We start from the raw sequence: 576716 nt of genomic DNA, 5'->3' as shown, positions 1-576716 counted from the left end.
CTGGCTACGTCGATGGTGCCGTCAGCAACGGTTTGGATTTATGGATCATGGAGTGAATTACCTCTACGATGGACTACTTGCTAGAGATGGGGTGCACCTTACGAAGACTGGAAAACATGTATTTGGAAGTCGCCTTGCTACACTTGTAAGGAGAGCTTTAAACTAGAACAACATGGGAAGGGAAGCAAAAGACCAGAAAAAGCCATAAACCTGACAAATGCTATTGAGAATTCTGCTATTAGAAGTGGAAAGGAAGAACAAAGACAAAAGAATCTAATTACTAAAAATATTGGAGAAAGAGAAACCAATCACAAACTAAAATGTTTCTATACTAATGCACAAAGCATGGGCAACAAACAAGGAGAATTGAAACTACTAACACAGGAAAAGAAATATGATGTCCTTGGAATCACTGAAACTTGGTGGGACGATACACATGATTGGAATACAAGGCTAGAAGGATACAACTTATTTGCAAGAAACAGACTTGATAAACGAGGAGGAGGTGTCGCATTGTATGTTAGAAACGCGTATATCTGCACAGAGATTGAAGCTTCAGAGACTGGGAGTTCTGTGGAAACTGTTTAGGTAAGGCTACTTTCACACATCAGGTTTTCGGCGTCAGGCGCGATCCGGCGTCGTGCCGGAATGCCGGATCCGGCAAATGTTTTGTAAAACCTGAAGTGCCGGATCCGGTTTTCTGCCGGATCCGTCTTGTTCTTGACAGACAAAACCGGATCCGTCTCATCCGGTTCATCCGTTTTTCTATCCGTTTTTCGACGGATTACGCCGGATCCGGTTTTTAAAATTTACCCTTGTGGCCTTCCGAACGGGATTGGCTACTGGAAAACTAGATATAGCATGTTCCTACAGCCCTTCTTTGACAGGTTGTAGAGAAGAAAGTGCAGGTTGGAGAGAAGAGCAAGTTACTGGCGAAGATGGATGTTGTCATTGGAAATATTACCACTAGAAGTTCTGTTACGGTTTCAGTAATGAGGGACAATTTTGCACTATACTTTATGTCACCTCAAGGCAGAGTACACTGGCAGGATGACAGAGTGTGAAAGATTTGTGCCCTAACCAATCTTGTGTACCTTCTGGACCAACAGTATATACCTTTGCCAACCAAAGTTGGCTATCTTGTCATGGTCTTACTATTTTTACCTTTAGGCCACAGGTGTGTACCTGGTTGTGATTTATGCAAAGTATTTCACCTTTTAACAAAAGTTGTGTACATTGGTAGGAAATCACCAACAATAAACACAACTTTTTAGGTGAAATACTTTGCTTCAAACACAACCAGGAACACAACTGTGGCAAAAAGCTAAAATTTACCCACAGTTATATACCTGGTTTTGAATACCTTTTTACCTTTGAAATACCCTGTATTTAACCTTTTTTTTAAACATAGTTCGCCGCAGAAAGAAATGACAGACAACCATTGTGAAACGATAATTTAACTTTTATTTAAAATTTTTTTTTTTTTTGTAAAATGTTTTTAAAGTGCAAAAAACTTTTTTAATAAAGGTTTTAAACCCAATGGGCATTTTTATTACAAAAAACACACATTGCAAATCTGTGTACTGTGGGGTGGAAATACTGCTGGAGGGGCTGCGGGACACTTCGACACTGGGTGTGTGGAGAGAGGACTGGGATCGTGGTGGGGAAGGAACAGTTAGAGGTGAAGGTGTGGAAAAAGCTACAGAATGGGTGGACATGTGGGAGGCAGAAGAGGTGGTGGGCGGTGGAGTGGAGGGTTGGGCAGGGACTGTAGGAGCAGATGATGTTGATGGAAAGTTGTATGGGGAAGGAGTTTGGAACGGGGAAGGAGTTTGGTACGGGGAAGGAGTTTGGTACGGGGCAGGTTGCTGGAAGTGGGGAGATGTCTGGTACTGGGGAGGTTGCTGGTATGTAATAGGAGGGGGAGGATGGAAAGTGGCTGGAGGGGGTGCAGATGTAATAGGAGGGGGAGGATGGAAAGTGGCTGGAGGGGGTGCAGATGTAATAGGAGGGGGAGGATGGAAAGTGGCTGGAGGGGGTGCAGGTGGAGGAACTACAGTGGTGGGAGGTGGAGGTTGGGAGGTAACCTGCTGTAGAGCACCGTGGCACGAATGCATTACATGCATCTGCTGGGTAGGAGATAGCGTTTCCATGCGCTCCACAACAGACCTGAAAAAGGTGTGGTTTGGCGAAGATCTTGCTTCTGAATGCATGGTTTGCAGAAGTGTCTTCACCTCCAGAATGCTGGAGTTGATCTGCTGAAAGCCTGCGGAGATTTGCTCTGACAAGACTTTGAGACAGTTCTGGAAAGATGCATTCAGATGCAAGAACTCTTGCGCATAACTCTTTTCCTGACCCCTCTGCCGCTGCCGCCCAGTACCCGCAGGTGTACTAGAGGTGGCAGGGGCAGAAGGGTGGGGTAAAGGGAAAGCGATCTCCTCACCAGCAGCTTCATGTAATGTAGGCGGCCACGATGCTCCTGTGCTGGTGGATGGGACAGATGGGTCAAATGTGTGGGAAGGCTGGGAAGGTGCAGATGTACCGGGGCGGTCGAAGTGTCCCTTGGTGCCGGTCTCCTCAGGGATCGCCTCAGAAGGGTCCAATCGTGCAGGCTCCCGAGTGCTGCTCACCGTGCTGTGTAATAAAGAGAAAAAAAAACAATTAAAATACTGACATGGTATGGCCCTGGCTGAAAAAAAAAAGTTACATCTAACATTCTTTTCACATGTGGTGTGTAATATTTACCTTCTGGTGAGCATTGTTTCCCGGAGGAACGACAGGGCTTGTGCGTACTTGTACTTGCTCCTGCGTCCTCCAGATCCACTCGGGGCCCGCATCTCTTTATTGAACTCCTTCTTGAAACGATCCCTCACAGACCGCCACCGATTGACAATTCTGTTCCCTGAAACGAGAAAGGAGTGGTTAGTATACAACATCAGTGTTTCACAAACTCCAGTCCTCATGGTCCCCAGGGGTCATGTTTTCAGGATTTCCATAGTAAATAGAAATCCTGAACACATGATCCGTGGGGACCACGAGGACTGGAGTTCGGGAAACACTGGTTTACATCAAGCAACCGGTACTGTATATACTTACGCTCTTTAATCTGGGCCCGAGCTTCAAGGTCCTCCCAGCGGCCCACAAGGAGAGAACAGATTTCCTCCCAGAGTCGTCGGGTAACTATCAGGTCAGCGTGGCGGCGGTCAGCCATATTCCAGAGCGGCTCCCTTTCTCTGACGAGATCGATGAGGCGGTCCACATCAATCCCTCCATCCTCACCGTCAGAGTCGGGAGCACGCTGTGAAGGCTGTTAAAGAAAAAGACAAAAATAACATAATTAGCCTCCACAAAAGAAATGAAATAAAAAGTGCAAAAAAACAAAGCAAAAATATTTATACTTACACGCTGGTGACCGCCGCGTTGCTGTCGCCGACGACCCTGGGAGGCACTGCGAGGACCTCTTGGCCGAGCACCAGATTGGGAATACTAGAGAAGAAAACAAAAAATGTTATGTCTTTGGATGTAGGCATTTGTTTGCTGTGTGTGGTCTGCAGAACATTGTTTTCTATGTGTTGTGTGTAGTGTGATGTTGTGTTTCTGCGTTTGATGCCAAAAACTTACCAATTGTGAGCCCACTCCAGGTGTCTGTCCACCCCTTCCTTCTTCTTCTGGGAGCTCCTCTTCATCTTGTGATTCCTGTTTTGATATAAAAGTCAATGAATAGACATATATTACAGAGATGATGGATTTTGGAAATAAAAACTTACCGTCAAACGCTGACGATGCGAGGGAGGGCTCCCAGAAGAAGATGTGCTGTCCTGTTGATGGCCAGACTCCATGGCTGTGGGTATTGCTGCTGCTGTTGCTGCTGCCAGTGATGCCATTTCTGCTGCTGCTGCTGCATCTCTTTGGCGGCTGTTGAATAAAGAGAAACAAAGGGCCAATGAATATCTTGATATTCCATGGCCCTAGTTTGGAGGAATGGGGGATTTGATAATTACCGTCTCTCATCTGCTTCTGGACTCCCCTCCTCAGCATGTTCCATTTGCTGCTCCATTTGGGGTGGTGGTGGTGCTGATGGTGCTGCAGATGTCTGCTGCCTTCTCCTGGTTCTTGGCTTGGGTGGCATGTTGGGTGTGGCTGTGGGTCCCACTGTCTTGCTTTTATATATGTCTTGTGGGCAGAGCTACTGAGCATGCTCAGACCAAAAAAACCAGATCCGGCGCATTGCGGCGCTCATAGGCTTTCATTGTGTGAAAAAGCCGGACGCGCCGGATCCGGCGTGTCTGGCTTTTTCGCCGGAGACAAAAAACGTTACAGTAGACGTTTTTTCCAGACGCCGGATCGCGACACATTGCCGGATCCGGCGAAAACCGGATGAAACGCATGGCCATCCGGCGCGATCCGGCGCAAATGCAAGTCAATGGGGGGGAAACCGGATCCGGCATTGCATTTCGCCGGATCCGGTTTCTGTCAAAAGCGCCGGATCGCGCCTGACGGCGAAAACCTGATGTGTGAAAGAGGCCTTAGAATACAAGGACAGAACAATGGAAAGGACACCATTGTAGGCATTTACTACAGGCCGCCTGTGCAAGCTGAAGATATGGATGAACTCTTTATGCATCAAATGGCCAACTTCTCCAAAAAATATGACATAGTTGTCATGGGAGATTTCAACTATCCAGACATTTGTTGGGAATCTCTCTCAGGCAAAACTAACAGGTCAAGGAAATTCTTATCCTCTCTTGCTGACAACTTTATCTCCCAAAAGGTAGGGGAGAAAACAAGGGGAACTGCTACCTTGGATCTAATCCTTATAAACAGGGAGGAAATGGTTGAGGAGGTAAAAGTGGCTGGGACCCTAGGAGGTAGCGACCATGCTATTTTAGAATTTTGGATAACTAGAGGAGGAAGACCTGTGAAGACTCAGACGTCAAGGTGAGATTTCAGAAAGGCAGATTTTAAGGGATTCAGAAAGAGAATTGGAGGGATCCAATGGCTGGATATCCTTAAAGACAAAAATGTCCAGGAAGGATGGGAAATCTTGAAAAATGAAATTCTCAAAGCACAATTGTTAACAATTCCGAAAAGAGGGAAGAATAGGAACCATTTAAGGAAGCCAGGATGGATGAACACAGAACTTAAGCACATGCTAAAAAGGAAGAAAAAAATGTTTATAAAATGGAAAGAGGGAGGCATATCTAAAGAAGAATATAATGCTGTCTGCAGAACCTGCAGGGCACAAATCAGATTAGCTAAAGCTGACAATGAATTGAGGCTTGCAAGAGATGTCAAAAGCAATAATAAAGGATTTTGGGGATATGTCAAAAGTAAAAGAAAAGTCAAAGATGCTATAGGATTTTTACAGGATGAAAATGATGAAATGGTAAGACAGGATGTTGAGAAGGCCGAACTTTTAAATTCCTATTTTGCATCTGTTTTCTCTCAGAAAGGAAATGTAACATCAACTGTTCTTCACTGTCCTATTAAGGAAATAGAAGAATCCAGGATATCTATAAACAGAAAGATAGTAAGGAAACACTTAGCTAACCTAAATGAATTCAAGTCTCCAGGTCCAGATGAATTACACCCCAGAGTACTGAAGGAGATAGCAGAAGAAATTTTTGAACCCCCTCCATAATCTTTGAAAATTCTTGGAGAACAGAAGTCCCAGAAGACTGGAGAAGAGCAAATGTTGTTCCTATCTTCAAAAAGGGGAAGGTGGACCTAGGCAACTATAAGCCGGTGAGTCTGACTTCTATACCAGGAAAGATCTTTGAACAAATTATTAAACAACATGTATGTATTACGGAGTGTGTTTCGTATGGCAAAAAACAAGGAGAGCAACACGGAGTGGACCCTCTGGGTCACGGCCCCAGAGCCCCTGCGGACGAGCTGGACCAGGTGGAGCCACCCCCTATACAGGGAGTGTTAGGGGCAGGCCCACAAGGGATGGAACCGTGACAGCCGGAGGCAAAGGGACGACTGGGTGAGCACCAGAGGAACTTAGGGTGGAGAGTCAGCGGAGCAGCGGCACGGGAGGTCAGTGGTAGGAGACAGAAGGACGCAGACACTTGGAGGGTTCGAAGCAGGTAGTGGCTGGAGGCTGCAAGAGAGAGAGCGGGTAAGAGAGGGCACGGACAAGGAGTTCACAGGGGTGCAAGCACACCGGGAAGGAGGCAGGGAAACGGAACAGCCAGAGGAGCAAACCCAGAGAGAACAGCAAAAGAAACCTAACTGAGCGGGGCTAGGAGGTGAAGCGTAGCAGGGCCTGAGAGCGTACAAGGCGCTGGCCAAAAGGACAGCAGCCCGGAACAATACACAGGCATCTTACCTGGGGAGACGCCTGCCAGAAATAGGCGATGGGTGCCGCCATGTTGGGGGCGGAGCCACCGTGTCACATGACGCCGTCAGAGCTCCGGCCAGAGGAGCGTGGGAGCGACGTCGGGGAGGCCGGAGGTCAGCAGCGGGGACGCGCCGGGGAGCGGGTGCGCGCCGGGAGGTGCGCACAGGACACGGCAGGTGAGTATCAGCGGCGGCCGTGACAGTACCCCTCCCTCTACTCCCTCCTCTCCTAAGGTTGTCGAGAAATCGTTTCATGATCCGAGGAGCATTAATGTTTTCTCGAGGTTCCCAGGACCTCTCCTCAGGGCCGAAACCCTTCCAATCGACCAAAAACAACGTTCGACCTCTAACAGTCTTAGTGGCGAGTATATCTTTAACCTCAAAGGTATTATCAGAAGTGCTGGGTTGGAAATTTTGCGAAGCGGTTGAGTGGTAGTGATTAAATACTGCAGGCTTGAGGAGGGATACATGAAAAACATTGGGAATTCTTAGCGAGGCAGGCAATTTTAATTTGTAGGCCACGTCATTAACGCGCCTTAGAATCTCAAAAGGACCGATGAAACGTGGACCCAACTTATAGGACGGAACCTTTAGTCTGATATGCTGTGAGGAAAGCCAGACCTTCTCCCCAGGGGAGTACGGAGGAGCATCTAAACGTCTCTTATCGGCGTAATTCTTCATTTTGCGACTGGCTCTCTCAAGGGCCTCCCTGGTGTCCCTCCAAATCTGGGAGAAATCTATCGACACAGCATCCGCCGCCGGTACACCCGAGGTGGGGGAAACGGGAAGGGGAATGCCGTGATGTAGACCAAAAACCACAAAAAAGGGGGACTTGGTAGAGGCTTCACTGGGGTGATTATTGTACGCGAATTCAGCCCATGGAAGAAGAGAAACCCAGTCATCCTGGTGCGCGTTAGAAAAATGCCGAAGGTACGAAGTCAGGACTTGATTGACCCGTTCCACTTGTCCGTTAGGCTAGTTTCACACTTGCTTTTTTTTGCAGCGCGTTTTTCCCGCAAAAAAACGCATTGAAAAAACGCATACAAAAGCATACAACTGCTGCGTTTTTTTCAAGCATTTTTATGAGCATGCATGAAAAAAACGCAGCGTTTTTATGCGTTTGTATGCGTTTTTAGTGCGTTTTTACCGCGTTTGCGTTTTTTTCCAACATTTTTAGGTGGCCCCTCACACTACCCAAACCATGACTTTACTAACCCTAACCCTGACCCTAACCCTAACCCTAACCCTGACCCTAACCCTAACCCTAACCCTTAACCAAATCATACTTAACCCTAACCCAAACCCTAAACCCTAACTAACCCTAACCCTAACCCTAACCCTGACCCTAACCCTAACCCTAACCCTAACCCTGACCCTAACCCTAACCCTAACCCTGACCCTAACCCTTAACAAAACCATACTTAACCCTAACCCTGACCCTAACCCTAACCCTAACCCTGACCCTAACCCTTAACCAAACCATACTTAACCCTAATCCTGACCCTAACCCTGACCCTAACCCTAACCCTAACCCTGACCCTAACCCTTAACAAAACCATACTTAACCCTAATCCTGACCCTAACCCTGACCCTAACCCTTAACAAAACCATACTTAACCCTAACCCTGACCCTAACCCTAACCCTAACCCTAACCCTGACCCTAACCCTTAACCAAACCATACTTAACCCTAATCCTGACCCTAACCCTGACCCTAATCCTTAACAAAACCATACTTAACCCTAACCCTGACCCTAACCCTAACCCTAACCCTAACCCTAACCCTAACCCTAACCCTGACCCTAACCCTTAACAAAACCATACTTAACCCTAATCCTGACCCTAACCCTGACCCTAACCCTTAACCAAACCATACTTAACCCTAACCCTGACCCAAACCCCAACCCTAACCCTGACCCTGACCCTAACCCTAACCCTAAACCCCCTTAACTAACCCTAACTCTAACCCAAACCCCTAAATTCCATGGTTAAAAAAAAAAACGCATATGCAAAAAAACGCATACATGAGCATGCCAGTGCGCACATATGCGCATCCATAGGCTATAATGGCCATTTTTAGCGCAAAACGTGCGCATATGTGCGCATGCGCTTTTTTGCAGGGCCAAAAAATGCAACATGCTGCGTCTGGAAAATACAAACGCACACCCCAAAAAAACGCAGCGCATGAAAATCGCATACATGCGCTTACAAGCGCGCAGGTATGCGCACCCATGTTAAATATAGGGGAAAAAACGCATGCGCACATATGCGTTTTTTTCCAGCGCTAAAAAACGCAAATGTGAAACCAGCCTTAGACTGGGGATGATAGGCCGATGAAAAATCCAGAGTTATCTTCATCAACCCGCAGAGAGCTCGCCAGAATCGAGAGGTGAATTGGACTCCTCTGTCCGAGACAATGTGCTGGGGAAAGCCATGGAGACGGAAGACGTGGAGCAAGAAAATCTTCGCCAACTCGGGGGCAGAAGGCAGACCAGACAAGGGAACAAAGTGAGCCATTTTTGAAAACCGATCCACGACCACTAAGATAACCGAACACCTCGAGGACTCTGGCAGATCAGTGATGAAGTCCATAGCTATGTGGGTCCAAGGAGTCGTGGGTATGGGTAATGGGTGTAGGAGCCCATAAGGTCGGGATCGAGGAACCTTGTTCCTGGCACACGAAGGACAGGAAGCGATGAAGTCCAGGACGTCTTGGCGAAGCGATGGCCACCAATAATGTCGAGAGACGAGATAGAGAGTCTCCCTTATTCCAGCGTGTCCAGAAAATTTAGATGAGTGCCCCCAGTGTAAGACCCTAGCCTTGTCCCTGCTCGGAACGAAGGTCTTACCGGGTGGTGGAGAAAGTACGTTTAGGGGAGCCACAGTGATAATCTTAGCTGGATTGATGATGTGTGCTGGGTCATCTTCACTGCCCACAGGCGAAAAGGACCGAGACAGGGCGTCAGCCTTGACGTTCTTATTCCCTGGCCGGAAATGGAGCTGGAAATCAAAGCACCCGAAGAACAAGGACCATCTAGCTTGACGCGGGTTGAGCCTTTGGGCAGTCTGAACATAAGCCAAATTCTTATGATCCGTGAATATGGTAAACGGATGGACAGCTCCTTCAAGAAGATGGCGCCACTCTTCAAGGGCAAGTTTAATGGCCAGTAGTTCTCTGTCTCCGATAGCGTAATTACGTTCTGGGGCGGAGAAAACCTTGGAGAAGAACCCACATGTGACCACGCGTCCAGAGGAGGTTTTTTGTAGAAGAACCGCTCCTGCACCCACAGACGAGGCATCAACCTCCAGAAAAAGTGGCCTACTGGCATCTGGATGGTGGAGTACTGGGGCTTTAGCGAATTCCTGCTTTAAATCTTTAAAAGCGGCTTCAGCCTCCCGCGGCCAGGAGTGGGGATTAAACCCTTTGCGAGTGAGAGCAGACATAGGCTTGACTAGGGAGGAAAAATGCGGAATGAATTGCCTGTAAAAATTGGCGAAGCCAAAAAAACGCTGGATTGCCTTCACTCCTTGGGGACGTGGCCACTTGAGAACGGCAGAGACCTTTTCAGGATCCATCTCCAAGCAAGTGCTCGAAACGATGTAGCCAAGGAACGGTAGAGAGGACTGCTCAAAGAGGCACTTCTCCAACTTAGCGAACAGGTAATTCTCCCTGAGATGATGTAGAACCTGACGGACATCTCGGCGGTGGGTAGACAAGTCGGGAGAGAAAATCAAGATGTCGTCCAGATAGACGAGCTGGACCAGGTGGAGCCACCCCCTATACAGGGAGTGTTAGGGGCAGGCCCACAAGGGATGGAACCGTGACAGCCGGAGCCAAAGGGACGACTGGGTGAGCACCAGAGGAACTTAGGGTGAAGAGTCAGCGGAGCAGCGGCACAGGAGGTCAGTGGTAGGAGACGGAAGGACGCAGACACTTGGAGGGTTCGAAGCAGGTAGTGGCTGGAGGCTGCAAGAGAGAGAGCGGGTAAGAGAGGGCACGGACAAGGAGTTCACAGGGGTGCAAGCACACCAGGAAGGAGGCAGGGAAACGGAACAGCCAGAGGAGCAAACCCAGAGAGAACAGCAAAAGAAACCTAACTGAGCGGGGCTAGGAGGTGAAGCGTAGCAGGGCCTAAGAGCGTACAAGGCGCTGGCCAAAAGGACAGCAGCCCGGAATGATACACAGGCGTCTTACCTGGGGAGACGCCTGCCAGAAATAGGCGATGGGCGCCGCCATGTTGGGGACGGAGCCACCACGTCACATGACGCCGTCAGAGCTCCGGCCAGAGGAGCGTGGGAGCGACGTCGGGGAGGCCGGAGGTCAGCAGCGGGGACGCGCCGGGGAGCGGGTGCGCGCCGGGAGGTGCGCACAGGACACGGCAGGTGAGTATCAGCGGCGGCCGTGACAGTATGTCAGTACCTGGATAAGAATGAAGTGATTAAACAGAGTCAGCATGGGTTTGTAACTAATAAGTCATGTCAGACTAACTTAATTTCCTTCTATGACGGAATCACTGATTGGGTGGATCAAGGAAATGCTGTAGATATAGTATATCTTGACTTCAGCAAAGCATTTGACAAAGTATCTCATACAATCCTTATTGAAAAAATGACTAAGTATGGAATGGACAAGGCAACTGTTAGGTGGATTCATAGCTGGCTTAGTGATCGGACCCAAAGAGTGGTCGTAAATGGCTGCACATCCAGTTGGAAGAATGTCTCAAGTGGGGTACCACAGGGCTCTGTCCTGGGCCCTGTATTGTTCAACATCTTTATCAACGATTTAGATGAAGGAATTGAGGGTAAACTGATTAAATTTGCTTATGACACAAAGCTAGGAGGGATAGCTAATACTAGAGAAGAGAGAGGATTCAAAAAGATTTAAATAAACTGGAGAAGTGGGCAGCAACTAATAGAATGGTTTTTAACAGGGAAAAATGCAAAGTACTACATCTGGGCAATAAAAATGAAAAAAGCATATACAGAATGGGAGGAATAGGCCTAAGCAACAGCACATGTGAAAAAGACTTGGGTATACTAATAGATCACAGACTGAATATGAGTCAACAGTGTGATGCAGCAGCAAAAAAGGCAAATGCAATTCTAGGATGTATTAACAGAAGCATACAGTCTAGATCACGTGAAGTCATTATTTCCCTCTACTCCTCTTTGGTCAGACCTCATCTGGAATATTGTGTCCAGTTTTGGGCACCATATTTTAAAAAAGACATCAACAAACTGGAGCAAGTTCAGAAAAGAGCAACCAGAATGGTGACCGGACTGCAAACCCTGTCTTATGAGGAAAGGTTGCAGGATTTGGGAATGTTTAGTTTGCAAAAGAGAAGACTGAGAGGAGACTTAATAGCTGTCTACAATTATCTAAAGGGCTGTCACATTGTAGAAGGATCAACTTTATTCTCATTTGCACAAGGAAAGACTAGAAGCAATGGGATGAAACTGAATGGGAGGAGACACAGATTAGATATTAGAAAAAACTTTTTGACAGTTAGAGTGATCAATGAGTGGAACATGCTGCCACGAGAAGTGGTGAGTTCTCCTTCAATGGAAGTCTTCAAACAGAGGCTGGACAGACATCTGACTGGGATGATTTAGCGAATCCTGCTTTGAGCAGGGGGTTGGACCAGATGGCCCAGGAGGTCCCTTCCAACTCTACGATTCTATGATTCTATGATTCTATGATGGTGATATGGGACAGTATGAAAAATAGTCTATCCGGTGATACGAGTCATGGAGGAGAAAAAAGGGTGTAATCCTTGTCAATAGGGGATAAGGTCTGCCAGGGATCTACTAAATGCAAGGAGTTTAATTTGTTCAAAAGTCTTTGTCTTATTTTCCATGAAATGGGAGAAGAGCCGCTAGAAGCATCTAGATTGGGTTGAATTGATGTCACCCCCCACAATCAGCAAACCCTCATGGAAAAGTTGAAGTGTATACATTGTTTTGATGAGCCATTGAACCTGTTTAGTATTGGGGCATATAAATTGGCGAACATCACCTTCGTGTTATCTAAAGATCCCTTAACAAAAATATATCTGCCTTCCAGGTTGCTTAGACTGTCTGTGTGTAAAAGGGAGGCCCTTTCTGAACGCTATACTAACCCCTTTGGACACTGAAGAGGAGCAGCTGCTATACCAGATGGGGAAGGGGGAAAAAGACATGTTGGGGACCCTGCCATGTTTAAAATGGGCTTCTTGAATGAAAGCTACTTGTGTTTTTTGCTTTTTTAAGAGTGTAATTATTTGACTGCGTTTGGCAGGGGAATTGATGCCCGTGACATTGAAGGTTGCCACAGTGATCGAGCCCGTACTCACCCAACTAGCAATTCCCAGTACCTCCAACAGAGTCCCTTGTCACATTAGAATGCCTGAAAGAACAACAAAAACAAGAGAGAATGTTAAGTAACCAACTTTTACATTAACAAGCTCGCCTATTGTTGGAGGGGGTTTAAAGTACTCAATCATGAGCGAGAGAGTCCAAGTGATGATCTTAGATTGAAGATAAAGTAAGAAGAAAAACACAGTAAAAGAAACTGTCAAAAAACTACTAATGAACAGTAGCCAATTTAAAACTGGTGTTATGGAAAAAAGGTCTAGGAGGTCTAAACATACATGACCCCACAACAGCAGGGACCCCCACACCCCAAAAGTCGTTCTCCGTTTGCATTCTTCCACAGTCTGCCCGGGCCAGTACCAACTCGCCCATATTTTATCCTGAGAAACACAAAAAAAAGGAGAAAGACCTATAATAATGTCAAAGCCTCAGGAATGGGGATTGTCTAATAACTCAGAATTCCAGACTTCTAGCGAGTTCCTTCCGCCTCACGGTCATCTGAGCTAACCCATATTCAAGCTGGGGGCTTCCTAGGATCCGACTTTTTAGGTTTAAGACACGTTTGTATTTTCTTGAGCGACCACTCCTGTGGTCTTGTCAATTGGGGGAGGTTCCATCCAGTGTCGACCCGCATCCAGGAGGGGATGTCACTTGGCTCAATGCCGAATGCTTCCCAGGCAGCCTCCAGATCCGTTGGGGAGCGAATTGTGATCTAGCGATTGTCAATGGCGACTGCGAGGCCAAAAGGGTACAGCCATCTCTAAATCAGGCCTTTAGCTCTGAGTTCTGTTTGTAAAGGTTTGAGGATACATCTTTTAGCAAGTGTTGAAGGGGCAATATCTTGAAAAAGTTGGAGTTGGGAATTTTCATAAAGAATCTTATCTTGCCCTTTGGCACTTGCAAGGATGTGCTGTGTCGACGAAGCTGAGGAGACTACAGATTACGTCTCTAGGGGGGTCGTTTGGTTTTGGCTTTGATTTAAGTGCACGATTCACCTGCTCGATGATTATAGATTCATCTCTCTCTTGGCCAAAAAGGTTAGCGAAAATGTATTTAGAAATTTTTACAAAGGTTTCACGTGTGAAAGATTCAGGTATGCCTCTCAATCGGATGTTTTTCCTCCGGCTTCGGTTTTCTTGGTGTTGCGCTGCCAAGAGAGCCATATTTAGTTGTTGCTGCTGGAGGTCTTGATCTCGAAGGTATGTTATCACATCGACTGTTTCCATGTTGGTGGATCCCAAAACTTCTACTCCCTGACCCAATTGTTGTAAATCCATTCGAAGGCCGATCAATTCTTCCAAGAGGGGTTTCATATTCTGGGCCATTAGTTCTTTCATAAATGCTCTGGAAATTGGCTCATAGTCTCCCAAATCAGATTCACAATCCGAGACGTCTCCACTAGAGTCTGACCCCTCCATATTATCTGGGGCGGCAGGTCTCTTAGAAGACTTTTTAAGAGGGGTTTGTGTGGCATCAGATGTGTTTTTTAGGTATTTGTCTAGATCTCCATGAGCTTTATGCATTCGTTCCTCAGCTGTGGTCTTAGTTGTTTGTTTCCCACACTCTAGTTCTTTTAACCATAATGGAGCTTCTGATAGCGTGAAGTGCAGAGATCACCACTTGAACATAATAGAATACGATTAATTGTCCATTAATTTTAGGTATGCAACTCTTTTATAGAATGACCAGTAGGTGTCGCTCTTCTACTGGTCTGAGGGTTCAAACATAGACTTTAAAATCAAGAGATAAGATTTATGTAGAGTGAAAAAAATCAGTAAAGTGCAGTTCAGTTTATGATTACGGATATTATCCTTTATAAGAGCTGGTCTGCGTGATCTCCGCTGTCACTATGGGGCCAGATGAGAAGAATTCTCACAGTTCTTATGTTTTGGCCCACCTTAATTTATGAGGCGCAGGGAGGTTGCAAGATGGCGCTGGCCACATGGAGATGATGGGGGAAGGGCTGCATGTTACTACTCTCCACTCATTTACTACCTCAGGAGGTCCCCGGATGCTTTACCGACAGACCCCAGTCTCACCTCCAGTACCCAGGGGGTCACTGTGGTGCTCACTTAACATGGCCGGCAGCCGTGGCCTGAAGTGGCGCAGCCGCAGAGCTACAGGCCTCCTCCCGAGTGCCCGCTCCTTCAAGCCTCGACTAGGTCCGCCGCTTCGGTCACAGAAACAGGGCCAGGTCCCCAGCAGAATCCAGCGGGGGCCGAGTCTGAACGCCATAAAAGAGAAGTTGAGTCTCTGTTATTGCAGGGCCTGGGAGGGATCCGGCACCCCCCAGGCCTCCGTCGTGGCAAATTTTAGCCCACGTCCCCGACCACACCCATTTCACAACTAGTCACACCCATGTCCAGAGGTGTATCTAGGCTTTCTGGCACCCGGGGCAAGAATTTGGTTCGGCGCCCCCCCCAAGTACATATGTGACTTGCACACTTAGCCATGTACCCACGAGCTGCTCCTCCTAATGCTCTCAATGTTCAGTAAAAAACTGAGAGAAGCAGGAAGAGAAGCTCGTTGTCACAGGACCATACCTATGAAAATCGCATATGAGTGAAGTGTCCGTGTGATGACTACTGGAACCTGCAGAGCTGAATCCTGACATTGCAGCTTCTGAATTCTCACAATGAATGCACTGCACACTTTTAGGATTCTCCCTTGCCGATGTACAGTCATGTCAGCACAAGCATGTGATTTATATACTTCTGGCCACATTCCAACTAGTCGTGCCCGGCCTCGCTCCGTTCATTTTCATTGAGTGAGGCCACACATGTCTAGTCAGCATGTGACCGCATGTATGTAAATTACCGGCACGAGAGAATCCTGACAGCGTTCAGTGAGCACTGTGAGAATTCAGACGTCTGCAGTCACATAGAATGTCTGCAGACTCAGCACAGACCTGGACAACCCCTTTAATGCTCCTAACAAATAAAAACATGAGAATTAGTCAGTGTCACAAATAACATTTACATCCAGGTACCTTATAGATGACGTCATCTCTGCAGTCAGTCACCTTTTCTTCTAGACCCCATGATGAGTTTTCTCATCCACATCTCGTCTCTGTAGACTTCCATCTTCTCCGGTCTTCTGCAGCAAATCTCCACACGATGCCCTTAAAGATAGAAGTGTCATTATAATGCTCCTAAATAAAAATATCTGCAATATACTGTCACCTCACACTATTCCCCTCTAGCATCCCACCTGTTCACTATACTGTCTCCTCATATATTTACCCCCTCACTCTCTATACTGTCTGCTCACACATATCCCCGACTCCCCATACTGTGTCCATCCACATACATTAACCCATTCGCTCCCCATACTGTCTGCACCAATCCCCCATACTGTTTCCTCATACATACTCTTTATTTTGTGTCCTCAAATCTCCCCACACATTAAATCCCCCCATCCCCCACATACATTAAGTACCCCCATCCCCATTCCAAATCCCCCCCACACATTAAATAACCCCCCATCCCCACTCCAAATCCCCCCACACATTAACCCAATCCCCACTCATTAACGCCCCCATACATTAACCCCATCCCCATTCATTAACCCCCGCACACATTAACCCAATCCCCACTCATTAACCCCATCACCACTCCAAATCCCCCCACACATTAAATAACCATCTGCACTCCAAATACCCCCACACATTAACCCCCATCCCCATTCATTAACCCCCATCCCCACTCATTAACGCCCCCACACATTAATCCCCATCCCCATTCATTAACCCCCGCACACATTAACCCAATCCCCACTCATTAACCCCATCACCACTCCAAATCCCCCCACACATTAAATAACCATCTGCACTCCAAATACCCCCACACATTAACCCCCATCCCCATTCATTAACCCACACACACATTAACCCCCATCCCCACTCATTAACGCCCCCACACATTAATCCCCATCCCCATTCATTAACCCCCGCACACATTAACCCAATCCCCACTCATTAACCCCATCACATTAAATAACCCCCATCTCCTCTCCAAATCCCCCCACACATTAACCCCATGGCATCCCCACTCATTAACCCCCATCCCCACTCATTAACCCCCATCCCCACTCTAAATACCCCCACACATTAACCGCCATCCCCTCTACAAAGCCCCCCCATCTCCACTCATTAACTCCCCCTCATCTCCCATCTTCGGTGGTTCTTCAGCTCCACACAGTGGAGCACACTTACCACCAGCATTTGCTTTGGGCGCCGGGGAGTGACGTCAGCAGCGTGATCACATGACCTGATCACGATGCTGACGTCGCTCTGGCCCGGCGGTCAGAGCTTCAATTGTACAGGCGTCTGTATAGACGCCAGTACAATTGCTCCCTGGGAGCCGGCACGGCCTCTTTCTCTGCGCCGGCTGTCAGCTTGACAGCTGACACAGAGAACCGCCGACTCTCAGGCGGGGGGCGGCAGAACGCAGCCGCCAGGGAGGACACTGCGGACCGCTGCATTAGGCGGCCCGACTGCGCCCCCCTGCTGGCTGCGCCCGGGGCAACTGCCCCGGCTGCCCCCCCCTAGATACGCCACTGCCCATGTCCATGCCCCAACCACACCCAATTAGCACTGCTGATCACACTGACTGGTACTTAGGGCACAGTGGCTGGCAATGTGGGCACAGTGTCTGGTACTGAGGAAAAGAAAGAAAGGGACAGAAAGAACAGAGAGAGAGAGAGAAAAATTCTGTGAAGATACTATAGCAGGACTGCTCCCATTGTAGTTCCCACATGAGCCTCCCGGTGCAGTATATATCATGATCCGCTCACATGGCCGGCATCTCCGATTCCAAAGCGATCCCACTGTCCGTGCTGTCGGAGTACACTGAGATGGATCTGAAAAAAAAAAGAGAGAAGAGCCAGCACTGCCAGTGGTCAGAACGCATAACATGAGGTGCATATGCACATATCTTACTGCATTCAAAATGAGACATTTAGCAAAATATTGATCAATATATTGAGCCACCCCGCCACGCCAAGGCAATCTCATATGGGGGGTCCTACTCTACATTTTTATTATTCGCTGTGCCATTGCGGCCTCCTAAATGTTTTAAAAGCAAGACCATATCAAATGCAATCCATACCTGAAGCATATCTGCATCACTCCCGTGCAGCCAGATGGAGCAGGTGCACATGAAGGCCAACCAGGTCTGAACACAGACATCTCAGGTTTGGATTGCATTTGATATGGTCTTGCTTTTAAAACATTTAGGAGGCCGCAATGGCACAGTGAATAAATAAAAATGTAGAGTAGGACTGCCCCATATGAGATTGCCTTGGCGTGGCGGGGTGGCTCAATATATTGATCAATATTTTGCTAAATGTCTCATTTTGAATGCAGTAAGATATGTGCATATGCACCTCATGTTATGCGTTCTGACCACTGGCAGTGCTGGCTCTTCTCTTTTTATTGCAAATTGGTTTTGTGGCTGACCACCACTGTTGCCGTGCACGCTGGGTCATGTTCGCCATCTTTTCTGTGTTTATTGTGATTGATCTAGGCTGCTGTGCACACTCACGGCAGCCCCGCCCTGCCCCAGGCTTTATTTATTTTTGCATCCATGTCTGAGCCTGCATTGCCCTTCATCTGTGTTTGCTGGTCAGGCAGTGTGTGGAGGTCAAACCTGAGATGTCTGTGTTCAGACCTGGTTGGCCTTTATCTGCACCTGCTCCACCTGGCTGCACGGGAGTGATGCAGATATGCTTCAGGTATGGATTGCATTTGATATGGTCTTGCTTTTAAAACATTTAGGAGGCCGCAATGGCACAGTGAATAAATAAAAATGTAGAGTACGACCCCCCCATATGAGATTGCCTTGGCATGGCGGGGTGGCTCAATATATTGATCAATATTTTGCTAAATGTCTCATTTTGAATGCAGTAAGATATGTGCATATGCACCTCATGTTATGCATTCTGACCACTGGCAGTGCTGGCTCTTCTCTCTTTTTATTGTGATGGATCTGAAGTATTCCCTGAAGAGCCTCCATGGTTCCATCACAATCTCCCGAAATTACCTAATTTCCGGTCAGCTTCCAGCACATCACTTCCGGTGGAATGTCACGTGCGAGTTTAAAGTGCTCCTCGGGGCTCCGCCATGTACTCCTGTGTCCGCGGGAAAAGTATGCTCCCGGCTGGGGCAGACTCTCAAAATCGGGACTGTCCCACTGGATCTAGGATGGTTGGGAGATAGGAATTCTCCCCACCATACACCTTGTACACGCACTGCTCCGCACACCTCATACACACACGGTTCCACTTTGTATGCCTCGTACACACTCGGCTCTGCATTGTACACCTCACACACACGCGCCTCCACTCAGTACTCACATGGCTCCACTCTGTAAACCTCGTACACACAAGGCTCTGCTCGGCTACCTACACACACGGGCACCTTGCAAACCACTCCTGACCCCACATATAAACTTCCCCTCATCCAGCACCATGACAATCAGCACAGCAGCGTCCTGCATACACTGAGGCCGCTGATCATGTGACCCTGACTCCTCCCCTCCTGTGACCTCATCACAGGTCCTGTGCGCTCAGAGCAGCCCAGCGACATCATTGCTGTGATTTATCAGTGAGGGGCTGCGGTGGGTCTCTCTGGGAGGGCAAGGAATGGATGGGGTCGGTGCATGGGGGCGTGGCGACTCAGTGCAGTGAGGGAAAGTAAAATCCCAGTTGGGACAGCAGCGCAGGCTGTGAAAATTGGGACTGTCCCGCTGGCTCTGGGACGGTTGGGAGGCATGCCCTTAGGGCTCCATGGGTACGTTGTTTCAGGGGGGTTAGGTTCAAGAACCCCTGTTTTAAGAGTTTTTATGGCCGTTGGGAGGGAGTTCAAACGACTCACGTCTGTACCTGCAGCTGCCCAGGCCATGCTCCCAGACCCTCATTTCTTTAAAGGGAAGGTGTCATCAAAAAATGTTTTTTTCCAGTAATTGAAAAAATGTAAATAATTAATGTTTAAATTTTCTTTAAAAATATCATTTGTTTATAATTTAGTAAAATATGAAATATAATTTTAAAAGGTTTGGTATTTCCACTTTTAAACACCAGGTGGAGCAGCTACTGAAATTTGACAAAAACCTAGTATACAACTAGCTCACATTACTGCCCCCTGCAGTAAATATGAGCTGAGTCTGCAGACATGGGTGTGATGTCACTCCTCTCCTCCCCTTCTGGGTGTTTGCTAAGGGATAAGAGAGGATGACATTTAGGAACAGGGTGAGCAGCCATTTTGTTGGTGACTGCAAAGTTATACTTACAAGTAGACAGTCACCAAGGATGGCAGGCAGCAAGGATTCTGGGAGATATATGGTGGAGGGAGCAGGGTGACAGCAGCACAGAGTATTTCAGGAGAGCAGTGTGCTGGTCTATGGAGGGGTCACAGAAGGAGATATATGGTGGAAGGAATAGGGTGACAGCAGCACAGAGTATTTCAGGAGAGCAGTGTGCTGGTCTATGGAGGGGTCACAGAAGGAGATATATGGTGGAAGGAGCAGGGTGACAGCAACACAGAGTATTTCAGGAGAGCAGTGTGCTGGTCTATGGGGGGTCACAGATGGAGATATATGGTGGAGCGAGCAGGGTGACAGCAGCACAGAGTATTTCAGGAGAGCAGTGTGCTGATCTATGTGTCAAGTATAGCGTGGCACTACCACAAGGTGCACAAGTAGGTTACCCAGACCGAAGTGAATGATAAAGTAACTTGGGACTCAACTGAATGATCCTTTATAAATAAAGTTTTATTTTTTATGCAGTCCTAGAAGGGATTGTACATAGAGCACTGTGTTTTATACACATGAATGGACCGTCTGCTCCACAGAAATCCAGGAAACATTTCTGCTGATTGATGGCCTGTTCTGATCCAGACTTTGCATGCAAAGACCCCATTCCCCTCCTCAGATCCTGTCCTGGTGCTGTGTGAAAGCGAGGTGACAGGCGCAGGCTGAAGGGATGTATAGCCATATAATAACAGTCAAAATGAGACCCTTCTCTTCAGCTGCCTCACCAGCCCTCCCCTGACTGCACCTAACTGGAGATCATGCTGCCCCCTCTATTACCCCAGACCCGTGTGCAGGTGCTCAGCCAGAACCACCCTAGAATGGGTCCCCTTTCTGCAGATAATACTGCCATAGTGTTCTCACATAATATTACCATATAGACCACACATAATACCGCCATATAGATCACACATAATACCGTCATATAGAACACACATAATACTGCCATATAGATCACACATAATACCGCCATATAGAACACACATAATACCGCCATATAGTTTGCACATAATACAGTCAGTATCACACATGGGAGCATTAGATACACGGCTCAGCACAGTATCACATAGGAGCGGATTAGATACAGGCTCAGCAGTCAGTATCACTCGGGAGAGGATTAGATACACGGCTCAGCAGTCAGTATCACACAGGAGAGGATTAGATACACGGCTCAGCACACAGTATCACACAGGATAGGATTAGATACACAGCTCAGCACACAGTATCTCACAGGGTAGTGTGACGCCCGGGAGATCATGGAATACCCAGCACCGGATCGGTGGTGTCCTTGCTTCACCTCTGGGGAATGTCACGGGTGGCTTGACCCGGTGCTGTGGCCTCAGCCGATGCACAGTGCAAAAGGGGGTATTATGAGGGGACTTGAAGAGCACGGGCACTTACTTGTTCAGCAGCGGATTCTCTCAGCGGTAATGCTCCCGATCTTGGGTAGATGGCTACTGTCCAAATGAAAGTCTGAGACACTGGAAACAGTTAACCAGTTTACTTCAACAAATAGGGGGTTACAATAAGTCCCGTCACCGGAGTCTGTATGGGAACTTTTGGGTTACTCTGGCCCTGCCGGGGCTTTTACCTCCTATTTTGCGCTGTTTCTGTGTGGCCCTGCTGCTGTGTGTAAACTGGCTGCCGGCCAAATCTGTCCTCTCCGGGTCTTGATTCAACGGGCAACTCGAGTCCTTTCCTTTTCTTACCCCCTCCGGGAGTACCGCTGAACTCTACACCTGTTGCTGCGTCTGACCCTAGTGAGGCTGGTATCACCTCACATTTTCCGGTTGCTGTATTATATATAATGAATGCAGCCACGGATCCTGTATTCGTCTCTGCGCCTGTTCTGGGTAGTAATTAGTGCTACCCGGTTCTTAAAATGTCCTCTTTCTCTGTCCCTTTTTCCTCAGACCGGTGTTCTCTTGGCCCTGAAATTGTCAGTCAGTCCTTCAGGAGCCTGATACTGCTCCTCACACTCTGACCCTCCAGATCTCAACTCCTGGGAATAACTGACTCCTTTTCCTCAGGTCAGAATTGATATAGGGGAGTCTCTGGAGCTCCCCCTTCTGGCCGGAGGTGGTAATGCAGTGTTCCTATTCTTGTTTGTGTCTTGTGTCAGTAACTCTGTGGTGATCCCACTTTTGTGGCAAATAGCCCTAGGGGTGCCACATTCCCCCTTAGTTAAGAACAGTACTCCGGGACTGTGGGACAATAAACATTTGAAATAACAACTAATATATACAGAGTCTTAAAATGAAAAGTTACAAAAACCATTCAAAGATCAAAAATAGAGTTCTGTAAAAAGTCACTTCAAATAGCGTCCATTAATACAGTTCTATCCTTGAGGGTTATTTATTTGTTAGGAAAGGCACTGTGTCCAGGAATTTAGTTCCATCTTTCCAACAGAGTCTAAAGATAAAGTTCAAAAAGAAAGTTCAAGAATATGCAAGAAGTTCATACAGAAGAGTCTCCGTAGATACTGGGCTTAAACGTTGCAAACTGATAACAAATGGCTAAGCTAGATTTTCTGTTCAACTATAAATGGCATAACATATATTCAATTCTCATAAATGGTATTCACATTTGGTAATCCGTATACCTTTCCGGTAATTGACCCTGAGTTCTACGTTGTGATCTACGTAATAACGGTGTCTCTTCAGGTGGCGTACTACGGTCTACTGCTAATATGGTGTCTGCCCGTTCTGCTAAAGATAATTCCACAATTATGGGGTTGGCAAGTCCACCGTGAAAGGGATCACCATGACCAGGAATCTGTTCTTCCTGTCTTGGGACTTCTTGTGGTACGGGGTCAACTTCTTGTCTTGGGGCTTCTGGTAATACGGGTTCTGGTGTTGGGTAAAAGGCCATCACTGGAACAATTACTGAGCCATAGTAGGTTGGCCATGTCTTAGGAAAGTCTCCTAATGCGGTATGATACACTTCTTCCTCTTCCTTAGCAGGTTGAACCTGTATGGGTTGAATGACTTCTGGTTCCGGTTGGATAATTTCTGGCTCTTTCAATGTTTCCGGACATAGTTTCAGATTGTCTCTAGATACTAGTACTGATGTTAGTCCTCTGTTTTTGCTGATAAGGCACATTTTTGGGTTGTTCACTCTTGTTGGTAAAACTGAATAGGGAACGGTTTCCCACTGATTGTCCAATTTATTGGTACGACGATTTCTCTTGAGCACTTGGTCACCCGGTTTAAATGGGTTTGCTGAAGGCTTCTTTCCACACTTTCTTGTACTTGGCGATACTGCTATTGCCGTATGGTATCCCAATTTGAGTCTTGAACGTCTACGTCTGGTTTCAGAATTCCCATTTCTAGATCGATTGGTAGTTGGCCGGGTCTTGCACGCATAAGGTAAGCTGGGGTACAGTTGGTGGAGCTTACCGGGACATGGTTATATAGATCTACCAAGTCAGGCAATTTCTCCGGCCACTGATTTCTTTCCGATTCTGGTAGGGTTTTCAGTAGATCTATTACAATATGGTTCATCTTTTCGCATAAGCCGTTTGTTTGTGGATGGTAGGCCGTCGTCCGGATCTTTTTGCAACCATACATATTACAAAATTCTCTGAAGATCTCTGATTCAAAGGCTGTACCTTGGTCTGTGAGTACCTGTTCTGGGTATCCATGGGGTCTACAAAAGTACGTTTGGAACGCCTTGGCTGCTGTTTTTGCTGTCAGATCTTTTACGGGTACTACTACCAAGAAGCGTGAATAATGGTCCACAATGGTCAAGGCATAAACATAGCCGGACCGGCTTGGTGTCAACTTCACGTGGTCTATGGCAACAAGTTCAAGTGGCTGCTTGGTGATTATGGGCTGCAGTGGTGCTCTTTGGTTCCTTTGATCTTTTCTTCTAAGGTTACAAGGGCCACAGTTTCTGCACCATTGTTCAATTGATTTTCTCATTCCGACCCAATAAAATCTTTCTCTTAGGAGTACTTCGAGCTTTTTCCATCCGAAGTGACCGGCACCATTGTGGTAAGCCTCTAGGACCATTTTCAAATCTTGTTTAGGCACGATGATCTGCCAGACCAATTCATGCGTTTTAGTGTACCTTCTGCAGAGCTTCCCTTGGTACAAAAACATTTTGCCTCTCTCCTTCCGGAGTTGATGCGTCTCTTCTGGAGCATTCTCATTGGGGTATACACTTTGCTCAGTCAACAGTTCTTTCACCAACTTCACAGCCGGATTGCTATCTTGTGTGTCAGCCCATCTATGGTGTGCCAACGTGTTAAAATTCACCTCTTGTTGTTTCTGGTAGGTACTTGACTGATGCTGTTTTGCCTTGGGATGATGGAAGGCTGGTAGCTCAATCTCTTCCAGCTCTTCCGGTTCTTCTTCCACGTCCCTCAAGTGTGGCATCTGGGATAGGGCATCGGCATTTCCATTCTTGCGGCCTGCTCTATACTTGATAGCGAAGTTGTAATTGGACAACAAGGCTATCCATCGCTGTTCTAGCGCACCTAATTTAGCCATATCCAGGTGGGTCAACGGGTTGTTGTCAGTATAGACGGTAAATTCTGCAGCGGCCAAATAGTGTTTGAAACGCTCAGTCACAGCCCAGACTACTGCCAGTAGTTCCAACTTGTAGGAGCTGTAATTTTCCGGATTTCTTTCAGTAGGCCGGAGCTTCCTACTTGCAAAGGCGATGACTTTCTCCTTGCCTCCCTTCTTCTGAGACAGTACGGCTCCTAGTCCCACATTACTGGCATCTGTGTAGAGGATGAAGGGTTGATGGTAATCTGGGTATGCTAGAACCTCTTCTCCTATTAATGCCTTCTTTAGCTTCTCAAAGGAGTCTTCCCTCTCATTACTCCACTGGAAAGGAGGATTTCGGTTTGAAGGCTTCTTCGTCTGCCCTACCAGGACGTCTTGTAGGGGTGCTGCTAACTTCGTGAACCCTCTTATGAATCTGCGATAGTAGCCCACCAGTCCCAGGAATTGTCTCACCTCTTTCACACTGGTGGGCCTTGGCCTATCCCTTATTGCGGTTACTTTCTCAGGATCCGGTGCTACTCCCTCTGAACTCACAACATATCCCAGGTACTGTACCTTTGGCTTGAGAAGGTGACATTTGGATGGCTTGATCTTCATGCCATATCTGGATAAGGCTTCGAACACTTCTGCCAGGTCTTGTAAGTGTTGTTCGTAAGTTTTTGAGTAGACGATCACATCGTCCAGGTACAGGAGGACGGTCTCGAAGTTCTTGTGTCCGAGGCAGCATTCCATCAGCCGCTGGAAGGTACCGGGTGCGTTGTAGAGTCCAAACGGCATACAATTGAATTCACAGAGACCCATTGGTGTGGTGAATGCTGTCTTTTCTTTATCTCTCTCAGCCACAGGGACTTGCCAATACCCACTTGTTAAGTCTAGGGTGGAAAAATAATTAGCAGATCTTAAAGCAGATAAGGACTCTTCTATCCTAGGCAAGGGGTAGGCGTCTTTATGGGTAATGTTATTAATCTGCCGGTAGTCTACGCACATTCTCATGGTTCCGTCTTTCTTTTTAACAATCACTAGAGGGGCCGCCCAGGGGCTACAGCTGTCTCTTATTATTACCCCGGCCTGTTTCATCTCCCTGAGCATATCGTTTGCGCATTGGTAGTGAACGGGCAGTATGGGCCTATATCTTTCTTTTATTGGTGGGTGGTCATCAGTGGGGATTGTGTGTTCTACCCCTTCTATCCGTCCGAAGTCCAATGGGTGTTTACTGAAGACTTGTTCATATTCCGTCACTAGCCTATACACCCCTTGTTTTTGATGGGTAGGGGTTGAATTTGTGCCCACGTGCAGCTGTTGGCACCAATCCTCCAATTCTCTATCTGAGCCGTTGTCTTCCACCTGACAGGTTGGTTCTAAGGGCCCAATGGTCGTGATGGCATTGTTGTCAACAGTATATAGCTTTGCCACTGTAGCATACCTTGGCAAGGTGACCTCTTCCTCTCCACAGTTCAAGAGCCGTACCGGCACTCGTCCCCGGTGTACCTCGGCTACCCCCCTTGCCGTGAGTATAGTGGGCCTACTGTCAGTGTACACTGGTTCTACCAAGGCTTGATAATTTCGTCCCTTTGTACCAATGGCTGCTCTACACCATACCAGCATTTCTGTTTTTGGTGGGATTACAATGGACGTTGGATCACTAACCCTCACACTGCCGATTTCTCCACCTGCAATCTCTACCTGTTGCTTTAGCATCAATACTTTTATTTCCCTCCGGAGAACTCTCTGCTGGCAGGATTGGGCAGTTTCAACAATTTGCTGTAAGACAGAAATAACTTCGGAAAAGCAGTTTTCTAACACATTCATTCCCATCAGTATAGTTGGTTCACAGTTCCGCCGGTCAACATCAACAACAATTATACCCTGTTTCTTCAATTCTACTTTACCAATCATTACAGTCATCTCTCGGAATCCTAGTTGCGGTACCAACTTACCATTACTGGCCCATATATCTAGCCCAACATCAGAGGGTCCTTTATCAATATCTGCATCAGCCCAGTACCTCTTATAAAGGATATATGGTATAGATGAAATCTGGGAACCGGTGTCCAGCAAAGCGTTGAGGGGGATTCCGTCCAGCACAATAGGGATAACGGGACGTCCTCCGATGTACTTGTCGTGCCAAGGTGTTGGGCCTTGAAAGTTCATTCCTGTGAAGCGGCCCGCATTTCCAGGGGATCCTTGTTTAAATCACAATCTCATGCAAAGTGGCCTGGCTGCTGGCAACGGCGGCAGATGGGCTGTCCATCCGGTTGGTAGCGGTCGCTGGGTCGTCCTCTCCACGTTGGGTATCTCCGGGGTCTCATCCATGGAACATCCTCTCTACGGTTCGCCAACTCCATGGTTTTAGCCATTGAAGCAACAACATCAGTTAAAGAGTCAAGCTTTTGTTGAAGAGCCTCATTGGTGCTGGGCTCCAGGGACTTAGCACTGGCCCCAGACATAGCTGATGTCACTGGTACACCCGGTTGCTGAGATGCTTCTGCCATGGGGTGCGCAGGATCCTGATCCCAAGGTGCCTCTGCCAGCTGGAGACGTATAGCACGCTCTTTTAACTGGGCAAATGTCAATTCAGGGTCCTTAAAAGCCAGCATGCTCACATGACCCCTGTGAGAAGGGGCGTAGAGTCCTTCAATGATCTTTTAGCAGCTTATCCGCTCCGGTGTTAAAAATGGGTTCAGCCAGTGTAAGTGCTTTAAGGGCTTCCTGCAGGTTTAAGGCAAAGTCTCTCACTCCCTCATTGGCTTTCTGTTTGCAATTAAAGAATTGTGCTTTAGCTTTACCACCAGCTGTGGGTTCAAATGCTGCTTTTAATCCAACAAATATACGTTCAACAGTGTCTCAGAGGTCAGCTGCCCATGCTGTGACTTCCCGCTTGGCATTGCCTCCTAACTGTGCTATCAGATACCCAACACGCTGCTGTTCTGGCATGGGGAATATGTTGAAATGGGCCAGCATCTGTTCCTTAAAATCATCGAGAGTATTTGGCTTACCTTCATACCTTCATACCTCGGATACCATGGGGCGCCCGGGGTATATGGCATCAGCAGCGGCATAATGAGCGCTGCTCCTTGCGCCGCTGTACCATCGGGCGCTTTGTTTACATTCTTCCCTTCAGCTGCAGTTGCGTCGCCGGGTGCTTCATTCTGTGCCCCCTTAGTTAATCTGGACCCTTTCGGTCCTCTGCTTCCGTCGGGATGGTGTAGAATCGTTCCGCTGTGCAGCCGGATTCGTTTTCCCCTTCCTCTGGCATCAGAGTACTCAGCTGAGTGCCGCCCACAATGACACTCCCCTTTTTGCTCCCGCTCGCCACTCGCTCTGTAATGGCGGATTCTGAAATTTTTCTGTCAGATCAGGGTTCAGGCTGTGGCGCAGTTCAAACAGCAGTCTCGCGCCCTGGCAGTTATGAGGTATTTACCTCACAGGCTGGCGGCCATTTTAACTCCATGTTAGTCAATGGGAAAAAGTCAGATTCAATGATTCTCAATGGGGACAGCAATTTTTCTCTAATAAAGTCAATTTTAGGTCTTTTTCTTCTGAATTTTCACAATTTTGGGCTCAAATCACGGCACACAATACCTGGTTAGCGGGCACGGTGAATCCTGTTCGTGACGCCAATTTGTGACGCCGAGGAGACCATGGAATATCCAGCACCGGATCGGTGGTGTCCTTGCTTCACCTCTGGGGAATGTCACGGGTGGCTTGACCCGGTGCTGTGGCCTCAGGCGATGCACAGTGCAAAAGGGGGTATTATGAGGGGACTTGAAGAGCACGGGCACTTACTTGTTCAGCAGCGGACTCTCTCAGCGGTAATGCTCCCGATCTTGGGTAGATGGCTACTGTCCAAATGAAAGTCTGAGACACTGGAAACAGTTAACCAGTTTACTTCAACAAATAGGGGGTTACAATAAGTCCTGTCACCGGAGTCTGTATGGGAACTTTTGGGTTACTCTGGCCCTGCCGGGGCTTTTACCTCCTATTTTGCGCTGTTTCTGTGTGGCCCTGCTGCTGTGTGTGAACTGGCTGCCGGCCCAATCTGTCCTCTCCGGGTCTTGATTCAACGGGCAACTCGAGTCCTTTCCTTTTCTTACCCCCCTCCGGGAGTACCGCTGAACTCTACACCTGTTGCTGCGTCTGACCCTAGTGAGGCTGGTATCACCTCACGTTTTCCGGTTGCTGTATTATATATAATGAATGCAGCCACGGATCCGGTATCCGTCTCTGCGCCTGTTCTGGGTAGTAATTAGTGCTACCCGGTTCTTAAAATGTCCTCTTTCTCTGTCCCTTTTTCCTCAGACCGGTGTTCTGTTGGCCCTGAAATTGTCAGTCAGTCCTTCAAGAGCCTGATACTGCTCCTCACACTCTGACCCTCCAGATCTCAACTCCTGGGAATAACTGACTCCTTTTCCTCAGGTCAGAATTGATATAGGGGAGTCTCTGGAGCTCCCCCTTCTGGCCGGAGGTGGTAATGCAGTGTTCCTATTCTTGTTTGTGTCTTGTGTCAGTAACTCTGTGGTGATCCCACTTTTGTGGCAAATACCCCTAGGGGTGCCACAGTAGGATTAGATACATGGCTCAGCACAGTATCACACAGGATGGTATTAGATACATGGCTCTGCATACAGTATCACACAAGAGAGGATTAGATACACGGCTCAGCAGACAGTATCACACAAGAGAGGATTAGATACACAGCTCAGCAGTCAGTATCACACAGGATAGGATTAGATAGACAGCTCAGCAGTCAGTATCACACAGGATAGGATTAGATACACTGCTCAGCAGTCAGTATCACACAGGATAGGATTAGATACACAGCTCAGCAGTCAGTATCACACAGGATAGGATTAGATACACGGCTCAGCATACAGTATCACAGAGGATAGGATTAGATACACAGCTCAGCAGACAATATCACACAGTAGAGGATTAAATACACAGCTCAGCAGTCAGTATCACACAGGATAGGATTAGATACACGGCTCAGCATACAGTATCACACAGGATAGGATTAGATATGCGGCTCAGCAGACAATATCACACAGGAGAGGATTAGATACACGGCTCAGCACTCAGTATCACAGAGGGTAGGATTAGATGCACGGCTCAGCACACAGTATCACACAGGAGAAGATTAGATACACAGCTCAGCAGACAGTATCACACAGGATAGGATTAGATACATGGCGCAGCAGTCAGTATCACACATGGGAGGATTAGATGCACAGCTCAGCAGACTGTATCACACATGGGAGGATTAGATACACGGCTCAGCATACAGTATCACAGGATAGGACAAATACACAGCTCAGCACAGTATCATACAGGATGGGATTAGATACACGGCTCATCAGACTGTATCACAGAGGAAAGGATTAGATACACAGACAATACCAGTCAATAGGACTGATCTGTGCAGACTCCTCACCCCTCACAGCTGCAGGAGCTGAGACAACTCACTGCTGTATGTGTGTGAGTAAGGCTAAGTGCACACGTACCTGAACTCTCGCGGAAATTACCGTGAGAATTCCGGGATTCCAGTCCGCGGGAAAATCGCATTTTAAATTCCCGCGATTTTCCCGCGGAAAAACTAGCATTTTGCAAGCGTATTTAGCTTGCAAAATGCTAGCGTTCTCCAAGCGATCTGTAGCATCGCTTGGAGAACTGATTGACAGGTTGGTCACACTCGTCAAACATAGTGTTTGACGAGTGTGACCAACTTTTTACTACTGAGGCCGCCTATGCAGCATCAGTAGTAAAAGATAAAATGTAAAAAAAAATAAAAAATAGTGTTATTCTTACCCTCCGACGTCCCGCGCATCCGTTCCCAGTAATCCTTTGCGAAAATGCCCGCGATGACGTCAGTTCTCGCGGGATCGCGACGTCTCGCGGTAATTCGCGATGACGTCGCGTGAATGACCGTGAGACTTCGCGATCCCGGACGCAATCGCGAGCATTTTCGCAAAGGACTACTGGGAACGGGAGCGTGAAGAGAAGCGGGAAGACTGCGCGGGATGCCGGAGGGTGAGAATAACAATATTTTTTATTTTTAAATTTTTTTTTTACAGGGATATGGTACCCAAAGCCCGGAGGACAGTCTCCTCTCCTCCGGACCATGGGTACCATCCGCAAATGTTCTGCTTACTTTCCGCATGTTGTGCACAGCCACATGCGGGAAATAAGCGGAACAATGCATTCCTATGGGTGCGGGATCGCCGCGATTCCGCAAATTAATGAGCATGCTGCGGTTTTTACCGCGAAGCGATTCCGCCGCGGTAAAAACCGCAGCATTAGTACAGCATTGCGGAATCCCATAGGAATGCATGGGATGCTTATTTTTCGCGTTTTCGCAGCAAAATCGCGCGGTTAAAACCGCCGCGGAAACGCGAAAAAAACGCCACGTGTGAACTCAGCCTAAGAGGAGTGTTCACGGGTCAGCTGCTGCTGGCTCTTCACTCCTGGTTGGGCCTCCTTCATGCGTGTTGCCTGTAGCAGTAGGCCTCCGAGAATGTCAGGCCTCCGTTTCCTTGCACTCAACTACCCGTGTTACTATCCTTAAATTTTTCTGACAATGGTAGTCTAGAAAACTGATATTTGTGCCAAGTAGGAAAGGAAGGAGGGATGTATTCGGCACATCAGCCAGTAGCTTAAAATCCAAAAAAATTTAGCCATATATTTTTATTGAATTTAAATAAAGTCATATTTAACAACCATTTAGCCTCAATCATTGAACATTGTTGCAAAAATTACCTCAATCAATTTTCGGCCAAATATAATAGTATTTTAACATAACTAAACATTATGGGAAACAAAAGGGAAGAGGGTGATGACAACAGATTACTGTACCCATAATATACCATTAATAGCTCTATTACTTCTCTATAACCACAGTATTAAGTCTGAATGATAGCCAGCTGTCCCATCTCCTGAGATATGCTGTTGTATTATTGGTGGATTAAAGTGTCAAACCACATTAAAAATTGTAAAAAAAAACACCTGACGCGTTTCAGGTGTGATAGTAGCACCCTTAAAGGATGGAATCTCCAGCGCTGGACTTCAGTTAAAAATACATCATTTATTGTAAATTCTTAAAATAGAACAGAAAAAAGTATGGATAAGGACATACAGGCAGATGGGGTCTCTGGTGGTCTCCAACCAACGCGTTTCGACCTAGAGGGTCTTACTCATGGTTCACACTAGACCAATACTGACGACTACAAATAGTACAAAAACTAGTAAAGCACAGGTGTTGGACAAAAGAATTAATGAAAATAGGGAGTATCCCTACCAGTTAACTCTTGCAAACACTCAGCCTAATGTGGAGCTGAAACAAAAACTTGTCAGAAAAACAGGAAAAAAAGGAAAAAAAAAAAAAAAAATCTAATAAAAAGATATCATAAGAATATAATAACAATCACAAAAAATATCAGAATAACCAGAATTGAATAGGACTAAGTAGAATGTAAATATACAGAAGAAAATATCAATCTAATTGCAATATTAAATCAAGTCGTTTGTTCAGACCTAATGGTACTCTTGTATTTAATTTAAAAATCCAAAAGGATTCACGATTTAATAATTTTCTCCTGAAATCACCTCCCCTAGTAGATCTATAGACTTTCTCTATTGCTATAATTTTGAGACTATCAGATTTACCTCCATGAACAGTTTTACAATGATAAGAAACTGCTGAAATATTATAATTACTACTAGTAGCTTCTGACAAGTGTTTCCTAATTCTCTTTTTAAGAGGTCCTATTGTGCAGCCTACATATTGTAGGTTACAAAAAACGCATTCAATAACATATATTACTCCTTCTGAATTACAATTTATGTGAGACTGAATAGGGTATGATATGCCAGTAACACTAGAAGTGAATCTGCTGGTTTTAACCACATAGTTGTAGACTTTACAGGGATGATGTCCACATTTGGAAAAGCCTTTATATGACAACCAAGTATTATTTTTAGTTCTCCTATTGCTGATAAAAAGACTGGGGGATAAGATATCGCTCAAAGCAGGAGCTTTCCTGGCTATGTATCGTATCTGGGTATTGTCCAGAATTTGACCAAGTTTATTATCATTGTGTAAAATAGGTAAATATTTTTTGACAATGTCCTTTATCTTATTGAATTGTGGACTGTACATGGTAGAAAAACTAACTATAGGACGGTCATGATTATTGCAGGAGGCCCGTGTGCGATTCTTTTTCTTGTTAGCAGTAACTCCAGTGTGTACAAGGCTCAAAGGAGATTCATTCAGCAGGGTGTGTCTATCGATCCTGCTGACAATATTATCAGCTTTCCTTAGCATCCAATTAGCATATCCTCTATCCTTAAGTAGCACCCTTAGTCACCCTTAGTCAAGACGGAAACCAATAGCAAACCAGCCAGGTGATTACAAGCATGTACAACAGGCGTGTGCCGCAATGATCTGGTTGACTGCAAGAGAACAAGTAATGACCACAGAAAAAACACATGGTGAAGAGAAAATACGATCAATAGATATAGAATAAATCATTTTTGAAATTCATCCCATTGGGATATTTGGTGTTTAACTTTAGAATCCAAAACGCTTCCCTCATAGTGAGATTCCTCCGTCTATCACCACCCCAAATGGCATTATCAACTGTTTCACTGCCATAGAATTTGAAATCTGAAACATCACCTTTATGCATGTTAACAAAATGTTTGGAGGCATGAAGTGTGAGTGTGAAGCATTCTTAGTAGAGATATTGGAGAGGTGCTCCGCAATTCTTTTTTTAGTTTGCTTATGGTATAGCCAATATATTTTAATTGGCATTTCTGGCAGCAGATGCAATAAACCACAGATTGTGTGGCACAGTTGATAAAGGACTTGATTTGCTGAGGTTTACCAGAAACCAAAGGGAAGGATTTCGTTCTGTCTAAGGCTAGGTTCACATTTGCGGATGGTCGGGCTGCGGACTTCCTCCGTGAAGCTACGTCCACTGCCGCGCTTCCTCCGGTCAGCTCCACCTACGTCTGCATGCGCCTGCATACCTATCTTTAGCATTGGGTACACAGGTCGTGCGGATATATGCGAATGCCTCCGCATGCATCTTTTTGACGATGTGGCGACCCGCGTTGAAATGCAAAATGTTGGAATTTGATGCGGTCGCCGCATCGTCAAAATGACGCACATTGCCTCTGCTGCCAGAACATTTGTGAAACCCTGTAATAGTAAACCATGTGTTAGTAGGATGCGGTTGAGTAGTTATACTGGGAGATAAGGAATCACCCAGAGTGAAGCCTTGGTGAGCCACAAATCTGCAGCCCTGATTGATGATACAACATAGAGTATTGTCCTGATATGTGACCGGTAAATATTTTTTTATTATGGATTTCATTTCATTGAATTGAGGACTATAGCGTGGGGAAAAAGTCAGGCAAGGGTTAGTGTTGTGAATGGGAGAAAAGCTGAGGGCATTGAAAGAGGTTAAAGATCTTTGTCTATTTGACACTTTGTTGAACGCATGTTTAATGTCATGTTCACAATAACCCCTTTCAGCAGGGTTGGACTGGCCCACCAGAGAATCGGAGAATCCTCCGATGGGCCCTGGCTTCTCCTTTAGAAGAGTTCATAGTGCAAACCTTGCAGTTGCTATGGGGGAGAAAGGTGGGCCCTCAGAATCTAATTCTGTGGTGGGCCCAATGTTCTTCAGTCTGACACTGCCTTTCAGCTAAACGTTTCCTTATAATTTTGCTTTTCTAGAAGAAAGGATTCATGTTCAGAACAATTTTGTTTTGCACAGTTAAATTCACCATAAGGTATGGCTTTTATAGTATGACGTGGATGTGAAGAAGAGGATAATAATGTAGTGTTACCAGACCTATTTTTCCTATACAGGGAAGAATTTACCCGGTGTGTGACAGTGTTGCCTGATAAATAGATGTCCTGAAACTGAACTTGGGTGTCGGAGGCACTAAGGGTGAACTTCAGATTTAAACCATTGGAATTGAGATAAACCAAGAAAACCTCCACATGTGAAGTGTCATACAAGCAATAAATCGTCCACATATCTACCAAACCAAAAAATAGAATCAAAGAAAGGATTACAGTCGGTAAAAATAAATAATTCTTCCCACCACGCCATGTAAAGAATTGCAATGGATGGGGAGAATCTTGAACTAGGGATGAATGAGCATATTCGTGGATATTCGGTACTCGGCGAGTAAAGCGGTACTCGCGGTACTTGGAAAATTGCGAGTATTTCACTACTCGCCTCGCACTATTCGGTTCTCCTGCCCAGCAGTTGCCAATCACAGTAATGCCACACCCTTCTTGGCACCAAGTAGCTGTAAAAAAATTATAGAATCAAATATGAAAAAATTATGAGTCAAAAGATAAAAATGAATTTTAGGACAAATTTAATTAAATTAGATGAATAATTACTGTATTTGTTTAAGTGATACCAAATAGCTTGAATGGTTAAATCATGGGGCATGGTGAAATACAAATTAATGACATTACAGGTGATAAATCTGAAACGCTCTTCCCAATAAAAAATTGTCAAATATCTGCAAAACCGAAGAAGTATCTTTAAGGTAACCTGGGATTCTGGTAACAAGAGGATGGAGATGTTCATTGACTCAAAAACTCAAATTTTCATTTTAGGATCCATTACTCAAAATTATGGGACAAAGAGGGGGGATGCATTTGTGTATTTTCGGGAGACCGTGAAGAATGGAGGTAATCGGATGATCAGGGAGAAGTCATGTACGAATTTTATTACTCAATAAATCTTAATTGACGCCTTTGTCAAGGATATTGAACAAAATGAGCTTGTATGGCAGGGTGGGATCAGCAGACAGAGGTCTGTATGTGAATAAATCATTTAGAATAGTATGTACAGACGTGATATATAAGGCAGTGTCAAGTACCACAGTGTAGTCTCCTTTGTCTGACTGCCTTACGATCAAGTTAGAATGACTTTTTATTTCATTTACAGCTTGATATTCCAACGTGTTTACATTTTTATTATATACAGAATTGTCAGTACTCTCGTGAAGTAACATTACGTCTCTTTCCACTAGAGATTGGAATACAGTAAATCCAGAGATGGAACTCTGAATTGTAAAGGCCCCTTTACATTTAGCGATGCACCAGCGATCCTGACCACGAATACGACCCGGTCAGGATCGCTGGTGCATCGCTAAATGATCGCTAGTGAGCTGCCAAACAGGCAGATCTCACAGCGATACAGCGGTCGTTACTTGCCTTTCAGACGCAGCGATCCTGACGTCCTCCCATCCACGTCCACACGTCGCTCGTCGGCGCCACACGAAGCCCAGCAGGAAGCGCCCGACAAGAAATGGATCCGGCCGATCTCGCGCGATCATCGACAGACAGCGGGGGAGCCGGTCGGAGGTAAGTATCACACATAGCGATATCGCTAGCAATATCGCTATAACGTCACAAAATCGGTGATGCTTTAGCGTTATTGCTAGCAATATCGCTATGTGTAAAACCCCCTTTAGGGATAATATGAGGAATTTAGCGGTACAATTTTGGTATCACTGTCCTGTATTGAATTCATGTTATACATGAGGTCTTGCAAAGATGATAGGCATTTTGTTCCTGAAACGAAAAAGCTGCAGTATCCATAGAAGAAACAGTCTGTATAGATCAGTGGCCCCCAACCTTTCTGACCTAGAGAGCCTCATTCTGCTCTGTGAGAGTGTCGAGAGCCACATTCGTCTCTGAGAGGGCATCACGAGCCACATCTAGTTCCCTCTCCTCACAGTAGTGTCAAACAGAGCCCCCATTACGGGTATAATGATAACCAAAGCTTTTCCACAGAAATCCCCCAGAAGCCATATAACAAGATCCAGCAGTCCCCACAATACTCCTATTCAGTATTCTCCCATCCAGCACTCCCAACACATTGTCACATCCAGCTTCAGGCACCTCCTCCAACAGGTAGTATCATCCTGTCTCCAGCATATCATACTTAAATTATCTCTGAACCCCTAAGACCAGTATATGTGCATCCATATCTGCTCTTCTGTGCAGGGCTACACACAAAATTCACCATTTTAATATTTTCTCCTCATATCTGCTTGCTAGACCTGCAGCTAATGCATTAAGCTGGCAGACAGTCGCGAGCCACAATTAATGGAACCGCAAGCCACATATGACTCCCAAGCTACAGGTTGGGGACCCCTGTTGTAGATGAAGAAGATGCTGTTTCCAGCTTGTCTGACTCAGTGAAGAAATGTTTCTTGACAGTGAGAAGTCTTGTGAATTTGTTAACATCTTTAATAGTCTGAAAAAGATCAAATTTCTTGCTTGGAACAAAATTGAGACCCTTGTTTAAGATATTAATCTGTGCTTGGGACAAAATAGTAGGAATAAGGATCACCACATTGGATGGTCATGAGGAATCATTTAGAATTGTTTCCTTTTGTTTCTCGTTGGATATGGTCTCCATGCTGCGTTTCCTGCTCCTTCTGCCCCCTCTCCTGCATTTTTTCACGTTGACATAGATGGATGGCGTCTGTTGTTTGGAAAGGGCTGGATTGCGAGTTGTCAGTGTCACAGTCGGTGCTGTTATAGTCCGAGGAGGAAAAATAAACAGACTATGCTTGCGATCCGAATGGGATATTGAAGGATTTTTCGAGATGGATTTAGTATGCTGAGCATGTGCTGGGGTTTTGTTCCATGTGTATACTTCATCATTTTTGTAGTCCATGGTGTCCCTGGATAATTAGGATTTTTTTTATTTTCCCAATGTTGTCTTCAAGGACTTTACTATTGTCCATGATTTTTTTTGGACAAATTGTTAAATTCTGGAGTATTGTTATATTTAGCAAGATCAATGTTAACTTTATCGATTTTCGATGTTAGATCCGCAAAGTGAGTTTCCTCATGTGAAATGATAAGTTCCATCAGTTTGAAAGAGCATTGGGAAAGAACCTGGTTCCATTTCACTAGAAATTCATCAGAAAAAAACGTAGGTCGGCATTATTTTAATACGCAACCACATGGGATCATCTCTTTGAGATCTTTTCTGAGAGTGTAGTGGTCCACCATGTTCTTTGCTCTTGACTTGAAAGTTTTTCAAGATTTTTGAATAGGTTTTTCATATCTAATGACTCATCATTCTTAGATACAGATTCATCAAACCCTTGAGCCAATTTGGCCATGCGAGGGTCTGATGGATTGACCATGTTGTACACAACAGTCTGTATGAGAAATGAAAAATTTGCAGTGTGAACAAGGCAGCACGGCATAAATAGTAAAACCCAGAGAGTGTATCTTAATTGCACTCAAAACAATATATAGTCAATGAACATTGAATGCAAAATATGCATGTGGAGCTCTCTGTTTCAAACGGCAAGGAAGCGAGAGGAGAGTCAGGGAGCTGCATGATGTAGCAATCCAATCTGAAGAAGCCTGGGTCCAATGTGTAACAGACAAGTGCCGCTCCCGCTGAGAAGCACAGCCAAGTAGGAACGGAAGGAGGGATGTATTCGGCATATCAGCAAGTAGCTTAAAATCCCAAAAATTTTATTAAAGTGTCAAGCCATAGTAATTCTGGCTAACATGGTAACCCAATATTATTTTGTATTGTACATCATAAGATATAGTAAAAAAAAAACATCGGACTCGTTTCAGGAGCGATAGTAGCGCCCTTAGACGGACGAATGAGAGGCGTTAAAAGCACGCATTACACACAGACCAATGATTCTCTATGGGTTTGCTCCAAACAGCCGTATATTTCTCGTCCGTATCCTATGGTCTGTGCCAATCGCAGCATGCTGCGATTGTCAGCGTACTACGCCCGTAGTACGCCAATGCAAGTCTATGGGTGTGCAAAAAATACGGATTACACACGGACCACACGTGTGACTTGCGAGAAATACGCTGGTCTTTTGGCTGGTGACAGGAAATGTGCCAATCCATCATCAGGAAGCCTAGACATGCAAATGAGCTCAAAAAGCGCTCCAGACATCCATTAAGTACGCCTCCACGGAGTACAGCAGCGTCATGGCGCCATATTAACTCAATGTGGAGATGCTCATTGTACTGGTGCAGGAGCGGCCAGAACTCTGGGACCAACATGATGCCCATTATGCGAACCGGGCAAGAAAGGAGGCGTCATGGAGGCGCATATGTCTTCAGATGTTCCATGATTTTGGTGATCGGCCACGTGAGGAGCAGCAGAAACTGAGTAAGTACAAGCCAAAAAATGATTAAAATTACCTCACATCAAAAAATGCATATAGAATCAGCCCCCCCCTTCCTGTGCTTGTACTTTTTTCCTCATGAGGCGGGTAGATTTTGATGTGACACATGGTTTGACACTGCCATAATTTGGCTCAGGCCACAAGCTCCTCATCCTCTTAGCCAATCAAGTTATTACGTGTAGTTACTTGATACATGAACTATTGTGACCCTGTGTATCTGGCCTGGATGCCCCAATTAGATATGCCACCCTAGGTAGAAAGCACACCCCAGAAGGCCACATGCCTAGACTACTGGTAGCAAATTTGACCGATCAAATATGTTAAATTGAGAATATTTCCTGTCACATTGCAGTGGAAGATGTGATGAGACGCTGGCGCAGCATCCGCGATCAGTACAGGCGGAAACGTCAGCAGCAGTCCAGGAGTGGTGATGTGGGCCACGTAAAGCGAAAAAACATCTATTATGACCGCCTCTCCTTCCTCACCCCTATTCTGGATCTGAGACCGTAAGTAGATACCTCACACCACATTACACCGATACTTTACAGGGCCAAAAATATTGATGTATTTTTGGCTCTGTTCTATTTCATAACAGAACTCAGTCCAACCTTATGGATAGAGGAACGGGCTCAGATACAGAGCCCATCATTGATCCTGTAGGGGATGAGGTGGCTGACCTATCTTCTCCCCCTACAAGAAGCATGGGTGAAGAATCCTCTCAGGAGAACCCATTGCCTGCGCCACAAACCCCACCACCAGGACCGTCTGCTGCTGCACCATCAGCCATACTGGAGAAGCAGGGCAACATGAGAAGCAGCCCAACTGCCCAGATCCGGGGCTCCCCACAGCCTGCTGTAACATCCCGGCGAGGACGAAGAAGGCGCTAGATCCCTGCCCAAGATACCCGGACCAATGTGGACACAGGGGTCCTCAACTATCTGGCTAGAGTGAACACAGATGATGGGGAGGAGGCATACTCACGTAGCCTGGCCCTTTATCTACGTGCCCTTTCCCGTGAGGTGAGGCTCTGTATTAGAGGATGTTTTCAGATCCCGCTTGATGCAAGCACACACCCCCAGTACCCCATATGAGCTGTTTGAATATCTGGAGAGGTGGCAGCTTTCCCCCAGAAATCTAATGCGCATGAGACCACCCACACAGATGCTTGCTCAAGCAGGCTCTGAGGATCCTCAAATACGTGGGCCTACACCTCACCCCCTTCCTCCCCCTACCCAATCTTTACAACACCAGCAACATATGTCTACCTCTAGCCAACCCCACCAATATGGCCTCTTTTTTCCACCCAGTGTTGGAGGCTGGTCCCAACCTGGTTGGGGACGACATGGCTATGTTGGTGGGTATGAGACACGGGCCTATCCGAGCCAACAAGATGCCCCTCTTCATTATTACTCTGGCCAGTACCCCCAACAATCCCAGGATGAAGGACACTACCCACATCATGGGCAACAGTATGCCCCCACACAGGGCGATGTTGGGCAAAGTAGCCAGCAGCAACCACAGGCTGCTCTTCCGCCTTCTCCTTCCCCAACTTACCACAATTCATAAGAGCATAAAAACATGCAAATTCTTTACGCATACCGTACATCAGTGTCCATAAGCGGTCTGATGCCAGATGTCCAGTGTGGTTCAACTGGTGCTCTAAATCCCAATCCAAAGGAAAAAAGAGGTGGTCTCCATCAGCAAAATTATATAAAAAAGATAAAACTCACATTTATTAGGAAGGTTTTCAAATCATATTAATAAGCCACCATGACAGGCAAGGCTACCTTACGCGTTTCTGACACATATTACATGTCTGTAAAAAAAGACAATATTTAACTGCGCTATACTGGGAAAGTCAAAGGATCAACATAGACTACTCACTTGATAATACATAGAGAGAGCGTGATGTTCTTGAGGCTGTTCGCCTTGATGTGGGAATATAGTTAGCTGCCAAAAAAGTGACTAATTGAATAAGGACAGCACGCCTTTTCTATGCATTATCAAGTGAGTAGTCTATTTTGATCCCTTGACTTTCCCAGTATAGTGCGGTTAAATATTGTCTTTTTTTACAGACATGTGTCAGAAACGCGTAAGGTAGCCTTGCCTGTCATGGTGGCTTATTAATATGATTTGAAAACCTTCCTAATAAATGTGAGTTTTATCTTTTTTATATAATTTTGCTGATGGAGACCACCTCTTTTTTCCTTTGGATTCAAAATATCTAATGTAGCAATTTTGTTATTGCATTCTGTTTTTTTTTGGATATGTGTGAAAATTGTATTTTACTAAAATGTTCACATCTGCAAAAAGGCCAATTTGGCCCATTGCCCCAGTTATCATATGGCAATAATATGTTTGTCTTTAAAAAAACAAAACAAGATAAAAATAAGGCAAAATTAAAAATTTGTCTACTCCAGTTTACGTCTCTGTCTCAATTCTCAAAAACCGTGTCAGCATACTAACATACGCTTACCAATGCAATTAAACAGTCATAGAATCAGAAGGGGTAGAAATATATATATTTAGACACACATAAAACCAAAAATTATAACATAGATACAGCATGCTCTTGCCAAGAAGTTACCCCCCAGGTGCCAGAAAGTAATTAGTGAAAATATCACGCACTTTGAGGCCAGAGAGCGGTCTACGTTGAGGGTTGATAGGTGGTCTCACCCTACGCACATTGTCCGGCCTACGCACAACACCAGCAGAGGAGGAGCAATCATGTATCCTGGTGAAGTTATGAAGAACCACACAGGCTTTAACTACTTCATTAACATTTTGTTCACTCAGCTGAATTGCAGACTGAAGTACCCGCCATTTGGCACAAAGAATGCCAATGGAACACTCCACCAATCGCCGAGCACGTGATAGGCGCAAGTTAAAAATTCTGCGCCTGTGGTCAAGGTTGCGCCGGGGATATGGCCTCATGACATTGCGCGATAACTGAAACGCCTCATCTGCCACAAGGACATAAGGGACTGATTCTTGAGTGGAGCCTGGTAGCTGGCGTGGTGGTGGTAGATCCAACTGGTTGGTGCGTAGCCGCCGAGCCATAATGGAAGTATTGAAGACTCGAGAGTCTCCCGTCCTTCCATAGGCCCCAATGTCAACAATTATAAACTTGTTTTGAGGGTCGGCCAGAGCCAACAATACAACAGAAAAGTATTGTTTATAATTGAAGAATTGGGAGCCAGAGTTCGGCGGCTTAGGCCTGTTTCACACATCCGTTTTTTGTGTCCGCCAAACGGATCCGTTTCCGTTTTTTGACGGAAACGGATGCAGACGGATCCGTTTTTTAAAAAAAACGGATCATTTTTTTGATGGATCCACGGTAACCGCTAATGAAAGTCTATGGGACACAAAAAACGGATCCTGCAAAAAAATGGCGGATCCGTTTTTTAACGGAAACCAACGGATTTAGACAGATTTGAAAAAACGGAAGTGTGATCCAGGCGTTACGCACCCGGATATGTTTGCCATCAAGGGCCCCAATACAATTAGGAAACTGGCATTCCTCCTCAAAGTCCCTTGATATCCTCAACCAGTCTTCCATCCTGGGCTCGGGCATGACGACTTGATGTAGTCTTGTCCAGAGTTCAATACATGTTGACCTGACTATGCCAGAAATGGTAGATCTTCCAATGAGAAACTCATGGTGGAGGGTGGCATAAGACCGGCCAGTGGACAGGAAGCTGAAGAACAACAGAAAAGGAAGATTTTAGAATGCACATATTACAAAAAAACCAGGTACATACATACCAAATTTGTTAGGAATTCAGAGTGACTAACACACACATATTTAGTTGCACAATTACTAAGTGATATTCAGTACATATTACACATAACATTCTGGTCTGTAAGTTGAAACATATGTGGACTAAGATGAGGGCATTAAACTTAGTCCAATAAGCCAAAAATACATACTTTGGCCAACACATTATGAACTTAGAGAATGTGGTTGTGTAGTACATACCGTATTGTGAGTAGAAGTCGCTCCTCTGCAGATATAGCTTTGCACATCCTTGTGTCCTGAAAGGTTATCCCAGGGCGCACTGTCTCCAAGAGTCGATCAAATGTTGCAAGGCTCATGTGACAGTATTGGTAGAATTTTACAGGATGCTCCCGCATAGAATAGAGGCGGTGAAAATGACCTCTTGTGAGTCGTTGCCTCAAAAGTGGATGGACCCACATGCGTCTCCTCCATGGATCCACTATCACTGGGTATGGTTGACCAAAGCGGCGAGACAAAAGCCAGTTGAAGAGAACCTGCTCAGTTGTGTTGAAACTCAGACTGTTTGCCATGTTGCACAAAGAACACCAACACACCTAGTGAAGGTAAGGTGACAAATGGACTGAATGGAGGCAGCCACCTGTTCCTGAGGCAATAAATAGGGTGCAGGCTAATGATTTAATTAGTTAGCAGGCCTCAAAACCGTTAAATGTCCATTTTGCAAGGCGGCGAGAAAACTTCGCCATACGGATTGCATACGGATGCTGACATGCGCAAAATACGCGACCACACCTTGCTAAGGCTAGTTTCACACTTGCTTTTTTTTGCAGCGCGTTTTTCCCGCAAAAAAACGCATTGAAAAAACGCATACATAAGCATACAACTGCTGCGTTTTTTTCAAGCATTTTTATGAGCATGCATGAAAAAAACGCAGCGTTTTTATGCGTTTGTATGCGTTTTTAGTGCGTTTTTACCGCGTTTGCGTTTTTTCCAACATTTTTAGGTGGCCCCTCACACTACTCAAACCATGACTTTACTAACCCTAACCCTGACCCTAACCCTAACCCTAACCCTGACCCTAACCCTGACCCTAACCCTTAACCAAATCATACTTAACCCTAACCCAAACCCTAAACCCTAACTAACCCTAACCCTAACCCTGACCCTAACCCTAACCCTAACCCTGACCCTAACCCTAACCCTAACCCTGACCCTAACCCTAACCCTTAACAAAACCATACTTAACCCTAACCCTGACCCTAACCCTAACCCTTAACAAAACCATACTTAACCCTAATCCTGACCGTAACCCTGACCCTAATCCTTAACAAAACCATACTTAACCCTAACCCTGACCCTAACCCTGACCCTAACCCTAACCCTGACCCTAACCCTAACCCTGACCCTAACCCTTAACAAAACCATACTTAACCCTAATCCTGACCCTAACCCTGACCCTAATCCTTAACAAAACCATACTTAACCCTAATCCTGACCCTAACCCTGACCCTAACCCTAACCCTGACCCTAACCCTAACCCTAACCCTGACCCTAACCCTTAACAAAACCATACTTAACCCTAATCCTGACCCTAACCCTGACCCTAACCCTTAACCAAACCATACTTAACCCTAACCCTGACCCAAACCCCAACCCTAACCCTGACCCTGACCCTAACCCTAACCCTAAACCCCCTTAACTAACCCTAACTCTAACCCAAACCCCTAAATTCCATGGTTAACAAAAAAAAACGCATATGCAAAAAAACGCATACATGAGCATGCCAGTGCGCACATATGCGCATCCATAGGCTATAATGGCCATTTTTAGCGCAAAACGTGCGCATATGTGCGCATGCGCTTTTTTGCAGGGCCAAAAAATGCAACATGCTGCGTCTGGAAAATACCAACGCACACCCCAAAAAAACGCAGCGCATGAAAATCGCATACATGCGCTTACCAGCGCGCAGGTATGCGCACCCATGTTAAATATAGGGGAAAAAACGCATGCGCAGGTATGCGTTTTTTTCCAGCGCTAAAAAACGCAAATGTGAAACCAGCCTTACGGATGACATACGGAGCACTATTTAGGGGTCATTCATCCGTATTACGCATGTAAACTACGGACCGTATTTTGCGTCGGTTAGTGTGACCCCGGCCTTAGATGGGCACTCACCTGTTACACATTGGACCCAGCCTTTTTCGGATTGGTTTGCTATGGTGTGCAGCTCCCTGACTCGCCTCTCGCCTCCTTTATAAAAGTATTTGTGGCACCTGAGTGTGGCTCTGCATGAAAGCAGGTAGAGGTGTTGCATGTGGTATCAGGGCTCCCAGCAAAGGGGCCCTACACTTATCCCTCACCCACCTTGGCTTACTGTGACGCTCATTGGGAAACTTTAAATGCTGTCCCAGACCCCGGTACCTCAAGCCTGGCTGATTGCTGCAGCTCCATGCTGCAATTTATACTGTGGGAGAATTGAGACCACTTTCCTGATGTCTGTGTCTCATTTGATGTGTTTTGGCAGCATTAGGGGCCTTTCTAAGGTGTTGTGTTTGTTTTGGCCTCTCATTGACTAAAATGGCGTTCGGGTACATTTGGCAAATATACGCCAAATTAATCGGTGAATATTTGCAAATTCGGTGAACGTGACCCGAACCAAATATTGAAATATTCGCTCATCTCTAGTCAGGAGTAGAAATGAGTGAATTTGTTAGGATTTTGGCCCCGAATCTAATTTTGACATATTTGGGCCATATTCGAACACTATTCGGGCTGAATGTATGTCTTATGGACGGTTTCGAACATATTCGGTAATTTCTCGTCACATTGACTCTAATGACGTTCGGCTGTGTTCGACGAATATTGAAAAAACAATATTCGAATACTATCATATTCAAAACCAAATTCGCTCATCTCTAGTCATGAGTGCCTGTGACCAAAGCTGGGGGTATACGGATGTATACAGTGTACACAAAGGGGTCTAAGACCAAAGTGGGGAGTGTAGGGGTGTACACAGCATACACAGGTGCATCTGTGACTGAAGCTTGGGGTATATGGGTGTACACTGCGTACACAGGTGCATCTGTGACTGAAGCTTGGGGTATATGGGTGTACACTGCGTACACAGGTGCATCTGTGACTGAAGCTTGGGGTATATGGGTGTACACTGCGTACACAAGTGCATCTGTGACTGAAGCTTGGGGTATATGGGTGCACACAGCGTACACAGGTGCATCTGTGACTGAAGCTTGGGGTATATGGGTGTACACAGCGTACACAGGTGCATCTGTGACTGAAGCTTGGGGTATATGGGTGTACACAGCGTACACAGGTGCCTCTGTGACTGAAGCTTGGGGTATATGGGTGTACACTGCGTACACAAGTGCATCTGTGACTGAAGCTTGGGGTATATGGGTGCACACAGCGTACACAGGTGCATCTGTGACTGAAGCTTGGGGTATATGGGTGTACACTGCGTACACAGGTGCATCTGTGACTGAAGCTTGGGGTATATGGGTGTACACTGCGTACACAGGTGCATCTGTGACTGAAGCTTGGGGTATATGGGTGTACACAGCGTACACAGGTGCATCTGTGACTGAAGCTTGGGGTATATGGGTGCACACAGCGTACACAGGTGCATCTGTGACTGAAGCTTGGGGTATATGGGTGTACACAGCGTACACAGGTGCATCTGTGACTGAAGCTTGGGGTATATGGGTGTACACAGCGTACACAGGTGCCTCTGTGACTGAAGCTTGGGGTATATGGGTGTACACTGCGTACACAAGTGCATCTGTGACTGAAGCTTGGGGTATATGGGTGCACACAGCGTACACAGGTGCATCTGTGACTGAAGCTTGGGGTATATGGGTGTACACTGCGTACACAGGTGCATCTGTGACTGAAGCTTGGGGTATATGGGTGTACACTGCGTACACAGGTGCATCTGTGACTGAAGCTTGGGGTATATGGGTGTACACAGCGTACACAGGTGCATCTGTGACTGAAGCTTGGGGTATATGGGTGTACACAGCGTACACAGGTGCATCTGTGACTGAAGCTTAGGGTATATGGGTGTACACAGCGTACACAGGTGCATCTGTGACTGAAGCATGGGGTATATGGGTGTACACAGCGTACACAGGTGCATCTGTGACTGAAGCTTGGGGTATATGGGTGTACACAGCGTACACAGGTGCATCTGTGACTGAAGCTTAGGGTATATGGGTGTACACAGCGTACACAGGTGCATCTTAGACTGAAGCTTGGGGTATATGGGTGTACACAGCATACACAGGTGCATCTGTGACTGAAGCTTGGGGTATATGGGTGTACACAGCGTACACAGGTGCATCTGTGACTGAAGCTTGGGGTATATGGGGGTACACAGGTGCATCTGCGACTGAAGCTTGGAGTATATGGGGGTACACAGGTGCATCTGCGAGTGAAGCTTGGGGTATATGGGTGTACACAGCGTACACAGTTGCATCTGTGACTGAAGCTTGGGGTATATGGGTGTACACAGCGTACACAGGTGCATCTGTGACTGAAGCATGGGGTATATGGGTGTACACAGCGTACACAGGTGCATCTGTGACTGAAGCTTGGGGTATATGGGTGTACACAGCGTACACAGGTGCATCTGTGACTGAAGCTTAGGGTATATGGGTGTACACAGCGTACACAGGTGCATCTTAGACTGAAGCTTGGGGTATATGGGTGTACACAGCATACACAGGTGCATCTGTGACTGAAGCTTGGGGTATATGGGTGTACACAGCGTACACAGGTGCATCTGTGACTGAAGCTTGGGGTATATGGGTGTACACAGGTGCATCTGCGACTGAAGCTTGGAGTATATGGGGGTACACAGGTGCATCTGCGAGTGAAGCTTGGGGTATATGGGTGTACACAGCGTACACAGTTGCATCTGTGACTGAAGCTTGGGGTATATGGGTGTACACAGCGTACACAGGTGCATCTGTGACTGAAGCTTGGGGTATATGGGTGTACACAGGTGCATCTGCGACTGAAGCTTGGAGTATATGGGGGTACACAGGTGCATCTGCGAGTGAAGCTTGGGGTATATGGGTGTACACAGCGTACACAGTTGCATCTGTGACTGAAGCTTGGGGTATATGGGTGTACACAGGTGCATCTGTGACTGAAGCTTGGGGTATATGGGTGTACACAGCGTACACAGTTGCATCTGTGACTGAAGCTTGGGGTATATGGGTGTACACAGCGTACACAGTTGCATCTGTGACTGAAGCTTGGGGTATATGGGTGTACACAGCGTACACAGTTGCATCTGCGAGTGAAGCTTGGGGTATATGGGTGTACACAGCGTACACAGTTGCATCTGTGACTGAAGCTTGGGGTATATGGGTGTACACAGCGTACACAGGTGCATCTGTGACTGAAGCTTGGGGTATATGGGTGTACACAGCGTACACAGTTGCATCTGCGAGTGAAGCTTGGGGTATATGGGTGTACACAGCGTACACAGTTGCATCTGTGACTGAAGCTTGGGGTATATGGGTGTACACAGGTGCATCTGTGACTGAAGCTTGGGGTATATGGGTGTACACAGCGTACACAGTTGCATCTGTGACTGAAGCTTGGGGTATATGGGTGTACACAGCATACACAGGTGCATCTGTGACTGAAGCTTGGGGTATATGGGTGTACACAGCGTACACAGGTGCATCTGTGACTGAAGCTTGGGGTATATGGGTGTACACAGGTGCATCTGCGACTGAAGCTTGGAGTATATGGGGGTACACAGGTGCATCTGCGAGTGAAGCTTGGGGTATATGGGTGTACACAGCGTACACAGTTGCATCTGTGACTGAAGCTTGGGGTATATGGGTGTACACAGGTGCATCTGTGACTGAAGCTTGGGGTATATGGGTGTACACAGCGTACACAGTTGCATCTGTGACTGAAGCTTGGGGTATATGGGTGTACACAGCGTACACAGTTGCATCTGTGACTGAAGCTTGGGGTATATGGGTGTACACAGCGTACACAGTTGCATCTGTGACTGAAGCTTGGGGTATATGGGTGTACACAGGTGCATCTGTGACTGAAGCTTGGGGTATATGGGTGTACACAGCGTACACAGGTGCATCTGTGACTGAAGCTTGGGGTTTTTTGGGTGTATAATATATAAACACATGGCTCCGCTCACCTTGTACACACACACAGTTCCGCTCTGCACACGTTGTGCACAAACATCTCAGCTCTGTCCACCTCGTACACACACGGCTCTGCTCCTTACACCTCGTACACACACGGCTCTGCTCCTTACACCTCGTACACACACGGCTCTGCTCCTTACACCTCGTACACACACGGCTCTGCTCCTTACACCTCGTACACACACGGCTCAGCTCCGTACACCTCCTAAACCTGTCCCCACACATAAACTTCCCCTCATCCAGCACCATGACAACCAGCACAGCACAGTCCTGCATCCCTGAGGCCCCTGATCATGTGACCCCTGACTCCTCCCATCCTGTGACCTCATCACAGGTCCTGTGCGCACAGAGTTGCTCCCTGCTGCTTCTTTCTGTCAGAAGTGAACACACCGCCTCCCGGTATCACACGCCCCCGGAAATTACGTCACACTGGAAGGAGCCCATACAGTGTAGCTTTTACCAAAGCCGGCATTGTGCTGAAACTGCAGAGACAACACACTGAGGTATTTTAGGGGCAGAGATAAGTGGCTGTAACTGCAAGGAGGGGGGGCTGCATGTTGCAGGGTCACACAGGGAACAGGGGGACTTAATATTTGTAGGGTTGGGGTCTCTGTGAGGAAAGAGCGGGCTCTGCTATATGTATGGGGCTGGAGTCTGTGTGAGGAAGGAGAGGGCTCTGTTATATGTATGGGGCTGGAGTCTGTGTGAGGAAGGAGAGGGCTCTGTTATATGTATGGGGCTGGGGTCTGTGTGAGGAAGGAGAGGGCTCTGTTATATGTATGGGGCTGGAGTCTGTGTGAGGAAGGAGAGGGCTCTGTTATATGTATGGGGCTGGGGTCTGTGTGAGGAAGGAGAGGACTCTGTTATATGTATGGGCCTGGAGTCTGTGTGAGGGAGGAGAGGGCTCTGTTATATATGTATGGGGCTGGGGTCTGTGTGAGGAAGGAGAGGGCTCTGTTATATGTATGGGCCTGGAGTCTGTGTGAGGGAGGAGAGGGCTCTGTTATATGTATGTGGCTGGAGTCTGTGTGAGGAAGGAGAGGGCTCTGTTATATGTATGGGCCTGGAGTCTGTGTGAGGGAGGAGCGGGCTCTGTTATATGTATGGGCCTGGAGTCTGTGTGAGGAAGGAGAGGGCTCTGTTATATGTATGGGCCTGGAGTCTGTGTGAGGGAGGAGAGGGCTCTGTTATATGTATGTGGCTGGAGTCTGTGTGAGGAAGGAGAGGGCTCTGTTATATGTATGGGCCTGGAGTCTGTGTGAGGGAGGAGAGGGCTCTGTTATATGTATGTGGCTGGAGTCTGTGTGAGGAAGGAGAGGGCTCTGTTATATGTATGGGCCTGGAGTCTGTGTGAGGGAGGAGAGGGCTCTGTTATATGTATGTGGCTGGAGTCTGTGTGAGGAAGGAGAGGGCTCTGTTATATGTATGGGCCTGGAGTCTGTGTGAGGGAGGAGCGGGCTCTGTTATATATGTATGGGGCTGGAGTCTGTGTGAGGAAGGAGAGGGCTCTGTTATATGTATGGGCCTGGAGTCTGTGTGAGGGAGGAGAGGGCTCTGTTATATGTATGTGGCTGGAGTCTGTGTGAGGAAGGAGAGGGCTCTGTTATATGTATGGGCCTGGAGTCTGTGTGAGGGAGGAGCGGGCTCTGTTATATGTATGGGCCTGGAGTCTGTGTGAGGGAGGAGAGGGCTCTGTTATATGTATGTGGCTGGAGTCTGTGTGAGGAAGGAGAGGGCTCTGTTATATGTATGGGCCTGGAGTCTGTGTGAGGAAGGAGCGGGCTCTGTTATATGTATGGGCCTGGAGTCTGTGTGAGGGAGGAGAGGGCTCTGTTATATGTATGTGGCTGGAGTCTGTGTGAGGAAGGAGAGGGCTCTGTTATATGTATGGGCCTGGAGTCTGTGTGAGGAAGGAGAGGGCTCTGTTATATGTATGGGCCTGGAGTCTGTGTGAGGGAGGAGCGGGCTCTGTTATATGTATGGGCCTGGAGTCTGTGTGAGGAAGGAGAGGGCTCTGTTATATGTATGGGCCTGGAGTCTGTGTGAGGGAGGAGAGGGCTCTGTTATATGTATGTGGCTGGAGTCTGTGTGAGGAAGGAGAGGGCTCTGTTATATGTATGGGGCTGGAGTCTGTGTGAGGAAGGAGAGGGCTCTGTTATATGTATGGGCCTGGAGTCTGTGTGAGGGAGGAGAGGGCTCTGTTATATGTATGGGCCTGGAGTCTGTGTGAGGAAGGAGAGGGCTCTGTTATATGTATGGGCCTGGAGTCTGTGTGAGGAAGGAGAGGGCTCTGTTATATGTATGGGCCTGGAGTCTGTGTGAGGGAGGAGAGGGCTCTGTTATATGTATGGGGCTGGGGTCTGTGTGAGGAAGGAGAGGGCTCTGTTATATGTATGGGGCTGGGGTCTGTGTGAGGAGGGAGAGGGCTCTGTTATATGTATGGGGCTGGAGTCTGTGTGAGGAAGGAGAGGGCTCTGTTATATGTATGGGCCTGGAGTCTGTATGAGGAAGGAGAGGGCTCTGTTATATGTATGGGGCTGGGGTCTGTGTGAGGAGGGAGAGGGCTCTGTTATATGTATGGGGCTGGAGTCTGTGTGAGGAAGGAGAGGGCTCTGTTATATGTATGGGGCTGGGGTCTGTGTGAGGAAGGAGAGGGCTCTGTTATATGTATGGGGCTGGAGTCTGTGTGAGGAAGGAGAGGGCTCTGTTATATGTATGGGCCTGGAGTCTGTGTGAGGAAGGAGAGGGCTCTGTTATATGTATGGGGCTGGGGTCTGTGTGAGGAGGGAGAGGGCTCTGTTATATGTATGGGGCTGGAGTCTGTGTGAGGAAGGAGAGGGCTCTGTTATATGTATGGGGCTGGAGTCTGTGTGAGGAAGGAGAGGGCTCTGTTATATGTATGGGGCTGGGGTCTGTGTGAGGAGGGAGAGGGCTCTGTTATATGTATGGGGCTGGAGTCTGTGTGAGGAGGGAGAGGGCTCTGTTATATGTATGGGGCTGGAGTCTGTGTGAGGAAGGAGAGGGCTCTGTTATATGTATGGGGCTGGAGTCTGTGTGAGGAAGGAGAGGGCTCTGTTATATGTATGGGCCTGGAGTCTGTGTGAGGAAGGAGAGGGCTCTGTTATATGTATGGGCCTGGAGTCTGTGTGAGGAAGGAGAGGGCTCTGTTATATGTATGGGCCTGGAGTCTGTGTGAGGAAGGAGAGGGCTCTGTTATATTTATGGGCCTGGAGTCTGTGTGAGGGAGGAGAGGACTCTGTTATATGTATGGGGCTGGAGTCTGTGTGAGGGAGTTGAGGACTCTGTTATATGTATGGGGCTGGAGTCTGTGTGAGGAAGGAGAGGGCTCTGTTATATGTATGGGCCTGGAGTCTGTGTGAGGGAGGAGAGGGCTCTGTTATATGTATGGGCCTGGAGTCTGTGTGAGGGAGGAGAGGACTCTGTTATATGTATGGGGCTGGAGTCTGTGTGAGGGAGGAGAGGACTCTGTTATATGTATGGGGCTGGAGTCTGTGTGAGGGAGGAGAGGGCTCTGTTATATGTATGCGCCTGGAGTCTGTGTGAGGGAGGAGAGGACTCTGTTATATGTATGGGGCTGGAGTCTGTGTGAGGGAGGAGAGGACTCTGTTATATGTATGGGGCTGGAGTCTGTGTGAGGGAGGAGAGGGCTCTGTTATATGTATGGGGCTGGAGTCTGTGTGAGGATGGAGAGGGCTCTGTTATATGTATGGGCCTGGAGTCTGTGTGAGGATGGAGAGGGCTCTGTTATATGTATTGGCCTGGAGTCTGTGTGAGGAAGGAGAGGGCTCTGTTATATGTATGGGCCTGGAGTCTGTGTGAGGATGGAGAGGGCTCTGTTATATGTATTGGCCTGGAGTCTGTGTGAGGGAGGAGAGGGCTCTGTTATATGTATGGGGCTGGGGTCTGTGTGAGGAAGGAGAGGGCTCTGTTATATGTATGGGGCTGGAGTCTGTGTGAGGGAGGAGAGGGCTCTGTTATATGTATGGGGCTGGGGTCTGTGTGAGGAAGGAGAGGGCTCTGTTATATGTATGGGGCTGGGGTCTGTGTGAGGAAGGAGAGGGCTCTGTTATATGTATGGGCCTGGAGTCTGTGTGAGGAAGGAGAGGGCTCTGTTATATGTATGGGGCTGGAGTCTGTGTGAGGAAGGAGAGGGCTCTGTTATATGTATGGGCCTGGAGTCTGTGTGAGGAGGGAGAGGGCTCTGTTATATGTATGGGGCTGGGGTCTGTGTGAGGGAGGAGAGGGCTCTGTTATATGTATGGGCCTGGAGTCTGTGTGAGGAGGGAGAGGGCTCTGTTATATGTATGGGGCTGGAGTCTGTGTGAGGAAGGAGAGGGCTCTGTTATATGTATGGGCCTGGAGTCTGTGTGAGGAAGGAGAGGGCTCTGTTATATGTATGGGCCTGGAGTCTGTGTGAGGAGGGAGAGGGCTCTGTTATATGTATGGGGCTGGGGTCTGTGTGAGGAAGGAGAGGGCTCTGTTATATGTATGGGGCTGGAGTCTGTGTGAGGGAGGAGAGGGCTCTGTTATATGTATGGGGCTGGAGTCTGTGAGGAGGGAGAGGGCTATGTTATATGTATGGGGCTGGGGTCTGTGTGAGGAGGGAGAGGGCTCTGTTATATGTATGGGGCTGGAGTCTGTGTGAGGGAGGAGAGGGCTCTGTTATATGTATGGGGCTGGGGTCTGTGTGAGGAAGGAGAGGGCTATGTTATATGTATGGGGCTGGGGTCTGTGTGAGGAGGGAGAGGGCTCTGTTATATGTATGGGGCTGGAGTCTGTGTGAGGGAGGAGAGGGCTCTGTTATATGTATGGGGCTGGGGTCTGTGTGAGGAAGGAGAGGGCTCTGTTATATGTATGGGGCTGGAGTCTGTGTGAGGGAGGAGAGGGCTCTGTTATATGTATGGGGCTGGGGTCTGTGTGAGGAGGGAGAGGGCTCTGTTATATGTATGGGGCTGGAGTCTGTGTGAGGGAGGAGAGGGCTCTGTTATATGTATGGGGCTGGAGTCTGTGAGGAAGGAGAGGGCTCTGTTATATGTATGGGCCTGGAGTCTGTGTGAGGAGGGAGAGGGCTCTGTTATATGTATGGGGCTGGAGTCTGTGAGGAGGGAGAGGGCTATGTTATATGTATGGGTCTGGAGTCTGTGTGAGGAAGGAGAGGGCTCTGTTATATGTATGGGCCTGGAGTCTGTGTGAGGTAGGAGAGGGCTCTGTTATATGTATGGGCCTGGAGTCTGTGTGAGGAGGGAGAGGGCTCTGTTATATGTATGGGCCTGGAGTCTGTGTGAGGAGGGAGAGGGCTCTGTTATATGTATGGGGCTGGAGTCTGTGTGAGGAAGGAGAGGGCTCTGTTATATGTATGGGGCTGGGGTCTGTGTGAGGAAGGAGAGGGCTCTGTTATATTTATGGGGCTGGAGTCTGTGTGAGGGAGGAGAGGGCTCTGTTATATGTATGGGGCTGGAGTCTGTGAGGAGGGAGAGGGCTATGTTATATGTATGGGGCTGGGGTCTGTGTGAGGAGGGAGAGGGCTCTGTTATATGTATGGGGCTGGAGTCTGTGTGAGGGAGGAGAGGGCTCTGTTATATGTATGGGCCTGGAGTCTGTGTGAGGAGGGAGAGGGCTCTGTTATATGTATGGGGCTGGCGTCTGTGTGAGGAGGGAGAGGGCTCTGTTATATGTATGGGGCTGGAGTCTGTGTGAGGGAGGAGAGGGCTCTGTTATATGTATGGGGCTGGGGTCTGTGTGAGGAGGGAGAGGGCTCTGTTATATGTATGGGGCTGGAGTCTGTGTGAGGGAGGAGAGGGCTCTGTTATATGTATGGGGCTGGAGTCTGTGAGGGAGGAGAGGGCTCTGTTATATGTATGGGGCTGGAGTCTGTGAGGAAGGAGAGGGCTCTGTTATATGTATGGGCCTGGAGTCTGTGTGAGGGAGGAGAGGGCTCTGTTATATGTATGGGGCTGGGGTCTGTGTGAGGAGGGAGAGGGCTCTGTTATATGTATGGGGCTGGGGTCTGTGTGAGGGAGGAGAGGGCTCTGTTATATGTATGGGGCTGGAGTCTCTGTGAGGAAGGAGAGGGCTCTGTTATATGTATGGGGCTGGAGTCTGTGTGAGGAAGGAGAGGGCTCTGTTATATGTATGGGGCTGGGGTCTGTGTGAGGGAGGAGAGGGCTCTGTTATATGTATGGGGCTGGGGTCTGTGTGAGGGAGGAGAGGGCTCTGTTATATGTATGGGGCTGGGGTCTGTGTGAGGGAGGAGAGGGCTCTGTTGTATGTATGGGCCTGGAGTCTGTGTGAGGGAGGAGAGGGCTCTGTTATATGTATGGGGCTGGAGTCTCTGTGAGGAAGGAGAGGGCTCTGTTATATGTATGGGGCTGGAGTCTGTGTGAGGAAGGAGAGGGCTCTGTTATATGTATGGGGCTGGGGTCTGTGTGAGGGAGGAGAGGGCTCTGTTATATGTATGGGGCTGGGGTCTGTGTGAGGGAGGAGAGGGCTCTGTTATATGTATGGGGCTGGGGTCTGTGAGGGAGGAGAGGGCTCTGTTATATGTATGGGGCTGGGGTCTGTGTGAGGAAGGAGAGGGCTCAGTTATATGTATGGGGCTGGGGTCTGTGTGAGGGAGGAGAGGGCTCTGTTATATGTATTGGGCTGGGGTCTGTGTGAGGGAGGAGAGGGCTCTGTTATATGTATGGGGCTGGGGTCTGTGAGGGAGGAGAGGGCTCTGTTATATGTATGGGGCTGGGGTCTGTGAGGGAGGAGAGGGCTCTGTTATATGTATGGGGCTGGGGTCTGTGTGAGGGAGGAGAGGGCTCTGTTATATGTATGGGCCTGGAGTCTGTGTGAGGGAGGAGAGGGCTCTGTTATATGTATGGGCCTGGAGTCTGTGTGAGGAAGGAGAGGGCTCTGTTATATGTATGGGCCTGGAGTCAGTGTGAGGGAGGAGAGGGCTCTGTTATATGTATGGGGCTGGGGTCTGTGTGAGGGAGGAGAGGGCTCTGTTATATGTATGGGCCTGGAGTCTGTGTGAGGAAGGAGAGGGCTCTGTTATATGTATGGGCCTGGAGTCTGTGTGAGGGAGGAGAGGGCTCTGTTATATGTATGGGCCTGGAGTCTGTGTGAGGGAGGAGAGGGCTCTGTTATATGTATGGGCCTGGAGTCTGTGTGAGGGAGGAGAGGGCTCTGTTATATGTATGGGCCTGGAGTCTGTGTGAGGAAGGAGAGGGCTCTGTTATATGTATGGGGCTGGGGTCTGTGTGAGGAAGGAGAGGGCTCTGTTATATGTATGGGCCTGGAGTCTGTGTGAGGAAGGAGAGGGCTCTGTTATATGTATGGGGCTGGGGTCTGTGTGAGGAGGGAGAGGGCTCTGTTATATGTATGGGGCTGGAGTCTGTGTGAGGAAGGAGAGGGCTCTGTTATATGTATGGGGCTGGAGTCTGTGTGAGGAAGGAGAGGGCTCTGTTATATGTATGGGGCTGGGGTCTGTGTGAGGAGGGAGAGGGCTCTGTTATATGTATGGGGCTGGAGTCTGTGTGAGGAGGGAGAGGGCTCTGTTATATGTATGGGGCTGGAGTCTGTGTGAGGAAGGAGAGGGCTCTGTTATATGTATGGGGCTGGAGTCTGTGTGAGGAAGGAGAGGGCTCTGTTATATGTATGGGCCTGGAGTCTGTGTGAGGAAGGAGAGGGCTCTGTTATATGTATGGGCCTGGAGTCTGTGTGAGGAAGGAGAGGGCTCTGTTATATGTATGGGCCTGGAGTCTGTGTGAGGAAGGAGAGGGCTCTGTTATATTTATGGGCCTGGAGTCTGTGTGAGGGAGGAGAGGACTCTGTTATATGTATGGGGCTGGAGTCTGTGTGAGGGAGGAGAGGACTCTGTTATATGTATGGGGCTGGAGTCTGTGTGAGGAAGGAGAGGGCTCTGTTATATGTATGGGCCTGGAGTCTGTGTGAGGGAGGAGAGGGCTCTGTTATATGTATGGGCCTGGAGTCTGTGTGAGGGAGGAGAGGACTCTGTTATATGTATGGGGCTGGAGTCTGTGTGAGGGAGGAGAGGACTCTGTTATATGTATGGGGCTGGAGTCTGTGTGAGGGAGGAGAGGGCTCTGTTATATGTATGCGCCTGGAGTCTGTGTGAGGGAGGAGAGGACTCTGTTATATGTATGGGGCTGGAGTCTGTGTGAGGGAGGAGAGGACTCTGTTATATGTATGGGGCTGGAGTCTGTGTGAGGGAGGAGAGGGCTCTGTTATATGTATGGGGCTGGAGTCTGTGTGAGGATGGAGAGGGCTCTGTTATATGTATGGGCCTGGAGTCTGTGTGAGGATGGAGAGGGCTCTGTTATATGTATTGGCCTGGAGTCTGTGTGAGGAAGGAGAGGGCTCTGTTATATGTATGGGCCTGGAGTCTGTGTGAGGATGGAGAGGGCTCTGTTATATGTATTGGCCTGGAGTCTGTGTGAGGGAGGAGAGGGCTCTGTTATATGTATGGGGCTGGGGTCTGTGTGAGGAAGGAGAGGGCTCTGTTATATGTATGGGGCTGGAGTCTGTGTGAGGGAGGAGAGGGCTCTGTTATATGTATGGGGCTGGGGTCTGTGTGAGGAAGGAGAGGGCTCTGTTATATGTATGGGGCTGGGGTCTGTGTGAGGAAGGAGAGGGCTCTGTTATATGTATGGGCCTGGAGTCTGTGTGAGGAAGGAGAGGGCTCTGTTATATGTATGGGGCTGGAGTCTGTGTGAGGAAGGAGAGGGCTCTGTTATATGTATGGGCCTGGAGTCTGTGTGAGGAGGGAGAGGGCTCTGTTATATGTATGGGGCTGGGGTCTGTGTGAGGGAGGAGAGGGCTCTGTTATATGTATGGGCCTGGAGTCTGTGTGAGGAGGGAGAGGGCTCTGTTATATGTATGGGGCTGGAGTCTGTGTGAGGAAGGAGAGGGCTCTGTTATATGTATGGGCCTGGAGTCTGTGTGAGGAAGGAGAGGGCTCTGTTATATGTATGGGCCTGGAGTCTGTGTGAGGAGGGAGAGGGCTCTGTTATATGTATGGGGCTGGGGTCTGTGTGAGGAAGGAGAGGGCTCTGTTATATGTATGGGGCTGGAGTCTGTGTGAGGGAGGAGAGGGCTCTGTTATATGTATGGGGCTGGAGTCTGTGAGGAGGGAGAGGGCTATGTTATATGTATGGGGCTGGGGTCTGTGTGAGGAGGGAGAGGGCTCTGTTATATGTATGGGGCTGGAGTCTGTGTGAGGGAGGAGAGGGCTCTGTTATATGTATGGGGCTGGGGTCTGTGTGAGGAAGGAGAGGGCTCTGTTATATGTATGGGGCTGGGGTCTGTGTGAGGAGGGAGAGGGCTCTGTTATATGTATGGGGCTGGAGTCTGTGTGAGGGAGGAGAGGGCTCTGTTATATGTATGGGGCTGGGGTCTGTGTGAGGAAGGAGAGGGCTCTGTTATATGTATGGGGCTGGAGTCTGTGTGAGGGAGGAGAGGGCTCTGTTATATGTATGGGGCTGGGGTCTGTGTGAGGAGGGAGAGGGCTCTGTTATATGTATGGGGCTGGAGTCTGTGTGAGGGAGGAGAGGGCTCTGTTATATGTATGGGGCTGGAGTCTGTGAGGAAGGAGAGGGCTCTGTTATATGTATGGGCCTGGAGTCTGTGTGAGGAGGGAGAGGGCTCTGTTATATGTATGGGGCTGGAGTCTGTGAGGAGGGAGAGGGCTATGTTATATGTATGGGTCTGGAGTCTGTGTGAGGAAGGAGAGGGCTCTGTTATATGTATGGGCCTGGAGTCTGTGTGAGGTAGGAGAGGGCTCTGTTATATGTATGGGCCTGGAGTCTGTGTGAGGAGGGAGAGGGCTCTGTTATATGTATGGGCCTGGAGTCTGTGTGAGGAGGGAGAGGGCTCTGTTATATGTATGGGGCTGGAGTCTGTGTGAGGAAGGAGAGGGCTCTGTTATATGTATGGGGCTGGGGTCTGTGTGAGGAAGGAGAGGGCTCTGTTATATTTATGGGGCTGGAGTCTGTGTGAGGGAGGAGAGGGCTCTGTTATATGTATGGGGCTGGAGTCTGTGAGGAGGGAGAGGGCTATGTTATATGTATGGGGCTGGGGTCTGTGTGAGGAGGGAGAGGGCTCTGTTATATGTATGGGGCTGGAGTCTGTGTGAGGGAGGAGAGGGCTCTGTTATATGTATGGGCCTGGAGTCTGTGTGAGGAGGGAGAGGGCTCTGTTATATGTATGGGGCTGGCGTCTGTGTGAGGAGGGAGAGGGCTCTGTTATATGTATGGGGCTGGAGTCTGTGTGAGGGAGGAGAGGGCTCTGTTATATGTATGGGGCTGGGGTCTGTGTGAGGAGGGAGAGGGCTCTGTTATATGTATGGGGCTGGAGTCTGTGTGAGGGAGGAGAGGGCTCTGTTATATGTATGGGGCTGGAGTCTGTGAGGGAGGAGAGGGCTCTGTTATATGTATGGGGCTGGAGTCTGTGAGGAAGGAGAGGGCTCTGTTATATGTATGGGCCTGGAGTCTGTGTGAGGGAGGAGAGGGCTCTGTTATATGTATGGGGCTGGGGTCTGTGTGAGGAGGGAGAGGGCTCTGTTATATGTATGGGGCTGGGGTCTGTGTGAGGGAGGAGAGGGCTCTGTTATATGTATGGGGCTGGAGTCTCTGTGAGGAAGGAGAGGGCTCTGTTATATGTATGGGGCTGGAGTCTGTGTGAGGAAGGAGAGGGCTCTGTTATATGTATGGGGCTGGGGTCTGTGTGAGGGAGGAGAGGGCTCTGTTATATGTATGGGGCTGGGGTCTGTGTGAGGGAGGAGAGGGCTCTGTTATATGTATGGGGCTGGGGTCTGTGTGAGGGAGGAGAGGGCTCTGTTGTATGTATGGGCCTGGAGTCTGTGTGAGGGAGGAGAGGGCTCTGTTATATGTATGGGGCTGGAGTCTCTGTGAGGAAGGAGAGGGCTCTGTTATATGTATGGGGCTGGAGTCTGTGTGAGGAAGGAGAGGGCTCTGTTATATGTATGGGGCTGGGGTCTGTGTGAGGGAGGAGAGGGCTCTGTTATATGTATGGGGCTGGGGTCTGTGTGAGGGAGGAGAGGGCTCTGTTATATGTATGGGGCTGGGGTCTGTGAGGGAGGAGAGGGCTCTGTTATATGTATGGGGCTGGGGTCTGTGTGAGGAAGGAGAGGGCTCAGTTATATGTATGGGGCTGGGGTCTGTGTGAGGGAGGAGAGGGCTCTGTTATATGTATTGGGCTGGGGTCTGTGTGAGGGAGGAGAGGGCTCTGTTATATGTATGGGGCTGGGGTCTGTGAGGGAGGAGAGGGCTCTGTTATATGTATGGGGCTGGGGTCTGTGAGGGAGGAGAGGGCTCTGTTATATGTATGGGGCTGGGGTCTGTGTGAGGGAGGAGAGGGCTCTGTTATATGTATGGGCCTGGAGTCTGTGTGAGGGAGGAGAGGGCTCTGTTATATGTATGGGCCTGGAGTCTGTGTGAGGAAGGAGAGGGCTCTGTTATATGTATGGGCCTGGAGTCAGTGTGAGGGAGGAGAGGGCTCTGTTATATGTATGGGGCTGGGGTCTGTGTGAGGGAGGAGAGGGCTCTGTTATATGTATGGGCCTGGAGTCTGTGTGAGGAAGGAGAGGGCTCTGTTATATGTATGGGCCTGGAGTCTGTGTGAGGGAGGAGAGGGCTCTGTTATATGTATGGGCCTGGAGTCTGTGTGAGGGAGGAGAGGGCTCTGTTATATGTATGGGCCTGGAGTCTGTGTGAGGGAGGAGAGGGCTCTGTTATATGTATGGGCCTGGAGTCTGTGTGAGGAAGGAGAGGGCTCTGTTATATGTATGGGGCTGGGGTCTGTGTGAGGAAGGAGAGGGCTCTGTTATATGTATGGGCCTTGAGTCTTTGTGAGGAGGGAGAGGGCTCTGTTATATGTATGGGGCTGGGGTCTGTGTGAGGAAGGAGAGGGCTCTGTTATATGTATGGGGCTGGAGTCTGTGTGAGGAGGGAGAGGGCTCTGTTATATGTATGTGCCTGGAGTCTTTGTGAGGAGGGAGAGGGCTCTGTTATATGTATGGGGCTGGGGTCTGTGTGAGGAAGGAGAGGGCTCTGTTATATGTATGGGGCTGGAGTCTGTGTGAGGAGGGAGAGGGCTCTGTTATATGTATGGGCCTGGAGTCTGTGTGAGGGAGGAGAGGGCTCTGTTATATGTATGGGGCTGGGGTCTGTGTGAGGGAGGAGAGGGCTCTGTTATATGTATGGGGCTGGAGTCTGTGTGAGGTGGGAGAGGGCTCTGTTATATGTATGGGGCTGGAGTCTGTGTGAGGAAGGAGAGGGCTCTGTTATATGTATGGGCCTGGAGTCTGTGTGAGGAAGGAGAGGGCTCTATTATATGTATGGGCCTGGAGTCTGTGTGAGGGAGGAGAGGGCTCTGTTATATGTATGGGCCTGGAGTCTGTGTGAGGAAGGAGAGGGCTCTGTTATATGTATGGGGCTGGGGTCTGTGTGAGGAGGGAGAGGGCTCTGTTATATGTATGGGGCTGGAGTCTGTGTGAGGAAGGAGAGGGCTCTGTTATATGTATGGGGCTGGAGTCTGTGTGAGGAAGGAGAGGGCTCTGTTATATGTATGGGCCTGGAGTCTGTGTGAGGAAGGAGAGGGCTCTATTATATGTATGGGGCTGGGGTCTGTGTGAGGAAGGAGAGGGCTCTGTTATATGTATGGGCCTGGAGTCTGTGTGAGGAAGGAGAGGGCTCTGTTATATGTATGGGGCTGGGGTCTGTGTGAGGAGGGAGAGGGCTCTGTTATATGTATGGGGCTGGAGTCTGTGTGAGGGAGGAGAGGGCTCTGTTATATGTATGGGCCTGGAGTCTGTGTGAGGAAGGAGAGGGCTCTATTATATGTATGGGGCTGGGGTCTGTGTGAGGAAGGAGAGGGCTCTGTTATATGTATGGGCCTGGAGTCTGTGTGAGGAAGGAGAGGGCTCTGTTATATGTATGGGGCTGGGGTCTGTGTGAGGAGGGAGAGGGCTCTGTTATATGTATGGGGCTGGAGTCTGTGTGAGGGAGGAGAGGGCTCTGTTATATGTATGGGGCTGGAGTCTGTGTGAGGGAGGAGAGGGCTCTGTTATATGTATGGGCCTGGAGTCTGTGTGAGGAAGGAGAGGGCTCTGTTATATGTATGGGCCTGGAGTCTGTGTGAGGAAGGAGAGGGCTCTGTTATATGTATGGGGCTGGAGCTTTTTGTTAATAATGTCTACATTATATGCCTTTTCCAACATTTTGACCAATTTGGCCTGAAAGGATTGTAGGTTAATTTTTTTATAACACTTTCTTCATTGAGCAGTTTGTAAGCTTGATTTTCGTTCATTCCTGATGGCCAAATCACAAGGTTTCCACCTTTGTCCACTGCTTTGAATAGGACATCATCCCAAGTCTTCATTTCAAGTAAAGTCATATACTCCTGTTTGTTAAGATTTGAAAAATAATTACGTTTTTTTATCCATTGATTCCATATCAGTGGAGACAAGTCTAGTAAAAATTTCAACTACTGGACATATGCTTAAAGCTGGAAAAGGTGGTATTTTGTCAATGAACGATTGGGAATGTTACTGACCTCCTCTGTTTAAATTTCATCTTCTGGAGATTACAAAATCTTGACTGCCTCCTTCTCTTCCAATGATGGAAACATAACTGATGCCTCAGGGCTAAATTGAAATTTTTTAACCCCTTACTGACCGCTGACGGTATAGTACATCAGCGTTCTGTGTTCCCTGCTTTGAGGTGGGCTCCTGTGGTGAGCCCACCTCAAAGCCGCAACATGTCAGCTGTTGTAAACAGCTGACATGTGTCCACAATAGGCACAGGTGGAATAGCGATCTGCCCGCGCCTATTAACTAGTTAAATCCCAATGTCAATCGCTGACGGGGCATTTAACTAGCACTTTGTGCTTTCGGCATCGCCGACGTGATCGGGTGTCAGCGACGCGTTGCCATGACAACCAGAGGTGTCATAGAGACCTACCTCTATGGTTGTTGCCGGCAGATTGCTATGAGCGCCACCCTGTGGTCGTCGCTCATAGCAATGTTGTCATTCTGCTACGTAGAGGTGATCTGTGCATCGCCTCTATGTAGCAAAGGTGATCCAGTTGTGGCTGCTTCTAGCCTCCTATGGAGGCTATTGAAGCTTTCCAAAAAAAAAAAAAAGGGTTTAAAAATTCATAAAAAAACAAAAACATAAGTCTAAATCACCCCCTTTCGCCCCAATCAAAATAAAACATTAAAAAAATCAAACCTACACATATTTGGTATCGCCGCGTTTTATTTTTTTATCAATAAAAAAAAGGATTAACCTGATCGCTAAACGGCGTACCGAGAAAAAATTCTAACGCCAAAATTAAGTTTTTTGGTCGCCGCGACATTGCATTAAAATGCAATAACGGGCGATAAAAAGAATGTATCGGCACAAAAGTGGGATCATTAAAAACCTCAGCCTGGCACGCAAAAATAAGCCCTCAATCGACCTGATATCACGAAAAATGGAGATGCTACGGGTCTCAGAAAATTGCGCATTTTTTTTGTTTTTTACAAACTTTGGATTTTTTTTACCACTTAGGTAAAAGAGATCCTAGACATGTTTGGAGTCTATGAACTCGTAATAACCTGGAGAATCATAATGGCAGGTCAGTTTTATCATTTAGTGAACCTAGCAAAAAAGCAAAACAAAAAAAATAGTGGGCTTGCACTTTTTTTGCAAATTCACTGCACTTTGGAATTTTTATCCCCAGTACACGACATGGTAAAACCAATGGTGTCGTTCAAAAGTACAACTCGTCCCGCAAAAAATAAGCCCTCACATGGCCATATTGACAGGAAAATAAAAAGTTATGGCTCTGGAAAGAAGGGGAGTGAAAACGAAAAAATCGAAAAAAGCTCTGGTCATTAAGGGGTTAAGATCAATTTTCTAGCAAAAAGGTGAGTATCCTTCACTCACTGACATAAATGCACCTAAGTGGGAAGAGGATAGAAAAGGTCAGGCCTTGTTCCAATACATCCAGCTGTGTTTATGTAAGTATACAGGTAGATAAATTAACCACCTTAAATCTGTCATTATTCCTCTTATCCCTAGGGTTTCTATTGCCTGTCTCAGGGAATCTTCTTTTACCTCCACTTCTGAGGTGGAAGTCCCTTGTATGTTCCTGATCACTGGTAGATGTAGCACTTTCAGATTCCGATACATGAGAAGTCTCAGATGGTTGTCTCGACCTAAGTCGATGGCTAAGAGCAATTTTTTTGCCATTTGAAGGTATTATTTTCATAGTCATGGACATCCCCCTGATACTACTTTTACTATCACAAGTGTCAGCTTCCCATGTATCCATGTCCTTATCCACTTCTTAAGGCAATTTTCCAAATCATCCATAGGTATATCCTTAGACAAAGTTTTAAGAAGAGATTCGAGTTCATTGTCAATCTCAGTGAAAGACAAAGTATTTTTTTCAATCAAAATAGATATAAATTCCAATGAACAAGTGGATGCAGCCGACTTCCATTTCCTCAAAAGTTCCTCATTATCTAAGTTGAGGGTACAGTTGCACTCTTAAACCTCTGGACACAATTTTCTTATCAAGGTAATAACAGTGCCTTGCAAAAGTACTCGGCCCCCTGGAACTTTTCAACCTTTTCCCACATATCATGCTTCAAACATAAAGATACAAAATGTAAATTTTTGGTGGAGAATCAACAACAAGTGGGACACACTTGTGAAGTTGAATGATACATTTTTGTGGAAATTCCAAAACTGAAAAGTGGGGCGTGCAATTTTATTCGGCACCTTTACTTTCAGTGCAGCAAACTCACTCCAGAAGTTCCTTGTGGATCTCTGAATGATCCAATGTTGTCCTAAATGACTAATGATGATAAATATAATCCACCTGTGTGTAATCAAGTCTCCATATAAATGCACCTGCTCTGTGATAGTCTCGGTTCTGTTTGAAGCACAGAGAGCATCATGGAGACCAAGGAACACAACAGGCAGGTCCGTGATACTGTTGTGGAGAAGTTTAAAGCCGGATTTAGATACAAAATGATTTCCAGAACTTTAAACATCCCAAGGAGCACTGTGCAAACGATCGTATTGAAATGGAAGGAGTATCATACCACTGCAAATCTACCAAGACCTGGCAGTCCCTCTAAACTTTCTTCTCAAACAAGGAGAAGACTGATCAGAGATGCAGCCAAGAGGCCCATGATCACTCTGGATGAAATGCAGAGATCTACAGCTGAGGTGGGACAGTCTGTCCATAGGACAACAATCGGTCGTACACTGCACAAATCTGGCCTTTATGGAAGAGTGGCAAGAAGAAGCCATTTCTCAAAGATATCCATAAAAATGTGTCGTTTAAAGTTTGCAAGAAGCCACCTGGGAGACACACCAAACATGTGGAAGAAGGTGCTCTGGTCAGATGAAACCAAAATCAAACTTTTTGGCAACAATGCCAAACGATATGTTTGGCGGTTTTGGCCTGCTTTTTTTCAGCAGGGACAGTGAAGATGGTTAAAATTGTTGGGAAGATGGATGGGGCCAAATACAGGACCATTCTTGAAGAAAACATGTTGGAGTCTGCAAAAGACCTGAGAGTGGGATGGAGATTTGTCTTCCAACAAGATAATGATCCCAAACATATAGCAAAATCTACAATGGAATGGTTCACAAATAAACGTTTCCTGGTGTTAGAATGGCCAAGTCAAAGTCCAGACCTGAATCCAATCGAGAATCTGTGGAAAGAGATGAAAACTGCTGTTCACAAACGGTCTCCATCAAACCTCACCGAGCTCGAGCTGTTTGCCAAGGAAGAATGGACAAGAATTTCAGTCTCTAGATGTACAAAACTGATACATACCCCCAAGCGACTGCAGCTGTAATCATAGAATCGTAGAGTTGGAAGGGACCTCCTGGGCCATCTGGTCCAACCCCTGCTCAAAGCAGGATTCGCTAAATCATCCCAGTCAGATGTCTGTCCAGCCTCTGTTTGAAGACTTCCATTGAAGGAGAACTCACCACTTCTCGTGGCAGCCTGTTCCACTCATTGATCACTCTAACTGTCAAAAAGTTTTTTCTAATATCTAATCTGTGTCTCCTCCCATTCAGTTTCATCCCATTGCTTCTAGTCTTTCCTTGTGCAAATGAGAATAAAGTTGATCCTTCTACAATGTGACAGCCCTTTAGATATTTGTAGACAGCAATTAAGTCTCCTCTCAGTCTTCTCTTTTGCAAACTAAACATTCCCAAATCCTGCAACCTTTCCTCATAAGACAGGGTTTGCAGACCGGTCACCATTCTGGTCGCTCTTTTCTGAACTTGCTCCAGTTTGTTGATGTCTTTTTTAAAATGTGGTGCCCAAAACTGGACACAATATTCCAGATGAGGTCTGACCAAAGAGGAGTAGAGGGAAATAATGACTTCACGTGATCTAGACTGTATGCTTCTGTTAATACATCCTAGAACTGCATTTGCCTTTTTTGCTGCTGCATCACACTGTTGACTCATATTCAGTCTGTGATCTATTAGTATACCCAAGTCTTTTTCACATGTGCTGTCACTTAGCCCTATTCCTCCCATTCTATATATGCTTTTTTCATTTTTATTGCCCAGATGTAGTACTTTGCATTTCTCCCTGTTAAAAACCATTCTGTTAGTTACTGCCCACTTCTCCAGTTTATTTAAATCTTTTTGAATCCTCTCTCTCTCTTCTCTAGTATTAGCTATCCCTCCTAGCTTTGTGTCATCAGCAAATTTAATCAGTTTACCCTCAATTCCTTCATCTAAATCGTTGATAAAGATGTTGAACAATACAGGGCCCAGGACAGAGCCCTGTGGTACCCCACTTGAGACATTCTTCCAACTGGATGTGCAGCCATTTACGACCACTCTTTGGGTCCGATCACTAAGCCAGCTATGAATCCACCTAACAGTTGCCTTGTCCATTCCATACTTAGTCATTTTTTCAATAAGGATTGTATGAGAGACTTTGTCAAATGCTTTGCTGAAGTCAAGATATACTATATCTACAGCATTTCCTTGATCCACCCAATCAGTGATACCATCATAGAAGGAAATTAAGTTAGTCTGACATGACTTATTAGTTACAAACCCATGCTGACTCTGTTTGATCACTTCATTCTTATCCAGGTATTGACTTACATGTTGTTTAATAATTTGTTCAAAGATCTTTCCTGGTATAGAAGTCAGACTCACCGGCCTATAGTTGCCTGGGTCCACCTTCTTCCCTTTTTTGAAGATAGGAACAACATTTGCTCTTCTCCAGTCTTCTGGCACTTCTCCTGTTCTCCAAGAATTTTCAAAGATTATGGAGAGTGGTTCAGAAATTTCTTCTGCTATCTCCTTCAGTACTCTGGGGTGTAATTCATCTGGACCTGGAGACTTGAATTCATTTAGGTTAGCTAAGTGTTTCCTCACTATCTTTCTGTTTATAGATATCCTGGATTCTTCTATTCCCTTAATAGGACAGTGAATAACAGTTGGTGTTACATTTCCTTTCTGAGAGAAAACAGATGCAAAATAGGAATTTAAAAGTTCAGCCTTCTCAACATCCTGTCTTACCATTTCATCATTTTCATCCTGTAAAAATCCTATAGCATCTTTGACTTTTCTTTTACTTTTGACATATCCCCAAAATCCTTTATTATTGCTTTTGACATCTCTTGCAAGCCTCAATTCATTTTCAGCTTTAGCTAATCTGATTTGTGCCCTGCAGATTCTGCAGACAGCATTATATTCTTCTTTAGATATGCCTCCCTCTTTCCATTTTCTAAACATTTTTTTCTTCCTTTTTAGCATGTGCTTAAGTTCTGTGTTCACCCATCCTGGTTTCCTTAAATGCTTCCTATTCTTCCCTCTTTTCGGAATTGTTAACAACTGTGCTTCGAGAATTTCATTTTTCAAGATTTCCCATCCTTCCTGGACATTTTTGTCTTTAAGGATATCCAGCCATTGGATCCCTCCAATTATCTTTCTGAATCCCTTAAAATCTGCCTTTCTGAAATCTAACCTTGACGTCTGAGTCTTCACAGGTCTTCCGCCTCTAGTTATCCAAAATTCTAAAATAGCATGGTCGCTACCTCCTAGGGTTCCAGCCACTTTTACCTCCTCAACCATTTCCTCCCTGTTTATAAGGATTAGATCCAAGGTAGCAGTTCCCCTTGTTTTCTCCCCTACCTTTTGGAAGATAAAGTTGTCAGCAAGAGAGGATAAGAATTTCCTTGACCTGTTAGTTTTGCCTGAGAGAGATTCCCAACAAATGTCTGGATAGTTGAAATCTCCCATGACAACTATGTCATATTTTTTGGAGAACTTGGCCATTTGATGCATAAAGAGTTCATCCATATCTTCAGCTTGCACAGGCGGCCTGTAGTAAATGCCTACAATGGTGGCCTTTCCATTGTTCTGTCCTTGTATTCTTACCCAAACAGTTTCCTTCAAAACTCCCAGTCTCTGAAGCTTCAATCTCTGTGCAGAAATACGCGTTTCTAACATACAATGCAACACCCCCTCCTCGTTTATCAAGTCTGTTTCTTGCAGATAAGTTGTATCCTTCTAGTCTTGTATTCCAATCATGTGTATCGTCCCACCAAGTTTCAGTGATTCCAATGACATCATATTTCTTTTCCTGTGTTAGTAGTTCCAATTCTCCTTGTTTGTTGCCCATGCTTTGTGCATTAGTATAGAAACATTTTAGTTTGTGATTGGTTTCTCTTTCTCCAATATTTTTATTAATTGGATTCTTTCGTCTTTGTTCTTCCTTTCCACTTCTATTAGCAGAGTTCTCAATAGCATTTGTCAGGTGTATGGCTTTTTCTGGTCTTTTGCTTCCCTTCCCATGTTGTTCTAGTTTAAAGCTCTCCTTACAAGTGTAGCAAGGCGATCGCAGCAAATCGCAGCAAAAGGTGTCGCAACAAAGTATTAAGTTAAAGGGGCTGAATAATATTGCACGCCCCACTTTTCAGTTTTTGAACTTCCACAAAAATTTAAAATAACCAATAAATTTTGTTCAACTTCACAATTGTGTCCGACTTGTTGTTAATTCTTCATCAAAAATTTACATTTGGTATCTTTCTGTTTGAAGCATGATATGTGAGAAAAGGTTGAAAAGTTCCAGGGGGCTGAATACTTTCGCAAAGGCACTGTATATGATCCTTGTATCTGTAGTGTATGTTGTATGTAATGTATAGTGCGCAGTATATGTATTTTCCTGTTGATAAATCAGAGTTAGCCTATACTGCCTGTGGTTCTAGCGTATGTGTGATCATGCCTGAAGTCCTAATTAACCCTTACTGGCAGATTCCCATTGGACCCATGGTGTAATAGACCCCCCTTGATAAATGATCCCCTGCAGGGTGCTGGTATATGTGGTGCTATTGGTATACAGTGACCATAGAACGGCCTTGTCTGCAGATGGGCGCTGCGCTCTGTGCCCTAATGCCAGCACACAGTGTGTGTATGTCCATGAATAATGACCCCCTCAATGAGTCTTATTTTTAATAACATACCTGATCTACAATGCGTGAGCAGACGACATATACCTGTACACTGTATGTATATGTGACCATTTTCCAGTAGCCGCAAAAAATTTTTTTCTTGCGTTTGAGCCGTTGTGCGTTCTTTTAAAAAATGGCAGCGTGTCAATTCTTCCAGTGTTTTTGCTGTACTTTTTCTTTTTCCTTTTTAAATAAACGCATGTGCAGCATTTTTCCTGCCAACACTCTGCATTTTTTTTTTTTTTTTTTTTTTTTTTAGCAGAAAACTGGCATCCAAAAAAGCAGTGTGTGAACAACTTCAGAGCACAGGCGGGATCCAGTATTTCTGCATTCTCATATTTATCATTAGGGTCTTTATATTAATGATGGAATAGTCCATGCAGCTAGACAGCGGTTATTTCACTATCTGTAGGTTTAGAGAGGAGTGCGGTCAGGGTCCGCGCTGATTATCATGTCTGTTTTATGTGGTCGCTGAGGTCTCTTTGTATTTTCACAAACTAATACATGTGGGACCCAACACCGCATGAGAGCCCCACGGAGAGCAACTGCCGACGCCGCTGGAATGACGCCGGCACGAGAGGTGAGTACAGGCTTTATTTTATCAGGGCCAACATTTTGACCAAGAAAGGGCTGTCCTAGTAGTGGACAACCACTTTAATATATAATGCCTGTGGACCCCTTGTTGTGCAGTTCCTCTGTTGTTACTCCTAGAAATGTGCGCATATCACCTGGCCTAAGCAGACACAACTACCTGATCTTACCTAAAATGCTACAGCTGCTGAACAAAGTAATATACTGCGTGCCATGCAATTCTCATTCAATGGTTACAGTCAGTCGCATTGCAAAATCTGGATCCCAGGCCTAATTGACAACTAGGGATTACCATTCGCCTCCTAAATAAGATGCGTCCATACAGTCTGATACTGTCGACAGTGATCAACCAAGGTTAGACTGGATAGGGAAACGCAGATGAATAGTATCTGTCTGTTTATTCATATATATTCAGGAGGAATAACAGAGGAACCACACAAGGCAAAAAAAAAGCTTCATAATTGTTTCCAAGTATCCACTAAAACAAGTAAAGACAGCAGAAAGGTCCTTCTAACATCTCCCAATAATGGTCTGATCAGTGCTATAGACTCCTGTAAAGTCCGGAATGTAATAATCCTCTGCTGACTACTGTAAGGTAGCGCTTATTATTAGTGTTGGGGGACACTCACTTGGCAGCAGATTAATAGGTTCAGGCACATGTTTTTCCACATAAACAGTCCATTTTGGTTTATTCAAACATCATAAACCGCTGTAGGCCATGTTAGACTTCACAGGCTTAACACATAGTCCAGAACATTTACAGGTTATGGCTTTTCCTTGCAGTCCCTAAACACGCTGGACCTCTGTCCAGTGACCGTGGGCGACCGCACGCCAAACAGTTCATTAACGTTCACAGAACCTCACAAGCACCAACAGTTATATCCCTATGTCGGAGGTTACCTCGCAGGAGCTCCTGCTCCAGATGCCAACTCTTTGGTAGCCCTCTCTCTCTCTCAGGGAAGCTGCCGAACTGGGATCACCATCCCGGACAATGCCTTGCTCACCAGGCCACTTGACACTCCAGATCCACAGACTGACAGTAGCTCCTCCAATGCAGTGCCGTGACTGACTCTGCAAACACACCGTCTGTTCTATTCACTGTCTGTGTGCTATTCAGGACGTCCGTCCCCACTTTGGAACCGTCCAACACACAGGCCTCATCGGGTGCTATTCAGGGATCCAACCATTCTCCCAGGGTCTCCCAACACACCGGCCACCAGGTCCAGGGCCTCGGCGGGTGCTATTCAGGACGTCCGTCCCCTCCTGACCCCGTCCAACACTCGCACCTCACCAGGTCCAAGGTCGCAGCACGTGCTCCAGGGATCCGATTCTTCTCCCAGAATCTCCCAATACTGACCCTCCAGGTCCTTGCACCCTGAACCATTCAGGTATACACTAGCCCCACCCCCATATGACCAGACCTCAGGTACATTATATGGTACATAACCACACCCACAGGTGAGGTATGGATCACATGGTCATGACCTCACTACAGGTCCTATTCCACACACACAGCCACACATACAGGCTTTACATTGGGCGTTCAGACACATGCCCCCGGGTGGGTTTGTAGGAGACTGGTCCCACCCATTTCACCAAGTCACCTGGAAGCTGCCCATTGTACACAGTAACAAACCCTCAGCAGGACCTCTGCTGATCAATACACATTCCAGTTTCCAGCACAAGGCAACCACCCTTGTGATGCATATCGGCCATTTGCAATTCTGCCACTCACCATTTCCCAATCACAATAAAGGAAACGCCTGCATGCATGTCCTGGGAAGCCCATACAGCGCCCCCTAGCTGTCACAGGGGTCACTGCATCACAGTACCTGCACAGACCTGTTACCAGAGCACAATATGGCCACTTTATGGGGGTAGAATCTTTTATATTAGTGTATACTTAACTCTGACTAAATTACAAGTTTATCTGTACATCTTCATGTAATTAGAAAGTTTGTCCCATCAGGGATATTTATGACATACTGATGGGCTATATCATCTATGTTACATGTACATAAAGGTCCAACCATGGTCCTTCAGAAATGTTTGGAGTTCCTATAGAAATGAATGGAGAGAGCCACACATGCGCTGTTACCGTTCCTTTTCTTGAAGCCACCACTGGGTCTCAATTTTTTCCATTCAACAGTGTAACATTAATCGGACATACACTATATAGCAGATACTTTCAGTTTATCATTATTATCCTTTCACTATATGGTGGTAATATTTTGTCTGGTCTTTGTGTGGCGGTATTCCTTGTATGTGGTGTTGTACGGTCACTATGTGGTGGTAATGTCGTCCGGCTGTGGTGGTATTTGTCCCTTGTATGTGGTATTATAGGTCACTATGTGGTGGTAATATGTGGTCTGACCATGGCATGATGGTATTTTTCCCTTGTATGTGGTATTATTGGTCATTTAAAAAAATGTACGTGACACGTCCCTTGAAGAAAACTAAATAAAAATATACCTAAAAAGGTTATTGGATATTTAAAGAAATTTTGAATAGGTTAGAACAGAGTATTACTGTCCCAAAAGAGTCTACCTTGTGTTGGTGGCTGAAAAAAATCTTTTGGCCAAAACAAAAGCTGCTGGCTATGTATGTGATATGGTGTTCGATGGGAACTGATAATGTGTGATTGGTGAGGACATGGTGCAGAAGTGGAGTTTTTCCAAGAGTTGATAGTGGGGACTGTGTAAGCTTCAAGGGGTGGAGGCAGAGATGGGGTGGAGCCTGGGAGGAGTCTCAAGGGGGCCCTGAACATTTTGCCAGTATGGGGCCCTAAAATTCCTGGTGGCAGCCCTGTATTCACTATACATACTCTTTTATACAATCAACCTCAACTCATACCTCTGTCTTAGCCACATCGGTCACTCACTGTATCTGTGCATTACAGATACAATTTACCATAGGAAATACGGCAGGTACCCCACTGCATACAGTGCCTCTCTGACTTAAAGGTATGGTCATATTCCTTACCTAACATATGAGATCATATCATTAATTCTCTCTATTATATTGTAGCCCACATCCTTTTTACAAAAAACCCAACCGTTACCTAATTCTGTGAAGCCAGTAATAACCTCATAGGTGGGTGTCTCGGAATAATCACTCCTAATAAAACCAGTCTGCCACTTACACCACCTTACTTGTTTAACAGGATACAAAGAGACACGGTGTCTCATTCCCCTTAATTAGTACACCGCACCAAACAGCAGTCGGGTAGGTTCTTTACTATACTGCTTCCTCTTCAGAATGTGTTCTCCAGATATAAATATGGAGTATTATTCTATGTTCATCACTCTATTATTGAGAGGTTTTGAGGGATTACCTCTTTCCGTGCGACATATAAGATCACACATTTTTCTTATGCTGTATATTGTTTTATTTTATTATGTTTGATTTCATTACTTATTTCATTTGCATTCTTTCTTTCCATTGTTGGTACACTGATGAAGGTCCCTGACCGAAACGTCTGGATACTGAACTACAGTTTTCACTGCATTAAAATTACCTCATATCTTCAAAAGTTGAGCGCCAAGTTGCTTTATCACAGACTCCATTATTAGGCATGTAAGTATCGCAGTAACTAGGCCGCCCAATACTATCGAGTACTTGGAGGCGGAGGATATTCAGCCAAACTGTCTCACCTTCTTAAGGCCCTTTCTCACATAGCGAGATCGCTCAAGCGTCACCGATTTTGTGACGCAACAGCGATCTCACTACATGTGACACGCAGCGGTGACCGGGCCCCCGCTGCGATCTCGCTGATCGTGCTCGAATGGCCTGGGCCATTTTTTCATCGGTGGTGTCCCGCTGGCCAGCGCGTATCGCTGTGTTTGACACCAATGAGCGACCTCGTTGGCGACACAGAAAACATGGCCGCAGGCGGGAGTCGTCTGAATAGCTGCTGTGTGACAAGATACTAATGACCGCCGAGGTCGTTGTATGGATCGCTGCTGCGTTGGTGAGTATATCTGTCTGTTTGGCAGCTCGCTAGTGACCATTTAGTGATGCACCAGCGATCCTTACCAGGTCGTGTCATTGTCGGGATCGCTGGTGCGTCGCTAAGTGTAACGGTACCCTTAGATGCCATGTTTGCTTTTCACAGCAGCAAGTGGTTAAACTGCCAGGGTTTTGTTGCAGCCGCCCCTGTGCCGTCCCTGCAGTGTATATCTATATTCTGGGGCCCAAAAGAGTTTAAAAAAAAATTAACAATTGTTTATTGTGTGAAAAATTAAAAAATTTATACACGCATACCTAACAGACGACGGCGCAGGTCCCCTTATCATGAATCCATGGCACAGAATTGAGACCTCAATATAAGCGCACACAGATAATACCCTTGATAAAGGCCGGTTTGGCCGAAACGTTGGTTTCTGTGTGACTGACATTCAACTATTGTAATAAAACAGCATTATCTGAAAAATTTATTTTTGCCTCAGGTTTACTGTAGTAAAAATTAAAATGTGTTTTCTGCTTTTTCCATGATTTTTTTCTTTTTACAAGAATTGTTGGAGCCAATTTTCTTTAGAAACATTTTAGTATATCTGTTTTTTTTCTGGTGTTTTTCTTGTAATATAGGAAATCCTAAGGCCAGAAAATAAACCCCATAAAACACTGTAGACTTTGGGATCAGATAATTTCTGTCCATGGTTTTTGTGGAAACAAAGTCTTTTATTAAAGCCTCAAACTTCTGTGTGTGAATCAGACCTGAGATCTAACGTGGTAGCAGATTCCAGTGCGGGGAAGACGGGAAACCTTCATATAGACGGCCGGTGGGGATGGAGTCAGTGACGGACTCTGGACAAATATGTTTCTAGAGCCGTAGTAGAAGATGAAGATGTCGTCCTCATCATGAAGTAGTTATTTCTCCTGTTCCGTGTAATGAATATCTCCTGCAGTATTACTAATGCCGATTCCAGTGTCGGGAAATGAGACGAGAATTAGCGTTATGGAAGATGAGACTATGAGAAACGTATTCAGCTGCCGACTCCGAGGAAGAAACTGCTTGTTGTCTGTGGCCTAAATATATAGGTTTTGTTAGTAGATGTAAAGAAGAAAACTAAATACTGTAAAATAATAATTCTCATATGTTTCCTTATAATCTCCAGTAATTGTATTATTACACAGGATTTTTATGATGTTACATCGGCTCATCTTCTCATTCAGGTCTCTACAATTTCGGATCCTCTCAGTGAAGATCTTCTATATAAGAGAATTTTCCTGATTTACCCATCAAAGATGGATATGGACAGAGACAAGATGGCGGAGAGGATATTACACCTCACCCTAGAGATCCTCTTCCGGCTTACTGGAGAGGTGAGAGATCCTGATGGCGTCACATTACATCATTCTTATCTATGGGAATAACAGATGGACAGAACTGGAAAGGTGAGGACTCTGGAAATGTCTGTAGTGAGATTTATTTGTGTCTCTCCATAACCAGGATTACACGGTAGTGAAGAAGACCTCTAGTGAACGCTGTCAGGACTCTGTGTCTGAGGGATGCGGAAGACCCCTGAGTCCAATCACGGGGCCTCCACCTCACCCCATGATACACAAGGACATCAGGGAACAGAAGATCCTAGAACTTACCTACAAGATGATTGAGCTGCTGACTGGAGAGGTGACACTGCTGGGAATGCTGGGACATTATACAGTAACGCTATGAAGGGATCGGGGGATGACGGTATCATTGTATGTGTCAGGTTCCTATAAGGTGTCAGGATGTTGCTGTCTATTTATCCATGGAGGAGTGGGAGTATTTAGAAGGACACAAACAACTATACAAGAACGTCATGATGGAGGTTCCCCAGCCCCTCACATCACCAGGTAATAGACAGGACTAAATAAACAAGGCCTATAATTATCTGTATGTAAAGAATGAATTCAGTCCCTGTATGTGTTTCCCCCAGTTCTATCCAGTAAGAGGGCAACACCAGAGAGATGTCCCCGTACTGTTCTTCCACAGGACTGTAAACAGGAAGATCCCAATGTTCCTCAGGATCATCAGGTAGATGGAGAGAAGGTGTCATGAGATCTCCCCTATGATGTGTAGACGGCTGTGAAGGTCTTGTGCTCAGTCTTGTATTATCCACTAGTATTATATGTTTTATACTTGTGTAATGAGAACGGTGGAGATGGCAAGATTAGAGCTGATCATAGATGTGACTTCTCCATCTGTCTGTGACTTTTACAATATTTGTTTCAGGATGAAGATCTGACCCATATTAATACTACAGAGACATATGTGAGGGGTGATGAGCGGTGTAAAGAGGAGATTCCTACATATGACTACCCAGGTGAGTAGTAACCACTAAGCACAGAGAAGTCACCGGCTGTGGCTTCTTTATCGGTGGTGTAGTCCGGCCGTATTACCATGATCACCATTTTACCGTTAGACCACAACATTCTCCTCCACCCAAACTGTTCAAATGACTTTGGACATTGAAATCCCTTTTATATAGAACTTACCACCTGGAGGATCCACCTACCCCCTGTGGTTAGGAGATGCTGACCGTTACCTGCCCAGATCTGTAAACTACAAAGCCAAATGACCGTGTTTGTAATGTGCTTATAAGTTAGCAAATCACTTGAAGAAAAGTATTATGATGGGCCTGTAAGAGAAAGCAGAGGGTAATGATGCTGTTGGCTTCCTAGAACCCTGATATCTTATTGGATGAATCTACCTTCTCTCCCTTCTGTGCTGCTGAATGTCTCATAGGGTCCCTACAAGACCAGGTCCAGTCTTTCTGGCCAAACTTTGCTTTTATGATCAACAACAATAAATGTGCAGTGAGGCCAAGTGTGAATTTCTGTACAATCACAACAGAGTCTCCCTTTATCCTGACTTTTCAATTTCTTTTGAGACCAACTAACTTCAAACAGGATTGTGATAAACTGCATAAAAACATTACACCTGTGCCATGATATATCTCTAAGCTGTGCGTGGCTGACTGCTGTAATATACATTTATTCACCCCTGCAGGAGATGTGTTGGTATGGCTCGAGCCCTGGTTACATGGATTCACTCCACGTCATAAATTACATTATGTTTTGAATACTAAGGAATTCAGATTACTGCACAATCTCTCCTGATATGGGGAGCAATATTATTTTCTCCAATCTTCTGGTCAGGACTCATAGTAGCTCCAATGGTCCATCATAAATGAGTGCAACTCCGGTTTAGTGTTGGAGTTCTCCCCTCATACATACGTTGTTGTTGTTGGGGATGTAACATATTTTTTTTTTTTTATTCTGTCTTTTTTTCTTTTTACCTGTTCATTCTGTATGATAGTTTGATTGTGGTGGGATCGGCCTCACTTATGTGAGTCTGTAACTCCCTGATAGTTTAAAAAAAAAAAAAAAAAACGCTCTCCATCGCCTCTTCCAAATGCCTAAGATCTAAATTTAAAGTGAACCTGTCAGCAGGATTGTGCACAGTAACCTACAGACACTGTCAGGTCGGCGCCGTTATACTGATCACAATGATACCTGGTGATGAAATCTGTCTTGTGGTTGTTGTTTAATCTGTATTTGTAGTTTTCATTTAATGAGATCCTCGTGCTCCAGGACGGGGCTGTGGGCGGGGCTTTATGTGGTGCTCTGATTACATATTCATCTGTATTGGCTTATGGCAGGTCACTGATCCCTCAGTGACCTGCCCCATATTTTACGTAATGCATATAATAGCATTGATATTATTGTTGATAATGCCTTGAATATTGTGGCTATTGTGAGGCTTAGAAAAAAAATTACATTCAGCAAAATGACACCGGCGGCGCCTGTCCAGTAACATCTATCTCTTACTTATAGATGCTTCTGCGCAGGCGCTGCCATAGCCAGTGACATTTTGTTGGCTGTAAATTTTTACTAAGCCTCACAATAGCCATAATATTATAGGCATTATCAACAATAATATCAACGCTATTATATGAATTATGTAAAAATGGGGGGCAGGTCACTGAGGGATCAGTGACCTGTCATAAGCCAATACAGATGCATATGTAATCAGAGCACCACATAAAGTCCCGCCCACAGCCCCACCCCAGAGCACGAGAATCTCATTAACTGAAAACTACAAAGACAGATTAAACAACAACCACAAGACTGATTTCATCTACCAAGGTATCATTGTGATCAGTATAACTGCGCCAACCTGACAGTGTCTGTAGGTTACTGTGCACAATCCTGCTGACAGGTTCCATTTGAGACATCTCACCTCTGCACTATTATACAGAGTTCCCTTTAAATGTGTAATATTTTTTCTTGAAACTCATCTGACAGAAAATATTGGACCTTACGATAGTTTAGATTGTGTAGTCATCGAGGTCCATACGCTATTTACCCCAGAGAGGTTTCACCACTGGTTACTCATTTATTACTGGTGAAGACTTTTGAGTTTGATCATTTCAGTAGATGTGTTATTGTCTATAGTCACAGTTTTTGACTACGGTGTTGGCCAAAAGTATTGACACCCCTGCAATTCTGTCAGATAATACTCAGTTTCTTCCTGAAAATGATTGCAAACACAAATTCTTTGGTATTATTATCTTCATTTAATTTGTCTTAAATGAAAAAGCAGAAAAGAGAATGAAGCAAAAAGCAAAACATTGATCATTTCACCCAAAAATGGGCCAGACAAAAGTATTGGCACCCTCAGCCTAATACTTGGTTGCACAACCTTTAGCCAAAATAACTGCGACCAACCGCTTCCGGTAACCATCAATGAGTTTCTTACAATGCTCTGCTGGAATTTTAGACCATTCTTCTTTGGCAAACTGCTCCAGGTCCCTGATATTTGAAGGTTGCCTTCTCCAAACTGCCATTTTTAGATCTCTCCACAGGTGTTCTATGGGATTCAGGTCTGGACTCATTGCTGGCCACCTTTGAAGTCTCCAGTGCTTTCTCTCAAACCATTTTCTAGTGCTTTTTGAAGTGTGTTTTGGGTCATTGTCCTGCTGGGAGACCCATGACCTCTGAGGGAGACCCAGCTTTCTCACACTGGACCCTACATTATGCTGCAAAATTTGTTGGTAGTCTTCAGACTTCATAATGCCATGCACACGGTCAAGCAGTCCAGTGCCAGAGGCAGCAAATCAACCCCAAAACATCAGGGAACCTCCACCATGTTTGACTGTAGGGACCGTGTTCTTTTCTTTGAATGCATCTTTTTTTCTCCTGTAAACTCTATGTTGATGCCTTTGCCCAAAAAGCTCTACTTTTGTCTTATCTGACCAGAGAACATTCTTCCAAAATGTTTTAGGCTTTTTCAGGTAAGTTTTGGCAAATTCCAGCCTGGCTTTTTTATGTCTTGGGGTAAGAAATGGGGTCTTCCTGGGTCTCCTACCATACAGTCCCTTTTCATTCAGACGCCGACGGAAAGTACAGGTTGACACTGTTGTACCCTCGGACTGCAGGGCAGCTTGAACTTGTTTGAATGTTAGTTGAGGTTCTTTATTCAAAATCCGCACAATCTTGCGGTGAAATCTCTTGTCAATTTTTCTTTTACATCCACATCTAGGGAGGTTAGCCACAGTGCCATGGGCTTTAAACTTCTTGATGACACTGCGCACGGTAGACACACAGGAACATTCTGGTCTTTGGAGATGGACTTGTAGCCTTGAGATTGCTCATGCTTCCTCACAATTTGGTTTCTCAAGTCCTCAGACAGTTCTTTGGTCTTCTTTCTTTTCTCCATGCTCAATGTGGTACACACAAGGACACAGGACAGAGGTTGAGTCAACTTTAATCCATGTCTCAACTGGCTGCAAGGGTGATTTAGTTATTGTGAACACCTGTTAGGTGCCACAGGTAAGTTACAGGTGCTGTTAATTACACAAATTAGAGAAGCATCACATGATTTTTCGAACAGTGCCAATACTTTTGTCCACCCTCTTTTTTATGTTTGGTGTGGAATTATATCCAATTTGGCTTTAGGACAATTCTTTTTGTGTTTTTTCATTTAAGACAAATGAAATGAAGAGAGTACCAAAGAATTTGTGTTTGCAATCATTTTCAGGAAGAAACTAAGTATTATCTGACAGAATTGCAGGGGTGTCAATACTTTTGGCCAACACTGTACAGTAGTTAGTGTCCAAAATACTCTGATTTAACCTCTTCCTGCAGCCAGTTTTGTGTTCCTAATCAGGCCCCATTTTTTAAATCTGACGTGTGTCACTTTATGTAGTGATAACTTTGGAATTATTCACAAAGGATAATAGAAAACAAATGGATCTTTTACAAGTTATTTTCCAACTTTGCACAATACCCTAAATACGATTGTACACTACTCTCTGGGCACATGTCAGTGTTCAGAAGGGAAGGAGCGCCATTTAGCGACTTGGATGCAGATCTAGCTGGAATAGTTTGTAGACACAATGTATTGGAAGCACTGTTCGTGGTCACCTGGCAGCTCAAAAGATGTCCACCATGAACATGCTTGGCACTATCTTCTCTGCTTTCCATATCCCAAGGATTGTCTTCCTCATCACCCTTTTAACACCATTACATGGATCTGGACTTGCGCTGGGGCCCCTAGGCTTGGACCATGATGTTACCTGCTAGTCTTTGGTATTAGATGGCAAGAAGAATAGTCAGGTAGCTGGGTCAGAACCAGAAGGACAGAATACAGAATCAGAAGACAAAAGAGTAGTCAATAAATGGGCCACGGTCACAACAGGAAACAAATATGCAAGCTGAGCACAGAGGATTGAACCAGAGAGCAGCGCTGTATCTGGCAGATTCCGGTCATATACTTTGAGCTTTAGTAGGGTGTGGTACTTTCCAATTTGATGAAGTAGGGAGCAGATTACTACAGCTGGACATCAGGAGCAGATCCCAGCTGAGATTGGACACACCATATGCAGAAGCCCTAATATAACTAAATGACAGAGAAAACCAGAACAGTCAAAATCCATTTTATAAATTAATTCGGTGAGGATTATAATCTATAGGAGGAGTGAATATTTTGACTCCACAGTCACTTTCCGGAAATTAATACGCAGTGGATGTTGGTGAGTGAAGATTACACATTTGCCATTTTATTACCCAACACATAGTGCCCAGATTGTGCTCCAGGAGACACACACCATAAATTAAGTGGATTCTTCTCACTATAATATTAGTAAATATAGGGATCCTAAATGATGTTTGAGCACACCGCAAGACTCTGAAGTGAGAGTGGATTTTGCTGGATTGGTTTATAGAAACCTTGTTGCTTTTCAACAGTCTTTGAGCCACTAATAGTGTGGGAACCTCTGGTTTTCCCTTGACAGATGGTGGACCTGAGTGATGACTTGTTTTTCGTGAGATGAGAATTGGTATTTTTTGCCTACATAACATTGATTGCATTTTATTCAATATCTGGGAGGCAGAATGAACAAACAGTTGAGCACCATGCACTACTTCTTCATCCTATAAGGTTTTTTATTAGACTCTGAACTGTCATTGTCTTGGTAATTAAACAATGTTTTTTACATAGCTTGCCATTTTTCTGGACAGTAAGTAGAAATGTTCAAAAATATAAAACTCTAGGATATTTTTTAAAAAAAATTATTTTATCTTAGCAGATGACAGTACCAGGAGATCACAGGGACAACTGACGTCTTCAATTTTTAAATCAGATGATCTTGAGATCCCACAGGATAGAGTTGAAGTGAATGCTGTTACTCCAGATATACCATCATCCCTTCACAGCAAAGAGCCACCATCTGAGCCTTTGAAACGGGTCCTGTCTTTTGATTCATTAGCAACCACTAAAGAAAATCAAAGTCACAAAAGAGGCCTTAAAAAACAAACTGCTCCTAAAGCAAAGAAGTCATTTTCATGTTCAGAATGTGGGAAATATTTTACACGGAAAGCACACTTTGTTAACCACCAGAGAACCCACACAGGGGAGAAACCTTTTTCCTGTTCAGAATGTGAAAAATGTTTTAAGCAGAAATCAGCTTTGGTTAGTCACCAGAGAATCCACTCAGGGGAGAAGCCTTTTTCCTGTTCAGAATGTGAGAAATGTTTTAATCAGAAATCAGCTTTGGATAGTCACCAGAGAACCCACACAGGGGAGAAGCCTTTTTCCTGTTCAGAATGTGAGAAATGTTTTAACCGGAAATGGCATCTTGTTGTACACCAAAGAACCCACACAGGGGAGAAGCCTTTTTCATGTTCAGAATGTGGGAAATGTTTTGCACATAAATCAGATTTGGTTCACCACCAGAGAACTCACACAGGGGAGAAGCCTTTTTCATGTTCAGAATGTAGGAAATGTTTTACCAATAAATCAGATTTTGATAAGCACCAGAGAATCCACAAAGGAGAGAAGCCTTTTTCCTGTTCAGAATGTGGGAAATGTTTTAACCAGAAAATAAATCTTGTTACCCACCAAAGAACTCACACAGGGGAGAAGCCTTTTTCATGTTCAGAATGTTGGAAATGTTTTAACCAGAAATCAGATTTAGCTAAGCACCTGAGATCCCACACAGGGGAGAAACCTTTTTCCTGTTCAGAATGTGGGAAATGTTTTAACCGGAAATCGATTCTTGATTACCACCAGAGAACCCACACGGGGGAGAAACCTTTTTCCTGTTCAGAATGTGGGAAATGTTTTAACCGGAAATCGATTCTTGATTACCACCAGAGAACCCACACGGGGGAGAAGCCTTTTTCCTGTTCAGAATGTGGGAAATGTTTTATCCAGAAATTCGCTATGGTTAATCACCAGAGAACCCACACATGGGATAATACAGTATAATGATTGTTTTTTCTCCTATAGGGACTGCTATAGTTTGGTATTGTAACAGCTGTCAATTAGTGCAGACAAATTGTCCTAGACTAAACTCAGTTTTCAGACGGCCCAATATATACCTCTCAGGGAAAGCTTACCTGCTCCAAAGATCATTAGCATCTTTTAACTAATGGTCATGCTGCGGTCTGTCAGGGAATGAGGGCAATATCAGTATAAAGACTAGGGATATGTGCAACCATAATGTCTGGGAGATCTATGCATTTATTTAGTATGAATATGGAAATTATCTCTGGAAGTTAAGTGTTCCCTGAGCGGTATATACTGTTTTTTCTATTCCTGACACTGGAGTGGCTTATAAACTTACGAAGTATATAGTTTGAAGTCTGGGATCTGCCAATATGTAGGTAGTTTTCTGACTGTTTCGGATAACCTGATCGTCTATTCTCTCTTGAATATACCGTATTTTTTGGACTATAAGACGCACCGGACCATAAGACGCACCCCAAATTTTCAGAAGGAAAATGGGGAAAAAAGTTAATGTGTCAAATAGGGATCTGTCTTACAGTTCAAATTCAGCTTACCGAGGGGATTGGCAGCGCTGGTGGAGCGGGGTCATAGGGGGTGTTCGGTGATCTGACGATATGACACCCATCCCAGGCAGGTGGGGTGGCCTCCGGGATATCCCATCCCAAGCTGATGTGGCAGGTTCCGTGGTTGTGCTCTGTGGTGCGAGGGGCTCCGCCGGCATTTTGTGAAAGCCTGGAAGCCCTCGCTCAGCCATTGCTGTGATGCGGTGGCCGCCGGGAAAATGGCCGCTGTGGGCAGCGCATGCTCAGATTAAGATCTCGGCAACGAGATTTCATCCAGAGACCTCGGGCAATGAGATCTCAATCTGAGCATGCGCTGCCCCCAGCGGCCATTTTCCTGGAGGCCACAGCATCACAGCAAAGGATGTACGGGGTCTCCGGGCTTTCACAAAATGCCGGCGGAACCCCCGGCACCACAGAGCACCACTACCAAACCAGCTGCACCATGCTGGGAAGGGAGTGTGAGCATCGCCCCAATAATTTTGGGGGAAAAAAGTTTGTCTTATAGTCCAAAAAATACGGTAGGTCAATATTAATTAGTCTCTTGATGAGTAGTCTTTGGTGAGGACGATGAAACCCGTAGAAATGAGTCTTGAAGAGTGAGTGTGTATACGTCACCTCACCCTATATACTGAGACGTGGGGTATGTGGTTTTTTTTTTCTATTAGTCACCTTCTAACTAACCTTCAGGGGGTGAATTATGGGTATAGTTTTACATTTGGAATGAATAAGTTTAGAAGTTTAGTTTTATCCTTTTGTCAGTGAATCTTCTAATCAAGGGAAATCACTGTCCCGAGGCTTATGTGAGTTTGGGCGCATGGCTCGTGTGATATAATAATCAGCGGAAGCCGCTTCACTGTTCCTGCCTTCAGATGTATTGTACATCAACAGGAAGCCAGGACCGTGGCTGCTCTGACTTCCTCATGATGCGTGATTTGTCCGAAGGTGGGAACAGTGACACCAGCGCTGATTGGGTACGGGGCTCCCATAACGTAAAAACCTCGAGAGACCCAAGAAGTCACCGCTGAAATGGTGCCTGAATGGGAGGTTTGTATAATTGTTTTTAAACAGGACCAAACATGAGGAATAAGAAGGGCTTGTCTAACTAATGGACAACTTTTTTTTTTTTTTTTTTTAAAGGGAATCTGTCACCCCATTTTTGGACTGTCAGCTGCCGGCACCGCCATCAGGGGCTTATCTACAGCATTCTGTAATGTAGATAAGCCCCCAATGTAACCTGAAAGATAAGAAAACAAGTTATATTATACTCGCCGGGGGCCGGTCCGGTCTTAGTCCGATGGGTGTCACGGTCTGGCGCCTCCCATCTTCTAGCAATGACGTCCTCTTCTTTGCTTCCCGTCGCGGCTCCAACGCAGGCGTACTTTACCTGCCCTGTTGAGGGCAGAGTAAAGTACTGCAGTGCGCAGGTGCCGGACCTCTCTGACCTGGTGCCTGCTCACTGCAGTACTCTGCTCTGCCCTCAACAGATTTTTCGTGATCTTGGGTTGTGTGAGGGCTTACTTTTTGCGTGCCAAGCTGACGTTTTTAATTATACCATTTTGGTGCAGATACGATCTTTTGATTTCCCGTTATTGCATATTAATGCAAAGTTGCGGCAGGCAATAAAAGGGATTCTGGCATTTTGACTTTTTTCTCGTTACGCCGTTTAGCGATCGGGTTAATTATTTTTTTTATATTGATAAATCGGGCAATTCTGAACGCGGCGATACCAAATGTGTATGTTTGAGTATTCTTTGTTTTATTTTGAACGGGGCAAAAGGAGGGTAATTTGAACTTTTATATTTTTTTTATATTTACCTTTTATGGACTCAATGGACTGCCATCTTCCTACACTTGTTACCTCCCCTCTGTGTGCGTGCCACAGGTGGAGTAACCGACCCTGGAAGATGAAGCCAGGTTGTGATCCTCGGATCAATTGGCCTTGTATGGATTGCCATCTTCCTACGCTTGTTATCTACCTGTTTTGTGGTTCAATAAAGATTGCCACAGTTTTACCCTCCCCCTGTGTTGTCTGAGTAGTGTTTTGCCCATGTTAATAGGAGTGCGGAAGTTCGGCGGGATGATCCCTGGTCCATGTGTTTTCGGCTAGCTGGCGGCACGCATAAGAATCCAGCAGTGACAGCCATAGTGGTCTGCTGAAGACTTCTGGTTGTCATGCCAACCCATCGATGACCCGCGATCATGTGACAGGGTCACCGTTGGGAAATATTTCAGGCACACTTGCCGAAAGTGCGCGTTAAATGCCGCTGTCGGAGGCTTTTAGGGGCACATGTCAGCTGTTCAAAACAGCTAAGATGTGGGCTCATCGCCGGAGCCCACATCAAAGGGAGGGAGTCCGACATTGCCGTACATTTACACCCAATGTCTGAAAGAGGTTAAAGGGGATTGTTTTTAGAGACCAAAGTGGTAATCAATCATGCATACATATGAATAATTACAAAAATACACAGCTTATAATGTGAAATAGTATATAGTTAAGACAAGAAAATATAATTTGTGTAGATATAAAAATTCAGGCAAATTTCATGTTATAGCTCCATCTAATGGCTATGTGCAAAAGTGCCATCATCGAGTAAAATGTGTCCTATGAGTGTCACTATCAAGGTTGAAATGAGATTAACTGCACCATATTTATTGAGTATAAGAAAAATACATAGATATATAAATTAATTGTAGATATATCACTTGATATCAGTGTATAAGGTCAATAGATACTGTGCACTTATGAATGAATAGCTTATATAATGAGAGGACACAGAGCAGAGGGTATAAATAGTAAGAAAATAAAGAGCTAACAGCGCATTACATTCCTGGAATAAAAACAGGAGATATAAAGTGCAGCAAGTGCTATATGGAATATTCCAGGAATATATTACAGCCCATATAAAGGAGGAAACATCCTAACAAGAGATGGAGATTACAAATCCTATAGACGACATGCCAGTAGTATACAGATAAAGATGAAATATTTACCACTATTCCTCATCCACGTGTTTTGCCACGTCAGCTTCCTCAGAGAGGGTATGGATTAGTGTTTCCAAAGGGGTATTTATATGGGTTTCCAACAAACCAAGGTCCTGCACTAATCCAGGCAAGGTGAGTAACTCTGGGATAGAGTGGGAGTGTTTCTAAAGGAACTGGGACTGTTCCCTGGTCATATCTATGGAACACATGACTGAGTCTGCTAATGTAAACCAATCACATTGGTGGTTATTGTTTATACCACCTCTTTCCTATCCAGGTTGATGTTATTGGTGTGACACCTAATGTGGAACCACTGTGCAATAGCCCGCAGAGAGCCTGGAGGGGCGTGACTAAGTGAGCATCGGACTGTTCACTAGAGCCTCTGATGGTGAGGTTAGGCTTGGCTCCCGATGCACGCTAGGTGCCACTCCAGGACAGACCAACGAACAAGCAGCAGCTGGACCCAGTAGGACAGACTGGATGATACAGCAGGCAGAGTTCGTAGCAGAGTGACAGGATCTGCGCAAGAGTGCAGCAGGGACTGGTAACGCAACTTAGAATGCAGAACAGGAAGGTTGCTCAGGCAACTCCCCAGTTGGGAGGAAACAATATACAGTATACATAATGCCTCTCAGTCATTAGCTGGGGAGGAAATAGCAAGTGGTCGCGCTGGTCCTTTAAGAGGGTGGGAGCGCATGTGTTCACTAAGGATATGGCTGGAGGCCCGACTGCAAGCAGAACATGAGGAAGGGGGGAACCGACTGCAGTCCGGGTGAGTGAAGTGACACACCAGAGATCCTGCCTGTGAGAGCAAGGATCCAGCGTCGTGCTAACAGTACCCACCCGTGGAGAAATGCAGTCAGTGGATGCTCTCGTCCGCTGCCCCAGCTGTCTTTAGCAAGACTGCATGGACCAAGGCTCATACCACTGAACGCCCGCTCTATCTCACCATAGGCAATACACTACACAGACAACACAGGGTTAGGGTAAAACAGTGTGGCAATACTTTATGGAACCACAACTCCCAATAGCAAAGAAAACAATCCCAGCAATTACCCCCAAGATAGTGCATATTACAAGTTCTCACCCTTCTGCTGACTCACCAGGTTAATGGTAGATGTTACGTCAGAGCTCCAAGGGTCGCTATTCTACCTGTGATGCGCACACAGAGAAGAGGTAACGACAAGCATAGAGAGATAACAGAGAGCAGTTCTGTGTTCTTTCAGCCGGGTCTGATGTACCCTTAGCTGGGATCCTGAAGAGTGACATGAACCAGAAGAAAAGAAGTCTTTTATACCCGAGGCTTGTGATCTATTTTTGAATTTACCAAGATTCCTTCAGTCCATCCTCGCAGCCTTTCTACTTTCAAAGTCCACAAACTTTATTTGGAATACAATACACAATTAGCATATTAGCACACAATAATAAATACACACTATGTACAAATCACTATTACAGACGTACACAGTATCAGTTTGCAAATCTGTCTTCTTGACCCACCAGAAATAAACACTTGTGGAAAGCCAATATACAGATAAAAACAATCACTTCTTGGTTTGCAAAAACATAATTGTCTGGGAAATTAAGATACAATCTGGTTTCTTCCCACCCCTTTACGCCACCTCCTCTTGAGGGCATCAAAGAAGTTCTGGAGAATCTGAGCTTGAATGTTTTCCTTCTGTTCCCAGGATATCTCTTCGGTACCAAATCCCTTCCAGTCAACCAGGAGAAGGTTTTGCCTCTTACTTCCTTCATGGCCAAGATGTTCACTTCAAAACCATCCGATGCAGTTGGCATGGGCTTGGCACTGGGATCCTTTAAGAAGGGACTCAGGGTGAATGGCTTCAGCAGAGATATATGGAAGGAATTCGGAATGCGAAATGGCAGCTTCATTTTACAGGAAACCTCGTTGATCCACTTCAACACTTCGAAAGGCACAATAAAATGAGGACCCAACTTGTAAGGGTGAACCTTCAGCCGGACGTACCTGGACGAGAGCCATACTTTGTCGTTGGGCGTAAGCATGGAGGATCCAAGCGCCTCTTGTCTGCATGTTTCTTCATATAGGCGGAGGATGCTTCTAAAATGGCTTTGGTGTCCGCCTACACATTTACAAAATCCTTGGAGAGGATATCTTCCGCAGGGACATCAGAAGGAACAGTCACTGAGAGGGGAACCTTCAGTTGCCGACCGAACACAGTGTAGAAAGAAGACTTTCCCAAGGCTCCACCAACGTGATTGTTGTCTGAGAACTAAGTAATTTCACCTAATTATTGTGGTGGGTATTGACGAAGTGTCGCAGATAGTTGCCCAGGACCTGGTTGACATGCTCCACTTGCCCATTGGACTGAGAATGATAGGCCGAGGAGAAATCCAAGACGATGTCCACATGTTTACAGAGAGTTCACCAGAATGTGAAAGTGAACTACGAACCTTGATTGGACACAGTGTGATGAGGAAATCTGTGCAGGTGGAAAATATGTTTGATGAAGCTGTCAGCCAGTTCAGGAGCGGACAGAAGAGCAGACAACAGGGAAAAATGCACCATTTTGGAGAAGCAATCCAAGACTACCCAGATTATGGTGCAACCCTTGGATACTGGCAATTCTGTAATGAAGTCCATTGCTATGTGCTGCCATGGACCAGATGACACGGGAAATGGCAGGAGCGAACCAATTGGAAGTCATCTGGGGACTTTATTGCAGGCACAAATCGAGCAGGCAGCCACATAAGCATAGCTATCCCTCATGGATGGCCATCAGTAGTGGCAAGAGAGAAATTGTAGTGTCTCCCTTTGTCCCGCATGACCAACCACCTTGGATGAGTAACCCCATGACAAAACACGCTCCTCGGATTCAGCCACAAGGGTCTTTCCTGGGTGAATTTGCGACAGGCTGACTGGAGTGGCAGTAACCATCTTGGATGATGATAGTAAATTGAGGATCCTCCTCTTGATCCCCAGACTGAGTGAGAGAGGGCATCAACTCTGACATTCTTGTCATCGGACCTGAAATGCAATAAAAAGTTAAAGGCCAAAAACAGACCACCTGGCTTGGCATGGATTAAGTCTGTGGGAGGGACTGGAGGTACGCCAGGTTTCTATGGTACGTGTAGATGACCACTGGATAGACTGCGCCCTCCAGCAGGTATCGCCACTCCTCCAAAGCCATCTTAATGGCGAGTAACTCCCGGGCACCAATGGAGTAGTTCTGCTCTGGAGCGGAGAAGGCCTTGGAGAAGAAACCTCAAGACACTGATCGACCCGCAGAAGATTTCTGAGTGCGCACACCTCCAGCCCCTAACAAGGATGCGTCCACCTCTAGGAAGAACTGCTTGTTAAAATCCAGATGATGCAGAATGGGAGCAGTGGAGAAGGACCAGTTAAGAGAACAGAGAGCCTCCTCAGTCTTGGAGGACTAGTTCTTGGATCGGCTCCTTTTCAGGTCATAGCAGAGATGGGAGCGGTCAGAGTGAAATTAGGAATGAATTGTCGATAATAGCAAAGCCAAGGAATCTCTGTATTGCTTTGACTCCAACGGGCAGCGGTCATTTAAGGATGGAAGAGACTCAGGATCCATCCTGAGTCCAGTATTTGAGATAATGTAACCAAAGAACGCAAGGGAAAGGAGGACTGTTCAAAAAGCATTTCTTATACTTGTTGTAGATTTGATTCTCCATAAGGTGCTTAAGAACTTGCCAAACTGGGGAAAATATCAAAATATTGTCCAGATACACAACAACGCTGGAATAAAGCAGGTCCCAGAAGATATCATTGACGAACTATGGAAAAACTGCCGATGCATTACTGAGACCAAAGGGCATCACTCTGCATTCATAATGTCTGTCCCTGGTGTTGAAAGCCGTCTTCCATATGTCTCCCTGGTGGGTGCGGATTGGATTGTAGGCACCTCTTAAATCTAATTTGGTGAAGATCCTGGCACCTCTTAATCGGTAAAACAACTCAGGGATCATTGGGATAGGGTATTTACTTTTCACTGTGATCTGGTTGCGACCCCGATAATCTATACAGGGTCGGAGTGATCCATCTTTCTTTTTAACTGAGAAAACCCCGGCCCCAGCAGGGGAAGAGGACTTCTGAATGAACCCCCTGGCCAACTTCTCCTTAATGTAGTCCGACATGGCTTGAGTGTCAGCTGGGGACAGAAGGTAAATTCAGCCTCTAGGTGGTGTAGATCCTGGAATCAAGTCGATAGGGCAGTCACACGGCCTGTGGGGCGGCAAAGTCTCTGCTTCCTTTTTGTCAAATACATTGGCAAAGGACCAATTGGCAGATGGCAAACCGGGCAGTGATACTGGAGAAGATGGGGCCTTAGCCAGATGTACTGGAGCCAGACACTTACCATGAAAGGAATGTCCCAACCTCTTCAGTTCTCCAGTTCAACACAGGTTTGTGCTGTCGTAGCCATGGTAGGCCTAAGAGAAAGACGTGGGAAAGAACATAGAAGACTATCCCAATTCAGACCTCAAGCGGCTTTGTAGCCAGATGAACCATCTCCCAAAGAGTTCTCCCATCGACAGATGTTATTGCCAGAAAGTTTTGAAGCGGATGAACTGGGATTTGGAACCGACCAACAACAGCAGTGTTCCCCAACTCTGGTCCTCACGAGCCACCAACAGGTCATGTATTCAGGATTTCCTCAGTATTACACAGGTGTTTGAATTCCTGTCCAGGTGATGCAATTATCACCTGTGCAATACTAAGGCACTCCTGAAAACATGACCTGTTGGTGGCTCCTGAGGACCGGAGTTGGGGAACACTGCACTACAGCCTGGAGGATAAAATTTCCTGCTGCCCCGGAATCCAAATACGTTGATTCAAACTGGGATTCACTGGTTGTCACGGCCACAGTAAGGGTCAGGGGTAGAGAGATGTATTTTCCATCTAGAGAAGCCTCTCCTACCGGCCCTAGATGCTGGAGTTTGTCCAGCTTCAAGGGACAGGCTCAAATGGAGTGACCCATGTCCCCACAATACAGGCACTAGCCTTTAGCGTGGCGATCCCTCTGTCGCTGACTGGCAAAGGCAAAGCAGTCAACCTATATGTGTTCAGGGGAGACTTCCACAGGAGAGGGAGAAGGAGCGAGTGGTGTTTGAAAAGATGGAGCAAGGCGCTGCAGTCCTTTCACATGGCACCTCACAGGCACGCTCTTGGAAGTGAAGGACTATACGGATAACAAGGGAGATAAGGTCGTTGAAGGTAGTTGAAAAAACAAAAAAACTGAACTGGAGTAGAATTGAATGACATGCATGATGTAAAAGCATGTTCACACTGGCCATAAAAGCAAGCAAAACCAAAGGAAAAAGCAATGTGTGTATATACCCTAATGAAAATAAATATAAGTAAAAAAGCAAGTGCATTAAATAACATAGGGTACTTGGTAAACACTATTTTGATCAAAAACGTATAAAGCTGTCCCACCACGGCAAGGTGTACCCATTTGAGACAGTAACTACACTAACTGTTAAAACCTACCTAGTGTGAATAGTGGCAGAGTCTCTGGGTCCCAAACGGACACCCAGCTTCAGAGGGACTGTAAGTGAACTACACAGCTCAGTAAAGTAGAAAGGAGGCCACACCCTATTTGTACTGGATACAAAAATGCTGAAGAAAAAACAAAAAAAACTGAACTGGAATAGAAGGTCTATACGGATAACAAGGGAGATAAGGTCGTTGAAGGTAGTTGGTAGGGCTTTACAGTCTAACTCATTAACTTCTCCAGAAAGCCCCTCCCAGAATGTCACCACCAAAGCTTAGCTATTCCATCCGAGTTCGGACACCAGAGTGCGGAAGCGTACCACATATTGTCCCATAGATGAATTGGACTGACGTAAATGGAGAAGAGTAGAAGCTGAAGGGGTGGTTCGCCCAGGTTCACCAAATAATTTGCGAAAAGCTTCCAAGAATGCAGGCAAATTGTAGATGATCAGGCCCTCTCTCCCATAATGGGTTCAATCACGCCAGGGCTTCGCATCCAATGTGCAACATAAGGAATGCCACCTTTGCTCAGTCCAATGGGAAGTGGTGAGGAATAACTTCAAAATATAGCCGGCACTAATTGATGCTTCGGATTACCGTCAAAGCGTGGTGGAGCTGTGGGTTGGGGCCCTGGATCTTGAACTAAGCAGGCAGTCTGCGAAGTCTCCGGAGAAGACACGGTTGCTTCAACATGTGGAAACTCTGGAGAGATGTTTAAGGCCTCCAACTTGGTGGTCAGGGACTGCAAGTGCATGGACAGCTCCTTCTGCGCGTCTTTGTCAGCAGAGCTCTACATACATAGTCTGTACAGGGCCTGCGGAGAGACTGGAGGGGCGTGACTAAGCAAGCACTGGACTGTTCACTAGAGCCTCTGATGGTGAGGATAGGATTGGCTCCCGATGTACACCAGGTGCCACTCCAGGACAGACCAATGGACGAGTAGCAGCTGGACCCAGTAGGACAGACTGGATGGTACAGCAGGCAAAGTTTGTATCAGAGAGAAGCAGGCACAGTTCGTAGCAGAGTGCAGCAGGCAGGATCTGCACCAGAGTGCAGCAGGGACTGGTACGTAACCTTACGCAACTTAGACTGCAGAACAGGAAGGTTGCTCAGGCACCTCCTCAGTGGGGAAGAAGCCATATATACATAATGCCTCTCAGCCATTGGCTGGGGAGGAAATAGCAAGTGCATGCACTGGCCCTTTAAGAGGCCGGAAGCGGGTGAGTGTGCCCTAAGGACATGGCTGGAAGCCCGTCTGGGAGCATGCAGAGCATAAGGTAGGGGAAACCGACCGCAGCGCGGGTGAGTGAAGTGACACGACGGAGACCCTGACTGTCAAAGCAGGATCCAGCGTGGTGCTAACTGTATTAGGATGTGTAAAAAAGAAAAGAGAAATGTGTTAACTTATTGTTCATTACATTTTCTTAATAAAATAAGTGAATTATCGTGAATGAAATTATTAAAAAAGTAAGTAAATCACAGAACCTGATACACTTACCGGTATATATGGGCTTATATTGGAACCCCTTATAACCAACTGGAAATATTAAAAACAAAGGAAAAAGGGCAAAATGAAAAAACAAGCAGCACCAAACAACTAATATCCCACAATTTAAAGTCAGAAAAAATATGGAAAAAATATGAGCTTATATTCAAACTGCAATATTAGTCACATTTGATCTTTGTCTCTCCCAGAAAAAAAGTCATCATAGTGTCATTCCCTGTAGTAAACGTAGAGGAGTAAATGATTACGGAGAGACTTTCCATTGTTAGAATAGTGGGTAGACAAAGATGGTATCCAATGTTCCTGACTATCCAGATGTCTAGAGGATCATTACCATAGGAGATTAAAGTGAAGATAGGCTATCTTATGACCATTGTATTATGAGGAATTTTTTTTTTTTTTTTTTAAAGGTAAATAAACAAATAAGACAAATTTAAAATCAGATAAAATTGTTTTATTTAAAAAAAAAAAAAAGTGTAGAGAACGAATTCTACCAAACACCTTATAGTAAAGGGGAGAATCTGAAAACTTCATTTAGACTATTTGGATGTAATCTATTTAGTTTCTGATTGTGACCAGATCTTTTTGCAGTCGCACCCCTATTGGTAATCGGGACCCTATCGATGTCAGAGACACGTAGTAAGCTGGAATCTGTTATGTTTTGTCTTGAAATGTCTTGGCAGGGGTTTTGAGTCAGATCTTCAATCTTTTTGGAATTGTTGATGTCCAAGACATGTTCACTTACTCTGACTCTCTAACTTTCCTTGACGTGAGTCCTATATGTATTAGCTTTCAAGGACAAGTAGCAAAGTAAATGACAAGCTCTGTCTCACATTATGTGATGGATAATGTTGTAATTGACACTTCCATCACTCGAGCTGAATGTCAATCTCCTCTCCATATTTGGGCAAGCTATACATTTACGACAAGGAAAAAATCCCCACTTAGGGCCCTTCATGCCAAAGTAATTACACACGTGGTCAAAATTGTTGGAACCCCTTGTTTAATGAAAGAACAATCCACAATGGTCAAAGGAATAACTTGAATCTGACAAAAGTAATAAATAAATAATCTATGAAAATGGGCAAATGAAAGTCAGTCATTGCTCTTCAACCATACTTCCACTGAACTTTTTTAAAAAAACTCATGAAATAGGCTTGGACAGAAATAATAGTACCCTTAACTTAATATTTTGTTGAACAACCTTTTGAGGCAATCACTGCAATCAAACGATTCCTGTAAATGTCAATGAGACTTCTGTGCCTCTCGACAGGTATTTTGGCCCACTCCTCAAGATCAAACTGCTCCAGTTGTCTCATGTTTGAAGGTTGCCTTTTCCAGACGGCATGTTTTAGCTCTTTCCAAAGATGCTCAGTAGGATTTAGGTCAGGGCTCATAGAAGGCCACTTCAGAATAGTCCAATGTTTTCCTCTTAGCTATTCTTGGGTGTTTTTATCTGTGTGTTTTGGGTCATTATTCTGTTGCAAGACCCATGACCTGCGACTGAGACCAAGCTTTCTGACACTGGGCAGCACATTTCTCCAGAATCTCTTGACAGTCTTGAGATTTCATTGTACCCTGCCCAGATTCAAGACACCCTGTGCAGATGCAGCAAAGCAGCCCCAGAACATAACAGAGCCTCCTCCATGTTTCACAGTAGGGACAGTGTTCTTTTCTTGATATGCTTCATTTTTCCGTCTGTGAACATAGAGCTGATGTAGTCTTATTAGCTAACTAGTAAGTAAGGGAAAGTTAAAGCCTAATTAACTCTAAAGGACGGTGTGAGAATACTTTGTCCAGGGAAGCCATGAGTTATCAAATTTCTCATGTGCGGATTTCCCAACTAGATAATTTTGAGTCGATATATGTCCTGAACCTTGGTGATCCACTCTCCTAACGTTGGAGGGGTTGGAGACTTCCAATGTGAAGATATCAAATGTTTTGTGGAAGCCAGTAATAGAGGGGTTAAGTCATGCTTCTTTGGTTTAAAGGTGTTCGAGGTGAGTAACAGTAAGACCTCTTGGGGAGTGAGGTCTCGTATCATTAGACCCAAGCGACGCAAAGAGGCATTGAAACCATTCCAGAAAAGTATGTTGGGGAACCTATTGCCTTGGAGCATCTCCAGCACTGTGGTGAGTCATTCAGGCCCAAATAGAATACATTTTCCGGGGTTCTGTACCACCCAGAGAGAATTTTAAATGCATTTTCTTGTAGCAGAATGCACCTGGAAAACCCATGGAAGTTAGCGAGCACCTGGCATACCTCCTGAGGGGACAGAGATATCTTCAACTCAGATTACCAGGAAAGTAAAAAGTAAATAAAGAGGTTTAAAACGCTCTGATGTTTGACAAGATTAGCATATAATTTAGACACTAAGGGTACCATTACACTTAGCGATGCACCAGCGATCCCGACAACGATATGAATCGCTGGTGCATCGCTAAGTGGTCGCTAGTGAGCTGCCACACAGGCAGATCTCACCAGCGACATAGCAGGGGTCGGGGGACGTTACTTAACTGTCAGACACGGCGATCCTGACGTCCTCCCTCCCGCGTCCGCTCGTCGGCGCCACAGGAAGCGCCCGACGAGAAATGATCCAGGACGTTCTCGCGCGACCAGCGATGAGCAGCGGGGGAGCCAGTCGGAGGTAAGTATCACACATAGCGATATCACTAGCAATATCGCTGCTACGTCACAAAATCGGTGACGTTGCAGCGATATTGCTAGCAATATCGCTATGTGTAACGGGGGCTTAAATTGGGGAATGGCGAATGTAGCTTAGCTACAAACTCAAGCCAAAGCCAATTCGGAGATTATTTTAACTCAGACTTAAATTTCGATAAAATGTAGTGCATCTTACTTCCTGGTGCCGCTGGAGTGGCAGCCTGTTACAGTAGTTCCTTCTTTGCTCTCCTTTTTTCTCTATTTTTTCTATTTTTCCTTTCTCTTTTTTATTGTTACTCCAAACGACATTGCACTATGGAAAACCATAAGAGGACCTGGACCTTCGATGGACTTTTTACCTTGTTTTTACTTGGATCTATTGTGTTGGGAAATCCAGGAACTGAAAAAGACCCTATTGTCTACTCCAGAGAAGCTATACTGCTGCTTAGGGACACAGCAAGGCAGCATGCTGCTAATAGACCAGAGGACATTCTACCAGAAATAAGGAGGACTAAGTGAAGAGGTTGCAGAGCTGGAGCCCTCAGGAAAGCTAGAAGAAGGCGCTATAGACCTGCTCTTCCCGCCGTCATTATGGGCAATGTGAGGTCACTCGGGAATAAGATGGACGAACTGTCGGCGATGACCAGACATCATTGGGAATTAAGGGAGTGCAGTATGTTGCTGTTTACAGAGACCTGGCTCACCGAAGGTACTCCGGACACTGTTGTCTCATTGGATGGCTTTAAACTCATTCGCGCGGACAGGACAAGGGAGAGCGGTAAGAGGAAAGGCGGAGGGCTGGCGATATTTGTGAATGATAGATGGTGTGACTCTAAGCATATCGTGGTCAAAGAGCAAACATGCTGTAAGGACATTGAGCTATTAGCTGTGGGCATGAGACCTTTTTATTTACCGAGGGAACTATCGCATGTAATCATGATAGCTGCATATGTCCCCCCTTCTGCGAAAGTTGATGCCGCCACTGAGGTCCTACAATCCACAGTGAGCATGATGCAGTCCCTTCACCCCCTAAGCACTCCTGGTTTCGGGAGACTTCAATCATGTGTCTCCAGCATCCATACTACCCGGTTGCACACAGTATGTTACCTGCCTCACAAGAGACAACAAAATATTGGACTTGTTCTTTGTCAATGTGAGAGGGGCATATGCCTCGTCAGCCCTACCGCCCCTTGGAAGATCGGATCACAACCTAGTGCAACTTCAACCTGTGTACAAGCCACTTGTACAGAGAGAACCTGCTGTCACTCGCACAGTGAGGATATGGACTGAGGAGAGTGATGATGCTCTGAGAGACTGCTTTGAAACAACCACTTGGGATGTGCTGCAAGATTCCTATGGTGATTACATGGATGGTCTCACACACTGTATAACGGACTACATTAATTTCTGTGTAGACAACACTGTACCCACAAAAGTAGTGAGGTGTTTCTCTAACAATAAACCATGGTTCAGCCCCGGAATAAAGGCTCTTCTCAAAGAGAAGAAGTTGGCCTTCAGATCAGGTGACAAGGGCAGGCTGAGAGAGGTGCAGAAAGATCTGAAGAATCTGAAGGAGACACAGATTAGATATTAGAAAAAACTTTTTGACAGTTAGAGTGATCAATGAGTGGAACAAGCTGCCACGAGAAGTGGTGAGTTCTCCTTCAATGGAAGTCTTCAAACAGAGGCTGGACAGACATCTGACTGGGATGATTTAGCGAATCCTGCTTTGAGCAGGGGGTTGGACCAGATGGCCCAGGAGGTCCCTTCCCTGGTTGTAGATAAAGAGGGGCTTAATGAACTTAATCTATTTGTTTAACAGATTTAATCACACACTGGCTGCTCCTGCCCCTGCATACCATTCTGCTACAATAACCTCACCCCCTGCTGCAATTTGCCAACTGAGCCAGGGTCTGTTCTTCACAAGTTCCCAGGTTGCAAAAGAAGTGGATAAGATCAAAGTTTTGAAGGCTGCAGGTCCTGACGGCATCAGTGCAAGGCTAATCAGAACCTGCGGGCACCAGCTGAGTGAGATCATTACATATCTGTTCAATATGAGCCTGAGAATAGGTATAGTACCACAACTGTGGAAATTATCGTGTGTGGTACCAGTTCCGAAGAAACCTTATCCGAAAGACCTTAATGACTATAGACCTGTAGCATTGACATCACACCTGATGAAGGTACTAGAGAGATTGTCTCTCACACGTCTCCGTCCTCTAGTGAGCTCGGATATGGACCCTCTCCAGTTTGCCTACTGGCCGGGCATTGGTGTGGATGATGCCATTATCCACCTTCTAGATAGGACTCTCTCACCTGGAGAAACCTGGGAACACTGTGAGAATAATGTTCTTCGATTTCTGTAGTGCTTTTAATACCATACAGCCAGGTCTACTGAGAGACAAGCTGGGCCTTGCTGGCGTGGACCTCCAACTCTCCACCTGGATCCTTAACTACCTCACGAACCGACCTCAGTTTGTAAAGGTTCGGGACAGTGTGTCAGACACGGTGATCTGCAATACAGGGGCACCTCAAGGTACAGTTCTTGCCCCTTTTATCTTCACACTGTACACTGCGGATTTTAAGTGCAACTCATCTAGCTGCTACTTGCAGAAGTATTCTGATGACTCTGCAATAGTAGGCCTCATCACAGGAGGAGATGAAAGAGAGTACAGAGATACTAACCAAGCTTTTGTGGAGTGGTGTCAGAGGAACCACCTTAGGATTAATTCCGGGAAGACCAAGGAATTGGTGGTGGACTTTCGCAAGGGAAAAAATCCACCAGTAGTGGTGAACATTCAGGGAAATGACATTGAGATAGTCGACACCTATAAGTACCTTGGTGTGATCCTCAATAATAAGCTTGACTTGGCCCATCACTTGGATGCAGTGTACAAGAAGGGCCACAGTAGGCTTTATCTGCTCAGAAGGCTGAGAGCCTTCGGAGTTAGGGGGGCACTCCTTGCATCCTTCTTCAACTCTGTTGTGGCATCAGTCATCTTCTTTGGTGTGGTGTGCTGGGGTAGTGGCATATCAACCAGGGACAGGAATAGGATGGACAAACTGATTAGAAGGGCCAGTTCTGTCCTGGGAAGCCCCTTTTATCCAGTTCAGAAAGTAGGCGACTGGAGGATACTGGCCAAGGTGAGCTACATGGTGCAGAATGATTCCATCCCATTCATGAGACCGTAACAAAGATGTGCAGTACTGTCAGTGACCGACTACTTCATCCAGTTAGGCTGTATAACCAGCACTGTCCAAAACGGAGAACGACCCAAACAGTGAACTGATGTAACCGGACTGTCACAACTTTGGATCTATTTTTTTTTTTTTTTCCCCATATATGTACCTACCTACTGTCAATGTAATGCCTTTATGCATCTGTATCTGTACTTGTTCCTGCCTTGCTGCTGTAATGCTCTGAATTTCCCCATGGTGGGACGATTAAAGGATTATCTTATGTGTTGTTTTTGTAAAAAGTCAGAGGGGCGTTTCCCGGCAGCAGTCGGACAGCACTCCACACGTTATCCGGTTAGAGAGGAGATGGGAGATCAGGATGTTTGGAAGGGCATCCCAGAGACCATAAGTGTCCACGTAGTTAGGGTCTATCAGCCATGGGATGTTAAATGGGATATTATCTAGAAAAAAAACAATGGGGTAGGAGGTTTGGGATAAGTGCCTGATCGAGAGTGTTTAGTTATTTCATCACACTTTTGAGAAAGGGGAGTAATAGACGACCAAAGATATAAGTTGGAATCTTTCCCCATCAGGGTAAGTTCTATGTTCGTGCTGATAGCTCAGATTCTATGTTTGATCAGGTTAGTCCAGCGAGCTAGGTGTAAAATCCGGGAGGCCGAGGACACCAGTTCCTTTAGGGAGAAAAAGGATTTTTAGAGGGAGCCGGGCCCTTTTATTTTTCAAAACAAAGTTAGAGATCAGTTTGTTAAGAGAGAGGAAAAAAGAATTAGAGGTTTAAGAACCATTTGCATGGTGTAGAAGATTTTTGGGAGGAAATAAGACTTTATAATATTGACTCCTACCCAGGATAAGTATGGGAGGTTGCAATTTTTAAGTAAGCCCTGTAGCTTGTTTAAAATGGGCATGAAATTTTTTTATATAGGGAGGAAGGGTCTGCTGTCAAGAAAATCCCAAGATATCTTAATTTCTCTAAAGGCCAGTGGAAAGGGGTCTTTTTTTTTTTTTTTTTTTTTTTTTTTTTTGTGCCGAGACATTAAGGGCTTCTGATTAACTCAGATTAATTTTGAAGTTAGAGACTAAAGGTACTGTCACACTTAGCGATGTACCAGCGATCCCGACCAGCGATATGACGCGGTCAGGATTGCTGGTACATCGCTAAGTGGTCGCTAGTGAGCTGCCACAAAGGCAGATCTCACCAGCGACATCGCTGGGGACGGGGGTCGCTACTTTCCTGTCACACCAGGCGATCCTGCGTCCTCCCGCCCGGCTCCACGCGTCGCTCGTCGTCACCGCAGGAAGCTGACGACGAGAAGCGGTCCAGGACGTTCTCGCGTGATCAGCGATAACCAGCGGGGGAGCGAGTTGTAGGTAAGTATCACACACAGCGATATCGCTAGCAATATTGCTATAACGTTACAAGTTATAGCGATATTGCTAGCGATATCGCTTAGTCTGACAGTACCTTTACCCAAACTCATTGAATATGTTCATGAGTCTGGGAAATGCCATGTTAGGATTTGAGGTCAGAAGAAGATGATCATCAGCAAATGCTACTGCTTGGATTTCTAGACAGCCTACCGAAAGGCCCTTGATGACTACATCTTGTCTGATTTTCTGTATTAGGCTATGTGCACACGTTGCAGCTTTAGATGTGGATCCGCAGTGTTTTTGGCCTCACTGATTCGCATCAAATTCGCAGTGTAGTGCACCTCCAATGTTGGTGAATGAGAAATTTGGGTTTGTTGTGCACTTGCGCCAGAAAAATCCACGCAGATTTGCAGCATTTTATTTTCTGCAGCATGACAATTCTTTTTGCGGATCTGCAGCGTTTCTGCAGCCATTGACTTCCATTGAGTCAGGCACATCTGCAGCAAAAACGCAGATGTAAAAAATATCTGAGGATTTGCTGCAGATGTGGGTGCTAGAAACACTGCAGATCAGGAGAAGTGAAGTGTGTGGGCAGAAACTATGCGTATCCATGTGTGGGGGTCTGCGTGTATCTGTGTGTGCGGGTCTGTGGGTATCCCTGTGTGTGTGCAGCCATTGTTTGATAGGACTACTGCTCCCATCCGGCTATGAATGCTCACCGTGATAGCATTGCCGATGATGGGAAATTAGTCCCATCAGACAATGAATGTGTCCAGTAGTAGAAAAAAAAATACAGAACATACAGTGCATACTGTGAGGCAGTGACCCCTGTTACAGCTGGGGGGCGCTGTGCGTTCTCCCCAGGATACGCACGGAGGCATATTGAGGCTATGAGGATGCATTGCGGTCACAGGCGTAGCTGGGATTGCAATGGGAAAGTAGTGACCGATGTCACTGTAGTCCCCCCAGGATATGCACAGAGGTGTATGAAGGCCAAGTGTGCATGGCAGTTATGGGTGTAGCTGTGACTGCAATGCAGACTGATAATAAAAGTAAGTGTTAGTCTTGGACATGTTAGTGTCCAAGATGTAGAGAAAACCTGCACTGGATGTGTGTATGAAACAGATTGCAGTATGATAGTGTTGCAGTCTGTTTCATTCCGGATCCAGATTTTCCATGTGGCTGAAAGCCACAGGTTTCTGTGATAAAAGCCCTGCAGGAAAGGGTTAGTGAAGACTTAGTGAGTGCTTAGTGAGTCTCAGGTGTGTCAGGGCCAGAGAGAGGCGTGGCAACTCACGGTGTACACAGAGATGCTAGTAGTCCATGGTGACTGGTCTCGAATGTGGACAGTCCTGTCCTGCGCAGGCGCCAGACCTCTCCCAACGCCTGCGCACTGCAGGACTCTGCTCTGCCCTCAACAGGGCAGAGCAATGCGCCAGAGCCATTACAGTACGGGAGAAGAGGACGTCATCGCATGAAGAAGGCAGGCACCGGACGGGACGGCGACACCCATCGGACCGGACCGCCCACCTCGGTGAGTATAATATAACGTGTTTTTATTCTCTTTCAGGTTACATCGGGGGCTTATCTACAGCATTACAGAATGCTGTAGATAAGCCCCAGATGTCTATGCCGGCAACTGCAAGGCCAAAAAAAAGGGTGACAGATTCCCTTTAATGCTGTGAAGAAACAAATTAAAGGTATGTGCACACAGTGCGTATTCTGCTTTGGAATTTTCTGCGCAGATTTCACTAAATCTGCAGGTAAAATGACCTGCATTTTTCCTGCGCATTTAGTGCTTTTTTGTGCGGTTTCACTGCATGTTTTGTGCTGTTTTCCACCTGTGGATTTCTGGAATGGAGCAGGTGGAAAACTGCACCAAAAGCGCACAAAAGTGACATGCTGCTTTTTTCATTCTGCACAGAAAAAAAGCAGCATGTGCACAGCGGATTTTGTTTCACATGCTGTAGTCTACAATGGTGCTGTACATCACATGCAGTTCTGCTGCATATACGCTGGGCTAAATCTGCTGCGTATGTGCAGCAGAAATGCACAGTGTGCACATAGCCTAAAGAGACTTTTGTGTTTGAATTTTGTGGGTCACCGCCTCTTCACTGCGTACTGTGCTACTGCTGCCTTACAATACATATACACATACATTACAGACAGTACATACAACAATCACCTAGTCCCCAAAGCCTTCTATCTCCTGTAACAAAAAATGAAAAAATAAACCAACCTATACATACCTTTCCGCTGTAGTCCAGTTAATAACGATTGTCCCACGACGATCTCCCGTGTAGAACAGTGACATCGGGTGATGTCAGTGCTCTACAGGGGCTACCGCGATGAACTGACAGGCGGAGGTAATCCTCCGCAGCAGCGCTGGGAGAGAGGTACCCTAACCCTAAGTTCATTCTCTCACCTGCAATTCTGCGTGAGAAAATTCTCATGCAGCATTGCCGTAAAGTGAGAGGATGAACTCAGGTCAAACCTCTTCAGTGATGCACTGCAGGAGCCATTGTCTCCTGTCAGTGCATCGTGGGAGGCCCTATAGAGCAATGACATGACCCGATGTCACTGTTCTATAGGGAAGATCGTCGTGGGACGTGTTATTAAATGGACTACGTCGGAACAGGGAGTATTTTTTTTGGTTTTTATTTTGCAGGAGATCGAGGGTGTCGCATGGATTAGGCATTGAATAAATATGGAAAAACTGCAGTGTTTTATTAAAATACTTTTTTCTGGCTGTCTTTTTTAACTCTTAATAACTATAGGATTAGTAATGGATAGGTGTCTTATTGATGCCTCTCCATTACTAGCGGGGTATGATGTCACCTTACAACACAAAGGTGACATCAACCCCACAAATATTACCCCATATGCCACCGCTATACGGCAGTGGGATGAGAGAGGCTAAGTACCAGAATTGGCACATCTTAGAGATGCGCCATTTCCAGGGCAGCTGGGTGCAGATGTTTGTAGCGGGGGCAATAACAATGGTCCCTTCCTAGGCTATGAATATCTGCCCCCAGTCGTCCGCTTTCCCTCTCTGGTGCGGAAAATTGTGCAGGAACCCACGCCATTTTTTCCCTTTTTTTCAAAATTAAACAATAAACATCGGCCTTGGTATTATATATCTATATATCTACTGTATATATCTATCTGTGTGTAAACATTATTCAATGGAGTATGCAAAATAAGTGATTGGACAAAGAAATGGCATCACATAATTTTTTTTGTTAAATAATAGATCTTTATTTAGCTTACAAAAACACATACAAATCCGCATGAAAAAATCGCATCAAATCCGTGCATATTTTTACCTGCGTTTTCTGCCAAGAGGTGCAGATTTTGTGCAGAAAGTTCTGCAGGCAAATCTGCAACGTGTGCACATACCCTTACCTTATCAAGATAAGGCAGGGGAAAGAGGACAGCCCTGCCTGGTTCCATTTCTTATTTCAAAAGAGACTGAAAAAATACCATTCACCCCCACCCTGGCAGTGGGATCTGTGTAAAGGGTCATAATAGCATCTATGAAAGGAGACGGGAAAGCAAATTTTTGAAGCGTACATATATAATTCTAGCTAATTCTATCAAACGCCTTCTCGGCGTCGGTTGATAGGATTGTAAGGACCTTCTTAGACCTCCTTGCGTAGGTGATAGCATGAAGGATCCTGGTAGAGTTATCCTTGCCCTCCCTCTCCTTAACAAATCCCACTTGATCAGGGTGGACCAACTTTTCTAGGACACCATTGATTCTTGAAGCTAATATTTTTGCCCACAATTTTACATCAATATTCAGAAGTGAGATGGGCCGATGATTGCTACAAAGGCTGTCATCTTTCCCCTCCTTCGGAATAATGGCAATGTAAGCTTCTAGAGCCTGACGAGGTGAGGGTACTCCCTTGAGGAAAGAATTAAAAAGTAACCAAGTGTGGAAGGAGGATTTCAGAGAATTTTTTATAGTATCCGGCTGAGAAACCATCAGGACCATTTGCCTTCCCGCTAGGTATCCTCCCCTTTTTTGAAGTCCACTCTGTCCACATCTACTCTCCCTCCAACCTCCAAGTGGCCGCCATATACCGACTTCCGAGCCCGGCCACTGCCTTTATTGACATTCTCTACCTGGCTTCTTCACGTTCTTTCCACTGACATCCCCACTATCATCATGGGTTACTTCAACATCCCCACTGATAACCTTCAGTCAACAGCCTCCAAACTCCTGTCCCTTACTTCATCCTTTGGACTTGTTCAGTGATCCTCATCCACCCACACAGACGGACATACGTAGTGTATGTCCGTACCACCTGTTCTTCACCCGCCTCTGCTATCTATCTAACTTCACCACCTCCCCTCTCCCTCTATCCGATCTCCATCTACTCACTTTCTCATCCCTGTCCTCCTCACCTGTCATCCATGTCCAGGAACATGCGCACCCCCACAGAAACCTCGCACACCTAGACACCCATACGCTCTGACTATTCTACCACTGGCATCCATATCCTCACTCCATGACAAAGACAGTGCCACTGCTTTCTACAATGAGACTCTCATATCAGCTATTGACGTGGTCACTCCTCTTGTTCATGGCAGAGTGTGACGTATCAACAGACAACCCTGGTACAATAACACTAAAAAGCTCCGGCAAGTGTCCGGGGTTGCAGAACAGCGTTGGAAGAAAACAAATTCGCAAGACGACTTCGCTGCATTCAAACAGGCAACAATTGCTTTCAAATCTGCCCTCACCTCTGCTAAACAGGCATACTTCACAACCCTTGTATCTTCCCTATCCTACAACCCCAAACAGTTATTCAAAACTTCCGACTGCCACTCCCCCTTCCAACCTCTCTCATATCTGCTGAGGACTTTGCCACTCACTTCAAAAATAATATCAACCAAACAAGGCAAGTCTTCATTGTTCAACCATCACAACACCTTTTGTATACCAGATCAATGCCCCAAACCCATAACCTCCCTATTTAACATCACTGAAGGGGAGCTTAATTGTTAACTCTCCAAATCTCACCTTACCACCTGTGTACTCGACCCCATCCCACCTCCTCCCCAACCTCACCACCACTCTTATCCCATCCCTAACTCACCTCTTCAACCTATCGCTAACTTTTGGTACATTCCCTTCTGTTTTCAAACATGCCACAATCGCACCTATCCTTAAAAAGCCAACCCCCGACCCAGCCGCTATGTCCAGCTATCGCCCACTATCGCTGCTCCCATTCGCTTCCAAACTCTGGAGCATCACATCCATGCTGAACTTCTCATCTAACTTGCTCTTTGACAATCTACAATCTGGTTTTTGCCACCATCACTCCACTGAAACGGCCCTGTCCAAAATTATTACAGACCTACTTACAGCTTGTGTATGCCCTCATCATCTCCCGCCTCAACTGTTATGATTAAGTCACCGAGGAGGAAAGCAAGACCAAGCTAAGCCACAGAAAACCAGAGATGCCTTGACACAGCCGAAGAACTAAATAAGCCTAAAGCAAGAAAGGGGAAATCTAAACTGCCCCAGAGCAGACCCCAAAGGAATAGATAGCCCCCAAACATATATTGTCAGTGAGACAAGATGAAAACATAAAGGAAGATAGGAAAATAGACTGAGCAAACGATGGGGCCCACACTAACTAGACAGGACAGGAAAGGAAAGACTCTGTCTGCAATCATGCAAAAAATGCCTAACATGTCTGATAGAAAAATATTGAAGTCACTAGACTTCGCCCACTTTATCAGCACCATGGTATATTCTGAAAGCAGCGCAAAAAGAGGCCAATCTAATAAGGGACAAAAACAAACTGGCACAAGCAGTAACATAAGGATGGAAATTCAGCACAGCCCCAGCCGGAGCTGGCTGACCACACAAAAACTGAAATAGACAAAGCCAGATCAAATGTGAACAATAGCAAAAGAACACTTAGCTGAGCATGCAGGGACTGAGCTGGAAACTAAGACCTCAGGAGGCAGGAAAAATCACCAGCAGGGAATAGAGGGAGTCGGTTGTCTTAAATCCAGTCAAACTCCAGATCTCCAGTCATCCTCCTCATTATCAGGTGGCAGGTCTCTGTTAATTAGATCAGCTCCATTACCTCCAGTAACCACCAGAGGAAGCCCGGAAAGAAAACTCGCAACCCCTCTGTCAATATAACCAGCTCCACTACCTTCACTAGTAACCAGAGGTAGGCCAGAAAGCAAATTCACAACAGTACCCCCCCTTGAGGAGGGGTCACCGAACTCTCATCCACGCCACCAGGCCGATCAGGATGGGTTCGTTGAAAAGCACGAACCAATCTATCGGCATGAATGTCAGAGCAGAGACCCAAGAATTATCCTCCTGGCCATAACCCTTCCATTTGACCAAGTACTGGAGTCTCCGTCTAGCCAAACGAGAACCCAATATTTTCTCTACCTCATATTCCACATTGCCTTTAACCAATACAGGGTCAGGAGGAGCCGCCATAGGAACTACTGGCTCCATAAACCTCTTCAACAGAGATTTTTGAAACGTTATAGATCTTAAACGTAACTGGAAGAGCCAATCGAAAAGAAACAGGATTAAGAATCTCCAAAATCTAATAAGGTCCAATGAATCTTGGCTTGAACTTTGGAGACGCAACCTTCATAGGAATATTCTTTGACGACAACCAAACCATATCACCCACTTTAAACCGGGGACCAATGGTCCTATGCCAGTTGGAAAACCGTTAGGTTTTTTCCTGAGAGAGGGACAACTTATCCACCACTTAGTCCCAAATCTGCTGAATTCGCTCTACCACAGTGTCCACACTTGGGCAGGTCAAAGATTCCACTTGCCCTGAAGAAAATCGAGGATGAAACCCAAAGTTACAGAAAAAGGGCGACATCAAAGTGGCAGAACTAGCTCTATTGTTTAGCGTGAATTCCGCCAAGGGCAAAAATGAAACCCAGTCATCCTGATCAGCAGATATAAAACATCTCAAATAGGACTCCAAAGTCTGGTTTGTTCTCTCAGTCTGCCCATTAGTCTGAGGATGAAATGCAGAGGAGAAAGTAATTGAATTCCCAGTTTGGAACAAAAAGCTCTCCAAAATCTGGAAACAAACTGGACTCCTTTGTCCGACACAATGTTCTCAGGAATCCCATGCAGCCGAACCACCTGTTGTAAAAACAAGGGCACCAACTCTGAAGAAGATGGCAACTTTGGGAGTGGTTCAAGATGGATCATCTTAGAATATCTATCACAAATCACCCAGATAAGTCATTCTCAGAGACAGGAAGATCAGAAATAAAATCCATTGAGATATGGGTCCATGGCCTCTTGGGCACCGGCAGGAGCATCAACAACCCACTAGAACAAGAACAGGGTTTAGACCGAGAACAAGTCCCACAGGACTGCTCAAAATTCCTGACATCACGAGATAAGGCAGGCCACCAAAAAGACCGACTCACCAAATCTCTGGTACCACAAATACCTGGATGACCAGCCAACGCGGAGCAATGAATTTCAGACATTACTCTCTTCCTCCACTGGTCAGGAACATACAATTTTCCCATAGGGCAATGCTCAGGTTTGTCCTCCTGAAATTCCTCCAGGGCACGTCTCAAATCGGGTGAGATGGCGGAAAGAACTACCCCCTCACCTAGAATGGCAGTAGGCTCAGTCACAATAAGAGAATCCGCAAAGAAACTCCTAGAAAGGGCGTCCGCCTTAACGTTCTTAGTGCCCGGAAGAAAAGAGACCACAAAATTAAAACGCGTGAAAAACAAGGCCCACCTAGCCTGTCTAGGATTCAAGCGTTTGGCTGATTCAAGATAAATCAAATTCTTGTGGTCGGTGAGGACCACAACTTGATGTCTAGCTCCCTCCAACCAATGTCTCCACTCTTCAAATGCCCATTTCATGTCCAACAATTCCCGATTCCCCACGTCATAGTTACGTTCAGATGGGGAGAATTTTCGAGAAAAGAAGGCACAGGGATTCATTTTAGAAGTCACCGGATCTTTTTGGGACAAAACAGCTCCTGCACCAATCTCAGAAGCATCTACCTCCACCTGAAATGGAAGTAAGACATCAGGTTGCCGTAGAACCGGAGCAGAAGTGAATCTCCGCTTAAGCTCCTGAAATGTCGAGACTGCCTCTGGAGACCAGTTCACCACATCAGCGCCCTTTTTGGTCAGATCAGTCAGTGGTTTGACAATACCAGAAAAATTACCTATAAATTTACGATAGAAATTAGCAAAACCCAAAAACTTCTGGAGAGCCTTCAAAGAAGTGGGCTGAACCCACTCATAAATGGCCTGTACCTTGGCCGGGTCCATTTCAATAGCCGTCGGAGACAAAATATATCCCAAAAATGAAATCCTCTGTACACCAAAGAGGCATTTCGAGCCCTTAACATACAGGGAATTTTCCCTCAAAATCCGGAACACAGTCCGGACATGTTCCACATGAGAATCCCAATCACTGGAAAAGATCAAGAAATCATCCAGATAAATGATCAAAAACCTATCCACAAAGTCCCGGAAAATATCGTTCATAAAGGATTGGAAGACAGAAGGGGCATTAATGAGCCCAAAAGGCATCACCAGGTACTCAAAATGTCCCTCCGTAGTATTAAACGCTGTCTTCCATTCATCCCCGTGCTTGATGCGAATAAGATTATACGCCCCCCTGAGTTCAAGCTTGGTAAACCAGCAGGCACTTTTAATTCTGGAAAATAAATCAGAAATCAGGAGTAATGGGTACTGATATTTAACCGTGATTTTGTTAAGGGAGCAATAGTCAATACAAGCCCTTAATGAACCATCTTTATTGGTCACAAAAAAACCCCAGCACCTAGGGTTGAAGAGGATGGTCTAATATGACCCTTCTCCAATGACTCCTTGATATAAGATCGCATAGCATCATGTTCGGGTACCGATAAGTTGAAAAGCCGACCCTTGGGAAATTTACACCTGGGCATTAACTCAATTGCACAGTCATAACTCCTATGAGGAGGCAAAGACGCAGACTTACTCTCACTAAATACATCAGAAAAATCAGTGAAATAATCAGGAATATCATGAGACTGGGGAGAGGTTGAGAAAACAGGAATTTCAATAAGAACACACTGACAACCCCAACTCACCACAGACACAGATTTCCAATCCATAACAGGGTTATGAGTTTGCAACCAGGGAAAACCCAGAGCAATAGTATCATGCAAATTGTGCAGCACCAAAAATTTACAATTTTCTTGGTGGTCCGGGGCGACCCGCATTATCACCTGGGTCCAAAACTGGGGTTTATTCTCCGCCAAAGGAGTAGCATCAATACCCCTCAAAGGGAAAGGAGTCCGCAGGGGTATCATGGGAAAACCACATCGTTTAGCAAAGTCCAAATCCATCAGATTCAAAGCTGCTCCTGAATCCACAAAAGCCTTAGCGAAAAATGTAGATAAGGAGCAGATCAGAGTAATTGCCAGAAGGAACTTAGGTTGTACACTGCCCACAGCAAATGTGTGCGCAAAACGTTTCTCTCGTTTAGGGCAGACAGAAATAGAATGCGAGGCGTCTCCACAGAAAAAACACAGCTTATTACGCCTTCTAAACTCCTGACGTTGCGCCCTAGACAAACCCTATCACATTGCATGGGTTCATACGTTCGTTCAAAAGGCGGCAAAGCCTCTCGTGTAGTTTTACGTTCACGTGAAAGCCAATCAACTTGAATGGCTAATGACATAGAATCATCAAGACCAGAGGGAACAGGAAATCCCACCATAACATCTTTTACAGTTTCTGATAAACCCTTCCGAAAGAGAGCTGCTAAGGCACCGTCATTCCATGTAGTAAGGACCGCCCACTTTCGGAATTTTTGACAGTATAACTGCAGAATCCTGTCTCTGGTTCAATGCCAATAGGGTTTTCTCAGCTTGATCGATAGCATTGGGTTCATCATACAACAACCCCAAGGCTTGAAAAAATGCATCCACATTAGTCAGAATAGGATTTCCAGGTGTCAGAGAAAAAGCCCAATCCTGAGGATCGCCGCGCAGCAAGGAGATGACAATTTTAACCTGCTGCACAGAGCTCCCCGATGAGTTAGGCTTCAAGGCAAGAAATAGTTTACAATTATTCTTAAAATTTAAAAATTTAGACCGATCCCCAGAAAACACATCAGGAGTAGGGATTTTTGGTTCAGCAGCAGGTGATTGAGCGAGATAGGCGGAAATTCCCCGCACTTCAGCAGCGAGCTGCTCAACACGATCACACAATTGCTTAATCTCCATTATAGAAAAAAAAAATCCTCCTACAGCCCCAGAGAAAAAGAGGAAAATATATATGTGTGTGTGTGTGTGTGTGTGTGTGTATATATATATATATATATATATATATATATATATATATATATATATATATATATAAATTCTGACACTTTTTGTTTCTTCCTCTTTTTTTTTTTTTTACAATTCTCTCCTGCTTTTGAGTACCTTAGAATCTGCGGTTTAGGCTGGTGATTCTGTTATGATTGGGTCACCGAGGAGGAAAGCAAGACCAAGCTAAGCCACAGAAAACCAGAGAGGTTGGTAACTAAGCGGATTGCAGACCCCTGATCCTATCCACACAACTAGCAGTAGCCATGGAGAGTACCTACGATGATTCTAGATGCCTCGACACAGCCAGAGAGCTAAATAAGCCTAAGGCAAGAAAGGGGAAATCTAAACTGCCCCAGAGTAGACCCCAAAGGAATAGATAGCCCCCAAGCATATATTGTCAGTGAGACAAGATGAAAACACAAACGCAGGTAGGAAAATAGGCTGAGCAAATGATGTGGCCCAAACTAACTAGACAGGACAGGAAAGGAAAGACACTGTCTGCAATCACGCAAAAAACCCTGCCAAAAATGCCCAACACGTATGATAGAAAAAATACTGAAGTCACTAGACTTCGCCCACTATATCAGCACTCTGGTACATTCTGAAAACAGAGCAAAGAGAGGCCAATCTAATAAGGGACAAAAACAAACTGGCACAAACTAACATAAAAATGGAAATTCAGCACAGCCCCAGCCAGGGCTGGCTGACCACACAAAACTGAAATAGACAAAACAAAATAAAATGTGACCAATAGCAAAAGAACACTTAGCTTGAGCATGCAGGGACTGAGCTGGAAACTAAGACCTCAGGAGGCAGGAAAAAATCACCAGCAGGGATAGAGGGAGTCAGCTGTCTTAAATCCAGTCAGAAACTCCCAATGTCCAATCGTCCTCATTATCAGGTGGCAGGCCTCTGTTAAATAGATCAGCTCCACTACCTCCTGCAACCACCAGAGGGAGCCCGGAAAGAGAACTCGCAACCCCTCTGTCAATATAACCATCTCCACTAACTTCACCAGCAACCAGAGGTAGGCCAGAAAGTGAATTCACAGCACGACTACTGCAACATCTTTTTCTGTGGCCTCCCTGCTAACACCCTCACACCTCTCCAGTCCATCCTTAATTCTGCTGCCCGACTAATTAATCTCTCTCCTTGCTACTCCCCGGCTTCTCCCCTCTGCAAATCTCTTCACTGGCTCCCATTCCGTCAGCGTATCCAGTTCAAATTACTAATACTGACCTACAAGGCCATCTATAACCTGTCTCTTCTATATGTCTCTGAACTAATGTTCCGAGACCTTCCCTCACGTAATCTCCGGTTCTTTCAAGACCTCCTTATCTCCTCCACAATTGTTCGCTCCTCAACCAACCGCCTCCAAGACTTCTCCCGAATATCCCCCATCCTCTGGAATTCTTTGCACCAACATGTCTGATTATCAACCACATTCGGATCCTTCAGACGGAACCTGAAAACCCACGTCTTCAAGAAAGCCTACAGCCTGCAATGACCCCACTGCCTCCTCACCACTACCAGAGCAACCACCTTAACCTATGTCGGAGCTGCTGCAACCCCCCCGACCTACTGTCTCCTTTCCCACCATCCTGTAGAATGTAAACCTGCAAGGGCAGGGTCCTCTCCCCTCTGTATCAGTTTGTGATTGTTAGTTGGTTTACTGTAAGTGATATCTGTAATTTGTATGCAACCCCTTCTCATGTACAGCACCATGAAATCAATTGGTGCTATATAAATAAATAAATAATAGGTACAGCTTGCAAACCATCCTCAATCTCTCTAGGTGTAATTTGAGAGGTTAGGGCTTCGTAGTCGTTAGGAGGTATTGTTGGGAGGGAAAGGGGAGCTAGAAAGTCTTGTATACTATCTGCGGCCGCCACACATTCTCTTAGGTTCCAGGGGGTCTAGATTGTATAACGCTCTATAATATTGCCTAATGGCTTCGGCGATCGCACTGGATTCAACCACCCTCTTGTTTGCTTCAGTTTGAATATTTTTATATGTTTTTTCTTTATTTTTTTCAACATTTGAGAGATGAGCTTACCACTCTTGTTCCCATGCATGTAGAATCGATTTCTACAATACATAAACATCTTGGCCAACCTCATATTTAGCAAGTCTTTTAGTTTGTTTCGGAGGGTGGTGAGGCCCTTGTAAGATTCGTCTGACCTATTGGTTTTGTGGATATGTTCTCAGCTTTTTGGTGTAGTAGCCCAAAGAGACAAGTTCCCCCCCTAGTTACTGCCTTATGTGCCTCCCAAATATTGGGTGTGAGTAGGCCATCAGTGATATTTTCATCAAGATAATGTGCGATGCTGACTTATAAAATTTCTACATTTTTTGGATTGTCTAGTAACGATTCATTTAACCTCCAGGTCTTGACCACGAGAGGCATTGTGGTGATGGTGATATTTATAAATACAGGGGTATGGTCCAATATTGTGATCTCTCCTATATGGGAGGGTCCAATTAAATGAAAGGCCCGTGACTGTATGAAAAATAGTCTATCCGGTGATACGAGCCATGGGGGAGAAAAAAGGGTGTAATCCTTGTTAATAGGGGATAAGGTCTGCCAGGGATCTACTAAATGCAAGGAGTTTAATTTGTTCAAAAGTCTGTCTTATTTTCCATGAAATGGGAGAAGAGCCACTAGAAGCATCTAGGTTGGGTTGAATTGATGTCACCCCCCACAATCAGCAAACCCTCTTGGAAAAGTTGAAGTGTATAGAGTGTTTTGATGAGCCATTGAACCTGTTTAGTATTGGGGCATATAAATTGGCGAACATCACCTTCGTGTTAGCTAAAGATCTCTTAACAAAAATTTATCTACCTTCCAGGTTGCTTAGACTGTCTGTGTGTAAAAGGGAGGCCCTTTTTGAATGCTATACTAACCCCTTTGGTCGCTGAAGAGTAGCAGCTGCTATACCAGATGTGGAAGGGGGAAAAAGACATGTTGGGGACCCTGCCATGTATAAAATTGGCTTCTTGAATGAAAGCTACTTGTGTTTTTTGCTTTTTTAAGAGTGTACTTATTTGACTGCGTTTGGCAGGGGAATTGATGCCCGTGACATTGAAGGTTGCCACAGTGATCGAGCCCGTACTCACCTAACTAGCAATTCCCAGTACCTCCAACAGAGTCCCTTGTCACATTAGAATGCCTGAAAGAACAACAAAAACAAGAGAGAATGTTAAGTAACCAACTTTTACGTTAGCAAGCTCGCCTATTGCAGGAGGGGGTTTAAAGTACTCAATCATGAGCGAGAGAGTCCAAGTGATGATCTTAGATCGAAGATAAAGTAAGAAGAAAAACACAGTAAAAGAAACTGTCAAAAAACTACTAATGAACAGTAGCCAATTTAAAACTGGTGTTATGGAAAAAAGGTCTAGGAGGTCTAAACATACATGACCCCACAACAGCAGGGACCCCCTCACCCCAAAAGTCGTTCTCCGTTTGCATTCTTCCACAGTCTGCCCGGGCCAGTACCAACTCGCCCATATTTTAACCTGAGAAACACAAAAAAAAGGAGAAAGACCTATAATAACGTCAAAGCCTCAGGAATGGGGATTGTCTAATAACTCAGAATTCCAGACTTCTAGCGAGTTCCTTCCACCTCACGGTCATCTGAGCTAACCCATATTCAAACTGGCCGCTTCCTAGGATCCGACTTTTTAGGTTTAAGAGACGTTTGTATTTTCTTGAGCGACCACTCCTGTGGTCTTGTCAATTGGGGGAGGTTCCATCCAGTGTCGACCCGCATCCAGGAGGGGATGTCACTTGGCTCAATGCCGAGTGCTTCCCAGGCAGCCTCCAGATCCGTTGAGGAGCGAATTGTGATCTAGCGATTGTCAATGGCGACTGCGAGGCCAAAAGGGTACAGCCATCTCTAAATCAGGCATTTAGCTCTGAGTTCTGTTTGTAAAGGTTTGAGGATACATCTTTTAGCAAGTGTTGAAGGGGCAATATCTTGAAAAAGTTGGAGTTGGGAATTTTCATAAAGAATCTTATCTTGCCCTTTGGCACTTGCAAGGATGTGCTGTGTCGTCGAAGCTGAGGAGACTACAGATTACGTCTCTAGGGGGGTCGTTTGGTTTTGGCTTTGGTTTAAGTGCACGATTCACCTGCTCGATGATTATAGATTCATCTCTCTCTTGGCCAAAAAGGTTAGCGAAAATGTATTTAGAAATTTTTACAAAGGTTTCACGTGTGAAAGATTCAGGTATGCCTCTCAATCGGATGTTTTTCCTCCGGCTTCGGTTTTCTTGGTGTTGCGCTTCCAAGAGAGCCATATTTAGTTGTTGCTGCTGGAGGTCTTGATCTCGAAGGTATGTTATCACATCGACTGTTTCCATGTTGGTGGATCCCAAAACTTCTACTCCCTGACCCAATTGTTGTAAATCCATTCGAAGGCCGATCAATTCTTCCAAGAGGGGTTTCATATTCTGGGCCATTAGTTTTTTCATAAATGCTCTGGAAATTGGCACATAGTCTCCCAGATCAGATTCACAATCCGAGACGTCTCCACTAGAGTCTGACCCCTCCATATTATCTGGGGCGGCAGGTCTCTTAGAAGACTTTTTAAGAGGGGTTTGTGTGGCATCAGATGTGTTTTTTAGGTATTTGTCTAGATCTCCATGAGCTTTATGCATTCGTTCCTCAGCTGTGGTCTTAGTTGTTTGTTTCCCACACTCTTTAGTTCTTTTAACCATAATGGAGCTTCTGATAGCGTGAAGTGCAGAGATCACCACTTGAACATAATAGAATACGATTAATTGTCCATTAATTTTAGGTATGCAACTCTTTTATAGAATGACCAGTAGGTGTCACTCTTGTACTGGTCTGAGGGTTCAAACATAGACTTTAAAATAAAGAGATAAGATTTATGTAGAGTGAAAAAAATCAGTAAAGGGCAGTTCAGTTTATGATTACGGATATTATCCTTTATAAGAGCTGGTCTGCGTGATCTCCGCTGTCACTATGGGGCCAGATGAGAAGAATTCTCACAGTTCTTATGTTTTGGCCCACCTTAATTTATGAGGCGCAGGGAGGTTGCAAGATGGCGCTGGCCACATGGAGATGATGGGGGAAGGGCTGCATGTTACTACTCTCCACTCATTTACTACCTCAGGAGGTCCCCGGATGCTTTACCGACAGACCCCAGTCTCACCTCCAGTCTTCAGGGGGTCACTGTGGTGCTCACTTAACATGGCCGGCAGCCTGGCCTGAAGTGGCGCAGCTGCAGAGCTACAGGCCTCCTCCCGAGTGCCCGCTCCTTCAAGCCTCGACTAGGTCCGCCGCTTCGGTCACAGAAACAGGGCCAGGTCCCCAGCAGAATCCGGTGGGGGCCGAGTCTGAACGCCATAAAAGAGAAGTTGAGTCTCTGTTATTGCAGGGCCTGGGAGGGATCCGGCACCCCCCAGGCCTCCGTCGTGGCAAATTTTAGCCCACGTCCCCGACCACACCCATTTCACAACTAGTCACACCCATGTCCATGCCCCAACCGCACCCAATTAGCACTGCTGATCACACTGATTGGTACTTAGGACACAGTGGCTGGCATTGTGGGCACAGTGTCTGGTACTGAGGAAAAGAAAGAAAGGGACAGAAAGAAAAGAGAGAGAAAAATTCTGTGAAGATACTATAGCAGGACTGCTCCCATTGTAGTTCCCACATGAGCCTCCCGCTGCAGGACATATCATGATCTTCTCACATGGCCGGCATCTCCGATTCCAAAGCGATCCCACTGTCCGTGCTGTCGGAGTACACTGTGATGGATCTGAAGTATTCCCTGAAGAGCATCCATGGTTCCATCACAATCTCCTGAAATTACCTAATTTCCGGTCAGCTTCCAGCACATCACTTCCGGTGGAATGTCAAGTGTGAGTTTAAAGTGCTCCTCGGGGCTCCGCCGTGTACTCCTGTGTCCGTGGGAAAAGTATGCTCCCGGCTGGGGCAGACTCTCAAAATCGGTACTGTCCCACTGGATCTAGGACGGTTGGGAGATAGGAATGCTCCCCACCATACACCTTGTACACGCACTCCTCCACACACCTCATACACACACGGTTCCACTTTGTATGCCTCGTACACACACGGCTCTGCATTGTACACCTCACACACACGCGCCTCCACTCAGTACTCACATGGCTCCACTCTGTAAACCTCGTACACACAAGACTCTGCTCTGCTACCTACACACACGGGCACCTTTGAAACCACTCCTGACCCCACATATAAACTTCCCCTCATCCAGCACCATGACAGTCAGCACAGCAGAGTTCTGCATACACTGAGGCCGCTGATCATGTGACCCTGACTACTCCCCTCCTGTGACCTCATCACAGGTCCTGTGCGCACAGAGCAGCCCAGCTACGTCATTGCTGGGATTTATCAGTGAGGGGCTGCGGTGGGTCTCTGGGAGGGCAAGGAATGGATGGGGTCGGTGCATGGGGGCGTGGCGACTCAGTGCAGTGAGGGAAAGTAAAATCCCAGTTGGGACAGCGGCGCAGGCTGTGAAAATTGGGACTGTCCCGCTGGCTCTGGGACGGTTGGGAGGCATGCCCTTAGGGCTCCATGGGTACGTTGTTTCAGGGGGGTTTAGGTTCAAGAACCCCTGTTTTAAGAGTTTTTATGGCCTTGGGGAGGGACTTCAAACAACTCACGTCTGTACCTGCAGCGGCCCAGGCCATGCCCCCAGACCCTCATTTCTTTAAAGGGAATGTGTCATCAAAAAATTTTTTTTTTCCAGTAATTGAAAAAATGTAAATAATTAATGTTTAAATTTTCTTTAAAAATATCATTTGTTTATAATTTAGTAAAATATGAAAAATAATTTTAAAAGGTTTGGTATTTCCACTTTTAAACACCAGGTGGAGCAGCTACTGAAATTTGACAAAAACCTAGTGTACAACTAGCTCACATTACTGCCCTGCAGTAAATATGAGCTGAGTCTGCAAGACATGGGTGTGATGTCACTCCTCTCCTCCCCTTCTGGGTGTTTGCTAAGGGATAAGAGAGGATGACATTTAGGAACACGGTGAGCAGCCATTTTGTTGGTGACTGCAAAGTTATACTTACAAGTAGACAGTCACCAAGGATGGCAGGCAGCAAGGATTCTGGGAGATATATGGTGGAGGGAGCAGGGTGACAGCAGCACAGAGTATTTCAGGAGATCAGTGTGCTGGTCTATGGAGGGGTCACAGAAGGAGATATATGGTGGAAGGAGCAGGGTGCAGCAGCACAGAGTATTTCAGGAGAGCAGTGTGCTGGTCTATGGAGGGGTCACAGAAGGAGATATATGGTGGAAGGAACAGGGTGACAGCAGCACAGAGTATTTCAGGAGAGCAGTGTGCTGGTCTATGGGGGGGTCACAGATGGAGATATATGGTGGAGGGAGCAGGGTGACAGCAGCACCGAGTATTTCAGGAGAGAAGTGTGCTGATCTATGGGGGGCGCCCTGTTCCCTGCCAGGGATTGTACATAGTATCAAGTATAGCATGGCACTACCACAAGGTGCACACGTAGGTTACCCAGACCGAAGTGAATGATAAAGTAACTTGGCACTCAACTGAATGATCCTTTATAAATGAAGTTTTAGTTTTTATGCAGTCCTAGAAGGGATTGTACATAGAGCACTGTTGTGAGTTCATTTTTCCCTTCACCATTGAGGTCTGAGGAACTCCCTCCTCTGGTGAAGGAAGGTAGTGAGGCTGATTACCAAACACCTGGGTGGCTGGAATTGAGGACTGGATATAAGGCTGCCGACTCCCTTCTTCCTGGCTGGTGATTTTCCTGCTGGATTCTTGGAGACCAGTCTGATTCCTGCATCTCAAAGCTAAGTTTTTCTGCTCTGCTTTGTACTCTTCAGTTTTGTTTTTGTTTTGCCTTGTTTTTTGGGAGTTCTGCCATCCCCGGCCGGGGGGTGAGCTGAATTCCATTTTTGTCTCTGATCTGTTGATCTTTTGCTCTGTCTTCAGAATATACCTGAGTGCTGATATAGTCTTTTGAAGCCAAGCGACTTCAGGGCCTGTTTTTCCTATCAGTCGGTTGGCTCATTTTGATAGGGTTTTTGCGGATGGCAGACAGCAGCTTTCCTATCCTGTCCTATGTAGTTAGCTTGGGCCCCATCATTTGCTCAACCTATCTTTCTATCTGTGTTAGTGTTTTCATCTTGCTTCACCGTCATTATATGTTGGGGGCTGCCTATTGCTTTGGGGTCTGCTCTGGGGCAGTTTAGTTTTTCCCATTTCTGTCTTTAGGCTATGTAGTTCTCCAGCTGTGATCGAGGGGTCTAGGGCACCGTAGGAACCCCCCAAGGCTACTGCTAGTTGTTGATAGGTTCAGGGGTCTGTAATCCGATAGCTGCCAACTTCTCTGGTTTTCTGGACTTAGCTAGTATTTCTGTTTTTGCCTCCTACGGTGACTCATTCATAACAGTGTACCCATTTGGGACAGTAACTACACTAACGGTTAAAACCTACCCGGGGAAATACCTGGCTGGTCATTTCTTGCGTTGAGAAACATGTGATGGTGTCTCCGCGGCTTCTGTTTTGCATGTTTTGCATATTTCCCATAAGGGATGGGGGCAGTGCTCTAGAATCACTGCGTTGAGAAACACGTGATGGTGTCTCCGCAGTGTTGGATGTTGATCTCCATGAGTTCATTCATCCTCATTTTTCACAGTCTTTTACTAGGCATTGCTCCTACCAGCCAGTTTCCTACTCCACACTGATGAGGGGCAATACCCCGAAACAGCTGTCTGTGGATGGATACCATGTTTTGGCATAGGTAGTTTCCTTCATTGGAGACTGCCCTTCCCGTGGTTGTTCCTTCCCGGGAAAGACCTGGCTGGTCATTGCTTGCGTTGAGAAACATGTGATGGTGTCTCCGCGGCTTCTGTTTTGCATATTTCCCATAAGGGATGGGGGGCAGTGCTCTAGAATCACTGCGTTGAGAAACACGTGATGGTGTCTCCGCAGTGTTGGATGTTGATCTCCATGAGTTCATTCATCCTCATTTTTCACAGTCTTTTACTAGGCATTGCTCCTACCAGCCAGTTTCCTACTCCACACTGATGAGGGGCAATACCCCGAAACAGCTGTCTGTGGATGGATACCATGTTTTGGCATAGGTAGTTTCCTTCATTGGAGACTGCCCTTCCCGTGGTTGTTCCTTCCCGGGGAAAGACCTGGCTGGTCATTGCTTGCGTTGAGAAACATGTGATGGTGTCTCCGCGGCTTCTGTTTTGCATGTTTTGCATATTTCCCATAAGGGATGGGGGCAGTGCTCTAGAATCACTGCGTTGAGAAACACGTGATGGTGTCTCCGCAGTGTTGGATGTTGATCTCCATGAGTTCATTCATCCTCATTTTTCATAGGGCACCGTAGGAACCCCCCACGGCTACTGCTAGTTGTTGTGGATAGGTCCAGGGGTCTGCAATCCGATAGCTGCCAACCTCTCTGGTTTTTCTGGACTTAGCTGGTATTTTGTTTTTTCCTCCTTTGGTGACTCATCATAACAGAGCACTGTGGAGCGTGGACCGTCTGCTCAACAGAAATCCAGGAAACATTTCTGCTGATTGATGGCCTGTTCTGATCCAGACTTTGCATGCAAAGACCCCATTCCCCTCCTCAGATCCTGTCCTGGTGCTGTGTGAAAGCGAGGCGACAGGCGCAGTCCGGGGTGACACTGGGAAGCAAGCTGAAGGATAGTATAGCCATATAATAACAGTAAAAATGAGACCCTTCTCTTCAGCTGCCTCACCAGCCCTCCCCTGACTGCACCTAACTGGAGGTCATGCTGCCCCCTCTATTACCCCAGACCCATGTGGAGGTTGCTCAGCCAGAACCATCCTAGAATGGGTCCCCTTTCTGCAGATAATACTGCCATAGTGTTCTCACATAATACCACCATATAGACCACACATAATACCGCCATATAGATCACACATAATACCGCCATATAGAACACACATAATACTGCCATATAGATCACACATAATACCGCCATATAGAACACACATAATACCGCCATACAGTTTGCACATAATACAATCAGTATCACACATGGGAGGATTGGATACGCGGCTCAGCACAGTATCACACAGGATGGGATTAGAGACACGGCTCAGCACAGTATCATATAGGAGCGGATTAGATACAGGCTCAGCAGTCAGTATCACTCGGGAGAGGATTAGATGCAAGGCTCAGCAGTCAGTATCACACAGGAGAGGATTAGATACACGGCTCAACACACAGTATCACACAGGATAGGATTAGATACATGGCTCAGCACACAGTATCACACAGGATAGGATTAGATACACAGCTCAGCACACAGTATCACACAGGGTAGGATTAGATACATGGCTCAGCACAGTATCACACAGGATGGTATTAGATACATGGCTCTGCATACAGTATCACACAAGAGAGGATTAGATACACAGCTCAGCAGACAGTATCACACAGAATAGGATTAGATACACAGCTCAGCAGTCAGTATCACACAGGATAGGATTAGACACATGGCTCAGCAGTCAGTATCACACAGAATTAGATACACTGCTCAGCAGTCATTATCACAGGATAGGATTAGATGCAAAGCTCAGCAGTCAGTATCACACAGGATAGGATTAGATGTACGGCTCAACAGACAATATCACACAGGGTAGGATTAGATACATGGCTCAGCACACAGTATCACACAGGAGAGGATTAGATACACAGCTCAGCACATTACCACACAAGATGGGATTAGATACATGGCGCAGCAGTCAGTATCACACATGGGAGGATTAGATGCACAGCTCAGCAGACTGTATCACACATGGGAGGATTAGATACACGGCTCAGCATACAGTATCACAGGATAGGACAAATACACAGCTCAGCACAGTATCATACAGGATGGGATTAGATACACGGCTCATCAGACTGTATCACAGAGGAAAGGATTAGATACACAGACAATACCAGTCAATAGGACTGATCTGTGCAGACTCCTCACCCCTCACAGCTGCAGCAGCTGAGACAACTCACTGCTGTATGTGTGTGAGTCAGAGGAGCGTTCACGGGTCAGCTGCTGCTGGCTCTTCACTCCTGGTTGGGTCTCCTTCATGTGTGTTACCTGTAGCAGTAGGCCTCCGAGAATGTCAGGCCTCCGTTTCCTTGCACTCAACTACCCGTGTTACTATCCTTAAATTTTTCTGACAATGGTAGTCTAGAAAACTGATATTTGTGCCAAGTAGGAAAGGAAGGAGGGATGTATTCGGCACATCAGCCAGTAGCTTAAAATCCAAAAAAATTTAGCCATATATTTTTATTGAATTTAAATAAAGTCATATTTAACAACCATTTAGCCTCAATCATTGAACATTGTTGCAAAAATTACCTCAATCATTTTTCGGCCAAATATAATAGTATTTTAACATAACTAAACATTATGGGAAGCAAAAGGGAAGAGGGTGATGACAACAGATTACTGTACCCATAATGTACCATTAATAGCTCTATTACCTCTCTATAACCACAGTATTAAGTCTGAATGATAGCCAGCTGTCCCATCTCCTGAGATATGCTGTTGTATTATTGGTGGATTACAGTGTCAAACCATATTAAAAATTGCAAAAAAAAAATACCTGACGCGTTTCAGGTGTGATAGTAGCACCCTTAGTCATAGGTTGTAAGGAAAAGGCAAGATATACACTTATATACAAGATGAAAACCAATAGCAAACCAGCCAGGTGATTACAAGCATGTACAACAGGCGTGTGCCGCAATGATCTGGTTGACTGCAAGAGAACAAGTAATGACCACAGAAAAAACACATGGTGAAGAGAAAATACGATCAATAGATATAGAATAAATCATTTTTGAAATTCATCCCATTGGGATATTTGGTGTTTAACTTTAGAATCCAAAACGCTTCCCTCATAGTGAGATTCCTCCGTCTATCACCACCCCAAATGGCATTATCAACTGTTTCACTGCCATAGAATTTGAAATCTGAAACATCACCTTTATGTATGTTAACAAAATGTTTGGAGGCTCCGGAGTGTGAAGCATTCTTAGTAGAGATATTGGAGAGGTGCTCTGCGATTCTTTATTCAGTTTGCTTATGGTATAGCCAATATATTTTAATTGGCATTTCTGGCAGCAGATGCAATAAACCACAGATTGTGTGGCACAGTTGATAAAGGACTTGATTTGCTGAGGTTTACCAGAAACCAAAGGGAAGGATTTCGTTCTGTCTAAGGCTAGGTTCACATTTGCGGATGGTCGGGCTGCGGACTTCCTCGGTGAAGCTACGTCCACTGCCGCGCTTCCTCCGGTCAGCTCCACCTACATCTGCATGCGGCCTGCATACCTATCTTTAGCATTGGGTACACAGGTCGTGCGGATATATGCGAATGCCTCCGCATGCATCTTTTTGACGATGTGGAGACCCGCGTTGAAATGCAAAATGTTGGAATTTGATGCGGTCGCCGCATCGTCAAAATGACGCACCTTGCCTCTGCTGCCAGAACATTTGTGAAACCCTGTAATAGTAAACCATGTGTTAGTAGGATGCGGTTGAGTAGTTATACTGGGAGATAAGGAATCACCCAGTGTAGCCTTGGTGAGCCACATATCTGCAGCCCTGATTGATGATACAACATAGATTATTGTCCTGATATGTGACCGGTAAATATTTTTTTATTATGGATTTCATTTCATTGAATTGAGGACTATAGCGTGGGGAAAAAGTCAGGCAAGGGTTAGTGTTGTGAATTGGGAGAAAAGCTGAGGGCATTGAAAGAGGTTAAAGATCTTTGTCTATTTGACCCTTTGTTGAACGCATGTTTAATGTCATGTTCACAATAACCCCTTTCAGCAGGGTTGGACTGGCCCACCAGAGAATTGGAGAATCCTCCGATGGGCCCTGGCTTTCTCCTTTAGAAGAGTTCATAGTGCAAACCTTGCAGTTGCTATGGGGGAGAAAGGTGGGCCCTCAGAATCTAATTCTGTGGTGGGCCCAATGTTCTTCAGTCTGACACTGCCTTTCAGCTAAACGTTTCTTTATAATTTTGCTTTTCTAGAAGAAAGGATTCATGTTCAGAACAATTTTGTTTTGCACGGTTAAATTCCCATAAGGTATGGCTTTTATAGTATGACATGGATGTGAAAAAGAGGATAATAATGTAGTGTTACCAGACATATTTTTCCTATACAGGGAAGAATTTACCCGGTGTGTGACAGTATTGCCTGATAAATAGATGTCCTGAAACTGGAGGCACTAAGTGTGAACTTCAGATTTAAATCATTGGAATTGAGATAAACCAAGAAAACCTCCACATGTAAAGTGTCATACAAGCAATAAATCGTCCACATATCTACCAAACCAAAAAATGGAATCAAAGAAAGGATTACAGTCGGTAAAAATAAATAATTATTCCCACCATGCCATGTAAAGAATTGCAATGTATGGGGAGAATCTTGAACCCATCGGGGCACCGAGTAGCTGTAAAAAATTTTAGAATCAAATATGAAAAAATTATGAGTCAAAAGATGAGAGGAATTTTAGGATAAACTTAATTACATTAGATGAATAATTACTGTATTTGTTTATATGATACCAAATAGCTTGAATGGCTAAATCATGGGGCATGGTGGAATACATATTAATGACATCACAGGTGATAAATCTGAAATGCTCTTACCAATAAAAATTTTCAAAAATCTGCAAAACCGAAGAAGTATCTTTAAGGTAACCTGGGATTCTGGTAACAAGGGGATGGAGATGTTCATTGACCCAAAAACTCAAATTTTCATTTTAGGATCTATTACTCGAAATTATGGGACGAAGGGGGGGATGCATTTGTGTATTTTCAGGAGACCGTGAAAAATGGAGGTAATCGGATGATCAGGGAGAAGTCATGTACGAATTTTATTACTCAATAAACCTTAACTGACGCCTTCGTCAAGGATATTGAACAAAATGAGCTTGTATGGCAGGGTGGGATCAGCAGACAGAGGTCTGTATGTGAATAAATCATTTAGAATAGTATGTACAGATGTGATAAATAAGGCAGTCTCAAGTACCACGGTGTAGTCTCCTTTGTCTGACTGCCTTGCGATCAAGCTAGAATGACTGTTTATTTCATTTACAGCTTGATATTCCAACGTGTTTACATTTTTGAAGCTGATAAGGAAAGAAATACACTGCGCTATGCTGGGAAATAAAAAATATATATAACTGGGTACTCACTTGCTGGTGTATGAAAAAACAACGTAATGGTGGATGTATAGCAGTATCCTGAGATTGTTCACCTTGTCATAGGCGTATATTGTCTCACGTTTAGATGCCAAAACTGCTAAATAAATATTATAGGGTTAAATAGGAGTGAGCCTGTTGTTGTATTACAAAAACAAATTGAACCAGGCTTAATTTACTCACTTGAATATGTCAGCAACATAAATATGTGCTGTAAATGTAGCCATTGCTAGGCAGTAAGATTGGAATGTTTTGCAGCCTGTTTCTGATGTAGAACAATATAATAGTCGAAATGCCAAAAAGGAGGGGGATAAAATATGTTAGGGATGACCACAAAATGCTGACTTTACGGCATGTCAATTTCAACAGGCAAGGTCGGAAGGATTTATCCTGTGCAGAACAAATAATGGTACAGGTCCTGCAGAGTGAATGAGCATTAGTGACAGCTTGTGCCCGCTAGTGGAACGAGGTGCTTGATTCTGGTGCACTTACTTGCAGGGTCAGTGCACAGTGAGGCAACCTTTCTGACCTAGAGAGCCTCATTCTGCTCTGTGAGAGTGTTGTGAGCCACATTTGTCTCTGAGAGAGGGTCGCGAGCCACATCTAGCTCCCTCCCCTTCACAGTAGGGGCAACCAGAGCCCCCATTACGGGTATAATTATAACCAAAGCTTTTCCACAGAAATCACCCAGAAGCCATATAACAAGATCCAGCGGTCCCCACAATACTCCTATTCAGTATTCTCCCATCCAGCACTCCCAGCACACTGTCACATCCAGCTTCAGGCACCTCCTCCAACAGGTAGTATCATCCTGTCTCCAGCATATCATACTTAAATTATCTCTGAACCCCTAAGACCAGTATATGTGCATCCATATCTGCTCTTCTGTGCAGGGCTACACACAAAATTCACCATTTTAATATTTTCTCCTCATATCTGCTTGCTAGACCTGCAGCTAATGCATTAAGCTGGCAGACAGCCGCGAGCCACAATTAATGGAACCGCAAGCCACATATGACTCCCAAGCTACAGGTTGGGGACCCCTGGTGTAGATGAAGAAGATGCTGTTTCCAGCTTGTCTGACTCAGTGAAGAAATGTTTCTTGACAGTGAGAAGTCTTGTGAATTTGTTAACGTCTTTAATAGTCTGAAACAGATCAAATTTCTTGCTTGGAACAAAATTGAGACCCTTGTTTAAGATATTAATCTGCTTGGGACAAAATAGTAGGAATAAGGATCACCACATTGGATGGTCATGAGGAATCATTTAGAATTGTTTCCTTTTGTTTCTCGTTGGATATGTTCTCCATGCTGCGTTTCCTGCTCCTTCTGCCCCCTCTCCTGCATTTTTTCACGTTGACATAGATGGATGGCGTCTGTTGTTTGGAAAGGGCTGGATTGCGAGTTGTCAGTGTCACAGTCGGTGCTGTTATAGTCCGAGGAGGAAAAATAAACAGACTATGCTTGCGATCCGAATGGGATATAGAAGGATTTTTCGAGATGGATTTAGTATGCTGAGCATGTGCTGGGGTTTTGTTCCATGTGTATACTTCATCATTTTTGTAGTCCATGATGTCCCTGGATAATTAGGATTTTTTTTATTTTCCCAATGTTGTCTTCAAGGACTTTACTATTGTCCATGATTTTTTTTGGACAAATTGTTAAATTCTGGAGTATTGTTATATTTAGCAAGATCCATGTTAACTTTATCGATTTTCGATGTTAGATCCGCAAGGTGAGTTTCCTCATGTGAAATGATAAGTTCCATCAGTTTGAAAGAGCATTGGGAAAGAACCTGGTTCCATTTCACTAGAAATTCATCAGAAAAAAACGTAGGTCGGCATTATTTTAATACGCAACCACGTTGGATCATCTCTTTGAGATCTTTTCTGAGAGTGTAGTGGTCCCACCATGTTCTTTGCTCTTGACTGGAATGTTTCTCAAGATTTTTGAATAGGTTTTTCATATCTAATGACTCATCATTCTTAGATACAAATTCATCAAACCCTTGAGCCAATTTGGGCATGTGAGGGTTTGATGGATTGACCATGTTGTACACAACAGTCTGTATGAGAAATTAAAAATTTGCAGTGTGAACAAGGTAGCACGGCATAAATAGTAAAACCCAGAGAGTGTATCTGTAAAATAATGCGTATTCTTATAAAATACTCAGGACTAGTTACCAGATGCGATATGACAATGCAAATGTTCTTATGAAAATATTGTAGTGGTTTATTTGGATTCTTCCATCAAAGAAAAGATTATTACAGAAAAACAAAAATAGGAGAAAGAGAGATTGTCCATTAGTTCATAGCTAAGCTTGTAACCTTCTTTCCTGGAACTCTGAAAAGACGTGTCCTGTAGTGCGTAGCTTCTCTGGAGGTGAGTTGGATTAACATACCAGCTGTTCAGTTATGTCCGTGCAGAGATGACATCTTGCGTCTGAGTCTCATGATGGTGAAGGAACGAGCGACCTCTAGAGTTAGCCATGAATTATATATGTCTCTTGAAGCACGTGATCTCTGTATATATGGAGTTTGACATTTACCTCAAGCTAAACTTAAATATGTAGTGGAGCTGACATTTACCACTTGCTAAAATAGCACATGCAGTGTCAATGGAAGGCAATGTCTAGTACAGAACTGAGTGTGATAAGAATACAACTCCATAACTAATATAAAAATCCATAACTAATATAAATCCATAACTAATAATATTTAACAATTCCCCCTTTTGAGGGAGACAGACATTAATTGGAACCCTCAAAATATAACAAGATCTTTTTTTGTTCTTTTCTTCTTCTTTGACAAAATAATTTAATATCAATAACATCAGATTACCGTTATAAGTACTCAATGACATAATTGATGTGAATTCATGTTATAGTAAGCCGTGAACAATATTCATATAAAATATGTATAATTATACTTCCCTAAGTCTAAATTGAAGCATCTCAGGTCCAGTCATCATCATCTGATGTCATCTGGTCTTCATTTTGATGTCTTCTGTCTTCTTCTTGGTTCTTTTAAAACCACAGTTTTTCTATAGCATAAAGATGTTGTAGAAATCGTGTTGTGTATAAAATCAAAGTCCATAAATTTAAATGTTGATACGAAAACAAAGTCTATCGATGAAATGCAGCTTTAATATCTGTGCAGTGTCACCTTTAAAAACCCGGGCTTACGTTGGCTCGCCTTGGATATTCTGGAGTCCTCCATCGGCACTGGTCTTTGAACAGGTGTGACGTCTTTTGGTCAGCAAAGCAAGGGTTAAAATGACTCTTCCTTGCTAAACATAGCACCATAACCAGTCCTTGTCCTAACGCACAGGACACATGTCAGGGTTGTAGCTTCCTGACAATTACCTTATTGTTCACCAGCCTTCATTGAAGCTTTACAGGTGATTGGAAACCTCTGGAACTTGATAAGAACGTGATAACACAGTTCATCTCAGCATCATAGGATCATCGTCCTCTTGTTGTCAGGTTAGACACTTTAATTGTGGCTGTCAGTGGTGGATACTGCACTTGTAATTAACACAGTATATTACTCTGTAATCATAGCTTTGTTACCTTCTGGGACTTCTGGATAGCAGCATTCTTCTTCTTGAAACTGATAAGAATCAATAAAGTTTAGAAATATGAAAAGTCTTTATTAACATGATTTCAGTATCTTGCTTGAAGTCTTCATTCCCTATTCTATACCAAATCTGGTAATTTTCCTAACCTATATCACAGCGTACCATAGCAATCAGTAATATCCATATAATTATTATCAGAATTTGTACCGTATATGGATTTCAATGTTTGAAATAATAAACCAATAATAAGTGATAATACATTATTAACCATATTCTTCATGTGATAGAACATTTTTTATGTCATAGGTGTAATTACCTTTTTCAACCCATAGGTGTCTCTGTGTTTTATGTAACCAGTGTTTTCATCTTTATTAATAAGGAATATATTTATTATACTAATAATATGTAGGAATGTATAGCCATGAACCAAAATAAGAATATATGAGTGAGTGAATGAATAAAATAATTGTTGCATATAACTCAGAAGTGAAACATTTTCCTTTGTAATAGAACCATATCACTATTATATTTAATGAAGCAATATTCTATAGTAGATTTTACTTTACTAAATATTGATGAAAGAAAAAATAAAAATTTAAGAATAAAAATAAAAATAGAATAAAAAATTGAAAATTAAAAATAAGAATAAAAATAAGGCCTTTATGTTGATGCAGAGTAGTTATGTCTTCAGTAACATATACCCTTAATATTTCCATGATCTGGATTATTTCATAATTGTCAAACTTGTGTTATCAAAATATTCAAATTATGCAACTTTGCATGTAATACTCCTCTTAGTGAAAAGAAATGACTCTTTATAATACTCAATGTTATTATACCCAATACTTATACCATTGTACCTTATTAATATTTCTTTTGTATTAAAATGTGTGAAGAAGAGGTATTAATCAAATGTGATGATGTAGTCAGGATCAAAAACACTTTTTCCCCCTTAATACCAAAAAAATATTGTTTTATGAAATAATTAATTTATCAAAACCAAAATTAAAAATAATTTATAAATTGTGTAAATATTATACTTGCTTATACCGTTATTTGTCTGAAGATGTGTAACCATTAAAATTAATTTGAATATCATAAAATTACCCTTTGGAAAAATTAATTTAAATGTAGATTTTCTTCATAAACCATTTTGATGTGCGATTGCACTTATCCACAATTAACTAAATCAAGAAATAATAATTACTATAGAAATATAGAAATATATGTTGTGTAGATAATATTTAATTATATATCCTAATATTCTAATAATTTAACTGATCTGCATATTTCTCCTAAAAATAAAAGCTTTTGGGGTTTTTTTTTTCTTTCTCTCTTGCATTCAGATTCCTGAGGCCTCATACATCAAACGTATCACATTACTCGCTCAGCAGCTGCTCATACACTCAGTCACTGTCACTCAGACTGTGTCACATATTATCCCACATACGAAGGTGTGATGAATACACGTATTTTAACCCTAATTATCAATGCATTGTAAACTATTTAAATTTAGTCTTAATATTTCTTTGAATATTCCCCAAATACACATGACCTAAATATATGCTGTATGTATAGCTATACTTGACATTTAGGCCTGGAAAAAAAATTCCATTGGTTTGCAAAAGTTAAGACCCCTTGAAAATTCTTTTCCTAAAGAACAGGGACATAGTATACTGGTATACTTATTATTAGAACAAAGTTCAAATTTCACATACTGTGGTTGTCATTCATGCCATGCAGTAAAGGCACACACAGAACACATTTTAAATTGTTAGCTATATGCATATTATTTAAGAGTTAAATATATAAAATCATGCAATTGTTGCAACTTCCTGTGTAAATAAAGGCATAAATCCTTGTAAGAGAATTTTTCCCGATTAAGTCCTGCTTTGAAATGAAAATTCTAAGGAAAAATAAAAGATAAGGTTAATATATTCATAATTCTAAATATTATTACTGAAGTAGATCACTTCTACAAACACTATATACTGTATGAATATGTATCTATCCACAAACCATAGAACTACAGAATTATACTCTATAAAATAATTACATATAACTGACTAATTGTATAATTCTTTTACACAATATATATAATTACTTTTTCTAGCCAATTCCTACACCCATACTTATTTCTCTGCAAAAAATATCCTGAAAAGTTCTTGCCATTTTGAAGCTGATAGATTCTTGGAGCAGAGTATTCAGTTTACAGGCCATGATGTCACTCACCACCTGCTTCTGTCAAATTTGGCCATCTTTGTTACAGAAAGAAAATCAGAACTTGGAATTTTATAGGGCTTAAACTGTGAAGTTTTTTCAGTGGTCCTTTGCATCATTCCATAAGGCTTAAAACAAACATGGGATTTTCTTCGTTCTTCATAGATTTGATTTTGGGGAAAACTCATTTTAGAAGGCTTTGCTAATGCCGGCTTCTGATAAGATTTTACTCTGCCTGTCTTCACAAAATTAGCACAATTTACTTTCCTTTCACGATTCTCGTGTTTTCTGGCAAAATCAAGGGACTGCGCACATTCAAATAAAGAATCTTTTTGTGACGCAATAACACGAGAATCAGGATTTAAAAACCAAAATTTGCTTACAAAACTCCTTATGAGGGACGGTGTTTTGACATTCTCACTCAGCATTTTGTACAGACGTTCATATATGGACATAAACGTAAAAATACATTCCTTCCGACCAATTCTTAATTTTTGAAGAATATCAATATCTGGATGATTTTCATTTGATGAACAAAAAAGAATTTGTAATCTGTCTTTATCGTTAAAGTTCTCATGTGTTTCACCAGATAACTTTAAAGTCAATCTCCTAGCAAAGTTTACAGGGATCCACATTTTGAACAACTGATTTTTCTCCTCGTTAGATAAATCAAATTTGTCAACACAGCTTTCAAAAACCTCAGAGTTTCTACAAACATGGATTTTGTTATCATATGCAGTAATGATTTTGCATATTTTTAGCAAACTCTTCCTTACTTTACTTCGGATTTGGGCCTGTGAGTCATCTATTTTTAGTGGTACGTCTTTCCCTTGTACGTCATCTACGTCAGTTTTGAAGTCTCCTCCTACTTCTCCATCTTGTTCCACGTCTGCAAGGTCACCTTGAATGGCTGCTGCTACTATTTGCCTTTCATCTTGTAACTGCTTTTCTACATTACAATGTATCTCGGGAACATCACTATTTTCCTTCACACAATCATTTTTGGATTTCTCTGACACAGATCTATGATATATATCTACCATCTGTAGAATATTTTTTAATTTCTCTCTTTCTCTGTTGAAAAACTTAGAATCTACCTTCTGATTCTCCAGTTCACACTCTGCATATAAGCTAAGCCATAATACTTCTGGATTAGACTTGTCTACAGACTTAAATTTCAATTTACTTTGCTTAGCAAGAGAATTAATGACATCAATTTTATTTCTCTTACCTTGAAATGTCTCAGCTTGTTCCTTTGATGGACAACGCTGGGCACTTGTCTTCACACGTCTGGCTTCAGCACGTCTGGCACTTGTAGTACTTCTCAATCCATCTGGCACTTCTTAGTCCTCGCTTCTAGGTTCTGTCTGATTCTTGTGAGTAATGGAGTTCCTGATAACTTGCACATATGACTGACGTTAGCAAAGTTCAATCCCCCTTTTGGGCAAGTTGAGGGAAATCCTCAAAAAAACAAAAATTCAGATCTGGCTGGCTCTCCAATGTAAAATAATGCGTATTCTTATAAAATACTCAGGACTAGTTACCAGATGCGATATGACAATGCAAATGTTCTTATAAAAATATTGTAGTGGTTTATTCGGATTCTTCCATCAAAGAAAAGTTTATTTCAGAAAAACAAAAATAGGAGAAAGAGAGATTGTCCATTAGTTCATAGCTAAGCTTGTAACCTTCTTTCCTGGAACTCTGAAAAGACATGTGTCCTGTAGTGCGTAGCTTCTCTGGAGGTGAGTTGGATTAACATACCAGCTGTTCAGTTATGTCCGTGCAGAGATGACATCTTGCGTCTGTGCCTCATGATGGTGAAGGAAGGAACGAGCGACCTCTAGAGTTAGCCATGAATTATATATGTCTCTTGAAGCACGTGATCCAGGTATATATAGAGTTTGACATTTACCTCAAGCTAAACTTAAATATGTAGTGGAGCGGACATTTACCACTTGCTAAAATAGCACATGCAGTGTCAATGGAAGGCAATGTCTAGTACAGAACTGAGTGTGATAAGAAAACAACTCCATAACTAATATACAAATCCATAACTAATATAAATCCTTAACTAATAATATTTAACAGTATCTTAATTGCACTCAAAACAATATATAGTCAATGAACATTGAATGCAAAATATGCATGTGGAGCTCTCTGTTTCAAACGGCAAGGAAGTGAGAGGAGAGTCAGGGAGCTGCATGATGTAGCAATCCAATCTGAAGAAGCCTGGGTCCAATGTGTAACAGACAAGTGCCGCTCCCGCTGAGAAGCACAGCCAAGTAGGAACGGAAGGAGGGATGTATTCGGCATATCAGCAAGTAGCTTAAAATCCCAAAAATTTTATTACAGTGTCAAGCCATAGTAATTCTGGTTAACATGGTAACAATATTATTTTGTATTGTACATCGTAAGCCATAGTAAAAAAAAAAACAGCGATAGTAGGGCCCTTAGACGGACGAGTGAGAGGCGTTAAAAGCACACATTACACACGGACCAATGATTCTCTATGGGTTTGCTCCCAACAGCCGTATATTTCTCGTCCGTATTCTACGGTCCATGCCAATCGCAGCAAGCTGCGATTGTCAGCGTACTACACCCGTAGTACGCCAATGCAAGTCTATGGGTGTGCAAAAAATACGGATTACACACGGACCACACGTGTGACTTGCAAGAAATACGCAGGTCTTTTGGCTCGTGACAGGAAATGGGCCAATCCATCATCAGGAAGCCTAGACATGCAAATGAGCTCAAAAAGCGCTCCAGACATCCAGGAAGTACGCCTCCACGGAGTACAGCAGTGTCATGGCGCCATATTTCCTCAATGTGGAGATGCTCATTGTACTGGTGCAGGAGCGGCCAGAACTCTGGGACCAACGTGATGCCCATTATGCGAACCGGGCAAGAAAGGAGGCGTCATGGAGGCGCATATGTCGCCAGATGTTCCATGATTTTGGTGAATGGCCACATGAGGAGCAGCAGAAACTGAGTAAGTACAAGCCAAAAAATGATTAAAATTACCTCACATCAAAAAATGCATATAGAATCAGCCCCCCCCTTCCTGTGCTTGTACTTTTTTTTGGTTATGATTAAGGGCGTCTAGCCAGAAACGCGTAAACAACGTTCTGTTGTTTGAACAGCATTCAATAAATCACCAGAGCACTCAGTTGGATCGCTTCTTCTTTCATTATATAGAATCAGCCCCCCCCTTCCTGTGCTTGTACTTTTTTCCTCATGAGGCGGATAGATTTTGATGTGACACATGGTTTGACACTGCCATAGTTTGGCCCAGGCCACAAGCTCCTCATCCTCTTAGCCAACCAAGTTATTAAGTGTAGTTACTTGATACATGAACTATTCTGACCCTGTGAATCTGGCCTGGATGCCCCAATTAGATATGCCACCCTAGGTAGAAAGCACACCCCAGAAGGCCACATGCCTAGACTACTGGTAGCAAATTTGACCGATCAAATATGTTAAATTGAGAATATTTCCTGTCACATTGCAGTGGAAGATGTGATGAGACGCTGGCGCAGCATCCGCGATCAGTACAGGCGGGAACGTCAGCAGCGGTTCAGGAGTGGAGATGCGGGCCACGTAAAGCGAAAATACATCTATTATGACCGCCTCTCCTTCCTCGCCCCTATTCTGGATCTGAGACTGTAAGTAGATACCTCACACCACATTACACCGATACTTTACAGGGCCAAAAATATTGATGTATTTTTGGCTCTGTTCTATTTCATAACAGAACTTAGTCCAACCTTACGGATAGAGGAATGGGCTCAGATACAGAGCCCATCATTGATCCTGTAGTGGATGAGGTGGCTGGCCTATCTTCTCCCCCTACAAGAAGCATGGGTGAAGAATCCTCTCAGGAGAACCCATTGCCTGCGCCACAAACCCCACCACCAGGACCGTCTGCTGCTGCACCATCAGCCATACTGGAGGAGCAGGGCAACATGAGCAGCAGCCCAACTGCCCAGATCCGGGGCTCCCCACAGCCTGCTGGAACATCCCGGCGAGGACGAAGAAGGCGCCAGATCCCTGCCCAAGATACCTGGACCAATGTGGACACAGGGGTCCTCAACTATCTGGCTAGAGTGAATACAGATGATGGGGGGGAGGCATACTCACGTAGCCTGGCCCTTTATCTACGTGCCCTTTCCCGTGAGGTGAGGCTCCGTATTCGAGGATGTTTTCAGATCCTGCTTGATGCAAGCACACCCCCCAATACCCCATATGAGCTGTTTGAATTTCTGGAGAGGTGGCAGCTTTCCCCCAGAAATCTAATGCACATGAGACCACCCACACAGATGCTTGCTCAAGCAGGCTCTGAGGATCCTCAAATACGTGGGCCTACACCTCACCCCCTTCCTCCCCCTACCCAGCCTTTACAACACCAGCAACATATGTCTGCCTCTAGCCAACCCCACCAATATGGCCACTTATTCCCACCCAGTGTTGGAGGCTGTTCCCAACCTGGTTGGGGACGACATGGCTATATTGGTGGGTATGAGACACGGGCCTACCCGAGCCAACAAGATGCCCCTCTTCATTTTTACTCTGGCCAGTACCCCCAATAATCCCAGGATGAAGGACACTACCCACATCATGGGCAACAGTATGCCCCCACACAGGGCGATGTTGGGCAAAGTAGCCAGCAGCAACCACAGGCTGCTCTTCCGCCTTCTCCTTCCCCAACTTACCACAATTTATAAGACCATAAGAACATGCAAATTCTTTACGCATACCGTACATCAGTGTCCATAAGCGGTCTGATGCCAGATGTCCAGTGTGGTTCAACTGGTGCTCTAAATCCCAATCCAAAGGAAAAAAGATGATATTTCACCGCGCTATACTGGGAAAGTCAAAGGATCAAAATAGACTACTCACTTGATAATGCATAGAAAAGGCGTGCTGTCCTTATTCAATTAGTCACTTTTTTGGCAGCTAACTATATTCCCACATCAAGGCGAACAGCCTCAAGAACATCACGCTCTCTCTATGTATTATCAAGTGAGTAGTCTATTTTGATCCTTTGACTTTCCCAGTATAGCGCGGTGAAATATCGTCTTTTTTACAGACATGTAATATGTGTCAGAAACGCGTAAGGTAGCCTTGCCTGTCATGGTGGTTTATTAATATGATTTGAAAACCTTCCTAATAAATGTGAGTTTTATCTTTTTTATATAATTTTGCTGATGGAGACCACCTCTTTTTTCCTTTGGATTGTTAGAGCACCACTTGTAGCAATTTTGTTATTGCATTCTGTTTTTTTTTTGGATATGTGTGAAAATTGTATTTTTCTAAAATGTTCACATCTGCAAAAAGGCCAATTTGGCCCATTGCCCCAGTTATCATATGGCAATAATATGTTTGCCTTAAAAAAAACAAAAAAAAAAACAAACAATAAAAAGGCAAAAGTAAAAATTTGTCTACTACAGTTTACGTCTCTGTCTCAATTCTCAAAAACCGTGTCAGCATACTAACATACGCTTACCAATGCAATTAAACAGTCCTAGAATCAGAAGGGGTAAAAATATATATATTTAGACACACATAAAACCAAAAATTATAACATAGATACAGCATGCTCTTGCCAAGACGTTTCCCCCTCAGGTGACATAAAGTAATTAGTGAAAATATCACGCACTTTGAGCCTAGAGAGCGGTCTACGTTGAGGGATGATAGGTGGTCTCACCCTACGCACATTGTCCGGCCTACGCACAACACCAGCAGAGGAGGAACAATCATGAATCCTGGTGAAGTTGTGAAGAACCACACAGGCTTTAACTACTTCATTAACATTTTGTTCACTCAGCTGAATGGCAGACTGGAGTACCCGCCATTTGGCACAAAGAATCCCAAAGGAACACTTCACCAGTTGCCGAGCACGTGATAGGCTCAAGTTAAAAATTCTGCGCCTGTGGTCAAGGTTGCGCCGGGGATATGGTCTCATGACATTGCGTGTTAACTGAAACGCCTCATCTGCCACAAGGACATAAGGGACTGATTCTTGAGTGGAGCCTGGTAGCTGGCGTGGTGGTGGTAAATCCAACTGGTTGGTGCGTAGCCGCCGAGCCATAATGGAACTATTGAAGGCTCGAGAGTCTCCCGTCCTTCCATAGGCCCCAATGTCAACAATTATAAACTTGTATTGAGAGCCAACAATACAACAGAAAAGTATTGTTTATAATTGAAGAATTGGGAGCCAGAGTTTGGCGGCTTACGCACCCGGATATGTTTGCCATCATGGGCCCCAATACAATTAGGAAACTGGCATTCCTCCTCAAAGTCCCTTGATATCTTCAACCAGTCTTCCATCCTGGGCTCGGGCATGACGACTTGATGTAGTCTTGTCCAGATTTCAATACATGTTGACCTGACTATGCCAGAAATGGTGGATCTTCCAATGAGAAACTCATAGTGGAGGGCGGCATAAAACAGGCCAGTGGACAGGAAGCTGAAGAACAACAGAAAAGGAAGATTTTAGAATGCACATATTACAAAAAAAACAGGTACATACATACCAAATTTGTTAGGAATTCAGAGTGACTAACACACACATATTTGGTTGCACAATTACTAAGTGATATTCAGTACATATTACACATAACATTCTGGTCTGTAAGTTGAAACATATGTGGACTAAGATGAGGGCATTAAACTTAGTCCAATAAGCCAAAAATACATACTTTGGCCAACACATTATGAACTTAGAGAATGTGGTTGTGTAGTACATACCGTATTGTGAGTAGAAGTCGCTCCTCTGCAGATATCGCTTTGCGCATCCTTGTGTCCTGAAAGGTTATCCCAGGGCGCACTGTCTCCAAGAGTCGATCAAATGTTGCAAGGCTCATGCGACAGTATTGGTAGAATTTTACAGGATGCTCCCGCATAGAATAGAGGCGGTGAAAATGACCTCTTGTGAGTCGTTGCCTCAAAAGTGGATGTACCCACATGCGTCTCCTCCTCCGCGGATCCACTATCACTGGGTATGGTTGGCCAAAGCGGTGTGACAAAAGCCAGTTGAAGAGAACCTGCTCAGTTGTGTTGAAACTCAGACTGTCTGCCATGTTGCACAAAGAACACCAACACACCTAGTGAAGGTAAGGTCATAAATGGACAGAATGGAGGCAGCCACCTGTTCCTGAGGCAATAAATAGGGTGCAGGCTAATGATTTAAATAGTTAGCAGGCCTCAAAACCGTTAAATGTCCATTTTGCAAGGCGGCGAGAAAACTTCGCTATACGGATTACATACGGATGCTGACATGCGCAAAATACGCGACCACACCTTGCTTACGGATGACATACGGAGCACTATTTAGGGGTCATTCATCCGTATTACGCATGTAAACTACGGACCGTATTTTGCGTCGGTTAGTGTGACCCCAGCCTTAGATGGGCACTCACCTGTTACACATTGGACCCAGCCTTATTCGGATTGGTTTGCTATGGTGTGCAGCTCCCTAACTCGCCTCTCGCCTCCTTTATAAAAGTATTTGTGGCACCTGAGTGTGGCTCTGCATGAAAGCAGGTAGAGGTGTTGCATGTGGTATCAGGGCTCCCAGCAAAGGGCCCTACACTTATCCCTCACCCACCTTGGCTTACTGTGACGCTCAGTGGGAAACTTTAAATGCTGTCCCAGACCCCTGTACCTCATGCCTGGCTGATTGCTGCAGTTCCATGCTGCAATTTATACTGTGGGAGAATTGAGGCCACTTTCCTGATGTCTGTGTCTCATTTGATTTGTTTTGGCAGCATTAGGGGCCTTTCTAAGGTGTTGTGTTTGTTTTGGCCTCTCATTGACTAAAATGGCGTTCTGGTACATTTGGCAAATATACGCCAAATTAATCGGTGAATATTTGCAAATTCGGTGAACGTGACCCGAACCAAATATTGAAATATTCGCTCATCTCTAGTCAGGAGTAGAAATGAGTGAATTTGTTAGGATTTTGGCCCCAAATCTAATTTTGACATATTTGGGCCATATTCGAACACTATTCGGGCTGAATGTATGTCTTATGGACGGTTTCGAACATATTCTGTAATTTCTCGTCCCATTGACTCTAATGACGTTCGGCTGTGTTCGACGAATATTGAAAAAACAATATTCGAATACTATCATATTCAAAACCAAGTTCGCTCATCTCTAGTCATGAGTGCCTGTGACCAAAGCTGGGGGTATACGGATGTATACAGTGTACACAAAGGGGTCTAAGACCAAAGTGGGGAGTGTAGGGGTGTACACAGCATACACAGGTGCATCTGCGACTGAAGCTTGGGGTATATGGGTGTACACAGCGTACACAGTTGCATCTGTGACTGAAGCTTGGGGTATATGGGTGTACACAGCATACACAGGTGCATCTGTGACTGAAGCTTGGGGTATATGGGTGTACACTGCGTCCACAGGTGCATCTGTGACTGAAGCTTGGGGTATATGGGTGTACACAGCATACACAGGTGCCTCTGTGACTGAAGCTTGGGGTATATGGGTGTACACAGCGTACACAGGTGCATCTGTGACTGAAGCTTGGGGTATATGGGTGCACACAGCGTACACAGGTGCATCTGTGACTGAAGCTTGGGGTATATGGGTGTACACAGCGTACACAGGTGCATCTGTGACTGAAGCTTGGGGTATATGGGTGTACACTGCGTACACAGGTGCATCTGTGACTGAAGCTTGGGGTATATGGGTGTACACAGCATACACAGGTGCATCTGTGACTGAAGCTTGGGGTATATGGGTGCACACAGCGTACACAGGTGCATCTGTGACTGAAGCTTGGGGTATATGGGTGCACACAGCGTACACAGGTGCATCTGTGACTGAAGCTTGGGGTATATGGGTGTACACTGCGTACACAGGTGCATCTGTGACTGAAGCTTGGGGTATATGGGTGTACACAGCATACACAGGTGCATCTGTGACTGAAGCTTGGGGTATATGGGTGTACACAGCGTACACAGGTGCATCTGTGACTGAAGCTTGGGGTATATGGGTGTACACAGGTGCATCTGTGACTGAAGCTTGGGGTATATGGGTGTACACTGCGTACACAGGTGCATCTGTGACTGAAGCTTGGGGTATATGGGTGTACACAGCGTACACAGGTGCATCTGTGACTGAAGCTTGGGGTATATGGGTGTACACAGCGTACACAGGTGCATCTGTGACTGAAGCTTGGGGTATATGGGTGCACACAGCGTACACAGGTGCATCTGTGACTGAAGCTTGGGGTATATGGGTGCACACAGCGTACACAGGTGCATCTGTGACTGAAGCTTGGGGTATATGGGTGTACACAGCGTACACAGGTGCATCTGTGACTGAAGCTTGGGGTATATGGGTGTACACAGCGTACACAGGTGCATCTGTGACTGAAGCTTGGGGTATATGGGTGTACACTGCGTACACAGGTGCATCTGTGACTGAAGCTTGGGGTATATGGGTGTACACAGCATACACAGGTGCATCTGTGACTGAAGCTTGGGGTATATGGGTGTACACAGCGTACACAGGTGCATCTGTGACTGAAGCTTGGGGTATATGGGTGTACACAGGTGCATCTGTGACTGAAGCTTGGGGTATATGGGTGTACACTGCGTACACAGGTGCATCTGCGACTGAAGCTTGGGGTATATGGATGTATAATATATAGTGTAAACACATGGCTCCGCTCACCTTGTACACACACGGTTCCGCTCTGCACACGTTGTGCACAAACATCTCAGCTCCATACACCTCGTACACACGCGGTTCTGCTCCGTACACGCGCGGCTCTGCTCCGTACACCTCGCACACGCGCGGCTCCGCACACCCTGTATACACACGGCTTTGCTCCGTACACCTCGCACACGCGCGGCTCCGCTCCGTACACCTCGTACACGCGCGGCTCCGCTCCGTACACCTCGTACACGCGCGGCTCCGCTCCGTACACCTCGTACACGCGCGGCTCCGCTCCGTACACCTCGCACACGCGCGGCTCCTCTCCGTACACCTCGTACACACACGGCTCCGCTCCGTACACCTCGCACACGCGCGGCTCCTCTCCGTACACCCCGTACACACACAGCTCCGCTCCGTACACCTCGCACACACGCGCGGCTCCGCTCCATCCACCTCGCACACACGCGCGGCTCCGCTCCGTACACCTCGTACACACACGGCTCTGCTACATCCACACTGTAAACCTCTCCTGTCCCCACACAGAAACTTCCCCTCATCCAGCACCATGACAACCAGCACAGCAGAGTTCTGCATACACTGAGGCCCCTGATCATGTGACCCCTGACTCCTCCCCTCTTGTGACCTCATCACAGGTCCTGTGCGCAAAGAGTTGCTCCCTGCTGCTGCTTTCTGTCAGAAGTGAACATACCGCCTCCCGGTATCACACGCCCCCGGAAATGACGTCACATACAGTGTAGCTTTTACCAAAGCCGGCATTGTGCTGAAACTGCAGAGACAACACACTGAGGTATTTTGCGGGCACAGATAAGTGGCTGTTCCTGCAAGGAGGGGGGGCTGCATGTTACAGGGTCACACAGGGAACAGGGGGACTTAGTAGTTGTAGGGTTGGGGTCTCTATGAGGAGGGAGAGGGCTCTGTTATATGTATGGGGCTGGGGTCTCTATGAGGAGGGAGAGGGCTCTGTTATATGTATGGGGCTGGAGTCTGTGTGAGGGAGGAGAGGGCTCTGTTATATGTATGGGGCTGGAGTCTGTGTGAGGAAGGAGAGGGCTCTGTTATATGTATGGGGCTGGAGTCTGTGTGAGGAAGGAGAGGGCTCTGTTATATGTATGGGCCTGGAGTCTGTGTGAGGGAGGAGAGGGCTCTGTTATATGTATGGGGCTGGGGTCTGTGTGAGGGAGGAGAGAGCTCTGTTATATGTATGTGGCTGGAGTCTGTGTGAGGAAGGAGAGGGCTCTGTTATATGTATGGGCCTGGGGTCTGTGTGAGGAAGGAGAGGGCTCTGTTATATGTATGGGGCTGGAGTCTGTGTGAGGAAGGAGAGGGCTCTGTTATATGTATGGGCCTGGGGTCTGTGTGAGGAGGGAGAGGGCTCTGTTATATGTATGGGGCTGGAGTCTGTGTGAGGGAGGAGAGGGCTCTGTTATATGTATGGGCCTGGAGTCTGTGTGAGGGAGGAGAGGGCTCTGTTATATGTATGTGGCTGGAGTCTGTGTGAGGAGGGAGAGGGCTCTGTTATATGTATGGGCCTGGAGTCTGTGTGAGGAAGGAGAGGGCTCTGTTATATGTATGGGCCTGGAGTCTGTGTGAGGGAGGAGAGGGCTCTGTTATATGTATGGGCCTGGAGTCTGTGTGAGGGAGGAGAGGGCTCTGTTATATGTATGGGCCTGGAGTCTGTGTGTGAGGAGGGAGAGGGCTCTGTTATATGTATGGGGCTGGGGTCTGTGTGAGGGAGGAGAGGGCTCTGTTATACGTATGGGCCTGGAGTCTGTGTGAGGAAGGAGAGGGCTCTGTTATATGTATGGGCCTGGAGTCTGTGTGAGGGAGGAGAGGGCTCTGTTATATGTATGGGCCTGGAGTCTGTGTGTGAGGAGGGAGAGGGCTCTGTTATATGTATGGGGCTGGGGTCTGTGTGAGGAAGGAGAGGGCTCTGTTATATGTATGGGCCTGGAGTCTGTGTGAGGAAGGAGAGGGCTCTGTTATATGTATGGGCCTGGAGTCTGTGTGAGGGAGGAGAGGGCTCTGTTATATGTATGGGCCTGGAGTCTGTGTGTGAGGAGGGAGAGGGCTCTGTTATATGTATGGGGCTGGGGTCTGTGTGAGGGAGGAGAGGGCTCTGTTATACGTATGGGCCTGGAGTCTGTGTGAGGAAGGAGAGGGCTCTGTTATATGTATGGGGCTGGGGGCTGTGTGAGGAAGGAGAGGGCTCTGTTATATGTATGGGCCTGGAGTCTGTGTGAGGAAGGAGAGGGCTCTGTTATATGTATGGGCCTGGAGTCTGTGTGAGGGAGGAGAGGGCTCTGTTATATGTATGGGCCTGGAGTCTGTGTGAGGAAGGAGAGGGCTCTGTTATATGTATGGGCCTGGAGTCTGTGTGAGGAAGGAGAGGGCTCTGTTATATGTATGGGCCTGGGGTCTGTGTGAGGGAGGAGAGGGCTCTGTTATATGTATAGGCCTGGAGTCTGTGTGAGGAAGGAGAGGGCTCTGTTATATGTATGGGGCTGGAGTCTGTGTGAGGAGGGAGAGGGCTCTGTTATATGTATGGGACTGGAGTCTGTGTGAGGAAGGAGAGGGCTCTGTTATATGCATGGGCCTGGAGTCTGTGTGAGGAAGGAGAGGGCTCTGTTATATGCATGGGCCTGGAGCCTGTGTGAGGAGGGAGAGGGCTCTGTTATATGTATGGGTCTGGAGTCTGTGTGAGGAAGGAGAGGGCTCTGTTATATGTATGGGCCTGGAGTCTGTGTGAGGGAGGAGAGGGCTCTGTTATATGTATGGGCCTGGAGTCTGTGTGAGGGAGGAGAGGGCTCTGTTATATGTATGGGGCTGGAGTCTGTGTGAGGAAGGAGAGGGCTCTGTTATATGTATGGGGCTGGAGTCTGTGTGACTGTGATGGCAGGAGACTATGTAATAAATGCGTCTTTGGATGCGGACAATTGCCCGGCACTTGCCGCCGCTAATGCAATTTCTATCAGGAGCGCCCTATGGTTAAAGACATGGTGAGCCGATTCTACTTCTAAGAAGTCCTTGACTTCACTGCTTTATCAGTGCGGCCACCTATTTTGGGAGAAGTTGGATCAACTTATCTCCGACTCCACAGGACGAAAGAGCGGGTTTCTCCCTCGCTTTTTCGTTACCCATTTTGAGGCACGTTTTTCGGGCCTTTTCGCCACCCCGGGTGGACTACAGCGCCCAATTCCGCCGCCTCAGGCTGCCCCCAATCAGGATAGGGAGCGGCAGGTCCCATATAGAGCCAACCCATTGGGGAGAATGCATACTCAGCAGCCCAGATCGAGGGGATCCAGATCCCAAAGATCGTCGGCCAAATGACTCGAGGCCTTTACCAGACGACACCGGCAAAGTGGGCATCCGCCTACTCTGGTTTCACCACTTCTGGGTCAGTGTCGCTCACGGCGCATGGGGAAAGGAATTGGTGGCCTCAGGTTACAAATAGAATTTGTGAGATATCCTCCAAGATGGTTTTTTCTTTCCCGGCTTCCCAGGGTGGATACCCAGGCACGGGCTCTATTGGGAGCCATCAAATCGCTCCAGCACAACGGAGTCATTGTTCCAGTGCCGGAACACGAAAGAGCTCAGGGGTTCTATTCCAACCTTTTTGCGGTTCCCAAAAAGGACGAGTCTGTCAGGCCTGTTTTGGACCGGAAGCTTCTGAACAAATTCATCAGGATCAGACATTTCCGGATGGAGTCTCTCCGTTCAGTCATATCGGCCATGGAGCAGTGAGAATACTTGGCCTCAATAGACATCCAGGACGCATATCTGCATATTTCCATTTTTTCCTCCTCATCAGAGGTTTCTACGCTTCACCATCGGCGATCAACATTTTCAGTTCGTAGCGCTACCCTTCGGGCTAGCCACGGCTCCCAGAGTGTTCACAAAGGTTATGGCAGTTGTCATGGTCACACTACATTCTCGAGGCATAGTCGTCTTGCCTTATCTGGATGACCTCTTGGTCAAGGGCCCGTCAAAACGGGCATGCAAGGAAAGGGTCAACATCACGCTAGATACTCTTGCCCGCTTAGGCTGGTTGGCAATGCAAAGAAATCATCCCTTGTGCCAGCTCAGAGGATCTCCTTCCTAGGAATGATCTTCGACACTTGCCGAGGGTTGGTAATTCTCCCTCAGGAAAAGGCGCTAACTCTCCGGCAGGGAGTCCGGACACTTCGCCAGCCAGTCCCTCATACCATCCGATCCAGCATCAGGATTCTAGGGAAAATGGTGGCAGCAATGGAAGCGATACCTGTCGCCCAGTTCCACCTTCGCCCCCTGCAGCACGCCCTCTTGTCAGCCTGGGACAAGAATCCTTTCACGCTCGATCGGCGGTGCCGACTGTTCTCTCAAGTCAGGCAGTCGCTCGGATGGTGGATAATCAGTTCCTCTCTGGCCCAGGGGAAACCTTTCCCCCAGATCATTGGCTGGTAATGACAACCGATGCCACTCTCCTCGGTGGGGGAGCGGTGTTTCGCCACCACACAACCCAGGAACGGTGGTCGCCACAGGAGGCATGCCTCCCGATCACCTTATTTGGAGATATGAGCTATTCGGCTGGCTCTGCAGAAGTTTTATCACTTTCTAGCAGGCCGCCCCATCCGGATTCAATCGGACAACGGCCACGGCGGTGGCTTACATAAATCATCAAGGGGGCACCCACAGCAGAGCAACCATGAGCAAGGTGGGGCTCGTTCTTCAGTGGGCCGAAGCAAACCACTTTATTTCAGCTGTCCACATTCCGGGACGTGGAAAACTGGGCGGCAGACTTTCTCAGCCGGCAGGGTCTTGCATCCGGAGAGTGGTCTCTACATCCCGAAGTTTTTCAGCAGATTTGTCAACTGTGGGGAGCTCCGGATGTGGACCTGATGGCTTCCAGAGTGAATGCCAAGGTGCCCACATATGTCGCTCAGGCCAGGAACACTCAGGCATTCGTGGTGGACGCGTTGGTTCTGCCATGGAACCAGTTTCGCCTCCCATATCTATTTCCTCCACTGCCACTACTTCCGAGAGTCATCAAAAGGATCAAGATGAAAGGGGTGCCGGCGAATCTGCTGGCCCCAGACTGGCCCCGTCGAGCATGGGGCGCAGATCTAATGCAGCTGCTCGCCGACGTTCTTTGGCGCCTGCCAGAGCGCCCAGATCTGCTGTCTCAAGGGCCGATTTGCCACCCGAACTCAGGAACCCTGTGTTTGACTGCATGGCTGTTGAATCTTGGATTCTAACCCAGGCAGTGTTCAGGAGCGAGGTGGTCGCTACAATGTTTAGCGCCCGGAAGCCTGCTTCAGCACGAGTTCACCACCACACCTGGAAGGTGTTCTTTGCATGGTGTTGAGGCCGCGGTGTTTCTCCGCTGAGATTCTCGATCCCCAACAACTTGCCTTTTCTCCAGTCGGGCTTAGAGAGCCCGGATAGCTCAATCGGTAGAGCATTAAACTCTGGCTTTGCCCCAGGTTCCCTCAGGAGACAAATATCGGCCTTACCCGTCCTGTTCCAGCGCAGAATTGCTACCAATTTGCAGGTGAGGACTTTTCATTCAGGGAGTCTCCCACTTGGTACCTTCCTATAAGGCACCTATGGACGCCTGGGACTTTAACATGGTCCTAAGTGTTCTGCAGGAAGCTCCATTTGAACCGCTTCAGGATATCTTTGAGGTACCTTTCCTGGAAAGTGGTGTTCCTAGTGGCCATCACTTCCATCAGGTGGGCTTCAGAGTTGGCGGCCCTATCCTGCTGCGCTCCGTTCCTCACTTTCCATAAGGATAAGGTGGTCCTTAGACCTGCCCCTCCTTTTCTGCCGAAAGTCGTATCCTCTTTTCACATTAATGAAGATGTTGTTTTTCCTTCATTTTGTCCAGCACCGGTGCACCGTGTGGAAAAGGCTCTTCACACATTAGACCTGGTAAGAGCCTCCGGAGGTACGTGTCGCGGATGGCACCCTTTCGTCAGACGGACACGCTGTTTTTGCTCCCCGAAGGGCGCAGGAAGAGACTCGCTGCCTCAAAATCGACCATAGCCAGATGGATTCGTTTGACTATTCAGGAGTCCTACCGCATTAGAGGCACGCCGATTCCAGCAGGGAGCAGAGCGCACTCTACTCGGGCAGTGGGTGCCTTTTGGGCGCTTCGGCACCAGGCTTCAACGGAACAGGTTTGCAAGGCAGCAACCTGGTCCAGCCTGCACATATTTGTCAAACATTATATTATCCATGCTCAGGCCTCGGCGGATGCGAGCCTGGGTAGAAGGATTCTCCAAGCAGCGGTGGCGCACCCTTTAAACAAGAGGTGCATGTAGCTTGGATCGGTGAGTCAATCTCCCACCCAGGGACTGCTTTAGGATGTCCCACAGTATCTGTGTCCCCCAATGAGGCGAAGGAGAAACATGGATTTTTGTGATAACTCACCGTAAAATCCTTTTCTCCGAGAGCTAATTGGGGGACACAGCACCCACCCTATTAGCCAGTTGGCTCTGTTTTTGTTTAGTTAATACGCATTTATTTATGTGATGTAAGGGTGGTCCTTTTCTGGACATGTTGTTCCTGTATTAAGGCTGATTTTGTTGTCCTCCTACTGCTTTGGCACCAAACTGAGTTCCGCCCGCAATTGGGGCGAGGGTGTATATGACGGAGGAGGAGCTAACCTCTTTTATTTCACTTAGTGTCAGCCTCCTAGCGGCAGAAGCATACACCCACAGTATTTGTGTCCCCCAATGAGCGTCTCGGAGAAAAGGATTTTACGGTGATTTATCACAAAAATCGATGTTTCAATTTCTTTTGAGACCAACTAACTTCAAACAGGATTGTGATAAACTACATAAAAACATTACACCTGTGCCATGATATATCTCTAAGCTGTGCGTGGCTGATGGCTGTAATATACATTTATTCACACCTGCAGGAGATGTGTTGGCATGGCTCGAGCCCTGGTTTCATGGATTCACTCCACGTCATGAATTACATTGTTTTCAATCCTAAGAAATTTAGATTACTGCACAATCTCTCCTGATATGGGGAGCAATATTATTTTCTCCAATCTTCTGGTCAGGACTCATAGTAGCTCCAATGGTCCACCATAAATGAATGCAACTCTGGTTTAGTGTTGGTGTTCTCCTCTCATACATACGTTGTTGTTGGGGATGTAACATTTTTTTTTATTCCACATATATTTTTTTTTTTTTTTTTTTTTTACCTGTTCATTCTGTATGACAGTTTGATTGTGGAGGGATCGGCCTGCCTCACTTATGTGAGTCTTTAACTCTCTGATAGTTTTAAAAGAAAAAGCTCTCCATCACCTCTTCCAAATGCCTAAGATCTCAATTTAAAGTGAACCTGTCAGCAGGATTGTGCACAGTAACCTACAGACACTGTCAGGTCAGCACCGTTATGCTGATTACAATGATACCTGGTGATGAAATCTGTCTTGTGGTTGTTTAATCTGTATTTGTAGTTTTCAGTTAATGAGATCCTCGTGCTCCTGTGCGAGGCTATGGGCGGGGCTTTATGTGGTGCTCTGATTTCATATTCATCTGTATTGGCTTATGGCAGGTCACTGATCCCTCAGTGACCTGCCCCATATTTTACGTAATGCATATAATAGCATTGATATTATTGTTGATAATGCCTATAATATTGTGGCTATTGTGAGGCTTAGAAAAAAATTTACATCCAGCAAAATGACACCGGCGGCGCGTGTCCAGTATCATCTATCTCTTATAGATGGTACGGCGCAGGTGCCGCCATCGCCGGTGACATTTTGCTGGATGTAATTTTTTTTCTAAGCCTCACAATAGCCATAATATTATAGGCATTATCAACAATAATGTCAACACTATTATATGAATTATGTAAAAATGGGGGACAGGTCACTGAGGGATCAGTGACCTGTCATAAGCCAATACAGATGCATATGTAATCAGAGAACCACATAAAGCCCCACCCACAGCCCCGCCCAGAGCACGAGAATCTCATGAACTCAAAACTACAAATACAGATAAAACAACAACCACAAGACGGATTTCATCTTCCAAGGTATCATTGTAATCAGTATAACGGCGCCGACCTGACAGTGTCTGTAGGTTACTGTGCACAATCCTGCTGACAGGTTCCCTTTAAGGCTGGTTTCACATTTGCGTTAAAACAACGCTGCGCCCTGCGTCGTTAAGCCCCGCCCCGAGCCGGCTCCCTGCCCGCCCCATCCGGGATCACCGCCTACTTTCGCATTTGCACGCATGCGATCGGCGCACCCTATCTTTAGCAAAAGTCAAAAGTGCGCAGCACGCTACTTTCACACTGGCAGCGCATGATCTGCGCACCCTATGCTAAAGATAGGGTGCGCCGATCGCATGCGTGCAAATGCTAAAGTAGGCGGTGATCCCGGATGGGGCGGGCAGGGAGCCGGCTCGGGGCGGGGCTTAACGACGCAGGGCGCAGCGTTGTTTTAACGCAAATGTGAAACCAGCCTTAGACATCTCAGCTCTGCATTATTATACACAGTTCTCTTTAAATGCCTAATATTTCTTCTTGAAACTCATCGGACAGAAAATATTGGACCTTAAGATAGTTTAGATTGTGAAGTCACTGAGCCCCATACGCTATTTACCCCAGAGAGGTTTCACCACTAGTTACTCATTTATTACTGATGAAGACTGTTGAATTTGATCATTTCAGTAGATGTGTTATTGTCTATAGTCACAGTTTCTGACTACAGTAGTTGGGTGTCCAAAATATTCTGATTTAACCTCTTCCCGCAGCCAGTTTTGTATTCCTAATCAGCCCCAATTTTAAAATCTGTCATGTGTCACTTTATGTGGTGATAACTTTGGAATTATTCAAAAAGGATAATAGAAAACAAATTGATCTTACGAATTGGTATAAAATTAACACACTGGCGCAAATCCACTTGGACAGAGGAGGAAGGTCCACTAATCCCAGATGCAGCTGGTGGATAACAGGCTCTGTGCTGGTGCCTGTTTAAAAAAGCTGAAGCTAATAAGAAAAGAGATACACCGCGCTATACTGGGAAATAAAGAATATAAAACTGGGTACTCACTTGTTGGTATATGAAAAAAACATGTGATGATGGATGTATAGCAGTATCCTGAGATTATTCACCTTGTTATAGACGTATATTGCCTCTCATTTGGATGCCAAAACTGCTAAATAATGTAGGGTTAAAATAAAAGTGAACCTGTTGTTATATTTCTAAAACAAAAATAAAACCAGGCTTAATTCACTCACTTGGATATGTCAGCAACATAAAATATGTGCTATAAATGTAGCCGTTTGCTAGGCATTAGGATTGGAATGTTGCAAACTATTTCTGATGTAGAACAATATAATAGTTGTAGATTAAAACCACCAAAAAGAGGGGGATAAAATATATGTTAGGGATGACCACTAAATGCTGACCTTACAGCGTGCCAATATCAACAGGCAAGGTCAGAAGGATTTATCCTGTGCAGAACAAATAGTGGTGCAGGTCCTGCAACGTGAATGAGCATTAGTGACAGCTTGTGCCCGCTAGTGGGATGGGGTGCTAAGGTCTGGTGCACTTGCAGGGCCAGTGCTCGGTGAGACAGGCTTGGGTGCTCAGCGTGGGGGCTGCTGCTACTCCGTAGAGAAATGGAAACCGCCGCTGCCTCGCGTGCTCCGGCCGAGAGCAACGCTGAGGGAGTCGGCGTGTGGTGGGGGCGGGGCTAGCGTGACGTCACACTGGGGATGAGACGGTGGCTCAAAGGCGGCAAAAAACCAACGCTTCATCAGGGTTATGCCTCCTAGCGTGCAGACCGTGAATTTATAGCAGACTGAGCTTGATTAAAGTGACCACCTGACCCAAATGCCTGATTGAGCAACTTAATAGGTGTAGCACAAGGTACTGGTGTACCTACATATAGCTAAATGATTACGGGACCCTATCATTACTACAGGAATGGGTTAAAATTTAACCCTATTAAATCCAAAAATTTCTTGTAAGAATCAAAAGGTGAAAAGAGGAAAATAAAAATGGAAAATGAAAATAAGTTTGAAACATAGCCTTTATTTGCCTAAATATGTAAAAAAGTGTTGTTAAAAAATGTTATTAAAAACGTATTTAAAAAATGACAATAAAAATGTGTCAAAGCCCCATATCTGACAATCAGATGCCCCTTTGTTTATTTCATTATACTCGAAGGGTTTATAGGCTTACATAGCAGCCAAATAAATACATGATGCTGGCGTTTTATTCAGCGCAGTGATATAATTGCGATTAGTTCCCCATCCTCCTACCAAATTGGTTCCAATCAATGAGATATACTCGGGTGTTATTAGAAGAAATTGTTTTAGTTTTTGTTTTTATTATTATGTCAAGAAATTTTTTATACAGTACAGACCAAAAGTTTGGACACACCTTCTCATTCAAAGAGTTTTCTTTATTTTCATGACTATGAAAATTGTAGATTCACTCTGAAGGCAACAAAACTATGAATTAACACATGTGGAATTATATAATTAACAAAAAAGTGTGAAACAACTGAAAATATGTCTTATATTCTAGGTTCTTCAAAGTAGCCACCTTTTGCTTTGATTACTGCTTTGCACCCTCTTTGCATTCTCTTGATGAGCTTCAAGAGGTAGCCACCGGAAATGCTTTTCACTTCACAGGTGTGCCCTGTCAGGTTTAATAAGTGGGATTTCTTGCCTTATAAATGGGGTTGGGACCATCAGTTGTTTTGTGCAGTAGTCTGGTGGATACACAGCTGCTAGTCCTACTGAATAGACTGTTAGAATTTTGTATTATGGCAAGAAAAAAGCAGCTAAGTAAAGAAAAACGAGTGGCCATCATTACTTTAAGAAATGAAGGTCAGTCAGTCCGAAAAATTGGGAAAACTTTGAAAGTGTCCCCAAGTGCAGTGGCAAAAACCATCAAGCGCTACAAAGAAACTGGCTCACATGAGGACCACACCAAGAAAGGAAGACCAAGAGTCACCTCTGCTGCGGAGGATAAGTTCATCCAAGTCACCAGCCTCAGAAATCGCAGGTTAACAGCGGCTCAGATTAGAAACCAGGTCAATGCCACACAGAGTTCTAGCAGCAGACACATCTCTACAACAACTGTAAAGAGGAGACTTTGTGCAGAAGGCCTTCATGGTAAAATAGCTCCTAGGAAACCACTGCTAAGGACAGGCAACAATCAGAAGATACTTGTTTGGGCTAAAGAACACAAGGAATGGACATTAGACCAGTGGAAATCTGTGCTTTGGTCTGATGAGTCCAAATTTGAGATCTTTTGGTTCCAACCACTGTGTCATTGTTCGACGCAGAAAAGGTGAACGGATGGACTCTACATGCCTGGTTCCCACCGTGAAGCATAGAGGAGGAGGTGTGATGGTGTGGGCAGGGCTGTGGAGTCGGAGACGTGGAGTCGGAGTTAGTTTTGGTCGGAGTCGGTAGAAATGTACCGACTCCGACTCCAGCTTTAAAAAAAAATGTATTAATATTTCATAATTGAACTTTCATATGAATTTTATAAATGTTACTCAAATATATATGTTCTATCAAACTATGAACAACAGTGATAAGCAGTTCTGCTGGAGATGGAGACATTTCTTACTTCTTGTGTGTCACTGTTCTCCACTGCCCTTATCTAATCTTATACTTGGTTAACCTCATGCTGCCCCAACCCCCCTACTTACAATGTATGAAACTGAAAGTGAAAATGTGTTGCAAATTCTTAGTAGTAAAGCTCCTCCTCTAGACTAGATCATACTAGGTGTGCGTCTTCCAAGCATCTCACAGCTGCCTGCTACTCAGAAGAGGAAGACTGTAAGAAGTATTATCCTTTCAACAAACTTTGCATCAGTTAACTGTGAGTACATGAGGAATAATAACAGTATTACTGACCACTATATCAGTTGTACGACCTGGCAATAATTTTGTACAATTGTTTTTAGGAAAAACAATTGTCATTTGGATTGTGAATGCAGAATTAAAAACCTGAGAATGTCAAAGAAGCATCACATTAAATCAGCTGTATTTGAACATTTCACCATCACTCAAGATAGAAAACATTATGTCTGTCAGTGTATGACAAATGATCCAGACGAAAACAAATGCTGTGAAGCCAAGATGAGTGCATATTCAGGCAAAGATAAAAATGCTCCTACCAGAGCTTCTAATCTAAAGAGACATTTACAGCGCTTTCATCCAGAAGTACTGAAAGCAGTGGATGAGAAAGACTGCATCCAAACCAATGAACCAGTGCCCAGCTCTTCCAGCCAAACAAAGGAGCAGAGAACTTTGCAGCCATCAGTTGCAAGATATTTTGTCAGTGACAAAGTTACTGTGACAATGACAGTAGATACATTTAAAAACAGATCATAGAGCTTGTTGTAAAGGATAGTGTGCCTATTTCATTATTTTCACGACCAGCTTTTATGTGTCTGAATGGGGAAATGGCCCGCAAGCTTGGTGTTTCTCTGGAGAGAGAGAGTATTAGAAAATTAGTAATCTAAGAAGCTTTTAACCCTTTCGCGCCTGAGCCTGTTTTTGCCTTCGTGACCAGGCCAATTTTTTCAATTCTGACCAGTGTCACTTTATGAGGCCATAACTCTAGAACGCTTCAACGGATCCTGCTGATTCTGACATTGTTTTCTCATGACATATTGTACTTCAGGATAGTGGTAAAATTTCTTAGATATGAACTGCGCTTATATGTTAAAAAAATCGAAATTTGGAAAAAATGTTGAAAATTTTGCAATTTTCAAACTTTTAATTTTTATGCCCTTAGGCTACTTTCACACATCAGGTTTTCGGCGTCAGGCGCGATCCGGCGTCGTGCCGGAATGCCGGATCCGGCAAATGTTTTGTAAAACCTGAAGTGCCGGATCCGGTTTTCTGCCAGATCCGTCTTGTTCTTGACAGACAAAACCGTATCCGTCTCATCCGGTTCATCCGTTTTTCTATCCGTTTTTCGACGGATTACGCCGGATCCGGTTTTTAAAATTGACCCTTGTGGCCTTCCGAACGGGATTGGCTACTGGAAAACTAGATATAGCATGTTCCTACAGCCCTTCTTTGACAGGTTGTAGAGAAGAAAGTGCAGGTTGGAGAGAAGAGCAAGTTACTGGCGAAGATGGATGTTGTCATTGGAAATATTACCACTAGAAGTTCTGTGACGGTTTCAGGGACAATTTTCCACTATACTTTATGTCACCTCAAGGCAGAGTACACTGGGATGACAGAGTGTGAGAGATTTTTGCCCTAAACTTGTGTACCTTCTGGACCAACAGTATATACCTTTGCCAACCAAAGTTGGCTATCTTGTCATGGTCTTACTATTTTTACCTTTAGGCCACAGGTGTGTACCTGGTTGTGTTTTATGCAAAGTATTTCACCTTTTAACAAAAGTTGTGTACATTGGTAGGAAATCACCAACAATAAACACAACTTTTTCGGTGAAATACTTTGCTTCAAACACAACCAGGAACACAACTGTGGCAAAAAGCTAAAATTTACCCACAGTTATACCTGGTTTTGAATACCTTTTTACCTTTGAAATACCCTGTATTTAACCTTTTTTTAAAACATAGTTCGCCGCAGAAAGAAATGACAGACAACCATTGTGAAACGATAATTTAACTTTTATTTAAATTTTTTTTTTTTTTTTTTGTAAAATGTTTTTAAAGTGCAAAAAACTTTTTTAATAAAGGTTTTAAACCCAATGGGCATTTTTATTACAAAAAACACACATTACAATTCTGTGTACTGTGGGGTGGAAATACTGCTGGAGGGGCTGCGGGACACTTCGACACTGGGTGTGTGGAGAGAGGACTGGGATCGTGGTGGGGAAGGAACAGTTAGAGGTGAAGGTGTGGAAAAAACTACAGAATGGGTGGACACGTGGGAAGCAGAAGAGGTGGTGGGTGGTGGAGTGGAGGGTTGGGCAGGGACTGTAGGAGCAGATGATGTTGATGGAAAGTTGTATGGGGAAGGAGTTTGGTACGGGGAAGGAGTTTGGTACGGGGCAGGTTGATGGAAGTGGGGAGATGACTGGTACTGGGCAGGTTGCTGGTACTGGGCAGGTTGCTGGTATGTAGTAGGAGGGGGAGGATGGAAAGTGGCTGGAGGGGGTGCAGATGTAATAGGAGGGGGAGGATGGAAAGTGGCTGGAGGGGGTGCAGGTGGAGGAACTACAGTGGTGGGAGGTGGAGGTTGGGAGGTAACCTGCTGTAGAGCACCGTGGCACGAATGCATTACATGCATCTGCTGGGTAGGAGATAGTGTTGCCATGCGCTCCACAACAGACCTGAAAAAGGTGTGGTTTGGCGAAGATCTTGCTTCTGAATGCATGGTTTGCAGAAGTGTCTTCACCTCCAGAATGCTGGAGTTGATCTGCTGAAAGCCTGCGGAGATTTGCTCTGACAAGACTTTGAGACAGTTCTGGAAAGATGCATTCAGATGCAATAACTCTTGCGCATAACTCTTTTCCTGACCCCTCTGCCGCTGCCGCCCAGTACCCGCAGGTGTACTAGAGGTGGCAGTGGCAGAAGGGTGGGGTAAAGGGAAAGCGATCTCCTCACCAGCAGCTTCATGTAATGTAGGCGGCCACGATGCTCCTGTGCTGGTGGATGGGACAGATGGGTCGAATGTGTGGGAAGGCTGGGAAAGTGCAGATGTACCGGGGCGGTCGAAGTGTCCCTCGGTGCCGGTCTCCTCAGGGATCGCCTCAGAAGGGTCCAATCGTGCAGGCTCCCGAGTGCTGCTCACTGTGCTGTGGAATAAAGAGAAAAAAAAACAATTAAAATACTGACATGGTATGGCCCTGGCTGAAAAAAAAAAGTTACATCTAACATTTTTTTTCACATGTGGTGTGTAATATTTACCTTCTGGTGAGCATTGTTTCCCGGAGGAACGACAGGGCTTGTGCGTACTTGTACTTGCTCCTGCGTCCTCCAGATCCACTCGGGGCCCGCATCTCTTTATTGAACTCCTTCTTGAAACGATCCCTCACAGACCGCCACCGATTCACAATTCTGTTCCCTGAAACAAGAAAGGAGTGGTTAGTATACAACATCAGTGTTTCACAAACTCCAGTCCTCATGGTCCCCAGGGGTCATGTTTTCAGGATTTCCATAGTAAATAGAAATCCTGAACACATGATCCGTGGGGACCACGAGGACTGGAGTTCGGGAAACACTGGTTTACATCAAGCAACCGTTACTGTATATACTTACGCTCTTTAATCTGGGCCCGAGCTTCGAGGTCCTCCCAGCGGCCCACAAGGAGAGAACAGATTTCCTCCCAGAGTCGTCGGGTAATGATCAGGTCAGCGTGGCGGCGGTCAGCCATATTCCAGAGCGGCTCCCTTTCTCTGACGAGATCGATGAGGCGGTCCACATCAATCCCTCCATCCTCACCGTCAGAGTCGGGAGCACGCTGTGAAGGCTGTTAAAGAAAAAGACAAAAATAACATAATTAGCCTCCACAAAAGAAATGAAATAAAAAGTGCAAAAAAACAAAGCAAAAATATTTATACTTACACGCTGGTGACCGCCGCGTTGCTGTCGCCGACGACCCTGGGAGGCACTGCGAGGACCTCTTGGCCGAGCACCAGATTGGGAAGACTAGAGAAGAAAACAAAAAATGTTATGTCTTTGGATGTAGGCATTTGTTTGCTGTGTGTGGTCTGCAGAACATTGTTTTCTATGTGTTGTGTGTAGTGTGATGTTGTGTTTCTGCGTTTGATGCAAAAAACTTACGAATTGTGAGCCCACTCCAGGTGTCTGTCCACCCCTTCCTTCTTCTTCTGGGAGCTCCTCTTCATCTTGTGATTCCTGTTTTGAAATAAAAGGCAATGAATAGACATATATTACAGAGATGATGGATTTTGGAAATAAAAACTTACCGTCAAACGCTGACAATGCGAGGGAGGGCTCCCAGAAGATGTGCTGTCCTGTTGATGGCCAGACTCCATGGCTGTGGGTATTGCTGCTGCCAGTGATGCCATTTCTGCTGCTGCTGCATCTCTTTGGCGGCTGTTGAATAAAGAGAAACAAAGGGCCAATGAATATCTTGATATTCCATGGCCCTAGTTTGGAGGAATGGGGGATTTGATAATTACCGTCTCTCATCTGCTTCTGGACTCCCCTCCCGTTCAGCATGCTGCTCCATTTGGGGTGGTGCTGATGGTGCTGCTGCTGCAGATGTCTGCTGCCTTCTCCTGCTCCTGGTTCTTGGCTTGGGTGGCATGTTGGGTGTGGCTGAGGGTCCCATTGTCTTGCTTTTATATATCTCCTGTGGGCAGAGCTACTGAGCATGCTCAGACCAAAAAAACCGGATCCGGCGCATTGCGGCGCTCATAGGCTTTCATTGTGTGAAAAAGCAGGACGTGCTGGATCCGGCGGGTACGGCTTTTTCGCCGGAGACAAAAAACGTTACAGTAGACGTTTTTTCCAGACGCCGGATCGCGACACATTGCGACACATTGCCGGATCCGGCGAAAACTGGATGAAACGCATGGCCATCCGGCGCGATCCGGCGCAAATGCAAGTCAATGGGGGGGAAACCGGATCCGGCATTGCATTTCGCCGGATCCGGTTTCTGTCAAAAGCGCCGGATCGCGCCTGACGACGAAAACCTGATGTGTGAAAGAGGCCTTAGAGAGTGATATCGCACAAAATAGTTAATAAATAACATTTCCCACATGTCTACTTTACATCTGCACAATTTTGGAAACATAATTTTTTTTTTTTTAGGAAGTTATAAGGGTTAAAAGTTGACCAGCGATTTCTCATTTTTGCAACAAAATTTACAACACCATTTTTTTTAGGGACCACCTCACATTTGAAGTGAGTTTGGGGGGTCAATATGACAGAAAATACCCAAAAGTGACACCATTCTAAAAACTGCACCTCTCAATGTACTCAAAACCACATTCAAGAAGTTTATTAACCCTTCAGGTGCTTCACATGAATGAATGGAATGTGGAAGGAAAAAATAAACATTTAACTTTTTTTCACAAACATTTTACTTCAGAACCATTTTTTTTATTTTCACAAGTGTAAAAACAGAAAATGAACCACAAAATTTTTTGTGCAATTTCTCCCAAATACGCCGATACCCCGTATGTGGGGCTAAACTACTGTTTGAGCACACGGCAGAGCTCAGAAAGGAAGGAGTGCCGTTTGACTTTTTCAATGCAGAATTGGCTGGAATTGAGATAGGACGCCATGTCGCATTTGGAGAGCCCCTAATGTGCCTAAACAGTGGAAACCCCCACAAGTGACCCCATTTTGGAAACTAGACCCCTTAAAGAACTTATCTAGATGTGTCGTGAGCACTTTGAACCCCCAAGTGCTTCACAGAAGTTTATAACGTAGAGCCATGAAAATAAAAAATCATTTTTGTTCCACAAACATGATCTTTTAGCCCCCAATTTTTTATTTTCCCAAGGGTAACAGGAGAAATTGGACCCCAAAAGTTGTTGTCCAATTTGTCCTGAGTACACTGGTACCCCATATGTGGAAGAAAACTACTGTTTGGGCACACGGGGGGGGGCTCGGAAGGGAAGTAGTGACGTTTTGGAATGCAGACTTTGATGGAATGGTCTGCGGGTGTCATGTCGCGTTTGCAGAGCCCCTGATGTGCCTAAACAGTGGAAATCCTCCACAAGTGACCCCTTTTTGGAAACTAGACCCCCCCAAGGAACTTATCTAGATGTGTGGTGAGCACTTTGAACCCCCAAGTGTTTCACTAAAGTTTATAATGTAGAGCCGTGAAAATAAAAAAATCATTTTTTTTCCACAAAAATTATCTTTTAGCTCCCAATTTTTATTTTCACAAGGGTAACAGGAGAAATTGGACCCTAAGAGTTGTTGTCCAATTTGTCCTGAGTACGCTGGTACCCCACATGTGGGGGGGGACCACTGTTTGGGCACACGGTGGGGCTCGGAAGGGAAGTAGTGACGTTCTGGAATGCAGACTTTGATGGAATGGTCTGCGGGCGTCATATTGCATTTACAGAGCCCCTGATGTACCTAAACAGTGGAAACCCCCAATTCGAATTCCAACCCTAACCCCAACACACCCCTAACCCTAGCCCTAACCCTAGACCTAGCCCTAGCCTGCCTACCTGCTTTTTTTTTCTTTACTTTTTTTTGTGTTTTTTATTTTTTGTATTTTTGACTCATAGTAACGCCACTTCTCCTCTGATCTCACACTGGCAGATGATCAGAGGAGAAGCAGCGTTACTATGTGACAAGATCGTTGCCCGGCACATAGTAACGCCACTTCTCCTCTGATCTCACACTGACAGATGAGCAGAGGTGAAGCAGCGTTACTGTGTGACAAGATCGCTGCCTGACACAGCTGTGCCAGGCAGCGATCAGCTGTGCCAGGCAGCGATCTAGTCACACTGTAACGCTGCTTCACCTCTGCTCATCTGTCAGCATGAGCTCAGAGGAGAAGTCGCGTTATAATGAGGGAGATCGCCGGGAAACAAGCAGCTTTCCCAGCGAGCTCTCTCATTGGCTGCTGTGACGCGACGTCATCAGGACCTGAACCAATCAGGTCTCGATGACGTCGGGGGTCCCAGCATGCATTGTGCACCGGGATCCCCGCGTTATAAGGTATGAGGGGGTCCCGGGGGGCACAAAACCGCCGACAGTAGATAAACGTCGGCGCTGCACAAAGCCCAGCAAGCGCCAACGTTTATCTACTGTGGGCGGTCGCGAAAAGGTTAAACAAAAGGAAGAACTTAAAAAAATCTCTCAAGGGACGCTTTCTGTTTCTTAAAATGGATGCCTGCACACGTCACAGAGTGAACTATTTTGCCATCAATGTCCGATTTGTTTGTTACAAAAATGAAATAGTTACCAAGACATTGGCAGTAAAAGACACCAAAGCTCATCACACCAGTGAGTTTCTCCAGGTCTTGGTGGAAAAGGTTCTGCAAGACTATGAACTTAAAAAAGAGCAAGTTCTTTCTGTCGTAACTGACAATGCTTCAAATATGATAAGTACTATTAAGCTAATGAATGAGAGTAATGATGCTGACCAGCAGCTAGAAGAACATTCTGGGTCCACAGACACAGAAATGTTTGAAATAGAGGAACACAGTATTGTAACTGAGGAGCAAACTGAAGTTGCTTCAGATGAACAGCAACATGATAGTTTAGATGATCTTGTTGAAACTGTGTCAATATGTTCTTTCATTCATCACATGCGCTGTGTTGTGCATACGCTACAGCTGGCTATAAGAGACAATCTGCAAGAAGGACATGCTGCTGCACTGATTGGCAAGGTGAGAAAATTGGCTACTGTTGCCAGAACCCCTAAAGTTGACTCAATTTTGAAGAGACGTGCTGGAAAAGGGGCAATTATTGATCAAGCCACACGATGGGGCAGTACTTACTTAATGATTCAGCGCTTGGTTGAACTGAAAACCTTTCTTGTAGACATGGCTAACCCTCAACTGACGCTAAATGAAAGTCAGTGGAATCAGGTGACTGAGCTGGAAAAATTGCTAGAGCACCCATTTTCAGTGACTAAAAAATTACAAGCAGAGGACTTAACTCCAGGTATTTTCTTAAAGGAGTGGAAGAACCTGATGTTTCACCTGTCCCAAAGAGGAGGGTTAATTGCAAGTGGCATTGCTACATCAATGAAACGGAGAGAGGAGCTACTATTACAAAATAACATTCTTTTGGCAGCTGTTTATGTAGACCCAATGCATCGGATTCTTCTAGATGATCAACAGCTAAGTAAAGGAAAAGAAGCTCTGTTTGAAATAGCAGTAAGGATGAAAGGGTTGCAGAACAGTCAGGAGGAATAAGAAGAATTTGGTCGTCCTGCCACATCTTCACCCTCATCATCAACTGATGAAGAATTTAATTTCGAAAAATATTTGGATCACAAGGACCGTGCAAAGCGTTCCCGCATAGAAGAAGAGTCATCCCCATCAAGGAACACAGCCAGTACATTTCAGCAGAATTTTTCATGTGCACTAAAAGAAATTGAGAAATTTGACCGTTCATCAAAAATAACAGTGCAACAAGCGATTCCTCTGTATCCTGACATTGTCAGAGATGTTGCCCGATTGGTTACTGCTTTGCCACCAACACAAGTTGGTGTAGAGAGGTTGTTCTCTGCTCTCAAAATAATTAGATCAGATTTGAGGGCATCCATGAAGGAGGATCTGACAGAGGCAATACTTTTTCTGAGGACAAATTTCTAGATTTCTTCTTATTAACTGCATAAAAGTGTTTATTGCATATTTACTTACAGTTTAGAAAAGTTTATAAAAGTTATTTGCTATATTCTAATTGTATTCTAATAAATGTAGTTTTTGCTCTAAGTGGTCTGATTACTTATATGATGGTGAGAAACTGAATAAGCACGATGTTTAATATTTTACAACAGTAAATTTGTTGTTATGAATTGGCCATTTATGAAGGAGTCGGAGCCGGAGTCGGAGCCTGATAAAATCCAGGAGTCGGAGTCGCAACTGTGGCTTACCGACTCCACAGCCCTGGGTGTGGGGGTGCTTTGCTGGTGACACTGTTGGGGATTTATTCAAAATTGAAGGCATACTGAACCAGCATGGCTACCACAGCATCTTGCAGCGGCATGCTATTCCATCCGGTTTGCGTTTAGTTGGACCATCATTTTATTTTTCAACAGGACAATGACCCCAAACACACCTCCAGGCTGTGTAAGGGCTATTTGACCAAGAAGGAGATTGATGGGGTGCTACGCCAGATGACCTGGCCTCCACAGTCACCAGACCTGAACCCAATCGAGATGGTTTGGGGTGAGCTGGACTGCAAAGTGAAGGCAAAAGGGCCAACAAGTGCTAAGCATCTCTGGGAACTCCTTCAAGACTGTTGGAAGACCATTTCCGGTGACTACCTCTTGAAGCTCATAAAGAGAATGCCAAGAGTGTGCAAAGCAAAAGGTGGCTACTTTGAAGAACCTAGAATATAGGACATATTTTCAGTTGTTTCACACTTTTTTGTAAATTATATAATTCCACATGTGTTAATTCATAGTTTTGATGCCTTCAGAGTGAATCTACAATTTTCATAGTCATGGGAAAAAAAAAACTCTTTGAATAAGAAGGTGTGTCCAAACTTTTGGTCTGTACTGTGTATCTATGTTAGAAAATATGTATACCGTATATACTCGAATATAAGTCGAGATTTTCAGCCCAAAAAAGTGGGCTGAAAGTCCCCCTCTCGTCTTATATTCGAGTCATATACAAAGGGGGTCTGAGGGGGGGCGGGGGTGTCAGGTCATACTTACCCGTCCTGACGCTGTGTCTTGAGCCCCCAGCTTCTCCCCGTGCTCTCTCTTCCTGCCTTCAGCGGTCACGTGGTGCCGCTCATTAAAACTCATGAATATGCGCATATACGGAGAAGCAGGGGGCTCAAGACACCCGTCCTGACGCTGTAAGTATAGCGATACTCACCTGTCCTGCGTCCATGGCTGCTTGCTGCTGTCTGTCATCTGTCAGTGACTTCAGACAGCAGAGGGCGCGGTGACGTGGTTAGTGCGCGCTGCGCCCCCTGCAGTCTGAACGTCACTGACTGATGACGTGGCAGATAGCGGTGAGCAGCCATGGACGCAGGACAGGTGAGTATCTGACACCCAGCGACGGAGAGGTGAGTATGTCATTTTTTTATTTTTACATGCTGCAGCAGCGGCAGCACATGGGGGAATAATCTTAAGGAGCTTCTAATGGGGGCAGTATATGGGGGAATAATCTATGGAGCTTCTAATGGGGGAACAATATGGAGCTGCTTATGGGGGCAGTATATGGGGGAACAATATGGAGCTTCTAATGGGGGCAGCATATGGGGGAAAAATCTATGGAGCTTCTTCTGGGGACACCATATGGGGGAATAATCTATGGAGCATTTCCCACCCTAGACTTATACTCGAGTCAATAAGTTCTCCCAGTTTTTTGTGGCAAAATTAGGGGGGTCGACTTATACTCGGATCGACTTATACTCGAGTATATACGGTAATTAAAATTGACAAAGAGTTCTACATGAATAAATCTCCAGTCAAGTATACAAAAAAAGGAAAAAATCCTGGGTCATCTTGGGGAATTGTATAAAAACGTGTCTAAGATTGTAAAAAATGATAAATTGTATGGGGGGAAGGGGGGAAAAAGAGAAAAGGAGAGGACTAGAATGCATACAACTAAATTTCATGATTCAGGCCCATTGGGGCCAGACTGTCTAGGGTATTGATCCACCTGGATTCTACCCGGGATATTGCTTTAACCCCTTACCTACAAAGGACGTAATATTCCGTCCATGTGACCCTGGACCTAACTACCATGGATGGAATATTACGTCCCAGCGATCAGCGGCGCCCACGTGCTGAGCGCCGCAGATCGCGGCCGGGTGTCCGCTAATTATCATAGCTGACACCCGACACAATGTGTCAGGGGCGGTCACGGACCGCCCCCGACACGTTAACCCCTTGCACACCGCGATCAAACGCGATCGCGGTGTACCGGGGGTTAAAGGGAAGCATCGGCAGGGAGGGGGCTCCCTCCGTGCTTCCCTGAGCCCCCCACGGCAGCGCAATGTGCAGCGCTGCTGCGGGGGGGGGGGCTCTTTCCCTACAGGCCCCTGGATCCAAGATGGCGACGGGGGCCTGCAGGGAGCTGACTTCCTCACTGCCTGCAAAGCGCAGGCATGAGGAAGTCTGCAGCAGTGCCTGTGACAGATTGCTGATCTGTCACAGTGATCTGTGATGTGACAGATCAGCGATCTGTCACAGGACAGTGATGTCCCACCTGGGACAAGGTAATAAAGTAAAAAAAAAAAAAAAAAAAAAGTGTTAAAAATAATTAAAAAAAAAATCGCTAAATAAATTAGTAAAAAAAAAAAAATATTCCCCAATAAATCCATTTTTTCAAAATAAAAAAAAACAAAAACAATAAAAGTACACATTTGGTATCGCCGCGTCCGTAATGACCTGCCCTATAAAACTGTCCCATTAGTTAACCCCTTTAGCGAACCCCTTAAAAAATAAAAATAAAAAACGAAGCAAAAAATAATGATTTATTATCATACCACCGAACAAAAAGTGCAATAACGCGCGATCAAAAAGACGCATATAAATATCCATGGTACCGCTGAAAACGTCATCTTGTCCCGCAAAAAACGAGCCGCCATACAGCATCATCCGCAAAAAAATAAAGTTATAGCTCGCAGAATAAAGCGATACAAAAATAATTATTTTTTTATATAAAATTGTTTTCATTGCAAAAAACCGACAAAACATAAAAAAACGACCTAAATGAGGTTTCGCTGTAACCGTACTGACCCGAAGAATAAAAACGCTTTATCAATTTTATCGCACGTGGAACGGTGTAAATGCACCCCCCAAAAGAAATTCATGAAACGCTGGTTTTTGCTCATTCTGCGTCCCAAAAATCGGAATAAAAAGCGATCAAAAAATGTCACGTGCCCGAAAATGGTACCAATAAAAACGTCAACTCGTCCCGCAAAAAATAAGACCTCACATGACTCGGTGGGTCAAAATACGGAAAAATTATAGCTCACAATATGTGGTGATGCAAAAACTATTTTTACAATAAAAAGCGTCTTTTAGCGTGCGACAGCTGCCAAACATAAAAACCGCCATAAATAGTAAATCAAACCCCCCGTTATCACCCCCTTAGTTAGGGAAAAATAATAAAACTAAAAGAAAATGTATTTATTTCCATTTTCCCGCTAGGGTTAGGGTAGGGTTAGGGCTAGGGTTAGGGCTAGGGCTCAGATTAGGGTTAGGGGTGTGTTGAGGTTAGGGTTGGAGTTATAATTGGGGGGTTTTGATGGGTTTGTGATTTGATGTTTATCTCTCAATGGGAGATCGATATGCTGGAAGGTTGCCAGATTTTGGTCTGAGGCCTACTCGAGTAGCGGAGAACAAACACACACAGAGACAGGGTATGTATCTGCAGGATGTTCCCAATTTCCTGATTTAATTAGGTAGCTTATATGCTCACTTGAGTAGGCGGTAACATTACATCATCACATTTCATTGGACAATTGATCATTCAACAGTAAGCATAAATGGTTTCAACCAATCATATTCATATTCGTTAACCAATCAGATTGTACTCGGCTGTTAATTATTAGTATTTGTGTAGACGTGCTGAAAGCTTTAATAGGTCTTGGGTAAATTACACAAGACCCCAATATTATTCTCATTAATCTATCCTCATGACAGTTATAGCGCCATTAGCCTCATTAACCTGCCTTACTAAGTATTCATGGCCCCAGTATCTACCTAACATGGGGACGTGTAGTTTCGATGTCCAACTGGGTGCAGTAAGCAGTTTATCCATCATGTACAATTTCTTATGAAGAATAAGGTTATAGGTGATCATCGTGAAACAGCATTTTCATATACAGAGTATGCATGTAAGACCCCAGAAATACATTGATATTAAAAGGACATATAGAATTCCCTGTCAGTCCCCCCTTTTGAGAACAGATATGACTCTACCATTCACATATAGGTACATTCAAAGGCCTAATGCCAGTGTCGGACTTCCTAACCCTTCTTCTGCTGAATTCCCCATAGGGAAAGGGAGATCATATCTAATTCTCAACCTCAAACCATTTGCTCATAATCATCATTATAAGGTTTCAATGTAATGTACATAGTTTTAGTAATAGACGCATCAATCAATCTTTGAAGTAGTCCTCTGATACATGGTATGCAGCAGCATCCACAGGTCACAAGTACTGCTGCTACTACTGCCAGAGAGATGAGGAGGCTGGACACAAGATGACTCCATCTACCGAACCAGGATTCCAACCAGTCCATGAAGGGATTGTTGATACCCGAATTTTCTGCCAATTCTTCGGACAGGGATGTAAGACCCTCCAACGCCTTGGTGATACTCCCATCTGGACTTGTATTATTGGGGATGAAGGTGCATCAAAACGTTCCAAACATCTTGCACATGTCCCCTTTTTCCGCTAGCAACATATCCAAAGCCATCCTATTCTGATGTGTCATTAAAGAAGTTGGGCCTAATTGTTCAGCTATCCCTTTTACTGCATCCCTTGTGTAATTTATAAACCTTTGCTGATTATAATAAATATAATTTATCCAATCCACATTTTTATTAATTGTCACCCACCAAAAGAAAATTGATTCAAAACCTGCTGCTATCTGGTTCCTGGCCTTGTACTCATCCGGTACTCCTCTGGGTACCCCTATATTGTCTATATAAACTCTAGGATCAAAGGACCCAGCAGGTACTGATCTTCTATTTCTGTGTAGGGTTTCAACATTCATTCCACCTCCTTTAATCTCTTCTGATGAAATTATTTTAAATGGCATGAGCACTTGAACTAGAGCACAGCTGCCAACCCAACCTGGTGGCAACCTAGGCCTTAATTTCATATCTCCACATAACCACCATATGTCACTCCTTGCTATAGTTTGGTTTTGAAACCAACTGGCTTTAAAGCCTCCTGTATCTATATTTATTGGGATGGTGTTGTGAAAAAACTCTGAAGTTAGATTTCCTACCCATCTTCCTGGTCCTGTTCTCAGGAAGCAAGTGTAGTCACCTGGATATGCAAAAACTCTAGGTGGTACCTGATCAATTTTTGCTATTGGATACCGGACTGATAGAGATTGACACAGAACATTATCACTAGGGTCATATGTGGCATTATACAAAGCTAGAATACACTGTAAGTCTACTTGATCCTGTTCTGAATATCTGAGGGGAATAGTCCCTAAATGGGGCCTAGCGGTTGCACATGCAATACAATCAGTTTTGTTATTTTGCTCTGTAGTATACTTCATCCATAGCAACCATTCATTCCTCTCTGTGTAGCCTGTTTCTACGGCTAACTTCTCCTCATAGCCTAATTCCCCAATTCCATCAACATCCAACATTTCTCCTGACCTTTGGGGTTTGTCCTCCTCTTGTTCCTTGTCCTGTGCAGGAACAGCTTTTAACCAAAATGTTCCCTGCTGAACCTGTCTGCCTGGGGTATACAGTCCCAATACATAGAGACCTTCATCTCCAAGAGAGGGTTCATCCAGTGTTATAAGGAGAGGATTGCAAGAGAATCTCCAGTCCAAAACCTCTGGATCACAACCCCATTTTGGAATGGGTACAGCAATATTCATCCTCTTGAGGAGAGGCTTTCCTGATGAACTAACACGAGTCATGGCTTCCTCTGGCTTATACCCCCATGAAGTTCCCGTGTTCCAAGCTGAATTACAGTTCTCATTTCCAGGTCTAGTTACACAGATATATACCACCGCCCCTTCAACTCCTGTTAGATATTTATAATTGGGGTTGCTGCTCTTCTTCCCAAATTTAAGATTCCATTGACACTTCACTATCTGACACAAGTCCACCCTAAATGTAGCTGTTGCTGCCTTGGTGTCAAACCACAAGGTTACTGATGTGCTATTCTGAAGTGTCTCGTCCATTTGTCCTTCTTGCAGTAAAGCTGCCAACATCATCAGGGACAGGACCCATATTCTTCCACTCCAGGACCTCATAGTAGCTTGTGTAGACCGGTCTTCCGTTTAACTCTACGGATGTGGCTTAGCGGGGACCATCAACCAGTGGCTCCAGTGGTCTTCGTGTCTTTTGGTCAGCAACCAATGTCTGGATTAACTAAAATAGAATCAAAAACTTATTTGTACACAAATGGGAGTCCCTTTTGGACTCCGGACCTGCTGCAGGGGTTGTCAAATAGTCACAACATCTATGTGGACAAAAGAGTACCTCAGTTGTGGTAGCTTCTGACATCAGGAAGGCTTCCAGTCCCCTGAAAAGAGATCAACACACACGAGCACATGCTTCATACATCTTACCTTGGGCAGCCTGTATGAAGTCAATCTGCAGTCATTGAAACGGATAGGAGGGCCCAGGCGCACGTGTATGTCTATGGCATCTTTCTAGTCTATCTGTGTTGTGCGCATCTAATCTATGTTAATGTAAAGCTAAACAGGTGGACCCAGCATCTTTCTTCAGAGCACATAGTTTTTGTCTTCACTCACGTGCGTTGAGTCATGAGCCATCACATGGTGCAAGGATTTTGGCAAACATACCCACTGTCCCACCATCCACGGTTCTGAGCTCCAGCTTCCGACCAGACTTCAGTCTCTTCCCCGGTTGGTGACCGAGTCAGAGCCTGTAAGATACTTAAGTCTAACTGGTTATCTTTAATGCTCACCATGACCAGTGGAGGCGCCTCAGGGGTCTCCCAGTACCTTGGTCTTCTGACTGATTCCCAGCCACTTTGTTTGCTTCGTGCTCCACGGGTTCCTTCTCATATGTACCCTCACTTCCACTATGGCAACCTCTTCCAGGACCTGTTGGTGTAAGAAAAGACCTTTCCTCCCCATATGGGGCTGCAGTTGTGGGTTCACCTGAAAACAATGACTTGTATATGTGGTGTCTTGCTTACCTTAAAGCCCCCTAAACGCCTCAATGAGTGCCGTCAACTCCACCTCCCCTGTAGAGTTATGAGGGAGGAGTGGTTCTGCTTTCTACTATCGCATGCTGTGTGATCGCCATACAACCAGGTTCTTGGACCTTCCGGAAAGAAAAACTCAAAATCCAGATTAATGAGAGATACCTTTATGGATTAAAAATATTTAAAAATAGCTGACTCTCCTCTCTTCTCCCCCCCTTTGGAAATCACCATATTAATACCGAATAGGGGGCAGAGTGGTGGATTTCCATTACACATATAACGGGAGTTCCTCTTTTTTTTTTTCTTTCTTTCTAACACATACTAAAAGCATTCCTTATCTTTACTTCCTGACAATTGCCTTCCATGGATATCTAACACTGCTTCAAGTCAAAGGCAACGTTGTACCTTGAACCATCTGCCTCTCCTTTTTCTTATCAACATGCATTCTAAAAAAAACTTGACATTAAGAAAAAACTAGCTGTACACCTTCTACAAATACGTATTATGCTATAATGTGAATCCAGTGAGCAAAGCTGCAAGCTGCGCTTCGACCAGGTACGTCTCTGGCTGCCCATTATTTAATGGACATCTGACAAGATTGTAATTTTCTATGTCACTTAATGAAATTCCGTCGACCCAGGGAGTTGCAGGAATACCATGCACATTGAGCCTAAACACTTTATACTCTGGAAATCTGTCTGACAGAAATCCAAAACCAGTGAGCTGTTGGATATACCCTCCTGGTATAATTTTGACAATTCTCCAACCTTCAGGAGATATAATCAACATTAATCCAAATGTGCAATTAGGGCACGACATTTTCTCATGGAATATCTGGCACACACACACAAGGCAAGCAATACAACCCACAGTATAAACCACTCAACAGGTGCCTCCTCGATTCCTGACACGGAACCGTCTATTGTGGAAAACTTGTCCGTCTGGGCTTTGCAATATAAACTGTTCACCAAGCCTTAGGTCTCGTAACGTGTGACCTTTCAACGCATTACTTAAAGGGATATGCGTGTTTAATGCTAACAGCACCCACTAATCATCTCCTCGCTGTACGTAATGGAATTTCTTCACATTCGTACCTGGGACTGTCCCAGCAAATATCCATCTGCCATACCAGACATGATTTGCATCAGATTTTCTTTTGAAAATCGCAGTCTGCAGACAGAACCTACAGTGAGCTCTCATTCAAACAGAATTTCACACATGAGATCATGCGCTTCCACTTATCAGCAGAGAGTCTCAAAGGTCATTCACATTCCTTCACACAGATTCAGTAAGCTGTTAACTCCTTAAGCTTATTACCTCCTGGTGCTCCTGCTAAAAATCCTACCTATGTTTTCTGGTTGATACTTGACTGTATTGGGGGCTAAAAATTCTCCTGGCTTGTCCTGAAATGTAAAATGCCTATGGCTTGCGGACCCGTACTGACTGCACTTCGCTAACTCAATGTACAGGCCGCACCTAGACCATATCTCTCTATCTGCCTCTTTCTCTGGTTGCTATTCACTTATTCTCTTAATATACGCTGTTACTGTGTGCCCACATCTCAACAAGTCTACTTCATTATCACTCCCGCTAGCAATATCTATGCCGACTGCACTGCGCTAATTCCATACATAGACTGCGTGCCGTTGTTATAAGAGGTCCCCGCTCACTGTTTGAACTTGCGTGTCCTAAACTGAAACTGATCAGTTGATAGGCATCAAACCCATGGGAACCTTGATAAGAAGGTTAACTATTTAGTGGTCTGGCCAGACCTCATGACCCACCTGGTCACCTAACACTAAATCTCTACGTACTCAGTATGAGATGGCACTTCTCTACAGTTATAATAAACCTATATATATATATATACCAGAGAGCAAATCCAATCGACTATGGGCAGACTAATATGACCCAAATTTTCTTATTAGCCCAGTAAAAATCTTTTCCCTCAACTAAACCTGCTGAGCCTTGTATACTCAGAGATCTTATTTATCAACCAGAAGACTAAAGCTATCATTAGTATGCAGGCTAATGTAATCCCTACTACCTCAAAGTTCTTTAGCACCATTAGAGGGCAGTTTGTGCGTATCAGACAGAATAGAAGGTGGATAGACCTATCCTGTCTGTAACCGGCATTTTAACACCGTAATAGTACCTCTAGCACTCTCCAAGAGGACGTACATCCTTCTTTATGCGTATGCCGCCAGAGACGTGTCCTCACATGAATCCTGGCAAGCCAGTTACCATGGAGAGATGCTCCCAAGGGGCAAAAACACAGTAAAGAATTCCTAGTACCCTCAAGGTTGGTTCAATCATTCATGCGCAATCATACGTAGCAGCTTTTAGGTTTCTCCCTCCAGCATACGTATTATGTATCACAAGGATATTCTACGGTTCTTAGCGCTGGTATTTAAGAAGACAGACTATACTGTACCCCAAGAGCCGGTTCAGAACATGTAGCAGAGGGGAGACACAGAATTTGTAAGAATCAATGGCTCTTACCTTCACCGGTGATTTTGATCTGTGTGTCCTCTAGGCCTTCAGTCTGCGGGTGCCGGATTTCAGGATACTGGGGTCTTCTGTTGTAACCAGCCCACCCAGGGACGCCACTGATGGGTTTGTGATTTGATGTTTATCTCTCAATGGGAGATCGATATGCTGGAAGGTTGCCAGATTTTGGTCTGAGGCCTACTCGAGTAGCGGAGAACAAACACACACAGAGACAGGGTATGTATCTGCAGGATGTTCCCAATTTCCTGATTTAATTAGGTAGCTTATATGCTCATTTGAGTAGGCGGTAACATTACATCATCACATTTCATTGGACAATTGATCATTCAACAGTAAGCATAAATGGTTTCAACCAATCATATTCATATTCGTTAACCAATCAGATTGTACTCGGCTGTTAATTATTAGTATTTGTGTAGACGTGCTGAAAGCTTTAATAGGTCTTGGGTAAATTACACAAGACCCCAATATTATTCTCATTAATCTATCCTCATGACAGTTATAGCTCCATTAGCCTCATTAACCTGCCTTACTAAGTATTCATGGCCCCAGTATCTACCTAACATGTGGACGTGTAGTTTCAATGTCCAACTGGGTGCAGTAAGCAGTTTATCCATCATGTACAATTTCTTATGAAGAATAAGGTTATAGGTGATCATCATCGTGAAACAGCATTTTCATATACAGAGTATGCATGTAAGACCCCAGAAATACATTGATATTAAAAGGACATATAGAATTCCCTGTCAGTTTCCACTGTTTGGGCACATCAGGTGCTCTCCAAAGGCAACATGGCGTCTGATCTCAATTCCAGCCAATTCTGTGTTGAAAAAGTCAAATGGTGCTCCTTCCCTTCCAAGCTCTGCCATGCGCCCAAACAGTGTTTTACCCCACATGTAGGGTATCAGCCTACTCAGGACAAATTACAAAACAACTTTTGGGGTCCAATTTCTCCTGTTACCCTTAGGAAAATAAAAAATTGGGGGCAAAAATATAATTTTGCGGAAAAAAATGTTTTTTTTATTTTCATGCCCAGGCGTTATAAACTTCTGTGAAGCACTTGGGGGTTCAAAGTGCTCTCCACACATCTAGATAAGCTCCGTGGGGGGTCTAGTTTCCAAAATGGGATCATTTGTGGGGGGTTTCCTCTGTTTAGGTACATTAGGGGCTCTCCAAAGGCAACATGACACCCACAGACCATTCCATCAAAGTCTGCATTCCAAAACGTCACTACTTCCCTTCCGAGCCCCGACGTGTGCCCATACAGTAGTTTTCTCCCACATATGAGGTATCAGCGTACTCGGGACAAATTGGACAACAACTTTTGGGGTCCAATTTCTCCTGTTACCCTTGGGAAAATAAAAAAATGGGGACTAAAAGATGATGTTTGTGGAAAAAATACGATTTTTTTATTTTCACGCCTGGACGTTATAAACTTCAGTGAAGCACTGGGGGGTTCAAAGTGCTCACCTCACATCTAGATAAGTTCCTTGGGGGGTCTAGTTTCCAAAATGGTGTCATTTGTGGGGGGTTTCTACTGTTTTGATACATCAGGGGCTTTCCTAACGCGACATGGTGTCCGATCTCAATTCCAGCCAAAAACGTCAAATGGCACTGCTTCCCTTCCAAGCTCTGCCATGCGCCCAAATAGTCATTTACACCCACATATGGGGTATCAGCGTACTCAGGACAAATTGCACAATAACTTTTAAGGTCCTGTTACCCTTGGAAAAATAAAAATTGGGGGTGAAAAGATCATTTTTGTGGAAAAAATATGATTTTTTAATTGTACCGCTGTACGTTATAAACTTCTGTGAAGCCCTTGTGGGTTCAAAGTTCTCACCACATATCTAGATAAGTTCCTTGGGGGGTCTAGTTTCCAAAATGGGGTCACTTGGGGGGTTTCCACTGTTTAGGTACATCAGGGGCTCTCCAAACGCGACATGGCGTCCGATCTGAATTCCAGCCAATTTTGCATTGAAAAAGTCAAACGGTGCTCCTTCCCTACTGAGGTCTGCCATGCGCTGAAACAGTGGTTCCCCCCTACATATCAGGTATCAGCGTACTCAGGACAAATTGCACAATAACTTTTGCAGTCCAATTTCTCCTGTTACCCTTGGTAAAATAAAGAAAATTGAACCTGAAGTATTTTTTTTGTGAAAAAAGTTAAATGTTCATTTTTTTTTAATATTCAAAAAATTCCTGTGACGCACCTAAAGGGTTAATAAACTTCTTGAATGTGGTTTTAAGCACCTTAAGGGGTGCAGTTTTTAGAATGGTGTCACTTTTGGGTATTTTCTATCATATAGACCCCTCAAAGTGGCTTCAAATGTGAAGTGGTCCCTAAAAATAAAATGGTGTTGCAAAAATGAGAAATCGCTGGTCAATTTTTAACCCTTATAACTTCCTAACAAAAAAAAATTTTGGTTCCAAAATTGTGCTCATGTAAAGTAAACATGTGGGAAATCTTATGTATTAAGTTTTTTGTGTGCCGTATCGCTGTGATTTAAGGGCATAAAAATTCAAAGTTGGAAAATTGCGAAATTTTCAAAATTTTCGCCAAATTTCCGTTTTTTTCACAAACGCAAGCTATTTGAATGAAATTTTACCACTAACATGAAGTAGAATATGTCACGAGAAAACAATGTCAGAATCACCGGGATCCATGGAAGCGTTCCAGAGTTATGACCTCATAAAGGTACAGTGGTCAGAATTGTAAAAATTGGCCCGGGAGTTAACATGCAAACCACCCTTGGTAGTGAAGGGGTTAAGATAGTCACCCCTTCTTGGATTTGGCCAAACTATTTGAATGCCAAAAAAGGAAACTCCTTTGCACGATCGATTATAAGTATCTAAAAAGTGACGGGACAATGGATGTCCCTTAAAACCTTTTCTGATATTATCTAAATGCTCCTTAATCCTAACCTGAAGGGGTCTCTTAGTCCTCCCTACATAAATTCTTCCACAGGGACATTTTAAAATGTAAATAACACCTGATGTTTGACACAAAATGCTCTCTTTGATATAATAAGTATTATTATTGGATGAATCCATGAAGTGATTATGTATTTGTGTAGACGTTGCTGTTCTAATACAACAAACACACTTCCCACATGATTGAAAACCTGGTAGGTTTGAACTTGACCGGGCTAGTTTGTGAACATAATTAGTAGAACTGCGCATTTTAGTCGTGGGCGCCAATAATAGGCCTAAATTTTGCGCTTTAGTGTACACGAACCGAGGTCTTTTGGGAAGCAAGTCACCTACATACTTCTGTCCCTGTAAATGTGACCAATGTTTGCATATGATTTTGTTAAATGCCTTATAACCTGCATGAAACTGGGTAATAATAGGTAAATTTTGAATTTGTTCTTGGATAGTGGGAAGGTTATTAACCATCAGGGCTGTGGAGTCGGAGTCGTGGAGTCGGAGTCGGTGCTCATTTTGGTGGAGTCGGAGTTGGAGTCGGTATAAAATGGACCGACTCCGACTCCTAAAATATATAATAAATTGGGTACAGTAATTCAATGCAGGATGTGCTGAATATTTTTTCATAGGAGTTTGGGAAAGTTATGAAATGTCCTATAAATGGCTGTTATATTCCTGATCTAAGGCTACATTCACACACAGCGTTTTTCCTGTGTTTTTTGAGGATACGTTTTTCAGCTGCAAAAGTTGATCATCTTTTTAAAAAACTGCATCACCTGAAAGGTTTTTGAGCTCATAGATAATGTTCTCAATAGCAAAAGCAGATTAGAAATCTGCTCTATCTATCCATTTATCCATATCTGTCTATCCATATCGTATCTGTACCAAAAAGAATGAAAACCGGGTAGTACACCAATATATATTCTGTTCTATCTAAATATCTTGATTATTGGATCATAAAAATGATTAAATGTCTGAGGTTCACATTGTACTACAATAAATTTTTCACTTAAATATAAGCAATATGTGAGGGAGTCGGAGTCGTGGAGTCGGAGTTGGAGTCGGAGTCGGTGTAAGGGAAATTGAGGAGTCGGAGTCGCAGGTTTGGCTTACCGACTCCACAGCCCTGTTAACCATGGGAGGTTTGTGGATCAGAGATGATCTTGGCATAGATTGTACCTCCTGCCTGGTCCTATTGAGAAGCTCAGTATCATACCCTTTGGCTACAAATTGATTGATTAAATATTGTGTTTCCTTTTGATAGTCAATGGTATTTGTACAGTTGCGTCTGATTCGCATATACTGGATTTTTGGAATATTAATTAGCCATGTGGGTAGATGGCAATCAATAGTATGAATATAGCTATTGGAGTCCACTTCTTTGTGGTAGCTTTTTGTAATTAATTTGCCTTGTTCAATACAAATGCTTAAGTCCAGAAAATTTATGCTGGATCTACTAACTGTGGGTGTAAATTCCAGTCCAAAATCATTGGTGTTTAATCTAGAAATAAATGAATTAAGGTCAGATAAAGGGCCATCCCAGATGAACAAAATATCATCAATGAAACGGCGCCATAATTTGATGTTATTATGTAAGGCGCCGTTATTGTAGAGGTGTTCATGTTCCCACATGTCCACATAGATGTTTGCGAAACTAGGCGCGAATCTCGTGCCCATTGCGGTGCCGTGGGTCTGAATATAAAATTGATTTACGTGAAATAGTTATGTTTCATAATGAAGCCAATACTATCAAGAATAAATTGCATCTGTGGAAGTTTGTAAATTTTCAAAGCGTCAAGAAAAAATTAAGCTGCTGCCTGACCTTTAGATGGATCAATAACCGTATATAATGATTTGATGTCTAGAGTTGGTAAAATAAAATTGTCATTCAACTCCAATGGTTCCAGAACATGCAAAGTATGAGTGGTGTCTTTTAGATAGGCTGGCAACAAGGACATACATTTTTGTAGATGGCTATCCACATATTTAGATAGGTTAGCTGTAAGGCAGTTTATGCCCGATATGATAGGTCTGCCTGGTGGATTTACTGCATTTTTGTGAACTTTGGGAATGTAATAAAACACTGCTATTGATGGCGTTTTGTTATTGATAAACTGATACTTTTTTTTTGTCAAAATGCCTAAAGATTTACCTTTAAGGACTAGAGAATTGAGTTTATTAAGAAATAATTCTGTTGGATCTGCGGGAATTTGTTTATAAGTAACAGGATCACCTAGTAACCTCATGGATTCATTGTGATACATACTGTGATTCATAATTACGATTCCCCCGCCTTCGTCTGCAGGACGAATGATCAAGTTTTTGTTTGATCATTATTCATGTATAACTCTTTGTAAATTTTAATTATACATATTCTCTAATATTTATATATATATATATATATATATATATATATATATATATATATATATATATACAGTGCCTACAAGTAGTATTCAACCCCCTGCAGATTTAGCAGGTTTACACATTCGGAATTAACTTGGCATTGTGACATTTGGACTGTAGATCAGCCTGGAAGTGTGAAATGCACTGCAGCAAAAAAGAATGTTATTTCTTTGTTTAATTTTTTTTAAATTGTGAAAAGTTTATTCAGAGGGTCATTTATTATTCAACCCCTCAAACCACCAGAATTCTGTTTGGTTCCCCTAAAGTATTAAGAAGTATTTCAGGCACAAAGAACAATGAGCTTCACATTTTTGGATTAATTATCTCTTTTTCCAGCCTTTTCTGACTATTTAAGACCCTCCCCAAACTTGTGAACAGCACTCATACATGGTCAACATGGGAAAGACAAAGGAGCATTCCAAGGCCATCAGAGACAAGATCGTGGAGGGTCACAAGGCTGGCAAGGGGTACAAAACCCTTTCCAAGGAGTTGGGCCTACCTGTCTCCACTGTTGGGAGCATCATCCGGAAGTGGATGGCTTATGGAACTACTGTTAGCCTTCCACGGCCTGGACAGCCTTTGAAAGTCTCCTCCCGTGCCGAGGCCAGGCTTGTCCGAAGAGTCAAGGCTAACCCAAGGACAACAAGGAAGGAGCTCCGGGAAGATCTCATGGCAGTGGGGACATTGGTTTCAGTCAATACCATAAGTAACGTACTCCACCGCAATGGTCTCCGTTCCAGACGAGCCCGTAAGGTACCTTTACTTTCAAAGCGTCATGTCAAGGCTCGTCTACAGTTTGCTCATGATCACTTGGAGGACTCTGAGACAGGCTGGTTCAAGGTTCTCTGGTCTGATGAGACCAAGATCAAGATCTTTTGTGCCAACCACACACGTGACGTTTGGAGACTGGATGGCACTGCATACGACCCCAAGAATACCATCCCTGCAGTCAAGCATGGTGGTGGCAGCATCATGCTGTGGGACTGTTTCTCAGCCAAGGGGCCTGGCCATCTGGTCCGCATCCATGGGAAGATGGATAGCACGGCCTACCTGGAGATTTTGGCCAAGAACCTCCGCTCCTCCATCAAGGATCTTAAGATGGGTTGTCATTTCATCTTCCAACAAGACAACGACCCAAAGCACACAGCCAAGAAAACCAAGGCCTGGTTCTAGAGGCAAAAAATCAAGGTGTTGGAGTGGCCTAGTCAGTCTCCTGACCTTAACCCAATTGTAAACTTGTGGAAGGAGCTCAAGATTAAAGTCCACATGAGACACCCAAAGAACCTAGATAACTTGGAGAAGATCTGCATGGAGGAGTGGGCCAAGATAACTCCAGAGACCTGTGCCGGCCTGATCAGGTCTTATAAAAGACGATTATTAGCTGTTATAGCAAACAAGGGTTATTCCACAAAATATTAAACCTAGGGGTTGAATAATAATTGACCCACACTTGTATGTTTAAAATTTATTAAAATTTAACTGAGCAACATAACTTTTTGGTTTGTAAGATTTATGCATCTGTTAATAAATCCTGCTCTTGTGTGAAGTTTGAAGGCTCTAACTAATTTGCATCTTATCAAACCTGCTAAATCTGCAGGGGGTTGAATACTACTTGTAGGCACTGTATGTATGTGTATGTATGTGTGTATATATATATATATATATATATATATATATATATATATATACACTCACTGGCCACTTTATTAGGTACACCATGCTAGTAAGGGGTTGGACCCCCTTTTGCCTTCAGAACTGCCTCAATTCTTCGTGGCAGAGATTCAACAAGGTGCTGGAAGCATTCCTCAGAGATTTTGGACCATATTGACATGATGGCATCACACAGTTGGCGCAGATTTGTCGGCTGCACATCCCTGATGCGAATCTCCCGTTCCACCACATCCCAAAGATGCTCTATTGGATTGAGATCTGGTGACTGAGGAGGCCATTTGAGTACAGTAAACTCATTGTCATGTTCAAGAAACCAATCTGAGATGATTCGAGCTTTATGACATGGCGCATTATCCTGCTGAAAGTAGCCATCAGATGTTGGGTACATTGTGGTCATAAAGGGATGGACATGGTCAGCAACAATACTCAGGTAGGCTGTGGCGTTGCAACGATGCTCAATTGGTACCAAGGGGCCCAAAGAGTGCCCAGAAAAAATTCCCCACACCATGACACCACCACCACCAGCCTGAACCGTTGATACAAGGCAGGATGGATCCATGCTTTCATGTTGTTTACGCCAAATTCTGACCCTACCATCCGAATGTCGCAGCAGAAATCGAGACTCATCAGACCAGGCAACGTTTTTCCAATCTTCTACTGTCCAATTTCGATGAGCTTGTGCAAATTGTAGCCTCAGTTTCCTGTTCTTAGCTGAGAGGAGTGGTACCCAGTGTGGTTTTCTGCTGCTGTAGCCCATCTGCCTCAAAGTTCGACGCACTGTGCGTTCAGAGATGCTCTTCTGCCTACCTTGGTTGTAACGGGTGGCAATTTGAGTCACTGTTGCCTTTCTATCAGCTCGAACCAGTCTGCCTATTCTCCTCTGACCTCTGGCATCAACATGGCATTTCCGGCCACAGAACTGCCGCTCACTGGATTTTTTTTCTTTTTCGGACCATTCTCTGTAAACCCTAGAGATGGTTGTGCGTGAAAATCCCAGTAGATCAGCAGTTTCTGAAATTCTCAGACCAGCCCTTCTGGCACCAACAATCATGCCACGTTCAAAGGCACTCAAATCACCTTTCTTCCCCATACTGATGCTCGGTTTGAACTGCAGGAGATTGTCTTGACCATGTCTACATGCCTAAATGCACTGAGTTGCCGCCATGTGATTGGCTGATTAGAAATTAAGTCTTAACACACAGTTGGACAGGTGTACCTAATAAAGTGGCCAGTGAGTGTATATATATATATATATATATATATATATAAAAATTCTTGACATAATAAAAAAAAAAACTAAAACAATTTCTTCTAATAACACCCGAGTATATCTCATTGATTGGAACCAATTTGGTAGGAGGATGGGGAACTAATCGCAATTATATCACTGCGCTGAATAAAACGCCAGCATAATGTATTTATTTGGCTGCTATGTAAGCCTATGAACCCTTCGAGTATAATGAAACAAACAAAGGGGCATCTGATTGTCAGATATGGGGCTTTGACACATTTTTAGTCATTTTTTAAATACGTTTTTAATAACATTTTTTAACAACGCTTTTTTACATATTTAGGTAAATAAAGGTTATGTTTCTTTTCCAACAGTTTATTGGGTTTTTAAATTTAAAGTGTAGGGAGGGACGGAGAAGGAAGGGCAGGGAGGGGGGGAAGGAACGAGGGAAAGGGAAGGAAAGGGGAAGGAGAACTCAAAACAGAGCATACATAACAAAACATATAGTTAAAGGCTAGCAACATTTTAGCCTGAAAAACAAGGGAATCATCCCTTGACAAATAGCAGTATCATAAAGTCATAGAGATACACGGATTAGAAGAGACAGTGCAACGACATAACATATCATAGGCCTAAAATCAGGTTATTAGATCTATTTAGACTAGTGAGGGTGGAAAGGCCTGGTCCCACCTAGACCATTTCTGGTAAAACTTACCGAAACTATTATTAGATAAAGCAAATTTAAGTTCCAGTGCTCTGTGTTGAGAGAGTAATTTGATTATGAAACTAGAATTGGGTAAGGTGGGGCTTTTCCAATGAAAGGCAATACAGTTCTTAGCCACCATACAAATGTGTAGGACAATAGATTGCAGAGTTCTATCTAAGCATTTGGTATCCAGAGAAAGTAAGGCCAATTGAGGTGATAGAGTAAATGTAAAACCTGTGAGTTTAGAAATAATGGTAGAGGAAATCTCAGACCAGAAAGCCATCACTGTAGGACAGCTCCAGAAAACATGTAACAGGTCCCCCCTGAAACCGCATGTTCTCCAGCAAAGTGGAGAATTTGAAGAGTTCATATGGGCCAATCTAGATGGTGTGTAGTACCATCTGGAGCACACTTTGAAGTGCGACTCCAGAAGGGGCATAGAAATTGTGGCATTGTTGGAAAACGTAAAAGCATCTTCCCACTCCTCTGAGGAGACAGGCTGAGGGATTTCTCCCAAGCGTTCATATAAGAACTCTTAGTTACAGATGAATCTTTATTAAAGCAATTATAAATAAACTTATGTCCCCAAAAGATCCGGTGCATTGGGTTGGTCATAATCTTTAAGGACGCCTCTGAAAATATCGGTTTCTTGTTAAGAAACGTCTTTGCGTATTCTTTTAATAACATGTATTCGTGGAAGGCGGAGGATGGTACTTTGAATACAGTTTTAATAGAGCTGAAACTTAAAAGGTTAGAACCCTCCGAGATATCTCCCAATGTTCGGATGTTAAAATCGACCCATTGATAGCGTGCGGTAAGACCCAGGAAAGAGTAAATAAAGGCTATAGGTACTTTATGTAACGTAGACCGTTTCTGGCTACAACTGTCAATTCTAGCTATTTTGTACCAAGCCGAAGTAATTGCTTGGAATAACGGATGTGACTGTTCGCAGGTCGGGAGATTGGAAATGGCTTTATTGATCAGGAGTTTAGGGTGTTAACCTTTATTGATTTCAATTTCAAGATCTAGCCATGCGGGAGCAGGAAGATCTGAAAGCCACGGAGCACTTTGCTTTAATAAAAGTGTATGGTACTGGGCAATGATGTTAGGAAGGCTTAGACCACCATGTGGTTTACTCTTAAACAGAGTTCTAGTGTCGGTTTGGGATTTCTTATTGTTCCAAACTATATTATTCACCTGGGACTGAATATTTGTCAAGCATGGCGTAGAGATAGGTAGTGGAATACATCTCAAAATGTATAAAATTTTTGGCAGGGTAAACAGTTTGACTGCCAAAGTTCTTCCCCACCAAGTCAAGCCTCTGTCTTTGAAGACGGCACTATCCCTAATGATTGAATCAGTTATAGTCTTCATGTTAGATTTAACTGTCTTAGCCAAATTTTTATTGATAATGACTCCGAGGTAAAGAAACTCGTCATAACACCAGTTAAGTGATGTTGTTGCTTTTAACAGGTTAGTATCTTCAGAGTTGACGTGGATAGGTAGGATATTGGATTTGGGGCCATTTATTTTGAAATTTGAAAGGGAAGAAAATATTTCCAATTCCTTTAGGGTTTCTGTAGTGGATGTAACGGGGTTAGTAAGAGTCAGGATAATATCATCCGCGAAGAGGCTAATCTTGTGTTGGCGGTTAATCGTACTAAGACCGGTAATTTTGGGATTTGTTCTAATGTATTCTACTAGGGGTTCTAATGCAAGATTAAATAGCAGTGGTGAAAGGGGACAGCCCTGTCTCGTGCCATTGTTTATAGCAAAAATGTCTGAGACATGGTTATTGCTAACAATTTTTGCCGTTGGACCTTTGTAAAGTGACATGAAGGTGGTGATTAAGTGTTTGTCAAATCCAAATTTAATTAGGGCCTGCCTGAGAAAGTACCAATCGATACGATCGAATGCCTTCTCGGCGTCGAGCGAAATGAGAACGGTTGGGGTCTTAGTAGAATTAATAAGTTTAATGGAATCCAATGCCCTCCTCGTGGCGTCCGCCGGTTGTCTACCTTTAATGAATCCCATCTGATCATTTGCTACTAGTTTAGGTAAAATGAGGCTCAGTCTATTTGCTAGTACTTTAGAGAAGATTTTTATATCGGTGTTTATGAGGGAAATCGGCCTATAGCTGCCAACCAATTTTGGATCACCTGATTGTTTAGGAATTAATGTTATTGAAGCTTCTAGCATCTCTGGGGGGAAGGAGCCTATTACTTAAGCGTAATTGAACATTTTCACCAGATGTGGAGACAAACTGGTGCAGAAGGCCTTATAGTAAGCATTATTATAGCCGTCTGGCCCTGGAGATTTATGGAGATCGAGCTGATTAATAACACCTTCTACTTCCATGGTATTGAACGGTGCAGATAAGGAGTTCAAGTCATCAACTGACAAAGATGGCAGATCAATATTAGCAAGGTATGATTTAATGTCGGCTTCATTTGGAGGGAGAGATGAGGTGTCCGAGTTTAGATTGTAAAGTTTAGTGTAATATTTAGAAAATTCATTCACAATGTCTTGGGGATGAGATAGGACATTGTTACCTGTGATGGAGGAAATTCTGTTAATGGTATTTTGGGTTCTTAGTCTTTTGATTCTATTGGCCATGTATCTTGTGGGTTTATTTATGGAGGAGTAAAATTTAAATTTGGAGGAGTTAAGTGCCGCTTCATAGGGTGCATAGAGCAGGTTCCTCAACTCCTGTCTTAGTTTGGCTAATTTATTTTGGTTCTCGGTAGATGGACTGGGACAGACTAGAAGGGATTGTTCCAGATTACGAATCGATTTCTGTAATTTATTAATTTTATCCCTGTTCTCTTTCTTGATTCTAGAGGAAATACTTATTAAGATACCCCTGATGACTGCCTTATGGGCACACCAGTTAGGCTGTGTGCACACGCTGCGGAAAAGGTGCGGATTCATCCGCGCGGATTTTGTACAATCCGCAGGTGAAACCGCAGGTCAAACGACCTGCGGTTTTACCTGCGGATTGCTCTGCGGTTTTGCCATGCGGTTTTTCATCTCCTGAATGGAGGAGATGGCAAACCGCAGGAGAATCGGCAGAAAGAATTGACATGTCAATTCTTTCTGCGGATTGAAAACCGCAGATAATCCGCGCGGAAAAATCCGCACCGTCTGCACTGCGGTTTTTGATTCCCATAGGGAATCATGGTACTGTACACCGCAGTAGAAACTGCTGCGGGTCCGCAGCGGCCAAAACCGCTGCGGAACCGCAGCAAAATCCGCAGCGTGTGCACACAGCCTTAGTAGATGGGTTGGTGAAGTCTGGTGTATTCTCTGTGAAGTAATCATCTATTGCTTTTTGAATTGTGGCCTTGTGTAAGGGATCGTGCGTGATGGTGGAGTTACATTTCCACATTTTTACATTTTTAAGTGCAGGCCCAATGAAGATCTCACCATACACTGGTGAGTGATCCGATATCGTTCTGTCTCCTATGTATACTTTTTTGAATTTCTCAATAGAGAAAATATCTGCCACAATCAGGTCTATCCTCGATGCTGATTGGTGAACTGCAGAGAAGTGAGTGAATTCCCTTGAACTAGAATTCAGGCATCTGAAAGTATTGTACAGTTCACTTCTATCCAGCCACCAATTTAGGTTGTCCGAGGACGGTCTGGAGACAGAGGAAGAGTCCAACACATTATTCGGAGTGACATTAAAGTCACCCAGCAGTATAAGAGTCCCTCTCTGCACCTCGGTGACCTTTTTCATCAACTTAGTTAAGAATCTAGTTTGACTCTTATTTGGTGCGTACAGGTTCACTAGGGTACATGTTTGACCATTGATTGTGCAGATTAAGATGTGAAACCTTCCCTTGTCATCACCATATTCCTCAATAGCCTCAAAGGGTATACTCTTTTTGATCAAGGTAACCACCCCCGCTCTCTTACTAGAATTGCAGGCCTCAAAAATATGAGGAAAGCTATGGTGTTTGACGTAGGGGTGGTTGCCTGTCAAAAATTTAGTTTCTTGGATGCAAGCAATGTCTACCTTTGATTTTAATAACTCTCTCCATAGAGTGTGTCTCTTTTGAGGGCTATTAAGCCCTCTGATATTATAGGAGCAAATTTTAAGACTCATATTAATCGCTCTGACAAAGCAGAAACAGGCAAATAGGCCTCAGATGAGACAAACCTGAAAAGGAAATTGCACTGAAACCAACCTTCTTGAGATCCGCGTCTTCAGCAGTAAACTAAACTAGGAAACACAGATATGATACTGAAAAGAAACTTAATGAAATGTTAAACAATTGCAAACAAGTCCAACGCAGGCAGGTCTTAAAGAACTACCTGAAAGACAAAGGAGGTTAATAAAAGTGGACGGGAAAAAAGGATAGGACCTCCTGAAACGGTTAAAGCAGAGGCTGCCGTATATCCAGGGGAACAATATGAGATAAGTTCCTTTCAGCCACATTCCAACTAGTTGCAGTCCAATGACCTGATGAAGCTCATCCCTTCTTCAACCGATAAGACTGGAAAAGTCTTCCCTCGATGAGTGATCAGTAACTTTAGTGGGAAGCCCCATTTGTAGGCTATCCCTTTGTCCCGGAGAACGTTCGTGACAGTTCTAAATTCTCTTCGGCCGTCTAAGGTTGCTTTCGAGAAATCAGGGAAGGCCTTTACTTCTTCATTTGGTGTGGGGAAAGATTTTTGGTTCTTTAGGTAGTTGAGGATCATTTCTTTTGTCCTAAAGAAATGTACTTTTATGATGGTATCTCTTGGCAAGTCCGGGGAGATCCTTGGAGGTCTGGGCAGTCGATGTGCTCTATCAATAGTTAGGTCCAAATCCGACAGATCAGGCAGAGCTTGCTTAAAAATGGCTTTGATGTGACTTGACAATTTCTCTTGAGTTACCGTTTCCGGAATGCCCCTCAACTTTATATTATTCCGGCGACTCCGGTCCTCGAGATCCGCCAATTTAAAACGGAGATCCTTCATTTCCAAGGTGAGGCGGTCGAGCTCGCTGAAACTGATGTTAGATCTGTTTTCCAGTTTACTCAATCTGTCCTCATGCTTTGAAAGTTGTTTTTCAATTTTGTCCACATTCTCACAATATTTTTGAAAGTTCGCGTCTAAGTCAGCTGTAAACTTTCTGGACATGGCTTCGAATTTTTGGTCCATTACCCGTATAATCCTTTCAGCTATGGAGTCGTCGTCAGACAGGTCTGCAGTAGCTGAGTGGGGGGGAGTATGAGATTTAGTAGTGCCCGCACCCTTTTGGGTCTCTGGATAATCATATTTTATCTTGCTCTTTAGTGGTGAACTGTTAGGAGATGTGTCCGTAGATTTACTGTCCTCATCGTCATCAGATTTTCTCTCAGAAGGAATATCTCTCACTTAGGCTACCAGGAGCCAGCCTTTTCATACTGGCCGAAGAATCCATTTTAACGGGAGAGGCTTCGGTACCTGTAGATTTAACCTTGGGTTTATATCCTGATGGGCCAAGCGCGTCCCTCTGGGGGGATCTTGATCTGCGTCTGGGAGGAGTGATGAAGTTGGCCCTGTCTCTCCCTTGGCTCCTGAAGCTTTGAGAACCACCATGTTTTGGGCCAGTTTGGGTTCTCAGTGGTGAATTAGAGTTGGTCTTTCCCACAGTTTTAGAGTTACTCATGGCTGCGGTGGAGTAGATGCTGCGGATGTAATGCCGCCAAGCCCGCTGAGTGACGTTGCAATCACTGTCAAAGTGGTCGGGAAGATGATAGGCAAATGAATAATTAAGATCGTCTTTTACCAAAATGAAATAGCTGTGAAGATGAAAACTTGTCAAGTAGAGAAGGTATTTATTATGTTGGCAAAATTGGGTGAAAAAGAAGAGCAGTTCTGTGAAAGAAAACTATTTTGCTATATTGCTCGGTGTTGTCAGCCACTTAGGAGCATTAGAAAGATCAGCCGGATCTACTTCCCATAGCCTTGTATTGGGCTCATCAAAAGATGATAAAAGTCTGTTTTTATTAAAGTTCTGGCACTCTTGCTGCTATGGGGGATGAGGGAAGGACTCCAGGGAAATTATAGGCTGGTTACCGCTGCTCTGGGGGCGTATATAGTAATAATAGCCGGGACTATTTTTTAAGGCCTCCAGGGAGTGCTGGCTTAAAGCCGGGACCTCAATTTTAGTGGCGGAGGGATATCGCAGCAAAAAGTGCCGATTTTAGCACTATTTAAAGCCTGAAGAGGCTAACTAACCTGGCGGTTTGCTGTGTAATGGCCCCAGCAGTGTGTGCAGACTTGGTCCAGGGTGTTTGTAGGACTTTATTTCTGGTTTCCAGCGGCGCTGCAGCAGCGCTGGTAGCTGGGGGTCCCTGAAGCTGGGGTCACAAAGCAGGGCCACCAATGTCTCCGATTGCTCCTGGGTCCTTGGGGGGACCTTGGTATATGACAAAAGGCACCCTTTGATTGTCAGATGGGGTGCAGCAGCGCTATTGCCACCGCTCGTTGTTATCAGCCCAAATGTCAGTCAAACAGTCTTGGGGCTCCGAAAAGGGTAGATTATACTACTGTAGAGCAATTGGTGGTCTCAAAGGGGATTTTTTTTTTTTTTTTTTATTAAGGTCCCTGTACATAAAGGGATCTGTGTGGGCACAGCTTAGGCCCCTATGCAGGGGACGCAGGCTTCACCGACCTGAGGCTTCACAGGCCCAGATGGATCCCCGGCCTAGGAGAAGCTTTTGAGCAGAATTTTCAGTCCAAAAGGTCTTTGGGGCGAGGAGAGTAGGTACGTAGCCCCTTTGAGGCAGGATATCCTCATAATGTTGCGTTATTAGCCGCGTTGAGAGGTCTTTTCCAGGAGCTCCCTCTTACAGTGTCCTACTCCATAGACACCGAAGCCACGCCCAATAAAGGTTATGTTTCAAACTTATTTTCATTTTCCATTTTTATTTTTATTTTCCTCTTTTCACCTTTTGATTCTTACAAGAAATTTTTGGATCTAATAGGGTTAAATTTTAACCCATTCCTGTAGTACATTGGTAATGATAGGGTCCTGTAATCATTTAGCTATATGTAGGTACACCAGTACCTTGTCCTACACCTATTAAGTTGCTCAATCAGGCATTTGGGTCAGGTGGTCACTTTAATCACGCTCAGTCTGCTATAAATTCACGGTCTGCACGCTAGGAGGCATAATCCTGATGAAGAGAGTAGCTATCTCTCGAAACGCGTTGGGTTTTTTTGCCACCTTTGAGCCACCATCTCATCCCCAGTGTGACGTCACGCTAGCCCCGCCCCCACCACACGCCGACTCCCTCAGCGTTGCTCTCGGCCGGAGCGCGCGAGGCAGCGGCGGTTTCCATTTCTCTACGGAGTAGCAGCAGCAGCTGCCCCCACGCTGAGCACCCAAGCCTGTCTCACCGAGCACTGGCCCTGCAAGTAAGTGCACCAGACCTAAGCACCCCGTCCCACTAGCGGGCACAAGCTGTCACTAATGCTCATTCACGTTGCAGGACCTGCACCACTATTTGTTCTGCACAGGATAAATCATTCTGACCTTGCCTGTTGATATTGGCACGCTGTAAGGTCAGCATTTAGTGGTCATCCCTAACATATATTTTATCCCTCTCTTTTTGGTGGTTTTAATCTACAACTATTATATTGTTCTACATCAGAAACAGGTTGCAACATTCCAATCCTAATGCCTAGCAAACGGCTACATTTATAGCACATATTTTATGTTGCTGACATATCCAAGTGAGTGAATTAAGCCTGGTTTTATTTTTGTTTTAGAAATACAACAACAGGTTCACTTTTATTTTAACCCTACATTATTTATTTAGCAGTTTTGGCATCCAAATGAGAGGCAATATACGTCTATAACAAGGTGAATAATCTCAGGATACTGCTATACATCCATCATCATGTGTTTTTTCATATACCAACAAGTGAGTACCCAGTTTTATATTCTTTATTTCCCAGTATAGCATGGTGTATCTCTTTTCTTATGATCTTACGAATTATTTTCCAACTTTGCACAATACCCTATATACGGTTGTACACTACTGTCTGGGTACATGGCAGGGTTCAGAAGGGAAGGAACGCCATATAGCTATTTGAATGCAGATCTTGCTGGAATAGTTTGTAGACACAATGTATTGGATCACCTGGCAGCTCAAAAGATGTCCACCATGAACATGCTTGGCACTATCTTCTATGCTTTCCATATGCCAAGGATCTTCTATGCTTTCCATATGCCAAGGATTGCCTTACTCATCGCCTTATAACACCCGTACATGGATCTGAACTTACACTGGGACCCCATGGTGTTACCTGCTATTCTGTGGTGTTAGATGGCAAGAAGAATAGTCAGGTAGCTGGGTCAGAACCAGAAGGACAGAATACAGAATCAGAAGACACAAGAGTAGTCAGTAAACGGGCTATGGCCACAGCAGAAAACAAATACACAAGCAGCAAGCTGAGCATAGAAGACTGAACCAGAGGAGAGCAACACTGTTTCTGACAGTTTCCGACCATATGCTTTGAGCTTTAGTAGGGTGTGGTGCTTTGCAATTGGCTGAAGTAGGGAGCAGATTACTCTAGCTGGACAGCAGGAACAGATCCCAGATGAGATTGGACACACCATATGTAGAAGCCCTAATGTAACTAAATGACAGAAAACCAGAATAGTTGAAATCCCCATAAAGTGATTCTATATTATAAATTAATTCACGGAGGGTTATAATCTATAGGAGGAGTGAATATTTGACTCCACAGACACTTTCCGGAAATTAACACGCAGTGGATGTTGGAGAGTGAAGATTACACATTTGCCATTTTATTACCCAACACATAGTGCCCAGATTGTGCTGCAGGAGACACACACCGCAAATTAAGTGGAATCTTCTCACTATAATATTATTAAATACAGGATTCCTAAATGTTGTTTGAGCACACCGCAAGGCTCTGAAGTGAGCGGATTTTGCTGGATTGATTTGTAGAAACCTTGTTGCTTTTCAACAGCCTTTGAGCCACTAATAGTGTGGGAACATCTGTTTTTCCATCGACAGATGATGGAACTGAGTGGGGACTTGTTTTTTGTGAGGTGAGAATTTGTATTATTTTCACCTACATCACATTGATTGCTTGCATTTTATTCAATATTTGTGAGGCAGAATGAACAAATAGTTGAACACCTCGCACTACTTCTTCATTCCATAAGGTTTTCTATTAGACTCTGTACCGTCATTGTCTTTGTAAATAATTAACGTTTTAAGTTGCCATTTTTCTGGACAGTTGAAGTAGAAATGTTCAAAAATATAAAACTCAAAGGATATTTTTAAAATAATTAATAATTGTTTTTTATCTTAGCAGATGGCAGTACTAGGAGATCAGAGGAACAACTGACGTCTTCAATTTTTAAACCAGATGATCTTGAGATCCCACAGGATAGAATTGAAGTGACTGCCATTACTCCAGATATACCATCATCCCTTCAAAGCAAAGAGCCACCATCTGAGCCTTTGCAACAGGTCCTGTCTTTCGATTCATTAGCAACTACTAAAGAAAATCAAAGTCATAAAAGAGGCATTAAAAAACAAACTTCTCCTAAAGCAAAGAAGTCATTTTCATGTTCAGAATGTGGGAATTATTTTAAAATGAAAGGACACTTTGTTACCCCCCAGAGAACTCATACAGGGGAGAAGCCATTTTCATGTTCAGAATGTGGGAAATGTTTTAACCAGAAATCAGACTTGGTTAAGCACCAGAGAACTCACACAGGGGAGAAGCCTTTTTTCTGTTCAGAATGTGGGAAATCTTTTAACCAGAAAGTGCATCTTGTTACCCACCAAAGAAATCACACAGGGGAGAAACCTTTTTCCTGTTCAGAATGTTGGAAATGTTTTAAACAGAAATCAGATCTTGTAAAGCACCTGAGAACCCACACAGGGGAGAAGCCTTTTTTCTGTTCAGAATGTGGGAAATGTTTTAACCGGAAATCAGTTCGTGATAGCCACCAGAGAACCCACACGGGGGAGAAGCCTTTTTCCTGTTCAGAATGTGGGAAATGTTTTACCCGTAAATTGACTCTTGTTAGACATCAGTGCCGTCCCACAGAGGAGAAGCCTTTTTCCTGTTCAGAATGTGGGAAATGTTTCAACCGGAAATCAGTTTGTGATAACCACCAGAGAACCCACACGGGGGAGAAACCTCTTTCCTGTTCAGAATGTGGGAAATGTTTTAACCAGAAAGAGCTTCTTGTTAGACAGCAGAGCAGTCACACAGGGGAGAAGTCTTTTTCATTTTCTTAGTGTGGGAAATATTTTACTTGGAAAGCAACTGTTAATAAACATCAGAGACGTTACATAGGGGAGAAGCCTTTTTTATGTTCATAATGTTGGAATCGTTTTAACAAATATTGGATCTTTTTAAAGGGGGTTGTGTCTTGTCATTCCTCATGTTTGCTGACAAAAGGATAAAACTAAGCTTTATTAATTCCAAATGTAAAACTTGACCCATAATTCACCCTCTGAAGGTTAGTCAGAAGGTGACTAATAGAAAAAACATATACCCCACGTCTGAGTTTATAGGGTGAGGTGATGCATACACACACTCACTCTCCAATCCTCTAATTTCTGCGGGTTTTGTCGTCACTCATCAGGAGACTATTTAATATTGACCTATATTCAAGGGAGACTAGACACAAAAAAAACTAAAATCATGTATCATGTTATCTGAAACAGTCAGAAAACTAGCCATGTATAGGGAGACCCCAGACCTCAAACTTTATAATTCGTAAGTTTATAAGCCACTCCAGTGGCGGTAAGTCAGGAATAGGAAGTATATGAAAGTACAGTATAATTATTGGGTTTTTTTTCTCCTATAGGGACTGCCCTAGTTTGGTATTGTAACAGCTGTTAGTAGTGCAGACAAATTGTCCTAGACTAAACTCAGTTTTCAGACGGCCCAATATCTACCACTCAGGGAAACCTTCCCTGCTCCAAAGATCATTAGCAGCTTCTAACTAATGGCCATGCTGCGGTCTGTCATGGAATGAGTACAATATCATTATAAAGACTAGGTATATGTGCAACCATAATGTCTGGGAGATCTGTGCAATTATTTAGTATGAATATGGAAATTAACTCTGGAAGTTGTGTTCCCTGAATGGTATATACTGTATTTTCACATACTATCTATTCCTCACACTGGAGTGGCTTATAAACTTACGAAGTATATAATTTGATGTCTGAGATCTGCCAATATGTGGCTCACGCTATATACTGATATGTGGGGTATATGTTTTTTCTTTTAGTCACCTTCTGACAAACCTTCAGGGGGTGAATTATGGGTATAGTTTTACATTTAGTTTTATCCTTTTGTCAGTGAATCTTCTAATCAAGGAAAAATATATTTAGATATTTTTTTTTTTTTTTTGCTCAGTGTACTCATTCCTCATGTTTGGCCTCATTAAAATAACACTCAATACTCAGCTGGCTTGCCGGCTCCACTTCAGCGGTGTCGAGACTCACTGTCCTGGGGCTTATGTGAGTTTGTTACATCACACGAGTCCTGCGCCCTATCAGTGGCAGCTTCACTGTTCCCGCCTTCGGACGTATTGAACATCAACAGGAATCCAGGGCTGCAGCTGCTGTGTGACTTCCTCATGATGTTTGATTTATCCGAAGGTGGGGACAGTGACATCAGCACTGTTTGGGCACAGGGTTCACATGATGTTAAAACCTCAAAAGAGCCCCAAGAAGTCACCGCTGAAACGGTGCCAGAATGGGAGGTTTGTATAATGGTTTATAAACAGGACCAAACATGAGGAGAGGTTGTCCAACTAGTGGACAACCTTTTTAAACATGAAAAATCCCACACAGAGAAAAGTCATTATCATAGCTAGAGTGTGAGAAATTAATTACAGGAAAATCGTATTTTGTTGACCATCAAAAATAACTCAGACGGGGAGAACCTATATTTATTATTCAAAAAAGGAAAAAAAATGGCACTAAGGAACAGTCAACTTACTGGTGGACTGGTGGACTGAGTCGGCGACACTTTGTAGGGTGAAAGCACGGTAGTGAAGGTGCTTGCTTGAAGAAGAACATATAAGGCAATCCAAAAAATAAGGAAAAAAGCAGCACACACCGTTTACCGTATCATAAAAAATCTAAGTCCTTTATTTTAAAAAAAAAAGTATACATGGACAAGGTTTGTGAGGGCAGGATAAGTGCAGGCATGCAGACAAGAAACAGGACCTACGGCCGTTTCGTATTTATCACGCTTCCACGGGTCCAGATGTAACAATTACTATGTAATTTCCTTTTATGCACCTCACTGAAAAAATTTGCATATAATCAATATACAAATAAAATTAAAAAATTTTAACAAAAAAACCTGTGCAATTAAAAAAATGAGAAACATTCTTACATGTAACAAAATCCGTTGATTGCAATTCAGATAGAAATGATAATAAAGCACATTATTACAAGAAGCGGGAGTAATCTAATCTTTCATTACGCATTTGCTTCGATGATCTATTTTGCCTCCCGTCTCAGCAGGATTTTTTTATGATCACCTCCGCATGGTGGAAATGTAACTACTTCCAATCCTGTAAAACGCAGGCATTGAGGATTAGACCCGTGTTTCTCTTGGATGTGCTTAATAAATCTTAGTGATCCCTTTCCTGTAGAAATAGAATGAAAAGGTTCACGAAATCTTACAAACATTGATCTTATCGTTTTTCCTATATAATAAAAAGAACATGGACAGAAAATGATATAAACCACATATTTGGTTTTGCAAGTGATTAGATCATTAACCCTATGCTGGATAAGGCCAATGTGCAGCAAGTTCCCCGTTAAACTGACAAAAATTGCAATCCCCACGTTTAAAACTCCCTTTTGGGGTATTGCTAGTTAACCAATTGTCATGTGGCTGTGAAACACGGTTATTCACCAATAACGTTATTAGTTCTTTTATAAGCAAACCGAGGTTTGATTTTACCACATTTATTCAGATCATTGTCAGACTCCAAAATGTGCCGATTCTTACGAACTGACGCATGACTGGTTTTATCAAGTGAGGTGTGTTTGAAACAAAAATTAAAAAAACTTCTCCTGTGCTGACAAAGGAAAATTTTTTTAAAACGGTTTGGATTTTCTCTCAAAAGATCGAACTGTGTTTTATTTATAACTCGCATTTCAGCTTCATTTAATAGATCAGATGGATCCAATCCAAAAATCGCTCCTTTAATTCCTCCATTTGCTGTTTAAAGCAAGCATCATCGTTAATTTTTCTTAACCGCAACATTTGGCTACCGTATATGGTAAGCTTCTTTTGGTGTAAAAGAGGTGAGCTGAATCAAAACACAGCATAGAATTAGTGGCTGTTAATTTCCTATGAACTTTTGCAAGCACAGCACCTTCTCTGATGCTAATTTCTGTGTCCAAAAAAATTTATTTTTCATGACCAAAACAAGAGGTAAATCTCATGTTCTCATCATTTGTACCATTTAAAAATTCAACAAAGTTTTATTTGAATTTTCGAGAATGTTCTTAACTGCATCAATTCCTTGTTTGTGCGGTATTCTAGTGTATACATTTTCCACATCTATGGAAGTTAAAGCAAAATTTGGTTGCCATTCAATTGATTACAATGCTACTAGAAAGTCATCAGTCTTTCACAGATGAAGAAAATGGTAAATTTATACACTAGAATACCGCACAAACAAGGCATTGATGCAGTTAAAAAAAAATTCTCAAATTCAAATAAAACTTCAGGTTTTATTTCCTTTATAACTGAAAGCATTATGTGTCAATACAAAGTCTAGACCTTCAAATTCCTTAATCAATGGTATTTGCAATTAGTCGGTACAGCTATGGGTACGCCCGTAGCGCGTGTTTTTGCCAATTTATTTTTAGCGGTTTTTGAGGAGAAATGCATCACCAGCGTAAAAAAAATCCCTTTTTGAAACACATAAAATGCTATTTGAGATTTGTGGACGATGTCTTCATCATTTGGGACGGTGGACAGTTGGAATTTGACAATTGATGAATATTTAAATTACACAAAAGATGAGAACATGCATTTTACCTACTGTTTTGGTCATGAAAAATTGATTTTTTTTGGACACAGAAATTAGCATCAGAGAAGGTGCTGTGCTTAAAAAGTTCATAGGAAAATAACAGCCACAAATTCTATGCTGCATTTTGATTCAGCTCATCTCTTTTATACCAAAAAAAAGCTTACCATATAGCCAAATGTTGAGGTTAAGAAAAATTAACGATGATGCTTGTTTTAAATAGCAAATGGAGGAATTAAAGGAGCGTTTTTTGGATAGGGGCTATGTGCAAACGTTGCGGATTGTAAGCATTTTTGCTATGTATTTTGCTGCGAAAACGCATACACAACGCAACCCATTGAATTCAATGGCATTCCGCAATGCTGTGCTAATGCTGCGTATTTTTCCGCGGTGGAATCGCATTGCGGAAAAATACACATCATGCTCATTCTTTCTGCGGAATCGTGGCGATTCCGCACACAAAGGAATGCATTGATCCGCTTACTTTCTGCATGTGGCTATGCCCACCATCGGGAAGGCTGCGGGGGCCGACGGAAGGTGAGAATACCACGATTTTTTATTATTTTTAACATATCTTTTTACTTTTGATGCTGCATAGGCAGCATCAATAGTAAAAAGTTGGTCACACTTGTCAAATACTATGTATGACAAGTGTGAGAAATCTTGAAACATGTAGATACAGCCGACAGCACACAGATTGCTCAATAGGATGCACGCTCCAAAAGTCCCAGGACCCAGTAGGACCAGAAGTTCAAACAAACACAAAGGAGGAACAGCATCCAATCTGGGTGAAAAAAAAACTCCAAAGAGGCGTTACCTGAAAGGTGATTGGTTTGTCCACACTACATAAGGTCGCTCCATATTCTATTTGGTGTACTTGAAAAAGACCATGTTATGGTTGAAACATTGTACTGATGGCAGAATAAAGAATCTTTGGAGTTTTTTCACCCGGATTGGATGCTGTTCCTCCGTTGTGTTTGTTTTAAGTGTGAGCAACTGTCAATCAGTTTTCCAAGCGATGCTACAGATCGCTTGGAAAACGCTAGCATTCCACAAGCTAATTACGCTTGCAAAACCACGGCTGTGGAGTCGGAGTTAGTTTTGGTTGGAGTCGGAGTCGGTAGAAATGTACCGACTCCGACTCCAGCTTTAAAAAAAATGTATTAATATTTCATAATTGAACTTTCATATGAATTTTATAAATGTTACTCAAATATATATGTTCTATCAAACTATGAACAACAGTGATAAGCAGTTCTTCTGGAGATAGAGACATTTCTTACTTCTTGTGTCACTGTTCTCCACTGCCCTTATCTAATCTTATACTTGGTTAACCTCATGCTGCCCCAACCCCCCTACTTACAATGTATGAAACAAAGTGAAAATGTGTTGCAAATTCTTAGTCGTAAAACTCCTCCTCTAGACTAGATCATACTAGGTGTGCGTCTTCCAAGCATCTCACAGCTGCCTGCTACTCAGAAGAGTAAGACTGTAAGAAGTATTATCCTTTCAACAAACTTTGCATCAGTTAACTGTGAGTACATGAGGAATAATAACAGTATTACTGACCACTATATCAGTTGTACGACCTGGCAATAATTTTGTACAATTGTTTTTAGGAAAAACAATTGTCATTTGGATTGTGAATGCAGAATTAAAAACCTGAGAATGTCAAAGAAGCATCACATTAAATCAGCTGTATTTGAACATTTCACCATCACTCAAGATAGAAAACATTATGTCTGTCAGTGTATGACAAATGATCCAGACGAAAACAAATGCTGTGAAGCCAAGATGAGTGCATATTCAGGCAAAAATAAAAATGCTCCTACCAGAGCTTCTAATCTAAAGAGACATTTACAGCGCTTTCATCCAGAAGTACTGAAAGCAGTGGATGAGAAAGACTGCATCCAAACCAATGAACCAGTGCCCAGCTCTTCCAGCCAAACAAAGGAGCAGAGAACTTTGCAGCCATCAGTTGCAAGATATTTTGTCAGTGACAAAGTTACTGTGACAATGACAGTAGATACATTTAAAAAACAGATCATAGAGCTTGTTGTAAAGGATAGTGTGCCTATTTCATTATTTTCACGACCAGCTTTTATGTGTCTGAATGGGGAAATGGCCCGCAAGCTTGGTGTTTCTCTGGAGAGAGAGAGTATTAGAAAATTAGTAATCGAAGAAGCTTTTAAACAAAAGGAAGAACTTAAAAAATCTCTCAAGGGACGCTTTCTGTTTCTTAAAATGGATGCCTGCACACGTCACAGAGTGAACTATTTTGCCATCAATGTCCGATTTGTTTGTGACAAAAATGAAATAGTTACCAAGACATTGGCAGTAAAAGACACCAAAGCTCATCACACAAGTGAGTTTCTCCAGGTCTTGGTGGAAAAGGTTCTGCAAGACTATGAACTTAAAAAAGAGCAAGTTCTTTCTGTCGTAACTGACAATGCTTCAAATATGATAAGTACTATTAAGCTAATGAATGAGAGTAATGATGGTGACCAGCAGCTAGAAGAAGATTCTGGGTCCACAGACACAGAAATGTTTGAAATAGAGGAACACAGTATTGTAACTGAGGAGCAAACTGAAGTTGCTTCAGATGAACAGCAACATGATAGTTTAGATGATCTTGTTGAAACTGTGTCAATATGTTCTTTCATTCATCACATGCGCTGTGTTGTGCATACGCTACAGCTGGCTATAAGAGACAGTCTGCAAGAAGGACATGCTGCTGCACTGATTGGCAAGGTGAGAAAATTGGCTACTGTTGCCAGAACCCCTAAAGTTGACTCAATTTTGAAGAGACGTGCTGGAAAAGGGGCAATTATTGATCAAGCCACACGATGGGGCAGTACTTAATGATTCAGCGCTTGGTTGAACTGAAAACCTTTCTTGTAGACATGGCTAACCATCAACTGATGCTAAATGAAAGTCAGTGCAATCAGGTGACTGAGCTGGAAAAATTGCTAGAGCACCCATTTACAGTGACTGAAAAATTACAAGCAGAGGACTTAACTCCAGGTATTTTCTTAAAGGAGTGGAAGAACCTGATGTTTCGCCTGTCCCAAAGAGGAGGGTTAATTGCAAGTGGCATTGCTACATCAATGAAACGGAGAGAGGAGCTACTATTACAAAATAACATTCTTTTGGCATTTTTTGGCAGACCCAATGCATCGGATTCTTCTAGATGATCAACAGCTAAGTAAAGGAAAAGAAGCGCTGTTTGAAATAGCAGTAAGGATGAAAGGGTTGCAGAACAGTCAGGAGGAACAAGAAGAATTTGGTCGTCCTGCCACATCTTCACCCTCATCATCAACTGATGAAGAATTTAATTTCGAAAAATATTTGGATCACAAGGACCGTGCAAAGCGTTCCCGCATAGAAGAAGAGTCATCCCCATCAAGGAACACAGCCAGTACATTTCAGCAGAATTTTTCATGTGCACTAAAAGAAATTGAGAAATGTGACCGTTCATCAAAAATAACAGTGCAACAAGCGATTCCTCTGTATCCTGACATTGTCAGAGATGCTGCCCGAGTGGTTACTGCTTTGCCACCAACACAAGTTGGTGTAGAGAGGTTGTTCTCTGCTCTCAAAATAATTAGATCAGATTTGAGGGCATCCATGAAGGAGGATCTGACAGAGGCAATACTTTTTCTGAGGACAAATTTATAGATTTCTTCTTATTAACTGCATAAAAGTGTTTATTGCATATTTACTTACAGTTTAGAAAAGTTTATAAAAGTTATTTGCTATATTCTAATTGTATTCTAATAAATGTAGTTTTTGCTCTAAGTGGTCTGATTACTTATATGATGGTGAGAAACTGAATAAGCACGATGTTTAATATTTTACAACAGTAAATTTGTTGTTATGAATTGGCCATTTATGAAGGAGTCGGAGCCGGAGTCGGAGCCTGATAAAATCCAGGAGTCGGAGTCGCAACTGTGGCTTACCGACTCCACAGCCCTGTGCAAAACACTAGTGTTTAGCGGGAATACGCATGCCAATTCCGCATGCGTATTTCCCGCGGTAGGGAGTTGCGGAATTGCCACGGAAATTTCCGTGGCAATTCCGAACTTGTGCACATAGCCTTAAGGAAGCTGAAATGTGAGTTATAAATAAAACACAGCTTGATCCTTTGAGAAAAAATCCAAACCGTTTTTAAAAACATTTTCCTTTGTCAGCACAGCAGAAGTTTTTTTAATTCTTGTTTCAAACACACCCCACTTGATCAAACCAGTCATGCGTCAATTCGTAAGAATCGGCACATTTTGGAGTCTGACAATGATCTGAATAAATGTGGTAAAATCAAACCTCGGTTTGCTTATAAAAGAACTAATAACTTGACAGATTTATTGGTGAATAACCGTGTTTCACAACCACATTACAATATTATATCGGAGTTTTAAAGGATAAACCAAATACCAACAGAAAATAACTTGCTGTATATACTCGAGTATAAGCCAAGGCATCTAATTTTGCCTTGGGAAAAGTGAGTAAGCTTATTGACTCAGGTATAAGCCGGGTATGCATTATCCCCTCATTCCTGTCCTGCTATGCGTGGCTCCCCCATCCTGTCTTGTTATGTGGCTCTCCTGTCCTGTCCTCGTATGTGGCTCCCCCATCCTGTCCTGGTATGTGTAGCTCCCCCTGTTGTATGCATGGCTCTGCTCCCCCCGGTCCCGCATGTCTCTGCTCCCCCCATCCTACTCACCCTCCTCGCACCGTCACTGTATCTCCGTCCCTGCATCTTCATTGTCCCGGCGCCCGCAGCTCTTCCTGTGCTGAGTGGTCACATGGTACCGCTCAATAAGGTAATGAATATGCGCTTCGCCTTTGGGAGTGGAGACGCGTGCATATTCATTACCCTAATGAGCGGTACATTGTGACCACTCAGAACAGGAAGAGCTGCAGGTAACGGGATGGAGATGCAGTGACAGCGTGAGGAGGGTGAGTATTGATGTCTTCTGGAAGCCGGCGGCTGCAAGTGTCACTGTGCCACAGCCGCCAGCTCCTGCCGCTGCTCCGCAGTTCACCCTCCCTCACCAGCTTTCTGGACAATGACTCGTGTATAAGTCGAGGGAAGTGTTTTCAGCTTAAAAAAGTGCTGAAAATCTAGGCTTATACACGAGTATATACGGTACCCAAAACAAACATTTATCAGTAAAAGTAACTCATCTTTATTAGGTAAAGAATTGCACCATTTTCCGATGAATTCAGTAAGAAAGCCAGCTCACTAGACAAGGCATCTATAGACATCGGAGCACGGACCCACTGTGTCAAGGCGCTTGTATTGTAGCATGAAAAGGAAAGATTGTCCAGCTCCACGATGTAGTGAAAAAATAGTATTTTCTTTATTCAATTCAATCCATACAAAATACGAGGTTAAAATGCCAGCACAGAGAATGAAGATGCTTGCGTTATCAACGCGTTTCTGGTGACTTTGCACCCTTAGTCATGATAACAAGCATTGTTACACACAGGTCTTTTATGTTTTGTCAGGTCGGCACACCGGTAAAATAATTAACAACATAATTACATAACGTGAAAGACCAAATTAAAATCACAAAAGGCAAAAACCTTAGATTATGCATGACACAATGTGCACTGAAGCCAATTAATACATGTAAATTTACCGCATTTTCTCAAAGAAAGTTTCTTCCTATTGATTTTATAGACGTATACATACATTTTTATAAGCCAAAACATTTCTGTGTGGAGGTAATGGAAGAGAAAGGATTACTATCACACATAATACACTGTTCTTTTTTTACAATTTAAAATGAGCAGAAAACAAGCTTTGTGATGATTTTTTTCTATTTTTTTCAGATATATATCACAGCATATTTATTTCAGTTAATTTTCTTGTACAGAAAATAATTTCATAATTTTTATTTAGCAAATTTTTTTGCCATTAATCATCCATGTTATATCTGAAAGAAAAAAAAATTACATTCATGAAATATAATTTATTCAATCTTACATATTATGCACAAATGAATATTAAGTGGTTTTTTTGGTCCATTGTTTGAATTCATCAATTTTTGTCACTTGTTCACATCCTATTGAGGGTTTTTTCAATAATCAATAAAAAAAAGCATGATGTCTTTTCTTTTATTTAACCCTCGTGGTATCCTGGTATTCAGCTTGAAAATCCACCAAGCTTCCCTATTTCTTAGTGTAATTTCCGTGTCATCTCCTCTGATTGGCTTGTGAATTTTTTCAATACCTTAAACTATTAATGAATCCAATTTATTTTTATGAACCTCAATAAAATGTTTGGATATTTGAGATGTGTTTCTATCCAAATTTACGTTCCCTATGTCATGGATGTGCTCCCTGATTCTTGTTTTAAGTGTACGCTTTGTACTACCTACATACTTGAGCTGACAGGTTGTGCACTCCATGACATAGACAACGTTCTTTGTATTACAGTTTATGAAGTCTTTGATTTCAAAAAAATAATTATAACCAGAATCACCAAATTTGGTGCATTTTTTGATGTATTTGCATGTTTTACATGAATTGGCACCGCATTTGTAATAGCCCTTCACATTTAACCAATTGGTGGTTTGTTCCTGGGATACACTAAGAAATCTTGGTGATAAACTTTGTTTTATTGAGGGTGCCTTCCTTGAGACAATTCTGAATCCTTTTTTTATAATTTCCTCAATTTCTAGATCCTCTTTGAGGATTGATAGATTATCTCGAATAATTTTTTTAATAGACAAGAATTGGTCACTAAATTGCAAAACCAACGTTACAGGATTATTAGAGCTATTGTTTGCGTTATATTATTTTTTAACCCCTTACCTACAATTGACGTAATATTCCGTCCATGTGACCATGGACCTAATTACCATGGACGGAATATTACGTCACCATGAACAGCGGCGCCCACGTGGTGAGCGCCGCTTATCGCGGCCGGGTGTCAGCTAATTATCATAGCTGACACCCGGCACAAAGTGTCAGGGGCGGTCACGGACCGCCCCCGACACGTTAACCCCATGCACACCGCGATCAAACGCGATCGCGGTGTACCGGGGGTTAAAGGGAAGCATCGGCAGGGAGGGGGCTCCCTCCGTGCTTCCCTGAGCCCCCCACAGCAGCGCAATGTGCAGCGCTGCTGCGGGGGGCTCCTTTCGTCGCCATCTTGGATTCGGGGGCCTGAGGAAGTCCGTAATGACCTGCCCTATAAAAATGTCCCATTAGTTAACCCCTTTAGCGAACCCCTTAAAAAATAAAAATAAAAAACGAAGCAAAAAATAATGATTTATTATCATACCACCGAACAAAAAGTGCAATAACGCGCGATCAAAAAGACACATATAAATATCCATGGTACCGCTGAAAACGTCATCTTGTCCCGCAAAAAACGAGCCGCCATACAGCGTCATCCGCAAAAAAATATAAAAGTTATAGCTCGCAGAATAAAGCGATACAAAAATAATTATTTTTTATATAAAATAGTTTTCATTGCATAAAACCAACAAAACATAAAAAAAGACCTAAATGAGGTATCACTGTAACTGTACTGACCCGAAGAATAAAACCGCTTTATCAATTTTACCGCACGCGGAACGGTGTAAACGCACCCCCCCAAAAGAAATTCATGAAATGCTGGTTTTTGTTCATTCTGCGTCCCAAAAATCGGAATAAAAAGCGATAAAAAAATGTCACGTGCCCGAAAATGGTACCAATAAAAACGTCAACTCGTCCCGCAAAAAATAAGACCTGACATGACTCGGTGGGTCAAAATACGGAAAAATTATAGCTCTCAATATGTGGTGATGCAAAAACTACTTTTACAATAAAAAGCGTCTTTTAGCGTGTGACAGCCGCCAAACATAAAAACCGCCATAAATAGTAAATCAAAGCCCCCGTTATCACCCCCTTAGTTATGTAAAAGTAATAAAACTAAAAGAAAATGTATTTATTTCCATTTTCCCGCTAGGGTTAGGGTAGGGTTAGGGCTAGGGCTAGGGTTAGGGTTAGGGCTAGCGTTAGGGCTAGGGTTAGGGCTAGGGCTCAGATTAGGGTTAGGGGTGTGTTGAGGTTAGGGTTGGAGTTATAATTGGGGGGTTTCCACTGTTTGGGCACATCAGGTGCTCTCCAAAGGCAACATGGCGTCTGATCTCAATTCCAGCCAATTGTGCGTTGAAAAAGTCAAATGGTGCTCCTTCCCTTCCAAGCTCTGCCATGCGCCCCAACAGTGTTTTACCCCCACATGTAGGGTATCAGCCTACTCAGGACAAATTACAAAACAACTTTTGGGGTCCAATTTCTCCTGTTACCCTTAGGAAAATAAAAAATTGGGGGCAAAAATATAATTTTGCGGAAAAAAATGTTTTTTTTATTTTCACGCCCAGGCGTTATAAACTTCTGTGAAGCACTTGGGGGTTCAAAGTGCTCTCCACACATCTAGATAAGCTCTGTGGGGGGTCTAGTTTCCAAAATGGGGTCACTTGTGGGGAGTTTCAATAGTTTAGGTACATCAGGGGCTCTCCAAACGCACATGACACCCGCAGACCAATCCATCAAAGTCTGCATTCCAAAACGTCACTACTTCCCTTCCGAGCCCCGACGTGTGCCCATACAGTAGTTTTCTCCCACATATGAGGTATCAGCGTACTCAGGACAAATTGGACAACAACTTTTGGGGTCCAATTTCTCCTGTTACCCTTGGGAAAATAAAAAAATTAGGGACTAAAAGATGATGTTTGTTGAAAAAATACGATATTTTTATTTTCACGCCCGGTCGTTATAAACTTCTGTGAAGCACTGGGGGGTTCAAAGTGCTCACCACACATCTAGATAAGTTCATTAGGGGGTCTAGTTTCCAAAATGGGGTCACTTGTGGGGAGTTTCCACTGTTTAGGTACATCAGGGGCTCTCCAAAAGCAACATGACACCCGCAGACCATGCCATCAAAGTCTGCATTCCAAAACGTCACTACTTCCCTTCCGAGCCCTGATGTGTGCCCATACAGTAGTTTTCTCCCACATATGAGGTATCAACGTACTCAGGACAAATTGGACAACAACTTTTGGGGTCCAATTTCTCCTGTTACCCTTGGGAAAATAAAAAAATTGGGGACTAATTGATCATGTTTGTGGAAAAAATACGATTTTTTTATTTTCATGCCTGGGCATTATAAACTTCTGTGAAGCCCTTGGGGGTTCAAAGTGCTCACCACACATCTAGATAAGTTCCTCAGGGGGTCTAGTTTCCAAAATGGGATCATTTGTGGGGGGTTTTCACTGTTTAGGTACATTAGGGGCTCTCCAAAGGCAACATGACACCCACAGACCATTCCATCAAAGTCTGCATTCCAAAACGTCACTACTTCCCTTCCGAACCCCGACGTGTGTCCATACAGTAGTTTTCTCCCACATATGGGGTGTCAGCGTACTCAGGACAAATTGGACAACAACTTTTGGGGTCCAATTTCTCCTGTTACCCTTGGGAAAATAAAAAAAATGGGGACTAAAAGATGATGTTTGTGGAAAAAATACGATTTTTTTATTTTCACGCCCGGACGTTATAAACTTCAGTGAAGCACTGGGGGGTTCAAAGTGCTCACCACACATCTAGATAAGTTCCTTGGGGGGTCTAGTTTCCAAAATGGTGTCATTTGTGGGGGGTTTCTACTGTTTTGGTACATCAGGGGCTTTCCTAACGCGACATGGTGTCCGATCTCAATTCCAGCCAAAAACGTCAAATGGCGCTGCTTCCCTTCCGAGCTCTGCCATGCGCCCAAATAGTGGTTTACCCCCACATGTGGGGTATCAGCGTACTCAGGATAAATTGCACAATATCTTTTAGGGTCCTGTTACTTTTGGAAAAATAAGAATTGAGGGTGAAAAGATCATTTTTGTGGAAAAAATATGATTTTTTAATTGTACTGCTGTACGTTATAAACTTCAGTGAAGCACTGGGGGGTTCAAAGTGCTCACCACACATCTAGATAAGTTCCTTGGGGGGTCTAGTTTCCAAAATGGTGTCATTTGTGGGGGGTTTCTAGTGTTTTGGTACATCAGGGGTTTTCCAATCACGACATGGTGTCCGATCTCAATTCTAGCCAAAAACGTCAAATGGCGCTGCTTCCCTTCCGAGCTCTGCTATGCGCCCAAATAGTCATTTACACCCACATATGGGGTATCAGCGTACTCAGGACAAATTGCACAATAACTTTTAGGGTCCTGTTACCCTTGGAAAAATAAAAATTGGGGGTGAAAAGATCATTTTTGTGGAAAAAATATGATTTTTTAATTGTACCGCTGTACGTTATAAACTTCTGTGAAGCCCTTGTGGGTTCAAAGTTCTCACCACATATCTAGATAAGTTCCTTGGGGGGTCTAGTTTCCAAAATGGGGTCACTTGGGGGGTTTCCACTGTTTAGGTACATCAGGGGCTCTCCAAACGCGGCATGGCGTCCGATCTGAATTCCAGCCAATTTTGCATTGAAAAAGTCAAACGGCGCTCCTTCCCTACTGAGGTCTGCCATGCGCCAAAACAGTGGTTCCCCCCACATATCAGGTATCAGCGTACTCAGGACAAATTGCACAATAACTTTTGCAGTCCAATTTCTCCTGTTACCCTTGGTAAAATAAAGAAAATTGAACCTGAATTATTTTTTTTGTGAAAAAAAGTTAAATGTTCATTTTTTTTTTTTAATATTCAAAAAATTCCTGTGACGCACCTAAAGGGTTAATAAACTTCTTGAATGTGGTTTTAAGCACCTTAAGGGGTGCATTTTTTAGAATGGTGTCACTTTTGGGTATTTTCTATCATATAGACCCCTCAAAGTGGCTTCAAATGTGAAGTGGTCCCTAAAAATAAAATGGTGTTGCAAAAATGAGAAATCGCTGGTCAATTTTTAACCCTTATAACTTCCTAACAAAAAAAAATTTTGGTTCCAAAATTGTGCTCATGTAAAGTAAACATGTGGGAAATGTTATGTATTAAGTTTTTTGTGTGCCGTATCGCTGTGATTTAAGGGCATAAAAATTCAAAGTTGGAAAATTGCGAAATTTTCAAAATTTTCGCCAAATTTCCGTTTTTTTCACAAATAAACGCAAGTTATTTGAATGCAATTTTACCACTAACATGAAGTACAATATGTCACGAGAAAACAATGTCAGAATCACCGGGATCCATGGAAGCGTTCCAGAGTTATGACCTCATAAAGGGACAGTGGTCAGAATTGTAAAAATTGGCCCGGTAGTTAATGTGCAAACCACCCTTGTTAGTGAAGGGGTTGAAATGCAATTTTTTTTATTTTTTTTTTGGCTACGATTTTTTCAGCCCTATCAAGACTCCATTGATTGTAACCTCTACTGCTTAAACGCTGTTTTATATTGTGAACCTCCTTTTCATAATCATCCTGCCGACTACAATTGCGTTTGTGAAAAATGAGGATGAATGAACTCATGGAGATCAACATCCAACACTGCGGAGACACCATCACATGTTTCTCAACGCAGTGATTCTAGAGCAATGCCCCCATCCCTTATGGGAAATTATGTAAAAACATGCAAAACACAAGCCACGGAGACACCATCACATGTTTCTCAACGCAAGCAATGACTACCAGGTCTATCCCCGGGAAGGAACAACCACGTGAAGGGCAGTCTCCAATGAAGGAAACCACCTATGCCAAAACATGGTATCCATCCACAGACAGCTGTTTCGGGGTAGTGCCCCTCATCAGTGTGGAGTTGGAAACTGGCCAGTAGGAGCAATGCCTAGTAAAAGACTGTGTCTTTTCTAAAAGTGCATGTAATAATAGGTTCACCAGGTATTCATATTAGATTGAGGTCTAGAACATCAATACTTAGATTTTCATGTCACACCAAAATTTCAGATTAAGGGGATTACAATTGAGATACGAATTAAATTCCTCTACAATAGACGCATCAGACTTCCAAATTATAACAATATCATCTATATATCTCCCATAAAAATAAATGCAATTAATGAATGGATTGTCCGCATTATAAATGTATAGCTCCTCCCACCATCCCATGACTAAGTTTGCCAATGAGGGGGAGTATTTTGCACCCATAGAAACACCATTTGTTTGCAAACAATATTCCTGATTTGAAAAGAAAATAATTATTTGAAATGAATAAAAAAAACATCCATTATATAGTTTCGAAAATCGGGGGGGGGGGGGGGAATTGCTGTATTTCCAGAGATGAAATTCTAACGCATAAATTGCTATTTTACGGGGGATTGAAGTATATAGAGAAATGACATCTGTTGTTATCCAGGAGAATTTTTCATTCCAAACTAAGTCATCCATTGTACTCAGTACGTCACTGCTGTCCCTGATGAAACCAGGAACTCTTTGAGCTAGAGGTTGGGGAATGAGATCCAACCATTCACCTAATTTTTCCCCCATCGATCCAATTCCTAAGACAATTGGTCTCGTTGGAGGGGGAAAGATTTTTTTTGTGGGTTTTAGGCAGTGCGTACAATGTGGGTGTAACTGGATTGGAAACTTTGAAATAATCCTTTTCCTTGGTGTTCGGAAAACCCATACTGTGTCCTTCATCAATAATTTTGAAAATACGATCCTTGATTTCCAAGGAGGGATTTTCAGGCAACCGTTTATCGATCATTGAATCATTTAGCATATTTTCTACCCATTCAATGTAATCTACCTTATTCATCATAACAATTGATCCCCCTTTATCTGAGTTTTTAATTACAAGATTATTATTCCCTTTCAGTTCCTGCAACGCTTTTTTTAGGGACAGTTTTAAATTGTTGTTGATTGAATTTTTACTATGTGTTTGTTTCAGATAAATGTCTCAATTCATTTTCAACAACATTCTGAAACCTGTCCATTACCGGTTTTCTCACTTTTACTGGATAGTAATTAAGGGTACCGTTACACGTAGCGACGCACCAACGATTCCGACAACGATACGATCTGGCTAAGATCGTTTGTACATGGCTAGTAAGCAGTCACAGGGCGATCTTCATAACGACGCATCAGCGATGTCACTAACGACCACGGCGATCGTTGGTACTGTGTCACACACTGTCTATAATAGCGATTCAAACTTTGAATAGGCGTCCTTCAGCGCTATCTATATGAGTTCGGAGTCGCCAACGAGGTCGCTCGTCGTTGATAAGGGGCGTCAAACACAGCGATGCATGCTGGTCAGCGTGACGCCAGCGATCAAATAATGATCCTGAACGTTCGCGCACGATCAGCGACATCGCAGCAGGGAGCCGGTCGTTTCCGCGTGTCACACTTAGCGAGATCGCTAGCGATGTCGCTGTTGCATCACAAAATCGTCGCTTCAGCGATATCGCTAGCGATCTCGCCGTGTGTGACGGGGGCTTAAGGTTAGGAATATACATCTTTTTCAAGGGAAAGATAAAATCATCAGTATTCTGTGTGGTCTCATTTTGTAAATCCCGTAAACATATCATTGATACTTGTTCTAAAAAAGAACATTTACTATAAACATTGTCAGGGACACTATTAATTTTTTCAGAATCACCCGTACTCTCCTCAAAATGCAATTTCAACATCATTTTTCTGAGTAATCTTTTTTCCACAATATGTGATATTAATAGATTTAAGTCACAACTGGGGACAAAAGAGAGTCCAAAAGATAACTCACGTTGGTCTGAAGTCAAATCCGTTGAAGGAAGATTTATTACATCAAAGTCTCCTAATGTGGATTGCTCAGATGGTATCTTTGCACCTCTGGTTGTTTCGGTGCTTCCTTCTATTTTTCTTTTTTGCTGCAAAAAATGTCTGTTTTTGTAATAGGAGTTTGTTGGTTGTTTTGTGGTTTCCATGTCAGAATCAGATGTGGCGCAATTTGAAGATTTTCAAGCTGAATACCAGGATACCACGAGGGTTAAATAAAAGAAAAAACATCATGCTTTTTTTTATTGATTATTGAAAAAAACCCTCAATAGGATGTGAACAACTGACAAAAATTGATGAATTCAAACAATGGACCAAAAAAAACACTTAATATTCATTTGTGCATAATATCTAAGATTGAATAAACGGTTATATTTCATGAATGTAATTTTTTTTTCTTTCAGATATAACATGGATTAAGAATGGCAAAAAAAAATTAGCTAAATAAAAATTATGAAATTATTTTCTGTACAAGAAAATTAACTGAAATAAATGTTCTGTGATATATATATATATTTGAAATTGTAAAAAAGAACAGTGTATTATGTGTGATAGTAATCCTTTCTCTTCCATTACCTCCACACAGAAATAGTTTGGCTTATAAAAATGTATGTATACATCTATAAAATCAACAGGAAGAAGGAAACTTTCTTTGAGAAAATGCAGTAAATTTCCATGTATTAATTGGCTTCAGTGCACATTGTGTCATGCATAATCTAAGGTTTTTTCCTTTTGTGATTTTAATTTTGTCTTTCACGTGGTGTAATTATGTTAATTGTTAATTATTTTACCGGTGTGCCGACCTGACATGGCATAAAAGACCTGTGTGTAACAATGCTTGTTATCATGACTAAGGGTGCGAAGTCACCAGAAACGCGTTGATAACACAAGCATCTTCATTCTCTGTGCTGGCATTTTAACCTCGTATTTTGTATGGATTGAAGTGAATAAAGAAAATACTATTTTTTATTCGGACTTCCATGACAGCACCATGAGAGAGGGGATCCGCCCTTTAGGAACAGGAAACCTACAGATACAAAAGGGCGGCACCTCTCCCACGCATCAGTTGGTTTCCTGTTCCTGAGGGGATGGGATCCTACAGAAGACCGGATCCCAGGGCCGGCTGATACAGGTAGCGAGGGGGTCTCCTACCTCGGCCTGGTGCGGAACTCCTGGAAGACGCCACGGTGGCCCAGGATGGGTGGCACGGCGGTGGTGTATGCAGCAGGGAGCGGCGTCCGGATGAGGTCCGTCTCCAGGGTAAGGCCACTGCCGGTGAGTATGCCCCCCCGGCATGGCTGCGGGGTGCTGAGACCGGGGAGCGCTGCATTCCGGAGCGCCCGGGCGTCCCGCTTGACTTCCGGTTTACGTCGGGGTCGCGGTGACGTCAGGGGGCGGGCAGAGGATGCGCTTCCGGGTCAGCGGCCCCACTGCGCAGGCGCGAGAAACCAAGATGGCGGCGCCCATCGTAAACGTCGATAAGCGTCGGCTCTCCGGCCAGGTGCGGCGCCAGCTGGGGAAGGGAGCCCTATTAAGGGGGGAGGGGCGCGGCAGGAATACTGCTGTCCGGAGGAGGGGTATATAGGCAGGACCCTGGCAGGGTGCCTTGTCTTGGCCACATTATTGCGAGCAGTAATGGAGAGCGATCAGCAGCGGCAGCAGCAACGGCGGCAGCAGCGACAAGCATCACTACCGCCCCTGGATGACCTTCGGCAGGTCAAGCAGAAAAAGAAAGAGTCCCGTGACAGTAAGGAACGTGCGGGACGAAGTGACCAATCCATTCATAAAAGCTCCTCTAGGCAGACAGGAGCATCGACTGAGAAGAATCCCCCTCATTCTCCGGTACTTGATTGTGGCACTGGTAAGTGATCTTCATGAAAGTTCACTCAGTGACGGGACCCCCCTTCTGTGTTTTATTCTAGGGGAAGAAGGCTACAAGTAAAACTAAACACAGGGAATGCGCACTCTGTGCATGCCCATTACCAGACTCATGCCCCAAAAAATTGTGCCCCCCCCTGTATTCAGCAAACAGTGGCGGAAGAGTCGCCCGCGGTAGCGGCGAGTTTAAGGGACATAGTCAGGGCAGAGATGAAGGAAACCCTAAAGTCTTTGTCCCAGCCGGAAAGTCTAAGGGGCGGGGTCCCGGTGGAGTCCGATTCCTCGGCAGAATGGAGGAGTAGTAGAGACTCCCAGGCTTCATCTCCCTCGTCCTCCTCAGGAGAAGAGGACTCTGGGTGGTTTTGTTTGCCACTTGACCGAGTAGACAAGCTGGTCAAAGCAGTCAGAGGGACAATGGAAGTAGAGGAGCCTAAGCCCCAGTTATCCATGCAGGATGTCATGTTCGGGGGGCTGGAGCAGAGGAAGCGTAGAGTCTTCCCATTAAATCAGAAAATCCAAGATCTGATCCACAGAGAGTGGAAAAAACCGGATAAAAGAGGGTTGCTACCACCAGCCCTCAAACGCAGATATCCCTTCGACGATCCGGCAGTGAATACTTGGGACAAGGCCCCCAAATTAGATGCAGCCATTGCGAAGGCATTGAAAAGATCCTCGCTACCCTTTGAGGACATGGGATCCCTTAAAGATCCCCTAGACAGGAAGGCAGATACCTTCCTTAAGAATACCTGGGAAATGGCTGCCGGGTCCTTAAGACCAGCAGTGGCATCAACATGCACGGCCAGGTCCATGATGGTCTGGTTGGACCAGTTGGAGTCGCAATTAAAACAGGGTACGTCAAGGCAAACAATTCTTGGGGCCCTACCAACAATCCAAGAGGGAGCAGCATTCCTAGCAGATGCCTCGGCGGATGCAGTAAGAATGGCCGCCAGGGCAGCAGGTCTCTCTAATGCGGCTCGTAGAGCCCTGTGGCTAAAGTGCTGGCAGGGAGACATTCAGTCCAGGGCGAAGCTCTGTACTATTCCGTGTGAGGGTGAATATTTGTTCGGCGCAGTCCTGGACGAACTGCTTGAGAAGGCTGGGGACGACAAGAAAAAATTCCCAAATCTCTGGTCTGCGTCCTACCGACGTCCATTTGGTAGAAGGAGATTCGGTCAGGGGAGAAGGCGCAATTCTTCGCCTATTAGAGACCATCCCAGATGGGAAGATAGAAGGAGAAGAGGTACGGGCTACATGTTCAGACGCTCGTCGAGAGATCGAAAGAGACAGAATCAATGACTAGTAATTCCCGTGGGGGGTAGACTGTCATCCTTCCTCCCGGCATGGTTACAGATTACAAATAGTGACTGGGTGCGCAAGGTAATATCCACCGGGCTTAGATTGGAGTTTACCCAGGTCCCGCGGGATACCTTTAAACCAACTCCTTTAAGATCTTCACCCCTCGAACAAACAGCCTTAGAAGCGGAGGTCTTGAGCCTATGCCAGAAAAACGTCCTGATAGAGGTTCCAGAATCAGAGAGGAAGAGGGTTCTACTCTCCCTTATTCCTAATCCAAAAACCTGATAAAACATTTAGAATGATTATTAATTTATGTTTCCTTAATGAGTTTTTGGTTAATCGTACTTTTAAGATGGAGTCCATCAATACAACAATAAAAATATTGTTTAAAGGGTGTTTTATGGCAGTCATAGATTTGAAAGATGTGTACTATCATGTACCTATCCATGCAGATTTCCAGCAGTACCTGAGAGTGGCGGTTTCAGTAGACGGCACAGTCCGTCATTATCAGTATAGAGCCCTTCCCTTTGGTCTCTCAGCAGCGCCCCGGGTATTTACAAAAATAGTGGCCGAGGTTATGGCTCATTTACGGGAAGTGGACATCTTAATTGTTCCATATTTAGATGATTTTTTGATTGTGGGAAAATTGGTGGGCCATTGTATATCCCAGATAGAAAGAGCTAAGTCCAAGTTAGAAAACCTCGGATGGATGGATATTAAACTACGAGAAATCCCGACTCCAGCCCTTAAAGATACAGAAGTTTCTAGGCTTACTATTAAATTCAGAAACTCAGCAGTGTCTGTTGCCATTGGATAAATTGCAAAAGATACAGCAGCAGGTTCTTCGGGCGATTGATAATCCTTCTATGACCCTCAGACAGGCCATGTCCCTGTTAGGCTCTCTAACCTCATGCATCCCAGCAGTCAGGTGGGCACAATTCCATACTAGAGCCCTTCAGAAGGACATCCTGGTTAATAGCAGGGCCTTGGAAGGCTCCTTACAGGGTCGAGTGTTGCTAATCCCCTCAGCTGTTACATCGCTTAGATGGTGGCTCGATGACGAGAACCTAGCCTCATGGGTGCCCTGGATAACGCAGATAACCCGTATTATAACCACAGACGCTAGTCCCTTCGGTTGGGGGGCCCATGTGGGGGACATAGTGGTACAGGGACATTGGGATTCTGATGCTGAGATCTCATCCAACCAGAGAGAGCTATTGGCGATAGAGCGGGCAGTCAAAAAACTCATTATGTACCTACAGGGCCATCACGTGAGGATACTCTCGGACAACCAGGTAGCGGTAGCATATGTCAACCACCAAGGTGGAACCCGCTCCGACGCCCTGATGCGGATAACAGAACGTCTCCTTCAGATAGCAGAGGAAAGTCTTCTATCTTTAACGGCCCTCCACATCAGAGGAAAGGACAACGTGAAGGCAGACTTTCTAAGCCGCAAGGCTCTAAAGCAAGGAGAATGGGCTTTGAACAGGGATATTTACCACTAGATTGTCCGCAGATGGGGTCAGCCAGAGGTAGACCTCTTTGCCACCAGAGAAAACAGGAAAGAAAAATCGTTCTGCTCTCTGAATCCCAGGGAAAATCCACTGGCAGTGGATGCCCTCCTGATAAGATGGAACTTTTCTCTGGCATACGCCTTCCCGCCATTAAATCTTCTACGTCTGGTAGTAAGGAAGATCAGGGCAGATCGGGCAAGAGTCATATTAATTGCCCCCTTTTGGCCCAGGAGGACCTGGTTCGCATGGTTGAGGACCATGTCGGTATGCGATCCCTGGGTACTGCCAAACCTTCCGGATCTCCTCTACCAGGGGCCAGTCAGCCACCCACAAGTAGCGGGACTCCATTTGATGGCGTGGTGTTTGAGAGGACACTATTAAAGGATAGAGGGTTCTCCAAGAATTTAATTGATACCCTCCTAAAAAGCAGGAAACTAACTACCACTAACATCTATGCTAGGACCTGGAAGCGATTCCTGTCCACCTTTCAGTTTGATGTCAGAGACGGAATTCCCACGAAACATATTCTGGAATTTCTCCAGAAGGGTTTTGAATTGGGTCTCTCCACAAGTACATTAAAAGTACAGGTTTCAGCCTTAGGAGCCTTGTTTGCATGTGATATTGCCAATAACTATTGGGTAGCAAGGTTCATCAAAGCGGCGGCTAGATCGAGACCCATACACAAGGACAGATGTGTGCCTTGGGACTTAAACTTAGTCCTTACAGCCATGACAGAAAGTCCGTTTGAACCTTTGGATTCTGCCTCATTAAAGATTATATCTCTTAAGGCAGCATTTCTGGTAGCGATAACATCCGCATGTAGAGTGAGCGACATACAGGCACTTTCCAGATTGCCCCCTTACACAGAGTTCTTACAGGATAGAGTAATCCTAAGGCCAGATCCAGCATACCTTCCCAAGGTAGCATCACAATTTCACAGGACACAAGAGATAGTTCTGCCTTCCTTCCTCCCTAATCCGACCAACCTTAAGGAGCAAAAACTTCAGGCATTAGATATTAGGAGATGCTTACTAAAATATTTAGCAGCCACGGATCCTTGGAAGAAGGAGAATGCATTATTCCTATCCTTCCAAGGTCCCAGGAAAGGTTGTAGGGTATCGAAACGCACATTAGCAAGGTGGATTAGGGAGGCTATCTCTCTTGCCTACACAGCAGGTGGAGGTCCGGCTCCGCAGAACCTGAGGGCGCAATCCACTCGTGCCATAGCATCATCTTGGGCAGAAAGATCTGGAGTGTCAATTGATCAGATATGTAAGGCGGCCACCTGGTCATCTCCTTCCACCTTTTTTAACCACTATCGGTTAGACATGGGTGCCTCCTCAGATCTCACCTTTGGGCTAAGGGTGCTGCAGGCTGTAGTCCCTCCCTAAATTAATTTTACATCTCTGTAATTCTCTCGTGGTGCTGTCATGGGAGTCCGAATAAAGTATTAAGTTACGTACCGGTAACGGTATTTTTCGGAAGCCCATGACAGCACCCTTAGTTACCTCCCTTGTTCACATATAGGGGTGCACTCATTTAGAAGATTGTCCACAAGTTACTGTATGAGGGAGATGGTATAAAAATATTTCTGGTAAATAGGGTATATAGGTTGTATATATTATATGTTGTGTACTAACCATGGTAGCCTCTCAAGCTCTGTAATCCAACTGATGCGTGGGAGAGGTGCTGCCCTTTTGTATCTGTAGGTTTCCTGTTCCTAAAGGGCGGATCCCCTCTCTCGTGGTGCTGTCATGGGCTTCCGAAAAATACCGTTACCGGTACGTAACTTAATACTTTTCACTACATCCTGGAGCTGGACAATCTTTCCTTTTCAGGCTATCATTTTCCGATACCCATCGCATCTCCATTTTTCGTGATCTCGGGTTGTGTGAGGGCTTACTTTTTGCGTGCCAAGCTGATGTTTTTAATGATACTATTTTGGTGCAGATATGATCTTTTGATTGCCCGTTATTGCATATTAATGCAATTTTGCGGCCAAAAAAAGGAATTCTGGCATTTTGACTTTTTTCTCGTTACGCCGTTTAGCGATCTTAGAGATGCGCCATTTCTGGGGCGGCTGGGGGCAGATGTTTGTAGCCAGGGGGCAATAACCACGGTCCCTTCATAGGTGATGAATATCTGCCCCCAGTCATCCACTTTCACTATCTGGCATGGAAAATTGTGCAGGAGCCCATGCCATTTTTTCCCCTTTTTTTCAAAATTAAACATATTAATAAACATCGTCCTTCATATTATACATCTATATATAAATCTATTCTATATTTCTATCTGTGTGTAAACATTATTCTTCAATGGAGTATGCAAAATAAGAGGTTGGACAAGGAAATGACATTACTTTTTTTGGGTTAAATAATAAATCTTTAGCTTACAAAAACGCATACAAATCCACATGAAAACCCGCATCAAAAACACATGAAATCCATGCGTATTTTTACCTGCGTTTTCTGCCAAGAGGTGCAGATTTTGTGCAGAAAATTCTAAAGGCAAATCTGCAATGTGTGCACATACTCTTACCTTACCAAGATAAGGCAGGGGAAAGAGGACAGCCCTGCCTGCTTCCATTTCTTATTTCAAAAGGGTCTGATAAAATACCATTCACCCCCACCCTGGCAGTGGGATCTGTGTAAAGGGTCATAATAGCATCTGTGAAAGAAGACGGGAAAGCAAATTTATGAAGCGTACATATCATATACTGTAATTGCAGCTAATTCTATCAAACAATTTAAACAAAATGATACTCGCGCTGTGAATCAATGGAGAATAAAAAAATATATATATAGTTACCTGTAGGATGAAGGCAATAAACTCATAAGCATTAGATGTTAGAAGATACTGAGTATTGATAGATCAGACTACAAAGAGACAAAACAAAGCATAAGTTTTAAATCTGAAAATGCAAAGTCATAAAAAAAAAAAAGTGTGAAGTGTCTGGGTTAGACTCTAGTGACTAAGAGCATGGTCGGTATTGAGTTCTAATAGTTAATTAAAAACACCTACCATATAACTATGCAGACATAAATAAAAACAGAAACAAACACACTGGGGGAACCATAAAGTGCTATATATGTACCTTGCACATACCCCCACTGTGACTATTACCTCTGAATAGGAGTGCAGTGGGAAACGCCCGATGGTTCACTAATGTGAACAGACTTTTAAACAGTAGATTCACCACTGTGAGCGGACTTTTAAGCGGTACAAGCCAGCGGCATATACTTGCTAATCGTTTAGGAAGTCTCTCAATCAGTAGATAAAAACAAATAAACACCAAGCTCTGTTCCGGCCGGTAACAGGCTCCAGGTGCTGGCAAACGTCCGATAATCCTCCGATGGTGATAGATCCCGCGTGAATGGCGTGAGAGCAGGGAAAAGAGGATAGATGATCGCTCACCAAAGTAGACACAGTCCAACGGCGGTCAGCAAACCAGCCGTATTATAGATTGTAGACACCCGTGGTCAGCGTGGTGTGAGTCCGGCAGGACCTGCGATGATAATTCAGATCACGAGAGGCGCGCAGTCACGTGATGTCTGATAACAAGAGTGCTACTTGAGCCAAAATTCCAACTAGTTTCGGAATAGCACGGATTCCTTCCTCAGGGATGGCTCATCATGCACTCGGTGGGGTTAAATACCCTTGGCTTAGCAATGAATAGATAGTACAAACAAATGATGTTAATCAAAAGCAAACAGTTCCACCTCATTATTAAGTCCCCTCGGTTTTAAAGTGTCCAATTCAAAAATCCACCTGGTTTCTTCTTTTGACATTAATTTAATAAAATCCCCATTGCGCCGGTGTTTATGGACCTTTTTGATACCCATTATTTTAATACCCCGCAAAGACCCCTTGTGAAAAGATGAAAAATGTCTAGATAGAGGATGATTGTCAGACTTAGATCTTATATTGCGAAGATGTTCCCCTATACGCTTGTTAAGTGGCCGCTTAGTGCGTCCCACATACATTTTTCTGCACGGATATTCTATAACATAAATAACGCCTTGAGTAGTGCATGTAATGAAATCTGTTATTGGAAATTGTATATTATCATTTGAAATTACACTCTGCTGTTTAGTAGGATTGAGTGTTTTACACACCTTGCACTTTTTACGAGGAAAAAAAGCTTTTCACTGATTCCTTAAAAGGACACAAAGTAACACTTGGAAAAATAGAGTTCCGTACGGTAGGGGCAATAATATTGGATAAATGTCTAGCCTTTTTAAACACAAATCGCGGATGTTGGGATAATTTATCTCCAATTATCTTATCTTCTTTTAGAAGATCCCAATGTTTATTAACAATTTTTTTGAATAAGTGAATATTTGAATTATATTGTGTAATGATTGGTATAGTTATCTGCTCGGTTTCTTTAGGATCCTCTTCCTCTATTAATTGGTTAGTACACAGTAATTGACCCCGAGGAATCTCTTTCACCTTGACTTGGGTATCTTTTAAATGCTCATAATCGTACGCTTTGTCCAAAAATTTTTTGGTAAGAGTATTTGCCTCACGGTCATACTGTGTGGGGCTGGAGCAATTACGATGTGCTCTCATAAATTGGCTGCGCGGGACATTAAGCAGCCATCTTGGGAGATGGCAACTAGTCATTGAGATATAACTATTTGAATCAGTGGGTTTATTGTAAGTGCATGTTTGAATTTTGCCACAGTCAACAAAAATATTGAGGTCCAAAAAATGTACACCGACCTTACTAGTAGTAGCAGTGAAATGTAAATAAAACTCATTTTTATTAATATTATTTAAAAACTCTTGAGAAGAAACACCTCCCTCCCAGATGAAAAAGACATCATCAATGAAGCGCAGCCACAGGACCAGACCTGCGCACAGGCCTCCGCCCCGACGAATGTGGAGCTCCTCCCACTTGCCCACATACAGGTTAGCATAACCCGGCGCAAATCTGGTACCCATGGCTGTACCCCACCGCTGGGTGTAGTAGTTCTCCTCATACCTAAAATAATTATGTGAAAGAATAAAAAGAGCACATTCCCTGATAAAATCTACCTTCTCAGGAGTAAATAACTGTGATTGACTCAAAAAATGAGTCATTGCCTCCGTTCCCTTGTCATGCTGGATAACTGTATACAAGGAGGTAATATCTAACGTACCTAAAATATAGTGGTCACGCCACTGTATTTCTTTTAAAACCTGTAGAATATGTTTGCTGTCCTTTAAATAAGATGGAAGGCTAGACACTATTTTCTGAAGGTGACAATCCACATAATGGGATAAATTCAAAGTCAAATTACCAATCCCAGAGATAATAGGACGCCCCAGCGGATTGTTCGGATCTTTGTGGATCTTCGGTATATGGTAAAAAACTGCAATTCTGGGTGAGGGAGTATAAATATAATCAAACTCCTGTTTATTGATTACCCCATTATTTAGCCCCCTTGTTAACAGATCTTTAAGCTCATTCACAAATTTATCAGAGGGGTCATCTTTCATTATCTTATATGTTCGTTTATCGCACAAAAGACGAAGAGCTTCCATATTATAGTTAGAGTAATCCATAATAACAATACTACCCCCTTTATCCGCAGGGCGGATAACTATGTCTTTCTTTTGTTGTAATACCCAAATAGCATTCCGTTCCCTACTGGACAGGTTATATTTAATGTTAGAACATTTTTTGTTACTGACCTTCCTTAGATCGTAAATCACATTTTTTTTAAATGATTCAAATGCATCAGAATACTCGTTTAATAGGTTAAATTTCGATTTAGGGCGCAAAGTAGTAAACCTGGATGGATGATCAGGATCCACCAATACATCACTACCTCTTTGGGGCTTTTTGCTTAAATATTTTTTAAGAGCTAATTTTCGCATAAAATGCCAATAAAGGCTTGAAATTTATTAAATTTAGCTGCTGGTGCAAATTTTAACCCTTTCCCCAATAGAGATAATTCACTGTCAGTGAGTTCGTGTTTGCTAAGATTAAACATTTTTTGATCATGGTCTATTACTTCCTTACGTTTCTTCTTTTTTGGGGCGAGTCCCCCCCCTAGTGCCCCTAATGCGGTTTTTCTTTGGTTTAATGGAAAAAACGAATTGATAGTTTTCCGACTGCTTTGTGGTCGTTTGTTGCTAGTAGTACTATCTCTCTGCGATCTTATACCCGAGCTAGTTTGTGGTTCTGGTGATACAGTCCTTGGGGATCCAGTTATTGTATCTAAAACACCAAACCGATTATTAGTAATAATAGGGGTAACAGTATGAGGCTCTATATTCTGTAAAGGAGAGCCAAGGGGTTGGAGGACAGAACTAGTCTCAGATTGACTCATATGATTAGGTGAGCCTGCGCTTATCGGAGATGGATGTATAGAGAATTCCTCTTCCGAAATATTAATTAATAATTGGCTATCACCGGTCTGATTGACAAGCTCGAACTCTTGATCATCTTCTTGGTGTCGAGATTCTTAATTCGGAATTGCATCTCTCCCAAATTTACGTTTTTTCTTTTCAATAATTTCTTTTTCTCTGATACTTAAGCGGTTTTTAATACTACTTGATAATTTCCTAATCTCAGGATGATCTTTAAAGGGATCAATAACTTTAAATAATTTAGAGATCTCATTCTTACTGGCCAAAAGCTGTTTTTTCCTTTTGCTGATAATAAAGGAAACAGCCTGTTTGGAGAGATCTTTAAGTAGGATTTCCCATTCCATAAGCGTCTTCACCAGGCAGGCCTGACTATCAAGCCGGGGAAGTGCCAGATGGGCATGCGCGAGGTCCACTACCTGGGGCACCGGGTAGGCGGGGGTGCCATGAGTCCGGAGCCAGAAAAGGTGGATGCAATCGCGTCCTGGCCCACCCCCAGGACCAAGAAACAGGTGAAGTCCTTCTTGGGCACTGCAGGGTACTGTCACGTCCGCCATGTCTGCCATGTCTGTTTGTCTCAAGAACTCCTGGAGCGATGTGCATGCGCATGTTTTGTCTGCTGTCCTGCATGTTCGCTAGAGCTGTGTGCAGACTCACCTCATGTCTGAGCTGCAGGATCCCTGCGTTTCTGCTCTGCCTTCTGTGATCTTCTCGTCATGTCTGGAGTCCTTGATCATGTGATGTTTCTTAAGATCCTGCACTGTCTGGTTCTGCAATCATCTCGTCATGTCTAGAATCCCGGATCATGTGTTCTTCCTAGGATCCTGCACTGGTTGGTTCGGTGATCATCTCGTCATGTCTGAAACCCTGATCATGTGATGTTTCCTAAGATCCTGCACTGTCTGGTTCTGCTATCATCTCGTCATGTCTAGAATCCCGGAAGTTCTCCCCTGGTCCTGACCTGGAGGAGGAGGTGCTATGCCCTATATCAGGCCGCCTCTTCCTATGCTCAGGGCCTGATTATTGTGTTGCTTCCCTGCAAGGCTCTGGGTCTGTGGGGTTGCTCCCTCTATTCTGTGCCCTTGCACTTTGCTCTGTAGTGCGTCTCTGAACACGCTCCGTGCTCGTATTCCGCCTCTTGTCTTGTGCCATGTCTTGTGTTGTCTCTCGTGCCATGTTTGTCTTTGCCTTGCTTTGCCTTGTAGTCCTTCTGCTGTTCTTTGTCTTAGTCTGTTTTGCTATGTCTCGCCTTAGCTATGCTTTGACTTGTAGTCCTTCCTGTGTTCTCTGCCTCGCCTGTTTTGCTATGTCTTGCTTTTGCTATGCTTTGACTTGTAGTCCTCCCTGTGTTCTCTGCCTTGCTATTCCTTGCTTTGTGTTCCTCCCTATGGTCTCAGTCTTTGCTTGCTCTGCCTCGCTCTCTCCTATGGTGCTCTGTAGTGCTCCCTGGCACACGCACCATTTCTCCTCTCCTTAGTGCTCGTTTCTTTGTCTAGTCCCAAGGTCTTCCCTTGGCCCGGCTCTGGGCTTCTGCCTACGCTCCGCTGCTAGACTCTGTCCTCTCTCTGACCTGGCTCTGTTTCTGCCTGTATTCCTTGCCTTGTTCCCTGCCTTGTCCTTGCATTTAACCCCGGCGTGGGTTCCCCTTGGCCGTCTCCTGTGCCGTGGTAAGTGCCACGTGTTTGTGTACAGCCGTGTGTACTGGCCAGTGTGGCGTGCCCCCTGCGTGGCTCCTAGCACGCAGCCCTTCCTTGTGCCCTGGCGTGGCTCCTAGCACGCTCCCTGCCTTGAACCCTGGCGTGGCTCCTAGCACGCACCCTGCCCTGAACCTGGCGTGGCTCCTAGCACGAAGGTTCCTTTGCCCCCTCCTGTGCCTTAGTCGTGCCTCGTGCTGGCGTTACAGCCGTGTGCATTGGCCAGTGAGGTGTGCGTCCCTGCGTGGCTCCTAGCGCGCAGCCCTGCTCTGAACCCTGGCGTGTCTCTACACGCACTCTGTCTTGTGCCTTGGCGTGTCTCTACACGCACTCTGTCTTGTGCCTTGGCGTGTCTCTACACGCACTCTGTCTTGTGCCTTGGCGTGTCTCTACACGCACTCTGTCTTGTGCCTTGGCGTGTCTCTACACGCACTCTGTCTTGTGCCTTGGCGTGTCTCTACACGCACTCTGTCTTGTGCCTTGGCGTGTCTCTACACGCACTCTGTCTTGTGCCTTGGCGTGTCTCTACACGCACTCTGTCTTGTACCTTGGCGTGTCTCTACACGCACTCTGTCTTGTACCTTGAACCTTGGCGTGTCTCTACACGCACTCTGTCTTATACCTTGTACCTTGGCGTGTCTCTACACGCACTGTCTTATTCTATGCTTTGGCGTGGCTACACACGCACCCTGTCTCGTTTGCGAACCTTGGCGTGTCCCCTACACACGCACCTCGCTTTGAACCCTGGCGTGTCCCCTTCACACGCACCTTGCCTTGCACCTAGTCTTGAACCCTGGTGTGTCCCCTACACACGCACCTAGCCTTGGACCCTGGCGTGTCCCCTACACACGCACCTAGCCTTGGACCTTGGCGTGTTCCCTAAACACGCACCCTGCTTGGATATCTGTCGTGCCTCCTTGCCTGAACCCTGGTTTGCCTGCCGGATGCCCGGAACCTGCCGACCGTTGCCAGAGGTCCGGAACCAGATGACTACGGCCTGATGTCCGGAGCTGACGTCCGCAGCCTGATCCCTGGACCCTGTCGGTTTGCCAGCAGTCCGGAGTCCGATGCCATCTTGCCATTACCTGTGCCTAGGCGTGCCATCTGGCACGTACCATGTTATGGACCTTGGCGTGCCCACGCGCGCACCTTGCACGTTTTGCTTGTGTTCTCTGTATGTGATCTTGTGTTATTCTAATGAAGATACCTTGCACCTACGTCTAGTCTCGTCTTGCTTCCTGCTTGTCGTCAGACACTCGTCTAGTGTCCCCTGAGCCGGCCGTCTGGTCCCAGCAGTCGTGGTGGCTCACCCCCTTGGTCTTGCCCCTGACAATCCCTGTATAGGGGGTGGATTCTCACAAGGTCAGCTCGCCCTCGGTGGGTGGGTGCCACGACCCAGAGGGTCCACTCAAAAAATGGGCTCAGCAGGAGCTGAGTCCGTCACAGGTACTATAGGCGGTTTGTTCAAGACTATAGCGCCCTTGCAAAACCCTTGACTGACCTCACCAAGCAGAGGCTACCCCAAACAGTCAACTGGACAGATGATTGTGAGGCGGCTTTCCAAGCTTTGAAAGCAGCCCTGTGCAGCTCTCCAGTGTTGAGAGCAGTCGACAGCAGTCGCCCGTTTTTGGTACAGACCGACGCCAGCGAGTTTGGCCTCAGTGCTGTGCTCAGCCAGGTCTACTCGGGGAACCAGGAGCACCCCGTGTTGTACCTGAGCCAGAAACTTTTGCCGAGGGAAGTGGCATACTTGACCATCGAGAAGGAGTGTCTGGCCATGGTGTGGGCACTGCTATATCTCCAGAGAGATTTTTTTGGATTAATAAACCCTTCGGGTGCAATCATACGCCAAGTACCTTTCCAAAGTAAGCACTTCCCAAAGATCCCTCATTTCCTTCAATAATACTTGTTCTAGCCGTTTAAGTGATTCCTTCACAGTGTTCATATTTTTAGAAGTAGTTTTAGGTACCGTTTGATTGCCCATGTTAAAAAAAAAGTTTGGATGTAATTGATGTGATCCTTTCTATCTTCCCAAAGGTCTCCCATATTCTTATGTCAAAGCAATAGAAAATAGTAAATATATATATGTGTATATAATATAAATATGCACTCAGCAGCCTACTGGAATGTGGTCATAAAATAAAAGATAAAATATATATAATATACCAATGGCGCTAGTGTGCAGGGTTGATTCTGCAGCGAGTAAGAAACCCCCACACCACCAGGGGTGAAAATAAACAATTTAAACAAAATGATACTCGCGCTGTGAATCAATGGAGAATAAATTGAATTTGAATTGACACTTTAAAACCGAGGGGACTTAATAATGAGGTGGAACTGTTTGCTTTTGATTAGCATCATCTGTTTGTACTAGCTATTCATTGCTGAGCCAAGGGTATTTAACCCCACCGAGTGCATGATGAGCCATCCCTGAGGAAGGAATCCGTGCTATTCCGAAACTAGTTGGAATTTTGGCTCAAGTAGCACTCTTGTTATCAGACATCATGTGACTGCGCGCCTCACGTGATCTGGATTATCATCGCAGGTCCTGCCGGACTCACACCACGCTGACCGCGGGTGTCTACAATCTATAATGCGGCTGGTATGCTGACCGCTGTTGGACTGTGTTTACTTTGGTGAGCGATCATCTATGCTCTTTTCCCTGCTCTCACGCCATTCACGCGGGATCTATCACTATCGGAGAATTATCGGACGTTTGCCTGCACCAGGAGCCTGTTACCGGCCGGAACAGAGCTCAGTATTTTATTTGTTTTTTATCTAATGATTGAGAGACTTCCTAAATGATTAGCAAGTATATGCCTCTGGCTTCTACCGCTTAAAAGTCCGCTCTCAGCGGTGAATCTACTGCTTAAAAGTCTGTTCACATTAGTGAACCACCGGGCGTTTCCCACTGCACTCCTATTCAGAGGTAATAGTCACAGTGGGGGTATGTGCAAGTTACACTTATAGCACTTTATGGTTCCCCCAGTGTGTTTGTTTCTGCTTTTATTTATGTCTGCATAGTTATATGGTAGGTGTTTTTAATTAACTATTATAGAATGCAATACCGACCATGCTCTTGGTCACTAGAGTCTAACCCGGACACTTCACACTTTTTTTTTTTTTTTTTTTATATGACTTTGCATTTTCAGATTTAAAACTTATGTTTTGCTTTGTCTTTTTGTAGTCTGATCCATCAATACTCAGTATCTTCTAACATCTAATGCTTATGAGTTTATTGCCTTGATCCTACAGGTAACTATATAAATATATATTTTTATTCTCCATTGATTCACAGCGCGAGTATCATTTTGTTTAAATTGTTTATTTTCACCCCTGGTGGTGTGGGGGTTTCTTACTCGTTGCTGAATCAACCCTGCACACTAGCGCCGTAGGTATATTATATATAATTCTATCAAACGCCTTCTCAGCATCGGTTCATAGGATTGTAAGGATCTTCTTAGACCTCCTAAGGAGATAGCATGAAGGATCCTGGTAGAGTTATCTTTGCCCTCCCTACCCTTAATAAATCCAACTTTTCTAAGACACCATTGATTCTTGAAGCTAATATTTTTGCCCACAATTTTACATTGTTATTGAGAAGTGAGATGGGCCGATAATTGCTAAAAAGGCTGTTGTCTTTCCCCTCATTTGGAATAATGGCAATATAAGCTTCTAGAGCTTGACGAGGTGAGGGTACACCCTTGGGGAAAGAATTAATAAGTGTAACCAAGTGGGGTAGGAGAATTTCAGAGAATTTTTTATTGTATCCAGCTGGGAACCCGTCAGGACCAGGTGCCTTGCTAGGTATCCTCTCCTCTTTTGAAGTCCACTCTGTCCGCATCTACTTTCCCTCCAACCTCCAAGTGGCCGTCAGAAACCGACTTCCGAGTTCGGCCACTGCCTTTATTGACCAATTCTCTACCTGGCTTCTTCACTTTCTTTCCACTGACATCCCCACTATCATCATGGGTGACTTCAACATCCCCACTGATACCCTTCAGTCAACAGCTTTCAAACTCCTGTCCCTTTCTTCATCCTTTGGACTTGTTCAGTGGTCCTCCTCAGCCACCCACAGAGACTGACATACACTAGACCTGTTCTTCACCCGCCTCTGCTCTCTATCAAACTTTACCACCTCCCCTCTCCCTTTATCCGACCACCATCTACTCAATTTCTCATCCCTGTCCTCCTCACCTGTCACCCATGTCCAGCAACATACGCACTCCCATAGAAACCTCGCACACCTAGACACCAACACACTCTCTGACTATTCTACCATTGGCATCCGTATCCTCACACCATGACACAGACAGTGCCACTGCTTTCTACAATGCCACTCTCGCATCAGCTATTGACGCGGTCGCCCCTCTTGTTCACGGCAGAGTGCGACGTATCAACAGACAACCCTGGCACAATAACACCACTAAAAACCTCCAGCAAGTGTCCAGGGTTGCAGAGCAGCGTTGGAAGAAAACAAATTCGCAAGACGACTTTGCTGCATTCAAACAGGCAACAATTGCTTTCAAATCTGCCCTCACCTCTGCTAAACATGCCTAATTCACAACCCTAGTATCTTCCCTATCCTACAACCCCAAACAGTTATTCAAAACTTTTGACTACCACTCCCCCCTCCAACCTCTCTCATATCTGCTGAGGACTTTGCCACACACTTCAAAAATAAGATCAACCAAACAAGGCAAGTCTTCATTGTTCAACCACCACAACCCCTTTGTATACCAGACCAATGCCCAAAACCCATAACCTCTCTACCTAACATCACTGAAGGGAAGCTTAATTGTCTACTCTCCAAATCACATCTCACCACCTGTGCACTCGACCCCATTCCATCCCACCTCCTCCCCAACCTCACCACCACTCTTATCCCATCCCTATCTGGTACCTTCCCTTCTGCTTTCAAACATGCCACAATCACACCTATCCTTAAAAAGCCAACCCTTGACCCAACCGCTATGTCCAGCTATCACCCAATATCGCTGCTCCCATTCACTTCTAAACTCCTGGAGCATCACGTCAGCGCTGAACTTTCCTCCATCTTCTCATCTATCTTGCCCTTTGACAATCTAAAATCTGGTTTTCTCCCCCATCACTCCACTGAGACGGCCCTGACCAAAATTACTAATGACCTACTTACAGTCATAGTTAACGGACAATACTCTATACTCCTCCTTCTAGACCTGTCCTCTGCTTTTGACACAGTTGACTACTGCCTCCTACTACAGATCCTCTCTTTTGGCATCAAATACCTCGCCCTATCCTGGATCTCCTCATACCTTTCCAATGGCACATTCAGTGGCTCCCACACTACCTCCTTGTCTCACCCTCTCTTTGTTGGAGTCCCCCAAGGCTCTGTTCTATGACCCCTACTCTTCTCAATCTATATCCTTGGCCTGCGACAACTCAAAGTCTCATGGATTCCAGTACCACCATTATGTTGATGACACTCAGATCTACCTCTCTGGCCCAGATGTCACTTCTGTGCTCTCTAGAATCCCAGTGTGTCTACCAACCATATCCTCCTTCTCCTCTCGCTTCCTCAAACTCAATGTGGACTAATCTTAACTCATCATCTTTCCTCCATCTCATAGATCTTCCTTACCTGACCTATCACAATTAACAACATCACGCTTTCCCCCTAACTGGAAATCCGCTGCCTGGGTGTAACCTTTGACTCTGCCCTGTCCTTCAAACCACACATCCAAGCTCTTTCCACCTCCTGTCGCCTCCAGTTCAAAAATATTTTCAGAATCCATCCTTTCTTCAACCCTCAATCTGCTAAAATGCTTGTGCATGCCCTCATTATCTCCCGCCTCGACTACTGCAACATCTTTTTCTGTGGCCTCCCTTCCAACACCTTCACACCTCTCCAGTTCATCCTTAACTCTGCTGCCCGACTAATTAGTCTCTCTCCTCGTTACGCCCCCGCTTCTCCCCTCTGCAAATCTCTTCACTGGTTCCCATTCCCTCAGCGTATCCAGCTCAAATTACTAATACTGACCTACAAGGCCATCTATAACCTGTCTCCTCCATATGTCTCTGAACTAATCTCCCAATATCTTCCCTCACGTAATCTTCGGTCCTCCCAAGACCTTCTTCTCTCCTCTACAATTATTCGCTCCTCAACCAACCGCCTCCAAGACTTATCCAGAATATCCCCCATCCTCTTGAATTCTTTGCACCAACATGTCCGACTATCAACCTCATTCGGATCCTTCAGATGGAACCTGAAAACCCACCTCTTCAGGAAAGCTTACAGCTTGCTATGACTCTGTTGCCTCCTCACCACTACCGGAGCAACCACCTTAACCTATGCCGGAGCTGCTGCAACCCCCCCGACCTACTGTCTCCTTTCCCACCATCCTGTAGAATGTAAACCTGCAAGGGCAGGGTCCTCTCCCCTCTGTATCAGTTTGTGATTGTTAGTTTGTTTACTGTAAGTGATATCTGTAATTTGTATGTAACCCCTTCTCATGTACAGCACCATGGAATCAATGGTGCTATATAAATAAATAATAGATACAGCTTGCAAACCATCCTCAATCTCTCTAGGTGTAATTTGAGAGGTTAGGGCTTGGTAGTCTTTAGGAGGTATTTTTGGGATGGAAAGGGGAGCTAGAAAGTCTTGTCTTTCTTAGGTTCCAGGGGTCTAGATTGTATAAGGCTCTATAATATTGCTTAAAGGCTTTGGCGATCTCACTGGTTTCAACCAACCTCTTGTTTGCTTCAGTTTGAATATTTTTTTATATATGCTTTTTCTTTCTGTTTTTTTTCAACATTTGAGAGGTGAGCTTACCACTTTTGTTCCCTATTGGTTTTGTGGATACGTTCTGCCGTATTAATTTGGTAAAGAAGGGATTAAATCTCTCTATCAGCTTTTTGGTGTAGGAGCCCAAAGAGATAAGTTCCCCCCTAATTACTGCCTTATGTGCCTCCCAAATATTGTGAGTGAGTAGACCATCAGTGATATTTTCATCAAAATAATGTGCGATGCTGACTTTTAAATTTTCTACATTTTTTGGATTGTCTAGTAACAATTCATTTAACCTCCAGGTCCCGCCTGCGCAAGGCATTGTGGTGATGGCAATTATTTATAAATACAAGGGCATGGTCCGATATTGTGATCTCTCCTATATGGGAGGATCTAATTAAATGAAAGGCCCGTGACAGTATGAAAAAATAGTCTATCCAGTTATGAGTTGTGAGGGGAGAAAAAAGGGTGTAATCCTTCTTAGTAGGGGATAAGATCCGCCAGGGATCTACTAAGTGCAAGGAGTTTAATTTGTTCAAAAGTCTTTGTCTTATTTTCCATGAAATGGGAGAAGAGCCACTAGAAGCATCTAGATTGGGTTGAATTGATAGATTCCAGTCACCCTCCCACAAGTGTATCCAGTGTTTTGAAGAGCCATTGAACCTGTTTAGCATTAGGGGCATAAAAATTGGCGAATGTCACCTTCATGTTAGCTAAAGATCCCTTAACAAAAATATATCTGCCTTCCAGGTCGCTTAGACTGTCTGTGTGTAAAAGGGAGGCCCATTTTGAACGCTATACTAACCCCTTTGGATGCTGAAGAGGAGCAGCTGTTATACCAGATGGAGAAGGGGGAAAATGACATGTTGGAGACCCTGCCATGTTTAAAATGGGCTTCTTGAATGAAAGCTACTTGTGTAATTAGGCAGATAAAAAAGAAAAAAATGGAATGGCACTAAGAAACAGTCTACTTACTGGTGGAGTGGGTGGACTTTGAGTCAGCAACACTTTGCAGGGTGAAAGCACGGAAGTGAAGGTGCTTGCTTGAAGAAGCACATGAGGCAATCCAAAAAATAAGAAAAAAAGCAGCACATTCCGTATCACAGAAAATCTAAGTCCTTTATTGTAATGTAGGTTTGTGAGGACAGGACAAGTGCAGGCATGCAGACAAGAGACAGGACTATGGCCGTTTCACGTTTAACACGCTTCCACGGGTCGGTCGCTCCTTCTCTCATCAATGCGGTCAGCTGTATCAGCTAGATGCCAATACAGCTGACCCTGTGATGACGGGCGGGGGGTCCACTGCTGTCACAGGGCCCCCAATCGCCTGCTCAGGGGCCCATAGCGGCTGGGCAGCAGAGCAGGAAAGCAAAGAAGAGGACGTCATCGCTAGAAGATGGGAGGCGCCGGACCGGACTGTGACACCCATCAGACCCGGACCGGACCACTCCCCTGGTGAGTATAATCTAATTTGTTTTTCTTCTCTTTCAGATTACATCGGGGGCTTATCTAGAGCAGTGGTCCCCAACCTTTTTTGCACCAGGGACCGGTTTCAAGCAAGACCATTCTTCCGTGGCCCGGCAGGGCGGGGATGGAGGTGTGGCAGGGGCGGGGCTTTTGTCATAAGGGGGCGGGGCTATGGACACGGTTGTAGTGTAGCAGTGCATACTTATAATTAAATAACATTTATAATGTGACTCAACTCACCATAGGTTTTGAATAAGTGCTCCATCACCCCCTTCTCCCCATCATTGCCTTCACCCCATCACTCCCTTCTCCCCATCATTGCCTTCACCCCATCACTGCCCTCTCCCCATCATTGCCTTCACCCCATCACTCCCTTCTCCCCATCATTGCCTTCACCCCATCACTCCCTTCTCCCCATCATTGCCTTCACCCCATCACTGCAATCTCTCCATCATTGCCTTCACCCCATCACTCCCCTCTCCCCATCATTGCCTTCACCCCATCACCCCCTTCTCCCCATCATTGCCTTCACCCCATCACTCCCTTCTCCCCATCATTGCCTTCACCCCATCACTGCCCTCTCCCCATCATTGCCTTCACCCCATCACTCCCTTCTCCCCATCATTGCCTTCACCCCATCACTCCCTTCTCCCCATCATTGCCTTCACCCCATCACTCCCTTCTCCCCATCATTGCCTTCACCCCATCACTGCAATCTCTCCATCATTGCCTTCACCCCATCACTCCCCTCTCCCCATCATTGCCTTCACCCCATCACCCCCTTCTCCCCATCATTGCCTTCACCCCATCACCCCCTTCTCCCCATCATTGCCTTCACCCCATCACTCCCTTCTCCCCATCATTGCCTTCACCCCATCACTGCCCTCTCCCCATCATTGCCTTCACCCCATCACTCCCTTCTCCCCATCATTGCCTTCACCCCATCACTCCCTTCTCCCCATCATTGCCTTCACCCCATCACTCCCTTCTCCCCATCATTGCCTTCACCCCATCACTCCCTTCTCCCCATCATTGCCTTCACCCCATCACTCCCTTCTCCCCATCATTGCCTTCACCCCATCACTCCCTTCTCCCCATCATTGCCTTCACCCCATCACTCCCTTCTCCCCATCATTGCCTTCACCCCATCACTCCCTTCTCCCCATCATTGCCTTCACCCCATCACTGCCGTCTCTCCATCACTCCCCTCATGGCCTTCTCCTCATGTCCCCATCTCCTCCAGGGCCAGGCTACACAAACACAGACCAACACACACACATTATACATACATACACACACACACAGACATACATGTACACACACAGACAGACATACATACACACACACATTATACATACACACACATTACACATACACACACAGACAGACATACACACACACACCACCTCTCTCCTCTCACCTGTCGCAGCATCACCCGCGCTTCCTCGCTCTCACACAGCAGCGGCCGCGCTCCTCTCTGTGTCAGAGACAGGAAGCGCGGGCGGCGGGCAGGAAGCTGGACGGGTCCTTGCAGCTCCGCTCCTGCTATTCCCTCTTGCAGGCAGCGGAGCTGCTTGGAACGCTCCCTGGCCGCCGCTAAGAACTGCTGCGCGCCGCCCCAGCCCCCGCTACGCCACTGACCGCCCCTGGCTCCCCTTGTGTCCGCGGACCGGCAAGGACACTGCAGCGGCCCGGTGCTGGGCCGCGGACCGGCGGTTGGGGACCCCTGATCTAGAGCATTACAGAATGCTGTAGATAAGCCCCTGATGGCGGTGGCCGCATCTTATATGCGAAAAAATAGGTGACAGATTCCCTCTAAACTGGGAGATAAGAAATCACCCAGAGTGAAGCCTTGGTGAGCCACATATCTGCAGCCCTGATTGATGATACAACATAGAGTATTGTCCTGATATATGACCGGTAAATATTTTTTTATTATGGATTTAATTTCATTGAATTGAGGACTATAGAGTGGTGAAAAAGTCAGGCAAGGGTTAGTGTTGTGAATGAGAGAAAAGCTGAGAGCATTGAAAGAGGTTAAAGATCTTGGTCTATTTGACACTTTGTTGAATGCATGTTTAATACCATGTTCACCATAACCCCTTTCAGCTAAACGTTTCTTTATAATTTTGCTTTTCTAGAAGAAAGTAGTCATGTTCAGAACAATTTCGTTTTCCATAAGGTATGGCTTTTATAGTCTAATGTGATGTGAAGAAGAGGATAATAATGTAGTGTTACCAGACATATTTTTGCTATACAGGGATGTACAATGCAAAATAATATTGTGGTACCGTGTTAGCCAGAAAAATAGATGTAAATATTTATGTCCCCCCAAAAAATTGAGAAAAGTTTTCAAGGTGTGATACCTTTATTGGCTAACCAGAGAAATTATATTTGCAAGCAAGCTTTCAGGGCTCAGAAGGCCCCATCATCAGGCTTGATTACAAGTGAATTACTGAGAAAAGATGGCAACATTTAAATAGGAATTACAACAGGACATGAGGTGATGCTAGCTAGAGACAGGCCACGGAAATCAAATTAAGGTTTTTGATACACATGCAGATGAGGACCAAGTGTTCTATTAGAGATCTAATAAGTACATAAGTATTTACATCCTATGCAGGTAAGAATTTACCCGGTGTGTGACAGCATTGCCTGATAAACAGATGTACAGAAACTGAACTTGGGTGTCAGAGGCACTAGGGGTGAACTTCAGATTTAAATAATTGGAATTGAGATAAACCAAGAAATCCTCCACATGTGAAGGTTCACCCTGCCATACAAGCAATAAATCGTCCGCATATCTACCAAACCAAAAAATAGAAAAGATTACAGTCGGTAAAAATAAATAGATCTTCCTACCACGCCATGTAAAGAATTGCACTAGATGGGGAGAATCTTGAACCCACTGGGGCACCGAGTAGCTGTAAAAAAAATTTAGAATCAAACATGAAAAAATTATGAGTCAAAAGATAAGAAAGGAATTTTAAGATAAACTAAATTAAATTAGATGAATAATTACTGTATTTGTTTATATGATACCAAATAGCTTGAATGGCTAAATCATGGGGTATGGTGGAATACAAATTAATGACATCACAGGTGATAAATCTGAAATGCTCTTCCAAATAAAAATAGTCAAAAATCTGCAAAACCGAAGAATTATCTTTAAGGTAACCTGGGATTCTGGTAACAAGGGGATGGAGATGTTCATTGACCCAAAAACTCAAATATATTCGATAGTCCATGACAGCACCACCTGAGAGAGGGGATCCCTACAGATACAAAAGGGCGGCACCTCTCCCACGCATCAGTTGGTTTCCTATTCCTGGAGGACAGGGTTCCCTACAGATCGTCCGTTATGGATCGTCAGGAAATTCCCAGGCTGACTGCATTCGATAATCCTGCAGTCCTGGCCGCCATCCTTGCCGAATCCGCTGAAGCATCGGCTAAAAAGGCAGCAGCATTTTGAATGATCGGCAGGGTCTTCCGGATGGATGCTCTCGAGGCTCCGTCTTTCAGCTGAAAATCAAGTTGATCCAGCCAGACCATGTGCAAGTAGCAGCTACTGCTGGTCTTAGAGCGCCCGCTGACATCTCCTATGTTCCTTTTAGAAATGAATCCGCTTTTTTGTCCAACGGACCTTTTAAGGAGGCCATGTCGTCAAAAGGTATGGAGGATTTTTTGGAGGCTTTGGCTACTGCTGCGTCAAGCTTAGGGGCCTTGTCCCATCTGCTTACCAATGGGTCATCAAAGGGGTACCGCCGCTTGAAGGCCGGTGGTAAGGTGCCTCTTTTTTCAGGCCTCTTCCATTCTCTGTCTATTAGGCTCTGGACTTTGTTATTTAGCGGGAAGGCCCTGCGCTTCCTTGGATCTAGGCCACTGAACATCAGATCCTGCGCTGAGAGTTCTGGTTTTGTGTCTGCTACCCCCATGGTGGACCTTACTGCTTTGACTAGCCTATCCATTTGGTCTAAGGGGAAGCAGAAATGGCTAGAGTCTTCCTCTGAAGAAGATGAAGAAGCGGCAGAGGGCTTTGAGGAATTTTTGTCCTTCCTAGGGGCGGCCGAGGACTCTGAACCCAAAAAACTCGCTTCTCTTCTCCTAGAAGATTCCCCTTGTGGCAGGGACTTTAGGGAGTCTTTCATTTCTTTTCTTCTTATTTCCCTCAGGCTTGCGATGCAGTCAGGAGTCTCTTCTCCTACCTGTATAAACGGGGGAGAGTGTAAGGGCCTGTCAATCTAGCCCTGGACTATTGTTCCCTTTTGAACCCTACCGTCTGTCGCACGCACGGCTAATACAACTTTTTACGGTGGGCATCTGGCAAGGGGCAACTACAGAGGGCACATTCCCTATGTTTCTGTTTACCCAAGCTTTTCTTCCCCTGCCAAAAAAACAAGGGAACACTGCATCAGGGTACTTTCACAGAGATCTCTTTCCCAAGCAGTAGAAGTAGGTACCGGATCACGGAGAGAGGCAGCTGAATCCTTCAGCCTGGAGGAACGTCTGTGGCTCTGCCCGCTCGTTTGTCCTTGTTTCTTTAGCTGGGAGCTTGTATGAGGCTTCACTGAGGCCTGTCTCTGCGGGTGAGGGTGCCCTGCACTTCATCCTGCTGGTCTATGGGGGCTTCTGTCGTATCCATCCTGCAATGGAGCTTCAGAAGCACCCCTGCAGTGTCCCAGCTTGTCTTATATCCTCCCCCGGACATCCGGGTCAGCAGGGTTCTTGTCAAGGGTACCTCCCACCTGGGACCCTCCCTGTGACATCCACCCCTTCCAGTTTTGGGTTCCCGGCCCCGCCCCCTCCAACACGCGATAGGAAGCTGGGATGGCGCTCCCGGCCAGGTATGCCTCCAACCCCCCGCGCGCCACCATGCACAGCCGACCAGCCCTAAATGCAGGACCGAGGCCGCAACGAAGACCGGACACTGGGGGGATGCACCAGGAAGGGCCCGGGGAATACTTACCTCCGGTGCTGCCACTCTGGAGACGGCTGTCCTCCGGACCCTTGCTCCACCTGCTCCGCACACTGCCATGAAGACCTGCCCGGCCCCACCGTGGCACTTCCAGGTAGGAGACCCCCCGCTACCTGGGTCGGTCAGTCAGCCTGGGAGTAAATCATGCCATTATCCTTGGAGGTCCTCTTGTGCTCTGTAATCCAACTGATGCATGGGAGAGGTGCCGCCCTTTTGTATCTGTAGGTTTCCTGTTCGTTCCTGAAGGGCGGATCCCCTCTCTCAGGTGGTGCTGTCATGGACTCCGAAAAATACTGTTAACCGGTAAGTAACTAGACTTTTCATTTCAGGATCCAATACTTGAAATTATGGGACAAGGGGGGATGGGGAAGACTGTGAAAAATGGAGGTAATCAGATGATCAGGGAGAAGCCATGTATGAATTTTATTACTCAGTAAACCTAAACTGACCCCTTCGTCAAGTATATTGGACAAAATGAGCTTGTATGGCAGGGTGGGATCAGCAGACAGAGGTCTGTATGTGGATAAATAATTTAGAATAGTATGGTCAGGCATGATATAGAAGGCAGTGTCAAGTACCACAGTGCAGCCTCCTTTGTCCGATTGCCTTACAATCAAGTTAGAATTAATTTTTATTTCATGTACAGCTTGATATTCCAACATGTTTAAATTTTTGTTATATATAGAATTGCCAGTACTCTCATGAAGTAACTTTCCTCTAGAGATTGGAATAAATCCAGAGATGGAACCCTGAATTGTAAGAGATAATATGAGGAATTTAGCGGTACAATCTTGATATCACTATCCTGTATTGAATTCATGTTATACATGGGGTCTTGCAAAGATAAGGCCAAGATGGCATTTTGTTTCTGAAATGAAAAAGCCGCAGTATCCATACAGGAAACAGACTGTGTAGATGAAGAAGATGCTGTTTCCAGCTTGTCTGACTCGATGAAGAAATGTTTCTTGACAGTGAGAAGTCTTGTGAATTTGTTAACGTCTTTAAGGCCCCGTCACACTAACTGTCACACTATGTGTGATACTTACCTCCGACCGGCTCCCCCGCTGGTTATCACTGATCGCATGAGAACGTCCTGGGCCGTTTCTCGTTGGCCGCTTCCTGCTGGGCTTCCTGCTGGCGCCGACGAGCGATGCGTGGAAGCGGGCGAGAGGATGTCTTCATCACCGCGTCTGACAGGTAAGTAACGACTGCTGCTGCGTCGCTACATCGCTAGTGAGATCTGCCTGTTGGCAGCTCGCTAGCGACCACTTAGCGATGCACCAGAGATCCTGACCGGGTCATATCATTGTCGGGATCGCTGGTGCATCGCTTAGTGTGACGGGGCCTTTACTCTTTAATAGTCTGAAAGAGATCAAATTTCTTGCTTGGAATAAAATTGAGACCTTGTTTAAGATATTAATCTGTTTGGGACAAAATAGTAGGAATAAGGATCACCACACACTGGATGGTAATGAGGAATCATTTAGAATTGTTTCCTTTTGTTTCTCATTGGATATCGTCTCCATGCTGCTATTCCGTCTCCTTCTACCCCCTCTCCTGCATTTTTTCACGTTGACATAGATGGATGGCGTCTGGAGTGGGGTAAAAAAAAAAAAGAGAAACCTTGTAACAAAGCATACCTTAATAAGTATACAATATACTTATACCAGTAAGAGGTACAATAATACTAAACCTTTAAATAGAAGATGCATGAGGGCGGTCTAGTCCAACCACTTAAGGAGGTGCGTGAAAGAAATTTAAACTCTTCTAAATTTGCTGTTCCAGACCTTCCACTTTTTAGTGTAGGCGAGAATATTATTATTACTGATTGCATACCTCCATTCGATAGCATTATGTTGGTAGATTTTGTTTAGGATGTCTGAAAATTTCGGGGGCTCAAGTTTCTTGCAAAAGAAAGCCAAGTTATTTTTAACTACCAAAAGGATGTGTATAACTACCTGTCTCACCGACAGATGCAATTGATCCAAGTCCAAAGAAAGCAATGCTTTTTGGGGAATCAAGGTGAAGTTTCCTGTAAAGGAGTCAATATGACGAGAAACCTGGAGCCAGAGACGTTTAGTTTCAGGCAACACCAAAAGATGTGGTAAAGATTTCCCTGTTGTCCGCAACCTCTCCAACAGAGGGGGGAATGGTCCTGGTTAATGTGTGAGAGTCTGATAGGCGTGAGATACCTACCACCTGTTAAGTAGTCTGAGATAAGACTGAAGAGTCATCGATATGGTAGATTTATACGTATTTTTTATGGCGGTGTCCCACTGCTCAACCGAGACAACAGTCCCAAAGTCGGATTCCCATCTCCTTAAATATATGTTCTTCCAAGAGAGTTACTCTCTATTGAAAGAGGAATACATATTTCTTAAACTCTATGTATTTTTATTAGTAAGGTTGCACAGCAGTGAAGACACAATTTCATAGTTAAAAGATTTACCTATTAGAATTTTTTGTTCCTTATCTTTCAGCATTAAGTAAGGAATCAATTCAGAGGAGGGGATATTATATTTGATTTTTAGTTAACTGAATGTGAGAAAATTAGACCCATCATGTATATTTTTACACCTAAATTACTCCAGATTTGAGAGAGGGAAGTTAAATATTAAAGCCACCTATTGAAGCGGAAACCTCAAGGCCTGTTTGACTTTGTTAAATTTCTTACATGGTTTGATCAATGATCTCCATGCAGAAATGATGGGACTGAAAATAGGGTTAGAAGATATCCTTCGAGGCTCATGAAACAGGAAGTAGAAAAGTAAGTCTTGTAGAGACTTAAATTTACTCACGTCTCTCTCCAAGCAAAACCAAGCTGGAGGTTTCTGTTTGTTGTTGAGCCAATACCAGCTTTGCTTAATTAATAAGGCCGCATAGTATGCATGCAGATTAGGCAGGCTCGTACCTCCTCTGCTTTTATGCTTATATAAAATTTCTGACGACACCCTAGGCCTCCTGTCGTTCCACGCGAATGATTTTAGTAGGCTTTGTAAATTTTGTATTGATTGAAATGGAAGAATGATCGGTAGCGTATGAAAAAAATAGATAATTTTGGGCAGAATGATGGATTTCACAACCATCACCCTACCAAACATAGAAAGTTCAGTTTGCCTGAAAAAGGAAATGTCCTGAGAGACAGTTGCAAGGATCACATTTAGATTTGCTTTGACAGTTGCTTGGATAGAATTAGCCAAAGTGATCCCAAGATAGACTATCCCTGTTTCTTCCCAGGCAAATTCAGTACTTCTCTTTAGCTCTTCGATTTCCGTTTTTGTCATGTTGAGGGTCAAGAATTTTGACTTGTGAGTTAATTTTGAAATAGGAGGCCCTTGAAAACATTTCCAGGTCTGCAGCAAGTGCTCTGATGGAATTCAAGGGGTCCAGTAGGGTCAAAAAGAGGTCATCAGCAAATAGCCTTATTTTAAAACAACGGGAGGGGAGATCAAATCCTGCAATATTTTTATTAGATCTGATCTTTTCCGCCAGTGGCTCCATCGCTAGTACAAAGAGCAGGTTGACAGGGGGAACCCCTGTCTTGTTCCGTTCAAAATGGGGAATGGGTTTGAGAGGCTATTATTGGCATAGATTCTGGCACTGGGAGCAGAGTATAACACAAAGACCAATGACAGGAATCCTTGGCTAAAATCAAATTTAGTTAAAGTTGCTTCCAAGTAAGACTAATTCAACCTGTCAAAGGCCTTTTCTGCATCCAACGCCAGAAATGCCGATCTGCTATTGGACAGATTTGCCCTGGTAATAAATTCAAAACTCTCCTCGTTCCATCCGCCGCCTGATGGCCCTTGACAAAGCCAATCTGGTCATCGGAAAGCAAAAGAGGGATTATATTTTTCAACCTTTCGGCCAGTAATTTAGAATAAATTTTAATGTTGTTGTTTATAAGTGATATTGGCCTGTAATTTTGCATCTTCTCCGGGTCTCCCCCTGCTTTTGGAGTCAGAACAATTATGGCTTCCAGCATCTCTTTTGGGAAGGAGTCCCGAGAAGATGATGCATTAAATACTGAGACCATATATGGAATCAAGGTTTTAGAAAAGGTCCTGAAATATTCGGAGGAGAAGCCATCCGGACCCTGGGATTTCTGGGTCTTTAATTTATTAATAACGGACAATAATTCTTTTTCCAAGAAGGGGCTATCAATTTGTTCCAGGTATGATTGTGTCAAACCTGGGAAGGTTGATACCCGCTAGAAAGTTATTAATAGATTTGTGGTTTACCACAGGGGCATCAGGGGCATTTTTAAGATTGTACAGATGCTAGTAAAATTCTGTGAATGATTTAGTGATATCCTTAGGGTGTGTTTTGGTTTCGCCTGAGAGGGACACTATCCTGTTGATCTTTCTATTAACTCTTTCCCTTTTCAGTTTCGCCATCATGTATCTGGTGGGTCTGTTCAATAATGTGTAAGTCTTAAATTTTGAAGCCTTGATTACCGCCTCAAATTCCTGACTAATTTCGAGTCTTAGACTTTGTCTCAATTTTAGAATTTCCCCTTGAAGGACAGGGGAGAGACACGTCAAATTGTTTTGTCGTTCCTCTCTCTCATTGATCTGTTTTTGTAATGTGGCAATTTTTTCTCTGTTTCTCTTTTTATACCTGGAGGAAATCTGGATGAGAGTTCCCCATAGAACAGTTTTGTGGGCGTTCCATAATGTGAATATATCAGTTTCGTCTGATTGGTTTTCATTAAAGAAGCTGGCAATATGATTTTCAATCTCTTGTCTAAATTCAGGTATTTTAAAGAGTGATGAGTTGTTTTTCCAGAGACGGGTATTATCAGGGGATGGGCCTAGTGAGAATTGTGCTAAGACCGGGGAATGATCAGATAAGGATTTATTCAAGATTCTAATACTTTGGAACTTCGTTAATGTGAAAATATTTGTAAGAATCAGGTCAATTCTTGAAGATGTCATCTGGACATCTGAATAATGAGTTTATTCCCTTGAAGTTGTGTTAAACCAGCGAAATGTTTCATAATATTCATTTTGAATAAGCCAATTTTTTAATACTGGGGCCTTATGCCTGACTGATGAGGAAGAATCCAGGCTGCTGTCAGGGATTATATTAAAATCTCCAACCAGGATAAAGTCTCCGGACTTTGTTTTGTTAATTTTCTTTTGGAGTTTGTTCAGGAAAGAAATTTGTCTGTTATTAGGAACATAGGTGTTCACTACTGCGTAGAGCCTATTATTGAGGAGACAGGCAAGAATGTGATATCTCCCCAAGGAATCCGTGGTCTCGCTGATCAGTTGGAATGGGACATCACCACTTACCAGTATAATGACTCCAGCTTTCTTTGATGGATCTAAGGACTTGAATTGATGAGGGTAGTTTTTGTGCTGGATATGTGGTTGGTGGTCGACCGCCATCTTAACCTCCTGTAGACAAACAATATCAGATAAACAGACTTTCTATGCTTGCGATCCAAATGGGATATAGAAGGATTTTTTGAGATGGATTTAGTATGGTGAACATGTGCTGGGGTTTTGTTCCATGTGTATATGTTATCATTTTTGTAGTCCATGGTGTCCCTGGATAATTAGGATTTTTTTATTTTCCCAATGTTGTCTTCAAGGACTTTAATATTGTCTGTTTTTTTTTGGACAAATTGTTAAATTCTGGAGTATTGTTATATTTAGCAAGATCAATGTTAACTTTATCGATATTCGATGTTAGATCCGCAAGGGGAGTTTCCTCATGTGAAGTGATAAGTTCCATCAGTTTGAAAGAGCATTGGGAAAGAACTTGGTTCCATTTCACTAGAAATTCGTCAGAAAAAAAGTAGGTCAGCATTTTTTTAATACGCAACCACGTGGAATCATCTCTTTGAGATATTTTCTGAGAGTGTAGTGGTCCCACCATGTTCTTTGCTCTTGACTTCAAAGTTTCTCAAGATTTTTGAATAGGTTTTTCTTATCTAATGACTCATCATTCTTAAATGCAGATTCATCAAACCCTTGAGCCAATTTGGCCATGCGAGGGTCTGATGGATTGACCATGTTGTACACAACAGTCTGTATGATAAATGAAAAATTTGCAGTGTGAACAAGGCAGCACGGCATAAATAGTAAAACTCAGAGAGTGTATCTTAATTGCACTCAAAACAATATATAGTCAATGAACATTGAATGCAAAATATGCATGTGGAGCTCTTTGTTTCAAACAGCAAGGAAGCGAGAGGAGAGTCAGGGAGCTGAATGACGTAGCAATCCAATCTGAAGAAGCCTGGGTCCAATATGAAACAGGCGAGTGCCAATCCTGCTGAGAAGCACAGCCAAGTAGGAACAGAAGGAGGGATGTATTCGGCATATCAGCCAGAAGCTTAAAATCCCAAAAATGTTATTAAAATGTAAAGCGATATTAAAAATAGTAAAAAACACCGGACTCGTTTCAGACGCGATAGTAGCGCCCTTAGACGGGCCTTCACCTGTTACACATTGGACCCAGCCTTATTCCGATTGGTTTGCTATGGTGTACAGCTCCCTTACTCGCCTCTCGCCTCCTTTATATTTGTGCCACCTAAGTGTGGCTCTGCATGAAAGCAGGTAGAGTTGTTGCATGTGGTGTCAGGGCTCGCAGCAAAGGGGCCCTACAGCAATCCCTCACCCACCTCGTCTTACTGTGACGCTTATTGGGAAACTTTAAATGCTGTCCCAGACTCCGATACCTCATGTCTGGCTGATTGCTGCAGATCCATGCTGCAGTTTATGTTGTGGGAGAATTGAGGCCACTTTCCTGATGTCTGTGCCTCATTTGATGTGTTTTGGCAGCATTTGGGGCCTTTCTAAGGTGTTGTGCATGGGTTTGTTTTTGCCTCTCATTGACTATAATGGTGCTAGGGTACGTTCGGCGAATATACGCCAAATTAATCGGCGAATATTTGCAAGTTCGTGACCCGAACCGAATATTGAAATATTCGCTCATCTCTAGTCATGAGTAGAGATGAGTGAATCTGTTCGGATTTTGGCCCTGAATCTAATTTTGACATATTCGGGCCATATTTGAAAACTATTCTGGCCGAATGTATGTCTTATGCATGGTTCCAAACGTATTCGGTAATTTCTCGTCCCATTGACTCTAATGACGTTCGGCTGTGTTCGACGAATATTGAAAAAACAATATTCGAATACTTTCACATTCCAAACCAAATTCAAACAAATTCGCTCATCTGTATGCAGGGGGGCATTTATGTACATTTAATCGAAGTACATTTGATCAAAGTATGAGGCAGTTATAACATGGATGAATGTGACACGCATCTCTATTCTCTTCATACAGGTAACCAGCTTTTTCAATCTCTGCTCTGAATCAACTCCTGTGTGTCTCCACTCCATTCAATGTCAGTAAGCAGTTAATCCTGATTGCTACATATGTGTTTCATCTTAGCAAGTATATATCTGGTAACCAGCTTTTTTAATCTCTGCTCTGATTTAACTCCTGTGTGTCTCCAATCCATTCAATGTCAGCAAGCAGTTAATCCTGACTGCTACATATGTGCTTCATCTTAGCAAGTATAAATCTGGTAACCAGCTTTTTCAATCTCTGCTCTGAATCAACTCCTGTGTGACTTTACTCCATTCAATGCCAGCAAGCAGTTAATCCTGACTGCTACATATGTGTTTCATCTTAGCAAGTATATATCTGGTATATAGTTATTTCAACTTACTGTGCTTGTCCCCTTATGTAGTGAGGTTAAGTAACTTTTCAAAGTGCTTTATGATCCATGTAGTGCTGGACATTTGTTTATCTGACCACAACATTTATTGGGTCCTGCTGTCTCAGTTTTAGTTTGATTGATTGGTAACGAGGAAAAAAAACCCCAAGATCTGAGAACTAGCCTGCTATATATTCAGACCTAGCATGGGGTCGCATTTATGCAGGGGGCATTTATGTACATTTAAACGAAGTACATTTGGTCAAAGTATGAGGCAGTTATAACATGGCAGTTAGACAGGGCAGGAGACAGGTAAGACATTTATATACATCTATCCTGTTGTGAGCTCATTTTCTCGTTCACCTTTGATGTCCGATGAACTCCCTCTGCTGATGAAAGGAGGTGGTGAAACTGATTTGGATGGGAGAAACCTGTCACCTGAACAGGTGGATTGCGATTGGACATCCGGAATCTCTGAGTGGATATAAGGCAGCCGACGCCCTGTAGGGTTGCTGGTGTTTTCTCTGCTCTGAGCTCTGGCCTCCAGTTCAGTTCCTGTCTTCTAAAGCTAAGTTTTGCTCTGTTATTGTTCCATGAGATTTTGTCTGATTTGCTTAGTTTTGTGTTCTGCCAGCCCCGGCTGGGGCTCTGCTGAATTTCCATTTTTGTCCCTGATCGGTTAAATCTCTTTTGCTCTGTCTTCAGAATATATCGGAGTGCTGATATAGGGATTTTGAAGTCTAGTGACTTCAGGGCCGTTTTTCCTATCAGACGTGTTGGGACATTTTTGGTAGGGTTTTTGTGGATTGCAGCCAGCATCTTTTCTGTCCTTTCCTATCTAGTTAGTTGGGCCCCATCGTTTGCTCTGCCTGTCTTTCTGTCTGTGTTTGTGTTTTCATCTGTTTTCACCGACAATACATGTTGGGGGCTGTCTATTGCTTTGGGGTCTGCTCTGGGGCAGTTTAGATTTCCCCTTTCTTTCTTTAGGCTTATTTAGTTCTCCGGCTGTGAAGAGGCGTCTAGGACCACTGTAGGAACGCTCCACGGCTACTGTTAGTTGTTGTGAATAGGATCAGGGGTCTGCAATCCGCTAGCTACCAACCTCTCCGGTTTTCTGGACTTAGCTTGCATTTTTGTTTTTTCCTCCTCCGGTGACTCATTCATAACATATCCCCTGTACATTTAGATTACAACAAATATATACCATATGCATTTGTGTAATTTATATCCTGGCCGCTGCATCCACACATATCCACTGCCCTGGCATTAACTCGCTGCACTCCATCCATATCGGCCTCTCACTCCTTTCCTCTCCTATGTATAGCACTCACGCTCTTTTCACATTGTTAAATTGCACAGATCCAGTCAGTACCACCATCCAACATGAGACGCTCCCACAAATCACTTATCCATCTGCTGACTCTATCCTCCTTCTCCTAGTCGCAGGAGACATTGCTCCCAACCCTGGTCCCCCATGTTATAGAAAGTAAAACCCCCCAACTGCTACACTCAGAAACCCATCTAATCTTATTAATATTCCCTGCATGCCTTCTGTCTCTCTTAATTGTGCCCTTTGGAATTCCATCTCTCCTTCATCCATGACTTCTTCCTTTCAAATTCTCTTAACCTTCTGGCTCTTACTGAAACCTGGATCCAGCAGTCAGACACTACTGCTGCTGCTGCTCTTTCATATGGGGGATTACACTTTTCTCATACCCCAAGATCAGACAAAAGAGCAGGTGGAGGTGTTGGTCTGCTCCTATCACCAAAATGTACCTTTCAGGTTATCCCTCAAGTATCCTCACTAGTCTTCCCTTCTTTTGAGGTCCATGCCGTCAGACTCTACACCCCCTTCTCCATGCAAGTGGCGGTGGTGTATTGTCCGCCCGGCCCCTCCCATTAGTTTCTGGATCTTTTTGCCACTTGGCTTCCACATTTTCTCTCCTGTGACACCCCTACCCTCATCATGGGTGATTTCACATCCCCATTGCGCTTCCACTCTCCCCATCTGCTACCCACCTTTTATCTCTAACCTCCTTGATTGGCCTCTTGCAGCTTACTAATTCTCCAACACATGAAGACGGAAATTCCCTTGACTTGGTCTTCTCCCGGCTTTATGCAGTGGATGATTTTGCAAACTCCCCTCTCCCGCTCTCTGACCACAACCTTCTTTCATTCTCTATCAGGAACTGCCAGGCCGCTCAGGTCACCTCCACTGTCCATACTTATAGAAACATACAGGCCATTAACACCCAGAAACTTATGAAGAACTTGCAGTTTTCATTGGCCCCTATCTCCTCCCTCTCATGTCCTGATTCTGCACTGAAGCATTACAATGAAACACTTCAAAGTGCCCTGGATGAATTTGCACCTCCTATACATAGAACAACACGACACAGACAGTGACAACCCTGGTACACCCTGCAAACATGTTTCCTGCAGCGGTGGTCTAGGTGTGCCGAACGTCTGTAGAGAAAATCCAATCTACACGAAGATTTCATCCATTATAAGTTTATGCTTAGAACATACAACACTGCATACAACACTGCCCTTCACCTCTCCAAACAAACCTAATTCAACACCCTCATCACCTCACTGACCAATAACACTAAACGTCTCTTTGACACTTTTCATTCCCTGCTCAACCCAAGAGTGCAGGCCCCAACCACAGAGCTTCGAGCTGACGAACTGGCCAATTACTTCAAAGAAAAAATTAACCATATCCGACAGGAAATTATCTCCCGATCACCTCATACCATGCACTGTCCTCCCTCCCCCACTGCATCTAGCTCACTCTCTGATTTTGAACCAGTCACAGAAGAAGTAAGCAGGCTTCTTGCATCTTCTCGCCCTACTACTTGCACCAGTGACCCATTTCCTTCACATCTCCTCCAGTCCCTTTCCCCTGTTGTCACCACTCACCTTACTAAAATATTTAACCTCTGTCTCTTCTGGTATCTTTCCCTCCTCATTTAAGTATGCCATCATACATCCACTACTTAAAAAACGATCCCTCGACCAAAACTGTGCCGCTAACTATAGACCTGTCTCTAATCTTCCCTTCATCTCTAAACTCCTGCAATGCCTGGTTCACTGCCATCTTATCCGCTATCTCTCTGATAACTCCCTCCTCGACCCTCTCCAATCCGGTTTCCGCTCTTTACACTCTACTGAAACTGCCCTCTCTAATGATCTATTAACAGCTAAATCTAATGGTCACTATTCCATGCTAATTCTCTTGGATCTCTCTGCAGAATTCGACATGGTGGATCATCAGCTCCTCCTCACTATGCTCCACTCCATCGGCATCAAGGACACCGCTCTCTCTTGGTTCTCCTCCTATCTCTCTGACCGCTCCTTTACTGTATCATTTGCCAGCTCCTCCTCCTCTCATCTTCCACTTACTGTTGGGGTTGCTCAAGGATCGGTTCTAGGTCCCCTCCTCTTCTCTTTGCACACTGCCCCTATTGGTCAAACAATCAGTAGATTTAGTTTCCAGTACCATCTCTATGCTGATGACATCCAATTATACGCTCTCCTGACATCACACCTGCCTTTTTAGAAAACACCAGCGATTGTCTAAACGCTGTCTCTAACATAATGTCCTCCCTCTATCTGAAACTGAACCTGTCAAAAACTGAACTCCTCGTGTTTCCTCCCTCTACTAATGTACCTATACCCGACATTGCCATTTCTGTGTGTGGTTCCACTATTACTCCCCAGCAACATGCCCGCTGTCTTGGGGTCATACTTGACTCCGAGCTTTCCTTTGCCCCCACATCCGATCACTGGCTCGCTCTTGTTATGTGCATCACAAAAACATTTCTAGAATTCAACCTTTTCTTACTTTTGACTCCGCAAAAACTCTTACTGTTTCTCTTATTCATTCTCGCCTGGACTATTGTAACTCTCTTCTAATCGGTCTCCCTCTTACCAAACTTTCCCCCCTCCAATCTGTCTTGAATGCTGCAGCCAGGATCATATTCCTCGCCAATCGTTACACCGATGCCTCTACCTTGTGCCAGTCCTTACACTGGCTACCCATCCACTCCAGAATCCAGTACAAACTTATTACCCTCACCCACAAAGCACTCCATGGCCCTCACAAACCTACATCTCCTCCCTCGTTTCAGTCTATCACCCTACCCGTGCCCTCCGTTCTGCTGATGACCTGAGGTTAGCATCCTCAATAATCAGAACCTCCCACTCCCGTCTCCAAGACTATACACGTGCTGCGCCAATTCTTTGGATTGCACTTCCCAGGTCAATGCGATTAGTCCCCAATCCCTACAATTTTAAGCGTGCCCTGAAAACGCATTTATTTAGACTGGCCTACTATCTCAACACATTAACCTAACTATCCCTGTGTGGCACAGTCAAAAGTTTTACCATAACCAGGCTCCCCGTATCATGTTCCCACATGCTTTATGCATCTATTAGCCCTCTGTGTCCGTACTGTTACACACTTAACATTATGGCTTGTCCAAACAATCAGGGCAATTGTTACCACCCACCTTTCATGTCTACCTTTTTTCCTCATAGACTGTAAGCTTGCGAGCAGGGCCCTCATTCCTCTTGGTATCTGTTATGATCTATGTGATTATTGTTATGCTGTAATGTCTATCATCTGTACAAGTCCCCTCTGAAATAGAAAGTGCTGTGGAATATGTCGGCGTTATAGAAATAAAATTTATTATTATTTATTATTATTATCTCTAGTCATGAGTGGCTTGACACAAGGAATGTGACACTTGTAGCCCTTGTTCTGGTTTTGTCTGTGTGTGGTGGCTCTTTCAGCAATGACTCCAACAGCAGTCCACTCCTTGTGAATCTCACCCACATTCTTGAATGGCCTTTTCTTAACAATCCTTTCAAGGCTGCTTGTGTACCTTTTTCTACCACAATTTTTCTTCCACTCAACTTTCCATTAATATGCTTGGATGCAGCACTCTGTGAACAGCCAGCTTCTTTAGCAATGACCTTTTGTGGCTTACTTTCCTAGTGGAGTGTGTTAATGACTGCCTTCTGGACATCTTGTCAAATCAGCAGTCTTCCCCATGATTGTGGAGCTACTGAAACAGACTAAGGGATCTTTTTAAAGCTTAGGAAGCCTTTGCAGGTGTTTTTTGGTAATTATTCTAATCTACTTAGAAAATGACTTTTGGGTTTTCATTGGCTGTAAGCCATAATCATCAACATTAACAGAAAAAAACACTTGAAATAGATCACTCTGTTTCTAATGAATCTATACTGACTATAAGACACACCCCAAATTTTCAGAAGGAAAATAGGAAAAAATATATAATGTGTTAAATGGGTGTCCATCTTACAGTCCGAATTCAGCTTACCAGGGAGGGGTTCGGCACAGGTGAAGGAGTGGTCACAGGGTTTGTTCGGTGGTCTAAGCTGGTGCAGTGGCCTCTGGAAAATCCCATCCCAGGCTGGTGCGGGGGTGGTGCTGCTCTGTGGTGCGCTGGGGCTCCGCTGGCATTTTGCAGTAGGGCAGTGGTGCTCCTTTGTGGGGTGCTAGTGGTGGAACATAAATCTTCTAGGACCCGTTAAAGCATCTGACATGAAACGCTGTCATCCACGATTTTACCGGCTCCCCAACATATATGTATTGTCCCAAATAAAAAAAAATTATGTCCTCCTTTCCTTTTTCCTAACTCCCAATATGAAAACAGATTCAAAGAAGGAATTTTTATGGATTAACCGTGCGCTGCCAGACCATCACTCCTCACAAGTTGTGTGCTTTAAAACATTTAATTCCCTGTGGGGAATTAAATGTTTTAAAGCACACAACTTGTGAGGAGTGATGGTCTGGCAGCGCATGGTTAATCCATAAAAATTCCTTCTTTGAATCTGATGATCTATGGCCACGGTGTGGTCATTTGGATGTGCAGCAAGCTGACTTTGTTCCTTTATGCTTAATACTCTCCTACACAGGGTGAGTATAACTTATTGTTTTATATTCTTATTTTCTCGGGTAAGACCCTATTGCGCTCTTTTTCTTTCAGTTTTCAATATGAAAACAGACAAAGACATTCAGAGTTGGCAATCCTCCCTTTTTTGTAGTCTTCTATAGATAAATCATCTTCAGCCGCGGCTCTTTACCTCTCCTACAGGGAAAATGAGGGAAAACGAAACACTTTTATAAATCCGTTATTTTTTATTAAGGGAAATTACGGTAAAATGTCCCCAATCCCTTTTACCTTCCTCCAATCTAGAATACTGGGGGTGGGATTATCTCTCCAGAGACCCCTGTACAGGAATATTCGGGCCCCAGCCCCATTATACAGGAGAATAGCGCGATCTCCATAGTTCTTACACCGGACACAGAGATCAGACAAGGTCTCATATTCAGGCAGTTTCTATTTTACTCCAACCCTCTTTATGTGACCGAGATCAGAGTCTCCTTATACCGAGTAGAGAAGCTCCAGGGACAAAGACCCCGTCTGGTCCTAACACACTGGGGGCCCGGAGTATCCAGCCACGGGGCCCGGATTCTCTCATTGTGGCCCCAGCGTTTCTTGTAGAATAAATCCCTTTCTCATTCAGTCCTGTAGTAATGACTTTGTTCTCACGTTTTGTAGGAGGGTTCGTCTGTCTCCATCTTATGTTATCAGTATATGTGCGAGAGACGAGAGACCGACGACTGCAGTTTTTCCGTGTGTGTCCGAGGTCAGTTCTACAGGGGGATAGAGCCGCGGGGTCTGTGATCGAAGCTGGGGGTATACGGGTGTATACAGGGTAATCACAGGGGTCTGCAACGGAAGCTGGGGGTATACGGGTGTATACAGCATACACACACGGCTCTGCTCCGTACACCTCATACACACACGGCTCCGCTCCGTACACCTCGTACACACACGGCTCCGCTCCGTACACCTCGTACACACGCGGCTCCGCTCCGTACACCTCGTACACACGCGGCTCTGCTCCGTACACCTCGTACACACGCGGCTCCGCTCCGTACACCTCGTACACACACGGCTCTGCTCCGTACACCTCATACACACACGGCTCCGCTCCGTACACCTCGTACACACACGGCTCCGCTCCGTACACCTCGTACACACACGGCTCCGCTCCGTACACCTCGTACACACACGGCTCCGCTCCGTACACCTCGTACACACGCGGCTCTGCTCCGTACACCTCGTACACACACGGCTCCGCTCCGTACACCTCGTACACACACGGCTCTGCTCCGTACACCTCGTACACACACAGCTCTGCTCTGTACACCTCGTACACACACGGCTCCGCTCCGTACACCTCGTACACACACGGCTCAGCTCCGTACACCTCGTACACACATGGCTCCGCTCCGTACACCTCATACACACACGGCTCCGCTCCGTACACCTCGTACACACACGGCTCCGCTCCGTACACCTCGTACACACGCGGCTCTGCTCCGTACACCTCGTACACACGCGGCTCTGCTCCGTACACCTCGTACACACACGGCTCCGCTCCGTACACCTCATACACACGGCTCTGCTCCGTACACCTCATACACACGGCTCTGCTCCGTACACCTCGTACACACACGGCTCCGCTCCGTACACCTCGTACACACACGGCTCCGCTCCGTACACCTCGTACACACACGGCTCCGCTCCGTACACCTCGTACACACACGGCTCCGCTCCGTACACCTCGTACACACACGGCTCCGCTCCGTACACCTCATACACACGGCTCCGCTCCGTACACCTCGTACACACGCGGCTCCGCTCCGTACACCTCGTACACACGCGGCTCCGCTCCGTACACCTCGTACACACGCGGCTCCGCTCCGTACACCTCGTACACACACGGCTCTGCTCCGTACACCTCGTACACACACGGCTCTGCTACATCCACCCTGTAAACCCCTCCTGACCCCACACATAAACTTCCCCTCATCCAGCACCATGACAACCAGCACAGCAGAGCCCTGCACACACTGAGGCCCCTGATCATGTGACCCCTGACTCCTCCCCTCCTGTGACCTCATCACAGGTCCTGTGCGCACAGAGCAGCCATATATGTGGAGTGCGGCTCTGCGGGTGGAGGTAGGTGCTGGAGCATGGGTGTACCCAGGAAAACTAGGGGGGGGGGGGGGGGGGCAAGCCATGGTCGTTCAGGTTGTAAAGTTTTAGAATGGAAAAGGTGAATGAAATTGCTCCATACAGTATAATGAGCCCTATACCTGTATATACATCATCACCAGCCCACTAAACCCAGCACCTCTATATCCATTATCATCCCCAGCCCACTGAGCCCTGCACTTCCTGTATGTATATCATCGCCAGGTCCAGCCCCAGCCAACTAAGCCCAGCACCTGTATATACATAATCACCAGCCCACTAAGCCCAGCTCCTGTATACATATCACCAGCCCACCGAGCCCAGCACTTCCTGTATATGTATCATCCCCAGGTCCAGCCCCAGCCAACTAAGCCCAGCACCTGTATATACATCATCACCAGCCCCAGCCCACTAACCCCAGCACCTGTATATACATCAGCCCCAGCCCACTGAGCCCAGCACTTCCTGTATATATATCATTACCAGGTCCAGCCCCAGCCAACTAAGCCCAGCACCTGTATATACTGTACATCATCACCAGCCCCAGCCCACTGAACCCAGCACCTGTATATACATCATCCCCAGCCCACTAACCCCAGCACCTGTATATACATCAGCCCCAGCCCACTGAGCCCAGCACTTCCTGTATATATATCATTACCAGGTCCAGCCCCAGCCAACTAAGCCCAGCACCTGTATATACTGTACATCATCACCAGCCCCAGCCCACTGAACCCAGCACCTGTATATACATCATCCCCAGCCCACTAACCCCAGCACCTGTATATACATCAGCCCCAGCCCACTGAGCCCAGCACTTCCTGTATATATATCATTTCCAGGTCCAGCCCCAGCCAACTAAGCCCAGCACCTGTATATACATAATCACCAGCCCACTAAGCCCAGCTCCTGTATACATATCACCAGCCCACTGAGCCCAGCACTTCCTGTATATGTATCATCCCCAGGTCCAGCCCCAGCCAACTAAGCCCAGCACCTGTATATACATCATCACCAGCCCCAGCCCACTAACCCCAGCACCTGTATCTACATCAGCTCCAGCCCACTGAGCCCAGCACTTCCTGTATATATATCATTACCAGGTCCAGCCCCAGCCAACTAAGCCCAGCACCTGTATATACTGTACATCATCACCAGCCCCAGCCCACTGAACCCAGCACCTGTATATACATCAGCCCCAGCCCACTGAGCCCAGCACTTCCTGTATATATATCATTACCAGGTCCAGCCCCAGCCAACTAAGCCCAGCACCTGTATATACATAATCACCAGCCCACTAAGCCCAGCTCCTGTATACATATCACCAGCCCACTGAGCCCAGCACTTCCTGTATATGTATCATCCCCAGGTCCAGCCCCAGCCAACTAAGCCCAGCACCTGTATATACATCATCACCAGCCCCAGCCCACTAACCCCAGCACCTGTATCTACATCAGCTCCAGCCCACTGAGCCCAGCACTTCCTGTATATATATCATTACCAGGTCCAGCCCCAGCCAACTAAGCCCAGCACCTGTATATACATCATCACCAGCCCACTGAACCCAGCACCTGTATATACATCATCCCCAGCCCACTAACCCCAGCACCTGTATATACATCAGCCCCAGCCCACTGAGCCCAGCACTTCCTGTATATATATCATTACCAGGTCCAGCCCCAGCCAACTAAGCCCAGCACCTGTATATACATCATCACCTGCCCACTGAGCCCAGCACCTGTAAATACATCATCACCAGCCCCAGCCCACTAAGCCCAGAACCTGTATATACTTCATCACCAGCCCACTGAGCCCAGCACTTCCTGTATATATATCACCAGGTCCAGCCCCAGCCAACTAAGCCCAGCACCTATATATACATCATCACCAGCCCAGTGAGCCCAGCACCTGTATATACATCATCACTAAGCCCAGCATCTGTATATACATAATCACCAGCCCACTGAGCCCAGCACCTCCTGTATGTATATCATCGCCAGGTCCAGCCCCAGCCCACTAAGCCCAGCACCTGTATATACATCATCACCAGCCCCAGCCCACTAAGCCCAGCATCTGTATATACATAATCACCTCCTGTATGTATGTGTGTGTGTATGTATATATATATATATATATATACTGTATATATATATATATATATATATATATATATATAATCATTACCAGGTCCAGCCCACTGAGCCCAGCACCACCTGTACATACATCAGCGCAGCCACAACCAGCCCCTGTAAATACATCATCTCAGCCACAGCCAGCCCCCGGCCGCTGTATATAAATCAGCCCAGCCACAGCCAGCCCCTGTATATACATCAGCCCAGTCAGCCCCTGTGTATACATCAGCTCAAGCCCACCGCACCTGTACATACTGGACATCAGACCAGCCAGCCCCCCAGCCCCTGTATATACATCAGCCCAGCCAAAGCCAGTCCCCAGCACCTGTACAGGTGGTCAGGCCTCATGATAGGTGCGCGACGTGCCACTGCTTCAAGGGGGGGCAGCTGCCACCCACGGTGGGTATGCCCATGTGCTGGAGGCTCCATTATTCTCTATGTGGAGTGCGGCTCTGCGGGTGGAGGTCGGTGCTGGTGGATCCATTATTCTCTATGTGGAGTGTGGCTCTGCGGGTGGAGGTAAGTGCTGGAGGCTCCATTATTCTCTATGTGGAGTGCGGGTGGAGGTCGGTGCCGGAGGCTCCATTATTCTTTATGTCGAGTGCGGCTCTACGGGTGGAGGTAGGTGCAGAAGGCTCCATTTTTCTCTATGTGAAGTGCGGCTCTGCGGGTGGAGGTCGGTGCGGAAGGCTCCATTATTCTCTATGTGAAGTGCGGCTCTGCGGGTGGAGGTCGGGGCCGGAGGCTCCATTATTCTCTATGTGGAGTGCAGCTCTGCGGGTGGAGGTCGGTAATGGAGGCTCCATTATTCTCTATGTGGAGTGTGGCTCTGCGGGTGGAGGTCGGTGCCGGAGGCTCCATTATTCTCTATGTGGAGTGCGGCTCTGCGGGTGGAGGTCGGTGCTGGAGGTTCCATTTTTCTCTATGTGGAGTGCGGCTCTGTGGGTTGAGGTAGGTGCTGGAGGCGCCATTATTCTCTATGTGGAGTGTGGCTCTGCGGGTGGAGGTCAGTGCTGGAGGCTCCATTATTCTCTATGTGGAGTGCGACTCTGCGGGTGGAGGTCGGTGCTGGTGGCGCCATTATTCTCTATGTGGAGTTCGGCTCTGCGGGTGGAGGTCGGTGCTGGAGGCTCCATTATTCTCTATGTGGAGTGCGGCTCTGCGGGTGGAGGTCGGTGCTGGAAGCTCCATTATTCTCTATGTGGAGTGCGGCTCTGCGGGTCAAGGTAGGTGCTGGAGGCTCCATTATTCTCTATGTGGAGTGCGGCTCTGCAGGAGGATGTCGGTGCCTGAGGCTCCATTATTCTCTATGTGGAGTGCGGCTCTGCAGGTGGAGGTAGGTGCTGGAGGCTCCATTATTCTCTATGTGGAGTGCGGCTCTGCGGGTGGAGGTTGGTGCCGGAGGCTCCATTATTCTCTATGTGGAGTGCGGCTCTGTGGGTGGAGGTCGGTGCTGGAGGCTCCATTATTCTCTATGTGGAGTGCGGCTCTGTGGGTTGAGGTAGGTGCTGGAGTCTCCATTATTCTCTATGTGGAGTGCGGCTCTGCGGGTGGAGGTCGGTGCTGGAGGCTCCATTATTCTCTATGTGGAGTGCGGCTTTGCGGGTGGAGGTAAGTGCCGGAGGCTCCATTATTCTCTATATGGAGTTTGGCTCTGCGGGAGGATGTCGGTGCCGGAGGCTCCATTATTCTCTATGTGGAGTGCGGCTCTGCAGGTGGAGGGATATGGAAATTCCCCATTACTGGCGCATTAATACTAGAAATAATAATAATCTTTATATAGTGCCAACATATTCCGCAGCGCTTTACAGTTTAACAGTTTCAAAACACAAGTCATAAGTAACAATGTTAACAATACAATCATTAAAGCAAAATAAGACGACCCTGCTTGTGAGCTCTTACAATCTACAATGAGGTGGGGGAGATACAGAGTACAGGTGTGTATTTACAATGGTGTATTTACAGTGATGGTCCAGACATCTTGAGGGAGTGAGGGATGGATGGAGATAGTGAATGGGCTACACACGCACACTTACACATAGAATGACTGAATAGTGAACGTGAAAGGCCGCTCTGAATAAATGTGTTTTGAGGGAGCGGCTGAAACTATGCAAATTGTGGGTAGTCCTAATTACTTGGGGTAGAGCATTCCAGAGGGTTGGCGCAGTGCGGGAGAAGTCTTGGAGTCGGGACTGGGAGGTACAGATTAGTGCAGCGGTAAGTCGAAAGTCGTTTGCAGAGCGCAGAGCGTTGCAGTAATCCAGGCGGGAGTGGGTCAATGCTACAGTGAGGGTTTTTGTTGTTTCCATGGTGAGAAAAGGGCGGATTTTAAAGATATTCTTTAGGTGTAAGTGGCAAGAGCAGGCAAGAGATTGTATATGGGATGTGAAGGAGAGATTGGTGTCAAACATAACACCCAGACAGCGTGCCTGCTGCCGGGGTGTTATTTTGGTGCCACCCACGGAGAGGGAAATGTATGATTTAGGGAGGTTAGTAGATGGCGGGAGCAGAAGAAGTTCGGTTTTGGAGAGGTTGAGTTTCAGATAGAGAGCGGACATGATGTTGGAGACTGCGGACAGATAGGCACTAGCGTTCTGTAGTACAGCGGGGTAAGGTCGGGGAATGACGTATATAGTTGTGTGTCATCAGCATAAAGATGGTACTGAAAGCCAAATCTGCTGATGGTCTGTCCAATTGGGGCAGTGTAGAGAGAGAAGAGAAGGGGCCAAGGACTGAGCCCTGAGGTACTCCGACAGCGAGAGGAAGAGGAGATGATGTGGAGCCAGGGAACAAAACACTGAAGTAGCGGTCAGAAAGATAGGAAGAGAACCAGGAGTGAGCAGTGTCCTTAATGCCTAGTGACTGGAACCTAGAGAGTAGGAGATGGTGGCCAACAGTGTCGAAAGCTGCAGATAGGTCGAGAAGAATGAGCAGAGAGTGGTCACCGTTACGTTTTATTGTCAGAAGGTCATTGGTCACTTTGATGAGTGCAGTTTTCAGTTTTCAATGTAGGGGGCGGAAGCCAGACTGTGAAGGGTCTAGAAGGGAGTGAGTGGAGATGTAATGGGTAAGGCGGGAGTAAATTAGGTGCTCCAAGAGTTTAGAGATGAAGGGGAGACTGGAGACTGGTCTGTAGTTGTTTGTGCAGGATGGGTCGAGAGCAGGTTTCTTTAGTAATGGAGTAACGATGGCGTGTTTGAAGGAGGATGGGAAAATGCCCGAGGAGAGGGAGAGATTAAAGATTGCAGTTAGGTGACTTGTGACGACTGGAGAGAGAGACTGGAGGAGATGTGAGGGAATGGGGTCGGTAGTGCATGTGGTCGGACGAGAGGAAGAGAGGAGTCTGGAGACTTCTTCTGTCATGGGATCAAATGTGGAAAGTGAGCCAGGGCTGTTTTACTCTGTGCTTGGAGGTTCTGAGGGTGAGGGGCGCTACTTGGTCAAGGGTGCTTCTAAGAGTGTCGTAGTGATGAACAGCCAGATCAGGACAGGAAAAAGAGGAGATTGGGGACAGTGATGAGTGTAGGGTGTCTGAAAGTGTCTGAGGGTTAATGGCTTGTTGATTTCTGACTGTGTGGTAGGTAGGAGTGAGCTGGAGTGGGTAATGATTTGAGAGTGTGAAGGATAGAAATCTATTGTACAGGGGATATCACAGCCAATTCCCACAAAAAGAATCCTGGAAACACAGAAATAGAAATGATTCTTTCTCCGCAGTTTCTATAGGAATTAATACATTCCTGATTCCGGAGAGTAATAGAAATACGGCAGAAAACAGAGGAAGAAAGTTCAGAGAAGAAGCTTCATAGAAAGACATTGAAGTTACAGACGCCATTCAACCCTTTAGGAGACAGTGATTCCAGCTCTTTACCAAGTAAATCCCCCAGGACTGAAGCAGGTAAAGACCCCAATATCCACAGGTGTCCCTTCTAATTGGGGTGAAACTATCACCTCTAATAATCCTCGGACAGTTCTGACAGACACGTAAACGGCCCCTTTATGGAGGGGACAGAAAGTCTGTTTAGTCACTTTAGCTTCATAGTATCAGCTCTAATCCAACGGTGAGAGAGCGATTTACCCCGAAGAGTCACAGATTGTGGGGTTGTTAGAAAATGTTATATTTAGGGGGTTTATGTGAAGGGAACGTGTGTTAGCCTAACACAGTGCCTATTTCTTGGCCTCCACACAGTATTGTCCGGAAACATTCATATAGACGGCCGGTGGTGATGGAGTCAGTGACGGACTCTGACCAAATATGTTTCTAGAACCGTAGTAGAAGATGAAGATGTCGTCCTCATCATGAAGTAGTTATTTCTCCTGTCACGTGTAATGAATATCTCCTGCAGTATTGCTAATGCCGATTCCAGTGTCGGGAAATGAGACGAGAATTAGCGTTATGGAAGATGAGTCTATGAGAAACATATTCAGCTGCCGACTCCGAGGGAGAAACTGCTTGTTGTCTGTGGCCTAAATATATAGGTTTTATTAGTAGATGCCAGGGAAAAAACAAAATGTTCTAAAATAATAAAAAAATAAATAATAATAATAATAATAATAATAATAATAAATAATAAAAATACAATTGCTTTTTGGGTCCCTGCCAGTCTCTGTATTTCCTGCTCAGTCCTAACGATCTTGTGATTCCTACAGCCAATTAGTTCCCGAAGCAGTGAGTAACATAGCGAGTGACTGGGAGCATGAAGGAGATGTCCTTAGTCAGCAATTCAACTTGTGTTCCAGTCCATACAAGACTAGAGAATACAACATCTACACGTTCTATCTCCTGATATGTTTCCCTTATTATCTCCAGTAATTGTATTATTACACAGGATTTTTATGATGTTACATCGGCTCATCTTCTCATTCAGGTCTCTACAATATCGGATCCTCTCAGTGAAGATCTTCTATATGAGAGAATTTTCCTGATTTACCCATCAAGGATGGATATGGACAGAGACAAGATGGCTGAGAGGATATTACACCTCACCCTAGAGATCCTCTTCCGGCTTACTGGAGAGGTGAGAGATTCTGATGACGTCACATTACATCATTCTTATCTATGGGAATAACAGATGGACAGAACTGGAGAGGTGAGGACTCTGGAAATGTCTGTGGTGAGATTTATTAATGTGTCTCTCCATAACCAGGATTACACAGTAGTGAAGAAGACCTCTAGTGAACGCTGTCAGGACCCTGTGTCAGAGGGATCGAGAAGACCCCTGAGCCCAATCACGGGGCCTCCACCTTACCCCCTGATACATGAGGACATCAATGACCAGAAGATGCTAGACCTCATCTACAAGATGATTGAGCTGCTGACTGGAGAGGTGACACTGCTGGGAATGCTGGGACATTACACAGTAATGCTATGAAGGGATTGGGGGGATGATGGTATCATTGTATGTGTCAGGTTCCTATAAGGTGTCAGGATGTCGCTGTCTATTTCTCCATGGAGGAGTGGGAGTATTTAGAAGGACACAAAGATCTGTACAAGGACATCATGATTGAGGTTCCCCAGCCCCTCACATCACCAGGTAATAGACAGGGCTAAATACACACGGCCTATAATTATCTGTATGTAAAGAATGAATTCAGTCCCTGTATGTGTTTCCTCCAGATCTATCCAATAAAATGAAAACACCAGAGAGATGTTCCCATCCTCTTCTTCCACAGGACTGTAAACAAGAGGATCCCAATGTTCCTCAGGATCATCAGGTAGATGGAGAGAAGGTGTCATGAGATCTCCCCTATGATGTGTAGACGGCTGTGAAGGTCTTGTGCTCAGTCTTGTTTTATCCATCAGTATTATATGTTTTATACTTGTGTAATGAGAACGGTGGAGATGGCAGAATTAGAGCTGATCATATATGTGACTTCTCCATCTGTCTGAGACTTTTACAATATTTGTTTCAGGATGAAGATCTGACCCATATTAATACTACAGAGACATATGTGAGGGGTGATGAGTGGTGTAAAGAGGAGATTCCTACATATGACTACCCAGGTGAGTAGTAACCACTAAATACAGAGAAGTCACAGATTTTTCTCAGTCACCGACTGTGGCAGCTTTATCGGTCGTGTAGTCCGTCTATATCACAATCTTGTGATCACCAATTTGCCTCTAGACCACAACATTCTCCTTCATTTGGAAATGATGAAATTACTTTGTGAAATTGTAAAATCTGGTGACCGTTATCTTCCCAGATCTGTAAGCTACAAAGCCAAATGACAGTGTACGTAGAATGCGCTGACATGTTAGAAAATCACTTGAAGAAAAATATTATGATGGGCCTGTAAGAGAAAGCGGAGGGTAATGATGCTGTTGGCTTCCTAGATCCCTGATATCTTATTGGATGAATCTACCTTCTCTCCCTTCTGTGCTGCTGAATGTCTCATATGGTCCCTACAAGACCAGGTCCAGTCTTTCTGACCAAACTTCGCTTTTATATTGAACAACATTAAATGTGCAGTGAGGGCCAAGTGTGTATTTCTATAAAATAACAGCATAGTTTCTATTTATCATTTCTATCTTGTGCCATGATATACAGGTGCTTCTCACAAAATTAGTATGTCATCCAAAAGTTAATTTATTTCAGTTCTTCAATACAAAAAGTGAAGCTCGTATATTATATAGAGTCATTACAAACAGAGTGATTATTTCACGTGTATATTTCTGTTATGTTGATGATTATGGCTTACAGCCAGTGAAAACACGAAAGTCATTATTTCAGTAAATTAGAATAATTAACAACAAACACCTGCAAAGGTTTCCTAAGCTTTAAGAAGGTCCCTTAGTCTGTTTCAGTAGGCTCCACAATCATGGGGAAGACTGCTGACTTGACAGATGTCCAAAAGGCAGTCATTGACACACTCCACAAGGAGGGTAGGCCTCAAAAGGCCATTGCTAAAGAAGCTGGCTGTCCACAGAGTGCTGTATCCAAGCATATTAATGGAAAGTTGAGTATAAGGAAAAAGTGTGGTAGAAAAAGCAACCGGGATAACCGCAGCCTTGAAAGGATTGCTAAGAAAAGGCCATTGAAAAATTTGGAGAGGAGATTCACAAGGAGTGGACTGCTGCCGGAGTCATTGCTTCAAGAGCCACCACTCACAGACGTATCCAGGACATGGGCTACAAGTGTCGTATTCCTTGTGTCAAACTTCTCATGACCAATAGACAATGCCAGAAGTGTCTTACCTGGGCCAAGGAGAAAAAGAACTGGACTGTTGCTCAGTGGTCCAAGGTGTTGTTTTCAGATGAAAGTAAATTTGCATTTCATTTGGGAATCAAGGTCCTAGAGTCTGGAGGAAGAGTGGAGAGGCCACAATCCAAGCTGCTTGAGGACTAGTGTGAAGTTTCTATAATCATTGATGGTTTGGGGAGCCATGTCACTTGCTGGTGTAGGTCCACTGTGTTTTATCATGACCAAATGCAGTGCTGCCGTTTACCAGGAAATTTTAGAGCACTTCATGCTTCCCTCTGCCGACACGATTTTTAGAGATGGAAATTTCATTCTCCAGCAGGACTTGAAACCTGTCCACACTGCCAAAAGTACCAATACCTGGTTTAAAAACAACTGTATCACTGTGCTTGATTGTCCCGCAAACTCGCCTGACCTTAACCCGGTAGGAAATCTATGGGGTATTGTCAAGAGGAAGATGAGAGACACCAGATCCAACAATGCAGACGAGCTGTAGGCTACTATCAAAGCAACCTGGGCTTCCATAACACCTCAGCAGTGCCACAGGCTGATCGCCTCCATGCCACGCCGCATTGATGCAGTAATTGATGCCAAAGGAGCCCCGACCAAGTATTTAGTGCATTTACTGAATATACATTTCAGGAGGCAAACAATTAGTATTTTAAAAGAATTTTTCAAGCTGGTGTTATAAAGTGTTCTAATTTACTGAGATAATGACGTTTGTGCTTTCATTGGCTGTAAGCCATAATCATCAACATTAACATTAATTAACACTTGAAATAGATCACTCTGTTTGTAATAGCTCTATATAATATGAATTTCACTCTCCAGGTCACCACCTGACAACACACTGGAGGACGTCCTTCTCATCTGTACTGGGACAGGAAACCATGAGAGTTTAAAAGGATCCTCCCCTTACCATCCCTCAGTGTTTTTCCTGTCCCACTGCGGATAGGAACGACGAGAGGAATATCCGACCGTTCCACGCAGATGGTCAGGATCGGGGGGCCCAGCCTTTCCGTTCCAACCTGGAGAAATCTGCAGCTGACACCCGACAGAGGGTCCCTCAGCTTATCCAATGTAGCGCTGCTCCTGGACACCGGGTCGCTTCCTCTTGACGGGGGCTCTCGACCCTGGACGCCACCACCGCCAAACCGCCTATGGGGAGTCAACTGGGCCAAAGCGGACACCCGGCAGCAGATCACCGCGCTTCCCCCCTTTCCCGGGGAACGCGGCACATCACGAGCAGGGCCGCCGTGCCCGGAGGCAGGGGACCTCACTTGCGGCCGATGGACGCAACAGACTGGGCGCGCGTCACAGACCGGTTGCGCCTCACTTCCGGCTGCCCCATCGGAGCCGGGGGCGCGCGTCACAGACCGGCGGGCACGTCACTTCCGGCCGCCATCAGAGCCGGGCGCGCGTCACAGACCGGGGACGCGTCACTTCCGGTTGCGTCATCAGCCGGGGACGCGTCACTTCCGGTCGCGTCGCCACTAAGCTACTTCTGGCTGCGACCGCCCGGCATCACAAACCGCAGCAGGAGGTGGGCAGGCGTCCAGAGGAGCGGATCGGCAGCGCACAACGGAGCGGTACGCAGACTCTGCTCCGGAGAGGCCGGACGAGGTGCCGGTCACCACTTACATGCCTCTGTGTCTCCATAGTGGTCAGCAGGCAGCGGCGGGATCCATCTCTACCAGGAACATGGAAGACCAGGTAAAGACGGAGGTGGGAGCAGAGAGCCAGGGTCACGTGAGTAACCTCAAAAGAGAGGTCACTGCAGAGCCCGGAAAGATAGACCCCACAGAACCCGTATTTTATATGTTCTAGGGGGGAACCTCCACCTCTGAGAGAAAGGAGCCTAAGCGGAAGGATAAGAAGTGTCTGGTTTTCTCTAAGAAACTAAAGGACATGTGGCAAAAGACCCTCTGCGACGCATGTGCAAAGCGCATAGTGGGGGAGGAACAGGCTACATTCATGTCTAACATGAGAGTGATAATTAGGGAACAAGTACAGGCCTCGGTATCCGGCCTAGCCACTTCCCAGACCCCGCAGGTGAACCCCCAGTTATCCAGGAAAAGGTAGAGGGAATCGGACACGTCTTCTGAAGACATCCTGTCCGAATCGGACGCAGAGGAGGAGGAGGAGACCAGAGAACACCCAGAAAGGGGAAAGAAATATCTGTTTTCATCCGGGGATACGGACGAACTATTGGGGGCAGTGCGGCAGACTATGCAGATCGAGGAACCCACTCCTACCCTCTCAATACAGGATGAAATGTTTGGAGGGTTACGCTCCCAGACTTCGATGGTCTTCCCAGTAAACACCCACATACCAGCAATGATACTGGATGAATGGGAGGAGGCAGAGAAAAGATTAACTATCCTCAGAGACTTTAGGCTTCGCCTGCCGTTTGACCCTGAGGAGGTCAAAGTCTGGGAGGAGGTCCCTAACATAGACATCCCAGTGGCAAAGGTATTAAAAAAGACGGCAATTCCGTTCGAGGATTCCTCAAGTCTGAAGGAACCCCTAGATCGGAAAGCAGACAGACTCTTAAAAAGGGCCTGGGAAAGTTCGGCAGCGATCATAAAAACGAATGTAGCCGCGACATCAGTAGCACGTTCCATGCATCTATGGATAGATGATTTGGAGGAGCATTTGTCAGATAGAACCCCGAGGGAAACCATCCTGAAGTCCCTTCCCTTACTAAAGTTAGCTACTGGGTTTTTGGCCGACGCCTCGGCAGAGTCGGTTAGGTTCACGGCCAGAAGCCAGTCCTTGTCCAATACAGCCAGAAGGGCTATCTGGCTTAAGAGTTGGACAGGTGACATGCAGTCAAAAAATAAACTCTGCTCAATTCCCTTCTCGGGGGGCAGGGTCTTCGGGCCCGTGCTCGATGATATCTTGGAGAAAGCATCAGATGAAAAAAAGGGGTTCCCTGAAGAGACGCGTAAAAGATACCAGCCCTTTCACAGACCCCGTTACAACCAGAGAACGGACTACAGATGGAAAGGGAAGTCGGGTCGATGGAGCTACCCCAAAGGAGGCAAGACTAGAAATAGGAACAGAGATAACATCTTTTCCGGTCCAGAGTCCAGCTCCCGGAAAAAATGACACCACCAGAGTAGGGGGGCGATTGCTCAAGTTCAGGGGGAAATGGCAGGAAGTTACCTCCAGCCCCTGGGTACTACAGGTCATCTCTCAGGGGTACAGGATAGAATTCAACTCCCTGCCCCCGAACAGATTCTTAGTGACCAGTTCTCGACTCAGTTCAGCTTCCCCCATGTGGTTGGACATTCAGGATCTCCTAGACATGGAAGCAGTTACACCAGTACCTGCCCAGGAAGAAAGGAGAGGACACTACTCGAGCCTCTTCGCAATAAAAAAAACCCTCGGGGGAGACCAGAACCATAATGAACCTCAAACCCCTAAACAAATGGGTAACATACAGACGCTTCAAAATGGAATCGATAAGATCCACGATTCCGCTCCTGGGGAACGGGGTGGTAATGTGCACGCTAGATCTAAAAAACACGTACCACGTCCCTATCCACCCAGATCACCAAAAGTACCTCAGGTTCGCAGTCGAAAGGGACGGCAGGATATACCATTATCAGTTTCGCTGCCTACCCTTTGGCCTAGCATCAGCCCCAAGAATCTTCACAAAATTAATGATAGAGGTAGCGGCCTACTTAAGAGCCCGAAACATCATGGTGATCCCGTATCTAGATGACTTCTTAATTATAGCCGATTCAGCAACCCAGCTCAGGGTCGACTGTCAGTCCTCAATCTCCACGCTGCAGAGTTTAGGATGGATCATAAATTGGTCAAAGTCAGATCTCATACCCAAGCCCAGAATAAAATTCTTGGGGGTCATGCTAGACTCAGAAAGAAAGATGTCTTATCTACCAGCCGAAAAGCAGGCCATTATGCTGAAGAAGATTCGTCAGTTCTCAAAGAACCGGGTATCGATCAGGGACGCAATGAGAATTCTGGGGCTGATGACTTTGTGCATTTCTTGTGTCAGATGGAGTCAGTTCCACTCCCATGACCTACAACGCACAGTCCTGCATCCTGGGACAGAAGGCAGAGCTCACTGGACAAGAAAATACTGTTAACCCCCCGAGTCAGAAGATCGCTATGGTGGTGGACCATTCCGAGAAACCTAAAAACCGGTGTCTCATGGGTTCAGTCCCCGGAAGTTGTAGTGACAACGGACGCAAGTCTGTTCGGCTGGGGCGGACACGCCGCAGGAAAGTACTACCAGGGGCGATGGAGTCTGGAGGACAGCAACAGGTCCTCCAACGTCAGAGAATTACATGCGGTCTGGAAAGTACTGCTCATCGCCTGGCCTCACGTGAAGAACAAACATGTCAAAATACTGTCAGACAATACCACGACAGTAGCCTTTCTCTGCCACCAGGGCGGACCAAGACACCCGACACTTCAGGCCTTGGCAGATCAGATCTTCAGATGGGTAGAGAAGGAGGTCCTCTCAATCTCAGCCGTGCATCTGGAAGGCTCCAGGAACCAGATCGCAGACTTCCTCAGCAGAAAAAGGATATCTGCAACAGACTGGGAGCTCAACGACGAAGTGTTCAGCAGCCTGTGCGACCATTGGGGACAACCAAGAATAGACCTGTTCGCAGTCAAAGGGAACGCAAAAGTCAGGGCCTTCTACTCCCTGAACCCCCTGGGAAATCCGACAGGGACAGATGCTCTATCACAGTCCTGGAGCAGGGGTCTGTTGTATGCCTTCCCACCCCTAGCCCTCATTCCATGGGTCCTCAGAAAAATCTGCGAGGACAGAGCCAGGGTCATTAGAGGTCCCCTATTGGCCAAGAAGAAGTTGGTTTCCCCTACTCAGGAAATTAGCGGGCGAGGAACCCATTCTCCTGCCAAGAAGAGAAGACGTCTTCCATCAGGGCCCGGTCCTACATCAAAGGCCGACGGCTTTCCAGTTATCAGCCTGGATCCTGAGCGGCAGGTCCTAAGAGCAAGGAGTCCATCGGACAAAGTCATTTCTACCCTACAAGCAAGTAGGAAACTCGTGACCGCAGCAATATATAACAAGATCTGGAAAAAGTTCTGCAGCTTTTGTGGAGAGGCGACAGTCGGAACTGACCAACCCAACATCCCGAAGATTCTTGACTTCTTGCAGGAAGGGTTCAAAAAGGGCCTTAAACCCAGCACTCTGAGAGTGCAGATAGCAGCCTTGAGCGTGTTCTATGACACAGCCCTATCATCACACCCATGGGTAGCCCGGTTCTCGAGAGCGGTGCAAAGGTTTAAACCCTTAATAAGGAAGAGCATCCCGCCCGGGGACCTTAACCTAGTCCTCAATGCGCTATGTAAACAGCCATACCAGCTAGGGGCAGAGATAAATATTGGTAATCTCTCTCTCAAAACAGCCTTTCTAGTGGCAGTTACCTCAGCCAAGAGGTTAGGAGAACTGCAGGTCTAAGACCCCTACTTACAAGTGTTTAGTTACCACTTAGTCCTAAGACTCAACCCGGCCTTCCTACCCAAAGTTATCTCAAACGCAAACATGAATCAGGAAGTAGTACTCCCTTCCTTTTTCCAGTCTCCCAAGAATAGCAGGGAAGAAGCCTACCATAACTTGGATGTAAGGGAAACTGTACTCAGGTATCTAGACCCTGGAGGCAGGACAGCAATCTCTTTATCCAATATAGAGGCCCTAATAAGGGGAAGAAGGCATCAAAATTAACAATAGCAAGGTGGATTAGATTCACTATTAGCATAGCCTATAGAGCACAGGGTCAGATTCCCCCGGGGAGCCTGAGAGCCCACTCAACTAGGGCCTTGGCCGCATCATGGACAGAAAAGGGGGGAGCCTCGGCAGAGCAGATCTGCAGAGCAGCGTCTTGGGCCAGTCTTGGTACTTTCTCCAAGCACTATAAACTAGACGTAGCATCCACACAGCTATCTGCGAGGACAGAGCCAGGGTCATTATAGGTCCCCTATTGGCCAAGAAGAAGTTGGTTTCCCCTACTCAGGAAATTAGCGGGCGAGGAACCCATTCTCCTGCCAAGAAGAGAAGACGTCCTACATCAAAGGCCGGAGGCTTTCCAGTTGTCAGCCTGGATCCTGAGCGGCAGGTCCTAAGAGCAAGGAGTCTATCGGACAAAGTCATTTCTACCCTACAAGCAAGTAGGAAACTCGTGACCGCAGCAATATATAACAAGATCTGGAAAAAGTTCTGCAGCTTTTGTGGAGAGGCGACAGTCGGAACTGACCAACCCAACATCCCGAAGATACTTGACTTCTTGCAGGAAGGGTTCAAAAAGGGCCTTAAACCCAGCACTCTGAGAGTGCAGATAGCAGCCTTGAGCGTGTTCTATGACACAGCCCTATCATCACACCCGTGGGTAGCCCGGTTCTCGAGAGCGGTGCAAAGGTTTAAACCCTTAATAAGGAAGAGCATCCCGCCCGGGGACCTTAACCTAGTCCTCAATGTGCTATGTAAACAGCCATACCAGCTAGGGGCAGAGATAAATATTGGTAATCTCTCTCTCAAAACAGCCTTTCTAGTGGCAGTTACCTCAGCCAAGAGGTTAGGAGAACTGCAGGTCTAAGACCCCTACTTACAAGTGTTTAGTTACCACTTAGTCCTAAGACTCAACCCGGCCTTCCTACCCAAAGTTATCTCAAATGCAAACATGAATCAGGAAGTAGTACTCCCTTCCTTTTTCCAGTCTCCCAAGAATAGCAGGGAAGAAGCCTACCATAACTTGGATGTAAGGGAAACTGTACTCAGGTATCTAGACCCTGGAGGCAGGACAGCAATCTCTTTATCCAATATAGAGGCCCTAATAAGGGGAAGAAGGCATCAAAATTAACAATAGCAAGGTGGATTAGATTCACTATTAGCATAGCCTATAGAGCACAGGGTCAGATTCCCCCGGGGAGCCTGAGAGCCCACTCAACTAGGGCCTTGGCCGCATCATGGGCAGAAAAGGGGGGAGCCTCGGCAGAGCAGATCTGCAGAGCAGCGTCTTGGGCCAGTCTTAGTACTTTCTCCAAGCACTATAAACTAGACGTAGCATCCACACAGCTAGCATTTGGGAGAAAGGTACTCCATGCAGTTGTCCCACCCTAGGACCAATATACTTTGGTACTAATCCAGTGTGCTCTCAGGTGGTGACCTGGAAAACGGTAATTAGACCTACCGGTAATTGTGTTTCCAGGAATCCATCCTGACAGCACTGTTAGATCCCTCCCTATGACACTTTCCATACAACTGTGATGTAACATGTGTATGAAGAATGTTGGTTTAAATAAAATCTATGTTTGCATCGATCCAGATGTGTTACTTTGTGAAATCACTGAGGGATGGTAAGGGGAGGATCCTTTTAAACTCTCGTGGTTTCCTGTCCCACTACGGATGAGAAGGACGTCCTCCAGTGTGCTGTCAGGATGGATTCCTGGAAACCCAATTACCGGTAGGTCTAATTACCATTTTTTGTATTGAACTGAAATAAATTAACTTTTTGATGATTTTATAATTTTGTGAGAAGCACCTCTATCGCTAAGCTGTGTGTGGCTGATGCCTGTAATATACATTTAGTCACACCTGAAGGAGATGTGTTGGCATGGCTCAAGCCTTGATTTCATGGATTCACTCTACGTCATAAATTACAAATCTGTTTTTGATCAAAAGGAATTCAGCTTACTGCACAATTTCTCCTGAATTGGGGAGCACTAATACTTTCTCTACTCTTATCTCTGACTTCTAATATTTCTTCTTGAAACTCATCAAATATTGGCCCTTACAGTAGTTGATATTGCCAAGAGCCACCGAGCCACATACTGTAATTACCCCAGAGAGGTTTCACCACTAGTTAATCATTTTTTACTGATGAAGACTGTTGAGTTTGATCATTTCAGTAGATGTGTTATTGTCTATAGTCACAGTTTTTGATTACAGTACTTAGTACCCAAAATACTTTGGTAATCACTTCCCGCAGCCAGTTTTGTGCTTCTAGTCAGGGCTCATTTTTCATATCTGACGTGTTTCACGTGTGGTGATAATTTTGGAATTCTTTAAGCCCCAATTTTTCACTTTTCCAAAGGGGAATAGCAAACAGATGGACCTCACAAATTATTTTTCAATTTTTCTTGAATCCGACAATACCCTATGTGGTAGTGCGTCTCATTCGGCTGGACACAAATATATAAACAGAACACTGTCTCTTTAAAGGGAATCTGTCACCCCTTTTCTGAGATATCATATAATGATATCATTCAATTGTGTGTCACATAAGGATTCTCTTAGTACTTTTGCTTCCCCCTGACCCCGCACCTTTCATGCATAAATACCTTTTTATATCGGTTCAGATGTATGTAAACTGCCGCTGTCTGGTTCGCTGGGCGGGGCTTATTCAACTGTTCTCCCCTTCCCTGTCTTGCTCTACGCATTTCTTCTTGTGTAGAGCAAGACAGGGAGGGGGGGAGCAGTTGAATAAGCCCCACCCATCGGACCAGACCGTGGCAGTTTACATACATCTGAACCGATATAAAAAAGGTATTTATGTATGAAAGGTGCGGGGTCAGGGGGAAGCAAAAGTACTAAGAGAATCCTTATGTGACACACAATTGAATGATATCATTATATGATATCTCAAAAAAGGGGTGACAGATTCCCTTTAAGAACGTGCTTGGTTTATTGATGCAGCATAAACTAAGCAGGGAAAAATAACCGCAACGGTCTGGGCAAGACTGAAAAACAAAATAAAAAAGGAAGAAAACGCAGTCCTTTTCCAGAGGGTTCAGCCCGCTCACGGGTATAGTGTCTACAGTACAGGTCCATAACATGTCACACGGGCACAAACACTTTCCTGGAGTGTTTCCTCTGCAGGTACACTGCACACTGCTCTTTTGCAAAGCCCGCCACTTAAACCCTAGACCATGTGATTCCTGTCCATCATGTGACTGGCCACATGATTTTGACATCATACAGTTCCTGTCAGTACATGGCGGTGCAGATGGAGATAAAGTGAGCATCTCCCTACCCACTCTATAGATGCCCACATAAAACCAGCCCATGTATGAAACTTTAACTTAACCAACTTAACCCTCACAACATGTAGTGTGCTGGAAGAAAATACTCTGGTTTTACATCACTGCCGCCATTAAGTGCAGTGACACATATCTCCCTTCCATTACTTTACCTTCACTGGCGAAGCAGGGGACTTCCAACAGGGCATCTGCATTTCCATGCAACTTCGCTGGCATGTGCAAAACATGAAAATTAAAATCCTGGAGTGCTGGCATTCTTCCCCTTCCCTTCCTTCATCCATCTCAGGCGCACATGATCTGATACTAGCCTGAACTTATGGCCCAGCAGGTAGTACCTTTATGGCCAAGCACTCTTTTTCAATGATGGCTCACAGGAGGAGCGCTTCCTACTTAGGGACGAACATCCAGTCCTATACCTATCTATTTCCTGGGACAACACGGCTCCCATCCCAATGTCAGAGGCATCCGTCTGGACCACAAACATTTTAGTGAAGTCCGGTGCGACCAAGACCGGCTGTCTGCACAGGGTGAGCTTAAACTCCTTGAATACCATCTCTGCTTCAGAGGACCACCTGACCATTAACCTCCTTGTGCCCTTGAGCAGATACATCAGGGGTTCTGCTATCATGGCAAAAATCGGGATAAATTGCTGATAATATCCCACAATTCCCAGAAACGCCCTAACCTGTTTCTTGGAAATCGCCTGCGGCCACTTTTGGATTGCCTCGACTTTGTCTATTTGTGGCTTTATCTCGCCTCCTCCAACGATGTAGCCCAAGTACTTTGCCTCTTCTTTCCTGAGAGCGCACTTCTTTGGGTTTATAGTAAACCCTGCCTTTCTCAGTGCATCCAGTACTGCCTGGACCTTCTGCAGGTGACTTTCCCAATCCATGCTGAAGATTACAATGTCGTCAAAGTAAGCGGTGGTGTACTTCTTGTGAGGGAATAGTATCCAGTCCACAGTCCTCTGGAAGGTAACTAGGGCTCTTTATAGATTGAACGGCATCCAGGTATACTGATTGCACCCATCGGGTGTAGAAAAGGCCATCTTCTCCTTGAAACTTGGAGACAGGAGAATTTGCCAGTACTTTTTCGTTAGGTCCAAGGTTGTGATGTATCTGGTTGACCCTAGCCTCCCAATAAGCTCAACGACTCGGGGCATCGGATATGCATCGAACTTGAATACCTCATTTAGCTTCCTGTAATCATTACAGAAGTGCCACTCTCCGGCCGGCTTCGGCACAAGGACAAATGTGCTGGACCAGCCACTCTTTAACTCCTCGATGAATCCCAAGCTAAACATTCTCTTCACCTCTTTGGAGATCACCTCGCGGTGAGCTGCAGGAATCCAATACGGCCTTTGTTTCACCCTCACATGCAGTTCAGTCAGGATTTTGTGCTCCACAACCTGCGTACATCCTGATAACTCAGAAAACAGGTCTCAGTTCCGCTGAAGCAGCTCACGGCACTGTTATTTCTGGGCCGGCGACAGTGTCTCTGCCACTGTGACATCCTTAACCTTGGCTTCAGGATGGGCCCCTTGGCACGTTGCTTCTACCAGATCCCTTTCTCACCACGGTTTGAGCAGGTTAATGTGGTACATTTGGTACAGCTTTCTTCTCCTTATTGGGTGGACCTTTTAGTTGACGTCACTCAACTTCTCGACCACCTAATATGGCCCTTGCCACTTTGCCAGGAAATTGCTTTCCACTGTGGGGATCAATACCTGCACCCGGTCTCCAGGGCTAATCTGTCTCGGCCTTGCGGCTCGGTTGTAGACCCTCTCCTGGGCTTCTTATGCTTGAAGTAGGCTCTCTTTCACAAGCTGCATCACCCTTGCGATCCGGTCCTGCATTTGGGCCACATGACGCTCTGGTGGGGTGTAACTTCTGCTTCCCAGATCTCCTTTGCAACATCTAGAAGTCATCCTTATAACAGCTCGAATGTTGAGAACCCTGTAGAGGCCTGTTTGACTTCTCTGATGGAGAACAGTAGGTATGGCAGGAGGCAATGCCAATCTCTGCCATCCTTCTCCACGACCTTCTTCAACATGGACTTCAAGGTCTTATTGAACCTCTCTACAAGGCTTCCTGTCTGTGGATGTGTAAGGGGGTGAAAAACAGGAAGAGTCGGTTGCCTCCTCTGCTCTGTGCCCGGAATCATTGAGCTGCACAGCACGTTCCCCAGGTGACACACAAGGAGACTGGTACAGGAAGTAAGCCAGGCAGAGAGCGGAAAAAGCGCGCACGCAGTCCTCAAAGCAGATTGAGCAGCGGTCAGGGCAGGACGCAGCTGCGCTCGGGAGAGGAAAGAGAACTCCCATCCAAAGGACCCATACGGGTGGACTGCACAGTAAGACAGCACCTTGTATGTACGTGGACCCGCAGTCTGCAGTGACAGGAGAGGTGCTTTCAGACCCCCATGCAGACTGTGACCCATGCAGAGACTGTGGCCCTGGCAGAGACAGTGATCCCCGCACGAAGCCCCGGTACCGGGGGTGTTAGTGCAGAGCCCTGATTCCTGTGGTGGGACTCAATTGCAGACAGAGCTTCGCTTTGCCAGGAGAGACTGTAGTGTTGGAGCGAAAGACTCAGAGCAGAGGGGACCCCGTTTGCCTCGTATCCCCTCTTACTCCCGCAGTAACCCCTGAGACCCCGGCTGGGTATTGTGAAAGGTCACAGAGTTCAGAGACTATAGACGACAAGTGCCGCTGTTGTTCGGCGCCTATGTGGGAGAAGTTTGACCCTGCAAGCAAGTCCCCTTCAGACTGTTAAGTTCATTTCAGGAAATACCGTTTATTACTGTTTATACTGTTTGCCTGTCTGAGAACTTGTTTCACATTACTAATACTCGCACTGTTATATTGCCATTGTTAATTCCTGTAAATAAACCCCCCTTTAATTGTTGATCTGTCTGTTCCATGGTGGCATACCCAACACCTGCATTTTGTTACATTTGGTCTAGTCGGCAGGATGTCCCACGGTAGCGCGGAAGGGGTGGACCAAGCAGTTAGGGAAGGCCCCAGGAGTAGCATTTCCCTGGGAGCCACGTTGAATAATTTGCCGAGGTTTACTGGGAACAATGTGATGTTGTAGAGTTGGATGGAGAGAATCCATCGCCTGGCACCAGCCCTGGAGGCAGAGATTGCATTGATGGCCTTAGAGGGGGAGGCATGAGATTCTGTCTTGCATAGGTCTCCCCGGGAGAGAGAGACCCTGGACAAGGTGCTGCGCGTACTTGAGGAGACGCATGGAGAACCCACTGATGTAGGGGACCTCAGCATGCAACTTGAAACAGTACAAAGAGAGGGGGAGACAGTGACCCAGTTCTTGAACGCCCTACAAGAGCTCCATACTGCTATTAGACGGAAGGACGTTGTAGGCGTAGGGTCAGTTGATGTGGTGCTCAGGGATCAGCTGGTGACGGGACTGCGTGACGGAATGATGAAGCAAGCCATGCGAGAGCGCCTGCAGGTAAAGCCAGATATGACTTTCTCTGAAGTTGGCAGTGAGGTGCGCGTGCAAGCAAGAACAGGGCGTGACAGGGCCGGTGGGGATGGAGCGGGGAGGCAACCACCATCGCAGACAATATCCCTCGATGGGTAGAGGACCTGAGAATGAAGATAAGGCAGGTCCATGAAGAAATGGCGGCCTCAAGGAGAACTTAGGCAGAAGGTCCTGGTCCTTTGGTGCGAGACAGAGGAGCTGTCCCCCGAGAAGTTGAAGCTACCCGGAGGAGAAGCTCTCGTACATGCTATACCTGTGGAGAACCAGGCCACATTGCCCGGTGGAGTCCCCGGTGGAGCCGACCATCCCCACGCCCTCCATTAAACTAGGTGGCTCCGAGCACAAGGGACACCGCCCGGAGCGTGAAGAGCAGAGGAGTAGTAAAAGTCCCACCAGCCTTGTTTCCACATGCCCCCTAGTCTGGGCAGCAATCAATGGAAGAGCAGTGTGGTGTCTGGTAGACACCGGCTCACAAGTGACCACCATGATCGAGGGATATTTCCGCCGTCACTTCACGGAGGCGCTACGGCCCTAGTGGGGGCTAGTGATCAAACTTATGGCAGCCAATCACTTGCCCATTCCGGTCGCAGGGGTGGTATGAATGAACATCGAGGTGTGTGGTAAAGATGTCAGAAGAAAAGGAGTAATACTGGCAGATGGAGAGGCGGCTAAGGACCATACCGTGACCCTGGGCATGAATGTGTTAAAAGACCTCGAAAGCCTTATTTTCAACGAGTCCCCGAAACAGTTTCTACAACAATGGAGCGACCGAACCCCCCCAGAGAAGAGTCTTTCAGCAATTGATACAGACGGCCCAGATCCCGGAGATATGTGGTGACGGAAAGGAACTTGGCAAAGTCATCGCACCTGCCTCTGTCAATTGAGTGTTGCCCCCTGGACAGATGGTACTTCCCCTGCCTATATGAACTGGTATCTCGCTCGAAGGGGTGGAGGTTCAAATTGAGCCTAGCAGAGCCGACCAGCTGTCGTCAGGAATATTGGTTGTGCGGTCCCTGGCCACCATGCAGGACGGAACTGTCCTTATGCTCTGCATAAATGTAGGGGAGACGGGTGCCATTTTACCCCCTAGGAGCAAAGTCGCCCAAGTCCTGGGCCTCCCGGATGAGCTGGTTCCATCCGAGACAGTGCAGTTGACTGCAAGGCCAGAAGACCCATGGTGGGTGACCATCAAAGTGGAGGCAGCCCGATCCCCAGATTACTGCAAGAAGGGTGCCAAATATTGGGACATATGCGGGCGGAACTCTCAGAACTTAACCCACAGCAGGTCCCCCAGGTGGAAGCCTTGCTGGGGAAATATCAGGAGGTGTTCGCCAAAGACGAAGATGACTTCGGACGCACCATGTGGCCATAACCCACGAGATACCCACTGGACATGCGGCACCGATCCGGGAACGTTACCATCAGATACCTCCACAGATGTACCAGGAGGTGAAGGGAATGCTGTCACACATGTTGAAGGGAGTTATTCTTGAAAGTCAGAGCCTGTGGGCTGCTCCCATAGTCTTGATGAGGAAGATGGATGTGTCCTTGCGGTTCTGTGTGGACTATTGCCGGCTCAATGCTTGCATGCTTGCACCGTGCGGGACTCGTACCCACTGCACAGAATAGAAGAGTCCCTACTGGCACTGGAAAATGCCAGGTTCTTCTCCACATTAGACTTCGCCCACGGTTATTGGCAGGTGCCGATGTCTGAGCAAGATCGAGCCAAGATGGCTTTCATCCTTCTGATGGGACTGTACAAGTTCGGACTGATGCCTTTCGGCCTAGCGAATGCTTCAGGAACGTTTCAGCGACTCATGGAGAGATGTCTGGGAGACCTGAACTTTGAGGCCACTTTGATTTACTTGGACGATATCATCGTCTTTGCCCCCACCTTTGAGGAACATCTACAGAGACTGGAGCAAGTTCTGAGTCAACTACAGAAGTGGTCTGAAGGTAAAACCCCAGAAGTGTAACCTCTTCCGGACTGAGATTGAATACTTGGGACACGTTGTCTCCGCTGAGGGGGTGAGGCCTTCCCAGGAGAAGATCGCTGCGGTACAAGAGTGGCTGACTCCAAAAACCGTGAAAGATGTGCATGCGTTCCTGTGACTCACTGGATACTTCAGATGCTTTGTAAAAGACTTTACCCGCCTTGCAAATCCACTTCTGGAGTTGTTGAGGGGCGTGCCCTCCTGTGCAAAAAACAGGAACATACAGTGGGGGAAGCGTCACGAAGAAGCATTCCTAGCTCTGAAGAAGGCATTGACGGAGGCCCCTGTGCTGGCCTATGCAGACTTCACACATCCGTTCATCTTGCACACTGATGGAAGCCTACAGGTGCTTTGGGCAGTACTGTCGCAGATGCAGGACGGGAAAGAACACATCATAGCATATGCCAGTCGATCCTTGCGTGATTCCGAAAAGAATCCAGAAAACTACAGTTCATTCAAGCTGGAGCTGTTGGCTCTGGTATGGGCTATGACAGAGAAGTTTGCGGAATATCTGGCTGGCTCAGAAGTTCATGTACGCACCGATAACAACCCACTGGCTCATCTCGTGACCGCCAAGTTAGGGGCCCTGGAACAACGTTGGGTAGCCCGAATGGCCAAGTTCCGGTACAGAATCTCGTACAAAAGAGGAGCCGAAAATGTTCATGCGGTTGCCCTCTCTCGAATAAACTATCGCAAACCAACGGCCAACCAGGATGAAAAATGGGAGGATGTGGAAGTTCCCGGTTTTGAAGAGACTGCCAGGATGGTGGCAGCTACGCAGGAGACTGAAAAAGAAGAGACTTGTGTGAATTTGTTGGAGCAGCCTCGTTATGAGTGGGTCTGAATGCAGCAGGAGGATCAGGAGTTAGCTCAGCTGAGACAGTGGGTCGTGTCAGAACAAATGCCCAACCGTCATAAGAGGGGGTCCAAATCACCTGAGGTATTGAAGATGTTACGCCAATGGGAGAGGCTCCAGTTGCGGGATCATATCCTGTACTGGAAGGGGTTCTTGCAAACTGAACTCAGTCTTATATGGCAGACGGTTATTTCCTCATCCTTGGTAGATCAGGTGGCTAAGGAAGCACATGATAAAGGAGCACACTTTCGGTCAGAAAAAACATTCCAGTGGTTGCAACGCTTATTTTATCACCCCCACCTAAGAAACATTGTGGAGAAAGTATGTCAACAGTGCCGGAATTGTGACCTGGTCAATGCGCCGGAACAGCGAGCTCCCACAGACATGGTGAGATCTTCTGGCCCCATGGACCTACTGGCCATAGATTACTTGACAATTGGACCAGCGCACCAAGGCTATGAGCATTGTTTAGTGATGATAGACCACTTTACTATATTTGCCGTAGTGACGCCCACACAGGACCAGACTGCCGAGTCTGCGGCACATGCAATCTGCAAACACTTCATACAGGTGTACGGGTGTCCCAAACGCATCCATTCTGATCAGGGAGCCTGCTTCCTCGGAAAGGTGATTGAGGAGCTGCACCAGCTGTACAAGATAAGTCCCGGACCACCCCTTATCATCCACAGGGGCTTGTGAAAGATTAAACCGCACCCTGATTCAAATGCTGAGAACACTGGAAGAGGACCAGAAAGCACGATGGACTGAGTCCGTCCCCGAATTGGTGTGGGCGTACAACAATTGGAAACACAGCACCACCGGATTCACACCCTACTCGCTGTTTTTCGGCAGACCCGGGAAAGGGCTGGCAGAGCTGGAGCCTGAGGAGGACTACCCGCGGACGGGGGTGTACTCCTGGGTTCAAGAACACCGTTGTCGGTTACGGACCATTCAACGGCTAGTGCAGAACCGACTACAAGAATTGGAACATTCCCAAGTCACTCCTCAAAAGGGGACAGCTGTACGACCTGGAGACCGAGTCTTAGTGAGGGAGAAGCGCCCACACAACAAATTGGAGTACCGGTGGGAGAAAAGGCCGTACAGGGTGAAGCGGCGGCTTGGTAGCAAGAGCCCCGTCTATGAGATTCAGCCTGAAATGGGGGAAGAGACTCCCAACCGCAAACTGCATAGGAATATGTTGCATCCATGTTTGTCTCGAGATCCTGAATCAGTAATATTGGCTCCAGTGCTCCCACCAGCTGAGCCAGTGGTCAATGCTGATGAGGAAGACTCTCAATCTCTCCCAGGGAACCTGGAAACAGGGCTGGTGCCGAAACTATTGACGTATCAGAGGGGGCCTCGACTCCCACTCCTTCAATGATTGACACTACAGCCCCTGCTGATTTGAGATGCTCTGAACGTTCAACGGCTGGTGTACCCCCCATCTGCTACAACCAGGACTAGTTCATCTGGCAACAGATTGTGCAAGGACCGGAAGATTGCCAACAGGAACACCAGAAACTCTTGCCCGTTGAATGGTGAGCTAAAAGAGAGGGGGAATTTAAGGGGGTGAAACACAGGAAGAGTCGGGGAGGTTACCTCCTCAGCTCCGTGCCCGGAACCATTGAGCTGCACAGCAGGTTTCCCGGGGTAAACACAAGGAGACTAGTACAGGAAGGAAGCCAGGCAGAGAGCGGAAAAAGCACGCACGCAGTCCTCAGGGCAGCTTGGGCAGCGGTCAGGGCAGGATGCAGCTGCACTCAGGGAGAGGAAAGAGAAGACTGCACAGTAAGACTGCATCTTGTGAGTACGTGGAACCGGAGTCTGCAGTGACAGGAGAGGTGCATCCTGACCCCTGTGCAGAGACTGTGGCCCATGCAGAGACAGTGACCCCTACGTGAAGCCCCGGTACCCGCGGTGTTAGTGCAGAGCCCCTGATTCCGGTGGAGGGACACAATTGTAGACGGAGCTTCGCTTCCCCAGGAGAGACTGTAGTGTAGTGTAGGGTAGGGTAAACTGATTAAATTTGCTGATGAAACAAAGCTAGGAGGGATAGCTAATACTAGAGAAGAGAGAGAGAGGATTCAAAAAGATATAAATAAACTGGAGCAGTGGGCAGCAACTAACAGAATGGTTTTCAACAGGGAAAAATGCAAAGTACTACATCTGGGCAATAAAAATGAAAAAGCATATACAGAATGGGAGGAATAGGGCTAAGCAACAGCACATGTGAAAAAGACTTGGGTATAATAATAGATCACAGACTGAATGAGTCAACAGTGTGATGCAGCAGCAAAAAAGGCAAATGCAATTCTAGGATGTCTTAACAGAAGCATACAGTCTAGATCACGTGAAGTCATTATTGCCCTCTACTCCTCTTTGGTCAGACCTCATCTGGAATATTGTGTCCAGTTTTGGGCACCACATTTTAAAAAAGACATCAACAAACTGGAGCAAGTTCAGAAAAGAGCGACCAGAATGGTGACCGGTCTGCAAACCCTGTCTTATGAGGAAAGGTTGCAGGATTTGGGAATGTTTAGTTTGCAAAAGAGAAGACTGAGAGGAGACTTAATAGCTGTCTACAAATATCTAAAGGGTTGTCACATTGTAGAAGGATCATCTTTATTCTCATTTGCACAAGGAAAGACTAGAAGCAATGGGATGAAACTGAATGGGAGGAGACACAGATTTGATATTAGAAAAAACTGTTTGACAGAGTGATCAATGAGTGGAACAGGCTGCCACGAGAAGTGGTGAGTTCTCCTCCAATGGAAGTCTTCAAACAGAGGCTGGACAGATATCTGACTGGGATGATTTAGCGAATCCTGCTTTGAGCAGGGGGTTGGACCAGATGGCCCAAGAGGTCCCTTCCAACTCTACGATTCTATGATTCTATGTTGGCGCGAAGGACTCAGAGCAGAGGGGACCCCGTTTGCCTCGTAACCCCTGAGACCCCGGCTGGGGATTGTGAAAGACCACAGAGACTATAGACGACAAGTGCCGCTGTTGTTTGGCACCTACGTGGGAGAAGTTCGACCCTGCAAGCAAGTCCCCTTCAGACTGTTAAGTTCATTTCAGGAAATACCGTTTATTTCTGTTTATACTGTTTGCCTGTCTTGAGAACTTGTTTCACATTACTAATACTTGCACTGTTATATTGCCAGTGTTAATCCCTGTAAATAAACCCCCCTTTAACTGTTGGTCCATCTGTTCCGTGGTGGCATACCCAACACCTGCATTTTGTTACAGATGATACACTGATGTTCTAAGTTGGGTTATCTGGAGGGCCTTGCACAACTCCCTCAATACCTTGGACATGACCGGTGTCACTTGATCTATCAGGATCTCCTTTGGCATGCCCGTCCGGGAGAAAATATGGACTAGCTCTTGTGCTATACTCCTATACTCCGGGCAGAAGAGTTTCTCACTGGTACTGCCTCCGGGTACCGCGTAGTATAGTCCATTGCCACCAGGATATATTGATGACCCCTGGCGGACTTAACTAAGGACCCTACCAGGTCCTCGGCAATCCAGTCATATGGGACTAAAATTATGGGTAATGAGACAAGGGGACTGCGGAAGTGGGATATGGGGGCAGTTAACTGATAGGGCAGTACTGGCAGAAATTAACAATGTCCCTGTGACACCCAGGCTAGTAGAACCTCTGAAGGACTCACTATTGGGTTTCATCTATGCCTAGATGTCCCCACAAGACATGAGCATGGGCCAGATCTAGTACCCTTCGTCTATAGGGTCCTGGGATCTAATAATTCCCCTTGCTGTTTAGTGACCGGATATAGCAACTCCTCATTGACTGAGAAATACGACCTGGTGTTGTCCCTGGCTCTTGGACAACCCCATTTATCACAGTAACATTGTCAATTGCATGTCTTAAAGTCAAATCCTGCATTTGGGCAGTCCCAAAATTCTCACCAGAAACCCCCGGTTCAGGAATCTCATCCTCGTCACCAGCCAAGACACACAAGGGGAACTCGTAAATCTCTTACTGCGATGTGATCAGGGTTGAGCTGGCTCCTGTCTGAGTCACTTGGCAGCCCTGCCTTTCCCCACAAGTTCCAGAACAGGCTGAAGTTACCCCCGATCACAGGGTGTAGCAGGTCTATGACTACCTTGACTTCATGGGACTCCGTATACCGGCTAGTTTTTATCAGCACTCTGGCAATAGGGTTGTCCTTGGTGTCCCCTTGGATATAGTGGATGCCCACATGTTTATCTGGGATCAACTGGTGGAGAAGCGTGGCCCTTATCAGGGTCACCAAACTCCCTGAGTCCAAGAGATGTGACACCAGTACTCCTTTTATGGTCACAAGACATGACTGCGGCCCCTCTCTGGGCCGGGCCACACTGCAGGTGGGATAAGCATAGTATGAAGAGCGCCTCCCCAGAATGCAGTCTATCTTCTCAGAGGACATAGGACAACAGGCGGCTATGTTTCCAGGCCCGTGTCATCTCCAGCAGATCAGGTCTTTACCAGCAGCCTTAGGTAACTTCTCAGCGTCTCCTTGGAATCTCGGACCTTCTCCTCTTTTTGGACTCAGGCTCACGCTGAGTACCCCAGTATGGGGATGTCCAACCCCCACCTGGCTTCCTTAGGGATTTCTCGACCATCTAGTAAATTTCTATGAAGCCCACCCGGCCATCAGCATTACGGACATCTTACTGGGCAACGCAGGTCTGCACCGACCTGGGGAGGGAGTGAATAAATCAGTCTGGGCTGAAGTGGGGACTCTGGCTGCAACCATTTCTGGACCAAATGCAACAAGTTAAACTTCTGAGAGCGGGGAGGTTTGTCAGCACAGTATGCCTAATGATTAACCCTTGGGGCTCTGACAGACATAGTGACCCCTGAGTGTGCCAATATCTCGGTTTTTAACTTGGCATATTCCCGACATCCTGTAAAGCTAAGTTAAAATAAGCTTTCTGAGGTTCACCTGTCAGGGGGCCAGCACCTCTGCCCACTGCTCCGTGGGCAGGCTGTCCCCCTCTGCAACCCATTCAAAAACAGTCAAAAACGCCTCTATATCATTCCTTGGGGTCATCTTCTGCATGGCTCGTCTTACTGCTTTCCAGATACACGAGTCATCTACTTGATGTGGTGGAGGGGCGGTTTCTCTGCTGTGGACATCCCCCAACAGGAGTTCTATCTGCCTTTGTTGCTGTTGATATGAATGATACAGAAAAAAAATATGCGGCACTCACCATAGCAGCTTATCTGCCTTTGTTGCTGTTGATATGAATGATACAGAAAAAAAATATGCGGCACTCACCATAGCAGCTTGACACGTTGAAGCGTTGTAAGTTGGAACGTGAAACGGCCGTCGTCCTCTCCCAGCACGCCTCTTCCCCCCGTTGCAGCTTATCATCAAAGTTGATGGTCATGAAATAAAGGACTTTTCATTCAAGCTTCCATGGTGAGTGTCGCATACTTTTTTTCTGTATCATTCATATCTACATGTTGATATATGCTAAGCACCTCCAAATTGGACATTTGTGCTGATAAAGGCTCTATAATCCGGCTCAACTCCTTCGGACAAAGGATCACATGTTTTAACACTGGTGCCGCTATTCACATTTCTCTGTGGCTTAGAGACTTTTGTTGCTGTTGAAGCTGATGTATTAGGAGATTGTCTCCTGCTGTGCCTGCTGCTGCTGTTGGCTCAGGATCAGGTGCTTGATTAGCTCCCCCATTTTGTCTGACCATTGTTCCATCCATGTAGCCGCCTTCACCCATGACATATGGTTTATCCACTGCTGCTACCCATGTTATAACCCTCATATTATTAATGTGGGAGAAAAAAAATTGCAAATATGCCTTTTTATTACCCAACGCATAGTGCTCAGATTGTGCTCCAGGAGAAACACACTGTAAATTAAGTGGGTTCTTCTCACTATAGTAATACTAAATACATGGATGCTATATGTGGTTTGGGCACACGACAAGGCTCAGAAGTGACGGTGAGATTTCACTTTGGGAGAGTGGTTATTGATGTTTTTTGTGAGAAGAATAGAAGTTTTTATTGGTATTTTGTTTGTCTGCATAACGTTTTTTTGTGGCTTTTTATTCTATATTTAGGAGGCAGAATGAACAAACAATTGAACACTATGCTCCACTGGTTCATCCTATGAGATTCTCTATTAGACTGTGAACTGTCATTATCTTGGTGAAGAATTCAATATTTTTACATAACATACAATTTTTACAAACAGTTTAAGAAGAAATGTAAAATGACATTCAAAGACATTTTATTCAAAAATAATAATTTGTTTATATCTTGGCAGATGACTGTACCAGGAGATCAGAGGGACAGCTGGCATCTTCAATTTTTAAATCAGATGATTTTGAGATCCCACCTGATACAGTTAAAGTGAATGCTATTCCTCCAGATATACCATCATCCCTTCACAGCAAAGATCTGTCAAATGATCCTTTGAAACAGGTCCTGTCTTCTGATTCATTAACGACAACTAAGGAAAATCAGAATCACAAAATAAGCATTAAAAATGGAAATGCTCCTCAATCAAAGAAGCCATTTTCATGTTCAGAATATAGAAACCGTTTTCCCATCGAAAAGTCTTTTCTTAAACATCCAAAAATTCACACAGTGGATAAAAAATTTTCTTGTTCCAAGTGTGGGAAATGTTTTAAACACAAGTCACATCTTGTTAGACACCAAAGAACCCACACAGGGGAGAAGCCTTTTTCCTGTTCAAAATGTGAGAAATGTTTTAACCAGAAATGGCATCTTGTTGTACACCAAAGAACCCACACAGGAGAGAAACTTTTTTCATGTTCAGAATGTGAGAAATGTTTTACACAGAAATCAGATTTGGTTAAGCACCAGAAAACTCACACAGGGGAGAAGCCTTTTTCATGTTCAGAATGTGGGAAATGTTTTAACAATAAATCAGATTTTGATAAGCACCAGAGAATCCACACAGGGGAGAAGCCTTTTTCCTGTTCAGAATGTGGGAAATGTTTTACACAGAAATCAGGTTTGGTTAAGCACCAGAGAATCCACACAGGGGAGAAGCCTTTTTCATGTTCAGAATGTAGGAAATGTTTTAACCGGAAAGCGCATCTTGATTGCCACCAGAGAACCCACACAGGGGAGAAGCCTTTTTCGTGTTCAGAATGTGGGAAATGTTTTAACCAGAAATGTAATCTTGTTCAACACCAAAGAACTCACACAAGGGAGAAGCCTTTTTCATGTTCAGAATGTGGAAAATGTTTTACACAGAAATCAGATTTGGTTAAGCACCTGAGAACCCACACAAGGGAGAAGCCTTTTTTATGTTCATAATGTAGGAAATGTTTTACACTAAAATCAACTCTTTAACATCAGAGATGTCACAAAGGGGGGAGCCTTTTTCATGTTCAGAATATTGGAAATGTTTTAACCAAAAATTGTATTTCTTAAAAAAGGTTGTCCATTACTAGGACAACACCTTGTAATTCATCATGTTTGTCCTATTTCAAATAAAATCACTCGTACTCGTTTTCCATGCCATCGCTGTTCAAGTGGTCTTGGCACTCACGTTCTCGGGGCTCATGTGAGGTTGTCACATAACACGAGTCCAGTGCCAAATCAGCGCTGGCTTCACTGTTCCTACCTTCGGATGCATTGAACATCAACAGGAAGCCAAGGCTGTGGCTGCTTTCTGACTTACTCTTATTGTTTGATATGTCCAAAAGTGGAGACAGTGAACCAAGTTTAAGAACGCACGTGCTTTCGAAACGCGTTTGGTATTATCCTTAAATACATTTTTCCTACATGGTTTAACCAAGAAATAAAAAATATTTTTTGATATGACTATATTTTAACTTTGACAAAATAAAGAATTCATCGTTTTAAACATGTCTTGGAATTGTGGAATAGAAGCTGGATAAATCTTGTCCTTTCCAGTGAGAAGGGGTTGTCCAACATCAAAAATCCCACACAGAGAAAAATCATTATCAAACCTAGAGTGTGAAAATTAAATTACTGGAAAATTGTATTTTGTTGACCATCAAAAATAACTCAGACTGGTGCTGTCCTGTTGTTGTGCAATACTGGGGGGAGGTGACATCAATATTGACATCTTTGGTACAAACCCCTGTTCCCCTTGAGTCGCTGATCTGTCTATTTGGAGTGTGGGATGAGGAGGCATGGGGTCATTATGTTGGGATTTTTCTACGGGAGACACTGTTTATGGCACGGAAGGTACTAGCATTACGGTGGATGGGGAATTCACCTCCTTCTCTTGGGTCCTGGATTACTTTGGTAAATTCGATTATCCCATATGAACGTACGCTGTATCAAAATAGAGGGTGCCCGGGTAAATTCAAAAAGATTTGGGAGAGGTGAAACTCCTCTCACCTCACTTTGCAGAGCGGAGATCTTGTACAGTAAACAGCTCATTATGTGGAAGTAGGCTGCGGAATAGTTTGTTTTTTTGTAGACGTAGATATGGTTTAGAAGCTAGGCAGGTTTTATTGACATAATAACACAACGCTATTGTGACTCAATTGGTATTATGTTTTGCTTTTTTTTATATACAACTGATGTACACATTATGCTTCACATTTTCATGTTATCTGAGCATATGTATATTTTGTATCAAGCTGAACATCATATACTAAATGTGTGTATTATATAACTGCTTGTGGTTTAATAAACGAATTTAAAAAAAAAAAAACTCAGACTGGGAGACACTACATATTACAAATTGTACAAAAACATAACAGTTGTATAATTAAATGAGAAAGGGTAATTACTATGGATCTATGGATGAGTGAACGTGCTCTGTGATACTCGGATATCACTTGAGTATCTGGGTGCTTGGAAGTACTCGGTGAGCATTAGCCGTTGCTCGGATTTGAAGTTCGAATCCCCACACTGTACACTGACGCCAGTGCATAGCTCAGGGACAGTTCTTATTGGAGAAAGAGTGGTTGTACAGACCTGTGTGTTCACAGTATAACACATGAAAGTTCTGTTGATACTGCTGCTGAAGCTGAACCATCATGTTAACAGTCCTTGTAAGGGCTAGTCTTGTTCTGTGTTTGTATCAGATACATACTGCATTTAGCCTAGGGAGGGACAGTTGCAAGAGCAGGGAGAGTGGCCAAATACTGTCTCTAGGCAGGACTTAGTGCTTTGCAGTCCATTGCCAAATATACACTGCTCAAAGGGAACACTAAGATACCACATCGTAGATATCACTGAATGAAATATCGCAGTTGCAAATCTTTATTCATTACATAGTGGAATGCATTGAGAACAAGAAAACATAAAAATGATCAATGTAAATCAAAATGAATATCCCATGGAGATCTGGATTTGGAAGGATACTCAAAATCAAAGCGGAAAATCAAATTACAGGGTGATCCAACATCAGGGGAAATGCCTCAAGACAAGGAAATGATGCTCTGTAGTGTGTTTGGCCTTCACGTGCCTGTTTGACCTCCCTACGACACCTGGGCATGCTCCCAATGAGTCGGCGGATGTTGTCATGAGGGATCTCCTCCATGTCCTGGACTAAAGCATCCGCCAACTCCTGGATAGTCTGATGCAACGTGACATTGATGAATGGAGCAAGACATGATGTGCCAGATGTGCTCAAACGGATTTAGTTCTGGGGAATGTCCAGGCCAGTCCATAGCTTCAATGCCTTCATCTTGCAGGAACTGCTGACACACTCCAGCCACATGAGGTCTGGCATTGTCCTGCATTAGAAGGAACCCAGGGCCAACCGCACCAGCATATGGTCTCACAAGGGGTCTGAGGATCTCATTTCGGTACCTAATGGCAGTCAGGCTACCACTGGCGAGCACATGGAGGGCTGTGCGGCCCTCCAAAGAAATGCCACCCCACACCATTACTGACACACTGCCAAATCAGTCATGCTGAAGGATGTTGCAGGCAGCAGATCGCGCTCCATGGCATCTCCAGACTCTCAAGTGCTCAGTGTGAACCTGCTTTCATGTGTAAAGAGCACAGGTTGGCAGTGGCGAATTTGCCAATCCTGGTGTTCTGTGGCAAATGACAAGCGTCCTGCACAGTGTTGGGCTGTGAGCACAGCCCCCATCTGTGGACATCGGGAACGCAGACCATCTCCATGGAGTCGGTTTCTAACAGTTTGTGCAGACATATGCACATTTGTGGCCTGCTGGAGGTCATTTTGCAGGGCTCTGGCAGTGCTCCTCCTGGTCCTCCCGCAAAAGCGGAGGTAGCGGTCCTGCTGCTGGGTTGTTGCCCTCCTACGGCCCCCTCCATGTCTCCTGGTGTTCTCTCCTGTCTCCTGGTAGAGCCTCCAGCCTCTGTACACTACGCTAACAGACACAGCAAACCTTCTTGCCACAGCTCGCATTGATTTGCAATCCTGGATGAGCTGCACTACCTGAGCCACTTGCGTGGGTTGTGGAGTCCATCTCATGCTACCACGAGTGTGAAAGCACAATCAACATCCAAACGTGACCTAAACATCAGCCAGAAAGCATTGGTATTGAGATGTGGTCTGTGGTCCCCACCTGCAGAACCACTCCTTTATTGAGGGTGATAATTGCCAATAATTTCCATCTGTTGTCTATTCCATTTGCACGACAGCATGTGAAAATGATTGTCAATCAGTGTTGCTTCCTAAATGAACAGTTTAATTTCACAGAAGTTTGATTTAGTTGAGTTATATTCTGTTGTTTAAGTGTTCCCTTTATTTTTTTGAGCAGTGTATATCAGCGGCAGTTGACCACATTCTTTTGGGGGTGAAAAAATAGACTACAGTGTTATCCATAGAGTATTACGTGCTTTGTGGTGCATTCGGTGGTATATAACACTCCAAATAAGCGTTGAGAAATTTTTTTGGATTGAATTTGTCATTCATACATTTTTAAGTGGTTTGTGTTCCATTACGGTAATATTAAACTTAAAAAAACCACCTTGACTGCTGCAGGTGACTAATTTTTGTTGTATAAAAAAACAACATAGTAATTAGAAAATTTGTGAAGTAAGGAACGAGGAAGTGGAGGCGCTAATGATGGAGGATGTGGAGGAGATATGACTATGCCTGTTACTGAAGCACAAGAACCACACTTATACACATCACTTAGGCTTCTGTCCCACTTTAATCACAAGAATTGCCCCAAGTTGCACAACCTTTAACCTATAAGGGTTAGTGTACCACTATGTTGCTGAAATATCACTGCTATGGTAACCAAATGAAATAAAAATGGTCCCGAGAAATGGTACTTTCAGAATAAATGATCACTTTATTGTAAAGACAATTAAAAATATATATAGCAGAGGAAGGTGCTAGACCATATAAAAAGGGACTATGAAGCCATGGGGTATCCTAAATACAATGGCCCATAATACAAATAATGCCCAACAAATATGAGGAACGATATACCAAAGGTGCAGAGTAAGTATTACTCATTAATACATCAAAGACTCCCAGGTGGAAAAAATTGCACAAAACCCAAATACACAATAGCAGCAATGTGAAAGTGACTAATAGTCAAAAGACAAATATATCCTGCTTTAGTAAAGAAACTGCCAAAAATTGCATGTTATACATGAATGCAGGAATTATAGTGTCCTGATACAGACCTGATGCCTACCGAAGAAGCGAAACGGGCGTCGGTGCAGAGCGACGCCCAGGGATTTCCACGTGCCCGCCTCCAGGTATGAAATGTCCACATACTAATGAATACAGGAATTGTAGTGTCCTGATACAGACCTGATGCCTCCCGAAGAAGCGAAACGCGCGTCGGTGCAGAGGGACGCCCAGGGATTTCCACGTGCCCGCCTCCAGGTACAGTCATATGTAAAAGTTTGGGCACCCCTATTAATGTTAACCTTTTTTCTTTATAACAATTTTGGTTTTTGCAACAGCTATTTCAGTTTCATATATCTAATAACTGATGGACTCAGTTATATTTCTGGATTCAAATGAGGTTTATTGTACTAACAGAAAATGTGCAATCTGCATTTAAACAAAATTTGACCGGTGCAAAAGTATGGGCACCTCAACATAAAAGTGACATTAATATTTTGCAGATCCTCCTTTTGCAACAATAACAGCCTCTAGTCGCTTCCTATAGTTATTAATGAGTTCCTGGATCCTGGATGAAGGTATTTGTGACCATTCCTGTTTACAAAACAATTCCAGTTCAGTTAAGTTTGATGGTCGCCGAGCATGGACAGCCCGCTTCAAATCATCCCACAGATGTTCAATGATATTCAGGTCTGGGGACTGGGATGGCCATTCCAGAACATTGTAATTGTTCCTCTGCATGAATGCCTGAGTAGATTTGGAGCGGTGTTTTGGATCATTGTCTTGCTGAAATATCCATCCCCTGCGTAACTTCAACTTCGTCACTGATTCTTGCACATTATTGTCAAGAATCTGCTGATACTGAGTTGAATCCATGCGACCCTCAACTTTAACAAGATTCCCGGTGTCGGCATTGGCCACACAGCCCCAAAGCATGATGGAACCTCCACCAAATTTTACTGTGGGTAGCAAGTGTTTTTCTTGGAATGCTGTGTTTTTTAGCCTCCATGCATAACGCCTTTTTGTATGACAAAACAACTCAATCTTTGTTTCATCAGTCCACAGGACCTTCTTCCAAAATGTAACTGGCTTGTCCAAATGTGCTTTTGCATACCTCAGGCGACTCTGTCTGTGGCGTGCTTGCAGAAACGGCTTCTTTCGCATCACTCTCCCATACAGCTTCTCCTTGTGCAAAGTGCGCTGTATTGATGACCGATGCACAGTGACACCATCTGCAGCAAGATGATGCTGCAGGTCTTTGGAGGTGGTCTGTGGATTGTCCTTGACTGTTCTCAGCATTCTTCTTCTCTGCCTTTCTGATATTTTTCTTGGCCTGCCACTTCTGGGCTTAACAAGAACTGTACCTGTGTTCTTCCATTTCCTTACTATGTTCCTCACAGTGGAAACTGACAGGTTAAATCTCTGAGACAACTTTTTGTATCCTTCCCCTGAAAAGCTATGTTGAATAATCTTTGTTTTCAGATCATTTGAGAGTTGTTTTGAGGAGCCCATGATGCCACTCTTCATAGGAGAATCAAATAGGAGAACTACTTGCAAGTGGCCACCTTAAATACCTTTTCTCATGATTTGATACACCTGGCTATGAAGTTCAAAGCTCAATGAGGTTACAAAACCAATTTAGTGCTCCAGGAAGTCAGTAAAAAGTAGTTAGGAGTAGAGTTGAGCGACTTTTGGTTTTTTAGGGTTGCGTTTCGTTTCGTGAAACCCGACTTTTCCAAAAGTCGGGTCGAGCAAGATCGTCCGATTATAGGGAAAAGTCGGGGTCGTCCCGAAACACGAAACCCAATGTAAGTCAATGGGGAATAAAAGTCGACAGTGAGAGGAGGACAGGAAACACACCTACAGTGCCCATTTGAATGCCAAAAGCATCAATTCTTCTTACTTAAGCTTGTCAACCTTAATTAACTTCATAATACAAGTTACGCACTGAAAAATGGGGGTTATTTGGCTAAAGTTGTGGGGGGGAGGGCTGGCTGCAGGTTTTCATGTGCCCTGGGCGAAAGAGCGCCCCTTTAACACATACCACAACTCATCATGCTCCGATATGGCAGAGAAATAGCGGTATAGTACAATGAAAAATACCTCACTTTTTACATCTCATGACAAGGCCCATCTATTTCTCCATACAGAATCATTGGTCCCATATAATGTTTGAAACAGTATATGATGAGCTTCACATAATGCTACAGTATATGTTGGTCCCCATGGATGAAGCTCCACTGTCTTATGGGCCCAAATAATGCTCCAAACATAATGGGCCCCATTTCTAATGCTCTAGTGTATAATGGGCCCTGTAAATGCTGCTCCAGTGTCTGATGTCCACCTTTGGAATGTTCCAGTGTATGGTGGGCCCCATCTATCATTCTCCAGAGTATAGTGCTCCCCAAAAATTGCTGTCCCAACATTGAAAACAATCAAATAAGTCTCCTCGCTAGGGAATCCCTGTACTTGTCTGGACTCCTCGTCGTCCCCATCTTCCATCTCACTGCACAGTATTTCAACTTTGCAAGTGCTGTGATCCTGAGCAAGCAGGCGGGCCCACTCGTTGGCGACGGCACTGGCAGAGGGCCCCTGATAGTACGGTGGTGTGTCTGATGGCGGGTGGGCCGAACCTGCACTTTCATCTGCAGCTTCCTCTTTGTCACGTGTAAGATGGAACTGTATATGGGAAGGGTAACCTGAGTTTCATCAGGGTCAGATTCAGGTCGTGTAGCGTGCGAGGGGAATGTAGTGGTCTGGGTCAATGTACCAGCAGATTCATCGAGCAGTGGCTGGGCATCATTGCACTTGTGTCGCCCCCAGGAGTACGGTCGCCACAGTGGCATTACCTTCTTCCTAGGGAGTGTGATGTCATGCTTGGGAGCAACGAACAATCTCTCTAGCAGGTTAACTGATTGGGCGGCGTTATTCCCACGAGTCATGACCCTCCAAACAACGTTCATGAAGGCAAAGTGTTTGTTTTACGTGGGCAGTATGGTTGCAAAGCTGAACCTTAAAGGAATGTCCAGAAGGGCACCACCAGGAGTGGAGCCTACGGTTAAATTCGACTCCACCTGGGAAACCTCAACCATGCCAGCTACAGAACAGATGCACACATTGCAAGCTTAATTCCGTTAACGAACGAGACTCCGTCATGCCCCGCGGTCCGAGTCCGGCTTACTAGAGGGACACGTGAGGCTCTGGCACATGAGATTGGCTAATAACTGGTGTGTCATGCCCTTACATGTCCGTGGCTGCATGTGCGCTACACTGAAAAGGCCAGCGTTTGTCGCTTACAGGTGCAGATAACCCGCTGAACAACGTTAGTGATGGGGATCACTGATTACAATTATTACCCGCGAACAATGATTTCCCAGTAAGTGCAGGTCAACCGCAGTTCCGGAATTAGGCCTAACCGTCATTCCTGAAAAAATGAAAAACTTACGTGTGCAAACCACAGGTGCTGTAGCTTGCTTAACAGCTCGCCAGCCGTTCTCACGCCCAGTATGGATTACACGTGATTTCACAAAGGTGAGAAAGGGTACCGTATCCCCAGATAACATGTATGGATAGCGTACACATTCAAAATATATGTCTATACATCAGGAGGCAGGCTCAGACGGTGTTAGGCCCAGTATGGATTGCACGTGATTGCACAAAGGTTAGAAAGGGTACCGTATCCCCAGATAACATGTATGGATAGCGTACACATTCAAAATATATGTCTATACATCAGGAGGCAGGCTCAGACGGTGTTAGGCCCAGTATGGATTGCACGTGATTGCACAAAGGTTAGAAAGGGTACCGTTTCCCCGGATAACATGTATGGATAGCGTACACATTCAAAATATATGTCTATACATCAGGAGGCAGGCTCAGACGGTGTTATGCCCAGTATGGATTGCACGTGATTGCACAAAGGTTAGAAAGGGTACCGTTTCCCCGGATAACATGTATGGATAGCGTACACATTCAAAATATATGTCTATACATCAGGAGGCAGGCTCAGACAGTGTTAGGCCCAGTATGGATTGCACGTGATTGCACAAAGGTTAGAAAGGGTACCGTTTCCCCGGATAACATGTATGGATAGCGTACACATTCAAAATATATGTCTATACATCAGGAGGCAGGCTCAGATGGTGTTAGGCCCAGTATGGATTGCACGTGATTGCACAAAGGTTAGAAAGGGTACCGTTTCCCTGGATAACATGTATGGATAGCGTACACATTCAAAATATATGTCTATACATCAGGAGGCAGGCTCAGACGGTGTTAGGCCCAGTATGGATTGCATGTGATTGCACAAAGGTTAGAAAGGGTACCGTTTCCCCGGATAACATGTATGGATAGCGTACACATTCAAAATATATGTCTATACATCAGGAGGCAGGCTCAGACGGTGTTAGGCCCAGTATGGATTGCACGTGATTGCACAAAGGTTAGAAAGGGTACCGTTTCCCCGGATAACATGTATGGATAGCGTACACATTCAAAATATATGTCTATACATCAGGAGGCAGGCTCAGACGGTGTCAGGCACAGTATGGATTTGACGGCCCAGACTACACAGCGGAGGAGCAGGGAGAGGTAAAGATTGCAAATGCTGGGGCCCTGCCCAAGCAAGGGGGGCCCACTCGTGGGCGTTGGTACTGGCACTGGGCCCCTCATAGTACGGCGGTGTGTCTGACGGCGGGTGTGCACCACCACCGTCAGAGACACTTGATTGCACTATGAAGGACCCTGTACCAGTGCCCGCGCCCAAGAGTTGGCCTACCCACCTGTCCAGGGCAACGGCACTCGCACGGTGTCGTGCGCTAGGTGGTGACCCCGGCCATGGGGGGGGGAGGCAGCACAGTTAGGGAGTTTTAGAAAGTGGCATATGTTGATGTTTGACATTCAGCTGATGCAAAAGGTGAAATAGGTCAAGTCCCAGGAAGAGGTGGACCAAAGCAAGCCATTTTTCTGTCACCCTATGTGTCATCAGAGGAAGGTGGGACAAAATCCTTGGAAACCCATGCGTGGTTCATTTTAATGAAGGTTAGATCATCCACATTTTGGGTTGACAGACGGGTCCTTTTTTCTGTCAGGATTGATCCAGCTGCACTGAAGACTCTTTCCGATAGCACACTTGCAGCTGGGCAAGCGAGCTCCTGTAAGGCATATTGTGCCAATTCAGGCCAGGTGTCCAGTTTAGCGGCCCAATAGTCAAAGGGGAATGACCTGTGTGGGAGAACATCGATATGGGAGGAAAAGTAGTTTGTAACCATAGTTGACAACTGCTGTCTCCTGTCACTTTCCATCGATGCAGTATTACCAGTTGTGTGAGCGGTACTTGAAAAATCAGTCCACAACATTGTCATGAAACCCCTGTCTCCAACGCCACTTCTGCTGTGTGCACCACGAACACCTCTGCCAAGCTGCCCCCGGCCCGTACGGCTCGTGTGAGAACCATCACCGCTGCTGTGTGCTGGGAATGCCTCAAGCAACCGATTTACCAGAGTTGCTTGTTTATTAGCCAATATTAGGTCAAGGTTCTCCTGTGGCATGATGTTTTGTAATTTGCCTTTATAGCGTGGATCCAGGATGCTGGCCAACCAGTAGTCGTCATCGTTCATCATTTTGGCAATGCGTGGGTCCCTTTTTAGGATCTGCAAGGCATAATCTGACATGTGGGCCAATGTTCCCGGTGTCAATGATGCACTGCGAGTGCTGGTTGGAGGAGCACTTTCTGGCAAATCCACATCCCTCCAGTCACGCACAAACCCTGTACCAGACCTTGCCACGCCAACATTTTCACTTGCCCCACGAGATGCATCCTCCTCCCCTAAGTAATCATCCCCATCATCCTCCTCCTCCTCCTCTTCTTCCTCCACCTCGTCTAGGAGAGGTCCCTGAGCAGACAATGGCTGAATGTCATCAAGGATTCCCTCCTCCTCTTCCTCCTCATCAACATTGGCTGCAGACGCCTGCTCCTTAAGGTGTTCAAAGTTTGCATGAGCAGACGCATAAGTGGGATGCTCATGCTTAGGATGGCGTCGTCTGTGCATTCCTCAAAACACTGAAGGACTTTACAGAGGTCTTTCAGCTTCGACCACTGCACACCTGTCAACTCCATGTCTGCTCTCAAAGTGCCTGGCCGTGTATCCTCCCACAAATGCATTATGGCCTGCCTCTGCTCGCACAGCCGCTCCACCATGTGCAGGGTGGAGTTCCACCTTGTTGCAATGTCGATAATAAGGCGGTGGTTGGGAAGGTAGAGCAATCGCTGCAGCTTCTGCATACGAACGGAGCGTACAGGCGACCGGCGGATGTGCGCGCACAGTCTTCGCACCTTCTGGAGCAGGGCTGTTAACTCCGGATAATTTTTGAGGAAGCACTGCACCACCAGGTTCAAGGTGTGAGCCAAGCAAGGTATATGGCTGAGTTTTGAAAGGGCTATGGCTGCCACAAAATTACGGCCCTTATCACTAACTACCTTGCCTGCCTCAAGATGTACACTGCCCAGCCATGACTCAGTTTGTCGCTTCAAGTACTCAGCCAGCACCTCGGCGGTGTGTCTGTTGCCCAAACACATCATCTGCAACACTGCCTGCTGACGCTTTCCACTAGCTGCTCGATAGGGGGACACATCGTGTGCAACAGTGGCAGCTGCAGATGGAGTGCTCGTACGACTGCGCTCTGTGGACGAGCTTTCGCTTCTGGAGGAGGAGGAGGAGGAGGGTCGAACGCCTACAGCCAACTGTTTCCTATACCGTGGGCTAGGCAGCACTGTCCCACCACCGCTGTCCCCTGTGGACCCTGCATCCACCACATTAACCCAGTGCGCAGTGATGGACACGTAACGGCCCTGGCCATGCCGACTGGACCATGCATCAGTTGTGAGGTGCACCTTTCCGCTCACTGACTGCTTGAGTGCATGGACAATGCGGTCTTTCACATGATGGTGGAGGGCTGGGATGGCTTTGCGAGAGAAGAAGTGGCGACTGGGTAGGTCATAGCGTGGTACTGCATAGGCCATGAGTTCGCGGAAAGCTGTGCTTTCCACCAACCGAAAGGGCATCATCTCAAACGAGATTAGTTTGGCAATGTGGGCGTTCAAACCCAGTGTACGCGGATGAGAGACTGAGTACTTTCTTGACCTACTCATAGTGTCTGGGAGGGTGAGCTGGACTTGAGAGCTGCATATGGTGGAAGTAGCGGTGGACAGGGCGGACTGAGAGAGGGTTGATGATGGTGATGGAGTTGGTGTTCTTTCTGATGGCCTAGAATCAGTCTTTCGTTGATATAACAGTGGGATTCCCTGACTGCTGTGGCCTTGCAACGACACCTCAACATTTGCTGCTGTGCTAACCGGTGGGCTTACAGTGGGGGAAACAATGTAGCGTTGCTGACTACCTTCATTGTGATCAGTTGCACATGTGGCACTTGAGGTTTGGTGTTGTGTCCACGCTTGCAAGTGCATGCTGGTTAAATGTCTAAGCATGCAACTGGTATTCAAATTTTTCAGATTTTTCCCTCGGCTAAAGGTCTTTGCGCACTTCTTACAGATAACCTTGGCCTGATCATGAGGATTTTGTTCAAAAAAGTGCCACACTGCACTCTTCCTACTTTGGCAGACATTTTGCGGCCTAGCACGCTGTGATCTTTTGACCCTCTGGACAAGCTGTCCAGCAACTCTTTTGATGTTTGGAACCTGTCTTTGGAGTGCTCCGGGCCTGCCAGATAACAGCTGTTGCGATGTCGATGTCTGCTGTGGATGCTCCTCATCTGAGCTATTGGAAGCAGCACCCTCTTCCCCCAATGGATGCCAATCTGGGTCAACAACTGGGTCATCCATCACCTCCTCTTCTATGTCATGTGGTTCCTCTGTGTCACCGTGTATGGTGGTATAGTGTGCGGGAAGGGGCACCTGAGTCTCATCAGGGTCAGAATCTGGCTCTGTACACTGCGAGGACAATGTAGTGCTCTGAGTGAATGTACCAGCAGAATCATCCATCAGCGGCTGTGCATCAGTGCACTCCATGTCAGATTCATCTTGGCCTGGGTAATTCACCATTTCACTTGATAATCCAGGCATGGTATGTGAAAACAGCTCCATGGAGTAATCAGTAGTATGGCCTGTGTCATCCTTCAATCTTGGTTGGGGTGAAGGACACAAGGAAAGGTGTGGTTCATGAACATGAGCCTCCAATGACAACTCAGTGCTTTCACTTTTTACAACTGAAGAAGAGGAGGCGATAGAGCTGGAGGCTGAGTCAGCAATGTCAGCAATGTAAGACAAAACTTTTTCCTGATGCTCTGGCTTTAAAAGCGGTTTGCCAACTCCTAGAAAACTAAGCGTTCGAGGCCTTATGTAGCCAGACGATGACGCAGGCTCAACACCTCCTGCATTCAGTCCTATTTTGCTCTTGCCACTACCATCAGACCACCACCAACACCATCATTACCAGCTGCCAACCCCCGCCCAATTCCACGGCCTCTTCCACCAGCCTTCCTCATTTTTGGTAGAAATGTAGACAAAATCCAACAAACTATATAGTAATGTAAAACAAGGTACAAGGTGTCTATAGGACAGGGGAGATTTTGAATTTCTGCAGACACTTGTGGACACTGGACACTTTTGGATTGTGTGAGGCCCACTGATATCTGAGCGCTATGTGACAGGCTCGATGGCACAGCTGTGACCAAAGTGACTAGAGGATAAGGGAGATTTTGAATTTCTGCACACACTTGTGGACACTGGACACTTTTGGATTGTGTGAGGCCCAATGAATATCTGAGCGCTATGTGACAGGCTCGATGGCACAGCTGTGACCAAAGTGACTAGAGGATAAGGGAGATTTTGAATTTCTGCACACACTTGTGGACACTGGACACTTTTGGATTGTGTGAGGCCCAATGAATATCTGCGCGCTATGTGACAGGCTCGATGGCACAGCTGTGACCAAAGTGACTAGAGGATAAGGGAGATTTTGAATTTCTGCACACACTTGTGGACACTGGACACTTTTGGATTGTGTGAGGCCCAATGAATATCTGAGCGCTATGTGACAGGCTCGATGGCACAGCTGTGACCAAAGTGACTAGAGGATAAGGGAGATTTTGAATTTCTGCACACACTTGTGGACACTGGACACTTTTGGATTGTGTGAGGCCCAATGAATATCTGAGCGCTATGTGACAGGCTCGATGGCACAGCTGTGACCAAAGTGACTAGAGGATAAGGGAGATTTTGAATTTCTGCACACACTTGTGGACACTGGACACTTTTGGATTGTGTGAGGCCCAATGAATATCTGCGCGCTACGTGACAGGCTCGATGGCACAGCTGTGACCAAAGTGACTAGAGGATAAGGGAGATTTTGAATTTCTGCACACACTTGTGGACACTTTTGGATTGTGTGAGGCCCAATGAATATCTGAGCGCTATGTGACAGGCTCGATGGCACAGCTGTGACCAAAGTGACTAGAGGATAAGGGAGATTTTGAATTTCTGCACACACTTGTGGACACTGGACACTTTTGGATTGTGTGAGGCCCAATGAATATCTGAGCGCTATGTGACAGGCTTGATGGCACAGCTGTGACCAAAGTGACTAGAGGATAAGGGAGATTTTGAATTTCTGCACACACTTGTGGACACTGGACACTTTTGGATTGTGTGAGGCCCAATGAATATCTGAGCGCTATGTGACAGGCTCGATGGCACAGCTGTGACCAAAGTGACTAGAGGATAAGGGAGATTTTGAATTTCTGCACACACTTGTGGACACTGGACACTTTTGGATTGTGTGAGGCCCAATGAATATCTGAGCGCTATGTGACAGGCTCGATGGCACAGCTGTGACCAAAGTGACTAGAGGATAAGGGAGATTTTGAATTTCTGCACACACTTGCAGACACTGGACACTTTTGGATTGTGTGAGGCCCAATGAATATCTGAGCGCTATGTGACAGGCTCGATGGCACAGCTGTGACCAAAGTGACTAGAGGATAAGGGAGATTTTGAATTTCTGCACACATTTGTGGACACTGGACACTTTTGGATTGTGTGAGGCCCAATGAATATCTGAGCGCTATGTGACAGGCTCGATGGCACAGCTGTGACCAAAGTGACTAGAGGATAAGGGAGATTTTGAATTTCTGCACACACTTGTGGACACTGGACACTTTTGGATTGTGTGAGGCCCACTGATATCTGAGCGCTTTGTCACAGGCTCGATGGCACAGCTGTGACAAAAGTGACTAGAGGATAAGGGAAATTGGATTGCTTTTAAAAAAGCAGTTTGCAGAGCAGTGGGTAAACAGCAATGCCAGCCTGTCAGGAAGCCTTAAAAGGCAGCCCAACAACCAACACCACTGATACACCACAATATAGCCTCCCCTTGCACTGCACACACAGTGACTGGTGTGTTGTGCAGGCCAAATCGCTAGCAGCAGAAGCAGTTTTTTTTTCTCCTCAGCAGGACAAAAAAAAAAAATTGGGATTGCTTTTAAAAAAGCAGTTTGCGGAGCAGTGGGTAAACAGCAATGCAGGAATGTCAGGAAGCCATAGAAGGCAGCCCAACAACCAACACCACTGATACACCACTATATAGCCTCCCCTTGCACTGCACACACAGTGACTGGTGTGTTGTACAGGCCAAATCGCTAGCAGCAGAAGCAGTTTTTTTTTTTTCTCAGCAGGACAAAAAAAAAAAATTGGGATTGCTTTTAAAAAAGCAGTTTGAGGCCCAATGAATATCTGAGCGCTATGTGACAGGCTCGATGGCACAGCTGTGACCAAAGTGACTAGAGGATAAGGGAGATTGGATTGCTTTTAAAAAAGCAGTTTGCGGAGCAGTGGGTAAACAGCAATGCCAGCCTGTCAGGAAGCCTTAGAAGGCAGCCCAACAACCAACACCACTGATACACCACTATATAGCCTCCCCTTGCACTGCACACACAGTGACTGGTGTGTTGTGCAGGCCAAATCGCTAGCAGCAGAAGCAGTTTTTTTGTCTTCTTCCCTGCCTAACGCTCTCCCTACAGAATCAGCAGCAACCTCTCCCTATACTGAGATCGGCAGAAGTAAGATGGCGGTCGGCGTGCACGCCCTTTTATACCCCCTGTGACGCCCACCAAAGCAAGCCAATCACTTGCATGCCCTTCTGAAAGATGGTGGTGACCCCTGCCTATGTCAATACGTTGCCCACAGTGTCCGTGGATCCTGATTGGCTGAAAAAGAGCACTAAACAAACTTTTGAAATGCGACTTTGGCGCGTAAGTCGCCGACCTCGTGGCCGACCTCATCCTAGGGTCGGGTTTCGTTTCATGAAACCCGACTTTGCCAAAAGTCGGCGACTTTTGAAATTTTTCGACCCGTTTCGCTCAACTCTAGTTAGGAGTGTTCAAATCAAGAAAATGATAAGGGTGCCCATACTTTTGCACCAAATTTTGTTTAAATGCAGATTGCCCATTTTCTGTTAGTACAATAAACCTCATTTGAATCCAGAAATATAACTGAGTCCATCAGTTATTAGATATATGAAACTGAAATATCTGTTGCAAAAACCAAAATTGTAATAAAGAAAAAAGGTTAACATTAATAGGGGTGTCCAAACTTTAACATATGACTGTATGAAATGTCCACATACTAATTGCTTTAGAGATCAAAAAGGTGCAGTGCACACCTTGCATATAGCAGTTGTTTTGAGCCAGGTCTGTATCAGGACACTATAATTCCTGCATTCATGTATAACATGCTCAATTTCCATGACTCCGACTCCCTCACACGTGGCTCATGTTTAAGTTTAACCCTTTCATGACTGGAGCTTTTTCCGGTTTTGCGCTTTTGTTTTTTGCTCCTTTTCTTCACAGAGCCATACATTTTTTATTTTTCTGTCAATATGGCCATGTGAGGGCTTATTTTTTTGCAGGACAAGTTGGACTTTTGAACGACACCATTGATTCTACCATGTCGTGTACTAGTAAACAGCAAAAAAAATTCCAAGTGCGGTGAAATTGCAAGAAAAGTGCAATCCCACACTTGTTTTTTTGACTTTTTTGCTAGGTTCAGTAAATGCTAAAACTGACCTGCCATTATGATTTTCCAGTACATTACGCGTTTATAGACACCAAGCATGTCTACGTTCTTTTTTATCTAAGTGGTGAAAAAAATTCCAAAGATTGTTAAAAACAAATTGCGTCATTTTCCGAGACCCATCTCCATTTTTCGTGATCTTGAGTTGGGTGAGAGTTTATTTTTTGTGTGCCGAGCTGACATTTTTAGTGTTACCATTTTGGTTCAGATCTTTTGATCACTTTCTTGCATTTTAATGCAATGTCACCGCACCAAAATAAAGTAATTCTGGCGTTTTGATTTCTTTTCTCAATACGCAGTTTAGCGATTAGATTAATCTTTTTTTTATATTGATCAGGCGATTCTGAACGCATTGATACCAAATATGTGTGTTTGATTTTTTTTTTATTTTGAATGGGGCAAAAGGGGGTGATTTGAACTTTTTTATCTTTTTTTTCATATTTTTAAAAACATTTTGGCATGCTTCAATAGCCTCCATGGGAGGCTAGAAGCTGGCACAACTTGATCTGCTCTGCTACATAGAAGCAATGCTCAGATCGCCTCTATGTAGCAGAATTACAGACCTGCTATGAGCGTCGACCACAGGGAGGCGCTCACAACAATCCAGCATCAACAACCATAGAGGTCTCAAGGAGACCTCTGGTTGTCATGCCGACAAAATGATGACCTCCGATCACGTGACGGTGGTCACCGGTGCGCGTATTTCCGGCATGATTGCAGGAAGCGTGCATTAAATGCCGCTGTCAGAGTTTGACAGCGGCATTTATCTAGTTAATAGCCACGGGCGGATCACGATTCTGCCCGCCGCTATTGCGGGCACATGTCAGCTGTTCAAAACAGCTGACATGTCCTGGAAAAGATTTGGGCTCACTGCCTGAGCCCACATCAAAGGGAGGCATACGCCCGATGTCATTAAGGGGTTAAGTGATAAATTTACTGTAGTAAAATGGTAACATCAAGCTTTTAATCATTATTATGATACAATAATCAAGCCATTTGGCTAAAACAAAGTATATTTATTGGAATACAACTTTAGAACAAATTTTTTTTGCATATTTACAATTTATTAAATACTATGCAGTAAGTGGGGAAAAAAACAGTTTTCAACAAAAATGTACTGAGTAACATTTGTGCAGTCTATGAATTTGTTTTGATAAATAGCATCGCCTCCATCAGATCCTCCTTCATAGATGACCTCAAATCTGACCTAATTATTTTAAGGCCAAAGAACAACCTCTCTACACTAACTTGGGTTGGTGGCAAAGCCGTAACCACATGGGCAACATCTCTAACAATGTCCGGGTATAAAGGAATTGCCTCGTGCAGTCAGTTTTGATGAACGATTGAACTCTTCTACTTGTATGAGAGCAAGTGAAAAATTTTGCTGAAATATGGTCAATCTGTTTGCTATGGGAGTGGAATGTTTTTCGCTGCGGTAACGCTTTGCCTGCTCCATGTCGTCCAAATACTTTTCGAAATCAAACGCCTCATCTGATGAGGATGAATGAACAGTAGCAGCTGCATTGGCAGGACCTGAGTCCTCTTGCCCTTGGCTGTCCTGTTCCTGTAGCCCACTCATCCTAACTGCTAGCTCAATCAGAGCTTCTTTTCCTTCAGTAAGCTGTTGATAATCCAGCAATATACAATGACTCGGGTCCACATAAACAGCTGCCAGAAGAATTTTATTTTCTGATAGCAGGGTCTCTCTCCGTTTTATTGAATCAGCAATGCCATCTGCGATAAAACCTCCTCTTTGGGACAGGCAAAACAACAAGTTCTTCCACTCCTTTATAAAAATACCAGGAGCTAAATCCTCAGCTTGTAACTTTTTAGTCACTGTAAATGGGGTGATGAAGCAATTCCTTCTTTTCAGCCACCTGTATCCATTGACCTTCATGTAGTGTTACCTGAAGGTTGGTCTAGAAGGAAGGGTTTGAGCTCAAGCAATCGCGCAATCATTAAATAAGTGCTGCCCGACCAAGTGGTTCCACAGCCCTGATGAAGAAGGTCCGAGTACCTTAGAAACGCGTTGGCTCGTAGTTTGGCCCACACGCGCTCCCTTCCCTATCTCTATTCTGGTGACGTCACCTTTTTCCCTGCCTTCCGCTGTTCCATCCGCTGTATGCCGGTGGCGTCTCTCAGCTGGAGCACGCCGCCATTGCCCATCTGCTACAGCTGTCAGCTTCAGAGGCGCTATCGCGCCACTACTCTAAAGGAGGGACGCTTCCTTGGTGCTGCACCTCTGTTCTCATCATTGCGGCACAGTTTTTACTCCAAGGGGTACACGCGGTACATGTTGGATTATCTAAGCAGCGCTGCATTTTTCGTTTGAAGTGTCACATCATCTTACACCCACTTTAATTGGTGGCTTTTCTAACAAACATTGATGTATGCCATTATATGCTTAGTTTATTTGTTCATTATTTCAGGTTATTTATATGCTTTTTTTGTTTTAATTCCTTAAGGGGATTTGCAATGTTGTTTCATGGATACATTATAGAATGCTGTAGATAGGCAGTGGCCTCACCTTATAGCGGCCGAAACAGGTGACAGGTTCCCTTTAAGAGCTGTAAAAGCTGTATGTGCAAATAATTTACAGTAACAAAATATCTTTTAACTGATGTTTACTACACTTCCTAATAAATTCATCTAGGGGTGCAGTGATCATATTGACATTACATGTGCCTCACAGAATTTTATACCATTGAGCGGTGAAGAAAGAATAAATTGCATTTTTACTACTAGAATGTTGTTTTAGCCTCAAGTTTTTGATTTTTCTAAGGGATAATAGAAATTATTATTACAATAAACTGAGGTCTCTTTTTTCCAGAGAGCACTAATAATTTACATGTAATTGGGAAATATTTTTCAGGCACAGTGGAAAGCTCAGAAGGGAGGGACCGCATACTATAATACAGATTTTACTCTTATGGTTTGTGGGTGCCATGACCCTCTGGGAGAGCCCCTGAGTTGCCAGAACAGTAGAACCCCCATAAGTGACTTCATTTTACAAACTACTTCTCTCAATGATCTCATCTAGGGTTGTAGTGATCATGTTGATTTCACATGTGTGGCACAAAATTTTATATCATTGGGCAGTAAAGAAAAAACTACATTTTTACCACCAAAATTTTGTTTTATCCACAGATTTTACATTTTCACACAAGAATTGGTTAAAATGACACCATAATTTATCCCACAATTTGTACTGAATGTGGCAATACCCCATATGTGGCTGTTCAGTACTACTTGGCCATATGGAGAGACTCGGGAAAGACAGAGCGAAATTTGCCTGATGGAGTGCAGATTTTCCTAGAATAGTTTGCGGAGTCCAAATATAGAGCCCCCTAACTGCTAGAAGAGCAGAATCCCCCCTCAATTGACCCCATTTTGGAAATTATACCCCTCTAGGAATTTATCTACAGGTGTAGTGATGACTTTGACTCCATGGGGTTTTCCAGAAACAAGCAGCAATGAATGTTGCCAAGTGAAAATTGCAAACTGTCATTGTTGTGTCCAGTACGTTGTAGTGACCAGTACGTTGCATTCACCAGTACATTATGTCCAGCTCATGCTTCTGGACACATGCATCAGTAAGTTAGGTGGGCTCTCGTCGCGTCAGAAATGCAAAACATGTGGACTCTATATGTGGTTTAGGTACACTGTGGGGCTCAGAAGGGAGGGGGACATTTGAATTTGGGAGTGCAGAATTTTCTGAATTTCTTTGGAGAAGTGAGGAGCCATTTCACTTTTCCAGAGCCTTTGTACTACCAGCAATGTGGAAGCAGCAGAGTTATTCTTGATTCTGTCTGGCCTCTGTTCAGCATTGTCCTTCTTTTCAGAAGTGCACAAATCTGTGGCCGACGGCACTTTTATGCAATCCTAAAAAGACGGACACCGCCGGTCCACAGTGCCTCCATCTGCCTCACCAAAAAAAATGACACTGTTTGATTGCTTTCTATTCTGATTGTTAGGAGGCAGAATGAACAAAAATCAGCAATTCAGGAATATTTATTTTGTTACGTCGTTCCACGTGTGGTAAAATTGATAAGCAGTTTTATTCTTCGGGTCAGTATAATTACATCGATACCACAGTTTTATCTTTTATGTTTTGGTGCTTTCACACAGAAACTATTTTATGAAAAAAATAATTATTTCTGGGTTGCTTTATTTTGAGAGCTATAACCTTTTTATTTTTTCTGCTGATGGAGCTGTATGATAGCTTGTTTTTCAGCGGTACTATGTTTATGTATATTTGTCTTTTTGATCGCGTTTTATTCCACTTTTTGTTCAATGGTATGATAATAAAGCATTGTTTTTTGCCTTATTTTTTATTTGTTTTTTTATGGTGTTCACTAAAAGGTTTAACTAGTGGGACAGTTTCATAGGTCTGGTCTTTCTAGACGTGACAATTCCAAATATGTGTACTTTTATTGCTTATATATATTTTCTAATACAAATATTTATTTATGGGTACAATATATTTTTATTTTTCTATTAGTTTTTGATTTTTTTATATATATTTTTACAATTTTTTAAAACTTTTTTACTTTGTCCCACTATAGGACTTTTCATTTCTTCCATGCTTGTATACCATGGGGATGCAGAAGCATCCCTATGCTATGCAAAGTGTCAGAGCTGCTCTGACAAAGTTGCCGATTATGCTCTGAGCATGATCAAGCAACTTTGCTAGCGCTGGTGACCCGCATGTCATTGTGACAACATTGGGTCACCATGGCAATGATCGGGACCCCGCAATGATGTTGCGAGTTCTCCGCTCCAAGGGCAGAGGGATTCCCTCTGCCTGCCCCCAAAATGCTGTGATCAAGTTCGATCACATTACTTAGGGGATTAAAGTACCAGGTGCGGTGTGGGACCAATCCTTGCACTGAGTGTCGGGTTGTAAGGGAGGGACAGGACTGTAGTTGTGACCTGTATTACTGTAGCACCCGTGTCCAGTCCTTCCTCTACATGATACAATGCTCTTCTCCTCGGCATACCTGCATCTCCAGATTCAGCTTCACCCGGGCACTTCCCAGGCCATAACACTCCCTCTTCTAGGCGACCCCCATCAATGGAGACACAGTCCAAGTCAACTTTAACACTTTCTTTACTTAGGATTTCACATGTTACATCCACAGTTGGTACATTATAACATTTGTTTGCTTCCTCATCTTTCCCTTGCTTGTTGTCACTTCTGTGCAGTACACACCTGGACCCGACCATCTTAGACTGCCTCCCAATTCCTTCCTGGCCTGACCTTGCTATAATGACATTTCCTTCAGCCTGTTTCAACCCAGACACGAATTCAACAGTCACTAAGTTTGGTGGCCCCTGGTGAAGCATCCGGCCCTTCTGTACTGATCTCGTCGAAGCTCCAACTCCCTTCATCTCCTTAGTCCAGCCAACTTCTGCCCTAAAAGTGTTAGCCCAGGTGATCAGATGCCACATCTTCCTTTTCCTGTACTTGCCCACTGCTAAGACACGCAGTGGCTGTGGGTAACGTGGGCTATAACAACTTAACTTTACGTGGCTGCCGAGCTGTCCGGACCTATAGCCCATGTAACACTTGGGCACCCTGGCCCTGCCTGAGTAAACTGCTCTTCAGTACTATCCTTAACTCCCAGCAGCCCCTCCTACAATTAACCCTCTATGATCATTCTATAAGGTCCCATTAGTATACCCCCATCTAGTAGCCCACAACATAATTACATCTACCTGGTCAATGGGAAAACTATGTACTAAGAGTGCCCTCCTCTGATGTCCCAAGAAGGATGCACTAACTTTCCCTAACTATACATGTACAAAAGACACATAATATATGCAATACTATAATACAGGAATACAATGCAATATATTACAGTTTTCCATAAAACGGTAATACATTCATGTGGCAATACCATAAGCGATGAGCGGTAATACATAGTTATACATGTAGCAGTGTCGCAGGCAATTATCAAAAAAAAACATTTGTAAACATCAAGAACCAAAAGACAATCAGAGGGAAAGGGAGCATGAAAGACATTATATGTCACCCCCTTACAGGGTGTCAGCTGCCAGAATCAGCTGACTCCCCGCGTTGATCGCGTGCACAGTCTGTGTGGGTGCAAAATCACCAGGATGTATCCTAGATCCTAGATCAATATGGGCCAGGTCACAGGGACGTATAGATACGTTCAAGGTGGGATAGGGGTTAACAAAGCCAAACATGAGGACTGACAAGGGATAGCCTTAATAGTGGACAACCACTTTAAGAAAATACAATTATTGGTTCTCCCCTGTGTGAATACTTTGAAGTTTATTAAGAGTTAATTTCCGTGTAAAGCATTTTCCACATTACATGAAAAATTCTTCTCTCCTGTGACTATCAACATCTGATTTCTGGTTAAAACATTTCCCACATTCTAAACATGAAAATGCCTTCTCCCCTATGTGAGTTCTCTGGTGACTAAGATTTGATTTATTCACAAAACATTTCTCACATTCTCAACATGAAAACGTCTTCTTCCCTGTGTGAATTCTCTGGTGGCCATCCAGATGCGCTTTCCGGTTAAAACATTTCCCACATTCTGAACAAGAAAACGTCTTCTCCCCTGTGTGAGTTCTCTGGTGATAAACAAAACTTGATTTCTGTTTAAAATACTTCCCACACTCTGAACAGAAAAAAGGTTTCTCCCCTGTGTGAGTTCTCCGGTGATTAACAAAACTTGATTTCTGTTTAAAATACTTCCCACACTCTGAACAGAAAAAAGGTTTCTCCCCAGTGTGAGTTCTCTGGTGCTTGACTAAATTTGATTTCTGGTTAAAACATTTCCCACATTCTGAACAGAAAAAAGGCTCCTCCCCTGTGTGAATTCTCTGGTGATTAACAAAACTTGATTTCTGGTTAAAACACTTTCCACATTCTGAACAGGAAAAAGGTTTCTCCCCTGTGTGGGTTCGCACGTGAAGAACAAAATTTGATTTCTGGTTAAAACACTTCCCACATTCTGAACAGGAAAAAGGCTTCTCCCCTGTGTGGGTTCGCTGGTGATTAACAAAATTTGATTTCTCATTAAAACACTTCCCACATTCTGAACAGGAAAAAGGCTTCTCCCCTGTGTGAGTTCTCTGGTGTCTAACAAGATTAGATTTATGGTTAAAATATTTCGCACACTTGGAACAAGAAAATCTTTTCTCCGTTGTGTGAATTTTTTGAAGTTTAATAAACGACTTTTTGAGGGGAAAACTATTTCCATAATTCGAATATGAAAATGACTTATTTACTTTAGGAGCAGACTGTTTTTTAATGCTTATTTTGAGACTTTCGTTTTTGCTAGTAGTCAATAATAAATCAGAAGAAAGGACCTGTTTCAAAGGATCAGATGACAGAATGGCATTCACTTCAGTTGCATCTTGTGGGATTTCGAGATCATCTGATTTAAAAATTGGAGATGTCAGCTGTCCTTCTGATCTCCTGGTACAGTCATCTGCTAAGAAAAAATATTATTTGTGATTAAAAATATCCTTGAATTTTAAATTTTTTAAAATTTCTACTTAAGCTGACTGTAAAAATGGCAAGTCATGTAAAAATATTGACTGATTGACGACAGTTCACATTCTAATAGAAAAACTTGGAGGATGAACCAGTTGAGCGTGGTTCAACTGTCTGATACAGGAAAGATGTGTCATGATCTCAGTGTGGGTTTGACTCGCACACGTGGGGTTAATGTCTGGAACCAGTGCTGATGACTGGCATTTCTGGGGTTAAAGGTTGTGATCCCAGTGCAGGCTTACCTGCACACCTGGGGCTATGATTGTGGACTCTCCCTGGTTCTGGGAGAGGCTTCTTATAGCCTCAGGACGCTCCCATCCCCGTCAGTTATACTTTTGCCCTTGGTATTGTGTGGTGACCCCTGAGTGTGTTGGTGCCGTGTTCTGGTTGCTTGATTCTCTGTGTACCACTCGGTCTGTTCCCTGGATATTGCTTTGGATTCTGCTTGGTACCTTCTATGTCTGTTTGGTTTTGACTTCTGCTTGGCCCTGACTATCCGTTCTGTCTCATCCCTGGTACTTTACTGATATCTCTGTGTATGACCTCCATTTTGCCTGATTCTGAGTATTTCTGTATAGTGTCCTGTCATCTCTGAAAGCATGATGCTAAGCCCCGCCCCCTTGCAGTCACAAGACCGTAGGTCCTGTGACTGCTTGCTAAACTTCAGCATCCACAGGTCCTGTGTATCTGTACTTTCTGGCAGTACCTGACCCCGGGCCCCCCTACAGTGCGGGTGAGACCCTGCTCAGCGGTGGCTGCATGCCGGCGCTGACAGGATCCTGACATTATAACTGACTGCTAAGTTTTTGGTTTTTTTTCTTTCTTTCCCTGCTGAGAAATATGGATCCCATACAGTCTCTTGCTGAGCAAATGAAAAATCTGAGTCAGATGTTTCAGGGTTTATCTCTGGAGCAGCAAGCCCTGGCTCGTTCTCAGCAGCAGGTTTCTGAGACAGTGCGGGGTGCTTTAGCTGCTGGGACTCTGGGGGCTGGGGCGAGTGATGTTGTTTTGGTGTCCCCAGAACCACCTGTTAAACTGCCTGATTTATTTTCTGGGAACAAAAAGGAGTTCAGGGTCTTCATGGAGGGGTACAAACTCTTCTTCAGTTTGAGGCCACGTTCCTCTGGGGAGGAAAGTCAGAAGGTTGGAGTCATTATGTCTCTGTTAAGAGGGTCCCCACAAGCTTGGGCTTTCTCCCTTCCTCCCACTGCCCCTGAGAGAGTGTCTGTGAATGCGTTTTTTGAGGCCCTCGGGCACATATATGATGAGCCGGACCGAGTGCAATTGGCAGAGGACATGGTGACGAGTGTGTCAGGGGAAACACTCGGCTGAGTGGTTTTGTACAGAATTCCGCCGCTGGGCCGCAGAGGTCTCTTGGGACGCCGTCGCATTCCGAGGACTCTTTCGCAGAGGTTTGTCCGAGCGGTTACAGGATGCCTTGGCATTACATCTCCCACCTAACTCACTCGAGGACGCCATGACCCAGGCTGTCCAGATGGACCGCAGGCTGCGGACCAGGGGGGAGATGCAGGCGGAGACTCCATTGTTCCCTAGTGGAAAAGAGACTGTTTCTGTGCCCATGGACGTAGGGGCTCTCTCCCTGAAGGAAAAGGAGAGAACGCCGGAGAGAAAAGCAGTTATGCTTCTACTGTGGTAAAACGGGACATTGGAAAAGGGAGTGTCCTGATTGTCCATCCTCAACCCGGACGACAGGAAACGACTAGGTCTGGGTAGTCAGCGGGGAGACTAGTCAGACCCTCAGGTACCCTTTTCCTCATTTTCTAAGGTGTTGCTTCATGTGGAACTGTTAGTGGACGATTGTTGTTTTCCCTCTACAGCTTTCGTGGACTGCGGATCATCCATCAATCTCATTGACTCCCAATTGGTCACATGCTGTAAGATAGGGACAGATAGAGTTAAGGTTCCGATCAAAGTGGTGGCCATTGACTCCTGCCCCCTCACTAAAGAGGGAATTCTCTTTATGTCTGATTTGTTTTCACTCAAAGTGGGTGCTACCCATGTGGAAAAATTAAGTTGTTTGGTTCTGGACAATCTACCAGCAGGATTGGTGTTGGGCATGCCCTGGTTACAACGCCATAACCCAGTCATTAACTGGAAAACGGGGGAGATTGTTCAGTGGGGGTTTAATGATTCAATGTTATGTGATAAGTCTGCACTATTGGTTGAACCTGTTAAATCTGTATCTGTGTCATCTGTCGAGCTGGAAGGTATTCCAGAGTACCTGAAATAATTTGAAGATGTGTTCTCTGAAAGCGAGGCCGAGACGTTGCCGCCACATAGACCCTTTGACTGCGCTATCGAGTTAGTCCCGGGGGATAAATTGCCTAAAGCCCGTCTGTTTAATTTATTTGGCCCTGAGCGCTTGGCCATGAGATTACATTGCTGAGAGTCTTCGCAAAGGACACATACGTCCCTCAGTCTCACCTGTGGCGGCAGGGTTTTTTTTTTTTTGTAAAGAAAAAAGATGGTGGTTTACGTCCCTGCCTCGATTTTCGTGAGCTCAACAAGATTACTGTACGAAATACGTACCCCCTTCTGTTGATTCCCGATTTGTGTAACCAACTTTCAGGGGCAAAATGGTTCTCCAAACTGGATCTTCGGGGGGCATATAATTTGATAAGGGTCCGGGAGGGGGATGAATGGAAAACCGCGTTCCTCATGACCGAGAGACTGCTTGAAAATTTAGTCATGCCATTTGGTCTTACCAATGCCCCAGCCATATTTCAGAATTTCATCAACGTGGTATTTTCGGATCTCATTGGTCGTTTTGTTGTTATTTACTTAGATGATATTCTGATATACTCTCCCGACAGTCAATCTCATCTGAATCATGTACGAACCGTTCTCCAAAGACTGAGGGAAAATCATCTGTATGCCAAATTGGAGAAATGTGTGTTTTTTGTTCAAGAATTGTCTTTTTTGGGATTGATTGTGTCCTGTGAGGGTTTTCGCATGGACCCCATGAAGGTGCAGGCCATTGCGGATTGGATGCAACCCCGAGACCTTAAGGGTCTTCAGCGCTTCTTGGGGTTCACCAATTATTACCGCAAATTTATTCGGGGGTTTTCACAGGTGGTCAGACCACTCACAGATCTTACTTGTAAAGGTGCGGATGTGAGAAACTGGTCCTCGCTCGCAAAAGAGGCCTTTGCGACCCTGAAAAGAAGCTTTATGTCTGCTCCCATGTTAGTACAGCCAGATCCATCCAAACCATTCATCGTGGAAGTGGACGCCTCTGAAGTGGGGGTGGGAGCGGTGTTGTCCCAAGGGCCTGCCACTCTAACCAACCTCAGGCCATGTGCTTTCTTTTCCAAGAAGTTCTCTGCTGCGGAAAGAAATTACGACTTAGGCAATAGAGAGCTTCTTGCGGTCAAATTGGCGTCTGAAGAATGGAGGCACTTTTTGGAGGGGGCCAGTCATCCGGTTACGGTGATCACGGATCACAAAAATTTGTCATTCATTGAGTCTGCTAAAAGACTAACGCCCATACAGGCCCGTTGGTTTTTCCCGTTTTCAGTTTACGATTACCTTTTGTCCAGGGTCTAAGAATGTCAAGGCTGATGCCTTATCTCGCAGTTTTCAGCCGGTATCGCCCCCTGAGCCACCGTCCTCCATTCTTCACCCTGGGGTTGTGATAGCAGAGGTCTCGTCTGAATTGGAACGGGAGATTCAGGGGGCCCAGTCACGGGCCCCGGCGGCCAAGCCGGAGGGGAAGTTGTTTGTCCCAGAGCAACTTCGCCTGAAACTCTTGCAGGAGTTCCATGAATCCAAGCTGAGTGCTCACCCTGGTATTTCAGCAACGCGTCAGGCGGTGGCTAGGATCTTTTGGTGGCCTACCCTTGGTTCGGACATAAAAAAAATTCATTGCTGGTTGTGGGGTCTGCGTTCGTTCTAAAAGCTCTCATAGCCGGCCGGCAGGGGAGCTAATGCCCTTGGCAGTGCCCGAAAGACCATGGACTCACTTATCTATGGATTTTGTTACCAATCTCCCTCCATCTAAGCGTAATACAGTGGTATGGGTAGTGGTGGACAGGTTTTCTAAGCAGGCTCATTTTGTACCCCTGTCCGCAATACCGTCAGCTGAGACGTTGTCCAGGTTGTTTGTGCATGTGATACGGTTGCATGGGGTACCCCTGAATGTGGTGTCTGATCGTGGTGTGCAGTTTGTGTCTAAATTTTGGCGTGCTTTCTGCAAAAAATTAGGGATGTCTCTGTCCTTTTCATCTGCATACCATCCTGAGAGCAATGGTCAGACGGAACGCACTAACCAGTCCCTGGAACAGATCCTCAGGTGTCTAACCTCTGCTAGACAGAATGACTGGTGCCATGCACTGCCGTTGGCTGAATTTGCCTTCAATAGTCGGGTGAGTCAATCCACGGGTATGACTCCATTTTTGATCAATTATGGGTTCAGTCCTCATTTTGGTGAGTTTTCTCGTCTGGACTCGGGGTGTCCCGGGGCTGAGGGCTCTGTTCAGCGATTACAGAATACGTGGGCAGAAGTTCAGCGGAGTATATCTAGGTCTCAGGGCAGGTATAAGTTTTTCACGGACAGGAAATGAACACCAGGGCCCACGTTTCAGGTTGGAGACAAGGTTTGGCTCTCCACGCGAAACATTAAGTTGAAGGTTTCTTCAGCCAAGATGGGGCCTAAATTCATTGGCCCATACAAGATTGTGGAAAAAATCAATCCAGTGGCGTATAGGCTGTGCCTTCCACCCTCTTTCAAGATCCCTAAAGTCTTCCACAAATCTCTACTGAAACCTTTTGAAGCAGTCCGGAGAGACTCCGAGTCCACTTCTCCTCCTGTTTTGGTCGAGTGGCAGGTGGAGTACGAGGTTGGTCATATCGTAGATTCCAGGTTGGTACGGCGGTCGGTACAGTACCTGGTTCATTGGAAGGGGTATGGACCTGAAGACAGGTCCTGGGTACCGGCCCGGTTGATGCATGCTGATCGCCTGGTGCGGGCTTTCCATGCTAAGTACCAGGGCAAGCATGGGGGTCCAGAGGCCCCCATTGAGAGGGGGGTACTGTCATGATCTCAGTGCGGGTTTGACTCGTACACGTGGGGGTTAATGTCTGGAACCAGTGCTGATGACTGGCATTTTTGGGGTTAAAGGTTGAGATCCCAGTGCAGGCTTACCTGCACACCTGGGGCTATGATTGTGGCCTCTCCCTGGTTCTGGGAGAGGCTTCTTATAGCCTCAGGACGCTCCCATCCCCGTCAGTTATACTTTCGCCCTTGGCATTGTGTGGTGACCCCTGAGTGTGTTGGTGCTGTGTTCTGGTTGCTTGATTCTCTGTGTACGACTCTGTCTGTTCTCTGGATATTGCTACCTTCTATGTCTGTTTGGTTTTGACTTCTGCTTGGCCCTGACTATCCGTTCTGTCTCATCCCTGGTACTTTACTGATATCTCTGTGTATGACCTCCGTTTTGCCTGATTCTGAGTATTTCTATATAGTGTCCTGTCATCTCTGAAAGCAGGACGCTAAGCCCCGCCCCCTTGCAGTCACAAGACCTTAGGTCCTGTGACTGCTTGCTAAACTTCAGCGTCCACAGGTCCTGTGTATCTGTACTTTCCGGCTGTACCTGACCCCGGGCCCCCCTACAGTGCGGGTGAGATCCTGCTCAGTGGTGGCTGCACGCCGGCGCTGACAGGATCCTGACAAGATGTATATCTTTGTACCATCTTAGCCAGTAGATAGAAAAATATTTAGAATTGAGAGTCCTCAGTGGTTGATACCTTTTAATGGCTAACTGAAAAGATGGTAACAAATTGTAAGCTTTCGAGACCCAGGTCTCTTCATCAGGCATAGAATAAAGCAAAATCTGAAGAATCACATATTTATGCACAACACAGCACAGAAAGAAAGAATGCAATAGATAAGACAAGTGACATGAAGCAGAAATTTATCATTATGGGAGAGTGATAAACAGTTGTGGCCATAAATATTGGAACAGTTCATAGATAAGGAATGTGAATGATCCCAACAACCAAAAAGAGGTCAGACTGGACACCTCCACCTCGACGCAACCTTATTTGGATAAATATATAGGCCCCTTCAGACATTTAATAAAATCCACCATCATAGACACCAACAGAAGACAAGCATCCAACATCAGTGCCCAGGAGCGAAAAGCCATACAGTCTCTGAAAACCAACAAAGAAATCATCATTAAACCTGCTGACAAGGGAGGTGCAGTAGTCATGATGAACACATCAGACTATATGAAGGAAGAAAACAGACAACTTATGGACACATGCTACTACAGAAAATTGGCATTGGATCCTACTTTGGACTATTACAAGGAACTAATCAAGTTGGTATCTTGTCTGCCTGACGAATCCATAAGAGCTGATTACTTGATACCAGAGAGTCCAAAAATAGGGACATTCTACATTCTACATTTCGGCTCTTTTTTCCCCTGAGGAAGGAAAGTGCCAACACGCGCGCCGGGGTTGGCAGGAGACAGCGAGGCATCCTATATACTTTCATCTGGTATGTCTACCATCTTTCATTGCCCACTTTAGGTGTGATGTTAACACTTTATATCTTGGATATCCATGTGGTGCACATAAGACTGAGATATTTGTACTATTATACCTACCAATGATGGTTATTTTCATATGTGCCTTATATGGTTTCCTCTCGTTACTATGTTAGGGATATATTAGTGGTTACATATTTACTAATTGGGATGCTTCCTATGTCCTTCTCTGCCTCGTATATGCGGTTTCTTGCACCTGTGCTTTTTAGTCTATCCCAGTGCTGTATTGTCCTTGTCATGTTTATTTTGTAGTAATAAAATTTGGCAGTATTTATATGGTCAGTTTCACTGCGTTTTGTTCAAGGTTTTTCTATTTAGAAGTGCAGTGAGTCCCACACTGTCCTACGACACAAGCTATTATAATGGTTTATAAGATTCACTACTTTGGAATAATTATGTTATATTCCAATAGCTTGAAGTGTTTTCCTTATGTATATATAAACTGACACAAGTCAGATTTGAAAAATGGGGTCTGATTAGGAAGACTAAACTGGCTGCGGGAAATGGTTAAAACAGAGCATTTTGGACACTAACTACTGTTGTCGAAAACTGACGATTGATCATTTCAGTAAATGAAGTATTGTCCTACTGTACAATCTTCATCAGTAATAAATGAGTAACTAGTGGTGAAACCTCTGTGGGGTAATTAGAGTATGGGGCTCAGTGGCTCTTGGCAATTTTAACTATCGTAAGGGCCAGATGTGTTTCAAGAAGAAATACTAGATATTTAAAGAGAACTTTTTATAATAGTGCAGAGCTGAGGTGTCTTAAATTTAGATCTTGGGCATTTGGAAGAGGCAATGGAGACCTTTTTTTTAAAGAATTCCAGGGAGTTACAGATTCACACAAGTGAGGCAGGCAAATCCCACCACAACCAAACTATCATACAAAATGAAGAACTGTAAACCAATCAACAAAGAATAAAAAATATGTTACATCCTCAACAACAATATTAAACCGGAATTGCATTAATTTTTGATGAACCATTGGGGCCATTATGAGTCCTGACCAGAAGAGTGGAGAAAGTAATAGTGCTCCCCATTTCAGTAGAGATTGTGCAGTAATCTGAATTACTTTGGATTGAAAGCATAATAGAATTTATGACGAGGAGTGAATCCATGAAACCAGGGCTCGAGCCATGCCAACACATCTCCTGCAGGCGTGAATAAATGTACTGTATATTACAGGGACATAAATTTGATGACTGCACTGGCACTGCTACTGTGTGTCCGTGTTCTGAAGCTGCATATGCGGACACCCCTGCTTGCCTTCTTGCGTAACGTGTAGAAATGCAGTTTATATATACAGTAGATATGCGCTACATACACAAATGACACTGATATATGAATTACTGAACATCTACGTGTATGGCTGGATAGTGATCTGGGGTACATGTACACTTGATCAAATCAATGATGAAGCCATGCTGTGTCCTGGATATGTACTATATTGGATGATGCAGAGTCCGCAACATTCCAGCCGGCTGCGTTGATCCTGCCCTATGTCTGTGTGATGTCACTATACTGAGGGCTCTCTTCTATTGAAGAAGGGATCCCTGATGAGGGATACCGAAGCCTCATGAACACATTAGATAATATCACTCTTTTTTCCAATAGAAGAGAGCCCGCAGTGTAGTGATATCACGCAGACAAAGGGCGACAGCTTTTTCCTTTTCAAGCAGGTGTTAGGATCAGCGCAGCTGGCTGGAACGCTGCTGACTCTGCATCATCCAACACAGTACGAATCCAAGACACTGTATGGCTTCATTATTGATTTGATCATCTCCTTAAGCGTACATGTGCCCCTGACTACTCTACCCAGCCATTCACATGTAGGGAAGGTGGATGAACGGACAGACATGTCTGCAGTGGGAAGGCAGAGGTGTGGAGTATTGTGGGTGGACTGTTGTGGTGAAAGAGGGGAAACAGCTGGAGATAGGGAAGGAGGGGTGTAGATTTGAAGTTTGACCATTAGAGGGCAGTGGACAGTTGTAGGTTAGGACTTAACATCAGCCATTGGCTAATAAAACCGTTGAGTCATGGGGGGCGGGGTTACCAGAGCAGAAGGTGATAAAAGGCAGATGTAAGGTCCTGGAAGGGTCAGTCAGCGACGGGAGCCCAGGAGACAGGGACTACGCTGAGCAGAAAGGACTAAGGCAAGGCTCCGGAGAGGACTGACAGCTGAGATAGGTCACGGGGGTGGCCCGGACAGGAGAGGCCACAGACAGCGACAGACTGGGGTACCATAACAAGAACGGACTCGGACTGGTGAACCGCTGTGGTGGTAGGCTTAGGGCAGCCACAGTGGAAGAACTGCGAGGGACGTTAAGTAACTAAAGGAAGAGAGTGAAGGTACCCGGGCCTGTGTGTGAAGTCGAGCAGCTGCTGTGCGAAGTTGCGGGGATAGTCGAGCAGCTGCTGTGGGAAGCAGCAGAGATAGTCGAGCAGCTGTTGTGTGTAGCTGCGGGGCCTGTCGAGCAGCTGTTGTGTAGAGCTGTGGAGCGTATTGTACAGCTGCTTTGTGGAGCTGTGGGTCGTGAACGATTACAATCAATAAAGAAGACCTGTTGGCCATAATCCTGTCTCTGTCTCAAGTCTGTCTGCAGCCAGTAATGGACCAACCCCCTGTCGGTTGCCCCCTACCTACATTTGGCGTAGTCGGCAGGATCTTCACCGCAAATACAACATCTTCAGCGGTAAGCCTGCCTTGAAGATTCAAAGGGCCCAAGCTGAACGGGTTGAAGATCTTTTCCTGTGGATAACAAACTGGACTGTGAATTGCTGGATTTCTGCAGGTGGATCTGGAGCGAAAAAGGCCTTGTTAAAAATGGCTGTGGCAATTTGGCGCCAAAAAGAAGTACAAGAGTTTGCAGCCACCTTGGACTACCAGGAACAACTGCTAGAGGAGCTGTTGCTGACCATCCGTGCGGAGTCATCGGGCCTGGAGGCTGGCCCTGCCGGACGGCGGGGTGAAGAACATCGGCTGCTGGAGGAGCTGCGGGATGGACTGTTGGGAGCCGCGGTGCCGTGGAAGGTGAGCATTACTCTGGCTCAGCCGGCGGCACCGCAGGCAGATCCCGCCCCCATGCCCCGTGTACAAGACACCGGCTCCCATTCTTCAGCGACCCCGGCCCCGGACGACTTTGCGGCTCCTGTCAGCGATCCTGAGCCGCCCCACCCAGAAACACCTCGTTCCGTGTCGCCAGCGCAGAACTGACCTGTGGCCGCCCCTGCCACGCTCCATCTTCTTGCGGTGGCCTATCCATCGGGGCCTGCCGCCATTTCGGCCCTGCCCCAGACCGCCGCGGCCTACTCACCGGCATCCGCGGCCGCCACTGCTCCATCCGCGGCCCCTGCTGCGGCCTTCTTACCGGAGCTCGCGGCCGCCTTGATCCCTGCTGCGGCCTGCTCTGTCGCCTACCCGCTGATGCCTTTGGCCACCTCTGTCCCATCCGTGACTCTGGGTATGGCCTGCTCCCCAATGTCTGCGGCCGCCTCTGCCCCGTTCTTGACCCCGACTGCGGCCCGCCCACTGGACTCTGCGGCCTACACCGGACCCTCCGCCTGGGTTGCGGAGATTATTGAACAGAAGGAGGCCAAAGAGCGGGAGGTGTGGGCACTGCTAAATGAGAAGGGAGAAGCAGCCATGACTACCACTCAATCATATGGGCGGCTTGTACATACTAACACCGCAAAAGGCTATGGGTTCATCCGGGACCTCGCCACCAGCCACAAAGACTACCTCAATGTGACCCCCATCAGACATGGACAGGCTCTGTGGGAGGGAGACCCAGTCTCCTATTACAACGAATACTGCCCCTGCGGCTGCTATGCGGTAGCAGTCATCACCTACCCTGAGGGATATGAGCCTCCATAGAAAGAGATAAGGACTCCTAGGTCTCGGACATCAGGGACACTCGAGGCCCAGGACATTGCAAGCATCCTTTGGACTTCACAGCTGTGGATTTCCCTGCTAATTGGCGAAACATCGGCCGCCAGGAGGTGGCCCGGAGTATCCTGCTAAATGGACTGCCGGGACTATCGTGCGCCGTTGCACGACCTGGGGACAGTTTGAAGTCCTAAGTTGGGTAGTAAGTGCTCACTCTTGGTGTAGTGGGGATGCAGAAGGGGAGGGGTGTTCTCTTCGAAGGAAGGGGGAGCACCAATGTTTAAAATGGTTATGTTTTGAAAAAAAAAATGTTTTTGACAATGTTTGCAATGTTGCAAAATGGTGCTGATAGAGACATAGGTATAGTGAGAAAGAAAGAATGAATAGTTTTATACCAAGTGTAGTTTTTTAGCAACTAGGTAACTGAACTGATGAATAGCTTAGATGTTGAAATTTAATTAATGTAGAATGTTGTCAGAAACAAGGTTAACGTTATACCCATCCAAAGTGGTGTATGTTGACACTGTGTATAATATGTATCATTGTTTTGAAATGTTATTTGAAAAATGAAAATGTCCAACAGGTCCCTGTACTGAGAGTAAAAAGGAAAACGCCGACCATGACTAAAATTGATGAGACACAAGAGATGGATGGGATTAGAGCAGACAACAGTCCTTAAGTCAGACCCCGAGTACTAGACATACACCCCTACAAAAGACAGGAGGACGCTGACGATGACCTGGTAGGTTAGGGCCTCGGTCATGGCAGTTCGAATGGAAGAAGGTGACGTAAAGGGAGAAAAGTGGGAGGTATGCATCCGTAGAGTAGTCCGGATGGACCTAACCCAACCTGAAGGAATTGTCATGGTTATGTACATGCTGGCGAGTAAGCCGTAAGCTACTCGGAGCGCGATTGCTCCTGGTTTGGCTCAACCCCCGTGTATCGCGGGCCTGGCTCAGCAACCGGTCTGACAAAAGAAGGTGGAAAAGTTTCAGAACGGAAAGGAGACAAGATTGTCGAGGACGACAATGGATAAAAGAAGGGAGAGTGTAGGGAAGGTGGACGGACGGACAGACCTGTCTGCAGCGGGAAGGCAGAGGTGTGGAGTATTGTGGGTGGACTGTTGTGGTGAAAGAGGGGAAACAGCTGGAGATAGGAAGGAAGGGTGTAGATTTGAAGTTTGACCATTAGAGGGCAGTGGAGAGTTGTAGGTTAGGACTGAACATCAGCCATTGGCTAAGAAAACAGTTGAGTCATGGGGGGTGGGGTTACCAGAGCAGAAGGTGATGGAAGGTTCTGGAAGGGTCAGTCAGTGACGGGAGCCCAGGAGACAGGAACTACGCTGAGCAGAAAGGACTAAAGCAAGGCTCCGGAGAGGACTGACAGCTGAGATAGGTAACGGGGGGTGGCCCGGACAGGAGAGGCCGCAGGCAGAGACAGACTGGGGTACCATAACAAGAGTGGACTCGGACTGGTGAACCGCTGTGGTGGTAGGCTTAGGGCAGCCACAGTGGAAGAACCGCGAGGGACGTTAAGTAACTAAAGGAAGAGAGTGAAGGTACCCGGGCCTGTGTTCGGAGTCGAGCAGCTGCTGTGTGAAGCTGCGGAGATAGTCGAGCAGCTGCTGTGTGAAGCCACTAATCGAGCAGCTGTTGTGTGAAGCTACGGGGCCTGTCGAGCGTATTGCACAGCTGCTGTGTGGAGCTGTGGGTCGCGGAAGATTACGATCAATAAAGAAGACATGTTGGACATAATCCTGTCTCTGTCTCGAGTCTGTCTGCGGCCAGTAACGGACCACCCCCCTGTCGGTTGCCCCCTACCTACACACATAGACGTCTAGTAATTCATATATCTGTGTCTTTTAGTGTATTTAGCACATACCTATGCTATTTCTTAAAGATGTTGTCTAGTACTAGGACAGGCACTTAAACTAAATGTTCGTCCCCTATAAAATAATAAAGCTTATACTCACCTGCCAATCTGGCTCCATTCCAGCGGTGTTGGCACTCGCTGCACAGGGACTGTAATGCGGTGGAATGACAAGTGATGCCCAGCGCCCGATCAGTGCTGGCGACACTGTCCCCACCATCGGACAAACTGAACATGAAGAGGAAATCCGGGATGAGCTGCAGCTCTGTCTTCCTCTTCATTTTCAGTTTGTCCGAAGGAGGAGACAGTGAAGCCAGCGCTGATTGGGTGCTGGGCATCACGTGTCACAACACCGCATCACAGTGAACAACCCCTTTAAATGTAGATTACCGCCATCAACCATGCACAGCTTAGAGATATATCATGGCACAGGTGTAATGTGCTTTATGTAGTTTATCACAATCCTGTTTCAAGTTAGTGGGTTTTAAAAAGAAATTGAAAACTCAGGATAAAGGGAAACTCTGTTGTTATTGTACAGAGATTCACACTTGGACTCACTGCACACTTAATGTTGTCGAAGATAAAAAAAAAAGTTTGGCCAGAAAGACTGGACCTGGTCTTGTAGGAACCATATGAGAACATTCATCAGCACAGAAGGGAGTGAAGGTAGATTCACCCAATAAGATATCGGGGTTCTAGGAAGTCAACAGCATCATTACCCTCCACTTTCTCTTACAGGCACATCATTTTTCTTCAAGTGATTTTCTAATTTGTCAGGACATTCTACAAACGCTGTCATTTGGCTTTGTAGTTTACAGATCTGGGCAGGTAACGGTCAGCGTCTGGTAATACCAGGGGTAGTTGGATCCTCCAGGTTGTAAGTTCTATAAAAAAGGCCTTCAATGCCCAAAGTCAACAGTTTTGGGTGGAGGAGAATGTTGTGGTCCAGAGGCAAAATGGTGATCACACGACTGTGATTTAGATGGACTACACCACCGATAAAGCAGCCACAGCCGGTGACTGAGAAGAATCTGGGACTTCTCTTTATTTAGTGGTTACTACTCACCTGGGTAGTCATATGTAGGAATCTCCTCTTTACACCGCTCATCACCCCTCACATATGTGTCTGTAGTATTAATATGGGTCAGATCTTCATCCTGAAACAAATATTGTAAAAGTCACAGACAGATGGAGAAGTCACATCTATGATCAACTCTAATCCTGCCATCTCCACCGTTCTCATTACACAAGTATAAGACATATAATACTGGTGGATAAAACAAGGCTGAGCACAAGACCTTCACAGCCATCTACACATCATAGTGGAGATCTCATGACACCTTCTCTCCATCTACCTGATTATCCTGATGAAAATTGGGATTTTCTTGTTCACAGTCCTGTGGAAGAAAAGGATGGGGACATCTCTCTGGTGTTGTCCTCTTACTGGATAGATCTGGAGGAAACATATACAGGGACTGAATTCATTCTTTACATACAGATAATTATAGGCCGTGTGTATTTAGTCCTGTCTATTACCTGGTGATGTGAGAGGCTGGGGAACCTCCATCATGACGTTTTTGTACAGATCTTTGTGTCCTTCTAAATACTCCCACTCCTCCATGGAGAAATAGACGGCGACATCCTGACACCTTATAGGAACCTGACACATATAATGATACCGTCATCCCCGATCCCTTCATAGTGTTACTGTATCATGTCCCAGCATTCCCAGGAGTGTCACCTCTACAGTCAGCAGCTCAGTCATCTTGTAAGTGAGTTCTAGGATCTTCTGGTCACTGATGTCCTCATGTATCGGGTGATGAGTTGGAGGCCTCGTGATTGGGCTCAGGGGTCTTCCCCATCCCTCAGACACAGGGTCCTGACAGCGCTCACTAGAGGTTATCTTCACTACTGCGTAATCCTGATTATGGAGAGACACATTAATAAATCTCAATACAGACATTTCCAGAGTCCTCACCTCTCCAGTTCTGTCCATCTGTTATTCCCATAGATAAGAATGATGTAATGTGACGTCATCAGAATCTCTCACCTCTCCAGTAAGCCAGAAGAGGATCTCTAGGGTGAGATGAAAAATCCTCTCCACCATCTTGTCCCTGTCCATATCCTTCTTTGATGGGAAAATCAGGAAAATTCACTGAGAGGATCCGATATTGTAGAGACCTGAATGAGAAGATGAGCCGATGTTTCCAGGATTCTTCTTGTGGGAATTGGCTGCGATATCCCCTGTGCAATATATTTCTAGTAATAATGCGCAAATAATCGGGAATCTCCAGCACCGACCTCCACCCGCAGAGCCTCACTCCACATAGAGAATAATGGAGCCTCCAGCACCAACCTCCACCCGCAGAGCCACACTCCACATAGAGAATAATGGAGCCTCCAGTACCGACCTCCACCCACAGAGCCACACTATACATAGAGAATAATGGAGCCTCCAGCACCGACCTCCACCCGCACTCCACATAGAGAATAATGGAGCCTCCGGCACCTACCTCCACCCGCAGAGCCGCACTCCACATAGAGAATAATTGAGCCTCTGGCACCTACCTCCACCCGCAGAGCCGCACTCCACATATAGAATAATGGGACCTCCGGCACCTACCTCCACCCGCAGAGCCGCACTCCGCATAGAGAATAATGGAGCCTCCAGCACCTACCTCCACCTGCAGAGCCACATTCCACATAGAGAATAATGGAGCCTCCAGCACTGACCTCAACCGCAGAGTCGCACTCCACATAGAGAATAATGGAGCCTCCAGCACCTACCTCCACCTGCAGAGCCACATTCCACATGGAGAATAATGGAGCCTCCGGCACCTACCTCCACCCGCAGAGCCGCACTCAACATAGAGAATAAGGCTGGAGTCACACTAACCTGCACAAAATACGGTCCGTAGTTTACATGCGTAATATGGATGAATGACCCCTAAATAGTGCTCCGTAGGTCATCCGTAAGCAAGGTGCGGTCGCGTATTTTGCGCATGTCAGCATCCGTATGTAATCCGTATGGCATCCGTATGCAATCCGTATGGCGAGATTTTCTCGCAGCCTTGCAAAATGGACATTTAACGGTTTTGAGGCCTACTAACTATTTAAAACATTAGCCTGCACTGTATTTATTGGCTCAGGAACAGGTGGCAGCCTCCATTCTGTCCATTTGTCACCTTTCCTTCACTAGGTGTGTTGCTCTGGTATGTGCAACATGTCAGACAGTCTGACTTTCAACAGAACTGAGCAGGTTCTCTTCAACTGGCTTTTGTCATGGTGCTTTGGCCAACCATACCCAGTGATAGTGGATCCGCGGAGGAGGAGACGCATGTGGGTACATCCACTTTTGAGGCAACGACTCACAAGAGGTCATTTTCACCGCCTCTATTATTCTCTGTGGGAGCATCCTGTCAAATTCTACCAATACTGTCGCATGAGCCTTGCAACATTTTCTACACTCTTGGAGACAGTGCGCCCTTGGATAACCTTTCAGGATACAAGGATGCGCAAAGCTATATCTGCAGAGGAGCGACTTGTACTCACAATACGGTATGTACTACACAACCACATTCTCTATGTTCATGATGTGTTGGGCAAAGTTTGAATTTTTGCCTTCTTGGTGTAATTTTTAGGCCCTCATCTTAGTCCAAATATGTTTCAACTTACAGACACGAATGTTGGGTGGAATATGTATTGAATATCACTTACTCATTGTGCAAAGCAAGATGTGTGTGTTATTTGCTCTGAAATCTTACCAAGTTTGGTATGTATGGACCTGTTTGTTTTGTAAATATGTGCATTCGACAATCATCCTTTACTGTTGTTCTTCAGCTTCCTTGCCACTGGCCTGTCTTATGCTGCCCTCCACCATGAGTTTCGGATTGGAAGATCAACCATATCTGGCATAGTCAGGTCAACATGTATTGAACTATGGACAAGACTATATCAAATCGTCATGCCCGAGGCCAGGATGGAAGACTGGTTGAGGATATCAAGGGACTTTGAGGAAGAATGCCAGTTTCCAAATTGTATTGGGGCCCTTGATGGCAAACATATCCGGGGGCGTAATCCGCCGAACTCTGGCTCCCAATTCTTCTATTATAAACAATACTTTTCTGTTGTATTGTTGGCTCTGGCCGACCCTCAATACAAGTTTATAATTGTTGACATTGGGGCCTATGGAAGGACGGGAGACGCTAGAGTCTTCAATACTTCCATTATGGCTCGGCGGCTACGCACCAACCATTTGGATCTACCACCACCACGCCAGCTACCAGGCTCCACTCAAGAATCTGTCCCTTATGTTCTTGTGGCCGATGAGGCCTTTCAGTTAACGCGCAATGTCATGAGGCCATATCCCCGGCGCAACCTTCACCACAGGCGCAGGATATGTAACTTGCGCCTATCACGTGCTCGGCGACTGGTGGAGTGTTCCTTTGGCATTCTTTGTGCCAAATGGCGGGTACTCCAGTCTGCCATTCAGGTGAGTGAACAAAATGTTAATGAAGTAGTGAAAGCCTGTGTGGTACTTCATAACTTCACCAGGATACATGATTGTTCCTCCTCTGCTGGTGTTGTGCGTAGGCCGGACAATGTGTGTAGGGTGAGACCACCTATCAACCATCAACGTAGACCGATCTCTGGCCTCAATGTGCGTGATCATTTCACTAATTACTTTATGGCACCTCAGGGGGAACCTTCTTGGCAAGAGCATGCTGGATCTATGTTGGCAATGTTGGTTTGCTGTGTGTCAAAATATATATTTCTACCCCTTCTGAATCTCTGACTGTTGCTTTGATTTGGTAAGCGTATTTTGATATGGGTTTGGACAATTAAGACAGAGACGTAAAGTGTAGTTGGCCAATTTTTACTTTTGGCTTTTTTGTGTTTTTTTTTAAGTTTGTAAGGCAAACATATTCTTGCCCTATGAAAAACTTGGGCAATGGCCCAAATTGGGCTTTTGGCATATTTCAACATTGTTGTTCAAACAAAATTACAAACATATCCTACAACATACATAGTGCAATAACAGCATTGCAACTGTACACATTTGGAATCCAAAGTAAAAAAGAGGAGTTATCCATCATCAAAATGAGCTACACAAGATAATACTAACATTTATTATGAATGTTTTCAAATCATATTAATAAGCCACCATGACAGGCAAGGCTACCTTACGCGTTTCTGACACATATTACATGTCTGTAATAAACACAATATTTCACCGCACTATACTGGGAAAGTCAAAGGATCAAATTAGAAGACTGACTTGATAATACATAGAGAGAGCGTGATGGTCTTGAGGCTGTTTGCCTTGATTTTGGAATATAGTTAGCTGCCAAAAAAGTGACTAATTGAATAAGGACAGCACGCCTTTTCTATGCATTATCAAGTGAGTACTCTATTTTGATCCTTTGACTTTGCCAGTATAGCCCCGTTAAATATTGTATTTTTTACAGACATGTAATATGTCTCAGAAACGCATAAGGTAGCCTTGCCTGTTATGGTGTCTTAATCATATGATTTGAAAACCATCATAAGAAATGTTAGTGTTATCTGTTTTAGCTCATGTTGCTGCTGGATAAAACCTCTTTTTGACTTTGCCTTGGGATTTTAACCACCAGTTCAAACACACTGGACATCTCCTCCCATCAGACCAATTAAGAACAGTCATGTACAGTATGGGTTTACTAATTCCATGTTTTAAGCCACTTACAAATTGTGGAATGTTGGGGAAGGAAAAGGCGGAGGAGCAGCCTGTGGTTGCTGCTGACTACTTTGAGCAACATCGCCCTGTGTGGGTGCATACTGTTGCCCATGCTGTTGGTACTGACCTTCCTCCTGTGATTGTTGGGGGTAGTGGCCATAGTAATACTGCTGAGGGGCATCTTGTTGGGGCGGGTAGGCCCGTGTCTCATACCCACCAATATAGCCATATCGTCCCCAACCAGGTTGGGACCAGCCTCCAACACTGGGTGGGACTAAGTGGCCATATTGGTGGGGTTGGCTAGAGCCAGAAATCTGTTGCTGGTGTTGGGAAGGTTGGGTAGGGGGAGGAAGGGGGTGAGGTGTAGGCCCACGTATTAGAGGATGTTCAGACCCTGCTTGAGCAAGCATCTGTGTGGATGGTCTCATGAGCATTAGATTTCGGGGGGAAAGCTGCCACCTCTCCAGATATTCGAAAAGCTCATATGGGGTATTGGGGGGGGGTGCTTGCATCAAGCAGGATCTGAAAACATCCCCTAATACGGAGCCTGACCTCACGGGTAAGGGCGCTGAGATAAAGGGTCAGGCTACGTGAGCAGGCCTCCTCCCCATCATCTGTAGTGACTCGAGATAAATAATTTAGCACCCCTGTGTCCACATTGGTCCTGCTCTCTTGAACAGTGACCTGGCGCCTTCTTCGGCCTCGCCGGGATGTAACAGCAGCCTGTGGGGATCCCCTGATCTTGCCAGTTGGGCTGCTGCTCAAGTTGCCCGGCTCTTCCAGGATGGGTGATGGGGCAGCAGCAGACCGTCCTGGTGGTGTTGTTTGTTGGGCAGCCAATGGGTTCTCCTGTGATGACTCATCTTCTGCCATGCTTCTTGTAGGGGGAGAAGATGGGCCAGCCACCTCATCCCCTACAGGATCAATTATGGGCTCTGTCTCTGAGCCCGTTCCTCGATCCGTAAGGTTGGATTGAGTTCTGTTATGAAATAGAACAGAGGCAAAAATACATCAATATTTTTGGCCCTGTAAAGTATCTGTGTAATGTGGTGTGAGGTATCTACTTACGGCCTCAGATCCAGAATTGGGGCGAGGAAGGAGAGCCGGTCGTAATAGATATATTTTCGTTTTACGTATCCCGCATCCCCACTCCTGGACCACTGCTGGCGTTCCCGGCGGTATTGGTCCCGGATGCTTCACCAGCGTTTCATCACATCTTCCACTGCAATGTGACAGGAAATATTTGATAGGTCACATTTGCTACCAGTAGTCTAGGCATGGGGCCTTCTGGGGTGTGATTTCTACCCATGGTGGCATATCTAATTGGGAAGATACACAGGGTCTCTTTAGCTACACTTAATAATTGGTTTGTCTAGGAGGATGAGGAGCTTGTGGCCTAAACCCAAATTATGCCTGTGTGAATCCACGTGTCACATCCAAATCTAACAGCCTCATGAGGCAAAAAGTTTCATGCACAGGAAGGGGGGTGCTGATTCTATATTCCTTTTTTGTTGTGCGCTAAGGCTACTCATGTTTTGGCTTGTACTTACGAATTTTATGCTGCTCCTCACGTGGTCGATCACCAAAGTCATGGTACATCTGGCAACAGATGCGCCTCCATGACGCCTCCTTTCTTGCCCGGTTTGAATAATTGGCATCGCGTTGGTCCCAGATTTCGGGACGCTCCTGCACCAGGACTATTAACATCTCCACATTTATGTAAGTGGACGCCATGATGCTGCTGTACTCCGTGGAGGCGTACTTCCTGGATGTCTGGAGCGCTTTTTGAGCTCATTTGCATGTCTAGGCTTCCTGATGATGGATTGGCACATTTCCTGTCACCAGCCAAAAGACCTGCGTATTGCTCGCAGGTCACACGTCTGGTCCGTGTGTAATCCGTATTTTTTGCGCACCCATAGACTTGCATTGGCGTACTACGGCCGTAGTACGCTGACAATCGCAGCATGCTGCGATTGGCACGGAGCGTAGAATACGGATGAGAAATATACGGCTGGTGCGAGGGACCCCATAGAAAATCATTTGTCCGTGTGCAATGCATGCTTTTAGCGCCTCTCACTCGGCCATATTCCTCGCCAGTGTGACCCCGGCCTGATGGAGCCTCCAGCACCGACCTCCACCCGCAGAGCCACACTCCACATAGAGAATAATGGAGCCTCCAGCACCGACCTCCACCCGCAGAGCCGCACTCCACATAGAGAATAATGGAGCCTCCAGCACTGACCTCAACCGCAGAGCCGCACTCCACATAGAGAATAATGGAGCCTCCAGCACTGACCTCAACGCAGAGCCGCACTCTACATAGAGAATAATGGAGCCTCCAGCACCTACCTCCACTCCACATAGAGAATAATGGAGCCTCCAGCACTGACCTCAACCGCAGAACCGCACTCCACATAGAGAATAATGGAGCATCCTGCACCTACCTCCACCCGCAGAGCCACATTCCACATGGAGAATATTGGAGCCTCCGGCACCTACCTCCACCCGCAGAGCCGCACTCCACATAGAGAATAATGGAGCCTCCAGCACCGACCTCCACCCGCAGAGCCACACTCCACATAGAGAATAATGGAGCCTCCAGCACCTACCTCCACCCGCAGAGCCGCACTCCACATAGAGAATAACGGAGCCTCCAGCACCGACCTACACCCGCAGAGCCGCACCCCACATAGAGAATAATGGAGCCTCCAGCACTGACCTTAACCGCAGAGCCGCACTCCACATAGAGAATAATGGAGCATCCTGCACCTACCTCCACCCGCAGAGCCACACTCCACATAGAGAATAATGGAGCCTCCAGCACCTACCTCCACCCACAGAGCCACACTCCACATAGAGAATAATGGCGCCTCCGGCACCGACCTCCACCCGCAGAGCCACACTCCACATAGAGAATAATGGAGCCTCCAGCACCGACCTCCACCCGCAGAGCCGCACTCCACATAATAATAATAATTTTTATTTATATAGCGCCAACATATTCCGCAACCCTTTACAGTTTAACAGTTTCAAAACACAAGTCATAAGTAACAACGTTAACAATACAGTAATTAAAGTAAAATAAGAGCTTACAATCTACAATGAGGTGGGGGAGATACAAGGTACAGGGGTGTATTTACAATGATGTATTTACAATGATGGTCCAGCCATCTTGAGAAGGTGGGGGACAGAGATAGTGAATGGGCTACATACTCACACTTGCACATAAAATGACTGATTAGTGAACGTGATAGGCTGCTCTGAATAGATGTGTTTTGAGAGAGCGCCTAAAACTGTGCAAAGTGTGGATAGTCCTAATTTCTTGTGGTAGAGCATTCCAGAGGATTGGCGCAGTGCGGGAAAAGTCTTGGAGTCGGGAGTGGGAGGTGCGGATTAGTGCAGAGGTTAGTCGAAAGTCTTTTGCAGAGCGCAGCGGTGATAGAAATGAGGGAGGAGATGTAGGGGGGTGCTGCACTGTGGAGAGCTTTGTGGGTGAGAACAAGTACTTTGAATTGGACCCTATAATGAATGGGCAGCCAATGTAAGGACTGGCGAAGAGCGGACGCGTCCGAGTACCGATTAGCCAGGTAGATGACCTTGGCTGCTGCATTAAGTATGGACTGGAGAGGGGAAAGTCGAGTAGCGGGGAGGCCAATTAATAGAGCGTTGCAGTAATCCAGGCGGGAGTGGATCAATGCTACAGTGAGCGTTTTTGCTGTTTCCATGGTGAGAAAAGGGTGAATTCTGGAGATGTTCTTTAGGTGTAGGCGGCAAGAGCGGGCAAGACATTGTATATGGGATGTGAAGGAGAGGTTGGTGTCAAACATGGAGTGGAAAAATGCTACAGTGAGCGTTTTTGCTGTTTCCATGGTGAGAAAAGGGTGAATTCTGGAGATGTTCTTTAGGTGTAGGCGGCAAGAGCGGGCAAGACATTGTATATGGGATGTGAAGGAGAGGTTGGTGTCAAACATAACACCCAGACAGCGTGCCTGCTGCCGGGGTGTTATTATGGTGTCACCCACGGAGAGGGAAATGTCAGATTTAGGGAGGTTAGTAGATGGCGGGAGCAGAAGTTCAGTTTTTGAGAGGTTAAGTTTCAGATAGAGAGCGGACATGACGTTGGAGACTGCGGACAGACAGTCACTGGCGTTCTGTAGTAAAGCGGGGGTAAGGTCGGGGGATGACGTATATAGTTGTGTGTTGTGAGTTCATTTTCCCCTTCACCGTCAATGTCTGATGAACTCCCTCTTCTGGTGAAGGAAGGTAGTGAGGCTGATTACCAAACACCTGATCTGGTAGATGATGACTGGGTAACAGGAACTTCTGACTGGATATAAGGCAGCCGACGCCCTTCAGAGTCGCTGGTGATTTCTCTGCTGGATTCTTGGAGACCAGTCTGATTCCTGCTTCCCAAAGATAAGTGTTATGATTGAGTCACCGTAGGAGGCAAAAACAGAAATGCAAGCTAAGTCCAGAAAACCAGAGAGGTTGGCAGCTATCAGATTGCAGACCCCTGAACCTATCAACACAATTAGCAGTAGCCGTGGGGGGTTCCTACGATGCCCTAGACCCCTCGATCACAGCCGGAGGACTAGATAGCCTAAAGACAGAAAGGGAAATCTAAACTGCCCCAGAGCAGACCCCAAAGCAAAAGGCAGCCCCCCACATATAATGACGGTGAAGCAAGAAGAAAAAACACAACACAGACAGAAAGATAGACTGAGCAAAGATGGGGCCCAAGCTAAATAGATAGGAAAGGACAGGAAGGCTGCTGTCTGCAATCCGTGAAAAACCCTAAGAAAATAAGAGCCAACAGACTGACAGTGAAAAAGGCCCTGAAGACTCTAGGCTTCAAAAAGACTATGTCAGTACTCAGGAATATTCTGAAGACAGAGCAACCGGCAAAAGGAGATTCAGCTCACCCCAGCAGGGAATGGCAGAATCCAGAAAAGCAAGGCAAACAAAAACAAAACACAAATGCAAAAATGCGAAGCAGAAAACTTAGCTTTAGAGGAGCAGGAATCAGACTGGTGTCCTAGAAGTCCACAGAGAAATCACCCGCAGGGCAGAAGGGCGTCGGCAGCCTTATATCCAGTCAATGACTCCACTCAGCCAGTCATCATCATTAGGCTCAGGTGCATGATAATCAGGCTTATTACCTTCCTTTACCAGAATAGGGAGTTCACCAGACCTCAGTGACGAAGGGGAAAATGAACTCACAACAGATAAGTTTTTGCTCTGCTATTGAACTTATTAGTTTTGTTTTGTTTACCTTGTTTTTTGGAGTTCAGCCATCCCCGGTCGGGGGTGTGCTGAGTTCCATTTTTGTTTCTGATCAGTTTGTCTCTTTGCTCTGTCTTCAGAATTTACCTGAGTGCTGATATAGTAATTTTGAAGTCCTAGCGACTTCAGGGCCTGTTTTTCCTATCAGACGGTTGGGACATTTTTTGGTAGGGTTTTTTACGGATTGCAGACAGCAGCTTTTCTATCCTGTCCTTTTTAGTTAGCTTGGGCCCCATCGTTTGCTCAACCTATCTTTCTATCTGTGTTAGTGTTTTCATCTTGCTTCACCGTCATTATATGTTGGGGGCTGCCTATTGCTTTGAGGTCTGCTCTGGGGCAGTTTAGATTTCCCCTTTCTTTCTTTAGGCCTATTTAGTTCTCCGGCTGTGATCGAGGGGTCTAGGGCATCGTAGGAACCCCCCACGGCTACTTTTAGTTGCTGTGGATAGGATCAGGGGTCTGCAATCCAATAGCTACCAACCTCTCCGGTTTTCTGGACTTAGCTTGTATTTTTGTTTTTTCCTCCTTCGGTGACTCATTCATAACAGAATCACCAGCCATACCGCAGATCCTAGGGTACTCAATAGCAGGAAAGAAATGTTAAAAAAAAAAAAAAAAAAAAAAAAAAAGAGTTTGTCAGAATTTTTCTTTTTGTGTGTATATTTTTTCCTCTATGTCTCTGAGGCCGTAGGGGGAATTTTTTCTTCTTTCTCAATGGAGATGAAGCAATTGTCTGATTGTGTGGAGCAGCTCACTGCTGAAGTGCAGGGAATTTCCGCCTATCTTGCTCATTCACATGCTGCTGAACCAAAGATCCCTACTCCTGATGTGTTTTTTGGGGATCAGTCTAAATTTTTGAATTTTAAGAATAATTGTAAATAATTTTTTGCCTTGAAGCCTAACTCGTCAGGGAGCTCCGCGCAGCAGGTTAAAATTGTCATCTCTTTGCTGCGTGGCGATCCCCAGGATTGGGCGTTTTCTTTGAAACCTGATGATCCTATTCTAACTAATGTGAACGCATTTTTTCAAGCCTTGGGGTTGTTGTATGATGAACCTAATGCTATTGATCAGGCTGAAAAGGCCCTGTTGGCATTTAGCCAGGGTCGGAATTCTGCAGAGTTGTACTGTCAAAAATTCCGAAAGTGGGCGGTCCTTACTACCTGGAATGATGGTGCCTTGGCAGCTCTCTTTCGGAAGGGTTTGTCAGAAACCGTAAAAGATGCTATGGTGGGATTTCCTGTTCCCTCTGGTCTTGACGATTCTGTCATTAGCCATTCAGGTTGATCGGCGTTTGCGTGAACGCAAAACCGCACGAGAGGTGTTGCCACCTGTTGAACAAATGTCTGAACCTATGCAATGTGATAGAGTTTTGTCTAGGGCGCAACGTCAGGAGTTCAGAAGGCGTAATAAGCTGTGTTTCTTCTGTGGTGATACCTCGCATATTATTTCTGTCTGCCCTAAACGAGAGAAACGTTTTGCACACACATTTGCTGTGGGTGGTGTTCATCCTAAGTTCTTCTGGCAATTACTCTGATCTGCTCCTTGTCCACATTTTCCGCTAAGGCTTTTGTGGATTCGGGAGCAGCTCTGAACCTGATGGACTTGGATTTTGCTAAACGTTGTGGATTTCCTATGACACCTCTGCAGATGCCTATCCCTTTGAGGGGTATTGATGCTACTCTGTTATGATTGAGTCACCGTAGGAGGCAGACACAAAAATAGAAGCTACGTCCAGAAAACTAGAGAAGTTGGCAACTATCAGATTGCAGACCCCTGAACCTATCAACACAACTAGCAGTAGCCGTGGGGGGTTCCTACGATGCCCTAGACCCCTCGATCACAGCCAGAGAGATAAATAGCCTAAAGACAGAAAAGGAAATCTAAACTGCCCCAGAGCAGACCCCAAAGTAAAAGGCAGCCCCCAACATATAATGACTGTGAAGCAAGATGAAAAAACACTCACACAGATAGAAAGATAGGCTGAGCAAACGATGGGGCCCAAGCTAACTAAACAGAACAGGAAAGGAAGGTTGCTGTCTGCAATCTGCCAAAACCCTATCAAAGACATAAGCCAACAGTCTGATATGAAAAAGACCCTGAAGCAGATAGGCTTCAAAAACTAAATCAGCACTCAGGTATTTTCAGAAGACAGAGCTAAAGGAATTCAGCACACCCCAGCAGGGAATGGCAGAAATCCAGAAAAACAAAGCAAAACAAAGTCAAAGCACAAATGCAAAAAGCCGAGCAGAAAACTTAGCTTTAGAAGAGCAGGAATTCAGACTGGTCTCCAAGGATCCCACAGAGAAATCACCCGCAGGGCAGAAGGGCGTCGGCAGCCTTATATCCAGTCGGTAACTCCACTCAGCCAGTCATCATCATCAGACTCAGGTGTTTGATAATCAGGCTCACTACCTTTCTTTACCAGAAGAGGGAGTTCCTCGGACCTCAGTAGGGAAGGGGAAAATGAACTCACAACACTACTCCTTTGTCGAAGCATAAGCCTCAGTTTTGGACCCAGGTGGTAATGCGGGTCGCCCCAGACCATCAAGAGAATTGCAGATTTTTGGTGTTGCATAATTTGCATGATACCATTGTTCTGGGGTTTCCCTGGTTGCAAATCCATAATCCAGTTTTGGATTGGAAATCTGTGTCTTTGGTGAGTTGGGGTTGTCGGTGTGCCCTTAGTGATGCTCCTGTTTTCTCCACCTCTCCCCAGTCGCATGATGTTCCTGACTATTTGGCTGATTTTTATGATGTATTTAGTGAGAATGAGTCTGCGTCTTTGCCTCCTCATAGGAGTTATGACTGTGCAATTGAGCTGAGCCCTGGGTGTAAATTTCCCAAGGGTCGACTTTTCAATTTATCTGTACCCGAACACGAGGCTATGCGATCCTATGTTAAGGAGTCGTTGGAGAAGAGTCATATTAGACCATCCTCTTCACCCTTAGGTGCTGGGTTTTTTTTCGTGGCTAAGAAAGATGGGTCATTAAGGCCTTGTATTGACTATCGTTCCCTCAACAAAATTACTGTTAAATATCAGTATCCGTTACCCCTGATTTCTGATCTATTCTCCAGAGTTAAAGGTGCTTGCTGGTTTACAAAGCTTGACTTCAGGGGGGCATATAATCTTATTCGCATTATGCATGGGGATGAATGGAAGACGGCCTTTAATACTCCAGAGGGACATTTTGAGTACCTGGTGATGCCTTTTGGGCTCACTAATGCGCCTTCTGTCTTCCAGTGCTTCATGAATGATATTTTCCGAGACTTGGTGGATAAATTTTTGATCATCTATCTGGATGATATTTTGATCTTTTCCAAGGATTGGGACTCTCATGTGGAACATGTTCGGACTGTGTTCCGGATTTTGAGGGAGAATTCCCTGTATCTCAAGGGATCGAAATGCCTTTTTGGTGTACAGAGGATTTCATTTTTGGGATTTATTTTGTCTCCGTCAACTATTGAAAAGGACCCGGCCAAGGTACAGGCCATTTATGATTGGGTTCAGCCCACTTCTTTGAAGGCCCTCCAGAAGTTTTTGGGTTTTGCTAATTTTTATCGTAAATTTATAGCTAATTTTTCTGGTATTGGCAAACCATTGACTGATTTGACTAAGAAGGGTGCTGATGTGCTGAATTGGTCTCCGGAGGCTGTTTCTTCCTTTCAGGAGCTGAAGCGAAGGTTCACTTCTGCTCCGGTTTTGCGGCAACCTTATGTCTCACTCCCGTTTCAGGTAGAGGTGGAAACTTCTGAGATTGGTGCAGGAGCTGTTTTGTCCCAAAAAGATCCTGTAACATCTAAAATGAATCCCTGTGCTTTCTTTTCCCGAAAGTTCTCCCCATCCGAACGTAACTATGATGTGGGGAATCGGGAACTGTTAGCCATGAAATGGGCATTTGAGGAGTGGAGACATTGGTTGGAGGGAGCTAAACATCAAGTCATGGTCCTTACTGACCACAAGAATTTGATTTACCTGGAGTCGGCCAAATGCTTGAATCCTAGACAGGCTAGGTGGGCCTTGTTTTTCACACGTTTTCATTTTGTGGTCTCTTTTCTTCCGGGCACTAAGAATGTCAAGGCAGACGCCCTCTCTAGGAGTTTCTTTGCTGATTCTCCTGTTGTGACCAAGCCTGCTACCATCTTAGGTGAGGGGGTAGTTCTTTCTGCCATCTCGCCCGATTTGAGACGTGCTCTGGAAGAATTTCAGGAGGACAAACCTGAGCATTGTCCCATTGGAAAATTGTATGTTCCTGACCAGTGGAGGAAGAGAGTGATGTCTGAAGTTCATTGCTCTGCATTGGCTGGTCATCCAGGTATTTTTGGTACTAGAGATTTGGTGAGTCGGTCTTTTTGGTGGCCCGCCTTGTCTCGTGATGTCAGGAATTTTGTGCAGTCCTGTGGGACTTGCTCTCGGTCTAAACCTTGTTCTCGCTCTAGTGGGTTGTTGATGCCTTTGCCGGTGCCCAGGAGGCCATGGACCCATATTTCAATGGATTTTATCTCTGATATGCCTGTCTCTCAGAGAATGACTGTTATTTGGGTGAATTGTGATAGATTCTCTAAGATGGTCCATCTTGTACCACTCCCTAAGTTGCCATCTTCCTCAGAGTTGGTGCCCTTGTTTTTGCAACAGGTGGTTCGCTTGCACGGGATTCCTGAGAACGTTGTATCTGACAGAGGAGGTTTGTGTCTAGATTTTGGAGGACTTTCTGTTCCAAGCTGGGAATTCAGTTGTCCTTCTCCTCTGCGTTTCACCCTCAGACCAATGGGCAGACGGAGAGAACAAACCAGACTTTGGAGTCGTATTTGAGATGTTTTATTTCTGCTGATCAGGATGATTGGGTTTCATTTTTGCCCTTGGCCGAATTTGCTTTAAATAATAGAGCTAGTTCTGCCACTTTGATGTCACCTTTTTTTTGTAACTTTGGGTTTCATCCTCGATTCTCTTCAGGGCAGGTGGAGCCTTCTGCCTGCCCAGGTGTTGACACTGTGGTGGAGAGAATGCACCAGATCTGGGACCAAGTGGTGGATATGTTGTCTCTCTCCAAGGAAAAGGCCCAGCGGTTTTCCAACTGGCATAGGACCATTGGTCCCCAGTTTAAGGTGGGTGATATGGTTTGGTTGTCATCAAAGAATATCGCTATGAAGGTGGCTTCTCCAAAGTTTAAACCTAGATTTATTGGACCTTACAAGATTTTGGAGATTCTTAATCCAGTCTCTTTTCGATTGGCTCTTCCTGTTACATTTAAGATGTAAGAGAATGGTCAGCCATGATATACTGAGCGGCCATGTTGTCTCTAGCAGCTATTTTGTTGAAAGTTAGAGAAGATTCAACTTTTACAAAAGAGCTAATAAAATGTACTAAATGGAGGATGGAAAATGAGATCATGTCTCCTACCAACCTCAGTAGATGTGCATAGAGGAAGATTGGATCAATAGGGGAATAGGGTCACCAAATATATGGTCAGTATGCTTATACGTGATAGTGTGGTAGCGAAGTGTAGAGTAGTTAAAATGTCAGGATGTAAGAATTTATGGACCTAGACTAGTGATGATGATGAGACTGAAGGCAATAGCCATACATAATCCTGACTTATATGGGTCTTTAATATTGTGTAACGAAAAGTAAGTTAAAAGGGTCATATTATATATCATTATATCGTAAAATACCTATTTATGTGGATTACCTTATGTATGCCTCAAAATTATACTATGGACGCCTTTCTGCGGCAAAATGCAGCTTTCTTTGTTCTCATAATGTATAAGAGGCTCCTGTTACTGTTGCTTGTTGCCATTCCATCGCCATCATGCCATTGTGCCTCACCATGGCCAGGGCACAGAGCCTTATCACCGCTAGACCTCCTAGCAAATCTCTGCCTGTCTGAATTCCTGTTTTTGCCCGCATATTCCTACTCCTCTGTTATTCTGTATCTGTTTTGCCGTGTATCTCCGAATAAACTTCAACCTCAGCTTCGAGAAGAATTGTCTGCAGTTTTATCCGGCTCTTCCAACTCTCCCGATAAGAACATTTTCTTACAAGTGGCGATTGCCAGCCAGGAGGAGCAGCTCCGGAGAGCGGCCTCCAGAAGAACCTTTGTGGAAGAAGTTGCAGATGAGAGTTTGAGGTTGGAAGAGTGAAGAGAAAAAAATAAAAGAAACGCGTGTGGCCACACGTGAAACCGATCAAAGGAAGCCAGCCTGAAGGAGAACCTCTCGTGATCGCTCCGAGACCGCCTGCCCGATTTTTTATAAGAAAACCACGGACAAAGAAAAAGACTATAAAAAGATGAGTAACTAAGAAGAAGCTATCTACAAGGACGTGAGAACTTTTTTGTGCCCGGTAGCAAGAAGCTTTAAAAGGGCGTGGGGAGATGCCTGGCAAGCTAACGAGTGAGGCTGGAATCACGGCTGCACCTCTTTTTGATATCTGGTCGACCCCAAAAAAGCTGCAGCGAGGTCTTCCATCTGAGAGAGGTGTGAGTATCTAACTTTGCTTAAATTGCATTTGTTGATACTAGAACAGAGTAAAACTCGTCCTTGTAGACCACTGTAAATATGGAGTGGTTACGGAAGCAGGCAGAGAAATATGCTGGCACACCCCAGCTGGAGGGGGTTAATGTGGAAACCACGTGGCTAAATTGTATGCGATGGTTTACCACAGAGAACAGGGAACTAGATAGAAAGAGTTCGCTAGGGAAGGCTAATAGCCATGTAGCGGTTTTGTGTAAGACAGTCATAACTTTGGATCAGGCTCTTGATAGGCAGTCTACACAACAATATGTTAATATGATCACCCGGGGAGGGGCAGCGTATAGGGAGAGATCAGAAAAGCTGAGCAAGATGCTGGAGCTAGCACGGAAGCACAGAGAGGAGGGGTGCGAGCAGCAGCAGCTGAGAGCAGTTATGTCACAGATGGACACTGCAGCTTCGAGACACAGTGCTGATGTAAATACAGGTGTAGAATGGAGAAGAGTTAGGAGAATGAGTGAAGTAGTACATAACAAGATATAGTGTCCCAACAGCTCCAGCTTATGCAGACACAGTTGAGGAAAGATATATTGTCCCAACAGCTCCAGCACATGCAGACCCTAGGTTAGGTGTGATGCTGCTTCAACCCCGAGAAAAATATCCCTGACCAAATGTTCCTGATCCATCTTAAATTTATTAAAAATTTTCCTAATTGGGAGGAAGGTAAGGGAGTGTTTTGCTAGGACGATGCAGTCCGAGGTGAAGGGTGATGAGTCCAATGTTTTTGCATGCCATTTACCTCGGGGTGTATCTGCTGATTCAGGGAGGCCAGGAGTTCCGGGGGGGTATGCGCAGCTGCCGAGAATGGGCAGGTCCCATTCGGCAGAGCCCCCACGGGATCCCATGAGAGGTCCTCCCTTGTGTTATTTTTGCAGACAGTTGGGACACTTTAAACGTTTTTGTCCCAACTTTGTGCCAGGGCATATATCCCGAGAACCCCGGGAGCCATTTAACCCCCAATGTCCCCAGGAGTTCTGTAGACCACCTTTCGGAGTTAGACCTCCGTATCCAGCAGTGAATGACCCTAGGCAGTATCAGCAGTACAACGGTCTTCAAATGGTTAACCCAGTCTCACAGGAGCCTTCTGCTCCTGCTCCTTCCCCAATAGCTTTCACTCATCTGCGCCCGGAGGTCCATGCTATTCAGGGAGGGGTCACTCCTCCTCGTCCCTATGCTCCGCTGATTAAGGAGCTACGGGAACATGAGGACCGGACCCTGACTAAGGATCTCTTTGGGGCGGATGTGGCAGCTGTTGGACGGAAGCCGTGCCCAGATGGGGATGTTGGATTTTTCGGGCTTCCCACGGCAGGTAACACTGATTGATGGAGTGCACCCCCTGTTCCCCTTACCCTCCTTGCTCCCCTTTCCCTGAGCAGGGACGGTAGACCTTATGTCAGAGGGAAAATTGAGGGGCTGCCTTGGGAAGACATCCTCATCGATACAGGAGCCTCAGTTTCAATAACACGACACAAATTGCAGTCACCCCCTGGACTGCCTGAGACCACAACATTGGTGGGATTCGAAGGCTCCTGTATTCAAGCTGTTAAAAGTCGTCCAGTAAACCTGAGATTTCAGGACACAGGGGGATCGAAGTAAAGGGGTCTTCGATGCGCTTTTTGGGTAAACCCACAGTTACGGCACACTATTTTGGGAACTGATGTTTTGGGAGCAATGGGAATTGTTGTTGATTTATGTAACAAAGTCTTGTGGTGGAACAAAGAAGCCACTATCTGTTCTGTAATTGTACCTGTGGAGGAGGAGGAGGAGAGTCACAAATTACCCATTGCTAGTTTCAGAGTATGTACTGGTGAAAATGTTGAAAATGCTGACAATGATGCTTTAAAGAATGAATTGAAGCAAAAGTTCCCTGAATTGTGGATCTCAAAGAAAACTGATTGTGGGTTAATGCAAACTCAGGTTAAAATTGATGGTGAAAAACTGCCACCTTTCCAGCGCCAGTACCGTATTCCTGAGGATGCCATCCCTTACATAAGGGTTGCGGTCAGTGAATTGGAGAAGCAAGGTGTTGTTGTGAAGGGTAATTCTCCATGTAATAGTCCTATTCTACCTGTAAAAAAGGAAGATGGCAGTTTTTGAATGGTAGTAGACCTGAGACTTGTAAATAAGTACACTCCCTCAGCTGCTCACCTTGTTGCATCTGTCCCTGAAGTTATGTCACAGCTGAGGAGTGATTGTAAAGTATTTTCTTGTTTGGACATTGCAAATGGCTTTTTCTCAGTACCCCTAACACCTGAATCTGCCCTCCGCTTCGCATTCACTTTTGAAAATGTGCAATACTTGTTCACGCGGTTGCCCATGGGATTTCACAGTTCTCCTGTGTATTTCCATCAGGCATTGGCTCAGGTGTTAGAACCCCTTGGTTACAGAGACAAAGTCTTTCAGTATGTGGATGATTTATTGATTCAAACTGTCGATGAATGTGAACACAGAGAAACCCTTGAAAATGTTTGTCAGTCTTTACAAGAGGCAGGACTCAAAATGAGTCTAGATAAAGTACAATTGATGAAATCAGAGGTTAAATTTCTGGGTGTGTCTGTCTCAGCAGAAGGAAAGAAACCCATGCACGACAGGGTTAAAGCTATTCAGGCTGTCCCCATACCAACTAACATTACTGAACTCAGAAAATTTTGGGGTCTTATTAATTTTTCCAGAAAATTTATTGAAGATTTTGCCAATTTGGCTAAACCACTGTATGATTTATTGAAACATGCTGATGATGATTTTACCCCTGTAACTGTAGAAGGAGCAGCCTTACAGGCTTTTGAGGGATTGAAGCGCGCCCTTACGGCAGCTGCTGCATTGGTTAACCCTGACCCTTCCCAGCCTTTTTACATTCAGACTCACACTGGTGATATCTCTATTTCTTCGGTGCTTCTACAAAAATGGCCCAAAGAAAGCCCAGAAGAGTCTAGTCAGTTGTATGCCCTAGGTTACTACTCTAGGTTGCTTACCCCCGTGGAAAAAGGATTCACTCAGTGTATGAAGCACCTACTGGGTGTGTACTGGACTATGAATCAAGTGAGACATATAGTGGGATTTGCTCCTTTAAGTTTACAAACCCCACATGTCACTTTAAAAACTCTGCTGCAGAAATTCTTAAACAAATTGAGCAGCGGGGCAAAGAATTTCCAAAATTATGGTCCTTCTGCAAAATTAAAGGACACCAGAGGCTAATTCCTGACCCCCACATCCTTGGCAATGCATATGTAGACCACGCAGCCAAGGAAGCTGCACTTACGGGCGATTACAAATATCCCCAAGAAGTCATCGCTGCAGTCACTACAAAACCCCGAGAGCCCCCCCTTGTCTTTTCTCCTCTTCAAGATCTCATAAAAACACAGGAGAAGGATGGAGACTCATCCCTGTTCAATTCCCTTGAGTCCCTGCCCATTGAAGGGGACGGGCTAGCGTCTTACATCCCAACAACAATGATTAAGTCTTTGCTCAAATTTTCAAGCTACAAAGGTGATTAAAATGTTTCATATCAATCAGTGTAGACTTCTTAATTATTTTACTGAGATTTCTGGTAAGGACTGATACTCCACTCTTTTTTTCTATTTTCTCCAGGTCCGCTGAAGATTTTCATATTCGACTCCTGGGACCATGAACCTAGTGGATGATCAGGAGAAGATGTTTCACACTATACAGTGGGACTCTGATAGTGTGAGAGGGGGAGAAGATCAGGAAAATCCAGAAGACAAAGGATGAGAAGAAAAAGATCAAAAGACTTGACTATTGTGTAATATATTTTTTATTATTTGAATTATTTTTTTATTATGTGTTTGTTCTATTTTTAGGGACTTTTGCCTTACACACACATGTGCATAAAGCGCTGAATTACCTCAATATTCTTATTTTCAGTAATTCACCCATGAATATTACAGTACTGTATGTTGTACTCTGGATAGAGTACAAGAGGGGGACTTGTAAGAGAATGGTCAGCCATGATATACTGAGCGGCCATGTTGTCTCTAGCAGCTATTTTGTTGAAAGCTAGAGAAGATTCAACTTTTACAAAAGAGCTAATAAAATGTACTAAATGGAGGATGGAAAATGAGATCATGTCTCCTACCAACCTCAGTAGATGTGCATAGAGGAAGATTGGATCAATAGGGGAATAGGGTCACCAAATATATGGTCAGTATGCTTATACGTGATAGTGTGGTAGCGAAGTGTAGAGTAGTTAAAATGTCAGGATGTAAGAATTTATGGACCTAGACTGGAGATGATGATGAGATTGAAGGCAATAGCCATACATAATCCTGACTTATATGGGTCTTTAATATCGTGTAACGAAAAGTAAGTTAAAAGGGTCATATTATATATCATTATATCGTAAAATACCTATTTATGTGGATTACCTTATGTATGCCTCAAAATTATACTATGGACGCCTTTCTGCGGCAAAATGCAGCTTTCTTTGTTCTCATAATGTATAAGAAGCTCCTGTTACCTTTGCTTGTTGCCATTCCATCGCCATCATGCCACTGTGCCTCACCATGGCCAGGGCACAGAGCCTTATCACCGCTAGACCTCCTAGCAAATCTCTGCCTGTCTGAATTCCTGTTTTTGCCCGCATATTCCAACTCCTCTGTTATTCTGTATCTGTTTTGCCGTGTATCTCCGAATAAACTTCAACCTCAGCTTCGAGAAGAATTGTCTGCAGTTTTATCCGGCCCTTCCAACTCTCCCGATAAGAACATTTTCTTACATAAGATCCATAACGTGTTTCATAAGTCTCTGTTAAAGAGGTTTGTTGAGCCAGTAGTTCCTGTGGTGGCACCTCCTGACCCGGTATTGGTTGAAGGTAATGTGGAATATGAGGTTGAGAAGATACTGGATTCTCGCCTGGCTAGACGGAGACTCCAGTATTTGGTAAAATGGAAGGGTTATGGCCAGGAGGATAATTGGTGGGTCCCTGCATCCGATATTCATGCCGAAAGATTGGTTCATGCCTTTCATCGGGCCCATCCTGATCGCCCTGGTGGCGTGGATGAGGGTTCGGTGACCCCTCCTCAAGGGGGAGGTACTGTTGTGAGTTCATTTTCCCCTTCACCGTCGATGTCTGATGAACTCCCTCTTCTGGTGAAGGAAGGTAGTGAGGCTGATTACCAAACGCCTGATCTGGTAGATGATGACTGGGTAACAGGAACTTCTGACTGTATATAAGGCAGCCAACACCCTTCTGAGTCGCTGGTGATTTCTCTGCTGGATTCTTGGAGACCAGTCTGATTCCTGCTTCCCAAAGATAAGTTTTTGCTCTGCTATTGAACTTATTAGTTTTGTTTTGTTTACCTTGTTTTTTGGAGTTCAGCCATCCCCAGTCGGGTGTGTGCTGAGTTCCATTTTTGTCTCTGATCAGTTTGTCTCTTTGCTCTGTCTTCAGAATTTACCTGAGTGCTGATATAGTCATTTTGAAGTCCTAGCGACTTCAGGGCCTGTTTTTCCTATCAGACAGTTGGGACATTTTTTGGTAGGGTTTTTTACGGATTGCAGACAGCAGCTTTTCTATCCTGTCCTTTTTAGTTAGCTTGGGCCCCATTGTTTGCTCAACCTATCTTTCTATCTGTGTTAGTGTTTTCATCTTGCTTCACCGTCATTATATGTTGGGGGCTGCCTATTGCTTTGGGGTCTGCTCTGGGGCAGTTTAGATTTCCCCTTTCTTTCTTTAGGCCTATTTAGTTCTCTGGCTGTGATCGAGGGGTCTAGGGCATCGTAGGAACCCCCCACGGCTACTGTTAGTTGTTGTGGATAGGATCAGGGGTCTGCAATCCGATAGCTACCAACCTCTCCAGTTTTCTGGACTTAGCTTGTATTTTTGTTTTTTCCTCCTTCGGTGACTCATTCATAACAGTTGTGTATCATCAGCATAAAGATGGTACTGAAAGCCAAATCTGCTGATGGTCTGTTCAATTGGGGCCGTGTAGAGAGAGAAGAGAAGGGGGCCAAGGACTGAGCCCTGAGGTACCCCGACAGCGAGAGGAAGAGGAGATGAAGTGGAGCCAGCGAACAAAACACTGAAGGAGCGGTCAGAGAGATAGGAAGAGAACCAGGAGAGAGCAGTGTCCTTAATGCCTAGTGACTGGAGCCTATGGAGTAGGAGATGGTGGTAAACAGTGTCGAAAGCTGCAGAAAGGTCGAGAAGAATGAGCAGAGAGTATTCACCATTACATTTTGCTGTCAGAAGGTCATTGGTCACTTTGATGAGTGCAGTTTCAGTCGAATGTAGGGGTCGGAAGCCAGACTGTGAAGGGTCTAGGAGGGCGTGAGTGGAGAGGTAATGGGTAAGGCGGCAGTAGACTAGGTGCTCCAAGAGTTTAGAGATGAAGGGAAGATTGGAGACTGGTCTGTAGTTGTTTGTGCAGGATGGGTCGAGAGCAGGTTTCTTTAATTATGGAGTAATGATAGAGTGTTTGAAGGAGGATGGGAAAATGCCTGAGGAGAGGGAGAGATTAAAGATTGTAGTTAGGTGAGTTGTGATGACAGGAGAGAGAGACTGGAGGAGTTGTGAGGGAATGGGGTCGGTAGTGCATATAGTTGGCGAGAAGAAGAGAGGAGTCTGGAGACTTCTTCTTCTGTGATGGGATCAAATGTGGAGAGTGAGCCAGGGGAGATGCAGGAAGGGATGCGAGTCACAGCACTTGGTGGTTGGGAGCGGATTTCCTGACGGACATTATCTATTTTCTCTATAAAATGGGAGGCCAGGTCATTTGCACAAATGTCTGAGATAGGAGCTTGTGCTTTTGGCCTGAGGAGGGAGTGAAAGGTGTCAAAAAGTTTCTTGGGGTTGTTGGCTAATGAGGAGATCAGGGTGTGGAAGTAGGTCTGTTTGGTGACTTGAAGGGCAGAGTTGTAGGTTCTTAGCATAAATTTGAAGTGGATGAAGTCTTCTGGTGTGCGGGTTTTTCTCCATCGGCGTTCAGCACTCCTAGAGCATCTTTGGAGAAATTGAGTTTGCGATGTGAGCCAGGGCTGTTTTACTCTGTGTTTGGAGGTTCTGAGGGTGAGGGGCGCTACCTGGTCAAGGGTGGTTGTAATAGTGTTGTTGTAGTGATGAACAGCCAGATCAGGACAGGAAAAAGAGGAGATTGGGGACAGGGAAGATTGTAGGGAGTCTGAAAGTGTTTGAGGGTTAATGGCTTGTAGATTTCTGAATGTGTGATAGGTAGGTGTGTGCTGGGGTGGGCGAGGATTTGTGATCATGAAGGAGAGAATGTTGTAGTCAGAGAGGGGAAGCGGTGAGTTATTTAAGTAGGACATTGAGCAAAGCCGGACAAAGACCAGGTCAAGGGTGTTACCGTCTTTGTGTGTCGCAGAAGTTGAGAGCTGTGAGAGGCCGAGAGAGGTGGTTAGTGATAGAAGCTGGGATGCAGATGTGGAAGTAGGGCTGTTAATGGGGATGTTGTAGTCTCCCAGGATAAGAGTTGGTAGTTCTGAGGACATGAAGTGCAGCAGCCAGGATGAAAAGTGGTCAAGGAAGTGGGTGGGTGAGCCTGGGGGCCGGTATATGATCGCTACTCTGAGGGAGAGGGGATGGAAGAACCTGATGGTATGGACCTCAAAAGAAGGGAATGAGAGTGATGGAACTAGGGGGATGACCTGGAAAGTGCATTGTGGGGACAGGAGTATCCCGACTCCACCATCAGGTCTGTTTGTGGGTCTCAGGGAATGAGTGATTTGTAAGCCATCATAGGAAATGGCAGCAGGAGAGACAGTGTCAGAATCCTGAATCCAGGTTTCAGTGAGGGCCAACAGATTAAGAGAGTTGTTCAGAAAGTAGTTATGCAGGAAAGGAAGCTTGCTACATACATACCGTGGATTCCAGAGGGCACAATTGAAAGATGGAGATGAAGGAGTGCAAGTAATATTAATTAGATTATTTTGGTTTTGATATGGGGTAGGATAGGGGTTGAGGTTGGAGGATGGTGGCCCAGGGTTGGGGGAGATGTCCCCTGAAATCAGTAGGAGTTCAAGAGCAGGTAGTTATTTGAAATGTTAGCCGTTTTTTTGTTGAATGTGTTTGGGCAAGATGTACTGAGGTTTTTCAGGAAGGTGAGAAGTGCATGGGAGCTGTACATGGGAGAGGAAAGTATAGAGGGGCTGATACGTATGAGTGGTGATGGGGGAGGGATGGGACGGTGAATGAGGATGGCAAGGGAACACAGGAGGATAAAAATAAAGCACATGGCTAAAATTGCAGCAAAGCGTGGGTTACCTGACTCCTGTCCTGACTAACTGTCATGGAGTAACTGTCTTGCAAGATGCTTAGCTAATGCGTGCTGACCCCTCACTTGCGTGCCCCTTTAGAGTTAGTCTACATTTATACACCCCACTACAGGGCCAAGAGAGAGGGATTGTGGGAGCTGCTTAGTTATAAATTTGCAACAGCTGCTCTGCACCTCTTGGTGTGCAAAAGATGATCAAAGAGCCAGTCCTGATTGCATCTCTATGCTAAAACACTTCTCCTGAGATAACATCTCCAGTGATTCCCCCCCCATGGATATACAGCAGTAAAGGTACTGTCACACTTAGCGATGTACCAGCGATCCCGACCAGTGATAAGACGCGGTCAGGATCGCTGGTGCATCGCTAAGTGGTCGCTAGTGAGCTGCCACACAGGCAGATCTCACCAGCGACATAGCAGGGGTCGGGGGTCGCTACTTACCTGTCAGATGAGGCGATCCTGACGTCCTCCCGCCCGCGTCCATGCGTCGCTCGTCGGCGCCACAGGAAGCCCAGCAGGAAGCTGACGACGAGAAACAGTCCAGGCCATTCTCGCGCGATCAGCGATAACCAGCTGGGGAGCGGTCGGAGGTAAGTATCACACATAGCGATATCGCTAGCAATATTGCTATAGCGTCACAAAAACCTGTGACGTTATAGCGATATTGCTAGCGATATCGCTTAGTGTGACAGAATTCCTGAGAACAATGTAACAGATGAATTGTGGCAAAGACGTTGAATAATATGGTTACCATTCACACTGCTTGCTAACATTGAATGGAGATCCATGCAGGCTGCTGCAGATCAGAAGTTGAATATAATATGGTTACCACAGAGAATAATGGAGCCTCCAGCACCTACCTCCACTCGCAGAGCCGCACTCCACATATATGGCTGCTCTGTGCGCACAGGACCTGTGATGAGGTCACAGGAGGGGAGGAGTCAGGGGTCACATGATATCCGGAGTGCAGACGCTACATGGAGACTTCTCCTCAGTCAGTGACATTCCCGCCATTATTTCCCCTCACTACTGGCACAATTACCCCGCGCCGCCTTTTCTACACAGTGTTGTGTGTGGAATGTAACGTGTGATTTCTCTGGAGACAAATAGACCCCACACATGAGGGAATTATCATCAGTTACCGGACGGCTACTATATGGCGATATATTAGTGCTGTCGACTCCATACCAGGAGATAAAATGCCGAAATCTCGTCTGTTTAACCCCGTCCATTGATGGTGGCTCTCACAGACTATAGTCAGAGTCCGGCTAAGGGCGCGTTCACATCAGCGTATTATAAATCGCTCTGATGTTCATCCCGGAGAGTTGGACGACTGTCATGTGAGTGTGGGATGTTTTCCCTCCTACCATCCGTATACAATGTGTCTCTAACATCATCTGTTATTATAAAGCTCCATGTAACGTAAAGCTGTTTACAGAACTAAGAGAGCAATCTTATATACAGGACTAAGAAAGCAATCTTATATCCAGAACTAAGAAAGAAATCTCATATACAGGACTAAGAAAGCAATCTTATATACAGAACTAAGAAAGAAATCTCATATACAGGACTAAGAAAGCAATCTCATATACAGGACTAAGAAAGCAATCTTATATACAGAACTAAGAAAGCAATCTTATATACAGGACTAAGAAAGCAATCTTATATACAGGACTAAGAAAGCAATCTCATATACAGGACTAAGAAAGCAATCTTATATACAGAACTAAGAAAGCAATCTTATATACAGGACTAAGAAAGCAATCTCATATACAGGACTAAGAAAGCAATCTTATATACAGGACTAAGAAAGCAATCTTATATACAGGACTAAGAAAGCAATCTTATATACAGGACTAAGAGAGCAATCTTATATACAGAACTAAGAACACAATCTTATATACAGAACTAAGAAAGCAATCTTATATACAGGACAAAGAAAGCAATCTTATATACAGGACTAAGAAAGCAATCTCATATACAGGACTAAGAAAGCAATCTTATATACAGGACTAAGAAAGCAATCTTATATACAGAACTAAGAGAGCAATCTTATATACAGAACTAAGAACACAATCTTATATACAGAACTAAGAAAGCAATCTTATATACAGAACTAAGAAAGCAATCTTATATACAGGACTAAGAAAGCAATCTTATATACAGGACTAAGAAAGCAATCTTATCTACAGAACTAAGAACACAATCTTATATACAGAACTAAGAACACAATCTTATATAGAGAACTAAGAAAGCAATCTCATATACAGAACTAAGAAAGCAATCTTATATACAGAACTAAGAACACAATCTTATATACAGAACTAAGAAAGCAATCTTATATACAGAACTAAGAAAGCAATCTTACTGTAAATACAGGACTAAGAAAGCAATGTTATATACAGAACTAAGAACACAATCTTATATACAGAACTAAGAAAGCAATCTTATATACAGAACTAAGAAAGCAATCTTACTGTATATACAGGACTAAGAAAGCAATGTTATATACAGAACTAAGAACACAATCTTAAATAGAGAAGTAAGAAAGTAATCTTATATACAGAACTCAGAAAGCAATCTTATATACAGAACTAGGAAAGCAATCTTATATACAGAACTAAGAAAGCAATCTTATATACAGAACTAAGAAAGCAATCTTATATACAGAACTAAGAGAGCAATCTTATATACAGAACTAAGAACACAATCTTATATACAGAACTAAGAAAGCAATCTTATATACAGAACTAAGAAAGCAATCTTATATACAGAACTAAGAAAGCAATCTTATATACAGGACTAAGAAAGCAATCTTATATACAGGACTAAGAAAGCAATCTTATCTACAGAACTAAGAACACAATCTTATATACAGAACTAAGAAAGCAATCTCATATACAGAACTAAGAAAGCAATCTTACTGTATATACAGGACTAAGAAAGCAATGTTATATACAGAACTAAGAACACAATCTTATATACAGAACTAAGAAAGCAATCTTATATACAGAACTAAGAAAGCAATCTTACTGTATATACAGGACTAAGAAAGCAATGTTATATACAGAACTAAGAACACAATCTTAAATAGAGAAGTAAGAAAGTAATCTTATATACAGAACTCAGAAAGCCATCTTATATACAGAACTAGGAAAGCAATCTTATATACAGAACTAGGAAAGCAATCTTATATACAGAACTAAGAAAGCAATCTTATATACAGAACTAAGAAAGCAATCTTATATACAGAACTAAGAGAGCAATCTTATATACAGAACTAAGAACACAATCTTATATAGAGAACTAAGAAAGCAATCTTATATACAGAACTAAGAAAGCAATCTTATATACAGAACTAAGAAAGCAATCTTATATACAGGACTAAGAAAGCAATCTTATATACAGGACTAAGAAAGCAATCTTATCTACAGAACTAAGAACACAATCTTATATACAGAACTAAGAAAGCAATCTCATATACAGAACTAAGAAAGCAATCTTACTGTATATATAGGACTAAGAAAGCAATGTTATACACAGAACTAAGAACACAATCTTATATACAGAACTAAGAAAGCAATCTTATTGTATATACAGGACTAAGAAAGCAATGTTATATACAGAACTAAGAACACAATCTTAAATAGAGAAGTAAGAAAGTAATCTTATATACAGAACTCAGAAAGCAATCTTATATACAGAACTAGGAAAGCAATCTTATATACAGAACAAAGAAAGCAATCTTATATACAGAACTAGGAAAGCAATCTTATATACAGAACTAGGAAAGCAATCTTATATACAGAACAAAGAAAGCAATCTTATATACAGAACAAAGAAAGTAATCTTATATACAGAACTAAGAAAGCAATCTTACATACAGAACTAAGAAAGCAATCTTATATACAGAACTAAGAAAGTAATCTTATATACAGAACTAAGAAAGCAATCTTATATACAGAACTAAGAAAGCAATCTTATATACAGAACTAAGAACACAATCTTATATAGAGAAGTAAGAAAGCAATCTTATATACAGGACTAAGAAAGCAATCTTATATACAGAACTAAGAAAGCAATCTTATATACAAAACTAAGAACACAATCTTATATAGAGAAGTAAGAAAGCAATCTTATATACAGAACTAAGAAAGCAATCTTATATACAGGACTAAGAAAGTAGAAAGTAATCTTATATACAGAACTAAGAAAACAATCTCATATACAGGACTAAGAAAGCAATCTTATATACAGAACTAAGAAAGCAATCTTATATACAGAACTAAGAAAGCAATCTTATATACAGAACTAAGAAAGCAATCTTATATACAGGACTAAGAAAGCAATCTTATATACAGAACTAAGAAAGCAATCTTATATACAGAACTAAGAAAGCAATCTTATATACAGGACTAAGAAAGCAATCTTATATACAGAACTAAGAAAGCAATCTTATATACAGAACTAAGAAAGCAATCTTACATACAGCACTAAGAAAGTAATCTTATATACAGAACTAAGAAAGCAATCTTATATACAGAACTAAGAAAGCAATCTTATATACAGGACTAAGAAAGCAATCTTATATACAGAACTAAGAAAGCAATCTTATATACAGAACTAAGAAAGCAATCTTATATACAGGACTAAGAAAGCAATCTTATATACAGGACTAAGAAAGCAATCTTATATACAGAACTAAGAAAGCAATCTTATATACAGAACTAAGAAATCAATCTTATATACAGGACTAAGAAAGCAATCTTATATACAGAACTAAGAAAGCAATCTTATATACAGAACTAAGAAATCAATCTTATATCCAGAACTAAGAAAGCAATCTTATATCCAGAACTAAGAAAGCAATCTTATATACAGAACTAAGAAAGCAATCTTATATACAGAACTAAGAAAGCAATCTTATATCCAGAACTAAGAAAGCAATCTTATATACAGAACTAAGAAATCAATCTTATATCCAGAACTAAGAAAGCAATCTTATATCCAGAACTAAGAAAGCAATCTTATATACAGAACTAAGAAAGCAATCTTATATACAGAACTAAGAAAGCAATCTTATATACAGAACTAAGAAAGCAATCTTATATACAAAACTAAGAAAGCAATCTGATATACAGAACTAAGAAAGCAATCTTATATACAGAACTAAGAAAGTAATCTCATATACAGAACTAAGAAAGCAATCTTATATACAGAACTAAGAACACAATCTTATATAGAGAAGTAAGAAAGCAATCTTATATACAGGACTAAGAAAGCAATCTTATATACAGGACTAAGAAAGCAATCTTATATACAGAACCAAGAAAGCAATCTTATATATAGAGCTAAGAAAGCTATCTTATATACAGAACTAAGAAAGCAATCTTATATACAGGACTAAGAAAGCAATCTTATATACAGGACTAAGAAAGCAATCTTATATACAGAACTAAGAAAGCAATCTTATATCCAGAACTAAGAAAACAATCTTATATACAGAACTCAGAGAGCAATCTTATATACGGACCTAAGAGCGCAATCTTATATACAGGACTAAGAACGCAATCTTATATACAGAACTAAGAAAGCAATCTTATATACAGGACTAAGAAAGTAATCTTATATACAGGACTAAGAAAGCAATCATATATACAGAACTAAGAAAGCAATCTTATATACAGAACTAAGAAAGCAATCTCATATACAGGACTAAGAAAGCAATCTTATATCCAGAACTAAGAAAGCAATCTTATATACAGGACTAAGAAAGCAATCTTATACACAGGACTAAGAAAGCAATCTTATATACAGGACTAAGAAAGCAACCTTATATACAGAACTAAGAAAGCAATCTTATATACAGAACTAAGAAAGCAATCTTACTTACAGAACTAAGAAAGTAATCTTATATACAGAACTAAGAAAGCAATCTTATATACAGAACTAAGAAAGCAATCTGATATACAGAACTAAGAAAGCAATCTTATATACAGAACTAAGAACACAATCTTATATAGAGAAGTAAGAAAGCAATCTTATATACAGGACTAAGAAAGCAATCTTATATACAGAACTAAGAAAGCAATCTTATATACAGGACTAAGAAAGCAATCTTATATACAGAACTAAGAAAGCAATCTTATATACAGAACTAAGAAAGCAATCTTATATACAGGACTAAGAAAGCAATCTTATATACAGAACTAAGAAAGCAATCTTATATACAGGACTAAGAAAGCAATCTTATATACAGGACTAAGAAAGCAATCTTATCTACAGAACTAAGAACACAATCTTATATACAGAACTAAGAAAGCAATCTCATATACAGAACTAAGAAAGCAATCTTACTGTATATACAGGACTAAGAAAGCAATGTTATATACAGAACTAAGAACACAATCTTATATACAGAACTAAGAAAGCAATCTTATATACAGAACTAAGAAAGCAATCTTACTGTATATACAGGACTAAGAAAGCAATGTTATATACAGAACTAAGAACACAATCTTAAATAGAGAAGTAAGAAAGTAATCTTATATACAGAACTCAGAAAGCCATCTTATATACAGAACTAGGAAAGCAATCTTATATACAGAACTAAGAAAGCAATCTTATATACAGAACTAAGAAAGCAATCTTATATACAGAACTAAGAGAGCAATCTTATATACAGAACTAAGAACACAATCTTATATAGAGAACTAAGAAAGCAATCTTATATACAGAACTAAGAAAGCAATCTTATATACAGAACTAAGAAAGCAATCTTATATACAGGACTAAGAAAGCAATCTTATATACAGGACTAAGAAAGCAATCTTATCTACAGAACTAAGAACACAATCTTATATACAGAACTAAGAAAGCAATCTCATATACAGAACTAAGAAAGCAATCTTACTGTATATATAGGACTAAGAAAGCAATGTTATACACAGAACTAAGAACACAATCTTATATACAGAACTAAGAAAGCAATCTTATTGTATATACAGGACTAAGAAAGCAATGTTATATACAGAACTAAGAACACAATCTTAAATAGAGAAGTAAGAAAGTAATCTTATATACAGAACTCAGAAAGCAATCTTATATACAGAACTAGGAAAGCAATCTTATATACAGAACAAAGAAAGCAATCTTATATACAGAACAAAGAAAGCAATCTTATATACAGAACTAGGAAAGCAATCTTATATACAGAACTAGGAAAGCAATCTTATATACAGAACAAAGAAAGCAATCTTATATACAGAACAAAGAAAGTAATCTTATATACAGAACTAAGAAAGCAATCTTACATACAGAACTAAGAAAGCAATCTTATATACAGAACTAAGAAAGTAATCTTATATACAGAACTAAGAAAGCAATCTTATATACAGAACTAAGAAAGCAATCTTATATACAGAACTAAGAACACAATCTTATATAGAGAAGTAAGAAAGCAATCTTATATACAGGACTAAGAAAGCAATCTTATATACAGAACTAAGAAAGCAATCTTATATACAAAACTAAGAACACAATCTTATATAGAGAAGTAAGAAAGCAATCTTATATACAGAACTAAGAAAGCAATCTTATATACAGGACTAAGAAAGTAATCTTATATACAGAACTAAGAAAACAATCTCATATACAGGACTAAGAAAGCAATCTTATATACAGAACTAAGAAAGCAATCTTATATACAGAACTAAGAAAGCAATCTTATATACAGAACTAAGAAAGCAATCTTATATACAGGACTAAGAAAGCAATCTTATATACAGAACTAAGAAAGCAATCTTATATACAGAACTAAGAAAGCAATCTTATATACAGGACTAAGAAAGCAATCTTATATACAGAACTAAGAAAGCAATCTTATATACAGAACTAAGAAAGCAATCTTACATACAGCACTAAGAAAGTAATCTTATATACAGAACTAAGAAAGCAATCTTATATACAGAACTAAGAAAGCAATCTTATATACAGAACTAAGAAAGCAATCTTATATACAGGACTAAGAAAGCAATCTTATATACAGAACTAAGAAAGCAATCTTATATACAGAACTAAGAAAGCAATCTTATATACAGGACTAAGAAAGCAATCTTATATACAGGACTAAGAAAGCAATCTTATATACAGAACTAAGAAAGCAATCTTATATACAGAACTAAGAAATCAATCTTATATACAGGACTAAGAAAGCAATCTTATATACAGAACTAAGAAAGCAATCTTATATACAGAACTAAGAAATCAATCTTATATCCAGAACTAAGAAAGCAATCTTATATCCAGAACTAAGAAAGCAATCTTATATACAGAACTAAGAAAGCAATCTTATATACAGAACTAAGAAAGCAATCTTATATACAGAACTAAGAAAGCAATCTTATATACAAAACTAAGAAAGCGATCTGATATACAGAACTAAGAAAGCAATCTTATATACAGAACTAAGAAAGCAATCTCATATACAGAACTAAGAAAGCAATCTTATATACAGAACTAAGAACACAATCTTATATAGAGAAGTAAGAAAGCAATCTTATATACAGGACTAAGAAAGCAATCTTATATACAGGACTAAGAAAGCAATCTTATATACAGAACCAAGAAAGCAATCTTATATATAGAGCTAAGAAAGCTATCTTATATACAGAACTAAGAAAGCAATCTTATATACAGGACTAAGAAAGCAATCTTATATACAGGACTAAGAAAGCAATCTTATATACGGAACTAAGAAAGCAATCTTATATCCAGAACTAAGAAAACAATCTTATATACAGAACTCAGAGAGCAATCTTATATACGGACCTAAGAGCGCAATCTTATATACAGGACTAAGAACGCAATCTTATATACAGAACTAAGAAAGCAATCTTATATACAGGACTAAGAAAGCAATCTTATATACAGGACTAAGAAAGCAATCATATATACAGAACTAAGAAAGCAATCTTATATACAGAACTAAGAAAGCAATCTTATATACAGGACTAAGAAAGCAATCTTATATACAGGACTAAGAAAGCAATCTCATATACAGGACTAAGAAAGCAATCTTATATCCAGAACTAAGAAAGCAATCTTATATACAGGACTAAGAAAGCAATCTTATACACAGGACTAAGAAAGCAATCTTATATACAGGACTAAGAAAGCAACCTTATATACAGAACTAAGAAAGCAATCTTATATACAGAACTAAGAAAGCAATCTTACTTACAGAACTAAGAAAGTAATCTTATATACAGAACTAAGAAAGCAATCTTATATACAGAACTAAGAAAGCAATCTGATATACAGAACTAAGAAAGCAATCTTATATACAGAACTAAGAACACAATCTTATATAGAGAAGTAAGAAAGCAATCTTATATACAGGACTAAGAAAGCAATCTTATATACAGAACTAAGAAAGCAATCTTATATACAGGACTAAGAAAGCAATCTTATATACAGAACTAAGAAAGCAATCTTATATACAGAACTAAGAAAGCAATCTTATATACAGGACTAAGAAAGCAATCTTATATTCAGGACTAAGAAAGCAATCTTATATACAGAACTAAAAAAGCAATCTTATATACAGAACTAAGAAATCAATCTTATATCCAGAACTAAGAAAGCAATCTTATATACAGAACTAAAAAAGCAATCTTATATATAGAACTAAGAAAAGAATCTTATATACAGAACTAAGAAAGCAATCTTATATACAGAACTAAGAAAGCAATCTTATATACAGAACTAAGAACACAATCTTATATAGAGAAGTAAGAAAGCAATCTTATATACAGGACTAAGAAAGCAATCTTATATACAGGACTAAGAAAGCAATCTTATATACAGAACCAAGAAAGCAATCTTATATATAGAGCTAAGAAAGCTATCTTATATACAGAACTAAGAAAGCAATCTTATATACAGGACTAAGAAAGCAATCTTATATACAGGACTAAGAAAGCAATCTTATATACGGAACTAAGAAAGCAATCTTATATCCAGAACTAAGAAAACAATCTTATATACAGAACTCAGAGAGCAATCTTATATACGGACCTAAGAGCGCAATCTTATATACAGGACTAAGAACGCAATCTTATATACAGAACTAAGAAAGCAATCTTATATACAGGACTAAGAAAGCAATCATATATACAGAACTAAGAAAGCAATCTTATATACAGGACTAAGAAAGCAATCTTATATACAGGACTAAGAAAGCAATCTCATATACAGGACTAAGAAAGCAATCTTATATCCAGAACTAAGAAAGCAATCTTATATACAGGACTAAGAAAGCAATCTTATATCCAGAACTAAGAAAGCAATCTTATATACAGGACTAAGAAAGCAATCTTATATACAGAACTAAGAAAGCAATCTTATATACAGGACTAAGAAAGCAATCTTATATACAGGACTAAGAAAGCAATCTCATATACAGGACTAAGAAAGCAATCTTATATCCAGAACTAAGAAAGCAATCTTATATACAGGACTAAGAAAGCAATCTTATACACAGGACTAAGAAAGCAATCTTATATACAGGACTAAGAAAGCAACCTTATATACAGAACTAAGAAAGCAATCTTATATACAGAACTAAGAAAGCAATCTTACTTACAGAACTAAGAAAGTAATCTTATATACAGAACTAAGAAAGCAATCTTATATACAGAACTAAGAAAGCAATCTGATATACAGAACTAAGAAAGCAATCTTATATACAGAACTAAGAACACAATCTTATATAGAGAAGTAAGAAAGCAATCTTATATACAGGACTAAGAAAGCAATCTTATATACAGGACTAAGAAAGCAATCATATATACAGAACTAAGAAAGCAATCTTATATACAGAACTAAGAAAGCAATCTTATATACAGGACTAAGAAAGCAATCTTATATACAGGACTAAGAAAGCAATCTCATATACAGGACTAAGAAAGCAATCTTATATCCAGAACTAAGAAAGCAATCTTATATACAGGACTAAGAAAGCAATCTTATACACAGGACTAAGAAAGCAATCTTATATACAGGACTAAGAAAGCAACCTTATATACAGAACTAAGAAAGCAATCTTATATACAGAACTAAGAAAGCAATCTTACTTACAGAACTAAGAAAGTAATCTTATATACAGAACTAAGAAAGCAATCTTATATACAGAACTAAGAAAGCAATCTGATATACAGAACTAAGAAAGCAATCTTATATACAGAACTAAGAACACAATCTTATATAGAGAAGTAAGAAAGCAATCTTATATACAGGACTAAGAAAGCAATCTTATATACAGAACTAAGAAAGCAATCTTATATACAGGACTAAGAAAGCAATCTTATATACAGAACTAAGAAAGCAATCTTATATACAGAACTAAGAAAGCAATCTTATATACAGGACTAAGAAAGCAATCTTATATTCAGGACTAAGAAAGCAATCTTATATACAGAACTAAAAAAGCAATCTTATATACAGAACTAAGAAATCAATCTTATATCCAGAACTAAGAAAGCAATCTTATATACAGAACTAAAAAAGCAATCTTATATATAGAACTAAGAAAAGAATCTTATATACAGAACTAAGAAAGCAATCTTATATACAGAACTAAGAAAGCAATCTTATATACAGAACTAAGAACACAATCTTATATAGAGAAGTAAGAAAGCAATCTTATATACAGGACTAAGAAAGCAATCTTATATACAGGACTAAGAAAGCAATCTTATATACAGAACCAAGAAAGCAATCTTATATATAGAGCTAAGAAAGCTATCTTATATACAGAACTAAGAAAGCAATCTTATATACAGGACTAAGAAAGCAATCTTATATACAGGACTAAGAAAGCAATCTTATATACGGAACTAAGAAAGCAATCTTATATCCAGAACTAAGAAAACAATCTTATATACAGAACTCAGAGAGCAATCTTATATACGGACCTAAGAGCGCAATCTTATATACAGGACTAAGAACGCAATCTTATATACAGAACTAAGAAAGCAATCTTATATACAGGACTAAGAAAGCAATCATATATACAGAACTAAGAAAGCAATCTTATATACAGGACTAAGAAAGCAATCTTATATACAGGACTAAGAAAGCAATCTCATATACAGGACTAAGAAAGCAATCTTATATCCAGAACTAAGAAAGCAATCTTATATACAGGACTAAGAAAGCAATCTTATATCCAGAACTAAGAAAGCAATCTTATATACAGGACTAAGAAAGCAATCTTATATACAGAACTAAGAAAGCAATCTTATATACAGGACTAAGAAAGCAATCTTATATACAGGACTAAGAAAGCAATTTCATATACAGGACTAAGAAAGCAATCTTATATCCAGAACTAAGAAAGCAATCTTATATACAGGACTAAGAAAGCAATCTTATACACAGGACTAAGAAAGCAATCTTATATACAGGACTAAGAAAGCAACCTTATATACAGAACTAAGAAAGCAATCTTATATACAGAACTAAGAAAGCAATCTTACTTACAGAACTAAGAAAGTAATCTTATATACAGAACTAAGAAAGCAATCTTATATACAGAACTAAGAAAGCAATCTGATATACAGAACTAAGAAAGCAATCTTATATACAGAACTAAGAACACAATCTTATATAGAGAAGTAAGAAAGCAATCTTATATACAGGACTAAGAAAGCAATCTTATATACAGAACTAAGAAAGCAATCTTATATACAGGACTAAGAAAGCAATCTTATATACAGAACTAAGAAAGCAATCTTATATACAGAACTAAGAAAGCAATCTTATATACAGGACTAAGAAAGCAATCTTATATTCAGGACTAAGAAAGCAATCTTATATACAGAACTAAAAAAGCAATCTTATATACAGAACTAAGAAATCAATCTTATATCCAGAACTAAGAAAGCAATCTTATATCCAGAACTAAGAAAGCAATCTTATATACAGAACTAAGAAAGCAATCTTATATACAAAACTAAGAAAGCGATCTGATATACAGAACTAAGAAAGCAATCTTATATACAGAACTAAGAAAGCAATCTTATATATAGAACTAAGAAAAGAATCTTATATACAGAACTAAGAAAGCAATCTTATATACAGAACTAAGAAAGCAATCTTATATACAGAACTAAGAACACAATCTTATATAGAGAAGTAAGAAAGCAATCTTATATACAGGACTAAGAAAGCAATCTTATATACAGAACTAAGAAAGCAATCTTATATACAGAACTAAGAAAGCAATCTTATATACAGGACTAAGAAAGCAATCTCATATACAGGACTAAGAAAGCAATCTTATATCCAGAACTAAGAAAGCGATCTGATATACAGAACTAAGAAAGCAATCTTATATACAGAACTAAGAAAGCAATCTTATATACAGAACTAAGAACACAATCTTATATAGAGAAGTAAGAAAGCAATCTTATATACAGGACTAAGAAAGTAATCTTATATACAGGACTAAGAAAGCAATCTTATATACAGAACTAAGAAAGCAATCTTATATACAGAACTAAGAAAGCAATCTTATATACAGGACTAAGAAAGCAATCTCATATACAGGACTAAGAAAGCAATCTTATATCCAGAACTAAGAAAGCAATCTTATATGCAGAACTAAGAAAGCAATCTTGTATGCAGAACTAAGAAAGCAATCTTATATACAGAACTAAGAAAGCAATCTTATATGCAGAACTAAGAAAGCAATCTTATATACAGAACTAAGAAAGCAATCTTATATACAGAACTAAGAAAGCAATCTTATATACAGGACTAAGAAAGCAATCTTATATACAGGACTAAGAAAGTAATCTTATATCCAGAACTAAGAAAACAATCTTATATACAGAACTCAGAGAGCAATCTTATATACGGAACTAAGAGAGCAATCTTATATACAGAACTAAGAACACAATCTTATATAGAGAAGTAAGAAAGCAATCTTATATACAGGACTAAGAAAGCAACCTTATATACAGAACTAAGAAAGCAATCTTATATGCAGAACTAAGAAAGCAATCTTATATACAGAACTAAGAAAGCAATCTTATATACAGGACTAAGAAAGCAATCTTATATACAGGACTAAGAAAGCAATCTTATATACAGAACTAAGAAAGCAATCTTATATCCAGAACTAAGAAAACAATCTTATATACAGAACTCAGAGAGCAATCTTATATACGGAACTAAGAGAGCAATCTTATATACAGAACTAAGAACACAATCTTATATAGAGAAGTAAGAAAGCAATCTTATATACAGGACTAAGAAAGCAATCTTATATACAGGACTAAGAAAGCAATCTTATATACAGAACTAAGAAAGCAATCTTATATACAGAACTAAGAAAGCAATCTTATATACAGGACTAAGAAAGCAATCTTATATACAGGACTAAGAAAGCAATCTTATATACAGAACTAAGAAAGCAATCTTATATACAGAACTAAGAAAGCAATCTTATATACAGGACTAAGAAAGCAATCTTATATCCAGAACTAAGAAAGCAATCTTATATGCAGAACTAAGAAAGCAATCTTGTATGCAGAACTAAGAAAGCAATCTTATATACAGAACTAAGAAAGCAATCTTATATGCAGAACTAAGAAAGCAATCTTATATACAGAACTAAGAGAGCAATCTTATATACAGAACTAAGAAAGCAATCTTATATACAGAACTAAGAAAGCAATCTTATATACAGAACTAAGAGAGCAATCTTATATACAGAACTAAGAAAGCAATCTTATATACAGAACTAAGAAAGCAATCTTATATCCAGAACTAAGAAAACAATCTTATATACAGAACTCAGAGAGCAATCTTATATACGGAACTAAGAGAGCAATATTATATACAGAACTAAGAACACAATCTTATATAGAGAAGTAAGAAAGCAATCTTATATACAGGACTAAGAAAGCAATCTTATATACAGGACTAAGAAAGCAATCTTATATCCAGAACTAAGAAAACAATCTTATATACAGAACTCAGAGAGCAATCTTATATACGGAACTAAGAAAGCAATCTTATATACAGAACTAAGAACACAATCTTATATAGAGAAGTAAGAAAGCAATCTTATATACAGGACTAAGAAAGCAATCTTATATACAGGACTAAGAAAGCAATCTTATATACAGAACTAAGAAAGCAATCTTATATACAGAACTAAGAAAGCAATCTTATATACAGGACTAAGAAAGCAATCTTATATACAGGACTAAGAAAGCAATCTTATATACAGAACTCAGAAAACAATCTTATATCCAGAACTCAGAAAGCAATCTTATATACAGAACTAAGAAAGCAATCTTATATAGAGCAGAAAGAAAGGGATCTTTGTTATGATTGGTTCACCGAGGAGGAAAGCAAGTCCAAGCTAAGCCACAAAAAGACAGAGAGGTTGGTAACTAAGCGGATTGCAGAACCCTGATCCTATCCACACAACTAGCAGTAGCTGCGGAGCGTACCTACGATGATCCTAGATGTCTCAACACAGCCAGAGAACTAAATAAGCCTAAAGCAAGAAAGGGGAAATCTAAACTGCCCCAGTGCAGACCCCAAAGGAATAGATAGCCCCCAAACATATATTGTCGGTGAGACAAGATAAAAACACAACAAGTATATCGTGGCACTACTGCGTTGGTGCACAAAAGAAGGTTCCCACACCAGTGTAAATAATGAAAGAAATTTTTGGCACTCAACTTGTCGCAAAGTGAAGATTTTATTTGCAGTCTCAAATTTAGACGTTTCGGCTTATACAGACAAGCCTTCATCAGTATGCTGCAAATCAGTTACAGGTATAGAATACAAGTCAGATGCTACATAATGTACAATCAATGTGGTTCAAACATCAAGTAAATACCAAAATAAATATTCAAAAAAGTGCAATAGTGATGGGAGGGATGGGTAGAGGTATGAGGGTTTAGGGAAAAAAAAGGAAAAAGGCGGAAGTATCGTAACCTACCCAGACTGCTCTCTTGGAAAGATTTGCAATGTATCTAGAGTAAACAGTATATATATGTGAGATAATCGTATCAATTGTGTAGACGAGAAAGTGTAAACTAATCTTAGATTTGTTACTACTCACTTAATATCTAGTCACCACTATATTGATGGTGGGGATAGTGCGATCCTTTTTAAAGATTATCCTCGCGTTTATCTTGAAAAGATATAATGAAATAAAATAAGAACAAAGAAAAATGTCCACAATAAAGTGCTGCCATATGGTTGCACCTTGATAAAGTGCTAAGTGTATGTAAGATACCAACCGGCAATAATTTGTGGCTGGACTAGCAGGAAGTAATTCCATAAGAGGTTTAAATAAGAGGTCTGTAGATCAAAACAAAGGATGAGAGGAATTCACTCAATATGCTCATGATCATGTATTTCTGAGCATATTGAGTGAATTCCTCTCATCCTTTGTTTTGATCTACAGACCTCTTATTTAAACCTCTTATGGAATTACTTCCTGCTAGTCCAGCCACAAATTATTGCCGGTTGGTATCTTATATACACTTAGCACTTTATCAAGGTGCAACCATATGGCAGCACTTTATTGTGGACATTTTTCTTTGTTCTTATTTTATTTCATTATATCTTTTCAAGATAAACGCGAGGATAATCTTTAAAAAGGATCGCACTATCCCCACCATCAATATAGTGGTGACTAGATATTAAGTGAGTAGTAACAAATCTAAGATTAGTTTACGCTTTCTCGTCTACACAATTGATACGATTATCTCACATATATATACTGTTTACTCTAGATACATTGCAAATCTTTCCAAGAGAGCAGTCTGGGTAGGTTACAATACTTCCGCCTTTTTCCTTTTTTTTCCCTAATCCCTCATACCTCAACCCATCCCTCCCATCACTATTGCACTTTTTTGAATATTTATTTTGGTATTTACTTGATGTTTGAACCATATTGATTGTACATTATGTAGCATCTGACTTGTAATCTATACCTGTATCTGATTTGCAGCATACTGATGAAGGCTTGTTTGTATAAGCCGAAACGTCTAAATTTGAGACTGCAAATAAAATCTTCACTTTGCGACAAGTTGAGTGCCAAAAATTTATTTCATTATTAAGATAAAAACACAAACGTAGCTAGGAAAATAGACTGAGCAAACGATGGGGCCCACACTAACTAGACAGGACAGGAAAGGAAAGACTCTGTTTGCAATCACGCAAAAAACAACGTAAAAAATGCCCAACAAGTCTCATAGAAAAATACTGAAGTCACCAGACTTCGCCCACTATATCAGCACTCTGGCATATTCTGAAAGCAGAGCAAAAAGAGGCCAATCTAATAAGGGACAAAAACAAACTGGCACAAGCAGTAACATAAAGATGGAAATTCAGCACACCCCCAGCCGGAGCTGGCTGAACACACAAAAGTGAAATAGACAAAACCAGATCAAATGTGAACAATAGCAAAAGAACAGTTAGCTGAGCATGCAGGGACTGAGCAGGAAACTAAGACCTCAGGAGGCAGGAAAAAATCACCAGCAGGGATAAAGGGAGTCGGCTGTCTTAAATCCAGTCAGAAACTCCAGAACTCCAGTCATCCTCCTCATTATCAGTTGGCAGGCCTCTGTTAATTGATCAGCTCCATTACCTCCAGTAACCACCAGAGGGAGCCCGGAAAGAGAACTCGTGACCCCTTATCTTATATACAGAATTAAGAAAGCAATCTTATATACAGAACTAAGAAAGTAATCTTATATACAGAACTAAGAAAGCAATCTTATATACAGAACTAAGAAAGCAATCTTATATAGAGAAGTAAGAAAGCAATCTTATATACAAGACTAAGAAAGCAATCTTATATACAGGACTAAGAAAGCAATCTTATATACAGAACTAAGAAAGCAATCTTATATACAGGACTAAGAAAGCAATCTTATATACAGAACTAAGAAAGCAATCTTATATACAGGACTAAGAAAGCAATCTTATACACAGGACTAAGAAAGCAATCTTATATACAGGACTAAGAAAGCAACCTTATATACAGAACTAAGAAAGCAATCTTATATACAGGACTAAGAAAGCAATCTTATATCCAGAACTAAGAAATCAATCTTACATCCAGAACTAAGAAAACAATCTTATATCCACAACTAAGAAAGCAATCTTATATCCAGAACTAAGAAAGCAATCTTATATACAGAACTAAGAATGCAATCTTATATAGAGAAGAAAGAAAGGGATCTTTGTTATGATTGGTTCACCGAGGAGGAAAGCAAGACCAGGCTAAGCCACAAAAAGACAGAGAGGTTGGTAACTAAGCGGATTGCAGACCCCTGATCCTATCCACACAACTAGTAGTAGCCGTGGAGCGTGCCTACGATGATCCCAGATTTCTCAACACAGCCGGAGAACTAAATAAGCCTAAAGCAAGAAAGGGGAAATCTAAACGGCCCCAGTGCAGACCCCAAAGGAATAGATAGCCCCCCAAACATATATTGTCGGTGAGACAAGATAAAAACACAAATGCAGCTAGGAAAATAGACTGAGCAAACGATGGGGCCCACACTAACTAGACAGGACAGGAAAGGAAAGACTCTGTCTGCAGTCACGCAAAAAACAACGTAAAAAATGCCCAATAAGTCTGATAGAAAAATACTGAAGTCACTAGACTTCGCCCACTATATCAGCACTCTGGCATATTCTGAAAGCAGAGCAAAAAGAGGCCAATCTAATAAGGGACAAAAACAAACTGGCACAAGCAGTAACATAAAGATGGAAATTCAGCACACCCCCAGCCGGAGCTGGCTGAACACACAAAAGTGAAATAGACAAAACCAGATCAAATGTGAACAATAGCAAAAGAACACTTAGCTGAGCATGTAGGGACTGAGCTGGAAACTAAGACCTCAGGAGGCAGGAAAAATCACCAGCAGGGATAGAGGGAGTCGGCTGTCTTAAATCCAGTCAGAAACTCCAGAACTCCAGTCATCCTCCTCATTATCAGGTGGCAGGCCTCTGTTAATTGATCAGCTCCATTACCTCCAGTAACCACCAGAGGGAGCCCGGAAAGAGAACTCGTGACCCCTCTGTCAATATAACCAGCTCCACTACCTTCACTAGTAACCAGAGGTAGGCCAGAAAGCGAATTCACAACAGAACTTATATACAGAACTAAGAAAGCAATCTTATATACAGAACTAAGAAAGCAATCTTATATACAGAACTAGGAAAGCAATCTTATATACAGAACTAAGAAAGCAATCTTATACACAGAACTAAGAAAGCAATCTTATATACAGGAGTAAGAAAGCAATCTTATATACAGAACTAAGAAAGTAATCTTATATACAGGACTAAGAAAGCAATCTTATATACAGAACTAAGAAAGCAATCTTGTATACAGGACTAAGAAAGCAATCTTATATACAGAACTAAGAAAGCAATCTTATATACAGGACTAAGAAAGCAATCTTATATACAGAACTAAGAAAGCCATCTTATATACAGCACTAAGAAAGCAATCTTATATACATGACTAAGAAAGCAATCTTATATACAGAACTAAGAAAGCAATCTTATATCCAGAACTAATAAAGCAATCTTATATCCAGAACTAATAAAGCAATCTTATATCCAGAACTAAGAAAGCAATCTTATATACAGAACTAAGAAAGCAATCTTATATACAGAACTAGGAAAGCAATCTTATATACAGAACTAAGAAAGCAATCTTATATACAGGACTAAGAAAGCAATCTTATATACAGGACTAAGAAAGCAATCTTATATACAGAACTAAGAAAGCAATCTTATATACAGGACTAAGAAAGCAATCTTATATACAGGACTAAGAAAGCAATCTTATATACAGAACTAAGAAAGCCATCTTATATACAGCACTAAGAAAACAATCTTATATCCAGAACTAAGAAAGCAATCTTATATACAGAACGCAGAGAGCAATCTTATATACAGAACTAAGAAAGCAATCTTATATACAGAACTAAGAAAGCAATCTTATATACAGAACTAGGAAAGCAATCTTATATACAGAACTAAGAACGCAATCTTATATACAGAACTAAGAAAGCGATCTGATATACAGAACTAAGAAAGCAATCTTATATACAGAGCTAAGATTGCAATCTTATATAGAGAAGAAAGAAAGGGATCTTTGTTATGATTGGTTCACCGAGGAGGAAAGCAAGACCAAGCTAAGCCACAAAAAGAGAGGTTGGTAACTAAGCGGATTGCAGACCCCTGATCCTATCCACACAACTAGCAGTAGCCGTGGAGCGTGCCTACAATGATCCCAGATGTCTCATCACAGCCGGAGAACTAAATAAGCCTAAAGCAAGAAAGGGGAAATCTAAACTGCCCCAGTGCAGACGCCAAAGGAACAGATAGCCCCCAAACATATATTGTCGGTGAGACATGATAAAAACACAAACGCAGCTAGGAAAATAGACTGAGCAAACGATGGGGCCCACACTAACTAGACAGGACAGGAAAGGAAAGACTCTGTCTGCAATCACGCAAAAAACAACGTAAAAAATGCCCAACAAGTCTCATAGAAAAATACTGAAGTCACTAGACTTCGCCCACTATATCAGCAGTCTGGCATATTCTGAAAGCAGAGCAAAAAGAGGCCAATCTAATAAGGGACAAAAACAAACTGACACAAGCAGTAAGATAAAGATGGAAATTCAGCACACCCCCAGCCGGAGCTGGCTGAACACACAAAAGTGAAATAGACAAAACCAGATCAAATGTGAACAATAGCAAAAGAACACTTAGCTGAGCATGTAGGGACTGAGCTGGAAACTAAGACCTCAGGAGGCAGGAAAAAATCACCAGCAGGGATAAAGGGAGTCGGCTGTCTTAAATCCAGTCAGAAACTCCAGAACTCCAGTCATCCTCCTCATTATCAGGTGGCAGGCCTCTGTTAATTGATCAGCTCCATTACCTCCAGTAACCACCAGAGGGAGCCCGGAAAGAGAACTCGTGACCCCTTATCTTATATACAGAATTAAGAAAGCAATCTTATATACAGAACTAAGAAAGCAATCTTATATACAGAATTAAGAAAGCAATCTTATATACAGAACTAAGAAAGTAATCTTATATACAGAACTAAGAAAGCAATCTTATATAGAGAACTCAGAAAGCAATCTTATATACAGAATTAAGAAAGCAATCTTATATACAGAACTCAGAAAGCAATCTTATATACAGAACTAAGAAAGCAATCTTATATACAGAATTAAGAAAGCAATCTTATATACAGAACTAAGAAAGCAATCTTATATACAGAACTAAGAAAGCAATCTTATATACAGATCTAAGAAAGCAATCTTATATACAGAACTAAGAAAGCCATCTGATATACAGAACTAAGAAAGCAATCTTATATACAGAACTAAGAAAGGAATCTTATATTCAGGACTAAGAAAGCAATCTTATATACAGAACTAGGAAAGCAATCTTATATACAGAACTAAGAGAGCAATCTTATATACAGAACTAAGAAAGCAATCTTATATACAGAACTAAGAGAGCAATCTTATATACAGAACTAAGAAAGCAATCTTATATACAGAACTCAGAGAGCAATCTTATATACAGAACTAAGAGAGCAATCTTATATACAGAACTAAGAAAGCAATCTTATATACAGAACTAAGAAAGCAATCTTATATACAGAACTAAGAAAGAAATCTTATATACAGAACTAAGAAAGCAATCTTATATACAGAACTAAGAAAGCAATCTTATATACAGAACTAAGAAAGCAATCTTATATACAGAACTCAGAAAGTAATCTTATATTCAGGACTAAGAAAGCAATCTTATATACAGAACTAAGAAAGCAATCTTATATACAGAACTAAGAAAGCAATCTTATATACAGAACTAAGAAAGCAATCTTATATACAGAACTCAGAAAGTAATCTTATATTCAGGACTAAGAAAGCAATCTTATATACAGAACTAGGAAAGCAATCTTATATACAGAACTAAGAGAGCAATCTTATATACAGAACTAAGAAAGCAATCTTATATACAGAACTCAGAGAGCAATCTTATATACAGAACTAAGAGAGCAATCTTATATACAGAACTAAGAGAGCAATCTTATATACAGAACTCAGAGAGCAATCTTATATACAGAACTAAGAGAGCAATCTTATATACAGAACTAAGAGAGCAATCTTATATACAGAACTAAGAAAGCAATCTTATATACAGAACTAAGAGAGCAATCTTATATACAGAACTCAGAGAGCAATCTTATATACAGAACTAAGAGAGCAATCTTATATACAGAACTAAGAGAGCAATCTTATATACAGAACTAAGAAAGCAATCTTATATACAGAACTAAGAAAGCAATCTTATATACAGAACTAAGAAAGCAATCTTATATACAGAACTAAGAAAGCAATCTTATATACAGGATAAAGAAAGCAATCTTATATACAGAACTAAGAAAGCAATCTTATATACAGAACTAAGAAAGCAATCTTATATACAGGACTAAGAAAGCAATCTTATGTACAGAACTAAGAAAGCAATCTTATATACAGAACTCAGAAAGCAATCTTATATACAGAACTAAGAAAGCAATCTTATATACAGAACTTAGAAAGCAATCTTATATACAGAACTTAGAAAGCAATCTTATATACAGGACTAAGAAAGCAATCTTATGTACAGAACTAAGAAAGCAATCTTATATACAGAACTTAGAAAGCAATCTTATATACAGGACTAAGAAAGCAATCTTATATACAGAACTAAGAAAGCAATCTTATATACAGAACTTAGAAAGCAATCTTATATACAGAACTAGGAAAGCAATCTTATATCCTTGGTCTGTCTTTGCAAGGATGTCTTTTTAAGGATAATATCAGAAATATGCCAGACATAACTCCCTGCTATAGATGCTTCATTATTATTACTATGCTTCATTGTTGCTATCAATCTGACAATTGATTTGCTTCATCCTCAGGTATGTCCACTGGCTGCTGCAATGCCATAACCCATCTTTCCTGATCCCAATCCCTGTATCTCTCTTCTATTACTGGTATGTCCACTGGCTGCTTTCTCACTGAAGAGTTTATGATTTGATTCTTATCTCTGAATGGGAGATCGATATGCTGGAAGGTTGCCAGATTTTGGTTTGAGGCCTACTCGAGTAGCGGTGAACAAACACACACAGAGACAGGGTATGTATCTGTAGGATGTCACACATTTCCTGGTTTAATTGAGTAGCTTATATGCTCATTTTGAGTAGGCGGTAACATTACATCATCGTATTTCATTGGACAATTGATCATTCAACAGTAAGCATAAATGGTTTCAACCAATCATATTCATATTCTATAACCAATCAGATTGTACTCGGCTGTTAATTATTAGTATTTGTGCAGACGTGATGGAAACTTTAGTAGGTCTTGTGTAAGTTACACAAGACCCTAATATCAATCTCATTAATCTATCCTCATGACGGTTATAGCTCCATTATCTATCTATTTCTAGGACTTTCATACTCATTAGGGCTACGTGGATCTGCTGATGCATGAATCATAAGTGTCAAAGAGGTGAGGGCATAGAATAACAGGATCAGGAGAGAGATGATTTCTTCTTTGTCAGCTAATATCATATAAGTATGGAGTGTGAGACCCTATAAGTGTATAAAGGGACCCCACAGAATCATGGTTTCCCTGTCAGTCCCCCCTTTTGAGAACAGATATGACTCTACCATTCACATATAGGTACATTCAAAGGCCTAATGCCAGTGTCGGACTTCCTAACCCTTCTTCTGCCGAATTCCCCATATGGAAAGGGAGATCATATCTAATTCTCAACCTCATACCATTTGCTCATATTCATCACTATTGGGTTTCAATGTAATATACATAGTTTTGGTAATAGACGCATCAATCAATCTTTGAAGTAGTCCTCTGATACATGGTATGCAGCAGCATCCACAGGTCACAAGTACTGCTGCTACTACTGCCAGAGAGATGAGGAGGCTGGACACAAGATGACTCCATCTACCGAACAAGGATTCCAACCAGTCCATGAAGGGATTGTTGATACCCGAATTTTCTGGCAATTCTTCGGACAGGGATGTAAGACCCTCCAACGCCTTTGTGATACTGCCATCTGGCGAAGTATTGTTTGGGATGAAGGTGCAGCAAAACGTTCCAAACATCTTACACACGCCCCCTTTTTCCGCTAGCAACATATCCAAAGCCATCCTATTCTGATGTGTCATTAAAGAAGTTGGGCCTAATTGTTCAGCTATCCCTTTTACTGCATCCCTTGTGTAATTTATAAACCTTTGCTGATTATAATAAATATAATTTATCCAATCCACATTTTTATTAACTGTAACCCACCAAAAGAAAATTGATTCAAAACCTGCTGCTATCTGGTTTCTGGCCTTGTACTCATCAGGTACCCCTCTGGGTACCCCTATATTGTCTATATAAACTCTAGGATCAAAGGACCCAGCAGGTACTGACCTCCTATTTCTGTGCAGGGTTTCAACATTCATTCCACCTCCTCTAATCTCTTCTGATGAAATTATTTTAAATGGCATGAGCACTTGAACTAGAGCACAGCTGCCAATCCAACCTGGTGGCAACCTAGGCCTTAATTTCATATCTCCACATAACCACCATATGTCACTCCTTGCTATAGTTTGGTTTTGAAACCAACTGGCTTTAAAGCCTCCTGTATCTGTATTTATGGGGATGGTGATGTGACAAAACTCTGAAGTTAGATTTCCTACCCATCTCCCTGGTCCTGTTCTCAGGAAGCAAGTGTAGTCACCTGGATATGCATAAACTCTAGGTGGCACCTGATCAATTTTTGCTATTGGATACCGGACTGATAGAGATTGACACAAAACATTATCACTAGGGTCATATGTGGCATTATACAAAGCTAGAATACACTGTAAATCTACTTGATCCTGTTCTGAATATCTGAGGGGAATAGTCCCTAAATGGGGCCTAGCGGTTGCACATGCAATACAATCAGTTTTGTTATTTTGCTCTGTAGTATACCTCATCCATAGCAACCATTCATTCCTCTCTGTGTAGCCTGTTTCTACGGCTAACTTCTCCTCATAGCCTAATTCCCCAATTCCATCAACATCCAACATTTCTCCTGACCTTTGGGGTTTGTCCTCCTCTTGTTCCTTGTCCTGTGCAGGAACAGCTTTTAACCAAAATGTTCCCTGCTGAACCTGTCTACCTGGGATATACAGTCCCAATACATAGAGACCTTCATCTCCAAGAGAGGGTTCATCCAGTGTTATAAGGAGAGGATTGCAAGAGAATCTCCAGTCTAAAACCTCTGGATCACAACCCCATTTTGGAATGGGTACCGCAATATTCATCCTCTTGAGGAGAGGCTTTCCTGATGAACTAACACGAGTCATGGCTTCCTCTGGCTTATACCCCCATGAAGTTCCCGTGTTCCAAGCTGCATCTGACCAAGAATTACAGTTCTCATTTCCAGGTCTAGTTACACAGATATATACCACCGCCCCTTCAGCTCCTGTTAGATATTTATAAATGGGGTTGCTACTCTTTTTCCCAAATTTAAGATTCCATTGACACTTCACTATCTGACACAAGTCCACCCTAAATGTAGCTGTTGCTGCCTTGGTGTCAAACCACAAGGTTACTGATGTGTTATTCTGAAGTGTCTCGTCCATTTGTCCTTCTTGCAGTAAAGCTGCCAACATCATCAGGGACAGGACCCTCATTCTTCCGCTCCAGGACCTCATAGTAGCTTGTATGGACCGGTCTTACGTTTAACTCTACGGACGTGGCTTAGCGGGGACCATCAACCAGTGGCTCCAGTGATCTTCGTGTCTTTTGGTCAGCAACCAATGTCTGGATTAACTAGAATAGAATCAAAAACTTATTTATACACAAATGGGAGTCCCTTTTGGACTCCGGACCTGCTGCAGGGGTTGTCAAATAGTTACAACATCTGTGTGGACAAAAGAGTACCTCAGTTGTGGTAGTTTCTGACATCAGGAAGGCTTCCAGTCCCCTGAAAAGAGATCAACACACACGAGCACATACTTCATACATCTTACCTTGGGCAGCCTGTATGAAGTCAATCTGCAGTCATTGAAACGGATAGGAGGGCCCAGGCGCACGTGTATGTCTATGGCATCTTTCTAGTCTATCTGTGTTGTGCGCATCTAATCTATGTTAATGCAAAGCTAAACAGGTGGACCCAGCATCTTTCTTCAGAGCACATAGTTTTTGTCTTCACTCACGTGCGTTGAGTCATGAGCCATCACATGGTGCAAGGATTTTGGCAAACATACCCGCTGTCCCACCATCCACGGTTCTGAGCTCCAGCTTCCGACCAGACTTCAGTCTCTTCCCCGGTTGATGACCGAGTCAGAGCCTGTAAGATACTTAAGTCTAACTGGTTATTTTTAATGCTCACCATGACAAGATGGAGGCGCCTCAGGGGTCTCCCAATACCTTGGTCTTCTGGCTGATTCCCAGCCACTTTGTTTGCTTCGTGCTCCACGGGTTCCTTCTCATATGTACCCTCACTTTCACTATGGCAACCTCTTCCAGGGCCTGTTGGTGTAAGAAAAGACCTTTCCTCCCCATATGGGGCCGCAGTTGTGGGTTCACCTGAAAACAATGACTTGTATATGTGGTGTCTTGCTTACCTTAAAGCCCCCTAAACGCCTCAATGAGTGCCATCAACTCCACCTCCCCTGCAGAGTTATGAGGGAGGAGTGGTTCTGCTTTCTACTATCTCATGCTGTGTGATCGCCATACAACCAGGTTCTTGGACCTTCCGGAAAGAAAAACTCAAAATCCAGATTAGTGAGAGATACCTTTATGGATTAGCATATATTTAAAAATATTAAAAATAGCGGACTCTCCTCTCATCTCCCCCCCTTTGGAAATCACCATACTAGTACCGAATAGGGGGCAGAGTGGTGGATTTCCATTACACATATAACAGTATTTTCTTTTTTTTTTTTTTTTTTTTCCTTCAAACACATACTAAAAGCATTCCTTATCTTTTACTACCTGACAATTGCCTTCCATGGATATCTGACACTGCTTCAAGTCAAAGGCAAAGTTGTACTTTGAACCATCTGCCTCTCCTTTTCCTTATCATGCATTCTAAACACTTAACTTAACATTGAGAAAAACTAGCTGTACACCTTTTTCAAATGCGTATTATGCTACAGTGCGAAACCAGTGAGGAGAGCTGCCAGCTGCGCTTCCACCAGGTAAGTCTCTGGCTCTCCATTATTTAACGGACATCTGACAAGATTATAATTCTCTATGTCACTTAATAAAATTCCGTCGATCCAGGGAGTTGCAGGAATACCATGCACATTGAGCCTGAATACTTTATACTCTGGAAATCTGTCTGACAGAAATCCAAAACCAGTGAGCTGTTGGATATACCCTCCTGGTATAATTTTGACAATTCTACAACCTTCAGGAGATATAATCATCATTAATCCAAATGTGCAATTAGGGCACGACATTTTCTCATGGAATACTTGGCACACACACACACATAAGGCAAGCTCAGACCACCAAACAGAACTTTTTCCCTATATAATGCAACCCGCAATATACACCACTCAACGGGGGGCTCTATTCCTGACACGGAAACGTCTATTGTGGAAAACTTGTCCGTCTGGGCTTTGCAATATAAACTGTTCACCAAACCTAAGGTCTTGTAACGTGTGACCTTTCAACGCATTACTTAAAGGGATATGCGTGTTCAATGCTAACAATGCCCACCAATCATCTCCTCGCTGTATGTAATGAAATTTCTTCACATTCGTGCCTGGGACTGTCCCACCAAATATCCATCTGTCATACAAAACATGATTCGCATCAGATTTTCTTTTGAAAATCGCAGTCTCCAGACAGAACCTACAATGTCCTCTCATTCACACAGAATATCTTCTACACATGAGATCATGCGCTTCCACTTATCAGCAGAGAGTCTCAAAGGTCATTCACATTCTTTCACACAGATTCAGTAAACTGTTAACTCATTAAGCTTGTTATCTCTGGCTTCTGCTTCTAATCACTGCAGTCCCTACTTTCTATCTCCTGGTGCTTGCTAAAAATCCTATCTATGTTTTCTGGTTGATACTTGACTGTATTGGGGGCTAAAAATTCTCCTGGCTTGTCCTAAAATGTAAAATGCCTATGGCTTGCGGACCTGTACTGACTGCACTTCGCTAACTCAATGTACAGGCCGCACCTAGACCGTATCTTTCTATCTGCCTCTTTCTCTGGTTGCTATTCACTATTCTCTTAATATACGCTGTTACTGTGTGCCCACCTCTCAACAATTTTACTTCATTATCACTTTGCTAGCAATATCTATGCCGACTGCACTGCGCTAATTCGATACATAGACTGCGTGCCGTTGTTATAAGAGGTTCCCGCTCAGTGTCCGAACTTACATCCTAAAACTGGAGTGACGTGACGTGACATGACGTCATCAGTTTGTAGGCATCAAAACCCATGGGAACCTTGATAAGAAGGTTAATTATTAATTATTTAGTGACTGGCCAACGTGACCCACCCGGTCACCTAACACTAAATCTCTACATACTCAGTATGAGATGGCACTTCTCTGCAGTTATAATAAACCTATATAAATATACCAGAGAGCAAATCCAATTAACTATAGGCAGACTAATATGACCCAAATTTTCTTATTAGCCCAGTCAGAATCTTTTCCCTCAGCTAGACCTGCTGAGCCTTGTATACTCAGAGATCTTATTTATCAACCAGAAGACTAGAGCTATCATTAATATGCAGGCTAATGTAATCCCTACTACCTCAAAGTTCTTTAGCACCATTAGAGGGCAGTTTGTGTGTATCAGACAGGATAGAAGGTGGATAGACCTATCCTGTCTGTAACCGGCGTTTTAACACCGTAATAGTACCTCTAGCACTCTCCAAGAGGACGTATGCAGCCTTCTTTATGCGTATGCCGCCAGAGACGTGTCCTCAAGCCAGTTATCATAGAGAGACGCTCCCAAGGGGCAAAAACACAGTAAAGAATTCCTAGTACCCTCAAGGTTGGATCATTCATTCATGCACATTCATACGTAGCAGCTTTTAGGTTTCTCCCTCCAGCATACGTCTTGTGTATCACAAGGATATTCTACGGTTCTTAGCGCTGGTATGTAAGAAGACAGACTATACTGTACCCCAACAGCCGGTTCAGAACATGTAGCAGAGGGGAGACACAGATTTTTGTAAGAAACAATGGCTCTTACCTTCACCGGTGATTTTGGTCTGTGTATCCTCTAGGCCTCAGTCTGCAGGTGCCGGATCTCAGGATACTGGGGTCTTCTGTTGTGACCAGGCCACCCCAATGGGACGCCAGATGAAGAGTTTATGATTTGATTCTTATCTCTCAATGGGAGATCGATATGCTGGAAGGTTGCCAGATTTTGGTTTGAGGCCTACTCGAGTAGCGGTGAACAAACACACACAGAGACAGGGTATGTATCTGTAGGATGTCACACATTTCCTGGTTTAATTGAGTAGCTTATATGCTCATTTTGAGTAGGCGGTTACATTACATCATCGTATTTCATTCGAAAATTGATCATTCAACAGTATGCATAAATGGTTTCAACCAATCATATTCATATTCTATAACCAATCAGATTGTACTCGGCTGTTAATTATTAGTATTTGTGCAGACGTGATGGAAACTTTAGTAGGTCTTGTGTAAGTTACACAAGACCCTAATATCAATCTCATTAATCTATCCTCATGACGGTTATAGCTCCATTATCTATTTCTAGGACTTTCATACTCATTAGGGCTACATGGATCTGCTGATGCATGAATCATAAGTGTCATAGAGGTGAGGGCATAGAATAACAGGATCAGGAGAGAGATGATTTCTTCTTTGTCAGCTAATATCATATAAGTATGGAGTGTGAGACCCTATAAGTGTATAAAGGGACCCCACAGAATCATGGTTTCCCTGTCATCACCTTACTCCTTGATGCTAACACACAATTTGGCTTTATCTGTCCAACTGAATCTATCTCCTTTTGCATTTTCTTTTCTGACTTCTATGTAATCATCTCCTGTGTCTGTGTCCAGTCTCCCTGCTGCTCCTCCCTTCTGATCACACCTGGGTCTTTTCATGTGCTGTTAACTTGTTATAAATTCAGAGGCATCGGTCTGTCTGGACCTCGGCCTGTCTTTGCAAGGATGTTTTGTTTTAAGGTTAACATCAGAAATATGCCAGACATAAGCCAGAAGTTACCGGAAGGTACGACTAACCACTGTGTTTACACGTACTAAATTTCTTTTGCGTTCAAAATTACTCTCACCATGCTGACATACGCTCTAACAATTTTGGCTCCAATACTCCTCACTCTCCTTCGCTATCCACAAACCAAAGCACCCGCTAACCAAATAATTTCTCCTTCCCTCTTGCCTCCCCACCTGACCTCCTCTGCTGACCTACACCTCGACCTCAGAGCTCTCCTAATAAAATACAATACAAGCCACCCACCCTCCTTCTCCCACATGCTCTCCCTCTCTCTGCTTCTCCTCACTGCTGGCGACAACCCTGGACACCCACAGCTCATACCTCCTATTATTACCCCCTTCTATCCTTCCCAACCCAAAACAAACACCAGAAATCTTTGCCACCTCAAATCCGTGCCCTTGACAATCACCACCCTGCTCCCACTCTCTGGATCACTCTGGAATGCCTGTGTGGCGCCCCTGAGGGTTCAGTCGCCACACAGGTACTGAACCTCCTCCTGAGGTGTGGTACCCCACTATCCAGGTAAGGTGGAGACACCTGACCACACTCCAACACCTGCACCCCACACCACAAAGAAGTGTAGCAAAGCACCTTTGGCGGCTCCCTGCTTGGAGTGTAGCATAGCACCCCTTGGTGGCTCCCTGCTTGGAACACGAAATGTGCTGGGAGGTGGGTGGAGCTGAGTTTGCACTAAAAGAGCAGGAAGAGGATAGGATTTAGTCAGTTAGTTAGTCACAGGGGTCTGTGAAAGGAGATTCCCTGAGTGGGATGGAGGAAGGAAGTGCTGCAGCCGACCTCAGTGATCTGGGTCCACTGGCACAAGAAAGGAACATTGAAGGAAAGCCTGACTCTCCATAAGAAGGAATGGATTAGTACGGAACGTGAGGAGAATAAGAGAACAAGGACCAGGGTTAGAGGAGAACCCTTCACAAGTTCTAAGCGCAAGGACGGGGCCCGGTCCCCGAGGTTGTATGGATACTAATGGTCCTGCAGCAGACACCGGAGGAATAGAAGTAGTGACCACTTTATTCCCACACAAGACTTGGGGGCACAACAGCAATGATAGTGAGCCGGGACTAGGTAGAAGGAGTCCCCGAAGTAGGCTACAGCTGTCTGCCGTACAAGTAGAGTTCATAGGAACATCTGACAGGAGGAACTCCAGTGTAACTCAGTACTGTGAGTACTTCACTCAAAGGCACTAAGAGGGAGACGTTCAGAAAAAAGAACATATGCTGGCGGAGTGTTGGAAAGGAGTACTTCATCTTGCCTGGAAGTTGGCTGAGCTCCTGACCCGGAGGACACGGCATGGATGTGGGCACCTGTACCTGCAACAGACTGTGAGTAAAGCTTTGGAACTGCATGCCCTGGTGTCCTCCACTTACTCCTGCGCCAACCCGTCCAGCACTGCTACATCCCTTGCGCCCGACACTACACCATCTAAGTGTCACTTCACCTACTCTGCCCTGCGACTACAGCCCTGCCTGTGGAGGGCAATAACATGATTGCTACACCACACCATCTGTCTCTGAGGATCTGTCTGCAGCGTCGGCTTACATTTTCATTGCCGAACACCACAGGTGGCGTCACAAATCACTCATAAACTTTCACCACCATAAGCACACTGAAACAACCCCTTTTGTAATGGAGCCCCAGGGCCATGGACCGGGTCACTGCTGCCGTGACAACCCCCTGTTGAGAAGATCAACTGGCCCGGTACCGAGTACCCCACGGCCCTGGTGAGTGAGGGCGCTCCAACTGCTCTGTCTGCAATAAACTCCATGTGATTCACGACCTGTTTACCTCTCGTAATTTTTCCTTCCTTGGCCTCACCGAAACATGGTTGACACCCTCCACTTCACCCACACTCCTCACCCTGGCAACAGACATGGTGGAGGAGTGGGCCACCTCCTTTCTTCCAACTGCACTTTCAACCCAATCCCACCTCTTCCCTCCCTAATCCTCCCCTTTTTTGAAGTCCACTCTGTCCGCATCTACTCTCCCTCCAACCTCCAAGCGGCTGTCATATACCGACCTCCGGGCCTGACCACTGCCTCTATTTACCAATTCTCAACCTGGTCCTTCACTTTCTCTCTGCTGACATTCCCACCATCATCATGACAGCCGGGGGTCGGTACACTGGAGAGGCAGTTCGGTAGCAGAGGATCAAGCAGATAACGTAGTCAGATGACAACCGGGGGTCAGTACAGTGGAGAGGCAGTTTGGTAGCAGAGGATCAGCAGAAGGAAGAGCTTGGCTGGAAGCACAATAATCTCACACTGCAGCAATCACAAGGCCAGGTTTATATAGGGCGTGTAATTAGCAATCAGAGGGCCAATTAGTGAACACAGGATGGAGCCGATCAGGAACAACAGTCACTAGTATCTGAGTTTTAGCAAGGAACTGTCAAGCTGACTTGAATAGCTCAGGAGGTAGAGCTGCTGGGTCATGGACAGGAGGTACTGGGTTCAATTCCTGACAGTACTCCCCTCCTTCCAGGATGGCCTCTGGACATCTCAGGGCCTGGTTTATCTGGATATCTCCAGTGAAAGGCTCTTGTAAGTCTAGAAGCATGAACGTTGTCCTCTGGTTCCCAAGAATTTTCTTCCGGTCCATAACCTTTCCATTGCACCAGATAATGTAAATTACCTCTAATTCTCCTAGAGTCCAGAATCCTGTCCACGATATATTCTTCTTCACCATGAACCTTTTCTGGTGGAGGAGGTGGCTGAGTTCTTCTCGGAAATGGTTTGAGTAAGGATACGTGGAATACTGGGTGAATTCTCAGATTGCTAGGAAGTTTCAAACGGAAAGCAACTTGGTTAATTTGTGCCGAGATTTGAAAAGGTCCAATGAATAATTCACCCAATTTAGCAGATGGTACGTGAGTTTTTAAATTTTTAGTGGACAGCCAAACCTTGTCACCCACCTGAAAAGTAGGCGGGGCTCTCCGATGTCTATTTTCTGCTTTTTTATAGTCCTCCTGGGCCTTCTGCAGCATCTCAATTAATTTCTTCTGAATCTCCTGCAAGTTTGCAAGTCTGTCGGTAACAGCAGGGATGGAAGTGTTAACTGGAAGGTTTGGAATCATCACTGGATGTAAGCCTGTAAGCCATAGTTAGCATAAAATGGACTTTGGGATGTAGAACTGTGTTTCGAATTGTTGTAAGCAAATTTAGCTGTCGCTAAATAGTCCACCCAGTTATCTTGAAGGTATGAAATAAAGGAGCGGAGGTATTGTTCGAGAGTCTGGTTAGTCCTTTCCTACTGACTGTTGGATTGAGGGTGGAATGCAGTAGACAAATTAACAGTCACTCCCAGAACTGTACAGAAGCTCTTCAAAAACCTCGATGTGAATTGCACTCCTCTGTCAGAGACTACATTGTCAGGAATTCCATGCAGCCTAAATACTTCTGTAAGCATTAATTCTGCGGTTTGTTCCGCTGTAGGAATCCCTTTAGTTGGGATGAAGTGGGCGATTTTTGTGAGTCGATCCACCACAACAAGGATCACAGTCATCTCTTTAGAAGGAGGTAGATCCACTATAAAATCCATTGAGATTGATCCCCAAGGCCTGGATGGAATTGGAAGGGGTTGAAGAAGTCCTAATGGAGAAGATCGTGTTGTCTTGTTTCGTGCGCATGTTAAGCAGGAGGAAACATACTTCTTCACATCGTTCATACAACTAGGCCACCAAAATGAATGAAGCAGTAGTTCTTGGGTCTTCTTAACTCCAGGGTGTCCTGCGGGTTTAGAATCATGGACTAGTTTGAGAACTTCCAGTCGTACAGCTCCAGGAACATATATTCTGTGGTTCAGCTTCCAAAACCCATCCTTAAAAGAGAGATTGACATCCTTCGGGGGACGGTCAAGAAAAGGGTCATCTTGGTATCCATCTTTAATCTTGGTATAAAAAACGTTTGAGTCCAGTACTCCCAAAAAATTTTTAGGGTACAGGATGGTACCATCAGAGTTTGATCCCTCCTGAGGTTCAGAAAAAATCCTGGACAGTGCATCAGCCTTGTCATTTTTTGATCCAGGCCGATAGGAAATTATAAAATTAAATCTGGAGAAAAACAAGGCCCATCGTGCTTGTCTTGCAGACAATCTTTTAGCTGTATGGATGAACAACAGATTTTGAGGACAGTCACTGGATGATTGGCACCTTCCAAAAGGTGTCTCCATTCGGAGAAGGCAGCTTTAATGGCTAACAGTTCGTTATTTCTGATATCATAGTTCTTTTCTGCAGATGATATGGTGTAAGAAAGAAATGCACATGGGTGAAGTTGCATCTTGTCTCCAACTCGCTGAGATAACACGTCTCCTACTGCAGCGTCTGAGGCGTCCACTTCCACAACAAAAGGTAATTCCGGATTTGGATGGACAAGTATGGGTGCAGAAGTAAAAAGAGTTTTTAATTTGTCCAAAGCCTCCTGTGCCTCAGAAGACCAAAAAAAGCCTTGTTTTTTTTTGTAAGTAAGGTGATTGGTAAGATGATCCTTGAGAAGTTTTTTTATAAATCTCCTGTAGAAATTGGCAAAATCTATAAAGCGCTGAACGTCCTTTAAATTTCTAGGAGTAGGCCAGTCAACTATTGCATTGATTTTGCTAGAATCCATGCTCAGACCTTCTGGGGAGATGATATATCCTAAAAATTGAATCTTGGATTGCTCAAACTCACACTTTTCGAGTTTGATGTAGAGATGGTTCTCCTGTAGACGTTCCAAGACTAATTGCACTTGCCTGCGATGTTCCTCCAAGGTATCTGAAAATATAAGAATGTCATCCAGATAAGCAACAACAAATTGGTCCAAGAAATCTCGAAAAACATCATTGATGAAATGCTGAAAGGTGGCTGGGGCATTAGTAAGGCCAAAGGGCATGACCAGATACTCAAAATGTCCATATCTTGTTCTGAAAGCGGTTTTCCACTCATCCCCTGGGTGAATCCGTATGAGATTGTAAGCCCCTCTTAGGTCCAGCTTGGTAAAGATCTTCGCAGAGCAGAGTCTTTCAAATAACTCAGGAATTAAGGGAAGTGGGTAGCGGTTTTTGACTGTAATTTTATTCAATTCTCTGTAATTGATGCATGGCCGCAAAGTGGTGTCTTTCTTTTCTACAAAGAACAAAGGTGCCCCGGCTGGAGATGTGGAAGGTCGAATGAAGCCCTTCTCCAAATTTTCATCAAGGTATTGCCTTAGTACTTTTAATTCTGGATCAGAAAGGTTATAAATCCGCCCAAATGGAATGTTTGTTCCAGGAAGCAATTCAATGGGGCAGTCATAAGGACGATGAGGAGGCAATTGATCAGCTTTTCTCTTACTGCAAACATCAGAGAAATGTTGATACCGAGGTGGCAGTTTATCTTAATTCCTATGAGAAATTTCTGAGACTGGTTTGTTTGAAAAACAGGTGGATTACTATGGCAATTGTTCTTACAGTACTCAGATGGAAAACTAATGGTCCTTGATGCCCAATTGATAGAAGGATTATGAACAGAAAACCACGAGATTCCTAGAATCACTGGAAATTTCGGAGACGAAATACGGTGAAAACTGACAGCTTCATGATGGGTAGGTTCAATAGAAATCTCAAGTTCAATTGTCTCATGCACAACAGATCCAGAAGATAAGGGTGAACTATCCACTGTTTCCATTTCAATAGGCATGGATTTGGTCCTACTTGAAATATTATTGTCGAGTGTGAATTTTAAGTCCATAAAATTTCCTCCTGCTCTGGAATCTAACAAGTCAGAACATTGTATTTTTTGGGTGCCCATTATGACCTGAATGGGGATGACAAAATGAGGTGATGACGAAGGTATTTTGTCTTTATTTTGTGTTACCGATGAGATGGTCTGCATAACTGGATCTGGCTGTTGAAAAAGGTCCAAATTGCTTGCAGACCTGGTGTTTGTGAAGGCTATAGTCCTCTTGTTAGGACAATTAATGGCAAAATGTCCAGAGCCCCCACAATAGAGGCATAGGTTCTCTGCATGTCGCCTCTCCTTCTCTTGGGATGGGAGAGGTTTTCGGATTACATCAATTTGCATGGGTTCAGATGCATTTTCCGCTCCTTGTTGATGGTTTGCTGCTGAAAAGGAGAAGGCCGGATTATTTTCAAGGACCCGCAGTCTTTCCTTTCTGCGTTCTTTAAGTCTCTGATCAATTCGGATGCATAATTGAATAAAGTCCTCCAAATGATCTGGGGTTTCGACCCTGGCAAGCTCGTCCTTCACTAGCTCTGATAATCCTCGACGAAATTGACTCCTGTGGGCTGCTGGATTCCATGTGGTGTCGGCCACCCAGTGGCGGAATTCTGATGTGTATTCAGCAACCGAACATCATCCTTGACGTAAATTATGCAATCTGATTTCCGCTGTGGCACAGCGATTTGGGTCATCAAAAACTTGATCCATAGCTGTGATGAAGGAATCTAAGTTATTGAGGAGGTCACAGTTCTTTTCCACATATGGTGAGGCCCATGCAAATGCTTCATCAGTCAGGAGGTTAATCATGAACAGCACTTTTTTCCTGTCACTGGTAAAAGGAGTAGGTTGCATCTGGAAGTAAATCCGGCATTGGGTGAGGAATCCTCGATAATGATGACGATTCCCACTGAACTTGGCAGGCAGCGGCATCCGTGCGTTTGAGTCTGAGCTTGAATTGCGCACATCCAGGAGTTGCCTTTGTAACTCAATTATTTCCTGGTGTTGACCCAATACCACGGTTTGTAACTTAGAAAATTTTTCTTGGTAGGTGGTACCAAAGTTTTGAACTTCAGCAACTTGCTGCCTTAAGGTTGTTACAGCGGACTCCATTTTGGCGCGAGATCATTCTGTCACAGTCTGTACTGAATTGGAGTCTATATTATTTCAACCACTAGGGGGCACAGAGGCAGACAACGTAGTCAGATGACAGCCGGGGGTTGGTACACTGGAGAGGCAGTTCGGTAGCAGAGGATCAAGCAGATAACGCAGTCACATGACAGCCGGGGGTTGGTACACTGGAGAGGCAGTTTGGCAGCAGAGGATCAAGCAGATAACGTAGTCAGATGACAGCCGGGGGTCGGTACACTGGAGAGGCAGTTCGGTAGCAGAGGATCAAGCAGATAACGTAGTCAGATGACAGCCGAGGGGCAGTACACTGGAGAGGCAGTTCGGTAGCAGAGGATCAGCAGAAGGAAGAGCTTGACTAGAGGCTGGAAGCACAATAATCTCGCACTACAGCAATCACAAGGCCAGGTTTATATAGGGCGTGTAATTAGCAATCAGAGGGCCAATTAGAGAACACAGAGTGGAGCCGATCAGGAACAACAGTCACTGGTATCTGGGTTTTAGCAAGGAGCTGTCCAGCTGACTTGAATATCTCAGGAGGTAGAGCTGCTGGGTCGTGGAAAGGAGGTACTGGGTTCGATTCCAGACAACTAGTTTCTACAATGCCATCGACTCGGTCGCCGCTGTCATGCAAAGCAGAGTGCGACAAATCAATAGACAACCCTGGCACAATAATATCACTAAAAAGCTTCGGCAAGCATCCAGAATTGCAGACCGGTGCTGGAAGATTACACATTCGCAAGACAACTTCACTGCACTCAAGCAAGCATCACTCGCATTTAAATCTGCCCTCACCTCTGCTAAACAGGCCTACTTAACATCCCTTGTAACTTCCTTATCCCACAACCCCAAACAGGTGTTCAATACTTTTGATTCCCTCCTCTGCCCACCACTGCCCCCTCTGACTTCACTAATCTCTGCCGAGGACTTCGCCGCACACTTAAAAAACAAGATAGACCAAACACGACAAGTCTTTATTGCTCAACCACCACAACCCCTTTGCACACCAGACCAGTGCCCAAACCCCATAACCTCCCTGTCTAACATCACTGAAGGGAAGCTTGCTCATCTTCTCTCCAAATCACATCTCACCACTTGTGCACTTGACCCTATCCCACCTCCTCCCCAACATCACCACCACTCTTATCCCATCCCTAACCCACCTCTTCAACCTATCACTAACTTCTGGTACCTTCCCTTCTGCTTTCAAACATGCCACCATCACGCCTATCTTTAAAAAGTCAACCCTCGACCCAACAGCCACGTCCAGCTATCGCCCAATATCGTTGCTCCCATTCACTTCTAAACTGGAGCAGCTCGTCCACGCTGAACTTTCCTCCCACCTCTCATCTAACTTGCTCTTTGACAATCTACAATCTGGTTTCCGCCCCCATCATTCCACTGAGACAGTCCTGACCAAAATTACCAATGACCTACTTACAGCCAAAGCTAACGAACAATACTCTATACTCCTCCTTATAGACCTGTCCTCTGCTTTTGACACAGTTGACCACTGCCTCGTACTACAGATCCTCTCCTCCTTTGGCATCAAAGACCTCACCCTATCCTGGATCTCCTCATACCTTTCCAACCGCACATTCAGCATCTCCCACTCCCATACTACCTCCTCATCATCCCACCCTCTCTCTGTTGGAGTCCCCCAAGGCTCTGTTCTAGGACCCGTACTCTTCTCAATCTATACACTTGGCCTGGGGCAACTCATAAAGTCCCATGGATTCCAGTACCACCTTTATGCCGATGATATACAGACCTACCTCTTTGGCCCAGACGTCACCTATCTGTTGTCCAGAATCCCGGAGTGTCTCTCAGCCTCCTTCTTCTCCTCTCACTTCGCCAAACTCAATGTGGACAAATCTGAACTGATCATCTTTCCCCCATCTCAAAGATCTTCCCTACCAGACCTATCTATAACAATTGATGACATCACACTTTCCCCCGTACCAGAGGTCCGCTGTCTCGGAGTAACCCTTGACTCTGCCATGTCCTTCCAACTTCACATCCAAGCTCTCTCCACCTCCTGTCGCCTCCAGCTCAAAAATATTTCCAGAATCCGTCCCTTCCTCAACCATCAATCTACTAAAATGCTTGTGCATGCCCTTATCATCTCCTGCCTTGACTATTGCAACTTCCTTTTCTGTAGCCTCCCTGCTAACACCCTCCTCGCACCTCTCCAGTCCATCCTTAGCTCTGCCGCCTGACTAACTCATCTTTGCAAATCTCTTCACTGGTTCCCATTCCCTCAGCGTATCCAATTCAAATTACTAACACTGACCTACAAGGCCATCTATAACCTGTCTCCTCCATATATCTCTGAACTAATCTCCCGATATCTTCCCTCACGTAATCTCCGGTCCTCTCAAGACCTCCTTCTCTCCTCCACACTTATTTGCTCCTCACCCAACCGCCTCTAAGACTTCTCCCGAATATCCCCTATCCTCTGGAATTCTTTGCCCCAACATATCCGACTATCAACCTCACTCGGATCCTTCAGATGGAACCTAAAAACCCATCTCTTCAGGAAAGCTTACAGCCTGCAATGATCCCCACTGCCTCCTCACCACTACTGGAGCTACCACCTTACCATCACTGGAGCTGCTGCAACCCCCCAACCTATTGTCTCCTTCCCCACCATCCTGTAGAATGTAAGCCCGAAAGGGCAGGGTCCTCTCTCCCCTCTATATCAGTCTGTGATTGTTAGTTTGTTTACTGTAAGTGATATCTGTAATTTGTATGTAACCCCTTCTCATGTACAGCATCATGGAATCAATGGTACAATATAAATAAATAATAATAATAATATCCAGAACTAAGAGAGCAATCTTATATACAGAACCAAGAAAGCAAACTTATGTTATATGCAGAACTAAGAAAGCAATCTTGTATATATGACTAAGAAAGCAATCTTATATACTGGACTAAGAAAGCAATCTTATATCCAGAAATAAGAAAGTAATCTTATATACAGAAGTAAGAAAGCAATCTTATATTCAGAACCAAGAAAGCAATCTTATATACAGAACTGAGAAAGCAATCTGATATACAGAACTAAGAAAGCAATCTTATATACGGAACTAAGAAAGCAATCTTATATACAGGACTAAGAAAGCAATCTGATATACAGAACTAAGAAAGCAATCTCATATCCAGAAACAAGAAAGCAATATAAATACAGAACTAAGAAAGCAATCTTATATACAGGACTAAGAAAGCAATCTGATATACAGAACTAAGAAAGCAATGTGTGGCATGGCTAAGGGTCGTATAGTCGATGGGAGATATGTGTCACAGAGATGGCTTGTCTCTGTGATGTAGCCCGGAGTGTTTTCTTTAGTGCACGTAAGCACTAAGGGATGTCACCGTACTTCTATATGTGTTTCAGGACCTGCGGTGACGTCACAGTCATGTGACTAGTCAGGTGATGGGTTCCTGGGTGTGGTTGTACCTATATAATGTGAGCTACTGCTTAACACAAGGCTGTATGTGGGGAGGGGGAAGCCTCCTGTGTATGTTGAGGCTCCAGGACCGATCCTGAAGTACTGGACACTTTCACTTTGTTTTGCCTGAGCTGAAGGCTATTTTTTTGTTCTGTTCTGTTTTGTGGCATTTTGAAGCAATAAACCCCATGAACTTTAAAAGGAACATGCCTCCTGATTGCCACCCATTACACCTGAGCGACTACAATCCCTACAATTGGTGCTAGACATGCGGGCAGCATTCATAGCAGAGACATGAGACTATTACTGCATGTCCAGGGTCATGTCTATAGCAAGCCAGCAAGCATTGCTGGAAAAAATGGAGGACCTACTGAAACACTTGGTCCAGTCACAGTCACAGCAGCAAGAGACCAACAGGCTGTTGTTGCAACAGATACGAGAGAGTCAGCAGGAGCAACGACAGCAGATGCAGCTTCTGGCAACCGCCATCCAGGGCAGGAAGACCGCCGCAACCCCAGGTCTGACTGATGATGCCCACGTCAGGAAGGCGGTAAGATGTGCATTGCAGAAAATGACCCCTGAGGATGACGTTGAGGCCTTCCTGACGGTGTTTGAAAGGGTGGCTGAGAGGGAAAAACTTCAGCCAGAACAGTGGGCAGAGGTACTGGCGTCATACCTGACGGTGGAGCCCCAGAAGGCGTACTGTGACTTGACTTTGCAAGAAGCCAAGGAGTATCACAAACTGAAAGCTGAGATTCTCACACAATTGGAGGTGACAATGACTCAGGGCACAGCGAGTTCACCACTGTGCCTATCACCGGGACAAACCGCCTCACTCCTAAATGTTCGACCTGTTGCACCTGGTCCAGAAATGGCTGCAACCAGAGTCCTCTATGCCTGCGCAGATGGTAGAACGAGTGGTGATGGATCGGTTTGTGCATTCCCTGCCAAGACCCCTACAGACTTGGGTTGCCCAGGGTGATCCCCAGAATGTCGATGAACTGGTCGGATTGGTCGAGAGATACCAGGGGATAGATGGCTTCTTGGCGAGGCAGCCCATTGTGTATTGGGGATCCCAGCAGGGGGCGGAGTCCCAAAAAGGGTTGTAGCGTACAAGGTCAAAAGGGCGGGGAAGTGGTGCCCAAGGGCCCTATGGGTGATGTTATTTGCTGGAGGTGCCATGGGCCAGGACATATAGCTGCCCGTTGTCCCCAAACCACCAAGCAGATGGACTGCAGCATAGGACACCATAGTTCATACTATGCATATCCAGCCTGCAGCATGAACTCTCCACCTAACGAGGGGCCTCAAGCGTGTCCTGTGAAGGTGAACAGTCGAGAAGTAATAGCGCTGCTAGACTTCGGGAGCTTGGTGACCCTAGTGAGGGCCACTTTTGCTCTCAACCTGCTCCCGGGGAAAAAGGTTGGTGTTCAGTGCATACATAGTGATGCAATGGACTACCCTATGGCCAGAGGGGACATTGAAACAGCGCATGGCATGGAGTCCAGTGAAGTCGGCATCGTTCGGGACTTGTTGCATTCTATAAATATAGGCGGAGATTTCTGTTTGTTTTGGGATCTGTGGGGAAAGGGTTCTGAGGTCGCTAGCAAGAGTAGAGAACCAATGAACCCTAATAATGTATCGCCACAACCAGAGGCAGACGGGTTTCCTTTTTGTGTCCTTGTAGGGGATGAGGAGGAAGTGTCCCCTGTATCTGACATTCCGAAGTTAGGGATGGTTGGTGAGAATTTTGGAACTGCTGAACATTGGGACCCAACTCTGAGGGAAGCCTTCAAATATGTCACCGTCATTAATGGGAGTAATCAGGGGGAGGGATGTCTCGTCAAAAGAAATCTGACTGGTGCCCCACCCACTAACAAAGTGATATCAAATTGTTATCAAATTCATATTAAAGTGTCTGAAATATCGTGAGTCGATCATAGTGTATTAAAGTGAACTAAATAGATATTATATGAATATCGTAGTGTATGAAAGGGAATTAAATAGATATTGTGCGACTATCGTAGTGAAGTGTATTAAATAGATATCGTGCCACTATCGTAGTGAAGTGTATTAAATTGATTACTGGTACGATTCCCCCAAATTGATAACAAAATGATATTAAAGTGTATTAAATAGATATAGTACAGCTATCGTAGTGAAGTGTATTAAATTGGTTACTGACACGAATTCCAGTAATCAAAGCGAAACAAAGTGCAATTGATACGTTAATTGTTTCAGTTTCACTGTGCCTATTATTTTATAGGGACAATAATTATATAGGTTTTTGATACAGCTATTATTTCTATAGGCTCTATTATGTATAATACCGGTATTAAGTATCGTCTTTTATTGACAATTTGATACACTAAACAGTCCTGAGTAAAATAAAGAACGAGAGTTGCGTTTTTCAGATAAAAGTTCTAATGTTTATTGAACAAAATAAATGACATTTTATAAAGTCATATGAATAAATTTCATTGTTCAATTAGAATCAACCAGTTACATCACATTTCTTGAAATCCACAATACACCGCAATTAAACAAATCTTTTTCAGTACAGTCATAATGATGAAAACATAATATCTCTTACATAATAATTTATAGCGATACAATTGATAACTACTACATAGTGAGCCACGTGGATTGTAGTATCGGCGATACTCTTTTTCTAAGCCTCAATGGACCTTGAGCAATACCTAGTGGGGAGGATTGTAAAGGACGGAACTCACGGCGTGGTGTGAATAGAGTTCATGGCTCAGATGTTATTATTATTATTATTTATTGTTATAGCACCATTTATTCCATGGCGCTTTACATGTAAGGAGGGGTATACATAAAAACAAGTACAATAATGTTAAACAATACAAGTCATAACTGGTACAGGAGGAGAGAGGACCCTGCCCGCGAAGGCTCACAATCTACAAGGGATGGGTGAGAATACAGTAGGCGAGGGTAGAGCTGGTCATGCAGCGGTTTGGTCGATTGGTGGTTACTGGAGGTTATAGGCTTGTCGGAAGAGGTGGGTCTTCAGGCTCTTTTTGAAGGTTTCGATGGTAGGTGAGAGTCTGATATGTTGTGGTAGAGAGTTCCAGAGTAGGGGTGATGCGCGAGAGAAATCTTGTATGCGATTGTGGGAAGAGGAGATAAGAGGGGAGTAGAGAAGGAGATCTTGTGATTATCGGAGGTTGCGTGCAGGAAAGTACCGGGAGACGAGGTCACAGATGTATGGAGGAAACAGGTTGTAGATGGCTTTGTATGTCATGGTTAGAGTTTTGTACCGGAGTCTCTGGGCAATGGGGAGCCAGTGAAGGGATTGACAGAGGGGAGAAGCTGGGGAATAGTGGGGGGACAGGTGGAATAGTCAGGCAGCAGACTTTAGAATAGATTGGAGGGGTGCGAGAGTGTTCGAGGGGAGGCCACAGAGCAGGAGGTTGCAGAAGTCAAAGCGAGAGATGATGAGGGCATGGACTAGGGTTTTTGCAGATTTTTGGTTGAGGAATGAACGGATTTGTGAAATATGTTCCATCAGTTTCGTTCATAGGAATTTTCAATACACAGCAAACTCGGATTTATGAGCAAAAAAGTGTTACCAATTTTCTTACATAAAGGACAGCTGATGTACAAAGTAAGTAAGGCTACAGCCTTGCAGTTTCCCATCTTAATAGAAACTACCCAAACAGAAAACAGCAGTCAAAATTCCATAAAATACAAAATTTATTGGATAATATTTAAAAAATTATTATTGTAAAGGACATACAGTGCATGGCTGGGGAGAGACAGAAAATATGACATCATGGTCAAAAGGACCAGCCAAACTGCGAGCACCGCACCAGGGAGTAAAAATGTGTAGGATGTAAGCAGATTACCGATAATCAGTCAGGGAAGGAATAACAACCATTTATGGCAAGGAGTGTACAAAGACATCACCATGTAGCCAAAGGCTACTGCCCTTTCAAATAAAAGAATACCCTGACCATAGAGTGTACTCAACATACATAACCGATGCTATGTAAAGCATCAAAGATGGAAGCTAATAGCTACATTCCTGTACCTGGAAGCAGTGGTGGCAGTGAGGTCGATCCAGTCCCCGACGCGCGTTTCGGAGCCTAGAGGACTCCTTCCTCAGGGGGCGTTTTTCCATGGCCGTTTAATCACTGATTATCCGGCCTCCACATTAATATGTCTTCTACCTATTCATTCAGTTTCCCATCTTGTAGAGTCATTATTTGCAACTAGTTATAACAGGTGTCATTACAGAGGACAAAGGCCTTTAGTTATTCAAAGTTTTTCAAGAGCAAAAATAAGATACAGTTACGGAACAGAGCAGGTGATATACATAGTGAGACACAGTCATTTGTCAGTGTGAGATATTACACTTCACTGAATAAACATTTTACCTAATGTAGACTCTGAACGCTAAAGCCAGGGAAACGCCTGCCGCCTATTGTATGGTCTGAGGCCTAAAGTCAGCTGTTCTCAGTTCAGTAGTGAATGTATTCATATATTCATACTGAACAAAAAGACCTGCATATTTGGCAATTATTATGAGAGTTGCAATTATTATATCTTGAAGCCGCTGAATTGCGCTCTACAAATTGATAAAACTATATCATTCTTTTTAAAATTATTAGTAAATTGGTATAATATCTCACTGTATGTCCAACCCCTTGCCAGATGCTTCAGAATAAACACAATAATGGCCGCAAACAGTACCATACGTGTCCTGGAGTTGCTTATCTTGATAGCAGAATAATTCATTATTTCTCTTTAAGAACTTTACAAACTCATCAGGAAAAAGTACATTGTCTGGGGAGAGTCCATAACAATCAAAAAATATAGCCTTCTTATCATCGCATAGTAAAATCAATATCCAATGTTTTCCACTATTCTTTGAGTTGTCGGTATTCGCTATATAGGCTGAGGATCTTTGAGTTACTCTTTCTTCCGAAAGCAAATCACACGGAAACACCCCAGAAAATATTTGTTCTGTATAGCAATCTGCCTTCATTAGGCCTGTTTCACACTTGCTTTTTTTTGCAGCGCGTTTTTCCCGCAAAAAAAACGCATTGAAAAACGCATACAAAAGCATACAACTGCTGCGTTTTTTTCAAGCATTTTTATGAGCATGCATGAAAAAAACGCAGCGTTTTTATGCGTTTGTATGCGTTTTTAGTGCGTTTTTACCGCGTTTGCGTTTTTTTCCAACATTAGGTGGCCCCTCACACTAACCCAAACCATGACTTTACTAACCCTAACCCTGACCCTAACCCTAACCCTAACCCTGACCCTAACCCTAACCCTAACCCTTAACCAAACCATACTTAACCCTAACCCTGACCCTAACCCTTAACCAAACCATACTTAACCCTAACCCAAACCCTAACTAACCTTAACCCTAACCCTAACCCTGACCCTAACCCTAACCCTAACCCTAACCCTGACCCTAACCCTTAACCAAACCATACTTAACCCTAACCCTGACCCTAACCCTGACCCTAACCCTAACCCTAACCCTGACCCTAACCCTTAACCAAACCATACTTAACCCTAACCCTGACCCTAACCCTTAACCAAACCATACTTAACCCTAACCCTAACCCTGACCCTAACCCTAACCCTAACCATACTTAACCCTAACCCTGACCCTAACCCTGACCCTAACCCTAACCCTAACCCTGACCCTAACCCTAACCCTAACCCTGACCCTAACCCTTAACCAAACCATACTTAACCCTAACCCTGACCCTAACCCTTAACCAAACCATACTTAACCCTAACCCTAACCCTGACCCTAACCCTAACCCTAACCCTGACCCTAACCCTTAACCAAACCATACTTAACCCTAACCCTGACCCTAACCCTAACCCTGACCCTAACCCTTAACCAAACCATACTTAACCCTAACCCTGACCCTAACCCTAACCCTGACCCTAACCCTAAACCCCCTTAACTAACCCTAACTTTACCCAAACCCCTAAATTCCATTGTCTAAACTAATGGTAAAAAAAAAAACGCATGTGCAAAAAAACGCATACATAAGCATGCCAATGCGCACATATGCTCACCATAGACTTATAATGGGTGTCTTGCTGTAAAAAAATGCATTGCGCGCGCATGCGTTTTTTTGAGGCAAATCGGACGCACAAAAAATGCAACAAGTTGCATTTTGTGCGCCCGAGCGCATACCGCAAAAAAACGCATGCGCGGTAAAACGCGTACAAACGCATGTGTATGCGCACATAAGCGCATCCCATGCAAAGTATAGGGAAAAAAAACGCATGCGCTATTTAGCGCTAAATTACCGAGAAAAAAACGCAAATGTGAAACCAGCCTTAGTCTTGTAATTTGCAGGGAATCCATCATCAGTAGAAATCATACAAGACTTCACGATGGTTATTAATTTCTAGAATAGACAAGTTCAGGGCAGACACCACCATATTTACAGTGTGAGGAATAGTGTCATGCCTCCACCGCTTACTCACCCGGCCTCCGCTCCCGCGTCGCAGCCTCTCGCCGCCCGGCAGCTGCGGCGGCCTCTCCTGACAGGTCCGCGGCCGACGGCATCTCTGCATCCTATGTGCATGCGCCGTAGGCCACGGCCGTGCCTCCTCCCCATCTCTTGTGCTCCAGCGGTGCCCTAACCCAGAAGCACTGCCGGACCAATGGGAGACCAGGCAGGGGTATATCGGGCCGCCCTCCTCTAATGGAGGTGCCTGATCTTCGTGTCATATAGCACATTAGGCCCCTGTTCCGCTACCACTGCTGCTCACCTTGCTACACTTGTCTCCCACAGTCCTTCTCTGGCCCTGGCTTCCATGTCCCTGCTCCGTCCTGCTGTCCGTGGTCCAGTCCTGCATTTCTACTCTGGTCCTGTCTTCCTTGTCCCTGCTCCGTCCTGCTGTCCGTGGTCCTGGCCCGCAGTCCTACTCCAGTCCTGTCTTCCGTGTCCCTGCTCCATCCAGCTGTCCGTGGTCCAGTCCTGCATTCCTACTCCGGTCAGGTCCTCCATGTCCCTGTTCCGTCCTGCTGTCCGTGGTCCAGTCCCGCAGTCCTAATCCGGTCCTGTCTCCTGTATTTCCGTGGTCTTACTCCAGTCCATTCTGAGCCGCCCCTCTCGGTACCGGCTATTGTGGTACCCGAACCCCTGGGCCTGCTCCTAAAAATCCCTATATAGGGGTCGGCTCCACCTGGCGGCTTGACCGGGGCCCCTCTGTGCCACAATCCGGAGGGTCCACTCTTGGAGACTTTCCTCACCTGACCACCCCGCTAACACATAGGTAGAGCAAACTGTACTTCTGCCCTCAGGTTACCTGTTTTAATGAGAGAGGTGACCTCCAGGTTCTTGATCGGCTGATAAATCAAATGCAAAGAATGTGAAACCATAAATTCTTCTCGATTAATCGCTAGAGCCCAATCAGACTTATGTTTACCAGATATATGGGCTAGGGCCATATACTCTCTAACGACTAGATCAATATTGAAATTGGGCTGATATGGCTGAGATGGTATCTGTTGTCCATCTAAAAATAGAGCCGCATTATTCACGTTATAATGGTGGAAGTACAATGGATTTTTATTTTATGCGCCGCTGAGCACTTCATTATCTACAAAGCCCAAAATAATCAAACGAGGAAGAGCACCTAAACAAAAGTTCTGATGGTTGGAAATTCGTGTCCCTGAGGGGATGCTGTACACTTTCATGCATACCCTATCAATAGCGTATTTTGCTGTGGCCTGGCTATGACTTATCCAACTGCCGGCGAAACTTGTACTCTCTTTACATAGAGAGAGGCTTGAAAAATGTATACTTTAAGCGGATCAGGTTCAGCCGACATTAGGCAAAAAGAGTCGCATTAACTTGATGTTAAGGTCAATTCCATTCAATATAAGCTTCGGTTGATTAAATATATCACCAAATATCAGACCTAAAAGATCAACAGGTTTAGAGTGAGCTACTGCAAGGGCTCTTTTGTTGAATCCTGCATTTGTCCCATCCAGGGTTTCGATCATTGTGATGACCAGCAATGTCTTTATAAAATAATCCGGCAGTGAATTGGGACAATAACGACTGCGAGTTGTAATTTAATAGCGTTTCAATGTAGGCTCTATAGCTGTAGAGATTGTCAGACTGCGAGATGAACCGATCTTCCAGAGTAATATAAACCTGATTAAAAAGAGTTGCTAGAGCATAATTTATAAGCGCTACACGGGCTCCATCTGCAATAGCAGAATTATCTTGTTTGATGACAGGATAATTTATGTAGAGCAGAGTGTTGTTCAAATCATAAAAATATTCACCGCTCCCGGATATGTAAAATTCCAACGGTGCATTGTCCGACAGAGCTACAATAGGTTGAACTTCTACAAAAAGAGATTTCTCAATACTTGTTTGTGTGGGGAGTATGTCAAAATCTCGCGGCTTCTAAATCCTATGAGAAAATATTGAACAATTTGTACTTTACCCCTGAAGCACCCGGATCATTTGGTGGAATTGATAAATTATTTAGAGAGACAAGACGACATGAAATAAAAAAAATCTGATGCAAGTGATTGGCTGCATAACCAAGATACGTATATTTTGCATAAGCCTGTAAGAAAAAGATTTCAGACAAATAAAATTATAGTTTCAGATATAGATAAGCAGTGGCAAGCGGATCTCGTAAGTTTGATTGAATATTCAAGGGAAAATGATAATGTCAAATACATCCTGACGATGATTGATACTGGGGACTGGAGCAACTGTAGCCGGAGCATTCGCACTAATATTTCAAAATGATAAGCACATACCGGAGAAATTACAGACGGATCGGGGCAAAGAATTTGTGATTCGTCCAAGAAGCGCATTTGTAAAATACAGTACATCAAATTCATAATTTTTTTTACCAACAATACCATAAAGGCCGCTATGGTGGAGTGATTTAATCGTAAATTAAAAACCTGTATGTGGCGCTATCTTACGAGACATAATACCTTTAGGTACCTTGATATTTTACCAGATTTAGTGTATAGCTATAATCACACTTATCATTCCACTAACCTCTGCAGACCTGTCGATGTTATGAAGCAAAATTTGCTACAAATATGGAAAAATATTTATAGTGATAGTATGACTAATAAACGTATTAAGCCGACTTTAAAAATTGGTGATAATATTCGCCTAGTACGATACAAGCATCCTTTCTCCAAAGGATATGAACAAACATATACTGATGAAATATTTATGATAATCGGAATTAGCAAAAAGTTCCATATACCGGTATACAAAATTGCTGATTTGAGCGGAGAACCTGTAGAGGGGTCATTTTATAAGGAGGAGCTACAAAAACTTTCATTAGCTGAAAATCATCTCTACAAAATAGAAAAGATTTTGAGAAAAAATCGTGTCAGAGGTTCAACAGTTTATCTCGTTAAATGGGCTGGATACCCGGAAAAATGTAACGGTTGGATAGAAGAAACCCAACTGAAGGATATACAAGAATGGAATCCGGTTTATTTTACATTACATTACCAAGTAACACCTCCGCGGCATATTTTCCAGACAATGCAATATCTTGTTACAAGACAAAACCTGTACATTTAACTGGCCAATATGAGGTAGCCCTCACAAAAATTCAGCATCCCCATACATGGTATACGTTTGAACAAAATGAAGGCAGCTTCATTATTGGTAAATGTGGGAATGTATTAAGGGAAGATTTCGTGAAGGCTGGCTATTCAAATATTACGTTCTCAAAAGAACGATTAATGAACGTATTGACACCTTGAAGGTAGCCAGCGACAGTTTTAAACTTCGTTACGATGAAGTGAAGAGAAGCGTTACTTCATCGGACTCCCCTACGATACAGTTTGCTCCAGGTCAAAAATTGGCACATATTTTAGGACTACCAATTCATATTAAGACGTACGATAATAGTATGTCGGATAGAAAGAACACATATGCCGATATAAAAGCCGGATTTAAAAAACATTATATGTGCATACAGACATAAATCAACACCAACTTGTGGGAGACGGCTACGTCCAGCTTCGGAGAACGGCTCAAGTCAGCGGGAAAAGTTCTGAAATTATTACCCTGTAGTACACAAGTCCAGATTATGTGCCTCTATGCAAACAACACTTTTATTCTGCATCCATCTCTATCTTGACAGATCAGTGTACCCCTGTTAAATTCAAGTACGGGAAAACAATTGTGCGAGTACATTTTAGACAGCGTCGTGATTGATACGCTAAAATGGTGTCTCAAAGGATATACGGAGATCCAACCATTTATGCCCATTACTATATTGCTCAGTCGGGTCATGGATTAGAGGAATTTCACGGTAGTGAATACATGTATGGCTCAGGCCTTGCAGGCATTTTTAGAGACACACGCACACAGACACACATACTGCATTTTTCTGCAGTCGGCGCAGCATCAAAACGCATGCACAGGCAGCCGCATGGCCTGCGTACCCAATGTTAAAGATAGGCACGCAGGCCGCATGCAGACATAGGCGGAGCTGACTGGAGGAGGTGCGGCAGTGGGTGGAGCTTCAGGGAGGAAGTCGGCAGCTCGGCCATCCGCAAATGTGAACCTAGCCTAAGAGCTTCTATCTCAGAACCCTTCCAATAATAATGATATTGTCTATATAACAACCATAAAAATCAAATCAAGTTGTGACAAACATTTATTTCACAAAACAAAAAATTCTCCTCCCAAACCGCGACCACTAAGGTAGCAAGGGAGGGTGAGAAGAAAGAAAAATACCTGCAAATGAAAAATAGTTATGAGTAAGCAAGAATGAAACTGCTAGTACTAAAAATTCATGTATATCTTTTTATGTATGAACTGTGAGGGAGGGCTAAATTTACCCTTCACGGTTCACCAAGTGATTTCCAAATTAATCCACAAGATGTTGCTAGCAACTGAGAATGACCAGACGGAGATGTGTCTCTGTACCCCGTTTATTATGTCACCTTTTTTATAGTATTTTGCTTAATTATGCAAAGTACATAGCTACCAATAGCATCATCGTGACACATTTACTTTATAAGCCAATAGTATTGCAAGAAAACAGGAAACTACATTTATGTCCATATCTACATAGCATAGAGAATAGAACAATAGCGCATTCTTCAGGGTCTCATATCTCATATCTTGTTCAAGCTGGAACAGTCTGGTTTCATAACAACCGTGAACTTTCCCCTAGTTAAGTTACAAACTTTTTCTGGTAAACAAAATGGCGTCGCAAGCACAAAAATGGAGTCTTTGAGAATAAGATGTCCCGTACATCTGAATACTGCACTTCACAATCCCCCCTAGAAAAATTTTGTTAACTAATATGCAGCATCAGAGGTGCTATCCGGAGCCATAAGCTCGAGGGGTACTGGTCTTCACATGGCTGATGCCGTGTTATCAGTCATGGCTGTTGCGGCGCACACATCCCCCTGTATGCTGAAATTTACGAATAACAATTTTTTTTTGTAATATATATTTTTATTCAAGCAGATTAAGGCGGCATTACAGGAGATGCATATTTTACAGAAAAAGATACGATCATAAGACAATCTGCCGCCAGAAATATGTGGTTTAACTAACAGAGTCAAACCTGATAAAGTAACAAACAATAACAAAACCATATAGTACAGTGGTACATAATTGAATAGGTAATACAAAATAGATTTGATATGTCATTAATAGTAGGTGGACATAGATTCAAATCAGTTAAAGATATAAATGCAGAGCAAGTCTAGGTGGAAGGAAATAGTGGCCTAAGAGGAGAGGATCGTTTGGCAAGGGGGCTAATTGACTGACCGGTTAAGGATAGGAAGCAACGCAGGGTTCTATTAGGCAAATTTTTGTCTCCACGTGGACCAGGTACTCAGGAAAAATGGGTGTGATTGAGATTCCCAACTGGAGAGCTCCTCCAGTCTGTATATGAGCTTTATTTTGTCAATCCATTCCGTTAAAGATGGGGGAGAAGGGTCCCTCCAATGGGTTGAGATTAGATGCTTAGCCGCGCTTAATAGTAAGGCCAAGGGTTCATGTTTTTTCAGCTTGCAATTAGGTGTAGGACAGGAAAGCAACACTTCCTTAGGGGAAAGGGTTTTGGTAATTAGTTTAAGGTCTTTCAATGATATATTGACCCCTGACCAGAAATCTGCAAGTAGAGGACAGGTCCAGTATATATGTGACATATTGACCGTTCCCAAACCAAACCTCCAACAAAGTTTGGAATTGGTTAGTCCAAATGATGGAGCAACTCAAGGGGTTCTATACCATCTCGTGAAGATTTTATACTCATTTTCTTGTAGCAGGGTGCATCTAGAAAAGCCTTTTGAGTTGGCTAGAATTTTATGCACCTCTAGATCAGTTAGCGAGATGTCTAATTCTTTCTCCCAAGAGAAAAGGCAAACTGGTTTTGCTGCGGTAGGGGGGCAACAATATTGCTGTATATCCTGGATAATAATTTGGGAATAGGCAATCGGAATTTCAACAATAAATCACTCCAGGACCAACCTCTAGTAAATTTAGCGTTAAATTGTTTTAAGATATCTAAGGCATGTGTTATTTGTAGGAAATTCTTAGGCTGAATTTGAGAATCTGTAGGCCAGATATCTGAAAGAGAAATGTCGCCCAAGTCCAATTGGGAGATTGATCGATAAGGCAGACGGTGCCAAAGATTAAATGTATCAGTATAGTTGGGGTTGAGAATATACGGGATGATGCTAACGGAGGTTGCTGCGGAAGGTCCCTCTCTTGCGGATTGAGATTTAAATAAATCGCTTTTGATTCTGAAGGTGGTCAGAGTGATTGGGTCTAGCTTTAGGTGAGGAGGTGGTGTTAGATCATTCCATATGTATTGGTGCGTGTTATTTTCGAGGAGAAGAAGCTCTAAATGACCATGGTGTGAGGTCTGATGGGCTGAAGCAAGTCTTAACCATCTACTCATGTGTATTGCTTTATAATAAGAGCTAAAATCTGGGATATTTAAGCCTCCTGAAAGTCTCGGAAGAGTAAGAAATCTATGAGAGAGTCTTGACTTCTTGAATTTCCAGATGTATTGTGAGATGATCCTCCTAATGGAAGTAAAAAATATTTTGGGGAGAGGAATTGGCACCATGGACATTGTATAAAGAATTTTAGGTGATATATAGGTTTTTATTATATTTATCCTTCCCAGCCATGAAAGATATGGATGATCATACGTCTTTAACCCCTTAAGCCCCAAGGGTGGTTTGCACGTTCATGACTGGGCCAATTTTTACAATTCTGACCACTGTCCCTTTATGAGGTTATAACTCTGAAATGCTTCCATGGATCCCGGTGATTCTGACATTGTTTTCTCGTGACATATTGTACTTCATGTTAGTGGTAAAATTTCATTCATATAACTTGCGTTTATTTGTGAAAAAAATGGAAATTTGGCGAAAATTTTGAAAATTTTGCAATTTTCCAAATTTGAATTTTATGCCCTTAAATCAGAGATACAGCACACAGAAAACTTAATAAATAACATTTCCCACATGTTTACTTTACATAAGCACAATTTTGGAACCAAAATTTTTTTTTGTTAGGAAGTTATAAGGGTTAAAAATTGACCAGCGATTTCTCATTTTTGCAACACCATTTTATTTTTACGGACCACATCACATTTGAAGCCACTTTGAGGGGTCTATATGATAGAAAATACCCAAAAGTGACACCATTCTAAAAACTGCACCCCTTAAGGTGCTCAAAACCACATTCAAGAAGTTTATTAACCCTTTAGGTGCATCACAGGAATTTTTTGAATATTTAAAAAAAAAATGAACATTTAACTTTTTTTCACAAAAAAAATACTTCAGGTTCAATTTTTTTTATTTTACCAAGGGTAACAAGAGAAATTGGACTGCAAAAGTTATTGTGCAATTTGTCCTGAGTACGCTGATACCTGACATGTGGGGGGAACCACTGTTTCGGCGCATGGCAGACCTCAGAAGGGAAGGAGCGCCGTTTGACTTTTTCAATGCAAAATTGGCTGGAATTCAGATCGGACGCCATGTCGCGTTTGGAGAGCCCCTGATGTACCTAAACAGTGGAAACCCCCCACAAGTGACCCCATTTTGGAAACTAGACCCCCCAAGGAACTTATCTAGATATGTGGTGAGAACTTTGAACCCACAAGGGCTTCACAGAAGTTTATAACATACAGCGGTACAATTAAAAAATCATATTTTTTCCACAAAGATGATCTTTTCACCCCTAATTTTTATTTTTCCAAGGGTAACAGGACCCTAAAAGTTATTGTGCAATTTGTCCTGAGTACGCTGATATCCCATATGTGGGTGTAAATGACTATTTGGGTGCATGGCAGAGCTCGGAAGGGAAGCAGCGCCATTTGACGTTTTTGGCTGGAATTGAGATCGGACACCATGTTGCGTTTGGAAAGCCCCTAATGTACCTAAACAGTGGAAACCCCCACAAATGACCCCATTTTGGAAACTAGACCCCCTAAGGAACTTATCTAGATGTGTGGTGAACACTTTGAACCCTCAAGGGCTTCACAGAAGTTTATAATGCCCAGGCATGAAAATAAAAAAATCGTATTTTTTCCACAAACATGATAAATTAGTCTCCAATTTTTTTATTTTCCCAAGGGTAACAGGAGAAATTGGACCCCAAAAGTTGTTGTCCAATTTGTTCTGAGTACGCTGATACCTGTGACCGCTCCTGACACATTGTGCCGGGTGTCAGCTGTGGTAATCAGCTGACACTCGGCCGCGATCAGCGGCGCTCACAACGTGAGCGCCGCTGATCGCTATGATGTACTATCTCGTCCCTGGTAATTAAGTCCCAGGGCACATGGACGGGATAGTACGTCTGATGGCAGAAAGGGGTTAATAGCTCCTCGACTGTCTTCAGTAATTTAACATAATTTTCTCTATAGAAATCTAGGGGTTTTTAGTAAGAATAATCCCCAGGTACTTGATATGATTTGTTGGCCATTTAAATGGAGGTGAGCCCCTCAGAAAAGAGACCTCTTTGTCTGGGGCGGAAATATTTAGTGCTTCTGATTTTTCCCAATTGATTTTGAAGTCTGAAACTTCATTGAACTTTTGGAAAAGGTCTACAACCCTATGTGTCGCTGCTTTAGGATTAGTTAAAAGGATGAGCAAGTCGTCGGCGAAGGCAGCACAGTTTGTTCTGTATGCTTAACTTTGAATCCCTTGATGTCAGGATTTTGGTGTATTGCTTGTATTAGTATCTCTATTACCAGAATGAAGAGGGTGGGTGATAGGGGACAGCCCTGATGTGTGCCGTTTTGGATATTGAGGGATTGAGAAAACGTTCCATTAAGCTTTATCTTTGCAGATGGAGCTGAATATAGGGAAAATATAGCTTTAACAAAACTACTGGGGAATTCAAATTTTTCCAATGTTTTTTCCATAAAGTGCCAATTAACACGATCAAAGGCCTTTTCGGTGTCGGTTGATAAAAGGGTGAGGGGGGATTTTGTTTTAAGAGCATGATTTATAACATGGAGGATCCTAGCTGTGCTGTCCTTTCCCTCCCTTCCCTTTACAAAACACTCCTGGTCAGGGTGTACCAGTTTGGGTAATAGATTGCTTATTCTGGTTGCAAAAATTTTTGCCCAGAGCCTAACGTCTGTATTTAACAAGGATATGGGACGGTAGTTACCACACAGCTCAGGATCCTTCCCCTCCTTAGGTATAATGGTTATACATTAAAAGCTTCTAATACTTGTTTGGGTAAGGGGGAGCCTTTTAAGAGATCATTGAAAAGATTTGATAAGTGTGGAGCTAAAATTTCAGCAAATTTTCTGTAGTATATAATCGGAAAACCATCCGGGCCTGGTGATTTACCTTTGGGAGTTGATTTTAGGGTCTCTAAAACCTCTTGTGTTGTGATTGGGGCTAGCAAAAGTCTTTGTCTGTGGGATTCAGTTTGGGTAATTCGATAGTGGAAAGGAAAGAAAGGATTTTGCTCTCCGCTGCCACAGGGTCAAGCATAGCGAGGGGCTTGGGTAAGTTATAGAGGTCTTCATAAAATCTCATGAACGTATGAGCAATTCTAGCTGAGTCTGAAATCATTTGCGATTGATTGTTTCTGATTTTCCGAACAAAAGCCCGGTCTGCTTGTTTTTTTTAAAAGCAAGGAGGTAAGTTTACTTCTCCTATTACCATGCATATAGAATGACTGCTTGCTCTTCAGATAAGTCTTAGCAGAGCATACATTTTGCATGTCTTTCAATTTGTTTCGTAGGGTTTTTAGGGATTCTTGCGCCTGAGCAGCTAGAGATTTTTTGTGTACAGTTTCTAAGGTATTAATTTGGTGGATAATAGACGAGATTTCTTTGTCTCTATTTCTCTTAATGTAGGAGCCCAGAGCTATGAGTTCCGCACTAATCACCGCCTTATGGGTTTCCCATATCATGGGGAGGGAGGAATCTGGTTGTGTATTTTCCTTAAAGAACACATTCAATACGTTTTTAATTTTCTCCAGATTCCTCTCATTGTCTAAAAGGGTTTCGTTTAATCTCCAAGTTCCCATAGGCCTGGGGAGAGAGGTGATGATGATTTCTAGATATATGGGTGCATGGTCTGATAATGTAATGGTGCCTATGTGGGTTTTTTGTATTAGAAGAAGAGCGTGATTCTGAATAAAAAAGTAGTCTAGCCTCTGGTATGACTTGTGAGGGGGGGAAAAGAAGGTATAATCTTTGGTCTCAGGATTATTTGTTCTCCATGGGTCAATTAAGTTCAGGTAGCTCAGGGAGACATGAATCCTCCTGATTGCCCTTTGGGAGATATTCTTAGAACCCAAAGACGAGTCTAAAGAAGAATTCAGGGTTTAAATCTCCTCCCACCACCAACAGACCTTCTTTAAATAATTCCAGCACGCTCAATGTTTTAGACAGCCACAGATCCTGCTGCTTGTTGGGAGCATAGAGATTGCAAAAGGTCACCATAGTGTTAGCCAGATGACCCTTAATCATAATGTATCATAGTAACATAGTAACATAGTTATTAAGGTTGAAGGGAGACTTTAAGTCCATCTAGTTCAACCCATATCCTATCCTAACTTGCCCTAACATGTTGATCCAGAGGAAGGCAAAAAAACCCCATGTGGCAACAGTAAGCTTCACATTGGGGAAAAAAATTCCTTCCCGACTCCACATACGGCAATCAGACTAGCTCCCTGGATCAACGCAATATTAAGGAGACTAGTGTATATACCCTGTAATATTATACTTTTCAAGAAAGGCATCCAGTCCCTTCTTAAATTTTAGTAGTGAATCACTCATTACAACATCATATGGCAGAGAGTTCCATAGTCTCACTGCTCTTACAGTAAAGAATCCGCGTCTGTGAGTATGCTTAAACCTTCTTTCCTCCAGACGTAGAGGATGCCCCCTTGTCCCCGTCACAGGTCTAAGAGTAAAAAGATCATTAGAAAGGTCTTTGTATTGTCCCCACATATATTTATACATTGTAATAAGATCACCCCTAAGCCTTCGATTCTCCAAACTAAATAACCCCAAGTGTAATAACCTGTCTTGGTATTGCAGACCCCCTAGTTCCCTAATAACCTTGGTCGCTCTTCTCTGCACCCGCTCCAGTTCAGCTATGTCTTTCTTATACACCGGAGACCAGAACTGTACACAGTATTCTAAGTGTGGTCGCACTAGTGACTTACATAGAGGTAAAATTATGTTCTCCTCATGAGCATCTATGCCTCTTTTAATGCATCCCATTATTTTATTTGCCTTTGCAGCAGCTGCTTGACTTTGGCCACTAAATGTGAGTTTGTCGTCCACCCATACACCCAGGTCTTTTTCAGTGACTGTTTTGCCCAGTGTTTTACAATTAAGCACATAATTATACAACTTGTTCGTTCTACCCAAGTGCATGACCTTACATTTATCCCCATTAAAGCTCATTTGCCATTTATCAGCCCAAGCTTCTAGTTTACATAAATCCTCCTGTAATATAAAATTGTCCTCCTCTGTATTAATTACCCTGCAGAGTTTAGTGTCATCTGCAAATATTGAAATTCTACTCTCTATGCCCCCTACAAGGTCATTAATAAATATGTTAAAAAGAAGCGGGCCCAAAACTGACCCCTGTGGTACCCCACTGCTAACCGTGACCCAGTCCGAGTGTGCTCCATTAATAACCACCCTTTGTTTCCTATCCCTGAGCCAGCTCTTAACCCACCTACACATATTTTCCCCTATCCCCATTGTTCTCATTTTATGTATCAACCTTTTGTGTGGCACCGTATCAAAAGCTTTTGAAAAGTCCATGTACACCACGTCCACTGCATTCCTTTGGTCCAGTCTGGAACTTACCTCTTCATAAAAGCTTATCAGATTAGTCTGACAGGAACGGTCTCTTGTAAACCCATGTTGATATTGGGTCATAAGGTTATTCTTCTCCAGATACTCCAGTATAGTATCTCTTAGAAAACCCTCCAGGATTTTACCCACAGTTGAGGTTAAACTTACTGGCCTATAATTTCCAAGTTCAGTTTTTGTCCCCTTTTTGAATATTGGCACCACATTTGCTATACGCCAGTCCTGTGGTACAGACCCTGTTATTATGGAATCTTTAAAGATTAAAAATAGTGGTCTATCTATGACTGTGCTTAATTCCTGCAGTACTCGGGGGTGTATCCCATCCGGGCCCGGGGATTTGTCAATTTTAGTGATTTGTAGACGCCGCCGTACTTCCTTCTGGGTTAAGCAGGTGACATTTAATGGAGAATTTTTATCCCTGATCATGTTATCCGTCATGGGATTTTCTTGTGTAAATACTGTTGAAAAAAGTCATTTAGCATATTGGCTTTTTCCTCATCCTCATCCACCATTTCACCCAGACTATTTTTAAGGGGACCAACACTATCATTTTTTAGCTTCTTACTATTTATGTAGTTAAAGAATATTTTGGGATTATTTTTACTTTCTCTGGCAATGAGTCTCTCTGTCTCAATCTTTGCTGTCTTGATTTGCTTTTTACAGAATTTATTTAATCTTCTGTATTTATTTAATGCCTCATCACTACCTACTTGCTTTAATTCTCTAAATGCTTTATTTTTATCTCTTATTGCGCCCCTTACAGCTCTATTTAGCCATAGTGGTTTCCTCCTATTTCTCGCATGTTTATTCCCATACGGTATACAGTATATTGTACACAGGTCCTATTCAGGATGCTAATAAACGTCTCCCATTTTCTTTGTGTATTTTTATGTCTCAGGATATCGTCCCAGTTAATTGCACCAAGATCATCTCTCATCCGTTGGAAATTTGCCTTCCTGAAGTTTAGTGTCCTTGTAACCCCTCTACTACACATCTTATTAAAGGATACATGAAAACTTATTAATTTGTGATCACTATTACCCAAGTGACCCTCAACCCTTACATTTGATATGCGGTCTGGCCTGTTGGTTAATATTAGGTCTAGCAGTGCCCCCCCTCTTGTTGGGTCCTGAACCAGTTGTGAAAGGTAATTGTCTCTCATCGTTGTCAGAAACCTATTACCCTTGCTGGAACTGCAGGTTTCGGTTCCCCAATGTATTTCAGGGTAGTTGAAGTCCCCCATAATAATGACTTCTCCTTGAGTCGCTGCTTCATCTATTTGCTTTATGAGGATATTCTCTGTAGCTTCCATTATTTTTGGAGATTTATAACAAACCCCTATCAGTAATTTATTATTTTTCCCCCCTCCCCTTATCTCTACCCACAGGGACTCTACATTTTCATTAGATTCATATATATTATCACGAAGGATGGGTTTTAAGGATGATTTTACATATAAACACACGCCTCCCCCTCGCTTATTTGTACGGTCATTTCTGAACAGACTATAGCCCTGTACATTAACCGCCCAGTCATGGCTCTCGTCCAGCCATGTCTCAGATATGCCCACCATGTCATAATTATGTTCCAACAACATCAACTCCAATTCCTCCATCTTGTTGGCGAGACTTCTGGCATTAGTATACATGCACTTTATGTATCTCTCTGTACCTCTATTCTTTCTTAAATTATTAACTGTTCTAACCCCACCCCCCATGCCACCTCCACCCCCAATGTCTCCACCAACCTCTGGATCTGAGAGCGTATCCTTCCACTGGAAGGGGAGATTTTTAGCTAAAGCTATGCTAACTCCCTTGGAAGCAGAAGAGCTGGTGCTATTGAACCAGGTTGGGAATGGAGAGCGAGAAATATCAGGAGATCGGCCTGTTTTAAAGTGGGTCTCTTGCAGAAAAGCAATTTTGGGTTTACTTCTCTTCAAGAGAAGCATGATTTGACTCCGTTTGGCCGGGGAGTTTAAGCCCTTCACATTAAAAGAGGCTAGTGTCAGGCTATCAGGCGTGTGTAGACTTGTCATGGCGGGAATGTGCGTGTGAAGTCTAACCTGGTTGACATATATTGTACCATTGCAGTAAATTCAAAGAACAATTTCAACAGCATAGTAACAAGTATAAACAATTTGGATCTTATCTGCAGCAGGGGGGGTCCCAGTCTCGAATTGAGAGCAGACAAGACAGTCCATAGGGGAAACGAAGGAATGTCCAGTGGTGATCTCCTAAAAAGAAAAAACTTAAGAGATTTGGGAAAAAAGTAAGATAAGCGCAACCTATTATAGGCTGCGCTGTAGCAAAAGCGCAAAAGACCAAACAAGAAAAAACATCAACATCCGAATCAAAGCCATTGAGTCAGCGGGAGGAGGAGTGACACTTCCACGTCCAGGTTTTGGAGCGTCCTTCATTCTTCATGTCCCTCCTCACCCGACATCAGACGGCAGATCCTAAAAGAAAAGAGCTTTGTAAAATCAAGTAGCAGGGCGTCTCTGGGTTTATTTCTTGAACTTAGGAGAGCCTGTCTTTTTCTGGACCGACCAATCTTCGGCCCGTTTGAGTTGTGGGAAGTTATGAGAAGATTCCAGAGGCATCTAGGATGGTACCTCTACAGGTGGGATTTTCAGAATGTCCCACGCTTTGTGAAGGTCTTCAGGTGATTGTATAGCGACTTGTCTTCTATCTTTGATGATTGCTACTCCGAACGGAAACAGCCATCTGTAGGGAAGCTTGTGTGATTTTAGAGTATCAAGTAAAGGTTTCATCAGCCTTCTCTTAGCCAAGGTTGACGGGGCTATGTCTTGAAATATTTGGAAAGGGGAATTGTCATACGTAAGAGGGGCCATTTCTCTTGACTTAGTAAGGACGGCATTCGTGTCCACAAAGCTGAGGAGGCCACTGATGATGTCTCTTGGAGGGTCTGGAGGTTTGGGCTTAGGCTTTAATGCTCTGTGTACTCTTTCTATAACTATTTTATCCGCTCTTTCCTGGCCTACTAGAGATGAGAAAATTTCTTTTGTGACTTTTTTGAGGGCTTCAGTAGCGAAGATTTCAGAAATTCCTTTTATTCTTACATTTTTCCTCCTGCTCCTATTTTCCTTGTCTTCAATCGCTAAAAGGGTATTGTTAAGTTGCTTTTGATGATAGGAGACTTGATTTCGTAGGGTCTCTGAGTATTCAGCCAATTCAGTTTGGGCAGACGAGTGATTCCACCCTATCTCCAATGTGTTTCAGATCTGATCCGATTCCTGTTATCTCCTGGAGAAGGGGCTTCATCGCCTGAGCCAGTGATTTCTTCAAAAATGATCTGAAGATGGGGGCACAATCCAATGACTGAGTTTCTTCATCTGAACTGTCCTCAGTTAAATCTGAAGTGTCTGAACGCGGCTGGTCCATTGCTTGGTTTGGAGGTTTTTTCATTAGGGGTTGCTGACTCAAAGTTTTTTCTTTAGGTATTTATCGAGTTCCCCCTGTTTGCACTCTTTGCTACTATTCGGGAGCACTTTGACACGCTCTTTGACTGTTTTAACCATATCGAAGATTGTGAGCGTGTCAGCGAGGAATCGCCACTGGGTCATTAGAAAGATTACTGCATCGTTAGCAAGTTAAGCATGTTAGCTGCTTTTTAATAAAATTGCGTATGTTTCATGGAGAAAACTTAAGAAATATGCTGTGAGAAGCAAAAGAAAAATAGAAAAACAAGTGCAATGACGTTGAAAGGTCAGTAGGTGGCGAAATCGCCACACATCTGGAGTTATGCAAGAGGTAAACTGTCCACTTCAGAGAATATAAAGAGAAGAAAGCACCAAAACGAAATAAGAAAAATTTCTCTCAATCTAAGAAAAATGTATGAAGTCTATACTTTGTGAGAGTTCCCCTTTATTTTTAGAGGATGGGGGAGACAGTGGGGAGAGAAATATCAAATCCCCGTTTATATTTCCCAAGTCTTTCCCCGTTGCTGTGTCTACTCTCTATGAGGTTAATAGGGAGAAAATGGCGTCTCCCTTTCCTTGTCCAGTGGAGGAATTGGCGCCAAAACAGAACTAAATAATAAACTCTCCTTTGTCAGAGAATTAAAATAGAAATTCTTGTAAGAGGGTGTTCAGGGAGGGGGATGGAGCGACAAGAGGCTTCCAACTATCTACTGACTAATTATTAAGGGAGATCCCCGTCTCCTACCTCCCTGATGTGCTCCTCCGGGTTGAATCTCCAAGAGGCAGGGGAGAGGGAACCGTTCCCCGTATGTTGCTCTGGAGTATTTTCGGCGTCTTGTTCCTGTGGCTGAGGCACCGGGCTCGACAGCACCTGGAACACCGACCTCCACCGCTGAACGATCGTCCACCCACAACCGGCGCTCTCTCTCAGGCTTAGCTAACCGCCCGTCACCAGCCTCCGGTAGCAGCCGCTTTCGTCTCCGGTGGGTAAGCGGGAAGACCGGGAGGCTCTGTATTCATCGCTTCTTCTCGCGGTATGGCAGGCTCACTGTGGTGGCTTCCACCTTCCTCTCGCCCGTCGGGCAGACTCTGCCTCCCTAGTTGCAGCCGGAGCCTTCTCTCACCTCAGGCTCTTCACCCGCTGCTCGCTGTAAATTGCCTCATGCCAGCGGCTTGTTCTCTCAGAGGCCCCGACAGGCGTGCTCCTTGTTGTGGCTTGTGACCTGTCATTCCTCAGATTACGCCCCGCTTGTCTGTGGGAAGTATGTGCCCGCAGAGAGGGTCTCCCGGGGTCTGGAAACACTGTCAGGTCTTCTCAGGGGGGCGATGAATTACCCCTGGAGCAATTAAGCCCTGTTTTTCTCTAGTTTTTCTTTATAATCGGGTCTGGGGTCAGGAGCCCAGACTCCATGCGTCCTCTCCCACTCGTACCCAGGCAACACCCCCACGAATAACAATTTTTGATGACAGTGGTGGAGAACTTTTGAAGGTAGCCATGTGCTTGGCTTCAACATCTTCATCAAGTAACCTTTTGAAATCAGTGTAGAGAAGAGCAGGGGCAACAACGCCTTTGGTATCATCATTAGCTGTCCTAGTGCAGAATTTCCTAATACATACAGAAATACACCAAAGAACAAGTTTTAGGATCACATATGCAACAAGGATACAGGCAGCAATGTGCAGCAAGCTTTGTAAAGGGCATGTCACACTAAGAGATATCGCTAGCAATATCGCTATAACTTGTGACGTTATAGCGATATTGCTAGCGATATCTCTGTGTCTGATACTTACCAGCGACCGGCTCCCCCGCTGGTTATCGCTGATCGCGCGAGAACGTTCAGGACTGTTTCTCGTCGTCAGCTTCCTGTGGCGCTTCCTGCTGTGAGGACGAGCGACGCGTGGAGCCGGGCGGGAGGACGCCGGATCGCCTGGTGTGACAGGTAAGTAGCGATCCCCGTCCCCCTCGATGTCGCTAGTGAGATCTGCCTGTGTGGCAGCTCACTAGCGACCACTTAGCGATGTACCAGCGATCCTGACCGCGTCATATCGCTGGCCGGGATCGCTGGTACATCGCTAAGTGTGGCAGTACCTTAAGATCCCAGCTATCCAGCCCCCAATTCCCTTAAATCAATTGGCTGGATTGAGAAAGGAGAAGGTGTCTGACCACCAACTGTCCTTATTACGATCATTGTCTTTATCATATTGATCTCTGAGTCTTTGAATATCTTCTAACTTTAACTTCATAGTACTGTTAGGATCTATATGACAGCAAGCGGGTCCAATAACCTGACACATACCACTTTGTGCTGCTGTTAAGTAGTCCAGCACTATAGTATGTTGATTAGTGAATATGATAAGTTGATTTTGGACAGCAACAGTAGTATTAAGTATGTCCAATATATCCCAAATTTGATCATCTAGATAGTCTGTGGCCCTGACCAATTTATCCCACATTTGTGTAATCATAGGGTAATTGAAAATAGAACTGACAATTTTATTGGCCACACTCATCTGTACTATATGTGGTCTCCCTGAAGGGCGGGGTGAATTGTCCGCAGCTCTTTTGCATAATGTATGTTTGGGTATAGCCTGTGTATCCAACTGTTTGTTAGGAATAACAAAGGTGGCCGGGGTCAAGCGACACCAGAGTCAAGTACCTCTTACTCCTACTGGCAACCATTTATAAGCATTGTCTCCACATACCCAGAACATATCATCAGGTAAATCTCATAGGGCTGAATGTTGCAGTACCAATCTATGAATACACATGCATTCTGAAGCATACACCAAGTTGGAGATTGCCCTAAAGGACTACAATAACCTACATCAGGATTTCCACAAGTGGGGGGTTCCTGGCACATATTCAGAGGACTCATTTCAAGATATATTGCCAGGAATATTGGCACAGGTTTTGTTAGAACCCTGTGGAAACAAATTAGAAAATTTCCATGACTTATTATGTAACCTTCTTTCTAACAACATTGGTTTGAAGGCATCAGTTGAGTGTGAAGTTACATTAAAACTGACTTGTAAACCATACGTTGGAACTTGCCCTAGATTGGTTAGACTATTCTTAGGTACCCAAGCCCCTCCTTTATAGGCCAAATATTGAAGGTGTGTACTGCTTCCTGAAAGGTTACCTTGCCACCAGGGGTATCCCACCCATCCCACAATAGGTATACCAACAGTAGTATTCCATAACTTAGCATTATCTGTGGCATTATTAGCGAGTGTGTCAGAACAGTTAGTCAAAGCAAATAACTCCTCAGGTGGAACAGGGATAGCCAAAAAGGGGATGCTCGTGGCTGACACTGGTGAATACGTGCAGATCCAACAGTCTGCCAGAGACTGGGAATTGTCCAACAAATCTCTTAGTAATTTCTCATGATGTTGTACTGTATAAACTTATTATTCAAGGACATTGGGGAATTTAGGCTGTCCCATGCGGTTACCAATAATAATATGGAAAATGCGAAAGACCAAAACATTATGCCCCCTTTATTTGCTATTGGCTTGTTTAATCAGTTTGAAGTGCGATGCGTGGATCCAAGTCGGTCTTCCTTCTAGTTTCACTGATGTAGATGTGATGAGGAGGACCTGATAGGGACCGTCATACAAGGGTTCTAGTCCGTGCTTTCTGACATGTCTTTTCACGACTACCAAATCACCAGGCTTCAGGTTATGACAGGTGTCGGTTTCTGCTAAATCTGGAAGAGAAGAAACTAGAGCATGGGTGTTAGCAAGATTTTTAGTAAGCTGAATAACATATTGAACAGCACGGTCAGTTTCTTCTGTTAACTGCTGAGGCTGGAAATTTGCAACTGGGGGCCTAGCACCAAACAATATCTCATATGGGGACAAGCCATATTTTGCAATAGGGGTAGTACGAATGTGGTATAATACAATGGGTAGGAGCTCTGGCCATGGAGCCGTAGTCTCCTGCATCATTTTGGTCAATTGTCCCTTCAGTGTGCCATGCAGCCTCTCAACTTTCTCACTGGAATGTGGGTGGTACGGAGTATGGAGGGCTACAGTGGATCCAAGCATTGTCAGAACTTCTTGGTACACATGAGAAGAAAAGGCCGGACCTTGATCACTTTCAACAACTTCTGGAACCCCATATCTGCATATGACTTCCATCACCAGTTTCTTCGCTGTGGTTTTTGCAGTCATGTTGGTAACAGGGAATGCTTCTGGCCAACTGGAGAACATGTCAACAACAACCAAACAGTATTCATACCTTCCAGACTTAGGTAATGTGATATGGTCCACCTGGAGCCTTTGGAAAGGATAGTCAGGCTTAGCAAGATGCTTCAGGGGTATACATTGAAGTTCAAAGGGATTGCAAGTCTGACAGATATTACAGGCACGGTTGAGCGCTGTCAAAACTGTGGAAATTCCCGGGGCCCAGTAGAATTTTTGCACCAGTGCGAGGGCCTGATTCTTTCCTCGATGTGTAGTCCCATGTGCCCATGTAGCAATAGCAGGGTACATCCGCTTAGGGAGACACACGAGTTGGTCCTTTTTCCAGAGACCATTATCCATACGTGCACCATCAGTCTTCCATTGCTTCACCTCTTACTTTGGAGACATTCTCTGCATCGTCATTAAGCGGTCTTGCGGGGTCCGACAGAAAACTTCAGTTTGTTGTAGATCATCAGGTTCTTGTAGGGTCAATGCTTCTTGTAACTGTTTATGATGAGAGCGTGTGGTCACCATAGCTGGTATGGTTGGTTCAACGGGTAAAAGACCAGTGGCTTTTGCTTGCATATCCGTAAATGTGTTGCCAACAGTCTGTGGACTGTTCCTAGGACCGTGCGCCTTATCTTTGATAATGGCCACCTGAGTAGGTAATTTGATCGAATCCATGAGGATTTTAACAGCTTCAGCATTTTTCACTGGGGTTCCGGCAGCAGTAATAAACCCTCGATTGGCCCATAGAGTCCCATAATTGTGAGCAATACCAAATGCATACCGTGAGTCCGTGTATATATTAGCCCGTCTGTTCTTGGCCAAAGTACATACAGTAGACAGAGCCTGGAGTTCTGCTTCTTATGCTGACTGTGAGGGCACTACAGTGTCCTCTGTGTTAACAGCATATCCCGTGTGGAATCTACCAAACTCATCAGCATATCTTGAACCATCCTGTATAACACCAGATCGGGATTTGGAAGTGGATCCTCACTGACATTTGGTGGAGTAGCTGTTTCTTCAGTCAGAAGTTGGGAACAATCATGTTGGAGATAATCCTCATCACTGCCATCTTTCTTGGGGACCAACAGTAAAGTAGCGGGGTTGATTGTAGTACAGCGATGCAACTTGACATAGTCATGCAAAAAAGATGAACACTGCAGCCATAAATGTCGTTGCACAGTCAAATGTCTTGGTTGCTGAAGTGTCAGTATTGCTGCTATGTCATGCGGGGCAAAAATGTGCATTTCATGTCCGAGAATTATGTCTGCAGTCTTGTCAAGCAACGAGTGAGTGGCGTGAACTGCCCTCATGCAACTTGGTGATGTTCGGGCCACAGGGTTGAGGCGGGCCGAATAATAGCCCACTGGTCGTTGCCTATTGCCTTGTGATTGTGTAAGTACCCCTGCTGCGTGTCCTTCATTCTCAGACACATACAAATGGAACGGTCGAGTATAGTCAGGGATGCCCAAGGCAGGGGCGGAAGCAATAAGCCGCTTTAACTCAGAGAAAGCACAATGGAGGCTTTCCATACAAACCAGTGATCTTTTCTTATAGTTCATTATGCATTATACCATCTTTCAAGGCGTTGTAAAGGGGTTGCATTATGCGGGATGCATCCGGTATCCACTGACGACAATAAGTACATAGTCCAAGAACACGCTGGAGTTCAGTTTCATCTTTTGGGAAAGGGAGCTGACAGCTATTTTTCTTTCTTCTGTGAGGTGTCTGACACCCTGAAGGAGACAGTGACTCAAGAATATCACTTGACCAAGGCAGAACTGTAGTTTTGAGGCCGAAACCCGACAGTTCAGTGCTGCCACATGCTTGAGGAGGCTAACAGTGGCAGCAATGGCTTCCTGCTCCGTCCATGTACACAACAAAAGATCATCCACATACTGAAGCAGTGTGACCAGGGTGTGATTTAACTGCCAGGGCAAGAGACACTCGCTCATGTTTTTTGCAAACTGGGACTGTTTTGGGCCCCTTGTGGCATAACTGTCCATGTTAAACTGTCGTCCCTGATAAGTGAATGCAAACAGAAACTGGCAATCTGGGTGTAACGGAATGCTAAAGAAGGCATTGGTAAGGTCGATGACTGTAAACCAAGCAGCATCCTGGGGTATTTGGGACAAAAGAGTATGTGGATTAGGCACCACTGGAGTTTCCAGAACAGTAGCTGCATTAACTGCCAGTAGATCTTAGCACCATTATCAAGTAACGTTTGTATTTGTTCCTGGAGGCCCCGCTCCTGATCATGTTTCAAAGGATATTGATGGACTTTGGGAAAAGGGGCACCAGGTTTGAGAAACAATTTTACTGGTTCTACAGGCATTTTCCCTATATCATTTGGCCCTTTTGACCAAAGTTGAGATGGTATCTCAGAGGTATGGGGTGTCGTTGATCCTCAGGCAATATTGGGGGTGGATCTGGGCCTATCAGGGCCATCATAACTGTGGGAAGGGCATGCAAAATACAGATTTCCTCACTGTCTTCATCTGCATAGGGATTATGTAACGTAAGAACCATCTGATCATCATCTTGGAATTGTATTCTGGAGAACTGCGATAATAAATCTGCTCCTAGTAGATTTACTGGACATGTAGGAGAGATTACGAACTGAGCAGTAACCTTGGGGAAGGGTCCCACAGGGATGGGTTTTGTAAGAGTATGTTTATTGGGTCTCCCATCTACTCCGATTAAAACAAGCTCTTGATCTGAGAATTGAATAGGGATAGCCGTAGGTACATCTGATGACTCGATTAAAGAATTGGCCACCCCAGTGTCTACCATGAACTTAACAAGGGTGTCCCCTACAGGGAGCGTGACAGATGAGCATGCCCCAGGTTTGGTAGAGGATTTTATGATAGCAGACCATGGTTGGCCACCCCTTCAGTATGGACAATTATCAGGATTTTGAGGCTGTCCGTAACCGGAGTATCCGCTAGGGTTCCCAGTATTTAGGTTACGATTGGAATAGGGAACTTGAGGGTAGTATCTATCAATGGGGGTATGACAATCTCTCTGAAAGTGGCTGAGTCGGCCACAGCGCCAGCATTGCAGACGAGAATTGGCACGGCGGATCTGGGGAGTAAGGTTCCCAGTCATAGGATTAGGAGAGATATTTGAGTAGGGAGCTGAAGTTTGAGGGGGAGCTGGAGTTTGCTTTGTGTGCCACTGATAAGGAACCAGCTGTGTGTTCGCAGCCGCAGTGGGGACGGTGGTGGGAGCTGGAATTGGAGCAGGAGCTGGAATTCCTACAGCTGCTGGTTTGTTTTTCTTTCCTGCTGATGCAGAGCGGGTTAAATTCTTCTGAAAATATTTTACTACTTTTAATGCATCATCCGGAGTGGAAATCTCAACATCAGGTCTAACTGACATTATCGCCTCTTGCAATTTGGGTTTAAGGCCGGACATCAAAGCTGCCACAAAAAGGTGTGTAAGGGCTTTATTATACAATGAGAATCCCAGATCTTTAAATACTACCATAAGACGCCCATAGAACTTCTCGGCAGTCTCCCCCTTGTCCTGTGTGACATCTGTGAGAGAGGTAGCTTGATCCGCTAGTCTATCTCGTGCCCAAACCTTTAAAGCATTGCAGAAATCAACACCACTCTCATAGGTTCCCCCATCCAGGTTCACATTATGCCACCCTCGATAATTGGAAAATACCCCTCCCCAGCTTTTACTCTAAATATGTGTAATAGATCTCTTCGGGGAATGTAATAAATCTCTCGATTTGCTGACATTTGCCTGTAGAAGGCCATGGGGGAAGTCTCTGGATCGGGTAATTGATTGCAAAGGGTGTCTATTTGAGATGGGGTAAAGGGGGTATACATTGGCCTGTCAGGAGTAGTTTCCACATTATTCTCTTCAAATTTGGATATTACTGACTCAGGGGCAGGAGGAGGTGGAGGTAGTAAGGGCACAAGAGGCATCTGCTGCGGAAGCGGGGCAAGAGGCTCTGTTACAGTTAGATTGTATTGCCTGATGGGCCGTTAGGCGGCTGTCGAGGACAAATCGGACCTCCTCCAATTTTATGGGGTTTTCCTGTATACACCGCTCTATTGTTAATACTCTGACCTTGGCGGCATCCTTCCTGGGATCTTGAAAAATACCGGTTTAATAGTATGGCCACTGTACGTTGAGGCATCGTACCGGGGTGGACAGAGGAGGCATACAGGATTGAGTTCTGAACAGCCTCAGTAAGCAATTGTTGGGACCTAGGAATATTGATAGGATCATATCGTGGTCCCACTGCATGTATTACATAGACACGGCAGCTGTCCTGCTCTGGTTGCTGCGACCTGTCCTGTTTCTACCTGGCCATACATTTATATATACGAATCAGATTCTTCCTGTATCATGGGTCCGCCTTTCTGTGAAATTTTTGCGGCAAGTCCTCCAGCATGGTTGATTATTTGTGGCATTTACCATGGCTCCAACGTGCTGCTTCGTGATATCCCCTGTCCCTATCCTAAAGAGCATATCATAACAGTGGGGTTCAGGAATAACATTGGAATATATTTCCTGAAAATCTTCTATCTCCTCTGTGTATCCTGTCTCTGATCGAGTGACTAAAGTAGGAGGGGGTGGATACTCATAACCACTAGCAATATTAGGCATAGCAGGGACAGGTGCTGGCGGTGGCTAATAATAGGTGCCATCAGTGTTTAGCAAGGGGAAGGTGGGGGCTGCGACTCCAGGTCTCTTTGCTCCACAATTGTAACAGACCTCTCTCCACTGAGGATTAGTAACTCCGCATATGGCACAAATCCACCCAGCAGGATCATAGGGTGGGGGCGCACTGAGTTTTGGCAGTCCAGGATATATTGGTGCCCTGGGGTTAAGCACAGAGCTTACAGTCGGGAGAGGCTTGATTTCCTGGGGAGGGACCTTATCATCTAGCAGGGAGACCTCTTGTTTCAGATCATCATGTTTAACTGTTTGTCTGCCTGACGCATTAGTCTCAGTTCCCTCTTCTTGAATCACTTTCTCAATTCCTTCTTGCACCACAAAACTTCCAGTCTTTGTCACAGTGGTAGACAATTTTCCTTTTTCAGCATAGCAATAACAGAAACAATCAGAATTCACTTTCTCTTCAATTTCCACATAATTTTCATAACACAATTCATGTGCCAAGCCACGGAATTCTTCAGCGTCTTTAAGCAAACCATCATCAATCAACCTCCCTTTATTCTTTTTAACACCTTTATCCCATAGCGTAGGCTGTAGCCTCCCGCTCTTAGGGAATCCCAGAATCAAAAATATTTTTTCTGCGTTCCTGACAGATTTCTTTCCTCGTATTTGAATCATTAGACTAACAGTATCCGATCCTTCACACATTTCCAAACTCTTCTTCCACGGAAACAGAATTCTCTCCTTTAGAGCTAAATATCCTTACTTCAGCTGTGCACAGTACTGGAGCGGCCGTTCAGTCTGTTCCACTGGGTCTATCCCCCTCTGGGATGCCCAAAATTCAATGCGGTACTCAATGAAAGGAGGGTGTCTTAGACTATCCCTCCGATCACCTCACTTGGTTACACACACATATATATATACACACACACACACACACACATACCAGAGTTACGTATCCTACCCAATCTTCGATCACCTCACCACGCCTGATACTAACAGTGATCAGGATTTCAGGATATTTTGACTATAAAGAGTCAATCACTGGTCAATCTGGGGTGTCCATCCCTTATGAGGTACGGTTCGAACACTGGGCCCCCAAAAGGACTGCACCTCTACATGATTCTACCCAAGAATCACCCCACCATCAAGGACAAACCTCAGATCCTCTTTGCAGCATCAAGCACAGGAAAACCACACCAAACGGTCAGTCTGTACAGTATAGCTGCCAACTTACCGTAGTTGTCGTGGGAGATGATCAGTCCCAATTTTACAGCACCTGTGTCCGGTCCGAGGGCCCTTTGTCTTGTTTTCCTCCGGGGGCAGAGTCATCCTTATTCGGTGGCCCCACGTTGGGCGCCAGCTGTGAGGGAGGGCTAAATTAATACTTCACGGTTGACCAGGTGATTTCCAAATTAATCCACAAGATGTTGCTAGCAACTGAGAATGACCAGACGGAGATGTGTCTCTGTATGGGAGGATCAAAGGAGATCGCTAACCCCGTTTATTATGTCACCTTTTTTTATAGTTTTTTGCTTAATTATGCAAAGTACATAGCTACCAATAGAATCGTCATGACACATTTACTTTATAAGCCAGTAGTATTGCAAGAAAACCGGAAACTACATTTATGTCCATATCTACGTAGCATAGAGAATAGAACAATAGCACATTCTTCAGGGTCTCATATCTTGTTCAAGCTGGAACAGTCTGGTTTCATAACAATCATGAACTTCCCCCTAGTTAAGTTACAAAATTTTTCTGGTAAACAACAAAATGGCGTCGCAAACACAAAAATGGAGTCTTTGAGAACAAGATGTCCCGTACATCTCAATACTGTACTTCACAGAACTATATTTGTCAAGAAAAAATTCTCAGGCTGGTAATAGCCACATCGTGTGGTATATAGAAGAGTATAGACTAACAACATCACAACTCACCCACTTGTGAGAGGAGCGCCAGGGATATTTATCCATAGTAATGAGCATTTTAGTATCTCTGATGAAACCTGGCCGTGTTCTCACAAGTGACTGAAGGTATAGCTTCACCCATTCTTTTCTTTCATTGCTCCGGCGCTCTCCCTATGGAGGAGAGGCCAGAAATAGCAGCCAGTGTGCTGCCATTGGATAATTACCCATTTTGAAAAATGCACGCTGTCCCTTTAGAAAGCAAGGGGAGCACGCGCGCATGCCCTAATAGCTTTGGCTGAAGACCTGCCGACAGGATGTCAGGAGGTGGGGGAAGGGGAGAGAACTGAACGCTGAGAAGCAGGATGGGACACACAGGGAGCCGGCTGCAGCACAGGGACAGCGTGCAAGGCATGAGGGGAGTGCCCTGAACGGGTAGCAGCGGCAGGCCGAGGCACAGATCCCGGACAGGGACCGTGTGTAACAGTTACACTTAAATACCTGAGTTCTGTATGTGGTCTACAGCCTTTGAATATATTGCTCTATGTCTTGTTTAGTAGGGATAGATGCAATATGGTATACAAGTCAAATATAGCATTCCCCATATTAGAATCCCTTGTGGCTGGAGGGGATCAAATTTCCCTGTGAACTAAGCACTGTGTAGCTGTTTTCTTGTAAGGACAACATTAAGGCAAGCTTCACACTAGCATTCGGCAGGGCTGTAGATGGCAGCCTACTTCCTTCCACCATTAAGCCCCGCCCACTGTCACACCTCTTCCTTCAGCTCCATCTACATCTGCATGCGTCCCCTATCTTTAACATTGGGTACGCAGGCCACGCAGATGTATGCTGACGCATCCGCATGCGTCGTTTTGACGTACCCGCCATCCGCAACAAAATGCAACACATTGCGTTCGTGCAGCATCAAAATGACGTATGCGAATTCGTCAGCATAGATCCACATGGCCTGCGTACCCAATGTTAAAGATGGGGTACACAGGACGCATGCAGACATAGGCAGAGCTGAAGCAAGAGGTGCGGCAATGGGCGGGGCTTAAAGGAGAAACTACGCAGCTCTGCTCTACGCAAATGTGAAACCAGCCTTAGAAAGAAGTCTGTGCAGGACCTACAAGCTTGAGCTGTCTGGCATCATGAGGGTTAAGACTGCTTTTTCCAAGATGAAGTGAGGCAGTAATGGTGTGGGAGCAGGAAGATGAGGCCTCCAATAAGAAACACTGCATACCAGATGTGCTGATGGAGGTGGAGGACCTCAGAATAACCTCTGATTTCTTGTCTTTGTTTCCTATATCAGACGTCACGATGGAGGCTGTAAACTGCTTTTAATTCTCTGCAGAGAGTGCTCTCAGTGTGTGCATTCTCTTGATGTTATGTCCAGGCCATGTCCATCCTATTGATGTTCAAAACATCTGAAGGTGGGAACAGTGAAGCCAGCATTGATTGGGCGCAGAGGTTGTGTGATGTAATAATCCTATGTGAGCCCTGGGAATGCAAGTTGCAGCACCAATGGAATGACGCCAGAAAGGGAGGTGCGACACGAGTATTTTTATTTTAACAACGGCAAACATGAGAAAGGAAAAGGGATTGTCTTAGTAGTGGACAACCCATTTAACAAGATACACTTTTTGGTTAAAACATTTCCAACATTCTGAACATGAAAAAAGGCTTCTCCCCTGTGTGAGTTCTCTGATGTTTATTAAGAGTTGATTGCCGTGTAAAACATTTACCACATTAAGAACATGAAAAAGGCTTCTCGCCTGTATGATTTCTCAGGTGGTTATCAAGATGAGCTTTCTGTATAAAATGTTTCCCACATTCTGAACATGAAAAAGGCTTCTCACCTGTGTGAATTCTCTTGTGAGTAAGAAGAGATGATATCTGCACAAAACATTTTCCACATTCTGAACAGGAAAAAGGCTTTTCCCCTGTGTGAATTCTCTGATGTTTGACAAGATTTGATTTATCTGTAAAACTTATTGCACATTCTGAACAGGAAAAAGGTTTCTCCCCTGTGTGAATTCTCTGATGTTTGACGAGATTTGATTTATCTGTAAAACATTTTGCACATTCTGAACATGAAAATGGCTTCTTTCCTGTGTGGGATCTTTGGTGGTTATCAAGATAAGCTTTCTGTTTAAAACATTTCCCACATTCTGAACACGAAAATGGCTTCTTCCCGGTGTGGGTTCTTTGGTGGTTATCAAGATAAGATTTCTGTTTAAAACATTTACCACATTCTGAACATGAAAAAGGCTTCTCCTCTGTGTGAGTTCTCTGGTGCCTAACCAAATCAGGTTTATGGTTAAAACATTTCCCACATTCTGAACATGAAAAAGGCTTCTCTCCTGTGTGAATTCTCTGGTGCTTAACCAAATCTGATTTCCAATTAAAACATTTCCCACACTCTGAACATGAAAAAGGCTTCTCCCCTGTATGAGTTCTCTGGTGGCTAACAAAATGTGATTTATAGTTAAAACATTTCCCACAGTCTGAGCATGAAAAAGGCTTCTTCCCTGTGTGATGGATCTGGTGCTTAACAAGATCTGATTTCTGGTTAAAACTTTTCCCACATTTGAAACAAGAAAATCTATTCTCTACTGTGTGAACTTTTTGATGTTTAAGAAAAGATTTTTCGAGGGGAAAATTGCCATATTCATGTGAAAATGGCTTGTTTGCTTTAGGATCAGTTTGTTTAATGCCTCTTTTGTGACTGTGATTTTCCTCAGTAGTCGGTAATGAATCAGAAGATATCACTTGTTTCAAAGGATCATATGACAGATCTTTGGTATAATGGGTTGATTGTATATCTGCATTAATGACATTTACTTCTATTGTATCATGTGGGATTGCAAGATGAACAGATTTAAAAATTGAAGATTTCAGCTGTCCCTCTGATCTCCTGGTACAGTCATCTGCCAAGAATACAACCAAATTATTATATTTGAATAAAATATCCTTGAATGTTATATTTTTTAAAACATTTTTAGTTAAACTGTCCATAAAAATGGCAAGTTAGGTAAAATATTGATTTATTCACCAATACAATGATAGTTCACAGTCTGATTGAAAGCGTCATAGGATGAACCAGTAGAGCGTGATGTTTAACTGTTTGTTCATTCTGCCTATGGAATATGGAATAAAAAGCCACCAAAAAATGTTAAGTAGGCGAAAATAATGCCAATAAAAACTTCTACTCATCTCACAAAAAAACAAGTCTCCACTCAGGTCCATCATCTGTCAATGTAAAACAGAGGTTTCCACATTATTAAAGGCTTTTGAAAAACAACATGGCTTCCGCAAACCAATCCAGCAAAATCCACTCTCCCAAAGTCATATCTCCCCCTCGCTTCTTGTAGTGTGCTCAAACCACATTTAGCATCCATGTATTTGGCATTACTATAGTGAGAACCTACTTACAATTTATGGTGTGTGTGTGTCTCCTGAAGCAAAATCTGGACACGTTGTGTTGAGCAATAAAATGGCAAATATGCAATTTTCACTGTATAACATCCGATGCGTACTAATTAGCAGAAAATGGCTGTGAAGTCAAAATAGTCACTACTCCTAGAGATTAATTCACTGAGACTTATAATGTCCAAAATGAAGCCACTCTCTGGGGATTTCTACTGCTTTGGTTTTCTGCCATTTTGTCATATTAGGGCTTCCGCAAATAGTATGCCCCATCTCCTCTGGGATCTGCTCCTGCGACATCTATTTCGGTCACCAGGAGCCGCTTGTTCATTCTGCAGGCAGCAATGGTAATGGATAGTTAGAATCAAAATCTCTGTCCTGCCAATAAGATTAGGGTGCCTGGAACCAGTAGTACCATCCAGTCTGGCAGTATGGGTGTGTGCTGTCCAGCTGGAGTAATCTACTCCCTGCATCCACCAACTGGAAAGCATCACACTCTGATAAAGCTCAAAGCATATTGCTGGAAGTTACCAGATACAGCCTTGTTCTCCTCTGGTTCAGTACTCGTGGCCAGCTCCCAGCTTGCGTTTTTGTTTCCTGTTGTGACCCTGGCACATTTACTGAATACGCTTGTGTCTTATGATTTTGTATATTCTCTGTCCTCCTGTTCTGACCCGGCTACCTGACTATTTTTCTTGCAATCTCACACCACAGAACAGCAGGTATCACTGTGGCCCAAGCCTATGGGTTTCTGTGTAAGTCCATATCCATGTAGAGGGGTTGAAGGATGTAGGTTAAGACAATCCCTGGGATCTGGAAAATGGTGTCAATCATGCAATCCCTGTTCATGGCGCCCATCTTTTGAGCTGTCAGGTGACCAGGAACAGTGCCAAATTACATTATGTGTGCAAACTATTCCAGCAAGATCTGAATTCAAATATCTAAACGGTGCTCCTTCGCTTCTTAACCCTGCCATGTGCCCAAACAGTAGTGTATAACTGTAGATAGGGCAATGTCGGCTTCAACAGAAGTTGGAAAACATTTTTAAGGCTTATATATTTCCTATTATCTTCTGTGAAGAATTCCAAAGATCACCACATAAAGCAACACACGTCAGATTTGAAAAATAGCCCCGATAGGGAACATAAAACTGGCTGCGGGAAGTGGTTAAATCAGAGTATTTTGGACACTAACTACTGTACTAAAAAACTGGGAATATAGATAATAGTATTTACTGAAATAAGCAAACGCAACAGTCTTTTCAGAAAAAAAAAAAAAGAGTAGCTAGTGGTGAAACCTCTCTGGGGTAATTAGAGAATGTTATTCAGTGGCTCTTGGCAATCTAAACTATCAGAAGACTTTCTAGAAGAAATAATAGACATTTAAAGAACTTTTTATAATACTGCAGAGCTGAGGTGTCTTAAACTGAGACCTCGGACATTTGGAAGAAGAAATGGAGACCTTTTATTAACCCCTTTCTGACATTGGACGTAATGATCCATGTGACCTGGGCAAATTTGACCATGGACAGACAATTACCTCATCACGATCACAGGGGTGCGTGGGCGATCGCTGCTGGGTGTCAGCTGATTCTGACAGTTGACACCTGGCACTAGGTGCCAGGAGCTGTCACACACCACTCCCGGGCACTTTAATCCCCAAAATACTGCGATCGAACAAGATCGCAGCATTCTGGTAGCCGTCACAGAGCCGACAGTCCCTCTGCCTTTGGATTGGAGACGGTATGACACGGGGTCCCAATCATTGCCATGGTGACCCAATGTCGTCATGGCAACATCTGGGTCACCAGAGCTAGGAAACTTGCTGATCATGCGCAGTGCATGATCGGCAAAGCAAGTCCCTGTCAGTGCAGCGCTGGCAGCTTCTATGGCATGCAGATGCTGATTCATCTGCATGCTCTAGAAGCTATCAGTCTACAAAAAAACGATAGTTCCATAGTGGGAGAAAGTAAAAATGTTAGAAAAAAGTTTATATTTTTTTTAATAATTGTAAAAATTAAAAAAAATGTAAACAATAAAAGTACACATATTTGGTATTGCCGCGTCCGCAACGACCCAACCTATAAAACTGTCCCACTGGTAAACCTCTTTAGTGAACACCATAAAAAATAAAAAAAGGGCAAAAAACAATGCTTTATCATCATACTGCCAAACAAAAAGAGGAATAAAATTCAATCAAAAAGACGGATATAAATAAACATGGTACAGCTGAAAACGTCATCTTGTCCCGCAAAAAACAAGCACCATATAGCTCCATAAGCGGAAAAATAAAAAAAAAAAAGTTATAGCTCTCAGAATAAACGGATGCAAAAATTATTTTTTTATATAAAATAGTTTTTAATTGTATAAAAGCACCAAAACATAAAAAAATGATATAAATGAGGTATGGCTGCAATATTACTGACCCGAAGAAAATGCTGCCTTATCAATTTTACCGCACATGGAACGGCATAACCCCCTCCAAAAGAAATTCGTGAATTGCTGGTTTTTGTTCATTCTGGATCCCAAAAATCACAAGAGAAAGCGAACAAAAAATGTCATGTGCCCGAAAATGGTAACAATAAAAACATCAACTCGTCCCGCAAAAAACAAGACCTTACATGACTCTGTGGGCCAAAATATGGAAAAAATAAGAAGATGGGTCCAAGCTGAATATTTTTCTGTCATCTAGGATTCTTAGATAAGGTTCCCTGATGTATAGAGCTTGAATCTCGTCCACCCTTCTTGCCGTTGTAATGGCTACAAGAAGTGCCGCTTTCTAGGATAATCTGTCTATCTGGATCTGGTCTATAGGCTTAAATGGTGGAAAAGTTAGACCTTTCAGCACTATGTTCAGATCCCAAGATGGGACCATGTTGGGTTTCTTTTGACGGATTCTGGAAGCTGCTGACATGAATCTCTTTATCAATCAATTATCTACTAGATTTTGGTCGAAGTAGGAGCTCAGGGCTGACACCTTGACTTTAAAGGTACTTGGTCTTACATTTTCTACAGGATGGCTTATCCAAAGGGCTAATATTTTTGCTATGTCTGGGTGGAAAGAAATCGATGGGAGTGGATCCATACCATGTTGAGAAGGTTTTCCATACTTTTGGAATATATAGCGTTTGTAATCGGCTTCCTACTTTTCTGTAAAGTGGATATGACCGCATCTGAAATCTCAGGATTGTGGTTTCAGAAGCTCGGCTTCCAATCTTAGGCTGTGGGGAGCCGGGTGAAGGATGGGACCTTGATGTAGAAGGTCATGCTTCAGAGGTGTAGGATCAGAGGTCCTTCTGATCTCATCAGTTTTAGGGCTCTGAACCAGCTCCTTTTTGGCCAGAGATGGGCAATCAGGATAGTTTTTACCCTGTCTGTTCTGTTTTGCAGAGTACTTGGTAATAAAGGTATTGATGGAAATGCGTATGCCAGTCTGTAGTTCCACGGGTGAGCGAAGACATCCACCCTTGACTGGGTTTGGCTTGGACCTATGGAGAAGTACCGCTCTGTCTTGGCATTCCCTCAGTTTGCAAATAGGTCTACCTCTGGGAGACCCCATTTCTTGGATATAGCCTGGAATACTTTCATATTAAGGATCCATGCCCCTGGATCTGTATCTGTCCTGCTCAAGAAGTTCACTTTGACGTTATCGGATCCTTTCAGAAGGAGAGTCGATAAGGACAGGAGATGTTCTGTCCAACACAATATTCTTGCCAAGACCTGTTGATGGCTTTCGTATTTTGTGATGCCCTGATGACATATATGGGCTACGGTGGTCATAGTGTTGGAGTAAACGCAGATATGAGTTCCCTGGTTTAATGGTTCTGCTACTCTCAGGGCTTCTTCTATCGCTCTCAATTCTCTGAAATTGGAAGACTGGTTGTCCATCTTTTTGGGCCAGACTCCCCGAGATGTTACAGCTCCCCAAACGCATTTGCTGGCATCTGTTGTAATCTACGTCATAGGATATTGGATCCAGGGTACCCTTTTGCCAGGTTTTCTTGCCTGAGCTACCAGTTGAGGGATAGCTTTACGTGCTGTGGAAGAGAGATCCTTGTGTTGAGAGTCTCTGGACTTCTGTTCCAGCAGGAGAGAAACTTCTGGAGCACTCTTGAGAGGGCCTGAGCCCAGGAAACCGCCTGGATGCAAGAAGTCATCAAGCGATCCCAAAGCTGACATGGCAAATCTTATGGTCACTCTCTTCTGTATTTTTAGCGTCCGCACTTTTGATTTTACGCATAACTGCTTGGTGACCGGGAGAAAGGATTTTAGGTTTTGGGAATCTAGGAGAATTCCTAGAAAGACCTTCTTGGTTGATGGATTCAGGTCTGATTTCTCTTGGTTTACAATCCAGCCTAAAGATGACAGGGTATGCAGGACTGATCGAAGAGGCTCTTTTAGAGTGGCATTGAAGGGAGCCATGACGAGGTTGTCCAGGTAGGGGACGATACAGATGTCTTGCTTTCTGAAGAAGGCTACTACCTCCGCCATTATTTTTGCAAATATTCGAGGCACCGATATGCCGAAGGGAAGAACCCTGCACTGGAAGCGATGTATTTCTTGATCTAGAGTAACCGCAAATCTCAGATACCGGTGGTATGAGGGATGGTTGGGTATGTGGTAATATGCCTCTTGGCGGTCTATGGTGGCCATGGCAAAGTCCTTCCCAATCAATGGTATTATAGTCTTGGATTCCATTTTGAAGCACCGGTACACAGTGTGTTGATTCAGTTTCTTTATGTTGATGATGACCCGGTAATTCCTGCTTGTTTTTTTTTTTTTTTACCAGAAACAGCCAGGAGTAATGGCCTTGGCCTCGCTCTGCTTCTGGAACCGGTTATTACCGCCGAGAATAACATCTGTTGGAACTCTGTATACAGAATCTTCTGAACCCTTGCAGACGGAAGGTGTGTTACTTCTAGCCTTTGTGGGGGAAAGGAGAATTCTATTTTTACTTCCCCTCTGACTGAATCCAGGATTTTCCAGTCTGATGTTATGCCCTGCCAGTTTGGGAAGTGGTTCGAAATTCTGCCCCCTACTTGCTTGGCGTCATTTTCTGTCTAAGCGATGGCTCTGAAAAATATTTTTTTTCCTTACCCTTTTAAGGTAACCCCATCGCCCGGTTTTACTCTTTCCCCTGTATTGAGGGGTCTGAGACTGGGGTGGACGAAAAGGTTTTTTCTTGGGTGGTTTTGGCTGAGGAAGATTTTTCTTCTTGTCGGTTACTTTCTCCAGTAACTCATCCAGTGCAGGCCCAAACACATTCGCCCTTGAAAGGAATAGAGCATAGCTTAGATTTGGATAGAATATCACCGCTCCACATCTTCAGCCACAGGGCTCTTCGGGTAGTATTGGATAGAACCGATGTCCTTGCCGCAATGCAAACCGCCTCAGTCGAGGTGTCTGACAGAAAGCCTGCCACCTTCTGTAGGAGAGGTAAAGATGTCAGAAGATCTTCCCTCGGGGTACCATTTCTAATATGGTCTTCCAGCTGTTGTAGCCAGAGAAACAGGGTTCTCGTAACGCAGGCAGATGCAATGTTTGTTTTTAAAGGAAGCTGCTGATGCCTCCCAGGACTTCCTCAGTGAGGGTCCTTTTTTGGCTACCCTAGCTACCTGGATATCTACATTAGGGACTTCAATCCAAAACTTTGAGGTGCCTTCATCCAGGGGGAAGCGATTCTTCATCTCGCCTGGAATGTTTAACTTCCTTTCCGGAAATTCCCATTCATCCAGGATAAAATTTTGGACGTTGTTGTTCCTTATTGACTTCAGACCACCAAATAAATCATCCTGGACTGAGCAGGATGGTTTCTCCTGCTCAACCCCCATCGTGTTCCTGACCGCTGACAGCAGCTCCTCCATATCCTCTGAGGAAAAGAACAGTTTCTTTTCATCCTCCATCTGACTCAGAGTAAGTTCACTTTCCTCCCTCCAGTCCCCAGAGACTGATGATTTCAGCTTCTGAGTCCGAGATGTCTTCAGGGGCATATTTACTCTTTTTTGAGATGGCGGGCCCCCCCACAAATGACTGGGAAAAGGTAGCCAGAGAAGACTGTATCTCCAGTCGCACCATCCCTCTTACTTAATCCATCAGGGATGGTTGTTCCTCCCGGACAATTTTCTCTGTGCATAACTGGCACAAGACTTTCTTATAACTGGAGGGGAGTTTGTTACTGCAGATGGCACACTTGCGGCTTGCAGTTTTTCCCTTTGTTTTGGTGCAGGATCTTTGTCTCCCTAGAAGAGAGGAGAAGGGGGTTCCCATAAGGATGTGTCCTGAACCAAAGACGGGTACCCCTTTACTAGATATACTCACTGGGCCAGGGTTTGCGCTGGGCTCTGCAGATGCTCAGGGAAGACACATCTATTATTCAGACCTTAGTCCTATCTTATGGAGTCTTCCATCAGGGTCCTTTTACAGGAACCGAGATCTAGCGCCTTTTTGCCTCACCCAATGGGAGGAGATCTCTCCCCCTCTGTAATAGGATGCTTCCTGGTGACTCCCGGACTGAAGGAAGAAAGAAAAAAATTTTTAAAACTTACCACCAAAATGGCGGTGCATTCCACTGCGGAACGCAGGGCGGAAATGACGTCGCACTCTCTGTCCCAGTGGTGTACGTCACTTCCTCTGTTTGCTCCGGGAAGCCAGAGAGCGGATGCCGCCACCGGCATGAGGGGGAGAGCGAGTCATGAAGCTGGGGGGCTACGGGAGGTCCCCAGCCCTGTTTACCCATCCAGCATTGCCAAGGGCGCTGGAGGATGGTGGGGTCCTGCCAGCGGCAGGATCATCTTCAGGGACAAAGGTCAGGGATGGTCGACCCAGGCTGCCTGGCTAAGTTAACCCCCTAGGATGTCGCCGGCCCATCCCAGGAGCACACATGTAAACCTCTTCATCCATTTAGGGACAGGAAAACATCGTGGGATCAGGGGAAGGGGAGGGCTATTTAAACCTCTTGTTTCCTGTCCCTATTTAGGAAGGGTAGGCAACCTCCTGTGTGCTGTTGTGGAGGGGATTAGAGAAATTATAGCTCTCAAAATCTGGTGATGCAAAAACTATTTTTTGCAACAAAAAGCGTCTTTTAGTGTGTGACAGCAGCCAAACATAAAAACCCGCTATAAGGCATTTTTCACAAGTCCTGATATTTCTGATACCGGAGAGGTCAGTGTCCGTGTGTAATATTTGAGGCACACGTGTGGCATGTGTGTGCCGTATCAGTATCACACGGACGGGCGCCAGGGAAGCATTACAGTATGCGCTGCTCCCTGGCGCAGGTTGCTGAGCATGGCTCTCCCTATTCTTCCCTGCTCTTCCGGTGATCGACGGACGCGAGCAGAGAAGAATGATGAGAGTTACTTTTAAGTAATAAAAGAGACAGCAGGGCGCGGCTGATGGGATTATTACTCCCATCAGGTTAATAATGCTGCTGCTAATAAATAATAGTGACAACAGGAGCGGCGGATGGGAGGATTCATCAGCCGCTCCTGCGGCTCCTTAAATAAATATTAAAGAAATAAAAAAATATCGGCATGGGTTCCCCTCTATTTTCTATAACCAGCCAGGCAAAACTCACAGCTGGGCGCTGCAACCCTCAGCTGTCAGCAAAGCTGGTTATCAAGAGTAGAGGGGTCCCCACACTTTTTTTTAATTTTTTATATAAATAATTTAAAAAAAATGACTTGGGTCACCCCTATTTTTGACCAACCAGCCTAGCTAAAGCTCACAGCTGAGGGCTGGCATTCTCAGGCTGGTAAGGAGTGATTGATATTGGAATACAGCGTCAGTAACCGAGGGTGACGTCATAGAGGTAATATCCGGTCACTGAGACTCCGCTCACAGCCTGGCAGAGCTGCGGTGAATTTGGAGAGATCTCTGCTAGCTCACGGTACTAGCAGGTATCTCACCGAAGTCACCGCAGCTCAGCCCGGCTGGGATCGGAGCCCAGTGACCGGATATAACCTCTGATGCAACCCCGGTTACTGACGCTGCGTTTCCAGCCGTCCATCACAGTTCACTGTGATGACTTCGGCGAGATCCCCGCTAGCACCATTAGCGCTCACTTTGCTAGCGGGCATCTCACCAGATTTCATCGCAGCTCAGCCTGGCTGGGAATGGAGCCCAGTGACCAGAGGTAACTTCTATGACGTCACCCCCGGTCACTGACGCTGCGTTCCCAGCAGCTAAGTCACCAGTGGTTGTCAGCCTGGACAGTCGTATCTTGGCACCGTTCAGGTTGAAAACAAATTATCCCCAGACATGGATTACAGCGTAGGACAGAATGACAGACAGGTATGGTATATGGTTGCTTTTTTATTTTAGTTTTATTACAGAAGAACAAGGGCTTCGGTGGAATTAGGCAAGGTTGTAAGTATGGCTTAATTAAGATTAAAGGAGTCTGTGTCATTTTTTCAAATAAAGGACTTTAACCTGGCTGTGTCTTTATTTACCATGTAGCTATAGGATTAGTAATGGAGAGGTGTCTTATAGACACTTCTCCATTACTAAGCCGTGAGCTTGATGTCACCTGACAATACAAAGGTGACAACCCCACAAATATGAACCCCATTTGCCACTGCTACAGGGAAAGTGGGAAGAGCTGGGCAAAGTGGCAGAATTGGTGCATCTAACAGATGTGCCTTTTCAGGGCAAAAAAAAAAAAAAAAGCGTGGGGACCCCTCTATTCTTGATAACCAACCTTGCTGATACGGACAGGGTTGTAGCCCTCAGCTGCGAGTTATAGAAAATACAGGGGATCCCATGCTGTTTTTTTCATTTACTTATTTACAGGGCAGGACCCGGCTGATGAATACTCCCATCTGCCTTTCCTGCTGTAACTGTTATTAGCAGCAGCAGAGGTAGGCTGATGGGAGTAATAGTCCACACAAACACACTGACATGCGCACAGACCCATTCACTTGAATAGGCAAATAGGGCTCCGTTGCTCCCAAGTCTTTCCACGGTCAGTAGAAATTGGCACGACTGATATTGATTGCCCCGTTTTGGCCAAAAAGAACTTGGTTTTCCTGGCTGAGAATACTGTCAATAACCGATCCCTGGGTTCTACCAGATCTCCCCGATCTTCTGTCCCAAGGTCCCGTGTTACACCCTCGGGCAGTGAACCTCCATTTAACAGCATGGAATTTGAAAGGACACTGCGGAGGGGGAAGAGGTTCTCAGAAAACCTGATTTCCACGCTACAAAAGAGTAGGAAACCGATCACAACCAGGGCCTATGGTAGAACTTGGAGGAAATTTCTATCCAGCTCCGGGGTAAGGGTTCAGGATGGAGTACAAATTGACAAAATTCTCGAATTCTTGTAAAAGGGGTTAGAACAGGGGCTGGCGACTAATACGTTGAAGGTACAGGTAGCGGCTCTAGGCGCCCTTTATAACTAGGATGTGGCGGGCAACCCTTGGGTAGCACAGTTTATGAGGGCCGCAGCCAGATCTAGACCAATAACCACCCAGAAGATACCATCATGGGAGCTAAACCTAGTGTTGTCTGCCCTAACAGGGCCCCCATTCGAGCCCATCCAGTCAGCACCCCTGAAAACCTTATAATTAAAGACTGTACTCTTAGTGGCCCTAACATCCGCTCGCAGAGTGAGCGATATTCAAGCCTTGTCAGCGATACCCCCGTTCACTAACATTCTGGACGATAGTCATATTGAAACCTGACCCAGCATACCTACCTAAGGTGTCAACACACTTCCATAGGTCACAAGAAGTAGTCCTTGCTTCCTTCTGCCCAAACCCTAGGAATAGGGGAGAGGAAAAATTTCACACCCTAGATGTGAAGAGGTGCCTAGTTCAGTACTTAGAGGCCACCAAGGGATGTAGGAAGGAAGGGTCTCTCTTTGTGCTAAAACAAAATTTTGGTGGTAAAAATGTAGTTATTTTGACTTCACTGCCCAATGGTATAAAATTCTGTGACACACCTGTGGTGTCAACATGATCACTGCACCCCTAGATGAATTCATTCAGAGGTGTAGTTCGTAAAATGGGGTCACTTATGTGTGTGGGGGGGGGGGAGATCTGTTGTTTTGGCACCTCATGACCTCTCCTAGTGGGTCATGGCACCTGCAAACAGTAACAGTAAAATCTGGTGCGCCTTCCCTTCGGAGATCTGCCATGTGCTCAAACACTGGTTTATCCCCACATATGGGGGTATCAGCGTACACAGGACAAATTGCACAATTTCTTTTGGGGTCCAATTTCTTCTGTTACCCTTGGGAAAATAAAAAATTTGGGGCAAAAAGATCATTTTTGTGGAAAAAATGATTTTTTACGGCTCTACGTTATAAACTTCTGTAAAGCCCTTAGGGGTTCAAAGTGCTCACCAAACATTTAGATAAGCTCCTTGTGGGGGGTATAGTTTAGAAAATGGTGTCACTTGGGGGAGTTTCCACTGTTTAAGCACATCAGGGGCTTTCGAAACGCAACATGGCGCCCGCAGACCATCCCATCAAAGTCTGCATTCCAAAACTCCGCTACTTCCCTTCCGAGCACCAACGTGTGCACAAACAGTAGTTTTCTCCCATATACGGGGTACCAATGTACTCAGGACATATTAGACAACTGGGGGGGGGAATCTGTTTTGGCACCTCATGACCTCTCCTAGTGGGTCATGGCACCTGCCAACCGTAACAGTAAAATCTGGTGCGCCTTCCCTTCGGAGCTCTGCCATGTGCTCAAACACTGGTTTATCCCCACATATGGGGGTATCAGCCTACTCAGGACAAATTGCACAGTTTCTTTTGGGGTCCAATTTCTCCTGTTACCCTTGGGAAAATAAAAAATTGGGGACGTTAAAACCTTTAGTGAAACACCTGGGGGGGGGGGGTCAAAGTTCCCACCACACATCTAGACAAGTTCCCTTTGGGGGGGACTAGTTTTCAATATGGTGTCATTCGTGGGGGTTTCCACTGTTTAGGCAGATTAGGGCTCTCCAAATGCGACATGACATCTGATCTCAATTCCAGCTAATTTTGCACTGAAAAGTCAAACGGCGCTCCTTCCCTTCCGAGCTCTGCCATGAGCCCAAACAGTGGTCCCCCCACATATGGCATATCAGCGTACTGAGGACAAATTGCACAATAACTTTTGGGTCCAATTTCTTCTTTCACCCTTGGGAAAATAAAAAAAAATTGGATCTGAGGTAAATTTTTTGTGAAAAAAGTTAAATGTTCATTTTTTTTAATTTTTTTTTTTTAAACATTCAAAAAATTCCTGTGAAGCACCAGAAGGGTTAATAAACTTCTTGAATGTGGTTTTGAGCACCTTCACGGGTGCAGTTTTTAGAATGGTGTCACTTTTGGGTATTTTCTATCATATAGACCAGGGTTCCCCAACTCCAGTCTCCAAGGCCCACCAACAGATCATGTTTTCAGGATTTCCTTTGTATTGCACAAGCGAAGCAATTATCACCTGAGCAAAACTAAGGAAATCCTGAAAACATGATCTGTTGGTGGGCCTTGGGGACTGGAGTTGGGGAACCCTGATATAGACCCCTCAACGTGACTTCAAGAAGTGTGATGTGGTCCCTAAAAAAACAAAAACAAAAAAAAAAAACGGTGTTGTAAAAATGAGAAATCGCTGTCTAACTTTTAACCCTTATAACTTCCTAACAAAAAAAATTTTGGTTCCAAAATTGTGCTGATGTAAAATAGACATGTGGGAAATGTTACTTAAGTATTTTTTGTGACACATCCGTGTGACTTAAGGGCATGAAAAAATTCAAATTTGGAAAATTGTGAAATTTCCAAAACTTTTGCCAAATTTCCATTTTTTTTTCACAAATAAATGCAAGTCATAGCAAAGAAATTTTACCACTATCATGAAGTTTAATATGTCATGAGAGAAGAATGTCAGAATCACCAGGAACCATGGAAGCGTTCCAGAGTTATTACCTCATAAAGGGACAGTGGTCAGAATTGTGAAAATTGCGCAGTCATTAACATGCAAACCACCCTTGGAGGTGTGAGGTATGCATTACAGTGGTGGGTGGCTCTGTGATGGAAGCCTGGGCTTATTTTGCTCAGCAGGTCTACTGCTGAGGTTTACTATACATGGGAAGGCTTCCAGGTGACTTGGAAAGATGGGTGGGTCCAGTCACCTACATACCCCACCTCAGGGCGTGTGTCAGAAGACCCAAGATGGAGCCTGTGTGTTTGTGAACGCGCGGCAGTGCTGGCTAGAGCGAGCCAGGATAAGCTTAGGATAACAGGTATCCGGGACTAACTTTTAAATTTCAGCTCACCACTGTGACGGCCGTTTAAGATGCTCCAGCACGGATGTAGTTCGGTCCAAACTAAGCACAGCTGTATCCAAACAAGGAGAATTTTTCCAGAGAGCGTTGGAAACATGTTTTGGGTGGGTGAGGGGTGAATTTTTTGTCACAATATGTAAAGTTTTTCATTCATTAAATATTAAGAAGTTTTTGCAAAAATGTCTACTACTGATCCTCCAACGTTCACCGAGAAAACTCTCCTTCTTTGTATCCAGGAACTGGTGCGGTCATCTTGGACAGTTAACGGACACTAAACCATATTAGGCACACCAGGGCTCAGCGAGGACCGTGGGTACTGTAGAGCCGAACTGTTGCCGGACGGTACACGGGGTGCTGCATATCACCAAGTACCTATGCCTTAAAGGGAATCTGTTACCCTTTTTTTTGGCTTGCAGCTGCCGGCATAGACATCGGGGGCTTATCTACAGCATTCTGTAATGCTGTAGATAAGCCTCCGATGTAACCTGAAAGATAAGAAAAACACATTATATTATACTCACCAGGGTGGGCGGTCGGTTCCGGTGGGTGTTGCGGTCCGGTCCGACGCCTCCCTTCTTCATGCGATGACGTCCTCAGGCGCATTGCTCTGCCCTGTTGAGGGCAGAGCAGAATTCTGCAGTGCGCAGGCGCCGGACCTCTCCCGATGCCTGCGCACTGCAGGACTTTGCTCTGCCCTCAAAAGGGCAGAGCAGTGCACTTGCGCCGCAGCCATTAAAGGACGGGAGAAGAGAACGTCATCGCATGAAGAAGGGGGGCGTCGGACCAGACCGCAACACCCACCGGACTGCCCTACCTGGTGAGTATAATATAACATGTTTTTCTTATCTTTCAGGTTACATCGGAGGCTTATCTACAGCACTACAGAATGCTGTAGCTAAGCCCCCGATGTCTATGCCGGCAGCTGCAAGCCAAAAAAAGGGTGACAGATTCCCTTTAATAAAGGGAATGGACTTTTTAACCCTGAGTGTCCCAGCATATTCCTCCACGACCAGCCAAGTGAGTACTCCCCATCCACAGATAGTGGAGACACGTTACAGTTAATTATTAAGTATTTTGTGTGACATATCTCTGTGATTTAAGGACAAGAAAATTCAAAGTTGGAAAATTGCTAAATTTTAAAATTTTTTGCCAAATTTCCGATTGTTTTCACAAATAAACACAATTCATGTCTAAGAAATTTTACCACTATCATGAACTACAATATGCCATGAGAATACCGTCTCAGAATCACCAGGATCCATGGAAGCGTTAAAGAGTTATTACCTCATAAAGGGACAGTGGTCAGAATTGTAAAAATTGGTCCAGTCATTAACATGCAAACCACCCTCGGGGGTAAAGTGGTTAAAGACTACCAGGGAGTTACAGACTCACATAAGTAGGGCAGCACGGTAGCTTAGTGTATAGCACTGCAACCTTGCAGCGCTGGAGTCCTGGGTTCAAATCCCACCAAGGACAACATCTGCAAGGAGTTTGTATGTTCTCCCTGTGTTTGCGTGGGTTTCCTCCCACACGCCAAAAACATACTGATAGGGAATCTAGATTGTGAGCCCCATTGAGGACAGTGATGACAATGTGTGCAAACTGTAAAGAGCGCTGCAGAATATGTTAGCGCTATATAAAAAAATAATAATTATTATTAGTGAGGCAGGCGGATCCCACAAAAGCAGAGTATCATACAGAATGAACCGGTCAAAAAAAAAAAAAAAAGGCATTTTCTATGTTACATCCCCACATCCCCAACAACAACGTATGTGTGTGTATATATATATATATATATATATATATATATATATATATATATATATATATATATATATATATATAATGCCTGCTGTAGTGCAGTAGCACACAACCTCCACCAGGCGGTGCTGGTGAATGAAAACAGGTACACTCACAGAGAAACCACAGAGCAGCAGGCAGGAGCCACTAGGTGGCGGAAGAGTAGTCAGAAAAGCCGGGTCAGCAACAGAGAGGAAATGAAGTACCAGAGGTCACAGCAATACAAAAACGTGGTCATAAACAAGCCAGAGAAGTCAGAGCCAGTCGGGAGCAGGAATAGCTTAGTTACTCACCGATAACGGTGTTTCTCGGAACCCACGACAGCACCACGGAGCGAGGGGGTCCGCCCATCAAGGACAGGAACCTACAGATAAAAAGGCGGCACCTCTCCTCCGCCCCCAGTTGGTCACAGAGCATCAGTGGGTCTCCAGGTTAGTTAACAACAAAAGTATATACATAACATTATAATATCGCATATTATAGAGAAGCACCGTGTCTAACAAACCACTCTATACTTATTAACTCGTGCTCACCGCACACGTGAAGGGGGGGGGGGGATAAGCGGGTGCTGTCATGGGTTCCGAGAAACACCGTTATCGGTGAGTAACTAAGATATTCTCTCTCACCCATGACAAAACCACGGAGAGAATTTCAGAGATTGGTAGCTTAGGGAGGGACCACTGCCTGCAGGACCCTTCTCCCGAAGGTCAGGTCAGACGTAGAGGCTAGATCTAAGCGATAGTGCCTGAAAAAGGTAGAAGGTGTTGACCAGGTGGCCGCCTTACAGATCTGCTCTATTGATACCTCTGATCTTTCTGCCCATGAGGTCGCCATTGCTCTTGTAGAGTGAGCGTTTAAACCCTCCGGGATGGTATTCCCACTGGATGAGTACGCCAGGGCAATCGCATCCCTTATCCACCTTGCTAAGGTACTCTTGGATGCCTTGAGCCCCTTTCGAGGTCCCTGGAAACACACAAAGAGAGACCCTTCCTTCCTACATCCCTTGGTGGCCTCTAAGTACTGAACTAGGCACCTCTTCACATCTAGGGTGTGAAATTTTTCCTCTCCCCTATTCCTAGGGTTTGGGCAGAAGGAAGGAAGGACTACTTCTTGTGACCTATGGAAGTGTGTTGACACCTTAGGTAGGTATGCTGGGTCAGGTTTCAATATGACTATCGTCCAGGATTTTAGTGAACGGGGGTATCGCTGACAAGGCTTGAATATCGCTCACTCTGCGAGCGGATGTTAGGGCCACAAAGAGTACAGTCTTTAATGATAAGGTTTCCAGGGGTGTTGACTGGATGGACTCGAATGGGGGCCCTGTTAAGGCAGACAACACTAGGTTTAGATCCCATGATGGTATCTTCTGGGTGGTTATTGGTCTAGATCTGGTTGCGGCCCTCAAACCGTGCTACCCAAGGGTTGCCCGCCACATCCTGGTTATAAAGGGCGCCTAGAGCCACTACCTGTACCTTCAACGTATTAGTCGCCAGCCCCTGTTCTAACCCCTTTTGCAAGAATTCGAGAATTTTGTCAATTTGTACTCCATCCTGAACCCTTACCCCGGAGCTGGATAGAAATTTCCTCCAAGTTCTACCATAGGCCCTGGTTGTGATCGGTTTCCTACTCTTTTGTAGCGTGGAAACCAGGTTTTCTGAGAACCCCTTCCCCCTCAGCAGTGTCCCTTCAAATTCCATGCTGTTAAATGGAGGTTCACTGCCCGAGGGTGTAACACGGGACCTTGGGACAGAAGGTCAGGGAGATCTGGTAGAACCCAGGGGTCGGCTATTGACAGTATTCTCAGCCAGGAAAACCAAGTTCATTTTGGCCAAAACGGGGCTATCAATATCATTCGTGCCCTGTCTTCTCTGACTTTCCTTATTACTGCCGGGATGAGAATGGGCAGCGGGAAGGCATACATTATGCACTGTGTCCACGGAAGCATAAACGCATCCAGGGTCCGGGGATTCCCCCTGGGGTCTAGGGAACAAAATGTTTCCACTTTTTTGTTTTTGTGGTCGGCAAACAAATCTATGTCCAGGGTCCCCCACATTTTTACAATCTTCCGAAAAACGGACTGTTTTAGAACCCACTCCCCTTGATGTAGCTGGGTGCGACTTAGAAAGTCTGCTGTCTGGTTCTTTGCTCCCCGTATGTGTAGTGCAGATAGGGATAGTAGGTTTTCCTCGGCTAGCGTGAATATTTCGGAGGATGTGTTCATTAGCGTTCGGGACCTGGTTCCCCCCCTGATGATTTATGTAGGCCACCGTCACTCGATTGTCCGAAAATATGCGGACATGATGGCCCCTTAATATCGGTAGAAAGTGTGTTAGGGCGTAGCCTACTGCCAACAGTTCCTTTTGGTTCAAGGAGGCTTTTAGTTCCTGACCTCCCCATTCCCCCCGAGCCACCCTGTTGCTCATGTGTGCTCCCCATCCCTTGGGACTGGCGTCCGTGGTGATTATGTGTGTGATATTTATCACCCAGGGAATCCCTTTGGATAGGTTGTCTCTGTTCCCCCACCAAGCTAGGGAACGAATAGTTTTGGAGTCTAGTGTAACGCAACCTTCCAAGTGACCTCCTAATACCGACTGGTTGGCTAAAACATCCCATTGGAGATCTCTCGTATGTAGCTGCGCCCACTGGACCGCTGGCAGGCAGGAGGAGAGGGACCCTAGTAGTGACATTGCTTTTCTTAGCGTCATGGAAGGGTTCTGTGTCTCTCTTGCTACCATCTGAGCGATCCTCTCTTTTTTGTGGTCTGGTAGGTAACACTCCTGGGTGTTTGAGTCCAGAGTCAGGCCTAGGAACTCCTGGACTTTTCTGGGCTCCAGCCTCGATTTTTTCAGGTTCAGGAGCCAGCCGAGGTTTTGTAGAGTGGCCATCACTCTGTCCCTCTGTTCCCTGCATCTTTGGGCTGAGTTGCTCGCTATTAAAAAGTCATCCAGATATGGAACTATTAGAACATCTTGTTCTCTTAGGTGAGCCATCATCTCTGCCACTAATTTCGCGAAGATTCGCGGAGCTATCGAAATCCCAAATGGCAAGGCCCTGTACTGAAACTCCCTTACTTTGCCTCCTATGGAGACCGCCAGTCTGAGGTATTCTTGGGAGTCTTTGTGGATGGGGACGTGATAGTACGTGTCGCTGAGATCTAATACTACCATGAAGCAATGTAGAAAGAGAATTTTGATGGTTGACTTGATCGACTCCATTTTGAATTTCTCGTTTTTCACATAATCGTTTAGCCTCTTTAGATTTATAATTGTCCGGAAGGTACCATCCGGTTTGGTTACTAGAAAGAGGCGAGTAGAACCCTCTGCCTTTCTCCCGTGGTGGAACCTCCTGGAGGACTCTTTTTTTCAATAGGCTTAGGACCTCTTTTTCGAGAGCTTCCTGTTCTGACGCTGATGATCTTAGTGGGGTCACTATATATTTTTGAGGTGGGAGAGAGAGAAAGTCTATTCTTAACCCTGATCCTATCAGATTTAGTAACCACGGGTTGTTCGATATTTTCCTCCAGGCTGGGAGAAAAAAGCTTAGCCTCCCTCCCACCCTGGGCAAACAGTCACTTGGAGGGCTTTTTGTCCCAGGACGAGTTACCAAAGAAGAACCCCCTGTCTCTCCTTCTGTCGTCCCATTTCTGTTCTCTCGGGGGTCTCCTTTGAAAAAAACTTTTTGTTCCGAAAGGACCCGCCTTTTGGAGGATATCATCCAATGTCTCTCCGAATAGGAGTTTCCCTTCACAAGGGATGGCACATAGTTTCATCTTAGTTTGTAGGTCCCCAGGCCAACATTTAAGCCACAGTGTTCTTCGGGCTGCGTTTGACAGGGCTGCCACTTTAGATGACAGCCTTACTGAATCAGCCGATGAGTCGGCTAAGAAGGCCGCCGCTCCCCTTCTCTAATCGGTCCACCCACACCATGAGGGCTCTGGAGGTACAAGTTGCCGCTATTGCTGGCCTAAGATTTCCTCCTGCTGACTCCCAAGTACCCTTGAGAACCGTGGAGTTCTTACCATCTGGTCTCTCCCATTCTTTTTTTATCAGGCCCTGTACATTCTCGTTCAGCGGAAACAATCTGCGTCTCTTTTGGCCTAGTCCCCCGAACATTATGTCCTGGACTGATCTATCTGGCCGAGGGTCTGTTACCCCCATGGTAGACCTTACCGCCTTTACTAGCATGTCTACCTCGTCCAGGGGAAAGGAATGACGACCTTCTGTTTCCTCATCTGAGGATGACGCGTCGGTGTCTGAGGTATGTGATATAACTTCCCCTGACGTCGAGGCCTCCGACTGGGAGGCTACTATTGTGTCCCTTTTCCTTCCCCTTCCTTTGTGTTTTAGGGATGAAAGGGCACTTTGAAACTCCGAACGGATTACCGCTCTTAGATCCGAGGCGTAATCCGGGGTTTCATCACAAAGAACTTCCTGTATGCAGCAATCGCAGAGCTTTTTATCCCAAGCTGGTGGCAGCGGTCTGCTACAGGTGGGGCATTCCCTGTTCTTTGTTTTTTCTTTCCCTAAGGGAAAGAAGTCTATTATAATGGGGGACATTCACGTACATCTCTTACCCCATTGTGCGGATGCAGGTACCGGTTCGGGAGGTGGATTCGGATCCCTCACGGGCTGATCCACGGACGTTGACTTGCTCCTCGCAGTCGACTTGCTCCGCTGCGTGGAGTGGCTACTGGACTGGCCCTCGCGCCAATCCTTTTCTTTTTGCCGGCGATGGTGGTGTTGCCTGTGCTGCTGCTTATGCTGCTGCATTGGCTGCTCCTCGTGCTGGTCGCTGTCCTCCATGTTCACAGGACACTTCCAGCAAGGAGCAGCTCCTGCGTTCTTCTGTTAAATCTCCCGCCATGACATCACCTTCCTTCTCCCAGCCTGCACCGCTGAGCCCTGGCGAGCGCGCACTGCGCATGCGCCGACCCGGAAGTCGTCGTTTCGTTTCCGGGGCAGCGCCGTCTTGGTACACCTCTGTACCGCTGCGCTGCCCCCATGTGTGCCGGCGTCCCCCAGCCCCATTCTCCTTTCCGGAGCGGCGGCTCGGTCCTCCCCCGCCCGCTCACCCTGTACAGCCCCTCGGCTACAGCGGTGGCGGCTTCAGGTACCGACCCTGCCGCTGCAGGGGCCTCCCCACTGCCATAACCGCGAACGGGACGGCCCTGGTCCTTTCCTCAGGTAAGCTGCTGCCGCCGCTGCTGCAGAGTCAACGGGTCACCCGTCAAAGACAGGAACCCAACTGGGGGCGGAGGAGAGGTGCCGCCTTTTTATGTGTAGGTTCCTGTCCTTGATGGGCGGACCCCCTCTCTCCGTGGTGCGGTCATGGGTGAGAGAGAAAGTCAGAGACAGAAGACAGTCAAACAGGTCAGAGGACAAGCCGAGTCAAATACCAAAGGGGTCACAATACAGAGAGCGAGTACTACGATGAGCGAAGTCGCAGGGACACACAGGAACAGGACCTAGGTAAATGGGCAGAGGACAAATCAGGGTATAACAGGGTCAACTGCTCAATCCAGAGACAGGAACTATAGCTGATGCTGCTTGCAGGTAACAGCGGACTGAAATAGCCAGACAGATCCCAAAACAAGGCATGGAAGATTAACCCCTGCATGACCTTCCCGGGGAGAGAATAATCAGAAACAAACCCTGGACTGGAACATGACAGCATGGGAGGAGAACTCACAATACTAGACCGGAGTAGCACTCATGTATGGTGGACCATTGCAGCTACTATGAGTCCTGACAAGAACAGTAGGCAAAGTATTAGTGATCCCCATTTCAGGAGAGATTGTGCTGTAATCTGAATTCCTTAGGATCAAAAACAATGACATTTTCATTGTGGAGTGACTCCATGAAACCAGAGCTCGAGCCATGCCAACACATCTCCTGCAGGCGGGACTAAATGTATATTACAGCCATAAACCATGCACAGCTTAGAGATACAGGTGCTTCTTACAAAATTAGATTATCAAAGAGTTAATTTATTTCAGTTCTTCAAGATAGAAAAGTGAAACTCATTATATAGAGTCATTACTAACAGAGTGATCTATTTCACATGTTTATTTCTGTTAATGTTGATGATTATGGCTTACAGCCAATGAAAACACAAAAGTAATTACCTCAGTAAATTAGAATACTTTATAACAGCTTGAAAAATGATTGTAAAATCTGAAATGTATGTTCAATAAATGCACTCAATCCTTGGTTGGGGCTACTTTGGCATCAGTTACTGCATCAATGCGGCGTGGCATGGAGGCGTCAGAGTGTGTGGCATTGCTGAGGTGTTATGGAAGCCCAGTTTGCTTTGATAGCAGCCTTCAGCTTGTCGGCATTGTTAGGTTTGGTATCTGTCATCTTCCTCTTGACAATACCCCATGGGTTAAGGTCAAACGAGTTTGCTAGCCAACCAAGCAATGTGATACTGTTGATTGTAAACCAGGTATTGGTACTTTTGGCAGTGTGGACAGGTGCCAAGTCCTGCTGGAGAATGAAACTTCCATCTCCAAAAAGCTTGTCCACAGAGGGAAGCATGAAATGCTCTAAAATTTCCTGGTAGACGGCTGTGCTGACTTTGGTCTTGATAAAACACAGTGTACCTACACCAGCAGATGACATGGCTCCCCAAACCATCACTGATTGTGGAAACTTCACACTAGACCTCCAGCAGCTTGGATTGTAGCCTCTCCACTCTTCCTCCAGACTCTGGGACCTTGATTTCCAAATGAAATGCAAAATTTACTTTCATCTGAAAACAACACCTTGGACCACAGAGCAACAGTCGAGTTCTTGTTCTCCTTGGCCCAGGTAAGACGCTTCTGTTGTTGTCTTTTGATCATGAGTGGCTTGACTCAAAGAATGCGACACTTGTAGCCCATGTCCTGGATACGTCTGTGTGTGGTCGCTCTTGAAGCAATGACTCCAGCAGCAGTCCACTTCTTGTGAATCTCCCCCAAATTTTTGAATGGACTATTCTTAACAATCCTTTCAAGGCTGCGGTTATCCCGGTAGCTTGTGCACCTTTTTCTACCACACTTTTTCCTTCCACTCTACTTTCCATTAATATGCTTGCATACAGCACTCTGAACAGCCAGCTTCTTTAGCAATGACCTTTTGTGGCTTACCCTTCTTGTGGAGTGTGTCAATGACTGCCTTCTGGATCCCTGTCAAGTCAGCAGTCTTCCTCATGATTGTGGAGCCTACTGAAACAGACTAAGGGACTTTTTTAAAAGCTTAGGAAGCATTTGCAGGTGTTTTTGCTAATTATTCTAATTTATTGAGATAATGACTTTTGGGTTTTCATTGGCTGCAAGCCATAATCATCAACATTAACAGAAAAACACTTCACAAGGATATCGTAAAGAGATAAAAGGGGAGACAAGGGGCATAGAGTCTAAGTGTAGGTGTATATTCACCGTAAGAAGATATATATTGTTGCACTCACCCTTTGGATATCTTGTATGTACATTCAATTGATCCATACTATGGATCCACTCCTTATAATCTTCCGGTATGCAGCACAATTGCAGGAATTATGCCAGCCTTGATCCAACGATTGCATGTGAATACAATGAAGAAAAAAAAAAAAAATCCTTTCTTGGTGCTTCTGGAGGACAAGGATAGTTTAGAGGTTGAGATCATTTGCTCAGTAACAAATTTATTAGTGTTTATTATTAAGTATTATTAATATGTGCACATATTATACCTGATGAAGGCCGTTGTGGGCTGAAACGTGTGGTTTTGTTCCTATTAAAGTGTCCTAATAAATTTGTTACTGAGCAAATCAACTCAACCTCTAAACTATCCTTGTCCTCCGGAAGCGCCAAGAAAGATTTTTTTTTTTTTTATTATCACAGAAATAAAACACTTGAAATAGATCACTCTGTTTATAATGACTCTATATAATAGGAGTTTCACTTTTGTCACGATTGTGACATGACCGGACTACACCACCGATAAAGCAGCCACAGCCGGTGACTGAGAAGAATCTGTGACTTCTCTGCATTTAGTGGTTACTACTCACCTGGGTAGTCATATGTAGGAATCTCCTCTTTACACTGCACATCACCCCTCACATATGTCTCTGTAGTATTAATATGGGTCAGCTCTTCACCCTGAAACAAATATTGTAAAAGTCACAGACAGATGGAGAAGTCCCATCTATGATCAGCTCTAATCCTGCCATCTCCACCGTTCTCATTACACAAGTATAAAACATATAATACTGGTGGATAAAACAAGACTGAGCACAAGACCTTCACAGCCATCTACATATCATAGGGGAGATCTCATGACACCTTCTCTCCATCTACCTGATGATCCTGAGGAACATTGAGATCTTCTAGTTTAAGGTCCTGACGAAGAAGAGGACGGGGACATCTCTCTGATGTTGTCCTCTTACTGGATAGAACTGGAGGAAACACATACAGGGACTGAATTCATTCTTCACATACAGATAATTATAGGCCGTGTGTATTTAGCTCTGTCTATTACCTGGTGATGTGAGGGGCTGGGGAACCTCCATCATGATGTCCTTGTACAGATCTTTGTGTCCTTCTAAATACTCCCACTCCTCCATGGAGAAATAGACGGCGACATCCTGATACCTTATAGGAACCTGACACATACAATGATACCATCATCATCCCCCAATCCCTTCATAGCGTTACTATATAATGTCCCAGCATTCCCAGCAGTGTCACCTCTCCAGTCAGCAGCTCAATCATCTTGTAGGTGAGTTCTAGAATCTTCTGGTCATTGATGGCCTCATGTATCAGGAGGTGAGGTGGAGGCCCCATGATTGGACTCAGGGGTCTTCCCCATCCCTCAGACACAGGGTCCTGACAGCGTTCACTAGAGGTCTTCTTCACTACTGTGTAATCCTGGTTATGGAGAGACACATTAATAAACCTCACTACAGACATTTCCAGAGTCCTCACCTCTCCAGTTCTGTCCATCTGTTATTCCCATAGATAAGAATGATGTAATGTGACGTCATCAGAATCTCTCACCTCTCCAGTAAGCCGGAAGAGGATCTCTAGCGTGAGGTGTAATATCCTCTCCGCCATCTTGTCTCTGTTCATGTCCATCCTGGATGGGAAAATCAGGAAAATTCTCTTATATAGACGATCTTCACTGAGAGGATCCGATATTGTAGAGACCTGAATGAGAAGAAGAAACGATGTAACATCATAAAATCCTGTGTAATAATACAATTACTGGAGATAATAAGGGAAACATATGAGGAGATTTATTATTTTACAGTATTTAGTTTCCTTTTTTACATCTACTAATACAACCTATATATTTAGGCCACAGACAACAAGCAGTTTCTCCCTCGGAGTCGGCAGCTGAATACGTTCCTCATAGACTCATCTTCCATAACGCTAATTCTCGTCTCATTTACCGACACTGGAATCGGCATTAGCAATACTGCAGGAGATATTCATTACACGTGACAGGAGAAATAACTACTTCATGATGAGGACGACATCTTCATCTTCTACTACGGCTCTAGGAACATATTTGTCCAGAGTCCATCACTGACTCCATCCCCACCGGCCGTCTATATGAAGGTTTCCCGTCTTCCCCGCACTGTAATCTTCTATCATGTTAGATCTCAGGTCTGAGTCACACACAGAAGTTTGAAGCTTTCAGAAAAGATGGTTTGTAAGAACAAGACAGGAGATATTTAATGCCAATATCTCAATATACAGTCTTTTTTCCATATGTTACATGAAAAATATTATACTGTGTCTAGTAGCCAAGAAAAAGGCCTCGTACTGTGAGAGTAATACATGTCTCCTTGGTTCTCGTCTTTCATAGTTGGGTCGTTTGTATCTATCAGCAGAAAAGGAAAAAAACCATTGTGATTCTTATAAGGAGACAACACAGAACCCCCTAAATATAAACATTTTATACCAACCCCACAATCTGTGACTCTTCAGGGTAAATCGCTCTCTCACCATTGGAATAGAGCTGATACTATGGATCTAAAGTGACTAAACAGACTTTCTGTCCCCTCCATAAAGGGGCACTTTCCCGTGTTTGTCAGAACTGTCCGAGGATTATTAGAGGTGATAGTTTCCCCCAGTTAGAAGGGACACCTGTGGATATTGGGGTCTTTACCTGCTACAGTCCTGGTGGGATTTACTCGGTAAAGTACTGGAATCACTTTCTCCCAAAGGGTTAAACGGCGTCTGTAACTTCAATGTCTTTCTATGAAGCTTCTTCTCTGAACTTCCTTCCTGTTTTCTGCCGTATTTCTATTACTCTCCGGAATCAGGAATGTATTAAGTCCTATAGAAACTGCGGAGAATCATTTCTAATTCTGTGTTTCCAGGATTCTTCTTGAGGGAATTGGCAGCGATATCCTCTGTGCAATAGATTTCTAGTATTAATGCACCAGGAATGGGGAATCTCCAGCACCGACCTTCACCCGTAGAGCCGCACTCCACATAGAGAATAATGGAGCCTCCAGCACCGACCTCCACCCGCAGAGCCGCACTCCACATGGAGAATAATGGAGCCTCCAGCACCGACCTCCACCCGCAGAGCCGCACTCCACATAGAGAATAATGGAGCCTCCAGCACCGACCTCCACCCGCAGACCCGCATTTCACATAGAGAATAATGGAGCCTCCAGCACCAACCTCCACCCGCAGAGCCGCACTCCACAGAGAATAATGGAGCCTCCAGCACCGACCTCCACCCGCAGAGCCGCATTTCACATAGAGAATAATGGAGCCTCCAGCACCAACCTCCACCCGCAGAGCCGCACTCCACATAGAGAATAATGGAGCCTCCAGCACCGACCTCCACCCGCAGAGCCGCACTCTACATAGAGAATAATGGAGCCTCCAGCACCGACCTCCACCCGCAGAGCCGCACTCCACATAGAGAATAATGGAGCCTCCTGCACCGACCTCCACCCACAGAGCCGCACTCCACATAGAGAATAATGGAGCCTCCAGCACCGACCTCCACCCGCAGAGCCGCACTCCACATAGAGAATAATGGAGCCTCCGCCACCTACCTCCACCCGCAGAGCCGCACTCCACAGAGAGAATAATGGAGCCTCCTGCACCGACCTCCACCCACAGGGCCGCACTCCACATAGAGAATAATGGAGCCTCCAGCACCGACCTCCACCCGCAGAGCCACACTCCACATAGAGAATTATGGAGCCTCCGGCACCGACCTCCACCCGCAGAGCCGCACTCCACATAGAGAATAATGGAGCCTCCTGCACCGACCTCCACCCACAGAGCCACAATCCACATAGAGAATAATGGAGCCTCCTGCACCGACCTCCACCCACAGAGCCGCACTCCACATAGAGAATAATGGAGCCTCCAGCACCGACCTCCACCCGCACTCCACATAGAGAATAATGGAGCCTCCAGCACCGACCTCCACCCGCAGAGCCGCACTCCACATAGAGAATAATGGAGCCTCCAGCACCGACCTCCACCCGCAGACCCGCATTTCACATAGAGAATAATGGAGCCTCCAGCACCAACCTCCACCCGCAGAGCCGCACTCCACAGAGAATAATGGAGCCTCCAGCACCGACCTCCACCCGCAGAGCCGCATTTCACATAGAGAATAATGGAGCCTCCAGCACCAACCTCCACCCGCAGAGCCGCACTCCACATAGAGAATAATGGAGCCTCCAGCACCGACCTCCACCCGCAGAGCCGCACTCTACATAGAGAATAATGGAGCCTCCAGCACCGACCTCCACCCGCAGAGCCGCACTCCACATAGAGAATAATGGAGCCTCCTGCACCGACCTCCACCCACAGAGCCGCACTCCACATAGAGAATAATGGAGCCTCCAGCACCGACCTCCACCCGCAGAGCCGCACTCCACATAGAGAATAATGGAGCCTCCGCCACCTACCTCCACCCGCAGAGCCGCACTCCACAGAGAGAATAATGGAGCCTCCTGCACCGACCTCCACCCACAGGGCCGCACTCCACATAGAGAATAATGGAGCCTCCAGCACCTACCTCCACCCGCAGAGCCACACTCCACATAGAGAATTATGGAGCCTCCGGCACCGACCTCCACCCGCAGAGCCGCACTCCACATAGAGAATAATGGAGCCTCCTGCACCGACCTCCACCCACAGAGCCACAATCCACATAGAGAATAATGGAGCCTCCTGCACCGACCTCCACCCACAGAGCCGCACTCCACATAGAGAATAATGGAGCCTCCAGCACCGACCTCCACCCGTAGAGCCGCACTCCATAGAGAATAATGGAGCCTCCAGCACCGACCTCCACCCGCAGAGCCGCACTCCACAGAGAGAATAATGGACCCTCCAGCACCGACCTCCACCCGCAGAGCCGCACTCCACATAGAAAATAATGGAGCCTCCGGCACCGACCTCCACCTGCAGAGCCGCACTCCACATAGAGAATAATGGAGCATCCTGCACCGACCTCCACCCGCAGAGCCGCACTCCACATAGAAAATAATGGAGCCTCCGGCACCGACCTCCACCCGCAGAGCCGCACTCCACATAGAGAATAATGGAGCCTCGAGCACCGACCTCCACCCGCAGAGCCGCACTCCACAGAGAGAATAATGGACCCTCCAGCACCGACCTCCACCCGCAGAGCCGCACTCCACATAGAAAATAATGGACCCTCCAGCACCGACCTCCACCCGCAGAGCCGCACTCCACATAGAGAATAATGGAGCCTCCAGCACCGACCTCCACCCGCAGAGCCGCACTCCACAGAGAGAATAATGGACCCTCCAGCACCGACCTCCACCCGCAGAGCCGCACTCCACATAGAGAATAATGGAGCCTCCGGCACCGACCTCCACCTGCAGAGCCGCACTCCACATAGAGAATAATGGAGCCTCCAGCACCGACCTCCACCCGCAGAGCCGCACTCCACATAGAAAATAATGGAGCCTCCGGCACCGATCTCCACCCGCAGAGCCGCACTCCACATAGAGAATAATGGAGCCTCCGGCACCGATCTCCACCCGCAGAGCCGCACTCCACATAGAGAATAATGGAGCCTCGAGCACCGACCTCCACCCGCAGAGCCGCACTCCACATAGAGAATAATGGAGCCTCCAGCACCGACCTCCACCCGCAGAACCGCACTCCACATAGAAAATAATGGAGCCTCCAGCACCGACCTCCACCCGCACTCCACATAGAGAATAATGGAGCCTCCGGCACCGACCTCCACCCGCAGAGCCACACTCCACATAGAGAATAATGGAGCCTCCGGCACCGACCTCCACCCGCAGAGCCGCACTCCACATAGAGAATAATGGAGCCTCCAGCACCTACCTCCACCCGCAGAGCCGCACTCCACATAGAGAATAATGGAGCCTCCAGCACCGACCTCCACCCGCAGAGCCGCACTCCACATATATGGCTGCTCTGTGCACACAGGACCTGTGATGAGGTCACAGGAGGGGAGGAGTCAGGGGTCACATGATCTGGGGCCTCAGCGTATGCAGGACTCTGCTCAGCGTCGGACTGGAGCACCTTGGGCCCACCAGAGAAATCGTTCTTGGGGCCCACTATGTAGCTACATAGAAATAAACTCAAGACCACCAATTGTGTGGTAAAGCATGCTAATATCAGGGTATAATATAAGGTAGTACACATCTTAATTTTGTAGCAGGGGTTCAGGTAGAATTATAGAGGGGTAGACCCCTCATAGAATATAATGTAACCCCCTCATAAAATAATGTAGACCCCCCTCATAAAATATAATGCAGCACCCCACAAAATACAATGCAACTCTCTATGAGGTATAACGCAGTCCCCACCATAGAATATCATGTAGCACCCTCACAGGATATAATGCAGCCCCCCCTCATATAGTATAATGCAGTCCCACCACAGAATATAATGCAGTCCCACCACAGAATATAATGCATTCCCCCCATAGAAAATACTGTAGCCCCCTCAAAGTGGCATAATGCTGCCCCCACATATAGTATGATGTAGCCACCCCAGAATATAATGTAGTCCCCTGAGAGAATAATGCAGCCCCACCATAGAATATAATGCAGCCCCCTATAGAGTATACTGTAGCCCCCTCATATAGTATGATGTAGCCCCCCCAGAATATAATGTAGTCCCCCCACAGAATATAATGCAGCCTCCTCATAAAGTATAATGCAGCCCCTCTCCACCTCATCATTGTCCTCATCGCCACCGCCATCATTGCCTTCTCCCCCATCACCCCTATAATTCTCCCCCACCACTCCATCACTGCCCATTCCACCACCTCAATCATTGCCTCCTCCCCCACCACCATCATTGTCCATCACCTCCATCATTGCCTCCCCCACCATCATTGCCCATCACCTCCATCATTTCGTCCCCCACCATCATTGTCCATCACCTCCATCATTGCCTCCCCCACCACCATCATTGCTCATCACCTCCATCATTGCCTCCCCCACCACCATCATTGCTCATCACCTCCATTATTGCCTCCCCCCACCATCATTGCTCATCACCTCCATCATTGCCTCCTCCCACCACCATCATTGCCCATCACCTCCATCATTGCCTCCACCCGCCATCATTGCGATCACCTCCATCATTGCCTCCCCCACCACCATCATTGCCTTCCCCCACCATCATTGCCCATCACCTCCATCATTGCCTCCCCCCACCAATATCATTGTCCTTCCCCACCACCCCTCTCTTTCACACATACACAGCACCGCATCACTCTCTCACACTCACGCACAAAGCACTGCACCACATACACACACACACGCAGACACACAGCACAGCTCACCTCCCCGCAGCAGCAGCACATTCCGGCAGCCTCTTCCTCGCTGGCAGCTTTCTGTCTGACACAGCGTGCTGGATGATGATATCATCCAGCTGGGCTGTCTCAGACAGGAAGCGCCGGGCAGGAAGCAGGTGAAGTGGAGGACGGCACTCTCATCTGCAGACTGCAGTGCACACACAGGCACACTGTGCACAGCTCACCGCTTAGAAGCTGGCAGTAGCAGCAGGTGACGTGAAAGAGCTGCCACGTGGCTGCACTGTTCACATCATTTGCATAGCTTACTCGCTGCTGCTGGCTATAGAATAGAGTGTGCACGGGGCAGGGACTTAAGGATGCAGGTGCTGGGGGCGGGGCCCACCGGAGGATTCTCTGGTGTCCCGGTGCCTCAGTCCGACCCTGACTCTGCTGTGCTGACAAGTGTTCAGCTCCTCTGATGGCGTTGCCCTCTTAAGGACAGGTAACATTTGGAAGAAGTCACCTGCAAAAAGTACAATTCCCCCATTAAGTGATTGAATCATTCCAGATCCTTCCTTCAAAGATCTTAGTGATATTACAGATGGGAGTTTCCAAGAGCGCTAGATTCAGGGGTGATCCTAGTGCTGAATGAGCCGTGCGGCGTCCATCTAAGAGAGTGGTCCCAATCCCAGATGATACAGTGGCCGGAAAGATGTTATTGATTGAGAGAATTTCTGTGAGCAGCAAATTAATTACCGTATATACTCGTGTATAAGCCGAGATTTTCAACACATTTTTTTGTGCTGAAAATGCTCCCTTCAGCTTATACACAAGTCATTGGGGGAGGGGGAGTGGCGGAGCAGTGGCAGTGGCCGGCACAGTGACAGCTGCAGCTGAAGCCACCGGCTTTCAGAAGACATCATACTCACCCTCCTTGCGCTGTCACTGCATCTCCCTCACCAGATTTCTGTTGGTCCCGGCGACGGCAGCTCTTCCTTTGCTGAGCGGTCACGTGGTACTGCTCATTAAGGTAATGAATATGCACGCAACTCCACTCCCATAGGCGTGGAGCACATACTCATTATCTTAATGAGGGTACCATGTGACCGCTCAGCACAGGAGAGCTGCCGTGCCAGGACAACAGAGATGCTGCAACGGTGCGAGGAGGGTGAGTAGGACAGGGGGAGGGTGAGCCATGCATACAACGGTGGGATGGGGGTGAGCTATGTATACAATGGGACCGGGGAAGCCATGCTCAGCAGGACAGGGATGAGGAACAATGCATACCTGTTATGAGCTCATTTTCTGCTCCACCAGTTGAGAGTTCTTCCGTTTTCCCTCTGGTGGTGACAGGAGGTAGTGAGGTTGGTTTAAGTGGTAGTGATCTGCCACCTGATGTGGAGGATAACGATTGGATCTCTGGAGTATCAGACTGGATATAAGACAGCCGATGCCCTATCCTGGTGCTGGTGATTCAGTCTGCTTCTCAGGTCTTGGACTTCAGCTCTCTTCCAGTCTTCTCAAGTTAAGTTTGTTTTTTGATAATGTTCACACTTGCGCTTGTTGGTCAATTCAGTTTCTTGTGTGGTCAGCCTGCCCCTGCTGGGGCTATGCTGAACTTCCACTCTTATTTATCTGCATTTGCCAATTTGCCTTTTTGTCCCTTATTAGATTGGCCTCTTTTTGCTCTGTTTCAGAATACTTCAGAGTGCTGATATAGTGGGAGAAGTCTAGTGACTTCAGGGTTAATTTTGCTATCAGACGTGTTGGACATTATTTTTTGTAGGGTTTTTTGGCAGATTGCAGACAGTGGCTTTCCTTTCCTGTCCTTTCTAGTTAGTCTGGCCCCATCGTTTGCTCAGCCTATTTTCCTCCTCGGTGACCCATTCATAACACATACCCGGCTTATACTTGAGTCATTAAGCTTACCCAATTTTCTGTGGCAAAATTAGGTGCCTTGGCTTATATTTGAGTATATACGGTAAGAATGTTTTGCCGAAACCTCTTGGGACATCAAGGAAAAACAGTCCCCCATTTCCACTTGAAATCTAAGCCATAATTGCCAAATACTCCGATCTGTGGTCATCAACCAAAAGAGACTTATTTATTTTGACAAATAATTTAATCTTTCCCAAATCACGGCTTTTCTCTCTCAGAATCTCTCTGCCCATAACCCCGGAGTCCGGTGGAGCTGGTGCCGGTAACCCTAATGCTATTAGAGCTTTCCTACTGATACATTCGCTCCTTTCTTCTGGAGTCAGGAGGACTTTGGGGCATATGTCGGCAGTGACATTTATGTCTCAGTCCGGATTACCTCTCCTCTGCTCTCTATGCATATCTTCTCTAGGATATTCTCTGTATTTGTCCCAAAGAGCCCGGGGATTGGAAGGTGCACAGGTTGGAGTTATTATAGGGACCAGGCTTCGAGGGTGAGGTGGGAAGTGAGTGAGGGACGCCTCCTGCATTGTCCCGGTGTGGACCATCCTCCATCAGACCTCGCTTCTGGCCTCCCTGTAAGTTGTTGTTGGTTCAGTTGTACAGAAGACGCTCACTTTCCACCTTGCCATACATATCTACTATACATTGATGAAAACGTTGTCTACATTATGTCTGATCATTATTTGGTAGGTGTAGACGTCCATAGCTGATACTTGTTATTGGTTGGGATCAGTCTGTGTTAGATTATAGCGATCGTCGTCTTGGCTGTTCCACAATATTATTGGATATTGCAGAGCATCATATGATCTGTGTGTTTCTGTAATACGTTGAAGATTTTTACTTAGTCGCTGAATAATTATATCTCACCTTAGAAAGTCCCGTCCAACCATTACAATAGCTCCTTCATTAATACCGGGAGAATGAAATCCTTTTGGGCTCACAACCGGTGTCTTGTCTGCTCTTATTACAACCTGATATTCCACACTTGTCATATTTTCTAAGTCTGTTTTAAAAAGGTTTACTAACTGATGGTGTTGCTGGAAAAATCTTTGCAAATTCAAAACATTGTCTTTTTTTTTGTCTCAGGTATAACTTCACAACGTTGATCAGCTTGCATCTGTTCATCTCCCAAACAGTACATTTCTAAAAATATTGGGTCTTGATTTACTACAGGAAACATCAAACCTATTTTGTGATATACAGTGTGTCCTTAAAGTCAGGGTGCACTTTTGACCAGTCACTGGAAAGCAACAAAAGATGATAGAAATGTGAAATCTGCTCCAAATAAAAGAAAATCTCTCCCAGTTTCATACCTATTCAGAGCAGTTCGATGTGGGCTCCACTTGTTGCTCTACCCACATCCAAACGATAGTGAAGTTCTTGCCACACACGGGGAAGGACATCTGGTGTAACAGAGTGAATTCCGTCTGTGATTCTCTGCTTTAAGTGATTAATGTCGTTGATATGTTCAATGTACACATGTTGCTTCACATAACCTCAAAATTAAAAGTCTAAGGACGTCAGATCCGGGGATAGTGGTGGCCATGGCTTGACAGAACCCCTGACTATCCACCGCTGGGGGAATGTTCTATCCTGAAACTCACAAACAATGGTGGTGTAGTGTGGAGGAGCGCCGTCCTCTTGAAAAATGACACCTTCTGGAAATCGTTGCACTGCATACAATTTCAACATGTCAAGATACGTGTTTGCCGTCACAGACTGCTCCACAAAAAAAAATGAGCTTATCACCTTATTATACACCACACGTTCACTTTAGGGGTATTACATTCGTACTCAACGTAGGCATGAGGATGTTCCCACGGCTCCCTCCACTTGTGCTTAGCTGGGACAGAATGTCCACACAGACCACCCTTTCTGCAGGACATTCCGAACTCTCTTCTGTAATCATGCTTGGTTCATTTGTCTCAAAAGAAGTACTGGCACCACTGCTGCTAGACTGCTGCTGCTGTGATTGTGCGGACTCTGCCGGTAGACTTTCTTCAGTTCTGAAAATGAGAACAGACAATTTAGGTAGCTAGACAACAAACTTCAACATGGAGGATACATGTATATGTATGTATACTTACTCACGCATGCCAAGGACAGGGAGCAGAAATTGAAACTGTTTAGCAAATCTGTACAGGAAAGATGTATATCTTTGTACCATGTTAGCCAGTAGATAGAAGCATATTTAGAACTGAGAGTCCTCAGTGGTTGATGCCTTTTAATGGCTAACTGAAAAGATGGTAACAAATTGCAAGCTTTTGAGACTTCTCAGGTCTCTTCATTAGGCTAGACTAATGCAACATCTGAAGAATCACAGATTTATGTACAACACAGCACAGAAATAACGCAATAGATAAGACAAGTGATGTGAAGCAGAATTGTCATTATGGGAGAGGGCTACACATAAATTTTGGAACAGTTCATAGATAAGGAGTGTGAAAGTTTCATTGCCCTCTGATTGGGCTCTGGTTCTGTGTTGTGTGATGACCCCAGAAGGTCTGAAGAGCAAATTCCTTAATTGATGTAAAAAGACATAAATCCATGCGACACATTTATTCCTGCACTGAGGGTGTCAAAAGTTGTCGTAAATTTATACTCCCATACTCTTCTGTCTCTCTGAGACTTGAAGTTAATTTAATGTCCATCATGTTATGACCGGGGATACAAAAATGTTTTGCCACAGGTAGATTATTATTATTATTTATTATTATAGCGCCATTTATTCCATGGCGCTTTACATGTGAGGGGGTATACATAATACATACACGTACAGTAATCTTAAACAATACAAGTCATGATGTACAACGGGATGGGTGAGGATACAGTAGGCAAGGGTAGAGCTGGTCATGCAGCAGTTTTGTGGATCGGTGGTTACTGCAAGTTGTAGGCTTGTCGGAAGAGGTAGGTCTTCAAGTTCTTTTTGAAGGTTTCCATGGTAGGCGAGAGTCTGATATGTTGTGGTAGAGAGTTCCAGAGTAGAGGGGATGCGCGGGAGAAATCTTGTATGCGATTGTGGGAAGAGGAGATAAGAGGGGAGTACAGAAGGAGATCTTGTGAGGATCGGAGGTTTCGTGCAGGTAAGTACCAGGAGACTAGGTCACAGATGTACGGAGGACTCAGGTTGTGGATGGTTTTGTATGTCATGGTTAGGGTTTTGAACTGGAGTCTTTGGGTAATGGGGAGCCAGTGCAGGGATTGACAGAGGGGAGAGGCCGGGGAATAGCGGGGGGACAGGTGGATTAGTTGAACAGCAGATTTAAGAATAGATTGGAGGGGTGCGAGAGTGTTAGAGGGGAGGCCACAGAGCAGGAGGTTGCAGTAGTCAAGGCGGGAGATGATGAGGGCATGGACTAGGGTTTTTGCAGATTCTTGGTTGAGGAATGTACGGATCCGCGAAATATTTTTGAGTTGAAGTCGGCAGGAAGCGGAAAGGGCTTGGATATGTCGTTTGAAAGAGAGATCAGAGTCAAGGATAACCCCGACGCAGCGAGCTTGTGGGACTGGAGAGAGTGGGCAGCTTTAATGGATAGGTCTGTTGGGGGGGTCATGTGAGATGGGCGAAAGATGATTCATTCTGTTTTGTCCATATTAAGTTTTAGAAATCTAGTGGAGAAGAAGGATGAAATAGCAGACAGACATTGAGGGATTCTGTTTAGTAGGGAGGTGATATCTGGTCCAGAGATGTAGATCTGTGTGTCATCAGCATAGAGATGATACTGAAAGCCATGAGACTCTATGAGCTGTCCGAGGCCGAAGATCCATTCTTTTTTCTCTTATTGTGTCGATGAGTCATCAATCTCTCAGATTATAAACCCATCAAAGTGGAGCTGGCCGTGCTTTGTAGAGGACTCTCATTTTTTTATCATTATCTAAGGCCCTAGATAAAACTGAACTCTGCAGTGATATGGAACATTATTTCAGGAGACTGCGTCTGAGGTAATATTTAAATGATACCACTACAATATTACTACTTTTCTAGTAACATTTAAGTTATTCCACATATCTGCTAAATATTTACTACAATTAAGCTATCATTCTGTTCACCATATTTTTAACATTTCTAAACATTATCAGAACATCTTCAAATATTGGTGAACCCCTTCCTTTATGGGGAGCACAGCGTATGTCCATGCTGCCGGAGCCAGGGTTTTTCTTACCCTGAGGGGACGCGGAACAGTCCCCAGGCTGTGCAACTGTGCACAGCAGTTCCGCCATCGGATGGTTGAGCAGTGCTCCGGGTCTTCCCCTGCTGACCAACCATGGCTGCCATCCGCAGGGAACTCCCGAGGTCCCCAGGATGACTGCCAGTTCCAGGGTCACGAGTGTCCACTTCCCCCGTAGTAGTTCTACCTCAGGTCCCGTAGACTGTCATGGACTCTCCAGTCGAGTGTTGCAAGGTTCCTTACTCTGGGGGAATGTGGGGCAGTCCTAGATGGTATAAACAGGCACTAGAAGGGAAAGAAGGGGCCACAGAGAGTTCCGCTGCATGCGTCACGGGCCGCATCCCTGCAGGAGAACCGGGCCCTGGCTCGGGCCAAAGAGGGCTTTTGCAACAGCAGAGCCCCCAAACCGAGGGGAAGAATCGGGCAGAGGCATCCTCCGCACGGGGACCAACATCTTCCCCAGAGGGCACGGTATTCTCAGGGGATACCGAGTGGGTGCTCGGAGGCCCGATGCCGTGGACCTTGTGCCCCATGTCCTCGCAGCGGGACAGCGCAGAGGCTACATGGTCCGCCACTGGCCGGGGTAGAGATGTACTCACCCCCCGATGTCGCGGCCCTGCTCCGTCCGGCCCTCAGCTCCTGCAGGTCCGACTGCATGCGGGGCGCCGGAGTCTCCCTTGGCTCCGCTGTCTCGTCATCACTTCCGGTGCCGCCGTCTGGGATGCGCTGGGTTTCTTCTACCCGCTGTCCAGCAGGACCGGCCTCCAGGCCCGATGGTTCCGTGGGGAGCGTGAACGATGGTTCCTTCGGCTGAAGAATGTGTTCCGCCTCTGGCGCTGTCTCCGGCGTGAACTGTGGAGAGCGCGGACGCATCTCCGCTGGACGATGCAGCTCCGGGACAGCAGGCTTAGATGTCGGGGGACTCCTTCTGCAGCAGGTCTTCAAGACGGGTGAGAGCTTGCTGTTTTGGTAATGGCTCCCAGCTCCACAGGTCCGACAGTTGGGGACTCCACCTCCTGCTGTCATACTTTAATGTGGGAGGGTGTCCAGCTTTCCCACAGCGGCACCCAGCTTTGCCAGCAGTATCACTCCCATTCCGGGGGCGGGCCCGACTTAGCTGCCCCAGACAGTCCAATGTGGTACCGGACTCCTCCAGCTCTTTCAGACATTTATGTGCCATAGCCATTTCTGCACAAAGTCTCTTTCAGGGTTGCTTTCAGCAAGGTCAATCACACTCCTAAATTGTAATCCACTCCAGCAAATATTCAACCCGTTCGGCTCAGGTCCTTTAAATCTTCATCACGGTCTCACCGCCTATGTTGGTGGGGTGGACAGTGATGGATCCTGCTGACTATGGCACTTGTAGTATGTGTGCCGACAGGGGGGTGGTCCCTTTCGGCTGCGAGATGGACTGATGGCAGATTCAGAAACTCATTCAATCAGGTCCAATTTTATTGGGTGCTTGACATCCACAGCAAGCACGACAGCTTCTGCTCCTAGGCCCAGGTACCTGTCACCTCCCTCCTGCTCCTGTTGGAGAAGACTCTCCGGGTTCCTTCACCATGGCTGCTGTTAGGCCCATGGCCACAGCCCTTCCCCCTGGCCGAGTCTGCCCGCTGCGACACTTACTGCTCCTTCAGTGTCCAGCCTCCGGTACCCCCGGCCTCCTTTGTCCTGCATCCTTCGTTCTACAGCTGTCCCGTCAGGGCCATCCCCCGACTATCCATCTCTCTCCTCTGTCTCATCCTAGGCTCTGCTTTCTTCTATCTTCCCTTGAGCTCTTCTCTGTCTCTGTCGCCTCCTGAGAGAGAGCTATCTCACCCTGGGACTCTCTTTCCTTTTTATCTCCTTATCCTGGAAATCCCCTTCTTAGTCCTGTAACTCCGCCCACCATGACTCTGTGGTTTCCCTAGCCTAAAGCTTCTGTTAAGTCCTTTTCTCACTACCCTATGTCTCCATCTTGTTGACAAAACCCAGTACTACACCATCTTTTACTAATTCTAGCTGTTGTCCTACACATATACTTTCAAGTCAGAATAAAGCATTGTACACATCATCTTTTACATTTTCCTTCTTCATCAGACAGGTCCATAGGTCAGTCCACCCTCCTACAGTGGGGTTCTGCAGGGAGATGGCTTCTCAGTGCCTGATAGGAGCAGGCACTGAGAAGCTTCCTACACTGCCTGTCAGATCGCTGATCTGACACAGTGCTCTGCATGTGTCAGATCAGCGATCTGACTTTATACAGTGATGTCCCACCTTGGGATAATGTAAAAAAAAAATAACGTGTAAAAATAATTTAAAAAAAATTCCTAAATAAAGAAAAAAAATATTCCACAATAAATACATTTCTTTATGTAGAAAAAAATGAAATAAAAGTACCCATATTTAGTATTGCTACGTTCGTAACGACCTGACCTATAAAACTGTCCCACTAGTTAACCCTTTTAGTGAACTCCTTAAAAAAAGCAAAAAAACAATGCTTTATCATCATACCACTGAACAAAAAGTAGAATAACACACAATCAAAAAGACGAATATAAATAAACATGGTACCGCTGTAAACATTAACTTGTCCTGCAAAAATAGAGCCTCAATATAGCATCATCAGCAAAAAAATAAAATAGTTATAGCTCCCAGAATAAAGCGATGCAAAAATAATTATTTTTTACATAAAATTTTTTTTATTGTATAAAAACGCCAAGACATAAAATAATGATATAATGCGGTATCGCTGTAATCATACGGACCTGAAGAATAAAACCGCTTTATCAACTTTACCACACGCGGAACGGTATAAACGCCCCCCCAAAAGAAATTCATGAAATGCTAGTTTTTGTTCATTCTGCCTCCCAAAAATCGTAATAAAAAGCAATCAAAAAATGTCATGTGCTCGAAAATGGTAACAATAAAACATCAACTTGTCCCGCAAAAAATAAGACCTCACATGACTCTGTGAGCCAAAATATGGATACATTATAGCTCTCAAAATGTGATGATGCAAAAACTATTTTTTGTAATAAAAAGCGTCTTTTAGCATGTAACAGCTGCCAAACATAGAAACCCGCTATAAATAGTAAATCAAACTCCCCGTTATTACCCCCTTAGGGAAAAATAATAAAATAAAAAAAATTATTTATTTCCTTTTTTCCATTAGGGTTAGGGTTAGGGCTAGGGTTAAGGTCGGGATTAGGGTTGGAGTTAGAATTGGGAGGTTTCCACTGTTCAGGCACATCAGGGGCTCTCCAAACGCAACATGGCATCTGATCTCAATTCCAGCCAATTCTAGGTTGAAAAAGTCAAACCGTGTTCCATCTCTTCCGAGCTCTGCGATGCACCAAAACAGTTGTTTACCCCCACATATGGGGTATCAGCGTACTCAGAACAAATTGCACAATAACTCTTGGGGTCCAATTTCTTCTGTTACCCTTTACAAAATTAAAAATTGTGGTGAAAATACCATTTTTGTGGAAAAAAATATGATTTTTTATTTTTATGGTTCTACGTTATAAACTTCTGTGAATCACTTGGGGGTTCAAAGTTCTCACCACACATCTAGATAAGTTCCTTGGGGGGTGTAGTTTCCAAAATGGTGTTACTTGTAGGGGGTTTCCACTGTTTAGGCACATCAGGGGTTCTCCAAACGCGACCGATCTCAGTTCCAGCCAATATTGCGTTGAAAAAGTTAAACCCTTCCGTGCTTTGCCATGCGCCGAAACAGTGGTTCCCCCCACATATCAGGTATCAGCCTACTCAGGACAAATTGCACAATAACTTTTGGGGTCCAATTTTTCCTGTTTCCCTTGGTAAAATAAAAAAAAATTGGACCTAAAGTAATTTTTTGTGAAAAAAAGTTAAATGTTAATTTTTTTAAACATTCAAAAAATTCCTGTGAAGCACCTGAAGGGTTAATAAACTTCTTGAATGTGGTTTTGAGCACCTTGAGGGGTGCAGTTTTAAGAATGGTGACACTTTTGGGTATTTTCTATCATATAGACCACTCAAATTAACTTCAAATGTGATGTGGTCCCTATAAAAAATGGTGTTGTAAAAATGAGAAATCGCTGGTCAACTTTTAACCCTTATAACTTCCTAACAAAAAAAATTTTGTTCCAAAATTGTGCTGATGTAAAGTAAACATGTGGGAAATGTTATTTATTAAGTTTTTTGTGTGCCATATCTCTGTGATTTAAGGGCATGAAATTTCAAAGTTGGAAAATTGTGACATTTTCTAAATTTTTGCCAAATTTCCATTTTTTTTCCAAATAAACTCGTCATATCATAGAAATTTTACAACTAACATGAAGTACAATATGTCACAGGAAAACAATGTCAGAATCACCGGGATCCATGCAAGCATTCCAGAGTTATTACCTCATAAAAGGACAGTGGTCAGAATTGTAAAAATTGGCCCGGTCATTAACATGCAAACCACCCTTGGGGGTTAAGGGCAGGGCCGGACTGGCCATCTGGCAATTTGGCAAATGCCAGAAGGGCCTGTCTGGTTGTGTGCTGAGTTGTCTGCTACATTGTTATCAGAATCTGCATCCTCAATACGCCAATACTGTTAACAGTTTTGACAGAGCAAAAAGTCGCTGGCTCCGTTACTTACCCCAGCAGGTTGAGGATGAGGTGTCTGGATGAGGTGAGTAGAGGGATCTTTTTTTAAATTTTGGGTGGCTGTGGGGGACCATCACACTATATAGGGACCTGTGAGTTGGACCATCATAGTATATACTTTATGGAGGGACTGTGAAGTGGACCGTCATACTATAGTGAGGGCTGTTGGGGTTACCATCATACTACATAGGAGCTGTTCGGTGTACCATAATATTATAAAAGGAGCTGTGGGTCGTACAATCATACTATATAGGGGGGTTTATTGGGTGGGACCATCATACTATATAGGGTCTGCGAGGTGTACCATCATAATATATAATGAGCTGTGAGGGGGACCATCATACTATATGAGGGTGTTGGAGGGACTATCGTACTATATGGGAGACTGCGAGGTGGACCATCATACTATTTTGGATGGGGGATCTTCATAATGTGTAGGGTGGCTGTGGGGGGACCAACTTGCTATATAGGGGGCTTGTGGTGGGCACCATATTGTGTGGGGTGACTGTGGTGAACATTATACTGTCTGGAGGTCTATGGGGTACATTGTACTATGTTGGAGGCTGTCACGACCATCATACTGTATGGGATGGTTATGAGGGACATCATGCTATATGGGGGCTGCGGGGTCATCATACTGTATGGGAGCTGCGGGTCCTCATACTGTTTGGGGAGCTTTGGTGGGCATCAGACTTTATATAAGGGCCTGTGGTGGACATCATACTGTGTGGTGGTCTGTGGTGCCTCTAATACTGTATATTGGGGGCTGTGGTGAATACCATACTGTATGGGAGGCTATGGTGACAATCTTACTGTGTGAGATTCTGTAGGGCATCATACTTTTTTTGTAAAAAAAAAAAACCTGAAAAACCTGAGAGCCTTAGCCAATAAATGTTAAAATATATATTTTAATACATTACAAAAAGTTATATTAAAAACAACAAACAAAAGAGGGAAATATCACACATAAGCTTTTGCCACACCATGTACCACAAGGGTAAATACGGCCATTTGTTACAAAAGAATTTGGCTCTTATCGGAAATTCATTGGTGACATACTGTATGTAGGGTGATTAGACCAGAAAATTATAATTATTGTTGACTATTATCCTATAACAATAATGAAATGTCCAACTTCCTAGAGTATGTCACAAATGTGACAAATGCCTATGTGTGATATTTCCCTCTTTTATTTGTTCTTTTTAATATAACTTTTTGGAATTCAATACAATTTATATTTTAAAATGTATGGGTTTTGCTCCCAGTTTTTTTTCAATTTTCTATGTAGTTAGGGGAGAGAGCTTTAATCTGAATTCTATAGTTTGTGTAAGGTTTAAGGGGTCATCACACTTTATGGGGACATAATAGTCATGAAAGGGGTATCATAGTGGTGAGACCACTTAGGGGCTTCAGTAGGTGCAAAATAACTGTCTAAGGCTAGTTTCACACTTGCTTTTTTTTGCAGCGCGTTTTTCCCGCAAAAAAACGCATTGAAAAAACGCATACAAAAGCATACAACTGCTGCGTTTTTTTCAAGCATTTTTATGAGCATGCATGAAAAAAACGCAGCGTTTTTATGCGTTTGTATGCGTTTTTAGTGCGTTTTTACCGCGTTTGCGTTTTTTTCCAACATTTTTAGGTGGCCCCTCACACTACCCAAACCATGACTTTACTAACCCTAACCCTGACCCTAACCCTAACCCTGACCCTAACCTTAACCCTAACCCTGACCCTAACCCTTAACCAAATCATACTTAACCCTAACCCAAACCCTAAACCCTAACTAACCCTAACCCAAACCCTAAACCCTAACTAACCCTAACCCTAACCCTAACCCTGACCCTAACCCTAACCCTAACCCTGACCCTAACCCTAACCCTAACCCTGACCCTAACCCTAACCCTAACCCTGACCCTAACCCTTAACAAAACCATACTTAACCCTAACCCTGACCCTAACCCTAACCCTAACCCTAACCCTGACCCTAACCCTTAACCAAACCATACTTAACCCTAATCCTGACCCTAACCCTGACCCTAACCCTAACCCTGACCCTAACCCTTAACAAAACCATACTTAACCCTAATCCTGACCCTAACCCTAACCCTGACCCTAACCCTAACCCTGACCCTAACCCTAACCCTAACCCTGACCCTAACCCTTAACCAAACCATACTTAACCCTAATCCTGACCCTAACCCTGACCCTAATCCTTAACAAAACCATACTTAACCCTAACCCTGACCCTAACCCTAACCCTGACCCTAACCCTAACCCTAACCCTGACCCTAACCCTTAACAAAACCATACTTAACCCTAATCCTGACCCTAACCCTGACCCTAACCCTTAACCAAACCATACTTAACCCTAACCCTGACCCAAACCCCAACCCTAACCCTGACCCTGACCCTAACCCTAACCCTAAACCCCCTTAACTAACCCTAACTCTAACCCAAACCCCTAAATTCCATGGTTAAAAAAAAAAAACGCATATGCAAAAAAACGCATACATGAGTATGCCAGTGCGCACATATGCGCATCCATAGGCTATAATGGCCATTTTTAGCGCAAAACGTGCGCATATGTGCGCATGCGCTTTTTTGCAGGGCCAAAAAATGCAACATGCTGCGTCTGGAAAATACAAACGCACACCCCAAAAAAACGCAGCGCATGAAAATCGCATACATGCGCTTACAAGCGCGCAGGTATGCGCACCCATGTTAAATATAGGGGAAAAAACGCATGCGCACATATGCGTTTTTTTCCAGCGCTAAAAAACGCAAATGTGAAACCAGCCTAAGTGCTGCAATAAATTTCATTCTTAAAATGTTGGGAGATCTGCTCTTCTTCGACTGTGACATGATAGGACATTTTCTTTGGGGCACCAGTCATCTATGTACCCCACTGCTCAGGAGCATTATTACAATAAGGAGGCACTGAGGGTCAATATAAGGAGGCACAATGGGGGACTGTTATCATTATGGGAAAGCAAGGAGGCAATATTATTATTAATATAAGTGCGCAGAGGGGATATTTGTATTATTATAAGGAGGTACAGGGTCATTATTATAAGAGGCAGAAGGGAATTATTATAAGAGGCACAGGGGAATTATTATAAGGTAGCACAAGTTGTGGTTTGTATAGAGGTGATAAAATGTTTAGGACTAGAGGATTCTAGAAAATAAGTAAAGTGAAAGTGTGTGTGTTTTAAATTTTATAGGGACAAATTATAGATGGAATAAGAGGTCAAGGGGGTCTGGACTGAATGCAAAAAAAAAGGGAAAATGAATGACGTCAATCAGCGTGACGTCACTGGTGAGAACCTGCAGAATACACACACATATGCTCTGCAGTGCACTGGTGTAAAATTGATCACCATTATATGGTCATTGTATGGCGGTAATATCAGTCCTAGTACAGAGGTTTAGGTTAAAGTAGTCCGAGCTTGATTTCTTCCAGACAGGGTAATATTAGTAATGTATCCCCATCTGGTGCTCTGGGTCGAGGACACCATGGGCCTGTGTGATCTCAAATGACCACTCTCTGCTCATTCTTCTCGACCTTTCTGCAGCTTTCAACACTGTTGACCACCCTTTCCTACTCTCTAGGCTCCAGTCACTAGGCATTAAGGACACTGCTCTCTCCTGGTTCTCCTCCTATCTTTCTGACCGCTCTTTCAGTGTTCTGTTCTCTGGCTCCACTTCATCTCCTCTTACTCTCACTGTCGGGGTACCTCAGGGCTCAGTCCTTGGCCCCCTTCTCTTCTCTCTCTACACTGCCCCAATTGGACAGACCATCAGCAGATTTGGCTTTCAGTATCATCTTTATGCTGATGACACACAACTATACACATCATCCCCTGACCTTACCCCCGCTGTACTACAGAACGCCACTGACTGTCTGTCTGCAGTCTCCAACATCATGTCTGCTCTCTATCTGAAACTCAACCTCTCCAAAACTGAACTTCTTCTGCTCCTGCCATCTACTAACCTCCCTAAATCTGACATTTCCCTCTACATGGGTGGCACCATAATAACACCCCGACAGCAGGGGCGCTGTCTGGGCGTTATGTTTGACTCCGATCTCTCCTTCACCTCCCATATACAATCTCTTGCCTGCTCGTGCCGCTTACACCTAAAGAACATCTCTAGAATCCGCCCTTTTCTCACCATGGAAACAACAAAAACCCTCACTGTCGCCCTGATCCACTCCCGCCTGGACTACTGTAACGCTCTATTAATTGGCCTCCCCCTCACTCGACTCTCCCCTCTCCAGTCCATCCTTAATGCAGCAGCCAGGGTTGTCCATCTGGCTAATCGTTTCTCGGACGTGTCCGCTCTTCGCCAGTCGTTACACTGGCTGCCCATTCATTACAGGATACAATTCAAAGTACTTGTTCTCACCCACAAAGCTATCCACAGTGCGGCACCCCCTTACATCTCCTCCCTCATTTCTGTCTATCGGCCTAACCGACTACTGCGCTCTGCAAATGACTTTCGACTAACCTCTGCCCTAATCCGTACCTCCCACTCCCGACTCCAAGACCTCCCGTGCTGCGCCAATCCTCTGGAATGCTCTACCCCAAGATATTAGGACCATCCACAATTTGCATAGTTTTAGGCGCTCGCTCAAAACACATTTGCTCAGAGCGGCCTATCACATTCAGTAATCAAAGTCATTTTATGCTTGTGTGTGTGTTGCCCATTCACTATCTCCATCTATCCCTCACCCCCTGAAGATGGCTGAACCATCATTGAAAATACATCATTGTAAATACAAACCTGTGCTTTGTATCGCCCCCACCTCATTGTAGATTGTAAGCTCCCACGAGCAGGGTCATCTTATTCCGCTTTAATTATTGTATTGTTAACGTTATTACTTATGACTGTTGTGTTTGAAACTGTTCAACTGTAAAGCGCTGCGGAATATGTTGGCGCTATATAAATAAAGATTATTATTATTATTATTATTATTATATGCCAGGGCTCAGTTTCAGTCTCAGTCCGTCCTTGGTTAAGGGGTTAATATTGTGTAAGGTCACCCACAAACGATCGAGATTTTCTGTGGGAGAGGAGGATGCGCTTGCCTCTCCGCTATGAATATCCACTGTTTACCATACATTAGCTAGTTTCTGCTCCGACTTAGAACCTACTCTGTGAATGTCTGTGTTTTTCTGCTTGCCTTTATAGCTTTGGAGGCTAAGATTTTTTTGTGCTTGTTCTACTGCCAAGCCACCATCTCGGGGGATTTGTTCCAGTACTTCTTGTGCCCCTTCTCCACACAGCCCCACTCAAGTAACATCAACTTATTGCAAAATAGATCCTTGAGCCCCCCTTAGTCCACAAAGCCCCTCATCGTGTCCCCATGCTCAAAAAGCCCCTCATCATGCCACCTTCTCCGCAGAGCCCCTCATAATGTGCCCCTTCTCCACACAGCCCCACTCAAGTAACATCAACTTATTGCAAAATCCATCCTCGAGCACTCACACTGAGTCCTGTGTCCTGTTTCCCATTTGTACACGGACCATAGTATTTCCCTTATCTCCTTTCCAACAGCCTCAGCACAATGCTGCTTCCCACCATCGTGTCTTCTCTGGACTGAAGGAGGCCCTGCCCCTTCCAGTGACATCATTACCTCAAGAAATCAACTCCGTTCTCATCGCTACCCAGCACCTTAGATGTAGTCACTTCAGTACTGAACCGACTAGATCGGAGTTGTTAAAATGAGGATCACAAAAAATCTACTCCTATCTAGACCCAACCCATATATGGCTGTTCTATGTGCACATGACCTGTCATGAGGTCATAAAATCATAGAATGGTAGAGTTGGAAGGGACCTCCTGGGTCATCTGGTCCAACGCCCTGCTCATAGCAGGATTCACTAAATCATCTCAGACAGATGTCTGTCCAGTCTCTATTTGAAGTAGTATAATAGAATGCTAGCACAACCAGTGAAGGAGGTGCCTAAAGTAGGTTCCCAAAATTTGGAATATGTTATAAATACTTGGCACACTCAAATGGATGAGGTGAAAGAGATTAAATACATACAGTAGTCACAAAACAAACATTTTGGTCATTCAAGATCAGTGTGCTATAGAGCGTAGTAGGGGAATGTGTAATTTGTCACAATCACAAGAGTGGTGATCAGTATATAGAATATGCCAACAGAACTGGTGGACAGGGGCCAGTAATTGGCGTATAAAAGCAATTCAAGAGGGCATATGTCCTATGATGTGGTATCCACCGTATGTCAGAGAGGTCATAGAATCATAGAATGGTAGAGTTGAATAGGACCTCGTGGGTCATCTGGTACAGCCCCTGCTCAAAGCAGGACTCACTAAATCATCCCAGACAGATGTCTGTCCAGCCTCTGAAGACTTCAATTGAAGGAGAAATCACCACCTCTTCTGGCAGCCTGTTCCACTCATTGATCACCCTCTCTGTCAAAAAGTTTTTGACAAATATCTCAAGGGCTGTCACATTGTAGAAGGATCATCTTTATTCTCATTTGCACAAGGAAAGACTAGAAGCAATGGGAGAAGACACAGATTAGATATTAGAAAAAACTTTTTGACAGGGTTATCAAAGGGTGGAACAGGCTGCCACGAGAGGTGGCGAGTCCTCCTTCCATGGAAGTCTTCCCACAAAGGCTGAACAGACATCTGTCTGGGATGATTTAGTGAATCCTGCTTTGAGCAGGGGGTTGGACCAGATGACCCAGGAGGTCCCCTCCAACTCTACCATTCTATGATTCTATCCTTTTAAGAAAAATAAACATGGTGACTGGAGAGGTGGATGGCCATATATGACCCTTAGCAGGACTCTGCAAGGGGTTAAATAAATGAGATTTTGGCATTTTAGCTCTTGGTATGACGTCGATAGCACAATCATATTCTGCCATATACAGGCTCAGACTGGCCCACCGGAGAGCCGGAAGATTCTCCGGTGGGCCTATGCACTGACATCTGCTGGCATACTGGCCAGCAGCTGCCTAGGGCCCCCACTGCTCCAAGGGCCCCCAGCCAGTGGCTATAGGGCCCCTGAGTCAAGGGGGCCCACCCTGTACCAGCATAGCAGCAGCTGGAGACAGGATCCTGTCCCCGCTGCTAAAGCAAAATTAATATTTACGCTTCCCCACGCCCCTATGGGCGTGGAGAGGCATGAATACCATTTCTCTTTAGTAGGGGGCAGCATTAGCCGCAGGTTGCAGATAACACTGCCCACATGTAGAGCCCCACCACCGCACCACACACACACACAAAGCACCGCACCACATACACACACGCAGGCACACAGCACAGCTCACCTGTCATGGTATAGGACATGGTTAATGTCCTGTTCTCGCAGGGTTAACTTTTGCTGGCCTCCCTTTGGATCTGGGAGGGGTATTTATACCCACTCCAGACTAGGATTCCCTGTCAGCTATACTGTTGTTCTGGCTGTGTGTCTGACCCCTGGTGTGCGTGTATACTGCTTTGCTTGATTGCCTCCTGTGTATGACCCTGTCTGCCCCCTCACTCTGTTCTCAGGCTCACGTTTTGGTACTATTGTCTTCTCTGGTTCTGACCTCCTGGCTTGGCTATCGTTACTCCGTTACCATTTGCCCCTATTGTACCGTCTATTGCCCGCTCTGGTTTACTGATCTATTACTTTATCCTGACTATCTGTTCTGTCTACTCCTTTGGTACTGTCATGCTATCTCGTGCTTTGACCCTGGCCTGATCTGGTTTACGTCTCTGTCTATGCCCCTTGGTAACATTGTCCCGTAGTTACCCTTTTAGGAGTTTTCCTCAGCTCCTAGCTCTCTGGAGTTTAGACCACGCCCTCAGCAGTCACGGTGTCAGGATCCTGTCAGCACCGGCGTGCAGCCTCTGCTGAGCAGGGACTCACCCGCACTGTAGGGGGCCCGGGGTCAGGTACAGCCGGAAAGTACAGATACACAGGACCTGTGAACGCTGAAGTTTAGCAAGCAGTCACAGGACCTACGGTCTTGTGACTGAAAGGGGGCGGGGCTTAGTGTCCTGCTTTCAGAGATGGCAGGACACTATACAGAAATACTCAGTCAGGCAAAATGGAGGTCATACACAGAGATATCAGTAAAGTATCAGGGATGAGACAGAACGGATAGTCAGGGCCAAGCAGAAGTCAAAACCAAACAGACATAGACGGTACCAAGCAGAATCCAAAGCAATATCCAGAGAACAGACCGAGTCGTACACAGAGAATAAAGCAACCAGAACCCAGCACAAACACACTCAGGGGTCACTACACTATGCCAAGGGCGAAATTATAACTGACGGGGGATGGGAGCTTCCTGAGGCTATAAGAAGCTTTAGAAGCTTTCCCAGAACCAATGAGAGGCCACCATAATAGGTCCCAGGTGTGCAGGTAAGAGTCTGCACTGAGATCAAAACATTAACCCCAGAAGTGCCGGTCACCCAGCACTGGTATCATGACACACGTCTTCAGGTCCTGTTAGTCTGGAGCATGCATCGTCACCACTGCTGCCCTGCTCCACAGGTATCTTTGTGCACAGTTTATTGTACTCAGGACACGCACACTGGCCAAGTGAGCAAGTGCAGTGCGGTGTTCCTAACATCACCTCCCCGTAGCAGCAGCACATCCCAGGCATCCTGCTTCCTGCCGGGCGCTTCCTGTCTGAGACAGCCCAGCTGGATGATGTCATCATCCAGCATGCTGTCTTAGACAGAAAGCTGCCAAGGAGGAAGAAGCTGCAGGGATGTTCTGCTGCTGCAGGGAGGTGTGCTGTGTGTCTGTGTACCAGCACGTGTGTGTATGTGGTGTGGTGCTTTGTGTGTGAGTGTGAGAGTGATGCGGTGCATTGTGTGTGTGAGTGAGAGGGGTGGTGGGGAAGGACAATGATATTGGTGGGAGGAGGCAATGATTGAAGTGATGGGCAATGATGGTGGTGGGGGAGGCAATAATGGAGATGATGGTCAATGATGGTGGTGGGGGAAGCAATTATGGAGGTGATGAAATGGGCAATGATGGTGGTGGGGGAGGCAATGATTGAGGTGGTGGAATGGGCAGTGATAGGGGTGGTGGGGGAGAATAATAGGGGTGGTGGGGAGAAGGCAATGATGGAGGTGGTGATGAGGACAATGATGGGGGTGGAGAGAGGCTTAAATATACATTATGAGGGGGCTACATTATATTCTGTGGGGGGACTGCATTATTCTCAGGGGACTACATTATATTCTGGGGGGCTACATCATACTATATGAGGGGCTACAGTATACTCTATGGGGGCTGCATTATATTCTGTAGTGGGGCTGCATTATTCTCTCAGGGGACTACATTATATTCTGGGGGGTTTCATCATACTATATGAGGGGGGCAGCATTATTCCCTATGAGAGGGCTACAGTATACTCTATGGGGGGCTGCATTATATTCTGTGGTGGTGCTGCATTATACTATATGAGGGGGCTGCATTATACCCTATGAGGGTGCTACATTATATTCTATGGTGGGGACTGCATTATACCTTATGAGGGGGTTGCATTGTATTTTGTAGGGTGCTGCATTATATTTTATGAGAGGGGGCTGCATTATATTTTATTCAGGGGGCTACATTATATTCCATGAGGGGGTTACATTATATTCTATGAAGGGGCTACCCCTCTATGATTCTACCCCAACCCATGCTGCCTAATTAAGACGTGTTTTACCTTATATTATACCCTGATATTAGCATATTTTACCACACAATTGGCGGTCTTGTATTTATTTCTATGTAGCTACATAGTGGGCCCTAAGAATGATTTTCTCTGGAGGGCCAAAGGTGCTCCAGTCTGACGCTGACCATATAGTAGCCGTCCGGTAACTGGTGATAATTCCCTCATGTGTGGGGTCTTCTTGTCTCCAAGCAGAGAAATCACACGTTACATTCCACACACAACACTGTGTAGAAAAGGCGGCGCGGGGTAATTGTGCCAGCAGTGAGGGGGAATAATGGCGGGAATGTCACTGACTGAGGAGAAGTCTCCATGTAGCCTCTGCACTCCGGATATCATGTGACCCCTGACTCCTCCCCTCCTGTGACCTCATCACAGGTCCTGTGCGCACAGAGCAGCCATATATGTGGAGTGCAGCTCTGAGGGTGGAGGTAGGTGCTAGTGATTCCCCATTACTGAGCGTGGGGGACAATAACCCCTTCAGCACGGAGACTCTTTTAGTCTTTTTGTAGCCACTTTATAAGAATCATAACGTTTTTGTTCTGTTTCCTGTAATAGATACATACGACCCGACTATGGAAGACAGGAAGTAAGGAAACGGATTGTTCTCATAGAACAGGGCCCTTTTCTTGGCCCCCACACAGTGTAATGCCCCCATTATGCCCCTTATGCAGTATATATGATGCCCCACACACAGTATAATTTCTCCATAATGCTACTGTAGGCAGGTTTGCAGATACATTCACAGAAAAAAACAGAAGTAATCAATATAATTACATACCTTACAACTTTTGAAGAAGGGAAAGAGGGACAAAGGCTGTGGCGCAAGTGGCGCGGCAAATTTTAGGCCACTCTTCGACCAAACTCATTTCACAACTAGTCACACCCATGTCCATGCCCCAAGCACACCCATTTAGCACTGCTGATCACACTGACTGGTACTGAGGGCACAGTGGCTGGCATTATGGGCACAGTGGCTGATACTGAAGAAAGGAAAGAAAGAACAGAGAGAGAAAAAAGAAAACAGAGTGAAAGAAAAGAGAGAGAGAGAAAGAAAGAACAGACAGATAAAGAACGAATAGAGAGAGAACGAACGAATAGAGAGAGAAAGAACGAGCAGAGAGAGAAAGAACAGTGAGAGTAAGAATAGAGGGAGAGAACGAAAGAACAGAGAGAGAAAAAAGAAAATAGAGAAAGAAAGGAGAGAAAAAGAAAGAAAGAGCAGAGAGAGAAAGAAAGAGAACAGACAGAAAGAAAGAACAGAGAGAGAGAAAAGAAGAGCAGAGGGAGAAAGAAAGAGAGGTAAGAAAGAAACAGAAAGAAAGAAAGAGAACGGACAGAAAGAAAAAACAGAAAGAAAGAACAGAGAGAGAAAGAAAGAACAGAGAGAGAAAAAGGGGAAAGAAAGAACAGAGAGCAAAAGAAAGAACAGAGAGAGAAAGAAAGATGTCATGATCTAAGTGCGGGTTTGACTCGCACACGTGGGGTTAATGTCTGGAACCAGTGCTGATGACTGGCATTTCTGGGGTTAAAGGTTGTGATCCCAGTGCAGGCTTACCTGCACACCTGGGGCTATGATTGTGGCCTCTCCCTGGTTCTGAGAGAGGCTTATTATAGCCTCAGGATGCTCCCATCCCTGTCAGTTATACTCTTGCCCTTGGCATAGTGTGGTGACCCCTGAGTGTGTTAGTGCTGTGTTCTGGTTGCTTGATTCTCTGTGTCCGACTTGGTCTGTTCTCTGGATATTGCTTTGGATTCTGCTTAGTACCTTCTATGTCTGTTTGGTTTTGACTTCTGCTTGGCTCCGACTATCCGTTCTGTCTCATCCCTGGTACTTTACTGCTATCTCTGTGTATAACCTCCGTTTTGCCTGACTCTGAGTATTTCTGTATAGTGTCCTGCCATCTCTGAAAGCAGGATGCTAATCCCCACCCCCTTGCAGTCACAAGACCGTAGGTCCTGTGACTGCTTGCTAAACTTCAGCATCCACAGGTCCTGTGTATCTGTACTTTACGGCTGTACCTGACCGCGGGCCCCCTACAGTGCGGGTGAGTCCCTGCTCAGCGGAGGCTGCACGCCGGCGCTGACAGGATCCTGACATTATAACTGAGGCTGTTTTCACACTTGCATTTTTTTGCGCTTTTTTTTCGCGCAATTCTTAACATGGGTGCGCATACACATGCGTTTGTACGCGTTTGTATGCGCATGCGTTTTTTGTAGTGTGCGCTCGGGCGCACAAAATGCACTCTGCTGCATTTTTTGAGCGTCCGACTTGCTCCAAAAAAACGCATGCGCACGCAATGCGTTTTTTTTTTACCCAACCACCCATTATAGTCTATAGGTGCACTGACGTGTGCATGTTAATGCACACGTCAGCGCAAAAAAAAGCATGCGTTTTTTTTAAAAACGCGCGCAAAACCGCTAAAAAATGCACAAAAAACGCATGATGCGTTTTTTATCTGCGTTTGCACTGCGCACGGTGTGCAGCGCAAAAAAACGCAAGTGTGAAAGTAGCCTGACCGTTAAGTTTTGGGTTTTTTTTTTCTTTCTCTGCTGAGAAATATGGATCACATACAAACTCTTGCTGAGCAAATGAAAAATCTGAGTCACATGTTTCAGGGTTTATCTCTGGAGCAGCAAGCTCTGACTCGTTCTCAGCAGCAGGTTTCTGAGACAGTGCGGGGGGCTTTAGCTGCTGGGTCTCTGGGGGCTGGGGCGAGTGATGTTGTTTTGGTGTCCCCAGAACCACCTGTTAAACTGCCTGATTTCTTTTCTGGGAACAAAAAGGAGTTCAGGGTCTTCATGGAGTGATGCAAACTCTTCTTTAGTTTGAGGCCACGTTCCTCTGGGGACGAAAGTCAGAAGGTTGGGGTCATTATGTCTCTGTTAGGAGGGTCCCCACAAGCTTGGGCTTTCTCCCTTCCTCCCACTTGCCCCTGAGAGTGTCTGTGAATGCATTTTTTGAGGCCCTCGGGCACATATATGATAAGCTGGACCAAGTGCGATTGGCAGAGGTCATGGTGATGAGTGTCAGGGGGGTGATGCAGGCGGAGACTCCATTGTTCCCTAGTGGAAAAGAGACTGTTTCTGTGCCCATGGACGTAGGGGCTCTCTCCCTGAAGGAAAAGGAGAGACAACGCCAGAGAGAAAAGCAGTTATGCTTCTACTGTGGTAAAACGGGACATTGGAAAAGGGAGTGTCCTGATTGTCCATCCTCAACCCGGTCGACGGGAAACGACTAGGTCTGGGTAGTCAGCGGGGAGACTACTCAGACCCTCAGGTACCCTTTTCCTCATTTTCTAAGGTGTTGCTTCATGTGGAACTGTTAGTGGACGATTGTTGCTTTCCCTCTACAGCTTTCGTGGACTGCGCATCATCCATCAATCTCCATCAATCTCATTGACTCCCAATTCGTCACATGCTGTGGGACAGTTAGACTTAAGGTTCCGATCAAAGTGGTGGCCATTGACTCCTCCCCCCCCTCACTAAAGAGGGAATTCTCTTTATGTCTGACTTGTTTTCGCTCTAAGTGGGCGCTACCCATGTGGAAAAATTAAGTTGTTTGGTTCTGGACAATCTACCAGCAGGATTGGTGTTGGGCATGCCCTGGTTACAACGCCATAACCCAGTCATTAACTGGAAAACGGGGGAGATTGTTCAGTGGGGGTTTAATGATTCAATATTATGTGATAAGTCTGCACTATTGGTTGAACCTGTTAAATCTGTATCTGTCATCTGTCGAGCTGGAAGGTATTCTGAAGTACCTGAAAGAATTCGAAGATGTTTTCTCTGAAAGCGAAGCCGAGACATTGCCGCCACATAGACCCTTTGACTGCGCTATCGAGTTAGTCCCGGGGGCTAAATTGCCTAAAGCCCGTCTGTTTAATTTATCTGGCTCTGAGCGCTTGGCCATGAAAGATTACATTGCTGAGAGTCTTCACAAGGGACATATACGTCCCTCAGTCTTACCTGTGGCGGCAGGGGTTTTTTTTGTAAAGAAAAAAGATGGTGGTTTACGTCCCTGCCTCGATTTTCGTGAGCTCAACAACATTACTGTACGAAATACGTACCCCCTTCCGTTGATTCCCGATTTGTGTAACCAACTTTCAGGGGCAAAATGGTTCTCCAAACTAGATCTTCGGGGGGCATATAATTTGATAAGGGCCCGGGAGGGGGATGAATGAAAAACCGCGTTCCTCACGACCGAGGGACAGTTTGTAAATATAGTCATGCTGTTTGGTCTTACCAATGCCCCAGCCATATTTCAGAATTTCATCAGCGTGGTATTCTCGGATCTCATTGGTCGTTTTGTTGTTATTTACTTAGACGATATTCTGATATACTCTCCCGACAGTCAATCTCATCTGAATCATGTACGAACCGTTCTCCAAAGACTGAGGGAAAATCATCTGTATGCCAAATTGGAGAAATGTGTGTTTTTTGTTCAAGAATTGTCTTTTTTGGGATTAATTGTGTCCTGTGAGGGTTTTCGCATGGACCCCAAGAAGGTGCAGGCCAATGCGGATTGGGTGCAACCCTGAGACCTTAAGGGGCTTCATCGCTTCTTGGGGTTCGCCAATTATTACCGCAAATTTATTCAGGGGTTTTCACAGGTGGTCAAACCACTCACAGATCTTACTTGTAAAGGTGCGGATGTGAGAAACTGGTCCTCGCTCGCAAAAGAGACCTTTGCGACTCTGAAAAGAAGCTTTATCTGCTCCCGTGTTAGTACAGCCAGATCCGTCCAAACCATTCGTCGTGGAAGTGGACACCTCTGAGGTGGGGGTGGGGGTGGTGTTATCCCTAGGGCCTGCCACTCTAACCAACCCCAGGCCATGTGCTTTCTTTTCCAAGAAGTTCTCTGCTGCGGAAAGAAATTACGTCGTAGGCAATAGAGAGCTTCTTGCGGTCAAATTGGCTTTTGAAGAATGGAGGCACTTTTTGGAGGGGGCCAGTCACCCGGTTACGGTGATCACGGATCACAAAAATTTGTTATACATTGAGTCTGCTAAAAGACTAACGCCCAGACAGGCCCGTTGGTCACTTTTTTTTTCCCGTTTTCAGTTTACGATTACATTTCGTCCAGGGTCTAAGAATGTCAAGGCTGATGCCTTATCGCGCAGTTTTCAGCCGGTATCGCCCCCTGAGCCACCGTACTCCATTCTTCACCCTGGGGTTATGATAGCAGAGGTCTCGTCTGAATTGGAACAGGAGATTCAGGGGGCCCAGTCGCGGGCCCCGGCGGCCAAGCCGGAGGGGAAGTTGTTTGTCCCAGAGCAACTTCGCCTGAAACTCTTGCAGAAGTTCCATGAATCCAAGCTGAGTGCTCACCCTGGTATGTCAGCCACGCGTCTGGCGGTGGCTAGGATCTTTTGGTGGCCTACCCTTGGTTCGGACATAAAAAAATTAATTGCTGGTTGTGGGGTCTGCGCTCGTTCTAAAATATCTCATAGCCGGCCGGCAGGGGAGCTGATGCCCTTAGCAGTGCCCGAAAGACCATGGACTCACTTATCCATGGATTTTGTTACCAATCTCCCTCCATCTAAGGGTAATACAGTGGTATGGGTAGTGGTGGACAGGTTTTCTAAGCAGGCTCATTTTGTACCCCTGTCCGCACTACCGTCAGCTGAGACGTTGTCCAGGTTGTTTGTGCAGCATGTGATCCGGTTACATGGGGTACCCCTGAATGTGGTGTCTGATCGTGGTGTGCAGTTTGTGGCTAAGTTTTAGCTTGCTTTCTTCAAAAATTAGGGATGTCTCTGTCCTTTTCGTCTGCATACCATCCTGAGAGCAATGGTCAGACGCAGCGCACTAACCAGTCCCTGGAACAGATCCTCAGGTGTCTAACCTCTGCTAGACAGAATGACTGGTGCGATGCACTGCCGTTGGCTGAATTTGCCTTCAATAGTCGGGTGAGTCAATCTACGGGTATGACTCCTTTTTTGATCAATTATGAGTTCAGTCCTCATTTTGGTGAGCTTTCTCGTCTTGACTCGGGGTGTCCCGGGGCTGAGGGCTCTGTTCAGTGATTACAGAATACGTGGGCAGAAGTTCAGCGGAGTATATCTAGGTCTCAGGGCAGGTATAAGTTTTTCGCGGACAGGAAACGAACACCAGGGCCCACATTTCAGGTTGGAGACAAGGTTTGGCTCTCCACACGAAACATTAAGTTGAAGGTTCCTTCAGCCAAGTTGGGGCCCAAATTCATTGGCCCATACAAGATTGTGGAAAAAATCAATCCAGTGGCGTATAGGTTGTGCCTTCCACCCTCTTTCAAGATCCCTAAAGTCTTCCACAAATCTCTACTGAAACCTTTTGAAGCAGTCCGGGGAGACTCCGAGTCCACTTCTCCTCCTGTTTTGGTCGAGGGGCAGGTAGAGTACGAGGTTGGTCATATCGTAGATTCCAGGTTGGTACGGCGGTCGGTACAGTACCTGGTTCATTGGAAGGGGTATAGACCGGAAGACAGGTCCTGGGTACCGGCCCGGTGATGCATGCTGATTGCCTGGTGCGGGCTTTCCATGCTAAGTACACGGGCAAGCCTGAGGGTCCAGAGGCCCCCCGTTGAGAGGGGTTACTGTCATGATCTCAGTGTGGGTTTGACTCGCACACGTGGGGTTAATGTCTGGAACCAGTGCTGATGGCTGGCATTTCTGGGGTTAAAGGTTGTGATCCCAGTGCAGGCTTACCTGCCCACCTGGGGCTATGATTGTGGCCTCTCCCTGGTTCTGGGAGAGGCTTCTTATAGCCTCAGGATGCTCCCATCCCCGTCAGTTATACTTTCACCCTTGGCATTGTGTGCTGACCCCTGGTTGTGTTTGTGCTGTGCTCTGGTTGCTTGATTCTCTGTGTCCGACTCAGTCTGTTCTCTGGATATTGCTTTGGATTCTGCTTGGTACCTTCTATGTCTGTTTGGTTTTGACTTCTGCTTGGCCCTGACTATCCGTTCTGTCTCATCCCTGGTACTTTACTGCTATCTCTGTGTATGACCTCCGTTTTGCCTGACTCTGAGTATTTCTGTATAGTGTCCTGCCATCTCTGAAAGCAGGACGCTAAGCCCGTCTCCTTGCAGTCACACGACCGTAGGTCCTGTGACTGCTTGCTAAACATCAGCGTCCACAGGTCCAGTGTATCTGTACTTTCTGGCTGTACCTGACCCCAAACCCCCCTACAGTGCGGGTGAGTCCCTGCTCAGTGGAGGCTGCACGCCGGCGCTGACAGGATCCTGACAAAAGAGAGGAAAAAAAGAAAGAACAGAGAGAGAGAATGGAATAACAGAGAGAGAAAGGAAGAACAGAGAAAGAAAGAAAGGAAGAACAGAGAGAAAGAAATAGGGGAAAGAAAGAACAGCGCATGAAAGAAAGAACAGTGAGAGAAAGAAAGAGGGAAAATAGAACAGAGAGAGAGAAAGGAAGGAAGAACAGAGAGAAAGAAAGAGGGGAAAGAAAGAACAGAGAGGCGAAAGAAAGAACAGAAAGAAAGAAAGAAAGAAAGAAAGGGTAAAAAAAGAAAGAACAGAAAAGAGAAAGAAAGAGGGGAAATAACAGAGAGAAAGAAAAAGGAGAAGGAAAGAACAGATAAAGAAAAGAAAATAGAACAGAGAGAAAGAAAGAGGGAACAGAAAAAAGAACAGAGAGAGAAAGAAGGAGGGGAAAGAAAGAACAGAGAGAAAGAAAGAGGGGATTAAAGAACAGAGAGAGAAAGAAAGAACAGAACGAGAGAAAGAAAGCGGGGAAAGAAAGAGAACAGAGGGAAAGAAAGAACATAGAGAGAAAGAAACAGAAAAAAGAAAGAACAGAGAAAGAAAGAAACAGAGAGAGATAGAAAGATTAGAGAGGGAAAGAAAGAACAGAGAGAAAGAAATAGAAAGAGAAAGAAAGATACTATAAATATACTATAGCAGCTTGACTCCCATTGTAATGCCCACCTGAGCCTCCTGATGCAGGACATATCATGATCCAGTCACATGGCTGGCATCCCCGATTCCAAGGCAATGTTGGAGGAGGACACAGTGATGAATCTGAAGTATTCCCTGAAGTGCCTCCATGGTTCCGTCACAATCTCCTCCCAAAATTACCTCATTTCCAGTAAGCTTCCAGCACATCACTTTTGGTGGAACATCACATACGAGTTTTAAAGTTCTCCTCGGGGCTCCGCCGTGTACTCCTGTGTCTGCGGGAAAAATAAGCTCCCGTCCAGGACAGCGGGGCAGACTCTCAAAATCGGGACTGTTCAGCTTGATCCGGGATGATTGGGAGGTATGAATGCTCCCCACCATACACCTTGTACACGCACGGCTCCGCACACCTTATAAACACACGGTTCCGCATTGTATGCCTCGTACACACATGGCTCCACTCCGTACACCTTGCACACATGCAGCTCTGTTCCGCTCCGTACACACACAGCTCAGCTCCGTACACTTCGTACACACAGGGCTCCGTTTTGTACACCTCATACACATGAGGCTCCGCTCCTTACACCCCGCACACACACACGGCTCCATACACTTCAAACACACAAAGCTCCATTACGCACACCTCATACACACGTGACTCCGCTCCACACACCTTTTACACACGAGACTCCAATCCACACACCTCGTACACATGTGGCTGCGCTCCGCACACCTCATACACAAGCGGCTCTTCTCCGCACACCTCGTACACATGCGGCCCTGCACACCTTGTGCACACACGGCTCTGCTCCGTACACCAAGTACACACACGGCTCCACTCTGTACACCAAGTACACACACCGCTCCGCTCCATACATCTTGTACACATGTGGCTCTGCTCCGCACACCTCGTACACACACGACTCTGCTCCGTACAGCTCGTACACACACGGTTTCGCTTTTTACACCTCGTAGACACGCGGCTCTGCTCCGTACGTCTTGTACATACACGGCTCCGCTCGGTACACCTCGTACACACACGGCTCCACTCCTTACACTTCATACACATGCGGCTCCACTCCGCACACCTCGTACACACACGGCTCTGCTCCGTACACCTCGTACACACACAGCTCCGCTCCATACACCTTGTACACACACAGCGCCACTCCGTACACCTTGTACACACACAGCTCTGCTATATCCACCCTGTAAACCCCTCCTGATCCCACACATAAACTTCCCCTCATCCAGCACCATGACAACCAGCACAGCAGCGTCCTGCATACACTGAGGCCCCTGGTCATGTGACCCTGACTCCTCTCCTCTTGTGACCTCATCACAGGTCTTGTGCACACAGAGCAGCCCAGCGACATCATTGCTGGAATTTATCAGTGAAGGGCTGTGGTGGGTCTCTCTGGGAGGGCAAGGAATGGATGGGGTTGGTGCATGGGGGGCATGGCGGTTCAGTGCAGTGCGGGGAAAAAAAAGCTCCCGCCAGGGACAGAGGGGTAGGCAGTCAAGATTGGGACTGTCCCGATAGATCTGGGATGGTTGGGAGGCTTGTAATTATGTATTTCCCTGGTAATGGGAATTGTCATCACTATGGCAACAGTGAATAATGCAAAACAGGGTGATTACAAGGTGAAATATACAATAATAATCTTTATTTTTTTTTTATATAGCGCTAACATATTCTGCAGCGCTTTACAGTTTGCACACATTATCATCACTGTTCCCAATGGGGCTCACAATCTAAATTCCCTATCAGTATGTCTTTGGAATGTGGGAGGAAACCCACACAAACACGGGGAGAACATACTAACTCATTGCAGATGTTGTCCTTGGTGGCATTTGAACCACTGAGCCACCGTGCTGCCCATACAAAGAATTCTCTGGCTTACTCTCACTGGAATAACAGCCTCTAACCAAATGTTACTTTAGCTACTGACAAGGGTGATTTTCCTGACACATATAGTCGACAACACTGTCTCTTCTGTGAACACAGGCCATAGCGGGGTCTCCGTCTCTTACTGTTAGGCCATAAGTTCTCCTAACAAAGTCTATCATGGCTCGCTGGGCCGCCTTCACTTCAACCAGCTTTAACCTTGTCTGTTGTACTACACTGGACCAACGCCTGTACTGACTTCAGTGCTGGAAGCAATGGCCCGGCTCACTTGCGCCGCCTGCTCTTTACTGCGGGCGTATACTACTGAACAGAAGCTCCTCACAGATCTTTAGTACCAGAAGTACCAGAAGTAATAAGAGCTAGGACTCTGCTCTTGCCTGGCGTAGTCTGGGCTTTTAGTCTTGACTGGCGCAGGTTAGGTTCTTGGGCCTTGATAGGCATATTCTGGACTCCGGGTCTTAACCAGCGCAAGTCTGGTTCTCGGGCCTTGGCTGGCGCAGTCTGGACTCTGGGACTCGTCTGGTGCCACCTGGGTTCTGCCACCACAACCAGCTGCCTTGGGCTTGCAGGACTTGCGATGATGTCATAGCCATGTGATGTGGTGGGCGTGGCTACGCACCATATAAGGTGACCAGGGTAGGTCACATGAGTGAATGCTTGGATCTGGTTGGTCGGTATGGAAGGTCTCGTCTGGGCTGACGTGAGACCGAATGAGGAAGATGTGGCTACCTTCCTAACAGTCGTGTGGACGCTGTGTTTAATGACTGCAAGTGCCTGAGAGATCCCAGAGGAGGGAATGGACGTCTGCAGTGTGGTGAAGCAACCATGAGGTAACCCTGACGGGGTGAGATAACTTTGAGGCTAGAGAGCCTATGTACTGAACATTGCATAACCTGTATGACTACAGGGTTAACAGAGTGGAGCTCTGTCATGGACGCTATGCTGTTTAATATGAACTTTCTATTGCTTTGGTTTATGATGCCTGAATAAACCACATGGACTGTTGATGTTTTATGGAAAACCTGTGCTGGATCTGGTTATTTGGCTGCAAAGCAAGTATCCCCAACCTGAATGACGAGCGCTACCTTACAATATACAGTGGGGCAAAAAAGTATTTAGTCAGTCAGCAATAGTGCAAGTTCCACCACTTAAAAAGATGAGAGGCGTCTGTAATTTACATCATAGGTAGACCTCAACTATGGGAGACAAACTGAGAAAAAAAAATCCAGAAAATCACATTGTCTGTTTTTTTTTCATTTTATTTGCATATTATGGTGGAAAATAAGTATTTGGTCAGAAACAAGCAATCAAGATTTCTGGCTCTCACAGACCTGTAACTTCTTCTTTAAGAGTCTCCTCTTTCCTCCACTCATTACCTGTAGTAATGGCACCTGTTTAAACTTGTTATCAGTATAAAAAGACACCTGTGCACACCCTCAAACAGTCTGACTCCAAACTCCACTATGGTGAAGACCAAAGAGCTGTCAAAGGACACCAGAAACAAAATTGTAGCCCTGCACCAGGCTGGGAAGACTGAATCTGCAATAGCCAACCAGCTTGGAGTGAAGAAATCAACTGTGGGAGCAATAATTAGAAAATGGAAGACATACAAGACCACTGATAATCTCCCTCGATCTGGTGCTCCACGCAAAATCCCACCCCGTGGGGTCAGAATGATCACAAGAACGGTGAGCAAAAATCCCAGAACCACGCGGGGGGACCTAGTGAATGAACTGCAGAGAGCTGGGACCAATGTAACAAGGCCTACCATAAGTAACACACTACGCCACCATGGACTCAGATCCTGCAGTGCCAGACGTGTCCCACTGCTTAAGCCTGTACATGTCCAGGCCCGTCTGAAGTTTGCTAGAGAGCATTTGGATGATCCAGAGGAGTTTTGGGAGAATGTCCTATGGTCTGATGAAACCAAACTGGAACTGTTTGGTAGAAACACAACTTGTCGTGTTTTGAGGAAAAAGAATACTGAGTTGCATCCATCAAACACCATACCTACTGTAAAGCATGGTGGTGGAAAAATCATGCTTTGGGGCTGTTTCTCTGCAAAGGGGCCAGGACGACTGATCCGGGTACATGGGAGAATGAATGGGGCCATGTATCGTGAGATTTTGAGTGCAAACCTCCTTCCATCAGCAAGGGCATTGAAGATGAAACGTGGCTGGGTCTTTCAACATGACAATGATCCAAAGCACACCGCCAGGGCAACGAAGGAGTGGCTTCGTAAGAAGCATTTCAAGGTCCTGGAGTGGCCTAGCCAGTCTCCAGATCTCAACCCTATAGAAAACCTTTGGAGGGAGTTGAAAGTCCGTGTTGCCAAGCGAAAAGCCAAAAACATCACTGCTCTAGAGGAGATCTGCATGGAGGAATGGGCCAATATACCAACAACAGTGTGTGGCAACCTTGTGAAGACTTACAGAAAACGTTTGACCTCTGTCATTGCCAACAAAGGATATATCACAAAGTATTGAGATGAAATTTTGTTTCTGACCAAATACTTATTTTCCACCATAATATGCAAATAAAATGAAAAAAAAACAGACAATGTGATTTTCTGGATTTTTTTTCTCAGTTTGTCTCCCATAGTTGAGGTCTACCTATGATGTAAATTACAGACGCCTCTCATCTTTTTAAGTGGTGGAACTTGCACTATTGCTGACTGACTAAATACTTTTTTGCCCCACTGTATATACACACATATATACCCCATTTTTAACCCCCCTGCTCAAATAAAAAATATATATATATGTATATATATATATACTAGCTGCTGGCCCGATTCTAAAGCATCGGGTACTCTAGAATATGGCCAGCGGCAGATTAAAATAAAAAATGTGATATACTTACCATCCGACGGCCCCCGGAATCTGTCCCTCCTTTCCACGCTGCCAGCATCTTCCGTTCCCAGTACTGCTTTGCTCCAAAGACTGCTGCTGACGTCCTCTTGTGAGAGCGCGCAAAGCAGTACTGGGAACGGAAGATGCCGGCAGCGTGGAGAGGAGGGACAGATTCCGGGGGCCGTCGGAAGGTGAGTAGATCACTATTTTTTATTTCAATTCTACTTTTTACACGTTTATGGTACCGAGGGTCTGACGCCCGTGCGCCCGGAGATGACCCGCGGCAATCATCGGGAGATCAGCAGCTACCGACGCTGATCTCCCAACGGCACGGTAGCGGTGGCGTGCGTCCTGCTAATTGCGGACTGCGCCTGCGCATTGCGCCTGTTGCTGATTGGTTGCGGCTTGGTGGGGGCCTGGCGGCCATGACCAATCAGTGCAGCGGGATTTCGGTTAAAGACAGACATGATAAGGCATTTATGTAGATATATATATACTTTATATATACTAGCTGAAGAGCCCGGCGTTGCCTGGGCATAGTAACCAACTGTGGTTATTATAACAAATTATAATGATTATATTGCACATAAAAACATTTCTCATCATATATTCAACACTACAGATTTGCAACACAAATTAACTAAATGATTACCCAAGTATTGATACTAGTATTTCATTTTCAACTCATTCAAGATTTTTGGTTTTTCCTTTCTGTGCAAAGATGAACAGATTTTTGGCAGTTCCAACTCTTGAACAGACCACGTAAAGTTGACCATGAGAAAAGCATGGAGATTGCAAATCGATCCCTACTACTTTCAAGGACTGTCCCTGAGCATTGTTAATGGACATTGCAAATAGCAGTTGAACTGGAAACTGGAGGCGTTTAAAATCAAAAAACAAATCAGATGGAATTCTTGGAATGAAAATGTCCTCTCCTTTGGTACATCCTGTTTTTGAGCTGTGTATCTAACCCTATCCTGTGTGATAATGTCTGCTGAGCTGTGTACCTAATCCTCTCCTGTGTGATACTTTCTGCTGAGCAGTGTATCTAATCCTATCGTGTGTTACTGACTGCTCAGCCGTGTATCTAATCCTATCCTGTGTGATACTGACTGCTGAGCAGTGTATCTAATCCTATCCTGTGTGATACCGTCTGCTGAGCCGTGTATCTAACCCTATCCTGTGTGATACTGACTGCTGAGCCGTGTACCTAATCCTATCCTGTGTGTTACTGACTGCTCAGCCATGTATCTAATCCTATCCTGTGTGATACTGACTGCTGAGCCGTGTATCTAATACTAATCTGTGTGATACTGTGTGCTGAGCTGTGTATCTAATCCTATCCTGTGTGATACTGACTGCTGAGCTGTGTATCTAATCCTATCCTGTGTGATACTGACTGCTGAGCCATGTGTCTAATCCTCTCATGTGTGATACTGACTGCTGAGCTGTGTATCTAATCCTAGCCTGTGTGCTACTGACTGCTGAGCCATGTGTCTAATCCTCTCCTGTGTGATACTGACTGCTGAGCTGTGTATCTAATCCTATCCTGTGTGATACTGACTGCTGAGCAGTGTATCTAATCCTATCCTGTGTGATACAGACTGCTCAGCCATGTATCTAATCCTATCCTGTGTGATACTGACTGCTGAGCCGTGTATCTAATCCTATCCTGTGTGATACTGACTGCTTAGCCGTGTATCTAATCCTATCCTATGTGATACTGGGCTCCCCCTGCAGTCTGTGTCAGAGCGTGGTCTGTGTTGGCACGGTAATAAATTGTGTTATTTCCAGCTTTACAGAAGGACGATAACACCATAGAAATGATAAGAATAATAGGACAAATTGTTTGGTGAATTGGAAAGTTTTGTGGCTGTAGTTGCGACGGTGCCAGATTCCTTCCCCTAAGCTGGGTCAACCATCTACCTATAATATTATGTTATTCGTAACCTTCTATACTGTTACTCACAAGAAAAGCATCCATTCCTTTCTTAAATTCATTCAGTGAGTTGGCCATCACCACTTCCTCAGGAAGAGAATTCCAGAGCCTCACTGCTCTTACCGTGAAGAACCTTCTTCTATGCTGGTGCAGAAATTGTCTTTCCTCCAAACGAAGACAATGCCCCCTTGTTCTTGTCACAGTCCTTGGTACAAACATACATACATACGTACACTTTTTCCCCATTATGTACCTAGGGGCAAAATTGTTTGGTGAATTGGAACGCGCGGGATTAAAATTTCACCTCCTAACATAGCCTATGACGCTCTCGGGGTCCAGACGTGTGACTGCAAAATTTTGTGGCTGTAGCTGCGATGGTGCGGATGCCTATCCCGGACATACACACATACATACAAACACTCTGGCAAAAATTAAGAGACCACTTTCAAATGTTCAGTTTGTCTGATTTTTCTCTTTATAGGTATATTTTTTAGTAAAATGTAAATTGTTCTTTTAGTCTATAAACCTTTAATAACATGTCTCCGAATTTCCAAGCAATACATTTTGTATTTTTTTCTGACAAAGAAAAATGGGCACAATTAAAAAAAAACAGTGCTTTCAGACCTCAAATAATGTAAAGAAAACAAGTTCATAATCATTTAGAAACAACAATACTAATGTTTTAACTCAGGAAGAGTTCAGAAATCAATATTTTGTGGAATAACCCTGCTTTTTAATCACAGCTTTCATGCGTCTTGGCATGCTTGCCACCAGTCACCAGTCTTTCACACTGCTTTTGGGGCAAAAATTTAAGCAGTTCTTCTTTGTTTGTTGGCTTGTCACTATCCATCATCCTCTTTATTACAGCGTGACACGGGGGGGGTGCCGTTGCCCATGGCAACCAGACTCCCATGGACTGTTTTGTTTCCCAGCTGAGGATGCCATATGCTGTACATTGTGTGAGTTTGGACATTAAAACATGTTTGCTGGGAACTTCTCCTGTGGTCACTGTCTCACACTGAACCAACCCCGCTGCACTACAGTTGGTTGGAAAATGCGGGCAGTGTGAATGGAGGCATACCCCAACACCAGCTGCATATCTGTCATTAGGCCTGCCACACTGCATCCCAGGCCTGCAGACATAATGGAGGAAATCCTGAGGCAGCTGGTCTTCATGCAACAACAAGAGCAACAGACCAATAGCCTGTTTCTGCAGCAAATTGCAGCCCTGCGTGAGGCACCTCCAGCACTGATCCCGGAATGTCACGAGGTCTGAGACAAGTTCTGCTCCGCTTTTAGGAAACTGAGTCTGGAAGACAACGTGGAAGCTTTCCTTACCATCTTTGAGCGCACGATAGAGCGGGAGAACCTGTCAACATCCCAGTGGGCCGAAGTGGTGGCTTCGTTCCTGAGGGGTTTCGCGCTAAAGATCAGTTGGGAGGATGCCCAGGACCACGCCAAGCTAAAAGGTGAAATCTTTGCCCGAATGGGGGTTAATACCTACGTGAGTGAGAGCCCAATGGGTGTTTTCATGAATTTTTGTGTAAACCCAGCCTGCCCGGTCTCAGGTTTATGACTTACTGCAGCTTGTAAAAAGGTGACTCCAACCAGAGACTTTGACTCTGGTGAGAGCTCTGCCAGCAGCCATATAGCGTTGGGTGGTTCAAGGGGACCCGGGCACTCTGGACCAGGTAGTGGGACTGATTGAGCAGTATTGCCACTCGGGACTTTATACGGGACACAGTTCTATTAAGGCTGTCATGTCGGGCAGCACAACCCAGGAGCCTGGAAAAAATCCACGGCCCTATACTGGGACCAATCAGGACCGAGCCCATACCGAAGGGGGAACCTGAAGGGAGAGTGACAGCAGACCCATGTCTCCTAAGTCGGCTCCAAGGTCCAGTCGCGCTGCAGCTATCAAGTGTTGGCGGTGCCAGGGCCCTGGACATGTGGCTGCGAACTGCCCCCTGACAGCAGAACATATGGACTGTGGGTATACTCGCCGTGTGTCTATGTATGCCAAGTCAGTCTGCACCGCCACTACGGGCATCGCTGGTACCGAACCCCAGCTGTGCAAGGTACTTATTAACGGGTACCAAATGGATGCTCTCTTGGACTCAGGGAGTTAAGTGACTCTGGTACATGGGTCCCTTGTTGCTGGGGACAACCAGAAGTTAATGCAGTGGCTCATCAAAAGGGTGCAGAAATGGTTTTTCACAGGATGTCTGTCAACCAAGACCTATTGTATATGGTTGACAAAATCTGGGATGAAATGGTAGAACAACTGGTAGCACCTCTGTCCTGTGTGACACGACCCGCAGGTCGGTAACTAAAACAACAAGACAAAAGGGGAACACGGGGAAACAGTTACAATGGTGGGCCCTGCAATAGGGAACGGGGACGTGGAGACCTCCTGCACTCCCCTGAGGCAGTGTCCCTAAACACTCCTAACGTTCCCTATACTGGCTCTTCACCTGTCGCCGAGCAGGATACTTGAATCTCTCACTATCCCTGCACCTATCCCTTGCTAGGGAACTGGATAGTGCGGACACTGGTCCCACCGCTGCACTAATACACACAAAGGAAAAAGGGGAAAACACCAAAACACTTATCTTTCTCTGCTGCAGTCACTAGGCAGCAGAGTGCAGCACCATATCAGCTTTCAGCAGTGGCTCGACACCTCAGAGCCAGCTGCTACTTTCACCATCTTCAGCAGTGGCTCGACACCTCAGAGCCATCTGTTACCTTCACCATCTTTCTCTGCTGCAAACACCGGGCAGCAGAGTTCAGCACCAGTTTCAGCAGTGGCTAAACACCTCAGAGCCAGCTGCAACTTCACCGTGGTTGGAATCCAAAAAGGAACTGCTATACCCAACACCTGCTGATACACCATGTGACCTTATATAGGCAAGGGAGTGGTCACATCAGCAGGGAAACAACAGACATGTAATAACACCTATGGCCACCGGGGGGGCAAAAACCCATATTAAGCTCCCAGGCCTGAAAGGAAAAAAAAAGGTTTAAATGAGGGAATCGCGAATCTGACACAGATCCAAGAATTGGACTGTGACAACCTCAATCATACCGTCTTATGGTACTCGAAGTGGCTCACACCCTCATGCTGGGAGGGCGCTTGAAGGCCAAAAAGATGCAGGTATGCATACTGCAGTGTTTTTTTTTTGCCCGGGGTCTACACGGAGGTCCAGAGGTACTGTGTCACGTGTCAGGAGTGCCAATTGACCTCACCCACCAACTACTGCAGTCCATTGGTACCTCTGCCCATGATAGCGGTACCTTTGAGCAGATTGTGATGGATCTAGTGGGGCCGATAATAAAATCTGCTCGAGGCCACCAACACATATTGGTAGTCGTAGATTATGCCACCCGGTACCCGGAGGCCATTCCGCTTCAGCACACATTAGGTAAACTTATCGCCCGGGTGTTGTTTGCCATGTTCTGTTACCTTAGGCTACCAAAGGAGATCCTCACTGATCAGGGGACTTCTTTTATGTCCAAGGTGACAAAGCAACTGTGCAAGCTTCTAAAAATAAAACAGTTGCGCACGTTGGTGTATCACCCCAAGACGGGTTAGTCGAGCGCTTCAACAAAACCCTCAAATCCATGTTGAAGACAGTAGTCTCTAAGGATGGAAGGGATTGGGACATGTTGTTGCCCTACTTGATGTTTGTCATTCGGGAGGTACCGCAGGCTTCAACGGGATTTTCACCCTTTGAGCTACTGTATGACAGGCATCCTAGGGGTCTGCTGGACGTAGCCAAATAGACGTGGGAGCAGGAACCTACACCCCATAGGTGTGTCATTGAGCATGTGGCCAACATGCAGGACCGAATTGCAGCGATCATGCCTATAGTAAAGGAGCATTTGTTGGATGCTCAGGCAGCACAGAGCTGCGTATATAACAAAAAGGCCACTGTCCACTCCTTTAACGTGGTAGATCGGATATTGGTTTTGGTGCCCACTACTAAAAGCAAGCTTATGACCAAGTGGCAAGAGCTGTACGAAGTTTGCAGGACTGCCACTAGATATTTCAGTGCCCCATACTGGCAAAATTTTCAGGTCCCCCTTGAAACTCCTCTCAGGCTCCACCCTAGCCCGACCTCCACCTCTCAAACCTTCCACAGTCCCACCACCCACTCTTGGAAAAACTCTTCTGCACCATGTCCACCCCATTACACAATAACAGTTCCCATCACCAGATCACAAGCATAGCCAGCAGCTTTTGTTTTGGCCAAAATAATTTTTAATCCACCTCAATGACAAGATATACTCCTCTGGATGGGTTCTATTCTACTGTAACTTATTAAATATTTGCTAAAATATCCAATATAGTTTTACGTATATTTTTATTTATTTTTCAATTTTTAAAATGACCAATAATATCACATGCAAAGAACAAATACCACCACACCATGAGCAGATCGAATATTACCATCATAGTGACTGAATAATATCACATACAGGGAATAAATACTGCCACACCATGACCAGACAACATATTACCACCCCATGGAGACCAATAACACCAGATGCAATACCACCATGCCATGACCAGACCACATATTACTACCACATAGTGACCGAATAAAAGTATATACAAGGAACAAATACTGCCACACCATGACCAGACCACATATTACCAGCACATAGTGACCAAATACTACAATACACATATTACCACATATTACCACCCCATAGTGACCAAATATTACATTATTGCCCTCTACACCTCTTTGGTCAGACTTCATCTGGAATGCTGTGTCCAGTTTGGGGCACCACATTTTAAAAAAGACATCAACAAACTGGAGCAAGTTCAGAAAAGAGCGACCAGAATGGTGACCGGTCTGCAAACCCTGTCTTATGAGGAAAGGTTGCATGATTTGGGAATGTTTAGCTTGCAGAAGAGAAGACTGAGAGGAGACTAAATAGCTGTCTACAAATATCTAAAGGGCTGTCACAATGCAGAGGATCATCTTTATTCTCATTTGCGCAAGGAAAGACTAGAAGCAATGGGATGAAACTGAATGGAAGGAGACACAGATTAGATATTAGAAAAAACTTTTTGACAGAGTGATCAATGATTGGAACAGGCTTCCATGAAAGGTGGTGAGTTCTAATTCAATAGAAGTCTTCAAACAGAGGCTGGACAGACATCTGTCTGGGATGATTTAGCGAATCCTGCTTTGAGCAGGGGGTTGGACCAGATGGCCCAGGAGGTCCCTTCCAACTCTACGATTCTATGATTCTAATACTGATCATTAATAAAAAAACCACAATACTAATATCACCATAAGTGCCATTAGTATACAGTATCCGTGTACAGGTAATACAATGATCACTGGTGATATTATACACAGGAGCTCTGTATATAGTGTCAGTGTACAGGTAATACCGTGATCACTAGCGACATTATACACAGGAGTTCTGTATATAGTATACAGTATATAGTGTAAGGGTACAGGTGACTCACCAGTGATGTCTCTCGTTGAAGTCCTTCATGACGTCTCTAGTTGAAGTCCTTCACCTTCGCTTTTCTTCATCCAGTTCAGATCGCCATCACTTCTTCCAGCCAGGACTCGTCTCTGCAGAAAATAACAGTCATATAGATCACATTCCCCAACCTCTATGCTACGCCAGATAAAAAAGCAACCGTGTTGCCCTGCACAGTAACAGGACCTCTCCTCCCCCACATTGAAAACAGTATCCTCAAAAATAATAGCCTTTAATTAGCTCCTGCAGTAATAATATCCCACATTCTGGACCTCACGTGTCCTCCTATTCTGGACCTCACATGTCCTCCCATTCTACCTTATGTCTCTCCATATTGCCCCATAATCATCCATAATAATGGTGAAACAGCAAAAAAAGTGCAATTCCACAATTATTTGTTTATTTTTTTTTTTACCTTGTTCACGAAATGCTAAAACTGACCTTCCATTATGATTCTCCATATCATTACGGGTTTGTAGATACCAAACATGAATAGATTCTTTTTTATTTAAGTGGTGAAAAAAAATCCAACATTTGTACAAAAAAAAAATTGTGTAATTTTCCGAGAACCGTAGCATCTTCATTTTTCGGGATCTGGGGCTTGGTGACGGATTATTGTTTGCGTGCCGAGCTGATGTTTTTATTGATACAATTTTTGTGCAGATGCAATGTTTTGATTGCTTGTTATTGCCTTTTAATACAATGTTGCGGCGACCAAAAACATTTAATTCTTTTTACTTTTTTTACCTTTACGCCGTTTACAGATCTGGTGAATTCTTTTCATATATTGATAGATTAGGCGATAATGAACAAAGTGATACCAAATATATGTATCTTTTGTTTTTGAATAGGGTGGTAATTTAAACATTTATATATACTTTTTATATTTTTAAAAACATTTTGTATTTTACTTTACACTTGCGTCAATAGTCCCCATGGGAGACTAGAAGCTGCGATCATCCGATCGCTTGTGCTACACAGGGCAGTGCTTCAGCCATGCTCTGTGTAGCAGAAATGTTCACTTGCTATGAGAGCCGATGGCTGGCCCAGCGCTCTTAGCTATCTGGCAATGACAACCACAGGCGTCTCCTGCAGACCCCAGGTTGTCATGCCAACCCATCGGTGACCCGCGATCATGTTAGTGATGCACTTCCGGCGCGATCATGTTAAATGCTGCTGTCAGAGACTGACAGCAGCTTTTAACAGGCTAAAAGCTGTGGATGGATCATGATTCCACCCATGGCTGTTAGAGGCACAAGTCAGCTGTTGAAATCAGCTGATATGTGCTGGAAAATATGTGAGCTCAGCGCCTGAGCCCACATCAAATGGGGAGGCTGGCATGCTCCGTACATGTACGGCGCATTTCGTGAAGGGGTTAATATGTTTTTTTTCTGGTGTTTTCCTTATGATATAGGAAAGCCTAAGGGAAGAAATAAACCCCATAAAAAACTGTACATGGAGAATTTGTTGTCGAATAACTTCTGTCCACGGTGTTTGTGCAAACAAGAAATCTTTTATAAAAGCCTCAAACTTCTGTGTGTGAATCAGACCTGAGATCTAACGTGATAGAAGATTACAGTGCGGGGAAGACGGGAAACCATCATATAGACGGCCGGTGGGGATGGAGTCAGTGACGGACTCTGGACAAATATGTTTATAGAGCCGTAGTAGAAGATGAAGATGTCGTCCTCACCATGAAGTAGTTATTTCTCCTGTCACGTGTAATGAATATCTCCTGCAGTATTGCTAATGCCGATTCCAGTGTCGGGAAATGAGACGAGAATTAGCGTTATGGAAGATGAGTCTATGAGGAACGTATTCAGCTGCCGACTCCGAGGGAGAAACTGCTTGTTGTCTGTGGCCTAAATATATAGGTTTTATTAGATGTAAAGAAGGAAACTAAATAATGTAAAATAATAAATTTCATATGTTTCCCTTATTATCTCCAGTAATTGTATTATTACACAGGATTGTTATGATGTTACATCGGCTCATCTTCTCATTCAGGTCTCAACAATATCGGATCCTCTCAGTGAAGATCTTCTATATAAGAGAATTTTCCTGATTTACCCATCAAAGATGGATATGGACAGAGACAAGATGGCGGAGAGGATATTACACCTCACCCTAGAGATCCTCTTCCGGCTTACTGGAGAGGTGAGTGGTTCTGATGACGTCACATTACAGCATTCTTATCTATGGGAATAACAGATGGACAGAACTGGAGAGGTGAGGACTCTGGAAATGTCTGTAGTGAGATTTATTAATGTGTCTCTCCATTACCAGGATTACACAGTAGTGAAGAAGACCTCTAGTGAGCGCTGTCAGGACCCTGTGTCTGAGGGAGGGGGAAGAACCCTGAGCCCAATCATGGGGCCTCCTCTGATACATGATGACATTAATGACCAGAAGATCCTAGAACTCACCTACAAGATGATTGAGCTGCTGACTGGAGAGGTGACACTGCTAGGAATGCTGGGACATTATACAGTAACGCTATGAAGGGATCGGGGGGATGACTGTATAATTGTATGTGTCAGGTTCCTAAAAGATGTCAGGATGTCGCCGTCTATTTCTCCATGGAGGAGTGTGAGTATTTAGAAGGACACAAAGATCTGTACAAGGACATCATAATGGAGGTTCCCCAGCCCCTCACATCACCAGGTAATAGACAGGACTAAATACACACGGCCTATAATTATCTGTATGTAAAGAATGAATTCAGTCCCTGTATGTGTTTCCTCCAGTTCTATCCAGTAAGATGACAACACCAGAGAGATGTCCCCGTCCTCTTCTTCCACAGGACTGTAAACAAGAAGATCCCAATGTTCCTCAGGATCATCAGGTAGATGGAGAGAAGGTGTGATGAGATCTCCCCTATGATGTGTAGATGGCTGTGAAGGTCTTGTGCTCAGTCTTGTTTTATCCACCAGTATTATATGCTTTATACTTGTGTAATGAGAACGGTGGAGATGGCAGGATTAGAGCTGATCATAGATGTGACTTCTCCATCTGTCTGTGACTTTTACAGTATTTGTTTCAGGGTCAAGATCTGACCCATATTTTCTGCCCAATATGAATTTACCAAAAAACGTAAAAGGTGCGGCAGCCGCAAGCTCAGAAAATGTATCTGGCATGACATTGCATGAATTAAATTCTGAAGATTTTCGATCGGGGGATATAATTAATAAATCAGAAAATCTAAAAGTCAAAATTAGTTTCTTTTTTTACCCAATCCAAACCAGATCTGTGTCTATGGAGAGGTTCCCGAAAATTGTGGAAAGAGAATTGAAAATATTGAAGGACAATGTCAGTAGTGATCCCAAGAGAAGTAATTTTTCCAAAAACAACATAAGGCATTACAATAACTTAAAAATATGACAGACGTAACTAAAAAAAAAATGTCAGACAATGTTGGTGTCATAGTAATCATGAATTCTGAAGATTATAAAAATAAAATTGAGGAAATGCTTTTGGGTGTTTCCATAAAATTATCCTTCAATCCTACACTAAAGTTTAAATTGGAAGTGGAGCAAATTATTAAAGACAGATTGAATCTTTTGTTATCAAAAAACAAGCGGAGTTCTTAGAAGTATCACAACCTGTTTTACATGGATTACCCAAGATTCATAAACGGGAATGTTTTCCGCCTATGAGATCAATAGTGTCTGGGATAGATTCTGTCAATGAACATTTATGCGAATGGTTGGATTTGCTATTACAACCATTAGTTCATCGGGTTCCTGGTTATATCAAGGACTCCAGAGATAGAAGTGCCTCTCATAAAATTAGAATATCGTCAAAAAGTTAATTTATTTCAGCTTTTCAATACAAAAAGTGAAACTCATATATTAGATAGAATCATTCTAAACACAGTGATGTATTTATTTATGTTATTGTTGATGATTATTGCTTCCAACCAAAAGTCATTATCTCAGTAAATTAGAATACTTTATAACACCAGCTTGAAAAATGATTCTAAAATCGGAAATGTTGGCCTACTGAAATATATGTTCAGTAAATGCACTCAATACTTGGTTGTGGCTCATCAGTGCGGCGTGGCATGGAGGCGATCAGCCTGTGGCACAGCTGAGGGGTTATGGAAGCCCAGGTTGCTTTGATGGCAGCTTTCATCTTGGCTGCTTTGATTCTCTATGGGGTTAAGGTCAGGCAAGTTTGCTGGCAAATCAAACACATTGATACAGTTGTTTTTAAACCAGGTATTGGTACTTTTGGCAGTGTGGACAGATGTCAAATCCTGCTGGAAAATGAAATTTCCATCTCCAAAAGCTTGTCTGCAGAGGGAAGCATGACTCTATATAACAGATGAGTTTCACTTTTTGTATTGAAGAACTGAAATAAATTAACTTTTTGATGATATTCTAATTTTGTGAGATGCATCTGTATACTTAATGCTCCATCTTTCAGAGTTTGGCAGTACCTTGAGTACGCAAAGTATTCAGACCCCTTTAAATTTTTCACTCTTTGTTTCATTGCAGCCATTTGGTAAATTCAAAAAAGTTCATTTTTTTTCTTATTAATGTACACTCTGCACCCCATCTTGACTGAAAAAAACAGAACTGTAGAAATTTTTGCGAATTTTTAAAGAAAAAAAACCTGAAATATCACATGGTCATAAATATTCAGACCCTTTGCTCAGACACTCATATTTAAGTCACATGCTTTCCATTTCCTTGTGATCCTCCTTGAGATGGTTCTACTCCTTCATTGGAATCCAGCTGTGTTCATTTAAACTGATAGGACTTGATTTGGAAAGGCACACACCTGTCTATATAAGACCTCACAGTGCATGTCAGACCAAATGAGAATCATGAGGTCAAAGGAACTGGCCAAGGAGCTCAGAGACAGCATTGTGGCAAGGTACAGATCTGGCAAAGGTTACAAAAGAATTTCTGCAGTATTAAAAGTTCCTAAGAGCACAGTGACGTCCATAATCCCTAAATGGAAGACATTTGGGACCACCAGAAGTGTTCCTAGACCTGGCCGTTTAGCCAAACTGAGCAATCATGGGAGAAGAGCCTTGGTGAGAGAAGTAAAGAAGAACCCCAAGATCACTGTGACTGAGCTCCACAGATGCAGTAGGGAGATGGGAGAAAGTTCCACAAAGTCAACTATCACTGCAACCCTCCACCAGTCAGGTCTTTATGGAAGAATGGCCCGACGGAAGCCTCTCCTCAGTGCCAGACTTATGAAAGCCTGCATAAAGTTTGCTAAAAAACACATGAAGGACTCCCAGGCTATGAGAAAAAAGATTCTCTGGTCGGATGAGATGAAGATAGACCTTTTTGGTGATAATTCTAAGTGGTATGTGAGGAGAAAACCAGGCACTGCTCATCACCTGCCCAATACAATCCCAACAGTGAAACATGTTGATGGCAGCATCATGTTATGGGGGTGTTTTTCTGCTCCAGGGACAGGACGACTGGTTGCAATTGAAGGAAACATGAATGCGGCCAAGTACAGGGATATCCTGGATGAAAACCTCTTCCAGAGTGCTCTGGACCTCAGACTTGGCCAAAGGTTCACCTTCCAACAAGAGAATGACCCCAACCACACAGCTAAAATAACAAAGGAGCGGCTTCAGAACAACTCTGTCACCATTCTTGACTGGCCCAGCCAGAGTCCTGACCTAAACCCAATTGAGCTTCTCTGGAGAAACCTGAAAATGGCTATCCATCAATCTTAACCATCCAACCTGATGGAACTGGAGAGGATCTGCAAGGAAGAATGGCAGAGGATCCCCAAATCCCCAAATCCAGGTGTGAAAAACTTGTTGCATCATTCCCAAGAAGACTCATGGCTGTACTAGCTCAAAAGCATGCTTCTACTCAATACTGAGCAAAGGGTCTGAATACTTCTAACCATGTGATATTTCAGTTTTTCTTTTTGAATAAATTTGCAAAAATTTCTACATTTCTGTTTTTTTCAGAAAAGATGGGGTGCAGAGAGGAAAAAAATAACTTTTTTGAATGTACCAAATGGCTGCAAATGAAACAAAGAGTGAAAAATTTAAAGGGGTCTGAATTCTTTCCGTACCCACTGTATGTATTGGTGATGTGAGATCAGTGTAGGTTTTGGATCAGAAGATTCCTATTTGCAATAAAAACAAGATTACACATGATTCACCTCAATACACTCAAGTGCCACACAACATTTTTTGGGGCTTTTTATAAATCGCAAGCCTTTACCAATTCCGATGAGAAGACGGCAGACATGCTGCTGCGGCTCGATCCCTCACTATCCGACATCTGTGTACATACAAAATGATACATTTAGTACACATACATCAGACGGTCACTACACACTCAAAGCATGTCTATATAAATATATAATTGTACTTACATTGCCTCAGGTCGCTCACACACTAGACACCCTGTGCAGCTGGCGTTCTGAAGACTGTGTCTACAGAGTGTATGCTCCAAAATGGCTGAAATCATATTTTCTGTCACATGACCACATGGAAAACCCTCATTAACGGAATCCAACGCATGGTTTCATTTGGACATTTTGCTTGATTTGCGTCTGGATGCATTTGCAATAGACTTCAATGGCAGAATTAACGCTTCCGTTACCCGTGTGTTAGCTGGACCGGACCCAAAAATGCTGCAGGCCGCGTTGAAAGGTGCATCACAAAAAAAACGGAATGTTGCAAACGCATGCCAATTTTGACAAGCGTTACGATTAGTCATACTATTGAAAGTCTATGGGTGTGTTACAATGTCCATTACATTGTGTTTTGGCTACTTAAAAATGCGTCCGTTAGACGGACTGCCATAGCGCAATGTGAACCCAGCCTTAGAACACTAACGAAGTTGTCCACTACCTGGACAACTTCTTCTCATACCCCTCGCTGAGTCCCGATTAAAATAATAAAGTCTATACTCGCGTCCCATGCCACCACCGTTCTCAGATTGTGGACACTAGTTTTCCCGGGACTCCCATGCTGTTATGACACATCCCGAATCAACGCTGGTGTCGCTGTCTCCGCTTTCAGAGAAATCGAGCAAAAACCAGACTTTTTCTTCATATTTGATTTGTTTCAAGGAGAGACAAGCGACACCACTGCTGATTGGACGCCAGGCATCATGTGTCACAATACCGCACGAGAGATCTGGGGAGAGCGAGTGCAAACAACACAAGAACGGTGCCAGCATGGGAGGGGAGTATAGGGTTTATTATTATAATTGTGGCCAAACATATTTATCAAGAAGGGGTTGTCCTATTGGACTTATTGGATGCTGGCTCTGGCCCGGTCCTAATCGACCTACGTACATTAGCGAGATCGCTGAAACGTCACCGATTTTGTGACGCAACAGCGATCTCGCCAGCGATCTCGCTACGTGTGACACATAGCGGCGACCTGCCCCCCCGCCGAATATCACTGATCGTGCTTGAATGTCCCAGGCCGTTTTTTGATCATTGGCGTTCCGCTGGCAAGCATGCATTGCTGTGTTTGACGCCGACGAGCGACCTCGTTATCGACGTAGAACTCATGAACTCGTGTGACAAGGTACCAACGACCGCCGAGGTCATTATATGGATCACCAGATCGTTGCTGCGTCGTTGAATAGATCTGCCTGTTTGACGGCTTACTAGCGACCATGTAGCGACGCACCAGCGATCCTTACAAGGTCGTATCGTTGTCGGGATCGCTGGAGCGTCGCTAAGTGTAACAGTACCCTTAGATGCCATGTTTGCTTTTCACAGCAGCAAGTGGTTAAACTGCCAAGGTTTTTGTTGCAGCTGCACCTGTGCCATCCCTGCGATGTACAGCTATGTTCTGGGGCCCAAAAAGGTTTTCTTTCTAAAAAAACAAATGTTAATATTAAAAAAAAAAAAACTGTGTCTTCTGCTTTTTGCATGTTTTTTCCTTTTTACAAGGATTGTTGGTGCCAATTTTCTTATGAAACCTTGTAGCCCCTTAACCTCTGGGACATTTTCTTGCGTTTCTGTTTTTGCTCACCTTCTTCCCAGAGCCATAACTTTTTTATTTTTCCATCAATTTGGCCTTGTGAGGGCTCGTTTTTTGCGTGACAAGTTGTACTTTTTAACGACACCATTGGTATTACCTTATACTGTACTGGAAAACATGGGGAAAAATCCAAGTGTAGTGGAAAAGCAAAAAAGTACAATTCACAATGCTAAAACTGACCTGCCATTATGATTATCCAGATCATTACAGGTTTGTAGACACCAAACATGAATAGATTCTTTTCTATTTAAGTGGTGAAAAAAAATCCAACATTTGTTACAAAAAAAAATTGTGGCATCTCCATTTTTCGAGATCTGGGGCTTGGTGACGGATTATTGTTTGCGTGCCGAGCTGATGTTTTTATTGATACAATTTTTGTGCAGATACAATGTTTTGATTGCTTGTTATTGCATTTTAGGCTAGTTTCACATTTGCGTTTCAGGGCGCAGCGATGGCCTGCGCACGGCCGCCGCTAAGCCCCGCCCCTGCCACGCCCCTCCAATAGCTCTGCCTCCAGGCGCATGATGCTGCATGCGTCCCCTATCTTTATCACTGAGGATGCAGGCCGTGTGCAGTATGCGTTTTGGCGGCGCCTGCGTCCTTTTGACAGTGCGCCAAACGCAACCTGTTGCAATTTGGTTGAGCTCGGTGCACCGTCAAAAGGACGCAGGCGCCGCCAAACGCATACTGCGCATGGCCTGCGTCCTCAGTGATAAAGATAGGGGACGCATGACGCATGCAGCGTCATGCGCCCGGAGGCGGAGTTATCGGAGGGGGCACGGCAGGGGCGGGGCTTAGCGACGGCCGTGTGCAGGGCGTCGCTGCGCACTGAAACGCAAATGTGAAACTAGCCTTAATGCAATGTTGCGGCGAATAAAAACATTTAATTCTTTTTACTTTGTTTCTCGTTACGCCGTTTACAGATCAGATGAATTCTTTTTATATATTGATAGATTAGGCGATAATGAACAAAGCGATACAAAATATATGTATTTTTTGTTTTTTAATGGAGTGGTGATTTAAACTTTTATATATACTTTTAATATTTTTAAAAACATTTTTGTAATTTACTTTTACACTTGCTCCAATAGTCTCCATGGGAGACTAGAAGCTGCAATCATCCGATTGCTTGTGCTACAGAGAGCAGAGCTTCAGCCCTGCTCTGTGTAGCAGAAATGTTAACTTGCTGTGAGAGCCAATGGCTGGCCCAGCACTCATAGCTATCTGGCAATGACAACCACAGGGGTCTCCTGCAGACCTCGGGTTGTCATGCCAACCCATCGGTGACCCGCGATCATGTTACAGATGTACTTCGTGTTAAATGCTGCTGTCAGAGATTAAAAGCAGCATTTAGCAGGTTAATAGCCGCGGGTGGATCACGATTCCACCCACGGCTGTTAGGGGCACAAGTCAGCTGTTGAAATCATATGACATGTGCTGGAAAAGATGTGGGCTCAATGCCTGAGCCCGCATAAAATAGGGAGACCCAACATGCTCTGTACATGTATGGTGCATGTCGTAAAGGGGTTAATATCTGTTTTTTTTCCTGGCGTTTTCCTTGTAATATAGGAAAGCCTAAGGGGAGAAATAAATCCCATAAAACACTGTAAATGGAGACTTTGGTATCCGATAACTTCTATCCGTGGTGTTTGCGCAAACAAAAAAGCTTTTGTACAAGCCTCAAACTTCTGTGTGGGAATCAGACATGAAATCTAACATGATAGAAGATTACAGTGCGGGGAAGACGGGAAACCTTCATATAGGCGGCCGGTGGTGATGGAGTCAGTGACGGACTCTGGACAAATATGTTTCTAGAGCCGTAGTGTAACAAATGGAAGCAGAGGCACAGATGATGAAGTGCGCATTCGTTTATTGCTATTTTGGTGGAACCACTGGACCACGGTCCAGGGGGCTCTGGAGGGGGTGTGACTATCTGAACCCCTGACACCCATAGTAAGACCCCCAAACACGATCAGAGTGGAATGTCAGAAGGGCACAGGTGCGCGAACCCCTGACACCCGTAGAAAGACCCCTCAAACAGGATCAGAGTGGAATGTCTGAGGGACACAGGTGCTACCTCCAGTTAGACCTCGGACACGTGGAAGCTGGCCCAGCGAAACGGTGCACAAACATGGATAACAGATAGTGCAGGACTCTACAGGCGGGATGCGGCTGGGACAGAGCTGGCAGGCAGTACTGACATTGTCATAGATAATGGAGAGACAGACGTCTGAGCCGGATGGAACTTGCACAGATAGCACTGGTGTCGTTCCAAGGATGGAGTAGTAAGCCTCTGATAGTCTAAGAAGACAAGCAGTATTAGCTGGGTACTGGCAGGACACAGGCAAAGCACAACAGATCACAGAATCGTCAGATCACTGAATCAGAAACTAGCAACAGGAAACACTTGTTGCTCTGGCACCCTCTCTATGGCAGAGGGGCCAGAGGTAGTGCACACAATGCTATCATTGGTTAATCACATTTTGAAAAATGCGTGCGGTCTCTTTAAGAGACCGAGAGCGTACATGTGGCCTTAGTCTCATACTCGGGGATGTGCTGGCTGCGCGCCAGGAAGCAGGGGCAGGAGCAGAGAGGTAGGAAGCAGACTAAGAGCGTGAACCCCGCCGAGGGCCCCGCAGAAGTACGGGCACCACAGTAGGAGGACGGGGACCCCGCGCAGGCACGGGTGTTACACATAGTAGAAGGTGAAGATGTCGTCCTCATCATGAAGTAGTTATTTCTCCTGTCACGTGTAAGGCTAGTTTCACACTAGCGTTTGAGAGCGCAGCGACGGCCTGCGCACGGCCGCCGCTAAGCCCCGCCCCCTGCCGCGCCTCCGCCGGTAGCTCCGCCCACCGGCGCATGACGCTGCATGCGCCCTGCGTCCCCTATCTTTATCACTGGGGGCGCAGGCCATGCGCAGTATGCGTTTGGCGGCGCATGCACCTTTTTGACGGTGCGCCGACACAACCAAACTGCAGCAGGTTGCTTTTGGCGCAGGTCGGCGCACCGTCAAAAGGACTCATGCGCCGCCAAACGCATACTGCGCACGGCCTGCGCCCCCAGTGATAAAGATAGGGGGCGCATGCAGCGTCATGCGCTGGTGGGCGGAGCTACCGGCGGAGGCGCGGCAGGGGGCGGGGCTTAGCGGCGGCCGTGCGCAGGCCGTCGCTGCGCTCTTAAACGCTAGTGTGAAACTAGCCTAATGAATATCTCCTGCAGTATTGCTAATGCCGATTCCAGTGTCGGTAAATGAGACGAGAATTAGCGTTATGGAAGATGAGTCTATGTGAAACGTATTCAGCTGCCGACTCCGAGGAAGAAACTGCTTGTTGTCTGTGGCCTAAATATATAGGTTTTATTAGTAGATGTAAAGAAGGAAACTGAATAAAATATTAAATCTCCTCTTATGCTTCCTTTATTATCAACAGTAATTGTACTATTACACAGGATTCTTATGATGTTACATCGGCTCATCTTCTTCTCATTCAGGTCTCTACAATATCAGATCCTCTCAGTGAAGAACTTCTACAAAAGAGAATTTTTCTGATTTACCCATCAAAGATAGATATGGACAGAGACAAGATGGCGGAGAGGATATTACACCTCACCCTAGAGATCCTCTTCCGGCTTACTGGAAAGGTGAGAGATTCTGATGATGTCACATTACATCATTCTTATCTATGGGAATAACAGATGGACAGAACTGGAGAGGTGAGGACTCTGGAAATGTCTGTAGTGAGATTTATTAATGTGTCTCTCCATAACCAGGAATACACAGTAGTGAAGAAGACCTCTAGTGAGCGCTGTCAGGACCCTGTGTCTGAGGGATGGGGAAGACCCCTGAGCCCAATCATGGGGCCTCTCCTGATACATGAGGACATTAATGACCAGAAGATCCTAGAACTCACCTATAAGATGATTGAGCTGCTGACTGGAGAGGTGACACTGCTGGGAATGCTGGGACATTATACAGTAACGCTATGAAGGGATTGGGGGAAATGACTGTATCATTGTATGTGTCAGGTTCCTATAAGGTGTCAGGATGTCGCTGTCTATTTCTCCATGGAGGAGTGGGAGTATTTAGAAGGACAGAAAGATCTGTACAAGGATGTCATGATGGAGGTTCCCCAGCCCCTCACATCACCAGGTAATAGACAGGACTAAATATACACGGCCTATAATTATCTGTATGTAAAGAATGAATTCAGTCCCTGTATGTGTTTCCTCCAGATCTATCCAGTAAGAGGACAACACCAGAGAGATGTCCCCGTCCTCTTCTTACAAAGGACTGTAAACAAGAAGATCCCAATGTTCCTCAGGATGATCAGGTAGATGGAGAGAAGGTGTCAGGAGATCTCCCCTATGATGTGTAGATGGTGGTGAAGGTCTTGTGCTCAGTCTTGTTTTATCCACCAGTATTATATGTTTTATACTTGTGTAATGAGAACGGTGGAGATGGCAGGATTAGAGCTGATCATAGATGGGACTTCTGCATCTGTCTGTGACTTTTACATTATTTGTTTCAGGGTGAAGATCTGACCCATATTAATACTACAGAGATATATGTGAGGGGTGATGAGCGGAGTAAAGAGGAGATTCCTACATATGACTACCCAGGTGAGTAGTAACCACTAAATACAGAGAAGTCACAGATTCTTCTCAGTCACTGGCTGTGGCTGCTTTATCAGTGGTGTAGTCCGACCATATTACAATCGTGTGATCACCATTTTGCCTCTAAACCCCAACATTCTCATCCACCCAAAACTGATGTAATCACTTTGGATCCACCTACCCCCTGAGGTTAGAAGACGTTGACATTTACCTGCCCAGATCAGTAAACTACAAAGTAAAATGACAGCATATGTAGTATGTAGAATGTGCTGCCAAGTTAGAAATATATTATGATGGGCTTCTTAGAGAAAGTGGAGGGTAATGATGCTGTTGGTGTTGGCTTCTTTGATTCTTGATATGGGAAGAAGGAAAAAAATCAGGGTTTTGAAAAGCGCTGCCAAGTGCTGAGCCATAAAGTTGGGTATCAAAACAAATGAACATAAAAAAGTTTTTATTTTAGCCACTTAATGAGTTAAGTGGTTAATATGCCTTTTTACTGACCTGAGATCCAAGAGAATAGCATCCCAATATAGGTGACAATCCAGCTGCTGTCGGCTGACAACTTGCTACATTAGCCACAGTCAGTGTTGGCACCGTCCATACCTTTTTAACCTCTTAGATGCTGCTGTCAATAGTGACTATATCGTATAAATGGTTAACAGAGTGTAGGGGCTTCCTTTTTATCCCCATTGGCACCCTGAGATCATGATTGTGTGGTCCTCGTGTTTGTTATGACAATTCACGACCAAGTGGCGGCCTTAAGGTCCCTTTACATTTAGCGATGCACCAGCAATCCCGACCACGATATGACCCGGTCAGGATCGCTGGTGCATCGCTAAATGGTCGCTAGTGAGCTGCCAAACAGGCAGATGACCGTCTTCCGCCTGCGTCCATGGCTCGCTCGTCGGCGCCAACAGGAAGCCGACGGCGAGAAATGGACCAGGCCGATTTCGCGCGATCAGCGATTGCCAGCGGGGGAACCGGTCGGAGGTAAGTATCACATGTAGCGATATCGCTAGCAATATCGCTGCTCGTCACAAAATCGGTGACACTTTAGCGATATTGCTAGCGATATCGCTATGTGTAAAGCCCCCTTTAGAGTCTGCCGACTACAGTGACCTGTTCAGAAGTTAGCGACATTTAGTTGGTAAAAATAAACTTTTTCATTTCTGTTATGTCACTTTGCATTAACTCCTGAAAATCATCTAAAGGGTTAATAAACTACCTGACAGAAGGTTTCAATATGTCGAGGGGCGCTATTTTTAAATGGTATCACTTTTAGGGGGTTTCCAATATACAAGACCCCAAAATCACTTCAAAACTGGAGAGGTCCCTAAAAAAATTATTTTTGTAAATTTCCTTGGAAAAAGGAAAAATTGCTGCTACATTTTTATACCTCCTAAAATGCTAACAAAATAAAATAGCATTTTACAAATGGTGCTGATGTAAAGCAGACATGAGGGAAATGTTATTTATTAATGTTTTTCTGTGATATGACTATCTAGATTAAAGGGATAATCATTCAAAGTTTGAACATTGCTAATTTTTCTACATTTTTGTCAAATTTCTGATTGTTTTTAATAAATAAATGCAAAACATATCGACTTAAATTTACCTTTATCATAAAGTACAATGCGTCACGAAAAAACAGTCTCATAATCGCTGGGATATGTTGAAGCGTTCCAGAGTTGCCACATAAAGTGACACTGGTGAGATTTTAAAAAAAATTGGCTCCGTCACTAAGGGGTAAATGCTACACATTTACGATGTGAACCAGCTCCTTCCTCAGGCATATACAAATAATACATTGTGGATCTTTTATATCCTCCAAAACGGCGTCACTAATCCAATAGCTTAACTCATTAATTAAACCGCGCTTATGGTGCACAGTTTTTTGTATAGAAACATTTCTTTTCCGTTATCCTGACTTTTCTTTTAAAACTGACTAATAGGATTGCAATAAACTACACAAAAACATTACACCTGTGCCATGATATATCTCTAAGCTGTGTGTGGCTGATGGCTGTAATATACATTTATTCCCACCTGCAGGAGATGTGTTGTCATGGCTCCAGCCCTGGTTTCATGGATTCACTCCACGTCATAAATTACATTCTGTTTTCAATCCTATGGAATTCAGATTACTGCACAATCTCTCCTGATATGGGGAGCAATATTATTTTCTCTACTCTTCTGGTCAGGACTCATAGTAGCTCCAATGGTCCACCATAAATGAGTGCAACTCTGGTTTAGTGTTGGAGCTCTCCCATCGTACATACGTTGTTGTTGGGGACGTAACGTGTTTTTTTTTTTATTCTTTGTCTTTTTTTAACAGGTTCATTCTGTATAATGGTTTAATTGTGGTGGGATCAGCCTGCCTCACTTATGTGAGTCTACAACTCCCTGGTAGTCTTTAACGAAAGCTCTCAATTCCCTCTTCCAAATGCCCAAGATCTAAATTTAAGACACCTCAGCTCTGCACTATTATAAAAAGTTATCTTTAAATGATAATATTTCTTCTTGAAACTCCTCTGGTAGAAATTATTGGCCCTTACGATAGTTTAGATTGCCAAGAGCCACCAAGCTACATACTCTAAGTACTCCAGACAGGTTTCTCCACTAGTTACTCTTTTTGTACTGAAGAAGACCGTTGAGTTTGATCATTTCAATAGATGTATTATTGTTTATAGTCACAGTTTTTGATTACATTAGTCAGTGCCCAAAATCCCCTGATCTAATCTAACCAGTTCCCATTTTTCAACTTTGATGTGTGTCACTTTATTTGGTGATAACTTTGAAATTCTTCACAAAGGATAATAGGAAATAGATGGACCTTACAAATTATATTCCACCTTCTCATGAATATGACAATACTCTGTATACGGTTGAAAATTACTGTCTGGGCACATGGCAGGGTTAAGAAAGGAAGGGGTGCCATTTAGCTATTTGAATGCAGATCTTACTTGAATATCTTGCAGACACAATGTATTGGGAGCACTGTTCATGGTCATCTGGCAGCTCAAAAGATGGCCACCACAAACAAGCTTGGCATTACCTACTCCATTTTCCAGATCCCAGGGATTGCCTTGCTCATCATCCTTCCCCATGCACATGGATCTGGACTTGCACAGAGACCCCTAGGCTTGGGCCACGGTGTTACATTATGGTTACATTATGTTTGGTAGTGTAAGATAGCAGGAAGAATACTCAGGTAGCCGGGTCAGAACTAGGAGGGCAGTGAAAATACAAAATCAAAAGATGCAGGATCGGACAGTAAACGGGCCGGGGTCACAACAGGAAACAAATACACAAGCCGGGAGCTGAGAACAGAGGACTTAACCAGAGGAGAAGCTGGCAGCTTCCGGCAACATGCTGCAACCTTTAGTAGGGTGTGGTGCTTTACAAATGGCTGAAGCAAGGAGCAGATTGCTTCAGCTGGACAGCACACACACTCATACTGCCAGATTGGATGGTACTACTGGTTCCAAGCACCCTAATCTTAGTGGCTGGACCGAGCCCCTGTTTCCAATGTCTCCTCCATTACCAGGGCTGCCTGCAGAATGAATAAAGCCACATTTCTTTGAAAAATTAAAATCCATAATACATCTCCAATGAGATGTCCCCCTCCCCTCACAAATTAACATGTGGTGAAGAGGGAGAATTACATATAGCTAAGAAGTAAGCAATACTAATTAAGACGTAGGAAGAGCTGACAATTTAAACTCCTTTTATAAGCAAGACCTCACAATGGAACATATGGAAAGTGAAAGAGAACACTTTAACTTCTTTTGAAGCAGAGGACTCCTGTAGTGTACAGGTAATTAAACAGGAAATGTCTTCTCGGGGAAAAGAGATACCAAAAGGAGAGGTGTTTACTTGAGGAGAAGTGTGCTTTCCCAGGCACAGGACTACTATTCACACATCACAGATTGTAGCCAGCACGGCTCCGGGGTTCAGATGGGAATATTGGGGTTGGTTTAAATCCGATATGTATGAGATATAGGTTATCATAATGACGAGAATAACATGATGCATTAATTCACATCGCTGAGGGGCCATTAGAATCCCTCCAATTGAATAATGTTCTGATAGATGGTGTGACCCAGGTCATATTTGGTCTCTATGTATTTGTAAAATCATGATAAGGATATGTTGTCAATATCTGGTGCCTGTGATCTTTAGAGGCTAAGATATCTTGTAAGTTGGGGATATCCTAAAATCCTGAAGAGCTGAAAACATTTCACAAACAACCCCATATGAGGTAATCAAGGTGAAGTGTATGGGTGAAATTTAGGAGCTGATAAAAAGCAGATCCTTGGTCTGGGTTATTGTCAGGACCTGGGAAGACGTAGTTCACTGTGCAGGTTCTGTCCCATTCCCAATTGAAGTGCGTACCTTCGCTAACCTCTGAGCCATTGCTGTGACTTCATTTAGTAATTTTCTGCTGTTTTCCCCTTTATTTCATGTAATTGTATATATTGTATTGTTTTGCTGACATTTTATATATTTATTATAAACACTGCCTATCTGTCTAGATTAAATATAACATTTTATAGGTCTGTTGATTCTGCTCTGTAAACCGTACCCCAAAGCCATACTCTATCTGCAGTGGGTGTCCAATCGGCCAGTATAAACAATTGATGGTGGAAGTGAGTCATTTCTGTGTCATAGTGAAGTTGGAAGTGGCCATACAGGGTATATACATATAATTCATGCTTTGGAATCGGGGGTGTATATACCACATGCTGCCTGATAGATACCTAATAATTGGCCTCGTAGTGGAAGCGGCTGCGGTCTCATCCATCAATCATTGTTCAATTTCGTATTGTCCTGACGATTGGAGTAAGCGGAGTTGTATTCCCTTGACGAAGTGATAACAGGTGGATCTGCGTAACCTCACGGCTGTGTGACTTTGGCACAGCGTCTAGTGACAGAAGCAGATGTCGCAGGAGCAGATTCCAGAGAAGATGTTACACACCATTTGCAGAAGCTCTAATCTGACAAAATGGCAGAAAATCAGAGCAGTAGAAATCCCCATAAAGTGACCCCATTTTTGAAAATAAAGCCCTCAGTGAATTAATCTATAGGAGTAGTGACTATTTTGAATCCACAGCCACTTTCTGGAAATTAGCAGTTGAAGTTGAAGAGTGAAAATCAAACATATCCTATTTTATTACCCATCACATAGTGTCAATGTTGTGCTCCAGGAGACACACACCATAAATTTAGTGGGTTCTTCTCACTATAGTAATGGCAAATACATGGATGCTAAAATGTGGTTTGGGAACACTGTAAGGCTCAGAAGCGAGGGGGAGATTTGACTTTGGGAGAGCAGATATTGCTGGATTGGGTTATGGAAGCCTTTTTGCTTTTCAAGAGCCTTTGAGCCACTAATAATATTGAAACTTCTGTTTTTCCACTGAGAAATGATGGACCTGTTTTTTGCGGGATGAATAGACATTTTTATTGGCATTATTTTAACCTACATTACATGGTTTGGTGGCTTTTTATACAATATTTGTGAGGCAAAATGAGCAAACATTTGAACACAACGCTCCACTGGTTCATGCTATGAGGTTTTTTTATTAGACTGTGAACTGCCATTGTCTTGTGAATTCAATATTTTTTTACATAACTTGTTATTTTTACAGACAGTTTTAGTAGGAATGGTCAAAAAATTCAAATTCAAAGATATTTTATTCAAAAATAATAATTGGTTTTATTCTTGGCAGATGACTGTACCAGGAGATCAGAAGGACAGCTGAAATCTTCAATTTTTAAATCAGATGATCTTGAGATCAAACAGGATACAATTGAACTCAATGCCATTACTCCAGATATACCATCATCCCTTGACAGCAAAGATCTATCATCTGATCTTTTGAAACAGGTCCTGTCTTCTGATTCATTACCGACTGCTAAGAAAAATCAGACTCACAAAATAAGCATTAAAAAACAAACTGCTCCTAAAGCAAAAAAGCCATTTTCATATTCAGAACATGGAAATAGTTTTCCCCTCAAAAAGTGTTCTCTTAAACATCAAAAAATTCACACAGCGGAGAATAGATTTTCTTGTTCCATTTGTGGGAAATATTTTAACAAGAAATCAACTTTTGTTAGTCACAAAAGAACTCACACAGGGGAGAAGCCATTTTCATGTTCAGAATGTGGGAAATGTTTTACACAGAAATCAGGTTTTTACAGACATCAGAAAATTCACACAGGGGAAAAACTTTTCTCATGTTCAGAATGTCTGAAATGTTTTAGCCGGAAAGCACATCTTGAAAGACACCAGAGATCCCACACAGGGGAGAAGCCATTCTCATGTTCAGAATGTGGGAAATGTTTTAACGAGAAATCAAATTTTGTTAAGCACCAGAAAATTCATACAGGGGAAAAACCTTTTTTCTGTTCAGAATGTGGAAAATGTTTTACACAGAAAACATGTCTTGATAGACACCAGAGAACCCACACAGGGGAGAAGCCATTCTCATGTTCAGAATGTGGGACCTGTTTTAACCAGAGATCAAGCTTTGTTAAGCACCAGAGAACTCATACAGGGGAGAAGCCATTCTCATGTTCAGTATGTGGGAAATGTTTTATAGAGAAATCAGATTTTAACAGACATCAGAAAATTCACACAGGGATGAAGCTTTTCTCATGTTCAGAATGTCTGAAATGTTTTAGCCGGAAAGTGCAACTTGATAGACACCAGAGATCCCACACAGGGGAGAAGCCATTCTCGTGTTCAGAATGTGGAAAATGTTTTAATGAGAAATCAAATTGTGTTAAGCACCAGAAAATTCATACAGGGGAGAAGCCTTTTTCCTGTTCAGAATGTGGAAAATGTTTTACCCAGAAAGCGTGTCTTGATAGACACCAGAGAATCCACACAGGGGAGAAGCCATTCTCATGTTCAGAATGTGGGAACTGTTTTAACCAGAGATCACGTTTAGTTAATCACCAGAGAACTCATACAGGGGAGAAGCCATTCTCATGTTCAGAATGTGGGAAATGTTTTACAGAGAAATCAGATTTTAACAGACATCAGAAAATTCACACAGGGGTGAAGCTTTTCTCATGTTCAGAATGTATGAAATGTTTTAGCCGGAAAGCGCAACTTGATAGCCACCAGAGAACCCACACAGGGGAGAAGCCTTTTTCATGTTCAGAATGTGGGAAATGTTTTAACTGGAAATCAGCTCTTATTATACACCAAAGAACCCACACCGGGGAGAAGCCTTTTTCATGTTCAGAATGTGGGAAATGTTTTAACCAGAAAGCGTATCTTGATGGCCATCAGAGAACCCATACAGGGGAGAAGCCTTTTTCATGTTCAGAATGTTGGAAATATTTTAACCGGAAAGCTCATCTTGATAGACACCAGAGAACCCACACAGGGGAGAAGCCATTCTTATGTTCAGAATGTGGGAAATGTTTTAATGAGAAATCAGATTTTGTTAAGCACCAGAGAATTCATACAGGGGAGAAGCCTTTTTCCTGTTCAGAATGTGGAAAATGTTTTACCCGGAAAGCATATCTTGATAGACATCAGATAATCCACACAGGGGAGAAGCCTTTTTTCTGTTCAGAATGTGGAAAATATTTTGTGAAGAAATCATCTCTTCTTAGTCACCAGAGCAGTCACACAAGGGAAAAGACTTTTTCATTTTCTTAATGTGAGAAATGTTTTACTTGGAAATCAACTCTTAAAAGGGAACCTGCCACCAGCAAAACGGCTATTAACCTGCAGAGAGGGACTTAATCTGCAGATTAATTGCATTACTAACTTGATTAGCGCCTGCAGATAGCCGAATGCTGCTGGGATAAAATTAACTTTATTCTTCTTTGCAGCATTCATTTTTAGTCAAAGGGGCATCACTGGCGCAGTTTCATTTACCTTTCTGAGGTTGTAACCGTGCCCCCAGCCTGACTGACACTAGCTCTGCATTGGGGTCAGCAGCCAGTCAGTGTTGGGGCGTGGTTATAGCCACTGCTCTGTGCATTCAGTGCGGTGACTGAACCAGCGCTGGCACCGCCCCTCTGACTGAAGCTGAATGCTACCAGTGAGATTAAAGTAAATTTTTTCCCACAAGCCCTTTGGCTGTGTGCAGGCACCAGCATATTAATAATGAGGCTTGAGAAAGGGAAAAGTCCCCCAAAATGTCACAGCAGGTGTTTTTCCCTCATCATCGGTCAGTATCTCTGCTTCCCTATTCAAACTATAGAAGTGCAAGTGTGCAGAGATCACCCACACCCAAGATCTGTCTGAAAGTCGGAAGCTTACTTACTTTTAGCAAAAAAACACCCCCTAAAGTGTGAAATTTCCTCCACCATGCTTAAGGCTTAGGACAGTGTTTTTGGGGTTGTACTAATCCTTCTTTCTCCAAACTCAACAAGTGAAGTTGATGCCAAAAAGTTCTATTTTGGTCTTATCTGACCACATGACCTTCTCCCATACCTCCTCTGGATCATCCAGATGGTCATTGGTGATCTTCCATCATGCCTGGACATGTGCTGGTTTTGGATTAGTAACACTATTAAACTGAAAATTAAGCCCATATCTGCAGGTTAATAGCATTATTGCTGGTGAAAGGTTCCCTTTAATAAGTATCAGAGAAGCCATACGGGGAGAAGCCTTTTTATGTTCAGAATATTAGAAATGTTTAAACCTAAAATAGTATCTTCTTAAAGGGGTTGTTCACTACTAGGACTACCCTGTTGTGAATTCTCTCTCTGGCTTCCCTCTGGTGATTACTGAAGATAGTGGAGCTGGTGAGATTGAGAGTTCTCTTTCTGGGCTCCCTCTGGTGGTTACTGGAGGTAGTGGAGCTGATCTGATTGACAGAGGCTTGCCACCTGATAATGAGGAAGATGATTGGAGATCTGGGGTTTCTGATTGGGATTTAAGACAGCTGACTCCCTCTATCCCTGCTGGTGATTTTCTTCCTGTGCCTCCTGAGGTCTGATGTCTCCTGCTCTTTCCCTGCATGTTCAGCTAAGTGGTTCATTTGCTATTCTGTTTGCATTTGATCTGGTTTTGTTTATCTCTGCTTTGTGCGGGTCAGCTAGCTCCAGCTGGGGCTGTGCTGAATCACCGCCCATATGTTACTGCATGTGCCAGTTTGCTTTGTCCCCTTTTATATTGGTCTTTTTGCTTGCTTTCAGAATTTACCAGAGTGCTGATATAGTGGGCGAAGTCGTGTGACTTCAGTGTTTTTTCAGTGTTTTTGTGCATCAGACGTGTTGGACATTTTGCAGGGTTTTTTGCATGATTGCAGACAGTGTATTTCCTTTCCTGTCCTGTCTAGTCAGTGTTGGCCCCATCGTTTGCTATTTTTCTGCCTGCGTTTGTGTTTTCATCTTGTCTCACCGACAATATATGTTTGGGGGCTATCTATTCCTCTGGGGTCTGCTCTGGGGCAGTTTAGATTTCCCCTTTCTTGCTTTAGGCTTAGTTAGCTCTCCGGCTGTGCCGAGGCGTCTAGGAACATCGTAGGTATGCTCCACGGCTACTGCTAGTTGTGTGGACAGGATCAGGGGTCTGCATCCACTTAGTTACCAACCTCTCTGGTTATCTGTGGCTTAGCTTGGCCTGCTATCCTCCTCGGTGACCCATTCATAACACTACCCCTTGTGATTCCTCATGTTTGACCTCATTAAAATAAAAACACTCATATTAAGCTCCCGTGTTGGCGCCATTTCAGTGGTGCCTGGACTTGTATTCCTGGGGCTCACGTGAGGTTGTGACATCACACCAGCCCTGTGCCCAATCAGTACCAGTTTCACTGTCCCGACCTTTGGACATATTGAACATCAACAGGAAGCCGGGAAGGTGGCTGCTCTCTGACTTCCTGGTAGTGTCATATTTGTCTGAAGGTGTGGAGAGTGATGCCAGCTCAGAGGGGGCACAGGGCTCCCCTGACATGACAACCTGACGTGAGCCCCGGGAGCTCTAATGCCGACACCGCTTGAACGGTGTGAAAGGGAATTTACTTTAGAACTTACCATGTTTTGTGGCCTATAAGAAAAAATCTTGCTCATAAGTGAGTACATCTTGTAGACTGCAGAAGGCTGAGATAGTGTCTTTTTTGATCAAAGAGAACTACTCTCTCTTCTCCAGCCCCACACTTACAGCGGCTTGTGTTAAATATTAATTATTGGTTATTGACATATTCTTATTTTCATTTCTGTACTGAGCACATTGCCTCGTGGAAGGTTTAGCTAACATTACATGTGTTATTCCTGTATTTAGCTCAGGGTAGATGTTAACGACATATAGAGCACACGTGCTATGTGGGACATATATAACCATGTGACCCACAGGAAGGGGGGTGAACGTTACACAGACACCAGATGGACACGAGGTTATACGACACTGGTATCCATGCTATTGACACAGACAGACCATACAGGATCCCAGGAAAGGTGGTGAACAAACTTTGATGTGGACAAACGGACAAATATCTCCATAACTATTTCATAAATTTTATGTTTTGCTGCAATGATGCTTTTTGGTGGACAATCCAATAAACCACTACGAGTATCGCATCTTGTAAAGAGTCCTGAATCAATAAATATACAAAATAAATATGTTTAACATTGGCGAACTAGCTATTCCTGATTTTTTTGTGCTATTTTGAGTGGATTTCCTTTTACTTGCACACGGGGAAGAGAGAAGAGCTTTGCTAATCGTCTGTTGTCCAAGTGTCAGGAATTCCACTTTTTCAAGTCACAAGGATCAGATAGAATCTACGAGTGATGACTAAGAGGTGCCAGATGGATTGACCAGTACCAGACGTATAAGTGCCAGACGTGCTGAAGGTGGACCTGCTGATGACCAGAGCTCAGCGTAGTCTAACAAGGGAACTATAAACTGAGATATTTCAAGGTAAGAAAAATGGATGTAATTGCTTCTAAGCAAAGTAGACTGACATCTTTACATTAATTTAACTTAGAAGTTTTGTGGCTCAGCTTATATGCAGAATGTAAAATAAATTCTAAAGTTAGATCCTAAGCTGGTGTCCTGTAATAGAGAGAAATTGAAAAATATTTTACAGTTGGTTGACGTATTTCACAAGTATGTGTCAGAGAAATTCAAAAATAACTGTATAAATAGTGTCAAATGATACTAGTGATGTTACTAAGATTGTAATGTGGAGATTGAACAAAATGTGAGACACATGACTGTATCAGTCACTCAAGGTGTCTGATGACATAAAAAAATTGAGGAAACATGGTAACAAAGGCCAGTAAAAATAGAAGACAACTTAGAAGTCTCAGAGGCCCAACTCCAAACTAAAGTTAGGAAAAATTTGTTAAAATTATGCAAAATCATTCCTACAAGATCAATGTGTGTAAAAATTCAGATAATTTTAGAGTTTTGCTGATAAGTTTGATTTAACTAATGAGAAGAATCAGTTTTTTAAAATGTGGCTTCCTATGACTTTTTCCAGATGTTCAAATCAAACTCTCCTAAATTGAGTTGTCCCTGTAATCAAATCTATGAAGTACCATATTGTAGTGCAGCAGTATCCACACTGTGCAGCGATGAGGCAGTGACCCAGCAAAAGTTCAAAGCAAAACGTTTTTTAATGTCTAACTCACAGAAAATACACAGCACACGATATCCTGCAGATCACAGCTGGGAAACAAGACAGTCTCCATCTGAGACCTTGTTGCCGTGGGCGACTGCGTCGCCATGTACGCTGTGGGTGCCAGGCCTTTTGGCTTCGCTTGGCCGTTTGGCTCCGCTTGCCTGTGTTACATCACACAGCTTGAGTTCTGCATAACCTTCTGCTCTGCTCACTTGCAAAACCAAGCTGACGCACCAAACCCTCTGCTTCAGGGGTTTTTACAAGGAACCTGTGGCCATAGGCCATATGGAAAACCTGGCCGGGAAGGAAATGGACTGCCCCACTACCATCCTGTAGTCTGTTTCAAAAATAAAAGCCCAGAGCAGGCGAGGGCGTGGCCTGGACAGCATGTGAAGAGGAGTTTTACACAGTTCCTGCTTTCCATCCTGAAAAATTCTGTTACCTAGCTTTAGACTCACTCCTGTAGCTGAGAACTGACCAGTGTGTCTCCTCTAACTGCGGTCTGTGCTCCAGGAACATCAATGAGGAGATAAATCATGACACGCAGCAGGAAAGTGGGAGAGAAGGAGACCCTTCAGAGGGAAGATGAATCCTCCAAAATGGCTCCTACACAAGGTACTCCAGCCCCAGACAAAGCAGCAGATGCTGCTGCAAGGCTAGAATGATTTGCAAGAGTCTCTGTGACTCCCCTGCATTTGAAGCACAATCAGGCTTGGAGGATGCTCACAATAGCAATGAGCAGCAACTTAGGATGGAAAAAGAGTTACAAGATGGTAACATGGTGCTGACAGCACGTGAGGAAAGATCACCCCTGCAGACCAAAGGGAGCAAGTCTGTGCTATGTGCTCCCTCACCGGATGATGTCCCTGAACCAACTATGAGAGATCTATTTGCAGCAGTCTCCTTGTCTAACACTACTCTAGCAATGATTAGTGAGCAAATGGGTAGCATGAAGGAGGATATCCACTGCATTAAACAGGATGTCCATACAGTAAGGAGAGGGTGGGATGCATGGAGGATAAAATGCCTCAAATCATTAGAACATTTCCCTACTGTTGGATATTTGAAATTTATGTCAGTCTGTTCTATGGCAGACTATATAGCGGGGGTATCTCAAACCAATATCAGATCAATAGATGTAGCAAATTGGTATAATATTTAAAATATAAAATATAACCTTTAATTGATTCCTTTAAAAACATATATTAAACACAGAGATACAAAACGAATATAACCATGTGCCAAAGTGCAATTGTGCAGTGCTCTATTAAAAACAAACCGTGTTGTACTTTCCAGGTATCATATGGCCCAGGACAATGCCGTATTATTATATGTCCAGGTGTCCCCTCATACCTAGAATCTAAGACCATATGACCCTTAAGTATTTGTAGTTATGTATAGACCAGGCCTTTATGTCGTAAATAATATTGTTACTTTTATAGACATATACATCCGGCCCATATACATTAGTTCAACATATATACAGCGTCGGTTAAATGCATCAGGATATATAACACCTCATATAAGCATAGTGTAACCATTTCATAATACCACTATAGATACTGAGACCGCTGTACTTATCTTTAACGCTTCTGTAAAATACAGATGACCGGGTAGGGTCCGTCTAGAAAGCCCAAAATCATGACCCGATCTCCGCGCTTGTCACCCAACGCGTTTCGTCATTGCCTGACTCATCAGGGGTATCTTATTCTGGCGCATAGCACGCCCGCTGTAAGACAGCTGCGTTTTATAAATCGCGGCATACCGCGGCTTACTGCCATTTCCGGTTGCCTCGTATAGTACTTCCGGTTTGCGCATAACGCCGGCATCTGTTCAGGTAGCTTGCCCCACTTCCTGGGTTTACCAAACAGCCGCCACGCGTCATGTTTAGACAGGAACTGGCCATACCTATGCCCCACTTCCTGGGCGTTACCAGGCATGTCAGTCTGAATACCACCATATTACGTGATTGGTCTAGGCAATCACCTGACCATCACGTATCCATGGAAACCGCTCGCTTTATCTTATTGCATACGATCTTCTATTGCGGCTTCATTTAGAATAATCATAGATGCCAGTTGCGTCCCCCTATCATTATTTATACGGGACCCAAATTTTTAGGCCATTTTATGATTAATAAAAGGCGTTATGAAATATCCAAAACGCCAAAACCCATTTCATGGACCTTGTCAGGGATTACCTTGTGAATGAAAATAAATACTTTACACCCTATCAAGGGAAAAAAAGCAGAAAAAAGACTCAGAGTAGCAACTAAAAAACATATGTAATAATGACATTAATTTTACTTCAATCTGGAAAATAATTTTGTTGCATGCATATAGGGGATACCACCAACCTCCATATGTCTGTAGGAATTATAGATAGGGTGCCCGCTAAATCTGGCCCTATAGGTCCCTAGCTAGCTGTTCCCTACCTCACGCGGAGGTTGGCACCCTAAATTCCTGCGCAAGTGGCGCCCCCACTCCTCGGCGGCTCTCCCTAAACTAGATAGCCCTATTAAAAACTCCCTACAAGAAGGAAGAAAAGGATAGTGTTTCATTCAATCCTTTGGGATATATAGATTGTAGGGAAAAAATCCAATAAGTTTCTCTTTGGAGTATACGTTTGTCCCAATCCCCTCCTCTTGGATTTTGGGGGACCTTTTCTATGCCCATGAAACTGACAGCCTTCACATCCCCCTTGTGTCTTTGATTGACATGGATAGCTACCGGTGTATCCCGTTTATGAATTATGTCTCTGTGGTGTTCACCTACCCTGACCCTCAGCTCCCTCTTGGTCTTGCCAACGTATTCAAGGCCACATCTGCAGGTGATCTTATATACCACTCCTATTGATCTACAGTTAATAAATTGACCAATAGGGTAGATCTTTCCTGTGACATTACTCTGAAATTCCTTGCTCTGTTGGATAGAGGTGCAATATTTGCAGCTACCACATCTAAAGCAGCCCTTCGGCTGTGTACCTAGCCATGTTGAGCTATATGAGGTTTTCTGGGTATAATGGCTGCGGACCAACCTATCCTTTAAGGAACGGCCCCTTCTAAAGGTGATTTGTGGATTGTCCGAGATCAAGCCTCCAAGATCATTGTCCATACGTAATATAGGCCAATGTCGGTCCATAATGGCTCTTAGCGCATTTGACCCATTGGAAAAAGTGGTGATGAACCTTACGGTATTATCTTCATTGGTTTGCTGTTTAGGTATAAGTAGTTCTTTTCTTTCCTTCTCTACTGTAGTCTTATAGGCCCCTTTGAGAATATCGTCTGGGTATCCTCGTTCATGAAAACGAGATCTAAGGTCATCTGCTTGTCTCTTAAAATCTCTCTGATCTGTACAATTCCTTTTCATGCGTAGGTACTGGCCTTTAGGAATACCTTTTTTCAAGGGGACTGGATGACTAGATTCCCATCTTAGAAGGGAGTTCGTAGAGGTAGGTTTCCTATACGTTTCTGTGACTATACGGTCATTCCCTCCCCTCTTGATGACTATGTCCAGGAAGGGTAGTCTGTTGGCACTAGCCTCACATGTAAAGCTAAGACCAATATCATTCATGTTAAGATCTTTCACGAAAGTTCTAAAACTGTTCTCATCACCCTTCCAAATAACAAATATGTCGTCGATGTAGCGGAGCCACAGGACTATTTTGTCCTCCGCCACATCGACATGCTCACCAAAAATGACATTTTCCTCCCACCAGCCCTGGAGCAGATTTGCGTACGAGGGCGCACAAGGGCTGCCCATCGCAGTGCCCCTGAGCTGATGGAAGAACCTGCCATCAAAAAGAAAAAAATTTCTTGTGAGGCAAAATTCCAAGGCCTGCATAACAAACAGGTTATGTCTCGTATATTGGAGGCCTCTTGTTTTAAGGAAATAGTCCGCAGCCATCAGACCTTTGTCATGGGGGATGGATGAATACAAGGCTTCTACATCTATTGAACCCAAGATCATATCGGTGTCCAATTCGATGTTGTCAAGTTTCAATAAAAGGTCGGTGGTATCCCTTGTGTAGGAACTAAGTGATACAACAAATGGTCTTAAAATTTTGTCTACATATATACCCAAATTTTGGGTTAAACTTCCTATTCCCGATACAATCGGTCAGCCTTTCAATGGCGAAAGGCCGTTATGAACCTTAGGCAGGGCATAGAATGTTGCCACAATTGGGTGTAGTGGAATCAAAAAATCTTTCTCATTTTTATCAATGAGTTTTGCCTGAAAGGCCCCATTCACCAACTTCTTAAGATCATTTAGAAAGATGCTTGTGGGGTTATGTTCCATTCTTTCATACCCCATGGACCTATCTAACAATGAGTAGCACATAGTTTTATACTGTGCTACATCCATCAACACTATATTCCCCCTTTTATCTGCGGGTTTCACTATTATAGTGTTCTCTCTCAAGCTCAAGAAGCCCATCCATCTCAGACTTGGTAAGGTTATGGAATCGTCTTTTTTTTATATTACCTAATTCCTTAATATCCCTAGATACCAAGTTAACAAATATGTCAAGGGCCCCTATATCATTGCCAATCGGTGGCATCTGTTTACTTTTGTTTTTTAAGTGTGTGAATGGTCCCTCACCCAGATCATTGGGATTCATATCCCCCAAATTGAACAAAAATCTCACATCATTATGTTTTTTACAGAAGCGTTAAAGATAAGTACAGCGGTCTCAGTATCTATAGTGGTATTATGAAATGGTTACACTATGCTTATATGAGGTGTTATATATCCTGATGCATTTAACCGACGCTGTATATATGTTGAACTAATGTATATGAGCCGGATGTATATGTCTATAAAAGTAACAATATTATTTACGACATAAAGGCCTGGTCTATACATAACTACAAATACTTAAGGGTCATATGGTCTTAGATTCTAGGTATGAGGGGACACCTGGACATATAATAATACGGCATTGTCCTGGGCCATATGATACCTGGAAAGTACAACACGGTTTGTTTTTAATAGAGCACTGCACAATTGCACTTTGGCACATGGTTATATTCGTTTTGTATCTCTGTGTTTAATATATGTTTTTAAAGGAATCAATTAAAGGTTATATTTTATATTTTAAATATTATACCAATTTGCTACATCTATTGATCTGATATGGGTTTGAGATACCCCCGCTATATAGTTAGTATTGTTTGGACATGGCAGGATTCCTTGCTACAGGAATAGACACCAATCAATGGATGAGTGAAGCGAAAGACGTATTTTCAGATGGTACCTTTACACAGAAAAAGTACATACCCTCTTTTAGTGCAGCTTTTAAAGAGTTGACCAAGGTTTATAAAGAACAAGTTACTTCGTGGTGGGAAGTACAGAGTTTGGAAAGCTATATAAAAGCAGGAATAGTCCCCCGCCATCTTAGAATATCAATTAACTTTGGTTATAGATATAAGAACACAACCCTATTGGCCAAACTAGAGAAGGAAGCAACTGATAGTTCGCTTAAACTGATGAAAATACTCCTTGAAGAGGAGAAGTGTATGTTAACTAACATTAATGAACGTCTGAGAGATCAGATAGAGGTCACTAAGAAATTTTCCGCAGAGGCCGAGTTTACGGTGAAAGAATCTAGTTTACAAAACATTATAGAAAAATTTCAATATCACCTTAAAGAAAGGAAACATAAATATTTTATTCGGGATTTACAAGAATTCCGGGATAATAAAGCATACTCAGTAAATCACGGTAAAACTAGTAGACCGCAGGAGACGGATATATTGTCTTCAGAGGCAGAATTTTCGGATTCAGAAACAAGATATAAAACCGGAAGAGGGAGAGCAAGGGGAAGGGGGGGTCCACGTGGGGGGAGAGGATCTGGTCGAGGTTCCCCACAGAGGGATCATTTTCTAGACACAAGTTACCCACTAAGAAACAGGTTCAACGGCAGGAACCCCGTATAGACAATCATATAATTAACCTTTCCTCAAAATCTCTCAGTAAAGAACAGATGGCGGTTCTCAGTAAGGGGATGTCTTTTGTCCCAACATCTGACTTTGAATGTTTTGAAACTATTAAGGACTTACATCTCTTCATCCGTAAACTAAAGTGGAAAAAACACTTTGTAAATATAGATAAAAAAAGCTGCGCTGATTTGGGTATAGAGGAAGATCTACTTAATGATGTGAGATTTTTGTTCAATTTGGGGGATATGAATCCCAATGATCTGGGTGAGGGACCATTCACACAATTAAAAAACAAAAGTAAACAGATGCCACCGATTGGCAATGATATAGGGGCCCTTGACATATTTGTTAACTTGGTATCTAGGGATATTAAGGAATTAGGTAATATAAAAAAAAGACGATTCCATAACCTTACCAAGTCTGAGATGGATGGGCTTCTTGAGCTTGAGAGAGACAACACTATAATAGTGAAACCCGCAGATAAAGGGGGGAATATAGTGTTGATGGATGTAGCACAGTATAAAACTATGTGCTACTCATTGTTAGATAGGTCCATGGGGTATGAAAGAATGGAACATAACCCCACAAGCATCTTTCTAAATGATCTTAAGAAGTTGGTGAATGGGGCCTTTCAGGCAAAACTCATTGATAAAAATGAGAAAGATTTTTTGATTCCACTACACCCAATTGTGGCAACATTCTATGCCCTGCCTAAGGTTCATAAAGGCCTTTCGCCATTGAAAGGCCGACCGATTGTATCGGGAATAGGAAGTTTAACCCAAAATTTGGGTATATATGTAGACAAAATTTTAAGACCATTTGTTGTATCACTTAGTTCCTACACAAGGGATTCCACCGACCTTTTATTGAAACTTGACAACATCGAATTGGACACCGATATGATCTTGGGTTCAATAGATGTAGAAGCCTTGTATTCATCCATCCCCCATGACAAAGGTCTGATGGCTGCGGACTATTTCCTTAAAACAAGAGGCCTCCAATATACGAGACATAACCTGTTTGTTATGCAGGCCTTGGAATTTTGCCTCACAAGAAATTTTTTTCTTTTTGATGGCAGGTTCTTCCATCAGCTCAGGGGCACTGCGATGGGCAGCCCTTGTGGGCCCTCGTACGAAAATCTGCTCCAGGGCTGGTGGGAGGAAAATGTCATTTTTGGTGAGCATGTCGATGTGGCGGAGGACAAAATAGTCCTGTGGCTCCGCTACATCGACGACATATTTGTTATTTGGAAGGGTGATGAGAACAGTTTTAGAACTTTCGTGAAAGATCTTAACATGAATGATATTGGTCTTAGCTTTACATGTGAGGCTAGTGCCAACAGACTACCCTTCCTGGACATAGTCATCAAGAGGGGAGGGAATGACCGTATAGTCACAGAAACGTATAGGAAACCTACCTCTACGAACTCCCTTCTAAGATGGGAATCTAGTCATCCAGTCCCCTTGAAAAAAGGTATTCCTAAAGGCCAGTACCTACGCATGAAAAGGAATTGTACAGATCAGAGAGATTTTAAGAGACAAGCAGATGACCTTAGATCTCGTTTTCATGAACGAGGATACCCAGACGATATTCTCAAAGGGGCCTATAAGACTACAGTAGAGAAGGAAAGAAAAGAACTACTTATACCTAAACAGCAAACCAATGAAGATAATACCGTAAGGTTCATCACCACTTTTTCCAATGGGTCAAATGCGCTAAGAGCCATTATGGACCGACATTGGCCTATATTACGTATGGACAATGATCTTGGAGGCTTGATCTCGGACAATCCACAAATCACCTTTAGAAGGGGCCATTCCTTAAAGGATAGGTTGGTCCGCAGCCATTATACCCAGAAAACCTCATATAGCTCAACATGGCTAGGTACACAGCCGAAGGGCTGCTTTAGATGTGGTAGCTGCAAATATTGCACCTCTATCCAACAGAGCAAGGAATTTCAGAGTAATGTCACAGGAAAGATCTACCCTATTGGTCAATTTATTAACTGTAGATCAATAGGAGTGGTATATAAGATCACCTGCAGATGTGGCCTTGAATACGTTGGCAAGACCAAGAGGGAGCTGAGGGTCAGGGTAGGTGAACACCACAGAGACATAATTCATAAACGGGATACACCGGTAGCTATCCATGTCAATCAAAGACACAAGGGGGATGTGAAGGCTGTCAGTTTCATGGGCATAGAAAAGGTCCCCCAAAATCCAAGGGGAGGGGATTGGGACAAACGTATACTCCAAAGAGAAACTTATTGGATTTTTTCCCTACAATCTATATATCCCAAAGGATTGAATGAAACACTATCCTTTTCTTCCTTCTTGTAGGGAGTTTTTAATAGGGCTATCTAGTTTAGGGAGAGCCGCCGAGGAGTGGGGGCGCCACTTGCGCAGGAATTTAGGGTGCCAACCTCCGCGTGAGGTAGGGAACAGCTAGCTAGGGACCTATAGGGCCAGATTTAGCGGGCACCCTATCTATAATTCCTACAGACATATGGAGGTTGGTGGTATCCCCTATATGCATGCAACAAAATTATTTTCCAGATTGAAGTAAAATTAATGTCATTATTACATATGTTTTTTAGTTGCTACTCTGAGTCTTTTTTCTGCTTTTTTTTCCCTTGATAGGGTATAAAGTATTTATTTTCATTCACAAGGTAATCCCTGACAAGGTCCATGAAATGGGTTTTGGCGTTTTGGATATTTCATAACGCCTTTTATTAATCATAAAATGGCCTAAAAATTTGGGTCCCGTATAAATAATGATAGGGGGACGCAACTGGCATCTATGATTATTCTAAATGAAGCCGCAATAGAAGATCGTATGCAATAAGATAAAGCGAGCGGTTTCCATGGATACGTGATGGTCAGGTGATTGCCTAGACCAATCACGTAATATGGTGGTATTCAGACTGACATGCCTGGTAACGCCCAGGAAGTGGGGCATAGGTATGGCCAGTTCCTGTCTAAACATGACGCGCGGCGGCTGTTTGGTAAACCCAGGAAGTGGGGCAAGCTACCTGAACAGATGCCGGCGTTATGCGCAAACCGGAAGTACTATACGAGGCAACCGGAAATGGCAGTAAGCCGCGGTATGCCGCGATTTATAAAAGGCAGCTGTCTTACAGCGGGCGTGCTATGCGCCAGAATAAGATACCCCTGATGAGTCAGGCAATGACGAAACGCGTTGGGTGACAAGCGCGGAGATCGGGTCATGATTTTGGGCTTTCTAGACGGACCCTACCCGGTCATCTGTATTTTACAGAAGCGTTAAAGATAAGTACAGCGGTCTCAGTATCTATAGTGGTATTATGAAATGGTTACACTATGCTTATATGAGGTGTTATATATCCTGATGCATTTAACCGACGCTGTATATATGTTGAACTAATGTATATGGGCCGGATGTATATGTCTATAAAAGTAACAATATTATTTACGACATAAAGGCCTGGTCTATACATAACTACAAATACTTAAGGGTCATATGGTCTTAGATTCTAGGTATGAGGGGACACCTGGACATATAATAATACGGCATTGTCCTGGGCCATATGATACCTGGAAAGTACAACACGGTTTGTTTTTAATAGAGCACTGCACAATTGCACTTTGGCACATGGTTATATTCGTTTTGTATCTCTGTGTTTAATATATGTTTTTAAAGGAATCAATTAAAGGTTATATTTTATATTTTAAATATTATACCAATTTGCTGTTCTATGGCAGGTAGTCTCTTAATATCTGTTTAGATAAGCAGAGTGGCTGGAATTCAAAAGGTCGGTGTGCTATATAGCAATAGAGGCAGCCCGTCACACAACTCCAGTAGCATACTGAGCCTCAATTCACATATTAGAAGAGGAATGTTTATTAAGTGGTTTATATGTGCTGTTAGTTTTTTATATGTAGTTGGGTTAGGGAACTACTGTATGGATGACCAGCTACCTGCCAGGTTACTCTCTCTGCATGTGGAAACAACAGTGGTATCATATGCTAGATACTTTGCTTTTTGTCAAAAATGTCCAAAAACGTAAATTTATAGCGTGGAATGTCAGAGGACTGGGTGACCCATCCAAGAGATGTGCAATATTTTTGTGGTTGCATACTTAACCAACCAGCAATAATATGCTTAATGGAAGCACATATGGTGAAGGAAAAGACGCATCTGTTGCATAGATCATGGAAGTTATTTGAATATCATTCAGTCTATAGCACACACTCATGGGATGCTATGAAAGCGTTTCTTAGAGGGCTCTATATTGGTGAAATTGGTAAACGAAAAACTAAAGCAAGAGAATACACCCAAAAGTTACAAGAGCATGTCTGCCTAGCAGAATCAGAATTTATATCAAACCCCTCAGTTAGCACTGCGGAAAATATGAAAGAATATCAAAAAATTATGAGAAATCACCTATTGGGTCTAGCTGCACAAAAACGTTTCTTTGCAAAGCAAAACATATTTTGCGGAGGATGAAAGTGTGGGCCACTTGCTAGCAACTATTGTTAAAGCTCAAAATGGGTCCTCATGCATTTCTAGACTAGTCTCTGACACTGGGGTCGTGGTTACGAAGGATGCGGATATTCTCCACGCTCTGCATAATTACTTTTCTAGCATTTATTCTTCTAGAAACGTCACCAATTCAGAAGAAATAAGGAACTTTTTAGCAACCATTCCATTACCACAATTATCAAATCTCGAGAGGGATATACTAGACAAACCAATTGAACTTGAGGAATTGGAGGAGGCCATTCAAGGGTCGCAAAATGAGAAGGCCCCAGGCTCAGATGAGTTACCAGGGGAATTCTTCAAAACATATCAAGAAATATTGCTTCCAAATTTACTGTCAATTTTTAAAGAAAGTATCAGAATTGGTAACATTCCGGAATCTATGAAAGAGGCGGTGGTGGTTTTGATATTGAAACCTGGAAACGATCCATCCCTACCTGATTCTTATAGACCCATTTCCCTCCTCCAAACCGATGTCAAACTGCTGCCTAATGTTGTTGCAAATAGATTATCCAACGTGATCACAAGGGTAATACATGATGATCAAACAGGATTTATACCAAACAAGTTCAGCTCAAATAATATAAGGCGGTTATATATGGGGATGCAAATTAGTTCAAAATCCACGGGAACAAGGGCGATCCTTTCCTTAGACGCCGCCAAGGCATTTGACAGCGTCAAATGGAAATTTTGTGGGTTGTGTTAAAGTGCATGAGATTCAGTGATAAATTTATTTCAGTGATTCAATTATTATATAGTTCTCCTAGGGCAAAACTCCCGGTTAACGGTCATATATTGGGATTGTTTGATCAGGGAAGGGGAACACGGCAAGGTTGTCCCCTGTCACCCCTTCTTTTTGCAGTAGCCATAGAGCCACTTGCCTGTTTGATACAAAATAACCCTGCAATCTCTGGCTTTCGGTGTGAGTCAATAGAGAAGAAAATCTGTCTATACTCGGATGATATGCTTCTTTTCTGGGGGGATATAGGCACTTCTATAGGACCAGTAATTGATATAATTAAAGCATATGGGAAATGGTCGGGCCTTCTAAATAACTGGAGCAAATCGGTACTTATGCCTGTTGATCCTCTTCCAGAGGAATACTCATTGGAGCATACACAAATTCAAATAGTAAACTTTTTTAAATATTTTGGGGTAATAGCCTCTACTAACCCTCAGGACTTTCATTCACATAATTTAGCCCCCCTGCTGCTAAACTTTAGGTCTAAGGTGGATATATGGTGTCAACTGCCGATGTCTCCAGTGGGAAGAAGTAACCTTTTGAAAAAGATCTTAATGCCACAACTCCTTTATTTTCTTCATAATACTCCGATTTGGATTCCTATATGTCTTTCATAAAATGCATGGGTTGATTCGGGAACTCATCTGGAAAAAATAGCAAACCAGAATCAAACTTGAAATCCTGCAAAGGGGAAAGGATAATGGGGGCCTAGCAGTTCCAAAAGCTTGGTTATTCTTCATAGGCTTCCAGCTACAGCAGTTTCAGGGCTGTGGTACAACTGACGACTGTGGAGCTTCGGTCAGCTAATAAAGGAAGGCACTAAATGGGAGATACCACTATTGGCTCTTGAGGCTGGTTTTCTTAGGTAAAATAAGTCAACGGTTTACACTCTTTGATCCATAAAATCTGGGATGTGGCAAGGACATTCTCCGTATCAAGGGATTCACAAACCATTCCCCTCTGTGGCACAATTCTAAACTAAGCAAAAGAGCTAAACTAGAGGGCTTCGATAAATGGGAAGGCAGAGGGATTTTGCTATTGACCAAAATAATACGTGATGGATCAATCTAAAGTTTTGATCAGATTCGCTTTGGGTTTGGCATTCCACATAGAGCCTTCTATCAGTATTTGCAGCTTCATCCTGCCTTCCAGACACAAATTAAGACTACAAAGGTAGATATCACTAATCACTATATCTTAGATTTAATCGCTACGGCGTCTAATATGAAGAGACTTTTTTCCTCCATTTTCAGGATATTATTACCCTTGTAATGTAAGCATCCCATGTTGGTCAGATCAAAGTGGGAAAAGGATGTTGGCCCCATATCTGAAGAACAATGGAATGAAATACAAGAAACAACACTTATACTATCTCTGAGTTCCAAAGAATGTCCCAAATTTTCCTTATCCACAGGTAATATAAGACATCAAGTATATTGTTTCAAATTGGGGCTCGGACTAACGACTCATGTCCAAGATGCGGTACAAATGGGGCCCATCTGATGCATATGCTATGGGAATGTGTTGATATAGGCCACTACTGGGTGGGGGTGACCTTTCTGATTAAACAAGTATTCGGGATACACATACAACTTGATCCTAAGGTGTCCATTCTGAGCCTTCTGGTGGTGGGGGTAGATACAAGATCCCCTGTGACTACCCCCATTCTAAGAATACTGTTTGTGGCCAGGAAATTGTTAACATTGCATTGGTTAGACCGTAATCCCCCAACATTGGAGGAATTGAAAGCTAAAATGAATAAAACCATAATACCATATGTAACTGGGTCTACCAAGCTGGGGTACCTCTTTCAGTACCACCCCGTGTTTTCGGAGGTCCGCTCTGCGTTGGCTGGAGTCTGAATGAATGACGCTGGCTGGAATTCCTTGTTTTCATGGGTGCATATAAAAGATCACTGCTTCTCCATGTATTTCCAGTCTGACAACACTTTACTCACAGGACACAGAATATATCACACAGATTCAGAGGGCAGGCCAATAGAAAAGCGGCAGGCCAGACATGCATTACAAAAGCCGCAGGTGGCCGGAGCCTGCCGATGTTTACTGTGGAAATTACAAAGGTGGGGGGAGGGTGGACAAAAGGGGAATGCTGATGCATTAGGGACATGCATCTCACAGAGAACCTATTATACATACATATAACTGCACAACATATTCTGGGTGCTGAGTGGTTCTGTAACACGTAACACGGCTCCCCCTTTTCAGCGACGCGATCGGCATACACAGTCTGATCCTCAACGGATCGGTTTGGGGATGACCGAAGTTTATGGGGTTGGTACAAGTTCCATTTGTCGACTTAGTCCATCGGCGTTACCGTTTTGTTTGCCGGGTCTGTGGTGGATGGTGAAGTCCAGAGGTTGTAGGGCTAAACTCCACCGCAGCAATCTGGCGTTGTCTCCGGAGACCCGATTAAGCCAGGCTAGGGGATTATGGTCCGTTAGGAGGTAAAACTGTCGTCCATACAAATATGGTTGCAACTTCTTGAGTGCCCATACTACCGCCAGGCACTCCTTCTCGATGGCCGCATAGCTTACTTCACGGGGCAGTAGTTTCCGACTCAGGTAAGCTACCGGGTGTTCTTGGCCGTCCGGCCCGACTTGGCTCAGTACTGCCCCCAATCCAAACATAGAAGCGTCTGTGTGAACCAGGAAATGTTTAGTTGGATCGGGTGCGGCCAATACAGGGGTATTGGTGAGGGCGTCCTTTAGTTGGCGGAAGGCTTCCTCACACTCTGGGGTCCAGGTTACCTGGCGAGGTTGGTTTTTACGGGTCAAAACAGAGAGGGGCTTGCCTACACTGCTGTAATTGGGAACGAATTTCCTGTAATGCCCCGCTGTCCCTAGAAATGCCAAGACCTGGGTTTTAGTGCGTGGGATGGGCCAGTTGGCTATGGCCTCAATCTTGGCTGGTTCTGGTCGTTGTTTCCCACTTCCCACCCAATGCCCTAAATACTGAACCTCTGCTTTGCCCACGTGACACTTGTTTGGGTTCAGGGTGATTCCGGCCTGGTGGATCCTGTCCAATACTGTCTTTAGGTGATTTAGATGCTCTTCCCATGTCGCACTGTAGATGGCAATGTCGTCCAGGTAGGCACAAGCATAGTCCTGGAGACCATCCAGAAGCCGGTCATCCAGCCTTTGGAAGGTCGCTGGGTCATTCTTCATCCCGAATGGCATAACTCGAAACTGGAATAAGCCGAACGGGGTGACAAATGCCGACTTGGGAATAGCGTCAGGACTAAGGGGAATCTGCCAGTAGCCATTGCATAGATCGATGGTGGTCAAATACTTTGCCCCCGCCAGCCGGTCTAACAACTCATCCACACGCGGCATGGGATATGCATCCGTCACTGTTTTCTCATTGAGCTTACGATAGTCTACACAAAACCGTGTAGTCCCATCCTTCTTGGGCACTAACACTACGGGGGATGCCCAGGGACTATCTGACTCTTCAATGACCCCTAAACGCAACATCTCTTGTATCTCTTGTCGCATCCCCTCTCGTACAGACTCAGGGACGCGGAAGGGATTTTGTCGCAGGGGGGTCTGATCCTGGGTCTCAACCTTGTGTTGTGCCAGGAGAGTGTACCCCGGTCTCTCGGAAAACATCCTCTGTCGCAGCCTCAACAACGCCTCCGCCTACTGTCTCCCGGGGGCCTAGGTCTTCACCCAAGTGTACCTGTCCCATGTTTTAGACTGAGTCCTTTCCCCTAAGACATCTGGCAAGGGATGTCCGGCTAAATCCTCTGCTTCAGGTTCACAGATGGCCACTACCTCTTCAGGGCGCTCCCGGTAGGGCTTCAGCATATTCACGTGGAACATGCGGATAACCCTGGGGTCGTCACAATCGGCGACATTATAGGTTGTGTCGGCTATTTTCCCCACTACCTGGTAGGACCCCTGCCATGCAGCTTGAAACTTATTCTGCTTAGTGGGCTCTAACACCAGGACCTTCTGTCCTATTTCCAAAGTGCGCTCTCTGGCCCTCCGATCGTACCATATGCGCTGGCGCCGCTGGGTCACCTGCATGTTCTCACGTACAGCCTGAGTCAGCTCCTGTAGGCGGTCCCAGAATTCCAGCACATAGGGTACAATAGGTACCCCTTCTATGAGGCCCTCCCCTTCCCAGTGTTCCAGCACTAAGTCTAGGGGTCCCCTTACCCGTCTCCCGTATACCAGCTCGAACGGGGAGAACCCCGTGGATTCTTGGGGCACCTCCCGATAGGCAAACAGGAGGTGTGGTAAGAATTTCTCCCAGTCCCTGTAGGTCCTGGTAAAAGTCCCAATGAGCTGTTTTAATGTCCCGTTAAAGCGTTCACACAACCCATTGGTTTGCGGGTGGTATGGGGCGCTTCTAATGGACTTTACGCCGCACAACTTCCACAGTTGGTTGGTCACCTCTGCTGTAAACTGGGTACCCTGGTCCGAGATAATCTCCCGGGGAAATCCAACCCGTGAGAAAACCTGGAGCAGGGCGGCCGCCACCGTCTCTGCCAGTATGTTCTTTACCTCCCTCTGGAATTCGGTCTCCACGTTCACATTGGGGGGCGCTGCACTGTCATGTTCCATGATGGCTGCTATCAAATCCGCTTTTGTTTTGTTGCTGGAGATCAACCCTCGGGCTTCCACCTGATCTTTTAATGTAGTCCACTTTAACTTCTGGTAGTTATTTTCCATTCATTCCTTTCCTCCTGTAGAAGGGGTATCAAATCCCGCTGTCTGCCACCAGTGTAACGGGGTCTACCAAGCTGGGGTACCTCTTTCAGTACCACCCCGTGTTTTCGAAGGTCCGCTCTGCATTGGCTGGAGTCTGAATGAATGACGCTGGCTGGAATTCCTTGTTTTCATGGGTGCATATAAAAGATCCCTGCTTCTCAATGTATTTCTAGTCTGACAACACTTTACTCACAGGATACAGAATATATCACACAGATACAGAGTACCGAATCCTAACGAGTATACTCGCTCATCCCTAATCGATACCAATTATTTTGTATTCATAAACATGCTGTTAGTGAACATACAACCAATGCTAGTTTTGGTATAATCCCTGTATTTAATAGCATGTCACCATTTGGGAAAATCTTCATTTGGACGAATTTGATAACTTTGTTTTGCATGGAATACCATGGCAGGTATAGGACTATATAAACTTTAAGGGATAAACTTTTTTTATTAAATTTATTGTGTTTGTACTATAATGCATAATGTATGTAATTGTTTCTAGAATCAAATAATCAATAAAAATTATCAGATTAAAAAAAAAAAAATCAGATCACAATTAAACCAATGTTATTCAATGGATCAGTGCAGTTGTGAGAAAAAATTGTCCCACTTTTTTTGGGATGAAACTCCCTAAATGTTTTTTTGTGCACTCGTGTGAACCTGCCCTTACATGCAGAAGTTTAACAGTCTGTAGTATGCAATTACTGTACCATTGATTTCACCCTCCGTGCTCGTCACATCTTTATTCAGTTTGCATATAGCCGATGAAAAGCAAGCTTTGTGGGAACAACTGACAGAAATGTAAGTAACGGACTGGCTCATACTTGTGTATGCATCACGTATGGAGCGTTCACGTGACAAGTGCAGTGAGAAAACATGGTGATTAAATTTGGCAAAAACTGAGGATAAAATGCAGCTTCCAAGCCACAAGCTTATGTTTCTGATAACTGATTCTGTTCTTGTTTCTGTGTAGTAATTTCTGTTAAGATCATTAATATGTAGTAAGCTTCATTGTGTCCCCATATGTATGTACTTGACCTTGTTGTGTTACAGTGTTTTTATACAATATATATATATATATATATAGTGGGTACAGAATGTATTCAGACCTCTTTAAATTTAAGACTCTGTTTCATTGCAGCCATTTGGTAAATTCAAAAAAGTTCATTTTTTTCTCATTAATGTACATTATGCACCCCATCGTGGCTGAAAAAAACAGAAATGTAGAAATTGTTGCAAATTTATTAAAAAAGAAAAGCTGAAATATCACTTGGTCATAAGTATTCAGACCCTTTGCTCAGACACTCATATTTAAGACACATGCTGTCCATTTCTTTATGATCCTCCTTGAGATGGTTCTACTCCTTCACTGAAGTACAGCTGCGTTTAATTAAACTGATAGTGCTTGATTTGGAAAGGCACATACCTGTCTATATAAGACCTCACGGCTCACAGTCCATGTCAGTCCAAATGAGAATCATGAGGTCAAAGGAACTGGCCAAGGTGCTCAGAGACAGAATTGTGGCAAGGCACAGATCTGGTCAAGGTTACAAAAGAAGTTCTGCAGTACTCAAGGTTCCTAAGAGTACAGTGGCCTCCATAATCCTTAAATGGAAGTCTGAGACCACCAGAAGTCTTCCTAAACCTGGCCGTCCAGCTAAACTGAGCAATTGTGGTAGAAGAGCCTTGGTGAGAGAGGTAAAGAAGAACCCCAAGCTCACTGTGGCTGAGCTCCACAGATGCAGTAGGGAGATGGGAGAAAGTTCCACAGTCAACTATCACTGCAGCATCATGCTATGGGGGGTGTTTCTCAGCTGCAGGGACAGGACATCTGGTTGCCATTGAAGGAAACAAGTACAGAGATATCTTGGATGAAAACTTCTTCCAGAGTGCTCTGGACCTCAGACTTGGCCAAAGGTTCACCTTCAAAGAAGACAGTACACAGCTAAAATAACAAAGGAGTGGCTTCGGAACAACTCTGTGACCATTCTTGACTGGCCGAGCCACAGCCCTGTCCTGAACCCAATTGAGCATCTCTGGAGAGACCTGAAAATGGCTGTCCATCAATGTTCACCATCCAACCTGACGGAACTTTGGAGGATCTGCAAGGAAGAATGGCAGAGGATACCCAAATCCAGGTGTGAAAAACTTGTTGCATCATTCACAAGAAGACTCATGGCTGTACTAGCTCAAAAGGGTGCTTCTACTTCATACTGATCAAAAGGTCTGAATACTTCTAACCTTGTGATATTTCAGTTTTTCTTTTTTAATAAATTTGCAAAAATGTCTTCATTTCCAGTCAAGATGGGATGCAGAGTGTACAGGATGGGCCATTTATATGGATACACCTAAATAAAATGGGAATGGTTGGTGATATCAATTTCCTGTTTGTGGCACATTAGTATATGGGAGGGGAGAAACTTTTCAAGATGGGTGGTGACCATGGCGGCCATTTTGAAGTCAGCAATTTTGTATCCAACTTTATTTTTTCCAATGGGAAGAGGGTCATTTGACACATCAAACTTACTGAGAATTTCATAAAGAACAACAATGGTGTGCTTGGTTTTAACGTAACTTTATTCTTTCATGAGTTATTTACAAGTTTATGACTACTTATAAAATGTGTTAAAAAAATGTGTGATGGTCAATGCAGCCCTCTTTTCCCACTCTTGACACACAGAAAACGTTTCACCTCTTTCATTGCCAACAAAGGATATATAACAAAATATTGAGATGAACTGTTCTTAATGGCCAAATACTTATTTTCCTCCATAATTTGCAAAATAAATCTTGCCAAATCAGGCAAAGTGATTTTCTGGATTTATTTTCTCATTTTGACTCTCATAGTTGTGGTCTACCTATGGTGTCAATTACAGGCCTCTCTCATCTTTTTAAGTTGGAGTACTTGCATAATTAGTGGCTGACTAAATACTTTTTCCCCACTGTATGTAGTAAGCTCGATTCTCTTCTCGTATTTATCTAGTGTAAGGTAGCGCTGTCATTCGGGTAGAGGACACTCGCTTGGCAGCCAAATAATCTGATCCGGCATAGGTTTTCCATAAAACAATCTCAGTCCATGCGGTTTATTCATGCATCATAAACCATCAAAGCAATAGAAAACAGCATAGCGTCCATGACAGAGCTTCACTCTGTTAGCCCTGTGGTCACACAGGTTATGCAATGTTCCATACGCAGGCTCTTCAGCCTCAGTTATCTCACCCGTCAGGGTTCCCTTATGGCTGCTTCATACTCCACACTGCAGACGGCCATTCCCTCCAGGGAACTATCAGGCACGTGCAGCCATTAAACACAGCGTTCACTTGCTGTCAGGAAGACAGCCCCATCTCTCTCAGATGGGACCTTCCAAAATGGACCAACCAGGTCCAAGCATTCACTCCATGTGACCTACCCTGGGCACCTTATATGGTCCGTAGCCACGCCCACTCTGTCACATGGCTATGACCTCATCACAGGTCCTTCAACCACTCATACACACTTTACAATAGCGTTCTTAAACGCACCCCCTGGGTGGGTTTGTAGGTAACTGGTGCCGCCTGTCTCACCAGCTACCTGGAGACTTTTCCCTGACACATTGGAATGAAAGATCAGCTCTGTTGATCAGCACATAACGAGCCTACATCCCAGGGCCACCCACCTTGAGATACATAACGATCCTTTAGCACCCTGCTCCTGTTACCACTCTGGACAAGGCTATCCATTCGTCCTGGGACACCCACACAGTGCCCCCTAGCGGACACAGTGGTCACTACACCACACTAGTAAGCTTGGTTCTCTTCTCGAATTTATGTAGTAACCTCGGTTCTCTTCTAGTATTTATGTAGTAATCTCGATTCTCTTCTAGTTTTTATGTAGTAAGCTTAGTTCTTTTCTTGTATTTATGTAATAAGACTAGCTGAAGAGCCCGGCGTCGACCAGGCATGGTAACTAACTGTGGCTGGTTATAACAAATTATAAGGATTATCCTCCATCCCATAGTCCAGTGCCCATATACCAATTATACATATCCTCCATCCCATAGTCGAGTGCCCATATACCCATCATACATATCCTCCATCCCATAGTCGAGTGCCCATATACCCATCAAACATATCCTCCATCCCATAGTCAAGTGCCCATATACCCATCATACATATCCTCCATCCCATGGTCCCGTGCCCATATACCCATCACACATCCTCCATCCCATAGTCCCGTGCCCATATACCCATCACACATCCTCCATCCCATAGTCCTTTACCCATATACCTATCATACATATCCTCCATCCCATAGTCCAGTGCCCATATACCCATCATCTACAGTATATCCTCCATCCAATAGTCCAGTGCCCATATACCCATCATATATATCCTCCATCCAATAGTCCAGTGCCCATATACCCATCACACATCCTCCATCCCATAGTCCGTGCCCATATACCCACCATCATACATAGCCTCCATCCCATAGTCCCGTGCCATGGCAACTATGATGTCATAATAGGTTGCAACAATTCTGACATCATCATCGTCCATACACACACTCGTGTATATTTAATATATAAAGCTCAAAGTGTGTATGTATGTATGTATGTATGTATGTGTGTGTGTGTATGTCCGGGATAGGCATCCGTACCGTCGCAGTTACAACCACAAAATTTGGTACAGTCACATGTCTGGACCCCGAGAGTGTCCTAAGCTATGTTGTGAGGCGAAATTTTAACCCCGCGCGTTCCAAATTACCAAACAATTTTGCCCCTATCTACATACTGGGGAAAAAGTGTGTGCGTATCAAGCCCCGCCCCTCATTATGATGTCATAATGGTTGCCATGGCGACGCTGATGTCATCATAGATTGCAAGTCCTGCCGCTCATTATGATGTCATAATGGTTGACTATGGGATGGAGGATGTGTGATGGGTATATGGACACTGGACTATGGGATGGAGGATGTGAGTTGGGAATATGGGCATGGGACTATGGGATGGAGGATATGTATGATGGGTATATGGGCACTGGACTATGGGATGGAGGATATGTATGATGGGTATAAGGGCATGGGACTATGGGATGGAGGATATGTATGATGGGTATATGGGCACAGGCCAATGGGATGGAGGCTGTGTGATGGGTATATGGGCACGGGACTATGGGATGGCGGATATGTATATGGGCACGGGCCTATGGGATCGTGGATATGTATGATGGGTATATGGGCACGGGACTATGGGATGGAGGATAATTATAATTTGCTATAACTAACCACAGTTAGTTACTATGCCGGGCAGCGCCGGGCTCTTCAGCTAGTATATATCTAATATATAAAGCTCAAAGTATGTGTGTGTGTGTGTGTGTGTGTGTGTGTGTGTATATGTGTGTATGTCCGGGATAGGCATCCGCACCGTCGCAGCCACAGCCACAAAATTTGGCACAGTCACACGTCTGGACCCCGAGAGCGTCCTAAGCTATGTTGTGAGGTGAAATTTTAACCCCGTGCGTTCCAATTCACCAAACAATTTTGCCCCCGTCTACATACTGGGGAAAAAATGTGTGCGCGTCAAGCCCCGCCCCTCATTATGATGTCATAATGCCCCTATTTGCATACTGGGGAAGCAGTGTGTGCGTATCAAGCCCCGCCCCTCATTATGATGTCACAATGGTTGCCATGGCGACGCTGATGTCATCATAGGTTGCAAGCCCTGCCGCCGCTCATTATGATGTCATAATGGTTGACTATGAGATGGAGGATGTGTGATGGGTATATGGGCACCGGACTATGGGATGGAGGATATGTATTATGGGTATATGGGCACGGGACTATGGGATGGCGGATATGTATGACGGGTATATGGGCACTCGACTATGGAATGGCGGATATGTATATGGGCACGGGACTATGGGATGGAGGATATGTATGACGGGTATATGGGCACGGGACTATGGGATGGCGGATATGTATATGGGCACGGGACTATGGGATGGAGGATGTGTGATGGGTATATGGGCACTGGACTATGGGATGGAGGATATGTATGATGGGTATATGGGCATGGGACTATGAGATGGCGGATATGTATGATGGGCATATGGGCACGGGACTATGGGATGGAGGATATGTATGATGGGTATATGGGCATGGGACTATGAGATGAAGAATGTGTGATGGGTATATGGGCACTCGACTATATGATGGTGAATATGTATGATGGGTATATGGGCATGGGACTATGGGATGGAGAATATGTATGATGGGTATATGGGCATGGGACTATTGGATGGAGGATGGGTATATGGGCACTCGACTATGGGATGGAGGATATGTATGATGGGTATATGGGCACGGGCCTATGGGATCGTGGATGTGTGATGGGTATATGGGCACGGGACTATGGGATGGAGGATTATTATAATTTGTTATAACTAACCACAGTTAGTTACTATGCCCGGGCAGCGCCGGGCTCTTCAGCTAGTCTAATATATAAAGCTCAAAGTGTGTATGTATGTGTGTATGTACACCGTGTTCCAAATTATTATGCAAATGATATTTTTCTCTGATTTTCCTAAATAGTCGGTACAAATGACAGTCAGTCTAATAAAAGTCATCACCGGTTAGAGTATACATCAAATTTTATTGAAGAAACCTCCCAATAATAACAGTATAATCTCCAAAATGAATAAAAACTCAAATTGCTCTGTTCCAAATTATTAGGCACAGTAGAATTTCTAAACATTTGATATGTTTTAAAGAACTGAAAATGCTCATTTGTGGAATTTGCAGCATTAGGAGGTCACATTCACTGAACAAAAAGGATATTTTGGAGTTAAATAGCTTAACAGGCCCAGTTACATGCTAACATAAGAACCCTTCTGTGACATCACCTTCACAATTCTTGCATCCATTGAACTTGTGAGTTTTTGGAGAGTTTCTGCTTGTATTTCTTTGCATGAAGTCAGAATAGCCTCCCAGAGTTGCTGTTTTGATGTGAACTGCCTCCCACCCTCATAGATCTTTTGCTTGATGATACTAAGGTTCTCTATAGGGTTGAGGTCAGGGGAAGATGGTGGCCACACCATGAGTTTATCTCCTTTTATGCCTATAGCAGTCAATGACTTAGAGGTATTCTTTGCAGCATGAGATGGTGCAGTGTCATGCATGAAGATGATTTTGCTCCTGAAGGCACGTTTCTGCTTTTTATACCATGGAAGACAGCTGTCAGTTAGAAACTCTATATGCTTTGCAGAGGTCATTTTCACACCTTCAGGAACTTTAAAGAGCCCTACCAGCTGTTTCCCCATGATTCCGGCTCAAAACATGACTCCTCCACCTCCTTACTGACATCGCAGCCTTGTTGGGACATAGTGGCCATCCACCAAGCATCCACTACTCCATCCATCTGGACCATCCAGGGTTGCTCGACACTCATCAGTAAACAAGACTGTTTGAAAATTAGTCTTCATGTATGTCTGGGCCCACTGCAACCATTTCTGCTTGTGAACACTGTTTAGGAGTGGCCGAATAGTAGGTTTATGCACCACAACATGCCTTTGAAGGATCCTACACCTTGAGGTTCGAGGGACTCCAGAGGCACCAGGAGCTTTAAATATCTGTCTGCTGGTTTGTAATGACTTTTTAGCAGCCACTCTCTTAATCTAATGAACTTGCCTGGCAGAAACCTTCCTCATTCTGCCTTTATCAGCACAAACAAGTCTGTGCTCAGAATCAACCACAAATCTCTTAACAGTACAATGATCACGTTTAAATTTTTGGGAAATATCTAATGTTTTCATCTCTTGACCAAGGCATTGCACTATTTGATGCTTTTCAGCAGCAGAGAGATCCTTTTTATTTACTAAATTCCTTGAAACCTGTGCCCTGCTTAATAATGTGGAACATCATTCTTAAGTAGTTTTCCTTTAATTGAGCTCACCTAGTAAACTAATTATCACAGGCATTTGAGATTGATTTCAGTGATCCAAAGAGCCCTGATACACAATACCATCTATGAGTTTATTTGAAAAACAAAAAATAACATCTTTATGACACTTAAATCCAATTTGCATAATAATTTGGAACACAGTGTATGTATGTGTGTGTGTATATGTGTGTATGTCCGGGATAGGCATCCGCACCGTCGCAGCTACAGCCACAAAATTTGTCACAGTCACATGTCTGGACCCCGAGAGCGTCCTAAGCTATGTTGTGAGGCGAAATTTTAACCCCGCGCGTTCCAATTCACCAAACAATTTTGCCCCCGTCTACATACTGGGGAAAAAGTGTGTGTGCGTCAAGCCCCGCCCCTCATTATGATGTCACAATGCCCCTATTTGCATACTGGGGAAGCAGTGTGTGCGTGCCAAGCCCCGCCCCTCATTATGATGTCACAATAGTTGTCATGGCGATGCTGATGTCATCATAGGTTGCAAGCCCCGCCGCCGCTCATTATGATGTCATAATGGTTGACTATGAGATGGAAGATGTGTGATGAGTATATGGGCACCGGACTATGGGATGGAGGATATGTATGACGGGTATATGGGCACGGGACTATGGGATGGAGGATATGTATATGGGCACGGGACTATGGGATGGCGGATATGTATATGGGCACGGGACTATGGGATGGAGGATGTGTGATGGGTATATGGGCACTGGACTATGGGATGGAGGATATGTATGACGGGTATATGGGCACAGGACTATGGGATGGCGGATTTGTATATGGGCACGGGACTATGGGATGGAGGATGTGTGATGGGTATATGGACACTGGACTGTGGGATGGAGCATATGTTTGACGGGTATATGGGCACGGGACTATGGGATGGCGAATATGTATGATGGGTATATGGGCATGGGACTATGGGATGGAGGATGTGTGATGGGTATATGGGCACTCGACTATGGGATGGCGAATATGTATGATGGGTATATGGGCATGGGACTATGGGATGGAGAATATGTATGATGGGTATATGGGCACGGGACTATGGGATGGTGGATATGTATATGGGCATGGGACTATGGGATGGAGGATGTGTGATGGGTATATGGGCACTGGACTATGGGATGGAGGATATGTATGACGGGTATATGGGCACGGGACTATGGGATGGCGGATTTGTATATGGGTACGGGACTATGGGATGGAGGATGTGTGATGGGTATATGGGCACTGGACTATGGGATGGAGCATATGTTTGACGGGTATATGGGCACGGGACTATGGGATGGCGGATATGTATATGGGCACGGGACTATGGGATGGAGGATGTGTGATGGGTATATGGGCACTGGACTATAGGATGGAGGATATGTATGATGGGTATCTGGGCACGGGACTATGGGATGGAGGATAAGTATGATGGGTATATGGGCACGGGACTATGAGATGAAGGATGTGTATGACGGGTATATGGGCACTCGACTATGGGATGGCGAATATGTATGATGGGTATATGGGCATGGGACTATGGGATGGAGGATGTGTGATGGGTATATGGGCACTCGACTATGGGATGGCGAATATGTATGATGGGTATATGGGCATGGGACTATGGGATGGAGAATATGTATGATGGGTATATGGGCATGGGACTATGGGATGGAGGATGTGTGATGGGTATATGGGCACTCGACTATGGGATGGAGGATATGTATGATGGGTATTTGGGCACGGGCCTATGGGATCGTGGATATGTATGATGGGTATATGGGCACGGGACTATGGGATGGAGGATAATTATAATTTTCTATAACTAACCACAGTTAGTTACTATGCCCGGGCAGCGCCGGGCTCTTCAGCTAGTACATATATACAACACGTGTGTGTGTGTGTGTGTGTGTGTGTGTGTGTATATATATATATATATATATATATATATATTAGTGATGGCTAGTTTGTGAGTAGTTCAAAACTAATCTTCAGAGTGAACTAGTTCATCTAGTTCACAATCCTGACAGAGATTAGTTCATTATGAACTAAACAGCAAGTAGGAGGAGACAGAGAGTGATCCCTCCTACAGATCCAGGAAGCTCCCTGCTCTGTCTCACACTTGCTCTTTATAGCTCCTGATGCTGGAAAAGAAGGTAGTAAAACACTATATCACACATCAAATACAAATATAATAGTAATAATAATATTAATAAAAACTGAAATTGTACAGTAGACAGACACAGCTCATATGTGTTTATGAGAGTGTGTCTGTGTGTGGTTCATGCCCCTCACCTGTCTTTGTGATAAGATCAGCCTCCTGTAGCCTAGAAGATCAGTCTTGCTAATGTTATATAATGATCAGATGTATTAACTATTTCTGATCATTTTAACAAAACTATAATTCATCCTAGGAGCCAGTTTCTGTGTAACGAGCTAGAACTGATCAATCTCTTCTCAGCAGAATCCAGAGAAATACTGAACTAATCTTTTGAACTAACCTTTTCACATGTGCATGCGCATCTGAAGTTTGCCAATGAACACCTGGATGATTCTGAGTGATTGGGATAAGGGGCTGTGGTCAGATGAGACAAAAATTGAGCTCTTTGGCATTAACTCAACTCACCATGTTCGGAGGAAGAGAAATGCTGCCTATGACCCAAAGAACATCATCCCCACTGTCAAGCATGGAGGTGGAAACATTGTTTTGGGGGTGTTTCTCTACTAAGGGCACAGGACTACTTCACCACATCAATGAAGCCTTGTACAGTAAAATCCTGAGTGACAAACTCTTTCCCTCCACCAGGATATTAAAAACGGGTTATGGCTGTGTCTTCCAGCAAGACAGTGACCCAAAACATACAGCCAAGGCAACAAAGGAGTGGCTCAAAAAGAAGCACATTAAGATCATGGAGGGGCCTAGCCAGTCTCCAGACGTTAAATCCGTAGAAAACTTAAGGAGGGAGTTGAATCTCCGAGTTGCCAAGCGACAGCCTCAAAATATTAATGATTTAGAGATGATCTGCAAAGAGGAGTGGACCAAAATTACTCCTGACATGTGCGCAAATCTCATCATCAAGTACAAAAAAAGTCTACTGTGCTTGCCAACAAGTTTTGCCACCAAGTATTAAGTCTTGTTTGCCAGAGGGATCAAATACTTATTTCTCACTGCAAAAGGCAAATAAATGTATATAATTTATACAATGTGATTTTCTGCATTTTATTTTTTATATTCTTTCTCTCAATGTTAAAATTAACCTACCCTTAAAATTAAAGACTGTTCATGTCTTTGTCAGTGGGCAAACTTACAAAATCACCAAGAGATCAAATAATTATTTCCTTCACTGTACATGTCCTAAGCTTAGCTCTGTTCCCATATCTAGGTATTAAACTGTTTTTCTTGCATAACTATGTAGAAAGCTGGGTTTTGTTCCCATATCTATGTAGTAAGCTTGGTTGCTTTTTTATGCAGCATCCTTAGGTAAGTAGGTTAAAAATTGGCCACTGTTGTGTGCTTGCTCCCCCCGGCTAAAATTTGCCAACCAGCCTTTGCTCCACACCATGATGTTCCCACCTCCAAACTTCACTGTATAGGGTTTTTGGGATGATATGGTGTTTATTATGGAATCTAAAGAGTTCAGTTTTGGTCTCATCTGACCAGACCATGTTGTTTTCCCAGTCGTTCACGTTTATCTAAATGTTGTTCACATGATTTTTATTCAGCAATGGTTTCTTGCATGGAGAGTGTGCATACAGGCCATGGAGGTTGAGTGCATTACTTATAGTTTTCTTTGAAACAATTGTACCTGATGATTCCAGGTCTTTCTGTAGCTCTCCATAGATAATCTTTGGCGCTTGAACAACTGTGTATACATTACACCATTTTGCAGTCCCTTCCAGGTCATATGATTGAGTACATGATGTGAAAGGTCCTTGAGCTTGTCAGGTGGAAGGTCCTTCAGCTGCTCACTCAGGAAGTGCAGCCTCTGTGCCGGTCTCGGAACCTCTCCTGCTCTGCACCAATCAGTTAGCTAAGTGTGGGGCTGGAGGAGAGAGCAGTTCGCTCAGTGATCAGGAAAAACACTGTTTCAGCATTCTCCTGTCACAAGAAGCGGCCTCTAGCCTATAAGATGCACTCACTTATTAGCAAGATTTTTTTTCTTGCTAAAAGTAGGTCTTAATGTCCAAGAAACACAGTAAATGTTAACCCCTTAACGACCGCCGATACGCTATTTAACGGCGCTGAGGAATAAGGGTATAGCGTCCTCCAGAGTCAGAATTTCTCCAGGTTAGCGTGCTCTGATGCTTCATCTGTGCTACTGAGCAATTTATTAGCCATTAACAACTTTTCATTGTCTGTAATGGTGGGATCAAAAAACGATAATCCCACCAACTCTGCATTCAAATACCACAAATGGTTCGAAAATTTGGTCAGGGCTATTTCTGCAATGTTGTTGTCACATTCTTTATAGTCTAACAGACTATGCAAACTACCTAAATCTTAAAATACCTCAATTTGGATTTTTTCAAACTTTGAGCGACGAGCGGCACGGGTTAATGTCGTTTGATCGAGCTCAAATTTTGGCTCTCTCAATATCTGGAAAGGGGAATCGTTTTGTGGGGTCCGGACGGACAAAATTCCGACATCGATTTTTTTGCGGTCACCCTGATGTGCACGCAAGCACTTTATTGTAGGAGATATATCCTTTACCTAGAATTCATTGAAGGCTTTGCAGCATTTTGGATTAACCTACACATGTTATAATCTGCAGTTCAGGTGCCAGATATCTGTTCTAATTATAATGTTTTCATTATGTGATATTTAATATTTTTTCAGTGTTTAAATGATTTTTATTTTTATGTGGCTAATATGTGTATTCATTAATTTCATGTATCAAAAAATTTTTCTAAAAAACTTTTTTTTTGATTTTCTGGTCTGAACTACAGGTGTGCTTCTTTGCCATTACTCATTTGCATCATTTATTCCGGTGTTTTGCATTCTTTTGAGTTCCGCAAGCTTGATTAGCATTTGCATTTAATATATTATTATATTTTTTAACTATTTCATCAATAAAGATTTTTTATCTTTAAAAAAAATTTTTGGCTACTCAACGTTTTTTCCTCCAGCTTTATTTCTGGTGATTGTGTTTGTATATTTCATGAATAGACGCTCTTTTTTGCTCATCACATATGTATTTTGGACTGTGTTAATTCATTTCTGAATAAGACATTATCTGATCATGCTCGTGGGATGATATTTTTCAAAGACGACAAAAACAAGGTTTGAGCCACCGCAGCTGCATGTCTCGCAGCAGTTCAACAGCAGCAACACGTGTTGTGGCTGTTGAACCTACTTTTCCTGCATGCCAAAACACTTGTTTAGTACACGAGCAAGATCGGATGACGCCTTATCCGAGCATGCTCACTCACCATTAGTTGTTACGTCATGTGTGCCCTATCAGCTTTAGCGTCACTGTCCCCACCTTCGGGCGATAGAACAATAAAAGTAAATCAGCCAGCAGCCGCAGCTTACTAACCATGTTAAACACATCTGAAAGTGGGAACAGTGAAGCCAGTGCTAAGTAGGCACAGGGCTCATGTTATGTACCAACCTCATATTAAACCCTGGAACAGCACCGGCATCAAAGGAGAGTATGAGTGTTTTTATTTTAAAGAGGCCAAACATAAGGAATGACAAGGGGTTGCCCTAGTAATGGACAATTCCTTTAAGAAAATACAATTTTCGGTTAAAACATTTCCCACATTAAGAACATAAAAAAGCCCCTGTGTGAATTCTTTGGTGATTAAGAAGAGAAGATTTCTTCACAAAGAATTTACTACATTCAGAACATGAAAAAGGCTTCTCCCCAGTGTGAGTTCTCTGGTGACTAAGAAGAGATGATTTCTTCACAAAACAATTCCCACATTCTGAACATGAAAAAGGCTTTTCACCTATGTGAGTTCTCTGATGGCTATTAAGATGCGATTTCTGGTTAAAACATTTCCCACATTCTGAACATGAAAAAGGCTTCTCCCCTGTGTGAGTTCTCTGGTGACTAAGAAGATATGATTTTTTAACAAAACATTTCCCACATTCTGAACATGAAAAAGGCTTCTCCCCTGTGTGCGTTCTCTGATGTATAACAAAATCTGATTTATGTTTAAAACATTTCCTACATTCTGAACATGAAAAAGGTTTCTTTCTTGTATGGGTTCTCTGATGTAATAAAAGATCTGATTTCTGGTTAAAATATTTCCCACATTTTGAATGGGAAAAATTATTTTCCCCTGTGTGAATTCTCTGGTGTCTAAGAAGATTTGATGTATGCACAAAACATATCCCACATTCTGAACATGAGAATGGCTTCTCCCCAGTGTGTGTTCTCTGGTGCTTAACCAAATCAGTTTTCTGGATAAAACATTTCCCACATTCTGAACAGGAAAAAGGCTTCTCTCCTGTGTGAATTCTCTGGTGTCTAAGAAGAGTTGACTTATGCACAAAACACATCCCACATTCTGAACATGAGAAAGGCTTCTCCCCTGTGTGAGTTCTCTGATGGCCATAGAGATGCTCTTTCTTTTTAAAAGATTTCCCACATTCTGAACATGAAAACGGCTTCTCCCCTGTGTGAATTTTCTGGTGACTAAGAAGATATGATTTTTTCAAAAAACATTTCCCACATTCTGAACATGAAAATGGCTTCTCCCCTGTGTGACTGCTCTGATGACTAAGAAAAGATGATTTCTGGTTAAAACATTTCCCACACTTGGAACAAGAAAATCTATTCTCTTCTGTGGGAATTTTTTGATGATTAAGAAAAGACTTTTCGAGGGGAAAACTATTTCCATATTCTGAAAGTAAAAATGGCTTCTTTGATTTAAGAGCAGATACTTTTTTAATGCTTATTTTGTGACTTTGATTTTCCTTAGTAGTTGGTAATAAATCAGAAGACAGGACTTCTTTCAAAAGATTAAATGATAGGTCTTCGCTGTGAAGGGATGATGGTATATCGGGAGTAACGGCATTCACTTCAATTGTATCCAGTGGGATCTCAAGATCATCTGATTTAAACATTGAAGATGTCAGCTGTCCCTCTGATCTCCTGGTACAGTCATCTGCTAAGAAAAAAAAAAAACAATTTTTCAATAAAATATCCTTGAATTTGATTTTTTTTACATTTCTATTTAAATTGTCTGTAAAAATGGCAACTTCTGTAAAAAGTAGGAATTAGTCCTACCGGTAATAGTATTTCCAGGAGTCCATCATGACAGCACCACCAGGAGATTGTCCTTCTTATCCTTGATAGGGACAGGAACACAGAAGACGTTAAATAGCCCCTCCCCACTAACATCCTTCAGTGATTTTCTAAGTACCACACCAGGATGGATGCAACGCAATTTTATTGAACTTCCTTCTACACGTTACATCACATATCAGACTGGAAATTCAAGGGAGGGTATATAAGGGGTGCTGTTATGATGGACTCCTGGAAATACTATTACCAGTAGGACTAATTCCTACTTTCCAGGACGTCGCTCCTGACAGCACCACCAGGAGAATTACCAAATTACTCCAACTAGGGCGGGATTACAGCCTGGAAGACTTTCCTTCCAAAGGCCGTTTGAGGATTTGCCATAGCATCCAATTTATAAGGTTTATAAAAGGTATTACATTTAGACCAGGTTGCGGCCCTGCATATCTGGTCCATGGATGCTCCCGTGCTCTCTGCCCATGAGGTAGAAATGGCTCTTAGAGAATGGGCCCTAAGGTTTTCTGGCAGAGTTTCCCCCACCGACACATATGCTGCACCGATAGTTGACTTCAACCATCTGGCCAGGGTAGCTTTTGATGCCTTCTTCCCTCTGTTTTTGCCTGCCATCTGGATAAAGAGATTCCACTCTCCAGGCTTTTGTGAGTTTTAAGTATTGGAGAATGGCTCTTTTAACATCCAAGAGGTGGCGAGAGTGTTCTTTCTCGTTGCTGAAATTCTGGCAGAAAGCAGGTAGTACTAATTCTTGACTCCGGTGGAAATCCATAACCACTTTGGGAAGAAAGGCCAGGTTCAATTTTAAGATAATGCAGTCCTCCTGGATTTTTAAATATGAATGTTCTATAGACAGGGCCTGAATCTCCCCTATGTGTCTTGCAGTAGTTATTGCTACTAGGAAGAGGGTTTTGAATGTTACTATCTTAAGAGGACCTGCTCTAGTGGTTCATATGGATCCTTGTGTAGCTCATTTAGGACTAAGCTGAGATCCCAAGGTGGTATCGAGCTTCGGATTGTGGGTCTCATACGCTGTGTGGCTTTTATGAACCTCACCACCCAGGGATGAATGGCTAGTGGATAATCGAAATATGAACCTAAGGCTGACACTTGTACTTTCAGCGTACTAGACCTCAGTCCCCTGTCAAAGCCCGCTTGGAGGAAGTCGAGAATACCGTGAATATTTGGACCCTGGGTAACGGATACTGGCACTTTACACTGAGAACAGAATCTCTTCCAGATTTTCAGGTATATGGCTGAGGTTACTGGTTTCCTACTCTTTTGGATAGTAGATAATACTAGTTTGGAGAGCCCTTTTGATTTTAGGATCTCCGCCTCAGGATCCAGGCTGATAGCTGTAGCATCTCTGGTCTCTGATGTACTAGGGGTCTCTGGGTTAGAAGGTCCCGTCTTGCTGGTAGTAATATTGGATCTTCCCGTGCCATCCATCTTAGTAGGGAGAACCAGCTTCTTTTGGGCCAGTAAGGATCAATATTACTGATGCTCTGCTTTCTTGGATCTTCCTTAAGACCCTTGGTATAAGAGCAAGTGGTGGGAAGGAGTAAGCAAGCTCCATTCCTGAGCGAAAGAGTCTACCCCTGTTGGGCTGTCTGTTGGGTTGAGAGAAAAGAATTTTCTTGTTTTTGAGTTCGTCTTTGAGACAAATAAATCGATCTCTGGTGTCCCCCAGCATCGGGATAGCTGTCTGCAGACTTCGTCGTTTAGTGACCATTCTGAAGGTTGGACCTTCTCTCTGCTTAGGAAGTCTGCTACCTGATTTTTGGATCCTTTCAGGTGGACTGCCATAATTGACTTTATCGTCTGCTCTGCCCAGAGAAAGATTTCACGAGCTAAGTCCTGCAGGTGACGGTGTCTGGGCCCCCTTTGATGCTGAAGGAAGGCAACAGTAGTTGAATTGTCTGAGAAGATCTTGACATCCTGACCCCTCAGTTCTGTTTGGCATGTCTTTAGTGCCTCTCAGACTGCCCTGAGCGCTCTGTAATTCGAAGACAGATTGCGTATTGATGGACCCCATGTTTCCTGGAGGCATTGACTTTTTATGTGAGCCTCGAACTTCTGAGACTGGCGTAGGTAGTGATGTTTATACACAGCAATGCTCTCCAGGGTCTTCCTTTCCCGAGGTTTTGTGTGTTCATCCACCAGGATAGGGACTGCTTCACATCTTTGGAGACTCCCATGTTTGTGTCTAGTGATGATTCTTTGCAGTCCCAGGCCACCAAAATTTATTTTTGCAAGATCCTTGAATGGAACTGGCTCCACTAGACACTGGAAATGCAAGAAGTCATGAGACCCAGGACTCTCATGGCCTTCCTTATGGAGACGTACTTGCGCCTCTGGACCTCCTGTCTTATTGTCTGCTGTTTATGCAGGGTAGGAAGGAACATTCTCTTTCTGAGTTTAGGATGACTCCGAGAAACACTTTCTCTCTTTCTGGTTTGAGACTTGACTTCTTCCAGCTTATTACCCATCCTAAACTTGACCTCTGCTCTTGAGGAGAACATCTCCCTTTTCCCCTTTTTGGGTAGCTCCAACTGCCGGACTTTGCCTTTCTTTCGGAGGACCCACTCCCATCCCAGACAGGACTATAAAGGGAAGGGATTCTCTTAGGCTTTTCCTCCGGAAAGCCTTTATTTTTGTCGGAAGTTTTCTCGAGTAGCTCATCCAATACGGGCCCGAAAACGAGAATTCCTGAGAATGGTATACAGCACAGTTTGTTCTTTGAGTGTCTCCTGTCCAGGGCCACAGTGCTCGTCTTGCTGCGTTGGACAGGGCATTATTCCGCGCGGCGAAGCGGACTGATTCTGCCGAGGCATCCGCCATGAAGTCGGTTGCCATTTTCAGAAGAGGTAGTGATCTTAGAATTTCCTCTCTGGGGGTTTTGTCCCTAATTTGATCTTCTAGCTCGCTCACCCATAATCTCATTGATCTGGCTACCGAGGTGGCTGCTATGTTAGCCTTTATAACGGCTTCTGAGGCTTCCCAGGCTTTCCTGAGAGGGTCCTCTGATCCCTTATCCATCGGATCCTTCAGGCCAGACAAATCCTCGAAGGGAATAGCCATCTTCTTCGATACCCTGGCTACAGGTATGTCGATCTTTGGGACCGTCTCCCACACTTTTGTCTCTTCTGGATCAAAAGGAAGGCGGTATCTGAAGTTCTTTGGGACTATCAGTTTCCTCCCTGTTTCTTACCATTCTTCCAATATCATTGACGTAATGTGTCTATTAACAGGAAACACTATTTCTACAGGCTCTTAGCCCTCCGAACATCTCATCTTGTGTTGTTCGTGGTTCTGTAGAATCTTCTACATTCATCGTGTTTCTGACCACTTGTAGGAGTGTGCCAGTATCCTCCGAGGAAAAAGGTATCTCTTCCTTTCTTCTGGATGAGCTGCCGAGGAACATTCCCTGGAGTCAGAGATCGGAGTAGTCTGACACCTCTCCTTCCTCTGAACTCTGTTCCAGTTCCCACCTGGGCCTCCTAGGACACGGGGACTGTGATGCTGTGATGGTACAAGTGCTGTGAGAGAGGACTGCTCCTGTTTGAAGAGTCCTGATATGCAGTCTTCACATAGCTTTTTTTGTACGTCCCGGCGGGAATCTGGCCGAGCATAGGGGGCATTTATTAGGTTTCCGCTTGGTGGCCGTGGTGGATTGCTTGGGTGCTTCCTTGGCCTGCAAAATATATATAGGAAATGCTCAGCTACTTACCGGTAGTGGTGTTTTTCAGGAGCCCATGACAGCACCATGAGAGAGGGGATCCGCCCTTCGGGGACAGGAAACCTACAGACATAAAAAGGCGGCCCCCTCTCCCGCTTCAGTTGGATTACAGAGCATGAGAGGACCTCCCTGGTTAGTAACAACTTAAATATGTACAGTCAACTACATGTCTCTACTACGGTGACTAATTTTTTAAATGAAGTAAAGGTGCTGACCCAACATGTGAAAGCTGCCTCAAGCACCTTTCTCCCAACGTGAGGTCGGTGGACCCACCTAAGTCTAGTCTATAGTGGTTGGAAAAAAGTTGATGGAGAGGACCATGTGGCCGCCTTACATATGTCCTCGATGGATACTTCCGACCTCTCTGCCCAGGATGTTGCCATGGCCCGAGTAGAGTGCGCTCTTATGCCTTCCGGAATCTCCAGTCCACCTGCTGTATAAGCAAAAGAGATAGCCTCCCTAATCCACCTAGCTAGGGTGTTCTTGGACACTAAGACCTTTCCTAGCTCCCTGGAACGATACAAATAGGGCATTGTCTTTTTTCCATGGCTCCGTGGCTGAAATGTAACTATGGAGACACCGTCTCACATCGAGGAAATGGAGCTTCTGCTCGGTCGGGTTAGAGGGGTTTGGGTAGAAGGATTGGAGGATTATTTCCTGAAGCCTGTGGAATTTTGAGGCGACTTTGGGTAGATATAAGGGGTCTGGTTTTAAGATGACCCTATCATCTGTGAACTGAGTGTATGGAGGCATCCTAGAGAGGGCCTGCAAGTCGCTAACCCTCCTAGCTGATGTTAGGGCCACCAACAGGGCAGTTTTAAATGATAGGATCTTTATGGGAATGGAATTAATGGGCTCAAAGGGAGGCTCTGTTAGAGCTGATAAAACAAGGTTGAGGTCCCATGGGACCAGCCTGTCTTTAACGATGGGTCTGGATCTTGCTGCTGCTTTAATGAATCTTGCCACCCAGTAATTGTTCGCTAAGTTGCAGTTGTAAAAAGCCCATAGCGCCGAGACCTGGACTCTAAGTGTATTCGTGGCTAGACCCATCTCCAACCCCTTTTGAAGAAACTCCAGAGTCTGATCAACTCGGATTTTTTGACCGACTTCCGCTCCTGACACTGCTAAAAACCTTTTCCAGACTCTAGCATAGATATCTGTTGTGGAGGCTTTCCTACTTTTTAGGAGGGTATTGACTAGCCTCTGGGAAAAGCCTCTACCCCTTAACAGCTCCCCCTCAAGCTCCATGCCGCTAGATGTAAATTGGAGACTCGTGGGTGATATACTGGACCCTCTACAGAGATTCCTTCCCTGACCGTCCGGGAGGGGGACTCCACACTCGGCACACTGTCTGTGCTTGCTTTTCCCCTAGCTCTTTTTCCCCTGGCAGAATGGGATAGAGGGAACATAAGGGGAACAGATCATCAACCACTGAACTTTCTCGAAGCTCACTTACCCTGGCATATGACAGCGCAGTACCAGGTTCTGCGGGGGGGTCCATCGGAGCCGCCACACTCTTACGGCTCGAGGACTTCTCAGGTCTCGCCTTCTGAGTAGACTTGTGTTTCTCAGAACGGCTGCTGCTGCTAGAACGCTGCTCCGGCTTCTCTGAAGACTGCGGCTGCGTCTCTTCCAGAGGCTCTGGCTGCTCCCGAGATGCCATAATGGACTACTACAGGGCCAGAAGCAGCTCTCCCGGTCACCTGAGCCCTTAAATAGATCTAGCACCGCCCCCTCTGGGGCTCACATGTGTATTCTATCAGCGCTCGGTACCTACTTCACCTCCCCGCATCCTCCACCCCCTCCGACCGAATCCCTAGCGAGCCACTCCCCTCCCCCAGCCAGCGCACGCCCCCCCAGGATGCCACACGCACGCACGCCGCCACCGTCCGTCCCTCCAGATGCACGACCGCGATGTCAGGGCCGCGGCCTGCAGCGCGCGCCCGACGCGTCACCCGGTGCGACCAGGCCGCGTCATCAGTCCGCGCCCGCACGCCGTCAGCTGCCCCCTGAAGGGAAGTAGGCGGCAGTAATGGCGCAGACACCTCCGGGCCCGCGCGCCACCCGGCAGAGAAGGACAGCGCTCTCCCCCGGGCCCGGCGAGAAGGAGGGAGGAAAGGGAACCAGGCTTTTACCTGCCCGGTACCGGCGCGGGCCTCCCTGTAGTGGACGCTCCCCCTGGAGGCCACCTACAGCTGCACCACCTGCACCGACAGTTCCCCTGCCGTGAGGCGCCTCCGTGGTTTTGGTCAGGCCGAGGCAGGGGACCCCTGCTGCCTGAATCGGCCGCCAGGCCCGGGTATCCCTGACTCCCAAGACCGTGCTCCTGCTTAAGGTATGTATGCCGGGTCCCCCGTCAAGGACAGGAAACCAACTGAAGCGGGAGAGAGGGCCACCCTTTTTATGTCTGTAGGTTTCCTGTCCCCGAAGGGCGGATCCCCTCTCTCGTGGTGCTGTCATGGCGACTGAATAAAGAGGGTCCTGTATGCCCGTGGTCCTGGGCTGGCTCTAGGGATTGGACGTCTGGACAGCTACCACTTTCCATCTTTACTGAGTCAAGTGTGCTGTCCGTCTGTGTGTCTTTAAATAGTCTGCCTTACCCAGCTTCAAGACATCCGATTCGTCCTCCTTCAGAGCCCAGCTGCTGCCGTAGTGACGTGGCTGGCCTTGCTGCGCACGCCCCCCGTGCGCCCACCCGTCAGGGCCTGAATCCCTGCCTCTCCCAATGCCCCCGATGAAACGGAGCGCCGGAATCCATACGACGCCGGCCTCAGTGGAAACTCTCCTGTCCCCAGGCTGTGTTGCGCTGGGCGCTACCATGTTTTGTCTTTGGCTCCTCCCCCGGAAGTCATCACGGCGTGCCCTCCAATGATGCGGTGCGCCGGAAGTCTAGGGCATGAGGCGCCGGCCGCCCTGCAGCTGGAGCAGCAGCTGCTGCGCAGAGCCCTCTGGAGGGATGCGGCAGGATGCCAGCTCGACCACGCGCAGAGGGACCTCCGGCGGTATCAGCGCCCCTTGCGGAGTGGGTTCTGCCTCTGGTGAGGGCACCGCTTCTTCCTGGAGCTCCTGCTCCGTCGAGTCCCGAAGGAAGCCAGCTTAATCAGGTACTTCATGCACCTCTGTGCTCCTCTGCGTCTGTCCCTGATAGGGACAGGAAAAACACTGAAGGGCGTTAGATGGAAGGGGCTATTTAACCTCTTCTGTGTTCCTGTCCCTATCAACGATAAGAAAGACCACCTCCTGGTGGTGCTATCAGGAGGGACGTCCTGGAAATATTGAATTATTCACCAAGACAATGACAGCTCACAGTCTAATAGAACAACTCATAGGATGAACCAGTAGAGTGCGGTGTTCAACTGTTTGTTCATTCTGCCACCTAAATATTGAATAAAAAGTCACAAAACAATGTTATGTAGGTGAAAAGGATGCCAATAAAAACTTCTACTCATCTGTCATCTCACAAAAAATGTGGAAAAACAGAAATTTCCACATTACTGGCTGAAAGGTTCTTGAAAAGCAGCACAACGTCCATAAACCAATCCTGCAATATCCGCTCTCTCAAAGTGAAATCTCCCCCTTTCTTCTGAGCCTTGCAGTGTTCCCAAACCACATTTAGCATCCGTGTATTTGGCATTACTATAGTGAGGAGAACACAATTTACGGTGTGTGTGTCTCCTGTAGCACAATCTGGGCACTGTGTGTTGGGTAATAAATTGGCAGATGTGCTTTAAGAATAAATATAAGACATTTAAAGAGAACTTTTTATAGTAGTGCAGAGCTGTGGGATCTTAAATTTAGATCCAAGGCATTTAGAAGAGGCAATGGAGACCTTTCTTAAAGTGAGGCAAGCTGATCTCACAACAAATCATACAAACTGAAAACTATAAACCAGTAGACATTTTTTTTAATTTTATGATACATCCCAACAACAATGTATGTATGAGGGGAGAATGACAACACTAAACTGAACTTTCACTAATTTATGGACAATTGGAGCCACTATGAGTCCTGACCAGAAGAGTAAAGAAATTACTAGTGCCCCCCCATTTCATGTGAGATTGTGCAGTAATCTGAATTCCTTAGGATTGAAAACATAATAGAATTTATGACATGGAGTGAATCCATGAAACCAGGGCTCGAGCCATGCCAACACATCTCCTGCAGGCGGGAATAAATGTATATTACAGCCATCAGCCACATACATTGTAGAGATATATCATGGCACAGGTGTAATGTTTTTCTTAGTTTACAATGATCCTGTTTGAACTTAGTTTGTTTTAAAAGAAATTGAAAAGTCATCAGAAAGGGAAACTCTGTTGTTATTGTACAGAAATTCACACTTGGCCTCACTGAACATTTAATGTTGTCGATCATAAAAGTGAAGTTTGGTCAGAAAGACTGGACCTGGTCTTGTAGGGACCATATGAGCACATTCAGCAGCACAGAAGGGAGAGAAGGTAGATTCATCCAATAAGATATCAGGGATCTAGGAAGCCAACAGCATCATTACCATACACTTTCTCTTACAGGCCCATCATAATATATTTTCTTCAGTTAATTTTCTAACTTATCAGCACATTCTACAAACGCTGTCATTTGGCTTTGTAGTTTACAGATCTGGGCAGGCAATGGTCAGCGTCTCCTAATCCCAGTGGGTAGGTGGATCCTCAAGTTTGTAAGTTCTACATTAAAAGCGATAGAGGGTGGAGGAGAATGCTGTGGTCTAAAGGCAAAGTGGTGATCACACGACTGTGAAATGGCCAGACTTCACCACTGATAAGGCAGCCACATCTGGTGAAAGAAGAATCTGTGACTTCTCTGTATTTAGTGGTTACTACTCACCTGGGAGGTCATATGTAGGAATCTTCTCTTTACACCGCTCATCACCCCTCACATAAATCTCTGTAGAATTAATATGGATCAAATCTTCACCCTGAAACAAATATTGTGAAAGTCACAGACAGATGGAGAAGTCACATCTATGATCAGCTCTAATCCTCCTATCTCCACCGTTCTCATTACACAAGTATAAAACATATAATACTGGTGGATAAAACAAGACTGAGGACAAGACCTTCACAGCCGTCTACACATCATAGGGGAGATCTCATGACACCTTCTCTCCATCTACCTGATGATCCTGAGGAACATTGGGATCTTCTTGTTTACAGTCCTGTGGAAGAAGAGGACGGAGACATCCCTTTGGTGTTGTCCTCTTACTGGACAGATCTGGAGGAAACACATATAGGGACTGATTTCATCCTTTACATTCAGATAATTATAGGCCGTGTGTATTTAGTCCTGTCTATTACCTGGTGATGTGAGGGGCTGGGGAACCTCCATCATGACGTCCTTGTACAGATCTTTGTGTCCTTCTAAATACTCCCACTCCTCCATGGAGAAATAGACGGCGACATCCTGACACCTTATAGGAACCTGACACATACAATGATACCGTCATCCCCCCATCCCTTCATAGCGTTAATGTATAATGTCCCAGCATTCCTAGCAGTGTCACCTCTCCAGTCAGCAGCTCAATCATCTTGTAGGTGAGTTCTAGGATCTTCTGGTGATTGATGTCCTCATGTATCAGGGGGTGAAGTGAAGGCTCCATGATTGGGCTCAGGGCTCTTCCCCATTCCTCAGACACAGGGTCCTGACAGCGCTCAGTAGAGGTCTTCTTCACTACTGTGTAATCCTGGTTATGGAGAGACACATTAATAAATCTCACTACAGACATTTCCAGAGTCCTCACCTCTCCAGTTCTGTCCATCTGTTATTCCCATAGATAAGAATGATGTAATGTGACGTCATCAGAATCTCTCACCTCTCCAGTAAGCCGGAAGAGGATCTCTAGGGTGAGGTGTAATATCCTCTCCGCCATCTTGTCTCTGTCCATATCCATCCTTGATCTGTAAATCAGGAAAATTCTCTTATATAGAAGATCTTCACTGAGAGGATCCGATATTGTAGAGACCTGAATGAGAAGAAGATGAGCCGATGTAATATCATAAAAATCCTGTGTAATAATACAATTACTGCAGATAATAAGGGAAACATATCAGGAGACAGAATGTTTAGATGTTGTATTCTCTAGTCTTGTATGGACTGGAACAAGTTGAATTGCTGACTAAGACATCTCCTCCATGCTCCCAATCACTGGCTGTTACTGCTTCGGCAACTGATTAGCTGTAGGAATCACAAGATCGTTAAGACTGAGCAGGAAATACAGAGACTGGCGGGGACCCAAACAGCAATGGTATTTTTATTATTTTACAACATTTTGTTTTTTCCCTAACATCTACTAATAAAACCTATATATTTAGGCCACAGACAACAAGCAGTTTCTCCCTCGGAGTCTGAAGCTGAATACGTTCCTCATAGACTCATCTTCCATAACGCTAATTCTCGTCTCATTACCGACACTGGAATCGGCATTAGCAATACTGCAGGAGATATTCATTACACGTGACAGGAGAAATAACTACTTCATGATGAGGACGACATCTTCATCTTCTACTACGGCTCTAGAAACATATTTGGCCAAAGTCCGTCACTGACTCCATCAAAACATTCGTCATTGACTGCATCATTTCTTACCATTTTCCCTTAGGCTTCCATATGTTACATGAACCCCCCCTTCACAAATGAAAAAAAAAAAAAAACAGGTGTTCAAATGTTACAAAATAAAATTTGAGATGGCGGTATCTATGGGAACATTATACTGTGTGTGGGAACCAAGAAAGGGGCACCGTACTACATCAAGAATGGTGATAAGTGAGAATTTATTATCTAGTGGTTTGGGTGGTAACATTTTGTGTGTGGTATCTTGTATAATTATAATGTCCATGGAGAATAGTGGTACTGGGGGAACTTTATACTGTGTGCAGGGGGGATGTTTCTTTGATTCCCGTCTCTCATAGTTGGGTCGTTTGTATCTAACAGCGGAAAAGGAACAAAACCATTGTGATTCTTATACGGAGACAACACAAAACCCCTAAATATAACATTATATATAGAGTTGAGCGATACCGTCCGATACTTCAAAGTATCGTATCGGATGGTATCGGCCGATCTTTAAAAAAAGTATCGGTATCGCCGATTCCGATACCGGAAGTCCCATTCAAGTCTATGGGACTTCCGGTATCGGAATAAGAAAAACCCTTTCCTGCCCTTGTACAGCCTCTCTGGGGTCTGTACGGGCCTTTCGGGGGGCTGTGCCGGCCTGCCAGGGGGTCTGTGCAGGCTCCGGTGGTCTGTGCCGGCCTGCCGGTGGTCTGTGCAGGCTCCGGGGGGCTGTGCCGGCCTGCCGGGGGGCTGTGCCGGCCTGCCGGGGGGCTGTGCCGGCTCCGGGGGGCTGTGCCGGCCTGCCGGGGGGCTGTGCCGGCCTGCCGGGGGGCTGTGCCGGCCTGCCGGGGGGCTGTGCAGGCTCCGGGGGTCTGTGCAGGCATCGTCCGATGGGACTACAAGTCCCATCGGGCGATGCCTGCTACCATGACAGTGATTGACACATTAGCCAATGATGGGACAGTAGTAGTCCCATCATCCGGCTAATGTGTTAAATGTAAAAAAAAAAAAAAAAATTACATGCTACATACATACAACATGCATACTACATACATGCTACATTCATACTACATACTACATACATGCTACATTCATACTACATAAATACTACATGCAACATACATACTACATATATACTACATGCATGCTACATACATACTGCATGCTACATACATACCACATATATACTACATACATACTACATGCATGCTACATGCTACATACATAACACATATATACTACATGCATGCTACATACATACTACATGCTACATACTACATATATACTACATGCATGCTACATACTACATGCTACATACATACTACATGCATGCTACATACATACTACATACATACTACATATATACTACATGCATGCTACATACATACTACATGCTACATACTACATGCATGCTACATACATACTACATGCTACATACTACATATATACTACATGCATGCTACATACATACTACATACATACTACATATATACTACATGCATGCTACATACTACATGCTACATACATACTACATATATACTACATTCATACTACATACTACATATATACTACATACATACTACATACATACTACATACATACTACATGCATGCTACATACATACTACATGCATGCTACATACATACCACATACATACTACATGCTACATACATACCACATATATACTACATACATACAATACATTCATACAATACATACATAGACATACAGTACATATAACATAGAGTAACATACTTACCAATACTTGTCACATTGTTCCCCGAAGCCATTGTCTATTCCGGGATAAATATTAACATAACAAACCACAAAAATACTCACCCACGATCCGAAGCAGTCCACGAGTGTGTCCCACGACGATCTTGGGTAGAGAACTGCAGCATCAGATGATGCTGCCGTTCTCTACGGGCTGCAGGAATCCAATGACGGAAGGTAGGTATCCTTCCGCACTGTATTCCTCCGCCACTTAAAAAAAAAAAAGTCCCTAGTCTCACTTTATGCCATTGCTGTGTGGGAAATTCCCACACAGCAATGGCATAAAGTGAGACTAGGGACTTTTTTTTTTTAAGTGGCGGAGGAATACAGTGCGGAAGGATACCTACCTTCCGTCATTGGATTCCTACAGCCCGTAGAGAACGGCAGCATCATCTGATGCTGCAGTTCTCTACCCAAGATCGTCGTGGGACACACTCGTGGACTGCTTCGGATCGTGGGTGAGTATTTTTGTGGTTTGTTATGTTAATATTTATCCCGGAATAGACAATGGCTTCGGGGAACAATGTGACAAGTATTGGTAAGTATGTTACTCTATGTTATATGTACTGTATGTCTATGTATGTATTGTATGAATGTATTGTATGTATGTAGTATATATGTGGTATGTATGTAGCATGTAGTATGTATGTGGTATGTATGTAGCATGCATGTAGTATGTATGTAGCATGCATGTAGCATGCATGTAGCATGCATGTAGTATGTATGTAGTATGTATGTAGTATGTATGTAGCATGTATGTAGCATGCAGTATGTATGTAGTATATATGTAGTATGTATGTAGTATATATGTAGTATGTAGTATGTATGTAGCATGCATGTAGTATATATGTAGTATGTATGTAGCATGCATGTAGTATGTATGTAGCATGTAGTATATATGTAGCATGCAGCATGTATGTAGTATGTATGTAGTATATATGTAGTATGCATGTAGTATGTATGTAGTATGTATGTAGCATGCAGTATGTATGTAGTATGTATGTAGTATATATGTAGTATGTATGTAGCATGCATGTAGTATGTATGTAGTATGTATGTAGCATGCAGTATGTAGCATGTATGTAGTATGTATGTAGTATGTATGTATGTAGTATGTATGTAGCATGCAGTATGTATGTAGCATGTATGTAGTATGTATGTAGTATGTATGTAGCATGCAGTATGTATGTAGCATGTATGTAGTATGTATGTAGTATATATGTAGCATGCATGTAGTATGTATGTAGCATGCATGTAGTATTTTTTTTTTTTTTTTTTTTTTTTAACATTTAACACATTAGCCGGATGATGGGACTACTACTGTCCCATCATTGGCTAATGTGTCAATCACTGTCATGGTAGCAGGCATCGCCCGATGGGACTTGTAGTCCCATCGGACGATGCTTGCACAGACCCCCGGACATCAGCACAGCCCCCCGGCAGGCCGGCACAGCCCCCCGGCAGGCCGGTACAGACCCCCACAGGGTGCACAGACCACCGGCAGGCCGGCACAGCCCCCCGGCAGGCCGGTACAGACCCCGGGCAGTCCACACAGCCCCCCGGCAGGCCGGCACAGCCCCCCGGCAGGCCGGCAGAGACCCCCGGAAGGCCCGAAATGACGGCGCATCATGATGCGCACACACCGCGCATCATGATGACGTCAGGCCGTCAATCAACTGAACTTCCGATTCCGATGCCGAATTCCGATATTGAAAAAATATCGGAAGTCGGTATCGGAATTCCGATACAGCAAGTATCGGCCGATACCCGATACTTGCGGTATCGGAATGCTCAACACTAATTATATACCAACCCCACAATCTGTGACTCTTCAGGGTAAATCGCTCTCTCACCATTGGATTAGAGCTGATACTATGGAGCTAAAGTGACTAAACAGACTTTCTGTCACCTCCATAAAGGGGCACTATTCTGGGTTTGTCAGAACTGTCCGAGGATTAATAGAGGTGATAGTTTCCCCCCAATTAGAAGGGACACCTGTGGATATTGGGGTCTTTAACAAGTAAATCCCTCCAGAACTGTAGCAGGTAAAGTGCCTTGTGGTAAAGTGGACGTTGGACATACGTCACCATCAATTGATATCAGACTGAAGGAACATCGCTCTTTTATTCAGCTCTATGGATCTAGGATGAAATCCACTGCGGCCCCTGCAAGAAAAGAATGAGAAAGAGCACAAGTTTGGTGAGACACCCGTGGCCAGAAATTTCTCGGAGATGGTGATAAAAGTTCTGATCTCTGATGGTCGGTGTTAGAAGAGGCAACCACAGCGGATTCACAATCACAACGCAGGAAACATCTACAGAGACAAGTTCTGGATTTACTCCCTGGAATCACTCCCTGGAATCACTTTCTCCCAAAGGGTTAAACGGCGTCTGTAACTTCAATGTCTTTCTATGAAGCTTCTTCTCTGAACTTTCTTCCTCTGTTTTCTGCCGTATTTCTATTACTCTCCGGAATCAGGAATGTATTAAGTCCTATAGAAACTGCGGAGAAAGAATCATTTCTAATTCTGTGTTTCCAGGATTCTTCTTATGGGAATTGGCTGCGATATCCCTGTGCAATAGATTTCTAGTATTAATGCGCCAGGAATGGGGAATCTCCACGTGTGATTGGATCCATCTGAATATTCCATGTATTGTTCTCCACTATTATTCCCATCTCTGTATTATCTTGTGTTTTTTTTCCCCTTCTCCCTAATATTATACTCTGCTCCGCACAGGGCGTCTTGCTAAAGCCGAGGAACCATCTTGGCTCGTACAAGTAAATCCGGTTTCCAATAACGAAGAACCACCAACTGGCGGCTCTGGAGCTCAGAGTATGAAGAATTTTAAAGTTTTGATAAATAATCTACTTTTTAAATGAATCAAAACCTGGGGGAACAAAGCTTTCCTGGAAAACGATCTTCCCAAACAATAAATCCCGAGAGGATTGTGGATACGTGTGACACCTTCTTCTCTTACTGAAGACCAGGAGTTCATCAATAACTGGGAAAGTATTTCCAATAACAGCTCAAAGAAATTCACGGAGCTTCTCACTGAGTTTAATAGCAAGACCCTATTAAATATTGAACACCAACTGGATGAAAGTTTTGGCACCCCTGGTAAAAATCATTGTTAATGTGAACAGTTAAGCAAGTCGAAGATGAAATGATCTCTAAAAGGCCTAATGTACATATCCTTTGTATTTTAGGCAAAATATATATAGGCATTTTTTATACTTTAAAAGTTACTAAAAGGAAAATGGGACAATGCAGAAGTTTAGGCACCCTTGGAGCTTTGTGTGCTCAGTTAACTTCGATGAAGTTTTCAGACCTTAATTAGCTTGCTAGGGTTATGGTTTGTTCCCCATCATCGTTAGGAAAGGCCAGGTGATGAAAATTTCCCAGCTTTATAAAAACCCAGCCGCCTCTAACCTTGTGCCAAGAAAACAGCAGCCATGGGTTCTAAGCAGTTGCCTAACACTCTGAAAATGATGGAGGACCACAAAGCAGAAGGTTATAAGAAGATAGCAAAGCGTTTTCAAGTTGCCATTTCCTCAGTTCAAAATGTAATTAAGAAAAATGATAATTACTTACCGGCAATTTGATTTTCCCGAGCCATGACAGCACCGCACATGAGAGATGGCATCCGCCGCCAGGAACAGGAAACCTGCAGCAGAGATAAAAGAAGGTGGCGGCACCTCTCTCCTCAGTTTGTCTCAGAGTATGCAAGGTAACTGCCTTATTAGTTCACATATGTATATTATATTTACTTTTAGCAAACCCATATCTACAAATTCACTTCACCTCTTTTTTTTTGTGCATCACACAACCAATCACCAAGATAGGGCAGGAATTAATGCTTGCTGTCATGGCTCTGGAAAAATCAAATTACCGGTAAGTAATTATCATTTTTTCCCTTCCCCATGACAGCACCGTACATGAGATGAGAGGAAAGAGTAGAAGAGCTGGGCAGCACGGTGGCTCAGTGGATAGCACTGCAGCCTTGCAGCGCTGGAGTCCTGGGTTCGAATCCCACCAAGGACAACATCTGCAAGGAGTTTGTATGTTCTCCCTGTGTTTGTGTGGGTTTCCTCCGGGTACTCCAGTTTCCTCCCACACTCCAAAGACATACTGATAGGGAATATAGATTGTGAGCCCCACCGGGGACAGTGATGAAAATGTGTGTAAACTGTAAAGCGCTGCGGAATATGTTAGCGCTATATAAAAATAAACATTATTATTAAGAGCATCCTAGGGTGGGACAACAGCAGATAGCACCTTTCTCCCAAAGGCAAGATTTGAGCGTCCTATAATCTAACCTATAATGACGGAAGAAAGTGGAGGGTGAAGACCATACTGCTGCTTTGCAAATCTGTTCTACAGACGCATTTGCTCTTTCAGCCCAGTATGTGGCAATAGCGCTTGTAGAGTGAGCCGTTACACCCAGTTGGGGAGCTTGTCATGAAGAAGAATTTTAAAGTGATATACCCATACAAAGCCACTGTGCAATAGTTGATTTTGAGGCCTTTTGTCCCGTTTGTCCCCTGGAAGGAGACAAAGAGGGCTGATGACAGTCGTCAAGATTTTGAGACTTCTATATATTGAAGTAGGAAACGTCTGACATCTAGGCAATGGAAGGTTTGTTCTCCATGGGATTACGGGTTGGCACAAAAGGATGGCAAGACTATTTCCTGGTCCCTGTGAAATTTTGAATTGACCTTCGGGAGGAAAGCCGGGTCAGTCTTCATAATTACTCTGTCATCCAGGAAAGTAGCATATGGGGGGGGGGGGGGGTTTGCCGAGAAAGCTTTTAGCTCGCAGATACGTCGAGCTGATGTCAGGGCCACCAGGAGAACTGTTTTTAGCGTCAAGGCTTTTATTGTAATGCAAGTAAGAGGTTCAAAGGGAGGGGAAGTTTGGGCATTCAAGACTAAATTTAGATCCCAGGGAGCTACTTTAGGTAGTGATTTCATAGGTCTGGCTGTAAAGGAGGCTCAAATGAATCTATAAACCAAAGGCGAGTTTTTGGTCAAATAATGCACCCAGGGCCTGCACTTTTAGGGTGCTAGTAGATAATCCTCTTTCTAGTCCTTTCTGGAGAAACTCTAGAGCTTCAGTTATTGGGACTTCTTGGACAACTGCCATCCCAAAAATTCCAGGAATTTTTCCCAGATTTTTTGATATTTGTCCGATGTGATCTTCTTCCTGCTAGAGAGCAGAGTGGTAACTAAAGGGTCTTAGAATCCTTTCGCTAGTAGAAGTCCCCTCTCAAGTTCCAAGCGGTGAGATAGAGTCTGTTGTTGTGAGTTCATTTTCCCCTTCACCGTCGATGTCTGATGAACTCCCTCTTCTGGTGAAGGAAGGTAGTGAGGCTGATTACCAAACACCTGATCAGGTAGATGATGACTGGGTAACAGGAACTTCTGACTGGATATAAGGCAGCTGACCCCCTTCTGAGTCGCTGGTGATTTCTCTGCTGGATTCTTGGAGACCAGTCTGATTCCTGCTTCGCAAAGATAAGTTCAATAGCAGAGCAAAAACTTATTAGTTTTGTTTACCTTGTTTTTTGAAGTTCAGCCATCCCCGGTCGGGGGTGTGCTGAGTTCCATTTTTGTCTCTGATCAGTTTGTCTCTTTGCTCTGTCTTCAGAATATACCCGAGTGCTGATATAGTTTTTTTGAAGTCCTAGCGACTTCAGGGCCTGTTTTTCCTATCAGACGGGACATTTTTTGGTAGGGTTTTTTGCGGATTGCAGACAGCAGCTTTTCTATCCTGTCCTTTTTAGTTAGCTTGGGCCCCATCGTTTGCTCAACCTATCTTTCTATCTGTGTTAGTGCTTTCATCTTGCTTCACCGTCATTATATGTTGGGGGCTGCCTTTTGCTTTGGGGTCTGCTCTGGGGCAGTTTAGATTTCCCCTTTCTTTCTTTAGGCCTATTTAGTTCTCCGGCTGTGATCAAGGGGTCTAGGGCATCGTAGGAACCCGCCACGGCTACTGTTAGTTGTTGTGGATAGGATCAGGGGTCTGCAATCCGATAGCTACCAACCTCTCCGGTTTTCTGGACTTAACTGTATTTTTGTTTTTTCCTCCTTCGGTCACTCATTCATAACAGTCTGTGCACCTGAGGATGTACTATTGGACCCTGGTGCAGGAGATTGGGGATATCTGGAATGAAACACGGGTCCGAGTTGGACATGCATCTGAGCCACATGAATCACGCCCACTTGCCAGAAGGGCGCAATGAGAATTATTTGTGCCTTGTCTTTTTCAGGGCTATCGGGATCAGTGGAACAGGGGGAAATGCATAAGCTAGTTGAAACCTCCACCGATGCAGGAGCGCATCCACTCCCACCGGGTTTTCCCTTGGATTTAGGGAGTAGAACCTTTTTAACCTTCTGATTTCCTTTTGTGGCAAACAGATCCACTGCTGGTATACCTCAGATGGCACAAATTTCTCCAAATACCCCTATTTAGGGCCCACTCTCCCTGGCGTAATGCGTGATGGCTCAAAAAATCTGCCACAAGATTGTCCGCTCCTTTCAAGTGTGTGCTTGACAGGGACAAGAGATGGCCTCCTGCCCATATGAACAGTTTCTTGGCTTCTTCATTCAGAGATCTTGACCTTGTTCCTCCTTGCCGATTTATGTATGATACGGTTGTGCTGTTGTCAGACAACACTTCCAAATGTTTTCCCTTGATCTCTTCTTGTGCATGGAGAACTGCCTGCCTTACAGCCGCCAACTCCTTTAGGTTGGAGGATGCTGCTCTCATTGAGTGTCCCCAATGGCCCTGCAGAATGTGGCCTGCTAGATGTGCTCCCCAACCTAATGGACCTGCATCCATGGGTCAGCACCAGTGGGTTCTGAACTGACTAAAGTATGCCATTGTTTAGATTTTCGGCACTTAGCCACCACTTTAAAGAGTCCAGCACTTGTGGCGATAAGAGAATTCTCCGATTTAAATTGCGAGGATCTTTCGTCTGCTCGGACAGGATTTGCCACTGTAACTCTTGTATGGACTTGTGCCCATTTGACTGCTGGGATTGTTGCTGTTAGGATACCCAGCAGCGACATCGCTCCTCTCACTGAGATGGACTGACCGGGTTGCATCTGCATTATCCTTTGTTGAAGTGTCCGAATCTTCCTCTCTGGTAAAAGGTATCATACCCACAAGATTCCCATTTTGGTTTCTCTCACTGAGAGCACTTTATATATTTTTCCTCTCTGGAAGTACACAATCTTGCCTGACCGAATTTAACTAAATTCCGAGGAATTCTTGTATCAGAGGTATCATCATCCTTGATTTTTTTAAATTTATTATCCAGCCCAACACCTCCAGTACTCTTGTGACTGCTTTCATAGTTTTCCTTGCTGTCTGCCAAGATGAGAAAGTCGTCTAAGTAGGGTACCAGTAGTATGTCTCCATTTCTCAAGAAGGATGCTGTTTTGGAAATTATCTTCGTGAAGATCCAAGGGGCTACCGACACCCCGAAGGGAAGACATTGGTATTGTAAATGAGTGTGAATTTGTCCAATTTCCACCACCAACCTTAGGAACTGCTGATGTTCCCCACAAATTGGTACATGGTAATAAGCATCTGTAAGATCTATTACTACCATATAACAGCCTGGATAAAGTAGCCTTACTGCTGACTTTAGAGTTTCCATTTTGAATTTTTCTACTCGGATATAACGATTCAGTGCCTTCAAGTTGAAGATTGTCCTCAGCGAACCGTCTGGTTTTGGTGTGAGGGACAAGGTGCTGTAGAGTCCTTTCCCTATCTCTTGGTCTGGCACTTTTATCAGCACTCCCTTCTGCATGAGAAGATGTACTTCTTTCTCTAGTATGGCATGATTTTTCTTGGCCACGAGTCATCATCATTCGCTGAGGTAGGAGGTTGATGAAATTTAGCCACAGGCCCTCGGATAATAGATTGGTTACCCACTGTGAGGTTGGTAATGCTGACCACTGATGAGCGAAAAACCGAAGCCTTCCCCCCACCGGAATTTTGGCGTCATTGGTGTTTGGAGCCTGGTTTATAGGGAGGTTTATTGAGGAGGAATCCTCTGTCCTTCCTCTCTCTCCAGGATTTGCCTTGCATGGACTTGTCGTCCGAGCGACCCCGACCTCCTCTATTCCCCAATCCCCGAAAGGGCTGCCGAGAATCACCCCAACGACGTCTAGAGAAGGGGGCGGTGGGAAATGTTTTTTCTTGTCCACCGCTTTCTCCAAGATTTCATCCAATGCTTTGCCAAACAGGAACTGTCCTTCACAGGGGACCACACAGAGCTTAACTTTTGATTGGAAGTCTGCGGCCCAGTTTAACCACAGTGCTCTGCGACCCGAATTGGATAGGGCACATGCACGGGCGGAACATCGGACGGAGTCAACCACGGCATCTGCTAGAAACCCTGCCGCTTTCTGCAACAAAGGTATTGCCTCTAGTAGCCTCTCTCTTGGACCTTTGTCCTTTATTTGCTCACTCAACTCCTCTAACCACTTGACCATAGCACGAGCTGTACAAGTGGCGGCCACCCCAGGTTTGAATGACCATGCCAATGCTTCCCAGGCCGATTTTAGAAAGGCATCAGCTTTCTTATCGAGGGGATCTTTTAAGGCACTCATATACTCAAATGGAAGAGCTATTCCCTTAGACATGCTAGCAATAGCGGCATCCAGCCTAGGGGCTTTTTTCCCCCATTTCTCACAGACTTCATCAGATGGGTACTTACGCTTCAGGGTCTGCGGAACTGACATTTTTTTGTTCGGCTTTTTCCATTCCCTTTTAATCAAATTTAACAGGTTATCATGGAAGGTAAAAACCCTACGCTCTTTCCCCCTGCAGGTTACTAAACATGGAATCCTGGATTGATCATTGCTCTCTACGTGTTTCAACCCCCATAGTGGATCTGACGAGTTTGAGTAATTTTCCGATATCCTCGGATAAAAAACAAGGGTGGCCATATTCTTCATCTGAGGACTCCGAATCTGAGTCATCAGAGGGGGCTAATTCTCCAGGTTCATCCTCAGAATCTATATTAGGGATTTGGAAATCTGCATGAGGGGGGGGTTTCCCCGGAACTGAGTGCCGTATGCTGCCTCATTTGTTCTTTTACTGTAGATTTTACTTCATCCCTAATAATAGATTTTATGCTTTGCAGTAAGGATAGTGACTTTCTTCCCCTAAAAAACAATGACACAGAATAAGAATAACATAGTTACTTACCGATAATGGTGTTTCTCCGAACCCATGACAGCACCACGGAAGAGAGGGGATCCACCCTTCAGGAACAGGAACCTACAGATAAAAGGGGCGGCACCTCTCCTCCACCCCCAGTTGGTTACAGAGCATCAGAGGGTCTCCATGTTAAGCAACAGAAATATACAGATAACAATTTTGCTTATTATCAAGAAACACCGTGCCTAAATGAAAACACTCTACAAACAGTAAAACGTGCACACTACACACGTGAAGTGAGGGAATAAGAGGGTGTTGTCATGGGTTCCAAAAAACACCGTTATCGGTGAGTAACTTATTCTCTCTCACCCATGACAGCACCACGGAAATAATTACAGAGATTGGTAGCTTAGGGTGGGACCACAGCCTGAAAAACCCTTCTCCCGAAGTGTCTGAAAAAGGTTGAAGGTGATGACCAGGTGGCAGCCTTACAGATCTGTTCTATCGATACCTCAGATCTCTCAGCCCATGAGGTTGCCATTGCTCTTGTGGAATGGGCTCTCAACCCTTCCAGGATGGTATTCCCGCTGGATGAATAGGCCAGGGCAATTCCATCCCTTATCCACCTTGCCAGGGTACTCTTGGATGCTTGGAGTCCTTTCCTGAGCCCCTGGAAACACACAAAGAGAGCCTTCCTTCCTAAACCCTTTGGTGGCCTCTAAGTACTGAACTAGGCATCTCTTCACATCTAGGGTGTGAAATCTCTCCTCTACCCTATTCCTAGGATTTGGGTGGAAGGAAGGACTACTTCTTGTGACCTATGGAAGTGTGATGCCACTTTAGGTAAATAGAATCATCTTAAAAACCTAACCCGACCAATCTTCTAGAATTTTTGTAAATGGTGGCATTGCTGATAGAGTGAGCAATATTCAAGCTCTACGAGCCGATGTTAGCGCCACCAGAAGCACAGTTTTTAATGACAAGATTCTTAGGGGTGCTGACTGAATAGGCTCAAACAGGGAACTTGTTAGTGCGGATAGTACAAGATTCAGGTCCCACGATGGTAATTTTCGGCTAATTATTGGCCTAGACCTGGTTGCGGCCTTAATAAACCATGCTATCCAAGGGTTGCCTGCCATATCATGGTTATAAAGGGCACCTAAAGCCGCTACTTGAACCTTTAATGTATTAACCGCCAACCCCTGCTCTAGGCCTCTTTGTAAAAATTCAAGAGTTTTATCAATCGAGGTTGGAGACGTGACCCTGAGGTGAGGAGGCTGCTGATAGAGAGGCTGGGAGAGGAGCCTACACTTATAAATCACAAGAAACACAGGGGAAGAGCTCAGGGAGCTGGGGGGCCCAACAGGGTGAAGACACTGACAACAGATCAGCAGGCAAAGCTGAGATACAAAGGAGAACATTGCCACCCGCTCTCCAGACACTAGTCTAAAGAAACAGTTGTGAGCTGCAGCAGCTATAACAGAATGATTGAAGTGCACGGCAGTCCTGTACTTGAGCTGTCCTCTCTGAGACAGTAAGACAACAAACGCTGTGCTATCTGAATAATTGCACATTGATGCTGTATTTCTCAAGGCCAAACATAATTCCCTCGAGCTATTAAGCAAAACCCACCTCTAGTTGCATAACTTTCGTGGAATTCTTGTTACATAACTTTTACTGAACGCTCGATCTATAATTTTGCTGAAATCTCGTCACATAATTCTTCATATAACCCTTACTGATCGCCCGGACATTTAAAAGGGCAGGTGTCTGTTAAGTAAAACTTGACTCTCGGGGCCTTCGGGAGGCGGAGCTTGAAGATGGCCGCATTTTAGTAAAGCTCCCTGACGGCAGAATTGGATCCGCTGCCATCACACTGCAGCACTGAGCGGGCAGCAGGGTTAAGGCCCGGGCAAAGTTCTGCTGATAGCAGGACCAGCTCTCTGGGAATCCCGGAGGTCCTAGGCGCAGGCAGCGCTGACATCCACGCGAAACGTGGATTCCAATAAGTGGAGCACATGCTGGAGTGCTCCACGCTACATCACTGGATTGCAAAGTAGCCGGGTCAGTTACATGTGTGGCAGATATTCAGTAGCGACGCCACTGCCAAACCTACACAAGCTCATCAGATCTCTTTTTCACTATGGAAAAATTCGTAACCAAATCTAGAAAATCCAATAGACCCTCGTCTTGGCACCAGAATACTACCTCCCCACCTAAGATGACCGCTGATGCAGAATGGGAGGATACGCAATCTATAGCTCAGGCCATTATGGATATTTTAATGCCGAAAATAGACTCTCGACTGGTGGCATTTCAGTAAACTTTGGATGCTATCGCCGCTCAGATTAACACACAAGGGGCACGCATAACAGCTGCAGAAGAATGTCAGATCTGGAGGACATAGTTACAGAGCTCTCCGGGAAGCTAGAACGGAGGGATAAAGATGTCACATTTCTTCTGGATAAAGTCGAGAATCTAGAGAACAGATCTCGGCGTAATAATCTGAAGCTTGTTGGTCTCCCTGAATCGACCAAAACGCCTGATTTGATGGGGATAGTGTCAGAATGGCTCCCAAAGGCACTAAATTTACCACTGCCCTCAGGTGCCCTGAAGATCAAGAGAGTTCATCGCCTGGGCCCTCCTAGGAATGATACGGATTCCAGACCTCGTCTGGTAATCTTCAGGGTCCTGGATTTCCAAGATAAAGTCAGATTGCTATCGGCATACAGGAAGAAGCAACCATTATCCTGTGAGCATCATAAACTGTTTCTCTTCCAGGATTACTCAGCTGCGGTGGCAGCCAAACGTAAAGCTTTTCATCCCGCATATGCCATGTTGGTGGATAAAGGTATTCGTTTTGGGCTTCAATTCCCTGCAATTCTACATTTTTCTTTGAATGGGAAAAACTGGATCTTTATGGAGCCAGAAAAGGCTTTGCAGCATCTTCAAGCAGATAGTCAAGCTGCAGTGCAGATCCCAGACAAGACCTGATGAATGCAATTGACATTTTTCACCACTTTGTCACCTAGCAGGGTGGCTTCACTTTTGTTCGCTTTTGTTGTCTTTGACGCTTAGTGTTGTGTTTTATTTTGTTGAAATATTAATCTCCTTTCTCCAAACAGGTTCACGCTCATATCTCCTTTGAGCATGGTTCCTTGCGGGGTTATTGTTAAGGGTGGGGTGGGTGAGTTCCTACATATGTTCATCGCACCTTTTTGTTGATGTGGCCTCTACGCCCACTCGCTGGGATGGGTGTGGGGTTCATACATATCTGATATTATTTGGGAAGATTTAACCACGTTCTGGTATAGGTTAAGTGATAGATAATAGCAGTACCTCTTTGTCCACAATGCATTATATTGGTGCTCTTGGAATGTGAATGGCCTAAACACTCCAGTCAAGAGGAAAAAGGTTATGCATTACTTACAACGCTTTAACTTTCATATAGTCTTTTTACAGGAAACCCATTGGGTGAGGGATAAGCATCAATCTTTATTTAGTAAAAAATACACATTGTGCACTGAGGCATCATATTCCAAAAAACAGAGGGGGGGTGGCGATACTTATGAATGTCTTAATTATGATATTTTGGACACCTGGGAGGACCCAATGGGGAGAATTTTAATAGTGAATATAAAAATAGAAGGAGTTTGCTATAATTTGGTAAATATTTACACACCTAATGGTCCAGACTCGCAGTTTCAAACCCAGTTGCTCTCTAAATTGGCGGGTTGGGACACAACCAATCTGATAATTGGGAGGGGGGGGGGGGGGGAATTTTAATGAGGCACATGTCATGGAGCTACAATACACGAAGGTCTCATCCAGAGGCTGAAGGACCACTTGGGGCTGACAGATGAATGGAGGTGGCAGCATCACACTGATAAGGATTTCTCGCAATACTCTCATGTTCATAACACTCATGCAAGATTAGACTATTGGTTATTGGGATTATCTATGGTGGCCCTTGTTCTGTCGACATATCTTGGATATTCAGATGTCTGACCACGCCCCGGTGGTTTTCAAATCTAGATTGGTAATTCCGGCATGTAAGGAGAGGAGATGGAGGTTCCCCTCTTATTTATATTCATCCGATGATTTTAAGGCCTATTTGCAGATGTCGTGGAATACATACAAAGAGGACAATAGGGAGCATTGTACTGACCCTCATTTATTTTGGGCTGCCTCTAAGGCAGTTTTAAGGGGACAAGTAATGTCTTATGTTGGGAATAAACGTAAAAAATTATTAGAGGCCACGTTGGCAGCTCAGGAAGAATTGATCCAGGCATATAAAAATTTTAAACGTTCTAATACCCCCACAAATAAACAGAAATTCACAGAGGCCAAAGAGGCAGCCGAAAACATTGAGCACGAGAGAGCGCTGTATAGTCTAGACTATCAAAAACACAAATATTTTAAATGGAGGAACAGGCCGGGGAGGTTACTGGCCTCTCTCACTAAACCTTTCAGACAAGCAACTAGGATTACCAGGATTCGTAACCAAAATGGCATAGCCATAATGGATAATGAATAATACAGGAATTCAGACAATTTTTTGAGTCCTTGTACACAGATGGGGGAGAGGAGATTTCGGAGGCATCGGGTTTCTTCGGGGATGGGGTGGCTCCTGGTATTACGGAGGACCAGAGAAACTTGCTTACTTCACCTATTACCATTACGGAGGTCCTGTCAGCCATCTCTACTCTTAAGATTTCTAAGGCACCGGGTCCAGACAGGTTTAGTGGAGAATATTATAAAATCTTAGGCCCATGGTTAGGTCCACATCTAGTTAAGATAAGATAATCCTTTAATCGTCCCACCATGGGGAAATTCAGAGCATTACAGCAGCAAGGCAGGAACAAGTACAGATACAGATGCATAAAGGCATTACATTGACAGTAGGTAGCTACATATATGGAAACAAAAAAAAAAAAAAAAAAAAAAAAAAGATATAACCGGACTATCACAACTTTGGGTCGTTCTCCGTTTTGGACAGTGCTGGTTATACAGCCTAACTGCAGCAGGAAGGAAGGACTTTCGATAGCGCTCCCTCTCACATTTAGAATGAAGTAGCCGGTCACTGACAGTACTGCACATCTTTGTCACGGTCTCATGCATGGGATGAGACCGTGACATAGTTATATAGTTGAGTTATTTAATGGAATTATGGAAAAAGGTTATATTCCAGACAGATTTAGTGAGGCTTGTATCATTATGCTTCCTAAGCCTGGGAAGGATCCACTGCAGGTGGAGGGATACCGCCCAATCTCACTGCTCAACGCAGATTTTAACCCAGGGTTCAGCAAATTATTCCTGAGTTAATTTCACCACATCAGACCGGGTTTGTACATGGAAAATCGATAACCTATAATATAAGAACAGCGATAGGCACTATATCTAGTTGTAGAGTCAATAAAGGCAGGAGAAGCATAGTGGTGGGTCTTGACGCAGATAAGGCCTTTTATAAACACTTCTAGGCTTTTTATAAACACTTTATCGGAGCACTTTGCCATTCAGAGGGGTACGAGGTAGGGATGCCCACTGTCCCCATTATTGTTTAATTTAGCATTAGATACCTTTTTAAGAACTCTTCAAACTATGCCGGATTTCCATGGGATTCCTACAGGGAGCACGGAAACAAAATTATTGGCTTTTGCAGATGATATTTTACCATTTCTTGCCAACCCCACACAAGCTATCCCAACCATAATCTCAACAGTTGAAGAATTTGGACTGTCACCTTTCCAGCCTTTTCTGGGTAACCCATTGTCTTTGAAAGGTAAGCCGCCAAAAATTTATAAAACTATGGCGCAACAAAAATGTGTTCTTGGGGTGGATCTATTAGACCATAGTTTCTCTATGATCACTTTTGACGAGGCAGTATCCCATTATCCAATATTTGAAGGACGGCCGTTCTTATTTCTGCAAGCAGGCAGTCTGGTTCTTAGGTTTATAGTTAGCAGACAGAGTGAGGGTTTGGGCGATAAACTGGATATCCTTCTCAGAAGGATGGGCAGGGCTCACTTGGTGTCAACTAGTACCATATACTCCACTCTGCAGAAGGAATGGTCTTGGGAGGCCAAAACCTCGGGTCCGGCGAGATGGGTACGGGACATGGAAGGTCTGGAGGTGGGAGATACATTAGAAGCTACTGAGACACAAAGGAAAGTTATTCCATATAATAGTTATACAGATATGGCCATATTATTGCTACATAGGGCTTATATTACCCGTACGTCCAAACTAGAAAGTCTCCCACAAATTCATATCAATGTGTAAAATGTGGTCTACATAATACTGACATTTTCCATCATATGTGGGGTTGTCCAAAAATTCAAAAAGTTATGGCGTGATATCCACTCTGAGTTGCAACAATTGAGTGGTTTTGAGTTCCCTCTTACCCCACAATGGGCTATTTTTAATATCCTAGGGGAGACCCAAAGAGTATTACCAAAGCACACCAAAGCCATGTTAGTGATTTGGGCCTCAGCAGTAAGGAAAAGTATATTACATCAATGGTTACACTCAAATGTTCCGTCAAAATCGCTAATACTGACAAAAATTAATTTTCTGTTTAAAATGGACTGGTTGGAAACCTTGACCAACAAAGAAAAATTAACAGAGAAGTTCTTCACCAGATGGTCGTATTTTTTTTTCCATCCTTGGATACAGAATCTAAGAACAGACTTAAGAATCAATTTGAGAGCACCAGATGGTACCTGCCACAAAGAATCAGTGGACATGCACCAATTTAAGGAATCCTTTCAAATGATGACAATTGTAGGAAGAGGGGGGGGGAGGAAAAGGTGGGATTTTGGCTTAATGTCATAAATATACTGTAACTGTGTGTACATTTTCCTTGTCAAAATTCTTAAATTAATAAAAATAGTTTAAAAAAGAAAAAAGAATTTTATCAATCTGGACCCCATCCTGGACTCTTACCCCAGAGGTGGACAGAAATTTTTTCCAAGTTTTCCCATAGGCTCTTGTCGTAACCAGTTTACTACTTTTTTGTAGTGTAGTAATTAGGTTCTCCGAGAACCCTCTCTCCCTCAGCAGTGCCCTTTCAAATTCCATGCTGTTAAATGGAGGTTCACTGCCCGAGGGTGTAACACAGGCCCCTGAGATAGTAGGTCTGGGAGAGCTGGTAGGATCCAAGGGTCGGTGACTGAGAGCATTCTCAGCCAGGAAAACCAATTTCTTTTGGGCCAAAAAGGGGCCATTAATATCATTCTCGTGAATGAGGAGAATGATCGGGGGAAAGGCATAGGTCAGGTTTTGGGTCCATGGAAGCATAAAGGCGTCCAGGGCACGAGGATTCCCCCTGGGGTCTAGGGAACAGAATGTTTCCACTTTTGTTTTTGAAGTTGGCAAACAGATCTATGTCCGGGGTTCCCCACATCTCTACAATCTGCCGAAAAATGGACTGCTTTAGGACCCATTCTCCCTGCCGCAATTGGGTGCAGCTCAGAAAGTCTGCTCTTTGGTTCTCTGTCCCCTGAATGTGTAATGTGGAGAGAGATAGTAGGTTTGCCTCTACTAGACTGAGGATTTTGGAGGACGTTTCCATTAGGGCTCGGGACCTGGTTACCCCCCTGATGATTTATATAGGCCACCTTCACTTGGTTGTCCAAAAATATGCGGACATGATGACCCCGCAGCAAGGGTAGGAAGTGTGCTAAGGCATAGCCTACTGCCAAAAGTTCCTTCTGGTTTGAGGAGGCTTCTAGTTCCTGACCTTCCCATTCTCCCTGAGCCACCTTGCCGTCCATGTGTGCTCCACAACCCGTGGGACTGGCATCCGTGGTAATTATGTGTGCTATTTTTATCACCCAGGGGATCCCTTTGGATAGGTCGTTTCCCCACCTGGCTAAGGAATGAATAGTTTTGGAAACTACGGTTATGCGACCCTCTAAATGGCCCCCTACTGCTAACTGGTTGGCTAATACATCCCATTGGATATCCCTTGTATGTAGCTGCGCCCATTGGACCGTCGGCAGGCAGGCGGAGAGAGACCCTAGCAGTGACATCGCTTTTCTTAGTGTCATGGAGGGGTTCTGTATTGCTCTTGCCACTACTTGTGCAATTTTCTCTTTTTTGCGGTCTGGGAGGTGGCATGAGCCCCAGGAACTCCTGTACTTTGTATTTTGCTGGGCTCCAACCTTGATTTTTTCAGGTTTAGAAGCCAGCCGAGGGTCTGTAGAGTGTCACCCTGTCCCTCTGTTCCTTGCAATTTTGGGCCGAATCGCTTACTACTAAGAAGTTGTCCAAATATGGGATTATTAATATGTCCTGCTCCCTTAGGTGGGCCATCATTTCTGCCACTAATTTTGGGAATACCCTTGGGGCTATAGATATTCCGGACGGCAAGACCCTGTATTGGAATTCCCTTATCTCGACTCGCCCTCTATAGAGACAGCTAGTCTGAGGTATTTTCGGGAGTCTTTGTGAATGGAGACGTGATAGTATGCGTCGCTGAGGTCTAATACATTCATGAAGCAGTTTGGGAACAGGATTTTGATGGTGGACTTGATTGACTCCATTTTGAATCTTTGATTTTTGACATATCCGTTTAGTTTCCTTAGATTTATGATTGCTCGGAAAGTGCAGTCCAGTTTGGTCACTAGAAAAAGCGGGGAGTAGAACCCTTTGCCCATCTCCTGAAGGGAAACCTCCTGGAGGACTACTTTTTTTTTTACCAAATTTAGGACCTCACATTCTAGAGATTTTTGCTCTCGTGTAGATGGTCTTAGTGGAGTCACCAGGTATTTTTGAGGTGGGAGAGAGAGAGAGAAAAAGTCTATTTTTAGGCCCAACTCGATCATATTTAATACCCAAGGGCTGTTAGAGATTTTCCTCCAGGCTGGAAGGAAAAGGGTTAATCTCCCCCCACCCTGGTGAACTGTCACTTAAAGGGCTTCCTGTCTCGGGAAGAGTTACCGAAGAGGAACCCTCTCTCTCTCCTTCCCTCGTCCCATTTCTGTTCCCTCGGTGGCCTTCTCTGAAAAAACTTTTTGTTCCAAAAGGATCTCTTAAACGTGGCAGGCCCCAGGTTTGGAAACCCCTTTTTCTTATCTCCTGCCTTCTGGAGGATATCATCTAGCGTCTAGCGAATAGGAACTTCCCCTCACAGGGGATTGAGCAAAGCTTCATTTTAGTTTGTAAGTCCCCTGGCCAGCATTTGAGCCATAATGTTCTTCGGGCTGCGTTCTACAGTGCTGCCGCTTTGGATGATAACCATACAGAGTCGGCCGATGAGTCCGCCAAGAAGGCCGCAGCTCCCTTTATTACTGGGATCAGGGGTACCTGCCACGAGGTCGGACCTGCCACCGTCCAGACAATCTCTTCCATATTTTCCGGTAAATTGTGGATGTAACCGGTTTCCTGCTGGCCTGTAGGGTAGATATGACCTGATCTGATAAGCCATTTGCCTTCAGGATGTCCCTTTCAGGATCCAGGCCGAGAAGTGAAGTCTTGCTGGATTCGGGTGGCGGATCGGGCCCTGGTGGATGATATCTTTATTCAGAGGTAGCTCGACTGGGCTTTCCACTGCCATAGGGAAACCAGCTTCTCAGCCAGTATGGAACGATCATTATCACCTTTACGCGGTCCTCGCGGATTTTCCTGAGTACTGCAAGTATGAGCGCCAGTGGTGGGAAGCGTATAACCCAGGCGAATATTCTTCCTGCTAGGGTTTGGAGTGGTCGATGCCTGGGCCCTCCCTGGTGCTTCAGGAATGACACTGCTGTCATGTTGTCGGACAATATTCGTACATGTCGGTTCTTCAGGACCGACCAGTTCCGCCGCAGGGTTTCCCAGACCGCATAGAGTTCCCTGAAGTTGGAGGATATGTTTCTGATGTCTACTGGTCATCTTCCCTGGAAGATCTTCCCTTCTACATGGGCTCCCCATCCCCACGTACTGGCATCTGTGGTGACCACCACATATGGAGAGGTTGTCCATAGTACGCCCACCTGGAGGTTCCTGGGCTGTGTCCACCATCGTAGTGACTTTTTCACCGGTCCTCGCAGCCTTATGGGTTTGTCGAGTGCAGCCTGACTCCTGTCCCATGTTGCGAGGATCTCCTTTTATAATGGTCTTGAGTGGAACTGGGCCCATCTGACGCACGGAAAGCAAGCAGTCATTAGGCCCAGAACCTCCATTGCTCCTCTTATGGAGGAGCGATGCTTCAAGAGGTCTTCGGCCCTGTTTTGTATAGTGTTTTGCTTTTCTCTTGGCAGCAGGGATATCCTGCCTCCTGAGTCTAGGAGAACTCTGAGGAAGACCTTTCTGCTCTCTCGTATCAGGTTTGATTTCTGCGAGTTGATCACCCAGCCGAGGTTTTCCATTACTGTAATTGCTCGATTCCTGTCTCGAATGAGCGCTTCTTCGGATCCTGCCACCAGGAGGAAATTGTCTAAGTATGGTATGATCACGATACCCTGACCTCTCAGGTAGGCCATTACCTCCGCTACCAGCTTTGTGAAGATTCGGGGGGGGCTGGAGCCAGCCCGAATGGAAGACATTGGAAATGGAAGTGGCAGGTCTGGGTCTGTAGTCTGACTGCGAATCTTAGCAGTCTCTGGGATGAAGGATGGATAGGGACCTGATAGTACGCACTCTTCAGGTCGAGGGTGCACATGACAGCATCCCTGTCTATTAGATGTATTGCGGACCGAATTGATTCCATCCGGAATCTCTTATACCAGACCCAGGCATTCAGAGGTTTTAGATTTATAATAGTTCGGGCCTCGCCGGATAGTTTTGCAATGGAGAACAGGGAGGAGTAGTGTCCCTTTCCCCTTTCTGTCAGAGGAACTGGTACTATAACCTCTAAACTGACCATGTCCTGTAGGTCCGTCCACATGGCGGAATCCGCCGGGACTACGGTGGGGGCAATATATCTGTCGGGGGGAGGGGAGCAAAGTTCTATGCTGTAGCCCTCTGCAATGGTTTTGAGGACCCACTTGTTGTGGGTAACCTGGGCCCAATTTACCACAAAGTCTTCCCCTGATACCTATGGCGTCATTGCCTCCTAGATCTGGAGGTTGATGCAAAAAGGGAGCCCTTGCTTCTCCCACCCTGGCTGTGGGAGCTCCTATAGGAGCTTCTGTTGGACCTGCCCTGGCTCCTAAAGTCACCCTGTCTCCTAGAGAAAGGGCCTCTCCGAAAGGACTGGGGCCGCTTAGGTTTTTCTTCTGGGAAACCTTTATTTTTGTCGGACAATAGCTCTAAAATGCTATCTAGGGCTGGTCCGAACACCCTTAGGCCCGAAAAGGGGATGAAGCATAGCTTCGCCTTAGAAGCGTTATCCCCCAACCACGATT

The 576716-nt window shown here is 44.5% G+C and overlaps 6 protein-coding genes across 18 annotated transcripts in view; 3 read left to right on the top strand and 3 right to left on the bottom strand.

The window, feature by feature from the left end:
• Positions 1–48938: 48938 nt before the first annotated feature.
• Positions 48939–85163, top strand: LOC141047245 (uncharacterized). Of its 2 annotated transcripts, none has more exons than XM_073542238.1 (7): positions 48939–49175; positions 74981–75130; positions 75258–75437; positions 75520–75643; positions 75727–75824; positions 76023–76113; positions 81382–85163. In XM_073542238.1, exons 2-7 carry the CDS (start codon positions 75053–75055, stop codon positions 82560–82562), a joined length of 1752 nt encoding a protein of 583 aa, XP_073398339.1. In that variant the 5' UTR covers positions 48939–49175; positions 74981–75052; the 3' UTR covers positions 82563–85163. The 2 variants fall into 2 exon arrangements, with proteins under 2 accessions (XP_073398339.1, XP_073398338.1); XM_073542237.1 differs by having other exon boundaries at positions 81379–85163.
• A 55823-nt stretch (positions 85164–140986) lies between these two features.
• On the top strand, positions 140987–512000 carry LOC141047222 (uncharacterized). Of its 3 annotated transcripts, XM_073542173.1 has the most exons (11): positions 140987–141265; positions 490796–490945; positions 491075–491245; positions 491329–491452; positions 491536–491633; positions 500274–500423; positions 500553–500723; positions 500808–500931; positions 501015–501112; positions 501311–501401; positions 507128–512000. In XM_073542173.1, exons 2-11 carry the CDS (start codon positions 490868–490870, stop codon positions 509071–509073), a joined length of 3051 nt encoding a protein of 1016 aa, XP_073398274.1. In that variant the 5' UTR covers positions 140987–141265; positions 490796–490867; the 3' UTR covers positions 509074–512000. The 3 variants fall into 3 exon arrangements, with proteins under 3 accessions (XP_073398274.1, XP_073398275.1, XP_073398276.1); XM_073542174.1 differs by lacking the exons at positions 491329–491452; positions 491536–491633; positions 500274–500423; positions 500553–500723; XM_073542175.1 differs by lacking the exons at positions 500274–500423; positions 500553–500723; positions 500808–500931; positions 501015–501112.
• LOC141047253 (uncharacterized) lies at positions 248687–281421 on the top strand. The gene is made up of 8 exons (XM_073542255.1): positions 248687–248811; positions 254673–254853; positions 255824–255973; positions 256103–256282; positions 256366–256489; positions 256573–256670; positions 256869–256959; positions 279847–281421. The coding sequence occupies exons 3-8, from the start codon at positions 255896–255898 to the stop codon at positions 280866–280868; spliced, it is 1593 nt and encodes a 530-aa protein (XP_073398356.1). The 5' UTR covers positions 248687–248811; positions 254673–254853; positions 255824–255895; the 3' UTR covers positions 280869–281421.
• Positions 302277–322174, bottom strand: LOC141047256 (uncharacterized). 2 transcript variants are annotated; one of them, XM_073542258.1, is made up of 6 exons: positions 319098–322174; positions 318789–318968; positions 318584–318707; positions 318403–318500; positions 318114–318204; positions 302277–304656 (listed from the first exon to the last, which is right to left on the bottom strand). In XM_073542258.1, exons 1-6 carry the CDS (start codon positions 319167–319169, stop codon positions 303671–303673), a joined length of 1551 nt encoding a protein of 516 aa, XP_073398359.1. In that variant the 5' UTR covers positions 319170–322174; the 3' UTR covers positions 302277–303670. The 2 variants fall into 2 exon arrangements, with proteins under 2 accessions (XP_073398359.1, XP_073398360.1); XM_073542259.1 differs by having other exon boundaries at positions 302277–304653.
• LOC141047243 (uncharacterized) lies at positions 417559–446925 on the bottom strand. The gene is made up of 7 exons (XM_073542234.1): positions 446888–446925; positions 442519–442668; positions 442210–442389; positions 442001–442124; positions 441820–441917; positions 441531–441621; positions 417559–418940 (listed from the first exon to the last, which is right to left on the bottom strand). The coding sequence occupies exons 1-7, from the start codon at positions 446912–446914 to the stop codon at positions 417760–417762; spliced, it is 1851 nt and encodes a 616-aa protein (XP_073398335.1). The 5' UTR covers positions 446915–446925; the 3' UTR covers positions 417559–417759.
• A 30515-nt stretch (positions 512001–542515) lies between the features above and the next one.
• The window catches only part of LOC141047234 (uncharacterized), a 659661-nt gene continuing 625460 nt past the window's right edge, over positions 542516–576716 (bottom strand). For 4 of the 9 annotated variants that reach the window (XM_073542212.1, XM_073542209.1, XM_073542211.1 and 1 more), the window contains exons 2-8: positions 570966–571009; positions 553699–553848; positions 553390–553569; positions 553184–553307; positions 553003–553100; positions 552714–552804; positions 542516–543986 (exon numbers count right to left, since the gene is read on the bottom strand). In XM_073542212.1, the coding sequence (XP_073398313.1) occupies positions 542632–543986; positions 552714–552804; positions 553003–553100; positions 553184–553307; positions 553390–553569; positions 553699–553776 (1926 nt within the window). In that variant the 5' untranslated portion in view covers positions 553777–553848; positions 570966–571009 and the 3' untranslated portion in view covers positions 542516–542631. Of the gene's footprint in view, positions 543987–552713; positions 552805–553002; positions 553101–553183; positions 553308–553389; positions 553570–553698; positions 553849–570965; positions 571012–576716 lie in introns of all 9 variants that reach the window. The other 5 variants (XM_073542213.1, XM_073542203.1, XM_073542206.1 and 2 more) reach the window with 3 other exon arrangements.

Source organism: Dendrobates tinctorius, unplaced genomic scaffold (assembly GCF_039654945.1).
Source record: "Dendrobates tinctorius isolate UK_male_01 unplaced genomic scaffold, ASM3965494v1 ptg000126l, whole genome shotgun sequence".
Taxonomy (NCBI): Eukaryota; Metazoa; Chordata; class Amphibia; order Anura; family Dendrobatidae; genus Dendrobates; species Dendrobates tinctorius.
Note: the sequence above shows the minus strand (reverse complement) of the source record. Positions and strands in the feature narration are given on the sequence as shown.

Excerpts from the sequence above, each read along its gene's own strand:
- LOC141047245 (XM_073542237.1), top strand. The coding sequence starts at position 75,053 with ATGGATATGGACAGAGACAAGATGGCGGAGAGGATATTACACCTCACC. Across the intron at positions 75,825-76,022 it reads ATGTTCCTCAGGATCATCAG|GATGAAGATCTGACCCATAT; the intron begins GTAGATGGAGAG and ends TATTTGTTTCAG. Across the intron at positions 76,114-81,378 it reads TCCTACATATGACTACCCAG|CAGATGACAGTACCAGGAGA; the intron begins GTGAGTAGTAAC and ends ATTTTATCTTAG.
- LOC141047253 (XM_073542255.1), top strand. The coding sequence starts at position 255,896 with ATGGATATGGACAGAGACAAGATGGCTGAGAGGATATTACACCTCACC. Across the intron at positions 255,974-256,102 it reads TCTTCCGGCTTACTGGAGAG|GATTACACAGTAGTGAAGAA; the intron begins GTGAGAGATTCT and ends CTCCATAACCAG. Across the intron at positions 256,671-256,868 it reads ATGTTCCTCAGGATCATCAG|GATGAAGATCTGACCCATAT; the intron begins GTAGATGGAGAG and ends TATTTGTTTCAG.
- LOC141047256 (XM_073542258.1), bottom strand. The coding sequence starts at position 319,169 with ATGGACAGGGACAAGATGGTGGAGAGGATTTTTCATCTCACCCTAGAG. Across the intron at positions 318,501-318,583 it reads CCAGCCTCTCACATCACCAG|ATCTATCCAGTAAGAGGACA; the intron begins GTAATAGACAGG and ends TGTTTCCTCCAG. Across the intron at positions 318,205-318,402 it reads ATTTTCATCAGGATAATCAG|GATGAAGATCTGACCCATAT; the intron begins GTAGATGGAGAG and ends TATTTGTTTCAG.
- LOC141047243 (XM_073542234.1), bottom strand. The coding sequence starts at position 446,914 with ATGTGGAGTGCGGCTCTGCGGGTGGAG. Across the intron at positions 442,390-442,518 it reads TCTTCCGGCTTACTGGAGAG|GATTACACAGTAGTGAAGAA; the intron begins GTGAGAGATTCT and ends CTCCATAACCAG. Across the intron at positions 418,941-441,530 it reads TCCTACATATGACTACCCAG|ATGACTGTACCAGGAGATCA; the intron begins GTGAGTAGTAAC and ends TATTCTTGGCAG.
- LOC141047222 (XM_073542173.1), top strand. The coding sequence starts at position 490,868 with ATGGATATGGACAGAGACAAGATGGCGGAGAGGATATTACACCTCACC. Across the intron at positions 500,424-500,552 it reads TCTTCCGGCTTACTGGAAAG|GAATACACAGTAGTGAAGAA; the intron begins GTGAGAGATTCT and ends CTCCATAACCAG. Across the intron at positions 501,113-501,310 it reads ATGTTCCTCAGGATGATCAG|GGTGAAGATCTGACCCATAT; the intron begins GTAGATGGAGAG and ends TATTTGTTTCAG.